Source organism: Dromiciops gliroides, chromosome 2 (genome assembly GCF_019393635.1).
Source record: "Dromiciops gliroides isolate mDroGli1 chromosome 2, mDroGli1.pri, whole genome shotgun sequence".
Lineage (NCBI taxonomy): Eukaryota > Metazoa > Chordata > Mammalia > Microbiotheria > Microbiotheriidae > Dromiciops > Dromiciops gliroides.
Window position 1 is genome coordinate 673,829,294 of NC_057862.1, and position 576,716 is coordinate 674,406,009.

A 576,716-nucleotide genomic window follows, 5' to 3' on the forward strand; every position below is an offset into this window, starting at 1 on the left:
GGTACCTTCATCTCTTTCTCCTTCCTCACCCTTTTTCTGCTCCCTATTATGTATTATCTTCCTTCATTTGGAATATAAGCTCCCTGAGGGTGAGGAATGTCTTTATTTCTCCTTGTGTTTGTGTTTCCAGTGCTTAGCAGAGGTCCCACCACACAGTAACTCAATAAATGCTTGTAGACTCAAGATCATGATCTATCATGAGTTTAGGTCCCCTAAAGCTGAAATCACTTGGTGGCAACTTTGAAGAAGTGAGGTGGTCTGGTGGATGGAACACAAGACTTGTCATCAGGAAGACCTAAGTCCAAATCCCGTCCCAGACATGTATTAGCTGTGTAAGCCTAGGAAAGACACACACCTCTCAGTTCAGTTTCCTCATCTGTAAACTAAGAATAATGACAGCATCTTCCTCACAAGGTTATTGTGAGGATTAAATAAAATAATATATGTCAAGCACTTTTGAAAACCTTAAAGTGTCAGCCATTACTTTTTTTGATTTATACACCCATATGTATAGTTTCTTTGCACCTCACTCTCTGGCAAGACTAGGTATCAAGGACTAAGTGGTTCCATCCAGAATCGCAGAAACTCCCAGTTAGAAGGGACTTCAATCAGCTCTTTTAAACTCTCACCTGAGCAGTAATTCCTTCTCCTCTTGCCCTAGAATAATCTTCTACCCATGAAACTCTCAAGATCATGAAACATGAACAAAGTAATAAAAACATCCCAAGAAGCTAGAGCTAAAAAGATACCTCAGAGGTAATGTATTCCAATATAACCTTACTATAGATATACTGAGGCAGAGGGAGGTTAAGTGACTTACCCAAGGTCACACAGGTCATGTCAGAAGAACAATTTGAACCCAGAGCCTCTAACTCTAGAGCAAGTACTATATCCAGTCTAGAAAGTCCCAATGATAGCTTATTGAAAAATATGTATAAACCCAAGGAATCAAATTATCATACCCAATAGGGAACCTAGATGAGGATGAAACAGCACTTTTCCTCACTGGTGTATACCTTGTACTGTGCTTGGTATTCTGGGCCCTAGGAATAGATCAGGGTGTTATTGTTGTTATAAGGCAGGAAACTCTAGAGGAGGTGATTGTTGGGAAATGAATGTGTAAAAGAAAAAATGCATTAATAACAATTTTTGTTTAATTTTGTTTTAAGGAACCATGGAATTAACATTTGGATTTGCATAATGTTACCTACCCGGCACAGCAGGCTCATGAGAAGTGAACCAAATTGGAGACACTAGCCAGCCAGCACTTCTGTCTGGGGATTTGGGTACTCAAACTAGATTCAGAAATATTTGCTGCAGCCTCAGAGAATTAGTAATTCATGCTTTCACATTCTTATCTCGTAAAGCTCTTTTCTCAACTATCCAGTGCTACATCTGGGACTAGTTCAGGGTGATGGGATATTTGGGATGATTACCTAGGGGAAGCAAGCATGAGTAGATGAATGTCTAATTTTGGCTGAAGGCGGCCTGCCTTTGCTAACTTCTAACATGCTTTCCATACACAAAGGTAGAGGACATGGCATAATTATCTTCCCTACCTAGCCCTTGTGGAAATTAAAATGCTACCATTAAAAACCTTCAATCATAGAATCATAGAGTGATCTAATGACATAGACAGAAACAATCTTAGATAGATCTAGACCAAGCAACCCTTTGGACCGTAAGACTTTTTCAATGTCCTAGATTGACTTCCTTTATCCACCTCCATTATATGAGAAAGCAATTTAGGGTTCAGTTGTTTACAGTCCCTTCAACTCTTCATGACCCTATTTAGGATTTTCTTGATAAAGATACTAGAATGGTTTGCCATTTCCTTCTCCAGATCATTTTAAAGATGAGGAAACTGAGACAAACAGGGTTGATGTGATTTGCCCAGAGTCACACAGCTAGTAAATATCTCAGGCCAGATTTGAATTCAGGAAAATGAGTCTTCCTGACTTCAGACCTGGCATTCTATGCTCTATGGCACCTGCAAGGAGCAATAACGACACTCAGTGACTCTCATGGATCCACAATATTTTCAGTAATGACATTCCCTCCAATGCTGAGCTCACAACTCATCCACACCTACCCATGTTCTGCTACTCTTATCCACATCCTCCCATAATTCTCATAGAGGGCATATACCCAACCTACTGAGAGAGTTCCTCAATTTCTCCTGACATCCAGAGATTGATTATCTATGGAAGACTCAGGCTGCCCATCAGTTGTGACTGAAAGTTCTCCCCACATCAACACCACCACTTTTTATTCAAACATTCCCCTTCTTCTAGGTCTTCTTTGAAATCCATTATTTGTCATCTGATGCAGTCAGCTCAACCTCACCAGGAAATGAAAATAATAATAGCTCATGGTTGATGTACTCTTTGTGTGTTAGTTCATTTGAGTCTCACAATGACCCTATAAGGTAGGTGCTATTATTATCCCCATTTTATGGATGTAGTAACTGATATGGAAAGAGGTCAAATGTCTGACTGAAGGCCACAAAGCAAAGATGTGTCTCAGGTTGATTTAAAATCAGGCCTGTCTCATTCCAAGTTGAATGTTTTTTTCCAAAATAACTGGAAATCTTTATCAGCTAATACTCAGGATGAACAGGGCAAGGAGTCATGGAAGAGGTAAAGTTAAGGCATACATCCTGGTAGGGATGGATCAGGAAGAGTTGCCTGGGAAGTCAACTTCTCTGTCTCCATTATTTGGCCCAAAGGTGGCCCACCTAGACAATGGGAAAGCATGTTAGAAGTTAGCAAAGGCAGCTGTATGCTGAGGCACAGACTGATGCTGGGTTGGGCCACAGGACACAAGTGTACCTATAATGTGAGATCCCAGCTCCTTCAGGTTCTTTAGGCAGAATCCATCTGGTGCTTGGCAAACTTACTCCAAAGTGGCTTCCCTGGACCTTTGCCATGGAAAGGATTCATCAGCTCAAACATCCACCAACTAAAGCAACTTTTTTTTTCTTTTTCTTCCTTTGAGGAGTTCCCCTGGCTTCTTGGTCTCCTTGAGTTTGCTTCCAGGTGAGTTTTATCTGAAGATACTGCCATGCGGGGTCAGTCTATCTTTGAAGGTTGCCTTTTGACAGTCTGAAATGTTCACTGTGAGCTTCCATAATTGATTCTATAGATGCACTTCCATGAAGCTCAACATGGGGGACTGGGTATCAGATACGGAAACGTGTGCCAAAGGAGATGTTTGCAGATGGGAAAAATGAGGTTCTGAAAGGCTAAGTGACATGTACATGGTCATTTCAATATAATGTGCTGATACAGAGAATTCAACCCAGGTCTTTTTTTTTTTTTTAAGTGAGGCAATTGGGGTTAAGTGACTTGCCCAGGGTCACACAGCTAGTAAGTGTTAAGTGTCTGAGGCCGGATTTGAACTCAGGTACTCCTGACTCCAGGGCCAGTGCTCTAACCACTGTGCCACCTAGCTGCCCCAACCCAGGTCTTTTGGCTCTTAAACCTGCATTTAATTATACATACTCTTTCTCTAGATGTACACACAAAACACTCTCTTATGGAAACACAAACTTGAATCATATAACAAGAAATATTCAAGAAATGACATTGTTTGCTTTTTATTTCTGGACCATTCCCTACCTTCTGGTGAGGGTGGGGATAATAACATACTTTAAGATCCAATATCTGGTTTTATAAACAGAGGGCCAACCTAATGTCATGAAAGGGGAATAAATGAGAAAATGCATGTCTTGAGCATGGGATAGCTAAGTGGCACAGTGGATACAGTGTTAGGCCTGAAGTCAGGAAGACTCATCTTTGTGAGTTCAAATCCAGGGTCAGAGCCTTACTACCTATGTGACCCTTGGCAGGTCACTTAACACTATTGGCCTCAGTTTTCTCTTCTGTAAAATGAGCTGGAGAAGGAAATGGCAACCCAGTACAGAATCTTAGTCAAGAAAATTCCAAATGGAGTCATGAAGAGTCCGACACAACTGAAATGACTCAACAACAATATCCTGAGCAGACTAATCATAGCAGACTTGCTATTCCAAGGCAAAGTCCTTTCCTCTCCCATTGCAATGGAGACTGTGCTAATGGGGGACACATGGGATGAGTCACAGGGACCATAATATGCTTGTAAATGAAATGCATTATTCCCAAAGTTCAATAGCCAATCCAAAGGGAAACCATTCCTTTGGCCTCTATAATCTTCTTTGGATTCCAATCACTCATCTCCATTCTAGCTGCTCCCAACAACTGACTCGTCAAATAATGAACAAATAATGAATTCAGTATCCCATTAATAAGTTGGTTCTGGCTACACAGCCTGACATAAATACAAAATTCAGATCATATGATTTTTTTTGTGGGACAATGAGGGTTAAGTGACTTGCCCAGGGTCACACAGCTAGTAAGTGTCAAGTGTCTGAGGCTGGATTTTACTCAGGTCCTCCTGAATCCTGGTCCGGTGCTTTATTCACTGTGCCACCTAAAGCAGATGCTGATCTGTATCTGGCCCCAGTGGAGAGAATATGATTACTAAGAATTCATTATAACATGGGAATCACAAGTCCCTTAAAATAATAAAAGCACCAGCAACAACATGAATGGAAGCTTGCTGAGGGCAAGGTCTTTGTCATATTCATCTTTGTATGACCCTTCAGCTTCCAGCAAAATTAATGCAACTCTATGACTGGAATATCAAGATGCTCAGTCGACCTTGGCTGATATAGCCAGCATTTGCATGTGGCAAAAGGTCAGCAAATAATTTAGTTAGTTATAGCTTGAATTCTGAAGTCCATAATCAAATACGCTCTATATTTCCAGATGACACAATTACAGCCCTTCTTGATTATCAATAAAGCTGGGGCTGCAGATAATTAAATTATATTGCCTTTCATGGCTTAAAAAAAAGAGCACAGTTTCAAAACATGGTCTCAGGAGATATTTAGAAAAGATGAGTCAGGGGTTTATTTCTCCCTCCTTTCTGGTAACTGGAAAGGTATCTATCATAGAAAGCACTAGAGATGTGGAAGTCAAGGCCTAGGTTTTAGGGCCTGTAGCACTGCAGGAGCATGGGAGCATCCCCATTGATGTCTAGGAGGGATGTTTCAACAATGTGTCTTCTGCAGATCAGTGGGACCCACACTCAAGGTAGAGAGTAAGGGGAATTTCATGTTGGTCTCACATCAACTGCCCTCCCTGCCTTCTCCAATGTAGGGCTTAGCACAGCTGGGAATAGGTTTCCTACTGCCTTCCCAGGCTGGAATCCCTGCAGGCTTCATGAACACAGTCTGGAAAACAGTTGTTAGGTAGGCAGGTTTTGAAACAGTAGCTTCTACATACCAGATGAAAGTTCAGGGCCAGTGAATTTTATAAGTCAGTATCACCAATATATCATTGACATCAACTTTCCATCTTAGCGGTTCCCTACTTACTGTGATGAAAGAAAAGTCCAAAAGACATCATTTCTGGACAATTAATAATCAATTTATTAATTATGGCTAGGGAATCATTAGTAGATTGAGGTCAGAAACCAAATCTGGATTCTGATTTGTTTATATACCCTTGAAAGAGTGAGTATTCCCAATAGGTGGAAATGAACTGATTGATTAATAATTAATGAGAGACAATTTTTAAACTCATATGAAATTTGGATTATGGGAACTTATCATTTAAGATGTTAATCGCCTTCATTTTGAGTTATCAGATGCCAGTTGGCCAGGATGCCATCCGATCACAAGAGGAATACATGCAAGAGGAGACATTGAACTATCACATGAGGGGAGTCATGCATGAGGGAATGCCTTTTGACAAACATTGAGGTTGGTTTCTCGTGGTTGAATTTTTCCCCACAATATTGAACAGATGGCTGGAAGTTTTTGTCCCACCCATCTCATTCTACACCTGGCTTCTATGCCCCCTCATATATGTCTGATGCCATGGACGTCTCAATCCCATGCATCTGATTAAGTCTCGACTCCTCCAATATCTTCAGTGGCATGGACGTATATCCCATCCACCTATTTTAAGCTTGGCATACTGCATGGGTAGTATATATTGCTCAAACGTGGTAATGCTCATATCCCTTCATTTCTCTGTTCTTTTATGGTAACCCCCATAATTTCTCAGGTGTCGTGATAAACACAGTGTTTAATTTGGCTTTGACATCTGTTACTAATTATCTTAGATATTTTAATTTTTCATAATGGCATGAGGATAATTAGGCAGATGATGCAAAAAGTGATGAAACAAAGATAAAAATTCTTTTTAAATTAAATAATTAATGACAGAATGGATATTGTAATGAGAGGTGTGCCTATTCTAATGAGGGGCTAGTTACCTAATTCTAATTATGTCACTCTTAGATAAAGAGACATCTCTACCCAGATCATCCATGCCTCAGCAATCTAGACAAAAAGATCTTACTTGAGTAGAACAATGGTGGAGTTACATAAGAATTCCACCTACATAGAATGGTCTTTATTCTTTAATCAGAACTAAGCTATCCCATTTGGGTGGGGTCTTGCCCAAGATGGAAGCCAATCTCATCATCAGTTCTCTCCTTCAGAGGTTGCCTTGACCTATTAACTAAATGAGGAAATAAAAACAACTTGGATCCTCTCTTATTAGTAACTGGTAATTAATAATTATTTCTCTCATTACTGCGTGACCCTGACAGACATACACCCTATCTGAGCCTCAGTTTCCTCATCTCTAAAATAAATGTGTTATGGCACCTAAATTACAGAATTTATGGGAGAAGATAATTACTCAGTCAATGTCAAATGCTTTGTGAGCCTCAAAGTTCTATGGAACCTGAAGCTTTTATTAGTGTCATTACTACTAGTCACCATCATTCAGTTTCACAGCTCATTGCTTTTTTCCCTTCCGTTTCTTCCCTCAAAGATGGACAAGGGTAAGTGCATCCTCTCTTTTACCTGATTAGCCTTTCAATATTTAAAGACAACTCTAATGTCCACCCCACTCTTCCCTTCTCCAGATGAATCGATCTTAGTTCTTACAACCAATTCTCATACTATATGGGCTCAAGGCCCTTCCTTAGCCTTATTGTTCTCTTCTCACTGCTCTCCAGCTTATCAATATTCTTCCTAAACCATAGTGTCAATAACAGAACACAGGACTCTAGATGTAATTAGGGTAGAGGACACTGGGGTTTTCCCTTTCGGTCCTGGAAATTCCCCCTAAATGGGCTTTTAGACCAGTTGAATATAACAAGGAAGCAGGGGAAGCAGCAGTGGCTGAGCTATACCCAAGGTAGCCTGGACTGTGCCTGGGCTCCAGAACTCTGCCCAGCAGGAAAATGCAGCACGTGCCTGTGACCTTTGCCAGGTACATGGAGACACAGGGTCCTGGGGCTAGAAAAGACCTCAGAGGCCATCCAGGACAATCCTCTCTTTTTCAAGGGAAGGAAAGTGAGGTCTGGAGAGATTGGGTGACTTGGCCAAGGTCTCAAAGGCAAGTAAGTGTCAGAGGCAAAATTCTCACTTCAGACTCAGTGCCCTTCCCCCGTATCATGCTGTCTCCATGCTTTTATGCCCTACCTTTGAGGCATGCCTGTTGGCAGCCAAGAGGAACTTTAGTTCCTGGCTCTTTCCATTAATGAAACTGATGTCCATTGACTACAACAATATAAATGCAAACAACACCAAATGCAAACTGAAGGTTGACTCTAAAAAGGAAAATAAATGAACCTGTCTTTGCAGAAATAAGGAACTATCAAATGCAGTTTCTGCAGAATTGTTCCTTCCTTCTTCCCTCCCTCCCCTCCTTTCTTCATTCATTTTTTCCTTCCTTCCTTCCTTCCTTCCTTCCTTCCTTCCTTCCTTCCTTCCTTCCTTCCTTCCTTCCTTCCTTCCTTCCTTCCTTCCTTCCTTCCTTCCTTCCTTCCTTTTCTCTCATTTCTTCCTTTCTTTTCTTCTTTCTTTTTCTTCCTTTCCTTCTTCCTTACTTTCCTTTTTCCTTCCTTCCTTCCTCCCCTCCTCTTTCCTTCCTTCCCTCTCCCCTCCTTCCTTCTTTCATTTCTTCCTTCCTTTCTTCTTTCCTTCTTTCTTTTCTCTCTCATCCCTTCCTTTCTTCCTTCCTTTTTTCTTTCATTTCTTTCTTTCTTTTTTCCTTCCTTTATTTCCTTCTTCCTTACTTTCTTTTTTCTCTTTTGTCCTTCCTTCCCTCCTCCCTCCCTCTCTTCCTTCCCTCCTTTGTTTCTTCTTTCCTTCCTTCCTTTCTTTTTTCTGTCCATCTTTCCTTCCTTCCTTCCTTCCTTCCTTTCTCCCTCCCTCTTTGATAGAAGAGATTACTCCCTGGAAAATGGAGAGGAAGAGATACATTTGGAAATGAATACAATTTAAAAAACAAAAGATATCAATTTTTTAAAAATGATTGGTGCTAAGTAGAAATGTGTTCTGGAAAGACGACTGGATTTTGAAAGCAGAAAAGATGGACTTGATTCACAGTACTACAATGTGACCTTGGCCATCATTCTACCTGGCCAAGACTCAGTTTCTCCATGTGTAGATAGAGCTGGGCTCTAGATCACCCCCTAAGTTTTCTTTCAGATCTAAATCCATGATCCTATGAAGAGAGGAGCTTAAAGTTTGCTTCTGGCTCTATGACAGTACGAACATGCACAAGGTCATCAGTGTTGGTGATATTAGGCAACATCCAGCACGTGTCAAAGGGTGATGGGAGACAGAGTGGAACGGCTGAGCTTCCTCTAGTACAAAAATGATCCCATCATGGCAGGAAGTGAATTAGCTCAAATGTTCTTTCACCTGGATGCCACCTCTTATCTCCTTGTCTCTGTGTTCCTTCCCTGGTTGGCCTGGTTTTACCTCTACCCTCTTGCCAAGTCTGATTCATCGTGGCTCGCCACTTGAAGACCTCAGCAAGGGTCCTGCTTCTTCTCCAACTTGCATTAGGCCTTTTGCCTTAGCTGATAGATTACTGAGTGAGTCAAAAGGGCACATTTACAGCATAATCAGAAATCCTAGAATAGCAAATTTTGTCTACCTGGAATGTAGAAAAAATGTCTCTATAGGATGCCTTCTTTTCTCTACCACCAAGTTTCTCTGACTCTGTGCAAAATGACTCCTGTGCATTCTCTCTCCCCTTTAATCAATATATTTTGTAAGCCTACCTACCCCTTTTCATACAGGATTCTTCATTTCCCATCTCCCTGCATTTACATTGGTGACCCTCATGCCTGGAATTTTTTTTTCCCTCTTCACATCCACTCCTTACACTCTCTGGTTTCTTTAAAGACTCAATTCCAGAGCCATTTTCTATGGGAGGCCCTTACTTTACTCCTTGTCTTACCCCAGATGCTAGCACCTTTCCCTCTGAGGTTACCATATATATAACCGGTATGCCTTTTGAATGTCCCTATTTAAGATTACATGATCTCCCTCATTCGAATGTAAGCTCCTTGAGGACAGGAGCTTTTAAAAACTTTTTTTTTTTCTTATTCTCAGCACTTAGTAGTTTCTGTCATAGAGAAAGCACCAACTGATTCCTAAAACTGGCCAACTGAGGTAGCATAGTGGATAGAGTGCTGGGTCTGGAATCAAAAAGACATGAATTCAAATCCATCTTCAGGCACTTACTATCTCTGTAACCCTAGTTCTGTTAACCTATTTTTATATTTAAAATGGGTATATAGCTGCTACCTCCCAGAGTTGTAAGGATCAAATGAGATTTGGAAAGTGCTTAGTAAAATGCCTGGCACATAGTAAGCACTCTAAAAATGTTAGCTAATGCTATTGTTGCTCTTGTTACTACTACTACTACTACTACTACTACTACTACTACTACTACTGCTACTGCTACTACTACTACTACTACTACTACTACTACTACTACTACTACTGCTACTACTGCTACTGCTACTACTACTACTACTACTACTGCTACTACTACTGCTACTGCTACTGCTACTGCTACTACTACTACTACTACTACTACTACTGCTACTACTGCTACTGCTACTACTACTACTACTGCTACTGCTACTGCTACTACTACTACTACTACTACTACTGCTACTACTACTGCTACTACTACTACTACTGCTACTGCTACTGCTACTGCTACTGCTACTGCTACTACTACTGCTACTACTACTACTACTACTGCTACTACTACTGCTACTACTACTACTACTACTGCTACTGCTACTGCTACTGCTACTACTACTGCTACTACTACTACTACTGCTACTACTACTGCTACTACTACTACTACTACTACTGCTACTGCTACTGCTACTACTACTACTGCTACTACTACTGCTACTACTACTACTGCTAATACTACTGCTACTGCTACTGCTACTACTACTACTACTGCTACTACTACTGCTACTGCTACTGCTACTACTACTACTACTGCTACTACTACTACTACTACTACTACTACTGCTACTGCTACTACTACTACTGGTCATTGCCCTGCACATGTCACCTTTCTGTTCAGAAATCTTTAACAATTCCCTACTACATGCCAAATGAAGTCAAATTCCTTCACCTGGCATTCAAAGACTTTGATGATCTGGCCTCCCCGGGCCGATCCAGCCTCACTTCATATCACCCATTGCATTTTAGAGTTGGAAGAGACCTTAGGGTCTAGTCTAGTCCATTGTACAGACAAAGAAATGCAGACTTAGCTTTTCCAATATTCAATCTGATAGAATTATTTTTGGATCATGACTATGTTGGGCACTAGGTTAATTATCTCTCCCAGCTTTGTATCATCTGCCTCCTAGGCCTTTGCCTAAGTCACTGATAAAAAGGCTAAACAGTTCAAGCCCTGGGCATGGGTCTACTCCACTGGAGACCATCTTTGAACTTTATAGCATCAGAGATCAAGTTGAAAAGGATCTTGGAGGTCATATACTCTAATCCCCTCCATTTATAAATGAGGAAACTGAGGCCAGGGAGATTGACTTGTTCATGATGGCATAAATAATAATCATTAGAGGTGGGTTCGAACCCAGGGTCTCTGACACCCCAACAAAGGCTGTTTCATTTGGGCCCAACTATTAGACCAGTTCAAAAACTCCCTAATTCTATTATTGAGTTTAGTTACATTCAACTCTTAGTGACCTCATTTGGAGTTTTCTTTTTTTTCTTTTTTTTTTTTGTGAGGCAATTGGGGTCACACAGCTAGTAAGTGTTAAGTGTCTGAGGCCAGATTTGAACTCAGGTACTCCTGACTCCAGGGCTGGTGCTCTATCCACTGCGCCACCTAGCTGCCCCTGGAGTTTTCTTGACAAAAACACTGGAATAGTTTTCCATTTCTTTTCCAGCTCATTTTACAGATGAGAAAACTGAGGCAAACATGGTTAAGTGATTTAGTCAGGGTCAAACAGCTAGTAAGCATATGAGGCTTGATTTGAACTCAGGTCGTCCTGACTCCAGGCCTGGTGTTCTCTCTGCTATGCCCCAGCTGCAGCTAATTCTATCACAGTCTAGGTAGTAAGCTTGAGAGCTAGGTTTTCAGACTCTTGAGCCAGTGAGTGTCCTTCCTATTTGGCTGCAGTGTCTTCCCTTCATGTGGTCTATGCTTCAGTCAAATTGAAGTCCTCACCCATCCCTTGGATGTAAATATCCCTGTCTCTGATTCTTTGCTTATATGCAATATCTTAGAATGTTTTGCTATCCTATATCTTGTGTTCAACCCCTCACCTGGTATTTAAATCCCAACTCAAATGGCACCTCCTCCAGAAAGTCATCCCTGATGCATTGAGTTGGGAAAGGCACTTTTTACCATGCTCCTTACCTCTTCTTTGCACTTGTCTTTTTTTTTTTTTTTTTTTTTTTTGGTGAGGCAGTTAGGGTCAAGTGACTTGCCCAGGGTCACACAGCTAGTAAGTGTCAAGTATCTGAGGCCGGATCTGAACTCAGGCACTCCTGAATCCAAGGCCGGTACCCTATCCACTGTACCACCTAGCTGCCCCTTTGCACTTGTCTTATGCACTTATCATGGGCCGTAATTTAAGGCACATGTCTTTGCTTCCTGTAGCAGATTGTAAGCCCCACAAGAGTAGAGATCATATCTTGTCTGATCTATGTTCTCATCTGACCCTTGTACACAGAGTCTTGAATATCCTACATACTTAATGAATGTCATAGCATAGACTAGAGGTAGCTAGATAGATCAGTAGCTCTATATGATTCTAGAATCAGGAAGCCCTGAATTCAAATCCATCCTTAAACATGACTATCTGTGTGTCCCGGGCTTTATCTTACTTTTTCTTTTTTCACCTCTAAAATATGGATAATAATAACACCTCCCTCCCAGGGTTGATGTAAAGATAAAATGAGATCATATTTGTAAATTGCTTGGTAAACCTCAAAGGCTATATAACTGATAGCTATTATGAAGAGGATGGGACGGGATGGAATGGGATGGGATGGGATGGAAAGGGATGGGATGGGATAGGATGGGGTGGCTTGGGTGGGTGGGCGGGGTGGAATGAGATGGGGTAGGATAAATTCTTCCATAGACACTGAAATGGCTGGGCCTAGGATTAGAGAGGAGGATAATAGTCTATATTACCTTTAGAAAATTACAAAGCTCTTTCAGTCAACATGCCATTAATGCCTTTATTCAGTCAGACAGCCAACAAACACTTTAGAACATCTTAGAATAGGAAAGGAAGATAGAGGCCACTTAGTCTAGCTGATACCTAAACAACAAAAGAGCATCCTGTCAAATTGTCATCAAGTGTTTAGTTTGAACCCTCTAGAAACAGGAAACCCTACTCTGCTCTGAGGCAGCACATTCCACTTTAGGATTGTTCTCACTGCTATAAAATTATTCTTTTCATGAAACGTAAATATGCTTTGCCTTTCAGGAGCTCACCAGCTCCTTTTAACACATAGCTTTTAAATGAAACAAGAAAATGGAAGCATATGGTCCAGGTCTGGGACATATGACAAACCCTTTTGGACTGTTCAGAGTAGTCACATTCTGGCCTCTCCTGTCCTACTGTATCTTGTAATGTGAGCATTACATGGAAGACAGATTTATTCTTCACCAAATCTATTATGAATTGCTCACCACTTAAAATGTGCCAGGTATTGTGCTTAGCATTGGAGATTAAAAGAAAGGCAAAAACAGTTCTTACCTTCAAAGAGTTTACATTCTAATGAGGAAGACAATATGTTAAGAACCATGTATAGTTAACTCTGCTATAAAGTAACATATGTGTTCCTAACGATCACCACACTATGCAAAAGTGTGTTTAATAAAACCATTCAGAGAGCTCCTGGAGGAAGTGGAGTTTGGGGGACAACATTTCCATCCATTGGTGTTCTCTGGTGGTCACCAATATGGATTCTGTTCTGTCTGTTGCTTGGGAAGTAGCACATGTTCTCATTTCTTTAAAAATGTTTTGTTATTTCAAATTTCTCCTCAACACTTAAAGCTTTCCTTTTGCAAGTACAGCTTGGTGTTATTGAACCAAGATACATGGAAATGTTTGAGATGTAGACTGAGTGGTGTGCATATATGGAAGGACAGATGGCTAGATAGCTAGATAGCAATTTTACATATATATGTATATATATGTGTATATATATGTATATATTTATACTTTTATATTTCTACTATATATAGTTATATGTTACATATAAAATCATGTGTATGTGTATATATGTATGTATGTATGTATGTATGTGTGTGTGTATGCATGCATGATCTCCTTTGATCCTCCATGAGACCTGTGAGGTCGGTGCTATTATTATCCCCATTTTAAAGATAAGGAAACAGATGTAGAAAGGTTAAGTGATTTGCCCAGAGTCAAACATCAAAAATATGCTTGAAGGGGCAGCTAAGTGGCACAGTGGATAAAGTACTGACCCTGGATTCAGGAGGACCTGAGTTCAAATCCGGCTTCAGACACTTGACACTTACTAGCCGTGTGTCCCTGGGCAAGTCACTTAACCCTCATCCCCCCCCCCCCAAAAAAAAACACAAACAAAACAAACAAACAAAAAAAGGCTTGAGGTGGAATTCAAACTCAGATTTTCCAAACTCCATATCCAGCTTTCTATCTGCTACACCACATAGTGATGAGGTTCATGCTCTTTTTGGAAGCAATGGATGTATTTATTTGATTATTGTTCCCAAAACAAGAGGTGGAAATGGAAGGGGCCTATTATATACACAGAGGAAGCACAGATATCAAGATACCCAGGCTAAATGGGCAATAAAGTATGGTTTATGCCTGATTAGATATAGTGGGTTATTCAATTTGAATTATGAATTTGTCTTCATGTATTTCACCAATCAAAATTGCTCAACCCCAGGGTGGTCATTCCAAAGCTGAATGGACTAACTGCCCCAGGAGGGAATGAGAAGAGGATCTGGCTGGAGGGTTCATTCTAGGTGGGGAGATTCATGCAGTGGTGGGGAAGATGGCAAGATGTCCAGTGTATATGTATGTATGGATATTATATAGGAATGGATGGTTGGACAGATGGATGGACAGATGGATGGATGGATGGATGGATGGATGGATGGATGGATGGATGGATGGATGGATGGAAGGATAGTTTATTGGATGGATGGATGGATGGATGGATACATGAATGCATGGATAGATGCATGGATACATGGATGGATACATGGATGGATGCATGGATGGATAGGCTCAGAATCACAATAATATGAACCTGCCAGTATTCACCTCTTCCTGATGAGACTGGTTGCTCTGGGCAACTTTCCCCAGAAAACCCATTAAAATGGTGTTGTGGCAGGTGTTCAGCTGAATTTCTCCCTTGGAGAAATAAAAATAGTCTATTATGTAGAAAGATAGTCAGTAACCTGAGTGTGTGTGTGTGTGTGTGTGTGTGTGTGTGTGTGTGTTCTGGGAGGAGGCACCTAATGTCTCAGAGTGAACAGATGGCTCATACCCAGCTTGCATTCCTTGTCCTGTTTCTCTTCCATTGCTCTTTTGTTTTTGTCTCTATAGTGCCTTTCCTGAGAAGTTTGAATTTAATAGGTTCACCCTTTATAGTACCCTTTAAAATAATTCTAGCCCATGGAACATGAACTGAAAATAAATAAGATTGAGATCAGCAAAAATTTGGCTAAAATTTTGAAAAAGTTTCCTTCTTCCTCCCTTCTTTCTTCTCTTCTTCCATCCTTGCTCTTTTTCTTTCTTTCTCCCTTTGTTTCTTTTCTCCCTCTCCCCCCACTCCCTTCCCCCTTCCACCCACCAGCTCCTGGAAGGTAGAGACTCTCTTGTTCACTATCTTTTTGCAAATCGATCTATCCATCTAATCTGTCTATCTATCTACACATCTGTCTATACATCCATCTATGTACCATCTATTTATCTATTATCTACCTATCTATCTATCTATCTATCTATCTATCTATCTATCTATCTATCTATCTATCTATCTATCTATCTATCTATCTTTGAATTCAATAAGAAGGCTGAGAAATCCCATTGTGGAAGACCCTTCTACAAATGGAGATCAACAAATTACTTGCAATTTATAGTCTCAGGAAGTTATTTGGAGGCTGCCCCAAGGGCACCCATCTTGTGTATCTAAGAGAAAGAATTTGACTCCAAAGCCTCTATTCTTCTATTTATTCCACCAGCCTTCCTCTCTAGAAAGTAACCTGGAAATAATTTACTCCAATAATTTCATGGAAGAACTGTGATTTGAACTCAGCTTTTTTTGTTTGAAATTCAGTTTCTCATGCTCTCCTGTCCAGTGTTTTTCCCACTCCCTCCCAGCATTCCTTTGGACCTTTCATCCTGTCTTCAGATGCCTATACTATATAGAATTATTGCTCTCAGCTGGCTGTCAACCAATCCCTGTGTTAAGGGCTAAAATTCTAGCTAAACTGTCTAAAATATCTAACGAGTGGTCGCCAATAAATTATAAGCTTTAGCAAGAGTTAGACTTTTAAGCATTTATTAAGGGGAATAAGAATTTGGTAAAGAGAGAGAAAGGTCTAGATTCCTATCTATTAAAGGGAGAGTGCATTTCTAGCTCTGCTTTCCACCAGAGTCTAAAGGCAAGAGCCAGACAGAGTGCTAGTCTCTTCCTTCTTCCTCCCACTACCCAACATCACTTCCTGATACCAAAGAAAAGACTCCTGGTCTTGCCCTCAAAGACCTTCACTTCATGGGCAGAACTCTTCTACAGTAAGTCTCCAGCAGGTGGTGTCATTCCAATTGTTACAGTTCGATCATAAATCTCCCCAATTTAACCTTTCCGTTAACTTATCTCCCAGACTAGTAAATGGAAGAAGCTTCTGGTTTTCTAGTTAGAGCATTTATTGTGTGGTAGTTACCAGGTGATGTTGATTAGAAGGATAGGAAAGTAGAAATACAATACAAATCGTCTTAAGTCTAAGCTTAGTCTATATTCCATATAACACTTACCAAAAGCCCAAGGTCACCTTTGGGGAGAGAGAGAGACCGAGTCAATCACGTGCTGCTAACCGCGAGCCGGACCGAGTCGAACTCCAGTCAGCGTCTGTCTGTGCAGCGCAGCCAGGAGACCAGCAGAACAGGAAAGAGCTCCCTCTTCCGTTCTCTCCTTGCCTTTTAAGCTCGCTCCCCGGAAGTGGAGTGCAAGCAGGCAGTCTGACGTGTGCAGCAGGCGGACTGGCATGCGTAGCTCATGCTGTTGGTCTCCTCCCCGAAAGGGTGGTCCTTAAAAAAAAAAAAAACTGGTATCTCCCCATTATCGCTAACCGACTGTTAAAACTTTTTACCACATTCCCCCCTTTTGTTCCTCAAGAAACAAAATGTTTCCTTGATGGAACACCTGTTAACCTATAATTTAGGTATTAGGTTATAATGCCTGAAATGTGATTCTCTCCTCCCATCAGTATTTACCTATTACTCTTAGGGATAGAAAGCATTTTAAGAACTATAGGAATGAAAGAAGTTCAAATGATGGATGATCAGACAGTGGGATTGGCAATCAATAGGGTTGATACTTTGGGATAGAAACCCCTGAACAGCTTCCCCCAAGTCAAGCATTGTGAGGCAAGTGCTAACTTCACACACTCAGGACTGCCCTAAAGTAATGCTTAGGAGAAAGGTAGGCTTAGGGCAGCTGGGTGGTGCACTGGATAGAGCACTGGGCTTGGAATCAGAAAGATTCATCTTCATGAGTTCAAATATGGCCCTAGGCATGTACTACCTGTGTGACCTTGTTCAAACCATGTAACCCTGTTTGCCTCAGTTCCTCATCTGTAAAATGAGCTGGAGAAGGAAATGGTAGAGCACTCCAGTATATTTGCCAAGAAAACCCCAAATTGGATCACAGAGAGTCAGGAAAGACTGAACAACAAGAATTAGGGCAGGCGATGGTCTTCTTCTTTGGGGTCATGTCAATGACAAGAACTGGGACCACAGAGGGCAAGGGTGTTTCATTTTTGTTTCCTCATCACCCATTATGATGCAGGACACATAGTAGAAACTTACCAAATGCTTATTGAATTAAATTGAAAACCAACATTTAAATGAAAGTGATCATTTTAATGCAAAGACAATTTAATGACTGATTCTTTTTTTCTTCCACAAAGTAACTGGTAATTGGAGAAAATTGACAAGCTCATCCATTTACACAATAATTATCTGATAATCATGACTATCAGATGATAAATATCAATCATTACAATTTAATAATAATAATAATGAATTTCTAGAATTCTTTAAAGATTGGCAAATCACTTTACATATATTATCTCACTTGAACCTCACAAAAATCATCTGAGGCAGGCACTTTGATTATCCCCATTTTACAGATGAGGAAATTGAGGCTGAGAGAGATTAAATGACTTGCCTGAGTAGAAAGAAATGGGCAAGAGTTTACCTAGATTTAATTGTTTTTATTCTTTAATCAGAACTAAGCTTCCCCAGTTGGGTGGGGTCTGAACAAGATTGAGAAGAATGTTAAAATCCAATCTCATAGACAGCTCTATTCTTTTGAGGCTGATTTGACCTAACAGAGAATGAGGAAATAGGAAGGGAAGAAAATATTAACAACTGGTTATTTAATACTCATTTATCTCAGGACCATATGTAGCACCCAGACTTTGTGGATATCAGAAGATGAGCAAGTCCTATTACTTACCAATACTGGTTGTTTGATCCTGAACAAATCACTTAATTTTGTAGTGTTTCAGGCAACTCTCTAAGGCAGTAAATCATAGAGAAGATGCTGACTTGCATTGCTTGAGGGAGTTTGCTTATATGGGAGTTCCCAATATCAATGAAATCACAGGTCTAGGCCCTGTCCCTATATCTGTAATGGAAGAAGACCTCCCTAAAAATCACCCCATAAATCAGGATTCAAATAGCAAGTCTTTTCTGATAAATCAAATAAAAATTAGTATTCTCCTAAAAATATTCTGCTAATGTAATAACTGCCACATGGTTTCTCATCTTATTCATATGGTGTGACTTTATGATAATTTTTCATAGAATTTACATACATCTTTTACACACACACACACACACACACACACACACACACACCATTTGTGGCCAAGAAAAGCATATCTAGCTTCAGTACCTAGTCAAAAAGCAGGTACTGTTTTCCATGCTAAGATTTAGGTCACCTAAGCCTGATGATGGTTAAAGTCCACTCTCTCTGGAAGATATGTGACCTAGGACTAGAAAATTTCTAATATTTCCATTTAATCTCTTAGAATGATCTTTCTACCACTCAGTACCAATTTTGAGGAATCTCCCTGCCCTGCCCAACTCCCCAATAGAATAAAGCAACACAAAGTTAAGAGTTACATATAGACTAGGGCTAGAGAGCACAGATTCCTCCCCAGATCATCTTTGATCTACAAATGGAGTTGAGGAAAAAGAAAAACTAAGGGAAAAGGCAAAAGTCATTGCCCCAGGACCTTGGGACATATTCCTTCCCCCTTTATTATGAATCTCTACCAACAACAAGGACAGCTAGGTGGCACTGTGGATAGAGTGCCAGGCCTTAACTTCAAATCTGGCCTCAGACACTTTTCCTAGCTGTGTGACCCTGGACAAGTCATGTAACCCTGTCTGCCTCAGTCTCCTCATCTCTAAAAGGAGTTGGAGAAGGAACTGGTAAACTACTTTAGTATCTTTGCCAAGAAAACCCCAAATGGGATCATAAAGGGTCAGATATAACTGAAAAATGCCTGAACAACAAAAATCAGAAATAAAGTCCTAGATTTTTGTGTTGTTTTCTGGCCGCTGAACATGTTTGCTATTTCCCTATGTTATGATTTTACCCTTCTTGGGCAAGAATCTCATTAAAATATATTAGATACTCCTTGCCCAAGAAGAAAGCATCTAAGTGGTTTAGTGGATAGAGGAATGATAGGAAGATCTGAACTCAAATCTGACCTCAGATGCTTATTGGCTATGGTTACCTTGACAAGTGTCTTAACTCTCTCAGCATCAGTTTTCTTAGCTATAAAATGAGGATAATAATGACACCTACCTTCTAGGGTGGTTGTGAGGATAAAATGAGATAATATTTGTAAAGAGATCTGGCATATATAAATGCTGACTGAGGTCTTTGAATATAATGTAAACTTTTCTTAATGACTCAGGTCGTCATTAAGAATGTTCTCTTATTTCCTGGACTGTAATCCAGTACTCGTCTTTAGGGTTCTTTCCTTTGTTTTTGGCTTCACAGATAGAGCACACTTGCTTTTTCAATGGTGGGGGAAGGGTGGAGGGAAGGAGAAAATTGGAACGAAAATAATAATAATGTGTATTTTGGGTTTTTTTAAGAAAGAAAAGAGGGGCATATAGGTGGCACAGTGGATAAAGCACGGCCTGGATTCAGGAGGGACCTGACGTTCAAAGCTGGCCTCAGACACTTGACACTTACTAGCTGTATGACCCTGATCAAGTCACTTAACCCCAATTGCCTCACCAAAAGAAGAAACAAAGAAACAAAGAAAAAAAAAAGAAGGCATCCTGGTAAGAGCCTTGAAATTGGAGTCCGAGGATATCAATTCAATCTCTTAGCTCTGTTCTTTATGATTTTATTTGGAAAAGGTCATCTTCCTTCTCTGGAAACAGTTTCAACATCTCTAAAACTAGGTTCGTAACTAAATGGTCACTGAGGATCATTTCAGCTCTAGACCCAATAATAAATTTCCTTTCAGATTGTGAAACTTCTATCAAGTTCTTCCCAGTGTCTCTTCTAGCTCTCAGATCACTGGAAGAACTGAAATAATTCCTGGGTGGTTCAGAGCTAGAAGGGAGTCAAGAAATCACATAGTCCAAGTTCTCATTCATAGAGATAGCGACTTATGGACTTTTCTAGCAAGTGTGGTGTTGTGTATAGTTCAAAGGGAGAACACAAAAGGCTTTTCTCACATTTGCTTCCCAGACCTTTCCTCAAGAGAGACTTTATTTTTTTTCCAGGAAGGGCAGCAGGAAGTTGGGGGGTAAATCCTGGTTTCAGATAAAATGGGTACTATGTTAAAATAATATCTATCTGCTCCCTTAAATAATATTAATATTTGGGATATAATATTTATATTCAAGCTAAATTTCTGATTGCTATTTCATAATAGTGAAAGAGGGAACCCCAAGCTTTATATCCAAGGCTTTTGTCATCCTACCAAAATACCACTTTTACAATGAATCCATATAGCAAAGAAACCAATTTATCTAAGCCAACAGCAAAACAGAAATAACCTTGTCTATACTACAAATATTATAGATTATTAAATCGAGTCCCAGAAAGATTGTGACTCTCCTAATGTCACAGAGGCAATAAGGGGCAGAACCAGGTTTTTGAAAACAAGCTCCTTGACCCGAAATCCAAAGCTTTTTCTAGATTCAGAGGTTGGCGTCCTTCCGTAACTCAGATTGAGCTAGCAGTCCACAAAAACCCTCACCTCATTTGAGTCATACCTCTGCCTACACAAAATCCCCTGGCTTGTACATATGAAGTTGCATATTTCAACCAGGGTAGGATTTAACCTTGACTCTTACTAATTTCCTCATTACTATATGTACTAGCAACATTCTACCTGACCGAGGTCTTTTTAGATCCTGACTCTCTATATTAGGATTTCCTTCCCATTTTACCACAATAAAATATGGTAAACTGCCATCTATTCTTCATCAAGTCATTGTATTAATGTCTTAAACAGTACAGCGACCCAGCACAAATACCTGGGCACACCACTGGAAGGTTCCTCCAAGTCGACATTGAATTATGAATGATGACTTTTAGGCCCCAGCTGTTCAAGTAGATCCAAATCCCTCTTCTGAGATTATTGAACAACCCATATCCCTCCAACTTTTCTGCAAGAATATCATGAGAGATTTTCAAGTGCTTCACTAAAATAAATCTACAGAACCTGTAGGTAACTAACATAAGGAAAGCAGAACATTGACCTAAAATGCTGATATCACAGGGAAAATTATCTCCTTGAAGCAATTGTTCCTATGGCAATGGCCACCCTGAAAAGCAACTTGCATTGCTTTCCCTTGTCTGGTCCTCTGGTGGTCCGTGATGCCAAACGGCAGTTTTGGGGTGTGGTAAAAATTATTTGTGGTATAGGCAGCTTTTGAAGGACCTCCCCTTCTGGGGGAGAAGAGATTGAATGCTCCCTGAAGTGAGGTTAAAGGGCGTTTCCAGAACACAAAGCTCTGAGGCACTTCCGGAACACCACCTCTAGAGTGACTTCCAGAACGCGAGTTCTCTCTTGCTGGCTGACTGAGGTCCTGGTGGCATGAGAGCAACCTTAGACTGGTGGGCTGTTCAGGTTGGTGAGTTACTTACTGAAAACCCTAAATTCTTTTAAACCAGCTTAAGCTAAGTTTAGAGTTAAGAGCATTTCTTTGTATTTCTATTTTTCCTATTTCCTTATCTTTGATTTTTATTAGTTTCACCTTTGTTGTTTAATTAATTCCCAAGTAATAAAATCTGATCCTTTTGTGAACTAAAGCTTAGAGGCTCCTTTCTTATTGGCCTGGGAGAAATATCTAAAAAAGGGTAGTTCAGAGGGGAGGTTAAACCTAAAAGGGTCCCTCATATTTCTGGGACCCCAATATTAAGGCAAGTCACCCAAATAACGTTCCATATATCAAATTTTGGCCCTCACAGGGAGAAATCTTTAAAATGGGATATTTTGCAATATAATGGGATGTTGGACTATGTGATTTAAATCTTTTGAAACTGACATTCTTTGATTTTATTCAAGCATATCTTAGTTATCAAAATAGTATTTTTCTGTGTATGCTGGTAGATTGTCCTGAAAGTATCATGCAACTAGCGGATCATTTAGGAGCCCCTAAAAAGACAAATCATTCAATCAGCAAGTAGACATAGCTGGTTGTAAAAATAGTTGACCATTGAGCACAAGAATGACCAAAGAATAACAGAGGGCTAAAGTAGTTAGTGAGCCCAGTGAGTAGAGCCCTGTACTTGGAGAGATAAGACCTCAGTTTGAGGAAGAGGAAGAGGAGAAGAAGAGGAGAAGGAAGAGGAGGAAGAGGAAGAAAAGAAAGAAGAGGAAGAGGAAGAAAAAAGAGGAGAAAGGAGAAGAAGAGGACGAAGGAAGAGAAGAAGGAGAAGAGGGAGAGGAAGGAGAAGGAAGAAGAGGAGAAGAAAAAGAGAATCTCGATATTCATCATTTCTGTGATGATCTAACCAGAGATGTTAAGCTTCTAAACTATAGAAGCAATATCATGCATGAAGCTATTGGATGTTTGGGGTTTGAGGTGGGTTGAGTCTTTTTTGGGGGGGTATTGAACATGAAAATGAAAGATTCCCAGCTATGCCCAAGGAAGATACTTTTGGCAGCTGTGTGGAGAAAGGATTACAGAAATAAAAGACTAGAGTCAAAGAAACCAAACAAAAGGTATTGCGAGTCTGTCTGGAAAGAAGGGAATACATGCTAATGAGATTTTGGACATAGCCTCAACAGATCTTGGCAACCTTTTAGATCTGGAGGGTAAAGGAGAGGGAAAGGTCAAATATGATCACAAGTTGATGTCCAGCTAGTGATTTGTGAGCTCACCCCCTTCTGTGCCTCAAGCACCAGCTGCCCAATCCCAAAGACCAATCCTGAAGCCTTCCTAGCACAGTGCCAAGAGATAATGGTGATTCAGACATCAGAGGAGACAGCGACAGAGGCAATTGAATGTTGGTTTGGGTGTCAAGTGGTCTCCTCTACCACTTATCACATGTATGATTTGGGGCAAACCATTTTGTACCTTAGCATCCTCATCTGCAAAATGAGAGGATTGGAATATATGACCTTTGAAGGCCCTTCCAGCTTTCCCTACAGCTCGGCTTGATTTGAACTCCCAGGACAAACTTACCTTTTGGCTGCTGATTCAGCCTTGGATCCTCAACGATTTTCTGCCTCCCTCCATTTCCTCTCCCCTCTGACTGGAGGGCTGGAGGGGGGAGCACTCAACTCCTCCCAAAGCCTTCCATTTATGATCTGGACTTTCCAAAACACTCTCCATTTTTTCATTTGCATATCTGACTGGTTTGACCTTTAGGAAACAAGATGTCCCCACACCAATTATCCCTTTGGTGTTCCCCCACTCACTTTCTAGTTTCCCATTGGATTTTAAATTCCTTTAGAGCAGAGATAGTCTTTTTTTGCTCATTTATATCCCCAACACTTGTCACAGTGCCTGGTACATAGTAAGTGTTTAGTTTAAATTGAATTGAACCACATTAGAAACAAAGCAATTTTTGTAGTATAATTTTATGAATAAATTTTTATCATGGTTTCTTTGGCTTTAACTTTATAGATATATTTTATTCCACTATGCCTTCTTTCTGAATATATTTCTTCCCATACTAATGAAGCCATCCCTTATAACAAGAATCAAAAGAAAAGAAAAAAATAGTAAGATTAACCATCACATCACCTGAAGCTGACATTATATTCAATGTTTCCTCCCCCTAGATCCCCACCTCTTCTAAAAAGAAAGGGAGGTACAGTTTCTCATTTCTTCTTTGCAGTCAGGTTCAGTTTTTATAATTACACATCATTCAGTTTCTTTTTTGTTGTTATCCTTATATTATGTAGTCACTGTGGGTATCATCTTTCTGGTTCCATCCACTTCATTCTGTATCAGTTCTCATGTCTTAACATATCCTTCTGAAATTTTTCCAGTATTTAAATCACTCTTCCCTATTCTCCTAGACAGCATGCGAGATTGAGAACAGAAGAATAAAGTTGGAGATGGATGGAATATACAACCTTTGATCCCCCTACAGATCTTGGCCATTCAATCAACCAAACAGCCAGGATCTATTAAGCATTTACCATGTGCTGAACTCTGTGTATGATGCTGGGGATACAAGGAAAGGGAATGAAGCAATTTACATTCACAATGAGTTTACATTCTAATGGGGGAGATAAGTGTTTATATGTGTGTTGTGTATATACATATATACATGCATACATATATGTGTGTATGTGTACGTGTATAGGCCTATATATACATATATGCACATACACATATATATACACATTTGTATATGCACACATGTGTATATGTGTATGTGTATAGGTTTATAGGTATATGCAAAAGCATGTATGTATATACACACATACACACATATACATATAGACTCACAATGAGCTCATATTCTAATAGGGGATACAAGTGTAATATGTGTGCATATATGTGGGTATATATACGCACATACATATGTGTGCATACACATACACATATGTGTACACGTATGTATATGTGTGTATAATGTATATGTGTATGTGATATGAATGTGTGTTGTGTGTAATACACACAGGTACATGCATGTATGCATTTTTCTCATGTTATATACTGTACATGATGTGTGCATTTCTCATATACATCTTGTATGACAAATACAAATATATAATAAATGCATATGACGTGTATATACATTTTCTCATATATAATGTTTTATATATATATATATGTAATGACAAATGCAAAGTTAAAATATAGATATTATGGATAAATATGTATGTGCCTATACATATATACATACATAAGTTTGAGTAATTCATTTTGAATTTTGATATTTAATGTATTTGCCTGCTATTAAATCTACATTTCTATTTTAAGCAAATTGTCTCTTTTCAACTGCTATTCTAGACTGTCATGTGATTTATAGTCATTAGTTTGTGTAATTTTCCATAAAGGCAAAATGGAAGGGACTCAGAACAAGGGTTGAATGGATTTGAACAGAAACTAGGCATAAGTCCCCAGAGGTTACACAAAGGAGTATTATATTGAGCCTAACAAAAATCTCTCCAGGTGACTTCAGTTTACCCAATTGGTGGTTGAAATAATGGGAACCATTTCTCACACGTACGTTGTGATAGTGGAAGAGAGAGAGGTAATTAGGATGCCTAGCAATAGATGAGAGGAGCCAGAGAGAGAGGCTAGGAACATTAGAGGTGCATTTTACTTCCTTTAGAATTTGGTTTTGTGCCTTCCTGTCCAAAATCCAGCAAGAAGGGTGACCCCTGGCAGCAAAGATCACTTAATGTCCATCCCTGCCTCCAGGAAAAAAGATCCATGGGACAAATCATGTTTGCGTGTGACAGTGCCCAGGTGACTGCTCACATATGTCTAGTACATTGTCCAGGTGATGGGTCAGATATGTCTGTTACATTGAGGGGGGCACATTTTTATGCCTCTGGATGCAGAGAATTATCATGGTTTAGTGGGAAAAGCCTTGGATGTGTAGTCACATGACCGAGGTTCACCTCCAAGCTCTTCTGCAGGGGGAGAGCGCCAAGTGCTCAGGGGTCATAGGTCACGTGTTTACCTCCCACTTCAGATGTTTGCTACTTGGATGAAGTAGATCGATCTCTTCATGGACCTGGGACCATGAAGGGTCTGCCAGATACATCTCAGGTCCCTTCCAGATCCAGGTCCATGATCCTGATGATGTGATCTTGAGCAATTACAGCATCAAACGTCACAGATCTATTGCTAGCAAGAACATTTATGAGCCATCTCTAGACCAACTCCCTCAATTTACAGAAGGGAAAGCTCAGGCCCAGGGAACTAAGGTGATTTACCAAGGCTAACAGAGGTAACCATCATCAGCTCTGGGATTCAAACACAGGTCCTCTGATGCCAAGTCATTCCACCTCTATGTACCTCAGTTTCCTCATCAAGAAAATTGAGGAGGGATGCTCAATGACCTTTAAAGTACTTCCTAGTACAAAGTTGTAATCTTATGAGGTATGAGTAGAGGAGGGAAGAAGAGGAGGTAAAAAAAATAATAATAATAGCTAAAAGTTGTTGTTCAGCCATTTTAGTTGTGTCTGACTCTTCATGACCCCATTTAGGATTTTCTTTTTTTTTTCTTTGCAGGGCAATGGGGGCTAAAGTGACTTGCCCAGGGTCACACAGCTAGTAAGTGTCAAGTGTCTGAGGCCGGATTTGAACTCAGGTTCTTCTGAATCCAGGGCTGGTGCTTTATCCACTGCACTACCTAGCTGTTCTCCATTTGGGATTTTCTTGGCAAAAATACTGGAGTAGCTTGCCATTTCCTTTTTTAGCTAATTTTACAGAGGAGGAAACTGAAGCTTAGTTAAGTGACTTGCCCAGGATCACACAGCTAGTAAGTGTCTGGGGATAGATTTGCACTTAGGTTTTCCTGACTGCAGGCCTAGCTCTCTATCCACCATGCCACCTAGCTGCTGCCCAGATAAAAACACTATAAGGTGGGCAAAGTGATATCCATACCTTCATGAACGCAGGCATGCATGCATACATACACACACACACATATATGAACACATAGATGAATGCATAGATATGCATATACACACATTATGTTATTTGAAGGTCAGAACAAACCTCTTTGAGATGTCCTAGGAATAGGAATACGTCTATTTCATAGATAACTGCTAGCACTTGGAGATTTGCAAAGCACTCTCTCTATCTTATTTCACCAAATCCTCACAACAACCTGATGAGAAAGGCGCTGTTATTTTCCTCATTTCCTAGGCAAAGAGAAGTTAATTGGTTTGCTCGGGGTTTCACAGTTAATGAGTGTTTGAGGCAGGATTTAATCTCCATTATTCCACCATCCCGAATTCTACCTAACTGCCTCATAAGGAAACTGAGTCACCTAGAGGTCGATCGTCCCCTACCCATGGTCACAAAGCTGACACACGTCAATCCAAATTTGAAGCTATGTCCTCCTGACTCCAAGGCCAGTACTCTCTCTCCCAGGCTCAACCACCTCTTCTGGCAAGTGTGTGAAGGTCTGCATTTAGGATGGAGCATCAAACCAAAAAGCAGCTGTTAGTCTGTGTCTAGCGGGGGCTGGGGGATGGATGACACAGCCTGAATGAAGACATCCCTGGCCATTTCCAGGCATTGGGATCTTTGAAGCATCATCTCGGTGGATAAGTGATTCTCCCTCTGGATGACCACATGACCTTAGAGCAAAGTGGAGGGTCTAGAGGGGTCAGATTGAATGAGTCAACAAAGACCACTGGGGCTGGAGGCAAGAGAAGAGCTCAGCACTTTTCTGGGCCAAAGACCCAGCTCTCCCTGGATGCTGTGTCCTTTGGAGCAAGGCCAGGGGCCATAAATAATGATCACCACAGGAGGAACTTTTCATCTGGCTCATCTGTCATCACACCTTTCCCTCCTGTTAACCCAGGCAATGAAGCAAAAGCAACAGGGGACCCTCAGGCTAGCTCAGGGATAATTTAGGGCACTGGAGGTATGGATAGATGCAGGTGAGTGGACAATCTGGTCTCTGTATGGCTTGAGCCTGTGAAGAGAAACTTCATGGCAGACTTGTCTCTGGCAAATTGCATCTTTGTATTCCATGTAGCACAATGAAGGCAGTGGGGTAGCTCAGTGGACTAGAGCACATGGGTCTAGAGTAAGGAAGGCCTGAATTCAAATCCAACTTCAGACATTTACTAGCTGTGGGACCCTGAGCAAGTCACTTAACTTCTGTTTACCTTAATCCACTGGAGAAGGAAATGGAAAACTACTCCAGTATCGTTGCCAAGAAAAGCCCATGGCCAGTATTGGCAAGCTATGATTCCCGGGGTCACGAAGAGTCAGCACCACTGAAACAGTCGAACCAAGATTCTATACAGGGAACTGATAATAATAGCTAGCATTTCTACAGAATCCAAGGTTTACAAATTATATGTTTTATCTCATTTCATCCTCAAAACTATACTATGAGTTAGGTACCATTATTATCCCAATTTTACAGATGAAGAAATCAAGGCTGAGAGGAGTTAAGTGACTTGTCCAGGGAGGGCCACACCTCTATTAAATGTCTGACAATCAGTCAACAAGCATTTATTAAGTAACTACCAAACACTTAGTAAGCACCTGCCAAGATTTCAACTCAGGTCTTTCTCACTCCAAGTCTAACATTCTATCCACTACTCCACCTAGCTGCCTCAATTGTTTATGTGCTATGAGTCCAGGAGTCTTCAAAAGTCTCCTAAACACAAATATTGCTCCCACCCTACTGATAAAGGGCTAGGAATTCCTCAAACTGACCTCCTTTTGCCACATCTATATTCTCAGAGAGGAGCTATTCAATGGATTTGTTAGCCATCACTTTGTTAGACCTTCAGGTAATGAGGTACAGGGTAACTTGTGTTGTGGATGGAGGTTGGGAAGGGATGCCAATAGAAAGTAAGAGGAGGATAAGGTATGTGCTCTCATATATTTGCATCTGAAAGGGACCTTAGAGAACAAAAAATAAGTTGCAGATGAAGAAACTGAGGCACAAAGGAATCTGAGACAGAAACTGAACCCAAGCTTTTCTAATCCTACATTCAGAGCCCCCTCCATGATTTCATGCTGCATTTCAAAGGACAATGAAAACAAAGTTTGCCATCTCTATTTTGCTGAGGTCGGCCCAGACATGGCTCAGTGGAGGGAAGATTCAATTACTGAGGCTTTTGAAAAACCTGGATTTTTCTCCCACCTCAAACATTTACTAACTCTGGTCTTGGACAAGTTACTTCATCTCTGTGTTTTCCCATCTACAAAATGGGAAGAATAAACCTGTAACGCTTCTGGCAAGAGGCAGAGTACCACAGTAGATAGAGAGCTGGCCTTAGAACCAAGCTGACATGGATTCCTACTGGCTGTGTGACCCTGAGCAAGTCACTTCTCAACATTCCAAGCTTTTTTTCTAATATAAGGTATAGAACAGTCGAATTAGTAGAGGGGGTTTTCTTGGCAGTGGAAGTTCATTTCCCAATTAAATCCTAAGTCATGAAGCAGCTGAGTGTCACAGTGGAAAGAGCTCAGGGGTTGGAGTAAGAAAGAACTGAGTTCAAATCCTGCTTAAGATGCTAACTAGCTCTGTGACTTCTGTGTCTCAATTCCTCATCTATAAAATGGAAATGATAATAGCACTTCCTTCACAGAGTTGTTGGAAGGGTAAAATGAATTAATCTATATAGAGCCTTGCAAACCTTAATGGACTACATCAATAAAAATTCTTCTTCTTCTTCTTCTTCTTCTTCTTCTTCTTCTTCTTCTTTGTCTTCTTCTTTGTCTTCTTCTTTGTCGTCTTCTTCTTCTTCTTCTTCTTCTTCTTCTTCTTCTTCTTCTCCTACTACTGTTACTCCTCCTACTACTACTTACTAGTACTTACCACTTACTACTTATTACTTCTACTTGTACTATTACTACTGTTTACTACTTCTAAAACTACTACTTACTATTACTGCTTACTACTACTACTTACTACTTACTACTACTACTACCACTACCACCACTTCTACTACTTCTACTACTATATCTACTACTACTACTACAGATCTGGACCCCAAAAATGGTGATACGTGCTAATATCATAGCATTGTCGTGATGCTCAATGAGATGCTGAATAAAGAGCTTGATTACCCCTCTGCTATCTGCATCTTCTCCACTTTATATTCAATTGAAGTCTCGATAGAAATCATTTCAAGCACAAGTTTCTATTCTATAACGGTCTTGTGTTATCTTGTGTCTAGTGTTTGGCCAGTTACTACAAAAATGTTTTTATTTTAATTGAATGAAAATGCAAGTTTATCTTCTGAGAACTCTGAAATTATTGGCAACATCATTGCCATTATCATTGTCTCCAGGATCCCTATCGTTGCTTTGGTGGTGCAGTGGTATGTTTCTAATTATTTCAGGGAGTATCACAAAATGCTCAAGCTATTCTCCAAATATGACTGAGTTTAATTCTCTAACTTGGAGGAAAATCGATTGAAGGTTCCAAAAGTCTCTGGGAGAAGAATATTAGCAAATTGAACTTTGACCACTTGTTCTAGCTCCAAAAATGTTGGGGATTATGGAATTTAACTATTGATTAATTGACTTTCTTTCAGGAAGCACAAAGTCTCTGAGTTAGAAGGGACACCATAGGGTACTTCACCAACCCTACTTATGAACAAACAGGTCCTCTCTCCCATCCCTTTAAAATGGGAATGTTAGGAGACCCCCAAATGATGGGGCATCCACTACCCATCAAGGCAATATAGTCCACTCTTGGGTAGCTCTCATTTTCAGGATCTTATCTCAAGGCCTCTTTTCAAGTTCCACTTATTATGCCTGATTCTCCTCTCTATTTCCACATAGAATCAGGATAACCCCCCTTTCACAGAGTAAGCCTACAAATGCTTGAATATAGCTAACATGTACACCCTAAATATTCTCTCCTTTAGACTAAAATAGATGGAACAGTGGATAGAGTATTGGACTTGAAGTCAAGAATTACTGAATTTAAAGCCAATCTCAGAAATTTGCTAGCTCAATCATCCTGGGCAATTCATTTAACCTCCCACAAGCCCACATTTCTTAATCTGCATCAGGGATACTAATGCCGGATTTAATGAGGGAATAAAATGAGGTTAATATTTGGAAAAACACTTTATAAAGCTTAAAGTGCTATGTAAAGGACACCTATTATTAAACTCCAATTCCTTCAACTGGTCCTCACATAATGTTAATCTTTCTAATAATAGACTTTACGCATACTATTTTATTTTTACATCGCTGAGATTTCCCCTCTATCTCTTCCCATCCCAGAGAAGCAGTTTTTTTTATCAAAAGGGATTAAAAAAAACCAGAGCAAAAAATACCAGCAAACTGATCAATGCATCCCCAAAAATGTGTTATGTGCACTGTTTTACAGCCATGGATGCTTACTTCTGCAAAGAAGCAGGGGGAGGAGTCTTCTCCTATCACTTCTTTGGAGCCAAGCTTATTCATAATCATTTTGGATCACCCAGTGTCAATTATATTGTGGTCATTATTCTTTCTCTTTGTATTAGTGTAGTCCTTTTGTATATCATTTTCCTGGTTCGGCTTACTTCACTTTGCATCAGAAGTTCATGTCTTCCCAATGTTTCTCTGCATTTATTACGTTCATCATTTCTTTCAGTTGTCTGGTCATTTTTCAGTCCTGTCGAACTATTTGCGACACCCCCCCCAATTTGGAATTTTCTTGGCAAAGATACAAGAGTGGTTTGCTATGTCCTTCTCCAGCTCATTTGATAGATGAGGAAACTGAGGCAAACAGATTTAAGTGACTTGCCCAGAGTCACACAGCTAGTATAACACAATAATATTCCATTACCTTCATGTACCTCAATTTGATTGGCCATTTTCCAATCAATGGGCACCTACTTTCTTTCAAATCCTTTGCTTCTACAAAAAGGGGTTGCTATAAATGTTTTTTAAATATATTGATCCTTTCTTTTTGTCAATGACCTTCTTGGAGTGTATGCTTAGCAGTAAGATCTCTGGGTCAAAAGAAATGAATATTTTAGTCACTTTGTTTGCATAATTCTAAATTACTTTCCAGAATGGTTGGACTAATTCATACCTCAAGAAACAAAGCATTACTGTACCTGCATGGAATATAGTTTTAAGGTTCTTTTCCATCCTTTCTAGACATCTCCTTATGGTTCTCTCTACCTTATTGATAGTTTTACAGCAGTTAGGTGGAACAGTGAATAGAGTTGCTGGGCCTGAAATCAGGAAGATCTGAGTTCCAATCTGGTCCTAAGGTGTTACTATTTAATAAGTAATGATTAAGTAGGTGGGATGCACGCACATATGGATATGTATGTGATGTGTGCATATGTACATATACGCATATGTGTGTGTATTCTCCACTGAGCATTGTAGTGGCTAAATGCCTGCTTATTAAATAGCATGAGAATTGATTGAATTTCTTGTCACCTAGCCAGGAGCCTTGCTAATGTCCCTGATTCTCTTGGGTTCTCTTGCTCTCAATACCATGTTCACAGCAGCTCCTTTCCTCTTCTCTCTTCCTACCAATCTTCTATGGTTTGTAAAGGAAGAGACAAGATAATTGCTTTGAAAGCAATCCTCATCAGCTTATCTGCCTGCCTGCTCTCCCCTTCCCCCCAAAATAAACAATCCTCTTTCTGCAAGTGGAGATATAAGGGAAGCTAAGAGGTTTAGAGTGTGGGAAATCATCCAGTTGTTGGACTCTCCTTTTTGATCACACCAAAGGCCTGCTCAGCCTGTTCAGAGCCCAAGGAAACCTGAGCCTGGAACATGGAAGGTTTACTAAACTTCCCAGCTATGAGAGGCAGAATCCTTGAAACAGAGATGTAACCACATCCCACCCAGAAGGCAGGACCTGGTTTTCTTCGACTCTGAATGTTGGAAATGAAAGTCAGGGAACTGACTTCCAGACAGGGCACTGGGTGGGGCACTCAGGGGCTTTGCAAAGATAACCTGGCAATGTTCTCACAGTAAGGGAGACAATTAGCAAAAGGGACGAGGGATGCTGGGTGAAGGTTGTCATGATTATCTTGGAGAGAAAAGGTGAGCGAGAGGATTGTTTTTATATGTGTTCATATGCATTAGAATCCTCAGTCGAATGAACTATTATTGAGTACCTTATCTGTCCCAGTATTCTGCTAGGGATGGCAGCTGACATTTGTAAGAACACTCAAAAGGTTAGCAAGGGGCTTAAAATACATAACCTCATTTAATCTCACAACAACCCCATGACTATAGTAGTGTGTAGCATCTATTGTTTTCAACTCTTCATCTTCACTCACTCCAAATATCCAATGGCCCAAGTGTGTAATCTGTACTTCTATAATACCTCTCACATGCATCCCCTTCTCTCTACTCTCACAGTTACTACCCTACTTCAGGCCTTCATCACCCTTTGCCTTGACTCTTTTGACAAATATCTGATTAGTCTCATGTGTGTGTGTATAAATTAAATTATACATTATATAATTATATGATATATTGCATAAGTATATATGATATGATAATATATAATATATTGATATCTTATATGTACCTTGCATGTACTTATTTACACACATATTCTCCCTCCCATTAGAATGCATGTATTCTGAGGGTACAAAGAAATTTACTCCTGGCTGCCCCAGTGTACAAAGGAAGGGTAGCTACCATGCATCAAAGTAGTCTTCATTTAAATGTTCCCCTTAAGCATTTAGTAGGCCAGTTAATTCACAGGCATATGCTCCGTGCTTGATTATGGGGACATAAATGGAGATATGACTGGAGGACTTGGGTTTTAATTGTACTGATCAACCAGTTAACACCCATTGATTAGGCACCAAATATGTGCCAGGCATCACGAAAGGTTCTGGACAAGCATGGAAAGAAATGAAGCAGGTCTTGCCCTCTAGCATTCAGTGGGGAAGACATTGATGGGTGGAGGCAGAAGAGGGACAAAACTGAGACAAGATTATTAAGAAAGTCACTAGTAACTGGAGGATTCAGGAAAAGCTTCACACACAAGGTGGTGGCATGAAGCTAAATCTTGAGGGAAATTAAGGGTTCTAAGAAATGGAGATGAAGAGAAAAAACATTTTGTGAGTCAGGGATAAATAGTGCCCAAGCATGGAGGTGGAAAATTGAATGTTTTACATGAGGAATGAGACAAATACCAATTTGGTTGGACTGTAATTTGAATATTAACATATAATAAAGATGAAAAGCTAGGTAGGGGTCAGGATGTAATGGTCTTTAAATTCCAAGGGAGTTTATATTTGTGTTGTTGTTGAGTTATTTCAGTCATGTCCGACTCTTTGTGACCCCATTTTGGGGTTTTCTTGGAGTGGTTTTCTATTTCCTTCTCCTGCTTATTTTACAGATGAGGAAATTGAGCCAAAATTGGTTAAGTGATTGACTCAGGATCTGAGGTCAGATTTGAACTCATAAAGATGAGTTTTCCTGATTGCAAGCCGAGTGCTCTATCCATTATGCCACCTAGCTGACCTATATTTGTATTTCCAATCAAAAGAGAGTTTACTGAGTAGTGAAGTGAGACTAGAGCTCCAGGAAAATCACTTTGACAGCTGAGTGGAAGATGGATTGGAGTTTGGAGGGACCTAAGAAAGAAAGACTAATTAGGAGATGATTGCAAGTGAGAGGTGATGATGACTTGAACTAGGATGGTAAATGTCTGGTTGGAGAGAAGGGGACTGATAAGAGTAATGTGCTGGATGTAGAAATGATCATATTTGACAGCCAAATGGGATACATGTGCTGAATGAGATTGAAGACTTGAAGTTCATACTGAAATTGTGATCTCAGATGACTGGTGAGCGTAATGAGCCACTTGGCTACAGTTTCATCTCAGCTACTTACTACCTATAAGACACTGAACAAGTCTATTTTGCCCTAGCCTCAATGTCCTCATGTGTGCTCTCTACCCCAGTGTTGTCATGAGCATCAAATGAGAAAAACTGTACACAAAGTATCTTGCAAACTTGAAAGTGTTATATAAATATGAGCTGCTATTACCACCACCACCACCATCAACATCATCATGACCATTTATTCTCACCTTTTTGGATGGGGGTTAGATAGAAATTGTACTGGGACAAGTTCCTAGCCTGCTGGGTGGTACAAACAGAACACTGTGTAAGTATACATGTATGTATGTGTGTATGTGTGTATGTACATTAACCTGTATGTGTCCATCTATATGTGCATGTGTGTATATTTACTTCATGTTCTGCAGACTATTGCACAATAAGATAAAATCACTATTTGTAGCTCAATAAGATATTAGGATATAAGCTCATCCTGCAGACTCATTGAAACCAACCTAAGAGCAGCTCCAGTAAGAGTTTAATGGCAAGGATGGCAGACTTGTTCCCATATCACTTTAATCTCTGCTAGGAATGAGGTTTTTGAAAGCTTTTCATTCTATTTATTTGGAGATAATGAATAATTTATATGCCAACATCCATTTATTGTTATTAAATTTTGTGAATCAATGTTATACTTAGGCAACTAGGGGCAGCACTTTGGTCTATCACATGGTCTGGTGCCCATTTAGTAGTAAGCATTACTAGAGTAGAAGTAGTAATAGGAAGAAGAGGAAGAAGAGGAAGAAGAAGAAGAAGAGGAGGAAGAGGAGGAGGAGGAAGAGGAAGAAGAAGAAGAGGAAGAAGAAGAGGAAGAGGAGGAGGAGGAAGAGGAGGTGGTGGTGGTGGTAGTAGTAGTAGTAGTAATGATGACACCAGCAGCAGTGGTGGCAGAACAGCTGTGTAGATGATATCCACTATGCTGGGCTCCCATATATTATGGAGTATTGACTCTTTTGAGTAACTTGCTATGAAGGGTGACTTCATGGCCTTACCACTTGTTCTTAAGAAAATTGAATGATCCCAACTCAGTATTCAAATTACATCTCTTTAACTCAATTTCCCCTCAGACTCACTGAGGCAACATGGTATGTAGCATAATGAACATTGGTCTGGGAGTGAGGAGACTAGGGCTCTCATTACAGCTCTATTACTAATTAACTAGATCAACTTAGGCCATTCTCATAAAATCCAAAGCTTGTTTCCTCAATTTTAAAAGAAGGACTGGAGAGATACCTTTCCACTTTCTAGTTCTCGCCCTGTGGTCACCCACAGTATTGCAATAAAACTTGGGAAACTGAAACAAAAAGGACTTAGGCTAGAGATCTCTGAGTTCTTGCTACATGTGTCTAATCTCTTTGATTCGATAATACTTGTAGGGTGAATATAACCAGAATTTTGCTAAGCTTTGATTGCTCATCTCCTAATCCAGAAATTTAAGGCAGAAGCCTCAGATTATACTTGTTTCCCACACCCTGGACAAATGGTAATCTCTCTACCCCAAGAATATCATGAAGAGTTTATGTGGACTTTTAGAAAGAATGAAGACCATGCTTGAGGCAAGGGAGGAATTTGTGAGTCGTATCTGAGACATACCTGGGAGAAAGTGAAATGTTCCTAATCATGGGAGCATACTCCTATGAAGTCAAAGGTCTACAGAATTATATCACAAGAGAAATGAAGAGATGGATCTTTGATCAGAGTAGTGTGAGAACCAGACACAAGGAGCCCATTAATACTTGGCCAAGACTGATAAGATGTGGATGATTTTTCTGACTCAGCAGGAGTATTATAATGATTGGGGGGCGGGGAGAGCTAGAGGTGTAATTAAGATAGATCTGTAGGGGGGCAGCTAGGTGGCACAGTGGATAGAGCACCGGCCCTGGAGTCAGGAGTACCTGAGTTCAAATCCAGCCTCAGACACTTAACACTTACTAGCTTTGTGACCCTGGGCAAGTCACTTAACCCCAATTGCCTCACTAAAAAAAAAAAAAGAGATAGATCTGTAGGGTCTTTGTCCCATGTTGCTATCACTAAAGGAGCTCTTCCCTTCTCTCAGAGAGCTAACATCTGGAAAAGTCTATTTCTTCCCTATAGTAATTATTTGACAGGATACAGGGTTGGTGGAATACCAAATGGAGGAAACACCCCTTTCCCAGCAACCTGCCCTTGGACCTGTGCCAATTAATATTTTTATCGATGTTTTGGCATGGGTAGCATTCTTAATTTATTTGTAAGTGACACAGAGTTGAAAAAACAATCCCTACATAGGACAACAGAATCATTATTCAAAAGCATATAGGTAGGGGCAGCTAGGTAGCGCAGTGGATAGAGCACCAGCCCTGGAGTCAGGAGGACCTGAATTCAAATCTGGCCTCAGACATTTGACACTTACTAGCTGTGTGACCCTGGACACATCACTTAACCCCAATTGCCTCACCAAAAAAAAAGCATATAGGTATTATAGAACATAGGGCTGAATGGAATTAGAGTAAATTCAATAGTTTTCAGTATAAAGGCTTACATTTGGGCTCTACATATTTGCTTCCCATGTACAAAATTGGGAAGATGTGGCTAGGTAGTATTTTGTCTGAAAAACTATCTGGATATGTTGTTGTTGGTTTTCATTTTTGTAGACTAAAAGTTCAGCATGAATTAACAGTATGCTCTAGTAAATAATGAGACAGCTGGGAAGTACAGTAGATAGAATGCAAGGCCTGGAATCAAGAAGATTCATCTTTCCGAGTTCAAATCTAGCTGCACACATTTGCTAGCTGTGTGACCCTAGGTAAGTCACTTAACCCTGTTTGCCTCAGTTTCCTCACCTGTAAAATAAACTGGAGAAGGAAATGACAAACCACTCCAGTATCTTCATCAAGAAAAACCCAAATGGGGTCATGATGAGTTGGACATGACTGAAAACAACTGAACAAAAATGATAGATGGTGGTGGTGACAGCTTTATTTCATGGTTCAAGGTTTACAAGATGCTTTATAAATATTCTTTTCATTTTGTCTTCATAACAACCTTGGGAAGTAGGTGCTATAAATATCCCCATTTTAAAGATGGAGATGCTGAGGCAGACAGAGCTTAAGTTTGACTTGCTCAGTTTCACATAGCTAGTAAGCAAGAGCCTAATTTTAGGTCAAGAACTATCCATTGTGCCACCAGGCTGCCACAGAAACATAATGGGATCTTGGGCTATACCTCTAAGCATCCCCTTACTTTTTTTTTCTTTCTTTTTTTTCCCCCCAGGGCAATGAGGGTTAAGTGACTTGCCCAAGGTCACACAGCTAGCGTCAAGTGTCTGAGGCCAGATTTGAACTCAGGTCCTCCTGAATCCATGGCTGGTGCTTTATCCACTGTGCCACCTAGCCGCTCCTCCTTTTCTTTTTTTTTTTATATCCCCTTACTTTTACAAGAATACAATTCTATGATTTCTCACCTAATAGCAATGTAAAAATAGCCCTGCTCTTGGCCCTGCCAGGTAGGTTTGGATTTTGGGAGTCTTTAAAACATTGTTTGTTGCCCAATCACTGATTCTGACCTCCATTATGAGCATAAATTGCAGCCCCTCCTGGGGAAGGGAGGTCTGGAGAAAGCCAGAAAGATGTAGGCCTGTGAAATTGCTGATCACTTTCAAATGTAAAAGACTCCCAATGATTTTCTTTTTTCAAATATTTGCTCCATCTGGAGCCAGAGAGCACAGATGTAAGGCCAGCTCTATGGGCAAAAAAAAAAAAAAAATCAATGAATCCCCAGACTGATGAAGAGTTAGAAGGGTCATAAATTGTGTGCTTGGCTTGTTATAGATCGATGGGAAGACTTACCCGTACATCGACTATTCTTTCTTTGAAAAGCAGCCGCCAGGCGTGTGGACGGCTTGGGCAGACAGAGCCAGATTTATGCCTGTGGTCTCTGCTGGCTTTACTCATCAGCAGAATAGTCAGCCACCCCTGAGTCATGATCTCAGGGGGTCAGGGGGCACCATTCGGTACATACAAATCTCGCTTCCACCTTTTCCCTGGTGCCTGACATGCCTTTAATAGGAGACAAAACCTTTCCTTCAGAATTAAGACTGAGAATGCAGTTCCCCTGTGAGAGGGAATGTAGTGACATATTTAAGTTGGCAGGAGAGGGACATGTGGGGAGAGCAAGAAATAGTACAGGGTGGATGTCAGAACCTTTCCAAATAATGAGTGATGTTTATATGGGACTTGGAGGTAGCCTGGTAGAGCTGGTGGAGATCTGGCCCTGGAGTCTGACCCAAAATGGTTGTGTGACCCTGGGCAAGTCACTTAACCCCTTAACACTATAGGCAACTCTAAGATTTTTCAATTGCAGAGCAGAGGCTGACCTGCATTGGTGGGAGGAGTTGTTACAGGTGGCCTTATGCCAGTAAATATACAGATATGTTCCAAAACACACACACACACACACACACACACACACACACAAACACACAAACACACACGCAACTTCAGAGCCTTTCGTTTACCTGATTTTTTTGAGCTTCATTTGAGTGAGGTAGGTATTACAAGGTAGAATTACCAAAAGGAAAACTAAGACAAAGATAGGTAAAATCACCTGCCCATAACCCCACAGCTAGTAAGTTTCAGAGGCAGGATTTAAAGTTAGATCATCTTTGTCCCAATTGCAGCAATCCATCTCCTAGGTCACCCTGTCTTTCCTCATTCCAAGAAGATGATATAGAAGGAGAGGAGAGACACTACTGGAGCACTGAGTGTCTAGAAGAAATGGCAGGACATGGGGTATCCCAGGTAAGGGAAAAGGAATGAAATAGGAAACTCTGGCACGACCATCTGCAAAAGGCTTTGTGAGGGTGTGAGAAGGGAGGAAGGAGTCTGAGGTAACACTTGACTAAGAAGGTTCCCTCCTCGACTCTTGTCTTTGGCAGAGACAGCTGGAGAGAGATGTCACTGATGCTCATTCCCAAGAGGCATTTAGGGGTATCAGGAAGAAGTCAGAGAACTGGTTATATGACCGTAAGGTGGTATGCAGCCCTCATTCCATACTCTCTCCTGGAAATATGAGCCATGGGAGATGGCACATCAGTGATGATGAATGTGTGCTGGCATCCACTTTGTCATGGGTGTAGATTGGGAAGGCTTGCTCTCAAGGTGTCGCATCAGAGCAGAATGTGAGGAAATGTGAGTGTGGAGGCTGGGTCACTTGGAAAGCCCCAGGTGGCTCTCCCCTCTAAAGTTCTATAGAAATGTGAAAACTCTCTATATCTTTGGGTGATAAATTTAAAACCAGAAAGTTTACCTCAGATACCTCATCTAGTACAACCCTTTATTTCACACTTTAAAAAAACAACAACAAAATTAGACATAGAGCAACATCTTACACCTTATACTAAAATAAGGTGAAAATGGATACGATTTAGACATAAGATGTGATACCATAGGTAAATTAGGAGAGAAAGGAATAGTCTGCCTTTCAGATCTTTGGAAAGGAAAACAGCTTATGACCAAACAAGAGATAGAGAATATTATAAAATGCAAAATGGATGATTTTGATTACATTAAATTAAAAAAATTTTGCACAAACAGAAGCAATGCATCCAAAATTAGAAGGGAGGCAGAAAGCTGGGAAATGATTTTTATGGCCAGTACTTCTGATAAAGGCCTCATTTCTAAAATATATAGGGAACTAAATCAAATTTATAAGAATCCAAGTCATTCCCCAATTGAGAAATGGTCAAAGGATATGAGCAGGCAGTTTTCTGATGAAGAAAGCAAAACTATCTATTACCATATGAAAAAATGCTCTAAATCTCTAATGATTAGAGAGATGCAAATTAAAACAACTTTGAGGTACCACCTGACACCTATCTGATTGGCTAAAATGACAAAAAAGGAAAATAATAAATGTTGGAGAAGCTGTGGGAAAATTGAAACACTAATGCATTGTTGGTGGAGCTGTGAACTGATCCAACCATTCTGGAGAGCAATTTGGAATTATGCCCAAAGGGCAATAAAGCTGTGCATACCCTTTGACCCAGCAATACGACTTTTGGGTCTTTTTCCCAAAGAGATCATGGAAAGGGGAGAGGAACCCACATGTACAAAAATATTTATAGCTGCTCTGTACATGGTGGCAAGGAATTGGAAGTTGAGGGGATGCCCATCAATTGGGGAATGGCTGGACAAGTTGTGGCATATGAATACAATGGAATACTATTGTGCTATAAAAAATGATGAGTACAAGGAGTTCAGAGAAACCTGGAGAGTCTTGCATGGGCTGATGATGAGTGAGATGAGCAGAACCAGAAGAACATTGTACACAGTATCATCAACATTGGGTGTTGATCTACTGTGATGGACTAGATTCTTCTCATCCATGCAATGGTACAGAAGAGTTCCAGGGAACTCACGATGGAAGAGGATCGCCAAATCCAGGAAAAAAAAAAGAACTGTGGAGTATAGATGCTGAATGAACCATACTATTTCTTTTGGTTTTGGTGCTGTTGTTTTTCTATTTTGAGGTTTTTCGTCATTGCTCTGATTTTTCTCTTATAACATGACTAATGCAGAAATATGTTTAATGTTATTTTGGGTATATATATATATATATGTGTATATATATATATATATATATATATATATATATATATATATATATATATAACCTATATCAGATTACCTGCTGTCTAGGGGAGGGAGGGGAGGGAGGGATAAAAATCTGACATTGGAAAGCTTGTATAAACAAAAGTTGGGTACTATCTTTACATGTAATGGGAAAAAAAATAAAAGACTTTATTAATAAAAAAAAACTGAGGCCCAATAAAGTTAAATGGCTCACCCAAGGTCACGGAGGTACTATCAGGGGCAAAATTTGAACACAGGTCCTCTGACTACAGAGTGTGCCACCTGACTGTACCACTTGGCCCCTTAACGAGAATATTCGAAGAATCTTTCTAAATTTCCAAATCGTCCTATTTTTAACTAATTCTATATGCTCTTTCCTCCATTAGACTCTGAACTCCTGGAGGGTGATCATTGACTTGCTAAATCAATTTATGGATTCCTTCAAGATTCACCTTCTTCAGGAAGCCTTTCCTGGGCCTTCCAAGTGCTAAGGCTCCTCTTCCCCAAACTACCCTGTATTCATTTGTCATATATTCATGTGTCTATCTTGTCTCCTTTAGAGTGTAAGCTCCTGAAATGCAGAGACTGTCTCATTTTTAGCTCTGTATTTCTAAAGACAGTGCTCAAAGTCAGGAGGCCCTGGGTTCAAGTCCTGCCCCAAAGGTACATTGTCTCTATGACCTTGGACAATTCACTTAACTTCTTAGTGGTCTAGGAAAACATCTCTTGCACTGAGACCCTCCGGAGTTCTTCACCTCTCTCTAGCTTCCTTCTTACTCTGGAAAAACATCCACCCCACACTAGACTTGTCCTTGTCTTTAACAGAGGCCTTGCTCCTACCCCACGTACCCTCCCTTCCTTCTTCCTAGAAATCCCTTATAAGTTGTATTCCTCCACTAGTATGTAAACCCCTTGAGGTTAGGGACCGTCTTCTTTGTTTGCATCTGTATCCCTTTTGTTTAGCACAGTGTGTCACACACGGTAAGTGATTAATAAAGGCTTATTATCTTCCAATTTGTTCTGTTCTCTCTACAATGACAAGTCACAGAGAAGTTGTCTGCCCGCTTTGGTAGAGGGAGTTTCCTTGCTTGGGAGATCCGTCTTCCAATGAAATCACTCGTCCAGTCCCTCTCCCCATCCCAGACCTCAGCACAGTGCCTGGTACACAGCAAGTGCTGAATAATTGCTGAATCATTGATTAAACACGATCAACTCCTAAGAGCTACATAAATACAATCAATGGAATATGGGCTGGGTTGTGTTGGCATTAGATTGAAAGCAGGAAAAATCAGCAGACGCAACTTGGCTTCATTCTCATAAGAGGCACTAGAGGCCAGTAGAATGAATTCTGTACTTAACTTGAGTTAGAATCTAGGCATTTCCACTGAGAGTTATGTGGTCTTGGGGCAGCTAGGTGGTGCAATGGATCTCTATCCACCGACCCTGGATTCAGGAGGAGCTGAGTTCAAATCCAGCCTCCAAGACTTGACCTTTACTAGCTGTGTGACCCTGGGCATGTCACTTAACCCTCATTGCCCCACAAAAGAGAAAGGGAGAGAAAGAGAATTAAGTGGTTTTGTGCATCCTCTCTTAATGGGTAATTCTTTATCTAGATCATAGAGGGAAGGAAGAAAGGAAGGAAGGAAGGAAGGAAGGAAGGAAGGAAGGAAGGAAGGAAGGGAGGAAGGAAGGAAGGAAGGAAGGAAGGAAGGAAGGAGGGAGGGAAAGAAGGGAGGGAGGGAAAAAGGAAACAAGTGTTTTTAAACACCTACTATGTTTCAGGTACCATGCTAGGCATTTTATAAAATTTGTCTCACTTGATTCTCACAACAACCCTGGGATACAGGTGCTATTATTACCCATATTTTACAAATGAGGAAATTGAGGCAGACAGAAGTTAAATGATTGCTAGGCATTTTCTGCGGCCAGATTTGAACTCAAGTCTTCCTGATACCAGGCCTAATATTCTTTCCACTGTGGCATCTAGCTGCCTCTTAGGCAGTGAAGGAAGGTTAAATTAGATAAGTGATTGTCTGCACTAGAAAATCCCTTGTGAACGCTAAGATGCTTTTTTAACTAGAAGGGTTAAGACATTACTATCATATATTGTCTTCTCTGGTATGAGATACCTCCTTTTGGGGCATGGGCTTCTGCTTCTTTGTGTAAACCTGAGCTTTCTTATCCCAAGGTCCTCCCTTTGAGCCCTGTTTATATGAGGACCCCATTCAGGCCTAACCTCTCAAGGCACACTATTGTCAAAGTAATATTTCAATAGCACAGGTCTAAACATGTCAGGGTCAATATCTAGAAGAGCTAATCCCTTGTCATCCTTTTTAAAGGAATAATTGTCATATTTGGAAGAATACTATTAAGGATTTTGTGTTCATTCTGTAGTATAGACTGTGATAGATTTTTATATTTGTACTGAACTGAGAATTTCCCCCAATAGTCCAAATGTCTGAAAGCATTTAAAATATACTGTTTATATGATCATTATTGAGCTGATAGTTCCCATTCTAGTCAATATATTTCATGGTCCCCATTTAAAACCTTTCTTCTGAGCAAAATTTGGTATTTTATCATGGCGGGGGGGGGGGCGGTTCAGCTTTGAGGAGCTTTTCTGTTTGAGACCCCCAAAAATCCCAAGAACAGCAGCCCCAGACAAGCTTGCTCTGATTGATAACACAATCCAAATAGCAGAAGAGGTGATGAGTGTCTTCTTCAATATCAACCCCCATTTTAATGGACTCTGTAGGGTATTACATAGTCTGTTTCAAAGCTCCAGCCTCTACCAAGGATGCCAGCCTCTAACCAATCCTGGTACCTGCTTTTTCCATGTTGCCACAATGCAGGCAGAAGCTCCCTACCCTGGGGCCAACTAAACTGGTGGATGGCACATCAATCACACACTCGATGTTATTTCCATAAGAAATCAACCGATTTTAGACATGTGAACCTATTCGTGATCATGCTGCTACCCATTTTCTTTCTCTTGTCCCCTTCTTTAATTCTATTCAATAAGCAGGACATGCTCCATCACCCAGCCTCCGGATCTCACATTGCTATGCCTCATAATGATCAATGAAATGCCTTGATGTTCCTATCTAGCTTCTGGGGGTAATTGTTTACAACTGCACAAACACTTGAGTTGTCCTTGAACAGCTGCCTCCCACATGATGTTATGGTAGTGATAGCAATGATTAATCAATCAGCAAGTATTTATTATGTATCTACTATATGCCAAGGACTGCAAATATAAGGAGATAATAATGAATCAACAAATTAGTAAGTGTTTAAGCACCCACTATGTGGCATGATCATTTCCCACCAGGAGCAATGATTTCAATCCCATCATCATGTCCCTGGGCCAGGCCAAGTGCCATCCCATGCTTCCACATAACATCCTTCCATTTTAGCTTCCTCTTGTGTGCTGTCTTCCCCCATTAGATTACAAGCTCCTTGAGAGCAGTGACTGTGTGTTGTTGTTTTTTTCTTATTTGTCTCCCCAACCCTTAGCACAGTGCCAGGTACATAGTTGAGAAAAGTTTGCTGTTTTGTATTGACCGGCATTGTGTTAAGAAATTTGGGTAAAAATACAATAGAAGGAATGATTTCTACTTTCAAGACACTTATTTTAAGAGATATTTGCCTCTTCAAATTTAATTTTAGGGGGGCAGCTAGGTGGCGCAGTGGATAAAGCACCAGCCCTGGATTCAGAAGAACCAGAGTTCAAATACAGCCTCAGACACTTGGCACTTACTAACTGTGTGACCCTGGGCAACTCACTTAACCCCCATTGCCCTGCAAAAAGAATTAACAATAATTTTAAAAGTTCATTCTCAGGGGCAGCTAGGTGGCACAGTGGATAGAGCACCAGCCCTGGATTCAGGAGGACCTGAGTTCAGATCCGGCCTCAGACACTTGACATTTACTGGTTGTGTGACCAAATCACTTAACCCCTGTTGCCCTGCCACAAAAAAAAAAAAAAAAAAAAAAAAAAAAATTTAAAAATGTTCATTCTCTTTATCATTCATGTTGAGGCTTCTTTGCCTTCCATATCAAATTATATAATATATGCAAAGAGCTTTAAAAAATGAAAGCACTTTGCAAATTTTAAGCACTCCATTTGCTATTATCGTGATCGATAATTATTCCCGAGTCCTAACCACAGATGGCCACTGCCATCCTCAGTAGTTTGTATGACCCTGCTCAGAAGAATGGAAGCTTACTAAGAGCAAGGACTGTCTCCCTTTTGTTGTATCTCCAGTGTTGGCTAAGCAGCCGGTACATAGTAGGCATGGAGAAAATACTTGTTGATTTAGATTAAGTTGAAGAGTCTCCATGGGGACTCATAGTGTCTGGACAGGCAATTGAGGGCAGGAAGGGAAAGAGAGAGAAGACCTATGGGCTTTGATGAGTGAACCTTTTAACCTCTGGGATAACCTTGCCCCAACCCAATATTGGTGTCGATGACCTTCTTGGAAGTAGCCAGGGGTATATATGTTCCTGACCATTGGAAGAATAGTTGCTGGATAGAATGAGGAAAGACTTCAGAGAGAGGATTCCTGAGCCATAACTGTCATTTGGGCAGTGATAGTTCTCCAAAATGCATTCTTTGAAGTGGTGCATCCCATGAGAGCCAGCTAGTTCCTGGGGAAAGGGAGTGGCTGATGCCATCTACTGGAAGTCGAGGAGAGCTGCAGGTGGAATGGACCAGGATGGGGGGGATGCCGGCTAAAAACCAAACTTATCCAGGTCTCCCTCACCCTGAAACAAACAAAAACATCTTTATACTCAGTCATGCCCTCAAGCTACCTTGCCTCCCTTATATTGAAAAACTCTTCTTAAAAGTCTTGCAACTTTACTTCCTCATCACTCACTAATTTCTCAAACCCTAGTAATCTGGCTGCTGTCTCTTCCATTCTATTGATTTTTTTTTGGTTCCTGTCAGTGCTTTTGACTGTGTCTCAGCCTTCAGCCGACTCTCTGAAGCTTCCTACGTTCTGCGTTCTCCCATCCTCTGACACCTCGCCTCCTTTAGCTAATGTTTTGCTACTCTTGCTGCTTGCTTTCCTGGTTGCATCTTCTCAGTATCCTTTGCTGAATCATTGCTCTTCCCTGGTCACCTAATCCTAGGTGTCCCCCAAAGCTCTGTCCTGGGCTCCTGCCTTATGTTACAATATTCTATCTTTGGGTAAAACCATCTGTTCCCAGGTGTTCATCAGTCATCTTCATTCAGATGACTCCTGGATCTTTATATCCAGCGTCAATTGCTCTCTCCCACATTCTAGTCCTGAGTTACCAGCTGCCCAATGGTCAGCTACTCCCTATGGTATTTCCAACTCAACATGTACATAGCATGAATCAGCCCCTTCTGTTAAACTTCCTCCCCTCTACACCTCCCTATTTTAGTTGAGAACTTCCAGGTGGCACAGTGGATAAAGCACCGGCCCCGGAGTCAGGAGGACCTGAGTTCAAATCCAGCCTCAGACAATTGACACTTACTAGCTGTGTGACACTGGGCAAGTCACTTAACAAAAGAACAAAGAAAAAAGAACTTTCAGTTCTGAGTGGTGAAGGCAATTAGGAATATTTAATAGCTTAGAGAGGAAAGAAATTAAGGTAAGGTGCATGTCTTCCCTCAAGGAGCTTACATTCTGCTGACAGAATATATTATTTTGAGGTAAGCATTCATTTGAACATTCATGCATATGTTCATAAATTCAACACTGATTGTGCATGGTCCTGTGTTAGGTGAGATGAGAAAAAAGATAAATAAACCACGGATTCTGCCTTCATGAAGCTTACCGATAAGTACTTAGGCACTGCATTTTAATGTGGATTGTTGGCCAAAAAGGAGACAAATAGGGGAAAAAAGGATCATTTGTTGTTTCCATTTACTTTATATTCCTGGTGCCTAATAGTGATTTGCAAAAAGTAAGCATTTAATTAGTGTTTGTTGTATTAGATTGGATTGAGCTGAAATGTATTGGATTAAAAAATACTCCACTTTTGTCTGCCTATTGAAATTCTTCTTGTTCTTAAGGGACTATCCCTGGTGCCATGACCTCCAGGAAGCCAAGGAGATAGATAGAGTATTGGATTGGGAATAAGTGAAGACCTGAGTTCAAAGCCTGCCTTTGACATTAGTAGCTGTGTGACTCTGACTTGTCTCTTTGCCTCAGGTGTTTGATTATTTTTTTCATCTGTGAAATGGGGCGGGGAAGATAATAATAACACCTACTTCACAAGATTGTTGTGAAGATCATGGAAAATAATAAATTCAAAATGTTTTTATAAACAAGCACTATATACTTGTAAGATGTTACTTGTCAGAAGTGACTTTCTCCATCCCTTCTTTGACCTTATATCATTTTAGTTATCTCTTTGCTTTGTTGTTATTATATTCTATTTTCATTTTTATTTCTTTAGTTATATTTCTTATCATCCCCAATAGGCTACAGACTCTGGGAGGAGGGGGCTGAATGCCATTCACATTCCCCCCCCCCATGCCTAGAACTATGTGTGCTCAGTAGCATGTGCAATTGACAGATGTCTAAAGTGATATTTTATGGAGATACACAGTGCACTGGATGGAGTGTTATTGAATTCAGGTCCATAGGATCTAAGCTTGAATTCTGATGCTGCTAACTACCTGTGCAACCTTGGCCATATCGGTTGACCTCAGTTTATTCATCAACATCATCATCATCATCATCATCATCATCATCATCATCATCATCATCATCATCATCATAATGGAGTTGGTCTAGTTGACCTCTTAGATTCCCTCAGTATGATGTTTGAATCTATGATGGTTAAAAAAAGAGTGGAGGAGTGGATGGAAATGCCCCTCCTAGCAACATAATCCCAAGATTTAGGAGGCTGTAATAATCCCTTTGACCACTAAGGGGATAGATTCCCTTGCATCTTTGAATCCTTATCTCCGAATTACCTAGCCAGGATCTCTGCCATTTTTGTTTTGTTTTGTTTTGTTTGTCTATTAAAAACAGACAAACAAAATCCGCTAATGTTCCAGACTCCAAACTGTCAAACTAAATTAGTTCTGGGGAAATTCTTTGATTTACTGAGGAATCTTCTGTGTATATGTCAAATCACTATTACTGAAAATAGGACTGTTTTTTTTTTTTAATTCCAGAAAAGCAAAGTACTTTGGAACTTTTGTTTTTCATTTGGGGCATGTATTTTTGCAAAACTAAATCCAGTAAAATCAGTCAGTAGTTTCTCTATCTCACACACACACACACACACATGCACATGCACACTGTGTGTGTCCTGTCTCTCTGTCTCTGACACACACAAACATGCTGTATGTCCTGTCTGTTTCTCTCTCTCTCACACACACACACACACACAAACACATGCACATTTACACATACACACACTTTCTTGTCTTCGTAGACTCAGAGCCTAACACAGTGCCTGCAGTGCCTGACACATAGTACAAAAGTAATAAATACTTGTTCCTTTGATTAAAAAGCCCACTAAGATAAGTAGTGTCAGTATTATTAATCCCATTTTAAAAATAAGGAAACTGAGGTTTGGAGAGATTGTAACTTTTCTGTGACCACACAACTCACAAATGTTAGAACTTAGATTTTTTTTATGTGAAACCATGAATGCATTTTGTACAGATTAGAAGACTACAATAAAGTCAACATGTTAATTTGAAAGCTGCCCTGCTTATCTCTGGTGGAGTCAAGATATCAACCCAGTTCTTCTGAATCCAAATTCAGGGAATCTGAATCACACACTATCAGACACTGCCTCTTTTTTTTTTTTTTTTTTTTTTGGTGAGGCAATTGGGATTAAGTGACTTGCCCAGGGTCACACAGCTAGTAAGTGTCAAGTGTCTGAGATTAGATCTGAACTCAGTTCCTCCTGAATCCAGGGCTGGTGCTCTATCCACAGTGCCACCTAGCTGCCCCCCACACTGCCTCTTAAACATCTTGTCACTCCAGTGTAACCATGTTAATCTTTCCTTTAGGCACTGGAAGCTATCACCTGCCTGCTCAGAGCTGGGTCCTGCCTTGCCACTTGCATATGTTTCTATATCTCATCCTCTATGAGAGAGAGTTGGAAGGATCACAATAAATGAGCAGAACCAAGAGAACATTGTGCACAGAGACAGCAATATTATTTGATAAACATCTGTGAATACTTAACTATTCTCAGCAATGCAATGATCCAAGACAATCCCAAAGGACTTATGATGAAGCTTACTGCCCACTTCCAAAGAAAGAACTGATATTGATAGAACACAGACTGAAGCATGCTATTTTTTACTTTCTTTTTCTTTTCTTTTATTGGAATTTTCTTAAGCAAAATTACTTAATATGGTGATGTTTTACATAATTGCACATGTATAACCTACGTCTAATTGCTTACTTTCTCAGGGAAGGGGGGGAAGGAGATATAAAATTTGGAACTCAAAACTTTAAATAAAAATGTTAATTAAAAAAAATAATTGGTTTCTGAATCAGAAAACCAGCATTCAAATCCCATCTATTGCTATTTACACATGCAAACTGAGTCAAATCAATTAACCTCTCTGAAACTCAATTTTGCTCTCTGTAAAATGAGGGAGTTAGGTCAAGTGGTTAGACCAGGAGCTTCCTTCCAGCTAAATCTCTGGTCTTATGGTCCATGGATCAGAGAAAGCTTTCTCTTCTCTAAGCTAAGAAGCTTTAGTTTGAGAAAAAGACCGATTTGTGCAAAAATATTCATAGCTGCTCTTTTGTGGTGATTAAGAATTGGAAATCAAAGGGACGCCCATCAATTGGGGAATGGCTGAGCAAGCTGTGGTACATGATGGTGATGGAATATTATTGTTCTATAAGAAATGACAAGCAGGATGATTTCAGAAAGGCCTAGAAAGACTTATATGAACTGATGCATAGTGAAGTGAGCAGAACCAAGAGAATGTTGTGCATAGAGACAGCAATATTATTTTATGAAGAACTGTGAATGACTTGTCTTTTCTCGACAATACAATGATCCAAGACAATCCCAAAGAACTATTGATGAAACACACTATCCACCTTGAAAGAAAGAACTGATATTGATGGAACACAGGCTGAAGCATGCTATTTTTCACTTAATTTCTTTTTTTTTCTTTTATTCAAGTTTTCTTGTACAAAATTACTAATATGGTCATGTTTTACATAATTGCACATGTATAGCCCTTATCTGATTGATTACCAACTCAGGGAAGGGAGAGGGGAGGGAGGAAAGGAGGGATAAAAATTGGAACTCAAAACTATAAGTGAAAATGCTTATTATGTTAAAAAATAAATAAAATCTTTAGTTCCTTCAATTGATCTTCATGGTCTGCATTCTTCTCACCATCCTTATCATTCTTTTTATGTGCTCCATATTGCTGTTTTCCATTACTCACTGGCCCCAATAACATTGTTTCACCTAATTTCATGTTTTCATAAAAGTGATTAATAAGGCTGTGTTAACATAACCCTATACTGCATAGATTTTTCAATAATTTCTGTTCTTTCCTGCACACAATTACATAAAACTTTTTTTTATTCCTTCATTATCAGATAGGGCAACACTATGTTATTTAAAGGAATTTAGAGAAGATAATAATAAGCCCAAACAAATAAAACTATAAAATCGGAATTTGGTGTTTGAGAGACAGCCTGGTGATTAAGAAGATGCTTGGAGACTTAATGTTGTTTGTGACGTACTCTTGCTACCTTCCCTATTATTGTAGAGGTCAACACCACCCTTCCAGTACCTCAGACTCACAACCAAGAAGTTACTTTCAACTCCTCATTTCTCTCACCCCAGATATACTACCCAATATCGACCCAGATATATCACCAAAGCCTGTTGTTTTCCTATTTACAAAATCTCTCAAATATGCCTCCTTTTCTCCTCCAGTGCTGCTACCAGTTTAGTTCCTTATCACCTCATGCCTGGACTATTGCAACAGCCAACTGACGAGTCAGCCTGGCTCAAGTATTTCCCCATTCCAATCTATCTTCCATTTGCCCACCAAAGTATAGTTCCTACCATATCACTCTCCTATTCAATAAACTCCAGTAACTCCCTATCACTTCTAGGATCAAATGCAAAATGCTCTTTTCAGCACTCAAAGGTTTTTCATAACTCAGGCCCCTCCTATCTTATCTTCTTATACTTTATTACTCTTTACTACCTATTCTTCAATCCAGTGACACTGACCTCCTGGCTGTTCCTAGCACAAAACATTCCATTTCTTGGCTCTAGGCATTTTCTCTTGCTGTCTTCTATGTCTGGAATATTCTCCCTCTTCAACTCCACCTATTGACTTCCCTGTCTTCCTTCAAGTTGCAACTAAAGTCCCATCTTTTGCAGGTGTGAGAAATAATGGGTTTTGGGATGCCCACAGACCCGCTTGAGGGGATAATATTAAGATTGATTGGATTGACTTTGCTGATTAACTCACTTAAAGTTAACTTAACTAAAACCACACCTACCTGAAAGCCTGGCCCTCAGAGGGTGTGTTCTCTGAACTCTGACCTCAGCATGATCTGCTCATGGACCACCCTCAATTCCAGTAAACCAATAGATTTGAATGATGCTAGCCAATTAGCTTTGAGCAGTGTGGAAGGGCCACCTCTCCTCAGGACAGAGACAGGCAGGCTCTCAGACACACTCATTGAGGAATACTTGGAGGAAGAAGCAGGCCAGGCTAAGCCCTAGGCTAGACAGGCCTTTTCTTAACTTTCTGAGCCATATATTATCTCTTTATTAATATCTAATATACTTTAATAAATGCTTAATGCCCCCAAACTGGTGCTAAAGCTTATAATTTATAAGTAACAAATATATTAGAAACCCCAGCTAATTTTCCCTAAACTTGGGACAGAAATAAGGCATATAATTTTGTGTGTGTGTGTGTGTGAGGCAATTGGGGTTAAGTGACTTGATCAGGGTCACACAGCTAGTAAATGTCAAGTGTCTGAGAGCAGGTTTAAACTCAGGTTCTCCTGTCTCCAGGGCCAGTGCTCTATCCACTGAGCCACCTAGCTGCCCCAACCATATATTATTTTCAATGCCACACAGGAAACCTTCAAAACTTGTTTTGTTTTGTTTTGTTTTGTTTTTCCATTTGCCTTATATAGCATAGCATGTGAGTGTATACATATGCACATATACACATGCTCATATACATACACACATATGTATATTATACTGTAAGCTTGTGAACACAGGCACTGTCTTTTGCCTCTTTTCCTCTTCCTGGCACTTTGCCCAGTGTCTGACACAGAGTAGGCACTTAAGAAATGTTTATTGATTGATTGACTCTCTAAGGCTGGCCCTGGTTCTGTCTGCCCCTGTTCAGAAGGAAGAAGACAATCTTATTGGACCAGACTCCCTTTCACAAAAGGAGAGATGGGGCAGGAAAGCAGAAAGAACCAGGGTCACTGATGAATCTATTAAGTGAATGAGAAGTCTCCATCATCCTCACCCTGCATACATCCTTATCTGTCTGCCTTCTGATTGGTGCATTCAAAGGTGCCTCAGTTTGGCTGACCCTAGATTGGTGCATTTTATGAAGCCCTTCTCCTCTCTGTTTACTTCTGCCTATTAAACAGTATAAATCTCAAGGTTTCAAGCCATTTTAGCCAGTATACAGTCAGTAGAGCTGACCAGTCCCTGGATGGTTTTAATATGGGATTTATCATGTCCTGGATTCAGTATGGGGAAAGGACCTGCATTGTTAATGTCCTGATTGTACATGTCCTCAGCTAACTTCTTTATATATGAATAAATTATAACTCAGTAACTTTCCTGTGAGGATGAGCTTGGTATCTCTTATTTGAATCCCAAAGGATTCTTCCTTCACTCTCACCCTTCACATTCAATAATTCACCAAGTCTTGTTGATTCTACTTCCACATCTCTCCCATCATTCCTTTCTCTTAGTTGCACAGCTATGACCCTAGTTCTGGCTCTTGTCACCTCTCACCCTGGAATATTTCAATAGTCTCCTAATAGGTCTTCTTGCTCCTAATCTCAGCCTTCTCTGATGTAACCTCCACAAAGCTGCCAAAATGATCGTCCTGGGGGCAGCTAGGTGGCACAGTGGATAGAGTACTGGCCCTGGAGTCAGGAGTACCTGAGTTCAAATCCGGCCTCAGACACTTAACACTTACTAGCTGTGTGACCCTGGGCAAGTCACTTAACCACAATTGCTTCAATAAAAAAAAAATAATAATGATTGTCCTGAAGCAGGGGTCTGATTATTTTTCTTACCTGTTTAAGAAGTGCCAGAGGCTGTTTTTTGCCCCTGGGATAAAATACAAACCTTTTAGTTTGACATTAATAGTCTTTAATTATTTGGTTCCAGCCTACTCTTTTGAGATTTTTTTTTTCCGTACGCCTTCCCTTTGCACATTTGCTGTTCCCAACACTCAACATACCAACTCTTACTTCTTTGCCTTAGGCCAGGTTGCCCTCTTATGCCTGGAATATATACTCTTGTCTTATAACCCTAAGCTGACTAAACTCTAATTCTAACTCCTAAGGGAGATCTTCCATGAATTCCCTCCTTCTCAGTTCTCTCTGTCTTCTATTATCATGCATTTATTTATTTTTTTTCTTTTTCTTTTAACCTTCCTTCCTTTTTTTTTTTTTGGTGAGGCAATTGGAGTTAAGTGACTTGCCCAAGATCACACAGCTAGTGAGTGTTAAGTGTCTGAGGCCGGATTTGAACTCAGGTCCTCCTGATTCTAGGGCCGGTGCTCTATCCACTGTGCCACCTAGCTGCCCCTATTTATTTATTCTTAACATTGATATCTAATATTGAAGCATTACTGAGTCATACAATACCACAGCCTTTGAAGAAATAAAATTGTGAATCATGAGACAATAAGAGACACATGGTGGGAGTGAGAAGGTAGCCACACATTATAAACAAAGAAATATATAGGAAGGGCGGTGGGAAAGATATAATCAGAAAAGCCATGGCTCTGGAGCTAGATAACCCTAGTCTAAATCCCACCTCTGACACTACTTGTGTAACCTTAGGCAAGTCACATAATCTTTTTTTTTTTTTTTTAGTGAGGCAATTGGGGTTAAGTGACTTGCCCAGGGTCACACGGCTAGTAAGTGTTAAGTGTCTGAGGCCGGATTTGAACTCAGGTACTCCTGACTCCAGGGCCGGTGCTCTATCCACTGCGCCACCTAGCCGCCCCCACATAATCATTTTGAAACTGTTTCCTCATCAGTAAAATGAAGAGATTGGACTGGTACATCCCAGAAGTCTCTTCCAGATCTAGCTCTATGACAAGTCTGTGAGAATTATGATAGATAGATAGATAGAGCATTGATTGAGCTCTTCCTCTATACCATAGCCAATGTGAAGCCTTAGGGATGCGAATACAAGGAAACAAGAGAGTCCCTATTTCTATGGAGTTGATATTCTACTAGGGGAAGATAAAACTTAAAGGAGAATTAAAAGTGCGGAGGGGGTGCCAGTGTAGAATTTGGACATTTCTGAAAGTCAGTTAAGCATGGCTGGGCCCATCATGAAATGGGGATCTCAGCTAGAAACTCATTAATCAGAAGGTCAAGCTTCAGGCTAGACATGCTGAGGTAAGCATAGTGAAGAGGTAAAGAATAGACAAATCAGATGATAATGATGAAAGGGGAAAATCCAAGGATAGCCCATCAATTTCCCTGATATCCTCAAGATACTGGGGGGAAACTGAGGAAGGCTTTCAGATATCAGATGGATCCCATTGCAGATGGCATACTTATAAAGGACATGGACAACACTGGCATGTGAGAATATTGCTCTTGAAGGCCTTCTGCCAAGAAAGCATGAGATGACCTTTCTGAGGTTTCTAAGATGGAATTGATGTCCTGGAAGTTCATGGACCTCCTTTAAGTCATGTCAATCAATGGACTTGAATGCAACCAGCCAATTAGCTTGGAGCCGTGTGTGTGTGTGTGTGTGTGTGTGTGTGTGTGTGTGTGTGTGTGTGTGTGTGTAGGGACTGCCCCACTTCCTTTTCCACTGAGAGCTTCCCGTGGAATGGACTGGGACTCTTTCTCTTGGGAAGCATGAGCAGCTAGGTGAAGGAGCTCTCTCTCTCTCTCTCTCTCTCTCTCTCTCTCTCTCTCTCTCTCTCTCTCTCTCTCATAGGTCTGAGCTAGGGTTTTTGTCCCCATTCTTTCTTGTCTCCTTCTCTCTTTACTAACTTCTAATATTTTAATACATGTTTAAAAGCCTAAACTGTTGTTGAATTTATAAGTAAATCCTAACTAATTTCCCACACACACTGGGGGGCAGGTAAGGACACACACGTTAGATTTTATTTATTTATTTTTGCGGGGCAATGGGGGGTAAAGTGACTTGCCCAGGGTCACACAGCTAGTAAGTGTCAAGTATCTGAGACCGGATTTGAACTCAAGTACTCCTGAATTCAGGGCCGGTGCTTTATCCACTGCGCCACCTAGCCGCCCCCACACATTAGATTTTAAATGTCACAGACATAAGATGGACAGGCATGGGTGGGTTGCAATCTGTATGACTGAAAAGAATAGCAACATTGAAGAAATCCAAGAGCCAGTGAATTATTGGACTATTATAAGATACTTGTTGAATTCCCTCAGTAGATTGGGACTAATGTGAGGGGAGAAAACATTTCTTTTTCATTTTATCATTTAACTCTCAGTACCTGACATTTAATAGGTGCTTAATAAATGATCAATTGAATTGTAAAGGAGAAATTTAAAGGATAAGGAGAGCTTTTAAATGGTGGATTTGGGAAGAAAACAAACACCTGAGGAGGAATGAAATTGGTGAAGCAGTATGGTTCTTGTCTGAATGAGTCACTCATTCCTATTCATACCCCAGAGCACCTCCCCTTCCCATGGCCCTCCAGCCCCAGCTTCTTAAACCTGCAAAAAAGACATGAACAAGATGCATCAGAGTCGGGTCACATCCACCCATCTGAATGAAGGAGCTGGCATTTACCCTGATGCTAATCGGGTTGACCAGAGTCCTCAATGAATAATTTATCTCAAGTCATTTGAATATGGAAGGTTTCATCTTTTCTTAATGGGGCAAGGATTGTACTTACCCAGATGGGAAATGTTTGTTACTTTCCCCCCTTATCCCCTGATGCCTTCTCCCTGATGGGAGGGAGGGAGAAATGCCAGCTCTTGGCAACATCACAGGGCCAGCCAATTTTAGTTTTCAGTGAACTGAGCCTGACATGAGGCTTCATAGATCTGTACAAAACAACAACAACAATGACAATGATAACTATATGGATATTATAGATCTACATATATTGGGCTTAAAAATACTAGTATTTAGGGCAGCTAGGTGGCGCAGTGGATAAAGCACTGGCCCTGGATCAAATCCGGCCTTAGACACTTGACACTTACTAGCTGTGTGACCCTGGGTAAGTCACTTAACCCTCATTGCCCCACCAAAAAAAACAACAACAACATACTAGTATTTATAAAGGACCTTAAGGATTACATATATATATATATATATATATATATATATATATATATATAGAGAGAGAGAGAGAGAGAGAGAGAGAGAGAGAGAGAGAGAGAGAGAGAGAGAGAGAGAGAGAGAGAGTCTAATTTGAACTGTTGGGAATATTTTTAAGTCTGACAGAAGAACAAAAACAACAAATTTTCCAGGCTGAAGCAAATAGGTTTATTGAGAGAGGGTTAGTCATCTCCCAATAAAGCCGGTCATCCAGGCATTGAACCTGAAAGACCCGGAGTTACAAAATCCATGGGTTTATATGCCCTTCCAAAAGTTACACTTATACAACATTTTACTAATCTTGATTAGTTGCACTTCTAAAATTAAAAGATATTCTTAGGAAATATGAGGAACTACCTAAATGATCATAAATGTCAGCATTATGATGACAATAGGGTGGGTCATTGTCAGGCCACTGGTCAGCAGTGTGAACTCCTTGAGAAAACTATGTCACCCATGGTTACTTAAATATAGCATTGCTGACTACTATATCTTGTGATATTACTTAATGCTTGACATTGGAAAGTTAGACAGAAGAGAGACTTAACCTTTTGACCTTATGTAAGTATAACAAAATAATATCTAAATATAATGAATCATAATTTTTCAGTTAATATATTGATTATAATCTTAATCAAATCACTTATAACTATGGTGAATCTCTTATAACTAAAGGATAGGGAAAATCTCACTCATAGAACCTTGCAACAACCTTAGGAGATGCTATTGTTACATCCTTTTTTCAGATAAAGCAACTGAATGAGGGAGTGGATAAGTACCTTGGCCAGGGTCACAAAGCTAGTGACCCCCACCAATTTGCCAAGAAGTTTAAGACCCATTGGATACCTTCAGCCCGGTTGCCAAGATGGTTTAGCAGACTATGGCTGCTGTGCATGCTACAGTTTCTTGGAGCCACAGGTGAGAGTCCAGTGTCTGGTAGACACCAAAGTGGATGAATAACCCTGAAAAGGGCTCAGCAAGCACACACCCCAGAGATGCTATTCCTCCTTGAGCACCTCATATACCCAACAGTTATCATTTTTCCCATTTTACCCCAGGCCCGGCACTCTAGGCTCTGTGGCACCTAGCTGTCCAAATATTGATTAACCATGCATTTTGTGCCATGAACCGTTGAGTTCTGAGAATACAAATGAAAATGACAACAATATGAAGAAAACAGTCCCTGCCCTCAAGGAGTTTAGATACTACTTGGAGAGCAAGCATGAACATACACGGTTGCTACAAAGCAATGAAATATGACCTTAAAGGAGTAGAAGTTGGGGAATGTAAAGACCTCCCATAGAAGGCAGCATCTGAGATGAGTTTTTGAAGAAAACAGGGATGGCAAGAGGTGGAGACAAGGAAGAAGATTATTCCAGGAATGGAGAGTAGCAAGTACAAAGACATGGAGGGTAAGAAGTGATATGTTGTGTACAAGGAATAACAAGTAAGCCAATATGGATAAAGTTCAGATAGAATGGAAAAATATTAAAGTTTGAGGAGACAAGAAAAATAAGAAGGGACAAGATTGTCAAGAGTCTTTGATACCAAAGGGAGGACTTTAGTTTTTGATCTGAGAGGTAATAGGGAGACACTGAAGTTTATTGAGAGAGTGCAGAAGTGACACAGTCAAACATACAGTTTAGGAAAATCATATTGGCAGCTATATGAAGGCTGAATTGGAATGACAAGGGACTTGAATCAGGTAGAACAATCAGAAGGCTATTGTAATAGGGCAAGTGAGAGGTGACGAGACCTTGAACTTGCAAAGGTGGTGGGGGCAGTGATTGTGTGAGTGAAGGGAATAGACCATATCCAAGAAATTTTTGAAGATATAAATGAAAAGATATTACAATGATATTGATATGTAGAATGAGTAAGGGTGAGGAGTTGAAGAAGACACCGAGGTTGCAAACCTGGAATACTGAAAGGATATTGGGACCCTAAACAGCAATAGAAAAACTGGGAAGAGGGAAGCATTTGGAGCAATGGGGCATCTATTTTCAACTTTCCAGTAGGCAGTTGTTGATGCATAATTGGAGCTCAGAAGATAAACTAGGACTGGGTGTATACATATGTGAATCACAGAGCTAATAATCTAATTCGTTAGGGCTGTTACTATGGAAAATGAGACTAGAGAGATAAAAGGACAGAAACGAGGATGGAATCTTGAAATAGTCAGTAAGCATGACATGGCAGTAATGGAGACAGAGGAGAAGTTAAATATGTAGGAGCTAAACAAAAAGAGGACAGTGTGATAAAAACCCAGAAAGAAAAGTGTGCTAGAGAGGAAAGCAATCAAGAGTATGAGATGCTATAGAGACATTCAAGAGGGATAATATTAACTATTGAAGAGGCCATTAGATTTCACAACTAAGAGATTATCGCTACCTTTGGAGAGAGCAATTTCAGATGAATAATGACATCAGTGGCCACATAGCAGTATATAAAGAAGAAAGCAAATGTTGGCTGAGAGGGAAAGTGACTTGGCAACCTATTATGGATTAGAGGCAGGATTTGAACTCAGATTTTCCTGACTCTAAGTTCAGAACCCTAACCATTGCACTAAGCCAACTTTCTTGCCTACTATGTAAGGGAACACAAAAGGGGGCATACTTTTTGATTTGGTTTATTAGATGCATATAGTTTCAGCACCAGAAAATGCTGCTGTCCATGGTATTAAGGTATTGTTTAGGTATTGTTTTTCACATAATGTTTAGCCCCATATGTTACAAAGAAGAGTAGTACTATATACAGTAATCATTCAACCAACATAAATTTATTCTTCACAGTAGCACAAAGGGATCATTGGATCACTATTTCTTCAGGGTCTGAGGCCACCTAGTCCAAGCTTCTCATTTTTCAGATGTGGTAACCAAGTACTGATAAGGATTTACTCAAGATTACACAGGGAATAAAAGGTAACTAGAGAATTTGCAGTCAGGTTCTTTGACTCTAATTCTAGGATTCTGTGAGAAGGGAAGGACCTTCTGTCATCCATTGATTGAATGCAGCCTGATATAAAGTAAGAAGGAAGTGATACCCCACCTCCCTACATAAAATTCTGTTGATTTAACCACAGAAAGATACATGATAGAGTTTTTTGTGTTTTTTTTTTGTTTGGATTTTGTGTGTGTGGTTTTTTTTTTAGGGCAATGAGGGTTAAGTGACCTACCCAGGGTCACACACCTTAATAGAGTTTTAACATAGTTATGCCTATTCCCTTTGTGAGTTGAAGATTCTCCTCTTATTGGGTCAAAAATGAAGGAGTTTAATTGAATGAGCAACCAGGTTTTCCATACCTCTGGGGAGTCTAAATAGTTGGGCCCTAAATGAGTTTAAGTTCAAAAATTGGAGATAGATATGGAGGAGACCTCTATGCCCATGCCAGAGCATAAGAGGAGTAAGAAGGGGATATTCCTCCATATGCCACAAATTCAAGAAGATTGGGTCCTGAAAACTGAACAAAAGGATGCTACAAAGACACAAAAAAAATCAAGGGTCCTACAATACTCAGAGGTGTGAGTTGTCTTTTGCTATATATGTATTCTACATGTGGGTCTCCCTACAATTTCACTCTAAGTTTAAACTAATTCTTCCCCTGCATATGTGTGTATTTGTGGGAGCATGCATGCTATGATGATGCAATGGAAGTTTTATAGAAATTGTTCTTATTAACCAATTTTAGGTAATGCTTTTAACAAAGCAAATTGTGTTCACTGTCATGATTCTTAGTGGAAAGCATGTTGGTGGGGGCTTATGAGTTAGGATGTTAGAAGTGTAGCCCTACAGGATTACTCCCTCCAATTGGATGTAGCAGCCAGGACCTGGAAACCCAGACCATGATGTGGGATCCAGTAGGGAGAGTATACCAGAGGAGATGGCACGCTGAGGTTGCACTAGTTTTTTCACATCACATGTTGAAGTTTATTCATATAGCGATTGGAGAACACTCAAACCACTATGTATTTTTTCACATGTTCCCCAGGAAAATATTAACTTTCTAAGTGTAGGAATTGTTTCATTTTTGTCTTTTTATCTTAAACATATTAACACACAGCCTGTTTCTTAATCATTTTAATTGGATTTAATTTGGTAAATTGAAAATCTCACTAATCCCATAATTTTGCTGAAAGCCAGATATTTTAATGTAGTCATTGCTTCCCCTAGACACATACACACATACACAAACACACACTTGTATTAAAAACTAATTAATCCAAACAGGACTTCTTTTGATAAGGGGTTGATTTATTAATTTGCAATAATTTGTTATTTCGGAATGATACTAAAAAAGGTGGGTTTCATAATGTAATTCATTGAAGAAGTTATAGTGTCACTCTTATCATAAACTGTGTGACTCTGGATTATTTTACTCCTCTCTGGACCTCACTTTCATCATTTTTAAAATAAGGGAGGTTAATTTACCCTAAACTGGGAAATTATGTGGACCTGTGAAAAGGGGTGGAGTGGAGGAATCTATTATATCCTTAATAAAAGGAGCCTCAGGGGCAGCTAGGTGGCACAGTGGATAAAGCACTGGCCCTGGTTCAGGAGGACCTGAGTTCAAATCCAGTCTAAGACACTTAACCCTTATAGCTGTGTGACCCTGGGCAAGTCACTTAACCCTCATTGCCCCACAAATAAATAAACAATTAGATAGATAAACAAACAAATGAATTGATGAATAAATAAATGAAAAATGAAATTAAATAATTTTTTTAAAAAATAAATGAAACTTCTGGTTAAAGGAACTCCCCCTATCAAGGGTTCACACCATTTCTGAAATTAATGGTCTTAAAGAATATCCTAGAACAATACGTTATGACTTGCTGTGGCACATAGCCCACATAGCCAGTATGTAAACATAGATCTTCCTGACTCCAAGACCAGATCTCTACCCACCATGTCCTACTCCTTAAACAAGAGACAGACAGAGAAAGAGAGACAGAGAGAGAGAAGAAGAAGAAACAAGATGAAGAAGAAGAAGAAAATAAATCCTTTCCCTTCAACTCAGAGATCCCACTGTTGGGCACATATCTCAACAGTCAATCAACAAGTCAGTCATTAAGCAATTTTCAAGGGTCTACTGCTTGCCAGACATAGTGCCAAGTGCTGGGGATTCAAAAGGTCTCAAGAAGATAAAAAAATAAAGAAATGCTCCATATATCCCAAAACATTGTAGCAACATTTTTCATGGTAACAAATAAAATGGAAGAATCAATACCCATTGATTGAAGAAGGATCAAACAAATTGTGATTCATGGTTGCAATGGAATTTTATTGCACCACAGAGCAAGAAGCAATGGGTATAAGGTATGCAGAGAAGCATAGGGAGACTTAGAGGAAATTATGCAGAGTGAAGTAAATAGAAGCAGGAAACCAATATGCATAGTGACTTTACAAGCAACAATTAAAAACGGATTTGAACATTGTTCAATGATAATGACTAAGGTTGATATTGAAGAAGGAATGAGAAAGTACATCTTTTCCCTTTCATTGAAGAGATAGAATTGGAAAAGCAGATATGGATGTAGGACACTGCCTATGCTATCAGACATGTGTTGATTGGTTTTGCTGATATTTGACATTTATTTAGTTTTATAAGTTTTGGCAAAGTACTTCTCCTTATACAGTACTCTATCCACTGTACCACATAGCTGTTGAATTGTTATTGTCTCTTTTCCTATACAATACTCTATCCACTATACTACCTAGCTGTTGAATTGTTATTGCCTCTTTTTCTTTTATAAGGTAAGACTCATTATGGAGGGGAGGGGAATGGGAGAATACTTGGAAATAATAAAACTTGAAAAAATAAAAAAGATAAAACATAGGGATTTGACTAGATGATATCAAAAATCCTTTCCAACTCTATTTTTCTGTTGACAAAAGCCATGGCAGTTTTTAATTAATTTGGCTTAAAATTCTCTCTCTTTTATCATTCTGAGATGTATGCTATGAGCCTGTAACTTTCCTGACATCCCCGAAATCACACCCGATATATGGTAGTTTCCTCTTCTGTATTCCCATATCTATGTTTTCTTCATAACTTAAGTTTTAGAATAATACAGAACAGAATTCAGCCAGTTTATTTAAATTTTGTTTTGTTTTCAAGACAGGGTTTCTTTATCTCACCAAGGCTGGGAGTGCAGTGGCCATTCACAGGTCCTATCCAACTAATTGGCATGGAAACCTGGACCTGATCCATTTCTGACCTGGGTTTGTTTGGCTTTTATTGGGTAGCCTGGTTGCTTCCTGCTCTTGGGAGATCATCACCATTTTGGTGCCAGACTTACTGTGTATGGCAATTAGCTTTAGTCCTACTATAGCTTTGAACTAATGAACTCAATCAACCCACCAGCTGTGCATAGACATGCCTGGCCTTGAACAGTTTTTCAACTGAGACACACAGTAGTTTCCTTACAACAGACTCTCCTTGTCTATCACAATCCTCCTTGTAGAACATTTTAATAAGTCCATTATCAACACCATTCTTCCAGCTGTCTGGTTTGACTCTCATTACTTCTTGCCTGGACTATTACAATCATCTCCTAATTAGTCTCCCAGCTTCTGGTTTCTTCCCTTACCTGCCCAGCCTCCTCACAGTTACCAATTTGATATTCCTAAGACATACATCTGCCCGTGGCACTGTCCTATTCTAATTTTTGCCTCGAAGGATAAAATTCATTTATCATTTATATATCTTTAAAACACCTTACTTTCTTCAAGAATTTGATGTTCCCTCAAGAATTTACTCATTCATTCATCACTGATCAAGTACTTAGTAAGCACCTACTAAGTGCCAAACATACTAAGTATTGGAAATACAAAGGCAAAAATGAAATAGTCCCTGCACTGTAGAAATATGTAAATATATATATATATAATATTATGGAGAAAAACATAAGCAGACAAGTAAATGCAAAAAGTAAAGTAAGCAAAGGTCATTTTGTGGGGCAGGGAGGAAGACTTCTAGCCTTCTTATAGCTGAACATTGAAGGAAACCAGGACTTCAAAAAGGTGGGAATGAGAAGGAATGCATTCTGGGAATGTGAGGACAACCTGTGCAAAGGCAGAGACAGGAGAGGGAATGCCTTATTCAGAGGATGGCAATGGGGTCAGAGTGAAGGACAGTGATAGTAAGATATGTAGTAAGTAGGCTGGTGCCAGGTTTTGAAGGGTTTTAAATGCCAAATAAAGGAGATTCATTTTACTATCGAGATAATAGCAAACCACTGGGATGTCTTGAAAAGGGCAATGGAGTGGTCATATATGTACTTTGGGGAAGTCCACTTGGAAGCAATGTGAAAGACAGATTGTAGAGCAGAGATACTGGGGCCTTGGAGATCAACTGGGAGGCTATGGTAATAGCCCAGGTGAGAGGTGATGAATGACTGAACTAGGATGGTGATCAGGTGGAGAGAAGGAGATGGGCAGATGTGAAAGACATGGAAGTAAAAGCAACAAGATTGAACATAGGATTGGATATAAGGGATGAGAGTCAAGAGTTAAGGATTACAAGGTCGTGGGAACAGACAACTGGAAAGATGATGGTGCTATCTACAGAAATATGGAGAATAAGAAGTTTTTGGCTCTCAAGTTCTTATGAAAAATGCAATCCATCTACAGAGAGAGAATTAATGGTATCTGAATACAGATTGAAGCAATTTTTGGTTAGTTCCTTTATCTGAAGTTTTGTTTTTGTCTGTTTCCTTTCACAACCTGGCTAATGTATGCATGATTGCTCATGTATAGCTTATATTGAATTGCTTGAGTTCTTTGTGGGGGGAGAGGGAGGAAGAGAATTTGGAACACAGTTTTAAAAAACTGATGTCAAAATTTGTATTTTACAAGTAATTTGGAGAAATAAAATTCTAAATTTTGGGGAAAAAAGTAGTTTTGGGGGGAGGGAATATTGAGTTTAAGTTTTGATATATTGAATTTAAGATAGCTATAGGACATCCAGTTGTAAGTATGCAATAAATATCTGATGATGAAGTGGAGCTCAAAAGTGAGACTAAAGTGGGGTGTACCAAGCTGAGTCATCAGCATAGAAATGATGGTGAATGAATGAATGAAGAAATGAATGAATGAAGAAAAACCACATCTATCAAGCTCTTACATTGGCCTCAATGAATCCATCTCTTCCTTCACGACATAGCTAAAGCATTTCCATCCTAAATGAAGTCTTTTCTAATCCACCCTCTACCTGTTAATATCATCTCATCCAAGCTACCTTTAAGTTAACCACTCTGTGTGTTGTAGTTGCATTAATAATCTTCATATTCCTTGTATGTGTACATATTTATACATACATGTAGGTATATGTATATATACATGCATACATATGATTCAAATATGTACGTGCCTATGCATTTAAGTATATATGTGGTAAGTTTGGTATACTTAACTCAATCTTTCTTCTATTTCTTACCTATTAAGATATAAGATCTTCATGAGATTGACACTAGAGATTGTTCCTTTTGTGGCATGTGTGTCCCCAACACAATTAATACACTGGCTGGCACATAGTAGTTTAATAAATACCTACTAATCATTTGATTTAGTCAACTAGAATTTATTAAGTGCCTACTATATGCCAGGCAGAAGCACCTAGATGGCCCAGTAGAAAGAGTGCTGGGCCTAAATTCAGGAAAGGCCTGGGTACAAATCTGAATTCACACACTTACTAGCTGTGTGACCCTGGGCAAGTCACTTAACCTCTGCTTGTCTTAATCCTCTGGAGAAGTAAATGGCAAACCACTCCAATATCTTTGTCAAGAAAAGCCAATGAACTGTGTGGTCCATGGGGTCATGAAGATTAATGCAATATTGAATGACTGAAAAACAACAAATAGGCTGGGCATTGTGCTAAGCACTGGGGATAGAAAGAAGGGCCAAAAAATAATCCCTTCTCTCAAGGAGTTCAATATAAAAACTATGTTAAAACAATATATAGAAAAAATAAATTAAATATCATCAACCAAGGGAAGGCACCTGGATTAAGGAGGAAGAAAGTAGTGGTTTAATCAAGACCTCTAGGAAGCCAGGAGAGTACCCAAGCATAGGGGAAAACCCCTGAAAACACTTGGGCTAAGTGGAGGGTTGTGTTCAAGGAACAGCAAGGCCAGTCACTTGATAATGTTGGTGAGAAGTGAGAGAGAAGAGGATAATAAAATTAAATTAAATTAAATTCATGTTTTTTTAAATTTTTGTGGGGCAATGAGGGTTAAGTGACTTGCCCAAGGTCACACAGCTAGTGTCAAGTGTCTGAGGCTGGATTTGAACTCAGGTGCTCCTGAATCCAAGGCCGGTGCTGTTGTCACTGAGCCACCTAGCTGCCCTAAATGAAATGAAATTAAAATAATAAAATAAATAATAATAAAATAAAAATAATAAAATAAAATAAGGTATAAGAAAACTGGGTAGAAAGGGGGCAAGTTATAATAATTTTTAAAATCTAAACAAAGGATTTTGTATTTGAGCCTAAAGATGATAGGAAGCCTCTGGAATTGATTGTATATCAGGGGTGTGTGACATGATCAGACTTGTGTTTTAGGAAGATCAGTTTCACAGTGGAGAGGAGAATGCATTTAAAGTGGGTAGAGACAATGTAGGAAGACCCCCCCAGCCAACTATTGTAATAGTCCAGGCATCAGGTGATGAGGGGCCGTGTAGGATGGTGGCTGTTGTTGTTACTGTTTGTTCTTCATCCTCAAGGAGGACTATGACGTTGGGGTGATGTCATGGCTTGAACTGAATTGGATTAAGTGAGGGAGGGCTGTGCAAGGCCACCAGCCTCTCTTTCCTCTGGAGCCATCTGGGTCCAATGACAAGATATATATCAGGGTGACTGAAGATGGCCCCAGATGTTTTTAAGGCAATTGGAATTAAGTGACTTGCCCAGGTTCGTGAAGCTAGTTAAGTGTCTGAGGCCAGATTTGAACTGATTTCCTTCCAGTTTCATGGCCAGTGCTCTATCCACTGTGCCACCTAACTGACCCAGGATGGTAGCAGTATCAAAAGAGAGAAGGGAGTTCCACAGGATTTGGCAACTGATTGAATCTGGGCAATAAGTATGAGGAGTTGATTGAGATGTCCAAGTATTGGTCTAAATGCTAAGGATCCAAGTACACAATTGAAGTTAGTCCTTGCCTTCAAGGAGTGTATATTCTAATAAACGAATATAATACACATAGGGAATGGTTTTTCAACTCATTTCAGTCATGTTCAACTCTTCATGGCCTAGTTTGGGATTTTCTTGACAAAGATATTGGAGTAGTTTGCCATTTGCTTCTCCAATTCATTTTATAGATGAGGAAACTGAGGTAAAAAGGGTTAGTTGACTTGCCCCTGTCATCCAGCTAGTAAGCATCTGAGGTCAGATTTGAACTCGGATCTTCCTGATGTGAGGCCTAGCACCATCTAGCTGCCTAGGAAGACAAAGAAAATGGTGATAGTGGTGGTGATAGTGCTCCTCCTCCTCCTCTTTCTTCAGAAAGTTACTGTGCTGTTGAGTAGAACCATAGAGGAGAAGGTTGACATGCCTTTTTACAGTAGCCATGGCACTGATTTCATTATGGTTCCACAACTAGAGTGGAGAGAGTTGAAGGCAGAGCCAGAAAGTATGAGCATTTGAGCAAGGACAGAAGATGTCTGGGGAGTAAAAGGAATCATGACCAGAGTTCAGCTACACATGATCATCTATGTCAGGCACTCACCATTCAGAGTAGCTGGGTTCAAGGGTAAGATTTCAGGATCTCAAAGGGTTACATTTCCCAGGGCATGATCCATGGTCCAAGTTCCTGCACAGTTGACAAAAACATGACTAGTGAGTAAAAAAATTCCATGACAAAGCCTTGGTGCACACCCATACATAGTGGGTAGCACTTACACACCATCAACAAAGGAAACAAGTTCCTGGCTCAGGCAATTCCCAATTCACTTTTCTAATCCCCCAGTGATTAGTGCTCTTTCCCTTTCAAAATTCCTTTGTGTATACTTCTTTGGGCACGTGCTTGTTATATTCTCTCAGTAGTGTTTACATTCCTTGGGGATAGGCATTTTTTTTTAATTTTCATCTGCCTTCCCAGCTCCTTGAACATAGAAAATTTTCAATGAATATTTGTAGAATTTAATTGAAGATCACTGTGAGAGTAAATTATGTGGTCTGAACACCTGCTAATTCTGGGCTATAGTTAACACTGTGATTCTGAGCTGAGCAGCTGTTCTTGGTCCATTTCCAATCCAATGTACTTGTAGGACTGGCCACTCAGGGGAGCCTGGGGGTTGGAGAACAAAAACCAAAACCTAGCTCCATATTTTAACATCCTCCTCATAGGATGGAATGTGTCAGTTGATGCCATTGCTAACTTCAGCTACGTCTTAACAAAGCAAGGCTAGCCTTTTACATAGATGATTTAGGATTTCCACCCAATCTGTTAGGGTTTCAGGGCATGGAGAGTATTTGTTTTAGGTCGGTTTCCTACAGAACATGTGGGCAGTGGTTAGTTTTGGTATTTACTGCCCACATGTGCCTAACCTCATTTACCATAAACATCCAAAGCTGAGTTGGTAGGACCTCCTAATCAGGGAGTATTCTGGAAACAATTTAAATGACTCCATCATAGGGGCAGCTAGGTGGTGCAGTGGATAAAGCACTGGCCCTGGTTTCAAGAGCACCTGAGTTCAAATCCGGCCTCAGACACTGAATACTAACTAGTTTTGTGATCCTGGGCAAGCCACTTAACCCCAATTGCCTCACACAAAAAAAGAGCCACTCATTAAATTTTCAGTGCAAGCATTGACACCCCCCAAAAATTTCCAAATGCTGCAAATCAGAGTTTTTGTTTATTAAATTGTTGATTCCTAGTCTTAAGAACGTGAGGGAGTGGGGCGGCTAGGTGGTGCAGTGGATAAAGCACCGGCCCTGGATTCAGGAGTACCTGAGTTCAATTCTGGCCTCAGACACTTAACACTTACTAGCTGTGTGACCCTGAGCAAGTCACTTAACCCCCACTGCCCTGCAAAAAAAGAAAGAATGTGAGGGAGAAAATGTAAATAGTGCAGATTAAATGGGAATGGATGTTCTATGTACCTTTTTTCTAAAAATCAGTTGTTAAACCCTTACCAACCTAACCCTTGGTCTGTTCAATTTTGAATTTTCTGTGTAGAGTTTATTTCAATCACATCTAATTCAATTCGATAAACATTTATTAAGTACCTACTATGTACTAATCACTGGGTATACACATAAGGAAAAATAAAGATGTCTCTGCCCTGAAAGAGCTTAGAATTTAATGGCTTAATACAATACAAGAGGGAGCTGAAAACCAGGAATTGTGGGGTGGGGGAAGAGAGAGAGATGAGGGGACAGGAGATGCCCAACAAGAAACCATGATGTTGGGGGCAGCTAGGTGGTAATGGGGGCAGTTGGTGGCACAGTGGATAGAGCACCGGCCCTGGAGTCAGGAGTACCTGAGTTCAAATCCAGCCTCAGACATTTAACACTTACTAGCTGTGTGACCCTGGGCAAGTCACTTAACCCCAATTGCCTCACTAAAAAGAAAAAAAGGGAAAAAAAAAGAAACCATGATGTTCTGTGGAGTTGAGACCAAGCAGAGCTGCTGATGAAAAATGGAGAGAGAAGTTCTGGAAGTTCCGAAAGCTGTGTCTTCTTTAAAGGAAGGCTTTGGGAGGCACTTGTTGCCCTCCAAATCAAAGGGCAAAAGCAACTGGGAGAGTTGAGAAATTTAGAGGATCAAAAACTGAGTCAGTCTGCCTGCTGTTGAGATTTCAGGTGATAAAGTCCAACTCTCATTCATTTAACAAATGAGAAAACTGAGGCATAGAGACCATGATAACAGAACCAGTAAGTATCTGAGAACAGATGTGAACTCAGATCTACTTGATCCCAAACCCACCCACTGCTCTACCTAGGTTCCCACCTTAAAGGTTTACCTCTGACACATAATTTCTGTGTGAATCTGGACAAGCCATTTAACATTGCAGTTCCCCTGGTGACTCTCATGAGACTCTGAGTGGGAGAGATGCATTTGAAGAAGGAGTTTCCACACTGGGAACTCCCATACTTATGAAAACATAGATCTGCTATCAAGGGGGAAGAAAGGACACACACATTTATTAAGTGCCTACTATGCACCAGGCACAGTGCTAAGTTATCCTTTATAATTATCACCTTATTTGATCCTATAACTACCATTGTTAGCTCCATTTTACAGTCAAGGAAATGTGAGCACATAGAGATTAAATGGCTTGCCCAGGATCCCATAGCTAGTAAGTGTTTGAGGCAAGATTTGAAAACAAACAAACAAAATGTGCTAGTCACTGTCCAAGTGAACTGGGATACAAAATAAAATTGAAACAATTCCAGGCTCCATAAAAACACTTAGTAGAAAGGGTGGGCACTTTCCTCATCATGCTTAGTGGCTATGGCAAAGGTACCAAGTATTTTGGAATTTCAGAATCAAAAGGGATCACAGTCTGCCAAATAAGGGATCACATATACCCAAATAAAATTTCTCTTCACAACATCCTTGACAGTGTAACGATTGGAATAACGCCACCTGCTGGATACTTACTGTAGAAGAGTTCTGCCCATGAAGCGAAGGTCTTTGAGGGCAAGACCAGGCATCAGGAAGTGACGCGGACGAGTGGGAGGAGGAAGGAAGAGACTGGCGCTCGGTCTCGGCCTTTTCCTTTGGACTCTGGTGGAGAGCGGAGCTAGAAATGTGCTCTCCCTTTAATAGATAGGAATCTAGGCCTTTCTCTCTCTCTTTACCAAATTCTTATTCTCCTTAATAAATGCTTAAAAGTCTAACTCTTGCTAAAGCTTATAATTTATTGGCGACCACTCATTAGATATTTTAGACAGTTTAGCTAGAATTTTAGCCCTTAACAACAAATGGTCTTTAAGCTTTTGTTTGAAGACTGCTTGTGAGAGGGAGCCTTAGCAACAAATCATCCCATTCCACATAAAGAAAGCACTAATTCTTAGGAAGTATTTTTGGTTTGTTTTTTTGTTTGTTTTTGTTTTTGTTTTGTGGGGCAATGAGGGTTAAGTGACTTGCCCAGGATCAGACAGCTAGCAAGTGTTAAGTGTCTGAGGCTGGATTTGAACTCAGGTCCTCCTGAATCCAGGGCCGGTGCTTTATCCACTCCACCACCTAGCTGCCCTGGAAATATTTTTAAAACATCAAAACTAAAGCTTATACTAATTGCTGATCATTTTATCCTCTAGAGACTAAGAAAAATAAGTCTCCTCCCTCTTTTAGAAGATAGGCCTACAAATTCTTGGACACAATTCTCCAATCCTCAAAAAGTTATTATTGTTGTTTTCCAACCTCAGCATTCTGGGTCTTTTAACTAATTTTAAAAAAAATGTCTCTAATCCCTTCACCACCCTGGTTGCCTTTTCCTTCATGCTCTCCATCTTGTTTATGTCCTTGTTGAGGAAATGCCATGGTAGAAATAAAGGTTGCTTTGGGATCAGATGACCCTAGTTTCAAATATTGGCTCAGCCACTGACTACTGGTATAACTTTAGGGAAAATTATCTAACCTCTCTAGGTCTCTGTTTCTTCATTTGAAAAATCAGGGGATTGTACTAGATGATGGCTAGGTGACTAAGTGGATAGAGTAATGGATTTGGAATAGGGAAGATTTATCTTCATGAATTCAAATCTGACCTCAGACACATACAAGCTGTGTGACCTTGGGAAAGTCACTTCACGCTGTTAGTCTCAGTTTCCTCATCTTTAAAATGAACTGGAGAATGAACTGGCAAGACACTCCAGTATATCTGCCAAGAAAAACCCCAAAATGGGGTTACAAAGAGTTGGACATGACTGAAATAATCAAAGAACAACAACAACAATAACAACAAATATGTAACGTATAAAGTGCCTTTCAATTCTATGTCCCTTTTCCTATAATTCTACATAAATTGGTAACAAGAAATAGGACCATACATCTAGATCTGGAAGGGACATCAGATATCAGTTAGCCAACCCTTATATTTTACACATAAGGAAACTAGGGCTTAGCATGTTTAATTGACTGGCCTAAGTCAGAACAGGTTATAAGTGAAAGAAATGAGATTTAAACTCTGGTGATAAGATTCCAAGTTGAGTAGACTTTTCACTGTACCACATTAGGAAATGCAATCTCATCAGGGCTGGTTTTTCAAGGGGGTCCCCATGTCACTTTCCCCTAAACCTAATAAGAATGTAATGCAGTTGCCCCCTGTGATGTATATTCCTAGCAATGGTGGCTCTGGCAAGAAAGGAATACAGCAATGTACAGCAAAGCTACCTCTGTTTTTAGGGCAGCTAGGTGGCACAGTTGATAGACTCTGATTCCTGAGCTCAAATCTGACACTTACTATCTGTATGACCCTGAGCAAGTCACTTGACCCTGTTTGCCTCAGTTTCCTCATCCATAAAATGAGCTGGAGTAGGAAATGGTCAACCATTCCAGTATCTCTGCCAAGAAAACACCAAATGGTGTCATGAAGAGTCAGGCACAACTGAAAAATGACTGAACAACTGAACCTTTGTTATTATGAATCCCAACTCTCTTCCATGCACATGTCAAGCAAAAGTTTATATTCTCCCCTCCCCCTCTGTGTGTGTGTGTGTGTGTGTGTGTATGTGAAACACACATACACATACAGTACACAGCAATTGTCATAATTGATGATTGTATGCATCACAACACTCCTTGCCACAGACTGGCCTGGCCTCTCATATGTATAGGAATCTCCACCTTATTTCAAGATTTAATTCAAATATCACTAATTTATGGATTGTTTAACAGAAGGAATAAAGCAGGGAACACTATTATATGACTTCCCAACTAGACTATTAAAATAGCACATAAGAGAGCCTATGCCTTGAACAAAATGTTCTTATATTCATAGTTCTTAATAGAAAACTCCTGACCCTGACATGGGTTCCACTGCCTCATTCTCTCCCTGGAATAGAAAGGTTTTGAAGGAACATCTTTAAATCCCACTCTAGGATCATCTTGTAATCTTATTAAAAGCTCATCATTCTTAATTACTTGGTGGCACTTGATGTTTGCTTGTTCCCAAAGATGAACTATTTCTTTCCCCATCAATTCAGAAATGCTGCCCAAAAGCTCTTGGTACATTGTGGTTTCTCTTAGCAGTGCTTAGGACTCTACCAGTACTTTGCAAATCTCAAAGCCCCATATAAAGGGTTAGCTATAACAATAATCATCACTATCATCATGCCATTGGGATGGCATCCATTCCTGAAATCAAGTTTATTTTATGAATGAGAGGGGGAAAGAAAGGGATTGAGGGCCTTAAAACATCTTGGATATCTAAAAGGATAATACAGGGAAAGACTAAAAGACTCTGGGTTGGGATCTGTGTAATGGAAATCCTGATGAATCTTGAGTCAAAGGAAATTAGTTCAAATTCTACTTCTTGAGTATATGACCTTGGACAGGTCACTCATTTTATCTTTTTATTTGGACCTTCCATGCATTTATAGGTTCCTTCTAGTTCCACACCTATTATCTCAAAGATCATAGCCCAAGTCTTTTACTTTAGAGAGGACAAAATTGTGTCCCAGAGAAGGGAATGGCCTTTGCCTAAGAACACAAAATTAGTAAGTGGTAGAGCAGGGTGCAAAGCCAGAACTTCTCACTGGTACTCTTTTCACTACATGAAACTCTCAGGGAAGGCAGACCATAGATTTTAAGAAAGGCAAGAAAAAAGGGTCTTAATATCTCACGCTCAGGCTCAAGAAGCCTCATTGGCTTCCTTTCTTGACTCGTTTCCCTTCACAATCATTTTCCAGCTCACTTCTCTGCATATTCTCTAGAATCCAGTCAAAATGTCCTATTGGCAGCAGCACATTTAGAAGGTTCTATCCTTACTTCTATACCTTGTCAAAAGGGACACCCCCTGCTTGGAATGCACCCCATCTCTACCTCCTAAATCCCCTTACTCCCTTCAAATCTCAGGTAATTCTTATAGATTGTCTATTTACTTATCTGTGTGTATGTTGTACCCACAGTAGATTGTTAGCCCACTGTGGGTAAGAACCGTCTCGGGTTTTATTCATATCCATAGTGACTAGCACAATAGGCCCACTTTTTGTTGTTCAGTTGGCAGCTTATTCTGAGTAGGAATTGTTCATTCATCGTATTGCATCCCTAGGATGTTAGGCATGCAGTAGGCACTTAATAAATGTTTGGTGAATTATTATGAGCTTCCTGTAAGTGGGGATTATTGAATTCTTTGTGTGTGTGACTCCAGTACCTATCGGTGTCTGGCACATTGTAGATAGTTACTACTTGTTGATTGATTGGTCAGTGTGTTGAGTAAGTGGGTGAGTTAGAGATAGGGAGCTCACAGACAAATACTACAGACATGAGTGGCTTGCTGAGGGCCAACCCTGTTTAGCAGAATGATGGGCACCATGCCTGTTCTAGGAGAGATGTAAGTTTCATGGGCACCCACATTTCTGGAGGTTTGGCAGCTGCACAGTGGTGCTGATAAATATGAGGGAGGGAGACATCCAGTGTTTATTTTGAATTCCTTCCAATTAGCCCCTCTCTGAGCTTCAGAGGACAGTGCAGTTGGAGCTGGATGGCTCCCCAGGAAGCTGGCAGAGAGCTGGCACCAGCTGTTTTATGGGCCCTTTCCACAGCAAGTGCTGAGGAGCAAGTGTTTGGAAGAGGTTCTCTCTCAGAGACATCAAGCACACCTCCCTCTCCCAGTTTGCCTCAACTGCCTTTATTGGCAGGAGAGGTGTCATCGCGAGTGGGCTGTACGGGCGAGGCAGATGGGGTGGTGGATGGGAGCTGCCGGAGCTTACAGCCGCCGTTGTCGGGATTTTAAATAATGATATATCGTGTTTGTTAAAATGCAGGCTCAAACATGTTTTGTTTAATTAGCAGTTTTGAAAGTCACAAGGATATGATTTGTTGTTGTTACTTTTTTCCTTTAAAGATCACCTGCCAGGCGCTTCCGAGGAGTGTGACAAGTGAGCTGGTGTAACCACACTTACTGCCAGCCAGTCAACAGCATGCACGAGGCGCATAGGGCTAGACGTCATGTGGAGATAGAGAGGGAAGAGTGAGGATGTAGCCTTGCTGTCAGCTCCAGGCCATGGTGGCAATTTGGGACAAGGATAAGGACAGGGAGCCAGAAAAAGAGATGAATCACCAAGCAGCCAGAGTGGGAGGCAGGAGAGGTGAGAAGTCAGTGACAGAGGATGGGGCAAATGGCCAGAGACCCAGACAGTGATATAGTCAAGGGCAGTGCAGAGGGGAAGAGGGGTCAAAGAAGCCTGATAGTCTGGCTATTGTTTTCCTAGCTCCACTCATACCTTATTTTTATGCCTCATTGGGACATGGAGGTGATTCTATATTCTCAAAGAGAGGCAATCGAGTGGTACAGTGGATAGAGTACTGAACTTGGAAGTCCTTAGTTCAAATCCAGCCTTAGACTGAATTGTGAAGCGGACTTCAACCAGCTGTGTGACCTTGGGCAAATCACTTGATCTGTCTGCCTCAATTTTCTCATCTGTAAAAGTTGGATAATAAAAGCACCTACTTCCCAAAGGTGTTGTAAGGATCAAATAAGGTCATATATATATATATATATATATATATATATATATATATATATATATATATATACATATATATATATATATATAAAACCCATTTTACAAATTGTTAAGTACTATTATAAATACAAGTTGTTTCTATTCCAGGTAGCAAGGTGGCACAGTGAATAGAGCACTGGTCTTGTAATCAAGAAGACATTCTCTTGAATTCAAATCTGGCCTCAGACACTAGCTGTGTGACCCTGGGAAAGTCACTTCACCCTATTTATCTCAGTTTCCTCTCTGTAAAATGATCTGGAGAAGTAATTGGCCAACCACTCCAATATCTTTGCAAGAAAAAAAAAACACAAATGGGGTCACAAGACTCAGACACGACTGAACAAATTTCTATTATGTTATTAAAGGCAAGCTCTGGCAGGTCCCACTAGATTGTGAAGACTGTGGATATGAACTCAGCAATGGACTCAGCAGTATACAGGACTTTTGTCTGAGGATTAGTCAAGATAAGTTTTAAAAGGATCATGAGTGTGTGACTTGCAGGACATGAGTTCTCTGGACTACAGCTACTTTCAGAGATGTTGTATTAAATCATAGAAAGGTCAAAAGCTGTGTTAGCAAATGGAGCAAACACCATGATGTGATCATGAATACTTAAGACATTGAAGAATCCCAAAGGAGGCTAGGTTACCAGAGATTCTGTCCACAATACCTGACATACTCGTCCTCCTCAACTTGGATTCTCAGAATCTAGCCTTTAGCCACTGAATGGGTGTTTCCTTAGACAAACTGAGACCTAGGAAAGACCTTAACTTAAAAAGTCCAAAGTCCCCCCAAAACAACGGGGGTCATCTCCAGCTGTCCTTACCTGTGTTTTGCCAATGGACTCCGGTGACTCTGGAAAAGAATGAGGCACAGCCCTGCTTCACTTGAAGCCAATTCTTTACAAGTCAGTACATCACCCTCCTGATGTCATTGGTCCTCGATGTCATTGGTCCTCTTTGAGAATAAAGGAAGAACAACGAGCTTCCTTCAAGGCTTAGTCCCTTCCCCCTACTCATTCTCTGCACCCCCCTCCCCACCTTCTGCCACTCTTGACTACCAAAGCAGACTTTAAAGTTCTAGGGAGGAACCTTTGGATCTCCCCAACTGGTATTTAAATCAATTATTTAAGCAACAAGCATTCTTTAGGAAACAAGTATGTCCCAGATACTGCCTAGGTACAAATTACTTTTCCTCTTTGGGACTCAGTTTACTCATTGGAAAAATGAGAATATTAGTTTGGATAGTCTCCAAGGTTCAAATCCTATTAACAGATAAAGGAGATATATTCTGGATGGGGAAAACACTCCGGTCAAAACATGAGTGTGGGAAATAAACCTGAAGCTGTGTGAAGGTGACAGGACATCATTCTTTTGTGCTTTCCACAGCTTTTGACCTTTCTATAATTTAATAGAACATCTCTGAAAGAAGCTGCAGCCCAAAGAAATCATGTCCTGCAACCTACACACTCATGATCCTTTTAAAACTTAGCTTGTGGTTTCCTCTTGTTGTTCCCTTCCCTGCGCCCCAGGCTAGTAACCCTGGAAGGTGACTCAAGGGCCCACAGTTTTGATGATTGGAAACTGATCTTTAGGTTTTATGAGGTAGGAAGATTCCACATAAATGTCAGGGGGCAGAAGGGTGGTGGTGATAAATAGCTAAGTTCTGGAAATAGAAACTGGTCAGGCAACATCCTTAATACTTCCTGTAGATCATTCATTGCTCACCTCCACTTAACACTATCTGTTCTTCCCTGTCTCCACATGCCCTAAGGCAGGTGCAGCAGGCTCGACCCAGCTTCCAATCCATCCATTAGTTCTTTGAAAGCAGACCCCAAAATGGTTAAGCCGGCCAAGCATCAAAAAGTCTACCTCATTTTCTTTTAACAGCACCACTATCTCCCTTAGTCTCTGATTGTTCAATGACTTATTCCAGGTTGCTATGAAAGTACTGTACTGTCTTTGGAATAAAGGGAGGGAGGAAGGAAGAAAGGAAGGAGGGAGGGAGGGAGGGGAAAAATAAATAATGAATACTACTATTAGGTCTATTTCCAAAGATGATTAGGGAAAAGGGAAAAGAACCTATATGTTCTTTAAAAAAAAGGATATGGTACTTCTCTTTGTGGTGGCAAAGAACTGGAAATTGCACGCCTTCAATTTCAAGGAATGGCTGAATAAGTTGTATGCGATTGTGATGGAATACTGCTATGCTCTAAGAAATGATGAGCTCAATGGTCTTAGAGAAAAATGGCTAGACTTGCAAGAAATAATGAAGAGTGAAATGAGCAGAACCAAGAGAACACTGTATATAGTAACAGCAATATTCTTTTAAGAATGACTTTGAGTGAATAAGTCATTTTGACTATTATAAATACTCAAATTAAAAAGGACATATGAGGAAAGATGCTTTCTACATTCAGAGAAATAACTGATAAATAGAAGTATGTGTAGAATGATTTTACATATATGTGCGTGCGTGTGTGTGTGTGTATATGTGTGTGTGTGTGTGTGTGTCTGATGATAGCCATCTCTAGGGCTGGACAAGGAAGAAAAGGAAAAAAAGAAATTTACATGATAACTTTATTATATATTTACATCTCAGATCTAATTAATGCACACTGATAGTACTTAACCTTATACTATCTTGAGATATGAAAGTGAAAATGTATGCAAAATTTAAAGCTCTATGTGTTATTTATGATTATAATTATTATCATCGCCAACATCATTATCAGAGGCAGCATGATATTATAGATAGCAAAATGGATTTGGCTTCAGGAGACATGGGTTTGAATCCTACCTCATTGGCTTCCTAGCTGTGTGACTCTGGGCAAATCATCTAACTCTTCTGGGTATCAGTTTCCTCATTTTTAAAATAAGTGCATTGGACTTCATGACCTCTAAGGAGCTAATGACAGTATGTTCATTATCACTAGTATGAGAACTATAATTTCACTGGCCTAATGAATTCCCAGTGAGAAAATTCCCTCTACCAATACAAATTAACACCTGCCCTCTCTAAGTTAGTCTTAAAGAGTTGGCTGAGTCACAGAGGTCATATAGTCACTATAGGTCAGAGATAGGACTTGAACCCAGGTCTCTGTGGTGCTCAGCCTCACTTTCCATTCAGTAGGCCACACTGTCTATCCTCAAATGGTTGATTAGCTGGTGTATGACAATGATTCCAAGGCCTGCCCATCCCCTTCCAGCTCTGAGTTTCTTGGAGCTAAGCTGGTTTATTTGGAGGTTGAGTCAAAAGGCAGTTGGTTACCTGCATTTAAATGGAAACATTTTCCAAAATGACGGTTCAAGGCCCCATTGGGGTGCAGCTTCTGACAGTCTAATAGCCTCTGGGTATATACATGTGATCTGGCTTTGGGAAAACATGAAGATCAAGAGGGAACAGGGCCCAGGTTTACCCATTGTCATTATTGCCAGTTAGAGGAAGAATAAAGCAGTAACAAAATGCATGGTCAGATCTCACTGAGGGGCCCATATCCAGGGCTTTGCTTTATGCAAAGAGCCTCTTTAAAGACTACTCCAGTAGAGCTGAGGAAGAGAATTCTATTTACCCAGGGATTTTTCCTAAACCTGTCTGTGTGCCTGCCCCTACCTGGGCTTCAGAAGACAGAAAGCTTTTCTCCCAGAAGGTAGCAGATCTGAGGCTGGCAAACCCAGGTGCATTGATAGAAGGGAAGTCACAGAGGGGAAGAAGTTTAGCTTCTTCTGAAGGGCAACCTCTTTCTTTTGTCTAGAAAAGAAACAAACCCCAAAGGATTTTGTTTTCAGTAGAAGCAAGCCATGACATTTGCTTCATTGACTCTGGTAGAGAAGCCCAGTTCTGTTGAGCCAGAGCAGACAGAGTGGATGCAGTGAAAAGATGCTAGACCTTGGAGGCAGCTAGGTGGTACAGTGGATTCAGGAGAACCTGAGTTCAAATTCGGCCTCAGGCACTTGACACTTACTAGCTGTGTGACCCTGGGCAAGTCACTTAAACCTCACTGCCTTGCAAAAAAAAAAAAAAAAAAGATGCCAGACCTTGGCTCCAATCCTGCCTCAGCCTCTTTCCTTTTGTTGTGAGGATTACTCAACTGGTAGATGAGGAGAATGTTCTGGATATCATTTATTTCTATTTCAGCCAAGCATTTAACAAAGTGATCTGTGTTAGTCTTGTGTGAAGTGATTTGGCCTAGACAGTAGTAAAATTAGGATTGGTAATAGGTTGAATGACTGAACCCAAAGGGCCAAGAGATGAAGTATTTTATGTGAGGAAAAGCAAGGAGACCAGTATCCATGGATTGCAGATTGCATGGAAGGGAGTAAGTTGGAAAAAGACTGGAAAGGTCAGATGATTGGAGAGGTAGATTATGAAGGTCTTTAAGAACCAAAAGAAGATTTTATATTTGTGCCTAGAGAAGTTGGGGAGCCACTGGAGTTTACTAAATAAGAGGGTGAAACAGTCAGACCTGAACTTTAGGAAGATGACTTTGACAGCTATCTGAGTGGAGGAAGGATTAACGTGTGCAAATAGATGACCCAAGACCAGAGACCACAGAAACAGAGCAAGAAAAGGCCTTGGTGATTAAGTGCAGAGAGCTGAATGGCAAATAAAAAATGGGGAATCAGACCAGACCGGACAATAAACTGGCCATTGTTTGGGACATAAGAAGCAATAAATCCCCCAAAAGTAGGGATGTAGTTTGTGTCAGGTGTTATATTGTATTCAGTGTTGCAAAGAATCTTAGCTACTATCTAGCCCAGTCTTTAAATTTTACAGATGAGGAATAAGAGAAAAAAATTGAATCCCATGGAAATATATGAAGGAAATCCCGAGGAAATATATGGATGCAAGTCCTATTATGGACAATTACTAACTTTGTGAATGGAGACAAGGTATTATGTCACTCCAACCAACTCTAACCCTCTGTTTCCAATTCTGGGCTTCAATGTCCTCATCTACAAAAGATGCTATGTACCTCCTAGAGTTGTTGTGAGTAACAGGTGAGATAATTTATGTTTAATTCTTTGTACAGTATCATACTTTACATTTTAATTTATTTTGGCTTTAATTTATGGAATAAAACAAGCATTTCTATAAATAGTATAATTAAAAAGATGATTGCACATGAAATTGTAAATCTTCTATGTACAATTTGCTATTCCTTTTAAATATACAACAAAGTTATTATGTACATCTCTTTTTTTTCTTCTCTTTCCCTGTCCCCCACACCAGAGACTGATGACTGGTGGCTGCTATTAGACACAAATGTAGATAGATAGATAAATAGATAGATAGATAGATAGATAGATAGATAGATAGATAGATAGATAGATAGATAGATAGATAGATAGATGGAAGGATGATAGATCCACAGATAGATAGATATACATATATATACATATATATGTAAAATTCTTCTATGCATACTATTTATCAGGTTTTTGTCTGCATGCATATCTTCATATGTTCTTTATAGTTAATTTGGGTATATATAATAGTCAAAATAACTTATTTGTTCAAAGTCATTCTGAAAACAATATTGCTGTTATAATATACATTGTATAATACTTTTAAGTTTTGTAATCTTTAATGCACAATACAAAACCTGTCTGATGTTTGAAGGAAAGGAGGAGGAGAAAATGATGACTGTGATTACAATGGTGATGATGATATTTTCCCTCAAGGAGTTTATAATCTATGTGGAATATGATATAATATTCTTTCCCACCCCTTCCACTGTGCCATCCATAATGCCTGCTCCATACCTAGTAAATTTCCTTTCCTCTTAACCTTCTTACTGTCTCATTCATTCCATCTTCTGGCACTCACTGAGATATGTCTATAGGGGCATGCTGGTAAATAACAACCAACCTCAGAGTAGAGGGGATATATACCTATGTACTTCTAAGTTTAATACGAATTTATTTATAATTTCTTAAGCCTAGACAATAACAAAACAATCAATCAAGCTCTGATTTGTAACAACTTCTGATTCCCAGGATATATATGCTCACACTGAAAATTTAATAATTTCAAGTGGGTTAGAGCTGGCTCCAGAATAGGCCTCGCTGCCTCCCTCCTAACAAATCCACTTCCCTCATCACCCTTTACGACACAGGTTATATTTTTCCTCATACTCACCAATTCATTTTGTCATGGAAGGGGAGTCAGAATACGACCTGATCCTCATTGTCCCTTTCAGCCACTTTCTCTATGGCCTTCACTAGGCGGCCCCTCCTTCTTTAAGACTTATTATTTCCAAATGTATTGTCCAATTCAGATCCTTGTGGGGGTTAGCTACTAATGCCGAAGACATTATCTTTCCTTCCATCCTTCTTCCCTTCCTTCCTTCCTCCCTCCCTTCCTTCCATCCTCCTTCCCTTCCTTCCTCCCTCCCTTCCTTCCTTCCTTCCTTCCTTCCTTCCTTCCTGAATTCAGTTCCTGCCACATAGTTTTTATCTCTTCCTCATTTCCTACCCCCATACTTAGGATTTTAAGATTCACATAAATTTGGCCTCAAATCCCTTCCTTCAAATATCTTCCTAGTTTCTCTGTATGCTCAGTACCCCACAGCCAATGTCTTCACTCCAATGCAGCTACACACAGACATAGTCATACTCTTGAACTTGCCATCATTCACAGGAGTTCTACTTCCAAGCTACCTAACACTTGCATTCATCCCTCTGATTGTAATATTTTATCATTCCACCTCTCCCTCTGTCTGATGACCCCTAACCTTATTTATGGTCCTCACTGTGATCTCCATTTCCTGTACCCTAGGTTCTTTTCCAGGTCATTACCTACAATTGCTATGCTCTTTTCCCTTCTCCATCTTGACCCCCTCACTGAACCAATTCAACTCTACACTATCCTCTATTTTTAAATCTCCCTGTCGTATTGCCAATCATACCTTGGCAAATTCAGATATTGTATTCCTCGTGTGATTTGTCCCCTTCCCATCCAATATACTGCTTAATGGATTGAGGGAAAATCACAAGAATCCACTGAAAGGGTACACTACAAATTTGTTACATAATCTCAACTGGCCTTTGACTGCAGTTATGAAAACAGTCCTTCCCAATTGATTTGGGATACAACTTTTCCTGGTGACTACTACAAACTTTCTTATCTCTTCTCAAGTCTCCCAAACCACCTCTTTCTCCCCACTATCGTGGCTGAGAGCCTTTCATCATATTTCACTAGAAAAAAGATGTCATTAACTGAAAGTTTCCCCTATTCCCCTCCTCTTCAATAATAGTTAACATTAATAAAGCATTTCTTATTTGTCAGGCACTGTGCTAAGTACTTTACATTTATTATCTCACTTGATCCTCACAACAACCTTGGGAGGTATGTACCATTATTATTCCCATTTTACAATGTCATTGACTTTCCCAGGGTCACACAGCTAATAAGGGGACTGAAGCTGAATTTGGACTCACATCTTCCTGACTCCAGGTCTAGCACTCTATCTACTGTGCCACCAAACTTGAACTTCATATTATTCATCTCCCATTATTGACTCTGTCACTAAAGTATCAGATGAAAATATGGTACTTCTCTTTGCCAAGGTCAGCTCTTCTACACACACCCTTGATCCTATTAAAACCATCCCATCAGGTCTTCAGCAAATCTTTACATCTATCATCCCCACCTATTCAATTTCTTCCTATCTTCTGGCTCATTTCTTGTTGCCTACGAATAGGCATAGGTCTCTCCCACATTATTTTATATATATATACATATATATATATATATATATACACACACACATATATATATACATATATATACATACACATATATAATATATATTATTTTATATCTATACATATACATATATACATACACATATTATACTAATTTGTGTATGTATTATTGTACACATACATACACACACACACACACATATATAACTTCAATTGATCCAGCTACACCCATTGACTATTTTCCTATATCTTTTCTCCCCCTCTCAGTTGGTTGTTGTTCCTGTTCCTGTTGTTGTTGTTGTTGTTGCTGTTGATGCTTCATTCTTGAAAGACCAATGACATCATGAGGGATTACCCTCATGATGTCATTGGTTTCTCTCAGCTAAATTTCTTGAAAAAGTTGCCTCCACTTAATGTCTTAATGTCCTTTCTTCTTTCTTCTAAACCCCTTCAACCTGGATTCTAATTTCAACCCGAAACTATTCCCTCCAAAGTTGCCAGGGACCTTGTAATTGCCTAATCTAATGAGTTTTCTCAATCCTCAACCTTTTCAACCATTCTGTAGTGGATCGATCACTTTCTCCTAGACATTATTTCCTCTCTAGTTCTTTGTGACATTGATCCTTCCAGGTTTGCCCATAGTAATCTGCTTATTCAGTGTCTTTAGCTAGGTTTTGATCCATGTTTTGTGCACTAATTGTAGATATGTTCCAATGCTCTGTCTTTCTCTTTTTTGTATATATTATTTCACATGGTGATCTCATCAGTTCTCATTAGTTTAAGAATCATCTCTATGTAGATGTAGTCATATTGAGTAATTGAACTAAGTAATTGAAAGGAAGTTATGTGGCTAAATGGATAAAGTACTGGGCCCGGAGTTAGGAAAATCTGAGTTCAAATTTGGCCTCAGACTCTAAGTTGCCATGTGATCTTGGGCAAGTCACAGCCCTGTGTGTCTCATTTTCCTCATCTGTAAACCGAGTTGGCAAATGAAATGGAAAACCACTCCAGTACCTTTGCCAAGAAAACATCATGGACATTATGGTCCATGGGATCATGAAAAGTCAGACCCAACTAAACAACAAGAACTTTTATCACTAGAACCTAACTTGTCCTGATGAAAGGAAGCCCTTAACATCCAAACTGATGGCACTGAGAGTTTAATTTATTAAAAAATCATCTTAACAAGTGGAGCTCTCCCACAGAAGAATGTAACATAGTGAGCTTCCCATCGGTGTAGATATTCAAGTAGAGATTGTGGTATACTGTCAGGTATACTATAGAAGGAATTCCCATTTCAGATATGAATTAGGCTACATGACCTCAGGTATACCATTCCACTCTGAAATTCTGTGAAATCCTGGCTGTTTCCACTTACCACATGGTCAATACCTGCCTTGTCTAACTTCTTAACTTTTCTAGTCCAGCTACTTGCTGTTTATTCCAGGATAGTTCCCTCACAACCTCACATCCTGTCCTTCTTGATCCTGTAAAGTATTATCTTCACTCAGCCCCTCTGATTAAGCTCTTGCCCAATCCAATCCCCCAGATACAAGTTCACCAGCTTCAGCACCTAGGAACATGGCCAGTTTTTTAGCCTCACTGTGAAATATTCTTTTTCACAATTTTTGCCTGGCTATCTAACCTGGTTTCAGGCCTTTGGGGGAGCCCCTGGCCCTTCTCCAGGGCAAGGTTAATTCAAGCCCATTTCAAAGAAGAAAACACATCGTGTGTAAACAACAGGACTAAAATTCCATTCATCTTTTATTCATTGCCAGGTGAAATGGTAAGTTTCCAAAATACCCAGATCTCATTTCCCACTCCCGGTAAGCTATTAGAACACAGGAAATTGCTCCTGTCTAAAGAAAAGAACCTGTCAACCATTTAATTTGGAGACGACTTTGGGGAAAGCTTTGGACCTATTCTTTAGTGAGACAAATAATAGACAATCTGGTTGCTGAGGGAAAACTAGTGGATTTGTTGTTAAGGGACCTGAATTCAAACTGTTGCTTTGCGCTTTGCTACCTGTGCAACCTTGGGCAAGTCACTTGACTTCTTCCAATTGCTTCACCTGGAAAAATAAGAGTGTTGGGAGTGATGGACTCTGAAGTCCCTTCCAGCTTCAAATCTCGTAAAAGGATAAGTTTGGAAAGAAACCAGCACTGAGGTGAATTAAACTATGATGTGGGATCTGGAGGCAACCAGTACTAGTTATGCTTTCTCTGGATTGGATTTTCTAAGGATTTACCATTGAACTCCTGAGAATGCTAAGGAAAAGAATGGATGTTTGGCCTCAATAGAAGGTAAAGTCCTTGAGGGAAGAGATTATACGCCATTTTGTCTTTTTATCCCTAATGCCTAACACAGCGCCTGGCCCATAGTAAATGCTTAATAAACACTTGTTTGTTATGAAATCTTAGAGGTGGTACCTCAAAGCAAGCAGCAATGGTTATGGCAATCATCTGCCAGTGTTTAAGCAGATCATCTCTCACCTTTGTAATGTCATTAGAACTTCCTTCATTTGGAACCACAACCATAAGCCATCTTGTTGCTTGTCCTTTGGTTTGGGGAATTTGGTCTTCTCTCATTTTATCTGACTTGGATTATGGTTTGCTCTCGGGTCATCAAGAGTAATGACACTATCTTTGTCTAAGATGTTTTTTTATTCTAGGAGTTCCCAATTCTTGTCAATTCTCCCTCCACTTTCCTAACACCTATCATAATTCTCTCTACTCATATGGCCACCATCCAGGACTTCATCACCTCTTGGAATATTGTAACAGCCTCCTCATTGATCCCTATGCCTGTATTGTTTGGACTCTCTAGTTCACTTGATACATAACTGATGGTATGATGTTCCTAAAACAGATCTAACCACATTTATCCACAGCTTAGGAAGTTTCAGTGACTTCCTATTGCCTCCAGGATAGAATACAAGTTTCCAAGCTTGGCATTTAAAGCCATTCACATTCAAGCCTTAGACTCCACTTCCAGAATGAATACATATTAGTCACACACAATATTTTGGGTGAACTGGACTGCATTCTATTCGCCTTCTCTGGTGGGCATTGCATTTCCCTTCTTTGTACTTTTATAGACTATTCCCAATCAATAGAATTCATTTTCTCCTCACCTCCACCACTTAGAATCTTGAATTTACATCATGATTCAGCCCATCCTAATAGGAATACTTTACTGATTGTCCTAGTTAGTGTTTTTCCTCCTCAAATTATTAGTGAACCAATCAATTAGCATTTATTAATCACCTACTCTGTGCCAGGCACTGGATACATATGATCATGCATATATATCATGTTTCTGTCTAACTATTGTTCCCTTTTAGGGATTTGCCCATTAGAAGAAACTTATTTTCATTCTGCCTATGTATTCCAAGCACCCAGCACTTTGTCTTCCTTGAAGTAGGTATTTAATAAATGCTTATTGGGATGGATAGGATTGGAATTGATTGGATTGCATTGGACTGGATTGGATTGGAATTGATTGGATTGGATTGGACTGGAATGGCTCTCTTTACTGAGTTTAATAATATAAATATTTACTCTATTCCTTCCCAAAGACTAAGGAAACATCAGTGGAATATGTCAATAAAGGAATTTAAGAAAATCTCTGAGCATTTTATTAAGTTGAACTCAATTTAGTTTGAACTGAAATCTACTTTAATCTAGACTAGCCTGTGAATATAGATTGCTGCAGAATTTCAGAGATAAAAGGGTTAGAGGTCATCTGGTCCAATGCTTATCTGAACAGGAATCCTATTGGCTTCTGGGCCAGTGGTGCCATATTCGAGTGAGTACCACAAATAAATGAGGATTTTATAAATGGCAAAAGCTTGCTGGGAAACAGAGACACTATGAAATAAGGGGAAAAGAAGAGTCGCTAGGAAGATGGGAGACCTGAGCTCAAGTCCAAGATTCCATACTAACTCCTATAATGACCTTGGAAAAATCTCTGACTTTCCCCTCAGTTTCTTCCTCTAGGAAAATAAACAAACATTGGAACAGATGAACATAGAGGTCCAATTTAGCTGTGGCATGCTTAATTCTGTGATTGTACAGGTCAGATGAAGGTAAATGGAAAGTTGAGATTGGACCCTTCCATGCCCTCTGAAGCCATCAATGACAAAATAGAAGAAGCTCCCAAACCATAGCTCATAATATAATAGGAGAAAAGAATACATCTGGAACCATGAAGACATAAATCTAGCACGAGAATCAACAGGAAAGATAAATGTAGGGAAGAAGCTACCTCGAAGCCAGTGAAATCAAGAAAAGGGAGATAATGGAGCAATGAAGATTACACCATGGAGAGTAAATGGTAGAGTGAGGAAAATGTTTGCATTAAATATCACTGAAAAAAGTATAGTAGCTGAAATATGCAGGAGATTGACAAAAATATGCATCACCAAGAGCCATTTCCCCAAAAGATAAGTGTTCAAAAGATACGAATAGTCTTCCAAAGAAGCATTGAAAAATGTCAGTAACAACATTAAAGCATGCTTCCAATCACAGACACTGAAAGGATAAAAATTAAAACTACTCTGTTTCACTTACAAACTGACATAGTTGAAAAAATTATGGGGGCAGCTAGATAGTGCAGTGGATATAGCAATGGCCCTAGAGGACATGAGTTCAAATCCAGCCTCAGACACTTGACACTTACTAGCTACGTGACCCTGGGCAAGTCACTTAACTCCCATTGCCCTGCAATATATATATATATATATATATATATATATATATATATGAACAATTAATGATAATGGGGATATGAGAAGGTGGTACTACCAAGCCCTGTTGGTGGGGCTGCGAAGTGGTCCAACTATTTTGGATTCAATTTGAAATTATGTGAGAAAAAGAAAAAAGATGAAACTACCCATACCCTTTGACCCAGAAATCCTGCTATTAGATATTATAAGGAAGTTAAAGACACAGTAAAAATCTGATATTTACTAAAATATTCATAGCACTGCTGTTTGTTAGCAAAGAACAAGAAATAAGTGTGGTACCTCTCTATCGGGGAATGGTTAAATGAACCATGATCTATACATACATAGTAAAATTGTGAAGTAATCAGTGAAATATATGAGCAATTCAAAACACATGAGACGATATGTATTAACTGATGGAGGACAAAATTAGCAGAACCAAAAGAGACATATGTGCAATGTCTAAATGATGTTAATTAAAAGACTATTGAAAGGAAGTTGAATCTGAGTAATGGAAACAACAAAAAAGTTCCTGAAGAAGGGATAATGAACTATATCTCTACTCCTTTATGGCAAAAAAGGGGGGACTACTTGAAGAGAATAACATATATACTTTCAGACAAGTTTTCTGTATCAGACATCTTTGCTTCCTTTACTTTATAATAAGGAAGAATTCAATCAATATAGGGAAGAGAATCACTGTGATATGAAGACAAAAGTCATCCATAAAACATTTTAAAGCAATTGAGAAAATATCAGTAAGCCCACTTTTTCATCTCTACAGTGTAACTATGCAAAGATTTATTTGCATTTTGAGGACATCCTTGGTCAAAGAATGAAAAGAGAAGATGCAGTCATAGAACATTTTCACAAAGTACTAGAGACATTTTCCTTTGTCTTTATAAGAGTCACACAACTGATGGAAAAATGCAGAGCCCACATACATGATCACCCTGGTATTATACTGTTTAGTATAACCTGTTTAGTATAACAGAAGTGTTCGATTGGCAGAGTTGAATGCTACTTTAAAGCTTTCTTCCCACACAAAGTAACTCTTGCATTTTGTAAAATTATCCAAGTCCTTGAAAGATGCAATGACAATGACGATATTGTTCATCAATGATCCTCTCCTATAAATATCAGGTAAAACATAACATAAGGCCACATACTCTAGTCAGAGGGTTTGTTGCCATCATGATGATCATTAGAGGAACCAAATGGTCCCTATAGTTTTGAATTCCTTTGTGTTCTCCTACTGGCACTGAAAACTGATAATTGCATCAAGCCCCAGAATATGGCAAACTATAAAAATCCTTGTTGGGCTGGGAGTGAGGGTAGTCTATTATTTCTCTGTGTGTGTGTGTGTGTGTGTGTGTGTGTGTGTGTGTGAGAGAGAGAGAGAGAGAGAGAGAGAGAGAGAGAGAGAGAGAGAGAGAGAGAGAGAGAGAGGCAATTGGCAATTGGGGTTAAGTAACTTGACCAGGGTCACACAGCTTTTATTAAGTATCTGAGGCCAGATTTGAACTCAGGTCCTCCTGACTCCAGGGCCGGTGCTCTATCCACTGAGTCACCTAGCTGCCCCGAGGGTAGTCTATTAATGTAATACACTGTAAAACTACCACTCCCCTGACCTGATATTCCTCAAAGAGACCCTTTCTCTACCAATGCATCTTCTGATACTCTTCTATTCTGAGACCTGACACTGAGTGATGAGCCCTGTGTGAAAGAATTGGGATAACTAAGAGTCCATCTTTACCTGAGTTCTAGGGCAGGAAAGCACCTCTCGGGTTGATGCCCCATCTCCTTCCTCCTCCTGCCAGATATGAATATCAGCACAGCTAAGGCCAGGACTTTGAATATCCCCTCAGAAGTTCCACTTCTTTCATTGTTTCTTTGGAATCCCAACTTTATTCTTGCTCCATTGTTCCCCTGGGTTCCCAAGGTCAAGTGCCTCTTTATATATAAGTTGATATGCCAAGACAAAAAAGACCTTTTGCATTTGTCATAACTGGCTGGTTTTCTTCATCTGAGAAAATCATTAAACCTCCCAAGAGCAATTACAAAGAGCTAGTACAAAAGCCTCACTCAAAAGTATAAAGCCTAAAATAGATAAGTGAGAAAACAAAAAGACTTTAGAAATAGCAAACAAAGCTTACAGCCGATTTTTTAAAAGATGAGAAAAATCAATAAATCTTTAGTTAACCTGATCAAAAGAGAGAAAAATCAAATGATTGAAATTTTAAAATGAAAAGTCAAAAAATATATAAAAGAATTATGAAAGCCTACAATGCACAATTATGTGTTCAGCACAACTGAGAATTTAATAGAAATGGATGATTAGCTGCCAAATTATAAAGTACCGAAATTGACAGAACATAAAATAAATATCTTAAACTTTCCCAAACTGGAAAATAAGTTTAAAGAAGCCCCAAAGGAGATAACTCAGTTTTCTAGAAAAAACTGGAAAGTAGATGGCAGAAATACATTTTTGACTGACATCTTAAAATCACAAAGCAGACCAAGCTCCACATAGATGCATTACCTGAACATAAAACAGATAACATCACCGAAAAAAAGTTAAAAAAGAATGGCATTGAGTAGTTTTCACAATAATGGGTAGGGGAAGAATATTCTATACCATATAAGTGATTGAAGCAATCACAGAAGATAAAATGGAATATTTTGATTATATAAAAATGAAAAGCTTTTGCACAAACAAAATTAATGTAGCTGGGACAAAAGGGAAAGCTTTATTTTCAAATAACTGGCATTGAAAATTTTTGATAACGGTCTTTGTTGCTGTTCAGTAATTTCAGTCATGTTTGACCCTTCATTACCCCATTTGGGGTTTTCTTGGCAAACATACTGAAGTGGTCTATCATTTCCTTCTCCAGTGAATGCAGGGGATACATTTTGTCAGACACTCAGAGGTTAAAGGATTTGCTCAGGGTCACATGTCTAGAAAGTATCTGAGGCAAGATAGGAACTCAGGTCTTCCTGACTCTAGCCCCAGTGCTCCAACCACTTGAGCTTCAAGCTGCCCCTACACCCACAACACTTAGGAATAATGCAGATTCTTAAGACAGTGAAAGCCATTCCAAAATGGATATCTAGCCAAAGGATATGAACAAACAATTATCAAAAGAAGTTCAAACCATTAACAACCATAGGAAAGATGGTTCCAAATCACTAGCAAAATGAGAAATGAAAATCAAAAGAGCACTGAAGTTTGGACTCACACAAAGCAACTTGGCCAAGATGATAGAAATTGGAAATGGTCAGTTTTGGAAGGACTGTAGGAAGAGTGGCATGCTAAGCTGTTGGTGGGGAGGTAAATTTGTTCAACTAGTCTGAAAAATCAATCTGTAGTGATCATAGAAACAATGATTTAGAGAGAGAATAAAACTTGGAGGCTACCTTGTAAAATTGTTTAATTTTTGGAGGTAATTGGAGTTAAGTGACTTGGCCAGGGTCACATAGTAATAATTGTCTGAGGCTGGAATTGAACTCAGGTCCTCCTGACTCCAGGGCTGATACTCTATCCACTGTACCACCTAGCTGTCCCTAATCCTTTCATTTTACAGATGAGGAAGCTGGAGTACAAAAAGTTTAGCTGCCTCATATATGGTTAGCCAATCTCTGAGCCAGGATTCAGATTTAGTCTTTCCCTATTCCAAGTTTAGCGCTCTATCCATTGACCAATTATATTACAAATGTCATAAAAGTAACAAAAATGTCTACACACTTTCACCCAGAGATGCCAGACTTGGGCATATATCCCAAAGACACAAAGTAACATAAATTCAGAAATCCTCATAGCAGTACTTTTTTAGAGGCAAAGAACTGGAAACCCAAGTAGATGCCTATTGATTGCATCAAATCAATTAATCAAATGACCAAAGGAGGCAATAGCACTTTGCAACCCATCAATCACTAACAAAAAGTACAACAGTAATCATAACAAAAATGCCAATAAACACAAAAAAGCTAGGATTGACATAGTATCTAAAAAAAAATTTAATCCTTTTGCAAATGTTACCTCCTTTTATCCTCACAACAACCCTGAGAATTAGATACTATGATTATCGTCATTTTACAGATGAAGAAGCTCAAGCTGACAGATGCTAAATGACTTATCAGAGGCTGGATTAAATTCAAATCTTCCTTCTTGACTATAGGGTCATTGCTCTCTCCATGGTGCCAAATAGCTGCCCATACAAAAACTGTATAAGGATTGGCTATTACTGCGACTAACAATATTTTATTGTTATGAAAGTATAGCTGAACAAATTTGGTACATAACTACAAAGAAAATTTACTGCATTCTAAGAAATGATGACTATTAAAAAATCAGAGAGGCATGGGAATATCCATATGTCCTGATGCAGAACATAGTAAGAAGAAGCAAAATAATAGTCATAAGGACTCCAAAAATGTAAGTATAACAATGAAAAAGAAAATTGAAAACTGTATAATTATAATGGCCAGGTTTGTTCCCATAGAAGACCCAAGAAAGTCTCTCTCCCTTCATAGCAGAAGTGGGGGACTATGTGTGTGGAATATTGAATAAACTAGCAGAGTTTCAATTTGCTGGTGAGTTGTGCTGATTTTTTCCCCTTTTTTAAAAAAAAACTTTAATATAAGGGAAGATGATTGCTAAGGAGAAGAAGAAAGGGTATATTTGGGCATGGATGTGATATCAAAATAAAAGACATAAATAAAAATAACTTTTAAAGTGCTCAGTCTGATGGTCTATGGAAGATAATTCTAGCAGATGATGAGCACTGAATGTCTGGTTACAGGTTAAATGGACAATTACATATACCTCAGATAGACCTCGTATATGGTTGATGAGCATGGTCCTAGATTGAAGGAGGAGAGAATAGTTTGGATTGCCTTTGAGAATTTTTTTTTTTTTGGTCTTTTGATAACCCTTCACTTTTCCCTAAAACAAAGGCCCATTTGAACAGTATTGTTCCATGATGCTTTATGGACTCAAGTCATGAAATATGAAGATCTCTGAAGATCACAATTGAGGATCAGCAAAAGGGCAATATAGGAATGAATGGGAAGTGGTGGTCATGAAGAAGAAACACAATAGAAGGACCTGGTTTCAAATTTTGCTTGCATTTGAGGCTTATTACCAGTGTGACTAGCCCAAATCACTTTTTTCTAACAAAGCTTATCTTCTGATCATGCATTTCTCTGATGGTATTCTTTGAGCTGCTTCTCTTGCTTAGTTTTCCTTTGATAATATTTGGTATCCTCTTGATGCCTAGCTTCTACATTGCCCTTTCAGAGACCCTTGACTTAATTCTTTGGATATGGATACTCCATATACCTCCTAACCATTAAGCTCTTGTTATTTAAAAGGCGATTCTTTGTTGCATACAGAAGCTTGGGGAATATTAAAAACTTTGTCCAGCCAGCCTGCAATCCTTTCCTATCATTCAATTCTGAACCGATCTCATTGCTCATTTGCAGTGTTTGTTATACATACTTACATGTAGCAACATTTACACACATAAAAATATATAGGTGTATATGCACACATGCATCCATTTAAAATGCCCTGTAATTTGGTGCCTATTCATGTACATATGTGTGAACATGTTGTTCTGTGCGTGTGTACATGTGTGTGCATGTGTGTTTATATACACACATATGGACCATCTATATGAGTTGTTCTTCCAACTTCAGATCACATTCTGGCCCTTGTCTCTCCCCCCTGCCCAATTCTCCAGTACTGTAACGATGAGCCATGACCTAATCAACTCTGAAATTTCTGCTGATCAAGTCAATTTCACTATGACCCAGCTTACTATCCCTATAAAGTTCTGAACCCAAGCATCTCTCCTTGGTCCCCACTCTCCTTTGTGTGCATTTCTCATTATATGTAAGCTTCTTTAGCATAGGGGCTGTTTTTATTTTTATTTTTATCTCAACCACTTTGCTTGGCACATAGCATATACTTAATAAATGTGTTTTATTCATCCTTAAAAGGGAAAAAAACTGTATAGGTATGCAAGAAAATAAGCTATATAAACTCAAGTATCCCAACAGAGTTTCTTATATGTTAATTACTTGAGTAAAGTCAAGGGAATAGCCTTAGTATTAAGTGGAGAAAAAACAACAGGGCTGTTGATTAATTTCCCTTGAGATTTTATACGTCAATGTAAGCTGGGATTTTAAAGAGGGATTTTTCACTCAAGGGAAAAGAAACTCCTCACCATACTTAGGAACCTAATATGAGGGAAAGGAAAATAATAACCAGCAAGGCAACCACTTTATATGTGCCTGTTTACATTTGTAGAAAGCAATATCAACTCTTGATATTTAAGTTCAAGGAATTTTTGCACTGTTATAGAAATCCTAAATTCAAAATAGACATAGATCCCAATTTACATTATTGGAGCACAATTATAGCATTCAAAAGTCAGGCATTAAGATATAATATTGCTGCGGTCATAATCTCGTTGGTCCTCATACTTACCATTGAAATGAAAATGTTATGATGTTTCAGCTCATCTGATTAGACTATAGCAGCACACAAAGAAGTTAAAAAGTTGGATTGGATACCTACTCAATTTGGGAAGAGTAACTGATGCTCATGTCCATGGACCAGTCTCATCTGAGGTCCTCAAAGCTTGTGTTTGTTGCTAACACCCTCATCTGAAGCACATCACCTCAGTTGTGTTCCTCTCCCTTACACTTAACCCAGAGGAGGAAGATGATGGAGATAACAGCACCCATATGTCATTTATGCCACAATCTGGAGATACCATTAGAATGTAGCTGTGCTCCCAGGACTCCCAGAAACATCTGAATCACACAAGCCGTTTTTCTAGGTGGTAAAGAAATGTCAATGTCTGAGATAGAGTTCTCCTGTATTTGGTGAGGAAAGAGAATGTGGTGAAAAGAATAAAGCAAACAAAAGGGAGCTGAGATGCTCATTGAAATGGAAAAAGTAGCAAAGTTCCAGCATGGGTAGTATTTTACCTAATTACCTTTCCACCCTTGTGTTGTCTCTACAGTGGCTGGAGATCCCCGGGGGGGAGGGGGGTGTCAATCTAGGATCTTGGATCATTCATGGAGCAATATGATCCAAGATCCTAGACTGACAAAGGACCCACCCCAGATGCCTCTAGCCACTGTAGAGACAACACAAGGGTGGTAGATATATTTGTTGTTGTTCAGTTGTGCCTGACTCTTCATGACCCCATTTAGGGTTTTCTTGGCAAAGGTATTGGAGTGGTTTTCCATTTCCTTCTCCAACTCATTTTACAGATGACAAAACCTAGGCAAACACAGTTAAATGACTTACCCAGGGTTACACAGCTAGTGTCTGAGGCCAGATTTGAACTCAGGGAGGTAAGTCTTCCTGACTCCATGCCTGGTACTCTTATCTATTGCACCACCTAGCTGCCCCAAGATAGATAGATGATGGATGGATGGATGGACGGATGGACGGATGGATGGACGGATGGATGGATGGACGGATGGGGAGAGAGAGAGATGATAGACAGACCCATATATACAAATATGTACATATATATGTATATAATGTGTATGTATGTCTGTAGTTACAGTTTTTCCTATAGAGTCAGAATATGTGGTATACATTTATCTGTTTGTGTATACACATAGACATGTGTATGCACATTATGTGCACATACATACATACATAAATACATACATATGCTAGGTGAACTCCTTGAAGTCAAGGAAGCCATCCTCCTTTCAACTCTCCCCTATAGTTCACCCAATAGGGCCACATGAGCAGGATCTCAGAGGCACCATGGGAATATAAGATGGTAGACTTTTGAGCAGGAAGGATTATCAGAGTCTAACTAGTACAACACATTCCTGACCACAACCCCCTCCTACAATGCCAATCAGACAGTCAATAAGCACTTAGGAAGCACCTACTATATACTTGGCATTGCACTGAGTGATGGAGATGCCAAGAAAGGGCAAAGCCGGTCCCTGCTCTTGAGGAGCTCACAGTCTGAAACAAAGCAACTGCCCAGCCTTTCCTTGTGGGCTGCTAGTGTAAGATAACCCAAAGCTGCTGAATACAACCACTGGACTTCAGTGTAGCCAGAATAGTTAGGAAGTTATTTCCTGCCACTGGCCAATCTCCCTCTGTGCAACATTCTCCCAGCATCCCTAATTCTGTCCCAGGACCCAGCCGTGTAACTTCAAAAGTTATGTGGAAGATTGCGTGGGGTAAAGTGCATCCTAGTCTTTAAAGCACTTTCTAAATTCCAAAGTGCTTTGCAAAGTACACAATGATATGCCAGTATGTATGGGATTACAATAGATTTGGGATACATATTTTGGGAAATGAAATACCTCTTATATAAATAAGGGCATCCAGGAGCAGCTAGGTGGCACAGTGGATAGAGCACCGGCCCTGGATTGAGGAGTACCCGAGTTTAAATCTGACCTCAGACACTTAACACTTACTAGCTGTGTGACCCTGGGCAAGTCACTTACCCCAATTGCCTCACCAAAAAAAAAATAAATAAAGGCATCCAGGTTGTAACAAGGCTGCACCTTTGGGGAAGGTTTGGTCTTTCTTCACCCAGCACTTTCCTTCTGTTCCCTGCCTCAGTTTCCTCCTCTGCAAAATGAAGGGGTTGGCCTTAATGATGTCTGAGGTCCCTTCTAGATCTCAGAGTACAGTGGTGTTGTCCCCTCCCTCCTCCTAGGCACGAGACCTCTTAATGGAGGCTAAGATTGCATTAACACTTTTAGCTGCTGTATCATGCTGTTCAATAAATACATTTAAAGTTGAATTTTGCTGAACTGGAACATTGTGCATTTCCTCATCAGCTTCCCCCCAACTGATGGCAGGAGATCCTCTGGCCTCCCCTCTCTACCAGTTCTCTCACCCAGAATGTACTTGAAGAATTTTTTTTTCTGAAATTTAATTTCCTAACGATGAAAAGCCAATTAATCATACTTCATTCTCTTTACTGGCATGTGGGGCCTACACATCAAGTCATCTGTGACATTCAGCTTCTGAGAGGTAAACAGTGGGGGAGTTAATGGCATTCAAATTGGTCTGTGAAGAATTGTGCTCGAGTAGAGAGCACAGTAGGTGGGGATCCCTGGATGGTATGTTTGCTTCCTTATTCCATCATGGGTTTGTTGCCTAAATCCATAGACAGCCCATGTACCAGGCCTCCTCTGCCAGGAAACCTTTCCTCATCAGGTTAAAAAAAGGAGTGTAAGAATAAAAATGTCTGGAAAGAACAAGTGGAACCCAGATTGCAAAAAGCTTTAAGTTCCAGGCTGAAGATTTTGTATTTGATCCAAGGCACAGCAGAAAACAAATGAGGATTTTTATGTATGTATGTGGTAACAAAAATGTGGGGGAGAAATTACTATATGCCAAGCACCATGCTAGGCACTTGTGACACAAAGACAAAAAAGGACAAATCTTGGCTTTCAAAGGATCTTATTTCTCATGAAGAAAAACAGCACATAGGAAGAAAGGAAGGAAGAAACCATTTATTGAGCACTTCACATATATCAGGTACTGTGCTAAGCATTGGGAATACAAATACGTGACAAAAAAAAAAGACAATTCCTGCCTTCAAGAAACTTATATTCTTTTTTTATGTTTTGCAGGTCAATGAGGGTTAAGTGATTTGCCCAGGGTCAGACAGCTATTAAGTGTCAAGTGTTAGAGGATGGATTTGAACTCAGGTCCTTCTTAATCCAGGGCCAGTGGTTTATCCACTGTGCTACCTAGCTGCCCCAAAACTTACATTCTCCTAGGAAGACAACTCAGCAATGAGCACCAAAAAGTGAGAGGGGGCATGGTTTCGAAGTCTAGAAACTGGGAGGGGAATAAATGCTACCTTAGAACCCTTCTACAAAATAGGGGCTCTCCCTTCTACAAAATAGCGACTCTAGGAGAAACCCACCAATGGGAAAAGGGTGTGGACCTTATATAGGAATGTTCCAGGTTGAGAAGGCCACAGCACAGGTGGTTGCATGTTCCAAGATGAGGAGGATCTAAATGTTAAGGGAATTTCCAGGATGACAACATGGTTTTGAAATGAGGAAGCCAGGAATATGACCAAGAGGGGAATATGTACATATAAGTAGATATAAAATATAAATGACAATTACAAAAACAAGGTCATTTAGAGGGAGAGGTGCCCACAACATTTGAGCTGAGCTTTGAAGGGAATAAAGCAGCCTTATAGGCCAAGAGGGCATGCCTTTGTCTGATCCTTTTTTTTTTAAATTATTATTTAAGGAATACTACTTTGGTGGCTGTACTGAGAATTATTTGGAGAAGTGAGAGCCTGAATCAAAGGTGACAAATTCAGGAATGTAATTAATTAATTAACAGAAAAGGCAAAGGTTTTAGTACTTCTATTTGACAGGCACTTTATAAAGTGTTTGGAATACAAATATAATAGAGGGATTGTCCTTGTCCTCAAGAAGATGGCATTCTAATTGGGGGAAATAATATATCTAGAAGAGAAGTGACCAGGAAAAGGCATTTTGGTATGAGGAGTCATACAAATGGTTAAGTTGACTCAGGGGACAGTTGATTGTCGGGAGATGTCATTACTGCTACAGACAAGGTGAGAAGTGATTAGGAAATGAACAAGACTGGAATCTGTATAATTGACGAGATGGTAAGAGATGTGAGATGTTTCATTTGAGATCACATACCCACTTAGCAATCAAAATGAGAGATGTTGTGGACATAAAACTAGTAAGACCCAAAATATGATTGGATTGAAGGGGAACAGGAGAAGGAAAAGATGAAGATGATACCAATGTTACAGGTATGGCTGACAATGGATGGTGGTGCCTTCAACCAAAACATAAAAAAAATTGAAGGAAGGATGTGGGGTAAAATAGGGTGAGTTCCATTTTGGACGTGTTGAACTTGAGGTGCCTATAGAACATACAATGAGAATTTTCCAGCAGGTAGTTGATTTTACAAGATTACAATGCAAAAGCAATGTTTGCTTGGTAGATCAATTAGGGAGTCATGCACAGAGAAATGAGAATTGTTGAGATCATCAATAGAAGAGAGCCCAGCACAGAGTTCTGAAGAACACCCCCACATAGGTAGTGGGAGAAGGATGATGATTCAGAAAACGAGTTTTAGTAGAACTAGTTTGACAGGTAAGAGGAGAATCAAAACAAATAGCATATGAGAAACATGGGAGGAGATAGAGTATATTTAGTTCATCTCCCTCAGTGACTGAAAAAACTTTCTTAGATCTTGAAAATATGGAAAAGTGAAGAATGAATCTTTCAGACCTGGAAGAAAGTAAACAAGAGTGATGGGGCAGGGGTTGAAAGGGGAATGTTCCAAATTAGGAGAGGAAGGAATAGTTTACCTTTTAGTCTTTGGAAAGGAGAACAGTTAATGACCAAACAAGAGATAGAGAATATTATGAAATTCAAAATGAATGATTTTGATTACATTAAATTAAAAATTTTTTGCACAAATAGAAGCAATGCATCCAAAATTAGAAGGGAGGCAGAAAGCTGGGAAATGATTTTTATAACAAGTACTTCTGATAAAGGCCTCATTTCTAAAATATATTGAGAACTAAATCAAATTTATAAGAATCCAAGTCATTCCCCAATTGAGAAATGGTCAAAGGATATGAACAGGCAGTTTTCTGATGAAGAAATCAAAGCTATCTGTTGCCATATGAAAAAATGCTCTAAATCACTATTGATTAGAGGAATGCAAATTAAAACAACTCTGAGGTACCACCTGACACCTATCAGATTGGCTAATATGACAAAAAAGGAAAATAATAAATGTTGGAGAAGCTGTGGGAAAATTGAAACACTAATGCATTGTTGGTGGAGCTGTGAACTGATTCAACCATTATGGAGAGCAATCTGGAATTATGCCCAAAGGGTGATAAAGCTGTGCATACCCTCTGACCCAACAATACCACTATGGAATTTCTTCTCAAAGAGATCATAAAAAAGGGAAAAGGACCCACATGTACAAAAATATTTATAGCTGCTTTTTTTGTGGTGGCAAGGAGTTGGAAATTGAGGGGATGTCCATCAATTGGGGAATGGCTGAACAAGTTGTGGTATATGAATGTAATGGAATTCTATTGTGCTATAAGAAAAGATGAGCAGGAAGATTTCAGAGAAACCTGGAAGGACTTGCATGAACTGATGATAAGTGAGATGAGCACAACCAGGAGAACATTGTACACAGTATCATCAGCATTATGTGTTGATCAACTGTGATAGACTTGATTCTTCTCAGCAATACAACGGTACAAGATAGTCCCAAAGGACTCATGATGGAAAAGGCTCTCCAAATGCAGAAAGAAAGAACTGTGAAATATTGATGCAGATTGAACCATACTATTTCTTTTGTTTTTGGTGCTGTTGTTTTCCTTTTTGCTCTGATTCTTCTCTTAAAACATGACTAATGCAGAAATATGTTTAATGTTATTGTATATATATATAACCTATATCAGATTACTTTCTGTCTTGGGGAGGAGGGGAGGGAGGAGAGGGAGGGAAAAAATTTGAAACTAGAAATCACATAAAGACAAGTGTTGAAAACTATCTCTACATATAACTGGAAAATAATAAAATACTTTCATAATTTAAAATAAAAAAAGAAAAATTGTAAGATTAGCCTAGTGGGAGCAAAGACCTTGAGCAAAAAGATAAGTGGGACATAAGCATGGATTAATCATTGACATCACAGAATGATTAGAACAGAATACAAAAAGGGAAAAATATGTCAGAGATCATTTGGTCCAACCTCTCATTTTGTAGATGAGGTAGAGTAGAACAAATACTGGATCTGGCGTTGAAGGTTTTTGTTCTTGTATCATTTCAATCATATGCAACTCCTCATAACCCCATTTTGGGGTTTTCTTGGCAAAGACACTTGAATGGTTTCCATTTCATTCTCCAGTTCATTTTACAGATGAGGAAACTGAGACAAACAAGGTTAAGTGACTTGCCCAGGGTCAAAGAGCTAGTATGAATCTGAGGCCAAATTTGGACTTAGGAAGATGAGTCTTCCTGACTCCAGGCCCAGCACTCTATCCACTGAACCACCTGGATGTCCAAGGGGGTAGAACTGGGTGGCTTTTATGGTCCCTTCCAGCTTTAGATTTATGCTACTATGTTCCAATGAAACTGAGGCCCAGATGTCAAGTTAGGAATGCCTTCAATTAAGCAAAGGTAATAAATACACAAGAACAAGTGAAGGAAGAGTTAAAGGAAAAATCATTAGAAAACATGGAATTCCAATGTTTAAAGATTTATTAACTAGTCCAGAATCTATCACCCACAAAGTTTAATGGATTCTAACAAGAATAACTCTTATTGGGGCGGCTAGGTGGCGCAATGGATAGAGTACTGGCCCTGGATTCAGGAGTACCTGAGTTCAAATCCGGCCTCAGACACTTGACACTTACTAGCTGTGTGACCCTGAGCAAGTCACTTAACCCCCATTGCCCCGCAAAAAAAAAAAAAAAAAAAAGAATAACTCTTATTTCTGTGGAGTTCTGAAATTTGTAAAATGCTTTTGTTACATTGTTACTTTTGTATTCTGATGGATATAGGAACTTACCAATTTGGGTATTCCCTCCATCACTACACATTTAAATTCAGCCATCAATTCTCATCTTCAATCAACAAGTGCTAATGGCCTACTACTCACCAGGTTCTCTGTCCCGCAATGGGGATACAAAGTGAAAAGGAGAATGTCCCCACCTTCAAGAATCTTACATTCTATTGGATGAAACAAGATATAGACTCTATGTGGCTAAATAAATGTATATGTATGCATATGCAAGATATATACTAGGACCATAGAAGGAATACACACACACACACACACACACACACACATATATATATATATATATATATATATATATATATATATATATATATATATATATATATATACATGTATACACACACGTAGATAGAGATATATCTCTATCAATCTATCTATCTATTTATCTATCTTATCTATACTGTTGTTTTGTAAGTAATAAGGGTTATGACTTGCCCAGGGTCACACAACTAGTAAGTGTCTAAAGCCATATTTGAACTCAGGTCCTCCTGACTCTAGGACTAGTATTTTATCCACTGTATCCCCTAGCTACCCTGGCTAATCTTTTATTAAATGGCTGCTCTGTTTTGGGAACTGTACTTGGTGCTGTTGATACAAAGACAAAGAATACAACACTCTGCCCTCTCAAAAATCTTATGTTCTATTGGGAAGACAAAATTCAAGATAATTGCCAGTTGGGAACACTAACAATTTGCAGGGCAGCTTTTGGCAAGGCTCTTAAGATGGCATTTGACCTGAGCTTTGAAGGAAACTTGCCCATGTCTTCCCAGAACCCACAAATGGGAAGAACAGTCTAGATCTTAGCAACCCTCCTCCAGATCTCTTAATGTTGAGTGGAAATCAATGTTCCCCCCACAATGTTACTACATTACTGGTCCAGCTTTTTTTTTTCTAGACCTATATCTCCACAATGATGTATGTTTATGTATGTTACGTTAGTGCTTCTTGCACAAATTGTTGGTGGTTTGTTGCAGTGGTCAATGTCCTTCTCCAATGTCCTATGGATGACCCTCAGATTTAATTCTTTGCTAACTGTGATTCCTGGTCCTTCTGCAAGGATATTGCCATTAAAAAGCTGAGGCTTACTACTGTCAGGTAGAAACTCTAGATCATGCAAATTACTGCAATGCTGTGGAGGAAGCCATGGAAGTAGCCTTGTGGTACACCCAAGCACGGAGGCAGGAGAAGGATGATGGCCCAACAAGAGACAGACAACAAGGAGGAGAAACAGGGGGATAACTGAACTCAAGACAGGAGACAGTATCCATGAGACAAAGCTAGTGAACAGTAACAATATCTACAGAAAGGTCAATGGGGATAAAGCTTCAGGAAAAGTCATGATGGAGGTGATAAATATAATCATGAATAACTTTGTAGAGAGCAGTTTTTTATTTAGTGCTGTGGTCAATCAATCAATACACCTTCATTAAGCAATTACTATGTGTCAGGGACTTTGCTCATTGTTGGATCAGACCTGCAAGGGACTGAGGAGCGATGTGATGGAAGTAGCTACACAAAGTAAGTTTCTAGGAGCTTGGCAAGGACCAGGAAGGTGAAGATAGAATTAGAGAGATCACAGAGTCCGCAGATATAAGTGAGTATTTGAACCTAGGACTTCTGAATCAAAGATCCATGTCCTTTCTGCTAAATCACACTGTTTCTTTACCATTTCTGATGCTGATCTATTTCCTATCTATGTCTGGATAGAGTTGGACCAGCAGCTTTCCTGTGTACAGTTCTCTATGCCTTTTTCCACATCCTTAAAATCCCCTCTCTTCTTGGATATTATCTTCCACTTCTTTTTGCTATTTCTTGGCACCTCACTAGCAAACGCACATTACATATTCACATGATCCCAATTTTTTGCTGATTTCAGCATCACAGAAACACAGAATCACACATTGTAAGTCAGAAAGGACCTCAGACAATATGACTAATGCAGAAATACATTTAATTTGATTGTACATATATAGCCTATATCAGATTACTTTCTGTCTTGGGGGGGAGGGAAGGAGAAAAATTTGGAACTCAAAATCTTATGAAAACAAATGTTGAAAACCATCTTTACATGTAACTGGAAAATAATAAAATACTATTATGATAAAAAATAAAATTATTTTTTTTAATTAAAAATTAAAAAAGAAGGAATCTCAGAGTCCATCTTGTCCCCCCACCCTACCCCTCAAACACACACACACACACACTGAAAAGAATCCCTTCTATAATGTACCCAATAAGAGGTCTGCTAGCCTTTATCTAAAAACCTCTGTAGTAATGCAATTTGTTTTTTTCGTTTTGTTTTGGGGGGCAATGAGGGTTAAGTGACTTGCCCAGGGTCAGACAGCTAGTAAGTGTCAAGTGTCTGAGGTCAGATTTGAACTCAGATCCTCCTGAATCCAGGGCTGGTGCTTTATCCACTGGGCCACCTAGCTGTCCCATGTCATAATGCAATTTGAAGGAGGTTTGGATTCAAGCACTCCCTTCCATGCAAGGTACAGTAAAAGGAAGGGAAGAGCATCAGGAGACAGAAGATAACACAAGAAGGGAGTAGCAGAGAGAAAGGAAAACAATGAGAGGGAAGCCCCCATCTCCCAAAATGTCCTATTTCTTTTTTGAACAGCCCCAATCTTTTTTTTTTTCCCTGATGTCAGGTCTAAATTTTTCAGCTGCCAACTATTTTCCCCTCCTCAACATACATGTCAGCCATTCAAATGTTTGTAAACAGATAGTGTAGCCTCCTTAAGGATTCTCTCTTTCATGCTAATCATCTAAACTCATTTGAACCTATCCTCACATGACATGAATTTGAGGTCATTACACATCCAGGTCCATTCGGCATCTTCTGAATGCCCTCCATCCCATCCATGTCCTTCCTAAAATGTGACTCCCAGAAATAAATATAACACTAGATATATGATCTGATCTGGGCAAGGTGGAATTCAATGAGCCAAGAACTCATTTGACCCTCATTTTCTTTACTCAGTTTATAGCATAAGGTTATCCAATTCTATAAAACAGGAATAACAATTCATTGTTGTTTCCAAAGGCTGCATTTATGTTGGATTCCTACTAGTACTATTTCCCTCACCATCAATCATCATCACCACCACCACAATTATCATCAGACAGTGTAGCATAGTGGAAAAAGGGCTGGCCTTGAAGTCAGGAACTTCTGGGTTCAAGTACTGTTTTTCATACATATTGAAGAATCACACTCTCTCCATAGCCCCAGGAAATACTTGAAGATAGTCAATTACACAGTGCTGGTTGATCTTCATTTCTTTTTTTTTTCTTTTCTTTTTTTTTTTTAGTGAGGCAATTGGGGTTAAGTGACTTGCCCAGGGTCACACAGCTAGTGTTAAGTGTCTGAGACCGGATTTGAACTCAGGTGCTCCTGACTCCAGGGCCCATGCCCTATCCACTGCGCCATCTAGCTGCCCCCTGATCTTCATTTCTAGTTGGAATTTTCTCACTGGGAGTTCCCTGCATCAATGAAATCCAGTACAAAATGTATATGAATGGTTTAGTCAGTCAATAAGCATTGATTAGTGTCTGTGATGTGTCAGGCACTGTGCTAAGTTCTAGGAAAACAAAGGCAAAAGTTCAAGAAATACAGTACTTGGGGCAGCTAGGTGGCGCAGTGGATAGAGCATGGGCCCTGGAGTCAGGAGCACCTGAGTTCAAATCCGGCCTCAGACACTTAACACTTACTAGCTGTGTGACCCTGGGCAAGTCACTTAACCCCAATTGCCTCACTAAAAAAAAAAAAAAAGAAAGAAAAGAAATACAGTACTTGCCCTCAAGGAGTTTACATTTTAACTGTTGCAGTTTAGTCAGGTCCCACTTAGTTACTAGAATGGTTTACCATTTCTTTCTCCAATGGATTAAGACAAAAGGAAGTTAAGTGATTTGCCTAGAGCTAGAAAGTGACTGAGGCTGAATTTGAAAGTATCTCTCCCAGAGAGCCCAGGGCTCTATCCACCAAGCCATCTAGCTGTCTCTTTACATTTTAACTGGGGAAAAAATACAAAATGGCTGAAAGAGGCCTGGAGACGTGGGGCCAGGTCAGAAAAGAGGAGAGTTCATCTGTCACAGAACAGGAACTCAGAAGCTAAAGTCCAAGTCTTCCTGAGAGAAGGACGAGGGACAGAATGGGGGTATAACCATTCTCCATTTCCCATTTGCTGCTCTCTGGGGTTTCAATAAGATGCTGCTCCCAGGATAAACTCATCAATGCTAAACTACCACCAGGCTGCTAACTCAAGCTTTGATTGACTCCACCTTCCTCAAGCTACCTCTCTTCTCTGATTAGAGGGCAGAACCTGTAATCTCAGACCACTTTACTTTGCATCTGCTGTGAGGCCTGGGTTCAACCTCATGGAACAAGATGCCCCACTCAAGGTACTCCCAAGTGATTTTCCCATCCTCCTCCTCCTCGCTTTCCTGAATTTGTTGTGTATCTCCCTTCTTTAAATTATAAACTTGTTGAGGGCAGAGATTGTATTTTTATTTTATTTTATTTATTTAGATTTTATTTTTATTAATTGCATCCTCAGTGCTTAGCAGAGTTCATGGCACAAAGTAGGTGCTTAATAAATGTTTATTGGTTTGGATTAGGGGCAGGTAGGTGGTACAGTGGATAGGGCACTGGCTCTGGAGTCAGGAGGACATGAGTTCAAATATGACCTCAGACATTTGACATTTACTAGTTATGTGACCCTGGGCAAGTCACTTAACCTGGATTGCCTCAAACATCCAGAACCATAACCAGTCGTCTTAATACATACATACATATATATATATATATATATATATATATATATATATATATATATATATATATATATATATATATATATATATATATATATATATATCTTGTCACTGGACCCAGATGGCTCTGGATAAGAGTGAAGTTGGTGACCTTGCACAGCCCTCCCTCACTTAAATCTAGTTCAGTACAAGTCATAACATCACCTCCCAATGTCATGTTCCTCTTTGAGAAAAGAGAAACAATTGGAATGCTTTGGAGATGAGTAGGTATGTGTGAATGTGTGTGCTCATTTAATCTAGACTATCTATATAAATGTATACATGTATGTATGTGTGTGTGAATGATATGTATATACGTAAATATGATATAAAACATCAAAAGATTGTATGATATAGTAGAAAGAAAGCTAGAATTGAAGCCAGGAGATCTGGGTAAAAATCCTGCCTCTTACAGTACATTCCATACACCACCTCTCAGACTCTCAGCTTCTTCCTTTTGTGAAAGAAAGAAAACACCAATTGCAGGACCTATTTCACAGAGTTGGTGTGAAAATTGAATTTTGTGAAACCTCAAAGTGATTTAGAATAATTCGCAGTGCCTCCTTCATAGTCTATGCACATACACGTAAAGTGATTCGCCCCCGGTTGAATGGCTGGTTCACAGGAGAGCCAGGATTAGGTGACTTCTAGTCCACTAGTCTTTTCATGACATGGACCACAGCTCCTTCTCTGCATGGAGAGCCCATTGTCAACCTAAGGAAGTAGAGAAAACAGGCATGGGATATTTTCATGAACGGATAGAAATACTTCAGGGTATTTCTGCCTAAGAAGGGCAGTAAAAAGGGAGTAAAAAGGAAGAAAAGACAGTAGAAGACCATAGGCTTAACAAGGAGATGGTGCCAGGGCAAACGGGTGACTACAGGTGAGCTCTGCCTTCTTCAGTTCTATTTGAAGAGAAATATCAACGGGAGAACACAAAGGTCAAAGATGAGAGGGAGAAGGGAGCTTAGAGGTCACCTTCCTGAGATTTCCCACGCATACACTTGCGGGTCAGATCTGTCATTTCCTTAATCGTTCTCCATCTGGAAACTCCCTTCACAGATGGAGATCCACAACTCATCTATAAATGTGAGCCTTTAAAAGTTGCCTAGGTCGCTGAGAGTTTATTGTTGTTGTCATTCAGTTGTTTCAGTGACGGCTGACTCTGTGTGAGCCCGTTTGGGATTTTCTTGGCCAGAGTAAGTTACTCCCCCTAGAGTCAGAAGTTGTGGTTTGTCATTTTCTTCTTCAGCTCGTTTTGCAGATGAGGAAACTGAGGCAAACAGAGTGAAGTGACTTGTCCAAAGTATCTGAGGCCAAATTTGAGCTCAGGAATGTGAATCTTCTTGACTTCAGGCCTAGCATTCTATCCATTTCACTACTTTGCTAATTAAAATAAGGGCAGTGGCAGGGTGGGGGGGTGCCCCTTCCATTTCTCTTTCTTTCTTTCTTTCTTTCTTTCTTTCTTTCTTTCTTTCTTTCTTTCTTTCTTTCTTTCTTTCTTTCTTTCTTTCTTTCTTTCTTTCTTTCTTTCTTTCTGTCTTTCTTTCTGTCTTTCTTTCTGTCTTTCTGTCTTTCTTTCTGTCTTTCTGTCTTTCTTTTTGCTGGACAATAAGGGTTAAGTGACTTGACCAGGGTCATACAGCTAGTAAGTGCCTGAGGCAGGATTTCAACTCAGGTCCTCCTGAATCCAGGGCCCATACTTTATTCACTGCGCCACCTAGCTGCCCCTCTTCCATTTCTACATCTATGATTCTATGACTCAAACTGAGGTTCTCTGACAGCACCAAATTTGAGGCCATGGAAATGGAACTAATTTTCCCAATGTCACGCAAGGAATTAATATCACAGTCAAGAGTCGACATTCTTGTGTCCTGAATTCTGGACTACGATGCTCTCAAACCCCGTACCGTACTTACTGCCTCCTTTCTGAGTCAGGCTGATCAATAAAGAAAAATTCCTTGGGCCTTTAGCTACCTCAGCTTGAGCTCTAAAATGAAGTTGGTATTTGACCCGTGTAATTATTCACTAGCTCTGGAGAAGTTGGGAATATGTTTTAGGCTGTTGACGGATTCATTAATTTGCAGTTCATCTTGTTTGCCTCTCGCTAATGGAATTTTCAGCAGGTGACTGGCTAGTTACCTTCCCTAAGCCTCATGCAGAGTTGAAATGTCATCTCACACAAAGTTATTTACAACATGGTTTGTTGATCTAATTAATTTTTGAAAGCCAATATAAATTGCTCTAAGTATTTTTCCCCCTAGAGTCGGAAGTTGAATTGTAAGTTTTCTCTATAAATTTAAGAAGTGTCTGTATGTGTGTGTGTGTGTATGGGTGTGTTGTGTGGGCATGTCTAGTTATTTTAGTGGGGGAGAATAATTTATTATCATTATTGTTATTACTATATTATAATAAGAAAGAAGAAGAACTGGAATTTATATAGCTCTTTAAAGGTTGAAAATTAGAGCCAGTGGGGACTTTAAAGGTCATTTAGTCACAAGATCTTGGATTTAGAGTTAGAAGGAACAAGAGCATTCATGGAGCCCAACCCCTTCCTTTCACAGGTGAGTGAACAAGTTCAGAGAGCTTGTGACTTACCTGAGTTAGTTCCCACAAGAAGTGACTTACTCTGAGCCCAAGTTCTCTGATTCCAAATTCAGTTCTCTTTCCATTCACCATGAAGCTCTAAGTAGCTGACCCTCACGACAATCCTCTGACATAGACATTTCAGTCATTATTATCCTTTGACAAATGGGGAAACTAAGGCTAGGAGTGAGGAAGTGACGTTCATGATTATACAAGACACATTTTCCCATAGCTTTCCTTTCAAGAGGGAAGTACATGGAGCAAAGAAATAGTATTTAATAGTTTAGCAAAAGTTGGTCTTATTTCTCTTTCTTTTGTCATTCCCCATATTGGTCCCTCTGACCACACTTGAGTCTAATCCAGAGGGTTTTGATTCTCCACAATCCTGTCAAACTCTAGCCTTACTCCCTGCTGCTCCCACCACTTAAACTCACTGACCTGTGGAAATAGAAAGAGAAATAGACTAACACACAGAACTCTGTGGTCCTGGCTAAGCCACTTGGGAGCTGTGGAAGGTTGAGGAAGTCCCCTTTCTCTCTGAGTCTCAGTTTCATCATCCACAAAATGGGGATGATAATTCCCTCCCTGATCTACCTCATGGAATCATGATGAGAATTAAGTGAGGTCATGGAGGTAGAAATAGGAAGTAGAATCCAATAAAGGCTATGCAGACATCTGTGGAGATATGGGTATTAAAGAATTACCCTATACCCTCAGGGGCTGGCTGGCTCTCTTTGCACTTTATAAGGTGACAACTCATTGATATGATAACAATATCTGGCACATAGTAAATGTTACATAACTGCTTTCTGACTGAGTGACTGACAAAGGAGAGAGAGCTAAAAGGTTAGCTCTGGATGACGTGCATTCTGAGGGCAATCTTTAACCTCTCCATCCCGTGTGTGTGTGTGTGTGTGTGTGTGTGTGTGTGTGTGTGTGTGTGTGTGTGTGTGTGTGTGATACATCATAAACTGACTTTTATTTTTTTGGTGAAGCAATGGGGGCTAAGTGACTTGCCCAGGGTCAAGCAGCTAGTAAGTGTCAAGTGTCTGAAGCTGAATTTGAACCCAGGTCCTCCTGACTCCAGGGCCAGTGCTCTATCCACTGTGCCACCTAGCTGCCCCTTAAGCTGACTATTTATAAGGAATGCAGTTTACAAAGCATTTTTCCTCATAAAAACCCTGTGTGATAGTCAGGGCTACTATTCTTCCTGGCATTTTAGATTTTAAGAAACAGAGGCACCAAAGAGTGATATAATATTTCCAAGGTCAAAGTAGAAAGGGGCCCAGCCAAGGTATTCTGATGTAAAGTCTGGCTTACTTTCCTCAGGACCACATGGTCCTTCTTTATCCCAAATCTCCCAAAACAAAGGGGTATACTTTTTTTTTTCCTTTGCGGGGCAATGGGGGTTAAGTGACTTGCCCAGAGTCACACAGCCAGTAAGTGTGAAGTGTCTGAGGCCAGATTTGAACTCAGGAACTCCTGAATCCAGGGTCGGTGCTTTATCCACTGCGCCACCTAGCCGCCCAGGGGTATACTCTTAAAGAGGGAGCTAGCTCTGAGCAGTTGACGTGTCAGAAAGAAGCAGGGTAGTTGTGATCTCCTGTTGTAGAAAGGGGGCCAGGAAAGCCTAGGTGTGAAAGCTGACTGATGCTTACTAGTTGGATAACTGTAGCTAAATTATTTAAGCAGTTTCCTCATCTGTGAAACAGGGAGAATTGTTCAGGTTATCCCTACTTCCTGGCAGGCACTGTTATCAGCACCAAATGTTTAACAATCTTACTTCACCAATTGTAATGATACTGAATCTCTGACAGTCTAAGGGGAAAGCATGGCTCTCCCCAATTCTTGCTGCTCATTCTCTCATCCCTATCTACCCCAGTTTAGACTTCCAATATCCTACTCCAGATTTGCCTGCCTTTTCCATTGGGTCTTCTGGACCTCAGGATCCATAATTAACAGTCATGCTTTTAGTCTAGAACTCCTTTTCTTCTTCTTTGATCTTCTTTGGCCCAACCCTGATGGTGCAGCATTCTTAACCATTCTTTCCAGCATTGATTGTACTTTCTCCCATATCCTCTCCAAAACAATGTTCTTGGGGCACACTGGGGTTTGGGGGCAGAGTTGTCAGAATACTTCTTGATCCCAAATACCGTATCCATACCCTCTCTAAAGCAATCCCTCAGCAACTTCTTCTCCTTTTAGGTATACTCCATCCAATATTTAATTGAGATCTCATCAGCTATTATCTACCAACTCCCAGGACATTCTTCCTCCTTTTTCAATAAGTTTAGTGTCTCGATATGCCCCTCAACCCTTATCTTAGGATATTTCAATATACATGCCCATGTTCCTTCAAATACTCTAACTTCCTACATGCTCAATCTACTTAATCCCCATGACCTTCAGTCTACCCTAGCAATACACAGGGATGATTATACCCTTAGTATTGCTATCAACCACAAGAGTTCCACTTGTGTGACCAAGAACTCTAAAATTCCTTATCCAATCAAATTTCTCAATTACTCCTAAGAATAAAACAATCATTCATCTTCACCATGACCTCCAATCCTTATATTCCTCAGTACTTTCTTAGGTTATCACCCCTGATCTCGATATACTTACCTACTCTTCCCATTTTGACCTTTTGATGAGCCCATTCAATATTGTATTATTATCTACTCAAATTTCCCCCATTCTTCTTCCAGAGAGTTTTGTCTGTCCTAACCTGTTTACCCATCCATATGGAAGCCATTTGAAAAAAAAAATGGAGAAAAACTGGAGAAAACTTTTTGACACATTGCATACACCCTTAGTGGAAAGAGATGTACAAAAGTCATGAATGATGAGGCAAGGAGGAGTTTTTAATTCACACCAGTGGGGAAATTTCACATACCTGTGAGATCAAAGGCACTTTCCCACCAGCCCTGCTTTCAACCCAGGCCATCATCCTAGGAAGGAATTCCCATGGAGATTCCATCTTTTAGCTGCTTTAGTGGCTGCTACAGGTACTGAAGAGATGGAAAAGAAAGTTCTCAATACCAGCTTCCTTGGTGTGGCCAAATGGTTCAGCATCAGAAACTCCTATGGTTTTATCAGGGGAAATGACATTGAACAAAAGGCATTGTCATCTGTTTTCAGGTCATGGGACCTTTCATCTGACTTGTAGCTGTAACCCTCCATGTGTATTGTCTCCCTCATTCAAATGTAAGCTCCTGGAGAGCAGGGACTGGCTTAGTTTCATTTTTATATATCTGTTTCTAATGCTTGGCCAGTCATTAAAATAAGAAATTTAACCCAAATTACAACCATAGGATTGTTTAATAGGCCTTAGTAGAAGGTTTCAGGCCACAAAGACAGCAAGTAATGATAAGAATAAGAATGTGGTTCCTAAGTGACAGGTGTGGAGGAATGTACCCACAGCCTGGAAGGCTTATTTTGAAGGATCCCATGGTGCAAAATGGGTCATAGGTTTTAAAAAATCATTATCACACCTCTTTTTATAAAAAATAAAGACAGGGAAAAGAGATTACTTCAATCTGCATTCAGAATCCATCAGTTCTTTCTCTAGATCTAGATAGCATTTTCTATCATAAGCCCTTTGAAATTGTTTTGGATCATTGTATTGCTGAGAAGAACTAAGTCAACCATAGTTGATCTATTACTGTGTGCAATGCTCTGGCTCTACTCATTTCGTTTTGCATCAGTTTGTGTGAATTTTTGCAGATTTTTCTGAAATCCATCATATGGCAAGATTTTGATGTCCTCCATGGCACAACACCCCCTCCTCCCATCACCACCACCACCACCACCATGGTTTTGCTTATAAGGAAACTAAACCACAGAGAAGTTACATGACTATCCCAAAGTCACATCACAATTTGATGGAAAGTCTGGGAATCTCCTATAACTTTCTAATCTAGTACGCTATCTACCTCATCCCATTGCCTTCAGCGCTTTTTAGGGTTTCTGCTTTACTGAGTTTTGTCTGGTCATAGAAAAGCACTGCCACTCAGTTGGGTTCAAAATTCCTAAATTCAAGGCCTCATTCTGCTACATACTAGATGTGTGATTATAGGCAATCTGCTTGACTTACCCAACTCTCAGATTTCCTTATCAGCTTCAGATACTCCTATCATGAGCTCCACAGGGTTAGGAGAAAAGTACTCTGTAAACCTTTAAGGGCTACCAATTGAGTTATATTAATAATAATAATAATAGCTGTTATTCTTGTACTTAGCTCCCACCACTCAATTGAAGAAAGCATAATTTCACCTCCACCTTGCTGTGAGGCATGAACAACTTTAATAAAGACAAAATAGATGGACCACAGAATAGCTGGGGGTATCATACAAAACCCCGGAGTTATCAATTGGGAATGAGACAAAAAGAGAAAGATGTTAGCCTGCAGCAAAAAAATGGGCAAGCATAGTGACAAAGTTAGAAGAGAGTTGGTTAAATCATTAGCCAGGGAGAGAAAATAAAATATAACATTTCTAGATTTGAAATTCCATTATCAATGTGTGTTGACCTCCAGGCCAAGCTTCTTTGGTATGATATCACCCTTGGAAATTACATTCAGCACTTTAATATTGTCTAGCATCACTATCTGCATGGGGCATAGCTATCTATCATGGATGGGACTTGGTTAGCAGCAATTTTCCATACTCTTTCCTCAGGTTCTTCAGAGCCAGTTATAGAGAGGCAACCTGGCATGATGGGAACTGGGATTCATGGGAACGGCAGTGAAAAAAAATCTGGATTCAAACCCTAGCTACTAGCTATGTGACTATGAGCAAGGCCCTTAACATCTTAGGAACCCCAGATAATTTTTATTTAAGATTCTAAGTTATGGACTAATTACCAATCTACTTCAGTGAAAGGAGTTTTTTCATTGGAAGTTCCCTACACTATTAAAATCCTGGGTCCCACGCTCCAAAAAGGAGGATACAGAATAAGCAAGAGAAATAGCCCCCACATTGAAACACAGATGCTGGTCTGGCAAGTCCAAAGGAGGAGGGCTGAATAAGAATTGCGTTTCCTGATCCCCCATTAGTAGTGACCTTCCCTCTCAAATGTTTCTGTTATACTTTTCTAAAGCATTCATTAGAGAATCTTCGTACCCTTGCACACATCTGTTACCTCTTTGCCATTCGAATATGAGGGCAGGGACTGCATTTTTTGCCTTCCTTTGAATACCTAGAGTTTATCACAATGCCTAGCACATCATAAATGCTTACTAAATGTTTACTCATTGATTGATTAACTGTGATCTAGCATTCAATCTCATGGTTATGTTTTGGTTTAAGTCCTTATTTTTGATGAAACAGGGGAAGGAACTCTTTTAACCTCTTTAATGCTATGATGAAGCCCTGATCTCACACAAGTAAGAAGTTCCTCACTGGTGAAGATTATAACTTTTCCTTATCTTCTCATCACTAAAGTCCTAGTCTGATACCTCCTGTGGCAAATAAAAATTTATGGTCATCCTATCATTGCCCCAAGTTTTAGGGAACGTAACTGGAGTTTATAATATATTTGTACTCAGAAATTAGAGGCTACTGCACCAGTTTGGAGGCATTAAGAATTTATTAAAGCAAATTAAATATTAGTAAAGAGAGCACATGGCTCAGAAAATTAAGAAGCAGAGATAGTGGGGAACCATAGTGGGCGGTTCCTGCTCCCTCCAAGTTCCAGGGCCAAGAGAGCTCGTGACTGTGTAAGCTTCTTGTGGGCTGGAGGAGAGTCCACCCTTACACCTTGCTCAAAGCTAATTGGCTAACATCATTCAAATCTATTGGTTTACTGGATTTGAAGGTGGTTTGGCTCAGTGCGTGCTGATGTCAGAGTACGGAGTCCTCTGAGGGGAAAAAGTCTTCAGGTAGGTGTGGTTTTAATCCCTATTCACAGTCCAAGGTCCAACCACATTTCCTTTCAAATTCTTCTGACTCTGGGCTGGCCTTAAGAAAGGTCTGGTCAATCTCACTGGGTTTCATCAAACCCCATTATTTTCTCACATTCCTCAAGGTTTGAAAATGGCATTGGTTCACAAAAGCTATTCTGATGAAGTTCCAGCTCTTCGGAGTACTACCAAGATGGAAAACTTTTGAGGAGGAGTCCGATGATGGGCTACCACCAGAGGAGTAACCTTTCTATGTTCAGAAATCCTCAATACCAAGTTGACTAAAAGGTTAACTTCATAAAACTAGTTTACTTCACACAACTCTTAAAGGACTATCTTTAGTCCCAGATGTTTTACTATCTTCAACTCTGCAAGGACTGTTAACATTAAGAAATAGAAGCATCTGTTCTTGTGTTTTATCCTCCTTTTTGATTATAAGAACCTTGAGGGGAAAAGACTTTTCCACAATGGAAGGAATTCCAGACAAGACTACCAACTTTTCTGCCTTGCTCTAGTGTTTATGATGCCTTCTTGAGGTTTTTCAAAGCTTCATGGAATTCTGTACAGCTGAACATTGGCTACCAACTGTCATGAGGGGGGTTGAAAAAGCACATACAAAGGGAAATATGCATTTATTCAGAGCCTCAAGAACAAACTGCAGGAAAAGCTAACTGTGTGTGTGAATCTGTGTGTGTATGTGCATATGTAGATGAATGAGCACATTACATGTACAATGAGTTGGGAAGAAAATGGAAAAAAATTCACTGACACTTCTCAGCTGAAAATAAGGGCTAGGGATATTCTTTTGAAACAGATTGAGGGAAGAGGGGTGAGTCTCATAGCTTCTTGAGTGTTCTTTTACACGGTAACTTTGCAGAATTGTGAGAATCATTACATATCAAGAAAAATATGTTGATTAGCCCTGAAACACATGGTCCAGGAGATCTAATTCTAAAGCATTAGGGACACTTTTCTGGAGTAAGAGTGACAGTAACAATGGTGATGAATGCTAGCACTGGAAGCAGAGAACAGTGGCAGATGGGACAGCATCATCGGATAGCAGCTGCAAAGATGGAATGGGACAGTGATAGTAGAGGAGGTCCAAGGCCAGACCCAGATGCTGTGGTAGACAAAGCTGACAGCAGTAGTGAGACAGCCAGATTCAGGATATGGAGCTGTGAGAATTGAGGCAGAAAGGATTCTTCCAGCTGCAATGCAAAGCAGATGTCACCGAGGTTGAAACACTTTCTCATTTCAGAGCATGAATTTTCTGAGGATGTTTCCTTCCCCAACAATGCATGAGTCTGTAAGGTAAGACACTCATTTGTACTTGAGGACTAAGAATGAGCCTACTAAATTATTTTTTCATATTATTTAGTTTTTATTTTGTTCTGATTAAATATTTGTCATTTGATTTATTGCTATAGCCAAGCCTGTTGAAAGAGTAGGCCATGGGTATTTCTTTAAGCTAAATATTCACCTGCTTCTTATATCCCCCTATCAAAATATAAATTCCCTGACAGCTATGTCTGCCCCACTTTTTTCTTTGTAACCTTAAAACCCAGCAGTGCCTGCCAGGCAGTAGGTGATTAATAAATGTTTGTTGATTCATAATAGTAGTAGCTAACATATAGTAATTTGATGTTTAATGTTTAAAAATTGTCCTATGTTTTATGTACTAGAAATGATTCTACTACAGGATCATTTTTATAAAGCTGCCATACAAAAGTGAAGAATATGTATGCTCTTTAAAATTTCCTCTCCAAAGTTATGAGGAATCTATCATATCCATCTTTTCTAATATTATATTCAGATCATTAGCTTCTTTCTCATTCACTTTCTGTTACATTTGTTAATTCTGAAAGGGGCAGATTAAGGTCTCCAGCAATTATTCTTTCTCTGTCTGTTTCTCCCCATAGTTTAATAAGTTTTTCCTTCAGGTATTTAGATACTATGCCAGTCCATATGTATCATGCCATTGGTATTATTTCACTATTGATATGCTTTTAGGCAATATGTAATTCCCTGTTTATCTATTTACATGATGTCTATACTTACTATTTTCTTGCCTGACACCACAGCTATCTCTCCCATTCTTTTTTTTCCCTTTCCTTTCCTTTCCTTTCCTTTCCTTTCCTTTCCTTTCCTTTCCTTTCCTTTCCTTTCCTTTCCTTTCCTTTCCTTTCCTTTCCTTTCCTTTCCTTTCCTTTCCTTTCCTTTCCTTTCCTTTCCTTTTTTTCTTTTTATTTTTGGTGAGCCAATTGGGGTTAAGTGACTTGCCTAGAGTCACATAGCTAGTAATGTCAAGTGTCTGAGGCCACATTTGAACTCAGGTCCTCCTGAATCCAGGGCCAATGCTTTATCCACTATGCCACCTAGCTGCCGCTCTCCCATTCTTTTTTGAATAATATATTCTTTTCCTGCTACTCATCTTATCCATGTGAATCTGCATGTTTCCAATCTTTCATGTAAACAAAATGAAGTATATTATTAGATTCTGCTTTCTAATCCATTCTGCCATCATCTTTTGTTTTAGATGTTAATTCATCGATTTTACATTCATGGTTATCATTGTCAAGTGAGGTTTAATGTATCATCTTCTATTATGTTTCTTTTTTTGTTCCTTTACAAAGAAAAATATGGAGAAGAGGGGAGAATGAGGGAGGGAAGGAAACAAGGAAGGAAGGAGGGAGGGAGGAAAGAAGAAAAGAGAAAGAAAAGAGGAAAGAGGAAAGAAGGAAACACTCTAATAAACTATAATTGGAAAAGTCTTGTCATTTGTACACTCTCTTCACCTATCCCAGACCTGGGTTTCTGGATTTTATCCCTTCCTTTTAATTCCCTCTCCCTCCACCACCACCCCCCCTTAGACCTAAGAAGTTCATTTTGCTTGTGATTATTCCCTCACAGTTCTAGATATCTCTTAAATTCATCCCCCTGTCTGAACCTTTTTCCTTCTACTCTGAATGTATTTTAATACTAGATATGGGAGGGGGGGCAGAGGAAACCTTCTTACTCCCATTACAGGTAAGACTAAGGATCATGTTGTGCTGATGCCTCAGATTTCATCAGGGCCAGGAATTCCCAGTGAGGAAACTACTTCTACTAATACAGTCAGCTTCTGCATGGCTTTAGAAATTTACTAGGAACCCTGAGATGGTAAGGGACTAGCCCAGGGTCATGCAGCTTGGTCCTATCAGAGGTAGGAACTGAAACAAGGGTTGATTCATTTTTGGTTTTGTCCTGGCTGAGGCCAGTTATCTCTCTTTTGTCATAAGTGTGTTTGAAATTCCTTATTTTCTATTCTTATATTATTTTGCTAAATTGTATGAGGACAGGTGGTGTGGCCAGCTTCATCTTCATTTCTCCCCAACACCCAGAACAACGCATTGTACACAAAATATGTTTAGGAAATTTTCAATTGAATCCCCCTTGACAGGCAACATGGCATAGTGGAAAGAACTCTGGATTTGTAGTCAAATGATTCAGATTCAAATTCTGGCTCTCACTGTGTGATATTTAACAAGACATATAACCTCTCTAGTCCACAGCTTTCTTACCACTACATCACAAGAGCAGAACCAAATAGCCTTGGGGTCCCTTCCCTCAATAAAGTAATCATCCTATGACTGAAAACTAATAAAAGCACCCCTCTCTGTCTGTTCAGAGCAACAGACTCTGCTTTGAAATTCACAAGTCTGACATGCCAGACATCAAGTTAAGTGATTACATTGTCTCTGGAGACATCAAGAGGAAATATGTGCCCCCCGTGAATAGAGCTCTGGACTTGAAATCAGGAAGAGCTAGTTCAAACACCACTCCAAATACTCATTAGCTATGGTACCTTAAGTAAATCATTCAACCTGTCTGCCTTATTTTCCTCATCTGTAAAATGGGAATAATGATAGCATTTATTTCGAGGAGTTGCCATGAGGCAATAATATAGGTGGAGCACTTTACGAACCTCAAAGCACGATATAAATGCTGGTTATTATTACTGAGTAAAGCTAGCTTCCTACAAAAGCAGACAGAGTAGCAGAGGTCCAGGTAGTGTCTTTAGGGAGTGGAGGAAGAGGAAGAAACTTTTCTCACCCAGCTCACTGAGTTCTGAAATTGTATTGGAGTTATCCTTTTGAATTAAAGCTTTATTTCCAGATAAAAATAGAAAAGGTGTGAGGTGCATTTAATCATCAATAATTTACTGGCAAGCAACAACCCATAATTCATATGCTGAATGAAGGAATGTCAGGAATGAATTTACCGGATACTCTTCCGAGAGAGGTTTAGATAGCAAGGAGATGATGATGGTGGTGCCTTTATTGGTGGTGGTGGTCATTTGTATTTATATAAGTATTTAAGGCTTATATCTATTATCTTATCCAGAGATTCCCACTGGAAAGAAGGAGAGAAGAGGAAGAATTCTGCAGTCCCTGACTCCCAGCCTCCCAAGCTCTCTGCAGTCCTCAGAAACACTTCTCCATCTGCCTCTGAAGTGATGGATTGGGTCCCCATCTCCCCGGGTCCAATAACAGTAAAACATGGTATATGGGCAATAAATCTCTGCCTGGGATAAGGGTTGGGAAGGGGAAGCTATGAAGACAAATGATATCACAACCAGCACAGTTAGTTTACTTACCTTCAAGGAAATTGGGAGGCATTTTATTTATGTTTTTATGGAAGGAAAAAAAGTTATATTTAGAAAATGTCTTGGGAACCCAAAGCATCATGGGACTAGCATGAAATAGCCTGAGACCTCACTTTCTTGGTGTCACATTCCATTTCATTCCCTGTCCTTCCTTATTCTGTCATTTCTATATTTCCTTCTTTCCCTTTCCCCCCTATTTCTTACGTTATTACTTCTTTCCTCCTCCCCCACCCTTCCATCCTTCCTTCTTTCTTTCCTCTCTTCATCCTTCCTTTCCTTCTGTCTTTCTTTTCTTCCTTCCTTCCTCCCTTCTTTTCCCTGTTCCTCCATCTCTCTTTTTCTTCCTTCCTCCCTTCTTTCCTCAGTTCCTTCCTTCTTTCTTTCATCTCTCCTTTATTCCTTCCTTCCTCCCTTCCCTCCTTCATCCCTTGCTCCTTCCTTCTCTCCTCCCCTTCCCTTTTTTCTCTTCCTTCCCCCTTCTTTCTTTTCCTCCTTCCTTTCTTCTTTCTCTCCTTCCTTCCTTCCATTCTCACCTCCTCCCTTCCTTCTTCACCCTTTCCTTGTTTTTTTCCTTCACTCCCTTTCTCTCTTTTCTCTTTTTCCTTCCCACCCTTCTTCCCACAATAAGATATGTGTCTATGTTTGGATTGGGGATGAGCAAAATCCTGAGGCAGGGAGAGAAACATGACTGTGAATGACATTCCTCTTTTTGTTAACCTGCCTAAACTATTCTAATAGCCTCTTAATTGGCCTGTCTGCTTCCTGTCACTCCATTTCTGATCTATCCACTAAGGAGCTGCCAGGAGAATCTCCCTAAGGCACAGGGCTCACCATGTCACTCTCCTGCTCAGAAACTTTCAGGGGCTCCAATAGCCTCTAGATAAACACACACTCCTGAGCCTGACATTTATAACCCTTCACCAACTGCCTTGAGTTGGCTGTGCATCAATCTCTTTCACCTCCTTTGTATTTCATTCAAACTGATCTCCTTGACTCTTCCCTGAACTCTCTGCTCTGTTTCCCACCTCCAGGTCTGTACATATTATCCTATAGAATTAAATACACATCCCTCTCTTGGATCCTCTCACATTCTTCATCGAATGACAGACTAATGCACCCATCTATCTAGGATGCTTTGTCTGTTTCCATGGCCTGTTAGAGCTTCCTTTATCCTCAGATTATCAGGTATCAGCTTCCTTGTTTACGTCCCACCTCCCTCCATCAAATGCAAGCCTCGAGAGGCCCAGGCCTGTTTCTTCTGAACAGTGCTTTGCACATAGTAAGCGATTAATTAATATTTGTTAGATTTGATTAGCTCTTGATGCTTAGTCCCTTCCTTTAGTTCAAGAAAAATAATCCTTGACTTATGTCCACTGACCAGGAATAATAGTTCTTATTCTTGCCCTACTATAGGGTTCAGTTTTCACCTCTCTCACTTGTTCTCTCTATGACCTTAGGCAAGTCACTTAACCTATCTGTGGATCAGTTTACTCATCTATAAAATAAGGGAATCAAACTAGATGACCTCCAAGGTCTTGTCCAGCTCTAACTCCATGATCCTATGTTCCTGGCCCTGGCCCATGCCCTGAGGGTTATCCAGGGATAGGAGCTCACTGACCTTAAGATCATGATGCTAGTATACCTCAACTGCCACCTGACTCCACTCCTACAGGCCCTTGCTCCCATTAGTGACTTCTCCCTGGAATTTTCATTTTGGGAAAGGGTCCCAGACCACCCATCTCAGATTCCCTGACTATGCCACAATGCTTCCATCTCAGTCCCTCCTTCCCTCCACCTTACCCCTACTTTCTAGCTCCCCTTTTATAGGGGGTCCTCCCCCATTAAAATGTAAACTCAGGGACTGTTTTTCTTCTGGCTTGTGTTTGTATCCTCAGTGTTTATCCTGGCGCCTGTAATTTCTTGACTGACTGACAATAATGATCTATAAATAGTAATAGTACCTGACTTTTGGATGGGACTTTAAAATTTGCAAAGTGTTATACATACATACATACATATATATATACATATATATATATACATATACATATATATATGTGTGTGTGTATGTGTATATATATATATATATATTTATATATATATATATATATATATATATATAAAATACATAGACAGGCACATAAGATACACTGAAGTCAGATAGGAACCATCAACTACATGGAGTCAAAGACATACCTCTTGGCCCGGAACAACATCCTGTTCTAAATTTCTCATCTCATGACTTTTGCTAGAATGTTTATCAGAAGGTCTCCAGGATGGTCAAGATCCCCTGGAGAAATTATGGCCACTTATGAAAGCCCAGGGTTTGGATTTCAAAGACCTGGATCCAAATCTCAGCTCTTTATACCTAAGAGCTGTGTGACCTTGGGCTAAACACTTATTCTATTGGGTCTCAGTCTCCTTATGTAGGAAAGGAAGGGACTGGATGATATGTAAAGATCACTTTGTGGTCTAAGTCTATGCTGGGATGATCTATGGTTCTGTAAGCCTCATCTCCTCTCTGGGTCTCAGTATTTACACTCACTAGCCTCTCAGGACTATTTTCATTCTAACTATGTGATGTTAGGGTGTTATGCTATTGGATGATACAATGAAGAAGGTCAGAGAAGAGGGGGGAGGGGCTTAGTGTGGCCTAGGTTAGGAAGGGTCATTCAAACATGAGCACAGGATAAAGATCAACTTTGTCTATGTTCTTCCTATATCACTATTGGTCTCCCAGATGGGAAACAGTGACCTTGAAAGCTATATGAGAAGGAAAGCCATAGTCCATTCTCAGAATTCGTGGAACCCACCCAGCCCCCAACAGCTTCATTGGCAAGGCCAGGGTGACTCTCTAGCTAGTGACAAATGGGGTCCAATTAAAAATGCCGAAAAGGTTGCCTTTGTTATCGACTGCCAGACGGCAAGCATGCCAGCTCCGTGCCTGCCAGGCTTACTCCAAAATGATGAATGATGTTCAGATCTGCCTTGGTCCCGAAGAGTAGCAGACAAGGTGCACCCAATAAATCCATAAGCAAAATGAACATTCAAAAGAAGCCAGTGCAAGAAGAAATGATATCATGGCAGTCTGCTAAGATTCCTGTCACTGAGAACACCGTGATTCAGGTCTGGGGTGGGCCTGATGGAATAGGTGGAATACACGGTCACCTACCTGACCTGACCTATTGTTGTTGAGTCATTTCAGACATGTCTGACTCTTCATGACCCCATTTGAGTTTTTCTTGGCAGAGATACTGAAGTGCTCTGCCATTTCCTCTTCCAGCTCATTTTACAGATGAGAAACTGAGGCAGACAGGGTTAGTTGACTTGCCCAGGGCCACATAGTAAGTATCTGTGGCCAGATTTGAACTCAGAAAGATAAGTCTTCCTGACCTGAGGAGAGGGACAGTCTTTGCTTTTATATTTCTATTCCAAGTATAGCAAAGTGCATGACACAGAGTAAGTTTTTAATAATGGGGGGGGGACAGCTAGATGGCGCAGTGGTTAGAGCACCGGCCCTGGATTCAGGAGTACCTGAGTTCAAATCCGGCCTCAGACACTTGACGCTTACTAGCTGTGTGACCCTGGGCAAGTCACTTAACCCCCATTGCCTGCCCAAAAAAAAAAAATAATAATGGGGGGGGGGGCTTGGGAGAGGTGGAATTCATTCATTCTTTCATTCAAGTGTCAGTCACAAGTCTATCACAGGTCTTTCTCCAAATGCAGCTTTCTTTAATGTACAATGAAGATGTACTGCACAATGATATTTGTTGATTCATTAAATGCCTCTAACAGACTATTATAGAATTAGGAACTACTAGAGGTGGAAGGAAACAATGAAGTCATATGGTCCAATCATTTCACTTTACAGAAGAAGAAACTGAGGGTCAGAGCATGTAAGACAATCAATGAGAATTTATTAAGCACTTACTATGTTTTAGATACTGTGCTAAGTCCTGAGGGTACAAATGTAAACTATACTTATGCCCATATTAAGATATACATGTTTGGGGGCAGGTAAGTGGCACAGTGGATAAAGCACCAGCCCTGCATTCAGGAGGACCTGAGTTCAAATCCGACCTCAGACAGTCGACACTTACTAGCTGTGTGACCCTGGGCAAGTCACTTATCCCTCACTGACCCACCAAAAAAAAAGATATACATGTTCACATGATTTGTATAAATACATATTGTTGGTAGTGGTGATGTTCAGTTGCTTCAGTTATGTATGACTCTTCATGACTCCATTTGGGATTTTCTTGGTAAAGATATCGGAGTGGTTTGCCATTTCCTCCTTCATCTCCTTTTACAGATGAAGCAAACAGAGTTAAGTGACTTGCTATGGGTCACACAGCTAGTAGGTGGTGTCTGAGGACATATTTGAACTCACAAAGAGCAGTTTTCCTGACTCCAGGGCTGGCACTCTACTCACCGTACCATCTAGCTGGCCATATACTGCTATATGTATGGTTAATAGACAGCACATTTCTGGAATCTGGCCTACCCCTTTACAAGGAAGATTGTAATTTAGGCCTTGGGTAAAGCAGGGAAGGGCCATTGTTAACCCCTTGTTCCTTCCCTTGACTATGTCCAAAGGAGGCAGTGGCCAGATTTAGTTCTATCTGCTTCCCTCAAATATCTCTAGCTTGGGAGTATGGTTTTGGAACATTCAAAACAAAAATCATTTCCCCAGTCATCCTTAAGGGGGAGGGTAGTGCCAAACAATTACCCACCAGCTTGGCCCCTTTCCACCAAATCCTGGTTACACCAAGGATAATAACAAGTGAACCCATTTATCCAAGCAAATAACAAACAGAAGTCAGAGAAGTTATACAGAGTAATGTATCTCAGAAAATATAAGACTGAATGAGTTCTTTAGAAGGAAGCTTGAAGAAATTACAGTTCAACTAAGGGAGAAGACCTAATCTCATACAAGGAAGAGCTCTCTATCTCTCCAACTTCTCTGCAGGGGCAAGCTTGAAATCAGAGGCATATCGAGGGACTGGCTTTCTTTATATGCTCTCACCTTCCAAAGCTAATTTTTTTGTTCTCTCCCAATATGCTCTCACCAACTTCACCCCTTAATCAGATCCCTGCCTATTGTATCGGTATTCTCTCCACCAAATCTAATGGGAGTGACAATATACTAACAAGCTACATACAGGATATATTGGTGATAATCTCAAAGGAAAGGCACTAGCATTTAGGGGGATTAGCCAAGGCTTTTTGAAGAAGGTAGGATTTTATCTGTGACCTGAAGAAAGCCAAGCACTTCCAATTAGGCTGTCACATCTCTTTCCATACACGGTAAGCAGCACAGAACTGTTCCTTTCTTCACCTTGCTCTGGTGAAATCAAGGGTTATAGAAATACAAAGAATGGTTTACCTAAGGTCAGTCTCTAAGTCAGTGGCAGGACATAGACTAAAATATAGGTCCCTTGCAGGGCTTCTTCTCCCTCTCCCTCTCCTTCTCCCTCTCCCTCTCCCTCTCCCTCTCCCTCTCCCTCTCCCTCTCCCTCTCCCCCTCCTCCCCCTCCTCCCCCTCCTCCCCCTCCTCCTTAACCTCCTCCTCCTTAACCTTCTCCTTCTTCCTTTTTTTTCCAGAGCAAGGAGTGTTAAGTGACTTGCCCAGGGTCACACAAGTGTAAGTGTCAAGTGTCTGAGGCCACATTTGAACTCAGGTCCTTCTGAATCCAGGGCTGGTGCTTTACTCACTGTGCCACCTAGCTGTTCCCTAGCAAGGCCCCTTATAATCCCCTAGGCTGTTCCCAGTCAACAAGAAGGACCAGAATGAAGTAGGGCATAGGAAGGCAGCCTCTGCTCATAGAGAAAAGGTTTCCTTATTCGTTCCTGTGTCTCACTTAATGCCCTCAGCTCATTGATGTTTATAGGCCATTTGCAATGAGTGGTCCCTGAAAATGGGTTCTACACAGTGGTATCCAGAGCGGATCATAGCCAAATTCCTTGGCCAAGAGCTCCTGTCATTTTCCACACTGAAGAACTGTAGGGTTTTTTGGCAGGAACTACTGAATCCCCAGCCTCTTTTCACCCTGGGAAACAGCTGAGTGAGAAGCCAAAAAGAAGGGAAACATGATAGCATTTTCCGGAACTCATCCGGCCTCCCCTCTGCTGGTGATTTTAGGGACTTTTGACTTGTTTTTTTCCTTTAATGAACATTATGTCAAAAAGGAGGAAATAGAGTCGTATTCCACAAGGATGTGTGACATGCAATTAAGGATGTTTATAATTAGCATTTGTGAATACAACTCAAGATTAAATGGATACTAAGAGGAGACTAATGGGGTTTGAGGACACTGCTTGCTTTTCCTCTCTCAGTTAATGGTCTTTTTCTAAACCGTAAGTCAATTAAGCAAAAGGAGAGAAGTGGGGGAAAAAAGATACATTTTCATAATGCATTTCTTAATGAAGATCAGGCAGGGACAGAAGAAAGGAGAATGACAGCACTGTTGTCTGTCTGGTTTAGGGCTCAACTGCTGCTTGGAAAGAGATAAATATTTGTCAGTAGTCAGATGGGCAATTGGTTTTTAATTTGAGGGCCTGAAAGATTGCCTTGTTCTAGTGAATGAAGACATTTTCAAAAATGAAAAGGGAAACTCATTTCCCATCTGGACTCCCCTCTCTCCCCCACTCTCACCTCCCATCTTCTCTGGTGCTGTTGTCCTGATCCAGATGTAGCCTAGACTCACTCCTCCTCTGGCAACCCCTCTACTTACCCCATCCATGCTCTGTGCCCTTGTAGACCAAGTTCTTTGAAGATTGCCTTCCACATACTACATGTATTCTGTATATACCTAGTCCATTTACATGTTGTTTCTTCTATCAGAATGGGAACTTGGTGAGGGCAAAGACTATTTTTGCCATGCTTTGTATCCCTTATGCTTGGGCTACAGTGAAGTGCTTAATAAAGGCTTGATTGCTGATTGGTTGATTGATTGATTGACATGAGTGAGTGCCCTTAGCCTTTGCCTCCATCCCCTCGCCATTAGTTAAACCTTTCCTCCTCCAGTGTCACCACTTCCTAGGAACTGACCTTTCTAGAGGGTTTTATGCATACTATTTTATTTCAGCCTCAATTCTAAGTCCTTTCCATTGTTTCAACTGAGGTTGAGACAGGTCAAGTGATTTACTTCCAGTAACAGAGTTACTAAGTGTGCAAAGCAGAATTCAAACTCAGACCTTCCTGAATTCAAGTCTAATACTCTACACTATGTCACACTCTACTATACTACCCTACCCTCCCATACACACATACATCCTTTTACTAATAAGATATCCTTTTTGTTCCCTATATTTGTTGTTGAGTCATTTCAGTCATGTCCTACCCTCTGTGATTTTCTTGACAAAGATACTTGGAGTGGTTTGCCATTTCCTTCTCCAGCTCATTTTACAGATGAAGAAACTGAGGCAAACAGAGTGAAGTGACTTGCCCGGGGTCATACATCTAAAAGTCTGAACTCAGATTTAAACTCAGGTCCTCCTTACTCTAGGGCCACTACTATAGCCTGCACCACCTGGCTGCTCCCATCCCATATTTCCTTCTAGACTATCTCCCACTCTGCCACTATCTCTCCCTAGTAATGCCCTTGAACTCAGATTAATACCACCTTGTCTCTATCCTTGAGGTTATTGGCTGTTAACTTCTAGACTTGACTGATTTACCTGTCTCAATGATTTGGCTCACAGACCTCCATTTCAACTCATCCCCTGCCAATCGAGTTAACAACATAAACAACCATGGTGATCCCTCTTCTAAAAAATGGTCCCACAGTTTTCATCCCATGAATTTCCAATTCTGCCCTACCAAGTCACTGTCTAGCATGCCCAGACCTTAGGCTTATCATCACTTAGAACTCTTTCCCCTCCAAAATCTCAAACTTTCATAATCCTGTGTCCTAACATTGTACCCTGAAATATAATGGAAAGAACACTGGATTAGAACCCAGTAAACCAAGAGTCGAAATCCCAACTGTCACATAATAGCTGTGTGACTCTGAGAAGCATAAAGAAAGTTGGATTTAGACTCAAAGGACCTGGATATGGATCCTGGCTCTATCATTTACTACTTCTGTGAGCTTGGGCAAATCACTTAAAATTTCCAGGCTTCATTTTCCTCATCTATAAAATAAAAAGATTGAACTATCTCAAGAGGTATTAACCTTTTTGGAGTGTCATGAACCCCTTTGACAGTCTAGTGTGTTGTCTATTTTCTTAGGAGACACTAAATTAGAGATTAATGAAAATAAAGATATAATTTCCTGGGGCAGCTCAGTGGTGAGTGGATAAAGCACTGGCCCTGGATTCAAGAGGACCTGAATTCAGATCCAACCTCAGACACACTTACTAGCTGTGTGACCCTGGGTAAGTCACTTAACCTTCATTGCCCTGCAAAAAAAAGATATAATTTCCTCCCCTCAAGTTCATGCTGCCGCCGCCCTCCCTAAATCTATCCATGGACCCCTTGAATGTCTGAGGATCCCAGGTTAAGAACCCTTGGTTTAAATTACTTGAAATCACTTCTAGCTTCAAATCCTATCATCGTGTTTCATTCTTTCCCTCATATACCCCAAAACTAGCACAATGATTTCCATATAATAGGCCCTCAATAAATCTGTGTTATATTAGGATTGGATGCTCTCTGATCCTGGCTGGGCTCTCAGTGCTGCTAAGCAACCCTTTCATTCATCTCTTCCTGACTCTCTATTGCCTCCCTTACTGGAACTATTTCAAACCTCTTGTACCCTTTTCAAGGTCTAATCCCACTCTCATGCCCATCACCCTAAGAGAAAGTCATCTTCTACTTTATTATTTTTACCTTTCTTTAATAACAATAATTCTAATTATAGTAATGATAATAATGAGATAATAGTGTCCTTAAGTTTAACCAGGTGAGATAAATACTATTGTTAACCCCACTTTACAAATGAGAAAATTGAAGCTAATAAGATTAAGTGACTTTTCCAGGGTCACACTAATATCTGTACCCAGAGCCTGCTGACTCCTAAAGTCCAACTCTTACCCACTGTGCCATCTAGTGGCCTTTCTTTGTATCACCATTTCAGCGCAATGCTTGGCACATGGCAAGTGCTTGTTAAATGACGGAACGTTACAAAGAAGATGTTGGCATAAGTCCTCAAAACTTTGTTCCTCCCTACCTCAAAGATCTTCATAAATACATCCCATATGTTCCAACAGATATTTATTTTTAATTTGTTGTTCTTTAATAGGGACAACATGGATAGAAAGCTGGTCTTGAAGCCTGGAAAATCTTGCTTCAAGCCCCACCTCTGACAAATACAGGATGCGTGACCCTGGGTAAGTCATAACCTCTTAATGCCATAACCAGCTCTCTAAGACTGTAAGTTGCAAATAAGGTTGCTGCCTGCCTGCACTGGAAAAGAGAATTTCTTCCCCCGGGATTTTTCTAAACTAATAAAATTATTGGTCAAGTACCTATATCTCTGCCTCCCCCATCCTTTTTTATTTTAACTCCAGTGAAATCAACAAAGCCTAAGAGTCATAAATGCCCCCCAAAGCCTTCAAGCTCCGCCTTTAACTCAACCAGAGGCGCCTGAACCTACAACATACCTGAGAAGTGGCCATACAGTCTTTGTTTGAAAAACTTCTTCCCTCCCCTCTCTATCAAAAATCTGCTCCTCCTTCACGGTTCTGACAATATGCAGCATGCTTTAATTTACTGAAGTGTATACGGTTTCACCCTTCTGGGACTCCCTATAACATTTAACATATAGTTCTTGTGTTATGAAATTATCCTGTCTTTGGTCACAATCTTCCCTCCAGGATATAGGCTCTATGGATGTAGAAATTGAGCTTTATTTTAAAAACATCTTCAGTCTAGATTCGCATTTCTGTTAATCTGAAACAACCTAGGGTTTCTGATGGGCTACAAGTTCAGCCTAAGTCAGCATTATTGTACAGAAGACCCCCAAAATCTAATGCTGTTTAGTCATTTCAGCATCCAACTTTTTCATGACACTATTTGGGATTTCCTTGGCAAAGATACTTGAGTGTTTTGCCATTTCTTTCTACAGCTTATTTTACAGATGAGGAAACTGAGGCAAACAAAGCTAAGTGACTTGCCCAGGGCTACACAGCCAGTAAGTGTCTGAGGCCAGATTTGAACTCAAGAAAATGAATCTCCCTGACTCTAAGCCCAGTGCTCTACTGTGCCATTTAGCTGCCCGGCATGATCCTTAGGTTGCATTAAGAGTGATAGTGTCAAGGACTGTACACCTTCTATTCTCCATTGGCCAGACCTCATCTTGAGACTTGTGACAGTCTGGATACTGTAGTTTAAGGGAGACGTGAGTAAATTGAAGATAATCCAAAGGAGTGCAACTAGTATCTTTATGGCCCTCAAGAGCACATCATATGAGTGAAGGAAACAGGTAGGTAGAACATAAGTTCTTTGAGGTCAGGGATTGTTTGGCTTTTGTTATTGTATCCCTAGCACCTCGGACAGCGTGTGACACATAATCCACAAGATATAGTTAGGTTGAAATGAATTTCATGTTTAACCTGAAGAAAAGATAACTTAAGAGGGATGTGATCCCAATCATCATCTAGTGTTTGAAGAATAGTAATGTGGAAAAGGGATTCGACGAGTTTTGTTTTGTCCCAAAGTGGAAAAAATAACTAAGATTGGTATGTGGGAGTTACAAAGAAAATACAACAAAAGGCAAAAACAGATTTACGTTTGATTTAAGGAAAGTGGTTTTTGTTTTTTAAATTTCTAACAATTAGAGCTGCCCCCAAATGGAATAGGCTTTCTGGGAGAGAGCAGGTTTCCCCTTATTGGAGGCTTTCCAGAGGCTGGATGACCACTTACCAGGGATGCTTTAGAGGGAATTTTATTTGAATACAAGTCATTCTAGATGTGCATTAAGCTCTGAGGTTCCGTGATTATTATTTTTTTTTTTGCTGAGGCAACGGGGGTTAAGTGACTTGCCCAGGTTTACACAGCTAGTTGTGTCAAGTGTCTGAGGCCAGATTTGAACTCAGGTCCTCCTGAATCCAGGGCCAGAGTTTTATCCACTGCACAGCCTAGTTGCTCCCCTGTGATTCTTCTTTCTACTCCCCAAACATAAGGACCAGCTCATAGGGTGTTTTCATGTGTGTTTTATGAATGAACAAACAAGCAAATGACCATCTGGAAATAAGCAAAGATCCATTTTCCATTGTCCTCAACGACAGAGTGAAAGAACAATGCTTAAATTACAATGTAACAACAGGAAGAATAAGCTCATTGAGGACAGGGACTATTTCATTTTTTGTCTTTGTATCCTAAGTGTTGAACACAATGTCTGGAACATAGTAGCAATGTAATAAGTGCTTGTTGATTGCTTGGTAAAGAAGTATCTTCAGACAGTGTGTTTTTCTTGACCCTGGAAGGGGATGTATTTAACATTAGTGTGGTTGTGGTTGTTGTAGTTGTTGCTGTTATTTACCAGATCTCTGATTTCAGTGATATAGGGAACTCTCAATGAGGAACTCCTCCTATAATTGCATATTTGCCCTTCCTCTGGAAGTTAAGGCTATAGACAGTTGCCTGGGGAGCTGAGAAGGTAAATGATTTGTCCAAGGTAACACAGCTAGCATGTAGCAGAGTTGGGACCTGACCCCTAGATTTCTTTTTTTTTTTTTTTTTGGCAGGGCAATGGGGCTTAAGTGACTTGCCCAAGGTCACACAGCTAGTAAGTGTCAAGTGTCTGAGGCCGGATTTGAACTCAGGAACTCCTGAATCCAGGGCCAGTGCTTTATCCACTGCGCCACCTAGCCACCCCCCCTAGATTTCTCGAACCCAAGACTTCTTCACTCTGAGTACAGTTTTCTACCTACTAAACTACATTGTCACTAGTATATAGGCCTTGCTTGTAGCCAAAGTAGGTAACTACCTACATCATATGCTTCAAAAGAAACTTTTGTTCGCCTCTTTGTGACAATTGCTTTATATCGGTTGAAACTTTTGTTGTAAATAGCAATAGCTCCTATCAGTTGGTGAAGTGGAAAGAGCCCCAAAATTAAAGTCAGAAGTGTGCTGTATAAAAAGTTAGAGAGACATAGGTTCTGGGTAATTAACCATTTTATTAATTATGCTAAAGAGTAATTAATAAAAGGGTTCAATGACTCTTTTTTTTTAAGTGAGGCAATTGGGGTTAAGTGACTTGCCCAGGGTCACACAGCTAGTAACTGTTAAGTTTCTGAGGCCAGATTTGAACTCAGGTACTCCTGACTACAGGGCCAGTGCTCTATCCACCGCACCACCTAGCTGCCCCCAATGACACTTTCAAATGCCTAAGAGAGATCAGGACAACTTCTTGATGCTTATATGCCCTTGGAAGAGGGGTTATTTACAATAGGCAGCAATCAACTCTGATTAACAATTAATCAAAATAATGAATATTATATTGAGAAGTGGACTTCTTATAATGAGGGGCTGGGGGCATAACTTTGATTATGACACTCGTGGACAAAGAGAGACTATTTCAAGGCAAACTAGACAAGTTTGTGGCAGTGGAACACAATGGGCTGGAATTCAGCTTAGATGAAATTCTTTGGAAGGTTCTCTAGTTGAGTGAGGATGCAAAAGTATGTACCTTGGGAATTTGAGCAAGCTCCTCCTTCAACAATGTCCTTTGTAGAATGATGTCCTTCAGAGCCTGAACGACCTACAGGTTTGTGATTTCTGAATGAATAAATAAGAAGGAGAAACCTCAATCTTAATTTAATAATATATTACTAATATAAGAGAGAAATAATTATTTCTCTCAGAGGATTTGAGGTTGAACACCACTCTAGCAACTTACTACTATCTGACTTTGGATATCAGTGGTCCTCAGTTTCTTCATCTCTATAAAGAAGGGGTAGAATTAGATGTCTTCTAATGTCTTCTCTTCTGGATCTAAACATGTGAATTTGTGATCTCCAGTGCCCTGGCTTCCCCCAAATCTTTTTCCCCACTTGCCTACTGCTATGCCTAAAATGCCTTTGCTGCTAACCCCATTAGTTATGTAATCTTGGACAGGTCATTTCACATGCAATGTCTTCTTTGTAAAGCAGGGGCTTTTCCCCTGGATGATGTCTATGTGTATAAGGATCCATTTTTATTTCTAAATTACTGTGATCTTTGTAAGTAGCTAAGACACAAAGTAAGGTATGACAAGTTCAAAACAGAGAAACAGGCAAACTGATTTTGGATAAAAAAAATCCAAGCAGCTTGGTACGTAGCCTGTATTTCCTAAAATTGACCACAAGATGGAGCCATAAGCTCACACGCAAACCTTTTCCCTTCCCAGCCACAGGTATCACTTCTAGAGATCTCACTCCTCATGCTTCCTGTTCCCTTTCATTTCTACATTCCCAACTTCTGTTTCATAGCATCTCCCCCCGGTATTCTCTGACATGCCATGAGCCAAGAGAGACTTGCCCCCATTTCTTTTCCCCACACCTAAGCAAAACACCTCCTGCTCTCAAAAAGGTCACATTCTAATGGAGGAGAGCATACATGTGGAAGTTCAGGGTCAAATGAGATGAAAAGGTCCAATATTAAGGGAGATGGTGATGCTTCTTCTTTAATGTCATTCCCGTTGGTAAAATCATGTCAGTTTCTGCTGTTGAACCACTGACAGGCCAAAGACCTTCCTGACAAGAACTTTCTTTCCTGGTCTTCAATAGATGTGTCTGTAGCCCCTGCAGGGGCAATATCTCCACAGAAGTTGTTTCTCAGGGAAATGACTATGGACACTGAAAGTATTGTTTTTTCTAAGGCTCTTGGGTTCAGAGTTCTGGGCTGTCTCTATCTGGTTCTGAGTGGAGATGGTGGCCAAGGTGATAGTAGTGGTTTAACTTGTCTGGCACTTGAAATTGGCTACTACCAGTATCTTCCTCGGGCATTCCTTGCTACGCAGCTAGATCGGTTTGTCTGCTCGGTGAGTGGCAGGTGATTGACAATATGAGAGAATGGCTAGGCCCTTCTGCACTGAATCCACCTACCCTTATAGTGGTTATGAAGGCTGGGCTAGAAGCAAAACTAGTGCTCTTGAAGGTGCTGCCACTCCCAGGACTTCTGTGCCCATTTGCTTATTGGTAGCAGTTAGTCACCAGTTGGTGGAGATGTGAAAGATGGACCTTGTGGTATATCAGAAAGAGTATCGCATGCAGAATCAGAAGAGCTGGGTTCAAATCCTGCCCCTCAGCCTTACAACCTATGGAAGCTTGGGAGAGGCATTCAGTCTCTCTGGGTCTGTTTCCTCATCTACAAAATAAATCACTCAATAGACTCTGAGGGCCTTTCTAATTCTAGAGCTATGATTCTATGAGTTGATACAAGTTAGTCACATGACTTCTTAGATCAATTATTTAATTCAAAAAGGAAACACAAGAAGTAGCAGCAAATTGGGAAGGAGAGAGTGGAAATTTGTCATTTCACTGGAAATTAGAGGGAGGGAGGGAAGAAGAAAAAAGGAAGGAAGGAAGGAAGGAAGGAAGGAAGGAAGGAAGGAAGGAAGGAAGGAAGGAAGGAAGGAGAGTGAGAGAGCAAGAGCAAGATGGAAGAAGACTTCCAACTGTTATTCAGCATCTGTCCACCATCCCTGAATTCATTAATTGTTGTCACACATATTAATTAAGGGGGAGGTACTAGGCTACTGTGTCCAAGGTCAGTGCCCAGTGTAAAGCACCTCACCGTCTGGGCCAGCACCATTACATAAACAGAGCATAAGATAATAGTCCTGGAACTAGAAGGAACAGTAAGAGGCCATCAAACCCAACTACTCCAGTTTACAGGTCAGTGTGTCAATAAATGTTTAAGTGCCTACTATGTGTCAGGCACCATGCTTAGCACTAAGCAGACAAGGAAAGGCAAAGTATCCCTGCCCCCAAGGAGCTTGTGGTCTACAGGGGGAGACAACCTGCAAAGAGCTAGGCACAAACAAACTCTAGACTGAAGAAATCCAAATAACAACAACAGCGACAGACAGGAGAAATTGGTGAGAATCAACAGAAGGGAGGCACTAGAATTAAAGGGGATTGGAATAGGCTTCATCGAGAAGGTGGGATTTTTAGCTGAGACTTGAAGAAAATCAGGAGATGGGGAGGAGGTTAGAGGTCATTCCATGCACTCAGAACAGCTAGAGAAAAGCCCCGGAAAGAAATATTGGCTTACCCAAGGTCACATTGATAAGAAGGGGCAGATCTTGATTAGAGCCAAGATTCCTCTGCGGCATTCCTTCACACAATCTACTGCCCCATAGTTCATTATAGGAGAAATGGGCCAGATAGAGGCTCCTTTTACAAAGGAGGAAACTGATCACAGAAAGGGGAAATGACTTACCATAGTCACACACATCACAAACTTGAGAGCTGGAATTAAAAATCATGTATCCTGAATCCAAATCCAAAGTGCCTTCTGCTACACACCCATCATGATGCCATCACCCTCCTTCATTTCTATTCACACACACCCCCACCTGAGACCTTGATAATCACACACACCCATGGACTACCATGATATATCCAGGATTCCTTCCCGCAGTTCTGGTGGAGAATCACATCCAGGGATATGTACATGTTATCTCTGAGGCAAACTGGTTTAGTGGGGAGTGCCCTCAGATTTGGAGTCTGCCAAGACCTTCATTCAAAACCCAGCTCTGACATTTATTCATTTTTTTGTGGGGTAATGAGGGTTAATGTGACTTTCCCAGGGTCACATAGCTAGCAAATGTCAAGTGTCTGAGGCCAGATTTGAACTCAGGTCCTCCTGAATCCAGGGCTGGTTCTTTATCCACTGTGCCACCTAGCTGCCCCAGCTCTGCCACTTATGACCTGGAAGACCTTAGACAAGTCCTTGAATGTTGTTAAGCCTTAATTTTCTTTTCTGTAAAATGAAGAAGTTAGGCTTAACTCAGAATTTCCCTTCAAGCCTGAAACTTATGGTCTTAGAAACATTATTTCCAAATGAAGTTGCATCCGTTAATCAGTTAGTCACTTAACAAACATTTACTAAGTGCCAAAGATGTGCCTGCGCCATGCTTTGGATGGCTGATTTGGGGGAGTTCTCAAAAACCAATGCCACAGCTCTCAGGCCTACTTCATGTTATGCCTCTTCTCATGCCCTTCCAATACTCCCTTTCAGTCCCCTCATCACAATTCCTGTAAAAGGCAAGTCAATTAATTCCCCTATGGATCTTTTCTACCTCAGACCGAATTTCCCCTCCCTAGCTGACACTCCCTAAATGTGTTGTCTTGCCTGGTTAGAATATGAACTCCTTGTGGGTGGGTACAGTCTTTCTTTATTTGTATCCCCAGCACGTAGCTCACTGCTTGGCACATATGGCTTTTCATTCATTCATTCAATGTAGGGAACTCACTTGCTCATTGTTTGGGTTCTGATGTCTCAGAGTGTAAATAGCAATTGTTTCTTTTCTGGCCAGAAACTCAGAGGGTCTTCCCTTCCCACACTGACTCTTTTAGGAAGAAAAACTAGGCCATCTTTTGCCTCAATTCTTCCTAGCCTTTAACTACCGAATGGGTGTTGCCTCAGACAAAATGAGACCTGGCAAAGGCATTAGCTTAAAAAGGCCAAGGTCTCCCAATGCATCTGGGGCCATTCTGAGTCATCTTGACCTATGTCTTGGCATTGGACCCCCATGACTCTGGAGGTAAGAGTGAGGCTGATGACTTTGCACAGCTCTGCCTGACTTAAATCCAATTCACTTACATGTTGAGACATCACCTGCCTGATGTCATTGGTACTCTTTAAGAAGGAAGAACAAACAATAACAACAACAATGTAGGGCTAAAGATATAAGAGTTTCAGCATCCTCATATAACTCAAACCCTGGGCAGAATTCTATACATCACCTAAAATTTTCCCAAGACCTCACAGAGAGTAATGTGCAGGTAAGGAGGGACCATCAACTCCTAAGGTCAGCCCTCTATGCTCATGATGATCTATTTAATCAAGGGGACATGACATGTCTTGTAGAATCATGGGACCTCAAATTGGGAAGCGACCTCACTGGAAATGTAGTCCAATCTATAGTCAAAAGTAAACCCTTCTATAAAACATAGCCGACAAGTGAGCATCCAGCCATCGCTCAATAGCCCCTGAAGAGGGATAACTTCATTACATCCCATAGCACATTGGGACAACTTATTCGAATAGTTAGGAAGTTCTTAATCCATAAAGCATAAATCTGCCTCTTAGCAAATTTCAACCATCATTCTTCATTCCATCATCTGGAGTCAAACAGAACAAATCTAAGCCCTCTACCTTGTGACAGTCTTCAAATACTTGAAGAAAACTCATAAGTCTTATAGAAACCCATGTGTTCTTCAAGCTAATTACTTTCAAGTACTTTCATTGACCCTCCTATGGCATGGTCTCCACATCCTTGACCATCTGGGTCTTTTTTGCCAACAAATAATTAAATCAATAAGCACATAAGCATGTACTGAGTGCCAGGTCAATGTGTTAAGAGTGGGGATGCAAAAAATACTTCCTGCTCTTCAGGATCAATATTCTAGGAAGCAACATGCAAATGTAAGGTCCATGCTTACATCTGTAAGCACATAGGCAAGATGTATTGAGTCGCATTTGGATATTTAAATGTATAGAGAGGTAGCTCAAGAAAAGATAGTGATAGAAATCTCTGGAATCTTGACCACCCTTCTCCAAGTGAGATAGAGATTTCTGCCTCGAGAAGAGCAAGAAAATGAGCCACAAGCCTGGCATCTCTGTTCTCCCCTATGAGGGGATACCAGACTAGAATTATATCTATATGTTCTCCCTAAATGTGTCTGGGCTAGGGGCATTATTGATTCAGAACATGCTTCTTTTTCTGGTCACCATCCATTCAGGGGAGAGCAGGGAATATATACACCCTTAACACATACTAACTAGTTTGACTTCTTCCCATTAAATGCTAGTTACACAAAATACCATTCTAAATAGTGAGTAAATCTATTTTCCCAAGAAAACAGGAAATAGAAATCAGTAATTTTCTATTGATTAGACTATAGTAGAAAATATAGAAGATTGAATGATCCATTTAGATGGGATCTAAATGAGTCCTAGGCTTAATCAAAGAAGAGGCCCCTATTAAGGAGAAATTCCCCAAAGTCCTAAAGAGGCAAACAAAATCAGGACATGTTGAGAACATCCTCTCTCTCCCTCCCTCCCTCCCTCCCTCTCTCTCTCTGTTTCCCTCCCTCCCTTCCTCCCTTCCTCTTTCCCTTCTTCCATTCCCCCTTTCTCTCTCCTTCCCCACCAACATGTCGAGAGATCTGGAGTAAATCCCAAGAGATCCTGGACCTTCACATATCCTCCCTGGAAAGAGAAATAAAGAATATCTCTCCTCTTCAACACTCTTGCAGCAATTCTGCCACACAGGAAGACATCAGAATTCTGGAATCACATTTTGAAGGTAGCATGCAGCACAGAGTTGTCCATCCCCCACACAGTTTGCTTAGGAGGTGGGTAACATAAATAACTAGGTACATACAAATATAGCCAAAGGAGATGGATGATATTCTAAAAGGAAAAGGCACCGGCAACTGGGGGAGGCTGGGAAAGTCCTAAAAAAGCTCAGATTTGAGCTCAGTCTTTTTTTTTTTTTTTAGTGAGGCAATTGGAGTTAAGTGACTTGCCCAGGGTCACACAGCTAGTAAGTGTTAAGTGTCTGAGGCCGGATTTGAACTCAGGTACTCCTAACTCCAGAGCCGGTGCTCTATCCACTGTGCCACCTAGCTGCCCCTGAGCTCAGTCTTAAAGAAATCCAGGAAAGGTAAAAGGTAGAAGTTAAAAGGGAGAGCATCCCAGTCATTGATAGCCAATGCAAAGCTATGAAAACAGGACATGGTACGTTGTGAGTACAGCTCACAGAATACAGCTAATGAAAATGTAGAGCTGACTCAGCCACTGAAGGAGGTCAGGGTCGAAAGGGCATTGGCTCTGAAATCAGAGGCCATGTGTTCAAATATCATCTCTGATGCTTCCTACTTGTTTCACTTCCATGGCTCTTAGTTTACGCAGCAGTCAAAAGATGGAGTTGGCCTACGTGACTCTGGAAGTTCCTTGCAATGCTTTATCTATGACCCCATGATTAATTCAGTGTGAGCTCGAGCTAGTTATTAGCCTTCGCTTGCCCTTAGTTTCCCCAACAGTAAAAACTAAGGGGTTGGGGGGAGGCTAGGTGGCACAGTGGATAAAGCACTGGTCCTAGATTCAGGAGGATCTGAGTTCAAATCTGGCTTCAGACACTTAACACTTACTAGCTTTGTGATCCTGGGCAAGTCACTTAACCCTCATTTCCCTGAAAAGAAAGGGGGGAGGGGTAGATGAGATTACTTCTAAAGTCCCTTTACATGTAATTCTATGGATCCTCTGTGTTTTGATAAAAAATGTAAGGACTGTTGGTAACTGGAGAAGAGTCAAAAAGAAGGAAAAAGTCATTTACTTGTTTCCTTCATAAACTTGGAGCCCTTAAGCCTCCTGGCTGTGATCATTCATCTTATTCCTTAGGTTTTTAATTAAATTGCAGCCTTTTGCTTCAAAATTAATTAGGGTGACATTTATTCACTCAGTATCAGGAAGGGCAAGGTCACATTTATCCTCTGAGTCAGGCCTCCTGCCAACCTAGAGCTGAAGGTGACACTGAGCATTGTTCCAAAGAGCCTCCTGTTGAGGACAAAGAATAAAGCAGGTGAATCCCTGGTCTCCTCCACCTCCTTGGGGGTATCACTACCCTTTCATTTTACTGTGTATTCATCTCAGATGAATGTCACCTGGAAAGACTTCGTTGGCAGTGACTGTCCAGAGAAGCTTCTCCATAAACTACACCTGCATATTCTGGCTCCAAACCATGAAAAAAAATTCTGAAAGTGAGTCTTGTTCCAAAGAATGGTTGCCTTGTGGCTTAGTGGGCTCCCTTTTGCTCTGGATATCCAAGCAGATTTCAGATGACCATCTGTTCAGATTATGATAGATGGGCATCATGCCATAGTAGACAGGACACTGGATTTGGAAGCATGAAGCCCTATGTTCCAATATTGATTCAAAATTTTATTAGGTGTGTGACCCTGGTCTTGTCACTTACCTTCTGGTACCTTGGTTCCTCATCTGTATAATGAGGGTAATGGACTAAATTTTCTCTTAGGTCCCTTTCAATTTGAGGTCTTTAGTCCTCTGATTTTTTTATTATGTAGGGATGGGCTAAAGTAGGTTTAGAATCCTTCTCAATTTTAAAAAACAGTGAAAAAAACATTTGAAGTTGGCTGATTTCAAATCTCCTATGTGACCTTGGGGAAGTCACTAAAGCTCTAGGGGACAGTTTTCTCAACTCTAAAATAAGGAGGTCAGAAGAGATGGCCTCTCTCTTGCCCTTGTGAGGGCCAAAATTTAATATACGGAGCATATTAGGGGGACTCACCTTAATATTGGGGTCCTGGAAATATGAGGGACTCTTTTAGGTTTAATTTCCCCTTTGAACTTTCCTTTTTATATATTCCTCCCAGGCCAATAAGAAAAGGAGCCTCTGAACTTTAGTTCATAAAGGATCAGGTTTTATTGCTTGGGAATCAATTAGACCACAAAGGTGAAACCAATTAGGGAAATAAGGAAGTAGAAATATAGATGGACAGTCTTAACTCTAAGCTTAGCCTATGTAATCCCATAGATTAAGCTAGTTCAAAGGAATTTAGGGTTTTCCTTCATAAAACTCACCAATCCCGAACTTCCTGCTGGGCCAAGAACCAGGATGCCCAAGACCAAGCATGAAATACCCTACCACCGAGCCAAGTTGAGCCCCACCAGACTGCTTTCCAGGCCAAAAGAGACCAAACTTTTTGAACGCCCTGCCCACTGGAAGTTACCTCCCTTCTGGTGGAGTTTCCCTTCCCCAAAAGGGGAGGTCTGGCATTTTTCTCCCCAAAAGGGGAGGTCCTTCAAAAGCTGCTCAGTAGCATGCGCAATCTCAGGGTGGGCCAGGTGTGGCCCCTTCCAAATGATTCAGCTAAAACTTTCGATATTAATCTTTACCACAAATAATTTTTACGACACTCTTCAGCTTTGGATCTAAGCAAATAGATTCAGAGTTTAGAGGATCATCAACAACCATCCTTTCCAACACACACAATTCCACAGAAGCAGAACCCAAGGCCCAGACATGCCAAGCAGCCTCCCCAAGGCCAGACAAGTGGCATAGGTAGGAGTTTACAGTGAGTTCCCTTGCCATCAAATCCCACTCACACCACTGAGCTTCTGATCTGGAATGCCAATTGTCTCTTCCCCATTAGAAAGAAGCTAAGCTTCTTGAGGGCAGAGACTAATTTTATTTCTCTTCATTTCCCCAGAGCTTACAGTGTTTTAGAGTTTGCAAAACTCTATTACCTCATTTGATCCTTATAACAACACTGGGAGGTAGGTGCTGTTATTATCCCCATTATATAGATAAGGCAACTGAGGCAGAGAGTGGGTTAAGTGACTTGCTCAGGGTCACAGAGCTAATAAATGAATGAGGCCAGAATTGAACTCAGATCTTCTTGACTCCAGGCCCAGCAATCTATATACTTCTTCACTTAATTGGCATCTCCTGTGTACAAAGCTGACCATGTTAGGCACTCTGGAAACAAAACCAAAACGAAAATAATCCCTACCACCAAAGAGCTTCCAATTTACCAGTCTATGTTATTTGTCATTGTGGATATTGTTGTTATTGTTGCTCTGATTCCTTATGAGTCCCAGGATGATAAAAATCTCTAACCACAATATACTTTCCAAGATGGTTTGCATCTTTTATGATATACATCTGCTGTCTCAAATCAATCCTAGGAGTTAGATCATTTCTGTGTTATTTTATCCCATTTTAAAGATAAGAAAACCGCCTCTGAGAAAGAAAGTGATTTTTCTAAGGTCCCATCATTTAGCAAGTGGTTGGACAAATACCTGAAGCCATGTCCTTTTCTGAACCATGGCCTTTTCCGGATTCAGAGCATTTTCAATTACATCTCCGTTGCTCCCTATACATCATTGTATTTTTCAGACTGTTCATAAACAAACCATCAACCAAATAAAACCTGTAAGACTAGACTCAGGACTGAGTATGATGTTTTTTTGAAGCAAGGATATTGACAAGCTAGGGAGAGGCCAGGGTCCAGTGACATTTCATGATTCAGAGTGAGTAGAAAGGCAAGGAACCCGAATTCAGAGAAGGTTGAAGGAAAAATCAGGTCTCTGGGGTCAGGTCCAGCAAGTTTGGGAGACTAAGGGTTTAGGTGCTTCATAAGGAAACATGACACATGAATAAACCTGATCAAAGTGGAGAGGAAATTCAGGTGTCTTCTGTGGCCAAGTCATTAAATCTGGTTGAGGAAAGAGATATCCATTAGATGTCATCAAGCAGTGATCACACGGCCACTTGGCTGGGATGCTAGAAAGCAAATTCTTTGTCAAGAATGGGTTGGACAGGGGCAACTAGGTGGCACAGTGGATAAAGCACTGACCCTGGAATCAGAAGGACCAGAGTTCAAATCCAGCTTCAGACACTTGACACTTACTAGCTGTGTGACCCTAGGCAAATCACTTAACCCTCATTGCCCTGCAAAAAAAAAAAGAAAGAAAGAAAAGAAAAGAAAGAAGGAAGGAAGGAAGGAAGGAAGGAAGGAAGGAAGGAAGGAAGGAAGGAAGGAAGGAAGGAAGGAAAAAAAGGAAAGGAAAGGGAAAAAAAGAACAAGTTGGACCAAATGGGCTCTGAGGGTTCTTCCAACTCTGAGCTTCTGGCATTCTACTGGGTAATTCAAACTAGGGATATAATGTAGGAGCTAGTGGACTCCCATCACTGGAGGCCTTCAAACAAAAGCCAGATGCCCATGTGTCAGGAAGATTTTAGAAATCTTTGGGGCACTGTTTGGACCAGATGTCCTATGAGGTCCTCTTTAGCTCTGAGATTCTGGTATTTTCTAATGCTGATGATTGGACTTCTGAACTCAAACTTCCCCCCAGCACTTTTTAATGGGTCTTTTGTCTTCATTATATTTCAATTTCAGAAGTAAGTTAATATTTGCATTACTAGAAGGCATCTAGGTGGCCCAATAGAACACCTAGAATTGGAGTTGGGAAGTCAAATCTCTCCTTAGACACTTTCCAACTGGGTGATCCTCTGCAAGTCATTTAACCTCTGGTTGCTTCAATTTTCTCATCAATAGAATGGAGATAATAGTAGTACCTGCCTCCCAATGTTATAGTAAAGATATAAAGTGAGATATTTGTAAAACACTTCGTAAACTTTAAAACACTATTTAAAATACTAGCTATTGTTAGTAGTAGCATAATAGTATTAGTAGTTGTGCAGTAGTAATATAGTAAATCATATAGTATAGCATAATATAGTCTAATATAATTTAGTCTAGTCTAATAGAGTAAAGTAGTAGTAGTAGTAGTAGTAGTAGTAGTAGTAGTAGTAGTAGTAGTAGTAGTAGTAGTAGTAGTAGTAGTAGTAGTAATAGCAGCAGCAGCAATCTTTATCTCACTTATAACTTTGATTTGGTTTTGAAAGACTGAGGCTTCCATAACCTCTGGACAATAGACAATGGAGCCAGGTAGACCTGGGCTCATATTTTCCTTCTAATACATACTAGCTGTGTGACCCTGAGAAAATCATTGAACTCTTCAGTGCCCTGGGCACCTCTCTAAGACTAAGTTGTAAAAAAAGATTCTGACATGCATTAGTGGGGCGAATTTCCCCAACTGGGGGTTCCCCATACCAATGAAATCAAGCCTCCTGTGGCTTACCCCATGCTAATGACTTAGGTTGTAATTTGAACCAAAATGGAAGGCCTTCTCAAATGATGCCATTGGGTTCTTGGGTAGCCTCTTCCAAGGCTCAAAAGCAGCAAAATAGACTTCAGCTTCATTTGACAAAGACTAGACATTTGGGGCTGTTGACCCGGTTCTGACCTTGAGTCTTTCTATCCTAGAGCCCATCTCTCAGTGGAGTTGGCCCAGCCTCTGGGGCCAGGAAGCTTGTACTTTACTGTATGTTTGTTATCTTCCAGCCTCAGGCCAGTGAGCCGGTTTCCTCCTTCCAACCCTGCAATAGGAAGACCAAGTACCACCTTTCTCTGTGGCTCTTACAAAGAGCCAGGCTGGAATTGTTGATATTCCAGGGACTGTTATATATTTGTGTTTCTGTCTTCATTAGCTGGGGATTTGACTGATGAATGATGCCATCCACCCCGTATGCCTTCCACAGAGCATGGCTGGATTCATTAAATGACTTTTCAGGCTCTCTCCCTGTCCTTAGATGCCAGAAGAGGCTGGACAGAAGCCCAAGTTCTAGTGATGGCCCATTCCATCTCAGATCTTGGAAGATTAACCCTGTGAATTAATTAATAATAGCTGACATTGGTCATCAACACTGAGACAATTACAAAGCACTTTATGTTGATTATTTCATCTGACCCTCACAACAACCCAAGAACAAAAGTTCTATGGGATAATGCCTATTTTATTATGCCTATTTTAGAGATGAGGAAACTGAGATTTGGAGATGCTAACATGTCCTGGTCACTTAGCCAATTAGTATTGGAAGGGAATTTAAACCCAGATCTAGCTCTCCTAATTTCAAACCTAGCACTCCCTGCAATATCACATTGCTTCTCAATTGGCACATATTTATGGAGCATTTACTGTGTTCCCATCTCTGTGATAGACACTGTAGGAAGAGGAGCAAGAGGAGAGAACACTAGTGTAAGGCCTCAGTTACAAGAGTTTCCTGGCAGATTCACTGAGCTTAATAGGATGTGAACCTTTGAGGTGCACTTCCCCTTACCCTTTTCCCTCAAGGAGAATATAAATATGCCCATTAACTCTGTGTCAAGAGGTCCAAAGACAACTCCTCATTGATTAAATCTCAGGGACCTAGGATGCCCCAAGATGAGCTGGTACGTTTGGGCTGCCCCCCCCCAACCCTATATGAATGGGTTGGCTTGGGCTGCTGAATGTTGATTGGATAGATATCATTTGCATTGACTTCTACAAGTGAGCTGGCAACCCCTAAGTAGAGTAGGAAAGGTAGGTGGGAAAGAGAGGCCAGCTTTCATTGGCCTCTTCCTTTCTGATTTTCTTCCAGAATGAAATCAATAGGGAACGTAGTATGGGTATCTTCCCTTATGCCCTTCTTCTCTAGTTCTGCTTTGTACAATGACTGCATTGGAATAGAAGTATATGACAGCTGCATGTGCTTGCACAATATGGCCAGAGATTGGTTAGTCATTTGATAAACATTTAGTAAGCACCTATCATGTGCCGGGCATTATGCTAAGTGCTGGGAATACAACGATAATAGTCCTCCACTAATTCTTACCTTCTTTTTTTCCCTTTCTGAACACTGATCAGAAAACATATGCCTAAGAATAGATCCTCTGGGCCCAAGAAATAGCAACAACAGTGACAGTGGGTGAGTTACCTAGGGAAACACATGAAAACTTCATGAGCTCACTGATGTGACTACAGAAAAACTAAGGGACAATGTCTTTCTTGAACATACCATGCCTGCCAGGCTGTATGAGGAGTGGAGGAGGAGATGTAATTTCCTAGTAGGATTCTTGAATCTGGACTTCTAACTAAAGACGACGTAATTCTTGGAAACTGATAGCCTTGAGGGTCACCTGGTGACTAAACCCATTTGAAAATTAAGACCATTGGACTTCTATGCAGAGAACATGGATTTCTTAAGCAGTAATTAGGCCTGCTAGATTTGGGCCCTGTTATGTTGTCATGATTCTATAAGCTGAACATTCAGGCAAAGGATTCCAAGAAGCTTAAGCAGCCCAGGGCTGGAGGCCTCTGGAGGCAGAACCAATGAAGGGCCTCTGTTATTTGTACTTGTTGCTCCTCCCCTCCCCTCCCCTCCTCTCCCTCTCCTCTCCCCTCCCCTCCCCTCCTCTCCTCTCCTCTCCTCTCCCTCTCCTCTCCTCTCCTCTCCTCTCCTCTCCTCTCCTCTCCTCTCCTCTCCTCTCCCTCTCCTCTCCCTCTCCTCTCCCTCTCCCCTCCCTCTCCCTCTCCTCTCCTCTCCTTTCCTTCTTCCTTTCCTCTCCTTTCCTTCTTCCTTTCCTTTCCTTCTTCCTTCCTTTCTTTCTTTTTAAGGATCTATTTTTCCCTTGATATTTCACCTTTATCCAAATACTTTGGTAACTTACTAACCTTTGGCAGCTTATCTTTGAATGCATCCATTCATTTCATGATTGGTTCAGTGGGTTCATTAGGATATGCTTTGTCAACCTTTTACTGGGCTTCTTGCCATTTGATTCTGTTTCACCAAAATCATAACAAGTTTTGCTTCACTCGACTTTTTGAGTAAGATTCTTACCACCTAGATCCACTTTAAGCTCTATGGACATTCTGTCACGTGTAGCCACATCAAACAATCAAAATCAAAAAGTATTTATTAATGACCTGCTTGATGAGACAAACACAAAGAAGGAAACAATCCTTCCTTGCAATTAGCTTGCATTATAACATACAAAACCATGTTAATCAATAAAGGAGATCTATCTTTGTGCCTTGAAGGTAACAGAGTACTGGTGGCCAAAATCTTCAACAGAGATTGGAATTTTCTGAGCAGCATTCCTTTTAGAAAGAAATGAATATCACTCCCATGATTCCTTTCAATTCTCAAAAATTTCTGTGAAGTGAGTAGACCCAAGAGAACATTATATGCAGTAACAACAATATTGTCTTATTGTCTACAGTTATTTCTTTTTACTTTTTTTACAGTTATTTTAAATGGAATCTCTCTTTCTATCTCTTGCTCCCGAGCTTTGTTGGTCATACACAGAAATGTTGATAATTTATGTGGAATTATTTTATATTTTGCAGCTTTGCTAAAGTTGTTAATTGTTTCAAGTAGTTTTTCAGTTGATTCTCTAGAATTTTCTAAGTATACCATTATATCGTATGCAAAGAGTGATGATTTTGTTTCCTGTTTGCCTATTCTAATTTCTTCAACTCCTTTTTCTGCTCTTGTTGCTAAAGCAAACATTTCTAGTAAAATACTGTATAATAGAGGTGATAATGGACATCCCTGTTTCACCCTTGATATTATTGAGAATGCCTCTAACTTATTACCATTATATGTAATGCTTGCTGATAGTTTTATGTAGATACCGCTTATCATTTTAAGGAAAGCTCCTTTTATTCCTATGGTCTTTAGTGTTTTTAATTGGAATGAGTGCTATATTTTGTCAAGTTTTTTCTACATCTATTGAGATAATCATATGATTTGGGTTAGTTTTATTATTGATGTGGTTGAATATATTGGTAGTTTTCCTATTGTTGAATCAGCCCTGCATTTCTGGTATAAATCCCATCTGTTCGTAGTGTATTATCCTGGTGATAAATTGCTATAATCTCTTTACTAATGTTTTATTTATTTAAAAATTTTGCAACAGTATTCATTAGAGAAATTGGTCTATAATTTTCTTTTTCTGTTTTATCTCTTCCTGGTTTAGGTATCACCACCATATTTGTGACATAAATGGAATTTGGTAGAACTCCTTCTTCACCTATTTTTTCAAATAAATTATATAGTATTAGAATTAATTGTTCTTTAAAGGTTTGGTAGAATTCACAGCAATGCTGTTTTAAGAATGACTTTGAGCAACCAAGTTATTTTGATTATTATAAATACAGAAATTAAAAATAAAGGACATATGAAAAAAGATGCTATTTGCATGAAGAGAAACTGCTAAAAGAAGTATGTATAGGGGGCAGCTAGGTGGCGCAGTGGATAAGGCACTAGCCTTGGATTCAGGGGGATTTGAGCTCAAATCCAGCCTCAGACACTTGACACTTACTAGCTGTGTGACCCTGGGCAAGTCACTTAACCCTCATTTCCCTGCAAAAAAAAGTATGTATAGAACAATGTTACATACATATACATGTATCTGTACCTGTACCTGTATCTGCACCTATACCTATAACTATACCTATACATATTTGTGTCTAATAGCAGCTATCTCTAGACAGGAAAGAGGGAGGGAAGAAAAAAAGTGAAAAAACTAATTTACATGATAACTTTGTTGCATATTTGTAGGGAATACCAAGTTGTACAAGGTAGATTTGCAGTTTCATGTGCTATCATCTTTTTTATTGTACTGTTATTGAAATGCTTGACTTAGTTCATGAATCAAAAAACCAAATAAATGGATGAATAAATAAACAAACAGATAGATAAATGAATAAGCAAACATGCAAATAAATAATTAAATAGATAGATGAACAAATAAGCAAATAGATGAGATTTTCAGAAAACATGGAAGGAAGTGGTTGCACAGAAACTTCAAAGTATATTTTCTTCCTGGGAGAACCCAAAGAAAATGGAATGGGGCTGAGTATAGAAGACGTTAGGACCATGTGGAAAAGTGGGACTCACCTGAAAGGGAGAAGAAGTGTATAGATTGCTTCTTGAATATTTTGAGTACCTTTATGTGTTATTGACATTTGTTTATGGCCTAACAATGAACCTTCTTGGCCAAAGAGGTGGCAACAGCCTAGGGTGGGGGTAGCATGTGGGATAAGCTCACCTATGTAGCTAGAAAACAAAAGTAATATTCATCTATGAATCCTTTTCATTTTCTACACTTTCTGTGAAGAGGTAAAAGTCCTCTATCTAATCCCATTTTCACCTGGATCCCTTGTATGAGAAATAGGTAACCAAGCAGAAATCTAAACATATAAGCTATACCTAAACTAGATTTCCCAGACGGAACAAACTCTCATTGGAGGAAATAGCAAACCAAAAAGGTATCCATCCATTAGGGTGGTTTCCAAGGTGGAACAAGAAAAGCAGAGGGCAGATTTCCTTGGGTCTCTTACAACATAGTTAAAAAGATAAAAAATATATTTGAAATGATAACTAGTGATTCAAGGCACTATGTGTTAAGTACCGATTGAACAGATGAATGATAAAGACGTGCTTTGGCTATAGGACCTTGTACAAATCTCTTTAACCTAAGAGTCTGTTTGCTTATCTATAAAATGATAACATACTTTCCTTAACTCCCTCACAGGATCATTGTAAGAAAAGTCATTTGTAAACTTCAAAGGCATGTTGTTTATTGTCATTCTCATTTCATATATACCATAAGATATTATTATTGTTCTCATTCTTTTCATTGCATATTCATAACATATTATTATTTTTAAAATTTTAATAATTTAAATTAATTATAAACCTAATTCAATTGTAATATTTTTGCTTTCTCAGTCTTCTCATTTTATTGCAATGGACAAGTCAATATTGTAAGGGCCTAAAATTCTAGCTATGAGTTTAGACTTTTTAGGATTTATTAAAGTGCATCAGAAGTTAGTGAAGAAAGAGAGAGAGAGGTAAAAAGCAAACTTAATCTAACTATCTAAGAGATCCCAACATCTGAACTCCCTCCAAGCTTATGTCCTGAAACAAAAGCCTCACTCCTCCCAGAAGCCTCCTGTGAAATAGGAAACAGGGCCATCCACACACACAGCTCCAAGCTAATTGGTTGGTAGCTCTCATTGACAGGACCCACCGGTGGCAAACATCACTTCCTGACACAAAGAAACCCCAGAAAAGGTCACTTCCAGATGCTAAAGTCACATACTTTCTTTTCATGGCCAGAGCTTACAATGTCCCTCCCAGCAGGGGGTGTCATTCCAATTCTCACAATATCCTTGTAGCATCCTCTTAGATTTAATAACATACAGGTCATTCCATATACAGGTAGATACAATGACCAGTGTTTTCATAATTGAATCAAAAGATTGACTGTGAGCTCAGCTTCTGAAGGTTCATTGAAAGACATGGCAATAGAGATGATATGCCCCATTTCCTGTTCTTACACGGTCTTAATTTTTCTTTTAAGTTAATAAATTATTTTATTTTTTTTCCCATTACATGTAAAGATATTTCTCAACTTTTGTTTATACAGGCTTTCCAATTTCATATTTTTGTCCCTCCTTTCCTCCTCCCCTAGACAGCAGGTAATCTTATATATATATATATATATATATATATATATATATATATATATATATATATATATATATATATACATAATAACATTAATCCTATTTCTGCATTAGTCATGTTATAAGAGAAAAATCAGAGCAATGATGAAAAACCTCAAAATAGAAAAAAACAACAGCACCAAAAACAAAAGAAATAGTATGGTTCATTCAGCACCTATACTCCACAGTTCTTTTTTTTTTTTTTCTTGGATTTGGAGATCCTCTTCTATCATGAGTTCCCTGGAACTCTTCTGTACCATTGCATTGGTGAGAAGAATATAGTCCATTGCAGTAGATCAACACTCAATGTTGATGATACTGTGTACAATGTTCCTCTGGTTCCTGCTCATCTCACTCATCATCAGCCCACGCAAGACCCTCCAGGTTTCTCTGAACTCCTCCTGCTCATCGTTCCTTATAGCAAAATAGTATCCCATTGTATTCATATACCACAACTTGTCCAGCCATTCCCCAATTGATAGGCATCCCCTCAACTTCCAATTCCTTGCCACCACATAAAGAGCAGTTATAAATATTTTTGTACATGTGGGTCCCTTTCCCCTTTCAATGATTTCTTTGGAAAAAAGACCCAAAAGTGGTATTGCTGGTTCAAAGGGTATGGACAGCTTTAGCACCCTTTGGGCATAATTCCAAATTGCTCTCCAGAATGGTTGGATCAGTTAACAGCTCCACCAACAATGCATTAGTGTTCCAATTTTCCCACGGCTTGTCCAACATTTATTATCTTCCTTTTTTGTCATTTTAGCCAATCTGATAGGTGTCAGGTGGTACCTCAGAGTTGTTTTAATTTGCATCTCTCTAATCATTAGAGATTTAGAGCATTTTTCATATGGGAATAGATAGCTTTGGTTTCTTCATCAGAAAACTGCCTGTTCATATCCTTTGACCATTTCTCAATTGGGGAATGACTTGGATTCTTATAAATTTGATTTAGTTCCCTATATATTTTAGAGATGAGGCCTTTATTGGAAGTACTGACCACAAAAATTGTTTCCCAGCTTTCTGCCTCCCTTCTAATTTTGGATGCATTGCTTCTGTTTGTACAATTTTTTTTTATTTAATGTAATCAAAATCATCCATTTTGCATTTTATAATATACTCTATCTCTTGTTTGGTCATAAACTGTTTTCCTTTCCAAAGATCTGATAGGCAGACTATTCCTTTCTCTCCTAATTTACCTATGGTATCACATCTTATGTCTAAATCATGTATCCATTTTGACCTTATTTTAGTATAAGGTATAAGATGTTGGTCTATGGCTAATTTCTGCCATACTATCTTCCAGTTTTCCCAGCAGTTTTTGTCAAATACTGAGTTCCTATTCCAGAAGCTGGAGTCTTTGGGTTTATCAAACACTGCATTACTAGTGTCATTTACTACTGCATTTCCTGTGCCTAGCCTATTCCATTGATCTACCACTCTATTTTTTAGCCAGTACCAGATAGTTTTGATGACTGCTGCTTTATAGTAAAACTCCAGGTTTGGTACTGCTAACCCACCTTCCTGTGATTTTTTTTTCATTATTTCCCTGGATATTCTTCATTTTTTGTTTTTCCAGATGAATTTTGTTATTATTTTTTCTAGCTGTATAAAATAATTTTTAGGTAGTCTGATTGGTATGGCACTGAATAAGTAAATTAATTTAGGCAGTATTGTCATTTTTACTATATTAGCTCTGCCTATCCATGAGCAATTGATATCTTTCCAATTATTTAGATCTGATTTGATTTGTGTGAAGAGTGTTTGGTAGTTGTGCTCATAGAGTTCCTGGGTTTGTCTTGGCAAGTAGACTCCCAAGTATTTTATATTATCTACCGTTACTTTAAATGGAGTTTCTCTTTCTATCTCTTGCTGCTGGACTTTGTTTGGCATGTATAGAAATGCTGATGATTTATGTGGATTTATTTTATATCCTGCTACTCTGCTAAAGTAGTTAATTGTTTCAAGTAATTTTTGAGTTGATTCTCTAGGATTCTTTAAGTATACCATCATATCATCTGCAAAGAGTGATAGTTTTGTTTCCTCCTTGCCTATTCTAATTCTTGTAATTCCTTTTTCTTCTCTGATGGCTAAAGCTAACATTTCTAATACAATATTAAATAATAGGGGTGATAACGGACATCCCTGTTTCACCCCTGATCTTATTGGGAAGGTCTCTAATTTATCTCCATTGCATATAATACTTGCTGATGGCTTTAGGTAGATACTGTTTATTATTTTAAGGAAAGCTCCACCTATGCCTAAACTCTCTAGTGTTTTTATTAGGAATGGGTATTGTATTTTGTCAAAAGCTTTCTCTGGGACTATTGAGATAATCATATGACTTTGGTTGGTTTTCTTATTGATGTGGTTGATTATGTTAATAGTTTTCCTAATGTTGAAACAGCCCTGCATTCCTGGTATAAATCCGACCTGGTCATAGTGTATTATCCTGGTGATCACTTGCTGTAATCTCCTTGCTAATATCTTATTTAAGATTTTAGCATCAATATTCATTAGGGAAATTGGTCTATAATTTTCTTTCTCTATTTTTGCTTTGCCTGGTTTTGATATCACCACCATATTTGTGTCATAAAACGAATTTGGTAGAACTCCTTCTTCACCTATTTTTCCAAATAATTTGTATAATATTGGAATTAATTGTTCTTTAAATGTTTGGTAGAATTCACTTGTAAACCCATCTGGCCCTGGGGATTTTTTCTTAGGGAGTTCATTAATGGCTAGTTCAATTTCTTTTTCTAATATGGGTTTATTTAAGGATTTTATTTCCTCTTCAGGTAACCTGGGCAGTTTGTATTTTTGTAAATATTCATCCGTTTCATTTAAATTGTCAAATTTATTGGCATACAGTTGGGCAAAATAATTCCTAATTATTGATTTAATTTCCACTTCATTGGTGGTAATATCACACTTTTTATTTTTGATACTGGTAATTTGGTTTTCTTCTTTCTTTTTTTTAATCAAATTAACCAATATTTTATCTATTTTATTGTTTTTTTTTCATAAAACCAGCTCTTAGTTTTATTGATTAATTCTATGGTTATTTTGCTTTCAATCTTATTAATTTCACCTTTAATTTTCAGGATCTCTAATTTAGTATCTAATTGGGGATTTCTAATTTGTTCTTTTTCTAGCTTTTTAAGTTGCATGCCCAATTCACTAATCTCCTCTTTCTCTTTTTTATTCATGTAAGCATTTAGAGCTATAAATTTTCCCCTAAGCACTGCTTTGGCTGCATCCCATAGATTTTGGTATGTTGTCTCATTATTGTCATTCTCTTGGATATAGTTATTGATTGTTTCTATGATTTGTTGTTTGGCCCATTCATTCTTTAGAATGATATTATTTAGTTTCCAATTGATTTTCATTCTACTTTTCCCTGGCTCTTTCTTACATGTAATTTTTATTGCATCATGATCTGAGAAGGATGCATTTACTATTTCTGCCTTTCTACATTTGACTATGATGTTTTTGTGCCCTAATACATGGTCAATTTTTGAAAATGTGCCATGTACTGCTGAGAAAAAGGTATATTCCTTTCTATCCCCATTCAATTTTCTCCAGACATCTATCATGTCTAACTTTTCTAATAATCTATTCACCTCTTTCACTTCTTTCTTATTTATTTTTTGGCTAGATTTATCTAATTCTGAGAGGGGGAGATTCAGATCCCCCACTAGTATAGTATTACTGTCTAATTCCTCTTGTAACTCATTTAACTTCTCCTTTAAGTACTTGGATGCTATACCACTTGGTGCATACATATTCAATATTGATATTACTTCATTATCTATGGTACCTTTAAGTAAGATGTAATTTCCTTCCTTATCTCTTTTAATGAGATCTATTTTTGCCTGCACTTTGTCTGAGATAAGGATTGCTACCCCTTCTTTTTTTACTTTAGCTGAAGCATAATATATTCTGCTCCAGCCTTTTACCTTTACTCTGTATGTATCTCTCTGCTTCAAATGTGTTTCTTGTAAACAGCATATTATAGGATTCTGGTTTTTAATCCACTCTGCAATTCGCTTCCGTTTTATAGCAGAGTTCATCCCATTTACATTCACAGTTATTATTACTGACTGTCTATTCCCCTCCATTCTATTTACCCGCTTTGTACTTTTCCCACCTTCTTTCACCCTATTCCTCCTCACTGACGTTTTACTCCTTACCCCTGCCTCCCCCGATCTGCCCTCCCTTTTTATCACCCCCCTCTCTTTTCTTTACCCTTTTCTCCCTTGCTTTTGTCCTCCCTTCTATCAGTCCCCCCTTTCCCTTCCCCTTTTGCTTCCCTAAAGAATAAGCTAAGTTTCTTTATCCCAATGAACGTATATGTCATTCCCTCTTTGAATCAAATCTAATGAGAGTAGGGTTGAAACAATGTTCACCACTCCTTTCTTTCCCTCTATTGTATTAGGGTTTTTTTTCACCTCTTCATATGATATAATTCATCCCATTCCATCTCCCCTTTTCTCTCCTCCCCATAGACTCCCTTTTTAACCCCTTAATTTTTTTGTATCATCATATCAAAGACAATTTATATTTATACCCCCTGTGTAAACTCCTTCTCTCTGCCCAAATACATTTACAGTTCTTAAGAGTTATGAGTATTATCTTCCTGTGTAGGGATATAAACAGTTTAACCTAATAGGGTAACTTTTTTTTTCCCCTCTGTTTACCTTTTTAAACTTCTCTTGAGTCTTGTATGTTGAGATCGAATTTTCTATTCAGTTCTGGTCTTTTCACCAGGAAAGATTGAAAGTCCCCAATGTCATTAAATGTCCATCTTTTCCCCTGAAAGAAAATGCACATTTTTGCTGGGTAATAGATTCCCTATTCCTCCTCACTGACGTTTTACTCCTTACCCCTGCCTCCCCCGATCTGCCCTCCCTTTTTATCACCCCCCTCTCTTTTCTTTACCCTTTTCTCCCTTGCTTTTGTCCTCCCTTCTATCAGTCCCCCCTTTCCCTTCCCCTTTTGCTTCCCTAAAGAATAAGCTAAGTTTCTTTATCCCAATGAACGTATATGTCATTCCCTCTTTGAATCAAATCTAATGAGAGTAGGGTTGAAACAATGTTCCCCCCTCCTTTCTTTCCCTCTATTATAATAGGTTTTTTCCACCTCTTCATATGATATAATTCATCCCATTCCACCTCCCCTTTCCTCTCCTCCCCATAGACTCCCTTTTTATCCCCTTAATTCTTTTGTATCATCACATCAAAGACAATTTATATTTATACCCTCTATATAAAGTCCTTCTCTCTGCCCAAATACATTTACAGTTCTTAAGAGTTATGAGTATTATCTTCCTGTGTAGGGATATAAACAGTTTAACCTAATAGGGTAACTTTTTTTTTCCCCTCTGTTTACCTTTTTAAACTTCTCTTGAGTCTTGTATGTTGAGATCAAATTTTCTATTCAGTTCTGGTCTTTTCACCAGGAAAGATTGAAAGTCCCCAATGTCATTAAATGTCCATCTTTTCCCCTGAAAGAAAATGCACATTTTTGCTGGGTAATAGATTCTCGGCTGCAATCCAATCTCCTTTGCCTTCCGGAATATCATATTCCAAGCCTTGCGGTCCTTTAATGTTGAAGCTGCCAGGTCCTGAGCAATCCTGACTGTGGTTCCATGATATTTAAATTGCTTCTTTCTGGCTGCTTGGAGTATTTTCTCCTTCACCTGATAATTCTGGAATTTGGCTACAATATTCCTTGGAGTTTTCCTTTTGGGGTCTCTTTCAGGAAGTGATCGATGGATTCTTTCAATGATGATTTTATCCTCTGATTCTATGATATCAGGGCAGTTCTCCTTAATAATTTCCTGGAATATGGTATCTAGATTCTTTTTCTGGTCATGGCTTTCAGGCAGTCCAATGATTCTCAAATTGTCTCTCCTCGATCTGTTTTCCAGATCAGTTGTCTTTCCAATGAGGTATTTCACATTTTCTTCTATTTTTTCATTTTTTTTATTCTGCTTGACTGATTCTTGGTGTCTCATGGATTCCTTATCTTCCAACTGTCTCATTTTAGTTTTTAAGGCATTGTTTTCTTCAGTGAGATTATGCACCTTTTTTTTCCATTTGTCCAAGTGAATTTTTTAAGGCAGTGTTTTCTTCAATGAGATTATGCACTGTTTTTTTCCATTTGGCCAGATGAATTTTTTAAGGCAGTGTTTTCTTCAGTGAAATTATGTGCTTCCTTTTCCAAGCTTCTGATTCTTTTTTCATAGTTTTCTTGTTTTGCTTTCATTTCTCTCCCCATTTTTTCTTCTACCTCTCTCAATTGATTTTTTAAAATCCTTTTTGAGCTTTTCCAGGAAGGCTTTTTGTTCTTGAGACCAATTCACCTTCCCTCATGAGGCTTCACATGTAGGCAATTTGAGGCTATTGTCCTCATTTGAGTTTGTGTTGACTTTTTCCCTATTGATACAGAAGCTCTCAATGGAGAGGGCTTTTTCTTGCTTCTTACTCATTATTGCAGCTTGTTTATTTATTTTTTAAGTTGAGGTCTGCTCTGGGGGCACCATGGTCCCTGTTTTGGGCTTCTTATGCAGGGGTACAGGTGCTGTGTGACCGGCTTTTTACTCTGAGGCCTTCATAGGGTGTGCAGTTCGACTCCCTGCACTTCCTGTCTGGGTGCACTCAGCCAGGAGCCCGATCCCAGCTGTCCCATTTGTGGCCCTACAGCCCGCCCTCCCGGCCCATGCAGGTAGGTTTTTCCACTGTCCTTCTTGGCCACCAGATTTTTGAGCCAGGCTCCAGGGGCCTCAGTTGTTCGGCTGTGGCTCGCAGCTCCTGCTGACTTTCCCCAACCCCCTTGGCGCTGGGCTGCTGCCCTGCGCTGGGCTTCCCTTTTGCCCGAGTCAGACTGAACTTTTCTTGAAATCTTCTAAATTATCTCTGGTTGGAAGACTGTGTCTCTCTGTCTCTTTGCAGGTTCTGTCATTTCAGAATCTGTCCAGAGGCTTGATTTAATGTTCTTTTTCAGGGAACAGAAGGAGAGCTCAGTGAGCTTGCTGCTTCCTCTCTGCCATCTTGGCTCTGCCCCCACGGTCTTAATTTCTGCTGCCAGGTCTCTCTATATTTTGAAAATGTTTCATTCCATATAATTTATAAATTATGAATAGGCTTTTTGGTGACACCTACAAAGAACATTATTCTTATATTTTTGTGGATCACTTTTATATCAGGGTTATTGTACCCAATAGTTTGGGCAACTAGGTGATGAAGTAGATAGAGTGATGGGCCTGGAGTCAAGAAGAACCAGATTCAAATTCAAATTCAGATAGTTGCTAGCAGTGCAACCCCAATCAAGTCATTTAATCCTGTTTAACTCAGTTTCCTCATCTTTAAAATGAGCTGGAGAAGGAAATAACAAACCACTCCAGTATCTTTGCCAAGAAAACCCCAAATGCAGTCATGAAGAGTTGGACATGACTGAAATGACTGAACAACAAAAACAAAGTGATTTTCCACTGTTCCATGCTGCCTCTGCTCACAAAGTAAAGACTCTTGCCATTTTTGACAGGGCCATGAGGCCTGTGTCTCCCCACCAACTGGGGCTTTCTGAGGTCAAGGTTCTGTGTCTCTCTAATCAGACTGGAAAGCCATTGAGGGCCAAGAATGTGACTTTGCCATAAAATTGGAAATTCTCTTTAATAGACTCCAGCCTCATGTGCATGTGTCATAATTAAGTGTTCCATCACTGGCCATCATCCCCACCTCAACCCCAAGCACTCTGTCATCCAAGCCAGCCAAGCTTCCCTCCCTTTAAAAGTACATCCCATTCATCACCCTTATGTCTTCCTGCTGTCCTCCAAAATGTCATCTTTCTCCTTCATTCTCTGTCACATCCCCTCAGGGCCCAAATATCTGCTAGCACTAATCTGATAAATTCATCATGCTGAACTATTAGTGGTTTATACTGGCATAAAGTTATCAAGGGTATTTTCACCGTAACAGAGAATAATGAGCAATCCAAAGGAAGGAACACTTTGATAATGGAATACAAAGCTTTTTGAAAGATGGGCAGGGAGTTACTTTGAGGCTAGGATGCCTTCCCCAAGACGTTCCATTATTCTCAGATTTATACTAGGCCTATTCCTCTTCCAAGTGGAGCAGCCCCAGACTACCATATTTATACCTCATGCACAGCATGGGGGGGGAAACCAGCTTATAGAACACTGGACTCGGAATAAGAAAACCTAGATCTAAATCCTGGTTCCACCACCATTAGGTGTGTGACATTGGGTAAGTCATTTTACCTCTCTGAGAGTCAGTTTAGTCATCTGTAAAATGGTGATAAAATGTTCATATTACTTTTTGTCATTGTGAATAACCATTGTATTTATAACTGTAGAACTTTTGTCAGGAATCTTAACTGAGTAGCCTTCGAGGCCAATGAGTCTAGTGATTCTATTCAGGATGGGGCTACAACTAAGGATTATTCTGTGATGAGAATCAGGGGGGTTAGTAACCGGGCTCTGTCTGGGAGGAGAGTTAAAGCTCAGTCTGGAGCTGGGATCTGAAAGATGTTACCATTGACCAAGGCTATAAGAACTCAGTGCTTTAGTCAACCAAGCTAACTGGCGCTGAAGGGGGAAAACTTGTTTAAGGATAATAAGGCCATGCCACCAAGGACAAGGTTGGGTATGAATCATCACAAAAAGTCCCTGAGCTATGAAAATGATTCATTTCCTCCTAAATCCATCCTTGGAACTTTTAATTAGGTGGCAAGTATCACTGGAAGTTTCCTCAGCAGACAGAAGTGGAGGGACCTCAGCTGTTTCAATTTGCCACATTTGTTTTCATAATGCAATAGGAGCTTAATGGATCAGATGGAAAGGGGAATAGAGATTTAAATTCATTATCTCTTCTAAGAGGACGGGAAGTCAAAATGTCAGCTAGATTCATGTACAGTGAAGTGCTAATGGCATGGTCTATTTCACAGTAGAGAAGCTTCTGGATTTCATTTTTGGTCTTCAAATTTCTTCTGGGATGTTTTCCCAGGAGTCTAGATTTTTTCACCTCATTCATTCACTCATATGCATCTATCCATTCTCTGGTTCATTCCTTTATCATTATTTACTCATCTATTCACTTATTCATTCCATGCAAGGGCAGAAGAAAGGTCATGTGAGGTATATTACTTTATGACAGGAAGACAGAGACATGGTACAATAGTACCTGTTAGAGATGGGTGAAATAGGGAAGGATGTATAACTTTCCATTAAGATGAAATATCTTTTTAAGTAGTCACCAAATCTATTGTTTCTGTACTACAATTGCTAATGACATATTTTAATTTTGGCCCCCTGGGGCAAAGCACTGGTCACCTTTTCATAGTTGTAGATCTATTTCCCACTCTCATCTTCTAGACTTTCTTTATTCCTTCTTTCATTCCTTCCTTCTTTTCTTTCTTTCTTCTTTCCTACCTTCTTCTTTTCCTCTCTCCTTTCTTCCCTCCCTTCTTCTCTTCCTTCTGTCCTTTCCTTTTGTCCTACATTGGGGTCTGATCACTGTATTTAAGCCAGTTAATGTAAGATCAACTATGGGAAATAAAATCAATATACTCCCCCTTTCAGAGCTTACTTTGACCTTAGGTTTCAAATGTTCTACGTTGAGCATCTTCCCCCACTCCCATTACGACCAAAAATTTTGAAAAAGCCATGAAGGGAAAGAAGAAAAGGGCATTTGTCCTGAGTATCCTGTGTCTTGGAAAGAATAAATTTTAAGTCAGAGTATATGGATCCAATACCTTCCCATACTTTACTGTGTGGCTTTCAGGCAAATTGGATTAGATGGCTTCTAATGCAAACCAATAAGCCTTTACTGAGTGTCAACATTATGAATTGGCATGCTATTCATTGTGAATACAAAGACAAAAATGAAAGTGCCTTTACTCAAGGAGCTTATGTTCTACTGGGTAAATTTAACATGTGAGTAGATAAGTAAGTAAAAGGAAATTTGAGGTATGGGAGAGCACTAAAAATTAAAGGAGATCAATGAAGTCTTCATAGAGAAGGGGGACACCTGAACTGAAAGCTGATGGAGGATAAGGATCTGACAAATAAAATGAGAAAGAAGTACATGTCAAATATGAATATTGTAGAACATATCCCAAAAATTCATTCATTCATTCATTTTTCATACCAAATTGGATTCATTCCAGGGAAATAAGGGCAACTTGGTGCTAAGGAAAAGATAGCATGATTAATTACATAGCCAAAGCCCACACAATTAGACCAAACTGCAGAGTAAAAAGCCTAAAACAAAATATACTATTATTCATATTAAAATAAAAATAACTACAAAAGGCAGCAGTATGGAGAGTTTCTTTGATATGATTAAAAGCATAGGAGTTAGACTTTTTTCCCCTGTAGAAACATAGGAAGCTTCCCAAGTAAGTAAATGAATAAAGAAAGGCTGTCATCTCTTCCCATTAGAATTATCATTCTAGATATTTCAGGTAGATTAATGACAAGAAAGAGGAATTAAAAGCATAAACATATGCAAAGAGGAGGAATGAATTTGCCCTGCTTACAAAAACTATAGTAGTTTACATAGAAAACTTTAGAGAGGCAGCAAATGAGCTCATCAAGACAACTGGATTGGCCAAATTGTTATTCAGTCATGTCCAAGTCTTTGTGACCTTATTTGGTATTTTCATGGAAAAGACACCATAGTGGTTTTCCATTTCATTCTCCAGTTTGTTTTACAGATGAGGAAACTGAGGCCAATTGGGTTAAGTGACTTGCCCAGGGCCACACAACTAGTAAGTGTCTGAGACTGGATTTGAATTCAGGAAGATGAGTCTTCTGAACTCCAGACCCAGGATATAAAATAAATCCACAAAATCCTCAGTCTTACTATATGGTATAAAAGCAGATTTGCAAGGAATTAAAGATAAAGTACTTCCACAGAAAATAACTGAAAATTCATAACATATTTGGCAATTAACCTGAGACAAACAGCTCTTATTTAACTATTATGCCATTTTTTAACAGAATTTTTACAACTATGTTCAGAGAGAGCATCCACAGATGAGAGATTGAAGAAATCACAAAAAGAAAGAAGACCATTTGGGTTATATAAAGTCTGCATGCATGAACAAAATCAATTCACCTAGAAAAAAGAAGAGAGGGTTGAGATGTGAATAAGTTTTATATCAACTACACCTAATAAACCATCTTATTTTCAAGATTTGCAGAGAATTGGTGCAAATTTATAAGACCTTTACTATTATTCCTAAAATTAAGAAGTCCAATAGCATGAACTGTTTTGTTTTGTTTTGTTTTTATTTTTTGTTTGTTTTTGTGAGGCAACTGGGGTTACGTGACTTGCCCAGGGTCGCACAGCTAGTAAGTGTTAAGTGTCTGAGGCTGGATTTGAACTCAGGTCCTCCTGACTCCAGGGCCTGTGCTATATCCATTTAGCCACCTAGCTGCTGCACCATGAATAGTTTTTGAAAGAATAAATAAAAATTATCAATAGTCATATGAGAAAAATGTACCAGGTTCTTAATTATAAAAGGAATGCAAACCAAAGCAACGCAACGCAAATGTGTTGCCTTAAAGCTAAAAAAATGGACAAGATGATAAAAGACATTCATGTTGGACTGTAGGAAGATAAGCATGCTATTACACATTGATCAAGCTGCAAAGTGCTCAACCTGTCTAGAAATGAATTCAGAATTCTTAAATTAAACTAATGGAATTTTGACTAAGTAATCTTGCTACTGGGCATATACTCCCCAAAAAGGAAAAGTAAAGAACATAATATCTCACATGGGATGAGATATTTATAGCATCAGTTTTGTGGTAGGAAAAAATATTGAAACAAAGCAAGTGTTCATTGATTGAAAAATGACTGAACAAATTGTGGTATATGAATGCAATAAAAAATGATTGTGCTCAAGAAAAGATAAGGCATTAAGAGAACCATGGGAGGTTGTAGGAATAGAATGAAATAAGTAGAACTGGATGAGTAAAAGGAGAGATGGTGTGTTAGAGTGAAAAAGAAGATTGGATTTGGATTGAAGGATCTAGATTTAAATCCTGGCTTTGTCACTTATTTTCTTTATGATGTTATTGCACTCACTTATGTTCTCTACATCTCAGTTGTCTCATATGTAAAATGAAGGCTTGAACTCACTGGCCTCTGAAGTCCTGTCCTGGCCAATAACCACAGTAGTGGTAGCCACAACAATAACCAAGTCAATATGACACATTTAAAATGTGAAAAATCCTTTTATATTATCTCATTTGACCATCACAACCCCACTGTGAGGTAGATAGAGATTATTATCTCTGGTTTTTAAAATGAGGAAAGTGGTTAAGTGATTTGCCCCTAGTCACTTAAATCCTACTGCTAATGAATTTCAAGATAGGATGGTAAAGAGGGCAGCTAGGTGGTGCAGTGGATAGAGCACTGACCCTGGAGTCAGGAGTACCTGAGTTCAAATCCAGCCTCAGACACTTAACACGTACTAGCTGTGTGACCTTGGGCAAGTCACTTAACCGCAATTGCCTCACACACACACACACAAAAAGATAGGATGGTAAAGCAAATAGTCTTTATCCCTTTATTCCTCCCTTGTGCCACCCAGCATTCTATCCACTATACCCTACATTCTATCTTATGTGGCTGTCTGAATACATACACAATAACTACCATAATTTGAAGGTAGCCCCTTATCTGCAAGGAGGTTGAAGAAAAGTGTAAGTTTTCTCAGCTAGAAGGAGGAAATGATGCATTTAGGGAGGCTTAGTTTGAAATAGGTGGGGAAATAGGTAGGAAAAGCCCTAGAATGTTTGCTTTCTACAGAGAGGAGATGAAAACAGGGGGTAAGCATGAACTAGTGGTAATCCAATGACAAGGGATGTACCACATCCTCAAAATGGATACAATCAGGAGTAGCTGGAGCCCTAACTGGCTCACTTACATAGTGAGCTGCTTGCATAGAATTTATTATTTTTATAAATGTCCCTACTTGCTTATCTATGGAGCACAGCGAAGTTATCCCCTGTCCACCCTTTCTCTACTCATTGACATTGCCAGTGTTTTAGAGTTAGAGTTTTAGGCTCGATATAAAACTTATTCATTTGCTATCTATGCTTTTTGTTTTTTGTTTTTTTTCAGTAAGGCAATTGGGGTTAAGTGACTTGCCCAGGGTCACACAGCTAGTAAGTGTTAAGTGTCTGAGGCCAGATTTGAACTCAGGTACTCCTGAATCCAGGGCCGGTGCTTTATCTACTGCACTACCTAGCTGCCCTGCTATCTATGCTTTTTAAGGGTCTTGTCTCCAAAATAAAAAGAAGTTTATTTTTATTACATTGAATCTCTTCTATAAGTAATCATGCCACATTATTGGTAAAGACAGTTTCTCTTTCTCTCTTTCTGTCCCCCCTCCCCACTCCCTCTCCCTCTCTCTCTCTCCCTCCCTGTCTTCTTCTCCTTCTCTTCTTCTTCATCCCTCTTTCTCTCTCCCTCTCTATCTATTCCTCTTCTCCTCTCCCTCTCTCTCCTCCATATGACTAGATACAATGAAATATTCTTTCTTCTTGGTAAGAAGTTGGGGGTGGGAAGTGCTGAGTGTTCAAAATGCTGCATATACTGCTAGACATGGTTTCTGTGTCTATTGGTTTTGCATTGTTGTTATTGATTTTGTAAAAAATAAAGCAAAAAAAATTACAGGTTGGGAGGCAGTAGTGGAGAAGTGCTGGTGGCATTAAAAACAAAAGCAGCAAAAATAAAATTAAACAAGAAGAAAAGGAAAAATACAATACAATACCAAGTACAACATTCCCAGTGGACCTATGCTCTGTTCTATCATTCCCCTCAGGCAGGAGAAGGGATCCATCTTCTTAATGGAAACATTGAAATTGAAAAATTAAGCTTCTAGAATTATTCATTTATCACAGTGACTATTCTTATTTCTGCCAGACTAATGAGACCAAGATTGTAGATTGGAACATGGATAGGACCACTGATGCCAACTAGTCCAGCCCCCTAATATAACATCTGAAGAAACCAATGCCCAGGAAAGTTAAGTGATTGGCAAAATGGCATATATATATATATATATATATATATATATATATATATATATATATATATGCCTCACTTTCCTCATCTGTAAAATGAGTTGGAGAAGGAAATGGGAAACCACTCCAGGATATTTGCCAGGATATATGAAACATAGGAAGAAGGATTTGAACTCAGGTCCTTGACCTCCAAAACCAGTGTGCTTTCCATTGACACAAAATATAACAAGGCAGCTTATAGGATCATGGTATCATAGGATCATGGAGGTCATTTGTTCTAACCCTTTGATTCTCCAAGGAATCAAAGGAACAGAAAGGTGAAATGATATCCAGAGGAAGAAGAGAAGGAGGAAGAGGAAAAAGAGGAAAAAGAGAAGGAAAAGAAGAGAATTATCACTGGAGTGATAATCTTACCTCTGGTACTTGGGCGAGTCATTTAATCTCCCCAGGTCTCAGTTTCTTCATCTCTAGAATGAGGAAGTTGGAACTAGATGTCCTTAGAAAGCCATTCCAGTCAAAGATCTAAGTTCCTTTTTTGTGAGGCAATTGGGCTTAAGTGACTTGCCCAGGGTCACACATCTAGTAAGTGTTAATTGTCTGAGGCCGGATTTGAACTCACATCCTCCTGACTCCAGGGCTGGTGCTCTATCCTCTGCGCAAGATCTAAGTTACTTAACTACTTTGATGTTGAAAGGAGAGGGACTAAATTATCTCTGGACTCTGTGGACTTGGGTTCTAACACCTCCCTGATGCTGACTAGTTCCATGACCTTAGCCTTTTGGGTCATCAGTTCCAGGCTAGACTTTTTAGATTTTCCATTTTAAAGTTTGCAAAGTGTTTTACACACACACACACACACACACACACACACACACACACACACACACATGTTGTTATTGTTTGGTTGTTCTCAGTCACGTTGAACTATTTGTAATCCCTTTGGGGGTTTTCTTGGCAAATATCCTGGAGTGGTTTCCCATTTCCTTCTCCAACTCATTTTACAGATGAGGAAAGTGAGGCAAACAGTTAAGTGACTTGCCCAGGGTCATAAAGCTACTAAATATCTGAGGTTAAATTTGAACTCAGGTCCACCTACCTCCAAACCCAGCACTCTATCCACTGTGCCACCTAGCTGCCTAGATACACACATACACAAACTTACACACATACATTTCATACATTCTTCACAACAGCCCTTTGAGGTAGGTGGTATTATTTTATCCATTGCACCCATCTTACAAATGAGAAAACTGAGCCTGAGATAGAGCAGGTGGATTACCCAAGATCAATTATCTTGGAAGTTCCTGGGGCAGAATTTATACTCAAGTCCTCCTTACTACAAGGCTAGCACTCTCTCCCTTGTACCACCCAGTTACCCCTGGTGACCACCAAGGTTCTAGATACATCTAAGTCTGTGATCCTCTGATCCCATGAGCGTTCTGAGATATTAGAAGCTGGATAGATTTCCCATCCTACAAGGCAGGCATTTTTTAGAAAGTCGTCCAGAGAGGACAATGGCAGACTCAAAGTAATGAATCTATCTAATGATACAATCTCAGGGATTAGTGAAAGTCCAGTGGGGGCTCTCAAATCATCATGCCAATTCAGCAGCCTCCTGCTCCATGCACATGGAAAGCTGGTCTAACAAAAGTATGAACATCTTGGACATCAGGGGATTGAAAACTAAGGTCAAGTTTATACAGTTATTAGCTGTGTAACCCTAAGCAAGCCATTTAACGTCTCTCAGCCTCAGTTTCCCTATTGGTAAAATGAAGGTAATTGGGAGAAAATAGTGCTTACCTCCCAGGGTTGTTGTGCGATTCAAATGAGAGAATATATGCAAATCACTTTGAACATTTTAAAGCATTATATAAGTGCTAGCTATTATTATTATCATTATTGTTATTCTTATTGCTATTATTATTATATTAAATTTAATGGAACCTAGAGTTGACTGTTTAGTTGGAATGTTTATAGATCAAATCCTACCTTTTTCATATTCTACCTGTGTGACTTTGGGCCAATCTCTTTATGTCTCTAGGTTTCTAAATTAGACTGTCTATCCATCCATCCATCCATCCATCCATCCATCCATCCATCCATCCATCCATCCATCCATCCATCTTACTGCAATAATCTGCTGCGGAGTCTGCCACACTCTTCCATCCAGTGACACCAGCCTCCTATCTCTTCACCAACAAGAGCCTCCATCTCTCTGCTCTGGGCACTCTCCCTGGCCATCCCTCACGCCTGGAATGTCCTCTCTCCTCCTTTTGCCCACTGACCTCCCTGTCTTTCTTTCAGTGTCAGCTAAAACCCCTCCTTCTCTAGACAACCTTTCCCAACCCCTCCTAATTTCAATGCCTTCTCTCTCTGATTTCTTTTCTATCTGTCCTGTATACAATGTGTAAATATTTGTTTGCATGTTATCTGGTTAGAATGTGAGCCTCTCGAGGGCATGTTCTGTGTTTGGCCTATTTTTGTATCCCCAGTGCTTGTCGCAGGGCCTGGCACATAGTAGGTGCTTAACAAATGTTTGTGCTTCATTAATCCCTCTTTTGACAAATGAAGCCAAGGTTCAGAAAATTTAAATCATTAGACCCAGGGCACACAGGGCCCTGACACATGGTTAGCAAATACCAGATCTAGGTTTTGAGGCCAAATTGAACCCAGAAGAGCCAGTATTCTCTGCAGTGTACCATGCTGTCTCCACACTCATGGAAGTATTCTGGAACTGTGCTGGGGTGCTAGGGCACTGGCAGGGTACAGAAGTGCTCGAAGGGAGGAATGAGGAGTAGAGGGCACATTTCAAAAACAATTTTCAGTAACTCCACAATTATGCTGAACATTTGCCTGAAATATTATGGGATTCCAGCTACTGACTAGGAAAATATGACTCTGAAGCAGGCCTCACTTCAGCCAGGCCCCAGTTGGCACCACCAAGACCAAGTAACCCCACGATTGGCTGAATTCAATCTATTCTCATTGGGTGTTAGAGGGGCTCTAGCCCTTCCCAAGCCTCAGGTCCTCCATTTAATATCTGCCGGCTTGTTTCATAATGCCCTTCCCCCAACCCTCACCAAATGACAGATCTTCCTCCTTGCAATGGGCAAAGAAGTGAAAACAACAGCTGGGGAAGCCAAGGTCTCCTTCATCCAGAATAGATGCTAAATGACCACTCAGCCGCCTGGCATTCCTGCCGCAGATAAGACAGACTGCATTTGTTTTTTTTATTGGAGACAGCTTGTCTGGGTGGCCAACCCAGAGTGAGGGGATCACGTTTACAGCCACCTGATCAGATTGTTTTAAGTTGCAAGGGAAGATTGTGATCTGTAGAATTGGAGACAGGGATGTCTGCTTGTAAATACAGCCACAGATATCGCCTGATAAAGCAGGCTTTCTAAGGTATCACAGAACATTACATTTGGAAGCATCCTCCTTGACCATAACATGTTACGTGTAGAGTTGTGAGAGACCTCAGAAACCATACAGGTCAACTCTCTCACTTTCCAGATCAGGACACTGAGGCCTAGGGAAACTTCCCAACTTGGCTGAGGTCAAGGTTTGGAAAGCAGAACAATTATCTATATTTAGGTTAAAACCCAAAGGTTGGCTTCTGTCTGCAGCCCAGGAATAACAATTAACAGATTCAAAGGTGGCATTCTTTTCTATGTAGCTGTCTTCTCTCAAAGCTAATGGGTTGGGTACTGACTTGTGCCTTGATTAGATTAGAGTAATTATTCAAACCTCTAAATAATAGCCATTCCCATATTATGGGTCAAGGGACAGTTGTGGAATCATGATGAGAATGCCCTAAGATCAGATCTCAGCTCTATTACTCATTATTTTTGACATCCTGAGAAAATTAATAAACCTTTCTGGGCTTCAGATACTTCATCTATAGAATGAGGGGATTGGCCTCAACGACTCAACGATCAACTCTATAGACTGTGGGAACTGTCACTTCATCTTTCACCCTCCGCAAGAGAAAAGGTGTAATGAATGAAGGGCTCTTTTCCAGAGAGCTGTTAGCCAAGGACTGAGCAATGGAGCCCCAGGCTTTGCCTTCCTCCTCTCACAGGAACACAGCCAATGCCCAGTGTGAACACGTGCCAAAGACATTTCAGGCTCTGATCCGATTCACGGCCCATGTGAGGGAATGTTGTGCTCACAGCAAAGTCTCTGGCTGATAAGGAAAAGGCAAGTCTCCACCTCCAGAATTGTCCCTGCTTGACTTCTCTTCTCCAAAACTGGCAGGACCAAGTGGGTGAGGCTGGGCTTTGGGAGAGTAATGGGGTGTGCTGGAACAGTGGCAATTCCAAAAGTTTGGCCCAAGAACATTGAATCAGCCGGGTCCTCAGGAAGGTCAGATGCTGGCGTCAAAACCCAACATGAGGAGATAGAAGAAGAAAAAAACCTCCCTCTTCTGTCCTGACATTTTCTCTGCCTCGCTGCTTTCCTATTCCTCCTAATATTTCTCCTTCTCTATTGCCCCTTCTTTCTCTTCATGCTCTTGCTTTTTATTCTTCTCCTTCTTCCCAAATATCAGAGACCCACTGTTGTATACTTGAGAGGTATTGTGGATAGTGAGTCAAACTAATGAAGGGGGGAAGACCTGGGTTCAAATTCAACCTCTGACACTCCTTTCAAAGCTCAACTCAGTTGTCACCTGCTTCATATTAGAACTAGAGCTAGAAGAGATATCAGACATGACCTAGTGCTTCCTCCTCACTTTACAGAAGAGGAAACAGAGGCTCAGAGGAGTTAAATAATTTGCCCAGGGTCACACAGATAGTAAAGGGCAGAGTTGGGATTCTCTGATTCCATAGACAAGGCTCATTCAATTGTACTCCTCTGACCCTTTCAAGGGAACTTTCCTGGTTTTACTATCTATTCATATATGTATGTGTATATGTATGCATGCACATGTGCATAATATATTTATACATATATATATATACATCTATATATTGTCAATATACTGCATAGATTTTCAATATGCATACACTTACATATGCACATTATATTTACTTACTTGGGAATGTATTGTATCTCTCTAGTAAAATATAAGCCCACTGAAGGCAAATAAGGTCTCATTTGTATATTTGTATCTCTGATCTCTAATACAGTACCTATCACAGAGTGAATGGTTAATAAATGCTTATTTTGATCAATTGGTTGACACTTGTTAAGTGGGTGACTATAAGAAATGTAGTTAACTTCTCTAAGTCTCAGTTTCTTAATCTATAAAATAAGGGCTATAATGCCCCCTAGTATTTGGCTCTCAGGGTTGTTTTATAGTTCGAATAAAATAACATAAGATGCTGAACAATTTTATTTTTATTTTAAAATTTATTTTATTTTAATAGTAATGTTCCAATTACATACAAAGACAATTTTAACATTCATTTTATGTTTTTGTTTTTGTTTTTGTTTGCAGGGCAATGAGGGTTAAGTGACTTGCCCAGGGTCACACAGCTAGTTAAGTGTCAAGTGTCTGAGGCTGGATTTGAACTCAGGTCCTCCTGAATCCAGGGCCCATGCTTTATCCAATATGCCACCTAGCTGCCCCCTTAACATTAATATTTTTTTTAAATTTGATTTCAAAATTTTCTCCATTCCTTATTCCTTCCCTAAGACAGTAAGAAATTTGATATATGTGTGTATACATATATATGTAATCATGTAAAAGATATTTCCATATCAGTCATGTTGTAAAAGAAGAAACCAAAAGGAAAAAAATGAGAAAACTAAAGTGAAAATAGTATGCATTGATCTACATTTAGACTCCATCCATTCTTTCTCTAAATTTGAATATCATTTTCTATTATGAGTCCTTTGGAATTGTCTTGGATCCTTGCATTACTGAGAAGAGTTGTCATTCATACTTGATCATTGCACAGTATTACTGTTATTGAGTAACAACTGGCTCTGCTCATTTCATTTTGCATCAGTTCATTTAAGTCTTTCCAGGATTTTCTGAAATCCTCCTGCTCATCATTGACACTGAACAATTTTAAAGCACCATATAAATTTCCATTACTAATCTTTTGTACTTAATTTCCAAAGTCTGAGCTTTAGGCCAATTTACTTCCTACAACCTTCTCTTTGTTGGCTCAGATCATTAGGTCTTCAGCTTCTTTTATTTACCTGCATCCATTTTGCCATTAGATGTGGGGGATAGTGAGAAGAGCCACTGTCCTAGATGCAGAAGACATACATTCTCCTATTGCTATAGCTACTAAACTATGTGACTTTGGGTAAGTCTCTTCATCTTTTTCAGCCTTGGGTAAACAAGAAATCATTATATATGCCCTAACAAGAGGCAGCTGGCCAGGTCTTCATCTCTGAGGGTCTTCAGCAAGAGATTGTATGATCACTTGGGGAGGTGTGTTAAAAAAAAAGAATTTCTTCTCAGGTTTGGGTCACACTGTGTGGTCTAAATCAGTGTCCTGCCTCTGTTACTGGTGTCATGATTAACCTTGACCAAGTGCCATAATTTCTCTGGGACTTCATTTTCTTCATCAACCAAGAATTCAACCCCTCACCCTTTCCTCCTACTCCTAGTCCCAGGCTCCAGAACTCTGGGATACAACCCAGCACAGATAGCATCACAGCAGTCACCGATTGAGAGATGGCCAGGCATGGTTGGGGACCAACGATGGGTGACCTAAAGGGTGATTTTGAGTGAAAGCATTTTAACTGTAAGCAACATGTGTCAGCGTAAATCATTGCAGTGGCTGTTGGGAAGTAGGGCAAAGTTCACTAACCTTTTTCTTGGTCTTCTTCCAGCTGTCCCTCAGTGATTTACATAGAACATGAGGGGCCCGATGGGGGTAGGCAAGGGGTAATGAAGCGTTTCCTTACCACATTTTCTCCCAATTCCTCTGTAGTTCTTCTAAGCTGGGCCCTTGGGGATTGTTTTTTTTTTTCCAGTACAAGGGTATGAAAGGAATTAAAAATAATTTCTAACCATAACTCATATGGGTTATGCCAAGAGGATACAAAACACAGGGAAAAAGAGTTATTTGAAATACAAGCTCAGGGATGTTTAAAAGCTTCTCTAAACCATCTGGTTTGGTGTGGCTTTGTCAGGTTTACATCATGAAAGAGCTACAGGTGTTAGTGGGGGCTACAAAGCTGAATGGCTGTCTGACTCTCCTCCTCTGAGGAAGAGGTCTATGAGCCAAAGACCAACAGATGGTAGGAGAGAGCAGCAGGAGCTGAGGGGATCTGCAGAAAGACAGAAAAAAGGGGTATTACATTGTCCAGGGAAAGCAGAGCAGCAAAGGGCCCACCCCAGTTCAGTAGAGAAAGCCTTGCCTGAAAATGAGAGAAATCCTCACCTGAGAACATCATTAACTTTGAAGTTTTAGAAATGTGACTATCCTTGACCCCATGTGTGACCTGCTAGACAAGCGACCTGGGTGTGCTCCTTCCCCGACTCATGACATGATAACTTCTAAGGTCCCTTCCACTTCTAGGTGTGTGATCTAATGACCTGTATTTCATTGGTATACGGAACTGCCTGGTGAGGGACCATAATTTATTGTCCTGGGCAGCTATCTGGGGACCCCAAAAGTTTGGTGACTTGCCCAGGCTGACACGGGCAGTATATGTCAGAGGGAGGATCTGAATCCAAGTTTTCCTGGCATTGGATCATGTTCTCTATTTACTACACCATGCTGCCACTTTTACAAGCTCCCAAAGCCATCATCATGAGGTCACAATAATATCCCATTGCTTCTTAGGGTAGATATAGCTCTGGATTTGGGCAGCTAGGTGGCTCAGTGGATAAAGCACCAGCCCTGGATTCAGGGGCCCTGAGTTCAAATATGGCCTCAGACACTTGACACTTACTAGCTGTGTGACCACAGGTGAGTCACTTAACCCTCATTGCCCCACTAAAAAATTAAATTAAAAAATAAAATAAAAATTTTTTGGCTTGAGTTCTTAAACGGGGGGGAGGGAGGGAGGAAGAGAATTTGGAACAAAGTTTTAAAATTGATGTTACAATTTGTTTTTACATGTAAGGTGGGGAAAATTAATAAATTCGTAAATTAGTAAATTAAAAGATATAGCTTTGGATTTAGGATTATGGAACCTGGGTTCAAATCTTGGCTTTTCTGCTTACTGCACCTGCAATCTTATGCAAATCACAGCACTTCTCTGGGCACCAAGGCTCCTCCTGTATGTTCTCTCCTACTGGAAGGGTTTCTTTTTAGGGCTCTATTCCTCCTCTTCATATGAGCTTTTAGATGCTGATTGGTTTGCATATTGTAACCCCGCCCCCCCATAAAGTGTAAGCTCTCCAAGGCACAAACTTTTTAAACTTTTGTATTTGTATCCCCATTGATTCAATGTGCAATTGTTAAGTGCCCACTGTGTGCCAGAAACCATGCTCAGAGCTAGGAATATGAAGGAAAAAATGAAAACAATCCCCTCTGCTTAACTTCTACAAGGAGGAACACAATACAGGTTGTCCCAAAAGTCTTAGTGCAGTCTTAAGCTTCCCTGCAATGCTCTTTCTCTTCATCTCTTCCTGGCTCTCCTGGCTTCCTTAAAGTCATAGCAAAAATCTTACCTTCTACAAGAAATCTTCCCTGAATTGCTTTCATGCTAGTGCCTTGCCTCTATTGATTATCTCTAATTTATCCTGGGTATAGTTTATTTGAACATAATAGTTTACAAGTTGTCTCCCCCTGTTAAGAGTGTGAGTTCGTTGAGGGCAGGGACTGAACCTTGCATTTCTATTTCCGGTGCTTGTCATATAGTAGGACCTTTATTAAATGTGTTTTGGCTGACTGCATAATATATAGAAATTTACTAGTTGTGTGACTCTGGGCAAGTCCCTTAATTATCCTGTGCTTTTCTCATCTACAAAATAGGAAGGTTGAACTCAATGGTTTCTATGTCACCTTTCAGCTCCAAACCTATGATGCTATGAATTCTAAAGGGATTGGGGATTGGGAATGAGGAGCCCTAACGTCAGGGGGGGAAAGGAGAGGCCAGATATAAGAGAGGGCACTAGAGGTGAACCTGGAACAGACCTGGCAAATCCAAGATGTAGGGAGGAGAGAGAGCACTCAAGGCCTATGGAACTGTGCAGAGGCAACAATTAGAGCAAGTAAGTAGGTCCAATTTGGCCAGAACTTCAAGAGCATGAGGAGGAGTTGTATGAAATCAACCTGGGAAGGAAGGATGGAAACAGAGCATGAGGGGCTATAAATGTTGAAGTGAGGAGGTTGTACTATGTTCCAGAGGCAGGAGGAAAACACAGAGACTTGTGGAGGAGGAGGGTGTCATGGGCAAGCCTATGCTTGAGAAATATGAATTTAGAAGCTGTGTGAAAGGCAGATGAAAGTAGGTCAGGGAGACTCATTAGAAAAGCTAGATTAGCCTAGATGAGAGGTGACGGGGGTTCTGAACTAACCTTGTGATTGTGTGAGTAGAGAGGAGATGAATGCTAGAGATGTTACGGAGATAAAATTGATAAGACTTGACAATTGCTTTGATAGCAGGACAGGGGCAGGGGAAACGAATGTAAAGACTGTAGGATAACTCAAAAGTTATCCCAAATCTGGGAACTCAAGCAACTGGAGGGATGGCACATTCTGCAGGAAGAGAAAAGTTATGCGTGGGTTTTGAGGGAAAGATAGTAAGTTCTATTTTGACTATGTTGAGTTTGAAATACCTATGGAATATACATGTGAAGTTGTATCCCTGGGGCTCAGAAGAGAAATGAGGCTAACTAGGTGGATTTGAGAGTCATCTAAATTAGAGAAATTAGAGTTGAATTCACGGGAGCAATTAAGATCACCAAGAAAAAGAGCACAAAAGAGAAGAGGACTCCAGGACAGAGCCTTCATAGGCTTCATAGAATAAATTAGCTAGCATTTGATGTTATTGTTCAGTCATTTTTCAGTTGTGTCTGACTCTTTGTGACCCCATTGGGGTTTTCTTGGCAAACATATTGCAGTAATTTGCCATTTCCTTCTCTGGCTCATTTTACAGATGAGGGAACTGAGGCAAACAGGGTTAAGTGACTTGCTCAGGGTCACACAGCTAATAAGCCTCTGAGGTCAGTTTGGAGCTCAGAAAGATAAATCTTTCTTACTTCAGGCCTAGCACTCTACCCACTGAAGCACCACCAATTAGCTGTCAGCATTGAATAAAGCTATCATTTATATAGCACTTTTACAAATAGGATTTCCTTTTATACTCACAACAACCTTGGGAGGTAGATAGAAGAGAAGGGAAGAAAGGAGACTAGACAATGACCATGTAGGAAAATACAAATCTCTTATGTATAGCTTGCTTTATAAAATGTTTTTCTAAGAATTGGGCTATGAAAGAAGGGAGGAGGATTTTTTTTTTAAGTATGTTGAGGGGATGGCAAGATCAAGTGCTGATTTTTGTTTGTGGTGGCAATGGCTCTTGGGGCTGGGGAAGATCTGAGTATTTTTGCAGGCAGCAAGGAAGGAGCCTTTGGATAGGGAGAGACTGAAGGTAAGAGAGAAACAGGAAGGGGAGGGCATCAATGACCAGTCAGGCGGGATCCTAGAAGTTTTTTGGGTTTTTTTTGTTGTTGTTTTTGTTCTTTTTTTAGTGAGGCAATTGGGGTTAATTGACTTGCCCAGGGTCACACAGCTAGTAAGTGTCAAGTGTCTGAGGCCAGATTTGAACTCAGGTTCTCCTGACTCCAGGGCCGGTACTCTATCCACTGCGCCACCTAGCTGCCCCTAGGATCCTAGAAGTTTTAAGAAAAGATAGGCTAGGGGCATCTAGGTGGTACAGTGGATAAAACACCAGCCCCAGATTCAGGAGGACCTGAGTTCAAATCTGGCCTCAGACACTTGACACTTACTAGCTGTGTGACCCTGGGCAAGTCACTTAACCCCCATTACCCCACAAAAAAAATGGGCTAAAGGATTCAAGTAGAGGAGATGGCCTTGACATGTAAAATGGGCACTTTTTTCTCTGAGGCTGAATCAGAGGAAGAAAGACTATGAGGAAGTAGAATAGAACACACATTTATTAAGCACCTATGGGACAGGCACTCTGTTAACAGCTTACAAATGTTATCTCATTGTAATAAGGATGTTGAGGGGATTTGAAGCATAGAGTTGGGGATTAGAGGTGGCTCATAATAGATGGCCTCCCTCTTGTCAGTACAGTACCAGAAGTCAGGTCATCTGCTGAGAGGGATAAGTAATCAAGTGGTATGGGTACTATCAGGGGAACCATTTAGAGTGGATTTACCATGCATCAGTAAGGGCCTGCTTACGCTTCAACAGCACACATTTCAAAGTCCAAATCTAGAAGGGACTTCAGAGACCATTTGGGTCAACCCCCTCACTTTATAGATGAAGAAACTGAGGTTCATTCAGATTCAATAACCTGCTTAAACTGGAAAGACCCAGAGCAGAAGTAGGGGGTAGAGCCAAGATGGTGAAGGAAAGACATTAAACACACAGAGCTCCTGACACAATTACCCCAAAACAGCAATAAAACAAGCCCTGGAGCGGCAAAACTCACAAAAAGACACTGAGATTGTTTTCCAGATAAAAGGGGGATGTACTGGGCTGCCAGCAGAATCCAACCCCCTGATTGTGCCAACACAGACCCCAAATGCCCTGTGCAAGAGGAATTTACCCCTAGCCTCCAAATCAGGTGCAGTATCAGCGTCTTCTGGAACTGAGCTTATCATCAGGTGAGAGGGCTGAACAGGTGGCCTGGGGGACGGAAAACACAGGGGTATCTGAGGAACCTGAGGAGGAGTTTGGATATCCCACTGCAACAGGGAACCAGGAAGAAATCTTGAGCAGCGGGAGGCCCAGGGGAGGAGTGCAGGCTCATCAAAGCTGAAAACCACCACAGCACTCCACTGCCTGGTGCAAGTTGGCTTGAGGTTACCTTCGGACCAGAGAACAGGCCAGGTGAGAGAAAATACCTGCCTTCCCTCAAACCAAAACACCTGGGACCCTCTAAAGTTTGACACAGTGTAGCTTCTAAGTAGTGCCCCACCATAAGAGGGAGCTAAAAGTCAAGTAAAAAACTGCAAGATGAGCAAGCAAAGAAAGTTTTGAACTATTGAAAGTTTCTTTAGCAACAAGGAAGATCAAGGTGAACCCTCAGAAAAGGATAACAACCTCAGGGCCCCTACATCCAAAGCTTCCAAGAAAAATATGAATTGGTCTCAGGCCATGGAAGTGCTCAAAAGGTACTTTGAAGAGAAAGATGGATAGATAGAAGGAAGATTTAGAGAGGTAGAGGAAAGAATGGAAAGAGAAATGAGAGCAATGAAGGAGAAAAAAGGCAACAGCTTGAAAAGGCAAATGGAAAAGGAGATTAAAAAATTGTCTGATGAAAATGATTGCCTATGTCAAGATAATGGAATGTGATGGATAAGATTTGGCAGATACTGAGGAGCCCACCTGAATGGATTACTGGCTGATTTGACTGGATTAGTAGTTCACTAGATTCTAAGCACATCTGGCTGGTACTTTAGAGTACTTAAGGAAGCATGGTTCTCAGAATCTAAAAAAACTTTGAACTTCTGGACCAGTCAACCAACCAGCTTGAAGAACCTCCCATTTCTGGGAGGGGACAGAAAGGAAGAAGGAGAGCCTGCACAGAGAGCACTGTCTCTTTTGATTCCTGACTTTACCGTGGTGGCAGTTCTGGCAGAGGACAAGACAGAGTAGTTGAGGAAAGATAGGATTGCCAGGTTGTAGGAATTCTGTTCTCAATCTTTCTCTTCTTTTACTATCTTTCAATAAACCCTTAAAAACCTAAACTCATTTTATCAGTGATTTTAGCAAGTTTCCCCCAAAACTGGGGGAACAGATTAGGACCCACATTTAGAATTTTAAATTACACACCTAAGAACTAGGATTGAACAAATGGAAGCTAGTGACTTTATGAGAAACCAGGACACAGTAAAGCAAATCCATATGAATAAAAAATAGAGGGCAATATGAAATATCTCCTTGGAAAAACAACTGACCTAGAAAATAGATCCAGGGGAGATAATATGAAAATCATTGGACTACCTGAAAACCATGACCAAAATAAGAGTTTAGACATCATCTTCTAAGAGATTGTCTGGGAAAATTGCCCTGATATTCTAGATGCAAAAGGCAAAATAGAAATTGAAAGAATCTACCTATCACCTCCTGAAAGAGACCCCAAAAGGAAAATGTTCAGGAATATTATAGCCAAATTCCAGAGCTCCCAAGTCAAGGAGAAAATATTGCAATCAGCTAGCAAAAAAGGAATTCAAATACTGTGGAGCTCCAATAAGGATAAAACAAGATCTAGCAGCATCTACATTAAAAGACAGGAGGGCATGGAATATGATGTTCCAGAGGGCAAAGGAACTTGGACTACAGCCAAGAATCATGTACCCAGCAAAACTGATTATATTCTTTCAGAGGAAAATGTGGGATCTCAATTAAAAAGAGGACTTTCATGCATTTGTGATGAAAATACCTGAACTGAATAGAAAATTTGACTTTCAAATACAAGACTCGGAAGGAGCATAAAAACATAAACAGGAAAAAGACGTCATGAGGGATATTAAAAGATCAAACTGTTTATATTTCTACATGGGAAGATAATACTTTGAACACATAAGAACTTTCTCAGTAAGGAATTCATAGAAGACATAGGTCTGAACTGAATATGAAGGGATGATATCTCTAAAGCATTTATGTTTTGTTCTTTGTGGGGCAAACAGGGTGGAGTGTCTTATGTCTGGGACCGGATTTGGGCTTGGGACCTCCTGGGTCCAGGACTGGTGCTTTGTCCACTGTGCTGCCTAACTAACCCACGATAACATCTTTAAAATAGGGTTGAGGTGCAGGAGGAATAGGCTAAGGGAGGGGGAAGGGGAGAGGTAGTTCACATGAAGGAAACAAGAAAAAAGCTTATGGAGGGGAGGGGAAGAGGGGGAAGGAGTGGGGGAGTGAGTGAACCTTAATATCATCAGAATTGGCTCAAAGAGGGAATAACATACATACTCAAGTGGGTATAGTAATATATTTTTGCCCTGAGAGAAAGTGGGAGGGGAGGGAGATAAGGGGTGGGGGGGGGAGAGAAGAGGGGAAGGAGGGAAGGGCAGATTGGGGGAGAGAGCAGTAAAAAGCAAAACACTCCCGAGGAAGGTGAAGATGTTCTGCATAACTGCACAAGTATGACATATTGAATTGCTTGATTTCATAGGGAGGATTGAGGAAAGAGGGAGGAAGAATAATTTAGAACACAGAATTAGCTCAAAGACCTTAATTTCATCATACTGGGCTCCAGGAGGGAATATCATTCACACCCAAGTGGGAAGAGTAATCTATTTAACCCTACAGGAAAGTAGGAGGGGAAGAGGATAAGGAGGGAAGGGTGAAAAAAGGGAGTGCAGAGTAGGGGAGGGGATAGTCAGAAGTAAAACACTTTTGAGGATGAAATAGGGTAAAAGAAGATAGACAATAGAGTAAATATCATGGGAAGGGAATAAGATGGAGAGAAATAGTTATGATGATTGATTATAATGGCAAACATATGGTACCTACTTTGCTGGGCTAATATGAAGAAAATTATTTGTCAAGTTTAAGGTACTATATACAGGTTATGATGAACAGGATGCTATCAGAAAAAAACCTGGAAAGACCTACATGAACTGAAGCAGAGTGAAATGTATGGTATACAAAATTGCAGCAATAGTGTAAGATGATCTGCTGGGAAGCATGTGGGTATTTTCAGCAAAGCAATGATCTAATATAACCCTGAAGGACTTATGAAAATTATAATCCATCTACAGAGAAAGAACTGATGGTATCTGAAAACAGATAAGAACACTTTTTTTGTGGGGCATTGTGGGTTAAGTGACTTGCCCAACGTCACACAGCTAGTAAGTGTCTAAGGCCGGATTTGAACTCAAGCACTCCTGAATCCAGGGCCGGTGCTTTATCCACTGTGCTACCTAGCTGCCCAAGAACACGTTTTTAATTTTTTTCTTTGACAATTCCTTAATCTGAAGTTTTGTTTTTTAACTGTTTTCTCTCACAACCTATCTAACGTGGCAATGTTTTCCATGACTACTCATATATAACTTATTTTGAAATTGCTTGGGTTCTTGTGGGTGGGGGTTGGAAGGGAGGGAGGAACAGAAGTTGGAACACAAAGTTTTTAAAAAATTGATGTCAAAATTTGTTTTTACATATATTTTGGAAAACAATAAAAGGAAATAAACTGGAAAGTCCCCAAGGCAATATTTGAATCCAGGTTCTCTGACCTCAGGGGCAATACTCTTTTTTGGCCATTCATTGAGTTCTCAGGCAAAATGGTCCTGTGACATTCTTTGTATCCTCAGTGGTTAACAGGGCCTGGTACACAGTAAGCTCTTAATAAATATTTGGGATTTTGTTGTGGTTGTTGTTGCTGATGATTATGCCAATGATGACAACAGTGACAACAGTAGTGGTGGTAGTGGTGGTAGTGGTGGTGCTGGTGCTGGTGGTGATTCAGGACATGTGCTTTTCTCCAGAAGAAAGAAAATAGGAATAAAGATGGAAGATGGTAAAGGTAGTCCAAAGTTGCTGTTTCAAGGTTTTACTGTATTCAGTCAAGTAAGAATTGGAAACTTGATATCCCAAACTGTTTTCCGAACCTAAGCATGTTAGCTCATAGACCTAGTGATGTAAGGGACCACTGCATCCATCCAGTCCAACCCTTTCATTTTATAGATGAAAAAACTGAGGTTCGAAAAGGGTCAGTAGATTCCCCAAGTTACACCAGGACTCGATATCAGAAGCAGGATTGGACTCTGGAGCCAGTGCTCTGTCCAAAGCTCCCCTTTGATGGAAGCTATTCTTTCTCCTCTGCCTGCATCCTTTCATTAGGGACGATGCTTTCTTTCTTTTTTTTTTTTTTTGTGGGGCAATGGGGGTTAAGTGATTTGCCCAGGGTCATACAGCTAGTAAATATCAAGCGTCTGAGGCTGGATTTGAACTCAGGTCCTCCTGACCCCAGGGCCGGTGCTTTATCCACTGCGCCACCTAGCTGCCCCCATGATGCTTTTTTTTTTGTTTTTTGTTTTTTGTTTTTTTTGTTGTTTTGTTTTGTTTTGCAGGGCAATTGGGGTTAAGTGACTTGCCCAGGGTCACACAGCTAGTAAGTGTTAAGTGTCTGAGGCCAGACCTGAACTCAGGTCCTCCTGAATCCAGGGCTGGTGCTCTATCCACTGTGCCACCTAGCTGCCCCCCCCATGATGCTTTCTTAAAACTGTGAATGATACTTGTTAAATAGTCAGCCTTCTCTATCTGAGATAGAGTAGATCTCTATCAGAGACTATGTATTGTGAAAATATTTTGTTAACTAGGGCTAATTTGGGGGACTAATCTGACTGGAGGACTAAACTGGGGACTTTTGACTAACTGGCTATCTGACTTTGTTAATTTAATGTGGGCCGTTTATAAAGTTCCACCACACTGCTCCCAAACTGATAGACTAAAGATTAAGAAGCCTCTTAACCAAATAATCAAAGCAGACTCTATTCAAGAGATACTATTTCAATTTAGGAATACAGGGAAATAAAGTACAACCTGACTGCTTTCCTGCGGTCTCTTTCCACTGCCTCTTTCGCACCTGCTGCGCTGTGAACTTCTTGAATACAATAAGGGCCTTAGCGGCCTCCAGCCTCAGGGCACGTTACACTTTCCCTGGTTTGTAACCTTGTCAGTCTGCTCTCTCAGTTTGCCCTTCAGCCTCTCTTTTGCCTGCTCCTAGTCCTTCTCCTGCTCCTTGTAGCCCCGTCTCTAGTCTCCAATCTTTGCTGTCTCCTCACCCGCCTCTTGACCTCTTCTTGTCCATCTGAACCCCTGAGTCTTGTCTATCTAGTCCGTCCTCAGCCCGTCCTCTACTCTGTCTTTCTTTATCTAGTGCGTCTCCTAGTCCGTCTCCTCCTCCTGTCTTACTCCCAGGTCTATATATACCTTTTCTTCTCTCCACTCAAATTTCGGGGCTTCCTTTGCCCCCACAGACCAAGCTAATCCTCCAGCCAGAGCTGCAGCTGGTTTTTTGGGGGGGTGCACTCCCCAGCTTTCATTTGCTTCAGCACAGGCTATCCTGGATCTTTGGATAGCTCCGCTCAGGTCGAAGGGAGCTGGGGCTTTTTTTTCCCCCCCAAGCTGTCTGACCTGGCGTCTTGTATAGCCCACGGGGCTTTTTCCCTAAGCTGAAGCTGAGGAGGAGGGCCTAAGGCTTTCTAATCTCAGCCTAAAGGTAAGGTCCCCAAATCAAAATAAATTTCCACAGTATGCATATCAAACTGCTTAGCCCACCACTTAGCAATGAGCTTTTTCATCAGTCTAGGTCCATTAGAAAATATTTACATTATGCCAAACATCGTGCAGCATGCTGGGGATACAAATTCACAGATAGTGCCCAATTCCCTCATATACCTTACACATGTTAACATTCTCTCAAACCTCCTTGTTTTCCTCTTTAAAGGAAAGAATGACTCTAAAGCCTGGGTTTGAATTCACTCTCTATTACTTGTGCCAAAAAGGGCAAATTTTCTCTTAAATTCCCATTGCCATGACCTTCAATCCACCTCCATAGCCAAGGACGTTCCCATATGTCAGTAACCTCTTCTTTTCCCATACCTTTCCCTTCACTCCATGCCTTTCACACCCAAGGATGATCAAACCCAATATCTCATCATCTGCCACAAATATTTCACCAATAAAGACACTGATTTAATTTCCTTCTATTTGTGTATTTTCACACTGCTTTATTTGACCTCAAGGTTTGGGATAAAGCAAATACCTGAACTTGAGAATTTCTAGAAAATTGGGTCTTGAGGAAACTGATACAATAATGAACTTTATTATTATGAAATACACAAAGCAGGCACAATAAAAGCATATCAAATGCACGCGGGCACACACAGTGACAATATAAACAGTCATAAGTTTCTCTCCACACGCAAGAAATTCCTGTAAGACTGAGGATGAGGGTGATATGATGGGAAGGAAACACAATCTAAGCTGGGGTTCAGAAGAAGTTAAACTAATGCCAGACCTAGGAGGGGGCACTTCTAATCAGACCCAGGTGTGGTGGTGTCCCTTATGGATACCAGGCTTGGGCCAAGCTTGGGTGAGGAAAGTTTCATTACAGAGACCACCAACTAGTGGGCGGAGTCAATGTTAACTAAGGCAAGAGAAAGAGAATGACTCAAATCCCTACAGCAGGTCAAGACTTCATTCAATCAAAAAGCTACAAGCCTTGTCTGCCTGACACAGAGTTCACAGTGGAAAAGTCTAAACTGCCTGTTTTGCCATATCCTTCTATGAGCATTAGGACCACAATAGCCTAAGTGACTCCATATTGGAGTCCAATCATTTTGAATATAGCATCAAACTATGACCATGCTATCTAACAATAACATCAAACAATAATTATAATAGCAACAATATCAAGTTTACAATCATCACACTGTACATTTTGCCTACAGAATAGAAAATTGCCATAAGAGTCTTAACAATTCATTGAAATTAATTGCTTCTCTACATAAAGCAACAAATAATTTATTATGTGTTTACTATGAGCCAGGCACTGAGAATGCAAATACAAGCCAGGAAAAAGACCACTCCTGCTCTCAAGGATCTTACCTTCTAAAAGAGGAAGACAATATATAATGGGGAGCTGAAGCTGAGGGGGGGAAGGGAGGGATGTGGTACTGGTGCAGGGCATGGTGGTCCAGAAAGTCAGATGTACAGCCAAAGGAAGGAAGAGAAGGAAACACTTACTTATTAAGCACCTACTATGTGCCAGGTACTGTGCTAAGCTCTTTACAAGAACCATCCCTGCCCATTCTCACAGCAGCCCTGTAGGGAGGAGAATGAAGCAGCCTGGGCTTCTGCCCTAAATGGAAGAGGAATTCCTTCTGCCCAGAAGGTACTCACCTGTGGGAGAAGGGGCTGGCCCAATGGAGGGGCATTCCAGTGAGAATGAGATAGCATTGGAGCCATGGTGGCAAAGTTCCAAGACTCAGGAGCTCATCCAGAAAGGGAAAACCAGCGTGGCAAAGGGCCTCAACTTTTCGTCATCAGATTAGTTGGAAAGACTAAGGGTTTTTATCCTAGAGGAGAGAAAATTTACCAAAAAGTTATTTTTCTCTTCCAGTGTGTAAAAGACTGTCACCTGAAAGAGGAATTCAACTTCTGTTTGCCTCAAGAGCAAAGAACAAGTTAAAATGAAGGAAGGAAGGCAAATGTAGGTAGGACACCTTGAAAAGCCCCCTTAGAGGCAGACAGCAGGATGACGTAGAAAGCCAGGAGCTCCAGAATCAGCAAACCTGGGTTTACAGACTACCTCTGACACTTTTGACCGGTCACTTTCAGAAATTCATTTGGCTCTCTGGCCTCAGTTTTCTTGCTTGTAAAAGGAGGAGTGTTGGTTTAGACAGCCTCTGTCTAAATCTATGATACCAAGTTTCAAGGAAGCCAATTAGACTTGTCAGGAAAAACTTCATAATATCCGCCATCAATATCACAACATTTATAAAGTGATTTGTTTGCAAAGTACTTCATAGACATTATCTCTTTTGATCTTCCCAGTAAGACTGGGAGGTAGGTATAATTAGGGACAGCTGGGTGACAGTGCATAGAGTGCAAGGCCCGGAGTCAGGAAGAGTTCAAATCCAGCTTCAGACACTAGCTATGTGACCCTGGGCAAGTCACTTAACCCTCCTTGCCTCAGTTTCCTATTTTGACTCTTTATTCTCTTTCTTTTACTCAGTCTTGATCTTGCTTTCTCACTCCATCCCTTTTCTCCTTCTCTATTTCTCTTCTTTTCATTTAATTTTTCCCTTCTCAATTTCTCTCTGTCTCACCATCTCTGTGTGGCTGTTTGTCATCTGTGTCTTTGTCTCTGTTTTTGTGTCTCTGTATCTCTGTATCTCTTTTGTTTCTGTGTTCTACATCTCTGTGTCTCTCTGTGTGTCTGTATCTCTGCTCCCTCTCTCTGTCTCTGTGTGTATCTCTGTCTCTCTCTATGTCTCTGTCTTTCTCTGTCTCTGTCTCTATTTGTCTCTCAATCGCTCTGTCTGGTCATCTCTTTCTGTGTCTGTGTCTCTTTCTCTGTCTCTGTCTCTCTGTCTCCGCGTCCTTTCTCTCTTTGTCTCTCTTTCTGTGTCTGTGTCTCTCTCCCTCTCTTTTCCTCTCTCCTTCTCCCTCTATCCTTCTCTCCCCCTCCCCTCTCCCTCCCCCTCTCCCTCCCCCCTCCCTCCCCCTCTCCCTCTCCCTCTCCCTCTCCCTCTCCCTCTCCCTCCCCCTCTCCCTCTCCTTTCCCTCTCCCTCCCCCTCTCCCTCTCCCTTATCCTCTCCCTCATCCTCTCCCTCTTCCTCTCTCTCCTCCTGGTTGTAGCACATCCTATTACCATTTCTTTAATAAAGTCCAGCTCTCCCTTATCCAGCCCATGGCTACTTGACTGCCACCTGCTTAACTCAGCTGTGGTCATTCAGAAGTCGACTTTTAAAAAGAATTTCTTCAGTACCAACAGATCTGTTTCCGTGACCCAGAAACTCTGGGATTTTCTGGGAAATCTTCACGTCTATATCCTTAAAAACCAGGACTATCTCGCCCAAACCAGGCGGTCTGATCTTTCTCAGAATTTATCAAAGGGGGAATACATCCATTTTAGATGCATGTATGTTAGCAATACTATATATCATATATAGCGAATAAGCATTTACATGGTGCCTACTGTGTGCTGGGTACTGTACTGAGCACTCTACAGCCTCACAACAACCCTGAGAGATGTGACATTATTATCTTCATTTTACAGTTGAGGACATTGAGGCAAACAGGGTGAAGTGACTTGCCCAGGGTCACACAGCTAGTAAGTGACTGGGGCCAGGTTTCTTCTGACTCGTGACCTGGCACTCTATCTGCTGTGCCAGCTGGATAGGTTTGAATGTTCTAAAGGACTGCAGAGGGAGGCTGGGAAGGCTGCCCTGCTGTGTTTCCAGGTGTGAGGGAGCGCCCACAGGCTATGAATCTGGGGGAAGGTCCATTTCAGTCGGGAATCTCTGCTTCTATGTTCCCAACCAGAAAGTGCAAACCCGCCCCGCCCCCATTCCTCCCACTGCCATTGCCCAGATCTCAATCCCTTCGTTGACAAATGATGAAATTTGGAGCTGGGAGATGCCTCAGTACTCAAAGGAATGAGGCTATAATGGTGGAATATCAAGTGAAGGATATGAATAAAGAAGATGGGGGAGGGGGCAGCTTGGTGGCACAGTGGATAAAGCACTGGACCTGGATTCAGGAGGACCTGAGTTCAAATGTGACCTAAAACACTTGACACTTACTAGTTGTGTGACCCTGCGTAATTTACTTAACCCTCATTGCCCTACAAAAAAAAAGATGGGGGGGGCTTTAAAACCCCACTTTCTAATACTGTGCCCTGTAAGTCGTTATTCAGTCAACACATAGATGCTACTGGCAGTGTGTGTGTCTGTCTGTCTGTCTATCTGTCTTGTCTGAATGTCTATCTGTGTCTCTCCTACCTGTCAATCTCAGGTCTATGCTAGCTTCAGTCTGGGCTCCACTCTGAAGGTTCTGGAAGGAACACTCCCCAGACAGGGCATTCATCTCCTTTCTACTCTGACTGAACACTTTATTAATTTCTGAAAATGGGAATGTCATCCTTAACTTTTCCCTCGGCTCTCTCCTGCTTCAACCTGTCAGCCCTTGCTGGGCCAGAAGCAAGTCAATGCACCAGGAAGCTTTCACTAAGTGACTAAAATGAGTCAGGCTCCATGGATGCCAGGGGGAGGATTTCTTTCATTGGAATTCTTGGCCGCAAGGTCAGTTCCCTGTCCATTAGACCACACTGCCTCCAAGCACTGGGTATGCATAGAAACAAGTAAACATGAAGGTGATGGATGGTGCCCTCCCAGACACTGATGAGATAAGGAGTTGTAGTTTCTATCTTACAGCCCTGTTCATAGGGAGTGCTTTTCAAACTATACAGCACGAAGTAAATGTCAGCTCTAAATCCAATCCCCCGATTTTACAGTTGAGGAAACTAAGACCCAGAGAAATCTAGTGACTTGCTCAGGGTCTCACAGCTAGTAAGTGTTTGAGGCCAACTTTGAACCTGGGCCTCAGCCCAGCTGGACATCCAGGTTCAGCTCTCTCTTCTCTCTACCACAGGGAGGTGAGGACAGTTTTTTTTTTCTTTTGTTCTGTTTTTGGTTTTGGTTTTGGTTTTGTTTTGCAGCACAGTGAGGGCTAAGTGACTTGCCCAGGGTCACACAGCTAGTAAATGTCAAGTGTCTGAGGCCAAATTTGAACTCAGGTCCTCCTGAATCCAGAGCCAGTGTTCTATCCACGGTGCCACCTACCTGCCCCCAGGAGAGTTTTAGAGTTAGCAGCAAGCATAGGATTTCCTTGTAAGGTGTTTGCCCTTGGCAACACCAAATAACTGTTCAGAATTCCACAACAGTGGGACCTGGGAACCACTTGAAACTACTCTTCTACCCCACTGAGGATCCCAAGGCCCATTTGTAGCATTTCACAGGAACAATTAGGAAGACAGCAAAGGCTTTCTTTAGTCTGCTCCCTCCCCCTCTCCACTTTCCTTTAGAAGCCTCTTCTTCCACCTGGTGCCCCTCCCAGCTCTGTGTCTAGGAGCCCACAGCTTTGTTTTGATTGTCTGAGGACCCCCACTGAGGCAGCCCTCACTTTCCTACTTTTTCTGAGCCTATGCTGCATACTTTTCATTTCCCAGCCATCCATTCAAAAAAAAAATTCCCTCTCTATCACTTGTGCCAAAAAGGGCAAATTTTCTCATCTGTTAACTGGGCAAGGTGGGGAGAAGGACTTGGGGTTGTGTTCCATGACCTCAAGGCTACCTTATAGCTCTAAATCGATGACCCAGTGATGCTATGATAGAACATATTCACACTAAAGTGTGAATGACTAAGGACAAATTTCATGTAACTCTTTTGCAATGAACAATCTCTTACTAACAATTTTAACCAAAAGGAATGTTTCTCCCAGGTATGTGGGTGTCATCATGGACAGAGAGCTCGACTTGAAAATCCAAGTTTGAATTCTACCTCAAACTCACTAGCTATGAGGCTCTGAGCAAATTGCTTAACCACCATCAGCATCTGGTTCCAAATTTGTAATTTGGAGATAGTGTCAACCCTGAAAATAAATGACTAAAGAAAGAGTCACACAGATTTTGTGGCTACTCGGTGAGCTTTAGCCTTGATAATGAGGGCTAACAGTAACAATGTGACAAGTGTGATTCAGAGCAGGATTTCATGACCAGAACATGGTCTCTGCAGGTGCTTGTCCAAGCTCAGGGACCATTTGGGAAGAAGCAATTCTGGGATCTTGCTGTGGCTGAGATCATCCAGAGGATGAATGCAAAAGATTGTTCTGTCAAGCTCGGGCACAGCTTGCTTCCTGGGACTTAGCTCTGGAAAATTTGGTAAAAGGAGAGAAGCAAGATGAGAGGGGTGGTCTTGGCACGGGAGTTCTGGCAATAATAACAGCACCTTTCTCACACGGCTGTGAGCGTCATTCAGTTTAATAAACAGGCATTTATTAAGTGCCTGCTATCTGCCACACACCATACTAAGCACTGGGAAAATAAAGATCCTTGTTCTAAAGGGATTCTCAGTCTAATGAACGAAATGAGATAACCCTGGCAAAGTTTTCTGCAAACTTCATGGCGCTGTGTAAGTGTTGTTGTCATTTACTCATTTCTGAATCTTAGTGACTCCATTTGGGGTTTTCTTGGCAGAGATCCTGGAGTGGTTTGCCATTTCCTTCTCTTGCCCGTTTTACAGATGAGGAAACTGAGGCAAACAGGGTACACTGACTTGACTAGGGTCACACAGTTAGTAAGTGTCTGAGGCCAGATTTGAGCTTGGGAAGATGAGTCTTCCTGACTCCAGGGCCAACATTCTATCTACTGCACCACTTACATAGCTGCCTCTATGTAAATGCTAGATCTTAGTAGTATCTAATGGTGAGGATTCAGGCACTCTGTCAGGATGGAGGAGTTAGGGAGAGAAGCTTACCATTCCTCTGGAATCTTGCCTTGTGGGCTATTTCTTACTGGCCCTTTGGGCTGCTGTGCCAAGGAAAGAGTACTACACTGGAAATCAGAAGACCTAATTAGCTGAGCAGCCTTGAGGAATGCACTCCCCTTATCTACATCTCAGTTTCCCCATCTGTCAAGCTAAGGGGTTGGATACAATGATCTCTAAGGTCTCTCCCAACTCTAATTTCCATATTTGCTCATGTACTTCGTAGAGCCAATGATCCCCATCTCCCACCCACCTCTGCCACTCTGGGAACTTGGCACTAAAGGAACCTCCAGTGCAGCCGGGAGATCTAGAGGAGATAGATGCCAAACTTCGTTTGGCCTCTAGAGGGCTCTAGAGCATTGAAGAAGGAACTGCCGACCCAAGCTGGACCAAGCCGTTCTTCCAGACTGAGGTCCCCACAGCTGTTTGCTCCACTTGGACCAGGAGGAGGGCTTGACAGACTACTCAACTGCCTTGTGATACAGGATAAAGTTCATGTCTCTAAGCCCTCTCCATCATCTGACTCCATACCACCTCCATGGTCACTCAGTCAAACAGCACCTAATAGGAGTCAGAAATCATAGTAGGTACAGGCAGGGGTGTGCTGGTAAATATTTAACAACCATCTTGGGCAGGGGAGGGAGACAATGAAAGGAAACACTTTTTAGTGTCATCTGCATTGTTAACAATTTATCACTTTAGTTTAGACAATCAACAAAACAATCAATCAACCATTGATTGATTGATCATGTCTGTTGATTTCAGGAGTGTACTTCTCATGCTAAAAATGGAGCAATTAGCTTTCTCATGGTCTCTATCACACCCAGGGTGAAAATACAGACAAATGTCCTACCCTCAAAGAACTTATATTCTGCTTGGGTAATGAAGAATTCCATATACACTGGTGAACATATAGAAAGTATGCCCAAAGTAAATTAAGAAATACTCCAAGGAGGTGGTCCCTAAACAACTGGAGAGATCACATGAGCCCTCATGTAAGAGGTTGTAAAGCTAATCCTTGAAGGAAGCTATGGCTTCTAAGAGAAGAAGGGAGAGGAGAGTAAGGTTCCTGGAATGGGGTACAGCTTGTGCAAAGGAAAAGAGGTAAGAGCGAGAATGTCAGGAATGGGAAGTAGGATCTTCAGTCTGGCTGGAATGTAGAACATGTAAAAGGTCATCATATGTGGTAATCCCGGAAAGGGAGACTGGAACTAGAGCTAAAGGGCTTCAAATGCCCAACAGAGGAGATCAGGTAACAGAGGGAGATGAGAGCTTCCTGAGCAGGTTAGTGACATGATCAGAGCTATGCTTTGAAGATGTTCATTTGAGAGTTCTATGGAAGACGAATAAGAGAAGGGAGAGACTGGAGTGAGGCACACAGGTACATGGATATCTGGAGAGCCCGGGTGAAAGGCAATCAGGGTCTGAACTAGGGCACCAGCTGTGTGAGCAGACACAAGGGGATGACTTTGAGAGAAGCTGTGGAGATGTTGGTGATACCTAACCATTGATTGGATACAGAGGCTGCCTTCTCTTCCTGGGAGTCTTACCCCTGCCTTTATATCAGCCCTCAATTGAGTATTGACAGGTAAAATCATGTCTCCCTCTTTCCCACTCCCACAAGGAGTTAACTTCATTGGTCTTCCAACCTGCATCTCCTGGGTAAGTGGGCAGAAATTAGCAGAAGGAAGACTTTATCAGGTATTCACAATTAAGGAAATTGAATCGTTCAGGTTCCCAGAACAAGAGAAGAAAGTTGGTTCTCCACTCTGCTGAGAGACTGTAAAGGGCACAGTTTTACAAGGCTGATCCAGATTAAAGGAACTAAAATAATGTCAGTTTGCCATCTCAGCTGCTGTGGCCCCTTGGCCAAGCCTCTGACCTTCCATTACTCCAGAAAGAAAATGGAGAGGCAGCAGCTTACAAGGTAAATAGGGCTGGAGAAGGGATTCATTTATGCTTTACAGCTGAGAAATGGACAGAGAAAACAATTTGCCCAAGGTCACACAGTGGATTAGTGGCAGAAGCAAGTCTAGGACTTTGTGATGGAAGCAACCTTAATGATCCAGGGGTTCTTGCCCCATTTTGAGTCCTGGACCCTTTGGTACTCAGTCTAGAGAAGCTATAGACCCCTTCTTAGACTTGTGTTTCTAAAATGCATAAAAGAATTCATTTCAATAAACATATTAAGCACATACTATGTATCAGGCACTGTGCCAAGCACTGTGGATATAAAAAGAGGCGAAAAATAGTCCTTGCCCTCAAAGTGCTTACAATCTAATAGAGGAACTTGTAAGCTAGGAAACAGATTATATTGAAATACAGTTATCAAAATATTTATAAAAACAAGTTCATAGACACCAGGTTAAGAAGCCCTGATCCCTGCTTTACCAAGAATAACTGCCATTTATAAGGAAAGTTTTGTTACATCAAGCACTTTGTAGATGTTATCCTATTTAATCCTCACAATACTGTAGTGATGTAAGTAAAACAGCTATTGTTACCCCCACTTAATAGGTGAGGAAGCCAAATCTCAGAAAGGTTAAGGAACTCACCTATAGTCACAGCTGGAAAATGATCAAGGTTGGATTTGAACCCATGTGTTACTGGCACGAGGTCCAAACCCATATCTCCAATATGATGATGAACATTAGTGATGTTCTACCATGAGCAGCCCATTGATCCTTCCCTCCCTCTCACCTTATTCAGGACCCTGCAGGAGAGTTCAAAAAGAAGTCAAGTTCTACCTCCCTTTGCCCATCACCTATCCTGACTCCCCTCCATGCAAGCAAACCCCACCTTCCTATCTTACAACCACCTCTTTGCCCAGTAAGGTGGCCCATTTAATAGGGATGTGGATTTGGAGAAAAGAAGACCTCAGTTGAAATCTTACCTTAGACATTTACTAGCTTTGTGACTTTGGACAAGTCACTTAACCCCTCTCAGTCTCCATTCCTCATCTGTAAAATGGGACTACTAGGAGCATCTACCTTTTAGGGTTGTTGTGGGATTCAAATATAATAATATCTGTAAAGCACTTTGCAACCCTTGGAGTGCTGTGTAAATGCTAGCTGTTATCATGATTAAGCAACTTAAGCTTAATAAATGGTTGACCCCAGTTTCTCAAAGCAGGGAGCTTTCTCTTTTTTAGTGTAATCTGCATTGTTAACGATTTATCACTTAAGTCTAGACAATCAACCATTGATTTGTAGTGTTTGTTGATTTTAGTTGTGTACTGCTCATGCTAAAACGTAGCAATTGGATCTCTGATGGTCTCTATTACACCTGAGGTGAGGATACAAAGACGGATGTCCTGCTCTCAAGGAACTTACATTCTGCTTGGGTAATGAAAAACACCATGTACACAGGTGGACATATACAAACTGTGACCAAAGTAAATTAAGAAATACTACAACGGGGTGGTCCCTAAACAAAGTTAAATTTGAAGCATCCACAGAAAATGCCTCTGCCTTAGTCACTTCCTAAAAAAGTTTTTGTTTTGTTTTGTTTTGTTTTTCAGTCAGAAAATGAAACCCTTCAGGGTGTTTAAAGAAATGTGTGAAAGGGGAAAGTTTGCCCTGAAACTGTCTACCCATGCCTTCTCCTTCAGAGTTCCCCAACCCTCCCCAACCCTTTTGCCGTCTTCCCCTCTACAATCCAGAAGGACACTTTTTCAACAACCCCGTATCGTGCCCAGGACACTGGATCTAGAATCAGGAAGACCCCAGTTTAAATCTCACCTCTGACATTTATTAGCTATGTGACCATGGCAAATTGCTCAATCTTTTTGTTCCTCAGTTTCCTCCTCTATAACATAATGGTCAGAATGGGTGGCCTCTAAGTTCCCTTCCAGTTTTAAATCTTTGATCCTTCAGTTCATCCTATTGAGCTCACGGAATCATAGAACAAAAAAATTTTAAACTGTAAAATTTCTCAGTTATCACCTATTGTGACATCATTTTCCAGATGAAAAAGCTTAAGCCAAGAGAAGGGAAGTGACTCACCCAAGGTCTCACATAGTAGATCTAGAATTAGAACTTAAGACCTCAAACTTGAATGGTAGGTGCTGAATTCATTCCCTTCTTGGAAGCAAGGCAACAGTAGAATTTGTGGTCTTTATTTCTGAATAAGAATACTTAAAGCAGGCAACATTCAGCCCAAAGACATGAAATGTTAATAATGTAACTTGAAGCTCTTCATGGAAGATAAGCAGAGGAGATATAATTGGGTGAGACTACTGCCCCAGCACCCCTCAAATAATACTGCACAACTTGCCCAGTTACTCTGTCTCCTACTGAGGACAGCCCTCTGGGTAATGATTTCCTGGAAATATCCACATTTTGACAAGATCTTAGATTTACAGCAAGAAGGGAGCTCAGAAGCCATCTAGTCCAACTTCCTCATTTCACAAATGAGGAAACTGAAGCCAGATGAGGTAAATGATTAACCCAAGGTCCCAAAGGCAGGATTTGAACACAGGTCCTCTAACTCTTAAATTAGCATTACTTCCACTGCACTGTACTGTTTTACTTCATAATGTGTTGTTTTAAAATGATTCATGGGTATTATCCTTCCCCTTCCATCACAATTCCTTAAGATAAGAACCGGCTTTTTTTTTTTTATTCTGTGTATTTCCCTGCCCATCTAGCAAAGACTCTAGGTAAATCTTTGCTGAATTTGAAAGCAAAGTGTGGGAAGAGGACTGGGCTGGAATCATTGCTTGCTCCTCACATGACCTTGGACAAGTCACTTTCTATCTCTAGGGATTGGTTTTCTCATCTGTAAAATGAAGGGGTATGACTAGATGACCTCTGAGGTTCATCCAGCTGACATTCCAGGATCCTGATGTGCAAAACTTTCAAGAAATCAGTGTTTCCCACTAGAAGAAATAACTTGCAAAAATTCCCAAGACTAGAAAAGAATGTCCAACTCATTGGTTTAATAATCTGCCCTTTTAGGAATCTTTTTTAATCCCCCTTCTTATTATCACACATTGCACCCAAAAATGCCACCTAAGAGAATGCAGCAAAGTGGAAGATAGTGTCTGCTCCACAGTGAAGGCCAAATATTCATTCTTTTAATAACAACAACAGCAATAATGTTCACATTTCTGTTGCATTGTAAGACTTACCAGGCATTGAGGGTCTACTATATTCAAACATGGCAGCAGAAACCAGGAGAGATACAAAAATTTAAAAAAATATTAAAAACACAAAATACAAAAATACAAAATAAGATATAAAAAGTTGGTGATTTAATCACCAACTGTGTGAACTGGGTGCAGATTGCTTAACCTTTCTTGGTGTCAGGTCCCTCCTCTGTAAAAATGAGGGGGCCAGGGGGCAGCTAGCTGGCACAGTGGATAAAGCACTGGCCCTGGTTTCAGGAGGACCTGAGTTCAAATCCAGCCTCAGACACTTGACATTTACAAGCTGTGTGACCCTGGGCAAGTCACTTAACACTTGTAAAGTTGCTATCTGTAACAGGCTAAAATTCTAGCTAGACTGTCTAAAAATCTAATGAGTGGTCACTATAAATTATAAGCTTTAGCAAGAGTTCAGACTTTTAAGTATTTATTAAGGAACATAAGAATTTAGTGAGGAGAGAGAAAGAGGCCAAGGTTCCTTCATCTATCTATCTATCTATCTATCTATCTATCTATCTATCTATCTATCTATCTATCTATCTGTCTGTCTGTCTGTCTGTCTGTCTGTCTGTCTGTCTGTCTGTCTGTCTGTCTGTCTGTCTATCTATCTATCTATCTAAGGGATCCAGCATCTCTGCTCCAGCCAAGCCAAGGTCCTGGGTGAAAAAATAGAGTCCCTCACCCCCTTCTTCGTCCCAGAAGCCTCCCGCAAAAACAGAAACAGGGCTGTCCACACACATACACAGATTCAAGCTAATTGGCGGGTAGCTTTGATCGACGGTACCCACGTGCAAATGTCACTTCCTGAAGCCAAGGCCACATGGCTTGTCCTCAGGCCAGAGCTCACAAAATGTTCCTCCCAGCAGGGGGTGTTATTCCAACTCTCACACACTCATTGCTCCACAAAAAAAAAAAAAAAATGAGAGGGCTAAACTGTCTGACCTCAAAGGTCCCCTTCAGCTCAAAATTCTCTTATGCTATATCTTCTATGAACCTATGATCCATGTCCTCAAGAGGGCTTGCTGTCTAATGGGGCAAAAGGCATATGTATAAATAACTGCAATAAAAGGTCAAGTGCAAAAATGCAGAAAAGGAATCCTAAGAATTGGAAGAAATGAGAGTTCCCTTTTGACTGGAAAAATTAGTATAGTATGTAAAGAACAAGGAAGTGACTGTCAGGGGGCCTAAGTTCTACCAACAACTCATTGGTGACCCCTGCATAAGGCATTCACAGTCTCTGATCTGTTTCCTAATAAATACAATGAAGTAACTGGGCTAAGTGATCAATCACAAAGGTTCTTTAATGGTCTATGAATTAAAGAAGCATTATTTTCCTCCTCATACTTTAATTTCCTTATCTTTCTTGAAGGCTCAGCTCAGGTGCTACTTTTTCTGTCAAATCTTTCCTATTCCCCAGTCTCTCTCTGTCTCTGTCTCTGTCTCTCTCTCTGTCTCTCTGTCTCTGTCTCTGTCTCTGTCTCTCTGTCTCTCTCTGTCTCTCTCTCTGTGTCTCTCTCTGTTTCTCTGTCTCTGTCTCTGTCTCTCTCTGTCTGTCTCTCTCTGTCTCTCTGTCTCTCTCTCTGTCCCTCCCTCTCTCTCCTTCCTTCTCTCTCTCTCTCCCTCCCTCCTTCCCCTCCTTCCATCCTTACCATACCTTACAAATAGTTACTATCTAGGGTAGCCACCTCTCACATCTAGGACCCTTAGAAGAGCTATCCTACATTCCATGAATCTGCAACTACTCAAAACCTTAATTCACAAGTCCCCACCAATGTAATCTTTTGCTAGTAGGCAAATGAACTTAATTCATTCCAAGTAAAGGCTTTAAGGCATTTAATCCAATCGCGTAATAAGAGAGGGTAGTTAAGTGGTGCAGTGGATAGAGTGGTGGGCCTGAAGTCAGAAAGATTTGTCTTCCTGAGCTCAAATGTGGCCTCAGATAATTACTAGCTGATTGACCTTGGGGAAATCACTTAACCTTGTTTGCCTCTATTTCCTCATCTCTAAAATGACCTGGAAAAGGAAATGGCAAGCCACTCAAGTCTCCTTGCCAAGAAAACTCCAAAAGGGGTCATGAAGAGTCATATACAACTTAAACAATTGAACAAGTTTTTTTAAAAAAGTGGTAATGTACTTAGCACAATCCCTGATAATATATATTCATTTAATTTTTGTTGATTGATTGGCTCAATAATTATATTTAAGCTTGAGAATTTATTGCTGTTGAATAATATATATATGCTTTATTCTGATAATCTATGTAATTAATACTATGGTTATGTATATATACATACATGCAATCAACATGAAAATAGAGATCAGGTAAGTAGAGAATTTTGCTTTCCTGGCTTAATTTTGATTTGGACTAAAAATCATTTATATATCAAGTCAAAGTAGCTTGGGTATTTCTAATCCTAAATCAGATGATTATCTTGGACAAAAGACTGATTTCAGCTTCAGATCCTGATTAAAAGAAAAGACTTAATTTTGGCTAAATAAAAAAAATTACTCTTTCTTCTCCCCACATTTCTTCTAACTCTTCAGACTTCTCCACCATGGTTCAGCTGCCTTTCTACACTGGAAATTCCCTCAGCACCCGTGACCTCCCCACACTGGAACATCCCATCACCCTGAAGCCTCTTCCACTATTAGTAAGTTTCTCCTGGGACCTCCATTTTGATAAAAGGCCCTGACCAGCCATCTTACATTCCTCTCCTGGCTCTGCTTCTTTTTTTTATTTAGAATTTTCTTTTTCCCAAATTACATGTAAAAACAAATTTTAACATCAATTTTTAAAACTTTGTATTCCAAATTCTCTTCCTTCCTCCCTCCCCACCACCTTCTTAAGAACTCAAGCAATTCAATATAAGTTGCACATGTGTAGTCATGAAAAGCATTTCCATATTAGCCAGGTTGTAAAAGAAAACAGACAAAAACAAAACTTCAGATAAAGGAACTAACAAAAAATTATGCTTCAATCTGTATTCAAATACCATCAGTTCTTTCTCTGTAGAAGGATTACATTTTTCCTTCAGAGTTGTCTTGGATCATTGTATTGCTGAAAATAAGTCATTCACAGCAGATCAACTCACAATATTGCTGTTATTTTGTATACAGTACATTTCACTTTGCATCAGCTCATGCAGGTCCTTCCAGGTCTTTCTGATAGCATCCTGCTCATCATTTATTATAGTAAACTACATTTATATAGTACGTTAAAGAGATATTTCCTTGCAATAAACCCAGGATGTTGCCTATTGCCACAACAATAATAGATAACATTTACATAGTACCTTATACTTGGCAAAGAATTTTCTTCACAACAGCCCAGCAAAGTACCATGCATTTTATCATCATCATCCTCCTCCTCCAACTGCTCTTGCTCATCATCATCATCATATTATTATTACATTGCTCTTGCCTCTGCTTTTATTTTACAGTTACTATTGCAAGCTGTATCTCCCTCCATCCTACTCCCTCTCTGTGATATTTACTCTATTTTTGATATTCTTTAACCCTATCCCTCCTCAAAAGTATTTTGCTTCTGACTGCCCCTCCCCCAATCTGCCCTCCCTTCCTTCACCCCTCCTTCCTTATCCCTTTCCCCTCGTATTTTCCTTCAAGGTAAAATAGATTATTATTCCCAATTGAGTGTGTATGTTATTCCCTCTTTGAGGCAATTCTGATGAGAGTAAGGCTCACTCACTTCCCAGTGCCTCCCCCATCTTCCTCTCTACTCCATAAGCTTTTTCTTGCTTCCTTTATGTAAGATGCTTTACCCTATTCCACCTCTGCCTTTCACTTTCTCCCAGTACATTCCTCTCACCCCATAATTTTATTTTTTAAAGGTATCATCCCTTTGTTAAGGGCTAAAATTCTAGCTAAACTGTCTAAAATATCTCATGAGTGGTCGCCAATAAATTATAAGCTTTAGCAAGAGTTAGACTTTTAAGCATTTATTAAGGAGAATAAGAATTTGGTAAAGAGAGAGAGAAAGGCCTAGATTCCTATCTATTAAAGGGAGAGCACATTTCTAGCTCCACTCTCCACCAGAGTCCAAAGGAAAGAGAGCGAGACTGAGCGCCAGTCTCTTCCTTCTTCCTCCCACTAGCCCGCGTCACTTCCTGACGCCAAAGAAAAGACTTCTGGTCTTGCCCTCAAAGACCTTCGCTTCATGGGCGGAACTCTTCTACAGTAAGTCTCCAGCAGGTGGCGTTATTCCAATCGTTACACCTTCATATTCAACTCACACCTATGCTGTCTAAATATACTCCATTCAGCTTCCCTAATAATAAGAAAGTTCTTATGAGTTACAATTATAATTTTCTCATGTAGGAATGTAAACGGTTTAACCTTTTAATATCCCTTATGATTTCTTTTTCCTGTTTACTTTTTTATGTTTCTCTAGGGTCTTGTATTTGAAAGTCAAATTTCCTATTCAGATCAGGTCCTTGCATCATGAATGCCTGAAAATCCCCTCTTTGTTTGAATTCACATTTTTCCCCTGAAAGATCATACTCAGTTTTGCTGGGTAGGCTATTCTTGGTTGTTATCCCACTTTCTTTGCCCTCCAGAATATCATATTCCAAGCCCTCTGATCCATTAATGTAGAAGCTGCTTGATCTTGGGTTATCCTGACTGTGGCTCCACCATACTTGAATTGTCTCTTTCTGGCTGCTTGCAATATTTTCTCCTTGACTTGGGAGTTCTGGAATTTGGCTATAATATTCCTGGAGGTTTTCATTTTGGGATCTCCTTCAGGAAGTGATCGGGTAGATTCTTTCAATTTCTATTTTACTTTCTATTTCTAGAATATCTGGGCAATTTTCCCTGACAATTACTTAGAAGATGATGTGTAAGCTCTTTTTTTTTTTTTAACCGTGTCTTTCTGGTAGTCAAATAATTTTCAAATTATCTCGTCTGAATCTATTTTCTATGTCAGCTGTTTTTCCAAGGAGATATATCACATTGCCCTCTATTTTTTCATTCTTTTAGTTTTGCTTTATTGTGTCTTTATTTCTCATAAAGTCATTAGCTTCCATTTGCTCAATTCTAAGTTTTAAGCAAATATTTTCTTCATAGAGTTTTTGTACCTCCTTTTCCATTTGGTCAATTTGGCTTTTCAAGCTGTTGACTTTTTTCATGACCCTCCGGCATCACTCTCATTTCTCTCCCCATTTTTATCTCTACCTTTCTTACCTTATCTTCAAAGTCCTTTTTGAGTGCATCTATGGCCTGAGACCAATTCATATTTTTCATGGAAACTTTGGATATAGGAGCTGTGACTTTGTTATCTTCTTCTGATGGTGTATTTTGATCTTCCTTGTCACCAAAGAAACTTTCTAGGTTCAGCATTTTTTTCTGTTTGCTCATTTTGCCAGCCTATTTCTTGACTTTTAACTCCTTCTTAAAGTGGGTCACTGTCCGAAGCTTCAGGGGGTTCCAGAGGGTATGATTTAAGAAGAGGCACATTCACCACTCCCCTGACCTGTTCTCTGGTCTGCAAGAAACCATGGGCTTGCTTGCCCTCTGACTGGAAGAGAATCCAGTTCCACTCTGGCATGCCTGTGCCCCTCCCCTACCTGGACCACCACTCAAGACTTCAATCTATGTCCTAGCCCCGGGAAAAAGAACAGAATCCTGCCTCAACACCATCAAAGATACCCATGTAATCTCCCCCTGGCCAGCCACTCAACCTTGTCACTGTCCTTGGGCTGAGTTCCAGAAGCAGCTGCCACTGCAGCCAATTCTGAAGCTCTTCTAGGACAACAGATCTTTCCTGCCAACCTTCTAAGCCATCTTTGACTGGAAAATGATCTCACCCCATCCTTTTGTGGGATCTTCTGCTCCAAGAATTGTCTTATGGCATTATTTGAAGGCATTTTAGATGGTTCTCGGGGAGAACTCCTCCTGGAGACACTGCCTATCCTCTGCCTCCATGTCTCTGCTTCTGACTCTGGCTTTGCTATTATGACCCTCAGTGGGTAGCTTCCCCCTCCCCAGCTCATCCTTTTCAACTCCTTTTTATGTGCTGCTTTTTTCCTTCCCTTATTAAAATTTAAAGTCTTTGAAGGAATGCAGTTTCTTTTTTCTTGTCTTTGTAGACTTAATGCTTCACACAGTGCCTGGCCTATAGTACTTTATTTTCCTGAGGTATAACTGTTTAGAAGAATCATGTCCAAAATTATTCCTTCTCCCATCCCCAGCCTTTCTTACATATTTCAAGGGACTCTCCTGAAAGTTTGAAGACAGGAAAGAGGTACAATGGAAAGACCACTGGATTTGGAATCGGATGACCTAAACTGAAATCCTGGCTCTGCCACTTAAGTCCCTGTGTAACCCATTAGCAAGTTGTATTCCCCCATCAAGCCTCAATTTCTGCAACTACGGTTGGAAGGAGTTGGTCTCCATAACCTCTAAGGTCCCTTTCCAGTTCTACATCTCCAATTTTTATGACCCTCTCATTTAGATTAGGCAATTTCTAGGTTTCCCCTGGCTCCATGATTCTGTGAATTAATTCTCAAATCATTTAAGTCCCTAGCATTCCTGACTCTAATTTCTCTGATGCTATGACTTCATTCTCACCCAACTTCTTCCTCCTCACATTTACATCTGAGCTCTTTGACAGCGTACACTTACTCATGTCCTATCCTGGATGCTGTTCATCCTTTATTCCCCAGCTGGCGAAGATGGTTCATGAGCTCTCTTTCTCATTATCTGGATTCAGGGCTTCATGGCTTTGGTTCACATCTATGCATATTTTAATCTTGGGGTTGGAACTTTGCATTTTCTTTCTTTTTTTATAAAGAAAGGAATCCACATGTTGGCTTTTTCCTGGTATGAAGTTTAAGTCAATTCTGGGGACCAATTCAACAAAAAGAACTGTGGAGCAATCCCAGGTCCCTCAATGGGCTCTTGGTAAGAAATGAGATGTTGGCTTCTGTTCAGTCATCAAAAAATACCTCTACGGTGAGGCAAGAAAAACATTAAACCCTCAGCATGGCATTTACAGCCCTCCACAATTGACACCCAACTACTTTTTTAGGTTGTTCATATTTCTTTCAATAATGTACTCTATTGATTTTGTCTGTAAGGGCATTTTTCTCTCTTCTCCATCTTCCATAATCCTTATCTTCCATAAAGGATTAATTCAAATGTTCCCTTCTCTGTAAAAGCCTTCCTTGATCTTCTTCTCTTATTGATTTTTTTTTTGCGGGGCAATGAGGGTAAAGTGACTTGCCCAGGGTCACACAGATAGTACATGTCAAATGTCTGAGGTTGGATTTGAACTCAGGTCTTCCTGAATCCAGGGCTGGTTCCTATTGACTTCTTAAGTATTTCTTAGCTCTCTCTTTCCTGAAATTGAAATAATCTTTTACTTACTCGTTTGTGAAAATCCAGTGTTCCTATACCCACTACCATAACTAAATGCAACATAGGTTTCCCAGGAGAAGGGATTGCTTCACTTTGTCTTTGTATTCCCAGGTCCCAGTACAGTGTTTCACAAGTAGTAATTATTTAGTAAATGCAAACTGATTATAGAATGGAACTTCTGAACCAGAACTGGGATTTTATTGACTGAAAAGATCCCCAGAAATGAAACTCTCTTTACCAATATATAGTGGCACCTACTCTACAACAAATGGTTTTATAGAGTGACCTGGGAACAGTGAAAAATTAAGTTACTTGCCCAGAATCACACAACCATTATATGACAAAAGCAGGATCTAAGGTTGTCTGCTTGGTTTCAAGGCTACTGCTCTCTCTACTACACCAATTGGCCTCATGGAAAGGAACACTTTTTTTTTTAAATGGATCCAAAATTTGGAACTATGCCCAAAGGTCTAGGAAACTGTGCATACCCTTTGACCATATAATACCACTACTAGGTGTGTATCCCAAAGAGATCATAGAAAAAGGGAAAAGGACCCACATGTACAAAAATATTTATAGCAGCTTTTTTTGTGGTGTCAGAGAATTAGAAAATGAGGGAATGCCCATCAATTGGGGAATGGCTGAACAAGTTGTGGTATATGAATGGAATGGAATACTATTCTGATGTAAGAAATGATGAACAGGCAGATTTCAGAAAAACCTGAAAAGGTTTAAGTGAACTGAGGCTGAGTGAAGTGAGCAGAACCAGGAGAACATTGTACACAGTTAACAGCAACATTGTTTAATGATCAACTGTGATAGACTTAACTCTTCTCAGCAGTGCAATGATCCAAGACAATTCCAAAACATTCAACATGGAAAATGTTCTCCACATCCAGAAAAAATAACTGTGGATTCTGAATACAGATTGAGCCATACTGTTTCTACTTTTGTTTTTGTTTTCTTTTTTGAGGTTTTTCCCTTGTGTTCTGATTCTTCTTGTACAACATGACTAATGCAGAAATATGTTTAATGTGAAAACAAATGTTGAAAACTACCTTTACATGTTACTGGAAAATAATAAAATACTTTTATGATTAAAAAAATGGAGCTGGGGCAGCTAGGTGGCGCAGTGGATAGAGCACCGGTCCTGGAGTCAGGAGTACCTGAGTTCAAATCCGGCCTCAGACACTTAACACTTACTAGCTATGTAACCCTGGGCAAGTCACTTAACCCCAATTGCCTCACTAAAAAAAAAATGGAGCCAAATGGAGTTAATACCTTAGTGGGGAAGCATTGTGTGTTTATGAAGAATTATTTGTAGAAGTAAACATGGTGCATTGGAAAAATTTCTAACTCTTGAGCTGAGGGACCTGAATTCTAAACCTACCAATGATGCTCACTTCTTATACAACCTTAAAAGTCCATTATTCTCCCTTGGACTCATACAATCATATTAAAATAAGGGGGCTGGAATAAATAGTTTCTGAGATCCCTTCTAGCTCTAAATCTATGAACTACTAGAGGCACGAAATAGGTATAGCTAGGAGCACTTGGATTGAGATCAGTAGAGAAAGAAGTAAATGATACTGACATGAGAGTTCACTAAAGACCCACTACACAAAAAGAAACTATCGAAAAAGAGTTAAGAAATAGATTATGAACCTGTTCATGAAAGTTATGATATAGTAGTAATGGGCAATTCCATTTATTAAGAAAGCTGGCCATGTCCCTATCACCTCACTGCTCAATAATCTCCAATGGCTTCCAGTAATTCAAAGAGGATAAAACCATCTGATTGGCTTTGAAAGCCATTAACAACCTGACAACTTCTTACTTTCCAGTCTTCTTGTACTTTACTCCTCTCCATTCACTCAGTGCTACATTGGCCTTCTTCCAAGTTCTTGAACAAAACACTCCATCTCCAGACTCTGTGTCTTTTTTTTCCCTCCAAGCTTAACAAAACTAGTTCTTTTTACTTAACCTTATATGACATGGACACAAGGCTCTTTGCCATCTTAGTAGCCTGTTACTGAACACTCTCCAGCCTTTCATTATATTTCTTAAAAGGTGACACCCAGAACTGAAGACAATACTCCTGATGTTGTCAGAAGAAGGTAGAATGAATAGGGATTTCAATGTGTATCCATGGCCCTCAAAACATTTTACATAACAAGAGCTTGATAATGCTTCATTCATCCATTGATTAAAAGAGAATTTCATAGTCCCTGCCCTACAAACTCTATACATCAAAGGGTTCCCTTGGTGACAATAGGAATTCTTTTTAATTTCTCTTTTTGGACATTTTCCATTCCTAGCCAACTTGGAAATCTCCTCCTTTATCTCTTGTTGATCTCCCTTCCCAACTCCTCATTAGCATGCCTTCTGCCTGCATTAGCACCCTTCCTCCCTGCAGTCTTTGGTGAGGAGTAGAATGATACTTACAAGTCTTTCCATTTGCCTTTCCATTCTCATTTTTGCCAGCTGGACTGGGGTATGCAAACTGTGAAATTCCATTTCCTTTTTTTTCTTTTATATTTTTTGTGGGACAATGAGGGTTAAGTGACTTGCTCAGGGTCACACAGCTAGTGTCAAGTGTCTGAGGCCAGATTTGAACTCAGGTCCTCCTGAATCCAGGACCAGTGCTTTATCTACTGCACCACCTCGCTGCCCCAATGCTGGTATCTGTGATTAGTGAAGGAGAACCATTTATCCCCCTGCCATGGATATAGCCACCACATACATGACTGCTGAATCATTGTTCATTTGAATAATGGATTGGAGCTGGGACTTAGTAAGTGACTAAAATTCAGAGGAGGAGAGAGAAAGAGAAGGCTCTTGCAAAGACAGAAAGGCAAGGATTAGCCTGGCCCAACCAGAACAAAGGAAAAAGCTGAATGGGAGATAGAATTGAGAAAGGGATTCTTTGAGTGGCCTAATGAAGAAAGTAGAATAGTCCCTTTAAGAGCCCGCCTTTGTGGCCATGTAATAAAATTCTAGAAGACACTTATTAAGTTTCCTTGTCAATTAACTCTTTGGAAATGGAAGGTCCCAGTGGTAATGCAGGTGTTATTTTCCATGTTTGCAGCAACAAGACAGGTAGAGAGCACACCAGTATAATGGGGGGAAGAAAGATGATAGGAAATATGTTAATTACAGAGAACATTACTGGAGGCACCATATTATAAGTGTCTCACAATTAGATTTCCATTTGCTAATTTGAGCAAGTGGGGAAAAGATTTCTTATCACCTTAATTTCCTAGCAAAATGTGGTACCATATGGAGTCTTTGTGACAATAGGATACTCTGTTCTGATATTTAGATTCAATTCCATTCATAGTTCATGCTGAAAGTATGGTAATTTTTGTCGTAGTAATAACTGAAATTTATTCAGCATTCTTCAAATTGAAAAGAGCCTCATATACATTATCTCAACAATCAATTATATGAATCAGTAAGCATTTTCAGTTACCTACCATGTGCTTATTGGTATAGATACAAAAGTGAAAGTGAAACAGTCACTACTCTATGAGGTATGACAGGTGTTATTCTCATTTAAGAGATGGGGAAATGAGTCACAAAGAGGTTTATTTATTTACCATTGGTTCACACAGCCAGTAAGTATTAGGAGTGGGATTCAAACCCAAATTTCCCTGAGAGAAAATGAAGAATTCTTGCCATCATACTATACTACACTACCTTTTCAACATGGTATAGTAGAGTGGAGGGATCATTAGCCTAGAAGGAGTTAGGATTGCTGAGTTCTAGCCCCATTACTCATCTTCTAATATGCTTTATAATCATATGCTTGTCAATTTATAGAGCCTTGCTTTCCTTATCTGCCAAATGGGATGGGCCTATGGACTCAAAATTGAAGCCTATGTTCTCTAATTTTCCTTATCTATAAATGTAAAGGGTTTGAATTTCATAGCCTGGAATCCCTTCCATCTCTCAATCCTTATTTCTATGAATCTGTTATAATCTAGTATAAAGGTTTGGGTCAATTGAGTTAGTCAATGAAATGATATAAATCCACTTAAAGTAAATGTCAAGATTCTACAGACTTTACCAGGTTCTAACACTTCTCAGATGAATTAGTCAACCATGGACTTTAGACAAAGTACCAAAAACAAAAATGCCCTTAATCAATTGATGTGTCCTTAAAAGACATAGGATAAAATGGAGTGATATCACATAGGAAATATGTCTGGATTAGCTAAGTAAACTTGGTTATGCCCTGAGGTTTTCTATAAGATAGCAGACCAGTTCAAAAACCAGAGATTCAAGCATCTGACAGTTTAAAAGGAATCACTTCAGGGGAGAGGGGAATAGAAGAACCCTAGAAGAAAAGGACTTCTAGCCACCAGGAACATGTATGATACTTCTTTGCCACATGTACTCTCTAACCACTTTCTCCAGGAATCTGTACTAGGGGGACAATGTGTCACAGATGTTTGGAAACATGTTTTGTTTGTTTGTTTGTCGGGGGGGGGGGTATTAGTTCTTCTTGTTACATCACCTCAGTCAACACTTCTTTCTAAAAGCTATTTGTTTAATAAACCCAAAGATTCAAGACTTGAAGGAAAGATTTCACTATCTGAAAAAAAAATTGCTAGGAAAACTGGAAAGCAGGTTAGCAGAAACTAGGGCATAGACCACCAAGATCTCCCACCATATACCAAGATAAATTCAAAATGGGTGTATGATGTAGCTATAAAGCATGGTATTATAAGTAAATTAGAAGAACTTGGGAAACTGTACCTGTGAAATCTTTGGAAAAGGAAGAACTTATGACCAAATAAGAGATAGAAAGGATCATGGGAAATAAAATGGCTAATTCTGATTACATGAAATTAAAAAAGATTTTGCACAAAGCCAATGCAGCCAAAATTTAAAGGAAAACAGGAAACTGGGAAAATATTTTGACAGCAAGGTGGTTTTTTTTTATGATAAAGGCCTTATTTCTAAAATATACAAGGAACTGAGAGAAGTTTATTTTTAAAACAGAAGAGCCATTATCTGGTTGATAAATAGTTAAAGGATATGAAAAGTGTGGTAAAAATTATTGGAGTTTAGCTGACTCATTTGGGAGGGGCCACATGTGGCCCACCCTGAAGTTACATAGGCTACTGAGGTCAGAAGGAGAAATCTCTCCATAGGCAGTTTTTGAAGGACCTCCCCTTTTGGGAGAGGAAGATTGAATGCTCCCTGAGGGGAGGCTGGGTCACTTCTAGAACACTGGTTTCTCTTCTCTCTCCTCTGCCTTCCCAGTGGCCCGAGCAACTGCAGACATCCCAGAAGTGGTGAGTGAACACAAATTTCTTTGAATTAGCTTAATTGGAAATGAGCTGGTGATTGTATAGACTTAGGTTAGAGCTAGGAGAATTTATCTGTATTTCTTTTTCCCTATTTCCTTATCTTTGATTTTTATTGATTTCACCTTTGTTGTTTAATTAATTCCCAAGTAATAAAATCTTATCCTTTTGAGGAAAAGAAGCTGTAAGGATCCTTTCTTATTGGCCTGGGAGAAATATCTAAAATGGCAGTTTGGAGAGGAGGGAGCTTTAAACCTAGAGGTCCCTCATTATTTCCCGGACCCCAGTATTTTGGCGTGTTACCCAATTAACTTTCCATATATTAAATTTGACCCCCACAACAGGCAGTTTTCAGAAGAAAAAAAATCAAAGCTACCAATAATTAAATGGTTAAATGTTCTGAATCACTACTGATTAAAAACTGCAAATTATAACTGTGAGATGCTCCCTCATACCTATTACATTGATTAGCATGACAGAAAAGGAAAATGACAAATGCTGCAGAGGATGTGGAAAAAATTGGGACACCAAGGCACTGTTGGTGGAGTTGTGAAATAGTACAACCATTCTGGAGAATAATTTGGAACAATGCCCAAAAGACTATAAAACTCTGTGTGTCCTTTGACCCAGCAATACAACTACTAGATCTATATCCTGAAAAGATGAAAGGGTAAAGGACCCATATATACAAAAATGTTTATACCTGTTCTTTTTGTGGTAGTGAAGATTTGGTAATTGAGAGGATTCCTAGCAATTAAGGAAGGAACAAGGTGTGGTATGTGATTGTGATGGAATACTATTGTGCCATAAGAAATGAAGAGCAGGATGGTTTCAGAAAAACCTGGAAAGACTTGTATGAACTGATGAAAAGTGAAGTGAGCAGAACCAGTGAGAATACCATACAAAGTAACAGCAATATTTTAATGATGTTCAACCGTGAAAGACTTGGCTACTTTGAACAAGACAATGATCCAAGACAATTCCAAAGTATCCATGATGAAAAAATGTCCTTCACCTCCAGAGAGGACTGATGAACTGAGGGTAGATTAAAAGATACATTTTCACTTTCTTTATGTTTCTTGCTTTTTTATAACATGTCTAATATGTAAATATGTTTTCAATGATTTCACATGTATATCTGGTATTATATTACTTGCTTTATCAATGGATGGGAAAGAAGTGGAATAGAAGGAGAGAACTTGGAACTCAATGTTTTTTTTTTTTAATTTTAATTTTTTTTTTTTTTGGTGAGGCAATTGGGGTTAAGTGACTTGCCCAGGGTCACACAGCTAGTAAGTGTTAAGTGTCTGAGGCCGGATTTGAACTCAGGTCCTCCTGACTCCAGGGCCGGTGCTCTATCCACTGTGCCACCTAGCTGCCCCTCGATGTTTTTTAAATGAATGTTAAAGTAAAGAAATAAACAGAAACTATCTGGCTAATTGATAAGCCATTAATAATCATGGAGGGAAGCACAATGGAGGGGACTTGTGAGCTGTAACACTGGAAAAGCACACTTCCCTACTCCTCAGGCTTAACAATATAACCCAGATGTAGTACAAATAGCTACCCAAACTCTAGGGCCCTACTCAGTCAGCTAACATAAATCTGGGATGGAAAAGTCATTTCATGTGTTACATGTAGAGTATGCTCCAAGATTTTAACCTAGTACCTCTCAAAGAAAAGGCTAAAATGAATATTAGGTGAAGGAAATTAGAGAGGGGAGAACACTAATGAGATAACTGGAAACTTATGCTAGCAAAAAAAATGCGTGTAGATAAAATTGTTGAATAATGTTGGGGAAATGGTAGGAGCCACACTGTGGCTATAATATCAGAAGAAGCAGAAGAGGCAGAGCTCCAGAAGTGATTGCGTTCTTCTCATCCCTTCTCAATGTCCCCTTCCAAATCTGCCCACTATCCTGTATCTTGTATTGCTTCCCTTTGCTGTCCACATTGGCCAGACGGGCCAAATTTGGGGGCAAAGTAAACTACATCAGTATAATGGCAGGAGTCTAGAGTACCACCATGCTTCATTTCTTTTTTATTAACAAACATGTATGAAATTCTGTGTTTGGAGATCCCACAATTATGTCCCTTGACAACATGGAGCTGACTGTTTAGCACATGGGTGAGGCAGATATCGGTCTGATTTACAATACTGCATGATATGGACATTAGAGAGGTGAGGAGCAAAGCACTACAGGAAGTCTGGGAGGACGGCTAGTATGAATGATGGAGGGATGAGACAAGGCATTTGTGTTGGACTTGAAGGCATGGGGAAGAAGTCACAGGTGAAGGAAAGGAGAGAAAGAAAGGATTATAGGCATAGGAGTTATTGTGTTCCAGCATATGAATGAATAAATGTGAATGGGATTTGAGGGGGTGGCAGGTGGTAACAACTCTTCCTTTATGGTTAGAGTATAGAAGGCATGAAGGGAAGTAGTAAACAATAAGGTTATCTCTCTGTGACTCACTGTCTCTCTGACCTTCCCTGAACATTTCTTTGGATTGTCCTCTGTCTCTGTCCCTGTATTTATGCGGCTCTGCCCATGTCTCTCTCTTTTTTTTTTTACTCTGTCTTTGTGTGTGGGAGGGCCAGCAGTCTGTCTCTCCTGCTCTGATGCTTGCTCTTAAAAAAAAAAAAGTTTAGGGGGGCAGCTAGGTGGCTTAGTGGATTAAGCACTGGCCCTGGATTCAGGAGGACCTGAGTTCAAATCCAGCCTCAGACACTTGACACTTACTAGCTGTGTGACCCTGGGCAAGTCACTTAACCCTCATTGCCTTGCCAAAAAACCAAAACCAAACAAAACAAAAAACAAGTTTTAATTGCACATGTATAACCCATATCTGGTTGCTTACCGCCTCAGGGATGGGGGAGGGAGGGAGAGAAGGAGGGATAAAATGATGAACTCAAAACTATAAATAAAAAATATTTATTAGAATAATAAAAAATTTAAATAGTATTTTATTTTATTTTTCCAATTACATGTAACGACAGTTTTCAACATTCATTTTTGGAAGATTTTGAGTTTGAAATTTTTCTCCCTCCCTCCTTTCCCTCCCCCCTCCCAAAGCCAGCAAGCAATGTGATATAGGTCATACATTACACTCATGTTAAACACATTTCCACATTAGTTGTGTTGTGAGAGACGAATCAGAACAAAGGGGAAAAACTACAAAAAAGAAACAAACAAACAACAAAAGTGAAAATGATATGCTTCCATCTGCATTCTGACTCCATAGTTCTTTTTCTGGATGTGGAGAGCATTTTCTATCATGATTTCTTTGGAATTGGCTTGGATCATTGTATTGCTAAGAAGAGCTAAGCCTATCTCAGTTGATCATCACACAATGCTGTTGATGCTATGCACAGTGTTCTCTTGGTTCTGCTCATTTCACTCAGCATCAATTCATATAAGTCCAGGCTTTTCTGAAATCTGCCTGCTCATCATTTCTTATGGCAAAATAGTATTCCATTACATTCACATACCACAACTTGTTCAGCCATTTCCCAATTGATGGGCATCCCCTCAATTTCCAGTTCTTTGCCACCACAAAAAAAAAAAAGCTGCTATAAATATTTTTGTACATGTGGGTCCTGCTGATGCTTGCTCTTAATTCCATTAAAGTCAATCCAGTAAGCTTTTACTGAGTGCCTATCATGTGTCATGGGCAGCTAGGTGCCTCAGTGGATAGAGTGCTTGGCATAGAGTCAGGAAGACTCATTTTCATGAGTTCAAATCCAGCCTCAGATATGTCCTAGCTATGTGACCCTGGGCAAGTCATTTAATTCTGTTTTTCTGAGTTTCTGCATCTGTAAAATGAGTTGGAGAAGAAAATGGCAAAGGACTCTTTGCCAAGAAAACCCCAAATGAGATCATGAAGAGTTGGACATAACTGAACAACAAATTATCTGACAGGCATAATTAAGGTGGGGGTTACAGAGACAATAACAAAACAGGACTACCATAATAATGATTGATTGATGAGAAAGCACTGATACACAGATAAGTGAATGGGGGGTGACGGTAGCTTATTTAGGTTGGAACATTTTGCTTTTCCTTTTCTATCTCTGTCCCACCCCCTTCTCCTATTTGCTCTCTCTACTCCAACACCAATGGAAGAGGTCCAAGCACAGCAGTAATTCTTTATCTGCTATCATTAGAATTAGGAAGACTTGAGTTCAAATCCCACTTCAGATATTTACTACCTATGACCCTGGGCAAGTTATATAACCTCTGTTTGCCTCAATTTCCTCATCTATAAAATTGAAGCTAATAATAGCCCCTTATTTTAAAGATCAAATGTGATAATATATGTTCCTGACAAACCATAAAGTACTGTGCAACTGTCATCTGTTATAGTTGTTGCTGTTATTATAGATCTGGAAGGGAACTCAAAGGTGATCTGGTCCAAACTCCTCATTTTACCATTAGGTTTAGAGTTACCATGAGGTTTAGAGAAATTTAAGTAATTTAAGCTACTGTCTTCTCTCTCTGTCTCTCTCTGTCTCTGTCTCTGTGTCTCTGTCTCTGTCTCTCTCTCTCTCTCTCTCTCTCATGCAATGAGGGTTAAGTGACTTGCCCAAGGTCACATAGCTAGCAAGTGTCAAGTGTCTGAGGCCAGATTTGAACTCAGGTTGTCCTGAATCCAGGGCTGGTGCTTTATCCCCTTCGCCACCTAGCTGCCCCCCAAAGCTATTCTCTTAAAGGCAGGATTTGAACCTAGGTCCTCCCATTCCAGAGTCAACTCTCTTTCCCATATTCCAACACTGCGACTGTACCACCTCCCTAAGGATGTTATACAAGGTGTCCCAAAAGTATCAGTGCTATTTTAAGCTATTAAAACTTAAAACTTCCCTCTCAAGATGTCTTTAAGATCTTAAAGCTTCCATGTGCACTAAGACTTTTGGGACACCCTCTCTATCACCAGAAGCCAGCAGGGGGGATATAATACATGCAAGTCTCAGCATCTCTGACTCACATCAGGAAAAAAAAAAGACTATAATCCTAGACATTAGTGTCTGCCCTGGAAGCAAACAGAAACAAGTGTCCCAATCACAGTCACAGGCCCCTTAGCCGCCCACCACCGATGTTATCAACGCATCCAGGTGGAAGCTAATGATGCCCATGTTTTCAGGCTTTTTATTAAAGTGTGAGCTCCTTTTTTTTATTGCTCTCTGCAGGAGATGAATGCATTGTGGAGACTGACACAGGAGAAATCAAACGTGGTTATGTTTTCAATTTCCTCCCCGGTTCTGGGATATCTTGATCATCCTTTCATTTATCGGGGCCTTTCTTCCTTGCCAAGGCAGGTTCCTGAGGGGGAGATAGAGTCCAAATCTGACTAACACAAGGGGATTTATCATTGGTGGCAGACCATAAATAGACACCCAGATAAGCACTCTTCCCCCTCCCCCTCCCCCTCCCCCTCCCCCCTCTCCTGGCTGTCTTCTGGTCATTGGACATGACAGCATCAATAGTCGTAGATATTATTGCAGTCATCAGGCAATAACCTTAAGGACCTACTGTGCACCAGGCTGGGAATGCAAAGACAAAAAATTAAACAGGCCCTGCCCTCAAGGAATTAATGTTCAGTAGCAAGAGTCCTTAACCTGGAGTCTACAAAGTTGTTTGTGAAAATTACTTCTAAAAACTTGATAAATTTATTTTTTATTTATTTTTTATAATTGTGTTTCAATATAATTGATATCTTTTGTAATCCTATGTATTTTATTTGAAAGACAGCTTTCCGAGAGAGGGTCTCCGGGCTTCACTAGTCTGCCCAAAGGGACCATCACACACACATTAATGGGAAGAGAAAATGCCTGCGTATACAGGTAGATACAAGATATACACTGCCCCCCACACACACACAAAATAAATGCAAGGTAGATAAGGGCAGAGGAGAACTCTTCTTTATCTGGGGGGATTCAGGAAAAGATTCGGGGAGGAAGTGATATTGGAGCTAAGATTGAGAAGAAACTGAGGCAGAGATTGGCAGGACATAAACTGGTCACTTTGGAGCCTGGCCAAAGAGCATGAGCTATAATCTCAAAACCCTCATGCCAAGGGGATGGGTGGAGGCCCCAGTGCTGGCCTAACAGCAAGGATCCTGTGACAGAGATCCAGGAGAAGAAATGCCAACTGAACATCATTCCATGAGGGAGAGAAACTCAGATCAAATCCCAATTTCTGAAAGGGGCCTTTCTTGGTCCCTCCCAGATGTTCATCCCTTTCCCTCTCAGAATGCCTTCAGTTTACTCTGTAAATGTCTTGTATGAACAGCTAAGTGGCACGGTGGATAGAGCACACAACCTAGAGTCAGGAAGACCTGAATTCAAATCTGACTTCACACACTAGCTGTGTGACCCTGGGCAAGTCATTTAATTCTGTTTGCTTCAGTTTCCTCATCTGTAAAACGAAATAGAGAAGGAAGTGGCAAACCACTCCAGTATGTTTGTCAAGAACACCTTAAATGAGGTCATGAAAAGTCAGACACGACTGAGCAAGGACTGAACAATGACATATCTTGTGTGCTAGCTACTTATGTGTGATCTCCCTCTAAAGAATGTCAACCCTGGGGCAGCTAGGTGGTGCAGTAGATAAAGCACCAGCCCTGGATTCAGAAGGACCTGAATTCAACTCCAACCTCAGACACTTGACACTTACTAGCTGTGTGACCCTGGGCAAGTCACTTAACCCTCATTGCCCCACATAAAAACAAAACAAAACAACAACAACAACAATAACAAAAAAAGAATGTCAACACCTTGGGGGCAGACTGATTTTGCCTTTCTTTGCAGCCCTAGGCTCACCCAAGTCACTGGTGCAGAGTGAATACTTGATGAAGGCTTGTTAACTGAGTAACCCTTGGATACTGGCCTCATGGAGAAGATCCCAGAAAGCAATGAACTGCTCACTGGGGAGCCCATTGCACATTGGTCAAGGGCAAATGGAAGGAGAAAGAAACAGCTTCTTAGCTCAACTAAGTAATCTTGCTAACTAGTTTCTTCTCTGATGAAGACATAGAAGTGCCCTAACAATGTAAAGATAACACATTTTATAAGGGAACCACTTTAAAGGTCCCAATTTTAAATGTTTGTGCCCTAAACCTGTCATCATTCTGGGTCAATGCCCCACAGACTGTGCACTAAATGAGGAAAACACTAGACAAGAGCTGAGAAGACCAGGACTCACATTGTAGATCTAAAATTTGCTATCTGTGTGACTTTGAACAAGTCACAACTTCTCCAAAACTCAGTTTCCCCATTTGTAAATGGAAATCACAATATTTGAACCCCAAATTCATAGGATCATGGATTAAGGTCTGGAAGGGCCCCCAAGGTTATCCTGTCTATCCCCACACACACACACACACATTTCCATGTGCAGAAATTAAGAGCCAGGGAAGCTAAACTCACCCAAATCCCACAAGGATTAAGTGACAGAGATGGGAATAAAAGTTTACCCTGTACCATGCTGCATCACAAGATTATTATGAGAAAAATGTTTTTGTAAACCCTGAGGCAGCTAGATAAGCCAAGTAGATAGAGCACTGGCCCCAGAGCCAGCAAGACCTGAGTTCAGATCTAGTCTTAGACCCTTACTAGATGAGTGAATCTGGGCAAAATGCTTAACCTCTGTTGGCCTCAGTTTCCTCAACTATAAAATGGGGATAATAATAGCACTTACCTCCCAGGATCATTGTGAGGGGAAAAAAATGAGATAATATCTGTAAAGCTCATAGCACAATGTCTGGAACACAATAGGTGCTTAATAAATGTATATTTACTTTCCTCCTTCTTTCCCTAAGGCATGACCAGGATGGTGAAAATGACAGTGAGTCATTGGAGGCTTCTCCAGGAGACTACAAGCTCTGGAAGGCAGGGCTGTCTATTGGTGAGCACCAGTTTAAATGAGTTCAAAGATGCTCTGGAGGTTGACATTAGGACAATTGACTTTTTTAGACAGCAACAATTCATAAAGGCCATAACTTAACATGTAGAGGGTTTCCATCTGTGTAAATGGAGGGAACCACTATTCATAGTATGAAATAACATGTAAATCTTTTATCAGAAATTCTTGACACAAAGGGAAAACCTAGGCACATTTAGGGAAGCTGACTCTTCTCTCAGGTTAGAGCCCCCATCCAGGAAACTTAGGAAAATGAAAGCATAATGCCCAACTCCTAACTTCCATTTTACTGAGGTTACTCACCCTGCCCCCAGCCAGAACATACATGGTGGGAAGATCTAGGGTCAAGTCCTTGCCTCTGCCACATATTGAATATGTGACTGTGGGTGTCATCTAACTTCTCAATGCCCTAAGAAACTCTGTCATCATTGGTGGTAAAGAACATCTGTTAGGCCTTGGTCAAGGGAGTCTTTCATTCAGAGCTCCTGTAATGAATGAAATGTAAAACACACACACACACCCAATGTCTATATGTTTGTATAGGTATATGTATAGATATGGGTATAGGTATAAATACAGGTATAGGTATAGGTAGGTGTAAATATATATGTATATATGTATATTTGTATATGTGTATGTGCATGTGTGTGTGTGTGTATGTGTGTTTGAACAAAACTGACCCCCCCAAGGGATAGAGACTGGATCATCAATATTGGAAACTCCCAGATAAGGAACTTTCCCTGCAACCAGGAGTCATAGAAATATCTAGAGTCCTGGGGGGATCACTTGATTTGTCCAGAGTCACACAGTAGGATATGTTAGTGGCAAGATTGGAACCTTGCCTCCTATCTTTAAAAACAGTTCTTTATCTGCTACATCATGCCCCCTCCCCCCTAAGCAGAAGCCTCCATTGAGGTAGCATCTCCACCCAAATTCAGTTCACAGCAGTTTACAATCCATAGTTGAGAGATGCTTCTGTCTTTGGCACTCACTGGCTCTGAAATAAGTTACCATAGCTTATCTGAGCCTGAGCCTCCCTGTCTCCAAAAAAGGGACAATAATACCTGGGATTCAGTGATCTCGTTCACATGAGTCTATTGTGAGGAGTAAAGAAGGTGAGGATTTTGAAGCATCATTACTCAAAGGGCTTCCCACCACTCCCAGAGGAATCCCCTTTGGTTTGTGCGCAACTCTCATGATCAGGAAGTTTGCCTAGCTTCATCTCTCTATGGTTTCCACCCATGGTATTGCCCCCTTGGATCAAGCAAAACAAGTCTAATGTCTATAAGTTGTATATCCATTGCGACTTTCCCCATCTCGGTTTCGATATATCCCATGTTGGCATAAGTAATTAAATGGGAATCTGGGGGGAGTTTTGTGGAAACCACAGACAACACACAAAGGCCAGTAGACCACACAGAAAAAGTTAAACTCATAAATGCATAAGATACATGTACAGTATGGTATAACATCAGCCTATTTTCTCTATTAGTACCATAATAATTCAGACTCCTTCTCTGGTATGATAGGAGAGCCAAAAATTTTTTACATGGATTCCAGATCACAGGGGCACCATGGCCTTAAGCCCCATGATGTGGAAGGGATAACTGTAGGAACTTAATAAATGTTGATTGGATTGCAGTGGATTCCATGTGTTAGACTTTCAAATGCTTGAGCACTATTGTAATGGCCTGACCCCCAGGATTCTCTTCCTCAATGTAAATATCCCTACTCCCATTCATATGACGTGAATGCTAGGCCTTTCACCTGATTACTCAACCTCAGACACTCTCCTAATTATTAATGTTGCTCCTAAGAAGTGAAACCCAGACCAGATCACATCACACAAGAGTTGACCCTTACAAGGTAAGAGTAGAATAGAATTATATTGGCCAGCCCATAAGCATTTATTAAGCTAAGTGCTAAACATAGGAAGAAAAGCAAAAGACAGTCCCTCCCCTTCAGAGACTCATGATATAATAGAAGAGACAACATGCAAACCACTAGGTACAAACAAGCTATATCCACGATAAATAGGAAATAATCAGCAGAAAGAAGGCACTTAAAATTAAGAAGGGTTAGGAAAGGCTCCCCTGCAAAGGTGGGATTTTAGCTAGGAGTTGAAGGAAGCCAGGGGGTCAAGAGGTGGAGATGAGAAGGGAGAATATTCCAGGCATGGGTGAAAGTCAGAGAAAATGGCTGGAACCAAGAGATGAAGTATCATGGGGGAAAGAGTATTAAGAAGTTACCTCTTTTTGCTTATTGAGAGCTATTCCTCTCAATGAAGCCTAAGATTCTGCTATATGTCATCTCACTCTCTTAGTTCATATTGAGCTTGTGGTCCAGTAAGCACCCCACTCTTGTCAGATCTTCTTTTAAAAAAAATGAATTAATTTATTTATTCATCCATCCATTCATATGTATGTCTGTATGTATGAATGTGTGTATATATATATGTATATTTATATACATATGTATATTGAGTTTTAATTATTAATTAAAACTGTGTTTTCTAAATTAATTGCTATTGCACCAGTTTGGGCAGTAACCATTTATTATTAATTAATATCATACCAGTAAAGAACTGACAGCATGCCTCACTAACTTCTCATCATCTCAGGCCCTCTTGTAGAGAAAGCTCTTTTCCTAGAGAGCTTTAGCATGAGAAAAAACCCCAAAGACCCATGCTGTCTCTGAGAGACAGCACATAGTATCAAGGAGAGCCAAGGGAGTTCATAAGACCTACACTGTCCTAAGAGGGAGCGCCAAACAAAGAGAAAGAGCAAGAGCGTGGCCTTTTCTGAGCTTATCCTCTTTTCATAGAGGTAGGATACGTTGATCAAAGCTAATTGGTTAGCATGATTCAATTCCATTGGTTGCCATGCCTTGAGGGTGGTCTAAATTAAAATGAGCTCTACAGATGACGTCAGGGAGAAGACCCTCACTCAAGTTCCTTAAGGCAAAGTCCATTATCTAGGAGTGGTCCTTCACTGAGCTAGACAAAAGAGTCTCCATTTCTTTTGTTCCCTTGGGTTTGTCCCAGACAAGGAAAACGGGACTTTCTGGAATGTAGGAGGGGAAAGTGGGGGGAACCAATGAGAAGCTGATCTCTGAGTTCCCCAAGAAATATATTTTTAATAATAATTTTCTCACATATGTATGTGTATGTATACATATATACACATATATGTATGTATACACACACACTCATATATGTATGTCTGTATACAGAGGCAATCAGGAGTTGTGACTTGGCCAGGGTCGCACAGCTAATAAGTGTCTAAAGCTGGGTTTGAACTCAGGTCCTTCTGACTCCAGGACCAGCACTCTATCTACTGTGTACCCAGATGCCCCCCAGATCTTCAATGATCTGACTCACCATGATTCTTATATCGTATAAGTAGAGTGTCAATATATAAATCAAGCATAAGACCTTGGTGTAATTCATTCCCATGTAATTTCATTAGATTTGGCCCAATACCTTTACCTTTCTAACTCTTTTTGGATGAGAATTCTTTTAGACAATGAATTAACTCTCCCTAATGGCTCTGTTTAATCTCCAAGTTTGATATGCATATCTTTACCCAAGAAATTAATTAAAAATGTCCAACAGCATAGGGCTGACGTCAGATCTTTGAGCCACTCCAATGGAGACTTTCTTTCAAGCTAACATTGAAATAGTAATGACTGCTCTCATCCATCCAGTTCAAAACCAATCTAATTTTTCTATTACCTAGACAACATCTCTCTAGCCTCTCCACCAAAAATGCCATGAGAGAGTTTACCTGATCTTTTTCTAGAACCTAGACAAAGTATGTCCGTATCATTCCTCTAATCTACCAATTTAGTAACTAACTGTGACAAAAATGGAAATAGGTTGAAACTGATGAGTCATAAGCTATCTTTGATGGAGCCATAATGACATGTCATGATCCTTTACTGAATGTCCAGAAATAATTTTGTGGGTGGTGGTGTTGTCGTCATTGTTGTTGTCCAGAATCATGATTTCATTGGTATAAGAAATTCCTAGTATGGAAACTCCTTCCTAGCAATGCAATTATATAAGTTTTCTGCAATTTATATCTAGCTGATTCAGAGGATAGAGTACTAGGCTTAGAATTCATTTTTCTGAGTTCAAATATGGTCTCAGACAATTATGAGTTGTGTGACCCTGGGGCAAATCATTTAACTCTGTTTGCCTCAGTTTCCTTATCTTTAGAAAGAAATGGAAGAGAAAATGGCAAACCACTTCAATATCTTTGTCAAGAAAACCCCAAATGGGGATCATGGAAAGTTGGACAAGACTTGACAACAAAAACAGTTACCTTAGGGCAGCTAGGTGGTGCAGTGGATAAAACACCAGCCCCAGATTCAGGAGGACCTGAGTTCAAATCCAGCCTCAGACACTTGACACTTACTAGCTGTGTGACCCTGGGCAAGTCACTTAACCCCCATTGCCCAATGTGATGAAATTATGGGATTTAGCAGATACTCAAATACCCACCTGGAGATTAATCTAGACTGATTGAATCAAGTGAGAGTGATTGATTGCAGATTAAGCCTACTTCAAGTTAACTAGATTGTAATCACACCTGGCTAGCCCTTAAGAAGGTATTGTTCTCAGAAGCTAGACTGTGAACTCAACTTGAGAACACCTTCAAAACCAATGGATTTGGATGATGCCAACCAATCAGCTTGAAGCAGTGTGTAAGGACCGCCTCTGTTCCAGACCTATAAAAAGCTTCCACAATCAGTTTGCTAGAGAGTTCCTAATTAAAGCAGGCTCCTGGAGGAGGACTTGAGGAAGAACCCAACCAGGTTGGAACTCTAGGTTAGATAGGCTTTTTCTTAACTTTCTGAACTCCTTGTGAATACCTCTATACTTTAATAAATATTTAATGCCCAAAGACTGGTGCTGAAGCTTCTAATTTAAGGCGACCACAATCTAGATTTTAAACATCACACCCACAAAAAACAAACAAAAAAACCCCCAGCTATCTGAAGTACTGAGAGGTTAAGACCCAGGGTCCCACAGCCAGTATACATCCAAAGCAGATCTTTTTGAATCCAAGTTCACTGCTCTCTCCACTATATGACACCCACCCTTTAATAATAGATTGTAGAACTTTTCCAGAAATAGATTTCATTCTTTCCTTTTCTGAAAATCAGGACATTTTCCCTTTTACCTATTACCACTCTCATTCTCTGGAATATTTCACATATAACCCTTAATGGCTGCACAATCCTACCTTCAGTATTCAAGGATTCATAATTCACCTAGGTCCTATGCTTCCAACTCGTTATCAACAACCAAAGTGACTTCTAACTATTGCTTTATTTATCTTGGGTATCAACTTCCTATTAGCCATTTTCCTCTGTCCTTTCCCATTGTAATGATTGGAATGATGCCACCTACTGGAGACTTGCTGTGGGAAAGCTCCACCATGAGGAAAATGCCTCAGAAGCATTGTGGCTTTTCCTTGGCACCAGGAAATGATGTTTGCTCATGGGGGCTGTATATCAAGGCCACCAGCCAATCAACTTGAGGAGCCTCCTATGGTCTGGGAGGAGACAGGAAGGAGGAAAGGGAGCCTGCGAGCTCTGGGGCTTTTTGGGTTCCTGACTTGATGGTGGTGGTGGCAGAGGACTTCACAGGAAATTTGAGGAAAGATAGGAATGCCAGGATGTTGGAATTCTGTTCTCAATCTTTTTCTTTCTATTTTCCAATAAACCTTAAAAACCTAAACTCGTTTTATCAGTGATTTTAGTCAGTTTTCCCCAAAACTGGGGGAACAGATTAGAATCCACATTTAGAATCTTAAATTACACACCATTTAAAGGATATTCTCCTTGGCGGAGGATAAAAAGGAGCAAAATGAGAATTGAGGATCTCTCTCTGTGTCTCTCTCTTTCTCCATCCGTTTCTTTCTGTTTATCTTTCTCTCTCCTTCCCCCTTTCTCCCTTCCTTTCTCCCTTCCTCATCTCTCTTTCGGTTTTTCTCTTTCATCACTTACCATCCTTCTACACAACACATTGTTAGCCTTATAGCATAAATATCTTTTTATAGAAACTAGGTTTCTTATCCCAATTCCCACTTGCCCTGAAAAGTTTGTTCTCTTAAGATGAGACTTAACCCCTCTTCAAGGTCCTACAGGTACTGCTGAAGGACAGTGGGGTTCTCTGATGCCACTGGCTTTAGTCCCTAATCTGATACATTATCGCCATTGTTAACTGCCAGTGACAAGTGTCTCCGTATCATTTAATCGATTAAAATCAGTTTTTACAAAAGGGAAGATATAACAAGAAAAGAGGTTCTGACACATCTCTCTGAAATGAGGGGAATACTAGCCCCTAAATGCACAGTTAGTGGTGAGGAAAAGAATGGATTCAAACTTAAGATAGTTACAACAGAAATTATCCTCCAGGTCTTCACTTCACTTCTACAGTGACTGAATGAGTCTCTCCATTCTCTGCCTAGTGCACTGACTGACTGCTGGGCTATATCCTGCTCCTCTGGGTTTTCCTGGTGCCTCTTCTGGTTTGGCCATTGGCAAATTCTGCCATGGAGCCAGAATTTGAAAAGAAACTCTCTGTTTGCGAATCCAGTTTTACTGTCATCCTGCCTCCACCTCCAGCCATCATCCCTCCTCCAAATTGGAGGCATGTACCCTGAAACCACCCTCATCAGGTCAGGTAGGGGAACTTTCTTTTTATGTTACTGGGATCCCATCTATAAGCTGCTGAACAGAGTTCAGCCATTCTGCCTAAATCCACTACAAATTTATGTTCCATCATCTCAACTGGGCTCTCACTGCAGCAAGGAAATCCTTTTATACCTCCCTCTTGATTCACTATCTCACTCACCACAGAGACTTTTCCAAAGCTTTTCATGGCTCTGCAAATATCCCCTGAAACTCTCTCCCCGCCTTCTCAGTTGAGAACCTTGCCTCATACTTCATTAAAGAAAACTAATGTCATTCACAGAAAGTTCTTTCTTCTCCCTTGCTCCTTATATCAAATTACTCAGGTGTCTTCCCCGCTGTCTCATATGGAGAAGTGTCCCTTTTCCTTTCCAAGAGTGTCCCCCTATAAGGAACTTGATCCTAGCCTTTCCCCAGGAGATTCCTCATTCTGCTTTCCCCACTTTCCCATTTCTCTTCAATCTCCCCTTGTCTCCTGGCTACTTGCCTGATATCTATAAACACATTCATATCTCCCCCATCTTAAAAAAAAAAAGTTTTTAAAAAGGAGAAACAAACTCACCTGATTCAACCATCACCATCAGCTATTGTCCTATAATCTCTTCCCTTTAATGGCTAAACTCATTAAGAAAACTATAAATAATTGGTTAATCTCCTCTCACATTCTTGTAAATCCTCTGCATTCTGGCTTCTGATTTCATAATTCAACTAAAATTCTCTTTCCAAAGTTACAGATGATCTCTTAATTTGCAAATATAAATCCACATCTCTTAATGGCCTTTTCTCAAGATTCCTCATCCTTCTCTCTCTGTAACCTTTGACATTGTCAATAATTGTTTTTTTCCCTGATTCTCTTTTCTTGTTGTTATTCTTCTCTCTAGGTTTTCATGACACTACTCTCTCCTGGTTCTTCTTGATTCTCTTTTCTCAATGTTGCTCTTCTCTCTAGGTTTTCATGATGATACTCTCTCCTGTTTCTCCTATGTGTCTGACCATTCCTCAGTCTCATTTGCTGGATCTTCATCTAGGCCCAATAACGGGGGGGGGGGGAGGGTCTCCCAAGGTTCTGTCTTAGGACTTCTTCTCTTCTCCCTTTTGTGGGGACCAATTTTTAATTGGGGAGTATTAGCTAAGCGGCTCGACACAATATTGGGGCAAGGAAGGAGACTGGCAGTCTCCCTCAAAACAGAACAGGATTTATTTTAACAAGAACGAACTTAAAAAAAAAAAAGCACAAACAGTGATCAGTAGGATCAAGGGAAAGGAAATAAAATGGGGAAAGAGAAATTATACAACCTCAAAAAATACCACCATCCAGGAATCAGCTGAGACTATGCAGCAGACCTCCTGTCCTTCCAGCGTCCAGCTGGAATGCCCAATTCTCCTCCCCCAATCCCAGAAAAACCCCACACCAGTCCCAGCCAATGGGATGGCTGCTCTGACAGTCACATGACTGCCCTCACTAGGCTTCCAATCATTATAATTTTGCCAGGCCCATGTAGGCGGCAACTGATGATGACGTGAGGTGCCAGCACCCTGGCAACAGCTACAACCAGTGCAGTTCTCAGAGCCCTAGGCCACTGCTCTCGGAGGCAGAAAAACCTCAAATAACAATTAATTCTTTACACTTTTTACTACTTCCTTAGGTGATCAACTCAGATCCCATGGATTCAGTTATCATCTCTATGCTCTGTTTCCCATACCTACTATTCCAATCCTACCTTCTCTTCTGACTTCCGATCTCACATCTCCAACTATTAAAGATCTCAAAGTGTATGTCCTATAGACATCTTACTCAACATAGCCAAAGTTGAGTCTCATTGTCTTTCCCTTCAAACCCTCCTTTCTTCCTGACTTCCATATAACTGTCAAGGGTAACACCAACTTCCCTGTCAACCAGGCTTGCAACCTAGGTGTCATTCCAACTCTTCACTCTCTCTCACCCCTTCATATTCAAACAATTGCCAAGCCTTGTCCTTTCTACCTTCATTACATCTCTCCTCTTTGTCCTTTTCTCTCTCCTCTTACACTGCCATGAGCCTGGTGCAGTTTCTCATTATCCCGGACCTAGACTATTAAGATAGCTTCTCCCTGCCTTCACTCTCTTTATTTCAGTCCATGAACCACTCTGCCACCAAATTGGTCTTCCTAAAGGCCAGATCTGACCATGTTACCCTCCTACTCAATAAACGCCGACGACTCCCTATTACTTTCAGGATCAAATAAAAAAAAATTATCTGGTTGGCTTTTAAAGATTTTCCTATCTGTACTCCCATTTTACCTTTTTAGTCTTAAATTTATTCTTCTCCATATATTCTGAGATCTAGGGACAATGATTATGCATACTTTTTACAAGATACTCCATCTTCCTCCTCTGTGTTTTCACTGGCTAACCCCCTGGTCTTGGAATATTCTCTCCCTTCATCTCTACTTTCTGGATTCCACAGCTTTCACCAAAGCTCAGCTCAAATCTTACCTTCTGCAGGAGGTTTTTCTTGCTTCCCCACATTTCCCCTCTGAGATGACTTGCAATCTACTCTGAATATATCTTGTATTTAAATATTTGTTTGTATATAGTCTCCCCCATCAGAATATGAGCTCCTTGAGGGTGTGGATTTATTTCTCTTTGTTGCTCTTTTGTTTTGTTTTGTTTTTGCCTTTTGTTGTATCCTTGGTGTTTAGCACCTTATCTAGAACACACTTTCTGTTTAATAACCCTTTGTTAACTAATTCACTGACTGTCTACATTATTGGACCTGAGAGGAAATAACCAAACTCTGGAAGACCAGCTGTGAAGATCCAAACCTATAAAGGGATAGGAAATAACACACCCACCATTTTGACAAAAACCTGGCTAATGTGAATTCACTTGTCAGGCAGTAGCATTTACTAAGAATTACTACAGCTCAATGAGAGAAGCTGCTAGATTAGTCCTGTCAGCTGAACATCTGGAGCCAGTTAAGGACTGGGAAACTACCTAGGGCTAGGAAAAACAGCTTTCCTAAACTCGGAAAAGTCCTTGGGCTGAAAATGGGTACAGTGAGGGAGGAGATTCCTGTCCCTACCTCCCTTCAATGGTACTTCAAGATGATTCCAGGCCAACGAATGTCATGGAGAAACATACACATACATGATGAAGCCATTCATGGTGAGGTAAACTCCTTTTTCTCTCTTTTGTCACTCCTCCAAACTTCTCTTACCTGCATCCATCCTCTTATACTTTTGTTATAGTCTCAAAAGAAGAGAAGGCGGGGCAGCTAGGTTGGCGCAGTGGATAGAGCACTGGCCCTGGAGTCAGGAGTACCTGAGTTCAAATCCACCCTCAGACACTTATCCCTGGGCAAGTCACTTAACTCCAATAGCCTCACTTAAAAAAAAAAAAAAAAAGAGGAGAAGGCAACGCACACACACACACACACACACACACACACTTGTGCCTTTTTTTCTATTCCCTTCCATTTCCTTTTAGAACTTGCACCTCTAATCATTTTCACTCCCCTCATCTTCAGTCTCTATCCTGCTGCCCAGGTCTCCCCTGATACTATAAAACCTTCCTTTGTCCCTACCATTGTCTCAAATGATCATACTTAGAGGGTTTCTTCCAGTCAGTGCCAAACTCCTAAAAAGAGACATCCATGCCCCTTACCTCCAAAAACCCAGCCACTCACTTTTCAATATCTGGCAATTTGGCTTTGGATCCCAGCATTCTGCTGAAACAGCTTGCCCCAAGGTTAGAGGAAAGTCTCAACTGCTAAATCCAGTGACTTTTTCTCCTTATCTTTCTTAATCTTGATGCTGCTGCTTTTAACAACTGTCCACTCAATCCCCTTCTTAGATATTCTCTCTACTCTTGGATTCCATAACCCTGATCTCTTCTTGTTCTCTTAATATTCATCTATCAATCAGCAAGCATTTATTTAGTAAGTACCTTCTAGGTGCTAGGGACACAAAGACAGACAGAAAGAACACAGCTCCTGCCATCATAGACACCCATGTTGAGACTTATTCACCTCTTCTTTTTCTACATCTTCTCCCTTATCTATCCCTGATTCCACTTACTCATTTATCATCACTGGGCAGAGAACTTAAAAAAATCTCTCTCTCTCTCTCTCTCTCTCTCTCTCTCTCTCTCTCTCTCTCTCTCTCTCTCTCTCTCTCTCTCTCTCTCTCTCTCTCCCCCCCCCGTGTGTGTGTGTGTGTGTGTGTGTGTGTGTGTGTGTGTGTGTGTGTGTGTGTACACACACAGATATACACTATACAGCCAATACCTTTCCCCCATAGCAACTAGCATAAGGCAAGACTAATAATGTTCAGTAAATTTTTGTTGATTTTAATTGGTAAGCAACGTGTTTTTTTTTTTGTTTGTTTGGTTGGGTTTTTTGTTATATTTTGTTTTGTTTTATGGGGCAATGAGGGTTAAGTGATTTGCCCAGGATCACACAGCTAGTAAGTGTCAAGTGTCTGAATCTGGATTTGAACTCAGGTCCTCCCTAATCCAGGGCTAGTGCTTTATCCACTCTGCCACCTAGCTCCCCAGTAAGCAAAGATTTAGGACAGAGATGTGGATCATATTTCTCCTGTTTAAAGTTTTATTAATTGTTCCCACACCCCCAAAGCCATAGAATCAGAGAATCAAATGGTGCGAGGAAGTGAATTTTTCTTTATCCTGTTTTTGTAGGAATAATAACTTCTATTTTTCTAGAGCTTTAAAGTTTAACAAACTCTTCTCTCAAAGGATCTCATGAAGTAAATAGTGAAAGTATCATTATGTCTATTTTACAAATTAGGAGGTTGAGAATTGTTCTATCCATGATTATCCAACTTCTGAATACCAGGAGTAGGACTTTTGATCAGGACTTCTTCTGAAAAGATTGTACTTTCCTTTATGCAACACTCACCCAGCCTAAGCTCAACAGATATATTGAACAAGATAGCCACAGTTTTCAATACCTCATAGGAAATGTCAGCCTCAGATGGAGGCACTCCTGTAGATCCATTGTGGTATGCTGTGATCTGCTCTGTGACTGACCATATAAAGTGATTTAGAGAAACGAAGTGCTCTATCAAACTTCTTTCAAAGGGCAAATATGGTGCTAATACCCAAAATAGAGAGAGAGAGTAAATAAGAGCAAAAGAATAAGCACCAATAACACTGATATAAACTAAAAAAAAATAAGAGCATTATCAAGGAAAACAGAGCAATATTTTGAAAATATTATTATAGAATCATAAAATTTCAAGAGTTTAAAGGGAAATTAGCAATCATTCAATTCCAACCTATACTTAGAAAAGGAAACATGCCTTTTACCCGTCTTCTAGTCTTTGGTCAAAATTATCCAGTAAGGAAAATTATTTATTATTACCACATTAATTTGTGCCAGGGATATAAGATTATTCAGAATTAGAAGAATAATTAGCATAGTAAATCATACAGTTTGATCAACAGAGTCAGAATAAATTTGGAAAACATGATATTAATTTATATTAAAAGCTATAAAATCATAGATATGGAAGGATCAATATCTATATTTAAAATTAAGAGATAATACTTTTACAATATAGAAAAATTGGAAGTCTTCACAGAAAGTTTAGTAATTATTCAAGAATATGCTACTTCTCCCTAATATTATTTGACAAGTTACTAAAAAGACAAATTATGGAAAGAAAGGGATAAGAATATGGGAAAGAGTGTAACATTTATTAAGTACCTACTGTATATTAAACACCATGCTAAACATTTTACAAATATCTCATTTGATCCTTAACACCCATGGGAGACAGATACTATTATTATAACCCCTTTACAGTTAAGGTTCCAGAGGTTTGTCATGCTGGGGTGGGAGTGGGGATAAGCTCCCACTCTATAAAATGCTCCAATAGCGTGAGTCTCAAATAGCCTCTGACAACTGAAGCCCAACTCCTGGCCTTCTCGTGGCAGAACTGTTTCCACTAACAGGAGAAGGGGCGAAGGCGAGTCACTGGCCCCTTAAAACCAGTCGCTTCGGGCAGGTGGGGCTTGTCAGCCTTGGCAAGCAAGCCACCTAGGGGAAGGAAACCCTGATTTTAAACCCCTGCTGCCTTGTGGCTATACCCATATATGGGAAGGGCTTCTGGAGTTAACCCCAAGGAAAAATCAGGAGTGGGAAGTCCCTTAGGCAGTTGGATGTTGGACATCACATCCCTCTGGCAACTCCTGCGGCGGCACTGGTGCCAAACTGTATTGGCTCTGCCTCTCCTTTGGATCCACCAGTGTCATGGAGAGGGAAAACCTGCTGCATGGGCAACAGATTGTTTTCCATATTGATCCGTCCAGGCCAGCGCCCTGGAGAGGACACTCCAGCTACACCTCATGGGGTAGATACAACTCGGGATGCCGCAGTTACAGGTTATAAGTCACTCAGGAGCTGTGGCTCCTGTATCAGACTGCACAGCCACACTGCGGCCTGTGGCTCTTCAAGGCACTGATCCATGGTCGTCCGTGACTGGTGGAGGCCTACTACTACTACTACTACTACTACTACTACTACTACTACTACTACTACCACTACTACTACTACTACTACTACAGTTAAGGAAACTGAGGCAGAAGAGGTTAAGTGACTTGCCCAGAATCACATAACTAGTAAGTGTCAGAGACTGGGTTTGAATTCAGGTCTCCCTGACTCTAGATTCAGCATTCTATCTACCTGGATGTTCACAACAAAACAAGAAAAATAAGTTAAAAACAAACACCAGCAAAGAGAAGACAAAAATATCAGTATTTATCAGTGACATGATCATTTACTTAAGAAAACTCAGAATAGATGAAGTGACTATTTGATAAAATTAATGATTTTTAGCAAAATAGTGATACACAGAATAAATGTACAAAACTCAGCAGTTTGGTAAAATCTTTTTTTTAAAAATAAGAATCACTAGAACAAAACATGTAAAAACAAGCATAAGTTATCAAGGACAACCCTCAAAAAAACACCCCATATTCATTTTGTTTTATCATGGAGTCAGAAGTGATATTAAAGATCATCTAATCTACCTTTTTTGTTTTAGTTATGAGAAGTTGAGACCAAGAGAGGTCTCAGTAATTTCTGAGGAGTCAAGAGTAAAACCAAGTACTCTTTGCAAATTAAATACAACTAAAAATATCCCTTGTATAAATAATGGAAGAAATAAGTAATTGGAGATAGATTTATTACACATAGCTGAGTCATATTACTATAATAAAAATGGACATAATGTAGATTAATTTAAATTCAACTACAGATTTAATACTATACCAATTCAACTACCAAGTTATAAAACTAGATAAGATAATAAATTACATTAAAAAAGAAATGGTCTAAAATTTCAAAGGAAATAATGAAAAAAGACAAACATAAATGTAGAAGAGATGGAATAACCAAAGATTTTAACCATAGCATAAATCCATTAAACATAAAAACTATTTGCTACTATTCAAATAATAGAAAAATAGATCAATTCAATGGATTAAATAAGCATGACCTACCAGTAATCAAATTCAGTAATCTAGTTCTGTTTTAATGGAGAATATAAATTATTGGACGAAGGTCGCTCTTCACCAACACCTGTTGTGAAAACTGGAAAGGATTTTGGCAGAAAATAAAGTTTGATCAGCACTTTAAGCAATATACCACAATAATCTCCAAAATGATAAGCAATCTGAATGTAAAGTTAAATATTTAAAGAAAAAGGAGAATGGAGGGGGTGATTTTAATAGCCTTGCTTTTATTTCATTAGGCAAAATACAGAAGAGATTTTAAAAGGTTAATTTTACTCATATAAAAACAAAAAGGATTTTAAAAAATTCAATCAACATAACTAAAATAGGAAAATAAGTTATCAATTGGAGAAAAATTATTTGCATCATATATCTCTGAGACAACTCTGGCATCCAAGATGTATAAAAAAAATTGATAAAAATTTAGCAAACTAAGAACCCAAGGGATAAGTGAAGAAATTATATGAATGAATGGTTTTCAAAAGAAATAAAATCTATCAACCAGCCAGCATGTAATTTTTTTCTAAATCATTAATAAAATGATAAATGCAAATCAAAACAACTCTGAAGTTCCACTTTACACCATAAAACTGGATAAGAGATAAAATGTAAAAATATTCTTAATTTTGGAGTGACTGGAAGGAGACAGAAAAACTAATATATTACTGGTGTAGCTGAATTAGTCTAATTACTTTGACATTTCTTTACTAAAGGCTATTTTTAAAAATCAAATTGCCACTAGTCAAGGTTTCCTTAGAGCAAACATGAACTTTTCTCATAATGAGAACAAGAGCTAGCATTTAGAGAATGATTTAAGTTTTATAAAGCATGCCACTTACATTATTTCATGTGACCCTCACAACAACCTCATAAAGCAAGGATTATGGGGTTATTATTCTTATTTTGCAGATGTAATGAGTTGCCCAGTGTGATACTATTAATAAGATGTATCTACCTCAGCCCATCCCGTTTTCTTCCCCCAAATCTGGAAAAATAGATCTCCTACAACCCGACAAGCATTTATTAAATACCTATCTACGATGCACAAGGTATTATGGAAGATACAAAGATAAAGTAGATTTATTGTAGGCAAGATTTGAATGTTTGTCTTTTTAACTCCATTTCCAAATTCCACCCACTAGGCCACATTTTCTCTGGTATTTTATGAGGATACATAACTTTGATTTTCCTGGGGAGTTAGTCAAAATTATACATTGATATTTTTATTCACTCACTTCAGTCACATCCAACTCTTTATGACCCCATTTAGTGTTTTCTAGGCAAAAATACTGAAGTGGTTTGCCATTTCTTTCTACAGTTCATTTTCTAGATGAAGAAACTGAGGTAAAAAGAGTTAAGTGAGGGGCAGCTAGGTGGCACAGTGGATAGAGCCCCGGCCCTGGAGTCAGGAGTACCTGAGTTCAAATCCGACCTCAGACACTTAACACTTACTAGCTGTGTGACCCTGGGCAAGTCACTGAACCCCAGTTGCCACACACACACACACACACACACACACACACACACACACACACACACACACACACACAGAGTTAAGTGACTTGGCTGTCACCCAGCTAGTAAGTATCTGAGACCAGATTTGAACTCAGGATGGTGAGTCTTTCTGACTCCAGGCCTGGCACTCTATCCACTGCACCACATAGCTGCCTAATATATTGATACATAAATGAATTTGTGATATGATCAACATTAGCAGTCCTCCAGTGATGTAAGAAACAACCCACCCATGAATTCCCATCTTCTGATATTTTTATCCACGTCATGCAGTAAAATGAATCATGGAGGCATACCTAATATATGAGGGACCTTCCTTGTGTCCTTTTATCTATGAATAGACATCAATGGAGCATGCGAGCTAGACACTAGTTATCCTTCATTCTTGCTCTATAAACAGATCGAGTTTTTTAAACAATTATCTAATTGATTAACTAATTAACAAGCATTTATTAAGCCCCTAGCATGTGTTAGGAACTGTTTTCAGTGTTGGGCACACAGAGATAAAATAGTCCCCATCCTCAAAGAGAAAACATTCTATCAAGGAGAATTGTGGAGGTGAGGGGGTGGGGGAGGTGAATGGAATATAAATATATATTGGGAAGAGAGTTCCAGAGAGCATGAAATCTTTGAGAGGTAAATCAGTGAGGTCCAACCCATGAATAGTGTGAGGCCAAGAGCAGTACTAATGAACCAGAACCAGGTTTTCCAAGAGCCCAATTACTTGAAAATATAGCACAAAGTGGGCAGCACACACCTTCTAAAAATAAATACTGGCTTGAGACCAAAAATCCACAAGTACCACAAGAGTATTTGAAAAGAACTTTGAAGAAAGAGAGTACAAGGAAATCCCAAGTCATTCTGATCAAGGCAGAAATGACTAGATGTTATGAGGCCAATAGTAAATTCCTTTTCCGGGGGGGGGGGGGGGAAAGTTAATGAGGACTAAGTCCTTAGCACATTCTCAGCTCTGCATTTTGGGATGGGTTTATACAGAGCATGTGCCAATTTTTCTTGGCCTGCTTCCAGTCTAGTCACATGTGGGAGACTGATGAGACTACTTCAAGTTATGAGTGACTCGTAGCTACTATATGATGGTGATGAGGAACCTTCATGTTGTTATGGACCTGGAGAAGCCTGTGAATCAGGAAATGCTAGACCAGAACTGAATTCTCATACAAAACAATTTACACACACCTCCTATCTTTTTTGTATTTTTCATTCCTGGTAGTGAATGAGACAACAAAATTTATTGTGAACTGTTGAGAAAGGGATGAGTAACAGCTTCCTTATTTCCCATATGGTTGCTATGTGTCTGTGAGCACATATTACCTGTGTTTCTTTTGAAGTCATTCTTTCATGATTTTAGGTGAATGCATATCCAGACATAAAATGAATGAGATTACAACTTTGTAAATTTCCAAAGGTTAGAAACATCAGAGGTCATCACTGCAACTGGAAGTAATGGTGAAATCCATCAGAGCCCATGGCACTGACTGATAATAGAGAAAGTGCTTGCAGAGGAGGTGAAGGAAAATCACAGAATGATAGAAACAACCTCCATTAGTGATCTGATGGAGAGAATTGCTGGCTGTGAACTTTCTCCAGACACTAATTATCAGAGACCAGCAAAGAACTTCAGGAGGACTGCACAAAGGGAGATAAAAATTCATAGGATCAAGTTTATAGGTATATAGCTGTATAGCTATAGGTATATAAGTGTATAGCTCTTCATGTGCTGCATATGCAGAACTACCTCTGCAACTGAAGTTTGAGCCTACTCTTTACAGGAACCTTGTGTGTGTGCAAGGAGGGAGTGTGTTCCCCAGCTAGGAGGAAGTATTTTTGTAACTATTGTTCTTGCTCAATGAATAACCTTTCATAAAAGATAATTAGTATCACCTGCTTCATCAAGCTTGGGTAACAAACTAGATGGGGGCTCATTAGAAACACTGTTAGAAATTATATTGCCTCAGGGATATTTCCAGAGCATTAAATGGAGAAGCCAGTGGATTACCTTTCAAGAACCCAACCTGTGTGAGTTGGGAGAATATGCCCAGAGCAGTTGTTTCAAATATATGAAAATAGATACAAAATAAATATAAGCTTTGGATTTGGGAGGGGGGAAGGTAAAATATCAGAAACTGAGGCTGGAATGGAAAAGACCTTATTAAGAAGGTGGCACTTGCATTTCACTTTGAAGAAAATCAGGGATTCTAAGAGTTAAAGAAAGGAGGGAAAACCTTTTAGAAATTGAGTGTTTGGTAGAAAAGAGAAGAAGCTGAAAGAATGTTGGATTTGGAGTTGGGAAGAACTGAATTTACATTTTACCTTCAAGATTTGCTGTGTGACTAAGTGAAAGGGACTTAATCTCTCAGCCTTTGCTTGCTTATTTATAAAATGGGAATAATAGTAGCAACTATCTCACATGATTGTTATGAGGCTCAAATGTTATAAAATATGGAGAACATTTTACTAGATTTAGCACCATATACAAGCTAGTCATTATTGTTAATGACTAGAAGGTAAGTAATATATACTAAGTGGGAGGTACTTCTTATTAAGTGAATACTTGATTGCAGAAAGGTGGGGAGGGGGCAGTGTATTTGCGTAAAGAACATTGAGGAAAAAAGTCAGCCTGAAAAGAAAAGAAATATAGCCTCTTAGATAAAATGTCGGAGGGAGCCACAGATGGTTCTAAGGACTGAAAGAGATCGACCTCACAGATAAATATACCCAAAGCATTTATTTGAAGGTTATGCACTGAATTAAATATAGCTGTAATGCATTGTGGTCCATCCACTCATAAACATATAACAATTTTCAGAGTTTTGAGTGCTATAGCTGACAAAATACAAGTCAAATAATTGTTCAGGGTCTCTGAGAAGATTTTATAAAGACTGCTGGGTGTTATAACTGACAGAAAGGAGGATAATTTGAGTTTCCCATCATAAATTAGATATGGATTACTTATGAGGAGGACCTTATATGAGATATTTGAAGCTATAGCAGGAAGGAAGGAGATACTCAGATGAAGAAAGAGCAGGATAAAAAGCAGAGGGCAAGAAAGACTGGGAACCCAAGACACAGAGGGGAACAAGAGAGGCTGTATACAGAAGGTTATCCAGAAACTAATAGGAGCCAGACAAGAACTAGGGGTTTTTTTTGGTTTTGTTTTTTAATTTGTTTTGTTTTGTTTGCTTCAAGCCATCCTCAGTGTAAGAGAGACATTGCTTTGCTGAGATCTGATTGGCTGGAGAAAGACCAAATCAGCTGAGAAGGCAACCAAATAAAGCCCAATAGGCTCTATTAGTAAATAGAATCTGAATAAAAAAGTGCTCAGTCCTCTGTGGAAAGCTGTATGAGTTCAGTTCTTTTTAGCACTATATGTAGTCTGAAAGAAGGGCAACCTCTCAGGGGTGTATGGGTTGCCCTATATTTTCCTTTAAAGTTTGAAAAGGGAAAATCCCTCATATCCCATAGGGAATTTATGTGATTAGCCTGTTAGACTCCAGGCTTAGTGGAATTGCTATTTCACTGAAAGAGTAAGATGCTGCTGCTTTAATAAAAGAGCTTAATACTTTTTCAATGGTCCAAACATAGCAGAGAAGGAAATCCATCCAGCAGGAGAACTGTGAGGACCGGAAGGGAAACAAACAGAAGAGAAGGGGTTTTGTCTAGCAGGTAATGCATAGTGTAGACTATTCCCCAAAGTCACCAAGGAATCAATGTCCGCTGTGTAGAGTCATCAGCTACCCATGTTTCTATGAGTGGCCACACTCCTCTGAACCATTGGTTGGAGAATGTGATCCAGATTTATGGATGAATTATGATATTATGATCATTCCTGCTTTCATCTTCTAAAGGGTAAATGGTTTTCCCCTTCTTGTCTATAAACATTTCATATTTAAGAGTAAATGAGTTTGTGAATGATTGTGTTTCCCTGGGGAGCACACTGATAGGGGCTCAAGTACTACAGTGGCGAGTAATAGCACCATATTCCCCTCACACTGGTGTTACCCTGGGACCATGAGAGAAAGTATGAGTTTTATTTGGTTGGCTGCTCCTTTAGAGAACCAGTCTGACCTGTAAGAAGTGAGTACAGTTGAGGCAAGTAAGCCACTCCTAGTCCAAGGATAGAAAGAGTACTTAGGAAGAATGCAATGCCCTTTGACTCAGCCATACCACTTCTAAGCATACAGTCCCAAAGAGACCAAAGAAACAGCAAAAGTACCTATATGTATGAAAATATGTTATAGCAGCTATTATTCAAAGGACCCCAAAATTAGAAATTAAGGGGGTCTCCTTTTAGGAAGTGGCTAAACTTATGGTATATAAGAATAATAGAATATTATTATGATATAAGAAATGAAAAGTTTCCTGGGAAAGTAGGTAGTTGTCTATGAAGTGATGGAAAGTAAATTGAGCAGAACTAGGAGAAACATCTATTCAATGTTAACATTATGGAGAAAAAGGACTTTGAAAGATTTTAGAAAACCTGTCAATGCACTGATAATCCACAAGTCCAGAAGTGAACATGAAACACGGTACTCACCTCATGTCATAGAGGTGAGGAACTTACTGAAGAGAGCAACAGACATTTTGGAGCAAGTTAGACTGGGAATTTGTTTTGATGAACCATGAATATTCTGCTAAGAATTGTATTGTTGAGGATGTTGTTTTTGGTGGAGGAAAAGTGAGAGGGATGGATCCTGAATGTGTATAAAAATAAATAAAATTTGGGGCACCTAGGTGGCGCCATGGATAAAGCACTGGCCATGGAGTCAGGAAGGCCTGACTTCAAATCCAGCATCAGACACTTATAGCTGTGTGATCCTGGGCAAGTCACTTAATCCTAATTGCCTCAGGACAAATCAAAACAAAAGAGAAAGGGGGCAGGGCAGCTAAGTGGCATAGTGGATAAAGCACCAGCCCTGGATTCAGGAGTACCTGAGTTCAAATCCGGCCTCAGACACTTGAGACTTAGGAGCTGTGTGACCCTGAGCAAGTCACTTAATCCTCATTGCCCTGCAAAAAAACAAAATGAAAAGAAAAGAAAAAAGAAAAAGAAAAAAGAGAAAGAATAAATAAATGCATAAATACATAAATAAATGAATAGATAAATAAAATTTTAATACTTAGAGGTTAGTGCTATACCCTTTTTATGAGCTTAAAAGACAGGTTGAAGTCGTGTAATGAAGGACTTTCTGTTCTGAACAGAAAAATTCATATTTGACCCTACAGGTAGTGAGCCACCGGAGATAATGATCACATCCTTGGCTGTCTCTTCTTCACTGAAATATTAAAGTGAAAATTTGGCCAGTGGAAAGTGGCTTTAAGTGAACAATTAATATGTTTGAATGATGATTCTCATTCCCTTCCAAAAAATGCTGTGAACAATGCTTTGGAACAACAAGTCCCAAGAGAGCCTTCCTTCAACACTGCCAAATTTTTCATCTGATTACTGGACTCAGCAAGGCATTGATGGAGGCAAAATTCCAGTTGGCAGATGTGTTCCTAGCTCATTCTTTTCAAGATAACCAATAAGGATTGTATTTTGTTACCTGCATCTCAAAAGTGTCAAGTTCCCACAGATTTCCACTGTACCAGTAAAACTTGAAGAGGCAGCCATAATTCATTATTGAGGAGGTCTTCAAACACTGGACATGGCATCAGAAAACCAAGGTTTTTAGGTTATTAGGAAGTGGCTAAACTTATGCAAGTATAATGGAATGTTATTATGCCATAAGAAATGGAGAGTTTCATAGAAAATAGGTAGAGCTCTATGGACTGATTCAGAGCAAACAAAGCAGAGAGAGGAGAACAATTTATACAATGATAACATTACAGAGAAGAACTATGAGGGGCAGCTAGGTGACACAGAGGATAAAGCACTGACCCTGGATTCAGGAGGACCTGAGTTCAAATCTGGCCTTAGACACTTGACACTTATTAGCTGGGTGACCCTGGGCAAGTCACTTAAACCTCATTGCTACAAAAAAAAAGAAAAAAGAAGAAGGAGGAGGAGGAGGAGGAGGAGGAGGAGAAGGAGGAGAAGGAGAAGAAGAAGAAGAAGAAGAAGAAGAAGAAGAAGAAGAAGAAGAAGAAGAAGAAGAAGAAGAAGAAGAAGAAGGACTTGAGAACTCTGGACAACGAATTAATAAACAACAAGTCCAGAAAACTGAAGATAAAACACATCACTCACCTCATGCCAGAGAGGTGATAACTTAAGGTGCAGACAGACAGACAGACAGACAGACAGACCAAGAGAGACATTTTGGAGCAAGTTCAGCTTGAAATTGGTCCAAATCATAGCCCTGTATGACCTGAAGCAAGGCACCTACATTCTTTGTGAATCCCTGTCATTATCTGTTAAGAAAGGGTGTTAGAGTATTCGATCCCTATGCTCACATCCAGTGCTGCATTTTAAGAAACTTTTTAAGAAACTAACCTTTGAGTTGGGCAGGTGTCTAAGGTAGGTTGACAGAATTAGTGTATTCCAGCAAAGTGGATTAGATTTCCAGAAGGTGAATTCTTGTTTTCTGCCTGATCTCCAATGGAAAATGAGAGATGTGCTTCCACTGGGAAATTCCCCTGTACTTTTGGTAAGGATATCATAAAGATAGCCAGGTTGCCCTGACTATTTTATAGAAATCTTCAGAAGCATTGGGACTCTGACCTCACCTTGAATATTAGCTGGTCTCTCTTTGAACATTAGTTTCTTTTTTGTGTGTGTGAGGCAATTGGGGTTAAGTGACTTGCCCAGGGTCACACAGCTAGTAAGTGCTAAGTGTCTGAGGTCGGATTTGAACTCAGGTACTCCTGACTCCAGGGCCAGTGCTCTATCCACTGCACCACCTAGCTGCCCCTGAACATTAGTTTCTTCCTTTATCCTAAAAAATAATTTCTCCCTATTCTGGAGATCCCCAAACTCCAGACTCATAAAGTCCATTCCCATTTTGCCCCACTCCTCCCCTCTTCCCTTTGCCCCAATATTGATATTGACTGATAAATCTCAAAGGCAATTTTTCATTCATTCAATAACCATTTATTAATCACCTGCTGCATGTCAGATACTGGGTATATGCACCCGGGCTGCAGAGATAAAAACAAAATCATCTCTACCTTCATAGAGATTATATTTTTCATAAAGAGATATGGCAGGTAGTCAGATAAGAAAATGAAAAAATATATACAAATCAAATAGAATACAATTTGGGTGGAGACTACCAACTGAGTGGTCTCAGGAAAGTTAACTTTTGAATGATGGTAGATATTCTAAGAAGCAGAATGGAAGAAGTACATTCAGGCATGGAGGATGCCCAGTGTAAAGAAACTGGAGAAGGAAGGGAGAGAAGGGAGTAGTTTGGCTATACTGTAGAGTGTATGAAAGAGAGTAATATGTGATAAACCTTCTGGATCAGTTAGGCCAGATTGTGAAGTGCTCTAAATGCTGAATGGAGGAATTAGAATTTTATTACGAGGCAATAGAAAGCCATTAAAGCATCTGGACCAAGGAAATGACATGATCAGACCATAGCTTTCGGAATATCCATTTAGCAGCTATGTAGAGGATAGAACAGAAAGAGGAGATAAATAAGGCAGCCAGGACACCCAGGATTGTATTACTTAGGAATGGCTCAGATACTTCAAGTCGAGGAATGGTGACAGATGGGAGGTTTGTTGTGAGAGTAGACTCAATAAGCATTGGCAACTAATTGGAACATAAAAGAAAGAATAGGACAGATTGAGGGATGACTTTGAGATTGTAAAGGTGGGCAACTGGAAGGATGAAAGTGACCTTGACAGAAATGGCTGAGTCAAAGGTTTGGAATAGTGTGGACAGTGAATATTGCATCTTATTTTCTACTTGTCAAGTTTGAGATGACAATGGAACATACAGCTGGAAAAACTTAGTATGCAGTTGATGATAAGGTAATGGTGCTCAGGAGACATATAGGTCTCAGAGTCCTTTTCTGCTTTATTCCCCCACCAGCTACCTTACTCTACCGATGTTACCCTTTATCTGTTTATCTGTTTGTCTATGTGTTTGTTCATTCTATCTATCTATCATCTATCCATCTATCTATCTACCTACCTACCTACTTATCTTCTATTAATTGATCTATGGGTGTGGATTTAAATAGATATATAGCACAAAGGTATAAAGTTTGCTTCTCACCCACCTGCCCTCATGCTGGCCAGTCTAGGGTTCCATGCTGCTGAAACTAAGACAATCTCAGGTTCTGAGGGATAACCCTGGTTTAGGCAGTATACTCTCCAGCTTTTTATCACTTTAGATCCTGAGTCCGTAGTACCAACATACCTTCCATTATAAAATGAAATCAATCACCATGACACTATTGATTCTTTTGTTTTTAGTGAGGCAAAATTGGGGTTAAATGACTTGCCCAGGGTCACACAGCCAGTAAGTGTCAAGTGTCCGAGTCCGGATTTGAACTTGGGTCCTCCTGAATCCAGGGCCAGTGCTCTATCTGCTGCACCACCTAGCTGCTCCAACACCATTAATTCTTAAACAACAACACCTTTGCTAAATGAGTCAAAAGCAATAAGAATAATAGTATTTATTCAATAGAAGACAAAAGTTGGAATAATGAAAACATAACAGCCAACCCCTAAATCTGGGTCACATTTTCTCACAAATTCACATAATGTAAGAGTGTGACCATAGGGAAGAGTGGGTCCTCACAGGAACTTTGCAGAGAGGTTGATGAGAAGGGAAATCTATATGCTCAGGACAATTAGTGACTCTAGACAGCAGACCTTAATGTCCTTGGATTTTATGGAAAATTCTGAACCACGAATCTCCTGCTAGGAAAAATAATAATAACTTTTCTATGATAGCCATTATCCCTTCTGATCCTGACAGTTTTGTGGTTAAAGCCACTTCTGTGCCACCCTTGGGCTGCTAAAGCCGTGAAAGACTCAGCAAACATCTCCACTTGGCACAATGCAAAGAAAGCATTGTACTCTTTCAATGGCAAGCAGTTTCCTTAAGCCAGAGAACTACCATTCAAAGAATATTGTAGGGGTCAGCTAGGTGACACAGTGGTTAAAGCACTGGCCTCAGATTCAGGAGGACCTGAGTTCAAATCCAGCCTCAGACACTTGACACTAGCTGTGTGACCCTGGCCAAGTCACTTAACCCTCATTGTCCCGCCAACAAAACAAAACAAAACAAAAAACCAAGAAGAATATTGTAGATGCTCTTGCTGTTTCTATTTTTACTCACACATACACAGCCAGGTACCACCCAGATACAGCCTCTCATCACCTCCTACCTGGACTATTTCAATAGCCTTCTGGTTGGTTTCCCTGCCTCAAGTCTCCCTTCACTTTAATCCATCCTCTCCTCAGCTGTCAGAATGATCTTCCTAAAATTGAACTCCATCAAGTAGAAAATGTTGTGTTTGCACACTCATAATGACTTTGAGAAAGTTCACTGGCTGTCACCCGAGCCAAAGATGCTCTCCTCTCCCAGCTTTGCCTCCTGACTTCTCCAGCTTACTTCAAGTCCCTGATGAAAATCCCTCCTTCTACAAGAACCCTTTCCTGATCCCTTTCATAGGGTTTCCTTCCCTGTGTTGCTTATCTGCAATTTATCCTTCAATGCATCTTATTTGTGAATTATTGTTTTCATATCATTTCAGCAAAGAGACTCTGAGCTTATAAAGAAAAAAAAATGTGTTTGGCTCTCAGAGCCCTTCGTGACTTGATCCCTTCTTACTCTGCTTCTCACTTCTTAACCATGATGCTTAGTTCCTTTACACTGTCCATTACCCTCTTCCTGGAATTTTCTCCCTCCTCACCTCTGTCTCCTGAATTTCCCAGCATCCTTCAAAATTAAACTCAAATTCTACTTTCCGTAAGAAGCCTTCCTCTGTCTCTCCCTCCCCCACCGCCTCCCCCTCCTGCAAGTGCCTTATCTCTTGAATTACCTTCCATTTATGCTCCATATACATGCATGCATGCAAATAGATGCACTCACACACATATCCCTTATGTCCATAGTTGTTTGTATATTGCCTCCCAATGAGAATGCAAGTTCCCTGAGGGCAGGAATAGTGTTGTTTTTTCCTTTTTTCATATCCCCAGCACTTAGCACAGCGCCTGACACAAGATACTTCATAATTTCTCCTTTGATTGATAGTTTAATTAAACTGGCCAACTGCTCAGATCAGTTCTGAGGCTCTGAGGGCTTTCTACCTCTCAAGCTGTAGTTTGGAGTAGAGTTATGGAGCCTTTTCCTAGCCAGCCCTTTCAAAGAGCAGAGAATTCTGCTTTGTCCAATCAGGTCTCAGCAAAACTACTCCTCTGCTCACTGCAAAGCAGTTGTGAAGCTGATGTTTCTCTGTTTCTCTTCTCCAACCAACAAGGAGAATAGAACGCGATATGGACACCCTCTAAGACTGTAGGTGGCACTAGAGAGCAACAAGCCCAGACAACTCTTCACACATAGCTATGATTCCATTCTCTTCCAAAGAGCTTCCAGCAGCTGCAGAGCCTTTAAGGCCATGGTGAGGAGGCAGCTGGTGGCACAGTGGATAAAGCACCAGCCCTGGATTCAGGAGGACCTGAGTTCAAATCCAACCTCAGATACTTGACACTAGCTGTGTGACCCTGGGCAAGTCACTTACCCTTCATTGCCTTGCAATCAATAAATCAATAAATGAATGAATAGATAGATAGATAGATAGATAGATAGATAGATAGATAGATAGATGATAGATAAAATAAGGCCACAGTGAGCTCTCTCAGCTGACCACCCATCATCAGCTCTTTAGATGACACAGCTGGTACTGTGCCTTCTGTTCCCAGCTCTTCCTGTCCACATCTTTCTCTCCTACTCATCTTCATCCAGATGCCTCTTTTTCCTCTCCTCTGGCTCCTATTATCTCAAATGATAAAATATCTATAAAGTGATTAGCACAATAGTTAATACATAGTAGTCATTATATAAATGCTTATTCCCCTACAGGCCTTTAGCTTCTAATGTTCATATGAGTGCCTCTTCAGAGGCAAGTAGTTCATCTCTAACATGATGTGATACTCAAAAGAGCCACCTTTCTACTAGGTATGACTCCCAACAGTCATTATAAAATCTTTCCATAGGTTCCAAACAGTTATTTGATTACAGTTATCCTTTCCACATCATGACCTTCCCCATCTCAATTTTGATGTATCAATATATTGCATGTTGGAATAAGAAACTAAGAGGGAACCTTTGGAGAGTTGCAGAAGCCATAAACAACACACAAAGGCCAGCAGGTGACACAGAAAAAGTTTCAAAACTCAGAAATGCATGAAATATATATATATATATATATATACATATACATATGTAGCATTATAAAATATCAACTCAAAGTTTTCAGTAAGGTACTATAAACACCCTGTAAAAGAAAAAGAAAAATTCAGACTTCTTCTCTAATATGAAGGGAGGACCAAAAAATTTTGCAAGGATTTTCCAGATTGTGTGGGGGGAGCCATGCCTCTAACCCCTGTGATGTGGAAGGGATAACTATATTTCTAATTTCTCAGTTATAACCTTAAACAAAAATGAGCCAGTGGCCCACAATGCTGTGCAGCCATCATTACCACCATCATTGTTCTGCCTTCAGAATGGTCTTCTCAGTTCATTGATCTGAGAAACTGTTGTTTTGTGTTGGGTTTTTTTTTTAAGATCTTCAGAAGAATCAGTTTCTGTCAACAAAATTTCATCTAAAAGGCAGTTTCCAAATCATACATACAAATATGCATACATACATATATATCTATGTCTATACATAAACATGTACACATAAATAGGTATGTATGCATGTTGTCTCCATGGTTACAATGCAAATTCCTTTAGGGAAGGCATCATTTTGTTTTGATTTTTTAATCTTTGTATCACCAGCACTTACATAGTAAATATTTTAACAAGTTTGTTAAATTAATGAACTACTAGAAGTCAGCATTTACAAAGTGCTTCTAAGGTTTGTAAAGTTTTTTGCAAACATCTCATTTTATTCTCACAATAACTTTGGGAGGTAGGTGTTATTTTATCCCCAATCTATGGATGGAGAAATTGAAATAGACAGAGGATAAGTGACTTCCCCAAGGTAACACAGTTAGTAGTCAATTACTGGTTAAATAAGTATTTATTAAGTGCCTACTTAAGTGCAAAGTACTGAAGGAAAAGTGAAAGACAGTCCCTGCTTTCAAGGAATTTACATGCTGATGGGAGAGACAACATACAGACAACTATACAAACAAGACACACAAGTTAAATTGTAGATTATTAACAGATTGAAGGCACTTGCATTAAGGGGGATTGAGAAAGTCTGAATTAGAACTCAGGTATTCTTGACTTTAGGTTCAGCTCTCTATCCACTGTGCCACCTCACTAGAGGAAGTCACCTAAATACAGATGACAATTGAACCCATAGGTGTCTTCCCAGATTGCCCCTCCCTTTTACAACCCATCTCTTAGGAAATCTTTCTAATGTCCTTGTCTCTATTTCTCCAGTTTACTTCTTAACCTTTCATAACCTGGCTTCCAATCTCATGACTTTGTGGTCATGACTTTGTGCTGAACCCATAACAGCTGATAAGATCCTGGAAAAGGGATAAAGAGAGATATGATATTGTTGTTTGTCCTTTTTTCTTGAAGATGACCACTACATCAGGAAGTGATGTCATGACTTGCAATGAGTTGAATTTAAGTGAGGGAGGACTATGCAAAGTCACCAGCCTCAATCTCTTCTCCAGAGCCGTCTGGGTCCAGTGGCAAGATATATATCAGAAGCACTAGAAAAGGCCCCAGATGCATTGGGAGATTTTGACCTTTTAAAGCTAAGGTCTTTCACAGGTATCAGTTTGCCTGAGGCAACACCCATTCAGTGATTAAGGCTAGGTAAGAAGTGAGACAACGAATGGCTTCCTTATTTGAGAAGACAAATAAATGAAAAAACTTGGGTTTTAACTCCATTTTGTAGAGGGTACAGATGAAGATCCAGCAAAAAAAAGATGGAAAAGGAGCATCCTTTAGGAGAATCAAGAGATAGCAGTGTATCAAAAATCCAGAGAAGAGAGAGTATTCTAGAGGAGAGAACATTCAACAATATCAAATACTGCAGAGAGGTCAAGGAGGATGGGAAATGAGTAAAGTCCATCAGATCTGGCAGTCAATAACTTTGGAGACCACAAAGTCATGAGATTGGAAGCCAGGTTATGAAAGGTTAAGAAGTAAATGGGAGAAGTTGAGAAAAGGACATTAGAAAAATTTCCTGAGAAATGGGTCGTAAATGGGAGGGGCGATCTGGGAAGACACCTAGTTTGAGGAGGTCATAGTTTAGATGGAACCACTCTCCCATCCTCTACTCACACTGACAGGTTAGGTCCCCAGAGGGTGACTGTTATGTTGCTCTTTGGGATTCTAAGGGTGTCCCTGGGGTTGAGGTTGCGTTTCCAGTATTATAAGCCACCAATGGTGTGCTTCTCCCATTTATTATCAACTGATATTATTTAGTCATCCATAGTCAATTAACTTTTAGAAATAGGTATTTCTAACAGCTGGTACAAACTTTCCTCACCAAAATTCTGTGATACACTTCCACATATACCAGTCTAGTGAGAAAGTAGACACAAGCTTATGTAGCTCATGTGTCAAGGTGGTAGCCACATAGCTCCTAGTTATTGAAAGTCATTTACTGGATTTGTAGAGTCTTTGAAAAGTTTCCTCTGAGGGGTGGGATAGATTTCTTCTAGGATCATTATAATGTCCTGTAGCAGCATTTCTTTATTGTGTCTAGTTTGTCTTTTGCTCCCAAAGGAGAAACTGAAGCTAGCCTCTACTGTTCCTGGGAAACTGGTAGGATGTCAATGAAAAATCCAAATCCTCCAGCCCTCTAATATTTACAAGGTCAAATGCTGTCCAAGGTGACACGAGGATGGAGATATTCTGTTCCTCCACCCTACCTTCCAAAGTAATTTCCTCTCAGGAGCTGATTTCAGAATTAGGGCTAGCTGAAACTCCTCTCTTCTCTAAAATTGTTATCATTAAGTCATTTTTCATTCATGTCCAATCCTTCATGACTCCATCTGGGGTTTTCTTGGCAAAGATATCTGAATAATTTACTATTTCCTTCTCCAGCTCATTTTACAGATGAGGAACTGAGGCAAACAGGGTTAAGTGACTTGCCCAGGATCACAAAGCTAGTAAGTGTCTGAAGGTGGATTTTAACTCATGAAGATGAGTCTTCCTGATTCCAAGACCAATGCTTGATCTGCTGCTCTCCCTAGCTCCAGACTTAAATGTTGGGTTCCAAATTGGATTGCAATATATTTATTGAAGACTGCCAGGGAATGACATGTAATATATGAGTTTAATACCTCCTATTGATTCAATAGAGAAGTTCTCATTTAATAAAGGTATCAGTACTAGAGTATTTTATTAGTTATTTCAAATGATTTGGAGTGATTGATTAGGTAACTCATTTGTTAACCCTTGTTATAAAGATAAGTTAAATTGCTTGTCATAAGTAGCAATACAAAGACTAGAGTGCTGGACATTGGTAAAAGGTCATTGTTATTGGTGAAACTCATTGTTCAATTCAAGGCTGTACCAAAACTATAAGCAGATGAAGTTCTGGAAGATATGGGCATCTTCATTAGACTGCATAACATCCATCCAAAAGGAGAAAAAAGTATTTGTTTGTGTGGTGTTTTGAAGTCCTGTCTATATTGAAGGAACAGTGCACTGACAAATGTATTGAAAAGCAAAATTGTTCCAGAATTACAGAAATTCAAACATGAAGATAGGAAATGACCCTGCACCAGGCTTCATGTGCTAAAAGCTTAAGAAATTTCACCAAGAGACAGGTTTTAATGACCTGGAAATTCTTCTGACTTGAATCCCATTTTAAAGAAATCATTGGCTTTAGTCATACTGGCAAATTTTTAAAACAAAAAGAAATTGTGCACAGGATAAACTTTTAAGAGCAATCTGCATTTTTCCTACCATTTAAAAAATCTAGGCAATCAGCACAACCATCAATCAGGCCCTGATTTATAGTGTTTGCCAGTTTCCAAGGTGTAAATGCCCACACTGAACATTTACCAGCGAGCTCTCCCAAGGGTAGAAGCCGATTCCAACATGGCCCTGGCTATAGGCTAGTCTAGGCATCAAAAAATGGACTGAATATTAAAGAAGCATTTCTTTGGCAATGTGATATATGGCTTCATGACAAAGACTTAGAGATTATGTGTCAAAGGCATGTGAAATCCATGGCAAACTAAGGGGAAAATGATTGAAGCAAATAGAAGACATTGCATATAAATAGCTTTTCAGAAAACATGTAAACAGCTATATGACTGCAATTATTTTACTTTGTCCCAGTTAATTCACACACCAACAATTAACACATACTGTACTATGGTGCCTCCTATATAGTGTGATGAAATAATAGGATTTAACAGATACTCAAAGACCCACCTGGAGATTAATCTAGACTGATTGAATCAAGTGAGAGTGATTAACTGCTGATTAGCCTACTTCAAGTTAACTGAATTGTGATCACACCTGGCTAGCCCTTAAGAAGGTATTGTTCTCAGAAGCTAGACTGTGAACTCAACTTGAGAACACCTTCAAAACCAATGGATTTGGATGATGCCAACCAATCAGCTTGAAGCAGTGTGTAAGGACCGCCTCTGTTCCAGACCTATAAAAAGCTTCCACAATCAGCTTGCTGGAGAGTTCCTGATTAAAGCAGGCTTGTGGAGGAGGACTTGAGGAAGAACCCAACCAGCCTGGAACTCTAGGCTACATAGGCTTTTTCTTAATTTTCTGAACTTCTTATGAATACCTGTATGCTTTAATACATGTTTAATGCCCAAAGTTTGGTGCTGAAGCTTCTAATTTAAGGCAACCACAATTTAGATTTTAAACACCACAATAGGAATATATTGTATTGTAGGAGTACTGATATGGGAGTAATATGGTGTAATCAACAGAGTGTGTGGTGAAAAGTCAGAGAGTTCTGAATTCAAATCCTGTTGTTGATTTTTTTGTGTGTTTCCTGGCTATGTAATTCTGGGCAAGATGTTTATTTTCTATATGCCTTAGGAAATTCCCTAGGATTTAGGATTGCAAAGTAGGAAGGAACCTTAAAGGTCACCTAATTGAATGAGAGAGTTATCTATTGAACTTAGAGCTTAGAAAACTGAAGCCAGAGACATATGGTGATTGCCCAAGGTCATATAGCTAATAAGTACTATGACCAGCTACTCCGAATTCTTTCTAATATACAATGGTAATTTACCCCCCCCCATTTTACAGATTAATAAATTGAGGCCCAGAGAAGTTAAGAAAATGGCCCAAAGCTTCGTAAGTTTTAAGCAGTCTACAGAATGCAGACCTGGATGGTGAAAAGCGTGATGAATTTACAGACAATTTGGATTCAAATTCTGGCTGTGGGATTGTGAGCAAGTTATGTTTCCATTCTGGACCTCAGTTTCCCCATCTGCAAACAAGAGGAATAGACTGCCTTGCCTTTAAGTCCCTTCAGGTTCTTATACTAATCGACTAAGGCACAAGTAAGTCACAACCTGTTTTGGTGAGTTATTTTCTTTATTGGAGGCAGCCCAATGGCTCAGTAGATAGAGTAACAAATTTGGAATCAAGAGCACCTGAGCACAAATCCAGTCTCAAACCCTCACTGGCTTTGTTGACTTTGAACAAGTCACTTAACCCTGTTTCTGTCAGTTTCCTCATCTGTAAAATAAGCTGGAGAAACCACTCCAGTATCTTTGCCAAGAAAACCTCAAATGGAGTCACAGGAAGTTAGACACAACTGAACAACAAAAATGTTCTTTATTAGTAGAGGGAATTCCCCCCTACCACCATTGAATACTTGTTTTTATCAGCTGCAAACCTACTCCTCTGAGGTAGATGTTTTTGTAGATAACTGAAAGATTAACTGACTTGCCCATTTCACATATGCTGAAATTGAGGCTGAGATTAGTTAAGTGACATGCTGAGAGGTATACAGCTAGTAAGTGTCTGAGGCAGGATTTGCACTTGGCTTTTCCTGACTCCAAAGATAATACCATAGCCACTACTTTGCCTAGCTGCCTCATTTCATACTTCACTGGCATAAGGAAGGGCTTCTTAAACTTTTTCTATTCACAACTCCTTTTCATCTGAGAAAGTTTTACACAACCCTATGTATATAGGTATATAAAATAAGTATTCATCATTTTTTTACTGTTACCATATTTTTCATGTCCCCCACATTCAGTTATATGACCCCACATGGGTTTGCAGCCCACATTAAGAAGCTCTGATATAAGGAACTCCTAGTGAGGAATTGCCTTCTCCCAAAGCAGATCGACACCATCTCCTAACCTAATAGTTTCAAGTTACCTGGGACACCTTAAGTGACCTACCTGACATTAGAGGACTAGTATGTGTCAGAGGTTGCCCTGACTCCATCAACAGCCCTGTAACCATTGTGCTCTCCTGCCAACATATTGAAGGTATGGGTCAGAATGGAGGAGGTAAGTAGCTTGCTCTCCTCTGCCCAGACTGGAGCATACCTGGAGCCATGTGTTCAGTCCTGGTGGCCACCTTTTGGGCTGGACATCAGCCTAGACTGTATCCATAGGAAGGGGATCAGCATTGCACCATGGAAAGAGTGTTGTGTATGGAGACAGAGTTCAGGCCGAAGTTCTGTGTGACTTTGCGGAAGTCTCTTGACTATCCTGGGATTCAATTTCATGACCTGTGAGGTCCTTTTCTGCTCTAGGTGAATGATCATGATTAGTGTTGAGTGGTTTCACAACCAAGGAGCAGTTGAAGTAGGTGGGGATGTTCAGAATGGAGAAGTCAAGAGCAAGGGCATGGATTCTTAACCTGGACTCTGTGAATTGCCCATTTCATTTTCTTCAATATGTTGATAATTGGATTTCAACATAATTGTTTCCCCTTGTAATCTTATTTATTTTATGCATTTAAACCATTATTCTGTAAAGAGCTTTACAGGTTTCACCAAAGAGTTTCATCACACACACACACACACACACACACACACACACACACACACACACACACAAATGGTGATGAACCTCCAATCTAATAGAAGCCTGATAACTATCTTTCTGTACTGAAAGGATTATTATATACAAGAGGAATTAGAGTAATTCTTCCTGCCCCAGCAGAGTAGAACTAAGACCAATGAGTAGAAGCAGCAAGGAGACAGATTTAATCTCCATGTAAAGATGAATCCCTAACAGTGCTGTCTTTCCAAGAGTAGAATGGACTGCCTTGACAAATACTGAGCTCCCTGTCCCTGAAAGTCTTCAAGTAAAGCTGCTTGGTAACGCTATTGTAGAAGAGTCATCCCTGAGTAATGGTTGGGCTCAATCTCTGAGGGGCTGCTAGACAGCACAGTGGATAGAGCACAGGGCCTGGAGTCAGGAAGATCTGGATTCAAATCTGGCCTCAGTCACTAACTAGCTATGTGACCCTGGGCAAGTCCCTTCATTCTGTTTGGCTCAGTTCCCTCATCTGTAAAATGAGCTGAGGAAAGAAATGGCAAACTACTCCAGTATCTTTGCTAAGAAAACCCCAAATGGGGTCACAAAGGATCAGACACAACTGCAATGACTGAACAACAACAACAACAACAAATCTCTGAGGCATCTGGGTCCTATAAGGTTGTGATCCAAATACCAATAATAGGATCATAAACTGAGAGCTCCACAGGACCTTAGAGGCCATCAAGTAAAATCTGTCATTTGACAGGTGAGGAAAATGAGGCCAGAGCAGCTAAGTGAGTTACTATCTGAAATGTGATTTGAACCCAAGCATCCAAGTCTACCACTTCTGTTCCATGCTGCCCTCGCCTTTGGCCTTCTGAGAAGGGAATATAGAGCTGATTAGGAAAGTTTGACTGCACTCCTGGGCTAGACTGTGACATTCCGGCTCCAGGATACTTTATGACCATTGCTGCTGCAGATGCTGATTACACACCCCCGCAGTGAGGAACATGCCAGCACAAACCATGATGAATGGCCACTGTGTATGTCTGTATCCTCAAAGGACCAACCTTGCGCATAGGCTGCCTATTCCAGGTGGCCACCCACAGGGACTGATTTCAGGGGTCCTTGGAAGACCCCCCCAAGCCCTTCAGAAAACCTTCTCAGAGTGTTAACTGATTCATAAAATGAGGACAAATCCTCTCATCCCTTAGGGAGACATGACACTACAGATGTCAATCCTTCTAAGAGAAGAAATACAGACACATTCCCACCGAGGTGGGCACAGATTACTGAGACCACATCCTTTCAAGAGAGCAGGATTGATACAGGGGAGGAATGAGGGAGCATCAGGGCACTGAGTGCTCAGGAAATAGGTGGGGATAGAGGAGGGGACTCCTAAGGAGAGAGTTAAAGTGTTCAGTCATTTTTCAGTCGTGTCCAACTCTCTGTGACCCCATTTGGGGTTTTCTTGGCAAAGATACTGGAGGAGTTCCCCATTTTCTTCTCCAGTTCATTTTACAGATGAGGAAACTGAGGCAAATAGGATTAAATTACTTATCCAGGGTCACACAGCTAGTTCTGTCTGAGGCCAGATTTGAACTGAGGAAAATGAGTCTTCTGGACTCCAGGTCCAGCACTCTATCTATCTACTGTGCCACCTAGCTGCCCGAATTCAGGATGTTAAAGACAGTTGACTGACTTCACAGTTTTTCCAAGAGTTGATCTTGACTATTTCACAAGATTTTACTGTCTCCTGTTTGGCTCATTCCCACATAAGTTGTGAGTGAGACTGTTGGTGGAGATAAAAAGAGGGAGGGGGGAGAGGGAAGGAGGGAAACAGAAGGAGAAAAGAAGGAAGAGGAGAAGGCAGAAGACAAGAAGGAGGAGAAAGAGAAAAAGAGGAGGGGGGCAGTGAGGTGGCATAGTGGATAGAGCACCAGCCCTGGAGTCAGGAGGACCTGGGTTCAAATCTGGCCTCAGACACTTAACACTTACTAGCTGTGTGACCCTGGGCAAGTCACTTAACCCCAATTGCCTCACTTAGAAAAAAAAAGGAGGAGGGGAAGGAGGAAGAGGAGGAAGTGGAGGAAAAGAATGAGGAGAAAAAGGAAGAAGAGGAGGAAGAGGAGGATGAGGAAGAGAAAAAGGGGAGGAGAGGAGGAGGAAAAAAGAAAGGGGAGGAAGAGGAAAGGAAGAAGAATAGGAAGAGGTGGAGAAAGGGAAAAGAGGAGGAGGAAGAGGAAGGAAAAAAGAAGAGGAGAGGGAAAAGAAGAGAAAAAAGGATGTGGAGAAAGGGGAGGAATAAGAGGAGGAAGGGAGAGGAGGAAGAGAAAAGGGGGAAAGAGGAGGAGGAGGAAGAGAAGATACTATTTTTAAAATGGTTCTGTAATAAGCTCTGACTCACTCATCAAAAGAGAAAAAAAGTTTGCCTTGCTCTGATCATTTCAATGAACCATGCATATTTTAAAGCCTCTATTATGTAGCAGACACCATGATAAGCAAAGTCCTTTCCCTCAAGGAGCTTAAGTTCTTGGGAGAGGAGGAGAATACATCCACTCATTAGTAAGTACAAGATATCTACGAAGAAAATGCACAATCATTTGGAGGGGGGAGGAGGGAATCTGGAAGGCTTCTGAGAGAAGGTGGCTCTTAGCCAAGCTTCCAAGGGAATAAGAGATCACAAGTTGAAGAGCTGAGGAAAGAGAGCATTCGAGGTAAGGGGTTCAGCCTGAACAAAGGTGAGGTGACAGGGCATGTGAGCAAGCAGTAAAGAATAGGCAGTGCAAATGTAGGGTTAGTTTAAGTGGCTCAGTAGACAAAGTACAAGTCTGGAGTCAGGAAGACCTGGGTTCCAATACAACCTCAGACATTTTATTAGTTGTGTGACCCTGAGCAAATCGTTTATCCTCTGTTTGCCTCAGTTTTCTCATCTGTCAAAAATGGCTATGATAATAGCAGCACCTCCTAGGGCTGTTGTGAGGATCAAATGAGATAACAATTGTAAAGTACCTAGCACAGTGCTTAGCACATAGTAGGCTCTATATAAATGCTAGCCATTATCAAGGAAAGCAGTTTGGTTGGAACTTAAAGAACTTGAAAGGAAGGCAAGGGTAATAAACCTGAGAAGAGGAAGAGGATGCAGTCAGAGGGGGAGAGCTCATTTCAGTAGCTTTTTAAGCTCCCCAAGCACATTCCTCACAACAGCCCTTTGAGCCAAGTATGGGAGGGCATGGATGATTGTTCCCCTTTTACAAAGGAAGCTGATAATTCATCATTTAGCATTGGAAAATTTTAATAGGAGATCATTCCACTCTAAAGAAAGACTTTGGTCCATGCTCTGAGAGAAGCATATCCTGAAAGGAGAAGAAAAGAAAAAAAATATTTCCATGGGAAAACTGGACTTTGAGGGGACCAAGGGCATTCAGAGCCATCCTTGACACCCACCAGATCTGGGTTCGAGGAAGACCTCTAACCCATCATGGCTGTGTGACTCCTGAGAAGTCCTTCCCTATCCAGTGATTCCAGAAGCTCTCTGTAAGGGGCTGTATGGGGAGAAGGAGTTTCCTCACTGAAAGTTCTCTAGCTCCAATTTCATTGCTAATTCTACTATCCAGCAGACAAGGATAATTTCAGCTTTTGCATTGTACTGAAAATTGTTCTTGCTTCAACTGTGGCACTGTTCTCCCACTGTTCCCAAGCTATGCCACTATCCTGATTTTGCTACCCTAAAAGATAGATAGAAGACCCCGTCTTTGCATGCTTCTGAGCAGAGTTAACAAATCCTTACAGCCCGGCATCATCTTGTTTCCCAATCACTGAAAGGCATCATAGACATATAAGCATTGAGAAAAAAAATCCCTAAAGTATCTCCAGTGTTTCACACTTGGTACTGGTGGTGGTGGTGGTGGTGCTTCTTCTTCTTCTTCTTCTTCTTCTTCTTCTTCTTCTTCTTCTTCTTCTTCTTCTTCTTCTTCTTCTTCTTCTTCTTCTTCTTCTTCTTCTCCTCCTCCTCCTCCTTCTCCTCCTCCTCCTCCTTCCCCTTCCCCTTCCCCTTTCCCTTCCCCTTCCCCTTCCCCATCCCCTTCCCCATCCCCTTCCCCATCCCCTTCCCCTTCCTCTTCCCCTTCTCCTTCTCCTTCTCCTCCTTCTCCTTCTCTTCTCCTTCTCCTTCTCCTCCTTCTCCTCCTCCTCCTCCTCCTCCTCCTCCTCCTCCACCACCACCTTCTTCTTCTTCTTCTTCTTCTTCTTCTTCTTCTTCTTCTTCTTCTTCTTCTTCTTCTTCTCCTTCTCCTTCTCCTTCTCCTTCTCCTTCTCCTTCTCCTTCTCCTTCTCCTTCTTCTCCTCCTCCTTCTTCTTCTCTATCTTGCCCAACTCTTCATATTCAGAGTTTTCTTGGCAAAGATACTGGAGTGGTTTTCCATTTTCCTCTCCAACTCATTTTACAGATGGGAAAACAGAGGCAAAGAAAGGTAAGTGACTAGCCCCGGGTCACACAGCTCAGTAAGTATCTGAGGACCGATTTGAAGCTCCCAAGCTTGTTAGGGGTAGGAGATCTGAGCTTGGTACCTTTTTCCACAGGGCTTTCAAATTTCCTTTATCATTTGATCCTGAAAGCCTTCCTCTCACACAGACAGGGTAATTTATTTTTACCCATTTTATAGCTGAAGAGAGGTTGTGACTTATCAGTTCCTTGCTTTATTGACGTTTTCTGCACTGGTGTCTTTCACCCCTACTAAATCATGAATCCATGAAAGCAGGGCCCAGATGTCAACTAAACTTTACCTTTCCCCCTTTAGAAACCAGGGAGTTTCTGTCAGCATTCTCACAGCAAGACAGTAGGCAAGTAGTCCATGTGAGGTAGATCTGAGTTCAAATGTTGCCTCAGACATTTCTAAGCTGTATGTTCCTGAGCAAGTCACTTGAACTCTCTCAACTTCTCTTTTACCCTCCAGAAAAATGGGAATGATAATAGTATCTATCTCAGAGGGTAATTGTGAGAATCAAACACATCTTGATCATGCAACACTTTCTTTCAAGTGATGATAATTATTATTAATAATAATAATAACTGATGACAACAACAGAAACAGCTTTACATGGCTCTTGCTATTTATCACGCACTGTGCTAAGAGCTTTACAAATATTATCTCACTTGATCCTCATAAGAGCCCCAGGAGGTAGCTGCTATTATCATTATTCCCATTTGAAGGATGAGGAAACTGAGGCAAATTTACCCAGGGTCACACAGCTAGGAAGTATCCAAGGCTGAATTTGAAGTCAGGTCTTCTAGACTCCAGGACCAGTGTCCTATCCACTGCTCCACCTGGCATTACAGAAATCCTAGCTATTATTTTTATTACATTTCCAACAGAAGGGAAACCATTACCCACTGCCTTTGGTCAGGCCCACTCATTAGAGTGTATAAGAGGCTCTGCTTACAGCCATTTGATTAGAGAACTCAATCTGAAGAAAACTGCATTCTCCTTAATTTCTTCCTCAATAACCTTGATGTGCTTGCCAGGTCTTACAAGCACTGAGCAATTGGCCTTTGTCTGAATCAGTCATTGCTTTAATGCAGGGGAATCAATATGTGAATCTCTCCACCCCCGCCTTGCCCTTGGGGATGGATGTATTAAAAGCCATTTGTATTCTGGAGACTGCCTGGTATTTATTTTCTGGGAGAAAGGAGAGGAGCCAATGTAGGCATGAAGAGAAAAGATATTTCAATCCCCCAGCTATCACTCCTCTGTATTGTTGCAGGGTCTGTATGTACCAGCAGATAACTATGCAGCCTGGAGATTCATAGGCTCAAAGGCTATCCTAGTAAGGGGCCCAAAGCCAAGCCCACATTATTAAGATAAGGAAGATTAAATGACTAGTGTGCCCATGTGTATTAGAGATAGGATTTGAACCCAGGCTCAGAATTCTGCAACCAGGATAAGAGCTCATTCTGTTACACCCCTACACATCCTTAGGACCCTTTAAGGAAGGATCAGAGGCTCACACTGTGAGCTGGAAGGGATCTGAGAGGGCATTGATCTCATTTTACAGAGAAGGAAACAGACACATAGAGAAGTGACTTGCCCAAGATCACATGAGAAGGAAGTTTCAAAGTCATAATTTGAACCCATGTCTGTTCGCTCCAAATCAGGTTAGCCAGTCCCATCAGCATTACTTAAACTAGATGACTCTCACCTAATCTCCTTCCTGGTGTTAATGTCTGATAATGCCTTTTTAATAGGAATCTATTAGAGATACCAAAAAGTCTTCATATTCCAAAGCAAATGATCACATAATGCTGGAATTCCCAGGGCTCTAGATGATGGAGGATATACCTTTTAAATAAGTTTGTGTCTTTTAGGACTCTTTATATCTCACCCATAGGTGGCCATCTATTGCATAGGGATGGTCCTGTTTAGTCTTGTGAACAATTTCAGAAGAGTAAAATGACAAGATGTATTAGTTGAAAGCCTAGGGTTCTCTGCATGGGCAGAGAAGCAAATGCCTATGGAGCTTGCCTCTGGCTAACAAGTCAGGTGCTTGGATTAATAAAGAACCTAAAATAGCCAACTTGCACCTAGGCTAGATTGGCTGCCTCCCTTTTGCAAACATTTGTTAGCCCTCCACAACGGATCCCATTTGACTACAAATAGTCCCCATTGACTCCACCACAGCCATACCTCTCCCTTCCCCCTCTGATAACTTGGAAGCTCAGGATAACCATCAGTGGCCATTTCTGTATGCCATAGTTATATTGTGAGTAGTTGGTAATAATCATGTACAGTCCAGAAAAAACAAATGCCCCCATTGGTCAGACACAAAAATGTATGTTCTCTCTGCATTTTACATTCATACTTCCTCTGGAAGCTGGTGAGTTTCACCTTCAGCCTTCTGGACTCATGGTTTAATCATGGCATTGATCAAAGGTCTAATGTTTGTGTTATACCATGGCCCAAAGGTATCAAGTCTTTCTAAGCTATTTTTCTCTATGAGACTATTGTTATATTTTAAATTGTTCTCCTGGTTCTGCTCACTTCACTCTATTATATTAGTTTTGAAAGGTTTTCCTAACTTCCTCTTAAACTGTCCATTTCATCATGTCTTATGGTATAACAATATTCCTTTACATTCATGAACCACAATTTGTTTAGACATTCTCCAAGAAGAAGATGCTCCCTTAGTTTCCAATTTGGGGAACTACAAAAAGTTTCTGTAAATATGTTGTATGTACCCACATATGAGCATGTGACTCACATGTGTGTATATTGTAAGGAATTAATTGTGATTTGGGGTTTCTATGACCCCATCTTTGGCTAAAATTAGAAATCCCGGCCCACACTCATGCACACAAGTACATGCCAGAGTTTCTAATTATAGCCAAAGGTGGGCTGACCTCATGCTGGACACTCACACGCCTACATGGGCCTGGCTAAATTATAATGAGGGAAGCCCTGCCATGATGAGAAGCCTGGTGAGGACAAGTCAGGTGGTCTTCGGCGTCCATCTGTAAGGGTCAAATTTAGTATGGGGAGAATTAATTGGGTGGCTCGCCATAATATTGGGGTAATAAAGGAGATTAACAGCCTCTTTTCAATAAACAAAACAGGGTTTATTAATGGGAACAAATTTAAAACACAAGCGAGGTTAATAAAACTAGGGACAATCAAAAAGGGAATAGGGGAAGGAAAAAATACAACCACAAACTCACCACCACCCAGAATCAGCACTTCCAAAGAGAACCAACTGCACAGCATCTCTCCCCCTCTCTCCCGCACACCAAAGTGAGCTGTCTTCTCCCCGTCTCTCTCCCAAAAGCCCCCTCTCCCACAGGAAACAGGACCATCCACACACACAGCCCCAAGATAATTGGCTGGCAGCCCTGATTGACAGAACTAACAGGTAGCTCTACAGAGACAAGTTCCTGAATGCTGAAGACCACCTGACTTGTCCTCACCAGTCTTCTTATCATGGCAGAGCTTCCCTCATTATAATTTGGCCAGGGCCCATGTAGTTGTGCAGGTGTCAGGCGTGAGGTCAGCACACAGGTGTGCAGCAGGGTTTCTAATTTTAGGCAAAGATGGAGTCATAGAAACCCCAAAGCACAATTAATTCCTTACATTATGTATATGTGCTGTTGAATATTAAATATAGTTTTCATACCCTTCCTCCTGCAAGATAATAAACAAATCAGAGACATCAATAATATCTCCTATAATTTGTTCACCCAGGTCAGAGAGGGCTATTTCTGCCTCTCTTACCAGAAGTAGTTACCTCACAGAAACAAGATCAGAGAATGGATAGGGAAAACATAATATCAATTTAATATTTTGTCCCAGGAAGAAATATATAACACATGATCATATGTGGAGTCTCCCCTCCTAAGAGAGAAGCTCAAAGCTCCCCTTCTTTCTAAGGGTTTTTAAGGTTTCTTGGCTCACAGGTTACAGAATAACTTCATTGGCAGGATATAGATCAACCCATTACAAATGTAAATCAGTTAAGCCATGAAAATCAGTTTAACAGCTCAACTTAAAGCAACTTTAAATGCTAAACAGGAGGGGTATTATCAGAGACATGGAGGTCTCTCTTCCTGGGGAAGAAGATAGTGAATGGGAATTTCAAGGGGGTATTTGAGTTTGTTTATTCTCTTGGGGAAAATAAACAGGGCTTTCACTTTGAAGTCTTAATCCAGGGTCTCATAAAATCCATTTGGATAGTAAGGTACCTCCATCAAATCCAAGTGATCCATATATTCATATTAACAGTGCATATGTGTGTATCTAAATATATACATTTCTCAATATCAAAGCTTCTTCAACTGTGGGTCATGACCCCATATGGGATTGTATAACTAAATGTAGGGGGTCACAAAAAATTTGGTGGTAAATGTTTGATTTGCATACCTGTTTTTTATACCTATATTCCCAGGGTCGTGTAAAAATTTCATGGGCAAAAAGGGATCACAAGTGGAAAAATTGTAAGAAGCCGTGCTCTATATAACCTTATGTAGATAAATAAAGATTACATATCCCTTATAAGGAGTTTTATATGTGCACCTATGTGTATGTATATGTACATACACATGTACATACAAATTTATATGTACATGTGTGTGTTTGTGTGTGACAGTTAAATAATTATTATGGACACAAGTTTGGGATAAATATATTATCAATTTATCAATTTCTACCAGTAAGGGATTGGCCAAGCATAGCCTTAATTACTCATGGTTCCCAGAGTGAGCCCGTGACCCCAAGAGCACATGTAGTCCCACAGAGAGACAGCATTTGGTCCTGAGGACCTCCAAGAGAGAGAGCAGGATACAGAGACCATGTGGTTACAGAGAGCCAAAGTGCCTACCTATCCAGGATTTTTATCTCTTTTCAATAAGAGGTGGGTCGATACACATCAATCAAATCTAATTGGATCATTATATATCAAACCAATCTAATTGGTTAGCATTATTCAAATCTAATTGGTTGACATGACTTGAAGGTGGGCTATATTAAAATAAAGTCCAAGGATAATGTCAAAGAAGGGAATGCAAGAGCCCCCCACTCAAACTGGTGAGAGCAAAATCCCTTTATCTAGATGTTTAATCTTATCAGTGAGTCTATATCTAGACAGTGAGTCATATCTAGACAAAAGAATCTATCTCTACCTAAGGCTCCTTTTGTGAGTTTAGGGTGGGTGGGTTTGACCTAGATAAAATTTGATGAATTCTTTCAAGGAGAACTCAACTTTTTGGAGTGGGGCAAGAAGAAAGAATTGGGTCCCCCAATATATTGATTATTAATAATTATTTCTGACGTCTATATACATTCATATATGCATTTGTATCCTTTCTCATTCTTTGTTTTCTTGAAACATATGTTTAGTAAACAACTCAGTCAAGTTATATACACATTCTAATAACCTTTGAGACATAGTTCCATATTTCTGTACAGAATGGTTGAACCAATCCACAGTTTCACCAACAATATACTTGTGTGCCTGATTTTCCTCAGACCCTCCAGCAACTGTCATTCTCTCATTTGGTCATCTTTGCCAGTATGATTAGTTTGAGACAAAATCTTAAAATTTCTTTAATTTGTATTTCTCTATTTAGTTATTTAGGTTAGCTAGGTGGCATAGTGGATAGAGCAACAGGCCTTGAGTCAAGAGGACCTGAATTCAAGTCTAGCCTCAGACACTTACTTAGTCATGTGACCCTGGACATCACTTAACACTATCTGCCCCAGTTTCCTCATCTGTAAAATGAGCTGAGGAAGGAAATGGCAAACCACTCCACTATCTTTGCCAAGAGAAGCCCAAATGAGGTAAAAAATAGTCAGATACAACTGAACAACAACTTAGTTATTTAGATCCTTCTTTTTTTTATATGATTGCAGATAAATTGGATTTCTTCCTTTGAAAAATACCTGTTTTGGGGGCAGTTAGGTGGTGCAGTGAATAAAACACTGGCCCTGGATTCAGGAGGACCTGAATTCAAATCCAGCCTCAGACACTTGAAACTTACTAGCTGTGTGACCCAGGACAAGTCACTTAACCCTCATTGCCCCGTTCCCCCCCCACACACACACACACAAAGGAAAAGAGAGAAAGGATAAAAAAGAAGAAAAGAAAAATAGCCGTTTATATCCTTTGACCCTTTATTAGAGAATGGCTCTTATTCTTATAAATTTGAGTCAGTTCACTTTGGATATAAGAGCTTTATCAGAGAAACTTGGAAAAAGGGGGTTTTCAAAAGGTTAGAGCACCATAATTTAGTGGATAAAGTAGGCAACTTCCTGGAATCAGGAAGACCCTCTTCTACCACTCACCAGATGCATGATCCTGGAAACTCACTTAATCTCTTGACACTGGTTTCTTTATTTGTAAAATGAGAAGCCAACATGACACATGAAAAACAATTAGAGGATGTGAGTTTAATTGGATGAATCACTTCAATTTTCTGGTCCTCAGTTTCCTCAATAATAAAATGAGAAGGTTGCATTAGGTCACCTCTAAGGTCCCATCTACCTCTAAATCTATGATGCTCTACAGCCAAATGAGGTCATGTCTATGAAATTCTTTGCCAAACTCAAATCACCACATAAATGCCAATATTTATGCAGGAGGGGGAGAGAGAGACCTGTGATTTCATCGACAGCATTATTAGAAAACTGGTCATGATGTCAGGAAGACATTGATTTATGCCCTATCTATTACACATCCTCCTGAGCAATACTGGGCTAGCTACTTAACCTCTTAGTGTCCCAGGCAACTCCCTAAGACTCAGAGAAGCTGTTAATCTAAGAAGACAGAAGAACTTCTTTACCAATATCTCCCTATACCAATGAAACCAGTCTTTAATATAAAATGAAGCTTGTGGGGTGGGTAGAGTGCTAGACTTGGAGTCAAGAAGACCTATGGTCAAATTCTCCCTTATACACTTTTTTTGGGGGGGGAGGGTGAGGAAATTGGGGTTAAGTGACTTGCCCAGGGTCACACAGCTAGTAAGTGTTAAGTGTCTGAATCTGGATTTGAACTCAGGTCCTCCTGAATCCAGGACCAGTGCTCTATCCACTGCGCCACCTAGCTGACCCTTAGACACTTATTAAGGTGTGTGACTCTGGACAAGTGATGGCCTCTCTCACCTTCACTTTCTTCATCTATAAAATGGGGGTGATAATAGCCATACCTCAAAAGATTGTAGTGAGGATCATCTGTCAGGCAACAAGCATTTATTAAAGGGGTCTGGCCTTGCTTTCACTTGACATGAATTAGACACTAATATTGTACATGGGCCATCCATCATTTATCTCTTCCTTTTGCTAGGTGAGCAGTCTGCTCATCCATATCTCTGATGACATCATTGGCATTGTTTTTCTTTTCTAATTTCAACTTTGCAATTTCCATTTGGAATCCTCAAATTAAAAAGGACTTCAGAAGCCATCTAGTCCAATTCCCTTATTTTACATAAGAGGAAACTGAAGCATAGGGTAATTAAGTGACTTGCCCAAGGTCACATAGGCAGTTGGCATCAGAGATGGGATCTGAAACCAGGTCTTTTGAATCTAGAGTCAGTTGATTTCTCCTACAGCCCACTGAAACCCAGCAATCACAACACTGTTACCCTCTAGGTGCTCATTAATTTCAGTTCTTTGGAAACTGGAGTTAGGCCTGGGTCTCAGTCCCACTTCCGATGCTTACTAACTGTGTGATTACGGTCAAATCATTCAATCTCTGTGCTTCAGTCTCCATGACTCATAGCAAAACATAACAATATATAACATAGCAATATGCAATAGTAACTTAACAGAACATAGCAATATGCAATAGTAACTTAATAGTACATAGCAATAGTAATATAGCAATATGCAATAGTAACTTAACAGTACATAGTAATATGCAGCATACATAGTAATAACAATAGTAACATAGCAATATGCAATAGTAACTTAACAGTACATAGCAATAGTAACATAGTCATATGCAATAGTAACTTAATATAACAGTAATATGTGACATAATATAGTAATGTGTAATAGTAACAGCAATATGCAACAGTAACTTACATTATTTCATTTGAGTCTAAAACAAACAAAAACCCCTGAAATAGGTACTAACATTTGTCACACCCATTATGCAGATGAGGAAACTGGACATCAAAGAAGTGAGATTCAAACTTCCAATATTCCATCCACCACGCCAAACCACTTCTCTAATGTCATAGAATCATAGATCCAAGTTAACACTTACTAGCTGTGTGCCCCTGGGCAAGTCACTTAACCCCAATTGCCTCACTAAAAAAAAGAAAGAAAGAAAGAAAGAAAGAAAGAAAGAAAGAAAGAAAGAAAGAAAGAAAGAAAGAAAGAAAGAAAGAAAGAAAGAAAAGGGATTTTAGAGACCACCTAGCCTTAGTGGCATTTGAACTTAGGTCCTCTCACTCTAAATCCAGCATTCTATCTATTGGATCATATTGCCTCCTACAACCCTGTGCCAACAATCTGCCCACTTCTTAGTATCCTTAAATACCTTCCCTAAGGCCCAGGCAACTCTGAGAATTATGAGAACTTTCCCATGAGAACAGCAGTGCCTCTCCCCCTCCCAGGCTTGAAGGCTCCCATCTCCACCAGAAGAGACTTCAAGCAAACCCTCTTATTTTATGGAGGAGAAAGAGGAGATAGGAAAGGCTAAAGTAACTTTGCAGCAAGTTAATGACAGAGATTGAGCATCAGCCTCCAGATTCCCAGGCCTGTCAGATTGATTAGCTGACTTCAAAGGCCTTGTCACTTGCTATTCCTTGTGTAAAAAGGGCAATGAGGAATCCAAAGTTCTTCCAAATGAATATGTTCTATAGGCCCTTTAAGTCTGATTAAGGAAAGTTTCCCCTGAGTCTCAAAAGGAGTCTAGAACTATCTCAAAAGTATAAGTAATAAATATATAGTTTGTGAAACAGTCCAAATCTGCTGCCTAAAAAAAGGACCATGTAGTCCTGGTGAGAATTATCTTTTTTTTTCCTTTTGGGTGCGGTAATGGTGTTTAAGTGACTTGCCCAGGGTCACACAGATAGTAAATGTCAAGTGTGCGAGGTTGTATTTGAACTCAGGTCCTCCTGAATCCAGGGCCAGTGCTTTATCCACTGTGCCACTTAGCTGCCCCTGAGAATTATCCTGAAATGAGGTTAATAATGGTAGCTAACCTTTACATAGTGCTCAAAGGTTTACTAAGTGGTTTACTATATTTTCTCATTTGATTTTTACAATGACCCTGTTAATTAGGTGCTATTATTATCCCCATTTTAGAAATGAAAAATCTGAGGCTAAGAAGTGATCACCAAGGGTCTGGGTCAATATTTGAGCTCAGGTCTTCCTGATACCAGACCAAGTAATCTCTCCACTGTGCCCCCTAGCTTCTGTGTAGTGTTTTGGAAAAACTTAAAATTCACTTTGTATCACTTGATGTTTGTTCATAAATAATTGGGGGCCTTGGGAAGTGGTGGAATCATCACTGGAGGTTTTCAAGAAGAGGCTGGATGACCATTTGATGGGGAGATCATAAAAGTCATTCTTATTCAGACCCAGGTTGGACTAGATGGTTTCTGAGATCTTTTCCCCCTCTAAAATTGGTTAAAGATAAAAAGTAGAATCAAGGGGGGAAAAAAGAGAGGTTATCAAGGCATTTAGAGTCAATGCAATCCATCTACAGAGAAAAAACTGATGGTATCTGAATACAGATTAAAGTATAATTTTTTTGTTAGTTCCTCTTTCTAAAGTTATTTTGTCTGTCTTCTTTCACAGCCTGCCTAACGTGGAGATGTTTTGCATGAGTGCACATGTATAACTTATATTGAATTGCTTGATTTCTTAAGGAGGGGTGGAGAGGGTGGGAGAAAGAAAATTTGGAATGCAAAGTTTTAAAAAATCAATGTGAGAAAATGTGGGGTTTTTTACATGTAACTTGGGGGAAAATTCTAAATCAATAAATAAAATTAAAAACAAAAAAGACATTTAGGGTCAATGTTTTATCTCTGTCATGGTTCCATGGGGGTGGGTGATGGCTGCACAATGTCTACAGCAGGAGTCTCCCTACTTTTTACTGATGAACTACTACTCAAGATAATTGGTGTCAGAGGAAGTCGAGTCATTGGGTGGAGGGGGAAAGTGGTCAGGGAAAAGGGTGTGAGATTGGAGCTCAGCTTCAGAAGGAGAATGCTTTCTTGTTTATGTACTCCTCTGGCACAGGGTCCAAGACTCAGCTCTCCCATGACACAAACGACCCAGGTTCCCTTTAGAGGATCTCTTGCATCCCTGGCTTGCTTTCCCCACCCAGAAATTATGAAGACTTTTCTAGAAGATACCACCCAGAAAGTTGTGACCAAGTCCCCTTGTGAGCATCCAAAGTGGGAGTTCACAAATTCAAGGAAGAAAAGGGCTATTTACAGGTCAAAGAAAACAAATAGACCTCCCAAGCAGTTCATTGGAGGGGGAGATAGTAGCCAACAAGCAGTCTTTTCTTGGAGGCCTATATAACCTCAGTCACTTAGTGGCATGGTTTCTATAGACTTCAGCCCACATTGTTTCCCAACATGGTATCTAGTGCAACTCTTTACGCCCATGGGGAGTTAGTATAGAACCTGCCAGTGGCTCTCCAGGCTCATCCTTGTAACTCCACTTCTGTACCCAACAAGTGGGGGGTGGGTCACTAGTCCTCTTTCTTTCCTTCTTTCTTTCTTTCTTTCTTTCTTTCTTTCTTTCTTTCTTTCTTTCTTTCTTTCTTTCTTTCTTTCTTCCTTTCTTTCTTTCTTTCTTTCTTTCTTTCTTTCTTTCTTAATGAAAAGGTTGTTGTGTTTTTGTTGTTGTTGTTTTTGTTTTTTGGGGTTTTGGGGGTTCTTTTTAGTTAAAAAACATTTTTCTCTCTCACACACCTTTTCTCCATGGTGCAATGCATGGGGTAGGGGAGTGAAAAAGGAGTGTGTAGGGGAAAATCTTCTAAAACAAATATATTCAAACAAAATAAATTATTTTTTTCTTTTTTACAATGAACAATAAAGAGAGAGGGGAGGAAAGAAGGAAGGAAGGAAGGAAGGAAGGAAGGAAGGAAGGAAGGAAGGAAGGAAGGAAGGAAGAAAGGAAGGAAGGAAAAGGAGAGAGAAAGAAAGGAAGGAATGAAAGAAGAAAAGAAGGAAGGAAGAAAGAAAGGAAGGAAGGAAGAATGAAAGAAAGGAAGGAAAGAAGGAAGAAAGGAAGGAAGGAAGAAAGAAAGGAAAGAAGGAAGAATGAAAGAAAGGAAGAAAGAAAGAAAGAAAGAATGAAGGAAGGAAAGAAAGAAAGAAAAGAAAAGAAAAAGGGAAGAGAGGGAGGGGAGAGAAAAGATGAGAGTGGATAGTGTAGCACAGGTTGTAAGGATTATCATGAGAAGTGAGTACCTGGAGCTCACTAGAAACTTCTAGAGATAGGGCATGGCGACCTATCATTGAATGGATCAGAGATGAGCTCCTTCTCTGCTTCTGGGCACATGGTAGTTTAACACCAAAGGCCTTGGGAGATTTGATATCACAAAGTGATCCTCTCATTGGCTGCTCAGCCAGAGGAGTCAATGATTCATTGGGCCTTTGAAAAGGAGAGAGAGCTTCCTGTTCAGTCCCTGGGTCTATTCTTTCATGTGATGAGCCAGTGCACTTTGAGGGATGCTCAGACACTTTTAGGTGCCACTTTCTGGGCTGAGTCTAACAGTAGTTAGTTTGGTCTTCATTTAACTCAAGTTTTACTGTCAATCTCTGCTTGTAAACATTTTTGTGTTTTACCATTTCTTTTGTGTATAGGAAATAAGTGCCTGTCCTGTACCTCAATGATATTATGTGCTGAGTACTTTTCTATTCATCCTGTGTAATTTAAGATTCTAAATGTGGATTCTAATGTGTTCCCCCAGTTTGGGGGAAACTGACTAAAAATCACTGATAAAACGAGTTTAGGTTTTTAAGGGTTTATTGGAAAATAGAAAGAAAAAGATTGAGAACAGAATTCTAACAGCCTGGCATTCCTATCTTTCCTCAAATCTCCTGTGAAGTCCTCTGCCGCCACCACCATCAAGTCCGGAAGCCAAAAAGGCCAGCGCTCTCTGCGCAGGCTCCCTTTTCCTCCTTCCTGTCTCCTCCCAGACCATAGGAGGCTCCTCCAGTTGATTGGCTGGTAGACTTGATAGACAGCACCCATGAGCAAGCGTCATTTCCTGACGCCAAGGAAAAGCCACAATGCCTCTGAGGCATTTTCCTCATGGTGGAGGTCTCCACAGCAAGTCTCCAGTAGGTGGCGTCATTCCAATCATTACAGTCCCCCCTGTTGTTCCTCAAGAAACAAAATGTTTCCTTGACGGAACAGTAAAAAGAATATAATAACTATTGCTAACTAATAATATGTGAACAATAATATAGAAAAGGAAGAGAGGAAAGTTTTGTCCAGAGGGGCGATTTTTTTTTTTGTCCTCATGAACCGACGCTTTGACATTAGTCTTGCAAAGGGAGGGCCTCTGCAGAGGGTACATGTTACAGATGATGTATATTATAACAGAAAGGAGATAGTAAAAACTAACAAAGCAAAACAGTTCATATAAAGTCTCTGAGTTCTCTTGTCTTCTTGAAGTGGTAAGATGTCATCAGGAGGAAACTGGATTCTGGTCTGGAAAACTGGATTCTGGACTCTGGTCTGGAAAGCTGGATTCTCTTCTTTAACTGTTTGAATTGCTGTATTTTTACTAAACCTTAGCATAGCATTGTCAATGATCAAATTAATAAATTCCATTACATTCCTTCCTTTATATGGTTAGACTTGTAATAGAGGGTTGAGGTAGTTATGCAATGTGTAACACTTTTTACCACCATGTGTCTGGATCAAAGCCAAATTTAGTATGTGTTCATGACACCTGAAAATGTTATGGAAAGGTTATCATACCATATCTCATGGTTCCGAGACAGCCAGTGATTGTGCTAGGCCACAGGTGAGTTCAACTGAGTGAGATAAAAAGATAATTAAGTTCAGTTAAATTAGGTAAAATTAGGAGGGAGAGAGGATGAATACTGGACTGTGCCTAGTAATTGTGCTCTACATAGTCACCATCATAGGCAAACCATGGACTTACGTATACCTGTCTCTCCTTTTGTTGCACATATATTCTCTACAGAGCCTGCATCAGAGTTCACAGCAAATTAGTCTCTGAAATGATAAGTTTCCATACTTCCAAAATCTCATTAATTTCACCAAAGACAGTATGATGGTAAAAATGCATGCTATGCTGCATAACTGAGAATATATTAGTGATATATACAATAATTCCAAACCATACCCAGAGTATAATGACATGTAAATAATAAACGAATGTAAATAGCTGATTACATTAGACATTATCACATAATCTTCTTTTAGCTAGTAAACCACATCATCTTATACATGAATTCTCTAGTATAACAGTAGCAGATACTTAAAGTGGTGATTAATTTTTCAAAAAGAAATAAGATTTCAATATTCAATGTTTTCAGTGAGGTATCAAGCAATAGGGTTCAATAACCCTTTCTGGTCTTTTTTAGTTAAACAGAACAACATAAAAGAGAAAGGAGAAAAAATAAATAAATAAAACAAAACTCATTAGAACTCATGGTTCTCTCAAAAAGAAAGAGTAAAAAAAAAGAATTCTGGTAGCTTCTGAGGCCCGATAGCCTCACCCACAGCATATACTTAAAATGTCTTTGAATAATCACTTAGTTTATAAAATTTAGTTTTAAAGAAAAGCAAAAGAAACAAAAGTCAAGAAACAAAGCAAAACCAAAAATAAAAATAAAAAACAAAAGATTCGCTAAGCACCCTTTTGTGCTCTTAAAGAACTTAAAGGTGTGGTGAATTCCAGGTTTTTTTAGTGCCTTTCAAAAGTCAAAACAAAAGAATTTTTAAAAAATAGTTGAGGTGGGCCAGAAAACTAGGCCATGTGCTTCAGTGCTTTTGCCTGTAGAAGGAAATGCTTGTTAAATTATAAGGTATTTAAGCTGCTAGAGTTTGGGGTATGCCACATTGTTTTAACTGGTTCCCCAATTCTCTGCAAGCCAAAGTGGCAGGGGTTTCTGAATTGTCATTGATCTTTCTAATGCTGTCATAATGTTCTTTATGGTAGAAAATGTGGAGTTCTCTAGCATCAGTTTTGTCTGTGCCACTGATTTTCAATAAAGGCTGATTTAATTGATGAACCACAACATTCAGCTGATGCTGCTTAGCAAATGCTACAATTGTATCATTTCCTCCCCACTTTCCAAATTTCTTTAATTCATCAACATATTCTTCAAAAGGGGAGTCATTTACTATAAAAGACTCAAACTCTTGTCTATGGTTAATCATATAAGAAGCAGCTTCTTGTCTGTGTCTGAGATGATTTCTACAGTGACCTTCTAGCTGGTCTGCTAAAGCCCTAAAAAGGCAATTTCCGTCTCCTGATACTTTACGAAGACTGAGTCCCAAAGCATTTAACTGATCAGTGGGATTATCAAATGGGAACTGCCTATTTCCTCTGAACTCTCTTTGCTCTTTAACAGTTGCTATCGTTAGGGTTTTTAGCTTTTTAGCGTCTACCTCAGGTCTATCTGAAATCTCTTCACCTATGAATGGTGCAGGCTTTACATGAGAGCAATGAATCCATGAGTCTTTTTCACCAATTTTAATGGCAGTAGGAGTTGTCAATAATACCTGAAAAGGTCCTTCCCAGGCAGGTTGGGTTCCACTGGTTCTCTGAAAATTCTTTACATATATTTTATCTCCTGGGTTGAAGTTATGCAATGAAAAGTCTAATAGGCCTGCCTGGACCACAGCTCCTGCCTCATGGAGTTCACGTAGCCTGGTCTGTAATTCCTGTATATAGGAGGCAACAGAAGTATCACCTCCCACCAGTGATGTATAAACTGGGGAAAAAGTTTTAGCTTGGATAGGAGGGTGACCAAAAAGCATTTCATAAGGAGATATATGAAGTTCTCCCCTTGGTCTACTTCGTAGATAGAATAATGCCAATGGTAGAACATCAGGCCATTTCAAATGGGTTTCAGTACATAATTTGCCAATCATGCTCTTAAACTCTTTATTCATACGTTCAACTTGGCCTGAACTTTGTGGATGGTAGGGCGTGTGGAATTTTGGAGTCACTCCCAAGAAAGAGTAGATTTGGGATAAAATCGAATCAGTGAAATGTGTGCCTTTGTCAGAATCGATGCGGGCTGGTGGGCCAAAACGAGGTACTATCTCTTTAAGAAGAATTTTGGCAACAAAGGCAGCTGTGGCTCGGGGGCTGGGAAAGGCCTCCACCCACCGAGTGAGCTGATCAACTATAACAAGGCAAAATTTATAATGTCCTGCTTTTGGCATAGTAATATAATCAATTTGTAAGTGCTCAAAAGGTGTATATGCTAGGGGACGCCCTCCATAAGCTTTGGCCTTAAAAGCATACTGATTATAAGACTGACATGTGGAACAGCCCGAGCAGATTCGAGATGCTGTATTAGTCACACCTGGTGCTATCCAGGTTCTCTTAATAGAGTCTACAATGCCTTGTGTACCAAAATGGCCTTTTCTGTGAACAGAGAGGCATACCTGGTGGTAGAATTTCCGGGGAAGAAATGGCTTACCTTCCGGAGACACCCAGATGCCATTGATCTGTTTTGCCTTAAATTTCTTTTTCCACTTTTCTACTTCAGAATCGTCATAGGTTAGGTTGGAAGGAATATCCTCAGAAGGTGAAAGGTTAAATACATGTTCAGGAGCTTCTAATGCAGCAAGCTTGGCTGCAGAATCGGCTCGTGCATTTCCCTTTGAAACAGGATCACTATTCCCTGTGTGGGCAGGGCAATGTACAACAGCTAGGGAAGAAGGCAGTTTCAGGGCATCTAAGAGGTCCTTGATAAGGTCCCCATTGGCAATAGCCTTGCCCGAGGATGTTAGAAAGCCTCGTTGACGCCAAATCATACCAATAAAGTGGCATATGCCAAAGCCATATTTCGAGTCAGTAAAAATAGTGGCACTCTTACCTTTGGCTATATTACAGGCCTGTGTAAGAGCCACAAGTTCAGCAGCCTGTGCACTAAAATGGCAAGGCAGAGAAGCTGCCCAGAGGGTGTCATAATCAGAAACTACAGCAGCTCCAGTAAAACGGGTTCCCTCTCTCATAAATGAGGAACCATCTGTATAGAGGACAAGATCAGGATTTTCTAAAGGTGTATCAAAAAGATCATCACGGGGTTTTTCAGCCATATCAACTAAAGAAGCACAGTCATGCAACGGTTCCCCTGAGAATGGTAAATTAGGGAGTAGTGTTGCTGGATTAAGAACTGTGCAGCGTTTTAAAGTGATATTCTCATTACCTAACAGGGTTATTTCATACTTAGCCAGCCTTTGATCTGAAAAGGCTTGTGTCCTGTGACGTAGTAAGAGAGCCTCCACTTCGTGAGGGCATTGCACAGTTAGAGGGTTACCTAGGACCAAATCAGAGGCTTTTTCTACCAAAAGGGCTGTGGCCGCCACTGCTCTAAGGCAAGGTGGCGCTCCAGCCGCTACAGGGTCCAGCTGAATTGAATAGTAGGCTATAGGGCGTTGGTTAGGCCCCAGTGACTGAGTCAGGACTCCAGAAGCCACCCCCCTTTGTTCATGCACAAAGAGAGTGAAAGGCTTACTATAATCTGGTAGTCCTAGGGCAGGTGCTGATAACAAGGCCCGTTTTAATTCTTTTATGGCTGAGAGATGCTGGGGATCCAACTGTAAAATGTCTGGAACAGAACTTTTTGTAAGAGCTATGAGAGGTTTAGTAATTTCACCAAAAGAGGGTATCCATTGTCTACAGTACCCAGCTGCTCCCAGAATGGCTCTTAATTGCTTCTTAGTAGAGGGGGCAGAAAGTTGTTGAATGGCCTGGACTCTCTTAGAAGAGACAGAGCGAGTTCCAGCAGCCAAAATAAATCCTAAATATTCTACCTGGGGCAAACACCATTGTACCTTTGTCTTGGAAACCTTGTGTCCTCTCTTGTGCAGCTCCAGCAGTAAGTGACGGCTATCTTCCTGACAAATTTCAGCATTAGGAGAGGCCAGAAGTAAGTCATCTACATATTGTACTAGTGTGGAGCCTTTAAAGGTAATAGAGGCCAGATCCTGCTGTAAAATTTGGGAAAATAATGTAGGACTGTCTACAAATCCCTGTGGGAGTCTAGTCCAGGTCCACTGTCTATTTTTCCAGGTAAAAGCAAATAAATATTGGAAGTCCTCATGTACTGGTATGGAGAAAAAGGCAGAGCAGAGGTCTACCACTGTGAAACATGTAGATTCATAGGGAATGGAAGAAAGTATGGTAGAAGGGGAAGCCAATATAGCATGTCTAGGGATAACATAATTATTAATTACTCTAAGATCTTGCACAAAACGATAAACAGGTTTACCATCTGGCCCAGGCTTGGGTTTTTTAACTGGCAAAATGGGAGTATTGCATGGAGAGTGATGACATGGAATAATAATACCCTGGCTTTTCAAAGCCTCAATTATAGGTGTGATCCCTTCTATTGCTTCCCTAGAAAATGGATACTGTGGAATGGAGGGGGGGTGGTCCCCCCTTAACTTTAAAGGTAACAGGTATGGCAGACTTAAGGAGCCCCACCTCATTAGGGGATGAGGCCCATAAAGACTCAGGAATGTCAGAGGGGATTTTGGATACCTCCTCTGCTGTTCCTTGAGCTTCTGTAAGTAAAATTGGTAATAAATGAACAGTATCCTCTGGCAATTGTAGGGAGACAGCCCCATCTGGAGCACAAGATATGGTTGCTCTAAGCTTACAAAGGAGATCACGACCTAATAAATTTACAGGGGCATCAGGCATGAGTAAAAATGAATGTTCTACTGTTAAGGGCCCCATAGATACCATGCGAGGATTCAATTTTGCCACTCTCTGGCTCTTTCCTGAGACTCCTACTACATTCAAAAATCCTACAGGTCTACACCCAGCATCTGGTTTGCTTATTAATACTGATTTAGAAGCTCCTGTGTCTAGTAAACAGTCATAATACGTGTCCCCTACTTTGAGGGTCACATGAGGTTCATTACTCTGGGGAGGTGAATGAACTGGCACAAGTGCATTCAAAAAATCCAGATCTGGGAATATGTTGCTTTCATTATCTTTGTTCCATTCCTCCCCTTCCTCTTGTCAATCCTGTGCCCCCCTTTGAGGGAGTCCATGGTTACCCTGATTCTGGTTCTGTCCTTCTGTTCCTCCCTGATAGGGTCTACGGTTATCCTGATACTGTCTCCTTGTATCCCCCTGAAAAGATTTATATCCATTTTGATTCTGCCTGTAATAAGGGTTATAATTACTCCGGTTGTTTCCTTTCTGATAAAAGTTTCCAAAATTATTTCGATTTCCCCCAAAGAATTCCTCAAGGCTCTCGGTCATTGTCCTCTTAAGGTCTTGTTTTCTAGTTCTACATTCCCTCAAGAAGTGTCCTTGTTTTTTACAGTACTCACAAAATTTAGGGGGTTGATAACGATTTTCAATTTTCCAGTTTCTCTGCCCTGTTGTTTCCTGTACTGGAGCTAAAATGTCCTGTCTGTTCCTTTCTTCTCTCTCATTTCCTTCGTAAATATATGTTGCTATTTCTTTAAGTCTGTCAGGACTCAAACTATTCCACCCAGGACATTGCTTTTTAAAATATTTCCGAATTTCTGGTAATGACTGGTTTACAAAATGAGAGCAGATAATATGGGCGTCTCTACTGTCTAATGGGTCTAGTCTAGCATATTGCCTGGCATACTTACACAGCCTGTCATAAAATCTATTAGGTCTCTCATCAGGTCCCTGAACTATATCTATAAATTTTTGCCAGTTATCAGTCTTTCTAATACAGGATTCCATTGCCTTCAGCAATGTTTCCCTTGCATCTTTCAACATATCAAAATGCTCAGGGTTATTGGGGTCCCAGTCAGGGTCTTGAATAGGCCACCCCATATCAACCTTTCCCGTGGCTTCCAGGCTGTTTGCTGCAGCTACTATATCTGCTCTTTCTCCTGGGGACAATATTATTTCCATAAGGTCAGTAACATCATTCCAAGTGGGCTGATATGCTCTAAAAATTGCTCTAAACTGCCTGATAACTGCTGTGGGATCTTCATCAAATTTAGGAGTGCTTTGTCCCCATAAAGCCAAATCCTTGGGTGTAAAAGGTGTGTATTGTCTGAGCTTACGTATAGTACCTTTTTGACCATGGGCGAGGATCTCTTGAAGGGGAAAAATTTTTACTTTCTCTGTCTCCTCTACAGGGGAATCATTTCTTTCTTTCTTTATTTGTTTGTTTGGCATGGAGGAAGTAGAGGGTGAGGGAATAAGAGTTGGGTCATTTGGAATTTCAGTCTGAATGGCCTTGGATTTAGTTGTTCTGTTGGGCGTTTCGGTTAGGCAGGCCATGTCTGTCTGCCAGTCTATCGTTTCAGTTTGGGTGGCAGACTCAGATGTAAACTGGGGCCTGGATTTTCCTCGTTTTATATTTTTAGTATGATAATTTTCACTTGCTCTGGCCCAGATTTTCCAATAACGTAAATGTTCAGGTGGACATCTACTTAGGGTTCTTTGCAAATGCCTCAATGTTTGGGGATCAAATGACCCATATTTGGGCCATTCTTCCTGTAATTCCTCATGCCACATAAAACACAGTCTGATAAGCTCTCCTCTGGTCATGGTTGTATTTAGTCTAAGTTTTCCCTCATTCCAATCCATAAGTAGCTTTCCTAATGGGGAATCCCAGGGAATCATCTTTATTCTAACATTATCTAGGACATGCCAAATTCTCCATACCACACCAAAAAGCCCCACAAAACCACAAAGAGTAATAAAAATATATTCAAGTTCAAGCTGGCCAACATCTTTGATTAGTGAAGGTAAAGCTAGAAAAGAGGTACTTAGGGTGTTTAAAAGATCCATTTGAAATTTAAAATAGCCTATACTTGGTAGTTCTTTCCAATTTAAGGGGACAAGGGAGGGGAAATCTTACCCAATCAGAAGATCAGAAGATGAATGTTCGGTTTTCCTCTTCGTGGTCAGCCAAACTGTGTAATTTAAGATTCTAAATGTGGATTCTAATGTGTTCCCCCAGTTTGGGGGAAACTGACTAAAAATCACTGATAAAACGAGTTTAGGTTTTTAAGGGTTTATTGGAAAATAGAAAGAAAAAGATTGAGAACAGAATTCTAACAGCCTGGCATTCCTATCTTTCCTCAAATCTCCTGTGAAGTCCTCTGCCGCCACCACCATCAAGTCCGGAAGCCAAAAAGGCCAGCGCTCTCTGCGCAGGCTCCCTTTTCCTCCTTCCTGTCTCCTCCCAGACCATAGGAGGCTCCTCCAGTTGATTGGCTGGTAGACTTGATAGACAGCACCCATGAGCAAGCGTCATTTCCTGACGCCAAGGAAAAGCCACAATGCCTCTGAGGCATTTTCCTCATGGTGGAGGTCTCCACAGCAAGTCTCCAGTAGGTGGCGTCATTCCAATCATTACAATCCTTTTGAAGAAACCCTGAACAGGAGCCTAAACTGAAGCTCTAAATAATGTGTTCTGATGGTACTTGGGTGGGTGTTTAATGGGCCAAAGAGTCTTCCCCTCTCAGTAAAGATGAGACTCCCCCCAGGATTGAAAATGGGGCCAATTTGGAGGAGTGAGTGCAATGCTCCAACCCTGACCCCCACCCCAAACCCCCAGGGGCCCATCAGTGGTTACTCAAGAGGGAAAAGAGAGAGGGAGAGGAGGCACAGACAGAGAGACAGACAGACAGAAAGACATACAGAGAGACAGACACAGAGAGAGAAAGAGACAGAGACAGAGAGAGACACAGAGACAGGCAGAGAGACAGAGATACAGGCAGAGACACAAAGAGACACAGACACAGTGAGACAGGCAGAGATAGAAACAGACAGAGACAGAAATAGAAAGACAGAGAGACAGAAAGGAACAGTGAGAACAGAGAGAGGGATAGCAAGACACAGAGAGAATTTATTAAGCATTTATTATTTGCCAAGAACTTTCAATATGAAAAGAAAAACAGAGGAGAATTGTGTGTGAAATCAATAACTTCTGTTCTATAGATTTTGTTCTGGTGAGGCAAAAAAAAAAAAAAAAACATGCCAGCCTCTTTTGAGAGATGAAGCCCCTAGTTTTAAGGAATATTTCAGAGGGCCCTATTGTGGCAGTGTTGCTGCTCACACATTAAGTCAAACCAAATGGTTCTGCTCTGAAGCTTCTCCCTCACTCTCCTGTTCTACTGACCTTATGCTTTTTATAGAAGTTCTCCAAGAATCAGGAACAAAAACCTGCCTCTGCCCCTGCCCCTTCCCCTGTCCCTGCCCCTGCCCCTGCCCCTGTCCCTGCCCCTGCCCCTGCCCCTGCCCCTGCCTCGCCAAGTTGGTCTCTCTCATGAACACCAGGATGGCCCAGGGTAACTTCATAATCTAATGTGAGGGGAAGGGATGCTGTGTTACCCACCCACACCAAATTTTCAAAGAGGTTTAGAATTAGCTTGACAAAACCTAAGGATTTTCTTTCAATTATCCCTCAGGCCCTTCTGTTCTCTCTGGGGCCAACTGGAGAATGGTATTCTCATACCCTGAGGCTGCTTATTAGGACGCGGAGCACCAGGGCATGAATGGAAGTCAGTCACTATCATATGAAGAGAGAGTTGTAAAGATTTCTTTTAATGAAACCATGGGTCCCATCTACCCTTCGAAATAGATCAAGTTTTCCACCTCTCTCGTTCCCAGATGATTCCCTATTTTGTGTGTACAGAACTGAGAAGCTTGGAAGGGCAGAGGGGGATGCAAGCCCAAAGTCACCAGCATAATAAATGGCAGACACTGAGCTCAGACCCTCCAATTTTTAGTCTGGCCACAGGAGGAGAAGTAGAATGGAGTTGGCAAGACAGGAGTATGGCATGGAGAACAGAGGATTGAACTTAGTGTTGGGAAGATGTGTTTAAATAACAGGTAATGTTGATATGGTCCTTGGCACTGCACTAAGGGCTTTACAATTATTGTCTTATTTGATCCTCACAACCCTGCCAGATAAGTGCTATTGTTACTCCCATGTCACAGATAAGGCAACTGAAAGAAGTGGAGATCAAGTGACTTGCCCAGGGTTACACAGATAGAAAGTATCTGAGGCTGGATTTGAACTCATGTCTTCTTGACTCCAGGCCCAAAGCTCTTTATGCTGCATCCCCAAACCCACCTTTGACACTAATTAACTCTGTAATTATAAGTTATACAATCACAGATTTATGGTTAAAAGAATAAGAAATCTGAGTTTTGGGCAGTTCATTCAATGTCTTGGCCCTCAGTTTTCTCATTTGTAAAATAAAGGGATTAGATTAAATGTTTTTTAAGGCCCCTTACCAGCTCAAAAAATTCAGTGATCCTAAGTCTAAATTTCTTAGCCTGTCATTCAAGGCCCTATACAATTTAGTACCTACCAAACTACCTTTCGAGTTATGTCTCCTGCTGCTGTCTGTGAAGAGCTCTCTAACTTAGACTAAGTGTTAGTCTCCAAAACTCAATGCCTTTGTTTACTTCTTGCCCGACCCTCTCTTGTTGTCTGTCTCACCTTTCTTCTTCCAAAGCCAACTTTATATCCCACCTCCTGGGTAAAGCCCTCCAGAATGACCTTAGTCTTCATTGATGGCTCTCTTTTCTGAAGCCTGTAACCAGAAATGTGCTGGTAAATGTTTAACAACTGGAAAAAAAAAATGTACACAGGACACAGTTTTAAGTTCAATCTGTATCATTAACATTTTGATCACTCAACAGTCAACAAAACAATAAATCAGACCTTGGTTTGTAAAATTGTCCCATTTCTAAGGTATAAATGTTTACACTGAAAATTTAACAAAGGGGCAGCTAGGTGGTGCAGTGGATAGAGCACCTGCCCTGAAATCATGAGGATCTGAGTTCAAATTTGACCTTGGACACTTCACACTTACCAGCTATGTGATCCTGGGCAAGTCACTTAACCCCAATGGCCTCACCCAAATAATAATAATAATAATAATAATAATAATAATAATAATAATAGCTTAAAAAAAAAGAAGAAATAAAATCTAACAATCAGCTCTTGCTAGCCAGGTCAAACTGGTTCTAATACACCCCTGCCTGTAACATTATTTGTCTGTACCCCTACCTAGACAATTAGCTTATAAAATGGTACCTTGGTACTCATTGTTAATTGGTTCCAAAAGGCATGATGGGTGGTGAAAACAAGTACTGAACAAATTTTTCCCATAAGGAGTAATGTAAATTGAAATAATTTGTTCCCAAACCCCAGAAATTTTACATTTTTACTTGGCAATTTATAAATTGATGGGATTGGTTGTATACAAAACCTTAAAATTAGACAGACATAAATAAAAAGCAATAATTAGGTAAAATAAAATAAATATTTCACTTAGCTTTACCTGTCCTGAGAGGAGCTGATGATCTAATGGGATGGTAGCAAGGTAGAGGAGAAAGAGGACAGAGGTTATTGCTTGGACAGGGAGGCCCCTTCCAAAAAAACCCAAAAAAACATCAGGCACTTGCCCCAGGGGTTCTTTCTCTTTTCAGTCTCTTAACACCACTGAACCCTGCTGGAGACTCAGATTTAGGGAGTTTCACTAGAAACCTAGTAAGAGAAACTTGCTTCTGCCTACATTTCCAAATATTTCTAATGTGAGGTATTGTTTGGTCATTAAACAAGTCCAAATAAGATTGAAATGGGAAAAAAAAAGTACAAGAAAATACACGGCAAAATATGTGAGGTCCTGCACTGAGAGTGAGCTACTGTGAGACTAATGCCTCTGTCTTTGCTTCTGTGGGAGAGATGGGATGTGGGGCAGCATCTTGAATCATACAGGTTTTAGCAAGTGTGAGGAGTGACAAGCAAATGTGAAGTGCTGAAGCATTTTTTCCTCGTTGAAATATGTTGAATACCAAATTTAATGAGTTTCAAAGCCCATAAATACTCAGGCATAATTTCATTTCCTAATATTGTTATTTTTCTAGTATCTCTATCCTACCTGTCCACCTGGACATCTGGGGAAAGGACTATACCCCTTTGTATTCCTAGCACCTAGTACAGTACCCTGCATACCACAAGTGTCTAGTTCCCGGATATTGCTGATGCTATTTGATATTTGGGGTTTCATTAAATGCTCCTCGGATACCTTGGTGATCCATGGAGTTGGCTCCATGGTTTTGAAGGTTAAGCCAGAAGATGGAGTCTTGGTAATGAATAGTCCATTCAACCCAATCAAATTGTGGTACAATGGGAAAAGAACTGACTCTGGAGTCAGAGGACGCGGATTCAAATCCTGCCTTTCATGCACACTAGCTTTGTGACCTAAGTAAGTCATTTATCATCCCTGGGCCTCAGTATCCTCATTATTATAAGGAGGGGGGATGTACTAGGAGGTGCCTTCCGGCTTTAGAGTGATAATCCAATAACCAATCAACCAAGAAACATTTATTAATTACCTACTATGTGACAGGAACTGTGCTAGGTGTGGAGTGATATAGACAAAAGCAAAGCAATCTTTCCCATCAAGAACCTTACATATGCCCATATATAATATATTCAAATTAAATTCTGCAAAAGGTAATTTATATGGGACAGCTAGGTAGTGCAGTGGATAAAGCACTGGCCCTGGATTCAGGAGGACCTGACTTCAAATCCAGCCTCAGACACTTGACACTTACTAGCTGTGTGACTCTGGGCAAGTCACTTAACCCTCATTGCCCCACAAAAAAAGGAATTTATAGGGAGAGAGTACTCATATCTAAAGGGATCATAAAACAATTCATGTAAAAGATGGTTCTTGCCAATCATGAAGTAAATGAGCTATTAGAAGAGGTGGAGGTAAGGAAGGATTGCATTGGCGCACCAAGGCAGCTGGGTGGTGCAGTGGGCAGATCTCCAGGACCGCAGTCGGGAATACCTTGGTTCAAATGCAGCCTTAGACACTTAACTAGCTGTGTAACCTCTGTTTGCATTCATTTTCTCATGTATAAAATGAGTCTAATATTAGCACCTAGCTTGCAGGATTGTTGTGAGGATTCGATGGGACAATAAATTATAAAGAGCTTACTACAGTTCTTGGCACATAGCAAGTGCCATGTAAAATGTTAGCTATTATTGTTGTTCTTAGCAGATATCCAGCACAAAGGCATGAGACATTGTTTCACATGTGAAAAGAGCCAGTTTGTCCAGAATGTGGGTAACAGAAGTGTTACCCCTATTTTGTGGAGGAGGAAAGGTAGGATTTGAAAATGAACTGACTTACCCATGGCCATCAATATCTAAGGTGGGGCTCAAACCCAAGTCTACCAATCTCAAGACCAGATCTCTTTTTACTCCCGCATGCTTTCTCTATGAATAGACTAGATCATTCTACTAGGCATTGAGCTCCATGAAAACAGAGAAGCAATGGTGGAGAGCTATGGGAAGAGACTGTGATTTGTTGTCAAAGGAACCAGTTGAAATCACAGCTTTACTCTTCAATACATATGCTTATTGAGAAATCCACATTTCCAAGCCTTTCTTTACTACAAAATAAGAGAGTTGGACTAAATAATCTTGGAATGCACAAATGATTAAAAAGTATTTATAAGGGCTCACTATGTTGCAAACACTGTTCTAAGCCATGGGAATACAAAGAAAAAAGCAAGAAAAATCTCTGCCCTCGAGGTCACATTGAATAGTATGGGACAACCCTATAAGGGAATGGTACCTAGAGAAAGGTGCTTTGGCCTGGTGAATTATAAAAATACTGAGTAGATCTAGAGTATAATTGATTGACATGTCATCTCTAGGAATGGTAGTACTGATTGGCTTACTGTTCTAGTGTCATGAAAGAATTTGAACATAGTGTAGCCTGGGAAGCATGGTGGGGCTGGTGGGGTTGGAGGGGAGGACAAGAGTCTGAGTCTGGGCTAAATATGAGCAATTATCACCACTCAGGAGTCTAGGACCACAGAGAAGGAGCTAAAAGGTAGAGCAGGGAGCAAAGGTTGGGGATAGCCAGAGGGCACTTGAACCAACTGTGCCACCCACAAGTAAATAATAAAACATTAATTTAATTCAATTCCATAGGCAGTAATTAAGCCTGTGGTACATGCAAATCATTGGATTAAAAAACAGTACATGCATGTGCACGCACGCGCACGCACACACGCACACACACCTGGCCTGTCTTCAGGAAACTTATAGTCTCCTTCCTTTACATCCCACATTGAAGATTTAAAAAAAAACCTTTTAAACCTAATCCAACTCTCCTCATTTTACAAATAAGAGAACTGAGGCACAGAGATAGGGAACAAATGACAAATGCCATACACCAACCCCTATAGAGTCTGAGTAGGCAGGAGCCTGCCTGATATAGAAACTCTTCTGGAACAAAGTAACAGTGTGCTGTAGAGATCTAAACTGTCACTTGGGAAATTCTTCATTTCTATCCACTGGCCGTCATCTCTAATTTCCTGTCTTTCCGTGTCCCCAGTCTGACACCCATTTTTCCCTCCTCAAGACAGCATAATTTGAAAGCAACGAGTATGAAGCAAGCTTCCCAGGGAGGCAGCTGAAAGGCCCACAGTCAGAATCCCCAGAGTGAATCCCTGAGTGGCCCAACTCAAGTTGGCTTTGCTCTGAATGATCATTTCTGAATAAGCACTCAGGCATTTATCAAGGTGGGATGAGAAGTCATCTTCTCCCTATTGAAACTCACTCCTCAGTGGGACATTGCCAAGGTGGGTCAGCGCAAGGAGTTCTTGTGAGAAGAGCCTCACATTATACAGGTACAAAGCGACTTAGAAAGAATCACAGAATGGTGGATTTGGAAGGGAACTTGGCACAGGGACCGTCTGCCCCACACTGAATAGGAGTGAGAAATCCCTCTACAACATCCACCATGAGTAACCACACAGCCTGAAGGATCTCTAGTGAGCTGGAGTCTGCTGTCTCCCAAGGCAGCTCAACCCATTTTGAGATCGCCCTAAAAGGGCTTCTCTGATTATCTGAAGGCTGGACTGAGATTAGACTTTCCTTAGTCTGTATTTGTGTCTGTATATGTATATGTATATGTATATGTATATGTATATGTATATGTATATGTATATGTATATGTATATGTATATGTATATGTGTATGTGTATGTGTATGTGTATGTGTATGTGTATGTGTATGTGTATGTGTATGTATATGTATATATGTACATGTACATGTATGTGTATATGTATATGCATGTATATAGATATATGTAGATATGACTCTATACTGAATATATAGTACATATACCATATTTTGATTATTTACTATATATGATAGTCATATATAGACTCATATATGCACATATATAGATATATACATATGTGTATGTGTGTACATATATGTAGGCATATTCTCAAAAAGTCCTATCCAGATTCAGAATATATATTTATATTAAATATTTAATACAATATATTGTTTATACACATATATACATTTATAGATTATAATAACATAATCTAATAATAACTGTTCACATAGGTATGGTTAGTGCCTTTAATTTTTTAAGGTACTTCTAAATCCTTCATGACATCATTGGGTCATACAACAACCCTGTGAAAGGAGACAATGTAACATAGTGGATATTACCAGTGGTGTGCTGATAAATGTTTAACAACTGGTTCTTGGTGGAGTGGGGGGGGAAGTACACCCAACAGACTTTTAAGTTTAATCTTCATTATTAACATTTTCTTCAGGGCAGCTAGATGGCACAGTGGATAAAGAACCAGCCCTGGATTCAGGAGGACCTGAGTTCAAATCCAGCCTCAGACACTTACTAGCTGTATGACCCTGGGCAAGTCACTTAACCCTCATTGCCCCCCCCAAAAAAAAATATGTGCGTGTGTATTTATGTATGTATTCTTCATCACTTTCCAGAGAGGGCATGGCAATCAGGGTTGAGTGACACTTGCCCAGGGTCACACAGCTAGTAAGGATAAAGTGTCTGAAGCTGAAGCTGGATTTGAATTCAGGTTCTTCTGACTTCAGAACTAGTGCTCTATCCAATGTGCCACCTATAAAATATCCTCATTTATAACATTTTCCAATTCCCCAAGTGTAAATGTTCACACTGAAAATTTAACAACTGGCTCTTATAAGCCAGTATGAGCTGGGTCTAGCACACCCCTGGGTAGAGCCTCACATAGGGAGTCAGAAGACTTATTCAACTTCCCTCTTTTTAGTTACTAGGAGTATGACTCTCTCTGCCTCTATAAAATGAGAGAATTTTACTAGATAATTTCTAATGTCCTCTTTAGCCTTACCATTAATATATAGTATGCTGGAAAGGCATACTTATCAGATAAGACCAAGACATGAGGTTCAGCCTCTGGGTCATGCCCAAAGGATCTGGAAAGCCTGGTTGTCTCGGTAATAGGTTTATAGGTTCCAGATCTAGGAATCTAGAACTAGAAGGGACCTTGAAGACCATCTGGTCTATTCTTCTCATTTTATAGATCAGTTAACTGAAGGTTGCAGAGGTAGACTGATTTAATAGGTAATAATTGTCAGAGTAGAATTTGAACCCAGGGCTCTCAGGGACTTCAGTTTTAGTAGCACATAGTAGGTGTTTACTAAATGATGATTGATTGATTGAGTATGGCACTCTAACTCTTCTCCCTTTTATCTCTAGGTTACTCCAGCCATTCGGATCCTCTAAATATTGCAGTTTTCATCCTGACCTCACCTCTAGCTACCAGCTAGGCTCTTGGAGCTTGGCCCCCTCCATGCTTCAGACTTGGAGGCGTGGTTTCATCCTCAGGCCACATGTTCTCTCCAGACATTGAAAGACTGGGAACTCTGACAAAGGTCTAGTCCTATCCAGCCAAGGTTGTAGCCACCTGACAGACTGACAAAAGGACTAGGACACCCAGCACCTGTCCAGGTGTGCATTATACCTATGACATAGATTGAAGGTAAGCCACATCTTTGGCCAGGTTGGGGTGTCATTACTGAACTGGTGTCCTGAACAATTACAAAGCAACACCACAGCACTCAGACCTCTAGCCTGAACACATTTCCATCATTACTCCTCATTTCTCAGTATTTGGAGAGGGAATCTTTCATCCTCTCAGACTCTGGAAGGTAGCTGCTGCAAACCTGAGACTAGATGCTTTCTACCAGTTGCTTCCTTAATCCCAGTGATTCAAAATCAATGTCTTCAAATAGACGACTCCCCCACCTAACTTCCTGCTCTTTTATGTCCTTGCCTCCATTCTGCTCAGTCCCACCACTCTCTAGCCTTCATTTCTGCTACTCTAGTTTTCCACTGTACTCTCTACATCTGCTTTGTCATTAACACATCTCCCTGCATTCTGAATCTCTTCTTGCATCCTTCTCATCTTCTTGTCTGTATGGAAACCTGGTTTCTCTCTGGGAGTCAGGCATATCTGGGTACCCATTTCATTGCTTTGTTGTGTCAATCTCCAGACATGGGTCAGAAAGAGGAGTTGGGCTACTCCTTACTCCCCATTACATTTCCAGACCCTCCTCTTCTATCTATTACTTAGGAACCTCTCCTCCTTTGAAAGCTGCGTGGTCACTTAGCCCATGATCCTTATTCTTGTTATCTGCCAGCCTCCAAACATATTCCCCAATTTGTTGAGAAGATCAGTACCTGGCTTAACAGTCCTTCTCTTTTAATCCTGGCCCTGGCTTCTCCCTTTCAACTATTTCAAATTCTTGTCTTTCTTCACAGCTCAATTCTAGTGATAACTGGAGTGTTCTCTATAGGTCTTCCCCAGTCCCCCTAGCCACTACTTGTGCCTTCCCCTTTAAGATGCCCTCCCATTTACAATAGATGGATGGATGAATGGATAGATGGATGGATGGATGGATGGATGGATGGATGGATGGATGGATGAATAGATAGATGATAGATAGATAGATAGATAGATAGATAGATAGATAGATAGATAGATAGATAGATAGATAGATAGATGATAGAAAATTCACCTTCTTATTTACATGTCATCTCCCACATGAGATTGTGAACTCCTCAAGGGCAGGAACTATCTTTGTCTTTATTTTTATACCTAAGGCTTATTACAGTGTCTGGCACATAGGAAACATTTAACAAATGCTTGTTGAATGAATGACTAACTGACATCTGAGCTAGTCTTGTTCTCCTGAGAAGAGAGAACTAGAAGCAGTAGGTTGAATGATATAGGAGGTGCTGGAGAAGGGGAAAAGTATAGCCAAGACCCCATGGAGCTCATGGTTAATGGAGCAAAAAGAGACACACAGTTCAAAAGTAGGACTACTTGATGGAAGACATCAGGACGCAGGTTCCAACATATGAAACAGCTTTCTAAAAATTACAGACATCTCGCTGTAAGTAGGGAAATAATAGATGACATTACTTATAAAGCAATTTGCAAACCTTAAAGTGCTACATAAATGCTAGTCATTATGCTAATTCAATTCAGCAAACATTTACTGAGTGCTTACTATGTGCAAGGCATCATATATGCTGTGGAGGAGGTGTTTATTCTCATCAAGGAAACTAAGGCTTTGGGGAAGAATTGGACAAGATAATTTCACGCACCTCTGGGACTCTTTAATTATTCTGTGAGTTCCCAATAATCCCCCACAATCTAAAAACCCACTGGGCTCAGGTAGTTACCATATGAGATATCAGTGTTGTGTAGTAGGAGGAAAATCAGGTGTGAGGTCAGATATATGAGATTCTTGTCCAATGCTCAGAGGCAGAGAAGTTCTGAATTGGAAAGAACATCAAAGCACCACTTGCCAGTCTCAGACCTCAACTAGGACACCACCTACAATATCTTGAAGTTTGTTCATCCATTCTTTTTTTGAATGCTCATTTTAGGGGGTAGCTAGGTGGTGCAGTGGATAAAGCACCGGCCCTGGATTCAGGAGGACCTGAGTTCAAATCCAGCCTCAGACACTTGACACTTACTAGCTGTGTGACCCTGGACAAGTCACTTAACCCTCATTGCCCCACAAAAAGAAAAAATGTTCATTTTATTTTTAATTTATGGAATAAAACAAACATTTCATAACAGTATGATAAAAAAGATGATTGTACATAAAACTGCAAATCTATTATGCACAACTTGTTATTCCTTTTAAAGATATAATAAAGTTATCATGAGGGGGTAGCTAGGTGGTGCAGTGGATAAAGCACCGGCCCTGGATTCAGGAGTACCTGAGTTCAAATCCAGCCTCAGACACTTGACACTTACTAGCTGTGTGACCCTGGGCAAGTCACTTAACCCCCATTGCCCCGCAAACAAAACAAAACAAAACAAAACAAAAAACATAAAGTTATCATGTATATTTCTTTTTCCTTCCTTTCTCCTCCTCTACCCTAGAAATGGCTACTATTACACAAAATTGATATGTACATGAATATATATGTGTGTTTATTTATGTAAAATCATCCTATACATATTTCTATTTGTTAGTTTTTACTCTGGAAGCAGATAGTATCTTTCTTCATATGTACTTTGTAGTTATTTGTGGTATTTATATTAGTCAAAATGACTTAATCACTCAAAATCATTCTTAAAACAATACTGCTATTACTGTATATAACATTATCTTGGTTCTGCTCATTTTGTTCCTCATCATTTCGTGCAATTCTCTCCATGTTTCTCTATGATCATTGAACTCATCATTTCTTATAACATAGTGGCATTCCATCATGCTCACATACGACAACTCGTTCAGATATTTCCCAATTGATGGGCATCCCTACCATTTCCAGTTCTTTACAACCACTGAGAGAGCTGCTATAAATATTTTAGAACATATAAGTTTTCTTCCTTTTTCCCTAATCATTTTTGGAAATAGACCTATTAGTGGTATTACTGGGTCAAAGGTATTGCTTAAAGACCTTCAGTGAAGGTGAAGCCCACATCTTTCCCAGGCAGTGCCCTTATACTTTGGGACTGTTCTAGCTGCTAGGACATTTTTTCCCTTACATTGACCCTGAAGCTTTCGTTCAGGGCCAAGTTCAGACCTCCTGATCAAGATAAACAGTCCGATCCCTTTTCCACATTTCACCCTTTCAAACAGTTAAGGGTATCAATCATGACCCCTCCTCTCATGTCTTCTATCCTGGCTAAGGATCCTTAATTCCTCCACCAACCCTCATAAATTTACTGCTGTCTGCCTGTGGACACCACAGAGTTTCATGGTGATCTGGGTAGCAATCATAGGGTGAAGGATGCAGAGAATGTATGTGAGGAAGAGCCACAGACAAACCTCACTGACATCATGGTTTGATCCATGGTTCAGACTGAAGATTGCCCTACTCAAACTGATAACACCCAGGTCTGAGCAATGGGGCTGTGCTAGGCTAGGACCTTGGCTCAGATTTCTGCAGCTAAACATTTTGGAGAGGGGGGTTACAAATTCCCAAGTCCAGGCAATATTATTTCCTGTAAGGAACTGGTCCAAGTTTCTCTCTTCTCTTTAATAAGTGACCTCATACTCATTGGTCAGAAACCAAGCCGTGTATTCTTGGCTGCTTTTCATTGTAATGAGGCTTTGGCCACTACAGGGAGTGCTGTGGGCCAATTCTCCTGTTGTTGAATCATGTGGCCAGTATATTCAGCTCTGCTCTGTTCTCCCAAGGAAAGAGGATGGATATAGTCAGGGACTTAGAGGAGAGACTAGGCAGAACTAATGCCCATAAGGAAAGCCCTGAGATCCTATCCTGTGATTAATCAGATCATTCTCTACTCTCTCTAAATCAAACACATGTTTTTCCATGGGTTTGCATCCCCCACCCACACACCCCCTTCCACCCTCTTCTCAGCCAGTGGAAATAGCTTTGTTCAGTGTGCTTAATCAAACAATCACCAAGCATTTATCAATTACCTACTAGGTTGCAAGGCACTGTTCTAGGCACCGATAGATCAAAGTTCTACTCTCAAAGATGTTAAATTCTATCAGAGATAATAGTATGAAGCAAGAAGAAACCTCAGGGGACAGCTAGTTTCATTTCCTTTCTTTTACAGCTGAGTCCCAGGGTGGGACTAAGGGACTTGCCCAATGCTACACATGGAATGTCAGATGCAGGGAGGGAACTCAGGTCTATTGACTCAGAGTTAGTTCCCAATCTCCTATATCATGATGCTCAGCAGTTAAACCCTGGAGGAGATAAATGTGCTTTCAATGGAAATCAAAAAAGCCGGGTTCAAATCCCAGGTGAGAGAGTGCCCTCCCCTCCCTTGGCTTCACCTTCTCCACTGCAAACAACAACAACAACAAATAGATTAATTAATTAATTAATTAATTAAATTAAATTAAAACCCTTGATTTTGACACACACAAGCACACCTTTCTCTCTGCCTCCCTTCATCTCAAGAATTCTCCCTTTAAACTTCAGCCTGTTTTAAATAGACATTCCTTTCTTTGCTGCCAGGGAATTCAAGGCTGCATCCTTCTGACTGTCTTTCTTGGCCCTGACATGCATGTTTCTTCAATCCCAGATGAATGGAAACAATAGAGCTTGATAAGGGTGGGGCAAATGAGGCATGAGACATATGACTTGAGCATGCAGAGCTCAGGGAACCAGAAAACAAGCAGTATGATATGTATGTATCTGTGTACATATAGGAATATGTTACATAATATAGCAATGTTTCTATGTAACAGGAAGCTAGATGGGACTACAGCGGATAGAGTGCATGACCTATGGTCAGGAAGACTCATGTTTCTGAGTTCCAATCTAGCCTCCAACACTTACTAGCCATATGACCCTGGGAAAGTCACTTAACCCTGTCTGCCTCAGTTTCCTCATCTAGAAAATGAACTGGAGACAGACATGGCAAACCAATCTAATATCTTTGCCAAGAAAACCCCAAATGGGGTCACAAAAAGTCAGGCATAACTGAAAAATGACTCATTGTTTATATGTAATTAACCTACGTTTTGAAATGTATCTATGTTCCCAAGTATGTCATATTGTTCTAGGCAATACATATACACATATCTGTGTGTGTGTGTGTGTGTGTGTATACACACACATATACATATACATATGTGTTTATTCTTGTCTCAGGCATAAAATTCTCTCATTTTGGCCATGGGAAGCAATTCCTCTGGCCATGCTCATTGCTGGCACTACTCTATTCTGAACTTGGTTTGTTTGTCCTAAGTTGACAGGTGTAGACTGGAGACCAATTTCTATGAAGGCCATGACACTCCCCCCTTCCTTCGTACCCTCACCCTGGAATACCCAGTCTAGTCTTGGCCATGTTTGATTTCCCTCTATAAGCTGGAATCACTTGAGCATAAAAAAAAAAAAACATCCTTACCCCTATCTTGACTCCATTACCTAAGACTGAGTGTTATTTAGCACATGAATTCATTGGAGTCCCTCCCACAAGGTAATGAAGGTCTCTAGCCACTACACTCAGTAGATTCATGGTGCTGTGTCATGTCCTTCATTTGAGCTTGAGATGATGTTCATCATTAAGCCCTCTTCCCTAGGGCATAGTGTTCTTCATTCCAGGTTACACAAATGTTGTGCCTTCATCAATACATACATACAATACATATATCAATACTCCCTCCAATGGTGTGAATGGCAACCCAGTCTTGCCTGCCTATTCTCAACAATACTTGTACAAGTACTAATGTGTGTTTGCCACAAAGATTCATCCACAATGTACTGGGGACTCTCCACACTTTCAATTTCTATCACTTTCTATCATGGAGTATTTTCCCTGTCCAGCCTTTTGCCTCTTTTTGTATCCCCATTGGTAAGCACAGTGCCGGGAACATAGTAGGTGCTTTATAAATGTTTATTGACTGATGGCTGGGCATCCTTGCTCTTGCCAATCTTTTTGAATGAGACATTTCTTTGATGTCATTCTTTGCACACTTCTCCTTCAAATCTTATTTGTTATGTGTTATAGCCTGCATATATATCTACCACATGATTCTCCATTGCCCCCAGGTGATATTAATTTTCTATTTTTCAAAAATTGTTGTATTCCATGACTCACAGTCACACACCACCACCAGAATAATATCAGTTTCATAAAGATGGGCCCTTGTTTCAGGGAGATGTTTGAGGTCACTAAAAGAATTTTTCAATTTCCCAATAGCACTCTAGATTTCAAAATTATTTTTTAAAAAACAGTTGTGACATATATAATATCAAACATGTTGAGAGATAGGGACTGGACCTGTAATTTCATTACTTTAGGAATGAGAAAACTTTCTCAACCAACACAGATCAGCCTTTTTTTTCTGTAACATAGTTTTAGAGCACAGGTTTTTAACCCTTTTAGTGTCCAAGATGCAATCTACTGAAACCTATGAATCCTTTCTGAGAATAATGGTTAAAATACATAAAATAAAATCCATAATATTAAAAAGGTAACTAACTATTTAATTTAAAATATTTGAGAATGTTTTATTGAAAATCAAAATATTTATTGAAAAAATAAGTTCATCAGCTCCAAGTTAAGAAGTCCTATAAGAACTGCATAAAGGAATAAGGAGTTAAGTTATTTGCTCAGGGACAGTATGTGTCAGAAGCAAGACTCAAGCCCAGGTCTTCTTAGCTCCAAGGCAAGCTCTTTAGATACCCATGCTGCCTCTCCCATTTATTGCATTTGAATAACTGTGATAACTGACACTTAGGTAACCCTGCATCAGCATCTAAGATCAATGAAATTCAGGGGGGGGGGTCAAAATTAAGCCAGCTCATACTTATATAGCACCTCACAACCTCATGTTTCCTATATTATCCCACTTGAGTCTCACAATAGCCTTTTGGGTCAAGTATAACATGTATTGCATATTGGAGGCTCAGAGAACTTCGGTAACTGGCCTATAGCTGTCAGAGGTCAAACGTGAAGCCATGCCCTTCAGTCTCCAAATCCAGGAAGCTATCCATGGTGCTAGGCAGATGCTCTCCACCTCTGAGTGATTGATACATAGAACATCTGGGGCGGAAACTGTCTCCATTGTTGTAACTTAGTCTTAGGGAATGCCTAGAACACTAGGGAGTTGACTGATTTGCCCAGAATTGCCAAGAAAACTCTATGGAAAATATTGTCAGGGGATAGTCTATGGGACCATGAAAAGTCAGACACAACTAAACAACAATAACATTCACTAAGAAGTTGGGGGGCAGGGCAGGTTTTCAGACATCAAGTTAAAATGCTTCTTTGCAGTTTTCCCCCTTTGCTCCTGGTCCTGTGATCTAGGATCAAACAGAAAAAAATTAAATGTCTCCTCCACCTGACAGCCCTTCAAATACAGTACTTACAAATAGCTATTGCATCTTCCCTAAATCTTTAATTCTTCAGTCTCAACATGCCCAACATCTTCACCCAATTCTCACTAACATTCTTTGTGATCATGGGCATCTAGGAACTTCTCGAAGATTCAGTTTCCTCCCTATAAAATGTGTCTAATATCAGCAGTCTCTCTCTCAAAGTGTTGTCATGAGTCTCAAATGATATAATTTTTATAAGGTTCTTTGCAAACCTTAACGTTTTCTATAGATGTCAGTTATTGTTTGGGACAATGAAGAACTGATAGCTTTCCCTAAAGTTGATGGAGAGGTGATGGGCTATGGGCTCTCCATCATTTTCAAGCTTTAGGATTGATAACCTATGGTATGTGTGCCACAAGTGGACAGTGGGCAAATGTCTAGCAGAATAATAAGTGAGGTATAGACAGAAATAGGAAGGATCAGCTGCCTCTTTTTCCTCTAGATACTAAATTCCCTTCCAGAAGTCACCAGGTGCTCCTCAGTGTTAGGAGTTCAAAGTTGTTGGAAGCATTTCCTGGAGGTGTCTACCGCTCTCTATTTCTGACAGTCCCTAAGAGCCTGGATACCATGCCTCTGAATTTGACTACAGTGGCTGCTCAGGGTAGGGGTGAAGAGATGGAATAGAGAGTGATTCATGAGTGAGTCACAAGCGAGCTACCCCTCCTCCCCCTTTGACCCTCTGCTCTGAAAGAAAGAAAGAAAGACTTGTAATGCCACTTCAGAGAGGTTGCCAACCCCTTTTCAAATTGTGCCTGGTGATGGGCATGTGGTAACTCCAAAGGAGTCTACAATATAAGTGCAGAAAAGAATACATGCCCCAGGATGGGGCCAATGTAAAAATAAGTTGTGTTCCAAAGTTTTGTTTGTAAACTAGGAGTTTTAGACTCAGAAAAAGTATTGTCCCATGGATTCAATGTTCTAATGGTAGAAGGAGTAAAAGATTTAAAATAAGAACTAGTTTTGAGTCCTGACTATTCTTACTAGCTATATGACCTTAGGTAAGTCACTTCATCTCTCTAATTCCCAGTTTTCTCATCTATATAATGGAACTAATAATACTTGCATTAGCAGACTTTCAGGGCAATGATAATCAAATGAGATTTGAAAACTTGAGGAGGAAGAGAAGAAATATTCTCAAACGAGGTGGCATATGCTTTGAAAGGAGAGAAATATGTCAAAACTTGAAGGTGAGAACCATTTCTTTTTTCAGACAATGGCATTGGCCTGGGTGAATGAAAGGAAAGGGCAGAATAAGATCTTCAGAAAGCGAGTGTACAGTAATAGTGATATCCACATAGGAAGTCAAGTGAAGAGAGGTTATAGTATTTTATATTTAACCTCCAGGTTTCTCTTGGCCAAATCCCTGATCCTATTTGATGACAGCCATGTTCTGCAAGTCATACTTGCCTGCTGGTTATGCACTCCACCCAACACTAGAGGGTATTCTGGGATAAAATCCAGGCTTTCTAAGAGATGACCACCTCTTTCCTTAAGCTCCATCTCTGACAATATTCCTCTCTCAGACCAGAAGTGTGGTATGTGTGGATTTGTCCAATGAAGAAACTTATGGCTTGTGGTACCCTACTCATCAAGAAACTCAACCCTCTTTTCTTTAATGCTATATTCCAGAGAATACAGGCAGTGGCAGAAAGTGCCTAAGGACAGACTCTAGAATGGATAGCTTGACTATATGAAGCTTTGACTATGTGAAGAATACAGAAAAAGAGAGGCCAGATAACTATAGGAGTCATGAATCAGAGAATGAGGGTCTAGAGTAAACAGAAAGAGAAGATGGATAATGAAGAGAGTGAAAGAAATCTTTTTTTGGAAAGAGGCATAAAAAAGAAATTTAAAAACTAATGAATGAGATTAGATGAAGGGAAAGAAAGGAAGGGAAAATCTCTTTGAGAGGAAAAAAGAGAGAGAGTAAAAGGAGGAAAGGGGAACTAAAAACAAAATCCTAAAGGGAAAGGGGTAACAAATCAGAAAGGGACCAGAGGTGGGGGGAAGAGAGCCTATGGGACTAGGACCACTTTTTTAAAAAAGTTACTTCCTCTTCCATCCTTTCCTATCTCCAAACTCTTTTGCTTTGACCTTATCTTCTTGGCAGATGAAAGTTTATGTAATTGCTCGCCTATCTTCTTTCCGACACTTTATGGTTTCTGAAAATTTGTCATTTGAAGGTGGTGGGGTGATGGTAGTTTTCAAAAGTACCATTTGGAAAGAAACAGTGATATGTGTCCATTGATTGGATGCACAATAGAAAGATAGATCCATATCAGAGATTATTATATATTTGATCTCTTGGCATGGTGGAGAGGAGATGGCTTGGTCTACAGAGTCATGTAGCTATAATTTATATAAAGTGTTTTGTAAGTCATAAAGCATCCTATGAACATTTAAGTTTTAATATTACTTTAAAATGGTCCTTACAATAAAATGAACAGCCCTTTGTGGAAAGAAGGAAGGAAGAGGGAGGGAGGGGGTAGAGTGGGAGGGGGGAAGGAAAGAAGGGAGGAAGGAAGGAAGGAATGGAGGGAGGGAGGAAGGAAAGAAGGAAAGGGAGGGAGGGAGGAAGGAAGGAAGGAAGGAAGGAAGGAAGGAAGGAAGGAAGGAAGGAAGGAAGGAAGGAAGGAAGGAAGGAAGGAAAGGACAAAGGGAAGAAGGGAGGGAAGAAGGAAAGAAGGAAGGAAGGAAGGGAGGGAGGAAAGAAGGAAGGAAGGAAGGGAGGGAGGGAGGAAAGAAGGAAAGGGAGGGAGGGAGGAAGGAAGGAAGGAAGGAAGGAAGGAAGGAAGGAAGGAAGGAAGGAAGGAAGGAAGGAAGGAAGGAAGGAAGGAAGGAAGATAGGAAGATTTTCCTATATACCAGGCTATGTGCTTCATTTGATCCTCACACCAACCTTGGGATGTAGGTGCTATTATTATCCTCACTTTGAAGTTCAAGAAACTGAAGCAAACAGAGGTTAAGTTACATTCCCAGGGTCATACAACTAGGAAGTGTCTGAGGTTAGATTTGAACTCAGTTTTCCTGACTTCAGATCCATCTACTGCACCACATAGCTGTTTCATGGAAGCAAAATACTGGATATCTGTAATAAAAAATTAGAAATATCAATTAATCAAGACATGAAAGAAATGTAAAAATGTGAAACAGTTGTGGCTTTTATTGGTAATGCTGGTGCCCAAGGGGAAAATGGTTTAATTAGGGAAGTGAGTTAGTAGATGGAAGATTGCATTGACTCTGAAAGTGACTTCTGGGACCTCTCAAATCACTTTAGAGTAGGATACCATTGGTTCTCTATTAGATCTAATTTCTCTTTCAAACTTATGGCTTTCCATTTTTTGATACAAACCATATCAAGAGCACCACTCTGATGCCCATGGGTGATGATTAGGGCTACTTCTTGAGCTAAAAATGTAACAAAGAAGGAAAAGGATTTTCTTGACATAATTGGACAAGTCAGAAGAAAAAGGGAGAAGGGGAAAGTGTCAGTAGAAGTGATTCATGCTGGAAATAGAAATATTTAACTGTGAAAGTCAAAAGGAACAAAATTAGAGTTCAATTCATATAAGTTTCTGCTGTGTGGAGGGGAGAGGAGGATGAAGGTGGCTAGCATATTGGGTACAATATTGGACTTGGAATTAGGAAGATTTGGGTGCAAAGCCATCTTCAGATCTTCATTATCTGAGACTGGGTAAATCACTTAATCTCTCAATGAATGCTCCAGGTTTCTTCAATGTAAATTAGGAAATTGGACTCAATGGCTTTTAAGGTCCCTTGCAGCTCTAGTCAAATTCTATGATCCTATTTAAAGAAAGGGACACAATGTCAAAGAACTCTTCTTGCCAGTCACTAGCCTGAATACCATAGACTAGAGGGAGTCAGGTAGGTCTAGGGCACTGAAGCAAACCTGCAATGCTTAAAGGGAAGGAGAGGCTGTGGGCAATTCATATATGCCAATCACAAGTGAACCCCCCTCAGAGAGAGAATTCCTCCACTTGTCAGCAGCCTATAACTGATATGATGTAAGCAAAGCATTTTGTAACATGTAAAGTTTTTCTTGTTCATTATTTTTGGTCCAGACCTGTGAGTCCACAGTTGCAGGGAACTCCCCCAATGAGAAAATGCCTTAGCAACAGTGCAGATCAACAATTTTTCTGTAATTTCTAGAAAGTTGCATGGAAATTTTAGAAGTCAAATAACTTGCTGAGGGTTACCTACGAGTATCAGAGGCAAGACCTTTATCTAGGTGTTCCTAACTCAAGTTCAGCTTTCCATTCACTATACTATGCTATCTTTTAAATTGTGAAGTACGGGCAGCTAGGTGGCACAGTGGATAAAGCACTGGCCCTGGATTCAGGAGTACCTGAGTTCAAATCCGGCCTCAAACACTTGACACTTACTAGCTATGTGACCCTGGGCAAGTCACTTAACCCCCATTGCCCTGCAAACAAACAAACAAACAAACAAACAAACAAACAAACAAACAAATAAATGAATGAATGAATGAATGAATGAATGAATGAATGAATGAATAAATAAATGGATGGATGGATGGATGAATGGATGGATGGATGGATGAATGGATGAATGAATGAATGAATGAATAAATAAATAAATAGTGAAGTACTGTATAGATATACAATTTGTTGGACTATGAATCAGAAAGACCTATATTCAAACCTGTCTGTGACACTTTTTAGTTCTGTGATTAATCATTTGAAGCCTCATCTATAAAATGGGCATAATATATCTAGAATACTTACTGACTCTTGGAAGGACTACTGTCCCAGAGATTGATGAAACAGTCTTCTGAAGAGGAAAGAGACCTGGATGTGGAGTGAAAGGACATGGCTTGAAATCCCAGATCTCTTACTTATTGCCTTGTGATATCACTTCACATCTCTGGACGTGCCTCTTAAACCAAGAGTTGAACAAAGCAATCTCTAAGGTCCCTGTCAGTTCCAGAACTGTGATTATAGCTGGTGTCGAGGTAGAAAGTATGCCCATAGATTTGGAGCCAGAAGGGACCTCAGAGGTCATCTAACCCAACTCTCTCATGTTACAGAAGCAGCTTGATGGGCCAGTGAGTAGCTTGCTTGCTTAGCCTGAAATCAAGAAGTTCTGACTTAAAGTCTGACCTCAGAAACTTACTAGCTACGTGATCCATTCTGTCTGTTTTCTCCTCTATGAAATGGGGATAATAATGACATCTAACTTCCTCAGGATAAAGTGCTTTTCAACCTTTAAAATTACATGAAGGAGGGACAGCTAGGGGGCACAGTGGATAAAGCAGTAGCCCTGGATTCAGGGGGACCTGAGTTCAAATCCAACCTCAGAGCCTTGACACTTACTAGCTGTGTGACCCTGGGCAAGTCACTTAACTCCAATTGCCTCACCAAAAAAAAAAAAAATGACATGAAGGATTGCATCAATTCTGCAAGGGATTTCTGGAACCCTTCAGTGGCTTTAGAGTGGGAAGCCACTGGTTATCTACTAGGTCCTTTAAACCTTTCAAAGGTTATAAAAAGTTACTGTTATCATAATCATCATTAATTATTCCCTAGTTATTATGCCTATCCTGTTATTTTTATTAATCCCTTCCCAATGATTACATCTATCTTATTGTTGTTGTTGTTGTTGTTGTTACTATTACTATTATGTTTATAAAACAGAGGCTCAACAGAAAAGATGATAGAAAAATCCCTCAACTCTTCCCTAATCTTTAACTGAATGATTGAATTTGGCTAAAATTGGTAAATCTGATTAAATCTCTGAGCCTTCTGTCTGCAAATATAGAGGAGCAGTGGGGGATGGAAAGGAATTGTTATTTTGTGAATGGGGTCCATTTCTCTTGAAAAGATGAGGCTGCAGATAGCTGAGCTTAGGGGTTGAGTGACTCATCCTTTCTTTACTCCTCCCCAGTGAATGGGAAATGTAGCAGTATTAGGAAGGTTTTTTTCCTCCTTTGTCCCTGAGTCTGGAACATTTTTCAAACATTAGGTTGTTGCCCTGGGGATGTGTGTTACAAAAGCTCAGCTCTTGAATAAGGAAGTCATTGCACAGGAAGGAGTCCTGCAAAACTCTGAAGCAAGGATGAAGATTAACCCTGTAAGTTCTGGGTATGCTGCTTTTCCCAGGCTTCTGTGCATTTTTCCCTCTTCTTCCCATGTTTTTCCACATTTCCATAATTACAGCTTACTTTTATACACTGGGAATCTCTGTTCTAGCCTTGCTGGTCCAGTCACCTTTCCCAGAAGCACATCTAAAGATTCAGGCTCCAAAAGCTACCTCTGTTCATGCCCTATCTAACCATATACTCGCCTTCCACCACTCCTTCTCTCCAAATATCTAAAGCCTACCTCAAAAATCCATTTCCTGTCTGATGATATCCCTGAAAGATCCTGTTAAAAATGTTACTGATGGGGGCAGTTAGGTAGACAGTGGATAGAGCACCAGCCCTTAAGTCAAGAGTACCTGAGTTCAAATCCGGCCTCAGACACTTAACACTTACTAGCTGTGTGACCCTGGGCAAGTCACTTAACCCCAATTGCCTCACTAAAAAAATTTTTTAAAAAATTTTTAAATGTTACTGATGAAGTAGAAAGAGCATTGGTTCAGGAGTCAGAGGATCTGGGTTCAAATCTTACCTCTGATGTTCACTTACCTACGTAAACTTGTGCAGCTAGATAGTGCAGTGGATAGAACATCAGGCCCTGAGTCAGGAAGACTCATCTTGAGTTCAAATCTGGTCTCAGACACTTATAGCTGTGTCACCCTGGGCAGGTCACTTAACCCTGATTGCCTCAGTTTCCTCATCTGTAAAATGAGTTGGAGAAGGAAATGGCAAATTACTTCAGTATCTTTGCCAAGAAAACCCAAAGTGGGGCTGTGATGAGTCAGACACAACTGGAAAATGACTGGACAACAATGACCTTGGGCAAGAAATTCACCTCTTTGGGCCTTAATTTCCACTTCTGTGAAATAAAAGAATTTGGATTAAATGACTTCTCTGGGTCTATGATCCCATGGATTCTCTCAATGAGGAGAGCATCTTGGCTGGTATTCTGGTAAGTTCGTAGTACAGTGTATTGAGAGCAAAAGGGACACTATAGGCTTTCTAGTTCATCTCATTTTATAAATGAGGAGTCAGATCTAGAGAGCTTAGCATAGATGTAAGTGGCAGAGCTTGGATTTGAACTCAGATCATGCTGCTTTTTAAAAATAAATGAATTCATTTCAATGAGCTTTTATAAAGCATCTCCCACCCTGGTTCTGAGTGCCCCAAGTTTCACTTTCTACCCCATTAATGTCCTTGCTATCTAACCTGCCTCAACCTCTCTTACTTTACCACCACCCCCTTCCTCTTTCCAGCTCTGGAACAATAATCACAGGATCTTAGAATTAGAGTTGGCAGGGATTTAAAAGACCATCCAATTCAACCCATCTGCACAGATAAATAAATACAAAATAAACACAAAATAAGCATAAATTACTTTCAGAAGAGGAGACATTTGTACCTTTAGGAATGATGAAAGTCCTTGGGTGGTGGTAACATTTGGGCTGCACTTTTAAGGATCCTAAAGATTCTAAGAGGCAGAGGATAGGAGGGTATGCCAGGCTTGTGCATGGAAGTGGGAGATGGAACTTTGTACAAGATAAGTCAGCCAAATTTATTTCCCCAAGAGCCTGGGAGCTCACCAAAGGTCCTATTTAGTCTTCTCCTTCTTTCCTTTTATATACTGGTTCTACCACAAGGCTGAACACAAAGGAGGTTTAATTAAGACAAGTTTCCAGCGTCCCCATGACAAAACAAGGGGGTAAACTGAGTGAGGAAGTGTTCATTTTATGGAGGAAACCAAAGCTTAGAAAAGTAAAGCAACCTGTCCATGACGATGACCTTAAAATGTGTCAGAGTGGGACTCTAAACCCAGGTCAAAGGATAATAAATTAAGAGCTGGAAAGGACTTTAGAGGGCATTATATCTAACCCCATAATTTTCACATGAGGAAACTGAAGCATTTAAGCACATTCTCCACAATAGGAGTCTGAGGCAGGATTTTAACCCAGGACTCCTGTCTCCATATCCAAGTGTTCTTTGTGCTATACCATGACATTTTGGCTGATTTACATGAGCATTTAAGGATGATTTTAGGCTTATAGTTAAGCAGTGTGTGTGTGTGTGTGTGTGTGTGTGTGTGTGTAGTTAAACATAGTGAATAAAACAGGGCAGCTATGTGATACAGTAGATAGAGCAATGCAACTAGTGTCAGGATCTGAATTCAAATCCAGCTGCATGCTAGCTGTGTGACTATGGGCAAGTCACTTAACCCCTATTTACCTCAGTTCCTTATCTGTAACAGGGAATACACAGGAGAAGGAAAGGGCAAACTTCTCAGTATCTTTGCCAAGAAAACCCCATAGACAAAGTCCAGGGGGACATGACTGAATGACTCAACAACAACAACAACAACAAAGTGAATAATGTGCTGAAACTCAATGAAGGAAGATCAGGGCTCACCTCCTAACTCTGGCACTTACTAGCTGTATGACCATGGACAAGTAACAGATTCTCTGAGCCTGTTTCTTCATCTGTAAAATTGAGATCACAATAGCACCTAACTCAAAATTTGTGGAGATAATATGTTGAAAACACTTTGGAAACCTCATAGTCTTTTTTTATTATTTTATTTTATTTTGTGGGGCAATGAGGGTTAAGTGACTTGCCCACAGTCACACAGCTACCTCATAGTCTAACAGAAATGCCAACTCTTCTACAAGTTAGCTTTGGGGATGGAGTGTGGACCTCGCAGCCAGGAAGAGCCTAGGTCAGGTCCCATATGTGACCATACTGACTGTGCAATGCTGGATAATTTTCCATGTCTTTAGATAGCTCTCTCTCAGATTCTAAGTCACAAAGAGGGCACCAATCTGCCCTGATGGAGGGAGATCCCTTGCCTAGGAGTCCCCTAGACAATGAAATCACAGATCCAGTCCCTATCCTCATTCCTTAGCATTTAAATCCCTTCAGAATCTGGCTCTAATTTATCTTCCCAGCCTGATTTCCTATTATTCCCCCATTTTCTCTGCATTCTAACTGCACTGGCCTGCTCACTGTTTCCAGGACAGGACATTCAGTTTCCCATCTTTCTTCCTTTGATCAAGCTGCTCCCCCTGGGAGGAAGGAACTCTCTTCACACCCAGCTCTTCAATACCTGGTTTCCTTCAAGGGAGGAAGGCCACTTCTTTGGCTCCCCCTTACATGAGGCCTTTCCTCACTACCCTTGTCCCAAACATCACAAGAAATTCAACCTAGGGGGCAGCTAGGTGGGCAGTGGATAGAGCACCAGCCCTGGAGTTAGGAGGACCTGAGTTCAAATCTGGTCTCAGACACTTAACACTTACTAGCTGTGTGACGCTGGGCAAGTCATTTAACCCCAATTGCCTCACTAAAAAAAAAAAAAAAAAATTCAACCTAAAATTACATTGCATTTTCTTTGTCTAAGTTTTCAATTACTCATCTATAGATATTTCCCTTACTACTGTAATCCCTTTGAGATAAGTGACTGTTTCCTTCTAGACTTTACATCCCTAAGGCCCAGCAAAATGCCTAGCACATAGTAGGTGCTCAGTAAATACTAGTTGACTGGCTATTGCATATTGTTGTTGTTGAGTCATTTCAACTGTGTCCAACTCTCCAGGATCTCATTTGGGAATTTCTTGACAGAGATACTGGAGCAGTATACTATTTATTTCTCCAGCTCATTTTACAGCTGAGAAAACTGATGCAAATGTAACGATTGGAATGACGCCACCTGCTGGAGACTTACTGTAGAAGAGTTCCGCCCATGAAACGAAGGTCTTTGAGGGCAAGACCAGGAGTTTTTTCTTTGGCGTCAGGAAGTGACGCGGGCGAGTGGGAGGAAGAAGGAAGAGACTAGCGCTCAGTCTCGCTCTCTTTCCTCTGGACTCTGGTGGAGAGTGGAGCTAGAAATGTGCTCTCCCTTTAATAGATAGGAATCTAGGCCTTTCTCTCTCTTTACCAAATTCTTATTCTCCTTAATAAATGCTTAAAAGTCTAACTCTTGCTAAAGCTTATAATTTATTGGCGACCACTCATTAGATATTTTAGACAGTTTAGACAGTTAAGGGCTAGAATTTTAGCCCTTAACACAAACGGTTAAGTGACTTGCCCAGGATCACACAACTAGTGTCTGAAGTCACATTTGAACTCGGGTCTTCCTGACTCTAGGCCCATTGCTCTATCCATGTGCAGTGCCACCTAGTCACCAGACTGATGCAGAGTAGATATTTAATAAACATGTGCTGGACTGAATTGAATTCTATGGCATTATTATTTAGAGCTTGGGGGAGGATTCAATAAATTCGTGTTGTTCAGAAGAAAAGCCTTAATGAACATAGAAAACTGAAGGGATGAATTCCAAAAACACGGTGTTCTGGAGCATGCACAGGGCTGCTAATTTTAGAGAAGAGCTCTGAATGCCATACGAGTGAGGGCTGGCAAATTTGTGATGCCAAGCAGGGCAAGCAGGCAGATGTCAACACGTTGTAGGAATGGCCAAGTCACAAGGTCTTCATAAGGCACCCCTCTGTGAGGCCAGCTCTTTCAGGGCATGCTTTTTAGCACCTGGCTAAAAAAAATATTCCACTCGGGTCCTCATTTCCTCAAGCTGGGGTTATTTCAAGAACATCCTAACTCATTTCCTAGGTTCTGACAAAGAAGCATTATTGTTCCCAGATAAGCCCTCTCCAGGGCCACCTCCCCAGATCAGGCCCTCATTATCTATCACAATAGCCTCCTGATTGGTACCCCTGCCTCACAGACTCCATCCTCCCTAATCCATCCTTCAGCATCCAGATCAGGGTCCTGTTCAAAAGCCTTCCAAGTCTCTATCCAGGATGGAATCCAAACCACTCCATTGGCATGTCCTGTACTCCTCAATTAGTACCCCAGCTATTTTCCAGTCATAGGCCACACCCTTCGCTTTAAGCATAGAGTTAGGCAGAGCAATAAATATAGAATGCTGGGCCTGGAGTCAGGAGAACTTGAGTTCAAATCCAGCCCTATACACTTATTAGCTGTGTGACCCTGTCTGCTTCAGCTTTCTCAATTGTAAACTAGGGATAATAATAGCACCTACCTTCCTCTAGGGATTATTGTCAGGATACAGTGTGATAAGATTTGCAAAGTGCTTAGCACAGGCCCTGGCACTGTACTTAACAAGTAGACGCTTAACAAATACATCCTTCTTTCCTTCCTTTATGAACTGGATGAGCCGACCAAATTAGCCTCTCCCTTTTTTCCCTGAATTCAATAAGCCATTTACTACCTCTCAGCATTTTCACAAGCCAAGCCCTATGTCTGGGATAATATTAGTTATGTCCTTCTTGACTCATCTCTACCTCTCTTCCTTTAAAGCCCTGACCTGGCTCTACCTCCTTAATGAAACTCCCCATGATCTCACAGCTACCACGTGGTTAATGATCTCTCCATGGTCAGGGTCCCTCTTGCTAAGCTTATTTCTGCACAAGGGTAATAGGATCTTAGATCTAGAGTCAGGAGGTACCTCAGAGGCCATCCATGCCCACATCCCTCATTTTATAGGTGAGGAAACAGAGGCCCAGAGAAATTAAATGACTTGTCAAAAGGCAAACAGGTAGTGTCCCTGGCAGGATTTGAACCCAGGTCCTTTAACCCAAAGTCATCCAAGTGGTGTGCCCAGTGGGATTTGAAGCCCATTCCTTTAACTTCATTTGGTGAATTCATTCATAATTGTCATCAGACTGCAAGCTTCTAGAAGGCAGGAGTTGTTTTTTTCTTTATATTTGCAGAATCAAGTACAATATATGACATAATAATTAATCATAGTATATAATTAGGTACCATGTGGAATTATAATATATAATAAATAAGCTTACTATGTGCTAGACTCTGTGCTCAGCATTTTACAATTATTATCTAATTTGATCCTCAGCAACTTTAGGAGGTAAGTGCTCTTATTATCCCCATTTTAGAGATGAGGAAACTGAAGCAAACAGATCAAGTCTCTTGCCCAAGGCCACACAGGTAGTGTCCTGGTGGGATTTGAATCCAGGTCTTTTCATTTCATTTTGTTGATTCCTCCATAACCATTAGCAAAATGCAAGGTTCTAGAAGGCAGGGGCTATTTAATTTTTATTTTCATATTCCCAAGGTTTAGGGCAGTGTGTAGTAGTATACCATATGGGTTGTGACCTTAAGGCATTTTACCTTCCTCATCCTCATCTTCCTCCTCTATAAAGTGAGGGGATTGGATTAGTTAATATCTAAGGTCCCTTCCAGTTCTAGATCCCATGAGCCTAAAATATCCTCCCTTTCAATCTACCCCCAAACATCAGAATCAAGGAAGTCTTGAGTGATTGCTTGTCTAATGGAAGTCCACTATTACCACCACCAATACCAGCTGCCAGCATCCACACAGGCATGGCAGAAATAGAGGGAGAGACCAAAGAGCCACACTACTACCATCACCTCAGCCACCCTGGGAGAAAGTCCAGCATCCTAAGTCACCAAAGTCCTCAGCAGTGTCGAATATTTCAACATCAGAAAACAACATGATGTCAGTGGGAAGGACATGAAAGAATCTGTATTAGCATCTGATTGGCTTGGACTGAGGACCACTGGGCCTTTACATGTGACATTTCACTGAAACCTCCCATTGTCTTGTGCAATTAGAATGGGAGTTCCTCAATAGCAGAGACTGTTTTGTGTTCCTTCTTGTATGACAACTCTTGGCACAGAACTTTGCACATAGTGTTTAATGATTTTTCATCCACCCACCCACCCATCCATCCATCTACCCACCCACTCTCCCACCCATCCATTCATCCATTCATCCATTCATTGATTCATCCTTCATACCATTTGTCCTGCTCAAGAAACCAGGAGTAGCCCATCCTTCAACATCCACATCATAAGCCTGCTCATCTAAGAAACTTTCCAGTCAATATACATGCCCCACACTGAATGTAACACTTTGTGAGTCCTTGTTTCTCACACTTACATTTTGGTGAGTTTTGTCCTGCCCATTAGCCTGCTAAGTTCCATGAGTAGAAGACCTCCCCCCTCTTGTCTGTGTTATATCTCCCTAACACCTAGCACAGAGTTTTGTATTTCTTTATCCTCACCAGGGACTAGCACAGCATTCCATACCAAAGGAACATGGGATAACATTTGTTGAATTGGATCTGAGCATAGTTCTAGAGCTGGAAGGAATCTCTGGCAGATGGAGATGCAAGATTTGAGCCCAAGTCCTACAACTCGAATACCAGTACTGTTTCCATAATACCCTGTGGCTTTAATTGAATTTCCATTGTATGAAGAATGGCATTAGAATTCCTTAGTCTGATTCTCAAAATTCTCAGGCATCTCAGAATATCAGAGTTGGAAGGGATTTCAGGGGATCTAGTACAAGGATAGCTGAATGGGAATTCACTCTACAATGTACCTGATAATCAGTAGCCTTACACACTTGGCTTTAAGACCTTGGATGAGGAGAACCTGCTATCTCCAAGAGGGTAAGTCCTACGTTTAGAATTGGTAGGAAGTTGTCGGCTCATTTTCCTCTTTATATCAAGTCCACATCAACTTCTTTTCAACTTTCCCCCATCGCTTTTAGTGTAGAAAGTACCAAAAAGAAGTTGGCTATCTCCAGAGGAGCATCCACATCTGGGAAATCAACAGGCACCTTCACAAAGGATCTCCAGCCCCAGCCATGGATGCCCACAGAAGCCCACCAGCAGCAGTCAGGGGCCCATTCCTGAGGCTGAAGTCCCTTCTGTACTACTCCCTTAGACATATCTGCAGGCCATATCCTCTCCACTCAAGCAAAGCTCTACTGGGGTTTACCTGTATCTTTAGCCTCTACTGGAAACTGAATAGGAATAACAAATGGAGGTATGTCATGTCAGAACCTAAATAAAATCAGTAAGAACCCCGCTACATACACCCTCCAAAGCCAAAAGTAACTAGATACATCTACTTCATATATCTATATAAGCCTTTCCTCTAGAACTGTGGTTCTATCTCTTCTATATTGCATTAAAGAACAAAAACTTAGGTTTCAAACTTGAGTGTTTGTCCCCAAGAGTAGTCTCCCAGGATGAATTGTGGCAAAGATAACATGAATCCTCAAAGTGACTTCCCAGGGATTGGGTTTGGGATGTGAGGAGCACACAGGTTATCACTGAGTATGTGGACTTTATGAAGATACTTAAAGAGAAAGGGAGAGAGGAAGAGAGAATCTGAGAAAGGCAGATACTGAGAGACAGAAACAGACAAAGATGGGTGAATGGTTAGACAGAAACAGTGAGAAATGAAGACACAGAGACAGAGGCCAGGGAAAGCTTTCCACCTTAGATACTAGCTTTTCTAACAAGCTAGAGAAGGACAGCAAGTTACCTCCCCTACACTGGCAATACAAGAAATCCTAGCCTGATTATGGTTGAGCAAGGCAATGGTGGGAATTCTGGTCAGTTTCCTGATATGAAACTAGCTGGAGAGCATCCAACATTGCAGTTGAGATTTCTGCAACCATTCAAGCCAGAGCAAAGTGTTCTGCTCCTAGCCAAAGCTAATTGTCATGAGTAACTGGCACAAGGCTTCCCTGCACCTGGCAGGAGTCAGGATATTTGAATTTAACCCATGAAATGTCTGTTTCTCTCACCCTACAGTGATAGCCAGTGAGAGTGGGGTTCCACCCAGGGGGTTGGGAGGGAGGGAGAAACAGGGTCCAGAATTGAGATGGTTATAGTTTTTATCGGATGTCTATTGTTCACATTTTATTTCACTTTTATCTAATCCAATTAAACTGTTCTTTAACCATGACAGTCACCACAAGTGGAGATCATGGAAACAGCAATGAGATATGGGAAAGGTAGGGGGCAGGGAGGCAGAGGTCATGATGTGGCACTGAGACTAAGATTTTCTGTCCATGGATATTCATTGCTGTCTGTGGTGCTGACTGCTCAGAGGAGTCTGCACAGATAACACAGTTCCACCACCCCTCCCCATTACACTATCATAGAATAAGTTCAATGCAGAATAAGCTAGCAAGACATAAATTAAAGTATTACTTTACTTTACAGCAGTAAGGGCCCAGCTAATGGTTGATCATACAGATTAATAGTGAGCACAGTTTCTGTGATATTTCTTTTTTACAGCCATGGGGAAAAGATCAGAGATAGAGAGGTGGTAGAAGTACTAAGCTAGTCAAAGACTTATGACTATAAAGTAAGGAATCCGGGGCAGCTAGGTGGCACAGTGGATAGAGCACTGGCCCTGGAGTCAGAAGGACCTGAGTTCAAATCCGGCCTCAGACACTTAACACTTACTAGCTGTGTGACCCTGGGCAAGTCACTTAACCCCAATTGCCTCACCAAAAAAATAAATAAATAAAGTAAGGAATCCTAGGATCATAATATTTGGAATAACATGGGTCTTTTTAGGCCACCTAGTCCAACTCTCTCATTTTATAGTTGAGGAACTGGGGCACAGTGACTTGTCTAAGGTCATACAGGTAGAAAGTAGCAGAGCTGGCAATTACAATGGATTACTAGTCCAGTGTTCATGTTGCCTGAACAGTGAGGCCAAAAAGAATACCAAACCAAGAAAAGAAATTGTGACCTGAAATGGAGAATTTCAGTGTTCCAGACCATTGAGGTGGTATGTATTTAGATAGTGGAAAGCTATAAGCTGTGACCAACTCAATATATATATATATGGGTAAGTACAACTGAGGACCATGGCAATTGAGGAAGATGATGAACTAGAAGGGGGCTTTGTTCTAAAGGAAGTTGGCAAGGACCTCCAAGAATGAGGGTGGTGGCTAGCATCAACAGAGAGACTGAAACAGGCACTGAGCTCCTTAGAAAAGGTGAATAAGGGAGATAGAAACCAATAGGTGAAAACAACAAAAATCTAAACGAGGTTACATAAGTGGATGACATGAACCTAAAAGAAATAGTGTGCTTAGAGATAGTGGAAGATTTCTAGATATCAGAGATGGAGCTTCAAGTGACCTTGAAGGTCCCCAAGTTCAACCATTTTATTTACAGATGATATAACTTAGGTAGGGCAAGTGACTTACCCAGAGTCACACATCTTGTTAGTGTTTGCATTGGAATTTTAACCCAGTTTTTCTTGACTCTAAATTCAGCACTCTATCCACTATATCATGAGCACTCAGTGAAGAATGAGGATTATTCCCACTCCTTTTCTTAATCCTGTATAACAGCAAACATGAGAAAAGGAATAACCAATACTGAAGAAGCTGGGCAGTGATGCAATGTTTTCCAGAAAAGAGGCATTAAAATATGTATCATAACATGCTATAAGACTTCATTGCATTGTACACAGTATCAACAACATTGTGTGAGGATCAACTGTGATAGACTTAGCTCTTTTCAGCAATACAGTAGTCCAAGATAATTCCAAAGGACTCATGATGGAAAATACTCTTCAAATCCAGAAAAAAAAAACTGTGAAATCTAGATGCAGATTGAACCATACTGTTTCTACTTTTTTTGTTTTTATTTTTTATTTTTTGAGGTTTTTCTCTTTGGTTCTGATTCTTCTTTCACAACATGACTAATGCAGAAATATGTTTAATGTGATTGTATATATATATATATAACATATCAGATTGCTTGCTGTCTTGGGGAGGGGAAAGGGGAGTGAGAAAAATTTGGAACTGGAAATCTTATAAAAACAAATGTTGAAACAATCTCTACATGTAACTAGAAAATACTAAATTACTTTTATGATAAAAAGACTTTATTGAAAAATGATCATTTAAATCTTCGGGGGAGGGTCAGGGAAGAAGCACAACATCATAGATTTTGTGATGACTGGTATTTAAGGAATCATATGATCCCTTCCTTTCATAATAAACTAAAGACCAGAGGGATGATATGATTTCATCTAAGATGTATGGGTAGTATGTTAAAGAGATTTGAGATTGTAACCCCAGATCCTCTTGCCCCAAATTGAGTTTAATTTGGTTGTACTTGAGTAGATCATAAAGAAGATAAAAGAGGGGGAGGAGGAATCCATTAAAGAATGATTGGATTAGCAAAGATACAGATGCAGGTGAAAGCAAGAGAGTAATGAGGGAAATGCTGTTGGGGAAAGAGAGATGATGGTAAATACTATAATTTGGCTGAAACATTACATAATAGAAAATTAGGCTGAAGTGATAGTTTAAAGAAATATGGCAGAGGGTCTTTAATTCCAGAAAATGGAAATATATATGTATGCATGTATGTATATATTATCTGATAGGCAATAGACAACAACTAAATATTGTTTATTGTATCCCATAAGTAGCAAAGTTGCTTAGTGGGTAGTGCCCTGGACTTGGAGTCAAGAAGATTCTAGTTCAAATCCTAACTCAGACACTAACTAGCTGTGCAATACCAGTCAACCTCAGTTTCCCCATTTGTGAAAAGGGAATAATAATAGCACCTATCCCCTGGGATTGTTGTAAAGATAAATATATAATATATATGAAGCTCTTTGAAAACATTAAAACTTTATGACAATGTCAGCTATCATTATTAATAGTATCAATATTGAGGGCAGGGACTGTCTCACTTTCACATGTTTATACCAAGAGTCTGGTAGAGTGCCTTACACATCGTAAGCACTTCTTACTATTGTTGTTGTTGCTTGGTCTTATCTGACTCTCTGTGACCAGATTTGGGGTTTTCTTGGCAAAGGTACTAGAATGATTTGCCATTTCCTTCTCCAGCTCCTTTTACAGATGAGAAAACTGAGGGAAACAGGGTTAAGTGATTTTCCCAGGGTCACACAGCTAGTAAGTGTCTGAGGTTGGATTTAAACACAGGAAGCTGAGCCTTCCTGACTCTAAGCCTGGAACTCTATCTAGTAAAACACCTAGTTGCCTTTATTGTAAGCACTCAATAAATGCTTGTTGATAGCTATGTGAAGATAATCAAGTCCTTTAAATTCTCAGTTCTTTCAGGAAATTCTTGAATATTATGTGTTACAGACCAGATGCTCCTCTGCATAAATAGGGATGTTGTGGTTTTATCCACACCAAAAGTTCCCCACATCAATCAGATTAAAAATCTTAACCCCATTCTCCAAAGCTCTGTTCTAGGCACAGTGGGCAGGATAAGAAGAAAGATGTCACAGCCTCTGATTTCAAAGTGGTCCAATTAAAGGAAACAGACAGATATCCTGGGGAAAGAATACAATAATAATATAAGACCATATATCATTACCTATCCAATGGGTGCAGTAGACAGTGAATGCATCTTCTTTCAGAAGACAGATGAATAGAAGCATTTCTGGCAAGAAAACAATAAAGTCCTCTCTTCCAGCTGAAAAATGGACCCCCCAAAAGGCAAAAAGCTTTGGACAGCCTTTAAAAAGCCTGCAGCAGCAATTAGAGCATCTCACAGTCAAAAAAAGCCCACTCCACACATTCCTGAACACACACACACACACACACACACAGAAAGAATTGGACATTTCATTTTTTTAATGCTCTCACACCTGTCTCTAGAAGGTACCAAATAAATGTTTGTTGAATGAATGACTCCTTGCTTCATATACCCTGTTGAGAATTCACATTTTGCAAAGGGCTCTGTGTAATCATACCACAAATGATATAAAGCAAGGCCAAGAGCACATTCCAGCTTCCCCCCTGGTCCAGGGATAATGGACATAAGGCAGGCTTTTAAGGGAACTCCCTGGAAAAGGAAATAGTAATGATCTCTATATTCCTCTCCCTTAATGGCTGTTGGTACCCAGACACATCTAATTCATGGTCCCAGGCTGACCACCAAAAATAGTGTTACAAATCCAGCACTTGGAGGGAAAAAAATGAAAGACGAAAATTGAGATATCATTGGTTGTGAGTTTTTGCAGTAGTTAAATGCTAATTATGAATGTCATAATTTAACAAACAGGAGCATTTTTTAAATGATATAAAGAAGTTCCTTCTAAGGGGAGAGTGAAGCATTCCTTCTGATCCTTCTAAGGAGAAAGAGTATGTTCTCACCCTTCTAAGGAGGAAGAGAGAACATTTTTTACTTATAAGGTGACAGTGTGTTCACAGATTTCTGAAGCAGGGGGTGTGAAGTCTCTTGTGCCTTAGACAAGGTGTGAACTCATAGGCTTTTTCCCCAAGTCAGGAAAATGTGCCTCTTTACTTTTCTAAATCAGGAAACTGTGCATCCTTACCTTGCTAAGGTAAGAAAGTTTGCATTCTCCTCAACATCAGTTGATACTTATCAAAGCAATAAAAATGAAAATTTAGTTGTTCAAAATACACTGTCAACCTTCTTTTTGAAAATTTCCCAGGTACCTAAAATCCCATTTTTCACTCATTACCCATGTGTCAATGACTTCCTGGATAACTGATTCACTTTCCCTTATTGTTTTCTTGGTACATGTCACAACGTCATGCCTGAGGCTCTGGCCTTACTAGTGGGCATCCCTTTCTTTATTCCTGGATGACCATGACTGGATCCACCAATCTACATTCCTAACTTAGATACTTTATTAAGCCAGTGACTTTGGCACTTTATCCCCCATCCTTCATTGCCCCTTTAGACAGAATCCCTGGTTAATGATCATTCTTTGATATTACCAAACACCTCAGTCTACATGTAGGACTGGACATTGGCAGACAAGCTAGAGATGGGTAAGTAGATTTGAGAATCATCATCATAGAGCTGATCATTGAATACATGGGAGCTGATGAGATTTCCAAGAGAAAAAGTAGAGAGGGAAAAGAAATGAAGACCCAGGACAGAGCCTTTTGGGAAATCCCTGTTTAGCATACATGATAAAGATGAAGATCCAGCAAAGGTGACCAAGAAGACACAGTGAGACAGACAGAATGAGGACCAGGAGTGAACAATGTCACACACAAAAACTAGAGAAAAGAGAGCATCAAGAAAAGGATGATCAACAGTGTCAAAGGCTACAGAAAAGTAATAAAAGAATAAGGATTCAGAAAAGGCCAATAAATTTAGCAATTAAAAGATCACTAATAACTTTGGAGAGAGTGGTTCTGATTGAATGATGTGGAAGCCAGAATACCATAAAGAGTTTAGAAGAAAGCCACAGGGGCAGCTAGGTGGTGCAGTGGATAGAGCACCGGCCCTGGAGTCAGGAGTACCTGAGTTCAAATCCAGCCTCAGGCACTTAACACTTACTAGCTGTGTGACTCTGGGCAAGTCACTTAACCCCAATTGCCTCACCAAAAAAAAAAAACCTAAAAAAGAAGAAAGCCACAAAAGTGAGCAAAGAAATTGGACAATAATTAGGATGAAGCATGGATCAAGTTAGGGGTTTTTGAGGATGAGGATGGGAAAGACAAGATTATATTTGTAGGCAATGGGGAAGTAGCCAGAAGACAGGGAAAGACTGAAGATAAATCAGAGTAGGGATGATAGAGGAGGGCAATCTGCTGGAGGTTAATCCTATGAGATTATGAGATCATAAACTCGCAGGTTTTGAAATCACCTAGCCCAACCCCCTCAATTAATTTTTTTTAATTTATCTATCCATCTGTCTGTCTGCTTATTTATTTATTTATCTATTTATCTATCTGTTTGTTTGTTTATTTATCTAATTATTTAATTAATTATTTGTTTGTTCATTCATTCATTCATTTATTCATTCATTTGTTCATTCATTCATTCATTTATTGATTGATTGATTGGTCCAGCAATGAGGGTTAAGTGACTTGCCCAGGGTCACACAGCTAGTAAGTGTCAAGTGTCTGAGGCCAATTCTTTATCTACTTCACCATGTAGCTGCCCCCAACCCCCACATTTTAAAGATGAGAAAAGTTGGGGCAGCTAGGTGGCCCAGTAGATCAAGCACTGGCCCTGGATTCAAAAGGACCTGAGTTCAAATCCAGCCTCAGACACTTGACCCTTACTAGCTGTGTGACCCTGGGCAAGTCACTTAACCCTCACTGCCCCACAAAAAAAAATTAAAATTAAAGATGAGAAAAGTAAGCAACAGAATGGTTAAGTGACTATCCAAGGTCACAAGGGAGTAAATGGTAGAGCTGGGATTTGAACCCAAGTCCTATGATGCCAAATACTTTGACCTTCCCACTATACCAACTCTCTCACTGAGACAGAAGGTAGGAGAGAAATAAAAGAAGTGGGGCCAGAATTGAGTTTTGAGGGACATCCGTCGTGAGGAAATGGGTCATGGATGAAGATTTAGCAAAGGGTATTGAGGAAAAGTGGCCAGATGGGTGGGAGAACAATGAGAGAGCAAGGGCACCAAGGTCTAGGGATGAGAGAGTATCCAGAAATTCAAGACAGCCCATAGTGCCAAAACCTGCAGAGAGGTCACATTGGATGAAGACTGCCAAAAGACCAGCAGATTGAGCAGTTGATCAGTCAATCAACAAGCATTTCAATGCTTGTCGAACACCAGGCACTAACCCTAGGTGAACCACCAGGGATACAAAGAAAAGCAAAATTCTGCTTCAAGGAGTTTTCAGTCTAAAGGAGGAAAAAACATGAAAACATGGAAATTACTCTGTACCTAGTAGATATGTACTGTATAACTGGAAGGTTTCTCAGAGGGAATGCACTAAGTTAACTAGCTAATGCATTAACTAAGTTAAGAGACCCTTGGCAGCCAAGGAAAGGGCAGTTTTGTTTTGCTTTTGTTTGTTGTTGCTGTTATTGTTGTTGTTGTTGTTTTCCCCAGTGGCAGAATAAGAAGCCACATTACAAGGAGTTAAGGAGTGGAAGGGATCTTCCAGCAAAGTGGACAAGGCTTGTGTTCCACCCTAGGTCTCCATCTGCACCTCAGAATAATAGGAAATGCAGCAAACAATTACAAAAGGACAATTAAAAGAGCAAGAAAACAAAGAATTCCTGCAAGGTTATTCCCCAGAATCCTTCTGGGCTCCCCACTCAAATGCAGGCTCCTCATCCTTTGGACTTATATATTAAGAAGTAGAACAGTTTGGGGGCAGCTAGATGGTACAGTGGATAAAACACTGGCCCTGGATTCAGGAGTACCTGAGTTCAGATCCGGCCTCAGACACTTCACATTTACTAGCTGTGTGACCCTGGGCAAGTCACTTAACCCCAATAACCTCACCAAAAAAAAAATCAATAAAAGTAGAACAGTTTTGAGACCATCTTATCAAACACCTTCATTTTATAGCTAGTGAAACTTGTCCCCCAAAAAAGAACCGACTTCCCCCAAAGTCACAAAGGTCCTTTGACTCCTGGTCCAATGCCCTTTTCACTGTCTTACATTGTTCTGTGATCTTTCTCTTTGCCCCAACTCTGCCTCCATGGGACAAGATATCAGAGCTGGGGGTTGCAGTGGCTGTATGAAGAAAAGTCCTAGATTAACAGCAAATGGGACAGCCTCCATGGAGAGACTACTATCACAGGTATGGGCTTCCTGCTGGGTTCTGGGTTCTGTATATCTGTTTCCAATCGCATATTATATAATCTCTCCCCCCACCAGTTTTGGGGGGAAACTGACTAAAATCACTGATAAACGATTTTAGAATTTTTAAAGAGTTTATTGAAAGATAGTAAAAGAAAGAGAAAGATTGAGAAGAGATTTCTTATAACCTGGCAATCCTGGCCTTCCTAATCTCCCACTTCTGAAGTTCCCTGCCACCATGCAGATGTCTCACAGCCAAAGAGAGAGCCCAGTCCCACCAGTGTCTGCTTCCTCCTTCGTGTCCTCCTCCCAGAAATGGGAGGCTCCTCAAGTTGATTGGCTGATAGCCTTGATAGACAGTACCCATGAGCAAACGTCACTTCCTGACGCCAAGGACCTTGACCGCATGGCTTGCTCTCAGAGGCCTTCTCCTCATGGTGGAGCTTTTCTACAGTAAGTCTCCAGCAGGTGGCATCATTCCAATTGTTACAATATCCCTTCTATAACTGCTTGGCATGCTCACTGGACCCAGATGTCTCTGCAGGAGAGTGAGGCTGGTGACTGCACAGCCCTCTCTCACTTAAATCCAATTCACTGCAAATCATGACATCACCTCATGATGTCATGGTCTTCTTTGAGAATGAAGGACAAACAACAACAGCAAGTCTGGCACGCTTTGGTCCATGGGGTCACAGAAGAGTCAGACACTGAACTACTGAACAACACTTGCCTTATCAACTCACTCTCCCACTCTCAACAACATCTTGTCCAAAGCTTTTCAACCCTCTTCAAGCCTTCCATGGCTCCTTGTCCCCCCAGTCTCTCAGGTGAGAATCTTGCCTAATACTTTACAGCAGAAAGTTAAGTTATAGTTTGCTGTAAGTTTCTCTTCTCCCATCTTCCTTATCTCATATCACTCATATGCCTCCTGCCACTATTTCCTCCTTCACCATTGTCTCACATGAAGAGATGGCTTTACTTCTTACTAAAGCTAACCCTTCTACCTGATTAAGTGATTCCATTCCATCCCATCTCCTCCAACAGACTGTCTCTCCTGTCATCCCCACTCTATTTTTATTTTCAATATTTCCCTGTCTACTGGTTCATTCCCCACTGCCTAAAAACATGTCTGTGTCTTTCCCATCCTGAAAAAAAAAAAAACCTTTCATTCAATCCTCCCATCCCTACTATCATCCTACATCTCTTCAACTTTTTGAAGCTAAACTCTTTGAAAAAGCAATCTACAATAGGTGCCTCCACTTTCTCTCCTCACTCTCTTAACTCCTTACAATCTGGCTTCTGACCATATCATTCTACTAAAAGTGGTCTTTTCAGAGTTATCAATGGTCTCTAGTTGCCAAATGCAATGACCTTTCTCAATCCTCATTCCTCTTGACCTTTCTGTAGCCTTTGACACTGTTGATAACCTTCTCTTCCTTAAAGAAAAACCTTAAGGGGAAAAAGATTGCTTAGAGCAGAAGTTGGAAAACCATAGCAAAATAGTTGTTATAAATACATGCAGGATCTGTGACTTCATCATCATGAATGACTTACAGTGTCTCAGCTACATAAAGATGGCTATACCCTTGATCTCGTCATCTATCAAATGGTTCTCCTTCCATATTCATGAATTCTGATATTCTTTTATCTCATCATAATCTATCATCATTTCATCTTTCCCTATTCTTTGTATCAATCAACTGCTCTTCTCAGTGACCCCCAATTCTTCCATCCCTTTCTTAAGCCATCACCCCTTCCCTGGCTACACTCTCCTCTCTTTTCTGTCTTTACCCTTTGGAGAATTCATTCAACTCTACACTGTCTTCTTCTCTTAAGCCTCTTGTCTCATTCTATTTCCAATTTTGCTCTATTAAGCCTCAGCCTTTGATTACTCCAACCATCCACTTCCTTCATTCCTACTCATGTGCTGCTGAATTAAGTTAGAAAAAATCATGAAATGATGTTGTTTCTATTACAAATGTATCTTAGATAAACTTAATTGGGCCCTACCTGCCGAAAGGTGGTCCTTTTATATTACCCTAAGTAACACAATCCCAATCACAACAATCTGTAGGGGCCAAATTCCAATTGTGGAGTGTTAGCTAGGCAGCTCTCCTACTGGGGCAAGAAAGAAGACCAACAGTCTCCCTCAAAAACAGAACAGGGTTTATTAACAAGAATAAACTTAAAAACACAAGCAAGAGCAGTAGAATTAAGGGAAAGGAAAAATAAAAGAATGGGGAAAGGGAAACAATACAACCTGAATCACACCACCACCCAGGGCTCAGCAGAACACATGGCTGCATCCTGCCTTTTTCCAGTTCCACATCACAATGGTGAAACTCCTCCCTTCTCCTTCCCAGCATTCCCTAGGCTGCCCACACATAGCCCCCAAGTTAATTGGCTGGCAGACCTGACTGACAGTCACATGACTGCTCTCACTGGGCTTCCAGTCATTATAATTTTGCCAGGCCCATGTAGGCATCAGCAAGTGGTGATGATGTGAGCTGCCAGTGCCATGGTGACGGCTACAACGGGTGGGTGGAGCCCCAGGCCAGTGTGCACACCAAGGTTTTTTTAATTCTAGCCAAAAGATGGGGTCATAAAAACCTCAAATCACAATTAATTCTTTACAAATGGTTCTTCCAAACTTTTTAATCCTTCCTCAAACCACCCATAGCTTCCCTCCCTTCAACCTCTCATCTGAGAACCTTGCCTCATATTCCAAGGGGGATATGCGATTAGTCAAGAACTTCCTCTAATTCTCTTATCTCACATCACAAAGATGCCTTCTACCACCATTTCTTCCTTTAATCCTGTACCACCTGAAGAGGTGACTATTCACCTTGCCAAAGATGATGCCTCTTCATGCACAAGTGACCCCATGCCATTCATACTGTCATGTCTTCTCCAACAGATTGCCCCCATATCATCCTCATTCTCTCCGGTTTGCTTCACTATGGTCAACAAACATGTCTACTTTTCCCCCATCCTCAAAAAATTCTCAGTTGATCCTGAATCCTTTTTAGCTATTGTCCCATATCTATCCTCTTTTGTCATTAGATTCCTCATGACAACCATCTATATCTATATCGGTGTCTCCATTAAATCTCCTCTCAATCTCTTCTTTTTTTTGTGAGGCAATTGGGGTTAAGTGACTTGCCCAGGGTCACACAGCTAGCATGTATTAAGTGCCTGAGGCTGGATTTGAACTCAGGTCCTCCTGAATCCAGGGCCAGTGCTCTATCCATTGTACCACCTAGCTGCCCCTCAATCTCTTCTTAACTCTCTGGCTTCCAGCCTTATCATTCCTCTGAACCTGCTCTCCAAAACGAACAATAACATCAGAATTGCTAAATCCAATGGCCTTTTCTCAGCCCTCATCCTTCTTGATCTCTCTGAAGCTTTTAATTCTCTTCATCTCCCTCTTCTCCTTGATACTATTTAGGCACTCCCTGAAATCAGGGAGACCTGAGATAAAATACCGCCTCAGACACTTAGCCATGTGACCCTGGGCAAGTCACTTTACCTCTATTTGCCTCATTTTTCTCAACTCTAAAATGGGAATAATAATAGCACCTATCTCCCAGGATTGTTGTGAGAATGAAAAAAGATAAAATTTGTATTTAATACAATGCCTGGCACATGTAAAGTCCTATATAAAGGTAGTAATAAGAATAATAATAGTTGTTATCATCATCAGCTTAAGCATTGTCATCATCATTGTTATTATTCTCTCTTCTCTCTAGGTTTTTATTACACTGTTCTGTCCTAGTTTACCTTCTCCATCTCAGCACTTCTCAGGCTCCTTTGCCAGTTGTTTATCCACGTCCTGTCTTCCAAGGCTTTTCCTTGTCCCTCTTCTCTTGCCCTTCCATACTGTCCCTTGGTGATCTCATCTGCTTCCATGCATTCAATGATCATCTCTTTAAAGATGATTCTCAGGTCTGATTGTTCAATCTTAACTTCTTTACTGACCTCCGGTCTTGGATCTCCAATGGCCTGTTGGACATCCCAAATCAGATATCTCATAGATATTTTAAATGAAGATATCTCATAGACATTTTAAATGAAGATATCTCAATAGACATTTTAAACCCAAACCTGAATTAATTGCCTTTTCCCCAAAACAATCCTTGTTTTTAACTTCTCTCTTCCTGTGGAGGACACTGGTCACCCAGGATTACAGCCTTGGGGTCATCCTTGACCACTCATTCTCTCATCCTCCATGTCCAATCTCTTGCTAAGGCCCATAAATTCTACCATTACGACACCTCTATCATTACAACCATCGTCCTTATCTTCTCAGACACTGTCACCACTTTGGTGCAGGTCCTCATCGCCTCAGAACTAGATTAATGCAGTGGATCCCCTTGCCTTATGTCTCTCCCCACCATAGTCCATGCTCTATTCAGCTATCAGTGATCTTCCTAAAGGACGGATCTGATCATTATATCCCTGTATTCGATCTGCTCCAGTGGCTCCCTATTACCCCCAGAAGCAAATGTAAAATTCTCTGTTCGATCCTACCTATCTAGTCTTGTTACACCTTACTCACTTATTTTTGAAGAGCAATGAGAGTTAAGTGACTTGCTCAGGGTCACACAGCTAGTAAGTGTCAAGTGTCTGAGGCTGGATTTGAACTCAGGTCCTCCTGAATCCAGGGCTTGTGCTCCACCTAGCTTCCCCCCACCCTACTCCCTTTTATATGCTCTATGATCCAGTGTAACAGGCCTCCTTACTTTTCTTCACAAAAACATTCCATCTCCAGGCTCCAAGCATTTTCTTTTTCTTAATAATAAACATTTTTATTTATAGTTTCGGGTTCCAATTTTTATTCCTCTTTCCCTCCCTCCTCCCTGGGTGGCAAACAATTAGATATGGGTTACGCAGGTAAGATTATGTAAAACATCATATTTGTCATTTTGTATAAGAACACTTGATTAAAAGGAAAAAAATGAAAGAAAGTGAAAAATAGCCTGCTTCAGTCTGTGTTCCATCAATATCAGTTCTTTCTTTGGAGGTGGATAGTGTATTTCATCAATAGTCCTTTGGGATTGTCTTGGATCATTGTATTATTGAGAATAGTCAAGTCATTCACAGTTCTTCGCCAAGCAATATTGCTGTCTCTGTGCACAATGTTCTCTTGGTTCTGCTCTCTTTACTCTATATCAGTTCATACAAGCCTTCCCAGCCCTTTCTGAAGTCATCCTGGTTGTCATTTCTTATAGCACAATAATATTCCATCACCATCATATTCCACGGCTTGTTCAGCCATTCCCCAATTGATTTCCAATTGGAATTCCTTTGATTTCCAATTCTGAGCCACTGAAAAAAAGAGCTGCTATCAATATTTTCCTACAAATGGGTCCTTTTATCTTTTTTGGGGATCAGACTCCAGGTATTTCCACTGGCTGTGCTCCGTACCTGGAATGTTCTCCCTCCTTGTCTCTGCCTCCTCCTTGCCTGGATTCCTTCAAGTATCAATTAAAGTTTACAGTCTGCAAGAAACCCTATCCAGTTTTCATTAACTTCAGTGTCTTTCCTCTCCAAGATTATCTCTAATTTAGCTTGGAGAGTCTTGTCTGTACATATGTGGTTGCATGTTTTCTCCCCCATTAGGTTCCTTGAAGGAAGGGGTTATTTTTGCCTTTCTTTAAATCCCCATCATTTAGTGTAGTACTTTGCTCAGAATATTGTTGTTCAGTTGTGTCCAACTCTTCATGACTGCATTTGGTGTTTTCTTGGAAAAGATACTCAAGTGGTTTACTATTTCTTTCTCTAGCTCTTTTCACAGATGAGGAAAGTGAGGCAAGCAGGGTTAAGTGACTTGCCCAGGGTCACATAGCTAGTAAGTTTGTAAGGCTGGATTTGAACTCAGGAAGATGAGTCTTTGTGACTTCAGGCCTGGAAATCTATCCACTGAGTCACCCAGCTGCTCTTTTCTCAGGTATAGTGAGGTTTAAATGACATCGCAAGTATAAAGTATACTTTGAGAAATTGAAAGTGTTTTAAGAGAATATAGTAATAATAATATGTAACATGGCTTTTCAGCATGCCTTGTTTGTCTAACATTGAGCCTGCTGTGTCCCCTACCATGTGCTAGCCTGTTTGATTGGCTGTCTTTATCTTTTAAAATAGTGCCACTAAGTTACTTATACTCTTTTAAGCCACTTTTAACTACCCTTCCCAGATGGGGCATTATGAACTAAACTAGAGAGAGGAGAAAAACTTTCCACCTGTGATCCCTCTGTTTTATCTCTAAGTCCAAGAAATGGATCTGGGTTGTGTGTTTCCCTTATCTTTTTTCCTCCTCAGTTTCAAGTGTTAGCGGTGATCCACACAGGACCAGGAGTCTGAACCTCAGTGGTTTTCTAACCAGTGTTAACAGGTGGGGTGGTATAGCCAGAAGAGAGGTCCTGAGTAATCTGAGTGCCTGGAACTCAAGCCCGAGTGGCTCCTTGGACATAGAACTGGGGCTATCTAGATGAATTGAGCTAATCTATGCACCTAATCCCCTTCCCCTCTCCAGGGACTGAGGTACTGCAGACTGGAACCATCTCATGTGTTGGGGGGAACATGTTTGTATGTTTGTGATATACTTCTGGAAATAAATATTCTTCTTTGTAAAAGTTCTGCTGTGTTACTACTTCTACCACAGCACCATTGCTGCCACTACCACCACCACCACCACCACCACCACTACTACTACCACTGTCATTACTACCACTGCTATCACCAACACTACCACCACCACCACCACTATCACCTTCACTACCACCACCACCACTACCACTACTGTTATTACTACCACCACTATTACCACCACTACTACAACTACTGTCATTACTACCACCACTACTACCACTACTGCTATTACTACCACTAATATCACCACCACTACCACCACCGCCACTATTACTTCTATTGCTACTACCGCTGCTGCCACAGCTGCTGCTATAGCTGCTGCTGATGATGATGATTCGTTTAAGGCAATTAGGTGGAGTAGTGGAGAGAATGCAGGGTCTGGAGTCAGGAAGAAGTGAGTTCAAATCTGGTTTCAGTAGTATGGCCCCAGGCAAGCCACTTAACATCTGTCTGCCTCCATTTCCTTAACTGTAAATAGGGATAATAATAACAATCCCTACCTGGTAGGGTGTTGTGAGAATCAAAGGAGATAATATTTGTAAAATCCATAGCACTTAGCCTGGCACATAGTAGGCAGATAATACATACTTATTTCTTTCCTTATGAAGGACCTTGTTTTGCAAAGTAATTTTACATATTTCAACTCATTCAATCCTTTAAAAAGAAAAACTTTGGAGGGAGATACTTCTATTATTCCCATTTTACAGGGGAAGAAGCTGAGACACAGAGAGGTTAATAACTTGTCTAAGGTCACACAGCTGATGAGCATCTCAGGCAGGTTTCAAACTTGAGGCTTCCTAAAGCTTGTTTCTGTGTTCTCCCTGCTGTGCTACCAGCTATTTACCATACTATTTCCTACTACTAAGTGATAACTGCCTGATTTGTGTTTTATCGCAATCATTTATTTAGAAACCTGCACACTGGACAAGCAGGGAGAGAGGAGAGCTGGGCCAGGTCTGTAGCTCTACTTTTCTCTGATCCCTGCCTGAGAGGTATTATCCTTATCCACTTAGGCCAAAGATGGCAAACAGAAGTGCCTGGATGAGGTCTTATTACTGCTTCTTTACCCTAACCCAGGGTGATAGAAGCAACTATTTATTGGGGGCCATTTGTTCTGCTCTTGAAGACTTAACTTTAATCAATGCTAATGTACTCACAGTGCCAGGTAGCCACCTTCTAAGCATTTGGAGGAAATTAAATGCATAAATCATATTCCTGTTCCCTCCCCTTTTCCCAACCTTCCCATCTCTCTCTCTCTCTCTCTCTCTCTCTCTCTCTCTCTCTCTCTCTCTCTCTCTCTCTCTCTCTCAACAAACAAAACAAAACAAACAAAAAAACACAACCCACACTATGAGAGAGCCTGGAAAATTCTATCAGGAATGTGCAGATGCTGAGCTGGAGGTGCCCCCCTTCATTTAGCTTCAGGAAATGGTGGCCTTCACTCCTTGATAAAGGGATGAACAAGATTTTTTTCTCCTCCTTTGATCATTTTTCCCATTTACAACATCTATGATCATCTCCTTCCCTTCCAGTCATCTGGCTAAATTCATTGAAACATTTCCTCCTGGAAGAGCTATGAATCACTTATTTCCTGTCAGACTTATTATATTCTTACCCTTCTCACTCTAATATGTGTCCCTGATGATCTTCACTCACTGGAGTCCAGAGACATGTTTGGATGCCAAAGAAGAAGAAGAAGAAGAAGAAAGAGGAGGGGGAGGAGGAGGGGTGGGAGGAAGGAGAGGAAGAGGGAGAGGGGGAGGAGGAGAAGAAGAAAGAGGAGGAGGAGGGGGAGGAAGGAGGAGGAGGAGGAGGGGGAGGAGAAGGAGGAGGGGGAGGAGGAGTTGAGGAGGAAGAAAGGAGGGAGAGGGGGAGGAGGAGGAGAAAGAAGAAGAAGAAGAAGAAGAAGAAGAAGAAGAAGAAGAAGAAGAAGAAGAAAAGAGCCCTTAAATGGAGACAAGAAACACCAGATTTCTAAACATTTCCCTACTGTCTTGTGCCTTCATAATCCCTTCCTTTACTAGGTAACTGGGTAGTGGAGCATCAAACTGTGGGTCACCAAGACCTGTGCTCACATCCTGTAATAGGCTTCTAGCAGTTGCCATCTGACAAGTGTCCATCATTTAATCTCTCTCAGACTGTTTCCCCATCTGTCAAATGGTCATAATGCCATCTCCTTCCTAGACTTGTGGTGAAGAGCAAATGATTATAATTTTGTTGTTGTTCGGTCATGTCCATCTTTTTTGTGACCCCATTTGGGGTTTTCTTGGCAGAGATACTGGAGTAATTTGCCATTTCCTTCTCCAGCTCATTTTACAGCTGAGGAAACAAATGTATATGTTGAGAGGGAATCGGAACTGGTTGAATTTTTCTAGTCTTCTTGCATATAATTTCCCTTGAAATACTCTAAGATCCAGGGACACTGGCCCCGTTGCTATTCCTCACACAATATAACCTAGTTGCTATTCTTCTGACTCTGGGCATTTTCTCTGACTTTCCCAGAGCCTGGAATATTCTACTTCCTCATCTACAACTGGCTTTCTTCAAGTTCCAGTTAAGTTCCTACAATCTGCAAGAAGCCTTTCTGAGTCTCCCTTAAAACTCGTGCCTTTTCTCTCTTGATTATTTGCAATTTGTCCTATGTATAGCTTGTTTAGGCATATTTGTTTGCATGCTGAGGTTACGGAATGTGAATAAGGTTACCCAGGAGTAAGTGACAAGCAATATTCGAAACTTGGTTGTTTTATACCAAATCCAAAGCTCTGATTTCTTCATTTTACAGAGGAGGAGATTGATAGGTGAAGTGACTTGTCCAAAGTCACACAGATAGTAAACCCCAAGATTATAAAGCAGCCCCCCACCCAGTTACCTAGTAAAAAGGACTGATTATGAAGGCACAAGACAGCAGGGAAATATCTAGAAACCCAGTGATCCTTGTCTCCATTGGAAGACTTCTTTTTTTTTCTTTTTTTTTCTTTTTTTTTTTTATCCCCAAGTCATGTCTCTTTGCACTGCACAATGATGCTTCCCAAAAGTCCACTGTCTTCTTCACTTGCTTCCATGTTCAATCAATCACCACGTTCATCAATTCCATCATCATAGCATGATCCCTTTCATCTAGCAGATCTTAAGCAAGGGAGATTATATACAGCCTCATTCTGGGCATTGCAGTGAGATTCAGAATAAAAGACACTACCTTAGTGAGCTCCCAGTCTGTTTAGCCACACCTTCTGCCCCAATGAGGGGATGAGAGCAAGCCTAAATGAAACCTAAAGCTTACTTAGGTCAGCATATGCTTGGTACATTTCATACCAAATCCTCCTGCCTTCAAGTGATTCCTGGGAAGATTTGTTCATAGCATAGAGTATTCATTTGCAACACAGTATAATTTTTAATCATGTTGCTTCTCAGCATGTCAAGAAATGGTCATTGTTGGTAGTGTGTAGCCTAATAAATGCCTCTCTCCTCCTGGAAAGGGGACATCTTTTCCATTTCCCTTTCACTGGCATGTTGAGACAGGTGAAAGCCTTTGATGATCACAAGATGATTCTCTTGTAACAAGAGTGTTAATTAAAATGCAGAGTGTTGTTGTGTTTATGGAACAAGGTGCTTTCCTTCCTGGAATCCCATTTGTTTTGATTCAACATGATTTTACTAAGTTCTAGACACTTTGTTAGGTGCCAGAGAAGGAAAGACAAAAATGAAAACAGCCTGCGATGTCAAAGAGCTTATATTCTGCCAGGGAGTCAATGTGTACATAGATAAATAAACACAAAATATATACCAAGCAAATACCAAGTGTCATGAGGGTGAGGGTAACCCCACAAACTAGAGGAATTAGGACAGACCTTGGTAGGAAGAAGCACTTGAGTGGATCCTTGAAGGAACTAGGGGGTCTAAAAGGCAGATGTTAAGAGAGAGTTGATACTGCCTGGGGAAGCCTATATATACAAAGGCATAGAAGTGGAGGACTATAGAATCATAGATTTAAAACTGGAAAGACTCTCAAAGATTATCCAAACTCTTCATTTTACAAGGGACAGATAATTTAAGAATTATCAAACTAAGCGGGCAGCTAGATGGCACAGTGGATAAAGTGCCGCCCCTGGATTCAGAAGGACCTGAGTTCAAATCTGGCCACAGACACTTGACACTTACTAGCTGTGTGACCCTGGGCAAGTCACTTAACCCTCATTGCCCCATCAAAAAGAAGACGAAGAAGAAGACGAATTATCAAACTACCTGAAACCCATGATCACAAAAAAAGGTCCTACACATCATCTTTCAAGAAATCATCAAGGAAAACTGCCTTAATATCATAGAACCAAAGGGTAAAATAGAAATTTAAGGAATCCACTAAGCACCTCCTGAAAGATTTCCTCAAATGAAAACTCCCAGGAATATTATAGCCAAATACCAAAGTTCCCAGGTCAAGGACAAAATATTGCAAGCATCCAGAAAGAAACAATTCAAACAAGATTTAGCAGTTTCTACATTAAAATATTGCAGGGCTTGGAATATGACATTCCCAGGGGCAAAGGAACTTCTAGAATTACAACCAAGCATAATCTACCCAGCAAAACTACTTTCAAGCATTCCTGATGAAAAGACCAGAGCTGAATAGAAAATTTGACTTTCAAATACAAAATTCAAAAGAACCATAAAAAGGTAAACATGAAAGAGAAATCATAAGGTGCTTACATTCGTGCATGGCAACATGATACTTGTAATTCCTAAGAACTTTATCATTATTAGGGCAATTAGAAGAAGTATTAATAGAGAGCAAGAGCATGGATATGAGTTGATTATGATGGAATGATTTCCAAAAAAAATAAAATGAAGGAGAAAGAGGGATGTCATGGGAGAAAGGGGGAAGAACACAAAGAGGCTTTTTTTTTTGCAGGGCAATGAGGGTCAAGTGACATGCCCAGGGTCACACAGCTAGTAATTGACAAGTGTCTGAGGACAGATTTGAACTCAGATTCTATTGAATCCAGGGCCAGTGCTTTATCCACTGCACCACCTAGCTGCCCCCAACAAAAGAGGCTTGAAAGGAAGAGCTTTTACAGGGGAGGGGAAAAGTGGCAGGGCAGGAAATGGCAGAAAATGCTTGAACTTTGCTCTCATTGGAATTGGCTCAAAGAGGGAATAACATACATACTCAATTGAGTACAGATCTCTATCTTACCTGATAGGGAAATCAGAGGGGAAGGGGATAAGAAAAGAGCAGGGCTGGTAGAAAGGAGGGTTTAATAAAGGAGGCAATGGTCAGAAGCAACAAGACCTGTCAATAGGGATAGTGTAAAGGAAGAGAGAAAAGTATAAATAGAGAAAAATAAGGTAGAGGGGGAAATACATATTTTGTAATCATAACCATGAATGTGAATAGGATGAATTTACTCATAAATTGGAAGCAGATAGAAGAATTGACTCAAAACCAGAATCCTGCAATATGTTCTTTACAAGAAACACACTTGAAACAGACATACAGAGTAAAAATAAAGGGCTAGAATAGAATCTATTAAGCTTCAACTGAGTTTTAAAAAAAGGAGGGGTAACAATAATGATCTCAGATGAAGCAAAAATAAACCTAATTTAAAAAGATAAGCAGAGAAACTAAATTTTGATAAAGGTACAATAGATAATAAAGTAATAAACATTCTTAGAGGAAAAGTTAAATGAGTTACAGGAGAAAATAAACAGTAAAATTATATTGCTGGGGGAAGTCAACTTTCTCCTTTTAGAATCAGATAGTGCTAACCATAAAATAAACAAGAAAGAAATTAAAAAGATGAGTGGAATTTTAGAAAACTTAGATATGATAGACTCTGTAGAAAAATGAATTGACCATGCATTAGGGCATAAAAGCCTCACAACCAAACGCAGAAAAACAGAAATGTTAAATGTATCCTTTTCAGACTACAAAGCAATAAAAATTACATTTAATAAAGGGTCATGGAAGTATGGATTAATAATTAGTTGGATACTACATAATCTAATCTTTTTTTTGTTTTGTTTTTGTTTTTGCGGGGCAATGGGGGTTAAGTGACTCACCCAGGGTCACACAGCTAGCAAGTGTCAAGTGTCTGAGGCCAGATTTGAACTCAGGTACTCCTGAATCCAGGGCCGGTGCTTTATCCACTGCGCCATCTAGCTGCCCCTACATAATCTAATCTTAAAGAATGAGTGGGTCGAAGATTAAATCAAGGGAAAAACAAATAATTTTACTAATAAAGAATGACAACAGTGAGACAATATACCAAAATTTATGGCATGCAGCCAAAATACTATTGAGGAAAAAAATGTATATCTCTAAATTCTTAAATCAATAAAATAAAGTACAGATTAATGAATTAAATAAAATTTAATGCAATTATTTTAATTGGTAGGCCACTTTTCCTCACATTCTTTGTTGATTCCCTTGATGTTCTTGACCTTTTGTTTTTCTGGATGAAAGTTGTTATTATTTTTTGTAGTTCTAAAATGAATGGTATGGCACTGAATAATTAAATTAATTGAACATTTATTTGGTTTCTTTTTCTTGGGGGGGGGGAACCAGTGGTTAAGTGACTTGCCCAGGGTCACACACCTAGCTGCCCCCAATTGAACATTTAAGTGAAAAATACAATCTTAAAAAATTAGTGGGGAAAACAAATTAAAATGCCCTGATTAATCATCAGTCAAATTGGAAATCCTGAAAATCAAAGGAGAGATCAATAAAATTAAAAGTAAGAAACTCATGGAACTAATAAATAAAATGTGGAGCTAGTTTTCTGCAAAATATAATATGAAATAAAACATTGGTTAGAGATTTTTTTTAAAGAAGAAAACCAAATTATCACTATCAAAAATAAAAATGGAGGGGTAGCTAGGTTAGCCCATTGGATAAAGCACTGTCCCTGGAGTCATGAGGACCTGAGTTCAAATCTGCCCTCAGACACTTGACACTTACTAGCTATGTGACCCTGGGCAAGTCACTTAACTTTCATTGCCCCACAAAAAAAAAAAAAAGGTAAAATATAAAAATAAAAAGGGTGAATTCACACCAATGAAGATGAAATGAAAGCAATTCTTAGGAAATATTTTTCCCAAATATGAACCAATAAATCTAGAATTGAAGTGAAATGGATGAATATATATGTATATAAATTGCCCAGATTAAAGGAAGAGGAAATAGAATATTTAAATAACCCTATCTCAGATAAAGAAATTAAACAAGCCATAAATGAGCTCCCCAAGAAAAAATTCCTAGGACCAGAATAATTCACAAGCTAATGGTAACAGACATTTAAAGAATAATTAATTCCAATACTACATAAACTATTTGGGAAAATAGACAAAGAAGGAATTCTATCAATTTTTTTATGATACAAATATGGTGCTGATGTATAAACCAAGAAGAGTGATAACATAGAAAGAAAACTATCAGCCAATTTCCTTAATGAATATTGATGCAAAAAAAATGTAAGTAAAATATTAGCAAGTAGATTACAACAATATATCACAAAGATCATACACATTGACCAGCTGGAATTTATACCAGAAATGTAGGACTGGTTATATAATAGTATATAATACTATTGTGCTGTAAGGAATGTCAAGCAAAATGCTCTCAGAAAAACCTGGAAAGATTTAGATGAACTGTTACAAAGTAAAGTAAGCAGAACCAAGAGAAAAATGTGCAGAGTAATAGCAGTATTGTATAATGATCGACTATGAATGTGAATGATTGACTGTTCTGATCAATACAATGATCCAAGACAATTCTGAAGGACTTATGATGGACAATGCTCTCCACCTCTCAGAGAAAGAACTAATGGCATCTAAAAGCAGGTCAAAGTAATTTTTAAAATTTCTTTCTTTTTCTTGGGGTTTTTTTCTTGTGTTTTCTTTTGCAACCTGGCTAATATTGAAATATGTTTTTCTTGACTTTACATGTTTAATATATATCATATTTCTTGCCTTTTCAGAGAGGAGGGAGAAGGGGGAGAAAGGTAGAGAATTTGGAACTCCAATCTTTTACAAAAGAATGTTAAAAAAATTTTCATGCAATTGAGACTATTTAGTGAAATAAATAAAATATATTGGGGAGGGGGAGACCAGACCAAGAAAATAAAATAATATAAAAATGGTTTTAATGAGGGTTTTTAGGTAAAAGAAAAAAGAAATAGTATTTTCCCTCAGCAAAACAGTTATTCAGTGGATATTTCTGCTGGAAATCAAGTGACAAACCTCCAGTGGCTTTCACTGATTTTAATGTTCATTTCCTCCCTTGTACCACATTGTCAAGGAGTCAGCTGGCAACCATAGTCCCTGTACCAAGGACCTCATACTCTGAAAGGGAAGGCAAGACAGCTACGTGATTTCATGTGTTATTCAGAAAGTTATGGACTTGGAGAGTACAGTCAACCCCTGAAGCTTGAAGTACAAATCAAAAAAAAAAGTATTCTTTTATGAATTCTTTTCTCTGCACCCCTATCCATTCATAATTCCACAAATCTGTTCTGCACACCCCTGGGCATATCCTTTTGTCATAGATATCAGTTTCTAGGTATAGCTCTGACCCAAGAACCCTCAATGATTTTTCACCGGGGACAGGAACATTTCCAAGTTCCTGAGCCAGGGCTTCAAAGCCTTCAGAAAGCTGGCCTCGGTCATACTCTCCATAGCTGTCCACCTCCCACTACAAATACCTCCCTCTGATGGGGTTGGAGTCGTTGAATTGAACAGGACTTCAGAGGTAGCACCATCCAACTCAAACCCAAAACAGGCTTCCCTTCTTACTTTCATCTTTTTTTCTTTTGGGCACTTAAAAATATCAATAGGAATTTAACAAATACTCGACAAAATGGGCATTTCCATATACATACAAGACAAAAAGAAGATTGACCATGAAAGTGAAGATCTCTATTATGTGTAGTTTACATGCTTTTTAAGTATATAGTGAGATCAACTTGTAAATCCTAAAGCTAACCTATTTATCTGTGTTCCTTTCTTCTGTTCTCTTCATTTTAAAAATGCTTCAATAAACTTCTTTTCTTTCATTTCTTCCGTTTTTGTGCTGCCTAGTCCTTCCCCTCCCCCCCATAGTCTCACCCACCCTGATTGGAAAAAGAAGTAAAAAAAGAACTCTTGTAACAAAAATACTTAATCAAGCAAAACAAAGTCCCACGTTGGCTGTGTCCAAAAATATCTTATTCTGCATCTTGAGTCCATCAATTCTCTGTCAAGAGGTGGGTAGTATGTTTCATCATCAGGAAGGAATGCCTTCTGACTTGACATGTGGTCACACAGCTTCTGCCTAAATATCGCTAGCAGTGGGGAGCTTATGACCTTATAAGGCAGCTCATTCAACTTTTAGACAGCTCTACATGAATGAATAAAACATTTATTAAATGCTTACCATGTGCCACCTACTGTGTTAAGTCCTGAAGATATGAATAGAAGTGATGACAGTACCTGCCTTCAAGAAGGTCACATTCTAATGGGGGACATATATCCTGAAGGGAAGGTTTCAGCTGAAAGATAAGTAGAAAGGTCCTAGGGTCTTCAGGGTCCAGCAGTAAAGCGGATGGTAATGTCTCTTCTTTAAGGGGAGGGAAAGGAATAAACATTTCTGTTGCTATCACCCTGTTCCAGGCAACACTATGAATGCCTCCCTCCCATGACACCACCATCTATTTCCCAGAGACCCAGAAAAAGACTCACCATTCAAGAAGCAGATGATGGCTAAGAGGTAGGCCAGTTGCATTGGGAGTGCAATTCCTAATAATAACAGCTCACATTTATGTAGCTCTTAAAAGTCTTTTCATCATGATAATTCAGTGAGCTTGGGAGTGAACTTATTAACAGCTGTGTTTGATAGGCAGAGTTGATTTCCGGAGAGCTGTGCAAGTGTATTGGTACCAGAGTTTTAACTAGGGCAGGCTCAATCAGGCTTTGTCCCAGGATGCCAAGGGAGGGAAAGACAGGAGGATGGAAGTATAGATAGGGTCATGGGAGTATTGCTTTAAAGCCAAAAGGAAAAGAGAAAGGAATATGCATTTATATAGTGCTTACTGTATGCCATAACTGGGCTGTCCTTTTATAAATATTATCTCATTTGATCCTGACAACAATACTGTGAAGTAAGTGCTATTATTATCCCCATTTTCCAGTTGGGAAAACTGAAGCAAACAGAAGTGATTTGCTTAGGGTCAAATGGCTAGTGGCTGAGGTCAAATTTGAACTCAAGTCTTCCTGACTTCTGACCCAACGCTCCATCCACTGTCCCACCAGCTGTCTTTAATATCATTTCTACTCATCAAAATTATATCTGTTACTTATATTGAACCTTTTGACATTGGCAAGAATTGTTTTTTCTAGGTCTTCAGTAGCTATGGCTGTGGCACTTACAGGAGTCATTGTCAAACTGCATCCCCACCAGAGTTGTTTTTCAGGATGATGGCAGAGGTCACCAGGTCAGAAGTATTGCTATTCCTAAGACTTTTGGATTCAGAGTTTTGTCCTGTCACCATTAGGTTTTGGGGGGAGATGATGGTCAAAGTGGTGGTGGTGAAAGTGATGATCTGACTTGTTTGAGTCAAGCTACTTCCTGTCTCTTCCTTAGGGTGCCATCTTGCTTTGGCTAGGCTGGCTGTGGGTACCAGTTGATCAGCAGTTGGTAGAGATGGCTGGCCCCTTCTCCACAAGAGCCACTTTCCTGGATGATGGCTGTGAAGGCTGAGCTAGCAAGAGGACCTGTGGCCTGAAGGATGCCTAATTGTTGGAAAGTTATTTGAACTGAGCCTTCCTGTCACTGCAATCCAACAGTCTTTGTTGTCTTGGGGGATCACAAAGAATCAATATAAACCCACTTCCACAGGACAACTATTCACATATTTAAAGACAGCCATCTTGTTTCCCTTTTTTCTCTGAATACAATACGCCTAATCCTTCAACCATTTCCAACATGAATACATAAGTGAATAAAATAGCATTTTTTAAAAATTAAGTGTTGGGCAGCTAGGTGGTGCAGCTAGGTGGTACAGCATTGGAAGATGTAGGGTCCCATGTGAGAAACAGCAAGGGGAGCAGTGTTACCAGATTGTAGAGTATATGGAAGGGCACAAGGTGTAAGAAAGACTGGAAAGGTAGAAAACGGGACAGGTTAGGAAGGGACTTAATATAACAGAGGATTTTGTGTTTGATGCTGGAGGTGATGGGAAACCACTGGCATTGATTGTTAGGGAGAAGGGAGTGGCATGGTCAAGTCTGTGATTTATGATCACTTTGTTAGATGAGTGAAGGATGAACTGATGGGGAATGGTTCAAGTGAAGGAAGTCAACCAGAAAGCTATGGCAATAATCCAGTGTGATGCAATGGATGTCTGCACTAAGGTAGCTGCAGCATCTGAGGAGAGAAGTGAGCTTATACAAGAGGTGTTGCAAAAGCAGAATCAACAGGACTTGCAAATATATTAGACAATGGGGTTAGAAAGAGTGAGGAGTTGAGGATGATACCTAGTATGAGTCTGGGTGACTAGAAGGAGGATGGTGCCCTCAAGAATAATAGGGAAGCTAGGAAGAAAAGGTTTAGGGGGTTAACCAGGTAAAGCAGTGGATAAAGCACTGGCCCTAGATTCAGGAGGACCTGAGTTCAAATCCAGCCTGAGACACTAGACACTTACTAGCTGTGTGACCTTGGGCAAGTCACTTAACCCTTATTGGCCTTCAAAAAAAAAGAGGGTTTGGGGGAAGGATAATAAGTTCACTTTTGGACATGAGCTTAAGATGCCTATGAGGCATCCAGTTTGAGATGTCCAATAGGCAGTTGGAGAAGTAAGACTGAAGGCCAGGAGGGAGGGTAGGGCTAGATAAATAGATTTGAGAATCATCAGCATAGAGATGGTGATTGGGAGCTGATGAGATCACACAAACTTGTCTTCCTTACAGTTCATTTAGGCAGTCCCGCCAATGGGCTAACGCCCATTTCCGTATCATCTTTCCCTCCTTTGAATACCAATGGTACATGCAGGGGCAATCTATCAGTTATCTTTCTTACTATATGACCAGCCTGTCTTTTTTTTTTTCCTTCAGGGCAATGAGGGTTAAGTGACTTGCCCAGGGTCACACAACTAGTAAGTGTCAAGGGTCTGAGGCTGGATTCGAACTCAGGTCCTCCTGAATCCAGGGCCTGTGCTTTTTCTACTGTACCACGTAGGTGCCCCACTGTCTTTTTCTTTTCACTACTCCCAGTTTCCCTGGGTCTCATACTTTATGCTCCTCCTTTGCATGTAACATGTTACAGACCTCCAGGTACCCCTTCATTAACCTCTCAGTAATCCTTAACCTTGGTTCTTTGAAAGCAGGAATGCTCTGGGGCTTCCATTAGAAGAGCAGCACTCAGATTATGAAGCTGGATGTTTTCTTTCAGTCAAGGTGATCTAAGATTCTGTTAGCTCTTTTGGCCGCCTCATCACACTGCTGACTTCTGTGGAACTACTATGGGAAGGGGAAAGGTCATTTTCACAATCATATCTGCCTTGCTTCTTATTCCTCCCCTCGTACTTATTCTGTTGATTTTTTTTAACCCAAGTGCAAGACTTTGTATTTATCCCTATTACATCTCCTCTGGTTATGTTGTCCCCATCTAGCCACACTGCTCCCCCCAGATGTTATCCATCAACTGCAAAGAGCAAAACATCCCACATCAAAACAGTGTAGGAGGGAAGAAGATGAATTGTTCCTCCAAGAAACGAGTTTGCCCTGAAAACAGGTAAAGGATTATGCCACTGGAGTATTTAAAGCCAGGAGCCCTTCAACAACAGCACCAAGGACTGGTGGCAAGAATGTCCTTTTCTGAGGCCTCAGTAGGTGTGACTGTAGCACAGGCCCATCATTTCATCTGCCATTGTAGAGTGCCTGAGAGAGACATGTGGAATAAATCCATAACAGCAAATCAGTGCGACTACAGCCATACAGGATTTCCCAAGTGATTGTGGGAAAATGGACAGAGTGTTGATTTTGGATTCCAAATGACCTGGGCAGTGAATCAATCAGTCAGTCAATAAACATTTATTAAATGTCTGTTATGTGTCAGATACTGTGCTAAGCACTGGAGATACAAATGCAAATTTAAAAAAACCAGTCCCTGACTTCCAGGAATTTACAGTCCAATGGGGGGAGCTGAAAGGGACCACTGGATTTAGAGTCAGGATGATTGCTTTTGAATACTCAAAATTCTTACTGTTCTAGCTCAGGCAAATCACTAAACTACTCTGGGCCTCAGTTTTCCCATCTATAAAGTGAGGGCCAGTGGGCCCTAAGTATATTTACCTCTCTAAACCTATGACTCTATCACCAGTAGGGTATTTTTAGTGCTTACATTAAGGGAGCTATCATGTCCACCTCAATAATAAAAGAAACATCTAGGAGAGAATAGAAAAAACAGAAGGTCAGTGGGAAGGATGGAAAGGTTTAATGTGAATGAGGAAAATCCAGGGGTAATAATAATGACAATAACAACTGACTTGTGTGCAAACTTTAAGGTTTGCAATATACTTTCATATATTATTTTGTTTGAGCCTCAAAATCTGATTTTATTTTACAAATAAAGAAACTGAGGCTCAGAAAGAAGTGACCTGTCCAGGGTAATAGAGTTAATTGTATTCTTATATTTCCACTTGTTGCGGGGGAGAAGTAGGGGACTGGAGTATGTTAGTTCATTTTTTTCTTTCTTCTTTATTCAAAGGTTGGGGCATGAACAATAGCAGACAAGGCTGCCCAGAAGACACTAGAACTAGATATCTCATGAAATAGGTGGGAAACCCATAACAAGAAGGCCAGCAAAGGCAGACAGGAGCACACAAGTATTTAACATCAAGACAAGCAAGGAGTAATGCAATCCATCTTCAGAGAAAGAACTGATGGTATCCGAATACAGATTGAAGTATAATTTTTTTGTTAGTTCCTCTTTCTAAAGTTATTTTTTCTCTTTTCTTGCACAACCTGACTAAGGTGGAGATGTTTTGCAAGACTTCACATATATAACTTATATTGAATTGCTTGATTTCTTAGGGAGGGGTGGGGAGGGAGGGAGGAAGAGAATTTGGAACACAAAGTTTTAAAAAATCAATGTGAAAATTTGTTTTTTCATGTAACATGGGGAAAATTCTAAATAAATAAATTTATATTAAAGACAAGCAAGGAGTTAAGTGTAGGGAGGTCAGGCATTCTAGGCCAGAGCAGGAAAGAACCTCTGATCCAAGTAGGATGCAGAATCCAGGAGAGAGCACAGCAAGAAGAACATTAGCATTAGGATCAAAGGGATTAACACTTTGCAAACCTTAAAGTGCTTTATTAGTACCAGATATAATCATCACCATAACCACCACCACCATCATCACGTCAGGTAGATATAGTCAATTTGCTCTTCTTTGTTTTAAACCTCTTGTTTATGGCAACCAGAAGGAGAACAATAATCTTGAGATTACCTGAGCCAGAGATACGTAGTGGAAGAGTAGTTTGGGAAGGAGACATGTCTTGGGTATCTTTCTTTTTTAGTGGGAGTTTGTGAATAAACAAAGATGAGCTAAGTGAGCTAAATTCTGGTTTTTCCATGAGAGGATTTTCTGCCTTCTATCCAAAGCCCTCCACACCTCACAGACAGGAACACAAACATTCCTAGCAGTCTGTGGACATGTTGATATGACCTGTTTATGATAACTGTCTTTGGCATGACCAAATGCCCATGGTCACTAATTACCTGACAAGCCATCTGGTTGAATTCTAATTCTCCACCAAGTTATGCCTGAAGACTGGAAGGTGGCAGTTTCCCCTAGGGTCTAGTTGTCAACTTTCAACCTGTGAATCTTCCATCTATTTTCCCAGATTTTCAATGCAGGAAAAAGAAATCATGTTTCCCTCCTCCATCCTTTGAACATAGCTTTTATTAAAATAACATAATCATTGGGTTGAAAGAGAGCCTTCATAAAATGGGCCTGGAATATTCCAATAGTTTCCTAGTTGGTTTCCCTTCCTCAGGTGTCTTCCCTCTCTAATCCAACCTCTTGACAAGTCATGTTTCTTAAGCACAGGTATGATGCCATCACTCTCCTGCTCAATAAACTTTAGTTTCCCTTTATTACTCTTGGATTAATACATGCCCCTCCCTTCAGCATTTTTTGCCAAAAATTGCACTTGACAATCTGGCTCCAACTACCTTTTCACCAACATTACACATTCTTCTTCTTTACATACACTGTGGTTGAATCAAATTGGCCTTATTGCTGTTCCTTACACACAAAATTCCAAGCCCTGTTCCTATGCCTTTATACTGTTCCTGATTCCTTCAACTACTTAGTTATCTTGTATGTGTTCTATATAACAAAGATAGATTAGATAGATAGACAGATAGACAGATAGATGATAGAAATAGATGATAGATAGATGAACATAAACATACATAGATAAATAGGTAGAAATAGATGATAAATATAGAGAAGTAGATTACAGACAAATACAAAATAGATAAATTGATGAAAGACACAGGCATAGATAAATACATAAATAAAGGTCATTTCCCCCCTTAAAGAATATAAGCTTCTTGGGGGCAAGGATTGTTCTTTTTTGCTTTGTATTCCCAGCACACAGCATGGCTCCTGACATAGGATAAGCTTTTCATAACTGATGGTCTGAATCCTTCCCTCTACTCCAAGGTCAAGTCACTTCTAGTTACCCCATAGGGACTTCTACCAGGTCTAAAAGCTTCTTAACAAAAAGACTTTATTATGTATCTCAATCATCCTTACCAGAGTTTTTATTATGCATGTGAGAGAGTACTGAATGTGGAACCAAGAGAGAACCAGACTCAATATTTCTACTTCTGACATGTCACTCAGCCCTGTGACTAGTGAGGAGCCAATTAGCCTCTCTGAGACTCAGTTTTCCCTTCTGTAAAAAGGGCATGACCATACTTCTCAGTCTGGGTCTTTCTTAGTATCCATTAAGAAAATATATACAGAAGGGTTTGTAAGCTTGTGTTATATAAATGCCAACTATTATTAATATATGGAAAGCACTTAGCAAACCTTAAAGTATTATATAAATGTCAGACTTTATTAATATATGCAAAGCACTTGATAAAGTACACAGTGCTATACAAATTTCAGTTCTTAGCTAATCCCTGCCATATGCTAGGTCCATTTTTATATCATCTTTTTCAGGAGAGATGAGAAATAAGGTATCATTCTCTTTCCTTTTTTGTCATTCTCTTTCTATGAGTCCTTGAAGTCCTAAAATCAACCAATCAGCAATCATTTATTACTTACCTATTATGTGCCAGGAAAATAGTAATAGATGATAGGGAGGGGAGGGGAAAAAGACAAAAGATGCTCCAGAGACTCCCCATCATGCTCCCCAATAGAGCATGGAAAGAGACTATTGGACCAAAGCTAATAAGATTTTAATGAGGTTGTTTGGGTAATTTTGTTTGTTTGTTTTTTGATAATGGCCTGGTTATGCTTTCTGTATCACCACTACCTTCCCCCATAACCATGTAGACATAGTTTAAAGTCCTTAAACATAAGGTTGACATCGTGTCAAGATAAAGGAATATGGTTGATAAGGGGATTTAGCAGATACTCAAAGGCCCACCTGGAGATTAACCTAAACTGATTGAATTAAGTGAGAGTTATTGACTGCTGATTAGCTGACTTTCAGTTAAATAGATTGTAAGCACATCTGGCTGGCCCTTAAGAGGATGTTTTTCTCAGAAGCTAAAGCTTTGAACTTAACTTGAGACCACCTTCGGGTCCAGTGAACCAATGAATTTGAATGATGCTAGCCAATCAGCTTGAAGAACCTCCCATTTCTGGGAGGAGAATATGGAAGAGAAAGTTGATGCTGGCAGAGGATTTCTGCCTCTTTGGGTTCGAGACATCAGTTTGGTGGCAGGACTACAAGTGAGAGGTTTAGGAAGGCTAGGATTTCCATACTAGAAGAAATCTGTTCTCAATCTTTCTCTCTCTTTACTATCTTATATCTTTTAATAAACCCTTAAAAAGCCTAAACTCGTTTATCAGTGATTTTAGCCAGTTTCCCCCCAAAACTGAGGAGGGGGGCAGATTAGAACCCACATTTAGAATTTTAAATTACACAACATCAATTTTTATTTCTTCCACCCATCATGGATTCTAGATGGACAGTTATCAAGCTATGGTCATATAGGCACAGCCCAGGGGACTTTTACCTGCCCTCAGGAAAGTATAAGGACAGACTAAAGCTGTATAGCATTTCCAATCAACCCAACAGCACTGGTCATCAAGAGGCAGGAGGTATGCCCAGAGGAGAATGAACAGGATCAAGAGCCAGCACCAAGGTGAGCTCCTGAACAAGGAGAGGGGACCCCTAAGCCGGGTGAATTCCCAGGAAAGGAAGGAAACAAACCTTTTATTAAACATCTGTCATGTGCCAGGCACTGTGCTATGTGCTTTACAAATATCTCATTTGATCTTCAGAACAATCCTCAGAAATAGGTGCTATTGTTATCTTCATTTTATAGAAAGGAAACTAAGGCAGACAGAGATTAAGTGACTTGCCCAAGGTCACACAGTTAATAAGTATCTGAAGATGTATTAGAACTCAGGTCTTCCTGATTTTAGGCCCAATGATCTATCTATTGTATCCACTAGTTGATCTTGCCACACAAAAAGAGCAGAACTAAGGGAAGAGAGGCAGTCAGCTTTCTGAGAGTCAGATGAGAGCCTCTATGAGAGCCTTATGATTATGGCAGAGCATCCTCTGGTGCTGGATATCACACATAACAGGTGTGGGGAGAGCATTTGAAGGACAGTGTCTAGTCTTACTACTGACCATTGCCCTCTGGTGGCTACAGGGACTAATTCAACACTTGGAGTAAAAATTCAAAGATATGGAAGATATGATTGATCAACAGGCTTCACTATTTGAGGAACTAAAAATATTTTCAGGTTTCCACAGATTTCACTCAATAGGAGTCAACAGTATAATACAGAAGCCCCCCAAATTATCACAGTCTTAACCTATATTAAAAGAAGTATCATTTTTAGAACTAGGGTGGTGAGAGTCCAGCTGTTCCCTATGGTCAGAACTCATCTAGAATACTATACCCAGTTCTACAAATCATGTTAGGATTTTAAACAGCAAGGCGGCCCAGGGCATACTGCTGAATTTGGAGTGAAGAAGATAAGAGTTCAAATCCTACTCCAGATACTTATTAACTGTGTGATCCTGAGTAAGTCACTTAACTTCTCAATTCTCAGTTTCCTCATATGTAAAAATGAGGATAATAATACCACCTCTCTCACAGAGTTGTTGTGAGAATCAAACTAAACCATTGTTTTATAAACCTAGAATAAATCACAAGAGAAACCCTAATTGTTGTTGTTGTTGTTGAGCTTGAAAACATGGAACTGCTTGTTTCTGATTTGAGCAGAATAGTGAAAGGCCAACTGATCTGGCCAGATGGAGATTTATGAAACTAAGAATTGGGAATAGTAAGCATGGGGGAGGATTTTAGGGGCTCTCATGTAGAAGAGGGTAGAATCAGGGGGTCTTAACCAATTTTGTGTCTTGGACTCCTTGGGCAGCCTGGTGTGAAGTCTCTGGTGCCCATCTTAGCAGAATGTTTTTAAATGTATAAAATAAAATACACAAGTCCAGAAAGGAAACCAATTAACTGAAAATAGTTATTAAAATATTTTTCAAACAAGTTCATGGACCCCAAGTTCAGAATCCCTGGAGACTTCTTGGCTCCAGGGGACAGAACTTGGAATAATGGGAAGAAGTTGGAGAGAGGCAGATTTATTGCCTTCCTAACCATCAGCATTATACAAAATGGTGGGGAGTAGTGAGCTCCCCTTCACTTGAGATCACCAAGCAAAGACTGAACTGTGACTGACTGCAGACTCTCTGCACCATCCTAGAGAAGCTTCTCATTCTAGGAGAGGCTGGAGTACATGGTTTCTAAAGTCCCTTTAAATTCTGTTATTTTTGTGTTTCTGTGACCACTCCAATCCTGGTTACAGGCTGACCTTTGTTCCTGATAACATACTGACTCCCCTAGACCTGGAGGCTGAGTCAGGACTCCCTATCATCTCCCTGCCCTCATTTCCAAGCCAGGCTTTTATTCTCCAGGCATCATCTTCATCTCTGCACCAATCCCACCCTACCAACAAAAATTGGGATTCTGACCCTGAAACCCAGGCTCTGATAAGTGAATTCATTATACCTTTCTGGGAACCAGATATCCACACAACCCCGTGGCCACCCCTCATGCCACAATGTCCCACCTTTTTCCATTACCCTTTTACTTATTTTCTCCCCCCACCCCCATTAGAATACAAGCTTTTTGAGGGCAGGGACTCTCTTGCTTGCTTGTATTTGCTTAGTCTATCTATCTATCTATCTATCTATCTATCTATCTATCTATCTATCTATCTATCTATCTATCTATCTATCTATCTGTCTGTCTGTCTATCATCTCTCTCTGTCTCTATCATCTATCTTCTCTGTCCATCATCTATCTATCCATCTATTATCTGTCTATCATCTATCTATCCATCATCTATTATTTCTCTTCCCATCCTCTATTTACCTATTATCTATTAATCTATCCATCTACCTCTGAATCTGTTACAGACCCTTGACCCTAAAAATAGGCTGACCTTGAATTTTGACCACAGATCATCCCTGACTCAAGCACAGAATGGTTTTTGTCCCTGGTCACAGACTTCCCCTTAATGCTGACTACACACCCTAGCTAGTACTTATCCCATGACCTTGACCAAAGGCTAACCCCAAATTTCACACAGCCATTGGATAGGCTTGTATTAATGATGACTGGAAGATTGGATGAAGGAGTGGGGATGACAGTGAAACCCATCCCCACTGTGCCTGGAGTTGCCACTCAGAGTAAACATACTATTGACCTGTCAACTGTAATCACAAAAGTAGCTTTAATGATTCCCTGTTGTCACCATGAAAAAAATACAAACTCTAAAATTTACTATTTAATGTCCTTCAGAAAAGAGGGTTGAGCTGCCTCTTGAGGCTGGTTATTCATTACCCCCACTTACACATGTTCTAGATTTCACCAGATTGTGTCACTTGCTATACACAGTATGTGAAGTTCTCTCTGCCACCTCTGGGACTTTGCATCCAGGCCTAGAAAGCCTTCCTTGCTTTTACCTCTAAGAATTGCTAGCATCATTCAAGGCTCAGCTCAAGCACCTAGTAGAGACTTTTTTTCTAATTGACTACATTGTTAATACTCCCCCTCACATCCCCCCAAAACCATTTTGTATAGTTATAGTAAGTGCTTAATGAATGCAAAATGAATTGAATTGAATTGACCTGAACCAAAGAGGGGATAAAATGAACCAATCTCAGCCAATTCAAATTGAATGGGATGGAATGGAATGGAATGATTATTTGGGGGAGTGTGGGCTGTATTTTTAAACCCTCCCATCCTTACCCTAAGGAGATCCAGGCCTGCTCAGACTCACATCTCATCCTTTCCCTCCCCACCTATTTGGCTTGAGTGATTTCAAGTGGAGATCCCCATGCCCCACCCACAACTAAAGACTAAGCCCAATCTTTACCCAGGCCTCCTCCTCATTTGGCACCAAGAGCTTCAGCACAGGAAGCTAAGAATTCAGCTCAGGCAGTGGCCAAGTGTTTCCCGCAACTTGATTTTCTGTTTTGATACTTAATCAAAAGCATATTAAGCCTATTTGCACAAGAGACGCCTCAATGCTTCGAGGTCGTTTCTCTCATGAGGCACAAGTCATGGGAGAGTATTATTTCTCCTGACACTCAAATTCCAGGTTCCTATAAGACCTGTACCAGTCTACTAATGGCTGTTTGTCTCTGGACCCATGACTCTCCTCTCCCCCTCCCTCACCTGGGAGGACAGAACAGATCTAGAGAGGGCACTGAGTCACTATAACAGAAGAGCTCTTGAAAAAAAAAATCTGAAAGCATCAGTTACAGTACAGAAAGTCAGGAATCTCTTCAACTTTATTTTTCTCTCTTTTTTTCCACTCTCTCCTCTCTACTTCTCCCCTTTCCTTCCTCTCTCTCTCTCTCCCTCTTTCCCTCTCTCCCCCCCCCCCTCTCCCTTCTTTGATCTTCTTTCCTTTTCTTTCTTTTTTTTTTGTGGGGAAATGAGGATTAAGTTACTTGCCCAGGGTCACACAGCTAGTAAGTATCAAGTGTCTGAGGCCATATTTGAACTCAGATCCTCCTGAATCCAGGGCCAGTGCTTTATCCACTGCACCACCTAGCTGCCCCCCTTTGATCTTTTCACCTTCTTTGTCCCCCTTCTTTCTCTCCCTGCTCTTCCCTCTTTCTCCTTCTCCCCTCTCTCTAGCTCCTTTCTCCCCCACCCTCTCCTCACACTTATCTTATCTCTATTCTTCCTCATTCTCTCCCCTTCCTCTCTCTGCTGAATCTCTCACTTTCCCCTCCTCTTTTCTTCCTCCTCTCCATTATCTTCTTTAATTCTCTCATCTCCCCCTCCATTCTTTCATTTTCTTTCACTCTAAATATCCTTCATACTCTTTCCTCTCATATTCTTTTCCTCATTTCTTTTCTTTCCCCCTTTCCTCTATTTTTCTTTCATTTATTGTCTTTTTTTTTTCTTTCAATTCTTCTCCCTTTCTTTCTTCTCACCCCTCCCCCCATGTCTACCTTTTCTGTGTCCCTCCTTCTCGCTTAAGGTACTGGGGAAGACTCATCATTGGACTCTTCTTTCCCTGCCTCCCTATCACTGCCCTCTCACTGTCTTCCCTGATGCTCAGGCATATGCCAGTCATACCAGTCTCCAATCTAACCAAAGTGGCAGCCGTGGAAATTTCCTCTCTTTTGTCATCAGACAGGTTTCCTGAGCCATCTAAGTATCTGAGGTTACCAGGACTCATTACAAAAAGCTATGGAGTGGGCAGCTAGGTAGCATAGTGGAAAAAGCACTAGCCCTGGATTCAGGAAAACCTGAGTTCAAATTTGGCCTCAGACATTTGACACTTACTAGCTGTTTGACCTTGGGCAAGTCACTTAACTCTCATTGCCTGGGGGGTGGAGGGAAGCTATGGAGTGTTTTAGCCCTTATGTTTTGATAATAGAATAATAAATAGATTTAGAATTGGAAATGACCTCTGAGATCACCTAATCCAATCCTCTCGTTCTACTGGTAAGGGAAGAAGAGGCTCAGGGCTGAAAGCCAAAGCTGAAAGTCAGGCACATAATACACAGGAGAGCCAAGATTTGAACCCAGGTCCTTTGGCTTCAAATCCAATACCCTTTCCATTGCATCAGGAAGAATAATGCCATCTTGTCCTCAAGGACTTGACAATTTTATAATTCAATGAACAAGTCCTTACTGAGTGCTTGCTATGGAAAGATCATTAATCTGGGATACAGAAGACCTGTGTTATTTCAGTTCTGGCTTCATGGCCCCAACCCCTGGGGGTGATAATCCATTGATATTTGGAGCTCCTGCCCTTGGACCCAACCTGGCTGAGTGATGACTAAATGAGAGTAAACTAGTCCACCGAGACCACTCTACCTGCTAGTTGGCCTTAGACACAGACCATGCTTTGTCAACAGTTAGTCAGTCAACTAGTATTTATAAAGTATCTACTATGATCTACTATGGGCCAGGCACTGTGCTTAGTACTGGAGCTAGGAAAAAATGCAAACAATAAGCAGTGCTTGCCTTCAGGGAGCTCACAGTCTCATGGAAGACAGACATCAAAACAATTAGGTACAAACAAGATGTGCAAGATTCAATGGAGATGGCTCAGAGGAAAGGCACTAAAATTAAGGAGGATTGGGAAAAGTTTCAGGCACAAAGTGGGGATTTTCTTGAGATTTGAAGGAAGCCTTCACAAATCATCCAGCCAATGAGCCTTCTTCCATCTCTGGACACACAGAAACCCTCCCATCATCACTCTGCCCCACTTTCCACCTCTTTCTCCAGGCACAGCAACCAAATCATTAGCAATTTTAGAATGGCCCAGCTGTGACTCCCTACAATAAAGCTCCTTTCCCTGGTCACCAGGCCCCTAGATGGATTATTTCCCCTATTAGAATAGAAGGGCCTGGGACATTTTTATCTTTATGTGGCTGGGTGCTTAGCACAGTTCTAATTCCTAGGTCTTGATTCTCTCTAAAACTTGCTGTGTGGCCTTGGGCAAGTGACTTCCCCACTCTTGTCTTCAGTCTCCTCCTCTGTGAAATGAGGGTGTTGACTAGATGATCCTTCAAGTCCCAAGGGTGATGATTCCAAGTCACAAGACCATCTGTGACACTGACTAGCTCTGTTGCCTCAGGAAGCTGTGTGAACTTGGGTCACTCTGCAAACTTGGCTCAGTCTGTGACCTTGGCCAAGCCACCAAAACTCTTCCATGTGCAACCTTTGCTCTTGTGACAAAAAAAGTCCACTGGTTATTTATAGACAGGGTACCCAAAGTGCCTTACTTTCAGGTTTTGTTTTTAAATCCCCAGTGGAGAGTTTATGTCTCGGAGCCAACAGACCCATGAAAGTATAAATGAACATGGAGCCAGGAAGACTCTCCTTGGTTTGGAATAAAGACACATGCAGAGAAGCCTGTCAGTCTTTTCCAAGGAACAAGACAATTTCCCCCCAACTTCCTCCATATTTTAGTCAATTCCCATGGGGATAAATGGTTGGCTTAGCATATCAACTTTTTCTAATTCCAGACTTGCTTATTAGCCAAGGCTGTGCACATCTTTTCTTGATCCCTAATCAGGGAGGGGAGAAACATCTGTGGCCACATCTGGCTACTCACTTAAATGTGTATTCCCCAGCCAGGTTTTCCGCCCTGATTTTCCCATCCCAGCTCCCACTTTTCAGTCTGCAGAAGCTTTGTCAGTGACATTTTTATTGTGCTGTCTGTGGACTGCTGGACTTTCTCTCATTCTTGGCCTCGTTCCTCCCTTGGGGTATAAATGATGATGTTTCACAGCTTCTTCCTCTCCAGATAATGAGACGTGAAGGCAGATCTTACATTCTGTTTCAGATGACCAGTGGCTGTTCTCACACCCTCTCTCCCCATTTCCTTCCTCACCAGGGGCTTCTGAAAGCATGCCAGGCACTCTTGGCAACCAACCTGAGCTGGCAGGACCATTGCCCAAGGAGGGAGCAGGAATGCTTTGGATCCAGCCCTCTCCAAGTAACAAACAAGACATTCTAAAGTGGATTAACTCAGACTCTAAACCTGTCCCTGCTCTTTTCAATCAAACTGACCAATTTGTGATTCCTCAATCTCCCACCTCCATGACTTTGCACAGGCTGTTCCCAATACTTGAAATGCTCTCTCTCACCTCACCTCTACTTCTTGGATACTCTAGCTCCATTCATTGCTCAGCTCAGGTGCCACCTTAGAAGCTTTCTCTGATTTCTAGAGTTGTTAGTATTCTTAAATTTTTTTGTATTGATTTTAAAATAAATTGTGTATGTATTTATCTAGATACCATTTCCTCCCCATTCCTCATTCTTTCCCCTCCCCCACCCTGGTCTGGAAATATTTAGGTATTGCTTTTTGCTTCTGCTGTTGCTGCTGTTGTTTTCAGCCAAGATAGAGCACTGAACCTATAATGAAGAAAAACTAGGTTCAAATCCAGCCTCAGACACTTACTGTGTGACCCTGAGCAAGTAACTTAACCTCTGTCTTCCTCAGTTTCCTCAACTGTAAAGTGGAAATGTAATAGCAACAACTATCTCTCAGGGTAAAGATAAACCTCTCTTGTTGTAAAGACAAAATGAGATCAAATTTGTGTGAAGTACTTTGCAAACCTGAAGGTGTTCTATAAATGCTACCTGCTAGGATGTAATTCAGTAACATGGGATGGAATTGCCATTCCAGTCAGTGGCCTTCCTGCTGGAGCTCTAAGTTTTGGAATGAGATTATAAAGTAAAAAAGAGAAGGGGTCTAGGTCCTAAGAAAGCCTGAGTTAAATTCATTATTGTTCAGCCGTGTCTGACTCTTCATGACCCCATTTGGGGTTTTCTTGGCAGAGATACCTTTCCTTCTCCAGATCACTTTACAAAAGAGGAAACTGAAGCAAACAGGGTGAAGTGATTTGCCCAGGGTCACACAGCTAGTAAGTGTCTGAGGCAGGATTTGAACTCAGGAAAAGGGATCTTCCCAACTCCAGGCCCAGAGCTCTATCCACTGTACCACCCAGCTATTCCTGAGTTAAGTTACTTAATTATAAATGAGCATTTCTTCCACAGTTATGGGGTAAGGTTTCTCTGGTACTGACTATGGCATGTCCTAAAGAATCTAGGCTCTCCTCATTCCTCCACTAAGCTGAAAAGGAATCAGATAAAGACTTGGACTGACATTCTTCCAAATAAAGTTGTAAAATAAACAGGAAAATTATGGAGTAAACAAAATGTTCTTCTCCCAATAGAAGAAAAGCTTCTTGAGGTCAGCGAGTGTTCTTGGTTCCACTGTGTGTCCCCAGTGTTCAGCAGTGTCTAGCATCCTTTTAGAGGGAGCTTAGTGGATGTTTGTGCATTGAATAATTGATTCCCCATTTCCACATTCTGAGCTGCATACCAGCCACACTTTGGCTGCATTAGTCAATCCATCACCATGAGTAAAAGGAATAACTCCTATGTCTAGAATGTCCTACTCCCATTTACCTCATCTCATTTGATTTTCACACTAAGCCTGAAGATAGTCAGACTCTATTATTCAGAAGGCTGGTTCTTAGAATAAATTCATTTGAGGGGAGCTGAACACAAACTCAGCTTGCTCAGACATCATTTCACTTACCCTCTCTGCCCAGGTGGCAGATGGGCAAAGCATAATGAGTGTACCCAAACCTTACTGGTATACAGTTATTTCAGGCAGCCCATGAGAGGAGATGGAGGGAGAAGCAGACCAAGGAGGGGGTAGGGCCAATGAGATGGAAGATAAGCCATGAGAAGGGTAGGAACATGATGACAGCATATAACCAGGGACAGGAGGAAGACTGCTGATGAGGAAAGAACAATTCCCCCTGGAATGTTGATGCCCAGTGGCAAAGCCCCTATCACCATACCCTAGGTATATCTCTTGGTAGAGCAGGGCTTCTGATTCCACATCCAGTCTTGGGTGCTAGATAGAGGGCTAGACTCCACGTTAGCCAGACCTGCTTCTTGAACCATGAGGAAGTCATGGCAGCAAACATCTTATAAGCTCACAGCGATATCAGAGGTCATTTAGTCCAACCCATTACTCACTTTATAGACATGAAAGTTGAGGTCTATGGGGGTTAAGATCTTTGTCCAGGGTTGCATAAGTCAGGATTTGAATCCAGCTTTTCTGTTGCCAGTGTCAATGATCTTTCCAGCATATAACACTGACTTTGTTACCTCTACCCCACCCCACAAAGCTTTCTGGGCCTAGAAGTTATCAAGAAGTGACCAGTCTTCAGTAGATGAGGGAGTTTTCTCTCTCCTACCTCAATTAAACCAGAAGTCAAAGCATCACAGAATTTTAGGTCTCTTGTAAGGACTTCTAATTCAACATACAGTCAAAGAGAATTCTAAGAATGCTAAGTCACCATCCAGGTTCAGCTTGAACCACAGCCATTACTTGAGGAGGGAACGCCTGTGGTGAAGGTGCAAGGTGGGAGGCAAGTCAAACCACCACCACCCCCTTGATCATCATCGGCCCTCAGATCCTGATGAACCCATGAGCACTGGGAATGTCAATGTTTCCAGCCCAGTATCAAGTGGTTCACTGTCAGAAACCAACATGATTTTATCAGTGGAAATGACACTAAAGAAGAGGCCTGATTATCTGCCTTGCTACTTCACCCTTGGAACTATGGGACCTTTCCATCTGGTTTGCACACATTAAAATGTGGGCTCCCTGAGGGCAGGGACCATCTTTCTTTTCTATTTGTACCCTCTATACCCAGCACAGTGTTTGCACATAGTAAGCACTTAATAAATGCTTCGCCCCCCCCCCATTCATTCCGTGAGAGGAAGACCACAACCTCCTGAGGCAGATCATTCCACTTTGGCCTAGATTAATTATTTTATTTTATTTTTTTTTAGTGAGGCAATTGGGGTTAAGTGACTTGCCCAGGGTCACACAGCTAGTAAGTGTTAAGTGTCTGAGGCCGGATCTGAACTCAGGTACTCCTGACTCCAGGGCCGGTGCTCTATCCACTGCGCCACCTAGCTGCCCCTAGATTAATTATTAAGAGAAACTCTTCACCTGTTTGAAGACAATTCTAATGTTCATCACTCCTCCTGCCATTATGCCTAAATTTGCCTCATTAAACTTCCAACCAATATTTCTGGTTCTACCTACTGTGATCTAATTCTTCTTCTAGGAGATGATCTTTCAAATGCCTGAAGACACTCAGCATGACTTTTCTTCTCCATATTAAACTTCTTCAGGTCTTTCACCCAATCTTCAAGACATAGACTCAAGAAACTTCCCCATCCTACTTACCATCCTCTTGACCCTCTCCAGCTCATCAACATCCTTTTTAAACCCTGGTGTCCAGAAGACAGCTCCATAATCCCAATGAAGTCTGACCAGGTCAGAGAATGGGGGGGGAGGGGCGCTATTTCTTCCCTCTTCCTGGGAGCAAAGATTCTCTTTATTTAGCATGGAATTATCTTAGCTTTTTTGATTGTTATATCACACTACTTGTAGACTCATATCGAGATGACATGCTATGAAAATCCCCAGACCTTTTCCCATATTAATTGTCATCTCTCCAGGTTCTCCCCTTCTATACTTGAATTGGTTTTTGAACCCAAATGTGAGTCTTTACATTTATCCCTATTGAGTTTGGCTCAATTCGATTTGGCCCAATGTGCTAGTCTGTCACCATCTTTTTGGATTCCAAACCTCTCCTCTAATATGGTAGCTATCACTCCCAACCTTTTGTCATCTGTTCATTGTACTTAACAAAATAATATAATAATAGAGAAGACTATGAAAAAGGAGGAAGAATACAAGAAGGATAGAAGAAGGGGTAGTAGAGGAGGAGGATTAAATTATAAATGGTGTGGCAATTAGAGAGCACTACTAACATGGGCACTCATTTTACTTCCTAGAGATATAACAAGATAAGAAGAAAAAAATTTTAAATAACCGCTAATAATAATCACAGTCATTTACATGGTTCCATTTCGAATCAGGAAATAAGAATTTATGACCTCAAGGACATTCTGACTTGATGGGAAAGACAGGATCTTTGGGAAGTCCCAGTTCGGAGGCAAAGACAAGGTTCTTATCCATGAAGAACTGGTCTAGTTGGAGAAAAAACAGATAAACATGGAAAACCACATATTGCTCATATCTTTCCTTAATATGTATTTGTCTTTTCTTTTAAAAAGTAGCACCCTGTTACTGATTTATGTTATGCATCTCGTCCCAGATGATCCCTAAAGGAGGCACATGGGAAAGATCATGGTGTCTTATTAGACCTAGACCTTTGACCATCCATCAGAGATGAGTGAGATATATAGTCCCAGGATACAGAAGACACATTTGATCACTTACATGTTATCATCTGGTCCTCTAAGTCTGCCAGAACTAATAGTATCATAAAACTTGATACTTTCAGCTAAATTATGAAGGAGTATAGTGTGAACAAATAAAATAGCCTAAATTTTATCTATACACATATACATAAAGTTGTTGTTTAGCCATTTCAGTTGTGTCCAATTCTGGGGACTTTCTTGGCAAAGATACTGAAGTGGTTTGCCATTTTCTTCTCTAACTAATTTTATCAATAAGGAAACTGAAGCAAACAGGGGGAAGTGATTTGCTCAGGGTCACACAGCTAATAAGTGTCTGAGGCCAGATTTGAACTCAAGAAGATGAGTCTTCCTGACTCCAAACTCAGCACTCTACCCACTTACTGCACCAGCTAGCTTTATATGCATATGTATGTATGTATGTGTGTATATATATATATATATATACATATATATGTATCTAAGTATGTGTGCATATATATATATATATATATATATATATATATATATATATATATATATATATATGGTGGGAGAAAGAGAGAGAAGACAGAGACAGAGAGAGAATTAAAAAATTTCAATCAGAAGGAATGTCAGATGTCATGCAGGCTAAAACTAACCCCTACCTGAACAGTAATCCCCTCATATGAAGTCACCCACAATGAGGGGCACACTGCCTCTTCACCACTCCAGTTAGAGTTAGGTTTAGGGAAGTACCCCTTTAGATCACAGAGGTAAGTCCTTCATTTTCCACAGCATAATGATTCCAGCAATCAGCTCAGGATAATGCAAAGAGGGCTGAACTTGGAGTCAGAAAACCTGAGTTCAAATCCCACATCAGCTATTTATTTGCTATGTAATGTCTAGCAGGTTACCACTTCTCACTGTAAGATGGCAATATAAAGATTTGCACCACCTGTCTCACAATATAGTTGTGAAGAAGATGCCTTGTAAGCCATAAAGCTCTTTATAAAGTAATCTATTATTACCTTGCTTTTCTAAGACCACAGAAATCTCAATTATCTAAAGCACAACCAGAAAAGAAGCAAAAGAAAGAAGAAATAATATTTGAAAGGATATATAGTTTTGTTGCTTCAAAATCCAAATAGTATTTTCTGTAAATGGCTAAAAAATTATTTTCCAGTAGAAATTGTGCCGACTTTTGTGTATAGATAAAAATCATTTATAATGATCACATTTCTAATTAGTACGAATCCAGGCAAAGTGAGTATTAATCTGTTTCATTAAGTAGGCAAATATCTCCTCCAGCAACTTGGTCAACTTTATTAAATTTAATTATAAAAACCTTTATCGAGTGGGTTAGGGAGCAAGTTTATTTGTGGGCAGAGATAATATCTTCCATACATAGTATAATTGTCAACACATAGTAGGTGTTTATTCAATGTTGAATTGAACTGGATTTTAGCAACATTTTTTTCTGCATGTCATACCCAGCATTTAGTGACTAAGAATTAGAACTACTACCATGATTCTTTGGGTGAACAAGGAAGGATGCTGACAGCCACCAGTACTTCCCCATCTGGGCATCTCTCCATGGCTTCTCTTGGCTGCCTTCAAGTCTTAGCTACAATCCCACCTGCTTCAGGAAGCCTTTCCTGATCTATTTCTTTCTAGGGCCTTCCCTCTGCTGATTAATTCACATTTATCCTTTTTATAGCTTAATTATCCAGAGTGGTTTGCTCATTGTGTCCCCCAATAAATGGTGACCTCCTTGAGAGGAGAGATCATCTTTTGCTTTTCTTTGTATCCCCAGAACTTAGCACAGTGACTGGCACACATTTGAGTACTTTAGAGATGTTTTTTGACATATTAATGTTACATGACCCCAGACAAGTCCTTTAACCTCTTTTGGCCTCAGTCTCTCACCTATAAAATTGAAATATTAAAGATCTACTTGCAATGTTAGGGTATGGTATGTTAAATATGTATTCAGGCAACTGTATTTCAGAATAGACTATAGTAACTGCAGACTGTAAGGATTTAGAAGAATTTATTTATATGTGTATATGTTGTCTCCCCCACCCCAGTAAAGTGAAAATTCCTTAAGGATAGAGATTAAGGAAAGAATGGAGCAAAGAAGGAAGGAAGGGAGGAAGGAAGGAAGAGATGGAGGGAGAAAGCGTTTATTAAGCACCTACTATGTGCCAGGAGGAATAAGAAGTGGAAATCAGGGAAGGCATCCTGGGAAAGGTTACATTGGTGTTGATCCCTGAAGGCAAGAAAGGAAGGAAGGGGAAAATGAATGGATGGATGCATGGATGGATAGAAGATGTGCTCACCAACCTAGCCTAGCTACCTAATTCTGACTCACAGTTGTCCTGATTTCATGGTCTGTCCTCTACTCACTATGAGCTCAAATTGACTGATCTGTTGTTGATTATTTTTTGTTTGCAGTTGATTACCATTGGTTTAAGCTATGAGCCCTGCCTGTCACTTCAGACCCGCTGTGGCTTCCCTGATCTTAGCTTGCTTTCCAATAATAATGCCTCACATATATCTCTAACTTTTAAAAAAATATCTGCACAACCTTTTACACACAGTATCTCATCTGAGCCTCTAAACAACTGGATAATATCCGCACTAAAGGTTTTATTATAACCCATTTGTGGAAGGAGAAACTGAGGCTCAAAAAGAGTAAAGGATCCACCCATGGTCACCCCGCTAATAAGAATCAGAGGCAGACCTTGAAGCAGGTCTTCTTGATGCTGAGTTCAGTAATCCAGTCATTTAACCAGGCTTCCTCTCTTCCTAGCTGCAGCTATTGTCCACCCAAGCCTCTCAAGGTAGCCAGTTTAAAAGATTGGCAGGGTTCCTACTTACAAACAAGAAATGCTGAAAGAGAGTTGTAAAGGTCAGGACTATTGTATGGTATAAAGGAAAGAGAATGTCCCTGCACTTGGGAGACACTTTTGCAAACATCCAGTATTCCTGAAATGTTTACCAGGAGTCATGAACCCCAGAGAGGAGGACTGAAACTTAAAAAGTAGAACCTTGTTGGCAGCTAGGTGGCTCAGTGGATAGAGCACTGTCCCTGGGGTCAGGAGGACCTGAGTTCAAATCCAGCCTCAGACACTTAATACTAGCTGTGTGACCCTGGGCAAGTCACTTAACCCCAATTGCCTCACCAAAAAAAAAGTAGAACTTCTAAATCCAAGAAAAGAGTACTCGCGCTACTTCCCCCATCCCATCCTCCAACCCCAGTCCATCCAATGTGATTTTCCTTAAGTACAGATCTGGCCATGTCGATTTATTAATCAGTACTCCAATGCTTTCTATTGTCTCTGAGAACAAATAGAACCTCCCGTATTTAGCTTTTTAAGCTTTCCCAACTTGGCCCCAACCTAGCTTCCCCCTCTCATGGACGATTACCTTCCCCCCTCCCCGCATTCCTCCATCCAGCATAACTTGCCTCTCTCTGTTTTTCACACGTTACCCCATTTCTTGTCTCTGTGTCTTTGAAATAAACATTCTCCATGCCTGAAATATAATCCCTCTTTGCTTCTACTTCATAAAAGCCTTCTCTTCCTTCTAAATGCAGCTCACCACAAAGCCTACATAAAGCCAATTCTTATCTCCCCACCCCCACCCTTTTGTATCCTCCTTCTCTCCCCTGTACTTAATTATATCTATTTTCACTTATTGAACAAATGCTCACAACTGTGTATATTATGTAGTCTGGATATGCATATACAGAGGTATCTCACCTCTCCTGTTAGGATGCAAGTACCTTAGGAACAAAGATTGGTTTTGCCTTTATGATGACAGGTACATAGGGCAACTAATAAATGCTTGATAATTGATTACTGACAAGAAGAATGTTCCCTCCCTCCCTCCCTCAGAGGAACAATGTGACATAGATCAAGGAGACCCTAAGAAAGGGATGATGTACCCAAAGCATCAGAGGCCACCCAGAATTGTTCAGTTGGTTCAGACTCTTCATGACCCATTTGGGGTGTTCTTGGAAAAGACATAGGAGAAGTTTGCCATTTTCTTCTCCAGCACATTTTACATCTGGAAAAACTGAAGCAAACAGGGTTAAGTGACTTTCCCAGGGTCACACAGCTATTAAGGGTCTGAGGCCAGACTTTAATTCAGGTCTTCTATACTCCAGGTTTAGCAATCTATTCACTGTACCACCTAGCTTGCCAGGATACTACCCCCCCCAAAAAAATCCCACTGTGCTGACACTATGAGACACTTCCCTCTCTGCAAATTCATCTTGTTCATGTGCAAGATGGCATGAATTGGAGAATCCCAAAGAGTAATTATATGTCTGTTTCTTGTTCAATTAAGGCTGAATTGCCTAGGGCATCTAATAAAACTTGTCCAGAGCAGGTGATATTTCTTATGCAAGATTTAAAGATATCGTGTTTTAAATATTTATATGGAGTCATGACTATTTTAGAAAGAAATAATCAAACTTGACCTCAAAGAGCCCATTCTTGTATACCACACAAGGGGCTCTGGCATGGGCTAGCAATTAAGCTCATATCTTAAGAACTCAAAGAGATCTCAAAGACCAACAAGACCAGCTCTCTCATTTTATTTTATAGGTGAGGTAACTGAATCCCAGACAGATTAAATTACTTGTTTAATAAACAATTGTGAATTCATTGATTGTCCAATAGGGAACTGAACTTGGGCCCATATGAGTAAAGAACCAGTGTTATTTCTCTTGTACCATGTTGCTTCTTTCTTGGGAGAGAGAGACAGAGAGATAGAGACACAGACACAGACAGAGAGAGAATATTACATACATACTTGGGAGTGTGTGTATGTGTCTATAAAAATACATATATTTTGTAAAGTCCCACCCTATCTCAAGTAGAATAAAAAGATCCTTGAAAGTAAAGACTATCTGATTTGGGAGGTTGTGTCTTCAGAGCTCAGCACAAGGCCAGGCATAGAGCAGATACTTTTAAAACTCTTATAGAATTAAATTATTTCTAGTGATAATTATAGGCATGGTATGATAGAGTTCCAAATTATGACAGATCCCATAGTTGCCAGGAAAAAGGCTATGAAAACAGACTGGGTGTGTGTAAAATGCAACCTATAATGCAAGTTCAAAATAAGAGAATGGTATCATAAGGATTAGATATTTCATTTGAATTGTCTTAGGAAGATTCTGAAGATCACCTGGCAAGATAAGATACCTGACACTGACCTGTCAAGCATTCAAACTCTACTGCAGAAAAAACAATTCCAATGGGCTGGCCACATTGTTCAAATGTCAAAAGTATGTTTGCCTAAAAGACCATTTCACACAAGGCAAGCACTCACACAGAAGTCAGAAGAAATGATACAAGAGCACTCTCAAGGTTTCCTTGCAGAATGTTGGAATCAATAGTGAGACATGGGAAACATTGGCACAGGACCACCCAGAATGGTGTTCTGGCATCAAAGAAGGCACTGTGCTCTATAAGCAAAGCAAAATTGCAGTAGCCCAAAAGAAACATGAGATGTGCAAATTTGGACATATCTCTACTCCAAGGGTTTCTTTGAAGCTCATATTGGTCTGATCAGCCATAGCTGGACATGCTGTACCTGGACCCCAACAGAGTAATTTTATCTTGGTCCTCCTTGAGAATGAAGGACAAGAACCAACCAAAAGGAAGAAGAAGCACAGAGGGAAGCCATCAAGGCAATGCAGACATTCTATTTAGCATCTCAGTAGATTGGTGGGGTCAGTTAGTGTAGCATAAACCTCTTTCCAGTCATGTAAAAGTGAGAGTCTGAGAGATTAAACCATACCATGTTGCCATTTGATTCTTATTTTGTTCTATAAAAGTATAACTATTTTCTAAATTACAGTGGTGAACTCCTCTCTTCAAAAGATAAAGAATACAGAATTAATCTAGGAAAAGAACCCTGAGTACAGTGGGGAGTACTGTTCTAAACTTAAGTTGGTATACACTAGCCCTCAGTGTTTCTCACAAGAGATCATTATTGATATATGATTAGAGATGATGATGGTGGTGGTGGTGGTGATGGTGATGGTGGTAGTGGTGATGGTAGTGGTGGTGGTGGTGGTGGTGGTAGTGGTGGTGTGGTGAGTTACTTAGGAATAACTAGACCCCAGAGTATTAAAGTTTTCTTGGGATTTATTGAGTTTACTAGCAAGGGAACTCTGCCTCCATGGGCAGAGATTCCCCAAAATGAGTTTATATGGGAATTGTAGGGGCCAAATTTAATATGTAGAGAGTTTTCCATTATTTTACCACGTAATTATATGTGTTTAAATCATAAAGGAAGGGGAAGGCTTCAGGCGAAAGGAGATTCAAAAGGGATGTTTTAAGAGTGCCCTAATTAGATAAGATGCCTTAACCTGAATGGCCAAACTGATTCCTGAAATCAGGGAACCTTTTGGAGTCTTCCTAAAAACATGATATTAAAGAGGATATTGATATAGAGAGATCACTGAGCTAGATAGCATGACAAGGAGATCCTTTCATTGCTTAACACAAAATGGTGGGAATTGTGTTCAGTTCACCAAGATGAAGAGAGTTGTACTCAATTTGTGATCCATAATTAATAGAGATGATAGAGATTATAAAGAGATAGAGATGATAAGGGAATGATAGATAGATGAATGGATTCATTGATAGATCATTATTAAATATTTACTATATGACAGGCACTGTGCTAAATGCCAGGGATAAAAATACAAGCAAAAGGGCAGCTAGGTTGCGCAGTGGATTCAGGAGGACCTGGGTTCAAATCTGGCCTCAGCCCTGGATTCAGGAGGACCTGGGTTCAAATCTGGCCTCAGACACTTAACACTTACTAGCTGTGTGACCCTGGGCAAGTCACTTAACCCCAACTGCCTGACACTAAAAAACAAAAACAAAAACAAAAACAAGCAAAAATAGTACTTGCCCTCAAGGAGCTTACATTCTAATAATGGAAGACAATATATAAGAGGGAGCTAAAGGGAGTCTGGGGGAAGCTACACACTCAAGGAAAGTGTGAATGGATTCTTCTGTTAATGAAGGTTCCAGTAACAAATTCAATAACCAGAGGAAGAGACCATGAAAAGTGTAGCTAGTGGCATGGGGGGCTTATAATGGACTTTCTTCTGAGAAAGAGTTAAGATCTTGATCCAGTTTGGGAAGATGTCTTTAGTAGTAAAGTAGCAAGCAGGTTCCATCCTTTGCAATGGACTGGGAAAAGAACCGACACCTTAAAGTGTTGCTGCCACGTGGAAGGCACGAAATGTCCGAGGAAATGTGGCAAATACCCAGCAGTGTCGTCATTTTGTAGTTCACGGGGCAGACTTGAAGGCTTGTGAATGCTTTTCTCTTGCTGTGACAGCCCAAAGCAAGAGGAGGATGTGCATTCATTTTTTAAAACAAGAAAACATATAATGTGTCACCAACGCAGTAGTATGAGCTGGGGGCAGGAGAAGGTCCTTTAATCCTGACTTATTAAACAAAGAGGAAAGCTGTGAACAAAAATGGTAGTTTAGGAGGTTGTTTATAGCTGTGGTATCTGAGCTGTTGATGGTGTCACCCTGCCCAGTTACATTAAGATCATTGCCATCCATAAACAAAGCTTTCCAAGTAGAAATAACTCTGATGGAGAGATCCGATAACAGTTTAGAAGCAGGCAGGCTTCTCCGAAGCCTGGGGTGGCTGAAATGTGGTGCCATCCCAGGGTGAGGGAATGGATGAGATGAGCTTTGCAGGCAGTGTGGTGCAGTGGAAAGAGCCTGGAGACAGAGTCAGATAGGTGGGGCTGGGGCAGTGGCTTCCTTCCTGTGGGTCCTTAGGCAAGCTGCTCACATTCTCTTGGCCTCTGTTTTCTGTTCTGTAAAAGGAGGAGGTGGATTTGGGTGACCTCTAATGGCCTCCAGACTCTAAATCTATGAGTCAGAAGTTAACTTTCTATCCCTACCATAACAAGATGTAATGATTAAGAGAAGCAGTAGCAGAGGATTAACACGGATATTTGAAGCATTTGGATGGAAAGGCAGCATAGTCTAATGGGAAGGGTCCTGATTTGAGCTCAGATGGGAGTTTGAATCTCAGTTATGTCACCAATGCCCTATGAAGACTTGCTTCGGTCAAGTGCCAACTTCTACATGAGGTGTTTTCTGGAAACTACGGGGCGTCACAGTGCCCAGAGTGCTGGGCCTGGAGTAAAGAAGACTCCTCTTCATGAGTTCAAATCTGGCCTCAGACACTTAGTAGCTGTGTGACCATAGGCAAGTCACTTCACCCTGTTTGCCGCAGTTTCCTCATCTATAAAATGGGCCAGAGAAGGAAATGGCAAACCACTCCAGTATCTCTGCCAAGAAACCTACAAATGGAGTCACAAGAGTCAGGAACAACTAAGCAAACATCATTAGGGGATTTTTTCTGACCTCAAACCTAAAATGGCCTCTTTGCAGATTCTACTCACCCACCTACTGCTCCCAGTTCTGACCTCTGGAGCCAAACAGAATAAGTCTTCAAATACTTTAGGCCAGCTCCCACATACCATGTCCCCTTAGTCTTCTCTTCTCCAACTTAAACATCCCCAATTTCTTCTGCCTGTCCTCCTATGACATCGGCTTAAGTCCCTTCACCATCCTTGTCTTCCTCTCTGAGCTCTCCAGCTTTTCAGTGGCGTCTGAAACTGAGATTTGATGAGGGCAGAAGACAGTGGGACTTGACCTCCATAATGCTGGAAGTGATACTTCTCCCCATGAAGCTCAAAATCTTATGAGCTTTTTGAGGCTACCATATTATACTGCTGATTCAGATCAAGCTTGTGGTTCACTAAAGCCCCCAGATCATTTTCAGGCAGACTGCTCTCTAATCATGCCTTTCCCATCATGCCCATGCCATGTTAACTTTTGTCCACCCAATATGAGACTTTATATATGTCAGGAAAGTTTTCCTATAGAGAGAATTATCTTTATTCCTATTCAGTAACCCATGGCTCAGTGATCCAAGCAAGAAACCAAGAAGTCGGGACTATTGACTTTATTTCTCCCCAAATTACCTAATTTGTCCCTATTTAATAATTACAAACTAGAATGAGCTGCCTTGTTAGGGAGTGAGCTTCCCATCCCAGGAGGCCAGACAAAATCTAATTAAGTAACTCCTGCATCAAGGGTAGATTTTGCATGTACAAGATGCCTCCCTTCTAAAATATAAACTCAGGGCAGCTAGGTGGCACAGTGGAGAAAGCAACAGCCCTGGATTCAGGAGAACCTGAGTTCAAATCTGGCCTCAGATACTTGACACTTACTAGCTGTGTGACCCTGAGCAAGTTACTTAATGCTCATTGTCCCACAAAAAAATAAAATAAAATATAAACTCATTGAGGGTAGGGATGAATGTACTTCCATATTTGTATCCATAGCACCTAGAATGGTACCTGACTTGGGGGTAGTTCAGCAGTATTTGGTGATTGATTGACTGGTCACATTTGATCCCCACATTAATCTCTTGAGAGTATTGTCTATATTTTGATTGGACCTCTGATTTCCCAGGTATTGATTCCTCTGAGTGATAAACTTCCACAACATAGGTGCACATGATGCACAGTAGATAGTGTACTGGGCCTAGAGTCAGGTGGGATTCAAATCCAGCCACAGATAACTACTAGTTGTGTGACCTTCGGCAAGTTATTTAATCTCTGTTTGCCTCAGTATTCTCAACTTTAAGGTAGGGATAATAGTAGTATCTACCTCACTAGGTTGTTGTGAGGATCAAATGATATCATATTTATGAAGCACATAGTAAGTACTATAGCCATCGTTGTCATCATCACCACCACCACCACCATCATCACTAATGCAAATTGACACCTGTTTTGCAACTGATAGATTCAGAAAGTTGCCTCATACTCTAAAACATGCAGTGACTTGTCCAGGGTAACGCAGCCAGTACTTGTCTGCAGAGAGTCTTGCTTGTGGGTCTCTTGGGCTCTGAAGACAATTCTTCAATTGAGCCAAGCTGCCTCTCTGTTATTCCCATTTTACAAATGAGGAAACAGACTCAAGTAGGCTAAGGGAATTACAACCAGTAAGAAGTTGAAGCAAGATTCAAACTCAGGTCTTCATATTTCCAAGTCCAGAATGTGATCGATAGACTAGGCTGCCATCACTTTACCTAACTTCTCTCGTCCCCTCCAATTCAAAGAGTGTATGATTGAAATACAGGCATTTCTCATGACTCATCTTGGCTCCAGGAAGACCCCTTGACCCTAGAATTTCCAGTAACAAAAGGAAGAGCAAGGGAGAAAATAATTCTACGCCCACAAATAAGAAGAGAAAAGAATAGACTTAAACTTGATTCAGTTTCTCTTCAGCTACTGAGACCCAACTGGGGCATGCCAAGTTCTGTCTTCAATTCCATTTCTAAATGCCCTGAAGAATGAGTCTGATGTATCTCTTAAGGGAAGCTGGCTTTTTGTCTTCCTGATTCCTTTCCTAGATGTTTTCCAACTAATTCTGAGGCTCTTGTGGAATAAGCAAACACACACACATACACACACACACACACACACACACACACACACACACACACACACACACACACTCATGAATTCCAGCTAAAACCAAACGAGAAGGGGAGGGAAGCCCACACTTGATGAGTGTTGTGCTCTGGGGAATGACAGGTCAAGGTCAGGGGCCTTGGCTCCCAACCGCCTCCTGTTAACCATGGAAGCTTCCAAGAGGACTGCTGAAGCATTGGCAACGGGTGCCCGCCCTGCCAGGGGATGTACTTGGGAACCACTGGCTCCAGGGAAGGGGAAAGAAAACAACCCGTCTCCATGGGTTATTTATAGGTGTCTGGGGCTACAATGACATAATGTCCAAACAAGCAGTCACATTGGTGAAAAATCTAATGGGCTGTCAGGTGTGGCATTGTCAAAACAACCCCACCAAGGGATTGAATTTTTTCCCTTTTCCACTGGTTGATTTGGCACTGGGTATAAAGGCTCCATGGGCCTGATGGGAGATTTGGCGCCTGGTCTCAGTGGGTGATTGTTGTTTGGTCTTCCTTTCAAAACCAGATTTCCAGAATGCAACCTGACTCCAGTCCCTACTTTTTTCAACTCAACTAAATTCAATTTGACAAGCTCTTGTTAAGCCCCTCATTAGTATGAGGCTCTTCAGTTCAATCCAACAAGCACCTGCTGCATGCAAGGAATTGTGTTAGGGCCTAGGAGCCCCTCAAGAAACTTACCCACCTGTAGGAAATGATGAGCAGGCAGATTTCAGAGAAACCTGGAAGGACTTACATGAACTGATGCTGAGTGAGATGAGCAGAACCAGGAAAACATTGTACACAGTATCAACAACATTGTGTGATGATCAACTGTGATAGATTTAACTCTCCTCAGCCATACAATGGTCCAAGATAATTCCAAAGGATTGATGATGGAAAACGCTCTCCAAATCCAGAAAAAAAGAACTGTGGAATCTAGCTGTAGATTGAACCATACTGTTTCTACTTTTTTGTTTTTGTTTTTGGTCTTTTTTAGATTTTTCCCTTTTGTTCTGATTCTTCTTTCACAATGTGACTATTGCAGAAATAAGTTTAATGTGATTGTACATATATAACCAAATAAGATTGCTTGCTGTCTTGGGGAGGGGGGAGGGAAGGAAGGGAGGAAAAAAGTTTGGAACTAGAAATCTTACAAAAATAAGTGTTTAAAAGTATTTCTACACGTAACTAGAAAATAATAAAATGCTCTTAGGATAAAAAAGAAAAAAACTTTAAAAAAGAAACTTACCCACCATAAGATTGGAGTTTTAGACCCATAGTTGTAATACCATCTACTCCAACCCTCCCATTTACAGACGAGGACACTAAAACCCAGAAAAGTTAAACCACTTGATGACTGTCACATAGCTAGTGAGCATCAGAGGCAATGTTTCAAAGCTGAACCTCTGATTCTAGAAGTATTCTTTTCCCTGGGCAGAGCTGCCTTCCGCCTGTAAAGAGATAGCATGGTAGGGTGAAAAATGCTCTAGGTTTGGAAATAGAGGACCAGGGTTTGAATTTAGTTGTGCTATCTATATGACCTTCAGCAGGATTCTTGACTTGCCTGGGCCTCAGTTTTTTCATCTGTAAAATGAAATGGCCTCTGAAGTCACTTCCAATTAGAAACTTGTGATGCTAAAAAGGAGTGTGCTGGAGCCAATGGGAATTGACTTGTGAAAGCTGATTATTAAATGTCCAGTGTGAGCATGCATACAAAAATTAACAAATGCTGCAATAGGGCTTAACCATTGTTTGCTGATCGTCTAGGCTTCAAAAAATGATAGAGAAAGGGTTAATAATTCAGATGACACTGAAAAGGATGTCCTGCATTCATTGTTTACCTAGAAAATCAGTTGTTAAACATTTACCAGCATACCTCTGGAAGTGAAACTATATTCAAAATAAATACAGAGTGCTTCCCTTTTCTTTTTTTGTGGGGGGAGGGTTGCAGTGAGTGGGGAAAGTGGGGGTATATGGTGATAGGGGAAGGCAATATAAAGCCCAAAATGCAATAGGCCCTGCTTTCAACAAGCTTACAATCTCCTGGAAATTACCACATGTGCAACTAGATAGGTGGAGGTCATGGTGGTTAGAGTACTAGCCCTGGAGTAGGGAAGACCTGGGTTCAAATCCTGCCTCACACACTTACTAACTGTGTGACCCTGGTCAAGTCATTTAGCCTCCAACTGCCTCAGTTTTCTCAGCTATAAAATGGGATTCATAATAGCATCTAGCTCACAGGATTATTGTGAGAATAAAATGAGATCATAATTATAAAGTGCCTAACACAGTACCTGGGACATTCAATTCAATTCAATAAACATTTATTAAGCATCTGCTATATGTCAGGCTCTGTGCCAAGTGCTGGGAATGCAAATAAGGAAAAGAACAACAGTCCCTGCCTTCAAGGAGCTTACAATCTAAGAAAGGAAAACAATGCATAAAAGGAAGCTGAAAAGCCGGGGGTTGGCAGTGGGATGGGAGAGTGCATGGTAGGTGCTTAATAAGTGCATATTCCCTTCCTTCATTTCTCCCATCACCCTTATAATCAGAGAATGCCAGGTCTGGAACGGACTTCAGAGATCAGCTAGGCCCCTGCCTCTTCATTTTCCAGGTAAGGGTACTGGGCCCAGGAAGAGAGAATGAGACTTGTCCAAAGTCCCCATGGCTGATTGATTAGCAGTGGAGCCGGCCCCAGAACCAGGCTGATGTTCTTCCTACCCCATCAGCTTTGCTGCTCTCTTTGAGGAAGATAATCCCATTCAAACATCAAGGCCCCCCCAAATGATAGTCATTGTAAGGTTAGGGCTTGTGGAGTCAGAAATTACATGCCGCCAGAAAGCTCCTGTGAATTCAGCAATGTTTTTAAATGGAATTGTGGTTTACTAGTCATAGTAGCATCTATTTACTTTTGAAAAATAGGAAGATATCTATGTGCAAGACAGATCGTTTATTCGGTTGGCAGAAGGTGTGTTTGCTTAATTGTAAGGCTGAGTCGTTCAATGAATCACAGATTGAGTCGGCTCAAATCTCCCCTTCTGGAGCAAAGCCTCTTGGGATCCCAACAGCTGCTAGCAACACACACACCACCACCCCCTATTACCTGCTACAGATTTCATGTGTACTTCTCTATGTAGATACTGTCTCCCCTTTAGAGTATAAACTCCTTGAAGGCAAAGATTATTTCATTTTTGTCTCTCTGTTCTCAGCAACTCACATATTGTCTGAGTAATTAAAAATTTGGATGAGTGGATGGATGGATGGATGGATGGACAGGTGGGTGGGTAGGAGGGAGGGGGGATGAATGTAAGGAAGGGAGGGAAGGGGGATGGATAGATGCATGGGTGAATGGAATGATGGATGGATGGATGAATGGATGAAAAGATGGGTGGATGGATGGATGGATGGATGGATGGATTGACTAGCCTTTCTGTTATCTGACCATCTCCTCTCTAGAAGTGGCTAAATGCCCTCCTACTATATGATACCCTAGTCTTGCCCCTTCTCTGAAGGTCCTTGTGGCTGGAATCTTCCCTGCTGCAAACTTCCATCCCCCATGCAGCTTCATGAATCGGTACCTACCCTATCTCCTGGTGATATCAAGGGGTAGGAAAACGCTCAAATGTACCAGATCAAGTCCCACCCCTCTCCAGAAATCACACAGTTCTCTCCCACATATGTGCCTGGACTTGGCAATAGTCTGCTCCTATCCCAGACTGCTTCCTTAGCATTCCACACTCAGATCTCACTGCCAGAGGTAATTTTTTTAATTTAGAAGGGCTGAGTTTGAATTTTTTTTTATAATGTGGCAAACTGGGCCTTTTCTGTTTATTGCCATCACAGACATCATTGCTTCCCTCACACTGCAATCTCTTGTTTGGCAGTATCATCTGTTCCTTTGACTTCAATTGTGTGGGATCTTGGGACAAGGGTCATGTTGCACTGTTGCTTCCCATTTTCTTCTTCCAGAAACCATGGGCAGTTTTATAAACTTATGATGTTTTCCTCCCACCATCCCCTGGCCTGGAAAGATTGTAAGAGGCTACAAGGGTGTTGGGAAAAAGAAAAGGCTTCACAGTAGTGGGAAGGGTGTTGTTGTCCAGTCATTGTCATGTCTGACTCTTCATGACCCCCTGGACCATAGCACTTCAGGCCCTTCTATCCTCCACTATCTCCTAAAGTCAGTCTAAACTCATGTTCATTGCTTCCATGATACTATCATCTCTACATCTCATCCTCTGTCAACCCCTTTTCCTTTTGCCTTCAATCTTTCCCAACATCATGGTCGTTTCCAATGAGTCCCATCTTCTCTCGATGTGGCCAAAATATTTAAGATTCAGCTTCAGTATTTGACCTTACAATAAATAGCCTAAATTAGCTCCTTTAAGTGTTGACTTATTTGTTCTCCTTGCTGTCCAAGGGACTCTCAAAAGTCTTCTCCAGCACCACAATCCAAAAGCATTGATTCGGTGGCTCTCAGCTTTCCTTACAGTCCAACTCTCACAGCCATACTTTGCTACTAAAAACCATAGCTTTGACTCTACAGACCTTTGTCAGCTAAGTGATGTCTCTGCTTTTTAATATGCTGTCTAAATATTCCATAGCTTTCCTTCCAAGGAGCAAGCATCTTTTAATTTCATGGCTGCAGTTGCCATCTGCAGTGATCTTTGAGCCCCAGAATATCAAATCTGACACTCCTTCCGTTTCTTCTCCCTCTATTTGCCAGGAAGTGATGGGGCCAGTTGCCAAGACCTTAGTTTTTTATGTCATGTGAGCCCCTAGATGCAACTGTGTTGGAGGAGAAAATAGGGAGTACTTTAAGGAGCATCCTAAATAGAACCAGGTTTCCAACCGTGACTATGGCACCTAAGGTGCTTCTATTGGGTTCCCAGAGTGAAATAATTAAGCCCAGTTACATGAAAGGCTGGGCTTATTCCCATAAGGCTTAAGGGAGGAAGAAACATAGCATGATGTAGAAACATAGAGTTGGGCCAGTATGGACATTTTATCAGAGTTTCTGGATGCCAGAGGATGTAATTATGCATCTGTCTATTCCAGAAGGAGCTATGGTAGAATTGCCTTACCTCTAAATAAAATCATTTCTTAAGAGGATACAGAGTTGCAATACAGGGAGAAGACCAGCAGAATTCTATACATTGTCTCAGAGTCAAGCTGCCTCGTCCCCCAGATGAAGCCCTTGAGCAATCTCTGCTGGTAGGAAAGGAGAACTACAGGAAGAGTAATACAAATGTGATTCAGCAGGAGGTCAGAGGATGAGAGCCTCAGTAGGAATCATATACAGGAGAATCACAGAGTTCTAGTATTGGAAGTGACATCCACATCAACCTTTTTTCAGAGCCACATGAGAATGTTGTGGCAGGAGGCCCAACTACTGACTGCCTTAAATGATACAAATGTACTGGTCCAAAAAGAAAAGTTATTTTTCAACAGCTGTTGTTATTCCTATGGGCTCCAATATGGATTCTATGTATTTTCACTGACCTATAAATAAATTCAGCCTTTCCTTGAGCCTTGTGAATTGAGTACAAGGAGATCTGGGTACAACATACTGGATGGTGTCAGACAAGAAGTTCCAAGATTGTGTGGGTGGGAATAAAGAACTGGAGAAGTGAGAAGATACCAAATGAGAATTGGGCCTTTCATGTGAGGAGGAACCTCTATGAAAAGGTCGCCTCTAACTGCAGATTGCACCAAAATTCACATGCCCAATATCTCTTTTAAGTTAGAGGCTGGCACAGATAACTTTTCTGACAATTAGAGCTATCTGAAAGTAGAATGTTGGGAATTGGAAACATTTAAATAAAGCTTGTCTAACCATTTGTCGGGAAATTCTAGAAGGAATATTTGTGTCTAAGTTGAACAGGAAAAGCTTCATGAAGAAGCTGGTGCTTGAGCTGAGAGGAAGGAAGTCAATAATCAATAAACATTTATTAAGCACTTACTGTATTCCAGGCACTGTGCTAAGTGCTAGTTATACAAAGGGAGGTAAAAGACAGAGCCTGTTCTTGAGGAGCTCCCAGTCTAATGGGGGAGACAACACATCAAAAGCAGCTGATGTGGGAAAAGAGAAAGAGGGTACCTGGTGTGGGAGTGTGATGGTGGGAAATGATCTAAGGAGTGTAAGTTTCAGGATCAATTGAAGCTTTCAGGATGATGAGTTTGGGGAGATCATGATGTCTAGGAGAAAAGTCAGATGGGAAATGAAGGGAAATGAAATCCATAAGATGGAGGCAAAGAGGGGGTGCATTCCAAGCATTTGCCAATGCAGAAGCATGGACACAGGAGAGAGAATACCATGTGTGAGGGATAGAGAGAAAGCCAATTTATTGAAGAGGAAAGTGCAAGATGGGGAGTGGTGCCCAATGAAGCTGAAAAGTCAGGTGGGGAGCAGGTTGTAAAGGGTTTTAAAAGCTCAACAGAAGATCTTATAAGGACTATAAGAAGCCACCAAAGTTGGCTGATTAAGTGAGTCACATAGACAGATCTATGCTTAATGAAAATTACTTTAGTAAACTGGAGTAGGAAGAAATGAGGCAGGGAGATGAATGAAGAGGCTTTTGGTATAATCTAGGCTACAGGGGACAAGGACCTGAACTAAAGTGGTGGTAGCTGTGTGCGTGAAGAGGAGTCAGATGGAAAAGATGTTATGAAGGTAGAAACAGCAAGATTTGCAACTGGCTCTATGTGTAGCTTTTGCATTTTGTGCTAACTGGCTACCTTATAACACCTTAGCTCAGTGTGCCCTAAACCAAAACCATCATCTTCCCCCAAAGCCCACCCATCTTCCTCAAGTCCCTTTTTTCTAATGAAGATGCCACCATGGAACAAATCATCTAAATCCATAATCTTGGAGTCACCTTTGATTTTCCCCCCATTCCTAATTCCCATATGCAATTGCTTGCTAACCTCTTGATCCTTTCACCACAATATCTCTCTAATGCATCCTCTTGTATCTACTCCCACTGCTACAACACAAGTCCAAGCCCCTCAATGCCTATTTGCTGAACAATATCCTATCAACAGCTTCCCCAATATCTACCTCTCTCTTTTTCAATTCATCTCTACAATTGTAATAGATAGTTAAATAGATGGATGGAAGGAAGGAAGGAAGGAAGGGAGTGAAGAAGGAAGGAAGGAAGGAAGGAAGGGAGAGAGGGAGGGAGGGAGGGAGGGAGGGGGAGGGAGAGAGGGAAGGAGGGAGGAAGGAAGGAAAGGCATGTCCCTATCACTCAGAATTACAGAATTCTTACTGATTAGACTGTTCTCCCTGGCTCTTAGAGTCTCCATGAAGATCACATTTAGTCCAACCACTGACTATCCCATTTTTCTTTTATTTTCTTGGTTCTCTAGTGTATGATTTTAATCCTATTCTTTCCCAGAAACCTCTCACAAGACCTCAGCTTGAACCAGGCTGTCACTCCCTTGCCCACCTATCCACAATCCACAGTCCCTAAGATTAGGTTGGATTGGCTTGGCTTAACCAGAGGGTATCTCTAGAGTGCACATAAGCAGCTGCCAGAATGACTAATCAATCAGTCATCTGCTCAATCTACACATTTATTAAGTGTATACTATGTGCCAGTAGTGCTAGGTTCTAGAGAAACAAAAACAACAATAAACCATTCCCTACCTTGAAAGAGCTTACATTTGATCAAGGGAAAACACACACATGCACACACACACACGAACATAGACACATCTGCACACATAGACACATGCACACATGCACACACATATGTAAATGATAGACACAAGGTATATCAGACATTTATCTAGACTGCAGCAGGGAGGGAGGAGAAACATGAGAGATTGAATTAAGGGGAATGAGGGGCACTAGAGAAGGTGATTCTGGTCCAGAGACTGGCTTCTATAACTCTCTGCCTTCCACAATATGGCTGTTTGTGCACCTCTCCCTCCCACATGGCCTGGGCAGACATAGCTCCCATGCCAGTCATCCCAAAATCCACAACCCAATTTATATCATAAACACGATTAGTTCAGCTTGAATTCATCCTTCCCATGTCGACCCAGAAATGAGAAAATAAAATCTGGAGCTACTATTCCCATGCAGTCAGTCCAATTTTCCAATCCAGAGCCAGGAGACTGATGTTGGCAAGTCATGGGAGTGTGAGACCTGGGAGAGTCCTTATTTTGCAGAAAAGGAAATAAAGCCCCAGTGAGGAGAAATGACTTGCCCAGGGTCACAGAGCACATTGCTGGCTGGCACTGCCTTGGGCACTGGCACCATGTAGAAGGCACCAAAAGGCTAGGGGAGACTGGATCTATTGTCCTGGCTCTGCTATGGATCTGGAAGGCCCAGGAATGTAGAACAGCCAATGCAATGACAGGTTCCCAAAAGGAGAGTTTTGCCAATCAAGAAAGCCAAGTGTATCCACAGTACTCACTAACAAAAACCAGCAGATGAATCCACCTGTTGATGGTTAAGACTCCTATAGAACCACCTTCCTCTATTTACTGATGTCTTCCTGGCATTGATGTTACTCAAGCTGTTTAACTATGGGATTTATCACAGTGCCTAACACATAGTAGGCACTTAATAAATGCTTGTTGACTTTGGCAGAACCACATCACCCAAAGAGGAACACGGCTTCTTAATTGGTCCTTCTGTGTCTTCTCTCTCCAAGCCATTCTTTTTTTAAAAAATATTTTATTTTTAATTTATGGAATAAAACAAGCATTTCCATAACACATTACAATTAAAAATAGATGATTGCACATGAAACTGCAAATCTATGACAACTTGCTATTCCTTTCAAATATACAACTAAATTATCATGTCAATTTCTTTTTATCCCTTTTTTCTTCCTCTTCCCCCTCTCCACCCTAGATATGGTTACTATTAGACACAGATAGGTGTGTATATATATTACATATTACAAACAGCATTTTATGTGTTATATATTATGTATATGTGTAAATTTTTATTCTATACATCTGTTTATCAGTTTTTTCTCTGGATACAGATAGCATCTCCCTTCATACTACCTTTGTAGTTAATTTGGGTATTTATAATAGTTAAAATGATTTAGTCACTCAAAGTTGTTCTTAAAGCAATATTGCTGTAGGGTATTTGGATAGTACAATGCATAGAGCACTGACCCTGGAGTCAGGAGGACCTGAGTTCAAATCCAGCCTCTGACACTTACTATGTGTGACTCTGGGCAAGTCACTTAACCTTATTGCCTCAAAAAAAATTATTTGTTGTTAAAAACGACCAATATTGCTGTTACCATAAACGTTGTTCTTGGTTCTGCTCATTTCACTTTTCATTATTTCATACATCTATCCATGTTTTCTAAGACCATTGAGCTCATCATTCTTATAGCACAGTAGTATTCCATCACAATCCTATGCCACCCCTTGTTCAGCCACTCCCTAATTGATGGGCATCTCTACAATTTCCAATTCTTTGCCACCTCCAATCCATTCACATTTCTGTAGTGATTTCCATAAAAACCATATTATTTCCCTCCTCAATAAACTCCTGCTTCTCCTTGTTAATCCAGGTTCAAATGCCAACACCTTTGTGTATCATTGAAAGCCCTTCACAAACTTCTTAGATATTGCTCCCCTTCCCAAGTTCTATGGATTAGCTAAATCAGGCTTCTTACTATTCCTTCCATATAGCCCTCCCTCTCCTTCCAGCCTCTTTGCCCAGTCTGCTGGCCATGTGTGAAATGCTCTCCTCACCTGTGCCTCTTCCAATTCTTCTTTCCAAGTTCAAGTCAAGGCTTTCTAGATGGAGCCTCACCTACCTGCCCTTCCCTCCAGATGCCATTGCCTTTTCCAGAAAAATGTCCATGACTATATTTTCTATATATCCTATAGACTTAGATATGGACTTATTTATGGTCTCTTACAATATAATCAGCTCCTTGAGGGTAAAAATTTTCACTGTTTTCTTTGTGTTCCTAATGACTTGCATAGTTCCTGACACATAGTAGGTGCTTAATAAATGCTTGTTTAATTGATGGATCTCTATAGCCATGCATGATCTAACCCATCTTTCCTCAGGGTGTAACCTCTATAGGTCCCATCTTAGATCAAGTCATAGTCACGGGGGCAGCTAGGTGGCACAGTGGATAAAGCACTGACCCTGGATTCAGGAGGACCTGAGCACAAATCCAGCCTCAGACACTTGACACTTACTAGCTGTATGACCCTGGGCAAGTCGCTAAATCCTCAATGCCCTGCCCCCCCCCGCCCCGAAAAAAGTCATAGTCACGGTTGCCAGTCAGAGTTGTCTTACTCTGTCCTATTATACAGACTTCTGCCCAGAATCACTGTATCTTAGAACAGGAAATTACCTCTGAGGTGACCCAGTCTAATCCCATACCTTACTAAGAATCTTCTCTATAGAAATACTGAAAAGTGATCATTTAACCTCTGCTCAACAGCCTTGGCCAAAAAGAAACTTAAAGCTTCCCAATATGTTCCATTGTCTCATGGAGGTTTAGCGTTAGTGGCAGGGGCCTTGGACTAGTATTCTTGCTAGGACATCATGGGCTCACTTCTGGGTGCAATGATCCAAGACCAAATTTGCTCTGGAAGAGTTAGGACCTAAGACAGACCAGCAGCCCAGAAGTGAGAGTTGGTTCATTGGGGCCTACCAGTTTTCAATCTAGGTGAACAGTACCAATATCTGACAAGAAGAAAAGAGAAAAAAGGGAGGAAAAAAGGGAAATGAAGCAGAAAAAGGGGAGGAGGCAGAAAGAGGAAAGAGTCACATCAGTGGGAAAGGACATGAGGTAATAATAATACCCTATTCTGAAAAACTGAAATGGTTTTGCCCAGTGTAAGGCAGTGTCATCATCATTAATGTCATTATTATAGGTTACTGAGGGGAGAGAGGAAAATTTAAGGCCATATTCAAGCACAAGGACCAGTCATGAACTTTTTTACAAAGCATCCCTTGAGGCCATCCCAGGGCCAGCATCCGAGAGCATTGCTCATGTTCTATTAGAGGACAGTGTCAGGAGGCCCCTCTCCGGTCAGAGGTTCAGGCCCCGCTCCAAGCCTGGAGCAAGGAGGACGTGAAGGAGGCTACTCTCTTCTCCCCCTTCAGGGACCACATGTCCCTGGCACAAGGGGGAGAACCGGACAGGATGTGTTCAGCATGTATGAGTTCCCAGAAAATTGAAACCCATCTGTGACCTTTCTATTTTTAAAGGACCATCCTTTAGGCTCTAAGGATTCCAATAAATGAGGACTCAGCAGTTTTTTACATGTTCAGCCAGGATCCTGCTACAGGCCTTCTAAAAATAACAAATATCTTTTACATTTGCAGTCCTTGATGCTTTCCAGAGCACTTGGCCATTGGCCCTCATTCTCAGAACCACCCCAGCAACAATCATTAAGCTCCTGCTGTGTACAGAGCACAATTGTTAAGCTTTTGCTGTGTACAGAGCATGAAGCTAGACCCTGGGAAATACACCAAGTGGAGTAGACAGGACAGAGTTTAGGGTCTTCAGATTGGGCTGAGATATCAGAGCCCAGGTCAACATTTTGGAAGAGGAGATCAGGTTGCATGCACTCTATGTAGAACCATTCCTTTGTAACTTCCCAATCACCAAATCAAGGAACAAGAGCTGGAAGGGGCCTGAGAGGCCATGGAGCCCAGCCCCTTCACTTTGCTGATGAGGAAACTGAGGGACAGAAGCAGAAAGTGGCTTTTTTAAAGCCACACAGTTAGAAAATTTCCGAGCCAAGATTCTGATCCCATTCCTCTGGCTACAACTCCACCTTCTTTCCACCATCTGACATGGCTAACAGACAGACCAAGAGCTGAGCTTGTGGGGACATGAGATATTGAAAGGAACAAAGGGGGCATCTCCTGAGTGTTGCATACATTGCTTACAGAGGGATCATGGGCAGACATTAGTAAGAATCTTTCAAAATCATCGTCACATTTCCCAGGTTTCATTATCTCCAGAAATTCATTATTCTGCAAGATGAAACTGAATCTGAAAATAAGACCTTTAGCACCCCATGCCCCTGGGGCTCCTCCTTCCCCCTGGCTGGAGAGGGTGAAGGTAGACATCTAGAAGCCTCTGCTAGACTCTCCACCATTTAAGGGAATTCACTTGCTCATTTCCCCTCCATCAAATTGCCTGGATTTCATGATCTCATCATTCTGCCACATAAACTCTCCACTTTGCATTTGCCTTCTGCCTGGTTTCAACTCCACAGGACAAGATGGTTCTCTCAATGATTGCCTCTAATCTCATCACCACTCTGCTAACCCTAGCCTTGATTGATGCTACCTCCTTCCGGTCTCTTTTCCTTTCTGACTTAGGGTCTGCAGGTCAGAATGCCAAACTTCTCTCAATGCCTTCCTTTATAGAAAGCAGAGCCTGGTCTCTGGCTCACTCCACTCTGCATCTATTTCTCTGCCTGGTTTCAATCCTGACTCCTCTGGTGTGTTGTCTCTCCCCACTAGAATGTAAACTCCTTGAGGGCTAGGACTGCCTTTCTTTTTATTAATTTTACCCCCAGTGCTTAGCAGAGTGTCTAGCACATGGTAAGCACTTAATAAATATTTATTGGATTGGATTGGCTTAATGCCAGGCAGAAGGCTATGAACATTCTTCAATAGGCAATAGGGAGCTGCTGAGGTATTTGAGCAAAGGAACAACATGACTACATATAGGCTTAAAGGTTATTATGATAATGATTTGTAGTTAGACATGGAGGCAATGAGACTTCTGAACAAGATATTGTGATCATCCAGTTAGGCTATAATGGAAGGAGCCTTTGCTAGAATGGTGGCCATGGGATTAGAAAAGAAGAAATAAAACTAAGGGATATTATAGAGTTAGAAGCAACTAGACCTAATCATTGATTGGAAATAAGAAGTGAGAGCAAAGGAAGGGAGATACTTGGAAAAGAGAAAGTGATAAAAAAAAAAAACAGTTATGGGCTGATCAAAAGCCACCTCCCATTCTCACTGGGATATCACAGTATCAGAGGCTTGGAAATACACCCAAGAATTCCTAGTCCAGGCACGAATTCCTAGATCAGGCAGGCATGGGGTAGTGGAAAGGAAATGTGGTTGGAATAGGTTTTTATTAGCAGAATGCTTCCCCACTGCAAGCTTGTAAAAGCCAGCAAAAGGCAATTCCTGGCACTGGTGTTCTATTTGAGGTACCTGTCCTGACTATAGAGTAGCAGGTTATCATTGCATCGAAGATGGTTGTACAATGCCATTGGAAGGGGCACTGAGCCACATGAACCGGGAAGCCCATCAGTCTTTTGTCTGGTTATGTGGGTTGGTGCTTCTTCATCAAAATTTGCCCCCATCATGTCTAAGTACTGAGAATCACAGTTTGTGTTGTCTAGAATGATGAAATATGTTTATGAAGCAAGGCTTTGGAAGTTGCCAAAGGAGGGAGACATAGTGTATTGTGGCAAAACGACTTCCCTGCCCAGCTGTTTTCCTGTGCGAACCATTGACATGAACCTTTTTGTATCTCTTTCCAACCTCCCTGGTCAATAAAGATGCCTTTTTAGGGACTGAAAAGTGTGACCAGAAATACACACACATCAACCTATAGCTTGATTAAGACAGGAAGGCAGAAAGAGGGAAAAGGAGGAATCAGGTGGGATGGAAAGCAGGCCAGGAGGCAAGAAGGCAGGCAAGAAGAAAGAAAGAAAGAAAGAAAGAAAGAAAGAAAGAAAGAAAGAAAGAAAGAAAGAAAGAAAGAAAGAAAGAAAGAAAGAAAGAAAGAAAGAAAGAAAGAAAGAAAGAAAGAAAAATGGAGGGAGGGAAAATAGAAAGGGAGGGAAGGAGAAGGAGGAGACAGAAAAAGAGAGGAATGGAAGAAGAAAGGGAGGGAGGGAGGGAGGAAAGGGAAAAAGGAAGGGAGGAGAGGGAGGAAAAGGAGGAAGGAAGAGAAGGAGGGAGAGAAAGAAAAGGAAAGTGGAGAAAAAAGACATTTGAAGTCTGGAAAGCTAGCTTGGTGTTCCTTCCTTCCTACTTACCAATTGAGAGGCAGCATGAATCAATCAGTTATTTTTTTTAATTTATTAATCCTATGTGCCAAGCATTGTGCTAAGCACTGGGGATAAAAAATATTCCCAGAATTCCCAGAAAAAATGATAATCTCAACCCTTGAAGAGCTTACATTCTAATGGAGGAAAGAGTACCAGCTTTGCTCTAAGCTCTCAGGTCCCTGGGTTCTGCCTCATGGGAGCAGTGTCAGTCCCTTCACATATAGAGCATGTTGACACATAATAATGACATCAGTGCTCACTTCCCAGGGTTGTGAGAGCCTCAGATGAGTTACTGAAGGTAGGACGACTTATCAATGAAAAGCGCTAACTCAATATGAAGGCCCTGTAAGCATAAACTCATATTTGGAAATAAATGGCCACACCCTTGTTGCTCATGGCTGACTGTTGGTGCAGGGTTACTCTCAGGAGAATTTAAGACAAACAAAGCCCCCGCATCTGACTGGAGAAGCCAGGAGCTCAGATCTATCATTTTCAAAATTGGATTTCGTTTCATTGTCTTAGATTCTCTTCCCAGCATCCTCACTGGTGGGTGAAGGGAATCCAGGCAATTTATTTTTCTGGTTTGTACCCTCATTTGTCTGGGGCTGTGTCTCAATGACACCAAAACAAAAGACTCATTTAATCAATTCTGGAGGTGGATGGGGGTGCATCTTTTAACCTGGATGTTGCTCTGCAATGCTTGGTTATTTAGTTAAAAGGGTTGCCCTGAGAGCCCTGCATGGGTGGATTTTTTTCTTTGGTCAATACCCATGATTTCATTGTTGTGGGGGCCTCCCAGAATGGAAATTCCCTCTACTGATACAGCTCAGCAAAGGCATCTGTAACTTAGAGGTTTGGAGAGTTGCTTAAGGCACCAAAAGGTTAGTTGCCCTGCCCATGGTCACCCAGCTACTATGAAAGAGAGAAAGGATTTGAACCCAACTCTTCTGGGATCCAAGACTGGCTATTTATCCATTATTACCCACTGTCTCTTTAGGATATAAAAGAAACAAAATATTGTTCTGCATCAGACATCCTTATAAAATAAAATGGTTCATGGGGCAGCTAAGGTGGCTCAGTGGATAAGGCACCAGCCCTGGATTCAGGAGGACCTGAGTTCAAGTCCAGCCTCAGACACTTGACAGTTACTAGCTGTGTGACCCTGGGCAAGTCACTTAACCCTCCTTGCCCTGCAAAAACAAACAAACAAAAAAATAAGAAAAGAAAAGAAAAGAAAATGGTTCAGACTGTAACGATTGGAATGACGCCACCTGCTGGATACTTACTGTAGAAGAGTTCTGCCCATGAAGCGAAGGTCTTTGAGGGCAAGACCAGGAGTCAGGAAGTGACGCGGGCTGGTAGGAGGAGGAAGGAAGAGACTGGCGCTCAGTCTGGCGCTCTTTCCTGGGGATGCTGGCGGAGAAGGGAGCTAAAAATGTGCTCTCCCTTTAATAGATAGAAATCTAGGCCTTTCTCTCTCTCTTTACCAAATTCTTATTCTCCTTAATAAATGCTTAAAACTCTAACTCTTGCTAAAGCTTATAATTTATTGGCGACCACTCATTAGATATTTTAGACAGTTTAGCTAGAATTTTAGCCCTTAACAGATGGCTGACCACGAAGAGGAAAGCTAACCCTCAGTCTTCTTCTGATCTACTGGTTGGGTGAGAAATTTCCCCTCCCTCTCCCTTTAACTGCTAAGTACTGGTGTACTGGCTGTGTTTTCCTTTAAATTTTTTCGAATGGACCTTTTAAACTCCCTAATTACCCTATTTTTTATTTTAGTCTGTTTAACCAGACAAATGGGAGATAAGATCATGTTAATGCTTTGTTTTTGTGGATTTTCTATTTTTCTTTTTATTTTTGTTAAAAGAGCCAGCAACTTACTCACACAAGGAAATATCTCTCCCTCTCCCAACCATGCTTTTTCAGAGAAACCTGAAGAGATTCCTGCAGCTTTTCCCAGTTCTAACACTAATTGTTGCTCTAATTTTGCATGCCTGGAGGCAATGACCCACCCTCTAGAAGCTTTTAATCCCCTAGCACCTGGAGGCAAAGTGGGGGAAGAGGAATCCAGGCCTGAGTTCAAAATCAAGTCTGATTCAAATTGCTCTGGTCCCTCCCCTCCTCTCCAGACCCCACCCTCTACTCCTCCTATGACCAAGCCCATAGCTTCCCCTGCCTGGGAAGTCCAGAGATCTGGTACGCATGCTCAACTTTTTCTACCTGCATTTGCAGCTTCAGGCTCAGCCCTTCCCCGGCCTGGCTGTGCTTCTGAGACAACCTTAGAAAACCCTTTAAATTCCAGATATGCTCGATTTGTTCATAATTTTGCTAACCTGCTTTTGTCTTTAATTAGTAATCTTATAAAGCATTTGTATGGTGAAAAGACTGACAGACAATATAGAGGGGTTAAAGAAGAAAAACTTAAGCCGAATAAGAATGACAATCATCAACATAGTTCAAGACTCTGCTTCTTTTGCCATGGAAGGGTATATATTTTACAGAAATGTAGAAGTAAGCAGCAAGGTATTGATATGAGTATTGGGGATTTTAGATATCGGAATCAAAAGTGTTCTAAATTCACTCAGATTATTAATAGTATCAGTTCAGAGGTTACATAGGATTTCTATACTATTACATATACATTTTGAAATTAATGGTATGGGTTTATTTTCATAGAGATTTTAATGCTTTTGAGATTGTGTCTTATACTTAGTTTCTAAAACAAGGAGAATATTTGTAAAAGCTTTTTATAGTCATGTGATCAAGTTTATATTTTATAATACTCTTATTGATATTAAGTTCATATTCATTTAGATTTCCTTAGTTTGAATTTCACTGTATTTTATTGTTCCATGTGTATTTTCTTCTATTCATTTGTCTATCTAATTTTGAAACATTGCAAGATGGTTTTGATTTTATTATACAATGTTAATTCTAGGAGTATTGTGCTCCCATATTCTGAGTTGTTTGTTTTTGTTATTTTTTCTCAACTGATTATTTGATCAAACTCTTTAAAGCATTTCCCTGGCAAATTGTTTGCCATGGCAAGTGTAAATTGATTCTAGAAGTATTATTTTTGATAAGCATATTCCAAAAAAAAAAAAAAAAGAGGGGAACATTTGTAAAAGTTTTCTTTTTAAAAAAAAAAGTTTTCTTTGAGATTCTGTTGTGCTTTAACTTGTATTTAAATATGTTCTGATTTTTCACAAAAGTAATTGTATACTAAGTAAAAAAAAGGTATTATTTGAAATTGTTGCATAATTATATATTATATTCTGAGTCAAGATGTATTCACATTTTTTGCAATCATTTATTATCCTCAATTTTTAAATCCATATGAGACTTGGATTATGGGAACTTATCATTTAAGACATTAATTGCCTTTATTCTGAGTTATCAGATGCCAGTTGGCCAAGATGCCATCCAATCACAAGAGGAATACATGCAAGAGCAGACACTGAACTGTCACATGAGGGGAGACATGCATGAAGTCAAGGTATGGCCAAGGGAACGGCTTTTGACAAATGTTGAGGCTGGATTCTCTTGGTTTAATATTTTATTTTATTTTATTTTTCCCCACAATATTGTACAGATGGCTGGAAGTATTGATCCCACCCATCTCACTTCTACACCTGGCTTCTATGCTCCCTCCTATATGCCTGATGCCATGGACATCTCAATCCCATGCATCTGATTAAGTCTGACTCAGTTTCTTCCAATATGTTCGGTGGCATGGACATATATTCCATCCACCTCTTTTAAGCCTGGCATACTGTATGGGCAGTACATACTGCTCAAGTGTGGGAATGCTCATATCCCATCATTTCTCTGTTCTTTTATGGTAACCCCCATAATTATCTCAGGTGTCATGATAAATACAGTGTTGAATTTGGCCTTGACATCTGTTACCAATTATATTAGATTTTTTAATTTCTCATAATGGCATGAGGATAATTAGGCAGATGATGCAAAAAGTGATGAAACAAAGATAAAAAATTATTTTTAATAATTAATATCGCAGCAATTGTCTTCTCAATTACCCTCCATAAGGGGGGGACTATAGTAATATTATAATTTTAAAGAATGGTTCAATTTTTGTTTTATTATATGTTTCATGTGTAACAACTAAGATTCTGAATTCCCTTAGACATGTTTTTGAGAACTTTCATTGTTTGATTTGATTATTGACAAAGCTATTTTAAAGTTGTGTTAAGCTCAATTTTGTAGGAAATTTCCTGGCTGATTACCAGTATCCACACATCAACCCCTGAAAAGACTTCCATTCCACGACTACACCTAGAGGACATCTGAGAAAAGACTTTCAGAGACTTTAAATGAACAGTTTTGATTTGTTGTTTTTGTTGTTTTTTTTTCTCTTTCTGTTATAATATACACCATCTGTAACATGTATTCTCTGCAGAGGCCCTCCCTTTGCAAGACCAATGTCAAAGCGTCGGTTCATGAGGACAAAAAAAAAATCACCCCTCTGGACAAAACTTTCCTCTCTTCCTTTTCTATATTGTTGTTCACATATTATTAGTTAGCAATAGTTATTATATTGTTTTTACTGTTCCGTCAAGGAAACATTTTGTTTCTTGAGGAACAACAGGGGGGACTGTAACGATTGGAATGACGCCACCTGCTGGATACTTACTGTAGAAGAGTTCTGCCCATGAAGCGAAGGTCTTTGAGGGCAAGACCAGGAGTCAGGAAGTGACGCGGGCTGGTAGGAGGAGGAAGGAAGAGACTGGCGCTCAGTCTGGCACTCTTTCCTGGGGATGCTGGCGGAGAAGGGAGCTAAAAATGTGCTCTCCCTTTAATAGATAGAAATCTAGGCCTTTCTCTCTCTCTTTACCAAATTCTTATTCTCCTTAATAAATGCTTAAAAGTCTAACTCTTGCTAAAGCTTATAATTTATTGGCGACCACTCATTAGATATTTTAGACAGTTTAGCTAGAATTTTAGCCCTTAACAAGACTCTGATGGGAGGAGCAAGTGGACAGGGCTGAGCAGAGGGAATCCTCTTCCATAATCCAAAGGGAACCAGCACCTCCGAGCAGCCAAGAGAGGCTGGTGTCCTGTGGGGAAAGGTGAGCAATTGTTCAGAACCTGGGATACTTGGTTCAGTCTGGAAAGATGGAGCTTTAATTAGTAGTCTGGGCACTTAGATGAGACAGCATGGAAAGTGCTCCTCTCCATCCCACACCTGGTGGCTTGTGAGCAGCTCATTCTGGGAAGGACACTAATAAACTGCAGAGCATCCAGAAGAAGTCAAGATGAGAAAGGTCTTGGGGGACGATAAGGGTCATGTCCCTTGCAGGAGCTGGGTACATCTAGCCTGGAGAGAAGAAAACAGGAAGAGATAGCTGACCTCGGATATTTGAAGGGTTAAGGCATGGAAGGAAGATCTGATCTGTCCTGCTTGCTCCCAGAGGACAGAACCAGGAACAAGGAGAGGAAGAAGTAGCAAAGAGGAAAATTCAGGCTTGAAGGCAAGAAAAAGAACCATACAAAAAGTGCTATCTCAAAATGGAGTAAGCTGCCTTGGCAGGTAGTGAGCTCCCCAACATTAGAGATCTCCAAGTGAAGACTGACTTCTGCTAGATATCCCAGAGGCTTTTCTGTTCAGTTGCAGTAGATTAGACTAGCTAGCCCTCCTATCTTTTCCATTTTGGAGATTTTATACTTTTGTGAGGTGGTGTTGTTGTTTTCCTAAGCACTCCACCTCCACAATTTTAATCTGTGTGGGTGATTCCCCTTTTCTTTCTCCCTATCTGGCAAATTAAGAAAGTAAAGTGTTCAGATGAGTTAAAAAATTGATTTCCCCAATTACAAGAGTAATCCTAGGTAATTAAATATAGGACAATTATGTTGACGGTGTCCTCAGTCACCAACACTCCTGGAATGTGGTGCCCATAAAGAAACCTGGAGATGCGGCCTCTTCCATTTACAGATGAATGCACTGAAGCCCAGAGAAAGGGAGAGATTCCCAGTGACACAGCTACTTTACAGGAAAGCTGGGCTTGAAAATTGCCTTCCATAACTGAGTCCAGGCCCTTTCCATTAAAAGAAATTGTCTCTTTAATCCATCTTCCCCTTCCACTCCATTCCTTGTTCTGTTTCAAGCCACCTGGGAGGAATGTTCTCTCAAGAAAATCAACAAAAATGATTAAGGTTGAGAAAACAGGAGGAGGGAAGCAAAGCTAGCTGGGAGAAATGACAGAAAACTGAGATAAGGTTTAACTGACTTTGTTTTTACAACCATGACCTTGGCTAAGTCCCTTCTCCAGTTTGAACCCAAATCTCTAAAATGAAGAGGCTAAACAAGTGTTTGAGAAGGGAAAGAAATGTTTGAGTCTGCTTGGTCTCAGAGAATAAAATAAGGAACAGTAGGCAGATATTTCAGAGAGGCAGATTTTTGGCTTGATATGAGGAGGAAAAGGGCAGTAAGTGGCACAGTGGATAGAGTGCCAAGCCTAGAATCAGAAAGACTCATCACCTTAAGTTCAAATCTGTCTTTAGACACTTATTAGCTGTGTGACCCTGGGCGAGTGATTTAACCCCATTTGCCTCAGTTTCCTCATCTGTAAAATGAGCTAGAGAAGGAATTGGCAAACCACTCCAATATCTTTGCCAAGGAAACCCCAAATGGGGTCATGAAGAGCCAGACATGGTTGAAATAACTGAACAACAACAAGAAGAAAAACTCCTTCGCACTTGGAGTTGATCCAAAGTGCCCCCCCAAGTATTGAGCTCCTCATCAATGGAGGTCTTCAAGCAGAGACTGGACCATTTGTCATCTATGTTATATGATGCATTCCTTTTGAGTTTGGCTCACACAGCTTCTAAATTCCCTATCAGTTTTAAGATTCTGGGATGCTGTATATGGAGGATCTCCAAAGTTTCTTTCTAGCTCTAACGTTCTGGTTTCTATGGGATTTGGTCTCCCAGTTCTTTGCCTTTACATAGACTGTCTCCCACGTCTGTAATGGTTTTCCTCCCCACCTCAACCTCCTGGCTTCAGTTGGTACATAATGGACATTTAATCAATGCTTATTGAATTTAAATAAGTGTGATCCAAGACCAAGCCTCTTGAACTCCTGCTTTTTCTTGCGTTTGCCAAGAGCCCTACATCAGCCACTCGATGCCATATGTGACCATGGCGGAAATGAAATCGACTTACAGAGGCAACCTCAGAGAGCATGCACCAATCATCCTCCAACTGGCCCACATCACCCCATCTTCTCCTCGGTGTGTGTGCACTACAAGTCTGGGCATGGAGCGAGTGCTCCATAAACATTTACTGATTGGTTGACAAGTCGATTATCCAGCTGTTTCCAATACTATTATGAACATTAAACATCCAAGATGATTTTTAAAAATTTCTTCCTCCAGGGGGCAGCTAGGTGGCACAGTGGATAAAGCACCGGCCCTGGATTCAGGAGGACCTGAGTTCAAATCCGGCCTCAGACACTTAACACTTACTAGCTGTGTGACCGTGGGCAAGTCACTTAACCCCTATTTCCCCACCAAAAAAAAAAAAAAAAGAAGAGAGGATGTAGCACATAAAAATAGATAAATAGAGAATATGGTGTCACCGCGGCAAAGGAAGACTCGGGAAAAGATTAAAGTCATAGAGGGCATTCACTAGAGGAAATCACAGAGGGCTTCCCAGTGCATAGGGAACCTGTGCTAACTCAGAGGATCATAGAGTCCAAGATTGAAAGTACTTTAAATGCCATAAAGCCCATCATTTTACAAATGAGGAAACTGGGGAATAGAGAGGTTAAATGACCTACCCAGAGTTACACAGTAAGTGTCTAAGACAGGATTTGAATTCAGGTCTTCTAGGTTCCAAACCCAGACCATCATACCAGCTACCTACCATGAAGGAAAATGAGGATTACAAGGAAAAGAGATGAAGAGAGAATGCGTTCTAAGCATGGGGACAGCCTGTATAGATTCACAATGGTGAGAGCAGCAATCTATCGAGTTCCCTCTGGCTGGGTTGTAATGCCGACTTTACCACTAACTGTGGGATCCTGGTCACATCCCTTCTCTTCAGTGGGTCTTGGGTCCCTCCTCTGTCAAATGAGGTATTTGCAAAAGATGGTTTCCAAGGCCCCTTCCATCCTAAACCTCTGATCTCTATGGTCCTGGATAAGTCTGTGACCCATGGCCACATTGTGACTGGGAAAATGACTGAGGAGCCTCATTAGAATGAAATTCCATAAATTGGGGGCTTGTTAAGCCAGAACCCAGACAGTTTCACCTGGGGGGGAAGGCTGATCTTCAGCTCCGACTTGATGAATGAAGCCACTGGAATATTCAATCATTCATCAGGGTATCCCCAAAGCAGGGATTTCACAGTCTTTCAGCATAAAAAGCTTAAATTGTTCTCGCACTCTTACTAGAGTAAGCTTCACAGAGAAACAAATGAATCTTCATGATAGAATTTCAGGATAACAAGCCAGTTGGGGGGAAAAGTCATAGTGGTGGTTAGACACCCATCAAATCATGGTGCACCAGCTGTTCTGCCTCCTCTGCCTTAGAGGAAAGCAATTCCTGCCCTGTGCTCTATTTCCAAAAAAATAAATGAAAGGCTGGTAGCAATGAACTGGAAACAGAGGGGTGCCAATCAAGTGGGGGCCAACCAAGCCATCAAGGCTATATGGATATAGTGCAGTAAGAAACAGCCAGACTGAGTTCAGAAAAGCACCAGAAGGCTGCTTTGAACATAGAGAGAAAAAAGCAACTGGAGCCAAGGGAACAATACTCACAATGACAAACTAATGTAAATGAAAACACTGCTAAGTAAAAGCCAAACTATGAATAATGGTTTAAAAAATCCCCTCTAGGTCTCAGAAAACAGAGCAAAATGTGTCTCCTTCACCTTGGTTGGCAGGTGGGGGACTATAGGAGAAGTGTGCTGCATACAGTCATTTCAAGTCACTGTGTGTGTTATTTTGTTTAACTGTTGTTGTTGTTGTTTTTTTAATTTGTTACAAGTCAGGGTTCCATGCTGGGAGTAAAAGGCTATATCCAGAAGTAACTGTGATGGAAAAAGAAAAGGTATCAGTGAGACTTACTTTAAAAGAAAAGAGTTCATATCTGCAGAATGGGCATTCCAAGAAGCCAGCCTTGGAGAAGTAGTGCCCTTCCTCCATCAATGCAGCCCCAGGGAAGGAAGGGAGAGGGAGAGAGAAGCAGAGTCTATTCATTCACATTAATTAATAATTAATAAGACCATCGATTTTGAGCTACAAATGATCTTAAAGGCTGTTGAGTCCAACCTCTTCATTTTACAGATAAGGAAACTGAGGTTGAGAGAGTTAAATCATTTATTCAGGATCATAAAACTAGTGTGATGGGAAGGATTTTAACTCAGGTCTTCCTGATTCCATATGCAGCCCCCCTGCCCAGTATTGCCTCTTGACTAGCAATGTAGGAGAGTAGCCTTCCAAGCCTCCCTCTATCAAGGTGGTGCAGAGGATAGAGTGCCAGGTCTGGGTCAGGAAGACTTATCTATATGAGTTCAAATCTGGCCTCAGATCCTTACTAGCTGTGTGACCCTGCTCAAATCACTTAACCCTCTTTGCCTCAGTTTCCTCACCTGTAAAATGAGTTGTAGAAGGAAATGGCAAACTGCTCTACCATCTTTGCCTAGAAAACCCCCTGTGGGATCACAAAGAGTCAGACATGGCTGAACAGTGACATATACCTATATCTATACTTTCCAAAGCAACCAATTAAAAAGTGAAACAGCTTGGTTACCATCTGATTGTTTCCTTGACACAGAATGGAACACCCACATGGTCTTAATATCTGTATTTATGTGAGGCAGTTTGGTATACGTATGACAGGGATTCCCAATCTGTGGACTGCAGACTCCTGAAGGAAGGCTGAATTCTTTATAAAAATGTATTTTATTATTTTCCAGTTACATGTAAATATAGTTGTGGACATTTGTTTTCATAAGATTTTTAGTTCCAAATTTTTCTTCCTCCCTCCCTTCCCTCCCCTCCAAGACAGCAAGCAATCTGATATAAGTTCTATATGTACAATCACATTAAACATATTTCTGCATTAGTCATGTTGTGAAAGAAGAATCAGAAAAAAAGGGAAAAAACCTTTTTAAAAAAAGGAGAAACAGTATGGTTCAATCTGCATTGAGAATCCACAGTTCTTTTTTCTGGATGTGGAGAACATTTTCCATCATCAGTCCTTTGGAGCTGTCTTGGATCATTGTATTGCTGAGAAGAGCTAAGTCTATCACAGTTGATGATTGCACAGTGTTTCTGCTACTGTGTACAATGTTCTCCTAGCTCTTCTCAATTCATTCAGCATCAGTCCACTTAAGTCTTTCTAGGTTTTTCTGAAATCTAAGAAAGGCTAAATTCATATGAGAGAATATCACACCTTTCTTCGTGACAAGGATTCTGGTTTTATATCAGGAAGCATGTGCTAAGCACTTCCTATATTGTAGACATTGTACTAGGACTGGGAATACAAGGACTAAGTGAAAATGGCCCCTGCCTTCAAGGAGCATACATTCTGGTGGTTACAGACAATGAGGATCTATATTGATTGATATATACTAGACATATACAAAGTAGATACAAGGTATCTTTAGAAATAAAGACATTAGGGGGAAGCTAGGTGGTGCAGTGGATAAAGCACTGGCCCTGGATTCAGGAGGAACTGAGTTCAAATCCGGCCTCAGACACTTGACACTTAATAGCTGTGTGACCTTGGGCAAGTCACTTAATCCTCATAGCCCTACCAGAAAGAAAGAAAGAAAGAAAGGAAGGAAAGAGAGAGAGAGAGAGAGAGAGAGAGAGAGAGAGAGAGAGAGAGAGAGAGAGAGAGAGAGAGAGAGAGAGAGAAAGGCACTAGCCACTGAGGAAGCTTGTTTCTACATTGGGTTCTCCATGAGTTTTATAGTATCAATGATTTTTGGTGCCTAATAGGGAAAAAAGTTACTCATTAAAACTAGTCTTTAATCCAACTCTAAGACTGGTTTCTGGCAACATATTTTTTGTCCCCAAGAACCCAGACCTGCTAAATAAAGCTTTGAAATATGTAATTTAATTTATTTTTATATTATGCCCTGGGATTTCACTGGTGTAAAATCCTTCCAGATAAGAAAAATTCCTTATCCAGTGCAGATCATCTACCATTTCACTGAATTCTTGGGGCACAGAGAAATTCTCAGCTCCTGTAAGAGGTCTTCTCTAGTTTTCCCTCCACCCCTAGCCTTCCTCTAAGCTTCCCTTCCATCTCCTCAGTCATTATACCTGAACTAACATTTATATAGTGCTTGAAACCAAGAACCAAGCAGGACAGAAACCAAATAGGTATGTGAGGGAGTACTTTATAAATATTAATCTCATTTGATTTTGACAACAACCCTGGGAGTTAGGTGCTATTAATACCCCCATTTTACAGATGAGGAAACTGAGGCAGGCAGAGGTGAAGTGATTTGTTCAAGGTCACACAGCCAGTACATGTCAAAGGCGGGACTTGAATCCAGGTCTTTCTGACTCTAAGGCAAATCTCTAATGGTTCTAAGTACCCAGAACTTCCGGATAATGCTTGAAATCAATCATCATCGTCATCTCCCAGACATATCATCGATCCATTACAATTTAAGAAAAAGGATTGGAATAGATATTGCCATGCCAAATCCTCCTAATTTCCAAACTTCATAGAACAAAAAACTTCCTAAATATACAACCAACCAAAGAGACCAAAATCAGATGAGAATAGGATGAGGCACATATCTATCAAGCAATAAGCATTTATTAAATACTTATTGTTTACCAGTCATTGTGCTAAGTGCTTCATAATACTTTTATTCAATTACAATACAATCATTTCATCCGCCTGTGTGGGAACCCACAGAATATTGAATATAAAAGAATAACAATGTGTCTTATCCCAGGATAATTTTTATCTGAACTCTATGAAAAAGATGTGATCAAAGGGAGGATAATAAAAAGAATAATAATTCACATTTATATGATGCTTTAATGCTAACTGTGAACAATTTGTATATCAGCTTAGGACAGTTCTTGTGAGGTAGGTAATATTCTTATTTTCCCCAATTTATGGATGAGGATGCTACAGGGGAGAGAGATAAAATGATTCATGTGGGGTCTCAGAGGCAAGAGTCATACCTATGTCTTCCTGACTTGATCAGTTACAGAAAATCAGGCTGTGTGTTTAGCCTGAGTAAGAAAAGACCCAGGAGGCACCAGTGGCTGTCTCGAAGTTTTGGAATAGGCACATAATAAATGCTTGTTGATTGATTGATTGATTGACAGATGGGCTGCAATGGGAAAGAGAGATTCAGTGTCTTCTTGGATGTAAGAAGTCAAGCGATTAAATTACAGAGGAAATTTTAGGTCTGGTTATCAGAACCACAAGCAATAACTGAGGATATCTAATGCTGACCTTATTCAATTCTTCCATCTTTCTTTTTTTCTTATAAAAATAAACCCTAAAGTGCTATGTCCCAACTATCAGCTTATTTCATTATAGAGGTAGCATAGACTAATGAATAAAGAACAAGTCATGGGGTTAAGAAGACCTTGCTTCAAGGAGTGCCTCTGATGCCTATTAGCATGTGAGGAAGGCTAAGTCTTAATGCCTGAGATAATGGTCTTAGATTGCACAGTGCAAACGTGTTGCTGATCTATATCAATGAAGGGGGTTTCAGTACCAGGAGTTCTGATAAACCTTCAAAATCCAGCCAACTTTTCTTGTTGTTGTTGTTGTTTTGTTTTGTTTTGTTTTTAATTTTCATTCTTCCCAACTTTTACTCCATGTAGCTCAGAACCAATTCAGGGACAAGCTTCCATCCTGCTGTTTCTCCATTATGTTTAATGTTCAGTGAACTATCGTCCAGGGTATATGCATTACGTTAGCACATTTAGAAAGCCTGGGTGATTACTTTATGGAGCAGGAAGGCAACAGCTAGTACCAATAACCCAACAAGGTCACCAACCCCTCTCCTTTTACAGACTGACTGTAGCCAGCATCTAAAGGCTGAGGTACACCACCCTGCTGGGCTGCATCATACTGCAGAGTCCAGTTTTCAACAAGTCAAATCATCAGGCATTTAATAAGTGACTACTATAAGGCAAGCACTGTGCTATGAGCTAAAGAGACAAAGACAAAACAAAATGGTACCTGGTCTCAGGGAGCTACCTTTCTAATGGGGAGACAACACGCAAAGGACCATGTACATATATAGAATAAACTGGAGGTTATCAACAGAAAGTATTAGCATTAACGGAGGCGGGGGGGGGGGGTGTCAGAAAGGCTTCTTGTAGAGGCAGGCCTCTAGCTGAGGCTTGAAGGAAGCTAAGAGACTGACATGAGGAGAGAGAGTGTTCTAGGAACTTCAAAAGTACTGGAACAACAAGGAGGCCAGTGTGTTTCAAACCATGTGGAGGAGAGCAAAGAGGAAGAATTCTGGAAAGGTAGGGGGGGGAGAGATGGAGGGAATGAGGGGGAGAAGAGGGAGGGAGACAGAAGAAACAAGGGAGGGAAGGAGAGGGAAGAAAGAGAGAGAGAGAGAGAGATGAGAGACAGAGACAGAGAGACACAGAGAGAGAGACAGAGAGAGAAACAGAGACAGAGAGACAGAGAGAATTTGGTAAGTTGCTGTTGTTGACAGAGGGAAGAAAAGAACAAGGCAAGGTCTCTATGAAGCAGATGGTATTCCTTGTGCATTTGTGTTGCCCTGTGCTGTGCAGGACCCTGGGATAAAGCCTCCTATATTGGGCTATAGAACAGGCTGCTGGGGAGTTTTAGGACCCCTCAGGGATGCCTGTGGGACACAAGAGTAGCTTTAACCTTGACACCTTCTGAACCCTTTCCTATTCACTACCTTTTGCCTGGACCAGAAGCAATAGAATCTTAGTCTATTACCTCTTTCGGATTTCATAACCACCCAGATGAAGAAATGAAAACCCAGAGAACTTCAGTGACTTCCTCAAGGTCATGCAGCTAGTTAAATGAATAATCCAGAATTAAAACCAGATCTTCTCACTCTAAGCATGGCATCCTAAACTAAGACCTGGGAAAGACCTTCATTTTAAAAAGCCAGAGTCACCCACAGCATCCTGCACCATGGCTAGTCGTCTTAACTCTCGTCTCACCACTGGACTCCAATGGTTCTAGAGGGGAAAGTGAGGCTGTCGACTTCTCCCAGCCTTGCCTCATTTAAACCCAATTCACTCCCAAGTCAAGACATCCCCCTCTTGATGTCATTGATCCTCTACAAGAACAAAGGATGAACAACACCACCACTCTTTCCATGAGGATGATGCAAATATTAGACAAAGTATGATGGGATTGAAAAAGAAATTTTATTTGGGACAGAGAAATGTAGATTAGAAATGGTGATTCCCTTGCCATTCTGGGGAACATTTATTTCCCCATGGAAGAGAGTGGCCCTGCTCTACCAGGGACCGTCACTGTCATAAATAATCTCCAAGCATATGTTCCTACAAATCTACATACCAGAAATCTGGCAGCTAATTTTCTGGTGTCATCTATAAACTGTCACAGAATAAGGATATGTCAGTCTCTGACATGGAAACTAAGATGATAATGCTCTAGCTGAGCAGATCCTAGGTATTTATCCCATGTAGTAAATGCTCATGCAAAATATCAGAGGCTATTTTTGCATCAGGAATATTTACACATGTCAAAATTATACAAGATTGCTTAAAAGATGTAACTACAGAGATAACCTCATTCAACAGCCCTCTGATTACTAATTTCAAGGGAGTCATAAATAAAGGAGACCTGTGCCTGCCAAAGGTCTTTGTCACTGTCATGGAGGAAACCCAGAGTCCAAACCAAAGAAGGATAGTCTGTAGGTGGTATGGTTGTCTAGATTCTCCTGTTTGCAAACACCAAGATTCTGATGACCTCAAGGAATCTCCAAAATCTTTGAAGTAAGAGCCATAATCACTCCAAAAAGTCTGGCCTAACTTCCCCCCTGGGAAAAACCAAGTAGAGGATGAATACCTCTTGGAGAGACTATGCTATGCAATTGGATGGACACCCTATAGAACTTGTCTATCAGTACATGGTTACATGATTAGATAATACATTAATAATGTGTAAATTTATATTAGTGAAAATGTCTATGCACATTCTGCCTGAATTTTCCTTCTAATTTTTATTCATTTTTGTAGATATGTATTTCTATGTGTGTTGTCTGCCCTGATAAAACTGGACTCCCATTAGGTCAAGGACTGCTCCATTTTTGTATTTGTATACCCAAGACCTAACACAGGGCTTGGCACATAGTAGGAGCTTAACAAAAGCTTGTTGATTGATTGATTTATTGATGTCCAGTATGGCATAGTAGATAAAGACCTTCAAGTCCCAGCTCTGAGCTGTGTGATTAAGACAAGTCACTTGACCTTTCAATGGTTTAGACCAGCGATAACAAACACTAAAAGAAACAAATACCTGCCAGCAGTCTACTGACTTAGAAAACCACAGATTAACATTATCTGTGTTTTATTGTATTTTATTTATTTTGTTAAACATTTCCCAATTATATTTTAATCTGACTCTGGCCAGGAGTTTTGCCAGTTCTTGGCTGGCAAATTTGATACCTCTGGCTTAGACAACCCTCTGAGACTTCAGGATGCAGAAAAGGTGCTGACCTGCATTGGTAGAGGGAGTTTCCTCCCCTAGGAACTCCTTATGCCAATGAAATCACAATTCCAGTCACTCTCCTTATCTTGGACAAACATTGCAAATGGAAATGAACTGGAGCCAGAATTGGAAAAGAAAAGAAAGTGAGCAGGCTTGATTGGATTGACTTTTGGAAGTTGCAAAGTGCCTTTATTAACCCCAGACTTTTCCTTAAAACAAATGTCCATCTTTTAAGTGTCGACCTCTACTCTTGGATTCTGCTGCTGGACCAAAAGTCATAAAGAATGAAATTCTCTGAAGAAGTGAAATTGAGCATCACCCAAAGATCCATGAAGAGTCAGGATAAGCTGTAGCACATCACAGACAGGGGATTGTGCAACAATTCCCATCCTCCATCGGTGCTCCAGTGACATTTAGAGAAGTCAAGGGAAGCCCTAGTATGGTGGGTGTACCTCCATGGTAACCTTATGGGAGGAAAAAGATGAACATCCTATTGGATTAACAGGGAGGAATAGGGGCAGCTAGGTGGCACAGTGGATAAAGCACTGGCCCTGGATTCAGGAGGACCTGAGTTCAAATCTGGCCTCAGACACTTGACACTTACTAGCTGTGTGACCCTGGGCAAGTCACTAAACCCCCATTGCCCTGAAAACAAAAAACAAACAAAAAACAGGGAGGAATAGGGTTTTGATCAACATCAATGTAAGCAATGCTAACATCACAGAGATAGATACATTCTAATATTGGATATATGTGCATGTGAGTATACATGTAAATACTGAGACCTATTCCACATTATCTGTAGCTATAGATAAATAAAGATAGATAGAAATCAAAGTAAAGATAGAAATAGAGATAAAGATAAGACCTGATCTTTGACATTCATTTATAGAAGACATTCTCTGAACCTGATTCAGTACATCCTTAGCAACTTAAGTCTCAGAGACTTGCTAAAAGAATTACTGAAGGTCATAGAGCCAACATGGATTCAAAGGAAGGCCTTGAACCCAGGCCTTTCTGACTTGGAAACTGGCTCTCTTTTTATTATTCCTGGATGATATAATGATGAAGCTCGAGGCAGATGTGAGTAGGTTTCAGATATGATGGATGAAGAACTTCAGAGAAGCAGCACCATAAAGATGGCATCAGATAAATCTATGACTGATGGAAAGGGGGTGGGGAAATCATGTTAAGAGAGCAAAGGATAACCATGAGTGATGAATTTGTTAAGTTCACATCCAGAACATAATTCGTTTTTTAAAATTTTTTTTTCTTTCTTTTTTTCCCCCTTTTTTTTGGTGAGGGAATTGGGGTTTAAGTGACTTGCCCAGTGTCACACAGCTAGTAAATGTCAAATGTCTGAGACCGGATTTGAACTCATGCCCTCATGAATCCAGGGTCAGTGGTTTTTCCACTGCAACACCTAGCTGCCCCCAGAACACAATTCTTTTTTTTTTAATTAATAAAGTATTTTATTTTTTTTCTGTTACATGTAAAGATAGTTCTCATCTTTTGTTTATACAAGCTTTACAATTTCAGATTTTTCTCCTTCCCTCCCCTCCCTTCCCCCTTCCCTAGACAGCAGGTAATCTGATATAGGTTATATATATACATATATATATACACACACACACATAATAACATTAATTGTATTTCTGCATTAGTCATGTTATAAGAGAAAAAATCAGAACACTGATGAAAAACCTCAGAAAAGAAAAAAACAACAGCACCAAAAACAAAAAAAAAATAGTATGGTTCATTCAGCATCTATACTCCACAGTTGTTTTTTTTCCTTAGATTTGGAGATCCTCTTCCATCATGAGTTCCCTGGAACTCTTCTGTACCATTGCATTGGTGAGAAGAATATAGTCCATCACAGTAGATCAACACTCAATGTTGATGATACTGTGTACAATGTTCTTCTGGTTCTGCTCATCTCACTCATCATCAGCTCACACAAGACCCTCCAGGTTTCTCTGAACTCCTCCTGCTCATCATTTCTTACAGCACAATAGTATTCCATTGTATTCATATACCACAACTTGTCCAGCCATTCCCCAATTGATGGGCATGCCCTCAACTTCCAATACCTTGCCACCATGTAAAGAGCAGCTATAAATATTTTTGTACATGTGGGTCCCTTTCCCCCTTCCATGATTTCTTTGGGGAAAAGACCCAAAAGTGGTATTGCTGGGTCAAAGAGTATGCACAGCTTTATCGCCCTTTGGGCATAATTCCAAATTGCTCTCCAGAATGGTTGGATCACAGAACACAATTCTTAATAGGAACTTTCCCTTAGGAAAAGGGGATTAAGTAGGTCCTAATTTATTCATCTTGTGCTGTTAAGCACCTACTGTGTGCTAAGTACTTCGCTAGGTACTGATGATCAAAGAGAATGAAACAGTCCCTACTCTCTAGGAGTTTACATTTTATTGGAGGAGAGAGCAAATTCATGCACATATAAGTACATACATGCATTCATACATGCACACACATGTAAGCATACATACATAGTTAGAAAGATAATAAATAAAAATAAATACAAGACAGTGAGGGAGGGAGGAAACATATTCACAGCCATTAAGAAAGCTTTCATGGGGAAGATGATGCCTAAACTGTGTCTTGAAGGAAGAGAGGGATTCTGTGAGACTCAGGTGAGGATGGCATGCAATCCAGGCATGAGAAACAATCCACTCAAAGTCATGGGAACAGGAGATAAAGTGCTGTATGTGAAGAATAGAGAGAAGGCCAGTTTGACTGGATCCCAGTGTGTGGGAAGGAGAGTCATGTCTAGTGAGGCTAGAAAGGTGCACTGGGGCCAGGGATTTGAGAGCTAAACAGAGGAGCTTTTTTTTTTCTTTAATTTTAGAGGTAATAGGGAGCCAGTGCAGTTTATTGATTATGGGAGTAACATGGACAGATCTATGCTTAAGGAACATCATTTTGATAACCAGTATGGAGGATGGATTATAGAGGGGGAAAACTTGATCTAGAAGCCAACCTGCTTCTGATTTTTGAAGGGATGAACTGGGGACAAGGAGGATAGACATTTTAGAGCACAACTTTTGAATGAGGATGGCTAGGAGAATGTGGTCCCCCCACATTTCAGGGTGAGACATTCAGAATTTTTTCTTTTGTTCTGGTGTTAGTTGAGGGATATCAGGTAAGTTCTCTGCTCAAAAATATCTTTCTCCCACTAACTAAAAAAATTTACTTCATATGCATCTTTTTTTTTGGTGAGGCAATTGGGGTTAAGTGACTTGCCTAGGGTCACACAGCTAGTAATTGTTAAGTGTCTGAGGCCAGATTTGAACTCAGGTCCTCCTTAATCCAGGGCCAGTGCTCTATCCACTGAGCCTCCTAGCTGCCCCTTCATATGCATCTTAATAGTAGAAGCTATTTATTGCCACCCACCCCCACCCCCCAACACTTGCCCCAGCCAAATCATCATGATACTAAGGGAAATGTTCCAGGCTTGGAGTAGGAAGACCAACAAGGAGGGTTCAAATTTTTACTCTAGCACATCATGTATTACTTCTAGAATGTGACTTCACCTGAAGAGCCTCAGTTTTCTCATCTGTAAAATGAGGGTAATGGACTAGATAGCTTCTAAAGTCCCTTCCAGCTCTAAATGCACAATCCTAAGATGTTGTGATCCTACCCATTTGACCTTCATCAAATTGCAGCCTCAGTTTCCTCCTCTGTAAAACAGGATAGGGCTTTGAACTCTATGACCTCTAAGTTCTATTCCAGTTCCCAATCTGCCCTCCTGTGATCCCGTAACCATTTCTCTTCCTTTCTCAGGAAGTTCAGAGTGCTGGAAACCATACTATTCCTCCACACCTGCTTCACTTCCCCTTGTGTTTGGGGACTCCAATCTAGATGTTTATGGCTTCCTACTTCATTACCTTTGATAGGTTGCCATGCTCTATACACTCCCTCCACCAGAGGGTCCTCAGAGGGACAGCTGTGACCCTTGATCTTGCCCTTGGCCTCTGGTTTTCTGCCCCCTCTATGATAAAAATGACAACCATAGGAATAATTCACATTGATATAATGCTTTAAGGTTTGCAAAGAGCGTTACACACAGCAATTCTAAAAGCTAGCCACCCTCATCATACCCATTTTACAGATAGGAAAACTAATTTGTCCAAAGTTATACACACAAGGGTATTAGGACAACTGTTTAACAACTATGTCTCTGGGGGAGAAATAATTCATGACACGATTTTAAATATAACCTGCATCATTAACATTTTCCCCATAACTTTTTTAAGTCCAGCAATCAATAAAATGACTGATCAAGCCCTTATTTTAAGCATTTGCCAATCTCCAAGGCATAAATGTTCATGCTGAAAGTTTAACAATCAAGCTCTTGCTAGTGGGAACTGGTTTGAGCCTTCTGCAGTATCTATACCCATATCTATATCCATATCCTTATCTATATCTGTATCTGTGTGTGTGTGTGTGTGTGTGTACCCAGTAAGTCTGAGAATAGACTTAAACCCAAGTTTTCCTAATTCCAAGGTGAGGACTCCATTGCCATGGAACTCCAGCATTATTCTTTCTCACCATAATCTCCTATCTTTCCATCTTTCCCTGTGCTTCCCAATTCCTCTAACTATTCATCTCCATTGGGACTTCCAATTACTCTACCCCTCAGTGCCTTTGCCCAATCCCCTTCTCTCTGTTCTGGCTCTATTTTCTTACTTTCCCAATTAATTCATTTATCTACTGTCTTCCCCTCACAGATTCCTTGGCCCCTTTTTTCTGTGAGTATTCATGTTCTCCCACAATCTAGCTTCTATTTCCTACTTATATACTGCTGAACACCCTTAGGAAAAGTTCCACAACCAAACCAACTAGGCTCACCAAAAATCTGTTATCTAATATCAACGGGCCTTTGTCTTTTTTGTGGCAATCTTTTAATGCTTTTCTAATTGACTTTCTGTACCACTCCCCACAGTAGCTATTCTAAACCTTTCTCTTCTCTACTCAGGATTCTCATACCACCTTTTTTCCTCCCTCTCATTAAAAGTCCTGACTTCATATTTTATTTAGAAAACAGAGGTCATTCACTTTGGGTTCCCTACTCTATACCCCAAAGCTCCTTAACTTCATCCTTCTCTTCCCCTTTGAGATGGTTTCTGGCTAAGAGGTGATGACCCTTATCTTTACCAAATCCCTTCCTTTTACTTATGTTCTTAATCCCCTCCCCATTTCCTCAGGCAATTTGCTGCCTCAATCATTCTCTCTCTCTCTCTCTCTCTCTCTCTCTCTCTCTCTCTCTCTCTCTCTCTCTCTCTCTCTCTCTCTCTCTCCTATCTGTTTTCTGATTTCTTTCCTGCTGCCAACAAATATTTCATCATCCTTCAAAAACCTTCACTTGACCTACCATACCCTCAAGCTATCCTCCCATATTTCTCCTCTCTTTCACAGCCAAATATCTTTCAAAACACATTTTATTCTGGTTGCCTCCATTTCTTGTTCCCTCACTCACTTCTCAACCCTTTCAATATGGCTGCTGACCTCATCACTAAACTGAAACTGTTCTCTACAATCAGCAAAGATCTCTTAATGATTTAATCTGATAGCCTATTTCTGCTTCTTATAAACTTATCCAACCCCAGTGTCTGATGTCCTTAATTCTGGCACTATATGACCAACTGTTTATTAGATATTAATTATTATTGTACTTTTGTTAATAATAAGCATAGCTGAAATTCATACAGCACTTTAAGGTTTACAAAGTATGTGCATATATTATCTCATTTGATTCTCTGATGCTCTCTGTGAAGAGAGTCTCTGAGAATAGACTTTCAAACTCAATATGTCTCAAACAGAAATCATGTTCCCTTCAAACCCATCCCTTTTCCAAGTTTTTCTTTTTCTTCTGAGGACACAAACATCCTTCCAATCACCCAAATTTAGTATCATCCTCAACTCCTCCCTCTTCCTTACCCCCAATATCCAATTAGTTGTAAAATCTTGTCAATTTTTCCTCTGCAATATCTCTCATCTCCATTCATCCATTCCTTCCTTTGTACTCACATGGCTACCACTCTGGCTCAGATCCTCACTAGGTATCACCTAGACTAGTACTACAGCCTCCTGATTGGACTCTCTACCTCTAGAATCTTCCGTCTGTAATTCATCATCCACAGAATTGTCAAAATTATTGTTGTTCAGCTATTTTTCAGTAGTGTCCATCTCTTTGTGACCCTATTTGAGTTTTCCTGATTCCAGGCCCAGAGCTCTACTGTGCCACATAACCTTGCTAAAACACAAATCAAACCATGTCACTCCCCCGGCTCAGGAAGCTTCCTAAGGTCTCTATTGACCCTAGAAGAAAATACAAAGTCCTTCTTGGGCATTCAAAGCCCTTCACAATGTAGCTATAGCTCAACTTTCTTACACATTTCCCTAGGCTAAAGCCAGATTGGCCTAGTAGCTCTTCCCCAAATGTGTCACTCCATCTCTTACCTCTGTGGTAAAAGTGAAAGCTTTTAGAGTAGGTTAGCGATAACTGAAGGACACCAGTTTTTGAAGGACCGCTCTTTAGGGGAGGAGACCGTGACAAACAGTTGTGAGTTTGCTAAGCACTCCACTTCCGGGGTGCGAGCTTAAAGGCAAGGAGAGAACCGAAGTGGTGCCTTTTCTCTCCTCTCCCGCTCACTAACTCTGCACACACGTGCTTGACGCAGTTCTCAGCCTCAGGGGTGGCCTTGGGTTTTTGGTGAGTTCTATACGGAATATAGACTAAGCTTAGATCTAAGACTATTTATTTGTATTTCTACTTTCCTATTTCTCTAATCAGCTTGACCTTGTTTGTTGGCTAATTAATTCCCAAACAATAAAAGCTAAGTAATCCATTTCTAACTAAAGCTCAGAGGTTTCTTTCTCTTACTGGTCTGGGAGATATATAAGGGAAAGGTTAAAGGGGAGTTTAATGCTCTTATATCCAATTTTAAGTCTCACACCTCCCTACATTTGCCTGGGATGCCCCCAGCCCTCACTTTATGTTCTCTCTCCTTACTTCTATCTCATAGGATACAGAGCTTCTCAAAGTCTCAGCTCTTGGACCATCACCTGATCTCCACAGTTGGAAGTGCTTGCTCCCTCCTCCTCTAATCATCATGTTTATACTTAGCTATTTAGATACTGCATCCCTCCAAGAGATTATGAGCTCTTCACAGATTGCAAAGGAAAGAGACTAGAGGCAAGGAGTCCAATTAGGAGGCTCATCCAACAGTTCAAATGACAAATAGTCAGGGTCAGAACTGAGTAATATCCATATGAATGAAATGCAGGGAATGGGTGACTCTACATGAGAGATAGAATTGACAAGGTTTAGTAACCATCATGCATTTAGGATTCTTATCTCCTATACCCAGCACAATGAATTGCACAAAGTCATTACTGGGTTTATGGATTTACCACCCACTGGGGAAAGGGAGTTTCAGTCAGGGACAGTATAGTCTGAGGTCGGCATATTTCATTCATTCACTCATTCACTCATTCAGCCATAAAAGGTGTGTTAGACTGTGACAGCAGAGGCATATGTAGTGTCCAGGAAGAAGGGAAGAGTCCCTCTCTACCATAATCAGGCCACATCTAGAACAGTCCTGGGAATCCCATTTTTTAGGTAGGACTCTGATATGTAATAGAGTATCCAGAATGGTGAAAAGCCTGTAGCTCTTACCATATCGAGGATCAGTTCTGAAGGAAATGGGAATGTTAGGATTGGAAAAGAAAAAAACTGGGGCTGGGGAGAGAGTGAAGAGGCATGATGTTTGCTTTCCAGTAATTGGTAATCATGTAAAAGGGATTGAGGTTACATTTTTCTACTTAGCCTCAGAGGGTAGAACAACAGGTGAACATCATTCCTGTTGTTCAGTCATTTCAGTCTTGTCCAGCTCTTCTTAACCCCATTTGGGGTTTTCTTGGCAAAGATACTGGAGTGGTTTGTCATTTCCTTCTCTAGTTCAATTTACAGTGATATATGAAAAGAGAAAAGCTTAGCACTCCCCTTGATAAATATGGAAGAGGTCCTAGTGGCATTTACAACACATATGGTTAAGGCATCGTCACCTGCTCTGTGGCATATAGTTCAATTCACAGATAAGGAAACTGAGGCAAACAGTATTAAGTGACTTTCCCAGGATCACACAGATAGTATCTTCCAGGTCTCCCTGACTCCAGGCCCTGCCATCTTAATATTAGAAGAAGAAAAAAAACCCATTAACAATTGGAGCTATTCCTAAATAGAATGGTCCCCAGTTAGAGGTAATGAGTTCCCCCTTGCTGAGGGTCTTCAAGTAGAGACTGGAGAGCTACTTAGTGGGGATATTATAGAGAGAATTTTTATTCAGGTATAGCTTGTACTAGATGTCCTCTGAGGGTCCTTTCCAGAACTCACAGTCTGGGATTTTATGATTTATTCATTTACTCATTCATCCTCTCATCAAATATTAATTTAACAAACACTCTATAGACACGTAATCAGTTTTCAGGGCATTGTGCTAGGGTCTTGAGTTATGGGATTCAAAGATGAACAGTAGGTAGACTCAGGCCCTGTGGAATTTACTGCCTTATGTGTGGGGTCATAATAGGAGACATCAGCAGCCAGAGGGACTGCAGGGCATGAGGTGCCGGCCAAGGAAAGCTTCAGGATATCTGTCTTTTGTGTCTTCCCAATTTCCTGTTGAGTGTTTTGTTCCTATAAAATTCAACTAATTTAATTGAACAGAATAAGATCTTACCTGCCCTCCATAGTCATCTCCTCACCCTACTCTCTTAATGTCAGTCACCATGCTCATCCCCTCTTCCCCCCTCCAAATCACAACTTTGGGCTCCCCCCAATCCCTCCAGTCTGTCAGGTGAACTTTCACCTTCTCTTGCTCCGAACATCAGTTGTCCCTGCCACTCTTCAGAGTTCACCACTGTCTAGTACCACACCACCCTTTCCAGATCCTCCTTAGGAACCAATTGCCTTTCCCTTATTAGAATGTAAGCTCCTTGAGGGCAGGAACTTGATTTCTATCCCTGGTGTTTAGCACTGTCTCTAGCACAAGTGCTTAATAAATACTCTATTTAGCTACCTAACTACCTACCATGTCCAGGGCACCTTGAAGTACAATTGATATAAAAAGAAAAACTGACACAGATTTCCCAAAAGGGCCTCCTGAATTATAAAAAAGCCTTTTCTTTTATACTAATACCAGCTCAAATTTATGAGACACGGGTTCATGATGACAATTTTTCTTCACAAGACCCCTGTAAGGTTTCTTATCCACATATTATGGATAAGGAAACTGAGGCCTGAAGTATAGTTATCCCTTCCACATTGAGGGGTTTAGGGACTGGCATCCCCACAATCTGGAAAGTCCACATGAAAATTTTTGGAGCTCCATACCAAAGAATGTCTGGATTATTATGATATTAAAAGATAAAATATGCTGATGTTATATAATACTATGCATATATTTATGCATTTCTGAGTTTCTAAACTTTTTCTGTCTTAGCTGCTGACCTTCATGTGCTGTCTGCAGTTTCTGCAAAACTCCCCCCAAATTCCCATTTAATGTCTTTTTGTTGTTGTTGTTGTTGTTGTTTTTTCAGGGCAATGAGGGTTAAGTGACTTGCCCAGGGTCACACAGCTAGTAAGTGTCAAGTGTGAGGCTGGATTTGAACTCAGGTCCTCCTGAACCCAGGGCTGGTGCTTTATCCACTGCACCACCTAGCTTGCCCCCATTTAATGTCTTATGCCAACCCACAATATATACCTATTTCTTTTTTTTTTCAACCCAAAATATATCAAAACCACAATGGGAAAAGTTGTAACGTGTAAGGGATAACTGCATAAAGCTTTTGATACTAAAGGATATTGTTTCTATATAAATGATTGTTTTCAGCCTGATTCCTCTACTAGGCCATGCTCCCTCTTCTTTTCTCTCCCTCCCACCAGGGTTTCAGTGCCCTCATGTTTTCTGGTAATCCAATGATCCCTCCATGTCCAGCCTAAGGCCTCCCATCCCAGCTCTGCCCTCCCCTTCAGGGACTCAGGCTCCAGAATTGCCTCTTCCTCACTCTGCCCATCAAAAGTCTACTCCCAGAGGAATGCAATTTCTACTCCCAACACTCTTCCTACAAGGCCATGATGATCTTTTACACTCATCCTCGCTTACTTTCTTTTGTCTCCATCTGGTATGCAAGTCTCTAAACTCTGTGTTGATCTATGACTTCCCTGTGTATACACATATCAGTCTCTTTGGGCATCTTGTTTCTTCTTCATTGGAATCAGTAGTTAGGGTTGTTAGAATTTTAGTCTTCAGAAAACTGAGGCATGGAGAGGTTATGAGATGTTTTGTCCAGAATCATGCAGCCATCAGATGTCAAAGTTGTCTGTGTGGAACAGAGAGTGTGATTCTTCTTTATGCCTCCCACAGCTGACAAATGTAATGCTGCAGAGTAAGGAAACAATGGGGTAAGCATTGGGTCTTGTGACCCAAAGAAAACATCAGGGCTTTCTCTGATGCAGATAGTATGTCCTTTATAATTAATTTGGATATTTATAATATTCAAAATCACTTAGTTCCTCAAAGTTGTTCTTAAAACAATATTGCTGGGGCAGCTAGGTGGCACAGTGGATAGAGCACCGGCCCTGGAGTCAGGAGTACCTGAGTTCAAATCCAGCCTCAGACACTTAACACTTACTAGCTGTGTGACCCTGGGCAAGTCACTTAACCCCAATTGCCTCACTAAAAACAAAACAATATTGCTGTTACTATATACAATGTTCCTTTTTGTTCTGATCATTTTGCTCTTCATTATTTCATGCAAGTCTTTACATAAGGTATGGCAAAATAGGGAGAAGCAGTCATAATTCATTCATTGACCTGTGACCTCGTAGTAGGTTGGAGTGGGGCTAAGCAGGGTGAATACCAGTCAATAACCCTATTAACCCAAATGACCTCTAATGGCTACTTCTAGTTTCCTTATTTATTTTCTACCTAAGCTACAAGCAATCAAGGCAGATAGACATATTAATATTTACTAATAAATTAAAAGACATGAAAATCTTCCTTGTCAATCAATCAATGAGCTCTGAACCCCCACTCTGGTTTCTATAGAGAAGTATCTTTTTTCCAGATTTATTTTGTACCTTTCTCACTTCAAAGTGTCAGTGTCATGCTTAAATATCAGTGTTACTGCCCTTATTACAGCAGAAAATAAGAAACACAATGATTAAATTATTCACAATGCATCACAGTGAGGAAAGTTCAGAGCCCCCTCTGTACTTTTCAAAAGAAGGGTAAAGTTCCAATGAATAGGATGTTCTCAACAACAATACCAGTGTGACTCAAATCTAGAAAGCCAGTTATCTCAACATGATTATTCAAGTCTCTCAGGAAATCTTTTCATAATATCCTTTTGCAAAATAAGAATTAAATCATACTTTCAAAATGTCTCTTTAAATACGTTCTCGTTGACAGTTAACTCACCCGGTCTCTGAGGACAAAAGTTCTCTTAGACCTTCCTTTGTGCTTTATAGTCTCTTTTCCCATGACAGTTTACTCACTCAAGATTAAACCCTCTTCTCCAATGCTCTATCCTATCTCCAAGTTTAGAGTAACTGTATACACAGTCTCTATTAGAAGGACCACCAAAGCTGGTATTAAACATCTATTGAACACCAACTGTATGCATGATGCTATGCTAGATCCTAGTCAAGTTGGAGAAAAACATAGAAGACCCTGCCTTTGTCCCCTAGGAATTTTTTCTAATCCAATTGAGGAATCAAGTCACAAATACGTAGAGTTGCATAGCAGCATGATGGGCAAAATGAAGGGAAGTAGATGTGAGTGAGCCATGAGATTTTAGAAGAGGAAGAAGTCATGATAAATGTGGAAAGCATGAGTAATTATTAAATATTGATTTAGCATTTTATTATTTGATTAACCCTGTGCTAATTAGTCTATGGTTAGTACATAAAAAATACAACCTCCACTCATTGACATAAACTTTGACAATTCCATGAAGTAATTAATGTACAGTAAAGGACCCATGTTTACATGTTCACCTTCCTCCCCTCCCAAAAAAGTGAGAGAGGAATTGGAGTACTTTATTCCTATACCCAGAACACCCAGATATACACATCAAACTTTGATAAGTCACTTCCCTTCTTATTCTTCATCTGTAAACTAAGAGAGCTGGATTAAGTGACTTTTAAAATCCCTTTGAACTTTATAATCCTATGATCTCATCCCCTGAGGAAAAAAGAGTTTTGATTGTGTATAGAATCTGATGAGGTGGGGGCACTTCATTCATTCATTCATCACCTTGTTCATCAATAAAAGTATGCTCTGTCAGACAAGAAAGTAGATGAAAATGTTAGGTTTGATCAAAGAGATTTCATGCTAAGGAATAAGGAGGCAATGATCCCTACAAGTCTGACCATATTTGGATCACATCCAGAGCATTGTGTTCAATACTCAATTTGAGGTAACACATTTTATGAAGGCCATTGATATGCTATGGAATGCTCAGAAGTAGGAAAGAGAGAGAGAGGAAGAGAAAGAGGGAAAGAGAGAAAAAGAAAGAAAAAGGAGGAGGAGGAAGAAGATGAGAGCATTGAATCTGGAATCTTGACATCTGTAGTCAAATGAGCTGGGGGTATGGTAAGTAGAGGGCTGGACTTTGAATCAAGAAGACCTGAGTTCAAATACAGCCCCAGACACTTATTAGTTCTGCAACCCTGAGCAAATCAATCTGTGTGTGTGTGTGTATGTGTGTGTGTAGGTCTCTGTCTCTCTGCATCAATATCTTCATCTGCAAAATGGAAATGATAATAATAACTACCTCACAAGGTTGTTGTAAAGATCAAATAAAATAGTATATATGAGATGTTTTGCGAATCTTAAAGTGATATCATATATAGGCTAATGGTTATTATTATATGTCCTGCCGCTAACCCTGTTACTTGAGCAAAATGCAAAATCTCCCTGAGCCTCAGTTTCCTCATCTGTTCAATGGGGATAATAATACTTGTAGTATCTACTTCACATAGATGTGTGGGACTCAAATTCTGCATAAATAGCATTTATTACCAATTATGTAATGAATTATTAGCATTATGCTCACACTACATATCTGATAGTGTAATTGTGAGAAAATTATTTTGATGGTCTGAATTGACATAAATGTTATTTTTTTATTATTAGCAGTATTGTCATTGTCTCACATGTGCACATTTAGCCAAAGAAAAGCAGTATGAATCTATGTCTTTAAAAAGACAGCAAACAAACGAACAAAAAAGACAGCAAAAGAATTTGAAACAGTCACTATTTGCCTCCATTCTTGGATGACCTTGAGTACAAAGAAGGAAAGAGTTCCAGTAGATGATTTAGAAATAAATATATTTTTTAAACTTTGGGGAAGTAGCCAAAAGTGTTCAACTAAGTTGAACTTTTGTGCAGAAAATGGAAAGAAGGAAGGAAGGAAGGATGGGGGAAGGGAGTTAAGGAAAGAAAGAGAGAAAGAGAAAGAAAGAGAAGGAAGGAGAGAGAGAGGAAGAAAGACAAAGGAAGAAAAAAAGAAAGAGAAAGAAAGGGAGAGAGCAAGAAAGAGAGAAAGAAAAAGGAAAGGAGAGGAAAGAAAAGAAAGGGAAAGAAAAAAGGTAAGATAGGTAGTCGAGCACTTTACAAGAGACTGACCCATGGTAGGGCAAGAAAAATGGAGAGCAATGTTGAGTCCCTAAAAAGGGACCTGATTTGTTGTTAAAAGGGCATAAAATTAGATCTCCTTCCTATCCTAATTTTAGTCTCTCAACATCCCCTCTCCCTCAGTCCTGCCCCAACATACAGAAAAGTATGCAATGTGACATGGAGAATCTTAATTCATTATGTCAGCAGCGAGTTGTCCTGGTTCTCACTCTCTAGGTCAATCTTAGTCAACATATTGCAATGCTAAATACTTCACATGTTTATGCACACAAGGCTATAAACACACTTCAGTGCTTTCCGGTAGCATTCCCAAGGTATTTCCTCCACAGACACAGATCCCAGACTCTACACGTTGGTAGATGGTCATAGTAATTTCCTATGACTATAATAAAAGGAACCAACCTTCTGTTAATGAGCCTCTCCATATACTTAGCGAGATTGGCCCTTAAATGCCCCATTCATCAGTGGTTTGCACCAGAACCCTTTCAACCTTGGTAAGATCTGTTAAAACTTGTGTTCCATTAGCATAGCTTGCAAAAAACCCAATGGCATATTAACATGAAACTAATGTATCAAGGTAAGATTTCACTAGACCTTTTATAGATACATGTATCTGTTTCTGTAACAGGATTAAGTGTTGACTACATCATGTGTAGCCCAGGTGAATTCTCTCTCTACCTGCTACTTTACTCATTAAGACGTTCCTTCTTATCCCAGTTTCTAAGACAAAGGTTATGATTTGGTATTTCCTCATAAAATACTAAAATTGCAGCACCTTATTGCTTAATCAATTAACTCTGAACTCTAATCCCAGTTTGTCAAATATTATTCATTAAATCATCTTTAGAAAACCTCTTCCCATATTTTTTTCTTTTTTTTTCCTCTGGATATATTAGAACTTGACATATCTTAGGCTTAAATAAACATCAGGGTTACCAATCAAAAACATATTTCCAGTACAACAAACACAAGTAATTATTTCCAATGTATCAGCTGGGACAAAGATCATAGTTATGGTCACTCTAATCAAGGCTACTATTTCTGGCTGTTCCTCAGTTCTGGAAATACAGTCCTACCATTTAGATCTCTTTGGATGCTAATCATAGTTTCTTGCCAAAAATTCTCTTCATAATGTTTCTTTTTGCGGGGGGGGCAGGGCAATGGGGGTTAAGTGACTTGCCCAGGGTCACACAGCTAGTAAGTGTTAAGTGTCTGAGGCCGGATTTGAACTCAGGTCCTCCTGAATCCAGGGACAGTGCTTTATCCCATAATGTTTCTTTGCAAGATGAGTTAAAACTCTCAGGAAAGAATCACTCAGCCCTTTCTCTCTTATCTCTGGAAGATTCCCTCCCACCATCACAGTTAAAACAGATTCCAAAATGGTAACTAAACTGGCAGTACCTGAAGATTCTATTCCCTCTTTTTTTTTTTTGAGGCAGTTGGGGTTAAGTGACTTGCCTAGGGTCACACAGCTAGTAAGTGTTAAGTGTCTGAGGCCGGATTTGAACTCAGGTACTCCTGACTCCAGGGCCGGTGCTCTATCCACTGCGCCACCTAGCTGCCCCAATTCTATTCCCTCTTAAAGACAATAGTAACAGTATCAATAGTTTCTGTGGAAGGGGCTATTGAAGCTAATAGATATTGATATCACTAAATATAAATAGATATATATTATAGACAGATGGAGACTAGAGATAGATAAAGATGTAAAGAATTATGCTTGAGAAATGGGAGTTATTAAAGGCTTTGAAAATATCCCCTTCCATCTCACCTAATGTGGAGTCTCTTTTTGCAGAGTCATTTGGATGTGGAAGAAATGATTGGATCATTTCTTCTTCTTCTTCTTCTTCTTCTTCTTCTTCTTCTTCTTCTTCTTCTTCTTCTTCTTCTTCTTCAGGCAATTGGGGTTAAGTGACTTGCCCAGGGTCACGCAGCTAGTAAGTGTCAAGTGTCTGATGTCAGATTTGAACTCAGGTCCTCCTGACTCCAGGGCCAGTGCATTATCCACTGCGCCACTTAGCTGTGCCTCCCTTTTTTTTACCCATTAATGTAATTCTAACTAAAGCATAGACTCATTGCAGCCCACCCCCTAAAATAGATAGGGAGTAGAGTGCTAGACAGATACCAAAAAAAGCTAATATCAAGAACAAAAGCAACGGGCAAGAAAGCAGGAAACCAAAGTGGACAGTTAGCAACAAGGTAATTCAGTGGCACAATGCCATAATTGTTTATTGAACCCTAAGACTTTCACTGTTTATTGGAGCTAGGCTCAGAATAGTACTGCAACTTTGCAAGACTGAAGAAGAGAAATCATCAAAGATTTCTAAGAAAGGAGAGAAAGTTCTCAGCTCCTGTTACTGAAGGTATGGATCCATTCTAGAAGTAAAGTGATATAATTTAGATGGTAAACTATTAGGCTTGGAGTAAGGAAAATGGGTATTAATTTTTGTCCCTGAAACGTATTAGCCATGAGTCCATGGACAAGTCATTTAACATTTCTAAACTTCACCTTCCTCTGGTTAATGAGGCTAATAATAACTTTAGGAATTGTCATACAGAACAAGGTGATCAGTGAAACTGAGTAGGTAAGTAAGAGTCAGGGGGGAAATCAAATCCAGTAGCCCAAGAACATAAATTACTTGGAGAAGGAGCCCTATTGAACAAGAATTGCTGCAATTATTAGAATGTAGTTTGGATCAAAGAAAATGGCTAGACCAGAATCATTTACTATATATCACAATAAGTTTCAAATCAATAAGTGAGCTAAATGTAAAAGGTCACTTTTTTTAAATGGAGGAAAAGAAATGTGTGCACCTTTCACAAGTTTAACTAATGGGATAATTCTTGGTCCGACCATTTTGGAAGACAATTTGGAATGATTTTTTAAAAACTAAAATAAATACCCATATCTTTTGAGAGATCTTCATGCTAGCTAACTGCCAAGGTTAATTAATGATAGAAATAAATGCCCTGCTTTCCTGGTTGGGCCGGTCTTCTGGAAGGTGCCAGCATGGGAGTCAACATCCGCCATAACAAGGGCCAGAAAGTCTGGCACAAGGAGCCCAAGAGCCAGGACATCTACCTGAGGCTGTTGGTGAAGCCCTACGGGTTCCTGGCCCATCGAATCAATTCGACTTTCAACAAGGTTGTGCTGAAAAGGCTGTTCATGAGCCAGACCAACCGCCCCCCGCCCCCGTCCCTGTCCCTGTCCCAAATGATCAGGAAGATGAAGCAGCCAGGCAAGGAAAAGAAGACAGCTGTGGTTGTTGGGACTGTGACCGATGATGTGAGGATCCAGGATGTCCCCAAGCTGAAGGTGTGTGCTCTTTGTGTTACTAGAAATGCCCAGAATCATATCCTCAAGGCTGGTGGGAAGATCCTTACCTTTGACCAGTTGGCCATGAGCTCACCCAAGGGCAAGGATACTGTCCTGCTATCTGGTCCCCAGAAGGGCCACGAAGGATACAGGCATTTTGGGAAAGCACCCGGCACTTCCCACAGCCACACCAAACTGTATGTCTAATCCAAGAGCCAAAAGTTCGAGCATGCCAGGGGCTGCCACACCAGCCGAGGCTACAAGAACTAATTCCCCTCCTCCTTGTTACATTAAAGATTTTTGGACAACAACAAAAAGAAAGGAAGGAAGGAAGGAAGGAAGGAAGGAAGGAAGGAAGGAAGGAAGGAAGGAAGGAAGGAAGGAAGGATTGTCCCAAATGATGACATCTTTAGGGTAAAATTGAGGGGTGAGAGGAACACACTGGGGGAGGGGGAAGGGCAGAGGTAGCATGGGGTGAAATCCCACATGAAAGAAACAGGAAAGGGCTTATGGAGTGGGGAAAGAGATGGGGGAGGAGCAGAGCAGTAAATGAATTTTAGACTCATCAGAATAGGCTCAAAGACCTTAATCTCATCAGAGTTGGCTCAAGGAGGGATTAGCACACACCCAATTGGGTGAAGTAATCTATCTAACCCTGCAGGAAAATAGGAGGGGAAGGGGATAAAGAGAAAGGGGCAAAAGAGAGGGGCAGATTGGGGGAGGGGACAGACAGAAGCAAATCCCTTTTGAATAGGGAGAGGGTGAAAGAAGACAGATAATAGAGTAAATATCATGGGGAAGGGAATTGGATGGAGGAAAACAGTTAACAATAGTAATTGTGGAAAAGAGAAAAGGGGAAAATTATCCAAAAATATTTATAGCAACTCTGTGGTGGCTAAGAATTAGGAACCAAGGAAATGTCTATCAATTGAGGAATGACTGAAGAAGCTGTGATTGTAGTGGAATGGCATTGTGCTATAGGAAAGGACAAACAGGATGATCCCGGAAAAACCTAGAAAGACTCATATGAACTGATGTATAGTGAAGTGAGCTGAACTGGGAGGACATTGTGCATAGTGACAACAGTATTGTGCAATGAGCAATTGTGAATGACTTAACTACTCAGCAATACAATTATCCAAGACAATCCCAAGGGACTAATGATGAAGCATACTATCCACTCTCATAGAAAGAACTGATAAAAAAGAGCACTTGTGGATTGTACATATATAACCTATATCAGATTGTTTGCTGTCTTGTGGAGGGGGGAGGAAAGAGAGGGAGGGAGAAAACTTTGAAACTCTAAATCTTATGAAAATAAATGTTGAAAACTACCATTGCATGTAACTGGAAAAAAATAAAATAAATGTCTGTTGCATTAAAAAAAAAAAAAGAAATGATGAACAGGTAGATTTCAGAAAATCCTGGAAAGACAAGTGCACTGATACTTAGTGAAGCAAAGTGAAGCAAGCAGAACTGGGAGACAATTGTACACAGCAACAGCAACATTATATGATGATCAGTTGTGATAGGCTTAGCTCTTCTCAGGATTACAGTGTTCCAAGACTATATATATATATATATATATATATATCCCAAAATATTAAAGGTAACTTTTTCTTTTGCGGGGCAATGGGGGTTAAGTGACTTGCCCAGGGTCACACAGCTAGTAAGTGTCAAGTGTCTGAGGCCGGACCTGAACTCAGGTATTCCTGAATCCAGGGCCAGTGCTCTATCCACTGCGCCACCTAGCTGCCCCAAAAGGTAACTTTTATAGTAACAAAGCACTGAAAACAAGATAGATACAAATCAACTGGGTACTGGATAAACAAATTATAGCATGTAAATATGATAGAATAGTATTATCCTTTAAGAAATTAGGAAAAGGAGAAATTTTTCTATGAACAGGGGAAGAATTCTTTGAACTGATACAGAGTGAAGTAAGTAGAGCCAGGAAAATCAATATAAAAAGTGATAGGGGCAGCTAGGTGGCGCAGTGGATAGAGCACTGGCCCTGGATTCAGGAGTACCTGAGTTCAAATCCGGCCTCAGACACTTAACACTTACTAGCTGTGTGACTCTGGGTAAGTCACTTAGCCCCAATTGCCTCATTAAAAAAAAGTGATAAAAATAGTAAAATAACAAAGAACAATAAAATGAAATTAATCATGGTATAATAATAATTACTCTGGAGAAAAGGTGAGAAAATGTATCTTCCTCTTCTTGAAGTAATATGGACTCTTGCTGTGGCATAATTACAGACATGGTCATTGTGTCAGTTGGATTTGATGTGGGCTGAATTTAGGGTGATCAAATTGATCGTGAGGTATCCCAAAAGAATTACAAAACACAGTGACTCAGTTTCCCAAGTTTTATTGAAAGATTGTTGACCACAGGGAGAGAACCAAAAGGAATATAGAAAAGTATTTCTCAAATAGGGAAAGGAAAGAGTTATATTTACTGTATGGATAAATTGATTATCAGTCTCATTATAATAATCTCCATCTTAGGGAGGTACAGGGGAGAGCCTATACTAATTTGGAGTTCCTGGGGGCTGAAGCCAACCCCTGAGACAGGTACCTTTTTCTGTGGAGGTGTATTTTGGGGGGTTATATGTCATAAAGTGAATCTGGGGACAAATTTGGCCTTTTCTACACGTCTCTTTCTGATTCCCATGACTGGTTTCAAAATATCTTCATTTTTCATTAGAATTTCTATACCCTGTCTTGTGTCTCATTGTGTCTCATTGTTATAGTTTTAGGTCTTCATGGCTGCCCTCCCTATTTCCTGTTATGGGTACTGATTTTTGTGGGTAAGAGAACTTAGTATCCTGACTTGTAAGTTATCCATTAACTGGGGTCTGAATCCCTCTTAGAGCTCATATCTGAATTAGAGCTTGGGTCTTAGGTTTTTCTGTTAACCCCTTTTTCTTCCTATATCATCCCCCCCTTTTCATATACCCCAGGAAAAAGGACGATGATAATTTCTTCTGTTACTGCTTCCTGCCGAGTGGGGGCAACATAGGGGCCTATGGGCGTCTATGAATTGGGGGAGAACTAGGAGCTAGTGTTATTAACCCCTTTTTGCCTCCTACATCAGATTTGCTGAACTTTGTTTTCTTTGTTACAAAGGAAGCCTCATGGGATAAAGGAAGGAGTGGCATATTCAGAAATAACATAAAAGCAAAAGCCACCAACACTTTTTTTTTTTTTACAGTTTGCCAATAAACTTTTCATCAAGGATACTTTCGACATATTCATACACCACTGTCATAAAGATTCTATAGAGTTGAGAAAGCCAACATTCAGATCAGTAGTTTCTGATGCCTTCTAAACTACCTCGAAAGTTTAAAAATATTCAAAAATTCATTAACTTCAATCTAAGTGCCCTACTATCTTCAAAGCATTGTGTTACCAGGCACCAGGGATATAAACGCAAAAATAGAAACTGTCCCTGCTGTCAATGACATTAGTTCTACATATGGAATAAAGTGTGTACTCAAATAAATAAATACATAATATATAGATTGGGGTGGGAAATAGGGACAACATTCAAGATTAAAAGAATTAGGAAATGATTCATGAAGGAGCCTTAAAAAAATGAGCCTTGAAGGAATCTAGGACTTTAGACATAGGGAACAGACAAAGGCAGGGAGTCGGGAAATAGAATGTTGAGTAGGGCAGAGGAGGGAGCAAGTAGGCCAGTTTGACTGGAACACAGAGTGTGTGAGGGGGTGTAACATGAAATAACTCTAGAAAGACAGGCGTGAGCCAGATTGTTCACTACTTTAAATGCCATCTGTGAGTGTCTTCATTCCTTTGGAATATTCCCATCTTTGAGATGTCTTAGAAATTGATCCCTGAGTGACTAAAATTGTGCCATCTCCACCTCAGATTTTTTTGTGTGTGTATTTGGTAAGTCCACCTATTATTTCCGATTTCACCTTAAATGAAATTCTCATTTTATTACAAAGGACATTGGATACTGAGGTTATAGAGGCAAACTCGAGTGCAGAGGGTAGGTTGTACTACAATCACAGCATAGATGCAGTCTATATCTTTATCTCATTATAAATCATCACCTTGCCCTGACCACTACCACCAACTGAACCTTGTTCTCATTTTCCCTATGTCTGAGGACATCTCTATCCTTCCTGTCACTAAGGTCTGAAACCATAGATTCTTTCTTGATTCTCTACTATCTCTCACCCTGCCCAACCCAATCATTTACAAAATATATAGCCTCTCTCAAAAGAAGACAGTGCTGCTATTTATGTTCAATTACCTGTCCTTGCTTTCATATTTCTTTGTTTAAAAGTCAGAGAATGAATTCCCTGTGCATCCACATCAGTTTCTTTAGACAACACCCCCTTTCTTTCCTGAAATTGTCTCTCTTTGTTTCTGCCAAATGTCAGCCTTCACAGAATTTTCCATCACTCCTGAGGTGACTTATTTTAGGCTATAGGATCGTCCCTATCCTCCCTCTGAATTTTTCCTTTCTTTGAAACCTGCTATGCTAAAATCTAAATGGCATACCCAAAGATTGAATAGTCATTCTCCCTCTACTTCAAAGTCCCTATCACTTCTTTGTCAGCAACAAGTTCTTTCTTGCTGCTGAGGTTCAGATGCAGAAGAGAATTTCCTCCTATTTATCCATCCACATTTTGAGAGGTGAAATTGTCATTAAGACAAGTGAAGGAAATGTCATCTTCTGCACGTAGGATTGAAAGAGAGCTCCAGAAGTAGTCTAAATAATTGAAGCTCTACCTCCCCATCCCTACTATATCATGTCTCTATCCCAGACCTGTGATTTATTTACCAAACACATCTTCTCTTGGTTTTTTCTTTCCAGACAATCTATATTATACTCTCCTGAAATCATAGCTTCTTTTTCTGCTTCCATTCATCTTTACCCAAATAATTTCTCTTGATTTCTCACTCTAGTTCTCTCTTGCTATTCCTCTACTAGCTTTTAATTTCCTATTAGCCATCTTTTGCTGTGTTTTTCTGATCCAAAACTTATGGGACAATGGGTAAGCATTGTCAATGCTTTAGGCAACTCTTCAAGATTATAAGTTGCAAAAAAAAAAAAATTAAGTGTTTACCTGCATTAATAAAATGATTTTTCCTACCCCCCCTTATGGCATTTATGGTATCTAACTTGGCTATGATACATGGGTTCCTTTCTACCAATTTCCCTATCACACTTCACACATATAAACATGCATACACATTTATTTTTTTTTAATTTAAAATTCATTTGGTTATTTGACAGACTCAAGGCAAACATATTTTCCCCAAATCCTTTGCAGGCATACTCTATCTCTGACCAAGATGTTATAAGATTTGGGGCCTAGGGTCATGTTCATATAAGACTGACATTTGACCCAATGAGTACGGATCTCAGTTCTTTGCCTGGGCATTTGTTCTTTCACTTTAGATGAAAGTTAAAGACTACAAGTCTGTGAGTTTTCAAAGGCCAAGAGATGAAGGCTCCAGGAATATGGGAGGCCAGAAGCTGAATTCATTCTGAGTTTTGTAGTCAGCCTAGTACCAATGCCTTTAGGATCAAGGAGCAATCTAGGTGCTGTGGAACTCAGTCTAGCAGATAAAGGGCTTTATGCAGCATTTAGACTAGAACCTGATGGTACCAATGCTATTTAGAAACTACTTTCAGTCTGAGCCCACTTTTTTCCTGAGACTGAGGCGATATATGGTTGTGCCCTCAAGGTGCTGGAGGAATATATTTGTACTTTCCTTAACTGTGAGGGTCCTCCCCTCCCAGACTTCCATTTGGGGCCTCCATTCTTACCAACACTTTAATCACCAAATGGGTTTTGCCTCCGACAAACTGAGTTTAAAAAGGCCAAGGTCTCCCACTGCATCCAGGGCCATCTCCAGTCATACGGATCTTGCCACTAGGCCCAGATGGTTCCAGAGGAGAGAGTGAGGCAGGTGACTTTGCATAGCCCTGCCACACTTAAATCTAATTCACTTGCAAGTCAAGACATCATCCTCCAGATGTCATTGGTCCTCTTTAAGAATGAAGGATGGGGGGGGGGAGCTAAGTGGCACAGTGGATAAAGTACTGGTCCTGAATTCAGAAGGACCTGAGTTCAAATCCGGCCTCAAGCACTTGATACTTGCTGGCTGTGTGACCCTGGGCAAGTCACTTAACCCTCTTTGCCCCACAAAAAAAAAAAAAGAATGAAGGACAAACAACAAACAATGTATGAAGTAAATATCCTTTTGTAAAAGCTAATTGATGTTAATTGGTTGAATTAAACTTGGATGCTCATCATTTGTTGCTAACAGTAAGACAGGAAATAGGGACTTGAACTGATAGCATTAGAAAAACAGCCCCCAACCCTTCAGAGGTTTCCCTAGAAACCTAAGGAAGAAATAAAGCCAGCCTTGCTCAGAGCAACTGAGGTCAGAGAATACTCACTACTGACACAGACTCAAAGTCATGAACCTAAGAGAGCTGGGGACCAGGAGCTGAGCCACAAAAAAGTGCAAAGCAGGGTATGATGCCCTTGGAGTGGGGCCAATCTTAACAAGCAGTGTGAAAGCACACTAGCTCTGGAGTCAAAAGACCCTGGTTCAAATCCCATATTTGATGCTTAATGTGTGTGACCTTAGGTCTACGCCTCAGTTTCCTTAATTGTAAGATGAGGGAGTTGGACTTACATGGCTTCACTATTCCTTCTAACTCAAGATTTCTGGTGCTATGAGCACCAAGAGGCAGACTTCCTGCATGATATCTAGGTGCAGTATGGACAGAGGGCCAGGTTAGAACTGAGCTTGGAACTTTTCTTGGATACTTGCTAGCTGGGGAACCCTGGACAAGTCTTCATCTCTACGAGCCAGGACTCCCTTACCTCTGCCTGGAAGAGGTATTACTGAATAGCCTCTAGGTTCCCTTCCATCTTAGAACCTATGACCTTTGGTATCACAATCAATGGGAAGCTGGTTCAAAGTTTGATGTTTATTGAGCATTCAAATAAATGCCTTTGATGCCTCCCTGCTGTAAGGGCTGGAGAGGACTGAACTACAGGTTATCTGCCACTGGATTGTTGATTCAGGAGATTAAGGAGGAGCTCAGGCTGGGGAGCCTACACATTGCTACTACTTGCTTTTATGCCCTTCTAATGGTCTGATCAAAGGCCCGGGAAACAACTGCTGAAGTAGGTGTGTAGAGTGTCATGCACAAGGAACAGCAATGGGCCTGGTGTCACTGGATCCTAGAGTGTGTGGAGGACAGTAAAGCACAAGACAACTGGAAAGGTTGCTCCCTCCGGACCCTAACAGATCTCCTGTCTTGTGTATTCCAGAACACTTTTAGGGATAATTTTTGAGGGCATCAGATTTTATAAGAAGTCATGTCAAGGCACTTATTGGCCATGTCACTTTAATCATGCTGGGAAGGCTTAGAGTCCCAGGCCACTAGTGTGTGGCATGTCTCTTTTAGGAGATCCAGCTACACTAAAAGTGAGGAGGCTTATACCCCCAGGTTGGCCCCAAGATAATCAATTAATCAGTCAATAAAGATGTACCAGGCATTATGCTAAGCACTGGGGATGCAAATGGAGCAAAAGATAGTCCTTGCCCCCAAGGAGCTTACAATCTAATAAGAGAAACAACATGCAAACAAATATATATGGAGCAAACTCTCTCTCTCTCTCCCCCTCTCTCTCCCTCTCTCTCTCTCTCATATATATGATAAATAAGAAATAATTAAGAGAAGGAAGGCAGTAGAATTAAGGAGAGCAGGGTTGGGGAAGGCTTTCTGTAGAAGGTAGAATTTTAGTTGGGACCTAAAGGAAGCCAGAGATGTCAATAGTTCCAGTAGAGGAGGGAGCCCATTCCAGGCATGAGGGAGTGGCCAGAGAAAATACCCAGAGTCAAGAGATGGTGTGTCTTATTTTTGGAATAGGCAGGAGGCTAATCTCAAAGGTAACCAATTTTTGACAGCCCTAGAAAAGCAGCTTCTATGGTGTTGAGGAATAGCACTCTGTTCCAGTGGAGGAATTTCCCGTGATGACAAATTAGAAGTACTTAATTTATTATTAAATTGTCCTTAATCCAGGTTTTCAGACAATGCTTGCTCAAAGTTTTTGGCACAGATCTGACTTCCTAAAACATTCAACCTTGACTCTGCCCCTTTGTGGAAAGGGTCACCTTTCCATCCAAAGCCCCTTCAAATTCTTAAATCCTATGATACCTAGATATTGCTACCCCCATTCAATAGATAAGAAAAGCGAGACCCAGAAGGGTGAAATTATTTAGCCCTGGCCACATAGGAACGGAACTGGGGTTTAAACCCCAGTCTCCTGACTTGCCTCCTATCACACTGCCAACATCTTCATGGACATTCTAATAAGAGGAGTCAGACTTTACTTTAGGCCACTTCAAGGCACTTATCAGACATCTCTCATTAATTCTGTCCTTTGCATCCTAGGTTTATCATGATAGCCACAGGGAAATTTGCCTGAAACAAAGCAGAAGTTCCTTCTGGAAGACAGCACTAATACTTGGTTCCATAATTGGATTGGCCGAGGATAAATCAAATGTAACTAAATACAATTTTTTCCCTTTAAAAAATGGATGCTATCTTGCTTGGCAGGCAGAGGAGGTTTTTCCCTGCTGGACATCATGACCACTAGCTGTCTCTGATCCCCATCTATTTTTTACATACTTTTATTTTTCTGTTGTTTGTCTCCTCCAGCTGAAGGTCACAGCGTGATGGGGTGGAAACTTGAGTTGTTATGATGTTGGCTTGTTTGGTAAAAAAAAAAGGCTGAGATTTTCAGCGCCCAGAACAAAGGGACAGATCCAGTAAGCCTTACTCTGCCTCCATTCCACATTTATCAAGCATCTAACATGTATGTATGGGTCAGACCCTGTGCTATGCACTGAGGACCCAAACCAAAAACAAAATAGTCCCCAGGCTAAAGAAGCTTGCCTTCTTCTCTGAGGAAACTGCATGAACACAGGAGAGTAAAGTCAAGGGAAACTGAGGGAGGCAACAACTTGGGGGAGAGAAGGAAGGAGAGATCAGGGGAGGCTTCTTGGAGAAAGTGGCACCTGAACTAGGCCCTGAGGGAAGCCAAACTGAGAAGTTATGAAGGAGGATGGCTTGGGACAAAGCAGAGAGATGGAAGATAATCTAACTATAATCAATCAACCACCAATGACTTAGCCCTTACTATGTGCCCCCCACCCAGGGGAATGGGTAGTAGTGTAGTGGATAGAGCATGGAGCCTGGAGTCAGGAAGACCCATCTTATTGAGTCCAAACCTGGCCTCAGACACTTCCTAGATGTGTGATCCTGGACAAGTCACATAACCCTTTGTGCCTCAGTTTCCTCATCTGTAAAATAAGCTGGAGAAGGAAATGGCAAACCACTCCAGTATCTCTGCCAAGAAGCCCCAAGTGGGGTCAAAGAGACTGAAATGACCAAACAACAGCAGGAGGTTGCAAAGACAAATAAACAGTTCCTGTCCTCCAAGATCTTGCAGTCTAGTTGCATAGAAATACCTAGAGGTACACAGACAACAGGTACATTAAGATTTACATAGAGCAAGTAGAAGGTATCCATGTGAAGGGAAGGCTGGAGTAAGTGAGGAAGAGATGAAAAAAGTCCTCCTGCAGATGGTACTGTTTGATCTGAGCATTGAAGGCAAACCAAGCTTCTGGAAGGTGGGGATAAGGAGGGACAGCATGTCAGGCATGGGGTACAGCCAGTGCAGAGGCATGGAGAGGGGAGATGTAACCTCATGGATGAAGAAGCATGGAGGTCAGAATGTCTGAGCTGTAGAATGTATGGCAGGGGAGCAGCTAGGTGGTGCAGTAGATAGAGTACCGGCCCTAGAGTCAGGAGTACCTAGGTTCAAATCTGGCCTCAGACACTTAACACTTACTAGCTGTGTGACTCTGGGCAAGTCACTTAACCCCAACTGCCTCACAAAAAAAAAAAAAAAAGAATGTATGAAAGGAAAGACTGTGCTAGAAGATTAGAAAGATAAGGAGAAGGAAGTTTGGAAAGAACTTTTGAATGGTAAACAGAGGCGTTAGACTGGGGTTCTCTGAGTGTAGCATGACATGGTCAGACCTACCCTTTAGGAAAAACACCTTCTGAAGGGAAATGTAGGACTTGGAGAAGAAATTCTAATTCTAATTACAGGCAAAATCAAAATATAAATAGATCTTTTTGGAGGAATGCAGAAAGGCAGTACCAGAATAATGGTAACCAAGGTCCCTCTCAGAGGGGGGCACAGGATTGACAAGACGAAGGGGAGGAATGGAACATAGATAATGAAAGCAACATATTCCCAGATCCGGATTTTTTTAATGCACTTGTACCAGTCCATTCACCTCCCCAGAGTAATGAACCACAACATCTAGAACAAAAATTTTGTAAAGGGAAAGTAACATGAGAGAAGGACAGAATACATAGAAACTCCAATGCAAGGGCCAGCAAAAACTCACTTGAGGAGTTTGGATTTTGTCCTAGAAACAACGCTGAGATTTCTGAACAGAAACAGGGCATCTTCAGGCATGGGATTTAGGAATGTGATTTTGGCAGATGTACGGAGGATGAATTAGAGAGAAGAGGCATGGAAAGCAACTAGGAAGATTTTGAAAGTCCAGGTGAGAGGCGATGAGGGCCAGAAGGAGGGTGATGGCAACTGGCCTGCTCGTGGCAGTGGAGAGAAGGGGGTGAATATGAGAGACATTATGGAGATAGAATTGACAAGGTTTGGTAACTGATTGAACACGACTGGTGAAATAGAAGGAAGACACAAGGATGCCTGAGTTGGAGTCTGGCCTCTGATATTTCCTGCCTGTGTGATAGCAAGCCAATCATTTAGCCTTTCCTAGGTCTAAGTTTCAACTGTAAAAGCAGTAAGTTGGATTATCATGTCTCTGGGGTCTCTTGCAGCTCTAAATCTATGAGCTTCAATTACAGATTGTGAATAAAATGATGACTTTCTCAACAAAAATCAGAATCTGGAGAAAGAGCAGATTAAAGAGCAACGAAATGAATTCTGTTTTGGACAGATTGAATTTAAGATGGACAAGGAGACCTGCCTTCAGTCCTCATCCTCGCACCACGAAATGGGCTAATGGGAATGACAGTGACCCTAGGGAGAGAGAGAGACAGTCTCTGTTCTCTGAGAGCCTGAGGTCTAGCAAGGAAAATAGTCTCTGCCCTCAGAGATCTCAGCTCTTAAGAGGGAGAAATAGCCCCTGCCTTGTTGAGAAGAATAGGTCAGATTCCTAGAGCTCTTTAAGGATTACAAAGGACCTTGTATATGTTATTCCTCAAGATAAATGCCGTTTTTACCCCCATATTACAAATAAGAAAAATGAGTCTGAGAGAGGTAAAGTGATTTGCCCAGGGTTAAACAGCTAGTCAGTATCTGAGGGAGGATTTGAACCCAGGTCTTCCTGACTCCAGGTCTAGGACTCTATCCACTGTACCACCCAGGTACCCAGAAAGAACTCTGAGTTGGCACTTCATTCCCGTTAATGATATTTCTCTCAGCAGAAAGCTAAGTGGAGTTAGACTGAAAATAAGGGCAATTGCAGTTGTGTGAACAGGCCGTCTGGATGACTCTTGACAAAGGAACTCCATCAAATAACCAGAGTTAACCACACAGAATCACAGAATTTCACTGTGTCCATGCTGGACAACCCTTCTCCATCATTACCAAGAAGTGGCCCCCAGACCTTCACTGATGTCTGCTAGGAGCCTGGCTTTTGAAGTCCTTCCTGCCAAGCCCCTTCCTGCCCTTCTTATGCTTGACCTCCATGACATCCCCTGGAGGCCTAGAGAGCCCAGCCTCCTCACTGGGTCTCCCCCTCCCAACCCAGGCTTTTCCACTGGCTGTCCCCTATACCTGGCACATCCTCCCCCCTCATCAGCACCTCTCAGCTTCCCTGACTTTTTTCAGGACATGACTCCTGGACATAGACCTCTTGTAGAAGGTGGGATGGGAGCTATGACCCCAACTATAATTCCTTCCCTCTGAGATTCCCTCCTATCCATTCTGCGTACATCTTCCATGTGCATAGCTCTTTACATGTGGGGTCCCCACTAGATTGTGAGCCCCTTTGGGGCAGGGCCAGAGTTGTTGCCCTTCTTGGTATCCCCAGTGCATTAACAACTCACCTGGCACATAGTAAGTGCCTACTAAGTGCTTGTTAACTGACTCCCTCTAGAGGAGGCCCTTTCCGCCTTTGGATAGATTTCTATTCTCTTTGATGCTAGTTCTAGTTGCTGGGCTCAGGCAGAACAAACATAACCTTTCTCTTTGCTGGGACAATCCTTCCCAAGCCTGAATTGCAATTGAAACTTACTACGTGATAGCACAACCCCGAGCTTGGGGCCTGCTGGGATGAGGTATCTGGAGGAAGGGCTTTTATCCCTATAAAGATTATCTCAAATTGAGGACTTCTCAGTGACAGAGGGCACTTCCCAAAGGCCGAGCTAGGTTATGAGAAATATAACCCATAGAGAGCCAAATCTCTGCTTTCAATCCATAACAGAATTCAACTTTTTCAGGCAGCAAAATGACTTCTCAGAAGTCATTAGAATGGACTGTGCCCTGTGGGTCATTTTCTTTAAAAGCATCAAATGCATGATTGCTGTAAATGTAGACCATAACTAGCTAACTTTTGTACTTGAAGCAAAAACCAACCAGAGAATATAGCCTAGAGAGGTCTGGCCTTGGAGTGAAGAAGATCTGAGTTCCAATCCTGACTCAGAAACTTTCTAGTGGCATAGGCCGGGTTAAGTTTTCTCAGCCACAGTTTCCTCATCTCTAAAATGTAGATCACAATAGAATCAACCTCTCAAGGTTGTGTGAAGATCAATAGGGATAGAGACTGACTCTATGATTTCATGGGTAAAAAGAACTCCCCAGTCAGCAAGGTGGTGCAATGGATAGAGCACTGGGCCTGGAGTCAGGAACACTAATCTTCCTGAGTTCAAATCCCACCTCCCACACTTACTAGCTATGTGATCCTGGGCAAGTCACTTAAATCTGTTTGCCTCAGAGCAGCTAGGTGACACAGTGGATAAAGAACCAGCCTAGATTCAGGAAGACCTGAGTTCAAATCTGGCCTCAGACACTTGACACTGACTAGCTGTGTGATCCTGGGCAAGTCACTTAATCCTCATTGTCCTGCAAAAAACAAAAAAATCTGTTTGCCTCAGTTTCCTCATCTATAAAATGAGCTGGAGAAGGAAATAGCAAACTGCTCTAGTATCTTTGCTAAAAAAAAAAGTTGGATCATGAACAATTGTACATGACCGAACAACCACAAAGGGTTGTACAATCCTTGGGATTGAGGATGTATATTTTACATATTATTCTCTGCCCCATAACTCAGTGTACCCCAAGCAAGTACTTTGCTTGTCTTGCCTCTGTTACAGCTCTCTATGTCACCTTTCTTTCTGGACGTTTTGATATGGACCCTCCAACTTGGAGAAGGTCATCTCAACCCTTTTCCATCTCAGATCCATCAATCAAAAAAACCAAGGTTCCAATCTTCCTCCTTTTCTTACTGCGTGTCCTTGTGCAAATAGCATCACTTCCCAAGGCTTCCATCTCCTCATTTGTCCAATGAAGGGGTTGGGCCAGCTCATCCCCAAGGTCTCTTCCAATTTCCAGCCTCTGTACCTCAAGGATCTCCACCATAGCAACCAATGCTTGCTTCTTCTTCTTCCATAAGCATTGACAATCCTGGCAAGAAGTGCCAACAGGACCCATAGGTGCTGATTTGTTCTCGCTTTCCATTTGTTGTTCTCCCAGATGCTGCAATCATCCCACAAATATCCGATTCATCCTCAGTATGACAGTCAGGGTCGATCTGATGAGCTAAGTGTAGGTTTTAGTGGTTGGCAGTGGCCTTTGGTGGCCTCAACAATTCCCCAGTGCTACCTCACCATTTACATCCCTCCAGATCTGCAATGTCCTCTATAAAGTCAGCCCCATTTCACTGACAAAACAGACAGTGAGTTTTACTGATTCACCCTGCAGGTGCTTCTGAGATTTCAGAAAGAAAACTCTCTGAGCCCAGACTGAGTAAACACTATACCCATTGGTGGGTTTTTTTTTAAATTTTATTACATAGAAAGATTGATTCCAAAAATTCTCATCAGCTCAAATGACATCTGGAGACAAGAAATAGACTCTGGGTGCAATCTGGGTAGCAGGGCTACCACGCTCTGAGATGGAGACAGCTGCCGATAATACCAGTCCTTGGGAGGACATCCGCCATTCTGCTACTCCCAGTTTGCCTCTAGCAACTCATACAAGTAGATATACCCCAGAACTTTGGGCTGATGCTCTCTGGATTTACTTTTATGCTTAAATCATACACCTGAGTGTTTTGACAGGAAGAAAAGCATTAAAGGCAGGTCATATGTCACTGTAGCAGAGACACATTGCACTGCACAGTCCAGCTATCTGGGCAGCTTTCCCTATGATTGTGTTCCTCTTCTACTATGGAATCCTGGGGGAAAACTCATAAATTGGCCCATTCTTTAAGCTGCTTGATACGTTGGCCCAGACTATGCCAAAGGGCTGGGCATGGATGACTAACAGGCTTAGGGGCATTTCACATCTTCAATAACACTTTCTCAGTCCCTTCCTCATCCATCAAACATGCTTGTGTCTCATAGGTCAGAGGCCCTTGGCATTCAGTGATCACATACCATAAAATGGAAGGCTGCTGTCTTTCTGTTACCTATTCAAATGGCCCGGCTTGCTATCCTCTTGTAGATTTCGGATGGCCAAAACCCCCAACTAAACCAGCCAACTCATTCTTCATCCCTGTTTGGTAAAGAATCAGGTTACAGTTAAATCGAGGGCAGAGGCACTCAGAGCAAGCATGTGGAGAGAAATATATCCCTCACAATGAATAAGCTCTCTTCCTTTATAGAGGTGCCATATTAACTTGATATAACAGTGAAATGCTTGGAGTTGATGCTTTCTGAAGTGAACACATCAAAAGAAACAGTGCTGCTTTGTTCCTAAGGAATCTTCCATGAAATGTAACTGGAACGATGGAGACTCTCTAGGGCTCTCTGAGAGTCCATGATTCATACTCTAGAGGCTATGGCTATCAGCCATCTACCCCCTTCCTGAGCTACTATTCCCTGGTGTTCCATTAGCCTCACCAAATAGCCACATTTGTCTTTCAGAACCCTGCAGTTAGGAGCTTACTCAGAGGTGTGGAACATCTGAGAAGGCTCCATTCAATCCAATTCATTTCAACCAACATTTATTAGGCACTTAGTGTATGCAGCATGCCCATAGCAGTGGGTACACACCACAGGGAATAGCATCAGAAATGGAGATTATCCCAACTTCTGGAGTAATGGGAGGACATGAAGCTTTATTATATATGGTTGAGTCGTAGAAAGAAGAAGAAGAGGAAAAGGAGGAGGAGGGGGGAAGGAGGAGGAAGAGGAGATGGTACAGTGGATAGAGTACCTGTCCTATAGTCAGGAGGAGCTGAGCTCAAATTCAGCCTCAGATACTTACTAGCTGTGTGAACCTTGTCAAATCACAACCCCAATTGCCTCACTCACACACACACACACACACACACACACAAATTTAAATGATGCTTCCTGATGCTTCCTCCTAGCTTTGTGACTATAGGCAAGTCACAAACTATCTAAGTCTCAATTTCCTCTTTGAAAAAAAGGGGTATTCCTTCCTGCCTCAGCCACTTACTAGCTGTATGATCCTGGGCAAGTCACTTAACCCCAGCCTCAGTTATTCATCTATAAATTGGGAATAATAATAGCATCTACTTCACAGGGTAGTTATAAGGATCAAAAGAGAGTGCATGCAGAATGTTTTGTAAACCTTTTACATTTCAGGGATTGTTGGAATAATACCAGCAATCCATGAATCACAGGATGGTTGTGAAGAAAGTGCTTTTTATAGATAATGGAATTGTTATTATTAGTAATAAATCAAATCAGTCTGGAGTTGGATGTTTCAGACTCTGTTTAGGACTGAGGCAAGGGACAGCAACTGAGGACTCAAGGCCCAAGAAACTGTGACTGCCAAGGCTGCCTTGGGTAGGTTGTTACTTAAGTGAGGATCAGCAATCTGTTCTGTAAAGCTATACATCGATAATATTATCGTAATGGTGTTCATGCATTCATTCACTCAACAAGAATTTGTAGACCATAAAGTCACAGAATTTGAGAGCTGGAAGGGAAATCAATGGCCATCTAATTAACCCATGCATCAAAAGGATGTTCAACTGGAACATACCAGACAAGCTTCTGATCAAAGAACCCAAGAAGGTAACATCTACCACCCCTCTAGACTGCCCATTCCACTCTGCTTATTCATGTCATTATCTTAGGGACTAGACTGGGCATAAGATCTAGACAACAGAAATAAGTAATTAAAATAATAACAAATAATCAATCCTTATTAAGCACTTGCTATGTGTCAGGTACTACATGAAATACTTCATAATACTATCTCATTTGATCTTCACAACAATCCTGAAAGGTGGTGGCTATTTTTACCTCCATTTTTACAGATAGGAAAATGAGGAAAATAGATTTTTTAGTGACTTGCCTAGGGTCATACAGTTAATAATAACTGCCCCTTATGGGTGAGTTTAGACAAGCCATTCCCTCTCCCTGGGCCTCAATTTACTCAACTGTAAAATGAATAGATTGGACCAGTTGATCTCCAAGGTCTCTTACAGCTTTGTGAATCTATACAGTTTATGAATATCTCATAATGAATGATGCATTCCCAGTCTGATGGGATTCTATTATCACTCAAGTCTACTTTTAATTATACATCAATTAAAAGCTATAAAGATAATAATCAAGCCCCATAATATATAGGAGACATTCTATTGAGCTGAAAATACTTAACTGTGGCTGGTAAAAGCCCTCTTGACAGTGAAGAACATTATATGTTCATTATAGCTTCATTGTTTTTATCCTGCAGAATTTTCCCAGAACTATTTTGCTTCTCTTTCATTTTTTGTTTTTAATAACATTTTATTTCCCCCAATTACATGTAAAAGTAATTTTGCTTCCCTTTTGAAGCCAAATTAATGTAGTCATGACCTAGTTGTATCAGTAAAGTGGGAAAAGCCAACATGCCTATCAAAGGGGAGACCAACAGCTGGCAGGAGCATCATCGATCATCTAACCCAAGCCCCTCCTTTGACAGATAAGGAAACTGACATGCACAGAGGTCAACTGAGCCTCTATAATGTTGAAGGAGTTCCCTATACCATAAAATCATCCATTCCCCATCCTTAGCCAGCAATTCTACAAACATTGATTAAGCACCTATTCCACTGGATTAGGCATTGTGGAAGCAAAGACAAAATGAGTTATCCCTTCCACATTGTGACTTTCCCCCTTGTGGTTTCGCTATACTAATTAAATGGAATTTGGGGAGGAGTTTTGTGGAAGCTACACATAACACTGAAGGCCAGTAGATGACACAGAAAGTTTAGAAACACAGAAATGTAAAAAAATTATGTATAGTATTGTATAATATCAAGATAGTTTATGTCTTAATGCCATAATAATTCTAACTTCTTTTCTGGTATGAAGGGAGAGCCAAAAAATTTTCCAGATCTCAGGGTGCCACACCCCAAACCCCACAATGTGGAAGAAATAACTGTAGTTCCTGTTCTCAAAAAGCCTACATTCTATTAGAAGAAATCCAATATGTACTCAGACAAGTAAATATCAGAGGGGAGAGGGGAGGAAGAAAGGGAGGAAGAAAATTTGGAACTCAAATTTTTTTTAATGAATGTTAAAAACTGTTTTTACATGTAATTGGGAAAAATAAAGTCTTATTAAATATGTTAAAAATATCAGATCATTTGGGGAAGAGCAAGGACATGAGGGGGAGGATAGAGAATCAAGAATGACTTCATGTAGGAGACTGGACCTTGAAAGGTAAGGTTCCTTCCTTCCTTCCTTCTCCCTTCCCTACCTTCCATCCTTCTACCCTCTCTTCCTCCCTCCATTCCTTTCTTCCCTCTTTGTTTCTTTCCTTCATTCTTTTCTTTTATCTGCCCTCCTTCCCTTTCTCTCTTTCTTCCTCCCTCCTTTCTGCCTTTCCACCCTCTCTTCCTCCTTCCATTCCTTCATTCTGTTTTCCTTCCTTCCATCATCCCTTCCTCTCTTCCTTTCTTTCTCCCTCCTTCCCTGCCATCCTTCTACCCTCCCTTCCTCCCTCATTCATTCATTCATTCCATAATCATTTTATTCAGCACTTACTAAGTATCTGGCAGGGCAAGGCAACAAGCATACATTGTCTTCCTGTGTACCAGGTTCTTTACTACGTTCTGGGAAGACAAACACAAGCAAAGAGAAAAGTAGTTCCTACCTTTGTGGAGCTTAAATTCTAATGGGGAAAGAACACACAAGAGGGAGACAAGCTAGAAAGCAATAGAACTGGGCTCTGGGGGTAAAAAGACGTGATCAATTAGCATTTATGAAGCACCATACTAGGTGTTGGGGCTACAAAGGAAAAAAAGAAACAGTCCCTGTTTTCAGAAAGTTCACATTCATGAGAAGTGTGATGTTTAAAATCTAAATTGTGGTTGCCTTAAATTAGAAAGTTTCAGTACCAGTCTTTGGGCATTAAACATTTATTAAAGCATACAGATATTTACAAGGAGTTCAGAAAGTTAAGAAAAAGAAGTCCTACCTAGCCTAGAGATCCAGCCTGGTTGGGTTCTTCCTCAAGTCCTCCTCCACAAGCCTGCTTTAATCAGGAACTCCCTAGCAAGCTGTTTGTGGAAGCTTTTTATAGGTCTGGAACAGAGGCGGTCCTTACACACTGCTTTGAGCTGATTGGTTGGCGTCATCCAAATCCATTGGCTTTGAAGGTGGTTCTCAAGTTGAGTTCACGTCTAGTTTCTGAGAACAATACCTTCTTAAGGGATAGCCCGGTGTGATTACAATCCAGTTAACTTGAAGTAGGCTTTAATCAGCAAGTCAATCACTCTCACTTGATTCAATCAGTATAGACTTAATCTCCAAGTGGGTCTTTGAGTATCTCTAAATCCCATTATTTCATCACGGAAGAGAAGGGTGGAAAACATGTATATAGAAAATTAAATATAAAACACAAAGAAGTTGCACTGCCCCAGGGGGAGGGCACTAGCAACTAGGTAGATGAAGGACCAGCTTCCTGCAGGGTAAGATAAGTTAGGGATTCTAGCAAGTTATTCCCCAATTGAGAAATGGTCAAAGGATATGAAAAGGCAGTTTTCAGATGAAGTAATCAAAGCTATCTATTGTCATATGAAAAAATGTTCTAAAGAATTATGAAAGATTAAATAAAACTGTGCATATCCTTTGACCCAGCAATAAGCACTATTAGGTCTTTATTCCAAAGAGATCATGAAAAAGAGAAAAGGACCCACATGTACAAAAATATTTATAGCTGCCCTTTTTGTGGTAGCAAAGAATTGGAAATTGAGGGGATGACCATCAGTTGGGGAATGGCTAAACAAGTTGTGGTATATGAATGTAATAGAATACTATTGTGCTGTAAGAAATGATGAGCAGGTGGATTTCAGAGAAATGTGGAAAAACTTACATGAACCAATGCTGAGTGAGATGAGAAGAACCAGGAGAACATTGTACAAAGTATCTATAACATTGTGTGATGATCAACTGTGATAGAATTAACTCTTCTCAGCAATACAATGGTGCAAGATAATTCCAAAGGACTCATGATGGAAAATGCTCTCCACGTCCAGAAAAAAAGAACTGTGGAATCTAGATGCAGATTGAACCATACTGTTTCTACTTTTTTTGTTGTTTTTCTTTTTTCTTTTTTGAGTTTTTTTTCCTTTTGTTCTGATTCTTCTTTCACAACATGACTAATGTAGAAATATGTTTAATGTGATTGTACATATATAGCCTATATCAGATTGCTTGCTGTCTTGGGGAGGGTGGAGGAAAGGAAGGGAGGGAGAAAAATTTGGAACTAGAAATCTTACAGAAACAAATGTTGAGGGGTAGCTAAGTGGAGCAGTGAATAAATTACTGGCCCTGGATTCAGGAGGAGCTAAGTTCAAATCCAGCCTCAAACACTTGACATTTACTAGCTGTGTGACCCTGGGCAGTCAACTGGATTTAGCATCTGATTAGATGAGAAGAGACAGAAAAAAGGAGACATAAAAAGGACTCTAAGGTCATAAATCTCTGTGACTAGAAGTATGACTAGTGGAAGGACAGCGCCTTAAAAGAAATAGGAGGGGCATCTAGGTGGTGCAGTGGATAGAGCACCAGCCCTGGATTCAGGAGGACTTAAGTCCAAATCCAGCCTCAGGCACTTGATATTTACTAGCTGTGTGACCCTGGGCAAGTCATTTAACCCTCATTGCCCTGAAAGAAAAAAAAAAAGAAATAGGAAAGTTAGGAAGTAGAAAGAGTTGGAAGGGGATGTAGAAGACAATGAGTTCAGTTTTGGACAAGCTGAATTTGAGAAGCCTTTGGAACACCCAATTTGACATGGCCAATAGGTGGTTGGTAGTGAAGGTATCAAGTTCAGGAAAAAGGCTGACACAGGGTGTCCCAAAGGTCACCTTGTATATATCTAGAAATCATCTGCATAAAAATAAGAATTTATCCTTTGAGAACGACCGAGACCAAGAAGCAAAAACAGAGGATAGAGTATACAGAACATTCCCCCACACTTGGGGGTGGGACAAAAATTAGAACCAGCAAAGGATACTGAGGGGTAGCCAGACAGGTAGGAGGAGAATGGGGAGAGAGGCATGTTGAGAAAACCCAAAGAAAGACTCCTGTCCATTAACCACTCTTCCCTTTTAAAGGACATTTGGTGTGTTATACATTTGGTCGAGATATTGAATAAATATCCTGATGATGGAAGTTCATAGAATCGTAGGTTTAGAGTTAGAAGATATCTCAGAGGTCACATACTCCCAATCTCGCCGTTATATAGATGAGGAGATGGGGCACAAGAAGTTTAAGTGACCCGCTAAATTTCCCATAAGCAGTGTCAAAGGTGGGATTTCAATCTAGGCCCTCTGGCTCTAGAGCCAGTGTTCTTTCCAAAGTATCTTGATGTTTAATCTGTTGCTGTTGGGGGAATGATGGGTGTCTTCAGGTATTTGAAGGGATGTCACCTGAAATGGGGGGGGGCAGCCAGGTGGTGCATTAGAGAGAGCACTGGTCTTGGAATCAAGAATACTCATCTTCATGAATTCAAATCTGGCCTCAGACACTAACTAGCTGTGTGACCCTGGGCAAGTCACTGAACCCAGTTTGTTTCAGTTTCCTCATCTGTAAAATGAGCTGGAGAAGGAAATGGCAAACCACTCCAGGATTTCTGCCAAGAAAACTCCAAATGGGGTCACAAAGTATCAGACACGACTGAACACCTGAAAGAGACATTAAAGTTGGTCAGCTTGGCCCCTGAGGCAGAACCTGGTGCCATGACATAAAGTTATAGAGGCAGATCCGATGTTAGGAAAATATTTCTAGTACTTTGAGCCATCCCAAAGTAACAGGCTGCTTTTGGAGGTAGTAATTATCTCCATAGCTAGAGGTCTTCAAATAGAGGGAGACTATATGACTACTTGGCAGGTATGAAATATTCTGGTTCTGTTATAATTTAGATTAGAAAGATAACCTCTGAGATCTATTCCATGATTGTATGATACTAAATGTTTCCCTTTGTCTATATACTCTCTTCTTCATATTGGCAGTTTCTGTGATAATTGGTATAGGGACTATTCCACCCTGACGGTCAGCCAACATGTATTTATTAAATGCTTACTGTATGCCAGGTGCTGTTCTGAGAACTGAGGAGAAAAGTAAGGGCCAAAACAGGATTCCCAAGCAGATCTCTTGACTACATGAACCAGCAAGTCAATGAAAGAAATATATGGGGCCAAGAAAGCTTCCTAACTGATCCAGGAAGCACACCAAGCAGGTGGCCATGTACTTCCCTTCAAGGCCACTGCTGCTCTTGTATTAGGAACAACCCTACCTTGTCGGCCTCACTACTTCACCAGAATCTGATTCTGCTATGATTCTGAATTCCCTTTCACCAACCAGCCTGAAACGCAAAAGTGTAATATGTCACCAAACCCACTGAAAATTGATGACTTTAATGACATTTGTCAGAAACTGACAAAAGGGGATCAGAGTAATTGCAAAGAAAGTGAGTGTTCTAAAGAGCCCAGTCCTCTCCTCCACACTCCTGTGGCCAATAATGAGCAAGGAGGTGATCACACAGCAGAGATTAGTGACACTTATTTGAAATAGAATAATGTACTAGAAGTTTAAGAAAGTAAAGGTTAATGATAAAAGACCTTCCATGATAGGAATTATTCAATGTGATTGCCTAGCAGTCCTCAGGGTGGTCTTGTTCATCTGGATTCATGGAAAGAATCCATCTATGACTGCACTTCATCCTGGAGTGACTATGGACACACAAATCAGAAATTAGAAAGAGAAGCAGGCTAAATTCTAGAAGAGAATATTTTTAGAACTGGAAGAGACCAGAGAGGTCAGAGGTCAGACACAGTCCTTGGTTTTGCCTTTTCTTGTATCCCCAGAGCTTAGCATAGTGCCTGATACACTGCTTGTATTTAATAAAAGCTTGTTTAGGATGATCAGAAATTTAGGACTAGGAAGGATCTTAGAGGTCATCTGGTTCAATGCTATTTACTGATGAGAAAACTGAAGCTTGAAGAAAATGAAGTGACTTGTCCAGGACCCCATAGGTGCTGAGGTTTCAATACAGACCACTGCACTCCAAATCTAACATTCTTTCCACTGTGATATGTTGCCTCCCTATGGTTATCGAGTTTAAACCTCTTGTTTTATAGCTGAGGGGAAAACCAAAACCCTGACAGGTTGAATGTTTCCAGGGCAAGTTACTCCCATGTCCAAGATGAGAACTAAGGTCTCTTTACTTAGTCTAAGAGTCTTTCCATTGCACAGGGTGAGCGTATCCCTCCATCTTCCCTCAGCAGGCAGGATGAAACAGTGGAAAGAGCAGTATTTGGAGTCAGAGACCCTGGGTTCAATCCCAGTTCTATTACCTTGTACATGTATGACCTTGGGTAAGTCACCTGTCAAATGAAGGGGCTGGACTAGAGGACATCTCATGTCTGTTTCAACTCCAAACCTAGGATCTTATACTTTGGCACCACTCTCACCAAGGATTCCAACATTCTCATTCTGCTCCAAGATATTCAGAACCCTCCTCACTTTGAGGTACCAACTTGGGTCTTCACCTTCTCTCCCATATTCCAATCCAATTTTACTCAATCTATGCCATATCCTCTTTTGAGCCCTGCTAGGTGACTACTCAAATCCCCTGAAAAAGGCAACAAGCAAATGGTTGATTGCAACTTAGTGCATGAAAATCTCAAACAATTATAGCTATTCAAATATCCTTTTTGCTGCCTAAAAGGAAAAAAAAATTAGCCTTGTTCTTCTTGGCCCCAGAGGATAGAACTAGGAACAATGAATGGAAGTTACAAAGAGACAAATTTTAGCTTGACATAAAAAAAAATACTTCTTAACAATTAGAGTTTCCCCAAAGTGGAATGGACTGACTCACAAAGTGGCAAGTCTTCTTTTATTGAAAGACTTAAAGTAAAGGCTGGGTGGCTTATCATACATATTGTAGAGAGAATTCTTCTCCAGATTCATGTTAGACTAGATGGCTACTGAGGGTCCTTCCAGTTCAGAAATGTTGGAATTATAAGATGCTGAGCTGGTGAAATTTCCAGACTACATGGAAAGTTACAGATGCTTTCTTTTCTTTTTTAAAAGTATTTTATTATTTTCCAGTTAGTTTTCAACATTTGTTTTCACAGGATTTTTAGTTACAAATTTTTTCTCCCACTCTCCCTCCCCTCCCTTCTCCACAAGATGGAAAGCAGTTTGATATAGGTTGTGTATGTACAATCACATTAAAAATATTTCTACATTAGTCATATTGTGAAAGAAGAATCAGAGCACAAGGGCAAAACCTCAAAAAAGAAGGGAAAAACAGTCCAAAAGTAGAAACAGTATGGTTCAATCTGCATTCATAATTCACAATTCTTTTTTATGGATGTTGAGAAAATTTTCTATCATGATTTCTTTGAAACTTTTTTGGATCATTGCACTGCTGAAAAGAGCCAAGTCTATCCCCACTGTTTATCACACAACATTGCTGTTACTATGTACAATGTTCTCCTGGTTCTGCTCCTCTCAGTCAGCATCAGTTCATATAAGTCCATCCAGGTTTCTCTGAACTCCTCCTGCTCATCGTTTCTTACAGCACAATAGTATTCCATTACATTTATATACCACAACTTGTTTAGCCATTCCCCAATTGATGGGTGTTCCCTCTATTTCCAATTCTTTGCCACCACAAAGAGAGATGCTATAAATATTTTTTTTACATGTGGGTCCTTTTCCATTTTCTATGGTCTCTTTGGGATACAGACGTAGCAGTGCTACCACTGGGTCAAAGGGTATGAAAAGTCCCATAGCCCTTTTGACACAGTTTCAAATTGCTCTCCAGAATGTTTGGATCAATTCACAGCTCCACCAACAATGCATTGGTGTTCCAATTTTTCCACAGCTTCTCCAACATTTATTATTTTCCTTTTTTGTCATATTAGCCAATCTGATACGTATGAGGTGGTACCTCAGGGTTGTTTTAATTTGTATATCTCTGATCAATAGTGATTTAGAGCATTTTTTCATATGGCAATAGATATCTTTTACTTCTTCATCAGAAAACTGCCTGTTTATATCCTTTGACCATTTCTCAATTGGGGAATGACTTGGATTCCTATAAATTTGATTTAGTTCCCTATATATTTTAGAATTGATGTCTTTATCAGAAATGATAGCTGTAAAAATTGTTTCCCTGTTTTCTGCCTCCCTTCTAATTTTGGCTGCATTGTTTCTGTTTGTACAAAACCTTTTTAATTTAAAGTAATCAAAGTCTTCCATCTTGCATTTCATAATATTCTCTCTCTCCTGTTTAGACATAAATTGTTTTCCTCTCCATAGATCTGAGAGGTAAACTATTCCTTTCTCTCCTAATTTATCTATGGTATCACCCTTTATGTCTAAACCTTGAATCCATTTTGACCTTATTTTTGTATAAAGTGTAAGATGTTGGCCTATGCCTAATTTCTGCCATACTATCTTCCAGTTTTCCCAGCAGTTTTTGTCAAATACTGAATTCCTATCCCAGAAGCTGGAGTCTTTGGGTTTATCAAACAGTAGATTACTACAGTCATTTACCACTGTGTCTCCTGTGCCTGACCTATTCCATTGATCCACTACTCTATTTCTTAGCCAGTACCAAACAGTTTTGATGACTAGATGCATTCTTTTCAATCTCACATCCTACAACATAGTTTTTCTCTACTTCTCTTGGGATTGTTGTTGTTGAATCATTTCAATCATATCAGACTCTCCGTGACCCCATTTCTTGGTAAAGATACTGGAGTGAGTCATCATTTCCTTCTCCAGATCATTTTACAGATGAGGAAACTGAAGCAAACTAACAGGATTAAGTGACTTGCCCAGGGTCACACAGCTATTAAGTTTCTGAAGACAGATTTGAAATCATGAAGATGAGTCTTCTCAGTTCCAAGCCCAGTGTTCTATCCACTGTACCATTTAGCTGCCCTTGGTATACATTGACCCTATTGTGTCTACCAATTGTGGGAATATCTAATTCATTCCATTAATTCAGTACCCAAATGGACCATTTCAATGGAGAAAGTTTCAGTGTGTGTGTGTGTGTGTGTGTGTGTGTGTGTGTGTGTGTGTGTGTGTGTGTGTGTATTTATGTGGGGGGAGTTGAGGAAGGGGAAAATGAGAAAATCAATTCTTAAAAATAGGGAAAGACACAAAACAATTGGTTATTGTAGCTTTTCACTTTTCAGCAGGTTGTCATGGTGACTGTGTGGATTGTATCCCGGGGGCTGAGGGATAGACTATGTTGATTGAATTGCCTGACCAGCTAGCTCACTGGCTTGATGTGGGTAGCAGGCCCCTGAGGTCTGCTAGCAAGTATTTCATAAATGATGCACACCTTGCCTGGAAGTAATTCCTCTACAAAAATGACTGTGTTCATACATGCTTAGAAGAAATTCTGTTCTATTTGAGTCAATTTAAAAATTGGAGGAGTTGTCCCCTCCCTCAGACCAGGATATCCCTAAAGGCAAGAATCATGTCTTTCCATCACATCAGGGTCTTCATTACATCTGAAGTACCCTGAGAACAGGGATTTTCTCCAGCATCAGACTAGGGGATCCTTTGAAGGCAGGAAGGTTTCCTATCAGACAACGATTTCCATTGAGGTCGGAGGTGTGTTTCCTTATCAAACAGTTAGATTTCTGAAAGAAGTCAGGCTTCCCAAGGGATTCCCAAGGACTAGAGTCACATCTCCCCAAGCACACTGAAGACAGTCATAATCTATTTCCTCTATGGACCCTCCAGATCACTTCGTTTAGGATTCTGCCCTTAGTACTTTTTTAATTCTGATGGTCCCAGGGCCCCCAAGCACTCTGAGCTCACATTGACCAGGCTAAATCCTAGAACTGACCCCCCAGGTCATTTTTCTCTCTTTACCCTTGCCCTCAACTGGAGTTCTCCAAGAAAATCTCTAACCTCAAGGTGAGGTATGACTCTAGGTTTCCCCAAAATGGGTAACAAGATCCCTAGCTCACACACAGGAACTCAGTGCACAATATGGGAAATGAGCATGAGACAGCCTTTCATCCATTATAGAAAATGCAAAAGCAAAAAACTGATAGGAGCCCATGAACAAATATAAAAACTGAAAAGATTCAATTAGTTCATTAGATTCTTCCAAAGAAAATAAGTCATTCTGGGGTTGCTGACAGTATTATTAGTTTACCTACAACTTAGGGCAATAGCACAGAAAGTTGGCAAAGTCTAGATCCCCCCTCCCACTCCTTCCTCCACCCCAATAGCATGGCTTTAGTCTTTCAGCTATAGGACCATCATCCTCTTTTTTCCCCAAGAAACAAGGAAATAAGCAAGTCAATACATCAAGAGGCATTTATTAGGGGGAAGCTAGGTGGCTCAGTGGATAAAGCACTGGCCCTGGATTCAGGAGAGCCTGAGTTCAAATCCAGCCTCAGACACTTGACACTTACTAGCTGTGTGACCCTGGGCAAGTCACTTAACCCTCATTGCCCCTCAAAAAAGGCATTTATTAAGCACCAACTGTGTGTCAGATACTGTGCTAAGCACCGAAAATTCAAAGACAAAAAATTACAGCTCCTTCCCTCAAGGAGTTTACATTCTAATTTTTCTAGAGGAGGTGCATGCCCAAAGTCGGAAATCCTCCAACTCATGGAATCACCATATTACATATTTAGAGCTGGAAAGGACTTTACAAGTCATTATCAACATCCTTGTTTTTATAGATAAGGAACCTGAGGCCCAAAGAGATTATGGGACTAGAACAAGATCATAGAGCTAGTGTCTCCTGAACCCGGGTGGTAACCCCCAAATCTGGGAAGGTTCATTCTCAGAAACTCTATGCAAGAGTTATTATCCCCATTTTGTATCATATAATCCTTTGGCATTTTGTACCTCAGAACAATATTTCTTTTAAAATTATAAGAAATGCTAACCTTCTACTAAAGGTTAGTGAAAATAAAGATTTACATCTTTTTAAAATTTTCTATTTTTCTTCATCCAAGTTCACAGACCCTCTGAAATCTACTCACAGACCAAGGTCCTTGGATCCCACATTAAGAACTCCTGCTCAAGACTAACTTGGGCCAAAGACAGAACAAACAAATGCTAAATAAGATGGCCAGAAATTTAACACCCAAGAACCTCAGGCTACCTGGCAAAGGAGAACTCACCATGGGCTTCTTCTGCAAGTTGCCATTTTGTCCTTTCCTTCCCCCCCGCCCCCAGCCCCTTTCTTCCCTCCATTACAAACACCTAAGGGAGGAAAAGTGTATGAAAAAAAAAGACCAAGTCTTTTTCACTTCATTTTTTTAGGCCAACCAACAACAGTCCATCCCCACTCCCTTTTCTGACCGCATTTAGTGGCCAACCATCTTGGATGTAACTGTGAACTAATAAAAAGAGATCCTAGAGTCCCTCAGGAAGATTCTGGAACTAGTCTTTATCCATGTGAGGTATCCTCCAATCACAGATCCATGACCTATTATCTCAGCCAGTTAATCAGGAGATTCATTAAATTAATGGTGGCTCCCCGTTAACTTCCCTACATTTAGATTATACTTCTCCTTAATTACCTGACCTAGTTGTACTCAGAGTCACTGGAAAAGGAAAATTCTGATGCTTTCCTTCAAACAGAGCCAATAATGTTTCAAAATGGGGATCCAGCTTCTTTAGTGAGGCTGCACTGGCCCTCCATTTGTTGCTGAATGACTGAGTTTCCCCAAGATGTCCCAAAAGGTCACTGAGGCTCTCTGGGAAGGAGTTAGCTAATGCATGGAATCACAGAAGCTCAATGTTGGAAGGCTCCTTAGAGGCCACCTAGACCCGTCCAGACCTAAATAACACTGTCCTCTATAGCATACCCAGTGTGATCAGGGGTGACATTGACTACCTCAGAGCCTCAAGTTCCAGTGGTTCCCTATTGCCTCTTGAATGTTAAGTATCCAGGGCGCTTATTTATCAGGCTCCAGTCTTTCTTTCCAGGCTTCATTTTTATTCATTCTGCATTAAAGACAAACAAGCCTTCTTGTTCCCTGTAATCCATACTCCATTTCCCACCTTCAGACCTTTGTATGAGTTCTTCCCTGTGTTTGAACTAATATACCCTCCTCATTTCCAATTCTCATTATTGCTAGCATCCTTCAAGGCCCAGCCTGTGTCTCTTCCATACACAAAGCCTATTCTGACCTCTAGCGTACACACACACATACACACACACACACACACACACACACACACACACACACACACACACACACACCTAGTCTCAGCAGTGTTCTTCCTTCTTCTCACTTGGATCTGAGGATCTTCTGATAAAAGACATGTATGACACTGAAATCTAAGGACTGATCCTGGGAGTAAACCAGAAAGAGTTCTGAAGTTCTGAGTGGAGGAATGAGAAGTCAGGTAATAAAAAGACAAACTGTATGGAAAGTCAAGTAGTCAAACATTTATTTCCACAAATTTTATTCTTTTTATTATATAAGCTCTTATTCTTTCCTCTCAGCTCCCCATGTCTCCCAGACTGACTTCTGAGGTAGAATTTTTGTTCTTGTAATCATCATAGATTTAGAGTTGGAAAGAACCTTAAAAACTATCCTGTCTAGACCCATTATTTCATAAATGGGGAAATTGAGGCACAGAAAGGTTAAGTGACTTGCCTAGAGACAGTAATTATCCAAGTTGGGATTTGAACCCAAGTCTTTTTTTTTATTCCAAGTCCAGTGATTTATCCACTACATCATTCTGCCTCTCACTCAATTAATCTTTTTTTTAAAAATTTATTTATTTATTTAAGTTTTCAACATTTGTTTAGACAAGATTTCCAATTTCAAATTTCTCTCCCTCCCTCCTCCCCTCCCCTAGACAGCAGGTATTCTGATACACGTTTTATATATATATAAAACATTATTAAACATATTTCTGCATTAGTCATGTTATAGGAGAAGAATCAGAGCAAAAAGGAAAAATCTTGAAAAAGAAAAACAGCACCAAAAACAAAAGAAATAGTATGGTCCAATCAGCATCCATATTCCACAGTTCCCAATTAATCTTTTAACCCAACATCCTTTATTGGGGATAGTTAATTATTTGGGAGAGTAACAAGCATGAGTAAAGTCAACTAACCATCAGAAAGACTCTTCTCTGGTCCCCATGGCTACCTGCCTCATAAGACCACAAAGGAATCTCCTTTCCAGGCTATTAATACTTCTATCCCCTGCCTGGTATTCAGAACACAAAATTCATTCTTTCTGATTTTTTTTCACACCTAAGACCCAATTCAGCAGATGTTCCCTCTAAGGCAGGTCTCCAGCCAAACCAAAGACCAAAACCCCATTAGAGGAATTTGCCCCAAAACATAAAGAATAGGGAAGGAAGAAGGAAAGAAACAACAACTGAGATCAAGAAAAGGCTATTTATAAAGTCAAAACCTCCAGAGCTCATTTTGTGGAATGGAAGTTTTAAACCTTCAAAATTGAGTCCCTGGGAGTTATTGCTAGGATTTTTTTAAAAGTCCCCTTAAATTGGTTTTCAAATAGAGAGGGAGCATTTCTTCATCCTTATATACTCCAAATGACAGAACATTTTTGGACGATACATTTTTTCAATCTTTCCCAAATGAAATCACCTTTGGTAGAGGACCAAGCAGGGGAAATTTTAGCTTGAAAGAACAGCTTTGTGAAAGGATTGAGCAATTTAACAGTAGTGGTAAAAGAAAAAAAAAAGACATATGCAATGAAGAGCAGTCAAAATGCCTCCTTTTCCCAGCATCATTGGGGTATGGGGCGTTCCACAGGCAAGATTTTCTCAGCAATCGAAGCTCACCTCTTGAAATGCCAAAACTTTAAAAATTGAACTCTTCCCAAGAGAACCTTTTTAAAATGTATTACAGACTTGCACCTGCCTTCTTAAACAGAGCACAGCAATCGTAATCCCAGATCATCTTGATGACTCATGTTTGTAACCCATGTCACTTAGGGCAATAATAATAATCACTCCCATTTCCATAATGATTTCAGCTTTGGCCAAACTTTAACCCCCTCAATGGTGATGGAAGGTAGAATGATTATTATAATTCCCATTTTGCATACAGGGAAGCCAAGGGCCCCAGCATCTCTTAACCATTGTTTATAAATTGTAGAAAGAATATATTCTTAGTTAGCTGAGGAAGAAAGCCACAAAAACTCAAGATCTTTGAATTATTGAATCACAGAATGTTGAACTATTAAAGTCGACACATATGAGAAAAGTCATATGAGGCTCAGGGCCAAGTGGCTTATTAAGTCCTATAACCCAATGCATGTTATAGTGGAAAGACCATGGCCTTTGGTATCCAAGTCCTTCTATATCCATATTTACCACTGTGGTATTTAGGGGTGGCTGTGAATCAACCAATCATTTCATGCCATTTACTGTAACTAACAAGATATTCTAGCTCAGATATTTTATCAGATGAGAAAATCACTCTAGTATCAATCAATCCAACGCATTAAACTAAGATATACCCAGATGGAGCTGTGTGACCCTGGACAAGTCACTTAACCTCTGTCTCCCTGCTTTGTCTCCCCCCAGTTGTCAAAGTTCAAGTCTGACCATGTCACTGCTCCCCACCCACTGACCCAGTGGCTTCCAGATTAAATTTTAAAATCCTCTGTTGGGTGTTCAGAAACCTCCATAACCTGCCCCTGCCAACGTGCTTGCATCTTACTCCCTGCCACATATCCAGATATTCAATCCAGATATTCTGGTCTTCTTGTTTTTCTTCCAACAAGACCCTCCATTCCTCAACTCTGGATGTTTTTCCTGATTGTCCCCCATGCTTGGAATGCTCTCTCCTCATCTCTGCTTCCTGGCATCCCTACTTATTTTAAGTCCCTTCTGCAGGAAACCTTTTCCTACCCCCCTTAATTCTAGTGCCTTCTCTCTATCAGTGAGTTCCTATTTATCTTGTATAAAGCTTGTTTGTACCTAAATGTCTATATACTGTCTCCTACATTATATTGTGGGCTCTTTGGGGGCAGGGACTGTTTTTTGCCTTGCTTTGAAACTTAGCACAGTACCCAGCACTTAGAAGGCACTTGATAAGGGTTTATTGACTGAATAATTGCCTCAGTAATAGTGCCCCCCTCCTGGGGTTGTCATAAGAATAAGATAACGTTTGTAAATCTCTTAAAGTGATATATAAGTGGTAGCTATGATTATTCATCTAAATGTTAATTAAATCCTACTAATTGATATCAACTAATAATCATTGGAGGAAGCACACTGGCTGGGACTTATGAGCTACTTTACTAGAAACCCTTTCCCAGGACATCAGGTTCCCCAAGAATCCTGTGAGGGTAGAAGAGATCTGGAGACTCAGTTTGCCAGTGGAAACAGGGATTGGGAGAATGAACCCAGAGCCTGCATCACAGCCAGATTAAAAAGACATCCTCAGGACATCGGAAATCTCTCTAACCCTCTGGCCTCAAGCTCCCCTTAGGAGATTCTCTTTGTGATCCAGGACTAAGGAAGCCACCATAGTTCAAGCCCTAGTACTCTGGAAATAACCAAATCCCTGCCCCCTTAAAGGGAAACCAGCCCAGACCATGTACAACAAATACAAGCCCTACCATAGTGATTTTCCTTGAATTCATAGATAGGAATGTCATTTGTAGATCACAGGAGGTAAAAATATCACACAATTGGTCAGACCCCAGCTGGAGTGTATCCAATACTGGAGCGATAAGGCCTGAAATTGGGGTTTCACTAATATAGAATGAAGAAGTTCCCTTCAGCAACATTGGTCAACACTTTCTCCGCAAAGTTTCTCAGAACACTCAGATATCAAGTTGGTCAGTTAATGAGCATTTTTATTATTGTCATATTTAGACTTACTATTATATCTATTATTATCATATTTATACTTACATAAAAATTATGTACCATATCATATACATATAATATAAATATACTCAATACATGAATTACACATTAATATATAGATTATATTACTATGAATAGCTAGCTTGTCTTTACCACTTTAACGTTTGCAGAGGACTTCATAAATGTCTCATTTTATTCTTACAACCCTAGATGCCTCTTTATTAAACACTTAGTATGTGCCAGGGAATGTACTAAGCATTGGAATAGAAAAGAAAGGAAAAAATTTAGTCCATACCCTCAAGGAACTCACAAATTACTAGGAGACACCACATTCAAATAATTATTTACATACATAATATACACAGTGGAGGATAATCTCAAAGTAAAAGCACTAATAATTGGGGTGGGGGGAGTAGAAGGAGAAAATGAGAAAGACTGACTCCAGAAGGTGGGATGTGAGTTGTCTTAAAGGAAGCCAGGAAAGCTATATGACCTACCCAGGGTCCTAGGTGTCAAAAGTAGCTGTGGTTGATGGTGGTGGTGGCAGTGGTGGTTACAAGCATCTATTTAATGTCTGTGGGGCAGCTGGGTGGTGCAGTGGATAATGGACTGGGCTGGAAATCAGGAAGACTCATCTTCCTTAGTTCAAATCTGACCTCAGACATTTCATAGTTGTGTGATCCTGGGCAAGCCACTTCACTCTGTTTGCCTCAGTTTCCTCCTCTGTAAGATGAGCTGGAGAAGGAATAGCAAACCATGCCAGGATCTTTGCCAAGAAAACCCCAAAGGGGGTCACAAAGAGCTGGACACAACTGAACAACAACCAATTTGATGTCTATTGTAGGCCAAGCACTGAGCTAAGGGGCTCATAAATATTATTTCATTCAATCTTCACAACAACCCTGGGACAGAGGTAGGTACTATTATTATCTCCATTTTATAGTTGAGGAAACTGAGGCAGACAAGTTAAATAACATGTCCATAATCCCACAGCTAGTAAGTGGTTGAGACTGAATTTGAACTCAGGTTTTCCTAATTCCAAGCCCAGCACTCTAATGATGCCCAGCTGCTTCTGAGTTGAAGCTAGGCTCGTCCTGGCTTTGAGGCCACCTCTCTACCCACTATGCCATGTTGTCTTTGCATTTAAAGAAGAACATAAATGAGTATATTCAAAGAAAGATGACAATGACATCCTGAGGATCAAAGTGGCCTTGGGGACGGGGGTCACACACACAGTTCAAATACTGGCTCAGTGCTTCTATGATGCTGAGCGTGGAGCCCCACCATTTAACATGGACCTCTGTTTTTTCATCTGTAAAATTATGGGTTTAAATGAGATGCTTATGAAGGTACCTTTCAGCTGAGAATCTATGTTTCTGGGAGGAGTTGAGGAACTAGACAGGTTTAGCCTAAATAAAAGAAGACTTGGTAGAACAAGAGGAGGCAGGGAGCAGAGTCCAGGAAGAGCCAGAGAGAAGAAAAATGGGAGCCCTTTAAATGTCTAAGGTGACACAGTGGTACAGCAGATAGAGTACTACACTTGGAGTCAGCAAGTTCTGGGTTCCAATTTTCCCTCAGATAGTCATGGTGATCAGAGGCAAGCCATGGTTTTCTCACCTGTAAAATGGAGATGATAATAGTACCTACCACACAGGGTTCTTGTGAAACTCAAATGAGACCCCATATGTAAAGCACTATATAACTGTTGGCTGTTATTATTCTAATATTTAAAGGACTGACCTGTAGCGGAGAATACAAATTTGTTCTTTGCTCCTCCAAAGGAGCCAAAACCAGAGACATTCTCATCACGGGATTTGTTAAGGCAGCACAAACTGCTGCTGCAAAAGTGATCATTCATCACCCAGAAAGCGTCTTAAGCCAAGGCAGCAGGAGAAGAAATCTGGCTTCTGAAAAGCAGTTACTGGCTGTGGAAACATCCCTTCATATCATGTACACAGCTCGGATCCTTTAGTTCTTCACCTATTCCCTGTATACCAGCCCCTCTCAGCCTCCTCCCCCAGCCCACCCTAGCACTGGCCATTGGAGGTATCTGAAGAGCAGCAGCCCTGATGGTTTGGGATTTCTAGTAATATAACTCTTGAGCCCCCACCAGTGTGTTCCCCATTAACAGTTGCTAGGCATGAATGACCTTTTAAAAAGAAATTTTCTGAGAAGCTTTGGCAAGATGAGTTGGTATAAAACACCTCCCTCCAAAGAGAGGCCCATTCTCACCTCACACATACACAATGATTCTAGGAGGAGTGGCCTAAAATTTAAAATACCATGGTATTTTAAGGAACAAATGTCAAAGGAGTATTTCCTGACTCCTGGTCCTTTTCTCCCCATGTCAAGTCCACATGAAGTCCCCCTGAGGCATAGCTGTCTTCAGGGTAGACCATCCAGAAATGGATTAGGCTACTTCTCCACTTGGCCAAGCTGATCTGCTGCTTCTGTTACTCTTCCCCTCTCCCCACATCTGCTCAGGTAGCAGGGAAGAGAAAGGCTCCATCTGTCACCATGTCAACCACATGTTCATAGCCTGTATGACCAGGTAGGAGATAGGGCAGACACCTGTTCTTTTTGGCTTCTATAGGAAAAAAAGCCCCAAGGATCATTGCCTTCCTAACAATGGGAGAAAAGAGGTAGTCTGTCTTTTTCCTAGGAGACCTAGTTTTCCCTAAGTATGTGTAGCTTCTCTTTGTCTGCCCTGTTATTAATCTTCGGGAATGTGGTTCATTTTCAGTCATGTCTAACTCTTTGTGACCCCCATTTGGGGTTTTCTCGGCAGAGATCCTGGAGGTACTGGTTTGCCATTTTCTTCTCCAGCTCATTTTACAGATGAGAAAACTGAGGTAAACAGTTAAGTGTCTTTTCCAGGGTCACAAAGTTAGTAAGTGACTGAGGCTAGATTTGAACTCAGAAAGATGAGCCTTCTTGACTCTAGGCCCAGCACTCTATCCAGTGGGTAATTCCTTTTTTTAAAAAACTTTTTTGGATGTAGGGGGTAATTCCTAATGACTTCATGACTTCATTTCTTAGTTCAATGCTGTACTAATTGCTCTTTTTCTACGGAGCCCACGAGGTATGACTTGATTTTCTCAACTGACTACAAGATATTTCCTGGGTGACATCATCTGCCATTTGTTCAATAGCCAACAGTACTATGACACTTTCAAATTAATTCAGGGTTTATCCACCTATAGTGATGAGGTTTGTAGGAAAATTTCTTAATATCCTCTCGATGTTAAAATGAAATAGGATGCTCATAGGTCATTCAACAGTAAACAAAAGATCAACTGAGCCTTAGCAGAAGTACATTCTCCCAGGAGAGGCCTTGAGGGCTCCCAATGTTGATTCAGCTAACTAGAGCTCCCCAACCTCTGAACTGTGCAGCCAACAGTCAAGGATCAGAGAACACCTGGAGCTTCTCAGGACCATCACATAGTCAAGGAACCAGGAATTGCTATCAATAGGCCAAGCTCTTAGTGTCTTCAGGCAATTCAATCTTGAGGATGGTTTCAATACCTTTTCAGGGAAAACTGACATATGTCAATTGGTTAGGATCATAGACTTAGAGCTAGAAGAGAAGATCTCAGTAATCACTAAATGCAATATACATTCCACCATACTGGTCTTAGAACGAAGCGGGGAAGAGAAGCAAAGGAAATACGTATATGGTACCTACTGCACGTCAGGCACTGCACTAAGTATTTTTGTTTTGTTTTGTTTTGTTTTGGTGTTTTTGTTTTTTTGTTTTGCGGGGCAATGGAGGTTAAGTGACTTGCCCAGGGTCACACAGCTAGTATGCACTAAGTATTTTTACAAATATTATCTCATTTGATCCTCACAACAACCCTGGGAAGTAGGTGGTATTATTATCCCCATTTTACAGTGGAGGAAACTGAGGCAGCCAGAAGTTACATGACTTGCCAAGGGTCACAGAGCTAGTAAGTGCATAATTGAACTCAGGTCTTCCTAACCCCATGCCCAGGATTCTATCCACTACACCAACAAACAGAAATGCTAGTTGTTACCAAGGATTCAAAGGGTACATGGTCTCCATGATGATGTGACTAGGGTCCTGGACCTCAAATCACAACTATATCCCTCTTCCCAACCTAGAAAAGGGGTCACAACACAGCCCCTCCCCTCCCATTTAGTTTCTCTCTCCAGAGACCGCATTATTCTTGAGGACCAGGGGAAGGGTGGGAGTCTCAATCTGTTCATGATTCAGGGTCATCAAACCCAGAGCTGGAAGCAAAAAAAATGACCACTTGTTCAATGTACAACTGGGGAAACTAAGATGCAGAACAATTAAGTGACTTCTTCAAAGTTACACCAGTAGGAATTGGTAGAACCAATATTTGAACTTCAATCCTTTGACTCCCAGCTTTTTCCACTCTACAACAGAAAAGGCTGGGCTTATACATAGGCAGACTATGTAGCTGCCTACATGGGGAAATGTTAGCCTTGTCAAGGAGGCAGCTCTGTTCTCTTAAAACAACAACAACAACTATTACTACTACTACTACTACTACTAAATGAAAACCTATTCCCTGATGCTTAACACAAGAGTTTCAAGTCTCTATCTCAAAGATTTAATCTCTATAAAAGTCAAAAATACCCATGGATTGCTACTGAATTTATCAGTACTTTATATCAGGGGCAGTTCATCAGATTCATTCCATTCACAGTTTTTAATAGCAAGAAAACACTAAGAAGGGTGCTATGTTGTGTGAATTGGGTTACATTGTACATGGTTCTTAACCTGCTTCTGTCATCTTACTGTGTGTGTGTGTGTGTGTGTGTGTGTGTGTGTGTGTGTGTGTGTGTGTGTGTGTAAAGGGAACTTGGTTGGGAGTGAGGTGCCTTGTGGAGATCCAAAGAGAGTAAGAGGTAAGTCGGAGAGAGACATGGGCAGGTGGAGAGACCACCCAGGAGAGGGGTTGGGTCTAGGTCAGAAAAACCAGGCTGGTGAAGGGCAGGGCTGGGGCAGAGTAAAGTCAAATTAAGAGAAGAGGAAGAAGGAGAACAATTGGCTACCAGTCAGAGGGCCTTTTTCAAAGACCAACATTGGCATTTGAGCAGTGACCCTAGGCACATCGTGAGTTTCTGGGCCTCAGTTTCCTCTTCTGTAAATGAGAGGGTTGGACTCAATAACCTCTAAAATCCATTCTAGCTCTAAAGGTCACAGGCTCATGAGAAGGTCACACAAGAGCATCACAGGATCTAAAAAAACAGAAGGGTCATTAGAGACCCTGTGGACCAATCCCCTCATTTCGCATCTGGGGAAACTGAGGCTGTGATAGATGATATGAATTGCACAACATCACATGATCCAATTGACGAGCTGCCTGCTACATGACATATACTAAATTAAATGGTCTCTGCCCTACCTTCAAGAAGCTTACATTCCATCCAAGAAGACAACATGTACGCATATAAGTCCATATCAATAAATATACACTAAATGCATTCAAAATAAAAAGACTATTTGGCGGAGAAGCACTGGCAGCAGAGGAGAGCAAAGGGGCATATATTTAGAATGGAAGGGGACCAGAGAGGTCAGCCAATAGATGATGAAACCACAGTCCAGGGAGGTTGTGACTTGTCTGGGTCACCCTGCTCCTGAGAGTTGGGCCATGAACTGGGCTCTCTGATGCAGAATTTGAAGAAGTTTCATGTAGAAGGTGGCACTAAGTCAAATTTTAAAGGAAGCCAGAGATTATAAGAGATAGAGGAGCAGAGGGTTTGTATTCCAGGCAAGTGGAATGGGTTAGGCAAAGGTATGGAGGCAGAATAAGGAGTGCCGCATGAGAAGAACAAGAATATCGCTTGGGGGCAGCTAGGTGGCGCAGTGGATAGAGCACCGGCCCTGGAGTCAGGAGTACATGAGTTCAAATCTGGCCTCAGACACTTAACACTTACTAGCTGTGTGACCCTGGGCAAGTCACTTAACCCCAATTGCCTTACTAAAAAAAAAAAAAAAAGAATATCGCTTAGTTTGGACTAAAGATGACCCAAAGCGGAATAATCCATAACGAGGCTAGAGGAAGGCTGTAAAGCAAAATGGTTGTTTGGTCATTTTCAGTCCTGTCTGACTCTTCACGGCCCCATTTGGGGTTTTCTTGGTGATGATGCTGGAGTCGTTTACCATTTCCTTCTTCAGCTCACTTTACAGATGAGGAAACTGAGGCAAACAGGGTGAAGTGACCTGCCCAGAGTCATGCAGCTAGGAAGTGTCTGAGGCTAGATTTGAAACTCGCTCCAGGCCTGGCGTTCTATGCACTATAGCACCACCTAGCTGCTCTAAGTGAAATTTTGAGGGAGGCGGAGCCAAGATGGCGGAGAGGAAGCAGCAAGCTGCCTGAGCTCTCCTTCTGTTCCCTCAAAACGAACATTAAATCAAGCCTCTGGACGGATTCTGAAACTACAGAACCTGCAAAGAGACAGAGAGACACAGTCCTCCAACCAGAGATAATTTAGAAGACTTCAGGAAAAGGTCGGTCTGACTCGGGCAAAAGGGAGGCCCAGCGCAGGGCAGCAACCCAGCGCCGAGGGGGTCGGGGCAAGTCAGCAGGAGCTGCGGGCCACAGCTGAACAACTGAGGCTCCCGGAACCTGGTTCAAAAATCTGGTGGCCAAGAAGGACAGTGGAAAAACTTACCTGCACCGGCCGAGAGGGCCACGAACGGCGGGATCAGACGCCGGGGTCTGGCGCCTGGCTGGCCGAGCACAATCAGACAGGAAGTGCAGGGCGGGGCATCTCCACACACCATAAAGGCCTCAGAGTAAAAGCCGGTCACACAGCACCTATACACCTGCACAAGAAGCCCAAAACAGGGACCCTGGTGCCCCCAGAGCAGACCTCAACTTAAAGAATAAATAAATAAGCTGCAATAATGAGTAAGAAGCAAAAAAGAGCCCTCTCCATTGAGAGCTTCTGTATCAATAGGGAAGAAGCCAACACAAACTCAGATGAGGACAATAGCCTCAAATTGTCTACATCTGAAGCCTCACAAGGGAAGGTGAATTGGTCTCAAGAACAAAAAGCCTTCCTGGAAGAGCTCAAAAAGGATTTTAAAAATCAATTGCAAGAGGTAGAAGAAAAAATGGGGAGAGAAATGAAAGCAAAACAAAAAAACTATGAAAAAAGAATCAGCAGCTTGGAAAAGGAAGCTGAAGAAAACAAAGCCTTAAAAAATTCATTTGGGCAAATGGAAAAAAAGCTGCATAATCTCACTGAAGAAAACAATACCTTAAAAAATTCACTTAGCCAAATGGAAAAAAAGGTGCATAATCTCACTGAAGAAAATAATGCCTTAAAAATTAAAGTGGGACAGTTGGAAGATAAGGAATCCATGAGACACCAAGAATCAGTCAAGCAGAATAAAAAAAATGAAAAAATAGAAGAAAATGTGAAATACCTCATTGTAAAGACAACTGATCTGGAAAACAGATCGAGGAGAGACAATTTGAGAATCATTGGACTGCCTGAAAGCCATGACCAGAAAAAGAATCTAGATACCATATTCCAGGAAATTATTAAGGAGAACTGCCCTGATATCATAGAATCAGAGGATAAAATCATCATTGAAAGAATCCATCGATCACTTCCTGAAAGAGACCCCAAAAGGAAAACTCCAAGGAATATTGTAGCCAAATTCCAGAATTATCAGGTGAAGGAGAAAATACTCCAAGCAGCCAGAAAGAAGCAATTTAAATATCATGGAGCCACAGTCAGGATTGCTCAGGACCTGGCAGCTTCAACATTAAAGGACCACAAGGCTTGGAATATGATATTCCGGAAGGCAAAGGAGATTGGATTGCAGCCGAGAATCTATTACCCAGCAAAAATGTGCATTTTCTTTCAGGGGAAAAGATGGACATTTAATGACATTGGGGACTTTCAATCTTTCCTGGTGAAAAGACCAGAACTGAATAGAAAATTTGATCTCAACATACAAGACTCAAGAGAAGTTTAAAAAGGTAAACAGAGGGGAAAAAAAAAAGTTACCCTATTAGGTTAAACTGTTTATATCCCTACACAGGAAGATAATACTCATAACTCTTAAGAACTGTAAATGTATTTGGGCAGAGAGAAGGACTTTATATAGAGGGTATAAATATAAATTGTCTTTGATGTGATGATACAAAAGAATTAAGGGGATAAAAAGGGAGTCTATGGGGAGGAGAGGAAAGGGGAGGTGGAATGGGATGAATTATATCATATGAAGAGGTGGAAAAAACCTATTATAATAGAGGGAAAGAAAGGAGGGGGGAACATGGTTTCAACCCTATTCTCATTAGATTTGACTCAAAGAGGGAATAACATATACGTTCATTGGGATAAAGAAACTTAACTCATTCTTTAGGGAAACAAAAGGGGAAGGGAAAGGGGGGGACTGATAGAAGGGAGGACAAAAGCAAGGGAGAAAAGGGTAAAGAAAAGAGAGGGGGGTAATAAAAAGGGAGGGCAGATTGGGGGAGGCAGGGGTAAGAAGTAAAACGTCGGTGAGGAGGAATAGGGTGAAAGAAGGGGGGAAAAGTACAAAGGGGGTAAATAGAATGGAGGGGAATAGACAGTAATAATAACTGTGAATGTGAATGGGATGAACTCTGCTATAAAATGGAAGCGAATTGCAGAGTGGATTAAAAACCAGAACCCTACAATATGCTGTTTACAAGAAACACATTTGAAGCAGAGAGATACACACAGAGTAAAGGTAAAAGGCTGGAGCAGAATATATTATGCCTCAGCTAAAGTCAAAAAGGCAGGGGTAGCAATCCTTATCTCAGACAAAGTGCAGGCAAAAATAGATCTCATTAAAAGAGATAAGGAAGGAAATTACATCTTACTTAAAGGTACTATAGATAATGAAGTAATATCAATATTGAATATGTATGCGCCAAGTGGTATAGCATCCAAGTTCTTAGAGGAGAAGTTAAATGAGTTACAAGAGGAATTAGATAGTAATACTATACTAGTGGGGGATCTGAATCTCCCCCTCTCAGAATTAGATAAATCTAGCCAAAAAATAAATAAGAAAGAAGTGAAAGAGGTGAATAGATTATTAGAAAAGTTAGACATGATAGATGTCTGGAGAAAATTGAATGGGGATAGAAAGGAATATACCTTTTTCTCAGCAGTACATGGCACATTTTCAAAAATTGACCATGTATTAGGGCACAAAAACATCATAGTCAAATGTAGAAAGGCAGAAATAGTAAATGCATCCTTCTCAGATCATGATGCAATAAAAATTACATGTAAGAAAGAGCCAGGGAAAAGTAGAATGAAAATCAATTGGAAACTAAATAATTTCATTCTAAAGAATGAATGGGCCAAACAAGAAATCATAGAAACAATCAATAACTTTATCCAAGAGAATGACAATAATGAGACAACATACCAAAATCTATGGGATGCAGCCAAAGCAGTGCTTAGGGGAAAATTTATAGCTCTAAATGCTTACATGAATAAGAAAGAGAAAGAGGAGATTAATGAATTGGGCATGCAACTTAAAAAGCTAGAAAAAGAACAAATTAGAAATCCCCAATTAGACACTAAATTAGAGATCCTGAAAATTAAAGGAGAAATCAATAAGATTGAAAGCAAAAAAAACTATAGAATTAATCAATAAAACTAAGAGCTGGTTTTATGAAAAAACCAATAAAATAGATAAAATATTGGTTAATTTGATTAAAAAAAAGAAAGAAGAAAACCAAATTACCAGTATCAAAAATGAAAAGGGTGATGATACCACCAATGAAGTGGAAATTAAAGCAATAATTAGGAAATATTTTGCCCAACTGTATGCCAATAAATTTGACAATCTAAATGAAATGGATGAATATTTACAAAAATACAAACTGCCCAGGTTAACTGAAGAGGAAATAAAATCCTTAAATAAACCCATATTAGAAAAAGAAATTGAACAAGCTATTAATGAACTCCCTAAGAAAAAATCCCCAGGGCCAGATGGGTTTACGGGTGAATTTTACCAAACATTTAAAGAACAATTAATTCCAATATTATACAAATTATTTGGAAAAATAGGTGAAGAAGGAGTTCTACCAAATTCGTTTTATGACACAAATATGGTGGTGATACCAAAACCAGGCAAAGCAAAAACAGAGAAAGAAAATTATAGACCAATTTCCCTAATGAATATTGATGCTAAAATCTTAAATAAGATATTAGCAAGGAGATTACAGCAAGTGATCACCAGGATAATACACTATGACCAGGTGGGATTTATACCAGGAATGCAGGGCTGGTTCAACATTAGGAAAACTATTAACATAATCAACCACATCAATAAGAATACCAACCAAAATCATATGATTATCTCAACAGATGCAGAGAAAGCTTTTGACAAAGTACAGCACCCATTCCTAATAAAAACACTAGAGAGTTTAGGAATAGGGGGAGCTTTCCTTAGAATAATAAACAGTATCTACCTAAAGCCATCAGCAAGTATTATATGCAATGGAGATAAATTAGAGGCCTTCCCAGTAAGATCAGGGATGAAACAGGGATGTCCATTATCACCCCTATTATTTAATATTGTTCTAGAAATGTTAGCTTTAGCAATCAGAGAAGAGAAAGGAATTAAAGGAATTAGAATAGGCAAGGAGGAAACAAAACTATCACTCTTTGCAGATGATATGATGGTATACTTAAGGAATCCTCGAGAATCAAGTCAAAAATTACTTGAAACAATTAACAACTTTAGCAAAGTAGCAGGATATAAAATAAATCCACATAAATCATCAGCATTTCTATACATGACCAACAAAGTCCAGCAGCAAGAGATAGAAAGAGAAATTCCATTTAAAGTAACGGTAGGTAATATAAAATACTTGGGAGTCTACTTGCCAAGACAAACCCAGGAACTCTATGAACACAACTACCAAACACTCTTCACACAAATCAAATCAGATCTAAATAATTGGAAAGATATCAATTGCTCATGGATAGGCAGAGCTAATATAGTAAAAATGACAATACTGCCTAAATTAATTTACTTATTCAGTGCCATACCAATCAGGCTACCTAAAAATTATTTTATACAGCTAGAAAAAATAATAACAAAATTCATCTGGAAAAACAAAAAATCAAGAATATCCAGGGAAATAATGAAAAAAAATTCACAGGAAGGTGGGTTGGCGGTACCAAACCTGGAGCTTTACTATAAAGCGGCAGTCATCAAAACTATCTGGTACTGGCTAAAAAATAGAGTGGTAGATCAATGGAATAGGCTAGGCTCAGGAAATGCAGTAGTAAATGACACTAGTAATGTAGTGTTTGATAAACCCAAAGACTCCAGCTTCTGGGATAGGAACTCAGTATTTGACAAAAACTGCTGGGAAAACTGGAAGATAGTATGGCAGAAATTAGGCTTAGACCAACATCTTACACCTTATACTAAAATAAGGTCAAAATGGATACATGATTTAGACATAAGAGGTGATACCATAGGTAAATTAGGAGAGAAAGGAATAGTGTACCTATCAGATCTTTGGAAAGGAGAACAGTTTTTGACCAAACATGAGATAGAGTATATTATAAAATGCAAAGTGGATGATTTTGATTATATTAAATTAAAAATTTTTTGTACAAACAGAAGCAATGCATCCAAAATTGGAAGGGAGGCAGAAAGCTGGGAAATAATTTTTGAGGCCAGTGCTTCTGATAAAGGCCTCATCTCTAAAATATATAGGGAATTAAATCAAATTTATAAGAATCCAAGTCATTCCCCAATTGAGAAATGGTCAAAGGATATGAACAGGCAGTTTTCTGATGAAGAAACCAAAGCTATCTATTCCCATATGAAAAAATGCTCTAAATCTCTAATGATTAGAGAGATGCAAATTAAAACAACTCTGAGGTACCACCTGACACCTATCAGATTGGCTAAAATGACAAAAAAGGAAGATAATAAATGTTGGAGAGGCTGTGGGAAAATTGGAACACTAATGCATTGTTGGTGGAGCTGTGAGCTGATCCAACCATTCTGGAGAGCAATTTGGAATTATGCCCAAAGGGCGATAAAGCTGTGCATACCCTTTGACCCAGCAATCCCACTTTTAGGTCTTTTGCCCAAAGAAATCATGGAAGGGGGAAAGGGACCCACATATACAAAAATATTTATAGCTGCTCTTTACGTGGTAGCAAGGAATTGGAAGTTGAGGGGGTGCCCATCAATTGGGGAATGGCTGGACAAGTTGTGGTATATGAATACAATGGAATACTATTGTGCTGTAAGAAATGATGAGCAGGAAGAGTTCAGAGAAACCTGGAGGGTCTTACGTGAGCTGATGATGAGTGAGATGAGCAGAACCAGAAGAACATTGTACACAGTATCATCAACATTGAGTGTTGACCTACTGTGATGGACTATATTCTTCTCACCAATGCAATGGTACAGAAGAGTTCCAGGGAACTCATGATAGAAGAGGATCTCCAAATCCAAGAAAAAAAAAGAAAGAAAGAACTGTGGAGTATAGATGCTGATTGAACCATATTATTTCTTTTGTTTTGGGTGCTGTTGTTTTTTTTTTCTATTTTGAGGTTTTGCATCACTGCTCTGATTCTTTCTCTTGTAACAGGATTAATGCAGAAATAGGATTAATGTTATTATGTGTATATATATGTGTGTATATATATATCTATATGTATATGTATAGAGATATATAGATATAACCTATATCAGATTACCTGCTGTCTAGGGGAGGGGGGAGGGAGGGGAGGGAGGGAGAAAAATCTGAAATTGTAAAGCATGTATAAACAAAAGTTGAGAACTATCTTTACATGTAACGGAAAAAAATAAAATATCTCAATAAAAAAAAAAATTTTGAAGGGCTCCAAATGACAGTTTGCAATTTATTCTAGAGGAGATAGGGAGCCTCTAGAGTGTATAGAGCAAGGGAAAAACCTTTGTTTTAAGAAAATCACTTTGGAGATGAGAGAGACTGGAGACAAGCCAAGAGGCCACTGTAATAGTCCAGATGAGAAGTGAGGAGAGCCTGAACTCATATAGTGACAACAGAAGTGGAGAGAAGGGGGCAGATATGAAATGTTGTGAAGGCAGAAATTACAATTCTTGGCAACTGATCAGATATGAGAAGAGGAGAGGAAGGAACTGAAGATGAATAATAGGAGGCAAAAGAGGCAAGGTCTGAACCCAGGTTCTCTGGTTCCACAAACTCTATCAAGTTTGTCAGTGTGGCAATAATTTTGGAAAGAAGTTATTGTGATAACGTGTCAAGCTGTGGAAAGAGTACCACCCCTATGAGTCAAGGGACCAGTGTTTGAATCTCAGTGCTTCCATTAACTACCTCCATGACCCTGAGCAAGTCATTTAGCTTTTCTGTGCCTCAGTTTCCCCCCACCGCCTGTGAAATGGGTAGGTTGGACTGGTTGATATCTGAGGCCCTTTTCATCTGTAAATCTATGATCCCATGGTCTCTCCCCAACCAATACTAGCTGCAGAGAAGTACCAACCAGCATCTTGTCACCAGATCAAGGGAAGGGCTGGATCAGTTTAACCTGACTCCCTAATGGCCCTGACCAGTCACTTCAAGCCACTCTCCCAGATGATCAATTGCTGACTTGAATTGGTAGAGGGTATTTTCTCACCTAGAGTTCCCTATTATTTGTTCAATTGAAAGGAAAGGAAGTGAATTTAATGGAAAGACAACAAGATATAGAGGCATAGTTCTCAAACTTTTTGGTCTCAGACCCCCTCTTTGCATGCTTAAAAATTTCTGATGACCCCAAGGAGCTTTTGTTTACATGGGTTCAATCTATTAATATTTACCATTATTGGAAATTAAAATGTCTTCATATTATAAAATAGCTTCGACCATGAGGAACCCCTGAAAGCGTTTCAGGGATCACCAGGAGTGGTTTGAAATATTCTGGTATAGAGAGAGAGAACCAAATTTGGAGTCCTGGGCTTGGATACCAGCTCTCATACCCACTCACTCTGAGACCATGGACAAATCATTTAACCTGCTCCAGCCTTAATTTCCTCATCTAATATTTGTATCATCTACCTACTTCACAGGGGAATTGACAAGAAAGTACCTTGTAAGCCTTAAATTACAATAGAAACGTGAATTATCCTTTGTCCCAGTCCCAGCACTAACTTTGGATTTGGGCATGGTCTTGTCTTCCTTTGGAGAAGGTGGGGGCAGGAGCAAAGCTGGGCATCTCAGATATTGCCCTCTCTCCTCCAGGCCTGCTGCTTCCTAATTGAGATTGTCACACACACACACACACACACACACACACACACACACACACACACACACCTCCCTACCCCTCCCTACTCAAAGTCAGGTCATTTCCCTTGAATTGTCCCCCAACCAGGTCCCAACTAATACAACAATCTTAAGTCCCAGCCCTGAGTCATCATGGTTCCCAGAGGCAGACAGCATTCAGAAGGTGACCCTAAAAAAAGAGAGTTAACTATAAATCTTGATATGAAAAAAAAAACAAAGGAAAGGACTGCTGGAGAATTCTATATTTATCACTGGCACCATCTCCTTGGAATTCTAAAGCTGTGGCCAGCCAATAAATGTCCATTAAAACCCCCAAATCAAATCTGGCCCTAAGAAGTCTCTGCTTGTAGGACGCGATGTCCTGTGAAGTGTGTATAATGGTGTAATTTATTTTGCTAAAACAAACGTAACACCAACACACCAAGAAGAGGGGGCCTCTCCCTGCCCCTCCCCTCAGCCCTTGGATTGAAAAATGCTTCTGCATTTCTGCTCCTGTACAACTTACTGAAAATGGCCCATCTGCCTCCTTTGGAGAGGATTGGAAGAACCTGGGATGGCAAGTGGGGGTGGATACCATATTAATAACAAGGAAAAAAATCTGGCAGAAGGCATAGCAGAATCTAACATCCTTCTGCATCTCTTTGCCATCCCCTGGGCAGCAAGGAGGTCCTGGGATCACAGGTTTGAAGCTCAGAGGACCCGGACGTCATAAGGACATCAGAGCCCACCTAGTCCAACCCCCTAATTTTACAGATAAAGAGACTAAATCCTAAAGAGGGAAAATGACTCATCCCACATTCCCACCTGGATCAGTTGTTTAAGCATTCTGGGCCTCAGTTAACTCATCTGTAAAACGGAAATGTTTATACTTGCATGATTTTCTTCACTGGGTTGTTGGAATGAAAATGTTGTAAAAATTTGGTTGTTTTTTATAAGACTTATGATTTTCCTAGTGAAGGGAGCTTCCAGAATAAAAACTCCATCCATCAAGGCAGCCTAGCAGTTTCTCTTCAACTTACTGCTTTAGAGGATGGCCATGGGGCACAGTGATTTGTCCAAGGTCACACAGGTAATGCATAACAGAGGCAGGCCTTCAACCCAGGTCTTCCTGACTTTAAGGTTAACCTGCCTTCTATCCACTTGGACATGTTGACTCCAGAGCCAAGATGGTGGAGAGGAAGCAGCAAGCTGCCTGAGCTCTCCTTCTGTTCCCTCAAAAAGAACATTAAATCAAGCCTCTGGACAGATTCTGAAACTACAGAACCTGCAAATATACAGAGAGACACAGTCTTCCAGCCAGAGATAATTTAGAAGACTTCAGGAAAAGGTCAGTCAGACTCGGCAAAAGGGAGGCCCAGTGCAGGGCAGCAGCCCAGTGCTGAGGGGGTCAGGGCAAGTCAGCAGGAGCTGCGAGCCACAGCCAAACTACTGAGGCCCCTGGAACCTGGCTCAAAAATCTGGTGGCCAAGCAGGACAATGAAAAAACCTACCCGTACCAGCCGAGAGGGCCAGTTGCCAGCTGCAGGGCCACGAACAGGACAGGTGCGACTAGGCCCACTGATCCTAGCGTGCTCAGACAGGAAGTGCAGGGGTGGGGTGGGGGGGCAGAACTGCACACACTTAAAGTCCTCAGGGTAAACAGCACCAATACCCCTGCACAAGAAGCCCAAAACAGGGACCCTGGTGCCCCCAGAGCAGACCTCAACTTTAAAAATAAATAAATAAATAAATAAATAAACAAACAAACAAACAAATAAATAAATAAATAAATAAGCTCCAATAATGAGTAAGAAGCAAAAAAGAACCCTCTCCATTGAGAGCTTCTTTATCAATAGGGAAGAAGCAAACACAAACTCAGATGAGGACAATACTCAATTGCCTATATGTGAAGCCTCACGAGGGAAGGTAAATTGGTCTCCAGAACAAAAAGCCTTCCTGGAAGAGCTCAAAAAGGATTTTAAAAATCAATTGAGAGAGGTAGAAGAAAAAATGTGGAGAGAAAGGAAAGCAAAACAAGAAAACTATGAAAAAAGAATCAGCAGCTTGGAAAAGGAAGCACAAAGATTGACTACAGAAAAACAATTCCTTAAAAAATTCATCTGGCCAAATGAAAAAAAAGGTCATAATTTCACTGAAGAAAACAATGCCCTAAAAATTCATTTGGCCAAGTGGAAAAAAAAGGTGCATAATCTCATTGAGAAAACAATGCCTTAAAAATTAAAATTGGACAGTTGGAAGATAAGAAATCCATGAGACACCAGGAATCAGTCAAGCAGAATTGAAAGAATGAAAAAATAGAAGAAAATGTGAAATACCTCATTGGAAAGACAACTGATCTGGAAAACAGATCCAGAAGAGACAATTTGAGAATCATTGGACTGCCTGAAAGCCATGATCAGAAAAAGATCTAGACACCATATTCCAGGAAATTATTAAGGAGAACTGCCCTGATATTACAGAATCAGAGGATAAAATCATCATTGAAAGAATCCACCAGTCACCTCCTGAAAGAGACCCCAAAAGGAAAACTCCAAGGAATATTGTAGCCAAATTCCCAGAATTATCAGGTGACGGAGATAATACTCCAAGCAGCCAGAAAGAAGCAATTTAAATATCATGGAGTCACAGTTCAGGATTGCTCAGGACCTGGCAGCTTCAACATTAATAGGACCACAAGGCTTGGAATATGATATTCCGGAAGGCAAAGGAGCTTGGATTGCAGCCAAGAATCTATTACCCAGCAAAAATGTTTATTCTCTTTCAGGGGAAAAGATGGACATTCAATGACATTGGGGACTTTCAATGTTTCCTGATGAAAAGACCAGAACTGAATAGAAAATTCAATCTTAACATACAAGACTGAAGAGAAGTTTTAAAAGGTAAACAGAGGGAAAGAAAAAGTTACTCAATTAGGTTAAACTGCTTACATCCCTACACAGGAAGATAATACTTGTAACTCTTAAGAACTATAAATGTATTTGGGCAGAGAGAAGGACTTTACACAGAGGGTATAAATATAAATTGCCTTTGATGTGATGATACAAAGAAAATTAAGGGGTTAAAAAGGGAGTCTATGGGGAGGAGAGGAAAGGGGAGATGGAATGGGGTGAATTATATCATATGAAGAGGTGAAAAAAAAACTATTACAATAGAGGGAAAGAAAGTAGGGGTGAACATTGTTTCAACCCTACTCTCATTAGATTTGATTCAAAGAGGGAATAACATATATGTTCATTGGGATAAAGAAACTAGCTCATTCTTTAGGGACATGTTGACTCCAGACAATGATTATTGGTGGCAGGGGCTCTGGGGGCACCAACTAGTGCACAGAGCATAGGGCCTAGAGTCAGGAGACTCATCTTCCTGAGTTCAAATCCAGCCTCAGACACTTACTAGTTTTGTTCATAAAAGCTCTTAGAGAAGTTTGGAGATGGAGGGCTTCTAACATCATCAAAATCTGCCTCTCCTATCACCCATTCTATGGTGGAGCTCTCTCACCAACGGGGGGCCAAGAAAGACCACCTTCCCCCTATGGGGCACCCCAATCCCAAAGACCTGGACACTCATTTTCAGGAGCATTTAGAGAGAAAATGAACCTGTCACCTAATTCTCATCCCAATGATAGGAACATTTATATCACAGTGCGGTCCTGGGCGTGTTTGGTGGGACCTTGTTTTCTTTGGCTCACTAACCACCAAAGGCTCTTCTGCAAACCTTTGCCAGCCGCCCCCAAGTCTGAACTTTCAAATATAATGTGGGGCGGGACTCTAAAATTTGGAAATCCTTGTTCTCCCACCACTAAAAATAAGTCACCCTGGCTGTCCAGCATGGTATGTAACAGCCCCCTACAGTAACCCCTATATGACAACCAAGGAAAATAAAGATGATCGATTAGACTTGACACCTTCCCCCCCATCCCTCTCTCCTTCCAAGACTATTTAGTTCCAGAGAAATATAATTATGACTTATTAAGTCTTAAGTGCCAAGAAATAAAAAAGCAACTGCATCTTTGGCTTACTCTGTCTGAGAAGTATAGGAAACATATCCAAAAAGTAATTCCTTAGAACCCACAAGAATTTAAGGTCTGGGAGTTGCTTATGACAAAGGGATGGATGAAGGAAAGGGGTTAAAGTTGTTTTGGAATGTCAGGACATTGCTCTCTCTAGGAAACGGAAATTTTAACAAAGTCATGGAATATGGTTGGGAAAAACAAGCAAATATGTGGAATGTGTCTGTGTACACACAGGTTCTCATGCCTAACTCTTTTTTGAAAAGAGCTATTTTATTCCTGCCCAGGTAAGTTCAGGTAGCTAGGCAGCACAGTGGATAGAATGCCCATATCTGAAGTCAAGAAGACTCATCCATCCTCCTTAGTCAAATCTGGCCTCAGACACCTACTAGCAAGTTACTTAACCCTGTCTGCCTCAGTTTCCTCATCTGTAAAATGAGCTGGAGAAGGAAATGACAAACTACTCCAGTATTTCTGCCAAGAAAACCCCAAAATGGTATCACAAAAGAATTGGACATGACTGAAACAACTAAACAACAAAAGTACATTTTTATAATAATTCTGCTTCTGTTTCTCTCTTTAAAAAAAATAATGTTATTGATATCTTTAGATTTTACATCACCAAAATCTTTTCCAGTAACTTCCACTCTTCCTCTCCCAGATATAAGAAATAGTATTTTTAACCCTCATTGAGCTTCTAATTTATTTATTTTTAAATTTTTATTTAGTTTTCAGTTCCAAATCTATCCTCCAACCCTCCTATGTTTTCCCCTCTTTGAGATGGTACGCAAGATATAGGTTATGTAAGTAGCAATTATGTAAAACATTTCTATATTAGATCATTTTGTACAAGAAGGCTTGAATCAAAAAAAATAAAAAAAAGAAAGTGAAAAATAGCCATGCTTCAGTCTTGTGTCAATCAATATTAGTTCTTTCTTTGGAGGTGGATAGTCTGCTTCATCATTTGTCCTTTGGGATTGTTCTTGGATCATTGTATTGCTGAGAACAGTTAAGTCATTCACAGCTCTTCGTCAAACCAATATTGCTGTCTCGTGCACAATGTTCTCTTGTTCTACTCTCTTCACTATACATCAGTTCATACAAGTCTTTCCAGGCCTTTCTGAAATCACCTGCTTGTCATTTCTTATAGCACACTAATATTCCATCATCATCATCATATACCATGGCTTGTTTAGCCATTTCCATTTGGTGGGCATTCCTTGATTTCCAATTCTTAGCCACCACAAAAAGAACACAGATAGCTCCTTTACCCTTTTTTGGATGTCTTTGGGATAAAGACCTAGCAAGGATATTGCCAGATCAAAGGGTATGTGCCAGTTTTATAGCCCTCTGGACATAGTTCCAAATTGCTTTCCAGAATAGTTGGAAGGGGCAGCTAGATGGCACAATAGATAGAGCACCAGCCCTGGAGTCAGGAGTACCTGAGTTCAAATCCGGCCTCAGACACTTAACACTTACTAGCTGTGTGACCCTGGGCAAGTGTTTCTATCCTCTGGAAGCAAGTAGGCAGCTAGGGGGCATCATCAGGCACAGAATACTGGCCTGGAGTCAGAATACCTGAGTTCAAATCCATCCTCACACACTTACTAGTTGGATCACCCTGGGCAAGACAATTAACTGCTCTTTGCCTCAGGATAATAATAGCACCTACCTCCAGGGGTTGTTGTGAGGATCAAGTAAAAAAATAATTGTAAAGTGCTTACTACAGGGCCATAGCAATGTTAGCTCTTATTAAGTAGGAAAATCTTACTTATTTTGTACATGTTTCATTCATTCAAATACCTAAAAACAGCTTATTAAATCTTCCCCCTCATGTCTCTCCAGGATAAACATCGACAATTCTTTCAGCCATTTCTCACATGAAATGATACAGGGCCTTTCACCATGTTGACTTGATGCTCTCTAAATGATCACTATCCTTCCTCAACTGTACCACCCGGAGCTGAAGGCCTTTCTTCAGCCATTTTTCAGTCATGGATGACTCTTCCTGACCTCATTTTGCCATTTTTGCAAAGATATTAAAGTGGTTTTGCCATTTCTTCTTGAGCCTATTTGACAGATGAGGAAACTGAGGCAAACAGGGTTGAGTGACCTGCCCAGGATCACACAGCTAGGTCACATTTTCACTCAAGAAGATGGGTCTTCCTGACTCAAAGCCCAGAAGACTATCCACTGTGGCACCTAGATGTGCTCATAAAAGATTTAGAACCAAACATGAAACAACTAAATGGTTTAAGATTAGGAAAGGAAAAAAAAAAAAGCTGTATTTGTTCAGTCATTCCAATTGTGTTCAAGTCTTAATGACCCTATTTGGGGTTTTACTTGCAAGGATATTGGAATGGTTTGCCATTCCTTCTCCAGCTCATTTTACAGATGAGAGAACTGAGGCAAACATGGTTGAGTGACTTACCCAGGGTCACACAGCTAGTAAGTGTCTGAGACCAGATTTGAACTTAGGGAGATGAGTCTTCTATGCCAGACCCAGAGTTCTGTGCACTGCAGTGCTATTTAGCTGTCACCTAGAACTCTAGATATGATTTGACCAGGTTGTTGTTCATTGTTGTTTGTCCTTCATTCTCAAAGAAGACCATGACATGGGGTGATGTCACGACTTTCAGTGAATTGGGAAGTGAGTCAGGGCTGTGCAGTCATCAGCCTCACTCTCCCCTCCAGTGCCCATCACGGTCCAGTGGCAAGATATACATCAGGATACTTGGAGATGGTCTGGGATGCAATGGGAGACCTTGGCCTCTTCAAACTAAGGTCTTTCCCAGGTCTCAGTTTGCCCATTCAGTGATTAAGGCTAGGTAAGAAAAGAGGCAAAGAGTGGCCTCCTTTACCTAGTCAAAACAAATAAATAAATGAATAAATAGGGAAAGATAAAGGGGTGAGGGAAAGAAAGGAAGGAAGGTGGGAAGGAAGGAAGGAGAGGAAGGAAGAAATGAGGGAGGGAGGAAGGAGGGAGAAGGGAAGGAGGGAAGAAGGGAGGGAGAAAGGGAAGGAGGGAAGAAGGAAGGAGAAGAAGGGAGGGAGAAAGGGAAGGAAGGAGGAAGAAAGAAAGAAAGAAAGAAAGAAAGAAAGGAGAGGAAGGGAGGGAAGAAGGAAGGAAGGAGAGGAAGGGAGGGAGGAAAGAAGGAAGGAAGGAAGGAAGGAAGGAAGGAAGGAAGGAAGGAAGGAAGGAAGGAAGGAAGGAAGGAAGGCTGGGAGGGGAAGGCCCTCAGGGTTTTGGGTCAAAACAGAAGTAATTGCTATTTACATTCACTCTGAGCCAATCTGACCAGGGAAGAAGTGAGAGGAGAGAACATTTCAAGCATGGTAGGGCTATTATCTCCTGATTTTTGAAAGCTTTTCCTCTATAAATACAGCCCAAATGCCATTAACTTTTATGGCTGCCATTGCACTCCCTTGACTTGCATTGAGTTCTCAGTCTACTAAAACCCTTAGCTCCATTTCAAACTCCATTTTAAAGAGTGCCCCCCCTCTTTGTTTTGCTTGGGAAATCCATTTTTAGTACCAGATGTAAAACTTTGCTTTCATCTCTTCTCAGCCTTGTATTCTGCTCTGTCTTCCTTCCAGTGTGTTAGGTAGCTATCTCTCCCAAGCCAACTTATCGGCAAGTTGGAATAGCATCACATTTATGCACTTACCCAAATCAGTAATTAAAACATTAAAGTACCCAGACTACAGATCTCTGTCCAAGTTGATGTCATACCATTTAACGGCTACTCTTTGAGTCCAACTCATTCACAATCCATCTGATTTTCCTATAATCCTGACCACATCCTTCCTTTTTTCCCTTTGGACTAGCATTCAGAACTTTAGCAAGCTCTTTGCTAAAATCTAGGTAAATTCTACCTTAAGCATCTCCCCTATTTACCAAGCTGGTGCTCCTAAAAAATAAAAGGAAATAAGGTGAGTTTGGTACAATCTGTTCTTTGGAAACTGTACTGGCTCTTTGTGATCATTGTTCTCTTTTCAACTATCTCTCTAATAATATGTTCCAGAATTTTCCCAGGAAACAAAGTAAGCCTCATTGGCCTATAGTTTGTGAACTCTGTTCTCTTCTTTAAAAAAAACTGAAATAATTTCTCTTCTTCAGTCTTGTGATCTATCTCCTATTCACCAACCCTCATTTTAATGATGTCAGAAAATTTTGCTTTGAATATGTCCAGCTACCTAGCCTATAGTTGTTTAAATTCTAGTCGTTTTTTTTTTCTTTCTTTGAAATTCTCCTCTTCTTCTCCACAGAGTAGCCTAGACCAAGAGTGAACACACAGTGTTCTCTCAGTAATGGTTTTCTTACTGGAATGGAATGTCAGTAAGATGATGGAATTCCATCAGAGGTAGGTGGTCTATCTGAGGTGGACTGAGATACCAAGACACCCAAAGGAGATCATAACAAAGCAGCCAGCCAGCCTGCCCATCTCCCTGGATAGAACCTCTCTTGCAGCTCAGCTGTACCATTATTAATACATCATGGGTCAGAAAGGTTTGCTATTTTTAACCAATAGCTCACTTGGAGTTTTAGACAAACCCAGCCACCAAGTCAACCCACTTGCACCTATAAATTCTGCCTAGGAAATGAACTACCTATTTATAGCAGCTAAGACTTAGGAAAATGCAACACCATTAACTTCCCCCTCCCATTGCACCACCATTGATCTCCCAGAGACCCAGAACAAGGCTCAGTATTCAGAAACCAGAGGATGGTCAAGATGTAGGTTGATCGCATTGGGAGGGGTTGGTTCCTAATAATAACAGCTCACATTTATGTAGCTCTTAAAAGTCTTTTCATCATGATAAGCCAGTGAGCTTGGAAGTGAGTTTGTTAGCAGCTGTGGTTGATAGGCAGAATTGATTGCTGGAGAGCTGTACAAGTGTGTTGGTACCAGAGTTTTAACTAGGGCAGGCTCAATCAGGCTTTGCTCCAGGGTGCTAAGGTAGGGAAGGATAGGAGGAGTAAAGCTGGAAGGGGAAGAGAAGGGAATGAGCACATATATAGTGCCTACTATGCACCAGGCACAGTGCTCAGTGTGTTTACAAATATCTCATTTGATCCTCACATCGACCCTGGGAGGTAGGTGAAATCATTATCTCCATTTAACATTTAACTAAGGCCAACAGAGGGTAAGTGACTTGCCCAGGGTCACAAAGCTTTAAGCTCTATTTCACCTTACTGTCTCTTCCTCTCATGGTCCAGAGATAACCAGCATGCTACAGGTGACAGAATTTTCAGGAAACAACTCTGACTGTCTATTTTGGGAATTTTTTAAAAATTGATTTTATTGGGCAGCTAGGTGGTGCACATATATATGTGCGTGTATAATTAACATATGTTAGGTAGGTACTATTATTATTTTCATTTTATGGATGAGGAAACTAAGGCTGAAAGGAGTTAAATGACCTGTCCAGTGCAATACAACTAGTAAATGCCTAAGGCAGGATTCAAACTCAGTTTATTCCTGACTCTACATCTAGGACTCACTCTACCACCCAGATGCAAAGTGGCTTCCCCCAGGGTCATAGAGCCAGTATGCATCAGAAACAGGACTTAAACCCAGGTCTTTCTGGACTTGAGGCTTGCATTGCACCAGAAGTCTGAAGGAATGTTCGACCATGACTCAGGTGGCCTCTCACCCTGCAATCTTTCCTCAATACTTGGAGATTTCTCGCCCCTACAATATTCTTCCTTGATGCTGGACCCCTCTTCCCATCAAATTCTTATTGAGCAGAACTCAACATCCATCTGGGGACAGGCTTAGAGGCCCGTATTCTTTATCTTCCTCCTGACTGTGCTCCTGAGCTTCTGACTCCAAGGGATTTTGCCACCATGAACACAATATGGGCTGACTGTCACTGAAGGAAGTCATACATCCGTGTTAAATGGGTCTGTTACATATGCGTGTTACCCAGACCCAAGTGGGCCCTCACTGTTGCATGGCAAATCTGATTCTTCCTAACCCCATGTGGGGTTCTCTTTGCAAAGATACTGCAGTGGTTGGCCATTTCCTTCTCAAGCTCATTTTACAGATGAGGAAACTGAGGCCAACAGAGTTAAGTGACTTGTCCAGGGTCACACAACTCTCACACTTCCCTCTTCCCTTTCCTCTCAACTGAGGGCCTCACTTCCTACTTTTCTGAAGAAATCAAAAGTAACCAAGGAGAGTGCCCTCTCATGCCAATTCCATACTTTTTCACCTCAACATCAACCTGTTCCCTAACTTCTCCAGTTTAAACACAGAAAGGACATAACACTTCTCCTACCAAGATCTTCTCCAAGAGCTTGGCCCTCCAAACATGCACTCACCTTTGTCTTCAATTCCTTCTTATCCCAACTCCTTCCCTGCTGCCTACAGCCATTTGCAGATCTACCTTTATCTTTTTTTTGGTTATTCCAAATATTTTAATAAGAGTTCTTTGCCAGGCATTTCATACACCAGTTTTTGAGGATAGACTCTGTTGGAGAGAGGGAATACAGAACACAGGTAGACATGGAGCTGAGGAATCTTCTTGATTTGGGGCAGGATCTGAGAGTCCACTGTTTTCTGGTCAGCCTTGTGCTGCTCTGTAATCTCATATTTCTCTTTTTCTGTGTCAAAAATCTCTCTTTCTTGGTGTCTAGGTTTACAGAGCCTCTTCTTCTTGAAGTAAGCATCAGTAAGATACTTTGGAATTTTCACACCTGACAGGTTAACCCTGGTCGAGGTGGCAGTGACAGATTTCTGCTGGGTTCTTCACAGAGGAACATGACTGATGGTCAGAGGTCCAGTCACCACTAGCCAGCTGCTTCAGGAAAACCAATCACTTGCCCCTGTGGTGGCCAGTGAGCATGATCAGGACTGTACCCAGGGTGATGCTAGATCAGAGTCTCCTCACGTGCTGGCTGAAGGGCTTTTGGCCATGACTTAGAAGGTCTCTAGCTCCATCCTCAGCAGGGTAATACCTGGGCATTTTGTGAATCTTCACCACATGGGTTCCTCCATTCTTATCACCACCAACTGACTCTGAGATAGTAGCAGAACCTTCGCTTCCTTTTTTCCTTTCAGTCCGGGTTTTGGGTGCAGCCACACTTGCTCTTATACATAGCCCGCTGGGAATACATGGCAGAACCTTGAGTATCTGTCAATCCCTCTGACCAGATCAGGTTACGGCTGTGATGCTTTCGAGGCTTTCTCACCACCTTCTGGGCCACATCTTCCTTTTTGGCCGTCTTTTCCTTTTTTTTTTTCATTTTTGACCTTTTTTTTTTCCTTTGTTTCCTTTTGGGTTTTTTTTTGTCCGCCATCTTGAAAGAGGGAAAGAGGTTCTACCTTTATCTTTAAAAAGCCTTCCTTGGACTCTGCCTCCCTCTCAAGCTAGTCTATATCTCTCTTCCATTTCACAGAGGAATAGGGATAGAGGTTCTCCTGGGTGAGTGCTTTTAGCAATGGAGATCTGCACTTTCTCTACGATTTATACTCAAAGAGAATTGCTGGAGCCCTGGGAAGTCAAGAGACTTACCTAAGGTCACACAGGCAAGATATGTCAGAGCCAAGGTCTCCATGGCTGCAAAGCTCTCTGTCTCCTCCACTGGACTGCCTCCCTAACACAGCCAACATCCTAAACGCTTTTCTGAGAACATTCTTCCACTCTCTCATTCTCCCATTCATGTCTCCACCTCCTGAAGTCTGGTTTCTGTCTCACTTGACTTAAAACTGCTTTCTCCAAGGCCACAGCACTTAACCCAGTGCCAGGCAAACAGTTGGTGCTTAATAAATGCTAGTTTCCTACCCTCACTGTAGACTTCCTCATGAACCCCCAAGTCTGGTACCCCTTTCCTCCCCACCTTGCTGCTTCTTTTCATGTGCTATTTCTCCCATTAGGTTTTGAGCTACTTGTGGGAATGGACCATCATGCCTTTTTTTAAATATCCCCAGCAGTTATAACAACACCTGGCATATAAAAGGCCCTTCATAAACGTTTATTGAATCTGACTCTGAGGAAATAACAACAGCAATAACTAGTATTTATATAATATATCCTATGTTCTAGACACTGTGCAAAGCATTTTATAAAATTATACCATTCAATCCTCACAACAACCCTAGGTGCTACTATCATTTCCCATTTTATTTATCTTTTTTACAGGGTACTGAGGGTTAAGTGACTTGCCAGGGTTACACAGCTAGTAAGTGTCAAGTGTCAGGGGCTGGATGTGAACTCAGGTCCTCCTGAATCCAGGGCCAGTGCTTTATCCACTTCACCACCTAGCTGCCCTTCTTATCATTCCCATTTTAAAGTAGAGGAAACTGAGGCAAACAGGGGTTAAGTGACCAGGCCAGGGTCACACAGCTAGCAAGTGTCTAAGGGCTTATTTGAACTCAGATCTTCCTGACTCCCAGCTTAGCACTCTATTCACCATACCAACTAGCTGCCTCTTGAATTAAAAATGAGTATCATTCCAGGGACCACAGGGAGGCACTTAATGGCTGTGAGCAGGCTGTAACACATAAGCTATTAAGGCTTTTGGACACCCTGTAAATGTGTGTATGTATGTTTTCATTGTTGTTCAGTCATTTTCCAGGCGTGTCTGACTCTTCGTGAGTCCATTTGGGGTTTTCTTAGCAAAGATTCTGGAGTAATTTGTCATTTCCTTCTGCATTTTACAGATGAGGGAACTGATTTGCCTAGAGTCACACAGGTAGTACGTGTCTGAGACCAGATTTGAACTCAGGAAGATGAGTCTTTATGACTCCCAGCCAGGCACTCTATCCACTGCACCACCTTGCTGTGAATATATGTATATGTGCTTATGTAATGTATATATATATGATATCTAGATAGACAGCTAGATGATAGATGATAGATGATAGACAGGCAGATAAACAGATGATAGATGATGGAGAGATAGATAGAGAGATGGATGATATATAGATCAATAGATGTGTGTGCATGTGACATGCACACACACAGCATAAATATAAATAATCCATTAGGCTTTCTTTGCTGCTCCTTCCAGGCATATTTGCATTTTAGTGAGAAACAAGCCCTGAGGACTGAGTCTAATTGTGTAATTTCTGGCATCAATAAGGGTACAGGAGAATTTCAGGCAGTGGAAGAGGGAGGTGGGAATTTCCATATCCCTCCTGGTTTCACCACGTAGGTAACTACCTACTATGTCATTGCTTAATGCCAGTCTAGATTACTGAGAAGACTGATATGGGGCATACGTTTCCTCATTGGGCAAGAAAGCTAAACCATTTAGAGGTGTAAGCACAGAGGAGGGGCAGTTAGGTGGCACAGTGGATAGAGTAAAGATTCCTCATCACGAGATCAAATCCAGCCTCAGACACTTACTGGCTGTGTGACCTTGGTCAAGTCACTTAACCCTGTTTGCCTCAGTTTCCTCATCTACAAAATGATCTGGAGAAGGAAATGGCAAATTGCTCCAGTACCTGTGCCAAGAAAACCCCAAATGGTATCATGAAGAGTAAAACGTGACTGAAAAATAACTGAGCAAAAGCAGAGGATCTCTCGGAGGGTGCCATATTGGATGGCAGGGAGACTTGACATGAGAAGCAGCCCAAGATGGAGATTCCACATCCTTGCTTAGTAACCCAAGAGACTGTCCTGTCAGTTCTTCTTTGGTCCCAAGAGACATTTCTCATGCTGCACGACTCTGGCCCTTTTTTTCTTCCTCTTTTCTTCTCCCTAGAGATGGCTCAGGCTTGGGGCTGGGGACCAGGGTTGGGGGGGGGGGGGTGTCCTTTTTTTAGATGTATGTTTCTCTGCCATGTTGGAAAGAAGAAGACCCAGCCATGAGGTGATCATGGGTCTAAGAAAAAAAAAGTGGACTGCCTGAGCCCAGAAGCATGTTGAGTTCTTTAAATCTGTTAAGCCATTTTTCCAACTTCATGGGTTTCAGAAAAGCCCCTGCCTGAATTCTCCCCCCAGGGTCTGGTTGGCTTCTTTTGGAAACCCATGTGGTTTTGAAGGGAAATATGATCCACATGTTTGGATTCCTTCTCATCTAACTCATCCTAATGTTTAATGAGAGCAATTTACTGTCTATGAACCTTTTATAGCCTTTCGGGTAAGGTTCTCATTCTCTTTTTTCTCCCTCACCCACTTTGTATTTCTCTCCTCTCCATTTTCTATTCTTTCTCTTGTTCTGCTTTCTTTATCTTTTTCTCCTTTCATCTTTCTTTCTTCCTCCCTTCCTTCTTTCCTTTCTCCCTCCTTCTCTCTCTCCCTTACTCTTGCCTTGTCTGTCTTTGTTTCTCTGTCTTTTATCTCTTTGTTTCTGTGTCCATCTCTCTCTCTCTGTCTCTCTGTCTCTCTCTCTGTCTCTCTCTCTCTGTCTCTCTCTGTCTCTCTGTCTCTCTCTCTCTCTCTCCTTCTCCTTTGGCCTCTTCCAATTCTTATATTTTTTCCAACACCTTTCTCCCTCCATTTCATTCTTCTTTCCTTTCAGTGTTCCCTCTAAAATTCTGCCCCTCCTCTCCTCCCTCCCAGTATGATTCTCTCCCCTCCCTCCACCTCTCTTTTTAAACCTTTCTTCCCATCCACTCATGAGCTTTATTTTCCCAGCATCAACCAAACCAATGGCATGTTAGTGCTACTGTAACAAGAGAAGGGACCCTGGAGCTAGCTGAGGATTCCAAAATGGAGCAGCCACCCTCCCTCTCCAGCAGAAAGGGGCCCTGGTAGGGCTCAGAGACCCTTCATGGTATGGAAAGCTCAGAATGAGAAGGACAGATTCATTCCAGGGTCACAGGGTTATACCCTTAATAGGGAGGTAGGTATGTTGATCATAGCCTTGGGACATACTTTATTCTACTCTTTGTTGATTCAGTGTCCAGAACCCAGAATTGATTCTCTGTGGGATCCCATCACTGCCAATCACCACAAGGCCACATCCAGAAATGCAGCCAACAGGAAGCTTGTCAACAATTTCCCCTTTGCTTCTGGGCTTAATCCATCTAGGGGTGTGTGTGTGTGTGTGTGTGTGTGTGTGTGTGTGTGTGTGTGTGTGTGTGTGTGTGTATGGGTGTGGGTGTGGGTGTGGGTGTTATTCAGACTCCCAGTTATGCCATCACTATCATCCCCTACTTCCTTCTGAAGCAAAAAAACACAGTTCTGAGGATAAGCTTCTTTGTCCCTTGGGAGAGCAGAGGATGTAGAATGGGCATGAATCAGGTATGCAGAAGAATCCACAGGTTTTCCAAACTATAGAACGGTGGCTCTGGTTACCATAAGAGAATCAGGGAATCTTTAATGTAGAAAGGACCTCAAGAGCCATTTGGTCCAACACATACTTGGTCAGATGAATCCTGGAACTCATCAATATGGGTATTCCCACCAGAAATGAGGACCACAATCTATCCACACCTGCTCATCCATCCTAATCATCCCTGATGGCTTTTTGAGATCACTGCTTCCCTTTCTAGATGTTCATTAACCATACCTCTAATAATATATCCTTTGCCAGAAAGTGAAAACCAGTTCTTTAGCCTCTGGCCTGATGATGCCACTCTCTTCTTTGTGTGCCCTTCTCCAGTTCTACCGTGCCTCTCCTTTCCTCTGCAATTCCTCAAAAGCCACTAACAGGAGCTCAGCAATCATACCCACTATGAGTATGAAATGCCAAGTGGAAAAGTGTGCATTTTATCCTGGAGTCAATAGGAAGCATCTATAGCCTTTGGAGCAGGGGGTAGCATGGGAGGACACATGCTCTATGAAGAGGACTTTGGCAGCTGCACAAAGGCTGGAGTGGGGAGGAGGGGGACCGAGGCAGGCAGACCAGTGAGGAGGCAGTTGCAATGGTTGAGGTAATGAGAGAGGGTTAGGACTCTGAAGGTGACCAATTGGAGAGATGCTGAATCAACAAGAATAAACAACTGATTTGATTACAGGAATCTAGAGAGAGGGAGGCTAACCCCAAAGTTGTGAACCTGGATGTCTGGAGTGATGCTGGCAGGAGATGTAGAAAAGTCAGGGGAAGACAGGGTTTGGGGAGGGGAAAAACAGTAAGTTCTGGTTTGAGAAATTTTGAGGTCGAGGGGTCCATAAGAAATCTAGCTGGAAATGTCCAAAAGGCCATGGGTGAAGCTGAAGTGGAGCCTGAGAGGGAAGCCAACTGAATAGATCAATCTAGGGGTCATCTGGATAGGAGACAGCTGGTGGTGCAGTGGCTGGAGTGCTGGGTCGTGAGTCAAGACCTGAGTTCAAATCCAGCCTCAGAAACTTATTTCCCTTTCATTTCCATCCCACCCCATCTCATACTTTCTAATCCCATCCCATTCTGGTCGATTCCATTCATTTTACTCCTACAAGTGTGACACTATGTGAGGTGCTGAATTTATGAAGGAAAAAACAAAACCATTCTTATCTTCAAGGGATTTATGGGGGGAGGTAAATTCCTCATCTATATTAACCCAGTTTGCCTCAGTTTACTCATCTGTAAAGTGAGCTGTAAATTCCTCATCTATAATAATAGCACCAATGTCTTGGCGATTCCAAGCCAGCCTTTGTCAGACTGTGACTAACTGTCTTCCTTTTCTGGTCTCATTTGTCCTAGATCAAGTCCTGTGTCCATTCCTGTCACAAACTCATGTTCCTGGGCTCCCGGCTGCCTCCCCTCCCCATGGGCCTTTCCATTGATTGCCCTTTGGGTCACCTGCAATTTTGATCTTGATGAGGTCGTGGTGTGCCACAATTCATAGCCATCAAGCATCATTAGGCGAACACTGATGTTAGAGAAAGGGCTTGGGAGCAGAGAACAATGGGAGGCGTCAAAGACTTTGTACAATTTCTTCAATGCAATAAAACACAATGTGCTTGTTCTCCTTGACCCTGGGCCCTGGTCACTATCCATCTGCAGCCTCTGTTCATGATTTAGGTATTGATATACTAATTCACTGCAGCTGTTCAGCTGGCTGCATGTCACCAGAATGGGCGATAAGCATTTGTCACTTTGTTTTTTTCATTGATTCATTAATTTTTTTTCCAGTCCAACTCCATAGTTTTACAAATCAGGAATTCAGACTCAGAGAATGCCAGTCACTTAACCAAGGTCACACAGCAAGTAGTGGTCCCATGTCTCCTGATTACTAGGCCAATGATCTTACCACGGCACAATTTTTTGTTGCTCAGTCATTTCAGTCGTGCCCGACTCATTGTGACCCCATTTGGGGTTTTCTTGGCAAAGATCCTGGAGTGGTTTGTCATTTCCTTCTCCAGCTCACTTTACAGATGAATAAACTGAGGCAAACCGGGTTAATTGACTTGCCCAAGGTCACTCAAATAGGAAGTGTCTGTGGCCATATTTGAATCAGGAAGATGAGTCTTCCTGAATTCAGGCCTGGCGCTCTATGCACTGTACCCATCACACAATATGTCCTCCTAAGATGAGAGTTTAGACCATGCTCTTTAGCAATGCTTGGAATTTCACTGAAGAAAGAGGCTTTATCGTATTATGGAGCTCAGTGGAATTAGTATCATCTCACTTTCAAATAGGAGAATTTGAGTAATCTGGAGGGTAGAATGAGGGAAATAACATAGCTAGAATAACCTTCTTTGGCTATGGTATCACATAGGACATCTTCCATCATATTGCCCTCTCCCACTCTATGTACATGTATTATAGACCTGTTTATACTTCATTTAAGTTCATAGTTTAACTAGGGTAAGGAAATCAGAGCTTTCTCCCAGAACACCAAAATCAAGAAGGTGAAAAAATTTTAGTGATTTTTAAAAATCATATCGTTGGGGGCAGCTAGGTGGCGCAGTGAATAGAGCACCAGCCCTGGAGTCAGGAGTACCTGAGTTCAAATCCGGCCTCAGACACTTAACACTTACTAGCTGCGTGACCCTGGCCAAGTCACTTAACCCCAATTGCCTCACTAAAAAAAAAAAAAAAAATCATATCGTTTTCAGATATGTTACAGCTTGATAGCATTTACTCACCTTCAGCAGCATAGAAGTAAGTGAGCTTATTTACCAAGGTCACAAGTATAATTAGTCGAATAGATTAGCCTACATGTTTCACACATACACACACACACATCCCAACTCACACAGCTGTGTTGCTTAGCCCTACCTCGCCCTGCTCCTCCCACCCCTGGCCTGTCACTTCTTCGGTGGTGGCCTGTCTGACAGTGGTCCCGGGGTTCCCCAGGACCAGTGTTTGTGGTCTTTCCTCCACCCTTTCACACAGGGCTTATGTTACCACATCCCTTTCTGTACAACTGAATTTCCCTTAATTATTTCTTTTATTATTTTCAAAACAAAGTTAATTAAAGGCCCAGATCATGCTTCTTGCCCCTGGTGTCAAAAGACATAGTGACATCTCTGCTTTATGTCGATACTCAATGGGTTGTTGAACAAAGTTATCATCTGAGCTAGATGCATGATTTTAACATACACATAGAAAGCAGCTTGTCTAAGCATAGCCTTCAAGGCTACATTTTGCTCTACCAAGTCATTTTTTAAAAATCAATACATAAGAAACATCGTGGGGTGCTTATATGCTGTCTCTGCCAGTCAGTTGTGACCGGTTATGGTCTGCTCTAGAGAACTGTCTGCAGAAACCTGCCTGTTCCCTCGTATTTACATCAAGACTACCCTCAAAATGTACATAGACCATCTTCCTAAAGCTTTCACAGAGATGAGAAAATAGTCCTATGGCCTGGCCTTGGCTGACATCTCAGTTGCTTTTATTTGGGGGGAGGAAGAACAAATATCTACAACTCTTTCTGTTCTTATGGAATCTTCCTCTCTTTTAGACATTTTTTAAAATTCAATTTTCTTATATTTTGGAGGCTGCCGTTCTCTTCTTTCCACCTCCTCCCTCGCCTTCTTTTAGATCTTGAAAAGTTATTCCTGAGAATGATTAAAATGTGTTTTCCTCCAGCACCTATTTCTTTGCAATGCATTTCATCAGATCCATCTGCATTTCTCTCTTCATAAGAAAGAAGAAATGCAATAAGCCTTTATTAAGTGTTTACTCTAAGCCAAGGCCTTTATTAAGCTCCAGCGATACAAAATACAAGTCAAAAGAAAAATAGTCACTGCCCTTGAGAAGTTTATCTTCTGACGAAGGAAGACAAGACCCAAAAGGGAGCTGAGATGTAGGGTGGGAGAAGGAAGATGAAATCAACAATATTTATAGCAGCTTTCTTTGCAGTGGCAAAGAACTGGAAATTGTGGGGATGCCCACCAATCAGGGAACTGAACAAGTTGTGGTATATGATTGTGATGGAATTGTTATTTGTCCTTCATTCCTGAAGAGGACCATGACATCAGGGTGATGTCATGACTTACACAGAATTGGATTTAAGTGAGGGAGGGCTGTGCAAAGTCACCAGCCTCACTCTCTCCTCCAGAGCCATCTGGGTCCAGTGGCAAGATATACATCAGGATGACTGGAGATGGTCCTGGATGTTTAAGGCAATTGGAGTTAAGTGACTTGCCCAGGGTCACACAGCTAGTAAGTGTCTGATGTGAAATTTGAACTCAGGTCCTCTTGACCCCAGGGTCAGTACTTTATCTGCTGTGCCACCTTAGCTGCCCCAATTGTTTTAAGAACAACTTTGAGCAAATAAGTCATTTTGACTATTATACATACCCTAACTACAAAGGACATATGAAGAAAGGCACTATCTGCATCTAGAGAGGGAACTGATAAATAGAAGTATGCATAGAAAGTAATGTATAGAATGATTTTACACACATACACACACACACACACACACACACACACACACACACATATATATATATATATTTGTGTCTATTTGTTCATATTTCTAGTAGTCATCTCTAGGGTGGGGGAGAGGGAAGAAAAAAATTAAAAACATTACATGATAACTTTTTATATCTTTAAAAGGAAGTTGTACATAATAGATTTGCAGTTTCATGTGCAATCATCTTTTTTATTATACTATGTGATGGAAATGCTTGCTTTATTCCATAAATTTAAAATTAAACAAATAAAAAATAAAGATTGCTATAAAGACAGCGGCAGACCGCTATCTCCTGTCTTTTTGTTGTCTTCTTGCTGCCTGTTTGTTATCCCTGGTTTAGTTGAAACTCACACAAAACCCTTGGCAGGCTCATCTTTTTCCTCAGCTGCCTATGTGTGAAGTGATACTGCTTATCATCTTCCATCATCCTCTCCCTTACTGTTTGACAAATGAACTTGTACTCAAAAGCAACATTGCCCTGGGTCATCCCATCTCTTATCGTGGTATGGCATGGAGTGCTTGGTGTTTGACATAAAGAGAGCTGGGCTCTGAGAAAATCAATCTGCCAGAGTTGATGAGGACAGATCAGAGAGAAAAGAAACTAAAGATAGTGATAATTTCTTAGGATGATATCAAAACAGTGCAGGTCAAAAGTCATGAGGTCCTGAACTAAGGTATTGGAAGTTGTAACTAAAAGATGGGTGGCGGGGGGCAGGCAGCTAGGTGGTGCAGTGTATAAAGCACAGGCCCTGGATTCAGGAGGACAAGAGTTTAAAGCCAGGCTGACACTTAACACTTACTAGCTGTGTGACCCTGGGCAAGTCACTAACCCTCATTGCAAAAAAAAAAAAAAAAAAAAAAAAAAGATGATGGGAAGGCATTTGAGGGAATAGCCCCTATTTATGCACTAGTAGCTGTATACATGACCCAGCCCATGTAATGTAAACTTTTTAGCAGAGACCCGCTGAGGAAAATCCCTGGTACAAAGGAGTCATTTTTATTCTAACACAGTTCCTGGCACAGAGTAGATAATAATAGCACCAGCAACAACAATAGCTAGAATTTATAGAGTACTTTGAAGTTGGCAAATCACTTTACATAAATTATCCAATTTGCTCCCCCACAACAATCCTGGAAGGTAGATATGATCTTTATCCCTATTTTACAGATGAGAAAACTACAGCTGGGGAAGATAAAGTGATTTGTCCAGAGTCACACCACGGGAGCAGCTAAGTAATACGGGACCTGCAGTCAAGACCTAAGTTCGAATCCTTACTCAGAAGCTTACTAGCTATGTGACCCTGGGCAAGTCAGTTTCCCCATCTGCAAAATGGGAATAATGATAAGTCTTACCTACCATGATTGTTGGGGAGATAGAATCAGATAATTTGTGTAAAATGCAACCTTTCAAGTGCTGCAGATATTATTAATAAGTGTTTGCGGTAGGATTCAAAAGCTCTTCCTATATTCAAGTCTAGCTTGCCTGGGCCACCTAGGAGATGCTTGATCAGTTTCTGTTGATTAATTTCAGGCACCAGGGGAGGATCATAAGAGAGATATTTGAATACAAGTTGGTTGTGTGGGATGTTTCAAACCACCCTCACAATCAGCTACCTTCCTTGAGCAGTAAGATGGAGCTGTGCATAGAATGCTAACCTTGCAGTCAGCAAGAACTAGGTTCAAACACTGACTCAGACGCTTCCTTGCTGTGTGATCCTGGGCAAGCCATTTAAGCTCTAAGTCTCAGTTTCCAAATCTGAAAAATGGGGATAATAAGAGGTCCTCTCTCACAAAGTTGTCGTAAGGACCAAGAGCGAGGTAAAGTCTTTTTCAAACCTTAAAGTGTTGAATAAATTTCAGCTATTCCTTTTTTATCATTATTTTCATTATGCCTATATATAGACCTTGGCCTTAATTTCTTCTAATGATAACATGCCAAGAACAGCATCTTTTGTATTTCTCTCTCTCCATTGGGTGGAAAGAAGCAAATGTCTATTCAATAATCAACATGCCAGGATTCAGAGAAGCCAACCTACCTAGGGTGACCAGATTCCTGATTTTCATGGTTTTTGGCCATGAGATAAAAAAGGGAAATTTATCATAAAGCTCATTTCTTTGATCCTCGGAAAGACAACCAGCTCCCCTCAAACCAACTCAAATCAATCAGCAAAAAAGAAGATGGTATTGTGGATATTCAATCAATAAACATTTATTAAGCACCTACTATGTATTGGGAACTGTGATACAAAAAGAGACAACTTGAAGGGAGAAGCTCTGAGTTCAAACTGTAACGATTGGAATGACGCCACCTGCTGGAGACTTACTGTAGAAGAGTTCTGCCCATGAAGCGAAGGTCTTTGAGGGCAAGACCAGGAGTCTTTTCTTTGGTGTCAGGAAGTGACGCGGGCTAGTGGGAGGAGGAAGGAAGAGACTGGCGCTCAGTCTCGCGCTCTTTCCTCTGGACTCGGGTGGAGAGTGGAGCTAGAAATGTGCTCTCCCTTTAATAGATAGGAATCTAGGCCTTTCTCTCTCTTTACCAAATTCTTATTCTCCTTAATAAATGCTTAAAAGTCTAACTCTTGCTAAAGCTTATAATTTATTGGCAACCACTCATTAAATAGTTTAGACAGACTAGCTAGAATTTTAGCCCTTAACAAAACTATGCCTCTGGGGCATAGTTTGGGGTGGTGCAGTGGATGGAGCACCGGCCCTGGGGTCAGGAGGACCTGAATTCAAATCCGGCCTCAGACACTTAACACTTACTAGCTGTGTGACCCTGGGCAAGTCACTTAACCCCAATTGCCTCACTAAAAAACAACAACAACAACAACAACAACTATGCCTCCCATGCATAGTTGTCCAGAGACCTTGGACAAGTCTCTGTCTCAGTTTCCTCATCAGTAATAGGAGGATAATAATGGCCTCTACCTCTCTGATTTATTGAGGATCAAATGAGATACCTATAAAGGAAGGAAGGAAATAAGCATTTATTAAGCACCATGTGCTAAGTACTTCACAAATATTATTTCATTTGGTCTTCACAACAACCGTGGGAAGTAGGCGCTCTTATTATTCCCATTTTACAGTTGAGAAACTGAGGCAAATAGAGATTCGGTGACTTGCCCAGATTAACTGTCTGAGGCCAGATTTGGACTTGGGTCTTCCTGACACTAAGTGCAAATCTCTATATATTGGGCTACATGAATGTTAGCTATTATTACATGCTTGGCACTGCACTGGCCCACATTCTCTACTCTCTGCATCCTACTTAGTAAAAAGTGAACTCCCAGGCCAGCAGGTCTCCTGTGCTCATTCCAATGCTGGCTCCTCCCCAAACTCACTCCACCCCCTTGAGCTCAGCCAGGGTAGGACCAAAGGTGACCACCTACAAAGGGCAGGCGGCCAATTGATATCACATCAGTGAGTGCGAAGTACTGGGTACAAAGACAGATTTAGCATCAGGAAACTTGGGTTTGATGCTCACCTCAGACACTTAACAGCTCCTCCATGAATCATTCTGATTGGTAAAATGCCACCACCTATCTCAGGGCCCAAAGAGTTCTGACGTATGCAAAGTCCGTGGCCAGTTCTAAAGGAGATGCCTAATAAAAGACAGCCTTGCCAAGGTCATAACCAGGGGCCAGGAGGCTTGAGAGCCAAAGGAACACTGATCCAACCATGGAGACACCATGAGGGTAATAATCGTAATAATTGACATTAATAGGATCTTTTATTATTATAAGTCACTTTCACGTCAGTTACCTCATTTGGGCCTCCTACCAACCCTATTAGGAAGGTACTAGAGATCTTTTTTTTTCTTTCACCTTTCTTCATACCCCTAGTGCTTAGCATACTGCCTGGTACACAGTAGGTGGTTAATAAATGCTTATTAACTGTCCAACTCACATTTTATGGATAAAGAAACTGAGGCTCGCTCATAGAATTTAAGCAATTTGTGTGCGGTCACACACCTGCTAAACTAAAGGTATGATTTGAACCCAGGCCTATTTGATTACAAGGCTCTCATTCTCAGCTAGGATGCCAGGAAGCTCAGCACCAAGAGATGAGGGGTGATCCCATCCTAAAGAAAATATCTAAGAATGGGGTCTGTGTCTAAAGTCTACGAGTTTGAGGAAATTTCATAATGGAGCAAGAGCAAGACTGGGTTTGGAGACATTTACATTTCACTCTCCATGCCTCAGTTTACTCATATATGAAATGGGAATAATAAAACGTAGTTGCTAACTCTGGACTTTTTTTGAGGCTACAGTGAGATCCCATATGTGAAAGTGCCTTGTGACAATAATGGGATCAGGATTGGTCCCATGACTTCATTGATAAAGGAAACTCCAGCATGAGAAAACATCTCTCCCAATGCAGTTCAGTACCTTTTCTGCAACTTTAAATTTGTCTGGGGTCCCTGAGAAGATAAGTGACTTACCCAAGGTCACACTGCCAAGCCAGTCCAAACCTGGGGCTTCTTTCTCAGAGAGGAGCTCTCTAACACCACAACAAGCTGTTTGTCCTAAGCATAGAGTCCCCTGCTGATGACTCCTAGAGTTCCTTAGAAAACCCTGAGCTTCAGAGACCAAGGCCAGCAAGGCACAGGGTCCAATGATGAGCTGATGCATTTCTATTTTCCTAGGCCCAGAGAGGCTCCTCACCAGGCTGACCACAGGCTTTCCAATGATTCTGAAGACCTTTGACCAAGCTGTGGGCAATTCATTTTCCAAGGATAGGCCTAGGCTGGGGATGCAAACAGTTCAAACGGAGGCCGGAGAGATTCTTGAGGACAGATCACCTACTCATAACTGAAGGGAGTAAGGAAATATCAATTCAGTGAATATTCCTAAGCACCTACTATGTGCAAAACCCTGAACTAGTCTCTGGGGGGCTTTTTAAGGGGCAAAGAGGGGCAGAGCTGTGATTTCAATGACATCGGAACCTCCAGGAGAAGAAACTCCCTCTAATAATGTACCTGGACATCAGTCCTGAAATTCAGGAGTCTCCTCAAGCATTGAGGTGACTTGCCCAGGGTCACACACACAACCAAGTATATGTCAGAAATGGGATATGAACCCAAAGCCAGTTATCTCTCCACACTGATAGCTGGGCAACCCTGGGCAATGCCCTTCACCACAGGGTGGTGGTCACTCAGGTGCTCAGGATACAGAAACAAAATAATAAACTGTCCTGGAGTGGCGGGTGGGGGGGGGTGGTGTTACGTTCCACTAGGTTCTCCAAACAAGGTCATTTGAGGAGGGGGAGAGTCATCATCATTGGGAGACCCAGAAAAGATACCATGTAGGTGCTAAACTGTGAAGAACATTGAAGAAAGAGAAGTATTTGTGGACCCTCCCCACTCTGTCATGTTTCTTGAAGACCTGGTTTCAGATCCTGGATCTAACACTTCCTATCTGTGTGACCTGGGGCAAGTCACTTAACCTCTGAGCTCCTCCAGTCAGTTTCCTTAGGGGGAGGGGGGAGGGGGGAGGGGTCAAACTAAATGACCTTAGAAGATATGTATTTCAACCTCCTCATCTTACAGATGAAGAAACTGAGTCACAGAGCACTTAAATGATTTTGCCCTGAATTACAAAAATCTCTGAACTGAATCTTCCTTTCTCCGTCCCACTCTGTATATGTAAATGCCCATTTTATTTAGCATTTGTCAAGTTCAAAATTTAAAACAAACACCTACAGTCCTGCATCTGTGTCCCCGTGATGACTCCAGACTCCCCCAAACTCTCTGTGAAGGGCCTGATGGAACCAAGATTTCTAGCCAGTGGAGATAGGACCTACCTAAGAAAGAAACCAGATTAAACACAGAAGTGGAAGCTTTTATCTATCAAAGATCACTGACCCCAAGGGGGGAAAATCAATTAAGGGCCATACAGGAATCCAAAGCCTGATGGTTTTGTTTTGGGGAGTGAGAAGGACTCTCTGAGAAAAAGAGAGGTGCACATTGTGTTTTTAAAATTTTAAGCTAAACTGTATTTTATTTTAGTCGTAAGCATTTCTTTTTTTTTTTCTTTCATTTTTTTTTCAGGGCAATGAGGGTTAAGTGACTTGCCCAGGGTCACACAGTTAGTGAGTATTAAGTGTCTGAGACCAGATTAGAACTCAGGTCCTCCTGAGTCCAGAGCTAGTGCTCTATTCACTGTGCCACCTAGCTGCCCCTGTATTTCTTCTTTTTTTTTAAATTCATTTTTTTATTTAGTTATTTAATTTTGCGGGGCATTGGGGGTTGTGACTTGCCCAGGGTCACACAGCTAGTAAGTGTCAAGTGTCTGAGGCCGGATTTGAACTCAGGAATGCCTGAATCCAGGGCCAGTGCTCTATCCACTGCGCCACCTAGCTGCCCCTATTTCTTCTTAATTAATATTATATATCAGTAAAGTATTGACTGCATGTCTCCCTTAACTTCTCATGGTCTCAGGCCTTCATGTCTACATTGTCCTCAGAGGAAGAGTGTGCACCAGGAGAGAGCATTGATAGCCAAAGAGAGTAGATAAAGAGAGCAACCCTCATGGGATCAAGGGTTTTATTCTTTTTTGATAGAGGTGGGTCATTAGACATTGATCAAAGCTACTTGGTCAGCATCATTCGATTCCATTGGTCGACATGACTTGAGAGCGGTCTAAATTAAAATGAACTCTATGGATGACCTCAGGGAAGAGCATGCAAAAGACCAAAGTGTCCAGGATCTAGGTGTGGGTCTTCACTGAGCTAGACAAGAGTCTACCTCTATTTCTTTTGTTCCTTTGGGCTTTTCCCAGACAAGAGCTGAACTTTATGGAGTATAGGGGAGAAGAGAGGACTGAAACTGATCTCTGGGTCTCCCCAAGGAATCCATTATTAATAGTTATTTCCTCACATCACACAGCAGGCCTCACCTGAAACCCCCTCCCATCCCTGGAGGGCTGCCATCAGCCCATCCCTGGACCACCCCAGCATCCCTCCTCTGGCCAGAAGGACTGGCCCCCAGAATGTTCCTTCCTTTGGCGGCTCGAATCCCAAGACAGGCCAGACCCCAACCTCCTAATCACACTTGACGTTCACTGCATCCAGCTTGGCAAGTCTTTGTTTGGAAACTGATCCAGCTCCAAAAAAGTGACAGGCTCCATTAAGTCTACTTGAGGTTGAGAAGCACAGGAAGTCCAAGGGCCCTCTCATTCCCATGCATCGTGGGAGATGCACACAGCAGACAGAACCTTGGCCCGGCTCCCAGGACCTGGATTTCATATCAGTCCTTCAATTGTCTGACTAATCAGTCTCTGTAGTGGGGGCAACAGTCACCAGTGAAAATGGCCTCCCTTGAGTCTAGGCCTCGTCTTCCCCAATTATCCTTACTCCCAGCAACCCTTGCAGCAGTAATGTCTGGAAGGACAAATGGATTTGACTGCACAGGTTTGGAGGTCGAGGCTTGCCTCCAGTGATTTATGGTGTGTGACCTGGGAGAGATCCCTTCACCTATCCAAGCCTCGATTTCCATATCTTTCAAAAAGGGATTAATCCTCCCTTTAATATCACCCCAAAAGAGGTGTCAGGAACTCTAAAGGTCTACAAAACACGAAGACATATTATTGGCTTTTAAAGCCATCCATTGCAGTGTTAGGGAAGAGAGTGGGTGGGATCCACCCAGGATGCCTGAGTTTGAAATATGGCTGGGCCACTTATTAACTGTGTGACCTTGAGAGACTCACTTTACTCCATGATCCATGGTGTCAAGTGCCTAATTAGCACCTCTAGTAGCTGCTTTACATTCTGCTGAAATTCAAATACCAGTGTATTGGCAGGTCTGGTAGGTTAAGTTCCTGGGTCCTGGTCTTTGAATATCCATTGGTGACTTCTTTATAATTAGCCTTTCTTCTGAGAGTTTTGTAGTACTTAGCCGTGGTACCCTGCACATAGTAGGAGTTTAATGAATGTTTATTGGGTAATTATAGGAATAAATTACCTGCCCCATATCTGATTCATCTTATACATTAAATATATGTGTATATCTATATATGTATATGTGTACTTAGCACAATACCTGGCACACAGTAGGCACTATATAAGTTTTTATTCCCTTCCCTTTCCTACTATGTGTCATAAACACTACTAAATGCTAAGGGTGCTAAGGAAGCGGGTGGTCAGTGTTAGGCCAAGAGGATAAAAGAGAAGGAAGCTTTGGGGGTGGTGGCTGGACATCAAGAGCAGGGGAAAGGGGAAGCTTCCTACTTGGTACAGATCCAGCAGGGGCCATGCAAGAGTTCCCAGAGGCTCTGGATGGCCACTTGGGGGACTAATGGTCAGCACATCCTCTGGACATACAAAGAGAAAGTAGCGAGTGATTCAAATTGTCTTCATCACTGGCCATGTTAGCAAATATATTCTGGGAGCCAGAGGATGACCAGGCTTCCTGAGGACCTCTCAGGCAACATGCCCTGCCCTCTCCCCTCTGCCCATCCATCCAGGGTGATTTGAAAGGCAGTGTTGCATTGTGGGTATCTAGCCAGCCTTTGAGTCGGGAAGCCCTGGGCTCTAGTCTCTGATACGGATTGGCTGATCCAGGACAAGTCATTTAGTCCTTAGTGCCCTCAGATGATGCTCTGATTATAGACTGTAGGAGTGAGGAAGTCCCATCTGCCAGTGAAGTCCTAGGTCTGGACCAAACAGAATGATGAGGGTGAGGATGACGACGACAACGATGGGCCAGCTCCAGTCTCACTTTCTCCAGGGAATCTTCCCAGCCCTCAGTGATCTCAGACTCCCTGAATTCCTATGAAGCATTTTAGTCCACAGGCTGAATACCCTTCAGTTCCCTAGGGGTTAGATCCTAGAGACCTTTCAGAACAAAGTGACCCATAAGTTCCTGACACCAAATGCTTTGGACGGTTGCCCGCAGTCTCTCTTTCTCAAAGCTCTTTTTGATTCTTGTGAATGTATCAAGGAAAGCCCAATTAGTTGCTCATTTTGTTTTAACATTTCTTTTGATCCTCTCCAACCAAAGAGAGCTGTCCATCTGCCTTGGAAACAGGAGAGAGTGCCTGCCTTAATGGGTCTCCGGGCAGCCGCCCAGCCACCAGCAAGAAGAGGGGAGGGGAGGAGGTGGAAGGAAACAAGGAAATGTTGAAAAAAAACCACAATTTTCCAAGACCTCAAAGCATAAATCCAGAGGGTTTCCTCTGACATGCATTTGGTGATTTATCACAGACCTCTGTTCCTTTTCTCTTAGATTGATATTTATCTCACTCACTGCCATGACCTGCCCTTTTGAGGAAGCCCTGTTGGCTATTGGTGCTCACCTCCAAGTGAGCACACCTTTTTCAAGGCCCATGAACTATCCCCTCCATAAATAGCATGTTCTAGACTGTGGCCAGGAGCTGGAGTCAAATTGCTAACATCTAATGGGTGTTTGTTGAATTGAATTGACTCAAAAGGACATACGACTCCCTCCGTCCTTTCAGATTCCTTACTAGCATTTAAAGCCCACAGCCAAAGCCTCCTCATCCAGGAAGCCTCTCCTGATGCCCACCTGGCCCTGTCTCAATCCTAGGCAACTTTCCGCCCTTGAACTTCACCTAGCATCTTGCTTTGCCCCCTCTCTGATGTATTTTAGTTATCTGTGCTGATGCCATTTCTCCCTGACTAGGACAGAGAGGCAGACACATAGGATGGTAGAGAGAGACCCAAGTTCAAATCCTGCATGCCTTACTAGCTGTGTGACCTTGGACAAGTCTCTTAACCTCTCTCAGCCTCATATCCCTCATTTGTAAAAGGAAGATAATCATAGGGTCTACCACTCTGGATTGTTGGAAGGATCAAATGAGATGATTTGCAAAGTATTTTATAAACCTTAAGGTGCCACAGAGGTACTATGTAAAAGATAGGAGGAAGAGGAGGAGGAAGAGGAAGAGGAGGAAGAGGAGAAGGAGGATGAAGCAGAGGAGGAAGATAGTTCCATGAGGGAGACCACATCTTATCTAGACTTTGTGTCTCTCCCAAGATCTCAGCCATGCTCAGCAGCCAGCTACTGCTGCATGCAGATTATTGAATGAATTCTCTATGTAGCATGGAAAGTACATATACATGTGTGTATCAGTAAGTACATATTTACACCTATATTTCTATGGGAAGTCAGCAAGTGAGTAGAATAATCACTCTCCCTTGAAGACATGGGACCTGATAATTAGTGTTTACATAAGGAAAGATGTCCTGAGTAAAGGCAGACCCCTGAGAAGGACTATGGCATGTACAGTGGAGAGCGGGGTCCCAGTCTGGCTTGGGTGGAGGGAGGCAGAGTGTGGCAAGTTTTGGCCTTAGGAAGATCTGCCCTCCAGTCTTACCGTGCCATTTATTAGATGTGAGACTAAAAGCCATTCACAACTTCTCTGACCCTCGGTTTCATCCTCTGTAAAATGGGAATAATAATTCCTGAAGTAAAGATGTCATGGGGTGACTGTGAGGCCAGCATGAGATAATTTTTGCAAGGAGTCTTTGAATACTCGAAATAATACATATGACAATTATTATGGATGTCCTCTGGTTGTCAGAGAAATACCTGAGAGAGGGAGGAGAGGGAGAGGAAGAGGAAGAGAAGGGGAAGGAGAGAGAGAGAGATGGAGAAAGGTACAGACAGAAAGACAGAGAGACAGAGAGTGAAACAGAGAGTGAGACAGAGACAGAGAGAGACAGAGAGTGAGACAGAGACAGAGAGACAGAGAGATAGAGATGGAGAGACAGAGACAGAGAGTGAGACAGATACAGAGACAGAGAGCATCAGAGGGAGCCAAGTGCCTGTATACACAATCAGGTAGTTAGGTGAATCGAGTCTGTGTCCCACTAAGGAATGAAGGTTTGATGATTTAAAGGCCATTCCTACAGAAACTGTTAAATTTCACACTAAGTCCTTGTCATCAGACAAATAACTCATCAGTTTGTCTTGCCTGTGTCAATGTACTAGGCATGAGGGAATGCCTCAGGGCTGGCACCTACAGAGGACACCTCTTTGCCAAGAAACAGGGCACCCCTTAAGAAAGGAATGCCAGCATGCTGGAGAGCAAACACAAGATTTCAAAACAGGTGTGATCATGACCCAATTCACCTTCTCATTCTTACTTCTACCCCCTTCTTACCTGACATGGGCTCTGGATTCCAATCGAGCCCATCTTCCTGTTGTCACTTTCACATACCATGCTTGTTTCCTGCATCCATGCATTTGTCCACCTATAGAAGCTCTTCTCCCTCTCCTCCACTTATTAGAGTTGTTCACATTTAGATTGTGTTTTAAGGCCAAATCATGATTTTCTTGGAACAACCCTGGGAGGAAATGACACAATTGGAAATGGTGCTGACCCTGGAACTGGGAAGACCTGAATGCAAATCCAGTCTCAGACACTGACTAGCTGTGTGACCCGGACAAGACACTTGATTGCTACCTGCCTAAGTTCGCTCATTTGTAAAATGGGAATATTTACAGCACCTCCCTCCCTGGGTTGTTGTGAGGTTCAAATGAGTTAATATTCATAAAGTGTTTTGCAGACCTTAAAGTCACTATATAATGCTAGCTGTGGTTATTATTATAAACTTTCAATCTACTCTCTATTTCTTGGGTATAAATTGATTTAAGCATACGTTGCCTCACCCACTAAAATGAAATCCCTCTTTTTGGGGGGTGGGGCACTGAGGGTTAAGTGATTTGCCCAGGGTCACACAGCTAGTAAATGTCAAGTATTTGAGGCCGGATTTGAACTCAGGTCCTCCTGAATCCAGGGCCAGTGCTTTATCCATTGCACCACCTAGCTGCCCCTAAAATACAATCTCTTTGAAGGATGGCTTGAAGTTCAGTGCTCTCTCTACTCTGATGCCCTGCCCAGGCTCATGTAGCCAGTCTTTCTTATGCCATGGCTCCTTCTAAGAACTCACCAAAAAAGCCTGACCATCCTTCGAGGCCCCCTCCTACCTGACAGTCTCCCTAACTCCTCCAGCCCACCATAATCACTCCCTCCTCTGCATTCATAGTGTGCCCTGTCTGCAGTCCCTCCTTTAGCCCTTATCTCATGCCCAATGATACAGTGATTAATGAATCCCTAGGGAGCAAGTTCCCGTAAATTGAAGCCTTGTTCCAAACAGCCCACATTCACAGATGCCACAGAAGTTCTTGGTATCCTAGAACCCCAGAAATGGCAAAGACCAAAGACATGTTCTAGAGGGCAGCCCAGCCAGGGTGAGACAAAGGACTCTGGTCCCCAAGACAAGAGGCCAACATCCTAGCTGGGTGACCAGGTCAAATCACCTCAAACCCTCCCAGCCTCCTTCCTCACCTAAAGGCCCCAGTTCAACACCTGAGCTACCTGCTTCAGGGGGCTGACAGACTCCAGAAATGTTTTCTTTATCCTCATCCTTAGAGGCAGCTAGGTGGTACCACAATGCATAGAGCACTGGGCCTGGGGTCAGGAACACTTGAGTGCGGATACTGAGTGACCTTAGGCAAGTCACTGAATTTCTATCTGCCTCAGTTCCATCAAGTGTCAAGTGGGAGTAACAAGAGCACCCACCTCTCAACTGTGTACCAGTCCCTGTGCTAAGTGCTGGATAATATTTTTAAAGTTTAATAAATGCTTATTCTCTTCCCTTATCATCATTTTCCTACTGATAGATCCGTTCTTCTTATTGTCAGCACTATTGTTATCTTCTCCCTCAGGGAAGCTCTTCATAGAGGTCCTGTAGTGCAACCCCTTTATTTGATAGATGAGGAAATTCAGTCCTACAGTGGCTAAGTAGATTCCCCGAGGTCACAGGAACCCTGTTATTCGACTCCAAATCGAGATCTGTTTCCATTGTGTCACACTGCTGACCATAATCTTATTTTAGTCTCACAGTAACCCTGTGAGGTAGGTACTATCGGTCCCAGTTTACAGATGAAGACAGGCTGAAAAGGATTAAGTGACTAGCTCTAGGTCACATAGTACTAAGTGTCAAAGGCAGAATTTGAACCCAGATTTTTCTTACTTATCCAGTCAACAGGAATCTTCACTGACTCTGTGCACTTTATTCTTTTTTTTTTTTAGTTTTTCCCCCATTGGAGCAATCCAGAGCAAAATACCTCTCTATTCTATAGAACATCCATTCAAATATTTGAAGACAGATGAGGTCATGTGACAAAGGACAAATCCCCTGCAATATGAGTCAAGAGGATTGGGTCTAGTCTCAACTGTCATTATGGTTATTTGTGTGCTTGTCCTTCATTCTCAAAGAGGACCATGATATTGGGGTGATGTCATGACTTGCACTGAATTGGATTTAAGTGAAGGAGGGCTGTGCAAGGTCACTAACTCTCTCCTCCACAACCATTTGGGTCCAGTAGAAAGATATATATGAGGACAGCTGGAGCTGGCTCCAGATGTTTAAGGCAATTGGGGTTAAGTGACTTGCCCAAGGTCACACAGCTAGTAAGCGTTAAGTGTCTGAGGCTGGATTTGAACTCAGGTCCTCCTGACCCCAGGGCTGGTGCTCTATCCACAGTCACCTAGCTGCTCCTGTTCTTCTTAATCCAGAATGTGATTCTGGGCACCTTGGGACCCAGGGGCTCAGCTACTGAGGGATTTTGAATAAGCCCCTCTCCCCTTCTGGGCTCGCTTCCTGCTTGACAAGATGATGGGGCTGGGGGAGGTGGTCTATGATCTCTAAGCCCCCTTCCAGCTAGAACCATCTATGAGTCTATGCTCTTTCTTTGCTAGCTCCATGACTCGTCCATCTCAGGCAGAGTGGTTCATTTACTCATGGTGCCTTCGGCATGGTCTGATTTCAGCTGAGGGCCACTTTCACTTCACTTTGGCTGTAACAACCACAGTTTTAACCCCTGTAAGCATGTTGTTTTCTTTTTGTTTGTTTGTTTTTGTTTTGTTTTTGTTTTTTACTGAGGCAATTGGGGTTAAGTGACTTGCCCAGGGTCACACAGCTAGTAAGTGTTAAGTGTCTGCGGCAGGATTTGAACTCAGGTACTCCTGACTCCAGGGCCAGTGCTCTATCCACTGTGTCACCTAGCTGCCCTGCATGTTGTTTTCTGTTGCTTTGGGAGTGGGGAAGAACCCCTCCCCTACTCAAAATAAATGTCCCTTTGTTTCTGCAAAGTCCCTATGCAATGCACTCATACGGGTGAGACAATTCATCCTCAGCTTTTCTTGAGCTCCAGGAGATGAACGTTTTCTCTGAGTAGGCAATTAACAAAAAGAAATAACCATCTTGCAGCAGTGAGGGGGCTGGATGTTCTCAGGGAGCTGGAATGAAGTCACCCTCAGAATGACTTTTATCATTGGAACACAGCTTCTCACCTTTTCTATGTCATGGAGCCCTTGGACAATCTGCCGACAGCTACAGAGGAACGTCTTCTCAGGAGAATGGTCTTACATGACTGAAGGACATGCCAAATTCTAGTCAAAGGTTAGGGAAAATAAGGATGTCATTTTTTCCCTTCTGAGTTCACCGATCCCTTGAAATGTATCCCTGGTACCCTTGGGGGTCCATTAACCCCAGGACAAGAACCCCTGGTTTAGATAGTCATTACTCAGTTATGAGACTTAGGATAAGGGAACTTTACAGATCATCTGTGGGGTCACACATGAACACACACACACACACACACACACACACACAAGGGCATGAGTCGGCTCTGTCCAGATGATTAAGGACATTTAATAGGTCTCAAGTCAAAGAGGTTCTCTAAAGCAGCAAGTCATGATTCAAGTTGAGGTCCAAGGAATGAAAAAGGAGGCAGGGCACTACAGGTTAAGATGTAAAATGATAAGCAAGAGAGTATCTGGAGGAAGGTAACCAGAATGCCAAAGAGCCTTAAATCTATGACCCATAAGCATCAGCTAAAGGACTTGAGGTTTACACTGGAAAAGAGAAAACTCAGGGAAGATGTGTACTCTCTTCAAGTATTAGAAAAGCTACATATAGAGTAGATGTGTTCTGTTTGGTCCTACAGGGCAGAAACAGGAGAAATAACTGGAAAGTGCCAAGAGGTCGACTTAGACCCAATATAAGGAAAAACTTCCTAACAATTAGTGGGGTGCAAGAGGGGACCGGGCTGCCTTGAGAAGTGGCAAATTTCAGTGCTTCAGAGGTCTTCAAGCAGAGATTGGACAACTATTTGTCAAGTATGTTATGGTGAAAATTCCTTTTGTATAAGGAGGACTAAAGAGCCACTGGGGCCCCTTCCAACTCTTGAGATCTGTCATTCAATGTCATTCAATTATATTTTTGGAAAATGAAACATACCTGGACAGAGAATCATCATATTATCTGTATTAACCATGTCCATTTGAAGCCTGGCTGATTGGAGCACAAAACTTCTCCTGAGGCATCACTGATCACACCGTGGCAGCTTACCCTAATTACAGGCAAAGTACCAAGGAGAGGGAAATGCCAGTCTGAAGAGAGGAGTGAGCCTACCAGCCAAAATTCATGATCTAACACATAGCTGGAGTAGGTCACTACCAAAGTAGTTCATGTGAAGGGCAACAGTCCATTAGAATTATCTAAGAGATAATTAGGATTAAGAAATTGGGGGGCAGCTAGATGGCGCAGTGGATAGAGCACCGGCCCTGGAGTCAGGAGTACCTGAGTTCAAATCCGGTCTCAGACACTTAACACTTACTAGCTGTGTGACCCTGGGCAAGTCACTTAACCCCCATTGCCTCACTTAAAAAAGAAAGAAAGAAAGAAAGAAAGAAAGAAAGAAAGAAAGAAAGAAAGAAAGAAAGAAAGAAAGAAAGAAAGAAAGAAAGAAAGAAAGAAAGAAAGAAAGAAATTGTCCCCAGAAGGCCCTTCCAAGATAGTCCGAATGAAGGCCCCTAAATATTTCCCCAAAATGCGGCTTGTATAGACCCCAAGAGGGCCCCAGGATCAAAGTCTAATTGTCTTTTTCTGTCCCACTTCTATATTTCTGCAAAGAGAGTTAAGGGCTTTACTTCTTTCACATTTGTTCCATATGAATACAGATCTATAAATCTGCAGATGATAGCCCTGAGTGCCACCTCTTCAACCCTTCCTCTGTCTTCTTCCTCAACTGTATCACCATGCAACATTCACAGGATATATTATATGGCAACACAATATTCACACTATGTAGTACATACTCAGAATATATAGTATATGGCAATTTTGTTTCAATGACTTAGCAGACTGAAATTATAGGACCTAGAAGCTTGGTGGAGAAGGGGAAAAGAAAAGGAAAAGGTCTGAAGCCTGATCATTACTTAGGACCTTGGTGGACCTTGGACAGTGGAAAGACAACATGGGGAGAACTGAGCAACTGTTTGAAGAAAATATTTATAGAAACACCTTTAAAAGAAAACAGAAGTCTCAGGAATATTTGGTCCCTTTATCACTGACCCCTAATTCTTAATATTACTAGTGTGGTTTTTTTCTTTTGTAATTTCAAATACAAAAAAATCCTTGGTTTCTTCTAACACCTTCTTTCTTCTGTGCCCAAAGTCCTGCTTTGTCAATGCAGCCTCATGTGGCATAAAAATCTTTCCAACGTTTCTGATCTCTCTGTAGCTGGAAACTTTTGTTGGCTTCTCCATTGAGATTCCTTTCCATGGTTGCTCCCAAATAACTAAAGGGAAGCACTTAGCACTTCTTATTTCAACTGAAGTGACCTACAATGAACTTCTCTTCTCTCCCCTCCCCAACGTCCTTCTGAAGCTGAGGTTGCCCCTGGAAACCGCTCTGGCTTCCATACCATTCCAAACTGCCTCTGGGTCAAGCCTGGCGTCAGAGTTTCATAAACTTGGACCAGAAAGAACCATAGAGCTTATCTAGTCCAACTTCCATATTATATAGAAAAGGAACCCCCTAGAAACCATCTTTAAAAGAATCCAATATATCCCTTTTTTCCAAAGAACACTTTAAGTAAAGTTTAAACAATTTGTAAAAGAACTTTAAAGTGGTTTCATCATCACATCGGAGGGTTGTCTCCCAAACGACCGTTAATTATCATTTTCATCCAGTGGACAAAGGATCTCAGTTTTCTGAGAACACAGAACATCAGAGTCAAGAATAGAACTTTCAAGTCCTAATTTCCAGTTCCCAGAGATGAATGGGAGTCACACACCCTAGCAAGGTTATTACGGGCACACCAGGTTCCTTATCTTTATTGAATGATATGAACACCTTTTAGCTTTAACAAACCTTTCTGTCAAAGGGATTTAGGGCATGCAAAGCCCTTAACTTCTCTAAATACCTCCTGATAACAGTAATTTCCCATTCCGAATGGAGCAAGTATGGGGAAATGATTATAATCCAGGAGATCATCATTATTCAGGGTTTACCGGGTGCCAGCCCTATGCCGAGTGTTAATCATAGGTCCCTGGACAAATGGCTGCACCTGGGGAATACAGAGACCAAGGAAGGGGTGAAAGTAATTGCTCTCCCACCACCTGCTGGATGGGGGAGGGTGGAAGACTGCAAAGGAGATTGTTACCGAGGAAAGGGGGAGGAGAGGGAGGTTTTTCTGGAGAACATTCAATCCAGCATTATTTTACAAAGTGTAAGACCCACCAAAATCCTGTGCTTCCCAGAGCTCAATGAACACATCTGGGGGGAACTCTAAGTACAAATTAGTGACCTTCCCTTAACTTAAAACAAAATGCAGTACCACATAAGACGCCAAATCATTAGTTGGTGGGGTATTTAGCCCACACAAATGAGTCACTTTCCATTCATAGGGGCCACAGAGGTAAGGAGAGCTCTCTTCTGCTTCTTAAGATCCGTCCAGTACATAGGAAAGTAAAGAAGTTGCCAATGAGGTGTGATCAGTGAGGTCTCCCCTGACCCACTGAAATTGTCACCATTAGCATTACATCTTCAGGTAAAGGCAGTCTCCAGAAGTCCCCTATAGGGGAGAGGGTGGGATTTACATTTTTACTGCAGTCTCTCGGAGACACAATGCCTTAATGCAAAGGACTGTTTCTCAAGGTGGGAATTTCAGGAACCAAGGCAGTCAGGTGAAAGAAAGATCTTTTTAGGGGAGCAAGAGTACTTGGCTATGTATGCTTCTCACATAACACCACATGGGAAGTCTCCTATTTCAGTTACTCTTAGGAACAGTCCTGTTGGGGGTTGGGAAACAAACCCACTTCCACTGATGGGGGAAGGGAGGAAAATAGACTAGAGACTCTGAAGGGTCCCTTCTGACTTAATGATTCCCTGGTGGGGGGATGGGTGTTATTAAATGAATTAGTTATGTTTCTTGTCTACCAAACCCCCCTCCCCAACTTGCCACCCACCTCCTGTCAAAGACACATGTTTAATCTCAGACGGGGGGGGGGGTGAGGAGCTGAAACTGACACCCTTTTTCCTGTCAGTAAACCCAGGTTTGGGGAAGGGGGAGGGGGACAGTGGCTGACCCAAGAACATCATGGGAGAAATGCTAAGGTTCGGGTGGCTCCTTCTTTGTGAAGCGTGTTTTGGCTTTTCCTGTGTCTTCTCCCAGGAGCATCAAGGACTAGGGATTCCAAAAAATATAAAAGAGAAATGGGAGAGAGTCGGGAAGCATATAGGATTGCTCCTTCAGTTAGATGCATGTCTTCATTTTCTTAAGAAGTCCTCGCGTGCAGCTACCAGATGAGGAAAGAGAAAATCTGGACAAGGCTCTTGTAATTCTTCAAATCCTCTAGTAGAATTCAGGGCATAAATGCATATAAAATATTAGGAGGCAAATATTATATGTGTATGTGAATTAATATGTCATGGGGGAAATAGGTGTTGTGGGGGACTTTACGTATTCCTTTGTAAAGAATTACAATTCTCACACACAGTCCAATTAGAATAAAATGATCTTTTATCTGGGCGCTGGAGAAAGTGACCAAAAGGGAAATCGAAGACTTCACCTCCAGGGGAGGAGATGGCTTAGAGACGTCTTTCTCCTTGATGGAAGAAAGGCCAAAGCTTTTATAGAGGACCTGACAATGGAAAGGTCGCTTTGGGGTTGGAGCGGGGAAGATTCCTGAGAGTCAAGGGGACTTTTCTTTTGGAATGATATTCCTGAGCTCTGGAGTTATCTTTCTTAGCTCAGAAAGTAGCCATGCCCAACCGACTTTCCTGCTATAGAATTCAATCTCCCTTTACTTCTTCTTCTTCTTCTTCTTCTTCTTCTTCTTCTTCTTCTTCTTCTTCTTCTTCTTCTTCTTCTTCTTCGGCAATTGGGGTTAAGTGACTTGCCCAGGGTCACACAGCTAGTAAGTGTTAAGTGTCTGAGGCCGGATTTGAACTCAGGTACTCCTGACTTCAGGGCTGGTGCTCTATCCACTGCACCACCTAGCTGCCTCTCCCCTTACTTCTTAGCTATGTCCCTCCTGATATCTAGCTGGCCACTTTAAACTTTAATAGTCCCTTAATTCCTCTATATGTCTCAAGCCCCATGTCATATATATGTGTGTATACAGACATATACACACATATGCACATACTAGTGGGAGGTCATGTCCTAGAATGGGAAAAGAGCTTTGGCTTTGGAGGGAGGAAAGAGGTGAGTTCAAGTCCTAATTCTCTTATGAGTGAGCTATGTCTCATTTATAAGAAGTTGAGAAAGGTTTAGTGACTTTCCCCAGGTTCAAATTCCATGTTTGCTACCTACAAGCTGTGTGACCCCAGGCAAATCGTTTAACCTTTCTCAGCCTGTTTATTCATCTGTGAAATGAGGAAGGTGGTTTATAAGGTTTCCTATGGTTCTAAATTGATGATCCTAGCTGCAGAGATAAGACTCACACACATAAGAAAATTAGGAAGAAGTGGATACTAAAAATGTAATGGGGGGAAAACAAAATATTTTTTTAAAAAGAAAATTAGGAGGCAGAACCAGGAGAAATAGGCAGAAGTTTCCAAGAGGCAACTTTAAGCTCCATGTAAGGAAGAATTTCTTCCCAAGGAGAGCTCTCTAAATGTGGAATGGTCAGCTCCAGTAAGTAGTGAGTTTCCCCTCCCTAGAGGTCTCCAGGCAGAAACTGGATGAACACTTCTTAAGAACATAGGAAGGAGGGTTCCTCTGGGGATGCATTGGACTAGATGGCTCCTCCGGCCCCTTGCAATTATAAGATTTGTTTTTTTGGTTTTTGGGGGGTTTTTGCGGGGCAATGGGGGTTAAGTGACTTGCCCAGGGTCACACAGCTAGTAAGTGTCAAGTGTCTGAGGCCGGATTTGAACTCAGGTACTCCTGAATCCAGGGCCGGTGCTTTATCCACTGCGCCACCTAGCTGCCCCGCAATTATAAGATTTTATGACACTGAAACCCAATTCAGTTTAATTCAATTCAACAACTCCTTACTAAGTCCACATTATGGGTAGGACTTAACCCCTCCCACCTACCCCAGGGAATAGCCATCCTCTGTAGGTCCTGTTGCTGTGACTACCCCCTCTCTTAGCTCTCTTTACTCATTGTCATACACCTCACATGACCTCGAAGGGATACTAACCCTCATTCTCCTGATCCAGAACTAGGCACTTTATCCATTAGGCCACAGTTCATAGAGCACTGGCCCCAAAGTTGGGAGGACCTGAATTAAAATCTCACCTCAGACACTAGTTGTGTGACCCTGGGCAAGTCACTTAACCCCAACTGCCTTAAACATCTGGGGCCAAATGCAGTTGTCTTGATATAGATATAGATATATACACATATATATGTATGTGTATGTGTATATATATATATATGTATGTATGTATATATATGTATGCGTGTGTGTGTGTGTGTGTGTGTGTGTGTGTATCTTGCCACTGGACCCAAATGGCTCTGGAGGAGAGAGTGAAGTTGGTGACTTTGCACAGCCCTCCCTCACTTAAATCCAACTCACTGCAAGTCATGACATCACCCTAATACCGTGATCCTCTTCCAGAATGAAGGAAAAACAACAACCCACTGTCAAGAATACACTAAGCTGGAGCAGCTAGGTGGTGCAGTGGATAGAGCACCGGCCCTGGAGTCAGGAGGACCTGAGTTCAAATCTGGCCTCAGACACTTGACAGTTAATAGCTGTGTGATGCTGGGCAAGTCACTTAACCCCAATTGCTTCACCAAAAACAAACAAACAAAAGAAATACACTAAGCCAGTGGTGCCAAACCCAAATAGAAACAGATCCCTAAAGGTCATATATTAGAAAACCACAAATTAACATTATCTATGTTGTATTATATTTTTATTTTGTTAAACTTTTTCCATTTACATTTTAATATGATTTAGGCAAAGCTCAAGAGTTTGCCAGCCACAAGGGCCAGGAGTCTAACACCCCCAGGGGAAGACCATAACAGACTATTCATCTACTGCTTACTCTGGGGGTCCATATCACAAGGGGCACCTGGTATCAACTGAGAAGTCAGCACATACTAGCTTCATATATACCAATGTCTCTGCTTACTCTGCATCCACTCTGAATTTGTACTTTATCCTGGAACTCCCAATTATGGCTCTGACATTGGTTCTACAAAGGAACGGTTAAAAGCAAACAGCCCCTGTCTTCAAAGAGTTCATGTTCTATTGATTCTGTGAACAAGAAAAACCATTATATGATCTAATTACTAGATTATGAGCATTCAGAAAATATTCAACAAAAAGAGCTGTCCCTTCTGTCTGCCTCCTCCCAAGGACCACGGATGACTTTTAAGATTCTCTCTCTCTCTCTCTCTCTCTCTCTCTCTCTCTCTCTCTCTCTCTCTCTCTCTCTCTCCCCCCAGTCCAACAATTATCACCCAATTCATCCACAGCTAACCATGAACTAACCTTCCAAACCATGTCTCACTCTGGCCAAATTTACAAACTAGTTTGACCAAGTTGCAGAGAAGTCAATTGGAATGAAGAGAAACCGAAGAGTTAAAATGAAGATTCCCCTTCTTAACTTCTCTAGCTCTGAAAATGTCCTGCTCATCCCCTGGGGGCTTTGGGGCTCATCGATTCCAACCCCAAACTGAGGCATGAATCTTTATGCAACATCCTTAAAGTAGTCATCTAAACCATGATAACCTGAACAGTTCACAGCACTGGGAGATAGCTATAACTATTTCTGTTTCTTTTGAAAATTGTCTTATTTAGCTGAAATCTGCCTCCCTGTATCATCCACCTGGGTCATGGCTAGTGGGTAGCAGGTCCAAAGCCAGGATTTCTCTAGAGACCTAGGGAAACACATTCCAAGTAGAAGTGCTCTGTGGCCAGTCATTCGCTATGTTCCTGCCCATTTGAGACCAAAGTCCAGTCAACTAGACTCCAACATATCCTTTAATAAATTCAATTTCAAATTAATAAATCTTAGGGGTGAATTGTCTTTAATTTCTTGGTGTGGCTACTGACATAAAAAATATACATCCATTTAGAATGCATTTACTGGTTTTTTGTTTTTGTTTTTTGCGGGGCAATGGGGGTTAAGTGACTTTCCCAGGGTCACACAGCTACTTACTTACTTGATACTTACGGATCAAGTGTATGAGTCCAGATTTGAACTCAGGTACTCCTGAATCCAGGGCCAGTGCTTTATCCACTGTGCCACCTAGTCACCCCAGAATGCATTTACTGTTAAACGTTGGGGGAAAGGATAGCAGATGTTGATCATCTCTTTAACCTCAAAACTCCATGCCAAAGAGCTCATCCACTCAATTCCATTTTCTTGGAAAAAACAAGACTGCCTCCCAACCCCACATCTTCTAGAAGGTGTGGCAAGTCAGAAGCCATGAGGTGGTCTCTAATTATACTGATATATAGGAATTCACTTTGGGCAGAGGGTTTAAAAATCATCTAGTCCAGTCCTTCTCCTTTGGTAAATGAGGACACAGGTCAAGAGAAATGGAATACCTTGTCTAAGGACACCCAGCAAGTCCCCTGCAGAGCTGGGAGCAGAACCTGGGTGTCCTATCTGCCCCCAACCGCATCTATCAACTCTGTATGAGACTGGTGCATTGTTCATTTCTCAGAGGATCCCCTGAGGTTATCACTCACTGGCCCCCATACAAGAATGAAATTCAAAGCAGGCTTTGTACTAGGTTGTGTTTGCCTTTAAAGGTGGAAAGCAAACCAAGCAAAACATGTTGGAGCAGCTCCATAGAGAGGCACAGACAGCATCAATAGCCAAAAAGGTGTGAGCCTTCATCTTTTCTCCCCACTAGCAACCAGCTTCATGATGCCAGAACCTTAAGATCAGGCTTCCTGGGTATAGATCCCATTTCTACCACTTATAGCCTGTGGGACCTGCAGCAAGTCACCCCATCTCTCTGGCCCTGTTTTCTCATTAGTCAAAAGGGAATGTTGGACTACATAGCATCTGGGGTCCCACCTAGCTCTCCAATGTATGATTCTACACACTTTTAGAGAAATAAGTAAAGGCAAAATATAATCAAATCAAATGCAAAGTAATCTATGGGGGAAGCAATAAGAACTTGGTGGGGGGAGGTCAGAAAAGGACTGTGACATTTTAATTTGATGAGGCTTTGAAGGCAGCTCAGGGTTCCAAGAGGTGAAGGTGGGGAAGAAAGGGGCCTTCCAGGTATGCAGGCATGAAAGGCAAGCCTACTCAGAGGCAGGGAGCTAGAAGCCAAAGTGTACTAGGAACAGCGGGTAGCCCAGTTTGTCTGCCCCCCACCTCCATGCTCAGGAGTAATAGAAATGTGAAATGAGTGGAGAAAGGCTGAAAAAGCCCAGTATAAAGCATAAAGGGGATGATTGATATTGAAGACTTCCTGGAGGAGGCAGCATTAGATTTGGATTTTAAAAGATGGGTGGGAATGTAGCTCACCCAGAAGTGGAGTGAGAACAGTCCAAGCCTGGGAAATAGCATTAGCAATGATTTGTTCTTCTTTATCCTTCATTCTCGAAGAGGACCGTGACACCAGGAGGTGATGTCATGATTCACAGTGAATTTGATTTAAGTGAGGGAGGGCTGTGCTAGGTCACTAAACTCTTCTCTCCTCCAGAGCCATCTGGGTCCAGGGGCAAGATAGATGTCAGGAATACTGGAGATGGCCCCAGAAGCAGTAGGAGACCTTGACCTTTTTAAGCAAAGGTCTTTCCCAGGTCTCAGTAATAGAGAGAGAGAGAGAGAGAGAGAGAGAGAGAGAGAGAGAGAGAGAGAGAGAGAGAGAGAGAGAGAGAGAGAGAGAGAGAGGGATGGATGGATGGATGGATGGATGGATGGATGGATGGATGGATAGATAGATAGATAGATAGATAGATAGATAGATAGATAGATAGGTAGATAGATAGATAGATAGATAGATAGATAGATAGATAGATAGATAGATAGATAGATAGATAGATAGATTATAGAAGATAGATGGATGGATGGATAGATAGATGAATAGATGAAGAAAGGAATAAAGGAAGGAATGAAAGAAGGAAGGAAGGAAATAGGGAGGAAGGAAGTGAGGAGGCCCTTAGGGTTTCTGGCTGAAACAGAAGCAATTGATTAGCAAAGGCACTGAGATGGTAAAGCACAAGGTATATCAGGGCAGCTAGGTGACGCAGTGGATAGAGTGTTGGCCCTGAAGTCAGAAAGACTTATTTTCATGAGTTCAAATCTGGCTTCAAACACTTACTAAGTGTGTGATCCTGGACAAGTCATTTAACTGCTTTGCCTCAATTGCCTCATCTGTAAAATGAGCTGGAGAAGAAAGTGACCAACCACTCCAGTACACTCCAGTATCTCTGCCAAGAAAAACCTAAATGGGGTCATGAAGAGTTTGACATGACTGAAAACAACTGAACAACAACAAAACTACCTCTCTCTAAGCCTCAGCATCTTCATCTGATGAATTAGATGATCCTGGGGCAGGGGTGGGGTCCCTTCCTTCTCAGAAGCTATGAATCTGTGGTCCCATTACTGGCACCACCACAGAATAGTTCCACCAGAGCTTCTGGCCTCTGGTCCATTCCAGCTGAATCCAGCTCTGAGACAAAATATATCATTAGGGAAGGGAGTTATCCTTGTTCCTTCTATTTGAGAAAATAGCTTATAATTGAGATGCAGAAAACAAACCTTTGCCTACATGGGAAGGAAATAGTGAGCTAAACAATGCTTCCAGTGGGCCTTGGATGCCTCCCCCAGCTCCTACCTGCCTAATTATTATACTATTATGGATAAAGCTGTGACTAGGACTTTTTTCCCCTGTAGAAACCCCAATTAAGAGAATGGAAAGTACAAAGGATGACAGTCCTTCCTGGATGAAGTTGTATCAGAACTGAGAGAGGCTTGTCCCGCAGAAAGTCTGACCTCCATCATGACACTGCCAATAGGAGAACCTGAAGTTTTAGGGGTGAAGTGGACCTCAAAGGAGAGGTACCACAGTGAGGGGATCACTCAGAAAGCTGTAAAACCACTTTGGAACAAAAATGCCCTCTGGATACTGGTGCCCAGAGCAAAGCCCCAGCCTCCCAGTTCTGGTTCTAGCTCTGGTCATGACCTTGCCTTCAGCCCTCTGCTCCAGCTAAGGGCTAATTTGTGTCCTCTCTTCCATTTCTGTTCTATGGCTATTTGTCAAAAAATGGGCTGTAGTTAGAAAGTCAAGGAATCTAAGTCCAAATTCTAACTTGGCTACTTATTACCTGTGTGATCATAGCAAGTTATTTTCCCTCTCTGACCCTCAGTTTCCTTATCTGTAAAAAGGACAGGGTTGGACTCAATGAATCTGAAGGTCTCTTCCAGGGTAAGTTTTTCTCCCTAGAATGCCATTCCCTGAAGCCTCTCTGACCTTTTCTATTTCCTTCTTTCCTTCCAAACCTGCCTCAACATTCACCTTCTCCAGGAAGCTTTCCCCAATTAATCTGGTTGGCATCCCTCTTCTCTGAACCCAATTTCTAACCTCATTTCACCAGAAAAGCCTTTGTTATTTCTGTTGTCAACGTGATACCATGGAAAGAGTACATGGGATTTAGAGTCAGAAGCCTGTGTTTAAAAAAAAACACAATTATCTGTGAGACCTAGGAAAAGTCACTTCCTCTCTCCAGGCCTCAGTTTACTTTTCTGTAAAACAGGGGGAGAGTGGATTAGGCAATCTCTAAAGTCCTTTCAAATTGTAACTCCTACAATCACTGTTTTTCCCTCTGTATGCTGATGTTCTGGGAAATGTAAACATATTTTAACTCAGAAGTAACCACATTTTAACTCAGGCCATTGAAAACAAACTCACCTCTCTATTTCCAGGAAAAAAAAAATTTAAGCATCTCTTGCCTGACAACATTGTGTGGGAGTTTATTTTGGTTTTCTCAGCTAGCAAGTTATTATAAACAATTTACCCCTCACAGACACATGGTCCCAGGACCACCCACACAAGCAAAAACACACACATTTTGTTGGCAACAGATGCACGAATAACTTCAGGCCATTGGTAAAACCAGAACATTTTTCAGTCCTAGTTCTCACCCATCAAAGGTTCTTTGATGCCTTATTCCTCATTGACTACAGCAACCACAGAACACAGCCCTGTTAATGGGGATCATCTTATCCACTCTTAATTCCTTGCCAAGACTAGTTCTTACAATTCTCCTCCCCAAAAGGTGTTAAGGTAGGTACTGACACAGGTCTTTTGCTTCTACCTCCTTACTTTTGTGTTGTACTGAGGGGGTCGTGATAAAAAGGCATTTCCTGATTCCTACACTCAACCATCATCACATCACCACCACCACCACCATCACCATCATCTTCATCATTAACATTTATCTATCATCTTAAGGTTTGCAACGCACTTTACATATATTATCTCATTTTATCCTTGTGGAAGGTAAGTGCCATTATTATCCCCATTTTGTAGATAAGAAAAGAGGTGAGGATGTTCTCTCATTTTACCCTCACAACAACCCTAAGAGGTAGGTACTATACTCATTTGCAGAAGAGAAATGAGTCACACAGAACGTGACCTGCCCAAACTTACTCATTAATTTCTGAGGCAGAATTTGAACTCGGGTCTTCCTGACTCCAGGTCCAGCACTCTATATACTGCACTCCTATGCATCCTTTTCCATTTAGCTTCCTGACATTAGAGCATATACTACAGCTGTAAGTCACCTTAGTAATCAAGTCCATTTCCATAATTTTATAGATGAAGAAACTGAGGCTGGAAGAAGCTAAATGATTTGTCCAAGGTTATTCAGCTGGTAAGGGTCTATTCTCTAATTAGCTCAATGGCTAGAGCACTGGACTTGGAGTCAGAAAGACCTGGGTTCAAATCCTTTCTTGAGCACTTACTAGCTATGTGACCCCAGGTAAGTCATTGAAATCTCTATTGGCCTCAACTTTTTCATCTGTAAATCAGGATAATAATAGCACCTATCTCACGGGGTTGTTGTGGGGATCAACTGGGATAATATATGCAAAGAACTTTGCAAATTTTAAAGTGCTATAAAAACACTAGATATTGCTTTCATCATTCATTGTTGTTCTTCAGTTGTGTCTGACTCTTTGTGACCCCACTTGGGATTTTCTTGGCAAAGTCACTGCAGTGATTTGCCATTTCCTTCTGCAGCTCATTTTACAGATAAGGAAAGTGAGGCAAACTGGGTTAGGTGACTTGCCCAGGGTTACACAGCTAGTAAGCCAGATTTGAACTCAGGAAGATGAGTTTTCCTGACTCTGGCCCAGTGCTGTCTCCACTGTGCCACCTAGACTACCATCATTGTAAACCTTATTATTAAGCCACACCTTCTCTTCCAGATAAGAGCTAAATTACCTCATTTGGGGCTAATCCTTTTTAAAACCAACCAACCAAAACAAGCTGCCTTTTTTCCCCCTGCTATCCATAGATAGACACAGATAAATAGATCCCACACTATGAATCCTGGTTTTCCCAGGAACCACAGAGATGAGACACTGCTCCCAGAACCTAGAAGGGTAGGCTACTAGGGAGACACACTCATTCAAAGAAGCATAAAATAGGGCAAATTTTTCCAACCTGGGGTGTGTGTGTGTGTGTGTGTGTGTGTGTGTGTGTGTGTGTGTGTGTGTGCACGCATGTGTGTGCATTCGCTCATGCTCCATTAAGTTTCCAACCAAAGCACTTCTGAGCAGAAGGAAGAAGTAAGATCTGAAAGGGACTACTGCTAGTCCTTAGGGATATAATGGGAGGGACATCCTTGCACAAGTAGCAATCGCTTAAAATCCTGAAAGCATAAAGGGAACAAAGTCAGGACTTCAGGTCTGAAGAAGCACTACTCTAGGCAGGGCAGAGAACAATACATCAGAGACCAGGGTCCCCAAAGAGGCTGAACGAATAAATGCATGAATCAATGAATCAATGAATGAATGCTGTTATAAAGAATGACTGACTAGGCTCTTATATTCCCATGCACAGGGACAGAACCTGGGATAAGACTGTACCCACAGATCAGTCTTCTAAGTCCAGTCTTTCTCCTGTCTAACCCATCCTCCAAATGAATGTCAAAATAATCTCCCTACAGGATAGTCATTCAATAAATGTTTATTAAGCACCTACTATGTGCTAAGCACTGTGCCATGTCAATCCCCTTCTCACAAACCTTCAGCGGTTCACTATTTTCTCCTCTGATGCCTTTCCTAATCAGCTGCTAGCCTACCTTCCCAGGTTTTTTGAACATTGCTAGGAAGAGCTATGAATAGAGTATTGGATCTGGAGTCGTAATACCTGAGTTCAAATCCGACCTCAGCTGGGTGATGTTGGGCAAGTCACTTAAGCTCTGTTTACCTCACTTCCTTGATTGTAAATTGGGGATAATCATAGCGCCTATCTCCCAGGGTTGTTGTGAGGATCAAATGAGATAATAATTGTAACATGCTTGGCATATAGTGAGCACTATATAAATGTTAACTACAGGCATTTGGTGATTCAGTGGACCTGAAGTCAGGAAAACCTGAGTTCAAACCCAGCCTCAGACACTTAGTAGCTGTATGATCCTATGCAGGCTTAATAGTTGTGTAACCTTGGCTTAGTGGAACAGTGGTTAGAGTGGCAGGCCTGCAGTCAGGAAGACTAAGTTCAAATCTTCCTGAGTTCAAATCCAGCCTCAGATACTTACTAGCTATGTGACCCTGGGCAAGTCACTTACCTCTGTTTGCCTGAGTTTCTTCATCTGTAAAATAAGCTGAAGGAAATAGCAAATCACTCCCTGATCTCTGCCAAGAAAATCCCAAATGGGGTCACAAAAAGTCAGATCCAACTGAAAAACAACTCAACAATGACAGGCTTTGATCAATCACTAAACATCCCTGGGGCTCAATTTCCTCATGAAAAATGAGAGTAGATGGACTAGATTATTTCTGAGGTCCCTTTCAGCTCTCAATCTGATTCTGTGATCCCCTAAGTCTGCATAAGACCACAGGAGCAAGCAGGCATCCCTGGTAATCACACAAAGCTAGCCTCAAGGACACATGCTTGTCTAGATGAGCCTGATGCTGGATCACAAGTCTCTAACTGCCACTTCTGCTTTGTCACTTTTCCCCTGAATACAAGTGACCTAACAGTGATCCTGAGATGGACATTTCCAGCTTTGGTGGTTACCTGGTAAGCTTGAAAGGTCCACAAGTCATGAGGAGGTTCAAGTGCTAGTTACCCAGTGAGAATCCTTCTCAGAGGAGAGGAAGACCACCACAGCAATGATGACCCCTGCATGCCTGACTGGCTAGAAAATATGAACCTGAACTCAGGTGCTTCTCAGAGAGGGCAGGATGAGGGAAATGGGAAATCTGTTCAACAATCCCACAAGACTCCCGGAAGTCTTCACCTCCAGGGAGAGAGTAATAGAGGTGACAGGCTTCCTATGGATGTCACCTGTATTTTGTTCCATGTTTATGGATCCCCTTAGTCCTTTGTGATGGGTTATTGCTTCACATTTTCAGTGTTAATCAATGTATGCTTAGGAGATTTTTGTATTTTAAGCATTTCTTTTTCTGGTAGAGGAAAAAAAGCTGTGCTATACTTGGTTTCTTCTACCTGGTACACTGAGTAACATTTCTAAAAGGAGAGATCTGTTCATCCCTTTTGGGAAGACCCTAGATATGGGCTAACTCTAAGCTTTATTTGAGAGATTTTTTCTATAGAAATCTATTTGGATCAGGGGCATGATGAGCCAGATCATTTGAGAAAAGCTTGATTTCCTCTAAGTGGCGATGAGTCCAGAATGGGGGCCCCTTGTGTTGGGAAGGGGAGAGTATTCCATGGGCCACAGGTCATAGAAGTATTTCATTTCACAGAACCTCCAAGTTAGGAGGGATCTCAAAGACCATTTAATCTAACCTGCATCTGATTATTGGGACAGCTAGCTGGTGCACTGCGTAGAGTACTGGCCCTTAAGTTGGGAGGACCTGAGTTCAAATCTCCTCAGACACTAGCTGTGTGACCCTGGCAAGTCACTTAACCCCGATTACCTCAAACATCCAGGGCCATCTCCAGTCGTCCTGATGTATATCTTGCCACTGGATCCAGATGGCTCTGGAGGAGAGAGTAAGGTTGGTGACCTTGCACAGCCCTCCCTCTCTTACATCCAATTCATTGCAAGTCATGACATCATCATAGTCTTAATGAAGGACAAATAACAACATCTGATTATAAAGAATCCCCTCAATAACATTACCAAAAATTAATCATTAAGATTTTGCTTGAGGGCTAGTGAGAAGGAGTCTACTACCGGCCCAGGGAGGCCATGACACTTGTGTATGGCCTTCCGTATTGTAAAGTTTCTCATTTTCCCCCTGGCATCAAGCTTAAGTCTGCCTATCTCTACTACAGGTCTCTAGTGCTCCTAGTTCTTCCCTCTGGGACCTAGTAGAAGAAGGGTATACCCTCATCTATATGATAGTTCTTTAGATACCTGAAGACAGTGATCACATACTCAGTACCTACAATAATTTTATGGTAAAATTTAGTTGGGATATGGCAGGTGTCTTCTAGTATTCCAGAAGGATTATCACACCAAAGAGGTGCCCTGCTCTCCTTGATCCCATAAGACAGAATGAGGAACAATGGGTATAAGTTGCAAGGAGGCAAACTGAGGCTTGATGTCAGGACAAACTCATGTCAGGACAATGAGAACTGTCCCTAAGTGCAATAGGATGCTTCAGGAAAAAGCGGGTTCACCTTCATTGGAGGTCTTCAAACAAAGGTTTAATAATCATTGATTGGTGATATGGTGGAAGAGATTCTTGTTCAAGTAAGGGTTAGATCAGATGGCCTGCAAGATCCCTTCCACTCCTGGGATTCAGTGATCTTGTAGTTCCTTAATTCCCATTTTACAGATAGGGAAATTCAGGTTCTAAGAAGCCATTGTTTCACCCAGAGTCACATGATGCCTGGAAACAAAACCTGAATTCTTCTCTGCCTGACTCTGAGTTCAGCATTCTTTTCTGTAAAAGCCTAATAAATGATACACAAACTCTGGGTTAAATTTCTGCTTGATCCTGGCTTATTTTAGCAACTTGGAAGTGCTGCTGATTGTTCAAAATTCAATTATAGTCATTACCCAGAGACACCCTACACAGCTCCTAGGGGAATGAGGTTTAAGCTGATCTCCATATATTAACTTGGTTTTATGAGGGGACACCATTCAAGCAGCTAGGTTTCAATTAAATCTTAAAGGGAACACAGATGAAGATGCAGAAAACTCAGTTTGTTTAATCAATCTCTTCAGCCAAGGAAAGAAAAGCAAAAATCTTTGGCCTTATAGCAGAGTGATCACCTTCCAACAATTAGAAAACACATCTCTCATAGCCCTGCTCTAAGACCTGGTCTGCACACACACAAATGTGTTACAGAGTATACATTCTGCTAACAGCTCCCCTCATTGCATAGACGGCCTTAATCTAAGTGGAGGAAATCTATCTCCATCTCTGCCATTTATTGGGGGCTGGGGGGTACAGAACTGTGCTTTAATTCATATAGATGACTCAGAGGACTAAAGTTCCCTCCACTAATGAAGATTAATAGGGGCGGCTAGATGGAACAGTGGATAGAGCTCCAGGTCTGGAGTCAGGAAGACTCATCTTCCTGAATTCAAATCTGGCCTCAGACACTTAGTAGCTGTGTGGCCCTGGGCAAGTCACTTCACCCTGTTTGCCTCAGTTTCCTCATCTGTAAAATGAGCTGGAGAAGGAAATGGCCAACCACTCCAGCATCTCTGCCAAGAAAACACCAAGTGGGATCATGAAGAGTCAAACACAACTGAAAAAATAATTGAACTCATGTAGATCGATAATTCATCTGTAATTTAATCAATCAGACTTTATTAAATGCGTATTATGCACAAGGTACTTTGCCAAGTGCTCATTTAGAGTCCCAGAGAGTTGTCTCAGGCTACTGAGATGTTCAGTGATGAAGAGATCACACAGGTCAATGGCAGGGTCTTGGCCAATGTCTTCTGGACTCTCAGGCTGGTTCTATCTGTATCCCTTCTGCCTTTTTTCCTCTCAAGGCCCAACTTAAAATATCAAGTCCCCCATGAAGTTTTTCTTAACTATTCACTAGTTACACCCAAGAGTATTCTGGTAAATGTTTAACAAACAGTTCTATAGTCATCATCATCAAGAACTACAACTATAAATGAACCCAAAACACACTCTTCTGCATTATGAACATTTTCCCATCACTTTAAGTCTAGACAATTAAAAATAATAATAAATCAAGTCCTGATTTATAGCATTTGCTGATTTCTGAGGTGTAAATGCTCACAATGAAAAATTGGGGGGGGGCAGAGCAATGAGGGTTAAGTGACTTGCCCAGGGTCACACAGCTAGTAAGGTGTCAAGCGTCTGAGGTCGAATTTGAACTCAGATCCTCCTGAATCCAGGGCCCTTGCTTTATCCACTGCACTACCTAGCTTCCCCTTACAACAGAAAATTTAACAATTACTTCTCCTAAAATAATTAAAGCTGGCTCTAGCTTTAATTTTTTTACCTCTGGGATATTCCTGTATACATACTTTACTTTGTACCTCTCTGATGGAATTATTTGTTAATTCTATGCAGTGTATCTCTCTGTGTGTGTGTGTGTGTGTGTGTGTGTAGTATCACACCGTTAGACTCTTAAAATCTATGTGGGCTGGCATTGTTTCTTTTTTTTTCTTTTTTTTTTTTTTTTAGTGAGGCAATTGGGGTTAAGTGACTTGCCCAGGGTCACACAGCTAGTAAGCATTAAGTGTCTGAGGCCGGATTTGAACTCAGGTACCCCTGACTTCAGGGCCGGTGCTCTATCCACTGCGCCACCTAAGCTGCCCCCTGGCATTGTTTCTTATCTAAACTTAATGTTTGGGCCAGGACCCAGCACACTGAGCTAGAAACAAGAGGGGTGCTTGGTGAATTGGATTGGGGTGACCCAAATTAAATTAAATTAAATTGAGGAGCTCCACTTCTTAACTTCTATCCAGGACACAACCAACCCCTTCCTTTGTAAGTATCTGATGCCTGTAATGCATGTAGATCTATGCATCTCCCAAAGAAAGGGAGTCTATTTCCCAGAAAGACCTGGGTGAGTGTTATTTTCTCATCCCCCTTCCCCTTACCCCTGAAGATTTCTCGGGTTGGGGATGAGGGGAATTTGTAATGGTCTGACTGTCTAGACAAAATTTAGGAAAACCTGGAAGGAACCTTAGAGATTATTTAGTCCAGTTTTCCTCAAACTGATTTAACCCTTTGTTGTTCTTGAAATACATTTATGGACCCTAACGTAGTCTCAAGTACCCCAGAGATCACTAGATTGGAGAAATTTTGGAGTCAAATGAGGGGGGGGGATTATGTTTCAGACTAACTATACATACAGGACTAACATAGATGCCTCCCCTTAAGTGGGATGAAGAATGTTTGTTGTCCAGATTACAATATTCAGTTGTATAAATACCCTAAATCACTAATATATCAATAAATATGGCAGGTAGATGGCACACTGGATAAAGCGCCAGGTCTGGAATCAGGAAGATAACTTCTTGAGTTCGAATCTGGCCTCAGACACTTATTAGCTATATGACCCGGGGCAAGTCACTTCATTCTGCCTCAGTTTTCTTATATGTAAAATGAGCTGGGTAAGTAAATGGCAAACCACTCCAGTGTCTCTACCAAGAAAACCCCAAATAGGGTCATGAAGAATCATACAGGACTGAAAACAACTGAACAACAACAAATTAACAAATATATCTTAGACAAATATGGCAGATACACAATTAAGCTGTGTGATGCTAAGTAAATCACTCAACCTCTGTCTGCTCAGTTTCCCCAACTGTAAATTGGGAATAATAAGAGTACCCATTTAGTAGGGCTGTTGTGAGGATCGAGAGATAATATTGTTAAAAGCAATTAGCACAGTGCTTTAAGAAATCACTTAATAAACACTCATTCTCTTCTTCCTTTCCTTTAAGTGGGTTTAGAATGGAAGAGGAAGAAGAGAACTATTGAAATATCAGTGCCCCTAAGCACCTCCAACTTTTTCCTAAAAGAAAATCCCACCTTTTAATCCCAATGTCCTTCCAGGATTGCTAGACAGTTGGGAATTATGAGACACCACAGTCTCCAGAGAATCAAACCTATAGGTCACCTTGCCATGAAGAGACACACCTTAGACATTAATGGGCTTCAACAAACTCCATATAGTGAACTACATGCACAGAATTGTAAAAGGAATGCACCATAAGAAACCAACTAGGAGAAGAAGATGAGTTGGTCATGCTTTGAGAATGAGGAATGACTGATGGAGAGCCCACATGTTCTGTGGATACCCATGCCATGTTAGGCACTTTAGTGGAGGGCCCCAACATGTTAGCTGGGACCCCCGTGGGTGATTATTTTTCTGGAGGATATAGATAAGAATTATAGAGGGGGAACAAGAGTATATGAGCTAAGAGTCACAGCAATGGAGATCACAGAGCTATTCGAGTATTGAAATGTTTCATACTGGAAAACTAACACATGGAATAAGTATTTGTGATCCATTAAATATTTGACATTTTAAAGGGGAGGTGGGCCTCTCAGCTGCTTCCTGGGGCCCTTTTCCTTTTGGGCAGGATGCCAGGTTTCATAGAATTACAGAGCTGAAGCCGGGAGGAGTCTCAGAGTCCAGCTAATCCAACCGCCTCATTTTACAAAGTAGGATCAAAGGTCAGAAAGGTGAAATTACTTGCCTAGGGTCACACAGCTGGTAAGCAGCAGATGTGATATTTGAGCCATGGTCCTCTGATCCCAAATACAGCATGTTCTCCAATGTGAGTATAGTTTGGGAAATGGTGACCTAATCTAACCTTTATATTTCATTTATATTAACATACAAACACAAAAGAGGGAGATATGGGCCAACCACACCAATTAAAGGAAGGAAAGAAAAATGTTAATTTTTAAAAATTCTTAAAGAGAGAGACAGAGATAGAGTCCACTGATGAAAGGAATCACAACCAGAAACTTTTGCACTTATATATAAAAACTAAGAACACTTACACCTAGAATACATGCCACAGACTATATCCAGGGCACGTGGAACTAGCCACATCCTAATCTGGGAGTGGGGATACTTGGACATTGTCCCACTGAGGAGCAGATAGTCTCATACCAGGAGCCTTCTCCTGGAGGGACTGACACATGGGACAAAAAGAACAGGACAGTACAAAGGGCTCTTTCTTGACCTATCCCACCATCAAGTAGTTCCCTATTTTAACTATTTTTTCTTTCTAAATAGATGCTAAATGCTATTTCTTCTTGAAGGACTGCAACTCCTGGCAGCAGTCTCTAAATCGGCTTCCCTGGAACAAAGCCCTGTTGGGTCATCCTAGTTATGTCTCTGCTGAGTTATTTAAACATATGTGGGAAGGGGGAGAGAGGGGAGAGGGAGGGAAGGAGAGAGAGGGAGGGAGGGAGGAGAGGGAGGGAGGGAGGAGAGGGAGGGAGGAGAGGGAGGAGAGGGAGGAGAGGAAGGAAGGAAGGAAGGAAGGAAGGAAGGAAGGAAGGAAGGAAGGAAGGAAGGAAGGAAGGAAGGAAGGAAGGAAGGAAGGAAGGAAGGAAGGAAGGAAGGAAGGAAAAGGAAAGGAAAGGAAAGGAAAGGAAAGGAAAGGAAAGGAAAGGAAAGGAAAGGAAAGGAAAGGAAAGGAAAGGAAAGGAAAGGAAAGGAAAGGAAAGGAAAGGAAAGGAAAGGAAAGGAAAGGAAAGGAAAGGAAAGGAAAGGAAAGGAAAGGAAAGGAAAGGAAAGGAAAGGAAAGGAAAGGAAAGGAAAGGAAAGGAAAGGGGAAGGGGAAGGGAGGGAAGAAGGGAAGGAAGGAGGGAGGGAGGGTAGAAAAAAGAAAAGAGGGAGGGAGGGGGAGAGAGAGAGAGAGAGAGAGAGAGAGAGAGAGAGAGAGAGAGAGAGAGAGAGAGAGAGAGAAGAGGGAGGAAGGAAGGGAAGGAAAGAGAGAGGGAGGAAGCAGAATTTTAACTGCCTTCTATCTAGCAAACCTATTAAAAGTCCTAATATTCTCAGGGCCTATAATTTCACCAACATGGGAACTCCTCAGATTCTACCAGCAATCCAAATCACAACCTATGACTGAGTAGATAAAGCCATAACTGGCAAATGCAAGAATCTACCCTTCGCTTCTGATTCCAGAGTTGGGCACTTCTTCCATACTACCACCACCCAAAGCATGAAATTGATACCCTCGTAGATCTTTCACACAGCTGGTATACAGTTACCACATGATAGCAAGTTTCCTATAAGATCACATGGGATGAGCCCTCTCATCCTTTTCTCTTCCCATTCTTTAGGATTGAGTTCCCTTTACCTCCCTCTGTTTCAATACCCACTCATTTTTCCTCATTCAAGTTCATGGGTAAGTGTGTTTCTAGGGAAGACTTTTTTTTAGGAAGAGGAAGGAGAAAGGGGAGGTTGGATTAATTAGTGATTCCCAAACTCTACTTTGAGAAAGCATGGTTTTCCAAGAAATGTACAAATAAGGTCTTGAAAAATTCTTGTAGTGATATTTTCCATTCCAAAATATCAAGTATATAATTATAAAAGTATCACAAGCACCATATCATTATTCATTATTCATAAAAAGCATCATATTCATTATGATTGTCATTTTTCCAAGGCTTCATTTGCTCTATTTGATCCCCAAATTCTCCCCAGCTTCCCTTTATCCCACCCTCCACACAGTTCCCTATATCCCACAGTATGGTGGTATAGACACCCCCAGACCTACTACTAGCATACCCACCTCTAATTAGGTCTCTGAATCTGTGCATTTTCCTGGCACATGGTTAAAATTTAATAAATGTTAACTGACAGACTGACAGACTGATCGACTGACTGACTGACATGTCACCATGTATGTTTGTGTTTACAGGATGCCACATTTGGAGTCAGGAAAGTATGGATTCAAATTCTGCCTCAGACACTAACTTTGTGATCTTTGGGATTTAACTCTTTATTTAATTCCTCTGGGACTCACTTGCTTTTATCTGATGTATGATGGAGCAGGCTGGACTTGATGCCTTCTAAGGTCCCTTCAACCCTAAATCTATGCTCCTATTGTCCTAAGAGCCTCAGTGTGTGTGTGTGTGTGTGTGTGTGTGTGTGTGTGTGTGTGTGTGTGTGTGTGTATGTAAAGGTCAGGTAGAACTGACTTCAAATCTCTTCTCTGACCCCTCCTTGCTGTGTGACCTAGGCAACTCACTTTACCTCTCTGATCTTCAATTTCCTTATCTGTCAAATTAGGATAACAATAACACCTACCTCCCAGGATTGTTGTGAAAGACAAATGAGATCATTTATATAAAATGTTCAGCAAAATTTAAAGGAACCATATAAATAGGGGATGTTGTTGTGTTACCTGACTTCATATACAGGGATCTCAGTTTTCTCCTTTGTTAAATTACTGGGTGAGGGAGTAGGGAGATGACATCTAAGGAAACTTCTGGCTCAAAATCTCATGATTCTATTTGTGTGGTATATGCATGTTGGAGCAGTTAGGTAGCACAATGGATAGAGCTCTGAGCCTTGAATCAGGAAGACCTGAGTTCAAGTCTGGCCTCAGATACTAGTTGTGTGATCCTGGGCAAGTCACTTAACCCTATTTGCTTCAGTTCCTCATCTGTGAAATGAGCTGGGGAAGGAAATGGGAAACCATTCCAGTATCTTTGCCAAGAAAACCCCAAATGGGTCACAAAGAGACAAATATGACTGAACAACAACATCATATGCATGTTACAGAATCACAGACCCTGAGAATTAGAAGGGAGCTCAGAGATTACCTAGCCCAACCCATAGTAACCAGTAATTGTTTCTACATCATCCATCCCCAAGGTCATCTGGTCTTTTCTTCAAGGCCATGTGTCAGAGAGTCTCTACATGCTCATGTATCTCCATGTGTTGGTATGTCTTTCTATGTATATGTAGCAGAGTTATGAGATAATTACACTTATATGGGTATTGGGAGAGATGCCCTAGTCAACAACCATGCTAAACCCCCTCCCCTCAGTCGGCTACTTGATTCATTACTTTATTCATTCTCATCCCAGATTCTAAGACAGTCAAGAGATACGTTCTAATATTTCTTCATTAATTACTAAAGTTGCAGGCCATCTCTAAGTAATTTTCAATTAATTCTACCCCCCCATTTTATTAAATATTATTTATTAAACAAACTAAAGAAACTCTTTCCCATTAACTCCTATAGAAGATATATGTGTATATAGATATATACATATATGTGTGTATGTATGTATGTGTATATGTCTATTTGTGTGTATGTATATATATATATATATATAGAGAGAGAGAGAGAGAGAGAGAGAGAGAGAGAGAGAGATTTCCCAAAATATAGATAGAGATATCTCCCAGATTTTCTTGGCTTAAATCTACATCAAGGCTACTAAGCATATAATTTACTACCAGTGTAACAAACAATAAAGCAAAGAAAAAAATGATGATTTACAATGTATCACTCATGAGAAAGATCTCAGCCAGAATCATATCTAACCATCACTGTTTCTCTATTCTGGACACTTGGTCCCACCATTCAGCAACTGCAGGATAGTAGCCAAAGCTCTCCAGAATTCTGTTCTTGATGTTTCATTACAAGATAAGTGTTCCACTCAGCCTCTTAGGAAAGAAGTTCTCTCAGCCTCTGTGGGAAGAAGCTATTGAAGCTGTTATGCATGTATATACTGAGTCATAACTAAAATGGTGGTGACTAGAGCTTCCTCTGAGGACACTGAAATAGACATGATACTTATACCACTTAAATTCCTTAAGCAAGTAAAACCAACTCAGCCTAGGACTTTATTAGCAGGAAGATGGGTCTAAAATAGGAAGATACTACATGGCTGAGCTTCACCCAACAGCTGAAGAACAGATGAACTCTTCACCAGCTCTCTCCTACCCTGTTCCTCCAACCATCTTTGCCCTTCCCAATAACTCTGTGCTAGGGGGTCTCTGTCTTCCTTCCATGAAGTGGTATCCCAAGGCCTCTCCCACCATAGAGCCTAGTGTCCTGGGGAGGGGGGAAGGGATCTTGCCCTCTGGAAACTACCCCCACTGGATTTCTTTCAAAGCCGATCTGACAGTGTTTTTCAAATTTCTTCTCCTGGGTTCCAAAATGTCCCCTAGATTTCCTTGGCCAAACCTCTCATGCATAGGTATATCATTGTGAATTATTGTGTGACCATGTTACTGTCTGTATATCCAAGCATATATGTCTAAGCATTTGTACTCGTGTGTATGTTTTTGAACTCGTGTGCATCTCTCTGTGTTTGCATTCACGTGTGTGTCTCTGTGTTTGCATTTGTGTGTGTGTATGCATATGACATAGCATCTCTCTAGACCTCAGATGCTTCGGCTATAAAATGGAAGAGTTAGGTTAGTGTTTTCTCAGGTCTTTTCTGGCTCAAAAACAATTATCCTAAGGATGCTTAAGCATGTGCATCTATTTTCCCCTATGTGTTTCACACACATATATGGAGGAGTACATGTTTCTATGCATGGACATGTGGGATGGGTACTGATTAGGGTGGAAAAAATCAGGAGACTGGAGTGCCAGGCCCCTTATTCCCCCACAGCCTTTAGCATGACCTGCAGATATTTTCCCTGAACCTTGCTTGGGGAGTCTTATTTCCCTTGGTTCTTCAGTTATTGCTCCCAGAGTGACCCTGGTCCCCACTGGGACAACTGACCTCAACTTTCCCTCCCAGAGCCTGTCTTCTGGACCTAGAGGGGAAGCCCTAATGCACTGTGAACATTGCTGTGTGGGCTGGTTTCTTTGTGAGAGCCTTAGGCATTGGCCATATCCCATTGCTTCCCTTTTTCCATGACAACGAAGCCCTGTGCTCTATCCCAACAGCAGCTGGGAGATGGGGTGAGAGGGAGAGGCCCTCCTTTCCCTCCCTGACATTCCCTCTTCTCTAACCAACAACCTGATGTAGGACTCATGTCAAGCAATCAATCAATTAACAAGCACTTATTAGGTATCTCCTATATGCTGGGGATTATACAAGACCCTGAGGTTACCAATAAAAGGGACAAAATCATCACTACTAACCATGAGTTTACATACTAATGGTGGAGACAAGTTCACACACACACACAGAGATGCATGTATATGTATATATGTATTATATACATACACTATATATACACACATACATACAAACACATAAACATATGCATATGTGTTGTTTGTATACATATATTCATTCATACATACATTTATACATACAGCAGTTGGTGGCTCAGTGGAAAGAGCACTGGATCTGGAGTCAGAAAAGCCTGAGTTCAAATCCAGCCTCAGACACTTCCTACACTTCCTAACTGTGTGACCCTGAGCAAGTCACTTACCCTCTGATTGCCTGACAAAATAGATTGACTGGAGAAGAAAATGGCAAACCACTCCAATATCTTTGGGGGAAAAAAACAAATAGTGTCATGAAGGTTTGAACAGGATTTAAAATACACACACACACATATGTATATATATATATGTGTGTGTGTGTGTGTGTGTGTGTGTGTGTATATATATATATGTATATATCTGTTATGTAAATATAAGTAAATATATACCAAGTCCTTAGATCCATGCAAAGAGTTTTTTGAGATGTGTCTCAAAGGAAGAAATTGATTCTGTGAGAGAGAGAGTGCATGCCAGGGATGGGAGGCCTCCAGGGCAAAGGCAGCAAGAAGGGAAAGAGAGTCTCGTAGAGACTCTGCATGCCAGAGCATAGGAGAGGCAGTAATATCCAGTGAGGCTGGAAAGATAGGTTGGGAGCAGGTTGTGAAGGGTTTTAAAAGTTAAACAGGGCTGTCTAGGGGAGGGGGGAGGGAGGGGAGGGAGGGAGGGAGAAAAATCTGAAATTGTAAAGCATGTATAAACAAAAGTTGAGAACTATCTTTACATGTAACGGAAAAAATAAAATATCTCAAAAAAAAAAAAAAAGTTAAACAGGGGCAGCTAGATGGCACAGTGGATAGAGCACCGGCCCTGGAGTCAGGAATACCTGAGTTCAAATCCGCCCTCAGACACTTAACACTTACTGGCTGCATGACCCTGGGCAAGTCACTTAACCCCAATTGCCTCACACACACAAAAAAAAGTTAAACAAACTTTATGTGTCGGCCAGTATATAATAGGAAGCCACTGGAGTTGACTGAGTGGGAAATTCACATGGTCATATCAGTATGTAATGAAAATTACCTTGGCAACAGTGTGTAGGCTAGATTGGGGAGGTGATACACACAAGGCAGGAAGACCAGTTAGGAGGTTGCTGCAATAACCATCTCTGATGAGAGGTAACCAAAGTCTGAACTAATGGGATAGAGCTGGGGACAAGGGGGAAGAGGCAGATACAAGAGATGTAAAGGTAGAAATGGCAAGATATATCAACTAACTGGATGTGGGGGGTGAGAGAGAATGAGGTATGTAGGGTAATGGCAAGGTTATGAACCCAGGAGTCTAGGATGGCAATGGTCTTTAAAGATATAGGGAAAATTGGAAAAGAAGAGAGCATGGGGAAATGATAGTAAGTTCATTTTTATATGATGGGTTTAGAATGCCTCCAGGACACCCAGCCTGATACCTTCTAATAGGCAGGTGGCAATGAAGGATTAAAGCTCAAAAGAGAGACTGGGGCTGGAGATCATCTGCATAGAGATGAGAGTTAAACCCATGTTAACTGATGAGGTTATGGGGGGAGAAGGAGGAAGAAGGAGGGAGGGAAGAGGGGAGGGATGGACAAAGAAGAGGAAGGGAGAGAAGGGAAGAGAGGGGAAGGGGAGAAAGGGAAAAGGAGAGGGGAGGGAGAGAGGGAGGGAGGAGGAAGAGAGGAAGGAGGGAGAAGGAAAGAGAGGGGGAGGGAGGGGCAGAGGAGATAGGGAGAGCACAGAACAGAACCTTGGGGAGCCGCAAACCTCCATAGCTGGAGGGTGTGGTTAGGATGGTGAACCCAAAAAAGGAAAAGTAGGAGAAGAATCAAGAGAGAGCAGTGTCACAAAACCCCAGGGAGAAGAGGGTAGCCCACAATGACCAGTCAACCATGTCAAATGCAGCAGACAGGTCAAGAAAAACAAGGATCAAGAAAATACAATCTGACTTGGCCGACAATATTATTGGGATAATTGATAACTTTAGAGACAAACAGTTTCAAATGAGTGATGGGGTAGGAATCCAAATGGCAAAAGGATGAGACTGAGAAGAAAGTGCATGGAGACAGTGAATGTTGGCAGGTTTTTTAATGAGTTTGGTTGAGAAAGGGGTGGGGATAGGACAATAGCTTGAAGGAATGGCAGGGTTTAGTGAAGGTTTTTAATGAATAGAGGTTTGGGCATGTTTGAAGGCAGTAGGGAAGGGAGAAAGGAGAGAGAAGGAGGGGAGGAAGAAAGAGAGAATGATTTGCTGGAAACAGGAATAGACAGGATTAAGTGAACATATAGAGGACAAAGGCAAAGGTCATTTATGGGAAAAGGCAAGATTGGCAAGAAGAAAGGCCATATTGAAGTCATTTGTTTATTTCACTAAAATTTATATATGTTACACTCTGTGACTTAAACTTTCTAAGCCTCAGTTTCCTCATCTGTTAAATGAAGGTGATGGACCAGCTGATCCTCTGACAGCTCTAAATTCCATGATGCCTCAACATCTAATCAGTTGCCAAGACTTAGCAATTCTACTTCCTCAACATCTCTTAGCATTCCCTCCCTCAGCTCACACAAAGAAGAGAAGGAGGAGGAAGAGGAAGAAGAGGAGGAGGAAGGAGAAGAAGAAGAGGAGGAGGAAGAGAAAAAGGAAGAAATATGGCACTTTAAGGTTTACAAAACACGTTACATTATTTCACTTGATCTTCATAACAAGTATGGGAGGTAGATGTTATTACCCTTATTTTACAGTTGAGGAAGCTGTGGCAGAGGTTAAGTGGCTTACCCAGGGTCACACACCTAGTAAGTGTTCTGAATTGAACTCAGATCTTCCTGACTCTAGGCCTAAGGCTCTATTCTCTGCATCACCTAGCTACTTTTAATATTGTGAGATTAAAATTGAATATTAGATCATAAATCCACCCTACTTAACCTTTCCCTTAATTTATCTCCCAGACTAGTAAATGGAAGAAGCTTCTGGTTTTCTAGATAGAGCTTTTATTGTATGGTAGTCACAAGGTGATGTTGATTAGGATAGGAAAGTAGAAATACAATACAAATCGTCTTAAGTCTAGGCTTAGTCTATATTCCATATAAAACTCACCAAAAGCAGAAGGCCACCTTTGGGGCAAGAGACCGAGTCAAGCGCGTGCTGTTAACCGAGAGCCGGGCCGAGTCAAACTCCAGTCTGCGTCTGTCTGTGCAGCACAGCCAGGAGACCATCGGAGCAGGAAAAAAAGGCCCTACTTCCGTTCTCTCCTTGCCTTTTAAGCTCGCACCCCGGAAGTGGAGTGCTCAACAGGTAATCTGGCATGCGTTGCAGGCGGACCGGTGTGCGTAGCTCATGCTGTTGGTCTCCTCCCCAAAAGGGTGGTCCTAAAAAAAACCTGGCGTCTCTCCATTATCTAACCGACTATTAAAACTTTTTACCACAATATAAAACCCCCTAATTGTTCCTCTTGTTTCCAGCCTACCCCCCTGTAATCCATCCTCCATAAAGCTAAATAATAATAATAATAATAGTAATGTGCAAATGGGATCATCTAACCTGCTCAAATATCTTCAGTGGCTCCCTATTAACTCTAGGATAAACTTCAAGCTCCTAAGACTGGCATCTCTGGAATCTGGCCCCAGTCTACTTTTTCATTCTTAGTTGACATTCCCCACCTTCACACACTCTATGTTGCACTCAACCTGAACTACATGCGATTGTCCACACTTGTTCTGTCTTTTCTCCAGACACTCCACGTGCCAGAAATACACACCTTCATCATCACCTTTGTACTTTCCTTCAAAGCCCAGTTCAAGTGCACTCATAAAAACTTTCCTAATCCCCTCAGCTGAAATAAAAACATCATTCTAGCCTAAAAATTACCCAGAGCGTACTGTATCTTTCATTGCCCCATATATTTTAATTTGTATCACACCCTGTGTCCTTGCCCTTGCCTTTCTGTAGACTATAAAACACGTGGGCAAAAACTATTTGGTATTTGCCCATTCAGCAAGTATGTATTGAGTGTCTACCTGTGCTCCAGGCCCTAAGTAGACATTAGGGTTTCCCACCTCTGCACCTGTGTTCATATTCTTCCTTGTCCCTGTAACAATGTCCCTTTCACCACTTCCTGTTGATATCCTACCTGCATCTAATCTCATTCAGCAAGCATTTATTACGTGTCTACTACACTTAAGGTACTGTACTCCCTTTCTCTTCTCTACTTCACCTTCTCTTCCTGGTCCTCTGCCCTGTTCTTCTCTCCCTCCCTCTCCATTTTCTTCCCTACCTCTTGATCTTTCAGCTTTATCTTCTTTTTCTACCATCTCTCCTCATCCATCTCCTTTCTCTTCCCCTTTTTTTCTAAGGCCCCATTGATGCTCCCTTCTATCCTCTTCTCACAATCACATTATCTCAGAGTTAAAAGAAATCCCAATGGCCATTAAGTCCAACCTAGATGCTAATAAGATCTCTTCCTCAACACATTTGAGTGTGACCAGTACTTGAAGACTCTCACTTTTCTTGAAGACCTCTAACGGTCTCCAAGAAGCCAGGACAACTACTTCTGTGTACTCTGACCAAAAGCTCTAGTCATTAGAAATTTTTATCCACACAAAACCTCCCAGACTTCATCTTTTTCAACTCTCCCAATCTTTCTGGTTCTGACCACCAGGGTAAGCAAAACAGATGCAATTCCTCTCTTACCCAATGGCCCTTGAAATACTTAAAGGCAATGATCATATCTCCCTGAATTTTCTGTTCTCCACACTGAAGATCCCTTTAATTGATCCACCCATAGCATCAACTCAAGGTTCTTCAACATCCTGGTTGTCCCTATATACTTTCCATCTTATCAATTTCATCTTTATAGTGTGATGCCTAGAACTAAACTGAACAATACTTTAAATATGGTCTCTCAGTAGGACAGAGTATAATGCAGAAACTGTGGCCTGCCATGTTCTGGATACTACCTTTCCCTTACACAACCTAAAATTGCATTCATTTTTTGGCTCATTGGGATGTACTATGAGTTTCTATTGAGTTTAAAATCTTCTAAAACCACCAGGGATGTTTTTAGACAAAGTACTACCTAAGCTGTTCCTCCCCTTACATTTTTCTTGTGAAGTCTCTCTTTTTAACCCAAGTATAAGACTTTATATACATTATCATTATTTCATTTCATCTTATTAGATTTGAGGCAATTTCCTTGTTGTTCAGCCATTTTTTAGTTGTGTCTGACTCTTCATGACACCATTTGGGGTTTTCTTGCCAGAGATACTGGAGCAGTTTTCCATCTCTTTCTCCATCTCATTTTACAGATGAGGGAACTGAGGCAAACAAGGTTAAGTGACTTACATAGCTAAGTAAGTATCTGAGGCTGGATTTGAACTCAAGAAGATGACTCCAGCTGTTTCCAGACCCAGCACTCTATATCCACTGTGCCATCTAGCTACCTGTATCCTAGCTTGTCAAGTTTTCTGTATCTTAAGTCTTCCATTTTATTATCTATTCCCTTCCACAATTTTCTTCTATCTGTACATTTGATGAGCCTATCAACCATGCTTTCTCTTTTATCCATTTCATTCAGCTTAGGGTCAACCACAGATTCTAGGAGACCTCCTAGCCAATGTAAAGAATTACTTGTTATTTGAGGTTTATATTATGCCTCCTCGAGCACTGGCCTGGGGCTCCACAAACCGCACGGAGCTCCACCCACTGGTTGTAGCCTTTGCCAGGGCTCTGGCACCTCACGTCATCACCACTCACCAGCGCCTCTCATTGGCTGGGGCTGTGTGGGGTGTTTCTAGGTTTGGGGGAAGAGAATTGGGCATTCTAGGTGGAAGCTGGAAAGCAACAGGCATTCTGCTGCATATTTTCAGCTGATTCCTGGGCGGTGGTATTTTTCAGGTATTATAATTTCCCTTTCCCCATTTTTATTTCCTTTCCCTTGATCCTACTGATCCTATTTGTGGTTTTTTTTTTAGTTCATTCTTGTTAAAATAAATCTTGTTCTGTTTTGAGGGAGGCTGCCAGTTTCCTTCCTTGCCCCAATATTGCAGCGAGCCACTTAGCTAGCACTCCCTAATTAAAAATTGGTCCCCACACCATTCCTAGTCATTGAGGACTATTCTTTGGCTATTCAACCAGTTCTGGATCCAATTAATTGTCCTCTCACTTACCCCGTATGTCTCTATCTTGCCACAAGAATAGCCTATTTTATTTTTCTTCTTTCTCCTTCCCCCTCTTTTGCCTTTGTCCTTCTCTCTGCCCTTTCCCTTCTTTCCACTCTATCAAGCCTCTCTCTCTTCTCCTTTCCTCTGCCCTTTCTTCCCCTCTTCTCCAACCAGTTCCTATTGCCTTTCCTTTGTCCCTGTTCTTCCTATCTTCCTTGTTCCCCATCCATCTCCTTCCTCCTGATCCTCTCAAATGACCACTTGAAAAGCCATGAATGTCTCACTCTCACTGAACTATAATAAACTTATTGCTGACATGCTGTACCAGGCATCTCATTAATGATAAGTTTTAATCATATTACACATCTTTTAAGAGAGCCTATATTAGTAGATCAAAGGACTTCAGGGAAATCAAAGGGAGCTCTCATAAGAAAAAATGTGCGTACCCTCAGTCTAAACCATTTAGGACAGATGGCTGTCAGACGGCTGTTTCTCCTCCTGAAAAACTCCAGGGATAGAGACTCAATGCCCTACCTCAGTCAACCATTCAAATGTTTTTATGGCTAATATGTCTATCAAAGTTCAGACTTTTTTTTTTTTTTTTGCGGGGCAATGGGGGTTAAGTGACTTGCCCAGGGTCACACAGCTAGTGTCAAGTGTCTGAGGCCGGATTTGAACTCAGGTACTCCTGAATCCAGGGCCGGTACTTTATCCACTGCGCCACCTAGCCGCCCCTAAGTTCAGACTTTTTAAAGTCATTTCACAATACATTCTAACATTTGATCCTCACCAAAAAAAAAAAAAAAGTATGAGATAGCACAGATTTTATTATCTCCATTTTACAGTGGGAAATTAAGCCCCAAAGAGTTTAAGTGGCTTTCCAAGGTCATACAGTGAGACACAAGAAGACCTGGGAACTCAAACCTAAGTTTCATGTTTAGGGTTCACCTGTCACACCTCTCTGGGATGGCTCCCTATGAGTTGACAGGTCAAATCAACAGTTCAAATCAACAAGCATATATTAAGTGCTTGCTGTGTGCCCAGCACAGTACTAAGTACTTATGGTGTAAAGGAAGTAAAAGGACCATTTCTGCTTCTAAAAGGAAAGAGAATATGGAAGGAAGGAAGGATGGAAGAAAGGATGGATAGATGGAAGGAAGGAAGGAAGGAAGGAAGGAAGGAAGGAAGGAAGGAAGGAAGGAAGGAAGGAAGGAAGGAAGGAAGGAAGGAAGGAAGGAAGGAAGGAAGGAAAAGATGGAGGGAGAGAGAAAAAGAAAGGAAGGAAGAGAAAGAGAAAGAAAGAAAAAGAAAAAGTCTTCTAAAATATTTATGTAGCCTTTTACACATAGATATGATATATGCAGAGTGGAAGAGATTCTGGGAAGGGAAAACATTGCCACCAAAGGCAAATCAAGAAAGACCTCCTAAAACAGGTGGTTTTAAACTGAATCCTGAAGGAAGTGAGGGAAACTAGGAGGTACAGGTGAGGAGGCCAAGCACTCCATGAATGGGAGACAGCTCGTGCAAAGACCCAGAGGTGAGATGCTATAGGATCTCTTCCTTATAGTCACATGGGCTGACTGCTTTCTGTCCTGCTCATCCCTAAGAAAGATTTAAGAGAAAGCGGTTGGATGCTCAGGAAAACATCTGGCTGTGGCTTTCAGGGACAAACAATATACAAGAAAGGTTAATATAGATTGGGGGGGGGAGGCAGAGGCCAAATGATCCATTACCATTAACTGATAGATTAGGTAACTTGCCCAAAATTCTACAGCCAGTATCTATAAACAGCAGGACTTGAACCCAGCTCTTCCTGCCTCCCAGGACAGTCCTCTATCCACTTTATCATGTTGCTTCTCAAGCCACATATCAAAATCATATCATCGTGATTTTCATTACATCCATGACTCTCATCTCCCCCATTGAGCAGCCTGAGGGCAGGGTTTGCACCCAGCCTCCAGTATCTCAGGCAGGCCAGGCACACAGGAAGTACTCACTAAAGCACAGTCAAGACTTTGGAGCCAAATTAAATCAAAATGACCAAAATGTTCTCTCTAGAATCATACTTATACTTGTAGGCAGGTAGGTGGTGTAATGACTAAATCACTGGACTTGGGTTCAGGAAGACCTGAGTTCACATCTTACTACAGACACTTACTGTGTGACCTTGAGCAAGAGGCTTGATCTCTCTGAGCCTCAGTTTCTTCATCTGTAAACTGGGGGTAATAACACACACATCCTAGGGCTATCGTGAAGACCAAGTGAGATAATGTACATGAAGTATTTGGCAAACCTTAGAGAGCTATATAAATGCTGGCTAATATTTTATTAGTTTGTTCAATGGTCTTTTATTAGATGAAAGTTGGGAGTGCAAACTTCTGCCCCAAACTAGAGCCAGTCCTGGGAAGTTAGGTAGTGCAGTGGATAGAATGCTAAGCCTGAAGTCAGGAAGACTCATCTTCAGGAGTTCACATTCAGCCTCAAACCCTTTAGCGGGGGGGGGGGTGCTACGAGCAATGGGGGTTAAGTGACTTGCCCAGGGTCACACAGCTAATAAGTGTGAAATGTCTGAGGTCAGATTTAAATCCAGGTCCTCCTGAATCCAGGGCCGGTGCTTTATCCACTGTACCACCTAGCTGCCCCCCTCAGACACTTATTAACTCTGAGCCTAGGCAAGTTCTTTAACCCTGTTTGTCTCAGTTTCCTCATCTGTAAAAATGAGCCGGAAAAGGAAATGGCAAAACCCTCCAGCATCTTTGCCAAGAAAACCCCAAATGGAGTCACAGAGAGTTGAACATGACAGAGAGGACTGAATAATAACACCATCCAGTTCATATAAGGAATATAAAGATTCTCAAGATCTCTCTTCCATTGATCCATTCTCCAAAATGCAAAGGGAAATGACCAGAGGTCCAGATGCCTTCCTGTATTTGGGATAACCTCAGCCAAAGAATATAAGATCCTTTGGTCAAGTTACATTAAGCAATAAGCATTTATTAAGTACCTACTATGTGCCAGGAACTAAGTGTTGAGGATACAAAAAAAAAGGCAAAAGACACTCTCTGTTCTCAAAGAGCTCACAGTCTAATGGGGAAGATAATAAGCAAACAACAACATACAAATAAGCTATACACAAAACAAATCTAGAGGATTGGCTCAATAGAGGAAAAGCTCAAATGAAGATTGAAAAAAGGCTTTTTGTGGAAAGTAAGATGTTAGTTGGTACTTGAAGAAATCCAGGAGGTAGAAAGAAGAGAAACAAACATTGGATTTCTGTCATTGCTGTTGTTGTTACTGTTGATATTTGTTTGTTTTTTAACCTCAGCACCTAACACAGCACCTGGTACCTAGTAGGTACTTACTAAATGTATATTGATTGACTGACTCCTTTCCAGGTGAGTAGGTCATCCTGGGAGTGGATGGGTGCATCTCTAATGTTGATACTATTAGTTGACACTAATAGAGCTCAGTCCGGGGACTAAATTCATTGGAAGAGAAAGGAGACAACTATCTCTTCCATCAGGTAGATCACAGACTAGCTTTTGGCTGAAATGTTGAAGGAGGAGAATTTGAGCTGAGTTTTGGCCCACTCTGAATTGTTGCTTCTAATTGTCTAATTGTCTCTTCTAATGTCCACTGCTGGTGCTCATGACATTGCCCACCCTACTCAAGGCTATCCTGTTTTTAGTCCCTGTTGTGCTGGTAATTATAAGTAGCTTGTTCCCTTTTATGTCCAGCCCCACCTGAGTTCTTTTCATCCATTGCATTCCCCAAAACTTGACTGAATATGTTTGAGCCTGGATTTTCTTATAATTTGTCGCCCATCCCTTATTCCTCATATGGGCCATCATCCCATCTAGGGCCTCTACCACTGCAGACTCACCTAGTTCAGCCAATATCATACCATTGATATATGGTAGTCATCAATGTATGGTGGGCATCAGTGCCCTCAGGAAACAGAGCCTCATTCAAGTCTCTGACTACCACACTGTCAAAATAAAATTAAGAGTTCAAGAGGACCTAGGGAAGGACAGTGAAAGTATATTAAACTTCACTGATTAAAGGAAACTGCTCTTTACTAGCCTCAGTCATAGGAATTCATTTTAAAAAAACATTGGTGAGGGAGTGGCTAGATGGCTCAGTGGATAAAGCACCAGCCCTGGATTCAGGAGAACCTGAGTTCAAATCCATCCTCAGAAACTTGACACTTACTAGTTGTATGACCCTGGGCAAGTCACTTAACTCTCATTGCCCCACAAAAAAAAATTTAAATAAAGACATTGGTGAGATAAATAACCCTACAGCACTAACACATATACTGAGAAACCTACACTACATTGACAAGGTCAGGAATAGTCAATGTAATTAGGATCAACTACATTTAGCACTTCATAGTACACTGAAAGCCACCAAGTGCCATCTGCCTTCCTCACCAGCCACACAGTTATTAAAAGGGAAAGTGCCATAGCAAAGTTCTCCAGCTTCCTTCATTTCTATAAGTGAGAAGGAAATAGTTTTTTGCCTCCTCTTGCTTTGCCTTTAATCTTATTGGAAAGAATTCTAGTGTTTCTTTTTACATATAATGTTGGCTCTAAGTTTTGCTTAGATCCTATTTATCATATTAAGGAAAGGTCCATTTATTCCTATATTTTATGACTAACTTATTTTGAAAATAATCAGATTCCAGGAGCAGCTAGGTGGCACAGTGGATAAAGCATAGGCCCTGGAATCAGATGGACCTGAGTTTAAATCCGGCCTCAGACACTTGACACTTACTAGCATGTGACCTGGGCAAGTCACTTACCCCTCATTGCCATGCAAAAAGAAAGAGAGAGAGAGAGAGAGAGAGAGAGAGAGAGGGAGAAAGGAAGGAAGGAAGGAAGGAAGGAAGGAAGGAAGGAAGGAAGGAAGGAAGGAAGGAAGGAAGGAAGGAAGGAAGGAAGGAAGGAAGGAAGGAAGGAAGGAAGGAAGGAAGGAAGGAAAGAAAAGAATCAGATTCTACCTTGGGCCAGAGACATCAGGTTTTTAGGTATGGCTTTTCTATTGCAAACTATCATACAGATGTGAGCAGACCACTGGTGATATTTGTGTGGGAGATCACTGTCCTAACAAATATGGCTGTCTAAACAAATAGTCACTCTGGCCATGGTGGAAGGAAGGCTTATCATCTGCTTGCTGGGTGATGGGTGTTAAAATGCCCTCCTAGAAGGAACTTTAGAGTGTGGTTACTGAAACATAGGTTTGAAAAAGATACAAGTTGGGGGACCAGGTATCAGTAAAATTATATCAAGACAACTATCGCAGGAACAGGAATGTTCCTTCAGCTCCAACTAAACCCCAGGCATCCCCTAAAGCTCCAATCTTATTTGGATATACTCAGAAGTGCTTGCTAGATACAGGTAGTCATGTTATTGTTATCCTAGAAGAACCCCCCAAAGGTCCATCAGAGCACTCTGGTTTCTATGCAGGAGGTGATGCTTTGGAGAAGAGACTAACAAGGGAGGGGTCATAATACACTCATTGGGGGTTGGTATCTATATCGCTATTTATAGAATCTCCTGTTATTGTTATTATTATTGTTTTTGTTGGAGGGACCAAATAAAAATGTTTGGAGCTGCCCAAGCCATCAAGACGGGGTCCCACTCTTCTCTTGTAGCCCTAATCTCAGGGATTTTCAACACCTTTTCTATTGAGACTCCTGGGAGGTTTCAACTACCCAATATATCATCTCACCACTCTTGTGATGCCCTAGTTAAAAACTCCCTTCCCTAGCCACTATTCCCCTATATGAGGTGTCTCCACCATTAGAATGTAATTTTATTAAAGACAGGAACTCTCCCTCTTTCTCTCCCTTTCTGTGTGTATCTGTGTGTGTGTCTGTCTGTCTGTCTGTCTGTCTGTCTCTCGGTCTCATTGTGTGTCTCTGCCTCTGTCTCTCTTTCTCTGTGTCTCTGTCTCTGTGTGTTTCTCTGTCTCTCTATCTGTCTCTCTCTCTCTCTCCTTCCTTCCCTCCTTCCCTCTCCTCCCCTCCCTTGAACCCTTTCTTCCCTATCCCCACCCCTACCCCCCCACACACAAATTTCCTACATGTAGCCCATCAGGCCCTACTTGTGCAGAATAGCCTCTTTCACCTGGGCTGTCTTCAGAGCACGATCCTTAAAAATCCACAACTCATTCCTATCTTTATCTAGTTCCTGACTATCCCAAGACCATTTACTTTCGTCTTCTTTATACTGATGATGCAGCTTTTCTAAAACTATTAGCAAAGACCAGGGATTTCTATCTCTTGAAATACTGTCATTCTCATTTTCAACCTCCTTAAGCAGAAGCAGTTGGTGGCACAGTGGAGGGAACAGGAAGACCCAAACCCAGATCTGACCTTAGGCACTTAATAGCTATGTGACCCTAAGCAAACCCTTTAACCACTCTCTGCCTTAGTTTCCCAAGATGTAAAATGGGAATAATAATAGCACCTCCCTCCTAGAGTTGTCATGAAGATCAAATGAGATTGTATTCAAGAGAACTAAACAGTGCTTAACACAGTGCCTGGCATATAGTGCATTCACTCCCTTAAACACTAACCAGGGATATCCTCTCTCCCCATCACCCAAATACCACCACAGTTCAATCTCTTCTCACCTGGACTATTATATTCCCCCTTTTTAATCCACCACTACATGAGCCAAAATGATATTCCCAAGCCTCAGGTCTGACAATGTCACTCCCTATTCAAATATTTCAGTAGCTCCCTATTGCCTCCAGGATAAAATAAAGGCTCTTTAATTTGGCTTTAAAGCCCTCCACAACCCGTCTCCAGCCTCCCTGGCTGCTTATATCTCATAACACTCCCCTCCCTTCTATGTTCCAACTAAACTGTGCTATTTACTATTCCCCAAACTTGATATCTGATCTCCTGCCTCCATTCGTTATCACAAAGCATCCCCCAGGCCTGGAATACCCAGGCCTGTCTCTTCAAATCCTTCACATCTTTCAATGTTCAGTTCAGGTACCATCTCCCCTGAGAATCCTTCCCTCAGGGCCCCCGGATTCTTGTAATACCAATTATTTATCTGAGAACTCTAGCCATCCAAGAGGTTGCACAATCCTTGAGGGAAAGAGCTCTTTCATTTTGATTTTTATAACCCTATCCCCCACGATAATGCCTTGCACATGGTCGGTATTGGGGATGTTTCTTAAATTGTATGGGGAGGGGAAGATAGCAAAATAGCAGTCATAAAAAGGGAATGGCCAACCAGCCAAGCCAAGTGCTCCAAGGAGGACTGAGAAATTGTCATGGGATTTCATAGGATATGGGAGCTGAAAGGGACCTTAGCAATCAGTCATTACAACCCTCTCACTTTTCAGATGGGGACAATGAGACTCCCAGAAATTTTGTGACTTACCCAAGGTCACACAGAGAACAATTCCCCAAGCAGAACAAGGCCTTGAAACAAGATCCTCTGATTCTAAATCTCATTTTCTTTAGAGAGGCAGTTTGGTGAATTGGAAAGAGCACTGGATATGGAAGGAGTCACTGAAGCCCTGACTTAGTACCTGTATTGGCTTAAGTAAGTCTCTCCTATCTGGACCTCTATTTCCTATTCCACAAAATGAAGAGGGCTGGATTCAGACATCTCTAAATCGATGATACTATCATCAATTCTAGCCATCTACCATTTGTCTTGTTGCTGGATACCTGTTTCACCACACCCTCCAATTTTGGACGCTTACACACAGTAATTATATTATTTCTACTGGAAAGGAAGCATCAATCAACTCTCCAATATATCAACTCACCACTCCTGTGAAGCCCTAGTTCAAAACTCCCTTCCCTACTCACTCTTCCCCTATCTGAGGTGTCTCCATTGTTAGAATGTAAGCTTCTTTAGAACAGGCACTCTGGTTCTCTCCCTCTCTCTGTCTCTTGGTCTCTATCTTTGTCTCTCTCTCCCACTCTCCCTCCCCTCCCTCTCCTTCCCTCCTCTCTCTCCCCATCTTGTGTCCCTAATGCTTAGCACAGTGCCTGTCACATAGTAAGCATTTAATAAATGCTTTCTTCATTTATTTATTCCACCACCAAACTTATGATTGGGGAGTTCTTGGTGACTTGGAAAAGAACAGTTTCTTCTTGCACAGCATGACTAATGCAGAAATATGTTTAATGTGATTGTACATATATAACCTATATCGGATTGCTTGCTATCTTGGGGAGGGGAGAGGGAGGGGAGGGGAGGGAGGGAGAAAAAATTGAAACTAGAAATCTTATAAAAAACGAATGTTGCAAACTACCTCTAAATGTAACTGGAAAATAATAAAATACTTTTGTGGGAAAAAAAAGGTAAAAGACATAAAAAAGAAAAGAACAGTTTCATTTGAGGAGTGGGTTCAAAAACTAGACTGCAAGAACATGAGGGGGTGGTGAGGGCAGACCATTAGTTGTGTAGAACATTTTATGGGTTGGCCTGCCTGAGGAAGAAGTAGTGAGCCAGGAAGTGACTCACTAGTCCCCCAGAAGAGATTGGCCACAGCTGTACAAAGCCACTGCTCACTGATGCCATGATGCAGGGAGAGACCACCTGCTCTCTAGCTCTCCAGCAATCGTCAACCATCTATCTGGCTTCCATTGGGGCCATGGGATTTACTTCATTATGCAGTAGCTAGATATGCCTTCTCCAGGGTGCTGAAAATGAACTATAGAGAGAACTATGCAGGGGCTGGAAGGACATTCTGTAGGTGGATTACCAAGCAGCTGGTCCAATTACCACCCCATCAACCTGTATCTACCTTAAAACTGGGGCTCACCATTCATCTGCCTGTCTTGTTGGCATCAAGGATGATGTGAGGTGCCAAGATGGGGGAAGTAAGGAGGATGACTCACTCAGCTCACTGCTGGTACTGTCAAACAGAAAATTACAGGAATGGAATCATAGAATATAAGAGGTTGTTTCCTCCAAATCACCTCCCCACCTCCAAATTACAGAGAAGGAAACTGAGGTCCCCAGGTCTGAAGTGATGGACTTATTTTGGAACTTTGGAGTTCCCATCCTAGAAATAATAACAATAACAACTGATATTTACAGAGAATTTTAATGTTTGCCAAGTACTTTCCTCTGATATTTACTAGCTATGTGACTTTGAGCAAGTGACTTACCTCCTCTGAGCATGTTTTCTCATTTGTCCCATGGAGATAATGCCCACAGCACCTACATCAGAGGGTTACTGTGAGGCCAAATAAAATAATAAGAATGGGCATTAATCTAGTACTTTAAAGTTTATAGAGCACCTTGCAGACATTATCTGATCACAGCACATGATCTCCCATTTGTTACACATAGTATTTCATCACATCTATTATTGTGATGATGAGAACCCTGTCTTATTTACTAGTATATCTCCCCTTGTTTGTCCCTGGGTCAGAGGAGACTAAACCAGCTAACTAAATGTTCAAAATAACAAAAGCTAAACACTATAAATCACCCTACATTCCCACGCCAAAAGAAGCCTTCCTGATTAGCTGAAAAATAAACTGGGATTTGAAAAATGGACTAGTGAGCCCAACCTAGAAAGCCAGTCCAGGAGAGCAAATAACAGTTCAGTTTTAGAATTTCTAAAAGCAAGGGGCTAAATTCATCTGGGGTCAGAGTTTTCAAGATACATCCAATCTATGGGGGCTTAAGTGCTACTTCAGTCTGGGGATGAATAAAGTTCTTGTATACCCATGTATATCCCTCATTACTCAGTTCCCACCAAGTACTTGGATGCCTACTCTTGGCTGGAGGTTGACCCCCACCCTCATTCTTCCCTCTGCTAAATGTAACTTGAATATCCATTCCACTCTGACCCTTTCACCCACCACCCTCTTTCCAACAGTCATTGATCTGGGACCATCTTTTCTGTCATTGCTCTTCAAGATCCCTTGGGCCTTGCCATCTGCCCTGATACTTCGCTTGCCACACCCTAAGTGTGACCTGATCTTTCAAACTGTCAGGCCACTGAACCTGCTTTTATATATTATCTCCCCCTCCTCCATTAGAATATGAGTTCCTTGAACAGAGAGTGTCTTGCTTTTTATTTGTAACATCACTGCCTGGCACACAATAAGTCCTTAATAAATGTTCTACAATTTCATTCCATGTATTACCGTGGTATGATATTGCTGGACTTCATGTTCTCTTTTACTTTACCAATAAATTCTAGTAAACTCACTCTTGTGTACTCTACTGTATGGAGGAAAGGAGTAGACTAGAAAGAAGGAAGTAGATGTTAAAACCAGGGAAGCAAAAAGAAAATGACAATGACATATGATGATTAAAAATATGAGAGGTGTAGTTTCTTGGTAATTCAACAATTTTATTAATATTGGCCTCTCTCAGGGGCAGCTAGATGGTGCAGTGGATAGAGCACTGGCCCTGGAGTCAGGAGTACCTGAGTTCAAATCCAGCCTCAGACACTTAACACTTACTAGCTGTGTGACCCTGGGCAAATCACTTAACCCCAATTGCCTCACCAAAAAAACAAAAACAAAAACAAAAAATATTGGCTTCTCTCTCAGACCAAAGACCTCTTCCTCAAGGTTGGGTCTCAGTTCATATACCCTTCCCACTATAGGAGGTCCATCACACAGCAATCAAATCTAATTAGTTATCATTCAAATCTAATTGAGTGACATGATAGGAGGTGTGTTATATTAAAATGCTTTGGTTACCAAGAGACAATGGGCACAGCCCTGCATGAGCTCCAGGTTAGTCAAGTTAGCCCTATGCCTAAGAATAATTCAGACTTCCCACCCTCCCCACACCTACCTCCACACCTACCTCTCCTAGCCAATAAGAGCTACAGACCTCAAGTGAACCATGACAGCAGAATGTACTTTTGCTGGGTTTTCCTATTGAAGATGAAGCAGGAAAATTAGCTGTGGTCACATGACTGCACTTTCCCCCTTTTCTTTTCTTATTAAATTATTTTTTAATTAGTAAAACAAGCATTTCCATAGCATAGTATAATAAAAAATGATTGCACATGAAACTGAAAAACTACTATGTACAACCTGCTATTCCTTTTAAATATACAACAAAGTTATCATGTGAATTTCTTTATTTTTTCCTTCCCTTCCCTCTCACTCTAGAGATGGCCACTATAAAATGCAAATAGGTATACAGGTACGTGTGTATGTATGTATGTATATTATGGATATGTATGGATATATGTGTGTATACATATATATAAATAAATGTAACATCACATACTTCTATTTATCAGTTCTTTGGATGCAGATAACATCTTTCTTCATACATCCTTTATAGTTATTTTGGGTATTTATAAGAGTCAAAATAACTTATTCTCTAAAAGTCATTCTTAAAACAATGTTACTATTACTGTATATAATGTTCTCTTGATTCTGTTCATTTCATCCTTTTATTTTTATATTATTCTGATTTTTTTATTTTGTATATTATTTGTTTTATATTATCCCAACACAACCATTTTCAAACTTTAAGATTTGTTCTAGTCACCATGAAATTCTAAGACTTATTTTATTGAATTTATTGACCAAGACAGGTACTGGGCTCCTGCAGTCTGGTTGTTGGTTGTTGTTGGTTGCTGTTGGTTGCTATTGGTTGCAGTTCTTGGTTGCTGTTGATTGTGGTTGTTGGTTGCTGTTGGTTGCTGTTGCTCTTGCTGTTGTTGTTGTTCTTAAAGAAAACCATGACTTACAATGTCATGGCTTGCAATGTCATGACTTGCAATGAATTGGATTTAAGTGAGGGAGGGCTGTGCAAAGCCACCAACCTCCCTCTCTCCTCCAGAGTCATCTGGGTCCAGTGGCAAGATATACATCAGGACAACTACAGATGGCACTGGATATTTTAAGGCAATTGGGGTTAAGTGACTTGCCCAGGGTCACACAGCTAGTAAATGTCTAAGATGAGATTTGGACTGGGGTCCTCCCAACTTCAGGGCCATTGCTCTATCCACTGCACCACCCAGCTGCCCCCTCCTGAGGTCCTGGTGCTTGTGTTTTTGAAGAACTGGTATCTTCATCTGACTTTCTTTTCCCCTTACACCTACACCTGCACCTACACATACACATGCACACACATACACAAATGCATGCACTTGCACACACATGCACATGCATCAATTTGCCACAAAAATGACCTTCTATTCTCTTGGTGTATAAATACATGTGTGTACATGCTGTTTCCCCTGCTAATATGTAAACTTTGGGAATGGGTATGGTTTACTTTTTGTATTTGTATTTCTAGCCCCTAGCAGAGTGACTGGCATGTGGTAAGAGCTTAAACACCTGATAGATTAATTTATGTGTATGATCTGACATATTAAATGTTCTTACTCATTCCATCATTTTGCAAATAAGGAAACAGAGTCAGAGAGGGTTGCAACTTGCCCATTGTAAATCTCAGAGCCTGAATTTGAACCCAGCTCCTCTGAGTCCAAATCCCATGCTCCTTAGAGCAGCAGCACCATTTTTTTTTATGAAGTGTGACACGCCTATTTCACAATGGGGCACATTCTATTTTCCAGACAAACACTAGAAAATCTGAGTGGCTTCTCCTGCTATCACAAGCCCTAAAGGCCATGTCTTTGTTTTACTTTAAAAGGTGCAATAATGGAGATTACCTCTGTGTCTTCCCAGGGATCTCTCTGAGGGTAGATGCTGTTTCTGCCCCATCAGACTTGTTGTTTTGTCCTTCATTCTTAAAGAGGACCATGACATTGGGGTGATATCATGACTTGCACTGAATTGGATTTAAGTGAGGGAGGGCTGTTCAGGGTCACCAACCTCACTCTCTTCTCCAGATCCATCTGTGTCCAGTAGCAAGATAGATATCAGGACAAGTAGAGATGGTCCCGGATGTTTAAGGCAATTGGGGTTAAAGGACTTTGCCCAGGGTCCCATAGCTAGTAAGTGTCAGAGGATTTGAACTCAGGTCCTCTTGACCCCAGGGCCAGTGCTCTTTCCAACTGTGCCACCTAGCTGCCCTGCCCCCCCACCAGTCTAGGGACTCCCTAAAAGCGGGGCCCATCCCCCACCCCTATCGGACCAGGAGCTATGAGAGCAGGATTCATCTTTAACCCCATCCAGACCCTTTTTCTCCTAGCCAGAAGACCCCTCCCCTCCCCCTTTACCCAAGGCTCTGGGGGGAAAATGAATCAGGCACTTCTTCACACTCAGGACATGCCCAGCATTCCATCGCAAGCATTCAGCTCATTAGGGGTGTTCACTTACAAGCCAAGGAGGTTCAGAGAAGTGAGCGTGCCAACTAGATGAGAATGGTGTTTACAGAGATTGTCCAGCTGTTGAATTTCTCTTCTCTGGGAACTGCCTTCTGTTCTGACTGATCACAAATTTGTGTCAGGGCCCCCGGTCCTAAGAACAGCAGAAGAACATAAATCTAAGTCACTGGGGGGGGAGAATGCATTCCCTCCTTAGCTACCTCCTCCCCATACCCATGGTTCCCTCCCCCAAACCAGCAGCAATCACCCTTTTCTTCTTAGGATGTTACTGTTCCAGCTGAAACCAAGTAGCTATTTGCTTTGTTCAGATTCTTTCCATTTCTAATATCTGACCAGGGTGCGTGTTGAGGAGGAGGGGTAAGGTTTGAAGTCAAATCTGGTCATGAGTCCAAGTCTTTGGAAGGGAGGAAGTTGGACAGGAGGGACTTGGGTTCAGATCCAATCTCTTGACACTTGCTAGTGACCCAGGTAAAGTCCTTCAGCCTCCCTTGACTTCAACTCCTTCATCTATAAAGTGAGATTCCTTCCAACACTAGAGCTAGGATTCTCTAATCCCATGATTCTTATCTGGGAAATAGGTATAGTGTTGTATTTGTGTTGGAACAGACTCCATCTAGTCCAACCCAAGCCTGAAAAAGACTCTATTCTCCAATACCAGCAAATATGGGCTCTTTGCTTGAACCTTCCAATGGGAAGGAATCGCCTGCTTGCAGAGACAATGCATTCAACTCTGGGACAGCTCTACAGGTTAAGAAGCTTCTCAACACCTCAAGTCTAAATCTCCTCGTTGTTTCTGGTTCTGTCTACTGAGGCTGAGTGGAACAAGTGTAACCCATCTTCCACAAGAGTCTTTGACATATCAGAAGATTATGACCATGCCCCCTCCTCTGAGTCTTCTCCTCTTTGGGTTAAACATTAGCTGATCCCCATATCGTGACATTATATATCATGGCACCGTTATTTAGGTGCCAGGACTTAGAGTCAGGAGGACCTCCATTCCAATCTGGCCTCAAACATTTCCTAGCTGTGTGACCCCGGCTAGTCACTTAAATGCTCTCAGCCTCAGTTTCCTCATCTGTCAAATAAGGATAATAATAGGACTTACCTCATGAGGTTGTTGTGGACATCAAATGAATTAACATGTGTAAAGTGCTTCAAAAATCTTAAAGTACTTTGTAAATTCTAGAAATTATTATCATCAGTGTTATTATCAATGTTTTTATTAATACCATTATTGTGACTTTTTAAGTTCCACAACTATCCTCATCCCTCCAAATCAGATGCAATAATTTACATAAAGTCCTTTGCCAGTCTCCCTAGGTAACTGCCAGCTAGTCCTCTTTAGCATTGCTTAATTTGTCTATCATTCCTCCCCTCCCCTGCCCCAGAGCCTTCCTTCCTGTCCCCACCCTCAATAGTGAAGTTATTACAGTTGGGTTTTTTTTTAGAACTCCCTTATGCCCTGCTTTCTGGTTCCCCCAACACCTCCATGAGTCTCATTTTCCCTCAGCTCCCTGATACCCACACTCTGCCCTCCTGTTTTCACTACCCAGCCTCTCACCCTCCTGTCACAACAAGCTCTTGGGAAATGATATGGGTTTTTTTCTATTGTTATTTAAATATCTGTTGAGGAATAACATAGGACAACCATACTGTCTCCCAAAACATGGGGGAGGGGGAAAAGGGAGAACTTGAACTTCATCAAGGACCTTCAATGTCTTAACTCGGGGAGAAGGAGGTGGTGTGAACACTGGATTTAGATACAAAAGGTCTGGATTCTAATCCAGGCTCCATCAGTATGACCTTGGGCAAGTCACAGTCACAGGAAAACAGAATTTTAGAATTTACAACCAGTCCCTTAGCAGACATCTAGTCCAGTCCATACTTGAAAAAGAATCTCTATACAACACACCGACCAGTTGTCATCTGGGCTCCACCTGAAAAAGTCTAAGCAGTGAGAGCCCACTCCCCCAAGAAGCAGCCCTTTTCCTGTGGGACAGCTCCCATATTAGGAGGTAATTCCTAATCTCGGATCTAAATTTGCATCTCCATTTGCATATTCCACCTGCTTTCCTTGGTCATTCCTTCTGGGCTCAAACACAACTAATCCTTCCTCCACTTGACAATCCTTTAGATACTCCAATGTAACTATTAAGTCTTCCTAAGTGTCCTCATCTCTAGGCTAAGCATGTTCAGATCCTTCAAACAATCCCCAGATGATATAAACTAAAGGCCCTTCACCATCCCCATGGCCCTTGTCAATAAAGGGATTACTTGCCTCTCTTTGATTTTTATAATGTATTATTTATTTTCATGGTTTTCCAAATTCTCTCCCTCCCTCTAGCCTCTCCCCACCTATTGAGAAGATGAGCAAAATGATACCAATTATACGTGTGAAATCATGCAAAGACATATTTCTATACATCATGCTGTTTAAATATATAGATATATACTTCTATTTGCACTCAGAGTTCATCAGTTCTCTCTCTGGAGATGGATAGCTTACATTATGAATCCTCCAGAATTGTATTTGAGGTTCTGGGAAGTTCTGATCCCCTCCACAATGGCTGATTGGGGAGAGGTGGCTATAGTCTTGTCCCAGGTATGCACAGACAAGTCCTAAGGGAAGGCAGAACTTGTAAGGCTCATAGGGAAAGATCACCTGTGAGTGATAAAGGAGTCAGTCTTTGCTATTCCTGCAGGCAGTCTATACTCCTGCATGAAGAAGTTGATCTGATAGAATGTTTGGTACTTGGAAACACTCATTTCTGATGCCCACAGATAATCTGAAAGCTGGAAAGGTCTTTAAGGATATTCAACCAACCCCACCATGTCCAAGATGAAGATTATTAGGCCAAGAGAGGACACGTGATTGGTCAAAGGTTATCCAGGTAGTTAGTAATGAGAACCAAGATTTGCTTCTAAATCGAGTTCTCTGTCATTGGACCACGCTGTCTCCAACCCAGGTTGCCTACACAGTAGGGAGAATAGGTTGGGAGTCAAAGAGCTTGGCATCAAATCTAGGCTATTTCACTTCTTAACAGAATGAGCTTAAGCCAGAATCTGCTTCCTTCTCTATAAAATAAACCAAATGTACTGGTTGTTCTATAGGGTCCCCGCCAGTTCTAAATCTACAAACTTATTAGGGAAGGGCAACAGAAAGACAAATGAGCTTCTTAGATTTTCTTTTGCATCTCTGTTCTCTTCCAAGGAGAAATGAAAGAACAAAACCAGCCAATAGGGAGTTGATGCCCAAAATAGAGAAAAGTATCATAAAAGGGCACCTGGCTGCCCTCAGTGAATTCAAGTCACGTGGCCCAGGTGAACTCAGCCAATGAAGGAGCAAGGGTATTGGTGAGATCATGGACAATGGGAGAGGTCCAGCAAGATGGGAAAAGGGCAAATGTTGTTCCAAGTTTTAAAAAGAAAAAGGAAGGAAGGCAAGGAAGAGAGGGAGGGAAGGCCAAAGAAAAGGAAGGAGGGAGGCAGGGAAGAACAAATGAATAAACCCATCTTCATATGACATGATCCTCTGGACACTTCCTCTGGACACTCTCCAGATTATTAGAGACTGTTGGGTCACTCGGTAGGGATAAACTCCTGAATCTGGAGTCAAAAAGACCTAAATTCAAATCTAGCCTCAGTTACTTCCTAGTTAGGTGACCCAGGGCAGTCACTTACCCTTGCCTCAGTTCTCTAATCTCTAAAATGGGGATAACAGCCTCCTCTTTATGAGGACAAAACAAGCTATTATTGTCTGGCCCGTTGTAAACCTCAAAGTTCTCTAGAACTGATTGCTCTTATTAGAATTCCCCCAGAGCTAGAGGCAGAAGACAGCTGGCCTCTCACCTCCCCCACTCCAGAAGCTCTGCTTCTCTTAATACACTCCAAGACCACATTTGTTTTCTCACTTGCCGCATCTCACTGCTGACTCATGTTCTTGCCGCAGCCACTAAAATCTCTAGGCCCTTCGTACAAAAATTGCTTTCCAGTCACATAGCCACCTTTCTCTTCTTGGGGACCTTTTTTCCCCCACATTTCTCCCTATCAAATGTTATCGTTTTAGCTTGCAGCCCCTGCATTCCAACCTGTAAGGATCTCTTCCACATGCCTGCTGATTCCATCATCTGGCACGCCTCCTGGGCTCCCAACTTGTACTCTCAGCCAACCTGATAAGCATAAATGTCTCCTTTTATCCAAGTCAGCAGGGAAAATGTTCAACAAGGCAGGGCCAGCCCCAAGCTCGGTGACCCTTCACCTTCCGGCAGGTGGCTTCTGATTGATCTTCCACAGGGCCTCCTCTTCCATCATAGATTCAGCTGGGCTTCTCTTAACTGCAGCCCAAAGTGGGGGCTCTGTATCTGCCTTTAAACCAGAGTTTCTTTTTTTTTCTATTTCTTTTCTTTTCTTCTCTTTTTGTGGGGCAATGAGGGTTAAGTTACTTGCCCAGGGTCACACAGCTAGTAAGAGTCAAGTGTCTGAGGTCAAATTTGAACTCAGGTCCTCCTGAATCTAGGGCCGGTGCTTTATCCTCTGTGCCACCTAGCTGCCCCCCTAAACCAGAGTTTCTTATCCTGAAGTTCAGGGGTCTCCATCTGCTTCCTGGACAGATTTCCAGGGAGCCAACAAGATGGGTTAGAAAAGGTTCCCTTCAATAGAATGAGTTTCCTGTGTAATCCTGCCTCCTTTTATGCATTTAAAATCACCATTCTGAGAAGGGGTGTGTGTCTAGGCTTCACCAGACTCCACCCCAAGGGTCCCAAGACACAAAACAGCTAAAGGGCCTTTGCCTTAGACATTCTAGGAAGGCCCTGCTTTTGTTATTCTCCCCCTACCAGACTACAATCTCCACAACTGTAGAGATTATGTGATCAGCATAGTGTTCTGCATATAATTAAGTTAATTAAATGTTTGTGGAATTTGAGTTTCATAGAAAATAAGTAGGTTGTTCTAAATGCACTAAGGGAAAAAAAGGGGGTTATATGGTAGAGGGAGGCAGGATGCATAGTGAAAAGAGCACTATCTCTAGAATCAGAGGTTCTAGATTCAAATCCTACCTTTGATGCTACCTAAGTGACCTTGGGCAAGTCATTGGGCCTCAGTTTCCTCACCTGTGAAATGAGAACATTAGATTAATGGTTCTTAATCTGGGATCTGGGACCTTTTTGTAAGAAATACTTTGAAAAAAAAAAGAATTTAAAAATGAATAAAATATAAAAAAATATTTTGAAAAATGCATTTTAATGTAATTGGTTTCTTTTGTAATTCTATATATTTAAATAACTCTATATATTTACATCTATATTTCTAAATATTTCTATATATTTATGTCTTAAACGTTTATGCTGAATAGTAAATAACTTCACCGGACTGCCTATGGGTCCTATGATGCAAAAAAGGGTTTAGAACCTCTGAATTGGATGGTTTCTGAGTCCCTTTCTAGGTCAATGGTCCTAAATTTCTTGTGGTCTCTCCTCACTAGGATACAGGCTCTGAATTTTGCCTTCAAAAGTGGGACAAAACATACTGGCTATGTCCCACTGTCACCCAGTTCTCCTTGGGATCCAGAATGCATGTCTAACAGAATCATTAAGTCTTCAAGTTAGGAGAGGTGTCCATGGTGACTGAGACGGGCTCTACAAGAAACACGAATCTCCTCTAAAGTGGTCTGGGAGTTAGGGGGACACTGAAGTGAAGGTGAGTCCTGAACTAAGGCTAGGGATCAGTCAGTGGCTGCCAAAGCTGCCTCAGTCCATCTTCAGCCAGGTAACACAGTGGTTCTCTGCAATGAGCTAACTTATCTTAACCTAATTTGCCTGGTCCCATGGCCTCATTAACAGCTTGTGCTAACCAACTGGGGTAGCCTGCTGTCAGCCAAGAGAAACCCCCATGCCTTCTGCCTGGATTTCTCCTCTCTTCTCTCCTCTATTTAAATGCAAGTCTAGGGAAGGCAGGCTCTCCCACTGCCTGCCCATCAAGAACTGTCAGTTTTCTCAGGCTGGGTACACAGGCCTAAACGGAGAAAAGGAATGGGAATTAGAGACTCTGCCACTGAGGCAGGAGGGGCTGAACCTGCCTGCGTGAGCCCTGCAAAGAATCATTAATATCCACTCCCCATCTGTGCTGAGGACTCGTCAGACCTCCGCTGCACCAGGAGAGAGGAGTGAGCCAGGCAGAGGCAGCTGCTTCCAAGGCCTCTGCTCTGCCTACTCTGTGTGTGTGTGTGTGTGTGTGTGTCTCTGTGTGTCTCTGTGTGTGTATGTCTGTGTGTCTGTGTGTTTGTCTCTGTGTGTGTCTGTGTCTGTGTGTATCTGTGTGTATCTGTGTGTCTGTATGTGTCTGTATATCTGTGTGTGTCTGTGTTTGTATGTCTGTGTATGTGTCTGTGTGTGTCTGTATGTCTGTGTGTTTCTGTGTGTCTGTATACCTGTGTGTTTCTGTGTCCCTGTGTGTGTCTGTGTGTCTGTGTGTGTCTGTGCATGTCTGTGTGTCTGTCTGTATGCCTGTGTATGTGTGTTTGTGTCTGTATGTCTATGTGTTTGTGTGTCTGTGTGTATGTGTTTATCTGTGTGTCTGTGTGTGTGTCTGTGTGTATCTGTGTGTCTGTATGTGTCTGTATATCTGTGCATGCCTGTGTGTGTCTGTGTGTCTGTATGTGTGTGTCTGTGCATGTCTGTGTTTCTGTGTGTGTCTGTATGTCTATGTGTTTGTCTCTGTGTGTCTGTGTGTATGTGTTTGTGTCTGTGTGTCTGTGTGTATCTGTGTGTCTGTATGTGTCTGTATATCTGTGCATGCCTGTGTGTGTCTGTGTGTCTGTATGTGTGTGTCTGTGCATGTCTGTGTGTCTGTGTGTGTCTGTATGTCTGTGTGTTTATGTGTATCTGTGTGTCTGTGTATCTGTATGTTTGTGTACCCAGTGCTAGCCCAGAAGGAAATGTCTGTCTTCAGAGCTCTCTGCCTCCTCCCTCCCCCTTGCCAACTGTACTCCCTGTCCCCAGGCTCAGGAAAGAGAAATGTAAAACTTGAAGAGTAAAATCTCAACATCAGAGATTCAGAGCCAGAAGGAAACTCACAGGCTGTGGATCTGACTGTCTCTTTACTGATGAGGAAACTGAGGAATGGGAGGATTAAGTAATATCAGCAATCATACAGCATCAAAAACAGGATTTGAACACAGCCCTCTGACTTGTCAGTATTCTTTCTCCTGAGCTTTATATATGTATTTCATCATCATCACTATTCTAATTTCTATTCTATTCAAGTATTCTATGAGACTTGAAATTTTTTGAAGCACTTTACATGTGCTTACATTTGATCCCCTCAACAAGCCGAGGGTGTTTATTCTACAAACATTCTTAGCCCCCATTTTACAGATTAGGAGTATCGTTTTTGTTGAGTTGTAGCGGACTTCATGACTCCCATTCAGGGTTTTCTTGGTGGAGATCCTGGAGTGGTTTGCCATTTCCTTCTCCAGCACATTTTACAAATGAGGAAATTGAGACAAACAGAGTAAAGTGACTTGCCCAGGGTCACACAAGTAGCAAGTGTCTGAGGCCAGATTTGAACTCAGGAAGATAAGCCTTCTGACTCCAGGCCTGGTGCTCTATGCACTGAACCATCTGGCTGCCCTTATAGATTAGGATACTGAGGCCCAGAGTGGTGAGATGACCTTTCTACAGTCACCTGGCTGATAAGATTGCAGGCGGGATTCATATCCAGGCCTTGCTGACTCTAAAATGGCCACACCAATGAGCCTCTCTTTCTAACAAAACCTGATTCACAGAGAAATATAATGGAATAGCCTTCACTGAGAAGAATGGGAACTCCTCCAGAGCAGGAAAGGTTTGGTTTTGTCTTTGTGTCCCCAGTTCTTGGCACATGGTAAATGCCTAATCAATGCTTGTCATGCCTGGACTTATGGATCCCACACATAGAAGGACAAAGGGAAGGGAAGGGAAGGGAAAAGGGGAAAAGAAAAGGGGAAAGGGGGAAGGGGAGGGAAGGGGAAGGAAGAAAAAATAAATTAAATTCCCCAACTGATAAATGGTCAAAGGATATGAACAGGCCATTTTCAGATGAAGAAATCAAAGTTATCTATTACCATATGAAAAAAATGTTATAAATCACTATCAATTAGAGAAATGCAAATTAAAACAACTCTGAGGTACCACCTCACACTTGTCAGATTGGCTAATATGACAAAAAAGGAAAATAATAAATGTTGGAGAAGCTGTGGGAAAAAATGGAACACTAATGCAATGGAGTTGCGAACTGATCCAACCATTCTGAAGAACAATTTGGAAATATGCCTAAAGGGCTATGGGACTGTGCATACTCTTTGACCCAGTAATACCACTACTAGGTCTGTATCCTAAAGAGATCGTACAAAAGGGAAAAGGACCCACATGTACAAAAATATTTATAGCAGCTCTCTTTGTGGTGGCAAAGCATTGGAAAATGAGGGAATGTCCATCAATTGGAGAATGGCTAAACAAGTTACGATATATGAATGTATTGGAATACTCTTGTACTATAAGAAATGATGAGCAGGCAGATTTCAGAAAAACCTGGAAAGACTTAAGTGGACTGATGCTGAGTAAAGTGAGTAGAACAAGGAGAACATTGTACACAGTAACAGCAATATTGTGGGATGATCAACTGTGATGGGCTTAGCTCTTCTCAGCAATACAATGATCCAAGACAGTTCCAAAGGACTCATGATGGAAAATGCTCTCCACATCCAGAAAAAAGAACTGTGGAATCTGAATACAGAGTGAACCATACTGTTTCCACTTTTTTGTTGTTGTTTTTTTCTTTTTTGAGGTTTTTCCCTTTTGCTCTGATTCTTCTTTCACAACATGACTAATACAGAAATTAATATGATTATGCATATATAACCTATATCAGATTGCTTTCTGTCTTGGAGAGTGGGTAGGGAAGGGATAGAGGGAGAAAAATTTGGAACTAAAAATCTTATAAAAACAAATGTTAGGGGAAGCTAGGTGGCATAGTGGATAAAGCACCAGCCCTGGATTCAGGAGTACCTGAGTTCAAATTCAGCCTCAGACACTTGACACTTACTAGCTGTGTCACCCTGGGCAAGTCACTTAACCCCCATTGCCCTGCAAAAAAAAAATGTTGAAAACGATCTTTACGTGTAACTGGAAAATAATAAAATACTTTTATGATAAAAAAGAAATGAAGAAAGAAAAAAGGAAAGAAGGAAGGAAAGAAAGAGAATGGAAGGAAGGAAGAAAGGGAGAGAGAAAGAAAGAAGGAAGGAAGAAAGAGGAAAGAAAGAAAGAAAGAAAGAAAGAAAGAAAGAAAGAAAGAAAGAAAGAAAGAAAGAAAGAAAGAAAGAAAGAAAGAAAGAAAGAAAGGAAGGAAGGAAGGAAGGAAGGAAGGAAGGAAGGAAGGAAGGAAGGAAGGAAGGAAGGAAGGAAGGAAGGAAGGAAGGAAGGAAGAAAGAAAGGAAGAAAGGAAGAAAGAAAGAAAGAAAGAAAGAAAGAAAGAAAGAAAGAAAGAAAGAAAGAAAGAAAGAAAGAAAGAAAGAAAGAAAGAAAGAAAGAAAGACTCCTTTAACTTGATCTGTAAACCTCTTCCCAGTTGGTTTCCAAACTACCTTTTCAAGAATATCTCGCATAATTCCCCTTCTCAGCACTCTGTGTACCAGCCAAACTATCCTGTCTGCTGTTCCCTTAACTTGGCGTGCCATATCTCCCTTGGCACCTTTAGCCAAGCCATCCCTCCAGGGATGGAATGAGCGTCCTCCTCACCTTCCCTTTAGGATGCTTGGCTTCTTCCAAGTTTCAACTCAAGTGCTCCTTCTTCTGGGAAGCCTTTCCTAATTCCCCTAATTGTTCTTTCTCCCTTCTCAGATGAGCATTCCTATTTACTTATCTGAAAGCATGCTATAGCCACCCTCTCTCCTGCATTCAGTTTAATTTGATTCAGCTCAGAAAATATCTCTCAAGCATTTGCTATGGGCAGGCCATGGATTCTACTAGATTATAAACTTTGATAATTAAATTCTTTGGACTGTTTTCCATTTTGTCTTTGTGTTCCCAGCACGTGCCTGGCCCATCACAAACATTCAATAAAAGTTTATGGTATTGAAATGATCTTAATAGGAGAAAAGGTGTTTATTTCCAATACAGAATTTGGAATCCAAAAGCTTGAGTTGGAATCCCAGCTCTGCTATTTACTGCCTCTGACCTTGGGAAAGTCTCTGAGCTTCTCTGGCACTCTGTCTCGTCATCTATAAAATGAGGGGATTGGAACTGAGGGCCTCCAAGGACCTGTCTGGCCCTAGATCTATGGTGTACAATGCCAGCTGGGAGTTGAATCCATAGGAAATTATGAAGTCTCCAATAGAAAGAGTGGAAAGAAAAGAGAGAGAGCCCCCATGCATTAGGACTGAGTATGGGGCTCCATTGGCATCTGGAACTCCTAGAGAAGAAAATCCCTTCTATGAGTTCCAGTCAGCATCATCTCTGAAACACAGTCTCTCTCTCTCTCTTTTTTTTTGGGGGGGGGGTGAGGCAATTGGGGTTAAGTGACTCGGTCAGGGTCACACAGGTAGTAAGTGTCAAATGTCTGAGCCTGTATTTTAACTCAGGTCCTCCTGAATCCAGGGCCGGTGCTTTACCCACTGCGCTACCTAGCTGCCCGCGCACAGTCTTAACAATGAAGCTGCTCACCCCCATTCACAGAGCAATGTTTTGGACTTTGGGGGTCCAAGGTCGAAAAACTACTGCACATCAGAGGTCAGATTTAAATACAGGTCTATCTAAATCTTAGGCCAGGGCCATGTTACACTGTTCCCTAACAAGAAGACAAGAAGAATAGCTCTTATTTCCTTCATATTTCCCATAATATATCCTTCATTTCATACATTCATCAAGATCACTGAGGATTCCATGACAACAGGTCACTCTTCCATTCAAAAACCTTCAGTGACTTTCCATGCCTCCCAACAAAATAAATACACCTGATTGTGATTTAAGGCTCCCCAAAGCTTGATTACAACCTCCCTTTGCAGCTATATTTCATACTACTCCCTTTCATATACTTCTGTTATTGTTGAGTCATTTCAGTCATGCCCCTGTTTGGGGTTTTCTTTGCAAAGATACTGAAAGGGTTTGCCATTTCTTTCTCCAGCTCATTATACAAAGGCAAACAGTATTAAATGACTTGCCCAGGGTCACAAAGCTAGTAAGTCTTTGAGACATATTGAAACTCGGGTCCTCATGGCTCCAGGCCCAGCGCTCTATCCACTAACCTTGATTACTTGATACCCACATTCTAACACTGCCTTCTTCCATAGACATACCTATACTCATTCTTCCCCCATGCTTGGAATGAATGCAGTACCTCCACCCCAACCATCTCTATCCCTTAAAGTCACAGGCTCACAAAATCATAGATTTAGAGTCCAGGAAACCCAACCTTTTCATTTTATAGTTGAGGAAACTGAGGTCTTAGCAGGTTCAGTGACTTATTTTTTTAATTAATATTTTATTTTTTCCCATTGCATGTAAAGATAGTTCTCAGCTTTTGTTTATACAAGCTTTCCAATTTCAGATTTTTCTCCCTCCCCCCTCCCCTAGACAGCAGGTAATCTGATATAGGTTTTATATACATATACATATACATATATATATACATACACAATAACATTAAACATATTTCTTCATTAGTCATGTGATAAGATAAAAATCAGAGCAATGATGAAAAACCTCAAAAATAGAAAAACAACAGCACCAAAAACAAAAGAAATAGTATGGTTCATTCAGCATCTATACTCCACAGTTCTTTTTTTTTCCCCTGGATTTGGAGATCCTCTTCTCTCATGAGTTCTGGTTCAGTGACTTATAAAGATCATATAGATACTAAGTAGCAGAACTAGAATTAGAACCCAAGTCCTCTGAGTCAAAATCAACACTAGGCTCTTTGACTCTGGAAAAGTCAGTCAACCTCTAAGTGCCCTGAGCACTCTCCAAAACTATGAATTAGAGAGAAGACAACAATTTGTGCTGGTAGAGAGACACTGAGTGTTTTCTCACTAAGAGTTTCATATTCCAATTAAATCACAAATCCCATCTCCCCTCCCCACCCCACCCCCCCAAAAAAACCCACTCCATTTTACAGATGAGAAACTGAGTAAAGTTAAATAAATGTCCAGTATCGCATTGTTAAGTGTCTGAGGGGAGATTTGAACCCAAGTCTATCCACTAGGCTAATATGGGCAGATTGGACCAAACTACTTCTAAGCTTCACTTTAAGCAGGTGATTGGATGGAAAAGTTGGGTTCATGGTGCAGTGGAAAGGACCCTTAATCAGGAGCCCGGTTAGCTGCTCTGAGCCTCCATGGCCAGCTTTGTGACTGAGGTCAAATCTCTTCCCCTCTCAGGACTTCTGCTTCCCCATCTGCAGAGGGGGGAAATCTAATAGATGATCAGCATGATGCAGTAGAAAGAGCAAGGAATTTTTGTTTGGTTGGTTTTTTTTGCGGGGCAATGAGGGTTAAGTGACTTGCCCAGGGTCACACAGCTAGTAAGTGTCAAGTGTCTGAGGTCGGATTTGAACTCAGGTCCTCCTGAATCCAGGGCTAGTGCTCCATCCACTGCACCACCTAGCTACCCCACGAGCAAAGAATTTAAAGTCAAGTAAAATGAGTTCTAATCCAAGCTTTTCTGCTTATCTTTCCAAAATCCCTAGCATGAAAATCTATGAAACTTATCAAAAAGAAATTGGGTTCAAAACCCAGCTCTTCCCATTTGTTTGCTGAGTGACCCTGAACAAATCACTTTCCTTTACCGAGCTTCAGTTTCCCTACCTGTAAAACGAAGGGGTTGAACTAAATAACCTCTGAGGTCTTTTTCAGCTCTAGGCATTGAAGACACTAGAGGCCAGGAAGAGGATGCTGTTGTTCGTCTTTCGTTCTTGAAGAGGACTGACTGTGACATCCGGAGGTGATATCATGAATTGAATTGACTTGAAGTGAGGGAGGAATGTGTCAAATCAGCAACCTCATTCTCTCCTCCAGAGTCATTTGGGTCCAGTGGTAAGATATATAGAAGGATGACTGGAAATGGCCCCGGATGTTTGAGGCAATTGGGGTTAAGTGACTTGCCCAGCTAGTAAGTCACACAGCTAGTAAGTGTCAGAGGTGAGATTTGAACTCATTTCCTCCTGACTCCAGGGCCAGTGCTTTATCCACTAGGCCACCTAACTGCCCCTCAGTTAGAAGAAGTGACTTACTCAAGGTAATACAAATAGTAATTGTCAGAAGTGGAATTTTCCCCAGGTCCTCTGACTCCAAAGCCAATGAATTGTTTTTTCATTGTCTAATTTATGGTTGTGGTCATCTGTGTGTGCGTTTTATTCACTTGAATGCATATATACATCTTATTAACTTGTCATCATTCACAGCCTGAATCTAATAAATCCCACCCCCCAGCAGATAAAAGTCTTGGAGACCTTTAGAGACCTTTGTCCTTCTCAATCTCATCCTTCCCAACCAGGAGGGAGAAAGTACATATTCCTTTCATCAGAGAAGGGGGAGGGGGAACCCTCTGCTGCTAAAGACAACAGATACACACACAGAGCAGAGTAGAGGAGAGAAGGGAGGGTGGCGACAATATAGAGATGAATGGCAGTTTGCTCATTAACTTAATTTGCCATTGATAGGGGTGCAGGAGGAGGGGGGGGGGAGGAGAAGGGGAATGACATTAGACACCCTGCAAATCAGCACTCCTCATCTGGAGAAAATTCAAGCCTTGTCCTTGGGCTGGAGAGAAACCACCCAAGGTGGGTGGGGTAAGGAAACATAAGCCTTTGACAGATGAGAAATCCAGCCTGGCTAATGTGACAGTATTAGTCCCAGTCCCCTTAATTCTGGACAGCATCATAGGTTTTGTTCTCTGATAACAACTGAACAGGGTCAGCCCTAAGTGTAGGCAAAGCATTTGACCACTTACAAGACCTAACATGAAAAACCTTACAAAAATATGCAGTGGAAAGTAGAAGGTAGGGAACCTGGGTTCAAATCCTGACTTATTAGGTGTATGACCTTGGATAAGTCACTCCCCTTCTTAGGAGTCTCAGCCCCTTACACTAACATGAAGGTTTGTTTAGCTATACAATCTCTAAAATTCCTTCTGCCTGAAAAGCTTTTGAAACCTGAGGAGGGGAAGGGAGGGGAGGGAAGGAAAAACTACCCTGCCCACCTAACTCAGTCACATTCTCTATCAGACCTTTAACTCTTCCCTGGTCTGAAATTCTCCCTTTAGAATTCTTCCTGTTGGTATAATTTAGGAGAGGATATCCCAGGTTGAGGGGAACCTTAATTCTAACCCTCTGGATTGATGGATACAATTCATGGAGAAAGCAGGGATTCTTTCTTTCTTTTTTCTTTTTTTTTCTTTTTTCTTTCTTTCTTTCTTTTTTCTTTCTTTCTTTTTTCTTTTCTTGTGTTTGACACTTGATAGATGATGGTTAATTGTCACTGTGAAGGAACGTCTCAAGGTTTGGGGAAATTTTCATGGAATTACAGAATTCCCCCATTTCAGAGAGGGACAACAACCCACACCTGAACAAGAATGCTGTCTACAATATAGCCAACAAAGTTGTTACCAGCCTCTGCTTTCAGACTTCCAATTAAGGGGAACCCACTACTTCCCAAGGCAGTGCCCACCACTTTGGGAAAGCTCTAATTAAGAAGGAATCACCCAGCCTCAATTTGCTTCTCTTTGCAACTTCTGCCCAAGGTACTGGTTTTGCCCTCCAGGGCTAAAAAAAAAAAAAAAAAAAAAAAAAAAAGGCAAATCTGATCCATTTCCCTGCTGACAATTCTTCAAATAGACCACTATCACCCCCCCTCTCCCCCTTCTCCATTGTCCTTTCCAGGCTAACCATCCCTACTGGTCCTTTCATGGAATACACAAATAATCAGAAGTTTAGTGCTTGCCATAATGTCTATCATAAAAGAAGCAATTTGGAACAAAGAATCAAAATGAATCAAGACAGAAAGTGATGCTTTCTTGGAATTTTTTCTGAGATGTGCAGGGAAATGTTTCTCCAGGGGAAAAAAGGCACCCAAGACACACTTTTAAATTTAATCTAATCAGCATCATTAGCATTTACCCCTTCTCCGTCTTACACCTGGACAATCAACAAAACAATAAAACTAGTCTTGAGACATATGGGCCTCTAGGTGGCACAGTAGAGCAATAGACTTGGAGCCAGGCAGATCTGAATTCAAATTTGACCTCAGATACTAACTTAGCTATATGACCCTGAGCAAGTCACTTAAGCGTGTTTGCCTCCATTTCCTCATCTACAAAAATGAGTTGAAGAAGGAAATGGCAAACTGTTCCATTATCTTTGCCAAGAAAACCCCAAATGGGGTTACAAAGAGTAGGAAATTACTGAACAGCAATGATATGTATTATTTGTGGATTTCCAGGTATAAATAGTCACACTGAACATTTAATAATCGGGGTTGGGGCTAGCTCCAGCACATCTGTGGCTTTTGCTCCTTGCTTGCTCTCCCTTTAATTGATTTGTGTGGGAGTCCAAAAGAATCTCTACCTTGAGAAAACCAAAGGCCCTTAGGCCAGGCAGCAGGTGGTGGTTAGTTGAAAGGGAATGCCACAAAAATGTTTTGAGGACGTGAAATTTTACAATGGCCATTAAGCAAAAGTCAGAAGTACTAAGTGGACTAATGCTGAGTGAAGTGAGCAGAGTCAGGAAAACATTGTACACAATAACAGCAACATTGTATGATGATCAACTGTGATAGACTTAGCTCTTCTCAGCAGTGCAATGATCCAAGACAATTCCAAAGAACTCATGGATGGCAAAATGTTCTCCACACCCAGAAAAAAGAACTATGGATTCTGAATGCATATTGAACCACATTGTTTCTACTCTTTTTTGTTTCTTTTTTCTTTTTAGAGGTTTTCCCCCTTTTGTTCTGATTCTTCTTTTCACAACATGACTAGTGCAGAAATATGTTTAATATAATTGTACATATATAACCTCTATCCAATTGCTTTCTGTCTTGGGGAGGGGGGAGGGAAAGGAAGGAGGAAGAAAAATTTGTAACTTGAAATCTTATAAAAGCAAATGTTGAAAACTATCTTTACATGTAACTGGAAAAAATAAAATACTATTAAGATTGAAAAAAAAAAGTGAGAAGTACTTTCTAATTCTAAATCAGAGAGGCATGTGGGGCAAAGACTCTGCCCGCCAAGAACAGGAAGAAAAGAGTTAAAAAATAAATGATGAGGGGCAGCTAGGTGATGCAGTGGATAAAGCACAGGCCCTGGAGTCAGGAGGACCTGAGCTTAAAAGCCGGCCTCAGACACTTGACACTTACTAGCTGTGTGACCCTGGACAAGTCACTTAACCCCAATTGCCTCACTAAAAATAAAATAAAATAAATGATGCCTGTAATAACTCCATACTTTACAAGCCTCTCATCCTGAACCATTAGAAACAAGGCCCTCCTTTTAGAGAGGAAAAGCCTTTGAGGCAAGACCAAAGCTCAGACACTCTCCTGTGAGGAAGAAAGCAGCTAGAGGGATTCCTCTTGTCTGATACTGTGTATGTGATGGCCCTACCTTTCTAAAAAAAAAAAAAAAAAAGATGCCAAGCCTCTAGGCTGTATTAAAAAAAATTTTTTTAATGAATGGAGGGCAGCTAGGTGATGCAGTGGATAAAGCACCGGCCCTGGATTCAGAGGACCTGAGTTCAAATCCGGCCTTGGACACTTGGCACTTACTAGCTGTGTGACCCTGGGCAAGTCACTTAACCCCAATTGCCTCACTAAAAAGAAATGAATCAATAAACAAACAAATGAATGAATGAATGGATAAATGCATGGATGGATGAAAGGATAAATTAATGAATTATTTTTTAAATAGCAGTGCCCTCTCCTTCCCCCCCCCTTTTTTTTGCAGGGCAACGAGGGTTAAGTGACTTGCCCAGGGTCACACAGCTAGTGTCAAGTGTCTGAGGCTGTCTCCTTTTTTCTATACAAGGAAAAGGTAGCAAGCACTTTGCTGAAGGATTCCAGCTGAAGCCAAACACTAACAGAAGAGAAAAACTGCACAATATTATTGCAAGTGGAGTCATGTGACTGGCAGTGACCCTGAGACTAAAAGGACCAAGAGAGATCAATGTCTGGGTGTGCACCCCATGGAAGCTATGGGCAGATGGGTCAAGGGAAGCCGCCCAATGAGCTTGCCCATTAGCAGCTGCTATCAGTGTGAAACACATGAATTCTAGATGCCCAGGACACATACGTTCCCTCCAAGTGTGCCCTTCTTTACACGTGCCCTGGCCACCTGTATTGCCTCTGTTCGTGTCCCTCTAGATGTGTGTCTAGTTCACACGTGTTCCCCATGTACACTCTTCCACACATATTCTATAAGAGATTTTCCCAAATCCTGTGTGTCAGTGTGCTGTCCACTCTTTCCATTGATCAGGGCAGCATGACCCATCTTTAGGGGATAATGTTCTACTGCTGCTGCTCTTGCTAGACAATGTCATCAAATGCCTTTGTTTTGTGCTTTGCTTTTTCAGAAAGCATGGAGAACTTTACAGAATCCTGAACTTGGAAGCAGGAAGACCTGGGTTCAAATCCTGACTCAGGGACACTTGCTAGCTGCATGACCCTGGAAAATCACTCAACCTCTCTCAGCTTCAGTTTCCTTGTCTGTAAAAGGGAGGGGTTGGAATTGATGACCTCTGAGGTCTCTTTCTACAATCCCAAGAGCTGAGTATATCCTCTTGCTGACGAGCAAACGTAAATACAATGGTGGGCTCCCATAAACCATGGATTTGAGTGGATACAGACCTTCAAGTGGACTTGAATTAGAGGGCAACGGGAAGGGAGTCCTGGACACAATGCTTCTACGGCAAGAGCATCACCTCATGGGCACCCTCGTCTGAATGAATGCTCTCCCATTCCTCAAAGTCCTTCTAACAATGTGACTCCCAGTCATGACCACTAATCTAGCTGAGAGATCTGAGCAGGACCGAATAGCCCAGGACTGCCATCTCCTTATTCTGAGAAGCTTTGCCCTGTTCTGTGCATTTCACCTGGTGATGATCGGAGGTGTTAGTGGACAGGTGGGTTCCCCTTCGAGGTCTCCAAGCAAAGGCTGGATGACCCCTTGTTGAGTATCTCCTGGTAAGGATATTTGCTCCTGTACTGACTGGACTGCCCAGCAGGCATGCCTTCTGACTCCAGATTCAAAGATTTTGTGAGATGGGAGAGGAAAGAGCTTTGATTTTTTTTTTAAGCAGTGGGAGTGTTCTATGATGCTTCCTGGTCAAGGAGTCTCTGTCTCTGAAAAGCCCCTGGGATGAAGAACAGGGGAAGACAGCAGTGCCTGAAAGGTCAAATCTTGGATACAACCGCCTTCGTCCCAAGGAGGACCTCGGGGGAGGTGACACTCTCCTCCTTCCCTTCCTGCCCCAGAGAGAAAACATGCACTGCCCAGTGATCCAGAAAGTTCCTGTTCTCCGTGGCCTCTCGCACTGGGAACCGATACCGGATGTTATTCTTGAGCCTTGCCCAAGGAGCGAGGATCGTGGACAGCAAATTCAATCAAAGGGAGAAGCGGCTGAGCACGGAAGAGAAAAGGGCGTCAGCCCAGTGAGGAGCCGGGTTTGCTGAGAAATGAGCCCTCCTCCCCTCCCTCTCCCCTAGGCTGTGTTTTCTCCCATGGCTCACACAGCCAGGCTTGTCCCCGTCTCCTGGAGGGAGCTGGTGACTCACCTCTCCCGGCCTCAAGCCGGAATCGGATGATGCTCAAATGTTAGAGCCGGAGAAGGAACAGCAGAGATCATCTAGTTCATTTTACAGCTGAAGAAAATGAAGTCCAGGAAAGTGCCTCAAATCACAATCACAAGCCGACCTGGGGCTTAAACTCAGGTCTCGTGTCCCTCAGCCTGCAGATCTCTCCACTGCCCCATGCTCGCCCGCCCAGGCTGCACAGACCAGGCCCGCGCTGTTCTCCTGCAGATTCTAAAGGAACTTGAAGGACCCAGAGAGACTTAGGGCTGGAGGGGACCTCGGAAGTCACATAATCCAACCCCCTCATTTTACAGATGAGGAAAGTGAGATCCACCATTAAGTGACTTGTCCAAGAACTCACAGCTAGTAAATAGGTGAAATTCAAAGTCAAGTCCTACAGTATCAGAGTTCTGGAGGTGGATGAGCTGCCACAGAGATGGAATCTGGGAACTGAAGTCTGGGGATATTTTTTTTGTGGGACAACGAGGGTTAAGTGACTTGCCCAGGATCACAGAGCTAGTACATGGTAAATGTCTGAGGCCAGATTTGAACTCAGGTCCTCCAGAATCCAGGGGCAGTGCTTTATTTACCCACTTCGCCACCTAGCTGCCCCATTTTCCCCCCTGGGGACATTTAAACAACACAACGTGGCAGAGTAGAATGAATCCAGGATTTCGTCTAAAGCACTAAATTCAAAGCCTATCTCTGATACCTGGGCAAGTTTATCACTTTCCTCATCTGCAAAAAGTGAGAGGTTTTAAGTATTCCACGATTTTAGCTTCAGGACTATAATCCTTTTACTTGGGTTTGTATTTCTTTCTTTCTTTCTTTCTTTCTTTCTTTCTTCCTTCCTTTCTTTCTTTCTTTCTTTCTTTCTTTCTTTCTTTCTTTCTTTCTTTCTTTCTTTCTTTCTTTCTTTCTTTCTTTCTTCCTTCCTTTCTTTCTTTCTTTCCTTCTTTCTTTCTTTCCTTCTTTCTTTCTTTTTTTTGCCCAGGACAATGAGGGTTAAGTGACTTGCCCAGGGTCACACAGCTAGTAAGTGTCAAGTGTCTAAGACCAGATTTGAACTCAGGTCCTCCTGAATCCAGGGCTGGTGCTTTATCCACTGTGCCACCTAGTTGCCCCCAATTCTTTCTTAATTATTCACTCTATATGTGACAATTGAACAAATCTCTTCTCACCTCTAGGTCTTACCTTCTTCATCTGTGAAATGGGGAGGTTGGAAGGAAGAGAAGGGATTAACATCCTTTACACCTGTAAACCTGTGATCCTTGTCCTGGATGAGTTTAAAATCTAGTTATTGGGGGCAGCTAGGTGGCTCAGTGGATAAAGCACTGGCCCTGTATTCAGAAGGACCTGAGTTCAAATCCAGCCTCAGACACTTGACACTAACTAGCTGTGTGACCCTGGGCAAGTCACTTAACCCTCATTGTTCCACCAAAAAAAAAAAAAAGCTAATTATTGTTCAAAGTTTCTTTACTGAGGTGATCCCCAACGACAATTCAATATTGTACACTCTGTGTGTATGTTCTTTCTCTTCACTTAGACCGTGAAATCCTTGAGGGTAGGGGCCTTGTCTGCTGTTTTGTTTTGTTTTTTTCCCCTTCCCAGCCCCGTGCCTAATATAGGGCTTGTTGCACAGGAGTTTCTCCAGTTAAAGTGGACGGAATACTCTGTTAGCGCATTAAGAATCAAAAGAACTGAAATCTGGTTCTGATTCCACTGTGAGACCCTGGGCCAGTGGCTCTGTCTCGTTTTCTTCTATCCATGTTTTACATGAAGCTAAAGAGCACCTACCTTAACATTGCTCTGAGGATTCCATAAAATCATGTCTGTGAGCATATTTTAGAAATTACAAAGTACCGTATGAGGGAACAGAAAAGATTATTATTATCAAATACTTGTTAGCTAAAACCAACTAGCAAAAAACGTAGGGCCAGGATGTGTGAGACAGAAACTAAAAATAACCACCTAGAAAAAAGGGAAATGAACCCATCAGTTTCCTTAAATCTGTGTTTAAGCCACAAGAAGTAAAGGCAAATGGAATTAAATATCCTGAAGGAACAAGAATTACAAACCTTAGAATTGGAGTGGAACTCAGAGGTCAGCCCATTCAAATCTGCTCATTTTATGGAGAAGGAAAGTTAAGTCAGGGCAGCTGGGAGGCCCAGTGGATAGAGCACCAAGTGCTGAGTCAGGAAGAACTGAGTTCAAATCTGGCCTCAGATACTAGTTGTGTGACCCCAGGCCAGTCACTCAACCTGTTTGCCTCAATTTCTTCATCTGTCAAGTGAACTGGAGAAGGAAATGGCAAACCACTCCAGCATCTCTGCCAAGAAAACACCAAATGGGGTCACAAAGAGTCAGCTACAACTGAAAAATGACTGAACAACAAAACCCCAGGGTGCATGGGTGGGAGGATCAGAATTCAAACCCAGATCCTCTCTCTCCAAATTCATTCCTCTTACTACCAACAAAACAAGGGAAGAGAAGGATAATCAAGGATACCTCCACCTTAGAGTGGCAAGGTACCTCAGAGAGCATTCAGCCTGTCCTTGAAGAGAATCCAACTTGAAACAAAGGGAAGAAAAACAAAGTGAGGCCCCCACAGTTTTCTGTTTCAGCCAAATTGGCCCACTTACTTACTCAACTCAGCCATTCTGTTCCCACTTCAGCACCTTTTCACAGACTGTTAAATATGCCTGGTGCACATTCCCTTCTCGCCTCTTCCTCCTAGAAGCCATAGCTTCCTTCCAGGCTCTTCACTCCAGGGCCAGCCAGGGCTCTATGCCCCGCACCACCTAGCTGCCCCATTTAATGGGCAGCCAGAACTTAGAGCCGTGGCTTCTATCTTCCCCTCCTGTGTTATTTCCCATCAGCCTGCAGATATTCCCCACCAAAAGAGGAGTCAGCCTACAGCATTTTGTACAGATGAGTGACTGAGCCTGACATTCCCTCTCCCTTTGCTCCAAACTAACACAAAGGGTGCAAACTGTCTCTGAGCCCAGAGTCTAATCTCCCAGTCCCCTTTATTCCCATGACTTTCTGCTCTTCTCCTGAAATGAAACTAATTAGCCCTTGAATCAGAGCCAAGGATTCTTATGATCCCCCTGAAGAGGAGGGCAGAAGGGGGGGGGGGCATAATGAGAAATTCTGGCACCTGGGGCACACTTGATTTGATTTTGTCTTTGTTTTTGGAGAGGAGGAAGGGAGGGGCTCAAAGAGGACAGTCTACCCCAGGCAGACGCAGTTGTACATGTCGGGGAAGGAGGGCGCCTGGCACAGAAGGCAGCAAGGAGACTACAGCAGCCCAGTGCAGTGACAGTGGACCACCCTCAGGAAGAAGTGGTGGGGAAGAGGGTTGGACCTTTATGACAATACAAGGAACAGAGCCCCTGGGAGGCATTGAGGAATGGGATGCTGGGCCGAATAGTAACTGTAGGGAGCAAGCCTTAATACCCCCTTAATTTTAGCACCCTGGAGCAAAGCCCTATCACCTTACCCTAGTTATAGCTCTGGATAAAAGCCCCCAGGCCATTCTTCTCCCTGTCCCCAAAGTTCCTCAGCCTTCCCTGGGTTATACAGCATAGACTTGGATGGGGGGGGGGGGCGGGGTACAATAGACATAGAGTCAGAAGTTTTCAAATCCTGCCTCAGATATTACCTTTTTTCTTAGGTTACCTCCCATGTAAACCATCTGTGTATGAATATGTGTGTGTGTAAATTAATGTATCTTAAATACAGGATGTCCAGACAATACTTTGGGACACCCTGTATACATAGTTGGTTTTGTGTTCACATGCACACACACACACGTGTGTGTGTGTGTGTGTGTGTGTGTGTGTATGTTTTTAAGACGAAAATTGTATCAGAACTTTTGGTACTAAATACCTATATAATACATAGAAATCTAATATCTTGTGTGTTTATATATATATATATATATATTATCCATGGTATAGGAGGTATATACTAACTTGGCACAGTGCCTATCACACAGTAGGCACTTGATAAATGTTTGTTGACTGATTGAGAGTGGCTCAAAACTGCATGAAGACTTTGGGAACATCCTGTACACACAACTGCTCAAATGTTGAACCCCCATTAGGTGAGCTCCTTGAGGTCAGTCACTATGTATTTGCCCATTCTTTGTATTCTCACTACTTAACTCAGGGCCCGCACTTAGCACTTACTAAATGTTTGTTGATTGATTGACTGACTGTGTGACCCCAACTAGGCACCTAGCCTCTCTGGGTCTCTGGTTCCTCATCTGCCAGATAAGCACCTTAGCCTTGATGGCCCCATCCAGCTCTGGATCCAGAATCCTCCAGGCTTCATCTTGCCCATCCCCGTTGCCCATCCGCACAACCCAACATGCTGCCGCCCAACAGTGGGGAGCTCCCCCAGACATTCCTCAGGTGACTTCTGTCTGCTCCTGGCATGGACTGCTCTGACTGGAAATGAGAATAGCTAATGCCATTACTGGGAAAATGAGCAATCAGCCCCATGAAATGAAGAAGATCTCTGGAACAATATACCGCATCAGCGGGCAATGTTTGGGCTCCTGCAGCCATGGGCCCCATCAAAGCCAGGCAGATAATAGATGAATACAGAGACAAATCTACGCGCACAGCTGGGCTCCGCTTCAAACAAACCCAGCAGATGAAAATCCAATTTGGCTAAAAATAAATAAATAAATCAGGAGCAATTAGTTACTGATGCCCTCTAACGTGCCCTTTGCTGTGCTGGGCATTAGGGGAGACAAAAGAAGACAGCATGGGTGTGGCCTTCCAGAAGCTCACAGTCTACTTGGGGAGCCCAAACTCCCCAGTGCAACATTTAGAGAATAAGAATAATAACGATTATAGCTAGTACTTACTATGTGTCAGGCACTGTGCTAAGTGCTTCATAAATATCTCGTTTGATTCTCACAGTGACCCTGGGGAGGGAGGTGTTATTATTATCCCCATTTTTACAGATGAGGAAACTGAGACAAACAGAGGTTAAGTGATCTGCCCAGGGTCACACAGCTAGTAAGTGTCTGAGGCCAGATTTGACAACAGGCCCAGTGATCTCATGAATGATAATGATGAAGTTAGAACCAACTTAGGGTAGCATGGTAATGACACAAGATCTGGAGTCAAAGGTTCTTAGATGATTAGATGATCAACATGGTCCTCTCTATGGGCACCTAGGTGGTGTGGTGAATAGAGTGCCAGGTCTAAAGTCAGGAAGACCTGAGTTCAAATCTGGTGTTGGCCCAGACCCTGTGTGACCCTGGGCAAGTCACTTAACCTTGTTTGCCTCAGTGTCCTAATATAGAAAATTCATTGCCAAGAAAACCGACACGACTGAAAACAACTGAAGAACAACGTGGCTTTAAATCCGGCAATTCTGAGTATCCACAGCATATGGAACAAACAAGACATCCCACAGGGCAGGGAAGAAGAGAGGGGATTGGTGGGAGCCAGAGTTGTCTGAGAAGGCTTACAAGAGAAGATGGAGCACGAGGTGAGTAGACTTTGCAAAGCACTTGCCCTAAGAGCCTCCTAACTCATGAGTTCTCCTTGTATATGTGAAATATGACTCCCTTTGCAAAAGTCTGATTTATACATCATCCTGCTTTCTGAGAGTCCCATCTGTCCCATAAAGGGAGGTGCAGCCCAGGAGAGAGGGTAATGGCTGGACCGGGGCTCCTCACATCCACAGCTGGGGAAAACAAACAGTACACCCATCAATCTGGACCCCGCCACCAGCTTGATTACTTAGGAAAACCATTCCCTTCTGTCAGAAAGACTCTGTGCCTGCACTGGGGCAGAGGCAGGAGGATGCCAAAACAGCTTTAACTGAGGCTGAGCCTGTTGTGAAATCCCAACCGAATCCCAGAGTTGGAAGGAAGCTCAGAGATCATCTCATCTTGGAGCAATGTCGTACAATGGAGAGACTTCTGCCTGGGAGTCTGAGGACCTTTGTTCAAGGTCTGACTTTGCCCCCCAGTCCCTGTGTGACCGTGGCCAGTGAATTTTGTTCACTCAACTCCTCCAGGCCTCAGATCCCTCCTCTACAAAATGAGGGTGGTGAACCATATGGTCTCTGAGCTCTGAATCTTATCTCCTGGGGTTGAATCTGTGGCACTTAAAAAGGCTTGAGAGACATAATTTCTAGGTAATGTAATCATTTTATTAGTAAGGCCAGCATTTCTATTAATAAAAGGATGGTCATTTGGACATCTCTCTTAGACCAAAGACCCCTCATGGCATTGGACTCAACTGTGGAAGAGCAGATTGACTCTAATTGGTTAACAATTAATGAGGGACAGCTAGGTGGCAAAGTGGATAAAGCACTGGCCTTGGATTCAGGAGGACCTGAGTTCAAATCCAGACTCAGACACTTGACACTAGCTGTGTGACCCTGGGCAAGTCACTTAAGCCTCACTGCCCTACAAAAAAACAAACCCAAAAAATTAATGAGAGAATGAATATTACAATGAAGATTCTTGGGGTATGTGACTTGGGTCACCCAAATCTTGGTCAGAGAGATTTATCAACTTCCATATCACCTGTATGATAAAAGGGATAATCAGCACTTCCCCAGACCTGTCTGAGCAAACACAATGAGCAGGAATGCACCCATTGACCCAAGCTTAGAACTCGCTCTGTTTTGAAAGGGCTCTCGTCATTAGCACATTTTTTCCCTAATTGGAGCTTCAGTTTTCTTCTTTATGATTTGCACCCATTTCTCCTAATTCAGCTCTACCTTCCATGTAATGGTTCTTCAAATACGTAAGGACAAAAGGGCCCTCCTGATTCTATATCTAGAGGTGTCTTTTTCAGGCTAAACACTTCCAGGTCCTTGAATTGGTCCTCGTGGGTCATAATGTCAAAGCCCCCCACCCTTTAGGTGCTATATGGGATTTAAACCAAAATAAAGAAAGACAAGGTGTGGGGGAAGATTGAGAGGGAGGGAGAGAGGGAGAGATAGACAGATCAACAGACACAAAGACAGACAAACTCCATACTCCCCAGAGACAGAGTAAAATCAGCATAGACATAGAGTCAAAGAACAAGTGTGACAGAGAGCACCTGTGCCAGAGACAGAGACAAAGAGAGATAGAGATGACTGTGGTGAAGAATGAAAAGATCTTAGTTTTGGGGGCAGCTAGGTGGTGCAGTGGATAGAGCACCAGCCCTGGATTCAGGAGTACCTGAATTCAAATCCAGCCTCAGACACTTGACACTTACTAGCTGTGTGACCCTGGGCAAGTCACTTAACCCCCCATTGCCTCACCAAAAAAAAAAAAAAAAAATCTTAGTTTCTTCATCAGCCAAATGGAGGTAATTACCCCTTATCCTCATTCTTCTGTGTGAGTTCTGAGAGAAATATGTTAAGTAAATAATATCATAGAAGCTTGAAATACAAGTCCAAAAAATGTCATTCAAATACATGAGTATATTACTATAGTTTTCACTCCCAGGTAACCTTCTAGCAGGGACCTCTGGAGACAACATCTTTAGCCAAAGGAATACACTAGAATGATAGAAAATCAGGCACTACACCAGGACAATGGGGGGGGGGGTAACAATTAAAAATAAGAAATATAATTTCTGGGTAATTTATTCATTTTATTAATGAGATCAGTAGGTTATTAATAAAAGGATGGTCATTTGGCCCTCTCTCAGACCAAAGACAATCATGGTGGCAGGACTCATCATTTTTATGCCTTGAAACAATAGGTGGTCCATGCACTTGACCTCTGCACAGAGAGATAAGATCCAGATTTGAGTCATCAATTCAAAGAATGTATACTGTTTTCAATGAGGGGGAAAGCCTGAGTGACACCCTGTCCCTCCCATAGAAGAGCTTTCAGTTGTCTAGACAATAGGACCTGTCTCCACCCAATCTTGAGTAAAACACAGTGGGTTTCCGCAGGCTAGATTAAATTCTTTGAAAGGTTGGGTGGGTTCTGACCAAGACTGAGAAGAGTTAATGCAATCTCATTCAGTAATGTCCTCCTGGAAAAAGGAACTTCTCAAAATGAGGAATTGAGAAGAAGGGGAGAGCCTCTAAACCTCCCCAAGATATTGGTTATTAATAATCATTTCTTGAAGGGAAATTTGTGGGGGATGGGTAACCTTCCTCGGTATCCTGAAGTCTTCTATGCCCAGGTACAGTAAAAGCTGGACCTGTGTCCACAGGCAGTGAGATCAGCCCATCCCTTCCCTTCCTTGCCTTTCTCCTTCTCCCTCCCCCCATCCAAACTCATTTACCACCTCCAGACAGAGATGCAAAGGAGAACAGATCTCTGGTCTGACTCCCAGGGTAGAAGCATCTTTCCTTGTAATGCACCATCTCAAAGTCAATCCCAGAGAAGACAACAGGCTCAGGGGAGTTTGATCTTCAGCTCTGCTGTGTGGGAACCATTTACAGAAAGGAAAAAAAAAACTCTTAATGCCCCAACTCTGGCCTCCATTCCCCCCACCAAGAAGTTATGGGACAGGGAAATATTTCACTTGAAAGAGGTTGTTTTCGTTAGTGTTGTGTTTTGTTTTTTCAGAAAGAACTTTTATTTACAGAATAAGTGCTGATGACCTGAGGCCAACCAATCTTGAGTCCTGATCTGGGTGTTTCATTTTCTTCAAAGGATGTGATGAGAGCCGTTGGCCAGAGAAGACCTGGGGTCACCGGCGAGGAGTCGGGGGTAGGAAACAGAAAGGCCTGGGGAATGTGGTTTCCTGGTGGAGTCGCCTGTCCCTTTCCCTGGAGACTCAGGCCTGGAGCTCAGGGGACAAGGCCTGGGCAATTTGACACTGTGCAGCTGGCCTACTTACTGGGTTTATTTTTATGCCTTCTTATCAGTTTTCTGGTGCTCAGGAACCGTTGTGTGCTAAGAAGCCTGGGAGGATGGCCAAGGTGCCAACCCACAGCCAACCATGACCCTTGTGACCCCCATCCCATGGCCTTATCAGCCTACCACAGACAAGAATATGAGACCATTTATTGATTGGCTGAGCCCGTCTTATTCACTTGAAATGAGTACATATACATGGGTATAGAGGTGTAAAATCATAGAATCTTGAAATGATAGCACCAGAAGGTACCTCAGGGATCATAAAATCATAGATTCAGAGTGTGAAGAGACCCCAGAGTTCCACAAGTCTAACCCCTTCACTTGACATATGGAGAAACTGAGGCCTGGAGAGACAAAGTGACTTGTTCAGGATCACTCACACTCCAAGTCCAGCATTGTATCCACCATACCATTTTGTCTCTAAATCCTTGGGGTAGGCCACCTCAGAAGTAAACTGAGGCACAGAGAAAGGGGTAAAACTGAATTGCCTCTAATCTCTTAGGTAATAAATGACCCAACTAAGACCAACCCAGCTCCACCAGTTTCTTGATACGTGACCTTGGGCAACATAACCTTTCTGAATCTCAGCTTCCTCACAAGTAAAATGAGGGGGACGGTACTTGAACAATCCATATCACAGATTTGTTTGGGGCTTGATAAACCTGGAAGTGCTTTAAAAATCGAAGTCATCTAATCAATTCCCATTCATTGTAAGCTCCTTGCAGACAGGATCTGCCTTTTGCCTTTCTTTGTATCCTCACTTCACAGCAGAGGACCTCACACAGGTGGGCACTTAATGAAAAATTAATTAATTAACTTAATTAATAAATGCTTTATCACCATCCTCATTCTTATCACCACCACCATGACCATGCTTTGTAACCCATGGTCCAGAAACTCAGGCTCTACAGTTACATGAACCAAGTCCAAAATCATGGGCTTCCCCCCAGAAAAATCTTTGGTTTAGTGGAGATTTCAAGATACAACTTGACATTAGCTTCTACCTAAGTGACTGTAGTTGAAGGCAAAAAGGTCCCTAGCTCCCATATAAGCATTCAAGGTTAAAACAAACATGTCAGGGGCAGAACAACTATACAGTCTGGCCCCCCAGGGTCTCCTAACCTCTGCCTCTAGGAAGCAGCTCAAGTATTATCTCCTATAAAAAGTCCTTTCTGATCATCTCCCTGATTGTTAGTCCAGAGAGACAAATTTAGGCTTGGAATTAAGAAGAACTTGCTAACAATTAATTATTCAAGCATGGGACAGGTTGATTCTAGAGGTGGTTGGACTGGCACACTGGCAGTTTTTAAGCAGAGGGTGGATGGCTCCTAGGTGAGGATGAAGAAGAAAGGATTCTTGTTCAGGAACAGGTTAACCTATAAGTCTTCTGAGATTCCTTCTATTTTTTTTTTTTTGGTGGGCAATGAGGGTTAAGTGACTTGCCCAGGGTCACACAGCTAGTGTCAAATGTCTGAGGCTGGATTTGAACTCAGGTCCTCCCAAATCCACTGCGCCACCTAGCTGCCCCCCTGAGATTCCTTCTAAATCGGAGCTTCTGTGAAGTAGCAGGATCTGAACCCAGGCCCTCTGTGTGTACCTACCTCCCTCTCTCCCCTTCCTTCCTTCCTTCCTTCCTTCCTTCCTTCCTTCCTTCCTTCCTTCCTTCCTTCCTTCCTTCCTTCCTTCCTTCCTTCCTTCCTTCCTTCCTCCCCTCTCTCTTATCTAAACCTCTGATTTCAACATAGCCATGGAGAGAGCATGGATCTTGGAGTCAGAGTACTTGGGTGGGAATTCTAGGTCTGCTGTGTGATGTGGGTCAAGTCATCTAACTTCTCTAGGGCTGTTTTCCTCATCCGCCAAGGGAGGGAATTGTATTCAAAAACTCCTCAGGTCCTTTTTTATCCTTGATTCTATGGCCCCAGATTTGAGTATTGGGTCCAACATTTGCAAGCTATGTGACCCTACACATGCCTTTCCATGTCTTTCAAGCTCAGTTTCCTCATATGTTAAATATATAACAAATAACACGGGTCTGGTATGAGAAAAGCATTTTTTAAACTATAGAAAGTTGTTGTTTGGTGGTTGGGTTTTGTTGGGGTTTTTTTAATCATCTAAAGATGATTCTACTGTGCTGAGCAGTGGGAACCAAAACTGTCCCCTCCCCCCACCCCAGAAAAATCTTAAACTTCCTGTTTGTCACTCAAAGGTCAGGGAGCCCTGCTGGGTGAGGGGGAGGCAGGGGGCTGATAGAGGGCAGAAAACAACTGCACATTTCTCACGCCCAGCTCCTCTCTGAACCACATGTCATTGCCACTGCATCAGAAGAGAGGGTCATCTCCACTATTCCTGAAGATCCAGGAACAGAACGGCCCTGGGTGGCCCAGAGCCCTGAATAACCTTGGCGATGGGAGGGCCACCCACTGGATTGGCTGCAGAAGGCACCGACTTGACGGGCCTTCTCTTCTTTCAGGACAGCATGGAGCAAACCTTTCATGCCAGAACACCATTCCCCACCCCATCCCCACAGACACACCCTTCTCTTCAGGGTCAGGGTTAGTTGGAGGAACGCAAACTGGCCTGAATCTCTGCCTGAGCCAGACGCCGTGGGGAACATGCTGGTTGCCAAGAGAATATTATTCCGCAGCTGAGAGTCAAACATCAACCTCTCCCACCCTAAAAATACACGAGGAGCTTCCAGTCTAACGAGGCAAGACGACACAGAAAGGAGAGGATGGCTGGGGGAGATTATTACAGACGGGAGGTACCTTGGAAGTGACATAGGTGGTTTAGGGCAAGGTGAGGGGTGAGTCAAGGGGTGAGTCTTTCAAAGTTCTTCGAGGAGGAGGACAAAGACTTTCCCTGGTGCAGTGGGTAGATGAGGACAATTTGTTCCAACAGCCATGAAGACGGCTGAAGAGAGGCCGTGGATTGCTCAAAGCTAGATCAGATTTCAAAGGCACCAAGGTCATTCACCACCTCCTGGGTCATCACCAGTCTTGCCACTGGGATTCGATGCCTCTGGAACAGAGAGTGAGGCTGACAATTTTGCAAAACTCAGCCTCACTTAAATCCAATTCATGTGCAAGTCAAGATATCACCTATGACATCACTGGTCCCCTTCAAAATGAAGGACGAACAATATTTCTTCCGTATGTAGGATTCCTAGTCAAGGGAATTCCCTTTGCCAACACAGGTCAACATCTTTTCTATATATAGTCAATCTTCAAATCCTATCAAAATTTACTCTTTCCACTCCCAATCACATACACACCTGATAGCCTGGCCAATTGAAAAAAAAAGTCAGAATTTAGAATATTTGGAGTTGAACAGCTCACCCCACTCCTGAGTATCTGGAAGAAATGGGTCTCATACCCTCTGTCTCAACACTGAGGTCAGATGAAGCTGTGTCACCCCAGCATCGGCAGCACAGGAAATGGGGCTGGTGGGAACATTTCTGGTCTCAGCCTAAAGGTTTATAACCTGGGAGGGCAAGAGATTGAAGAAGCAGGTGAGAGAATGGGTCAACTACTGGAACAAGGGTTTGAAGGTGGCTAGAGGAAATAAGAACTTGGAATGTAAGCCCCTTGAGGACAGGGACTGTTTATCCTCATCATTTAGGGCACAGGTAGAAGGATTGGCTTTAGTGAGGAATAATAAAAATAGGAATAATTGAAATAGTAAGAATAATTATGATAGCATTTTTATAACACTTGAACGGTTCCAATGCACTGTACATACATATTATCACATTTTAATGGGGAGCTGGAAAGCCAGCCTTTGTGTCAGTAAGACCTCCCTGGCTTCAGGCACCATCAACGACCTGTTGTAGCTCTGTTGTTTGTCCTTCAGAGGACCAATGACGTCACAGGGTGATGCCTCGACTCCAGGGCAAGGTACAATCTCTCTGTGCCCAAAGGTAATTCTCTTAACTCTACAAATTGCCAGAAAGGCACTGACCTGCATTTGCAAGGGGAGTTACCTCAAGTAAGTGCCCTGTATTCAGATGAAATCATAGGTTTAGATAAGAGAGAGGGGAGGAAGGAAGGAAAGAGGAAGGAAGGAAGGAAGGAAGGAAGGAAGGAAGGAAGGAAGGAAGGAAGGAAGGAAGGAAGGAAGGAAGGAAGGAAGGAAGGAAGGAAGGAAGGAGAGACCTAGAGAGAGAGATGAAAAAGGAAGGGGAAGGGAGGGAGGGGAAATACAAAAAGGAAAGAGGGGAGGGGGGAGAGAGAGAGAGAGAGAGAGAGAGAGAGAGAGAGAGAGAGAGAGAGAGAGCATGAAAGAGCTCTTGATTTTGTTAAACAAGACAAATAAGAAGGGAATGGAGGATGATTCAGAGCAGTTTGAGGACAAGAGAAGAGGAGCTGAGAAAACTCACCTACAATGACTTGAGCACCTCACGTCAGAAGTGGGAGGCTGGGTCACCAGGCAGGAAGCCTTCATGCCCTGTTCTTTCTTACTCAGGCTGCGCTAGGTACTGGGGATACAAAGATAAAAGTAAATATCTCCTTCCCTCAAGGAGCTCCCATTCTACTGAGAAGGAAAGACTCATGCATGAGTACTCACAGAATGAATAAATTCAAAGCAAACACAAGGTAGTTTGTGAGGCAGAGCATCAACAATTGAGAAAATCAGGAACGGTTTTCATATGTCAAGCCAACAAGCATTTATTAAGTGCTTGCCAGGTGCTAATCACTGTGACAAGTGCTGGGGCTACAAATACAAACGAGAAAGTCCTTGCCTTCAAGAGGCATATAATATTCTAATGGGGGAAAGAACACATGTAAAGGAGTTGTAGCCAAGGAAAGCAATATGCCCTGTGAATAATTCCCCATTGACTATAGATTTAGGAGGTGAGATTAAGTTGAGGACTAAAGACAAAAAGAAAGTTTGAAATAGTTGCTTTAGTGAGTGCAATGTTATAGACTGATCGACCCAGAGATAGGAAGACCTAAATTCAAATCCAGTCTCAGACACAAGCTATGTGACCCTGGACAAGTCAGTTAACATCAGTCTGCCTCAGTTTCCCCACTTACAAAATAGGGGTAATAATAGCACCTTCATCCTAGAATCATTGCCAGTCTCTAAAGTTTATACCAACTCTATAATCCTCTGATTCCAAGAGCATCACCCGTCCTTTACTTTCAATATTTTAGCATCTGTTCCCACATTAGATTTTATGGTTTGGTTTGGGGGGTTTTGAGTTTTGGCTCCTTGAAGTCTCATTGCATGAATATATATATATATATATATATATATATATATATATATATATATACATACATATACATACACACAAACACACATATATATACATGTATACAGAGAGAGAGAGAGAGAGAGAGAGAGAGAGAATATCAACCAGGTGTGTCTGTGTAATCAGAACAATCTTGGCCAAAGGCAGTGTGGTTCAGTGGAAAAATCCTGAAGCACTGGGAGCCAGGAGAACTGATTTCTAGACCTGACTCTGCTGCTAATGTGCTCTGTGACCTTGAATAGGTCACCTAACTTTTCTGAGCCTCAGTTTCCTCATTGGTCCACTGGAGCTAGTTGTCCTGCCCACTTTCCCAGGGTTTTTCTGAGGACCAAATAACAAGTGTTATTGTGCTTTTTCAAAACGTGTTAATATTATTATTATTATTATTATATAATGACCAGTCCAAAGTTATCCCTTCCAAAAATAATAAAACTGCTCCCTGCTCCATCTGTCCCCAGTAGCCAGGACCAGGCCTTGCCCTTCAGAGTTCACTGCAGACACAGAAGGAGGTAGAGGAAATTGGATCAGGCAGCAGATGATGGACTGAGGTGGGGACTGAGGCTCAGCCCCAGCTTTGGGTCAGGGCAGCTGTTCCCTCTGCAGCAGAATCATAGGCTATAGTCCCAGAGCTAAAAGGGACCTTAGAGGTCTCACCTCACCTCCCTGCTTAGCACTAAGGGAATCAGGCATGTCAATGAATGCAAACTGGCTTGTTCTTTTAAGGTGTTCTTCGGTCCTGGTCCTTCTATTAACAGAAAAGGAAATCGAAGGCCAGAGAAGGTCAATGCCGTGATTGTACATGTATAACCTATAGCATCAGACTTAAAAAAAAAAACAGAAAGAAAGAAAAGAAAGCAAAGAAAAAAAGAAAGAAGGAAAGAAAGAAGGAAGGAAGGAAAGAAGGAAGGAAGGAAGGAAGGAAGGAAGGAAGGAAGGAAGGAAGGAAGGAAGGAAGGAAGGAAGGAAGGAAGGAAGGAAGGAAGGAAGGAAGGAAGGAAAGAAAGAAAGAAAGAAAGAAAGAAAGAAAGAAAGAAAGAAAGAAAGAAAGAAAGAAAGAAAGAAAGAGAAAGGAAGGAAGGAAGGAAGAAAGGGAAGGGAAGGAAAAAAGGAAGGAAGGAAAGAAAGAAAGAGAGGGAAGGAAGGACAAAAGAGAGAAAGAAAGAAAACAAATGACAGATAGATGATAGACAGACAGACAGACAGACAGACAGACAGACAGACAGACAGACAGACAGACAGACAGACAGATAGATAGATAGATAGATAGATAGATAGATAGATAGATGGGTGATACAAGGAGCCCAGGACCAGCCAGCCCAAGCTATGCAGGCAGGGATTTTGAAAGACCCAGTGCTGCTGTGCAGAAGACAAAGGAGGCTGGATTGATCTCAGGACTCAGGACAGAGATAGCCCCTCTGACACAGTCTGTTTGCAGGCTTGCTATGTTGTTCAAAGAAAACCTATTCTCCGCAAAGCAAAAAGGGTGGGGGTTAATCAGGGGGAAAAGGCTTGCACAGGTTTCAAAGGAAGGTTATGCTGTATGTATCCCCGAGGACCTGAAAAATCACCCTGGGGTAAATCCTTATCTCCTCAAGCTTGGGTTCTTTCAGACGTCTGCAGGTAGGTCTGCAGGTGGGTCTGCCTGCCTCAAGTCTCTTTCCTCTCCACTCAAGCTTCTGTTCAGTGACCAAAGTGATTTTCCTAAAGCGCAGATCTGATCATGTCACACAAACCTCTGATGCAGTAAATACCAGTGGCTCCCTATTGCCTCCAAGAACAAACACAAAATGTTCTGCTTGACGTTCAGAGCCCTTCCTAACTAAGCCCTGCACCCTTCTTATAACTTACTCCTCACCACGTACTCTTTGATCAGTGTCACCAGCCTCCTTGTTGTTACACAAACAACACACTCCATCTGTCAGCTCAAGGCATTTTCTCTGGCGGTCCCCCAAGCTCTGCAGTGTTCTCCCTCCATCTCTGCCTCCTGGTTCCCCTGGCTTCCTTAAGTCCCAATTAAAATCCCTTCTGCAGGAAGACTTTACTAAGCCCTCTTAATTCTAGCGCCTTCCCTCTGTTCGTTATTTCCTTCTTACTCTATATGTAGGTTATTTGTGTATATTTGTTTGCTTATTGTCTCCTTTGAGTCCAGGGTCTCTTGACTCTTTTTGTGTCCCCAGCCTTTGCCCAATGCCTGACACACAGTTGGTGCTGAATAAATGTTTATTGACTGACTGATTTCTCTGCCTCTGTTCTAGATTGTCTTTCATCTTTGTGAGAGGGGAATGCAAGCTCTCTAAGGGCATGAACATTTTCACTTTTGTCTTTGTATTCCTACCACTTAGCACCATGACTAACACACAGAGGGTGTTTAATAATTGCTTATTTGTTGAGGAATACTTCACCAGCGGCATCACATTCAGTTCTGCGTATTGTATTTTTGGAAGGCTATTGGCAGGCTAGAAAGTCCCCAGAGGAAGCCAAACAGGCTTGTGGTATTACAGGCCAGGCTTCATTCAAACTGCTCTGGTACTTCAGGTCCAGAACTGGAACTCAATAAGACACTCTAGGGGCAGCTAGGTGGCGCAGTGGATAGAGCACCAGCCCTGGAGTCAGGAGTACCTGAGCTCAAATCCGGCCTCGGACACTTAACACTTACTAGCTGTGTGACCCTGGGCAAGTCACTTAACCCCAATTGCCTCACTAAAAAAAGACACTCCAAAATCATCAAATAGGATGGCTAGGTGGCACCATAGTGTGCCAAGCCTGGAGTCAGGGAGATTCATCTTCCAGAGTTCAAATCTGGTCTCACACTTACTAGCTGTGAGACCCTGGGCAAGTCACTTTACCCTGTTTGCCTTGCTTTCCTCATCTATAAAATGGGGATAAACATAGCACCTACCTCCCAAGATGATTATGAGGATCAAGTGAGATAATAATCATGAAGTGTTCAGCAAAGTATCTGATATACAGTCAATGCTATATAGATGTTAGCAATCATCATCGCCACCACCACCGTTTTTATCATTGTCATTATTATTACCATCATTGCTACCTTCAGGATAAAATACCACCTCCTTCACACTCTAGCTCCAGCCTACCTTTCCAGACATCTCAAATCACACCCCTTCATGAACCTTACATTCCAACCAAATAGGCTGCTTCTCTTCCCCAGATTCAGTATTCCATCTTCATGTTTGTTTGGGGGGTTTTTTTGGGACAATGAGGGTTAAGTGACTTGCCCAGGGTCTCACAGCCAGTAAGTGTCAAGTGTCTGAGGCCAAATTTGAACTCAGTTCCTCCTGAATCCAGGGCCCGTGCTTTATCCACTGAGCCACCTAGCTCCCCTCCCATCTCCATTTCTTAGAACCTTTCACTTCCTTCCAGGATCACCTCAAGTGCCATCTCCTATGGGAAGTCTTTTCTGATATCCTTGAGTGTTAGCGTTCTCTCCTTTGTCCAGTTATCTTTTGGTCACTTCCCTATTTACATCCAATGTCCCTCCCTCCCAGCAGAATGGAAGCTTTTCAAAGACAGGGGCTATTTCTTACCTCTGTCTTTAAATCCCCCATGACTGATACATGACTCACACATGGCCAGTGTTTAACAAAGATTAGTGACTTGCCAAAGGGAAGTCAGCCTTAGAAATTCATCTGTTATCCTCTCTCCATATTTTGAGAGATCCCATCAATATGGCATTTGAATATTCATAAAGCCCTTTGAGGTAGGTAATGGATGTAGGGGCAGGACTTGTGATCTCTTTGGTATAGGGAGAGGAAACTCCCCCTTCCAATGCAGGTTGCCTAGAGCACCGAGAGGTTCCATGACTTGTTCAGTCATGCACCAGTGCGTGGCAAAGGCAGGGTCTGCACCCAAGTCCTCAGGGTTCCCAGGGTCTGGATCTCCATCTACTACAAAACACTAGGATTATTATCTCTAGTTTACAGATGAGAAAACTGAAGGCCAAAGAGGACAAGTGACTTGCCCAAAGCCATACAGCTAGTCAGTGTTACTTCCAGGATATGAACCCAGTACTCCTGAATCTGAGTTGAGGGCTTTTTTGATTCAACCTCAGAGGTTTGCATGGCACCATACACACTCTTCTCCTCATCCTAATTGATAAGAAAAATGCCCTGATTTGGGGGTGCCATTGATTGCTGCAAGGTGATACCCCCTTAATATTTCTTAGCCTCTTCTTCCAATAAAGGCACTTCTGGCCAGGAAAATGAGGGAACACCCCACAGAGGAGGGAGGAGAAGTTGGCCAAAGAGCTACATTCTTTCATCTGACCACCCATTCTGTTTCAGGTAAGTTGAGTTGTTTTTCAGCTCTCACACCTAAAAAAACAAGGGGTTGGGTTTCCAGCCAGAGCCCTTCCCTCCTTCCCCAGGAGGGCTTGGTAGCCCTTCTCCAAAGGCAACATAAATAGGACAGACAGGTCGCACAATAAACATTCCAAAGACAGAGAACCAGGCACTGACTACAGAAAGAATGCAGCTCCCTGGGAAATGGGGTCTTTAGGAAGATTTTAGAAGCTTGAGATCATTGTCTCCCAGGATCCCAGATCCTTGAAAGCCAAGTTTATCACCTGATTGAGACAGCAGACTGACTGTGGGCTGTGATTTCTTCCAGGAGCCAGGCACTATTGGGAGAGAGTTCAGTGAGGCAGCATTGGCCCTGGGCCCCCACACCTAGGTCTAGGTACAAGATACCCTGTGCACATCTAGCAGCTCTACACAGACCAGGAGGCAGTGGGAAGGGGACAAAGGAGTGCTGCCCCAGTTGTGCTAATAAAAACCCAAGATGCCTAAGTAGTAACTGACACATATATGTGCTTGACAGTTGGCAAAGGGCATTATACATACATGGTGCCCCAAAAGCCTTAGCTTGGTTTAACACTATCAAAGCTTAAAACCTACACAAAGACTTTTGGGACATCCTGTTTTATCTCATTCAAGACCCACACTTGAGAGAGGCACTACAGTTATTATTTTCTCCATTTATATAAATGAACAAACTAAGATGTTTTACATATATCTATTTTTGAAAAACCATTGATGACTTTGGAAAGAGCAGTTTCAGCTGAATGGTGAGGCTAGGAACTAGACTGAAGGAGGGCAAAAAGGGAATGACAGGAGAGGAAGTATAGACAGTAATTTTACTCCATTCACCTGTCAAGCCATCTCTTTCCTCCCCTTCAATGACAAATATATTGAAAAAGCTGCTTTCATCTGATTGCTCCACTTCCACAGTCTTTTGCCTTTCCATGCCCTTTCAAAAGCTTTTCTTCATGCCTGGAATGAACTCGCTCCTTACTTCCACTACTTAGAATTAGGCTCATCTCTAGTGTTACTTTATAAATGAGGCATTTTTATAGACCCCTCAGCTTCTAGTATCACACCCCCTTAAAATACAACTTGTATTTATTTTGTAACATGTAATTTTGCCACTCTTTCTCTCCTGACCAATAAAGCATAAGATATTTGAGGGCAGAGACTGTTTCATTTTTGTCTTTGTATCACAAGAGCCCAAAGAGACAATGTAGTGTAGTATATAGAGCTGGTCTCAGAACCAGGGAGCCCAGAGTTTGGGTCCTGCCTCTTACAGATGCTGATTGCATGAACCTCTCAAGTCACTTGGACTCTTCAGGCCTCCAGGCAACAAAGACAATGGGTTCAGAGAAGATGATGACCTGTATTGTGTAAAATATTTTATTAACTAGGGCTAATTTGGGGGGGCTAAAGCTGACTGGAGGACTAATCTCGGGACTGTTGACTATTGGCTATCTGACTTCGTTTATTTAATGTGGGCCGTTTATAAAGTTCCACCACACTGCTCCACTCCCAAATTGATAAGCACAGGATTAAGAAGCCTCTTAACTAAATAATCAAAGCAGAGTTTATTTATGAGATACTATTTCAAATTAGGAATACAGGGAAATAAAGTACAACCTGACTGCTTTCCTGAGGTCTCTTTCCATTGCATCTCTTTCCCACCTGCTCCTCAAACTTCTTGAATACAATAAGGGCCTTAGCCGCCTCCAGCCTCAGGGCATGTTACACTTTCCCTGGTTTGTAATAAGGCCTGTAACCTTGTCAGCCCCATCTCTCCTTTTCCGAACTGAACTCTGCTCCGTCCTTGTCTGCGCTCCCCTCTAGTCTGTCCTCTAGTCAGCCCCCCTCCTCCTAGTCTATCTAGTCCGTCTTCCTCTAGTCCGTCCCCCCCCTCCTGTCTCACTCCCAGGTCTATATATACCTTTTCTTCTCTCCACTCAAATCTCGGGGCTTCCTTCGCCCCCACAGACCAAGCTAATCCTCCAACCAGGGCTGCGGCTGGTGTGGGGGGGGTGCTCTCGCGCCTCATGCCTCAGCACAGGCTATCCAGGACTATCCGGGATCCTTCAGATAGCTCCGCTCAGGTCGGAGGGAACTGGGGCTCTTTTTCCCCCCAGTTGTCTGACCTGGGGTCTTGTATAGCCCACGGGGCTTTTTAGCTCAGCTGAAGCTGAGGAGGAGGGGGGGACCCGGAGGGCCTAAGGCTTTCTAATCTCAGCCTAAAGGTAGGGTCCCCAAATCAAAATAAATTTCCACAATTGGTAGAGGAAGTTTCCAGCCTTTTCTATCTTCTTGCTCTCATGGAGATGTGGCTCCCTCCTCAAACCCAGCACCACTGAAAGGACAGAGCTTACCACTATCCCTCTCCCCTAAGCCTGGCAAAGTATCTGGTACCTTTGTTCATTAATGGCTGTCGAATGATTGAAGGTTAAGTCAGGTAGACCATGACATTGGAGTGATGAGTTGATTAGTTTTGCTGGACTTCCCCCTTCATTTTGATATTATTATATTATTTTTATTAGTAGTATTAAATATTATTTTTACAAGAACTATCCCACAAAGTAGGGGAGGGGATTAATTCAGAAATGAAGGTTGGGGCAGCTAGGTGGTGCAGTGGATAGAGCACTGGCCATGGATTCAGGAGGACCTGAGTTCAAATCTGACCTCAGACACTTAACACTTACTAGCTGTGTGACCCTGGGCAAGTCACTTAACCCCAATTGCCTCACCAAAAAAAAAAAAAAAAAGAAAAGAAATGAAGGTGATATGCACACAAAAGATGTCAATAAAACATGTTTCTTGAAAAGTTGAGGCAAGGACGGTTGTTTTCTGCTTGTTTGTTTTGTTTTGTTTTTTGTTTGTTTTTTAATCAAGGGGACCCAGCTCTTTGTAGATCAGTGGGAAGGAGCCAGTGAAGAGAGAAAGATGGAGCTGTTATAAAGGGAACTGAAAAATTGGAGGATTGGAGGCTTTCAAGCAGAAGTAGAATTGGGCACCTGTCAAATTCGTTATAACAATGGTAGGTCATAAATGTACTTGGGTCTTCCCAAGAGGTAGGTGCTATTCTTTTTTCCTATTTTTCTTATTTTACATCTGAGAATACTGAGAGAGAAAGAGTTTAAGTGACTTGTGAACAGTTAAGTAAGTAACTTAAGTATCTTGGGCTAGATTTGAACTCAAGATTAGCGGCCTTGTAGAAAAGAGTCTTTTCTCCAAAATGGGTCCCAACCCATAGATAACTGAAGAGGTTCCTTCCAACTCTGCCATCCTTCGATTCCATGAAATTGGGTAAGTGGATCCCTCTACCCATCAAAGGATTTAGGGCTGAAAGGGACCTTAGACAACACCTACTTCAATGAAAACAGAGCAACACAGAGGAAAGAACAGTAGATTTGGAGACGGAATTCCAGTGTGAATTTGAATTCTGGCTCTCCCACTTTCTCCCTGCGATCCTGGACAATTCACTCTACAGGACTCCGTTTCTCATCCATGAAATAAGAGGTTGGACCAGATCATTTCTTTACAGTCTCTTCTGGACCTAAATCTAGGATCCTTTGATCCTAGCTGTGTGGCCTCGGAAAAATCAATTCATTTCACCTCACCAGACTTCATTTTCCTCTTCTGTAAAATGAGGGATGGGATGAGGCCTGTGGTTTCATTGGTACGAGGAACTCCCAAATGATGAAAATCCCTCTACTAATACAGGTTGTCACCTTCTCTGCAACATACAGTCTTTGTTTCCTGGGCACCCTGAGAGTCTAAGTGACTTGTGAAGGTCATACAACCAAGTGAAGGTGGCATCTAAACTCCCAACTCTAAATCCCATGAAACCCTTCACTTGACATCAGGGGCTCATTTTATAGAATCTCTTTACATAGGGGGAAACTGAGGCCCATAGAGTTAAAGTGACTTGTCCAAGGTCATAGAGCAGAAAGTGTCAGAATCCAGACTCCATCCCACTTCTTTGGGCTCCAAGACAAACGCTCTTTCCACATTGCCCCAAGCTCTGAATCACATGCCAGGGAAGCAGCAGCACCCCTCTGCCGCTGTGGTCAGAAGCCTGAAGAAAATGGTTTCATTTCTGCAGACCTGGGGGTGGGGGAGGAGGTCTCTACCAGGGTTGCCAGCACTGCCAACAGTAACAAGACATGCAATGTTACTGAGAGTATGGCCCTTTAACCCTGAAAACCAGGCCCTGGGTAGAGCATGGCCCATTCTGGCTCAGGAAGGGACAGGTAGGGGTTTTCTGAGTAAAATCCTCCAGTTTATAACTGAGGAAACAATGAGGCTTCCAGCTGACCAAGCCACCTAACCAGCTCACACAGGATGAAGGAGATTTGCGGGGAGGAGCAAAAGGGTGACCTCCTAAAAGGCTTGGAACTACATGGCTTAAGGAGCCAGCAAGTCCACTCCTCTATTGATGTTCATGTAATAGGCCTATGTCAAGGAAGTATGGAATAGTGTGTGTGTCTTCAGAATGCATTGCTTGGGCATTTACTAGCTGTGTGACCTTGGGTAAGTCACTTTATCTCTCTAGTCCTCTATCTTCTCAGCTGCAAAATAAGGAGGTTGGACTAGATAATCCCTAGTATACTTTCAGCTCTAATGTTCTATGATGTAACCAAAGCTGCTGTGGAGAAGCTAGAAACCATATTGGATAGAGCGCTGGATGAGGAGACAGTGTTCAAACTCCCATGTTCCTCAGCTATTGGCTCATTCCCTTATAAGTCTCTCTCTCTCTCTCTCTCTCTCTCTCTCTCTCTCTCTCTCTCTCTCTCTCTCTCTCTCTCTCTCTCTCTCCCACCCTCCTTCCCTCCTTCCCTCTCTGTCTCTGTCTCACACACATACTTACATACATGAAGCAGCAGGTCACCTGAGGGAGAGACGACAGGCAGCATGCACCAGGTAAATCAAACCACCATTGCCTTGACCACCATCTCTCCTCAGACCCTGATGGAGAAAGCCCAGGACTCTGAATCCAAGAACCCTGGGAAAAGTAATGGCCTTCAGTCCTCCATATCTTCTTCCAGCCCATTCCCCATCATCATGATTGAGGAAAGAAACCCTTGGGAACAAGGATCCTTCTCTTCATTACCACTGATAACAACTGTTGACTTACTGGCTCCAACAGACAGAAAGGAGATGTAGCACCTCCCAGCCCTCACAGACATCATCTGAGAAAGTAGCTATGTGGAGAAAGGGTTATTCATCCCTACCCACTGTCAGCCAAGTTCCACCCACAGGCCAGGCCAGCCAGCCTAGCTGAAGCAGCCAAGAAGGTCAAACTGGCACCACCACCTTGACTACCATCTCCCTTTAGATCCCAGTGGATCTAAAGACCCTACACCCAAGACCCTACACCCAAGAGCTTTAGAAACACAGAGACATTTCCACCTCAGTCATGATCCTGGGAAGTGATCCCTGTGAAGATGCAGCCTGCCCCTGCTCCTGCAGGTGATAGAGCTTTAGCTACTGACCACAGTTCTTGCCCCCAAAGTCCTGGGCACCGTTCAATGCTTCAGCATCAGAAGCTAATACGATGTTATCAGTAGAAATAACATAGAAGAGGCTTGACCATCTACTTTGCTGCCACTCCCTAAGGACCATGAAACCTCCCCATTTCACTTCCATGTGTGTGGTCAACCCATGAGCTCCTTGGAAGCAGTAACTGTCTGACTTTGCTCTTTGTAATAGCCCAGTGCCCTGCACATAACAAGCACTTCACAAGTACTTTTTTTTTCCCCACTAAATCATTCATTCGTTCACACACATGCTATAATACCTTATACTTGTTTTCTATATCTCCTATTTAATTTCTTTTTACTTCATGTTTTACTATGTATTACAAATATATGTATTATTCTATATATGTTTATTATTAGAGATTATTAGAAATATAAATATATTTATTATTTCTATTTCATTTATTTAAATTTACTTTTGAGTGAACACATTCTATTAGAATGTCAGTTCTTTGAGGGTGATTGGTCAGTCAACAAGCATTTATTAAGCACCTACTATATGCTTGGTACTGTGCTAAGCCCTGGGGATACAAAGAGAATCCTCCAGGAGCTCACATCCTGATGGAAGGCATCTCAGGGAGAAAGCAATAGCCCAGGTGATCGTGGGCAGGGGCAGTTAGCAGGAAAGGCTTCCTGTAGAAGGTGGCATTTGAGCTGCCCTGAAGAAAGCCAGGGAGGCCAGGGCAGAGGCAAGGAGGGAGAGCATTCTGGCCAAGGGGACAGCCCATGAAAAGGCACAGTAATGTGCCAGGAACAGCAAATAGAGGGCTGTCACAGAGCATAGAGCACTTGGAGGATAGTGAGATAGAGGGAGACTGGGAAGGTAGGAGGGGGCCAGGGTTTAAAGGATATCAGGTACTCAATAGAGCATTTATGCTCAGTGTGGAGGTGCTAGGGAGCCACTGCAATTCAGGGACCTGCGCTCTAGCAGCTGAGGGAAAGATGGATTAGAGTAGAGAGACTTAGGGCAGGAAGACCTACTAGCAGGCAATGGGAATGTCCTAGGGCAGGACCTTAACACCTGCATATTGGCATGAACCAAGCTGAATCTCGTGAGTTCAGAGGGGAATAAGGGAAGGTTGATCACACCCCCTCACCCAATTACTTTGCATTTATCTTGAATATATCTTGTAAATACCTGTTAGGATATATGTTCAACAAACCCATACACACACCAAGTCAAAAAAAAGCTGCTGGAGGAGAGGGGCTGTTTTCTCTTTTGTTTTTGTACTCCCAGAGCCCTAAGGTGGTTCCTTGGAATCAAGAAGACCTGAGTTCAAATCCTGCCTCAGACATTTGATAGTTGGGTAACCTTGTGCAAGTCACTCCCCTTCTTTAAGCCTGTTTCCTTATCTATAACATGGGAAGGATAATAGCCCTGGCCTCATCAGTTTCTTGAGAAGACCAAATGCGATGACATATTAAAGTTTTGTTATCCTTAAAATGTCATGTTATGTGATCATGTCTAAATCTTTGTGACCCTTTTGGGGGTTTTCTTGGCAGAGATACTGGAGGAATTTGCCATTTCCTTCTCCAACTCATTTTACAGATGAAGAAACTGAGGCAAACAGGGTTAAGTGACTTGCCCAGGATCACACAACTAATAAATGTCGAGGGCCAGTTTGAACTCAGATCTTCCTGACTCGAGGTCCCATGCTCTATCCACTGAGCCAGCTTCTCTGGATCTCAGTATAAAGGAAAGATTGGACCAAATGCATTCTAAAATATCTTCCATGGCCAAAGCCTATGCTCCTATACCAAAGAAAACTTCTCCCAATTTTCAAAGACCATGAGTAAGGGGAATCCCCCCACCTGGCTCCAGGACATCCCTTGCTGTCAGGGCAACCATCCTGCCCAGTGTTTAACCTCAATTCCTCCCACTGAGACTCTAATCCATTTCAAACTTGCTTTTTTATTCATCAGATTTTCTTCTCATGGGATTTCCTGGAGCCAAATGTTCTTTGAGTCTTGGGCTAGTCTTGCTGGGCTCTTTCCAATTCCTGTTTAATTGCTTTAGTGGGTAGCAGTGTCCCAGATTCAGGGGGAGCAGATGGGATGCTGTGGAAACAAGCAGTGAGCTGGAAGGTGTGCAGTGACCCGGCACCAAGGTCAGGGCAATCGAGATGTCTGGCAATGGAAGTGACCCGACCGTGGAGCGAGGACACTAACAAGGTCCTTGGCGCTATAACCTCAGGATACAGAGACCACACTCTGGCCCTGCTTTGAGCAAGACCAATGATCTGAGATGCATCCGCAGCAGTTGGGATGGGCTGCACTGAGCCATCCACACTCTTGATTTCACTACCTGTTCTGACTGATGGTACTAATTCAGGAGGTGGCCAATGAGATCACGCATGGGTGTTGGCAAAGGCAAGGGATTATTCTGTGGATGGGAGTAAAGTTCCACCTGTGGCCAGTGGTGAGATAGCCTCTGGGCAGGGGTGAGGTCAGTCTGTGTCCAGAACTAGGAATCAAATTGTAGCCTGGGCTAGAAGTCATTCTGTACCCAGTTATTAAAGGCCATTCTGTGGCTGAGATTAAGGATCAGTCTGTGGACAGGGCTGTAGGTAAGCCTCTGGACAAGTTTAGAGGTTAACCCGAGACCATGATTAGCAGAAGTCTGTGAACAGGCTCAGGGGGCAGTCAATGGCCAGGGAGCAGTTTCTCAGCCTGTCCCCATCTGCTGAGGACAATTCTGGGTTGAAATAAACTCCCAGTGGGCCCATCAGCTTTCTGTGTACTGAGTCTTAGAAGAAGAAGAAGAAGAAAAAGCAGGTTTTGATTTTATCATTTGATTCAGAATGCTTGAAAGAGCCACATCAATCAGTGCCAATCCATTCATTGCTCTGGATCAGCTGAGTGTTTTTGACTTCACCTGGCAGAGAGCGGGTTTTATAAAAGAAAGAACTGGAAATTTTCCCAACAGAATACTGATGAATCAAATGCTGGACCTGAACATGGACTGACCCCCGCCCCAGCTCCAGACACTGAGTAACCCTTAACCTTGGAGACAAAATGACCCTTTATCCCATTTACAAATGGACCTTTAACCTTGGGCACAAAACGACCCTTCATCCCAGCTACAAAGTGACCCTTAACCTTGGACACAGATGGATCCACAAGCCCAAAAGATCACCTTGACAATGAGCAATCACCAAACTTTCCTGTTTAGGTGGACTTAGAGGAGGTTAGGAAAGAGGACTTTTCAAGTCTGAGAAAGCTTCCAGAAAGAAGGAAGGAGGGGAGTGTTGGGACCTGCTGGCCCAGAGCACCATGCAACTGGAGTGGGGGTTGTTTGCAGGAGAAATAAGAACCATTCAAATTCATCCCACATCACTTTGCATCAGTTCATACAAGATTTTCCAGGTTTTTCCAAAATCTCCCTGCTCATCATTTCTTATGACACAATAGTAAAATTGTATTTAATTCTGAGATTCTGTCTTTCATTATGCATGTTTCTAACATACAAAGGGAAGATTCCAGACATAGGACATAGCACAAAAGGAAGGAGCACAGGAGACCAGGGCAGTCAGAAAAGATAGGTAAAGGATGATGGATCCAAATGGTTTTTCGTCATCAGAAAGGGATGAGCTTAGTCACAGGAGAAAGCAGTCCTTAGGAGCTTGGGTGTAATGGTTTTTAGGTCACAGAAAGGAAGGGAAAGGGCATGGGGACAGGGTCACCAGTGGTCTAACACAGCTGCCCTCACACTTGGCACATCCAACTCTGCCAAGCTCTCCATCACTCATCCTAGATGGTGCAGGGATGTCTAAGTTACAATTGCCTTCACACCAGGGTAACTCACTTCAGAAACCAAAATGATGTGTTTTTTCTGAAGGAGTCCAGTTCTCACCCAAGAATATATGGTCAATGTCCCATTTCTAATGTCAAAGACTCAGTGATACAACATTAGAATTGGAAGGTATCTCAGTGACCATCTAGTTCAACTATACCCAAATAAACACTCCTGCATCACACCTTACAAGTGTCATCAACCTTTGCCAAAGGACCTCCAGGAATGAGGAACCCACTACCTCCTAAGAAAGCCCATCTTACCTTGTGAGAGTTCTAATTGCTAAGAAGGAAGTTGTGTGGGGGGTTTTCCCCTTATATCAGGGCTAAATTCCCCCACACACACATTAACAAACTTGAGATTATCCAAAACAAAGAGACATGGATGACAGGCAAAGATAACATATATAAAGTAATTAAAGGAACTGAGGGTGTTTGTCTTGGAGAAGAGT

The 576,716-nt window shown here is 41.1% G+C and overlaps 1 protein-coding gene and 1 non-coding gene across 2 annotated transcripts; both read left to right on the top strand.

The window, feature by feature from the left end:
* Positions 1–394,001: 394,001 nt before the first annotated feature.
* Positions 394,002–394,124, top strand: LOC122745153. The gene has a single exon (XR_006355430.1). It is a non-coding gene; the product is annotated as a U6atac minor spliceosomal RNA (small nuclear RNA).
* Positions 394,125–402,740: 8,616 nt separating this feature from the next.
* On the top strand, positions 402,741–403,253 carry LOC122742963 (60S ribosomal protein L18-like). The gene has a single exon (XM_043987570.1). The coding sequence runs from the start codon at positions 402,741–402,743 to the stop codon at positions 403,251–403,253; it is 513 nt and encodes a 170-aa protein (XP_043843505.1).
* The last annotated feature ends 173,463 nt before the right edge of the window (positions 403,254–576,716 follow it).

Coding starts and splice junctions, on each gene's coding strand:
- LOC122742963 (XM_043987570.1), top strand. CDS start 402,741: ATGGGAGTCAACATCCGCCATAACAAGGGCCAGAAAGTCTGGCACAAG.